General features: G+C 39.8%; 15 protein-coding genes across 40 annotated transcripts; 5 read left to right on the top strand and 10 right to left on the bottom strand.

The window, feature by feature from the left end:
• Nucleotides 1-10,848: 10,848 nt before the first annotated feature.
• LOC133524583 (titin) lies at nt 10,849-119,178 on the top strand. 6 transcript variants are annotated; one of them, XM_061860664.1, is made up of 19 exons: nt 10,851-11,016; nt 53,718-53,772; nt 56,028-56,142; nt 57,312-57,434; nt 58,014-64,822; nt 64,910-66,077; nt 73,361-73,578; nt 74,201-74,531; nt 77,126-77,230; nt 78,840-79,082; nt 80,625-80,767; nt 103,370-103,462; nt 109,625-109,700; nt 110,000-110,068; nt 113,540-113,632; nt 113,792-113,885; nt 114,562-114,700; nt 117,624-117,775; nt 118,815-119,178. In XM_061860664.1, exons 2-19 carry the CDS (start codon nt 53,719-53,721, stop codon nt 118,936-118,938), a joined length of 10,149 nt encoding a protein of 3,382 aa, XP_061716648.1. In that variant the 5' UTR covers nt 10,851-11,016; nt 53,718; the 3' UTR covers nt 118,939-119,178. The 6 variants fall into 6 exon arrangements, with proteins under 6 accessions (XP_061716652.1, XP_061716651.1, XP_061716653.1 ...); XM_061860668.1 differs by lacking the exons at nt 114,562-114,700; nt 118,815-119,178 and adding an exon at nt 114,055-114,086 and having other exon boundaries at nt 10,849-11,016; nt 117,624-117,761; XM_061860667.1 differs by lacking the exons at nt 117,624-117,775; nt 118,815-119,178 and adding an exon at nt 114,055-114,086 and having other exon boundaries at nt 10,849-11,016; nt 114,562-114,699.
• A 709-nt stretch (nt 119,179-119,887) lies between these two features.
• On the bottom strand, nt 119,888-123,403 carry LOC133524604 (E3 ubiquitin-protein ligase MARCHF2-like). 5 transcript variants are annotated; one of them, XM_061860726.1, is made up of 7 exons: nt 123,195-123,403; nt 122,895-123,005; nt 122,726-122,810; nt 122,388-122,527; nt 121,740-121,972; nt 120,995-121,215; nt 119,888-120,557 (listed from the first exon to the last, which is right to left on the bottom strand). In XM_061860726.1, the coding sequence occupies exons 1-7, from the start codon at nt 123,294-123,296 to the stop codon at nt 120,307-120,309; spliced, it is 1,143 nt and encodes a 380-aa protein (XP_061716710.1). In that variant the 5' UTR covers nt 123,297-123,403; the 3' UTR covers nt 119,888-120,306. The 5 variants fall into 5 exon arrangements, with proteins under 5 accessions (XP_061716710.1, XP_061716707.1, XP_061716708.1 ...); XM_061860723.1 differs by having other exon boundaries at nt 123,108-123,402; XM_061860724.1 differs by having other exon boundaries at nt 121,004-121,215; nt 123,108-123,402.
• A 151-nt stretch (nt 123,404-123,554) lies between these two features.
• LOC133524614 (eukaryotic translation initiation factor 6) lies at nt 123,555-125,030 on the top strand. Its single transcript, XM_061860750.1, has one exon. It carries the CDS (start codon nt 123,797-123,799, stop codon nt 124,532-124,534), a length of 738 nt encoding a protein of 245 aa, XP_061716734.1. The 5' UTR covers nt 123,555-123,796; the 3' UTR covers nt 124,535-125,030.
• Nucleotides 125,031-127,048: 2,018 nt separating this feature from the next.
• Nucleotides 127,049-146,325, bottom strand: LOC133524600 (ubiquitin carboxyl-terminal hydrolase 30 homolog). Its single transcript, XM_061860719.1, has 9 exons — nt 144,946-146,325; nt 144,453-144,625; nt 143,408-143,600; nt 142,786-142,955; nt 141,970-142,057; nt 141,553-141,665; nt 139,862-139,993; nt 137,391-137,563; nt 127,049-132,740 (listed from the first exon to the last, which is right to left on the bottom strand). The coding sequence occupies exons 1-9, from the start codon at nt 145,214-145,216 to the stop codon at nt 132,551-132,553; spliced, it is 1,503 nt and encodes a 500-aa protein (XP_061716703.1). The 5' UTR covers nt 145,217-146,325; the 3' UTR covers nt 127,049-132,550.
• Nucleotides 146,326-148,069: 1,744 nt separating this feature from the next.
• LOC133524581 (uncharacterized) lies at nt 148,070-181,510 on the top strand. The gene is made up of 30 exons (XM_061860663.1): nt 148,070-148,417; nt 150,691-150,807; nt 152,812-152,927; nt 153,192-153,298; nt 154,825-155,038; nt 157,720-157,808; nt 159,834-159,993; nt 161,247-161,422; nt 161,536-161,843; nt 161,888-162,065; nt 162,149-162,319; nt 162,403-162,573; nt 162,657-162,827; nt 162,911-163,081; nt 163,165-163,358; nt 163,406-163,527; nt 165,482-165,609; nt 167,883-168,013; nt 168,728-168,988; nt 170,531-170,625; nt 172,318-172,493; nt 172,663-172,767; nt 172,812-172,958; nt 173,128-173,256; nt 173,426-173,554; nt 173,724-173,826; nt 173,873-174,150; nt 175,662-175,764; nt 177,641-177,814; nt 179,154-181,510. Exons 1-30 carry the CDS (start codon nt 148,318-148,320, stop codon nt 179,280-179,282), a joined length of 4,653 nt encoding a protein of 1,550 aa, XP_061716647.1. The 5' UTR covers nt 148,070-148,317; the 3' UTR covers nt 179,283-181,510.
• On the bottom strand, nt 181,503-224,193 carry LOC133524613 (ras-related protein Ral-a). Of its 3 annotated transcripts, none has more exons than XM_061860749.1 (6): nt 224,068-224,193; nt 209,868-209,954; nt 199,443-199,628; nt 194,971-195,131; nt 193,457-193,631; nt 181,503-182,831 (listed from the first exon to the last, which is right to left on the bottom strand). In XM_061860749.1, the coding sequence occupies exons 2-6, from the start codon at nt 209,892-209,894 to the stop codon at nt 182,712-182,714; spliced, it is 669 nt and encodes a 222-aa protein (XP_061716733.1). In that variant the 5' UTR covers nt 209,895-209,954; nt 224,068-224,193; the 3' UTR covers nt 181,503-182,711. The 3 variants fall into 3 exon arrangements, with proteins under 3 accessions (XP_061716733.1, XP_061716731.1, XP_061716732.1); XM_061860747.1 differs by lacking the exon at nt 224,068-224,193 and adding an exon at nt 223,558-223,879; XM_061860748.1 differs by lacking the exons at nt 181,503-182,831; nt 224,068-224,193 and adding exons at nt 184,276-190,810; nt 223,558-223,875.
• A 498-nt stretch (nt 224,194-224,691) lies between these two features.
• LOC133524627 (GATOR2 complex protein MIOS) lies at nt 224,692-242,041 on the top strand. The gene is made up of 18 exons (XM_061860763.1): nt 224,692-224,964; nt 225,230-225,424; nt 225,642-225,785; nt 227,187-227,345; nt 227,988-228,180; nt 229,897-229,999; nt 230,636-230,786; nt 231,572-231,744; nt 232,708-232,801; nt 233,094-233,229; nt 234,446-234,626; nt 234,919-235,095; nt 235,393-235,531; nt 237,043-237,169; nt 238,491-238,593; nt 239,450-239,557; nt 240,453-240,673; nt 241,002-242,041. Exons 1-18 carry the CDS (start codon nt 224,838-224,840, stop codon nt 241,072-241,074), a joined length of 2,604 nt encoding a protein of 867 aa, XP_061716747.1. The 5' UTR covers nt 224,692-224,837; the 3' UTR covers nt 241,075-242,041.
• Nucleotides 242,042-242,195: 154 nt separating this feature from the next.
• LOC133524585 (histone deacetylase 4) lies at nt 242,196-411,740 on the bottom strand. Of its 10 annotated transcripts, none has more exons than XM_061860670.1 (20): nt 411,183-411,736; nt 408,646-408,698; nt 273,193-273,308; nt 269,710-269,781; nt 266,718-266,825; nt 261,337-261,534; nt 261,058-261,128; nt 259,967-260,115; nt 258,760-258,864; nt 256,742-256,902; nt 256,136-256,363; nt 255,404-255,591; nt 254,700-254,820; nt 253,537-253,769; nt 252,386-252,524; nt 250,926-251,168; nt 249,598-249,738; nt 246,279-246,467; nt 244,606-246,069; nt 242,196-243,813 (listed from the first exon to the last, which is right to left on the bottom strand). In XM_061860670.1, exons 2-20 carry the CDS (start codon nt 408,680-408,682, stop codon nt 243,739-243,741), a joined length of 4,038 nt encoding a protein of 1,345 aa, XP_061716654.1. In that variant the 5' UTR covers nt 408,683-408,698; nt 411,183-411,736; the 3' UTR covers nt 242,196-243,738. The 10 variants fall into 10 exon arrangements, with proteins under 10 accessions (XP_061716654.1, XP_061716656.1, XP_061716664.1 ...); XM_061860672.1 differs by having other exon boundaries at nt 261,337-261,519; nt 411,183-411,735; XM_061860680.1 differs by lacking the exon at nt 258,760-258,864 and having other exon boundaries at nt 411,183-411,740.
• LOC133524510 (uncharacterized) lies at nt 372,166-374,640 on the bottom strand. The gene is made up of 3 exons (XM_061860585.1): nt 373,991-374,640; nt 373,653-373,881; nt 372,166-373,003 (listed from the first exon to the last, which is right to left on the bottom strand). The coding sequence occupies exons 1-3, from the start codon at nt 374,561-374,563 to the stop codon at nt 372,618-372,620; spliced, it is 1,188 nt and encodes a 395-aa protein (XP_061716569.1). The 5' UTR covers nt 374,564-374,640; the 3' UTR covers nt 372,166-372,617.
• On the bottom strand, nt 374,688-379,616 carry LOC133524509 (uncharacterized). The gene has a single exon (XM_061860584.1). It carries the CDS (start codon nt 379,490-379,492, stop codon nt 374,945-374,947), a length of 4,548 nt encoding a protein of 1,515 aa, XP_061716568.1. The 5' UTR covers nt 379,493-379,616; the 3' UTR covers nt 374,688-374,944.
• A 3,709-nt stretch (nt 411,741-415,449) lies between the features above and the next one.
• LOC133524621 (transmembrane protein 222) lies at nt 415,450-422,250 on the bottom strand. Its single transcript, XM_061860757.1, has 4 exons — nt 422,000-422,250; nt 421,438-421,648; nt 420,451-420,581; nt 415,450-418,347 (listed from the first exon to the last, which is right to left on the bottom strand). The coding sequence occupies exons 1-4, from the start codon at nt 422,131-422,133 to the stop codon at nt 418,269-418,271; spliced, it is 555 nt and encodes a 184-aa protein (XP_061716741.1). The 5' UTR covers nt 422,134-422,250; the 3' UTR covers nt 415,450-418,268.
• Nucleotides 422,251-423,015: 765 nt separating this feature from the next.
• Nucleotides 423,016-459,535, top strand: LOC133524626 (structural maintenance of chromosomes protein 1A). Its single transcript, XM_061860762.1, has 25 exons — nt 423,016-423,154; nt 423,277-423,397; nt 423,876-423,975; nt 426,064-426,212; nt 426,566-426,734; nt 430,901-431,113; nt 431,791-431,919; nt 432,860-432,979; nt 435,102-435,260; nt 435,484-435,591; nt 437,115-437,276; nt 440,105-440,316; nt 441,314-441,488; nt 441,980-442,234; nt 442,843-442,908; nt 443,651-443,784; nt 450,725-450,846; nt 452,602-452,783; nt 454,416-454,538; nt 454,834-454,943; nt 455,714-455,858; nt 456,461-456,640; nt 457,061-457,239; nt 458,640-458,817; nt 459,393-459,535. Exons 1-25 carry the CDS (start codon nt 423,043-423,045, stop codon nt 459,450-459,452), a joined length of 3,663 nt encoding a protein of 1,220 aa, XP_061716746.1. The 5' UTR covers nt 423,016-423,042; the 3' UTR covers nt 459,453-459,535.
• A 3,790-nt stretch (nt 459,536-463,325) lies between these two features.
• Nucleotides 463,326-494,378, bottom strand: LOC133524596 (rab GTPase-binding effector protein 1). 4 transcript variants are annotated; one of them, XM_061860701.1, is made up of 15 exons: nt 493,568-494,378; nt 493,389-493,487; nt 491,630-491,767; nt 490,269-490,378; nt 484,208-484,285; nt 482,877-482,972; nt 481,874-481,934; nt 480,935-481,050; nt 479,505-479,737; nt 473,185-473,278; nt 472,498-472,673; nt 466,345-466,447; nt 465,852-465,968; nt 465,417-465,527; nt 463,326-464,304 (listed from the first exon to the last, which is right to left on the bottom strand). In XM_061860701.1, exons 1-15 carry the CDS (start codon nt 493,596-493,598, stop codon nt 464,137-464,139), a joined length of 1,731 nt encoding a protein of 576 aa, XP_061716685.1. In that variant the 5' UTR covers nt 493,599-494,378; the 3' UTR covers nt 463,326-464,136. The 4 variants fall into 4 exon arrangements, with proteins under 4 accessions (XP_061716685.1, XP_061716684.1, XP_061716686.1 ...); XM_061860700.1 differs by lacking the exon at nt 484,208-484,285 and adding an exon at nt 483,848-483,925; XM_061860702.1 differs by lacking the exon at nt 484,208-484,285.
• Nucleotides 494,379-495,074: 696 nt separating this feature from the next.
• LOC133524607 (uncharacterized) lies at nt 495,075-554,150 on the bottom strand. Of its 2 annotated transcripts, none has more exons than XM_061860732.1 (4): nt 553,687-554,150; nt 498,333-498,438; nt 497,486-497,636; nt 495,075-496,617 (listed from the first exon to the last, which is right to left on the bottom strand). In XM_061860732.1, exons 1-4 carry the CDS (start codon nt 554,064-554,066, stop codon nt 496,295-496,297), a joined length of 960 nt encoding a protein of 319 aa, XP_061716716.1. In that variant the 5' UTR covers nt 554,067-554,150; the 3' UTR covers nt 495,075-496,294. The 2 variants fall into 2 exon arrangements, with proteins under 2 accessions (XP_061716716.1, XP_061716715.1); XM_061860731.1 differs by having other exon boundaries at nt 498,309-498,438; nt 553,687-554,149.
• A 5,618-nt stretch (nt 554,151-559,768) lies between these two features.
• On the bottom strand, nt 559,769-565,928 carry LOC133524508 (uncharacterized). Of its 2 annotated transcripts, none has more exons than XM_061860582.1 (5): nt 565,648-565,928; nt 564,323-564,956; nt 563,380-563,650; nt 562,642-562,785; nt 559,769-559,946 (listed from the first exon to the last, which is right to left on the bottom strand). In XM_061860582.1, exons 1-5 carry the CDS (start codon nt 565,691-565,693, stop codon nt 559,770-559,772), a joined length of 1,272 nt encoding a protein of 423 aa, XP_061716566.1. In that variant the 5' UTR covers nt 565,694-565,928; the 3' UTR covers nt 559,769. The 2 variants fall into 2 exon arrangements, with proteins under 2 accessions (XP_061716566.1, XP_061716567.1); XM_061860583.1 differs by having other exon boundaries at nt 564,323-564,911.
• Nucleotides 565,929-566,366: the final 438 nt, after the last annotated feature.

Below are 566,366 nucleotides of genomic sequence, written 5' to 3'. Positions count from 1 at the left end.
ATCGCAATACTTATTCTCTGTGCGAGGAAGCTGCCAGCTCTACGATCACCGGTAGCGTTTGCAATTTTTTTGGATAATTCCTTGAACAGTGTAGATGCATTCGGACCCCACGGGCCAAGGGTCTCGACGCCAAAAGGTACGAAATCGTATTCGGGGCCGAGACCCCTATATTTGATCTTCTTTAATTTTTCGGCCGCCTCTGCCGCCGCGCCGGCTTTTGCAGTTGTGCCGTGGAGATGAGACGGGGCTACGGTGTCTACACATGTGGCGTCCCACACCAGCACCCGTCCCATCTTCCACGGAATTAGTGACATTCCGTCCGGTCTCTTACCATCGTCTCTTACAATACCAGCTAGCTCAAGAAGAGCTGGCACGTTCACGCTGGCAAGAGACCGGCGGAGAATATCGTTAAGCGCGGCGTGTCCAGAGAAGCGGCCGGCGCTCCTTTGGCAGGAGAGCCCGTGGTGTCCGAGAGCGTCGACATCAGTGCCGCAGGGGCACCTATGTGGAGCACAGACCCGGACGCCGAGTCGCAGGCAGGTTGCAACGCGCAGAGTGTGCGGTTCCAAAAATGTGCCTGTGTGTACCGAAGGATATTTATAATAATTGAATAATATGTAAGTTGTGACTTGTAAGTTATTATTAGCAATAAAGAATGTCTATGTTTATGTCAATAAATAGATTATATTTTAAACACGCGAAGTTCATATATTGTACCTACTACACTATAATTTATATTTCCATGATTTCTTATATACATACATGCAAGCATACAATAAAATACAAATTCTTTTTGTAACTGACACACTGTGGGCTGAAACGGCCGAAAAGAGGGCGACAGATCGGACCCATCGAATTACAGGTCTATCGCTATTACCTCTCTTCTCTCCAAGATCATGGAGCGTATAATTAAGCTCCTGAGATACCTAGAAGAACACGACCTGATTAGCGACCGCCATGTCAAGCTCACCATACTTATTAACCTATCTATACTATCGAATGAGCTAATGCTTTTACGGATACTGGAAAGCGATATGTAAACATACTATGATACTACATACCTATACGAGGACTGGACGTTAGTGAGATGACGATATGAGTTGTGCTGGTGTCCGACTTTATTACCTACATAACATGAGTTTCACATGATTATCCACCTGGTTTCTTGAGCTTAATAGTCGCGTCCAAACCTCCCCTTATAGCGACCCCTTTCCTCACACAAAATTTACCTTAAGTTCATATTAGCCTCACTGGATCACTGTACACTCTGAGTACTGATAACGTTGGTCACAATCTACAAGAGACACATCATTATTCTAATAACACCATAAGAACGTCCTTGACTTGATCTAAAAGCAAATATCACTCCCCCGTAGATTTGTTCGCACACAACCTCCTTTTTCCTACTGTCGTTCTCATCTACCCTCTCAACTTCAGCCAAAAAATCCCAATAACCTAGAAGCGGTTATTTAACTTAAACGTGACTACTAGCGCCATCTACTCCATGACGTTGGCAAATATTAGCCGGTTCGCAATACGTTCGCGACAGTGGCTTAGCGCAGTTGGGTCTGCTCATTAAAGCAGTAAGTACTAAACGACATAAATAAAATAAAATTGAGTAAATATCACAACTTAGCGTAAACTGCACTGAGATTGGCCAACAAAGCATAGGATAGGTACATTACGAACTCCAAGACGACATTGTGAAGGAAGACGCTTGCATTATGACACAGTGGCAGATATCCTATTGTGTGACCGGCGGGACGGGTTGTGCCGGGTATCACATTACATGTAGTTACTAGCTAGGCAGCCATGATAACTTTGTGAATCTAGAGTAAAAGATATAAGGCTTGTAGTCAATTTACATTATGTGTATATTCGAAATTTTATTTTCAACTTTTGCTGTCTAAATCGAAACAATTACTACTTAGAAGTACGATACATTGGCCAAAAGCATAACGTTATTTACTAGTTAGCAATGTTTAGTTACTTTAGATTTGTATACCTCTTATTGTGATTTGTACAATTGAGTTCATAAATATGTATACATTTCTTCACCTTATGTTATGAACCACTTATGAACTCGACTGTAATAGTCTTCAAAGCAAATATTACTGTGTTGTATTCGAAAGTTTACATCTAGTTTATTAGACTTCAACGAGCGTTGGAATTTTTTTAATATTTCTTTTTTTTCATATTATTCCTATATTTACCAATATTATTAAAGTGAGATTAATGAGCATTATGATTCCCGTTTTGTTTATCCATTATCTATTTCTGTACAAAAAAAAACATTAGGTATATGTACGGTCAACCAATTTGATTCCTAGGCCACTATAGAACCATGTCATCATAACTTCTACAACAGTCCTTATTGAGTGATGCATGACATGTATAGAGTAGTTAAAGCGACAAGGTTCTATAGTGGCCTAGGATTCAAATAGGTTGACTGATGTTAACGGCACCAACAATGGGACATTTAAGAAAAAAATTAAAGTATTTTTGATATTTCGACGACATCTGTAAATTTTCTACCGCTTTATGCGGTAAAAGGAGAATATCCTATTCATCCTTTATGTTTTCTACATATTCAATGAAAGCTACTGCAATTGGTTTCAATATTATTAACAAATTAAAACTATGGTATTTTGCTCCAGTCATGGGATGTATGGCGCCAATCATTTTCAAACTAACAAATATCAATGAAAAATTAAACTTAAGCAGCTGTTTGGTTCTTGTTTATGGTAATATGTTGCCAGCGTTTAAAAACTGATGGTAAATACTTGTTGTACAGGATTTGTCTATACCGTCCCATTACTGGTGCCTGTTCCATCATAGGGGGCTATTACTATAGACATCGACATTAGACAAAAGGCATGCGAGTGCACATACGTGACTGGGTATAATTAAATATGAAACGGAGTACCTAATTAACATTAATTTGCACAATTATTTACGTATCATTTAATTGTCCCTAATTTTGGTAGGTATACGGTACGAAAGTATTGCAAACATTTTTTTTATTTACCTACTATTGAAACAGGCACATCGGTCGATTTTAAAGTCTCTAAAAAGTCCCCGTATGATTCGTGACCTTCTTCCAAACATGTAAGTATTATTTTGATAGTCTAAACATCTAGACCTAGAGCCGCCCACAGCATACGCCTAAAGAACCAATAATACCCACCAATGCACTCGCCCACCGTATGACTTCATTCACGAACCTTCAATGCTACGCAAAAAAGCCGTATCCTCATGAGCCGTGTACTGACTTACGGTGTTTTAGCTTCAAACGTTGGATGACGTTATTAATTTGCATTACAATACGTTTACTCCAAATCTGCCGCGAATCGCCGTTTCTTAATGGATCGAACAAAGATATATTGATTGAGTAAGATGTGTATAATCATACAACAATAATTTCGTGCGTAGAATTTGACAGGTAAACGAGATGGCGCTGTAGAGCTCCATACATTTTGCGGTAACTCTGCTTATCAATAAATATATTTATTGAGATAACAATATACATAACGGATATGTACAGATGATTACTATAACTAGCTTATATCTAAAATAGGCCCTTGAGGCATTGTACCAAGGATGCTGGCGGCATTTCCTCGTTGTGTCATACGTTGTGCGAGGAAGTCGCCAGCTCTTCGGTCACCAGTTTCGTCAACCAGACGTTTCGCGATTTCTCCAAAAACTTGTGCGCGCTGGGACCCCATGGACCTAGTTTCAACGCCAACTTTTATTTTTCTTATCAAAAGTTGGCGTATTTCGGTGACCCCAAAACATACAGCGCAGTACAGCGCCATCTGTTTTGGATGTCAAACTAAAGGGGCACGTTATTTACTTAGATTTTACCTCTCCACTACAATCAATTCTCTTTGGGAGCGACGAATTATCTTAGCATTTGTATGCGCGGGAGTTCTATTGGAGCTTTAGGTATCTAGATTCTAGAGTAATCATGAGATTAAATTTCTTAAACATGAATCTGTAAGTAAGTAAATATTCTTTATTGCACCACAAAGAAAACTAATTTCAAAACAGATTTAAGTACAATGTAAAGAAAGGTAGCAACAGGCGGTCTTATCGCTGTAAGCGATCTCTTCCAGACAACCTTAGGATAGCAGGATATAAAGAACAGTAAGTTTTTAGAACAGGTAGTGCACGAATGAATTAGAGGAATAGGAAAATTACACATACATTAAGCAGACAGTACATACAGTATATTTATTATCTGTTGAAGAAAGGAATGCGCTTAAAGAAAGTAATTCCTGAACCGTTTGACTCGAGGCTTAAAAAGCTGCTTTCGTGTTTTTAGCGTGATTAAAAGTCATAACTTATGAAATTTACATCAAATTGTAAGTAATACAAATATTCAATAGAAAGTAAACACATACGCCGGCAAAAAGAATCATAATCATGATCATTTATTTGTAAAGCTAATTTACATGTCACTAATAATAAAAAAAATGTCACTTGATCTTGATGAATCTTAACAAAAATACTTAAATCACGTATAAATGTATAAGAACTGGAATAGATAATGATTGAACGACTCGACTAAAAACTAAATTTAAAAAAATCAAAGAATTTCCTAGACTGTGTTCTACATGCCTAAACTAGTTTGTCAGGGATAAGACCAAAGATGGAAGTGTTTGATAGTGTATTAAGATAGCCTAAATCAATTTAAGTTCCTACCTTTTAAGAACATTTATGACGCTTAAAAGTACAAGGTAAAGGTAGGCACGAATTATCAAAACTTAGTTATAACAAAATATACCAAGCAGATAAAATTATAGATCGGTATTTTGGTCAACCTAGGAACCTGCATATCAGCTTTTTTCTTGCACTTTCTGGCAATATCGTGATTGCATGATTTCATAATGTTTCATTGTACCCGGTTGTTTCATAGTGTTGTGTTCCTGCCGGTGAGTAAGGTTGCCAGAGGTCAACGAGGGTGCGGAGTGTTAGGGTCGGCAACGCGCATGTAACTCCTCTGGCTATACGGAGACTGGTTACCATCAGGCCGTATGCTTGTTTGCCACCGGCGTAGTATAAAAAAAATATTTCATAGGTGAACCTAATACCTAATACAATATAACTTACAGTTCTAAACGAAATACACGTTTATATATAAAAAAAGTATTTCGAGGACACAAGTTTATTAATTTTTAAGTCACCATACTTAAGTATTTTAGGTTCCAAGTTTCAAGCCATCAAAATTGTGATTTAAGTAAAACACACACCAAATATAGCAAATGTAATCCATTTAAGCGTATCGCAGACAGGACTTTAGGTCTTGCTTCAAAACAGGTTTTAAACAGTTTAAAACGCGAGGGACTCACGATGACTCACATCACACCGCAAGTTCTAAAACCTCATCTATCCAAATAAGGTGTTAATCACCAAGGTTGTCCTCTCAATATAAACAATATTTACGAGCTTCGCACTTTTGAGATTCAGATAAAACTTTTGCAGGATTAAGTTGTTCAGAAACTAGGTTATCAATCTTGCGACATGTACCTATATGGCTCGAAGGCCGTGGACAGGAACATAAATATAGTACAATATTGTCAATGAACTAGTAATTATGTTGTTGACTCACAAGCAACCTTCTAGATTTAAACAATCGTATGCATTTTCCTCGAACACAAACAAGCATTCAATCATAAGAAGCGCGGTTATTTATAAACTGCGCTAAATACAATACATAAAATGTATCACTTATAAAGTGAATGTCGTCATAGAAATAAATGGAATTGTAGTTGACAGTTACAAAGAAGGTGATCCTTCTTGTGAAGAATTCGGTCAAGTGCGGGGTGTGGCACTTTAGCCATGTTGTTTACAATGCTTACGTTTTCATTTTCCTTTTATTAGGGTTCCGTAGCCAAATGGCATAAAACGGAACCCTTATAGTTTCGCCATGTCCGTCTGTCTGTCTGTCTGTCTGTCTGTCCGAGGCTTTGCTCCGTGGTCGTTAGTGCTAGAAAGCTGAAATCTGGCATGGATATATAAATCAATAAAGCCGACAAAGTCGTACAATAAAATCTAAAAATTTTTTTTTAGGGTACCTCCCCTACACGTAAAGTGGGGGTGAAATTTTTTTTTCGCTTCAACCCTAGAGTGTGGTGTATCGTTGGAAAGGTCTTTCAAAACTAATAGGGGTTTTCAAGAAACATTTTTTGATATAGTGAATATATTCGGAGATAATCGCTCCTAAGGAAAAAAAAATTGTGTCCCCCCCCTCTAACTTTTGAACCATAGGTCCAAAAAATATGAAAAAAATTGTGGAAGTAGAGCTTAACACAGACATTAAATGAAAACTATAGCAGACATGATCAGTTTAGCTGTTTTTGAGTTATCGCCAAAAGTTTTCCCTTCATAGTAAAAAGACTTACTTTAATTAGGTACTGATTATGCAAATTTAACTCGGGTGAAAGGTACCGTTTCATCCCTTGGTTAACAATTTACTATACTTTAAGCTCCAGTTAAGCTTATTGTGACGGAAGAGTAACTACGGAACCCTACACTGAGCGTGGCCCGATATGCTCTTGGCCGGTTATTCTTATTGGTTAGGACCAAGAAGAATAAAAGGCCAAAGCCAGGGCTTTTATTCCATTTTAATTGGGGTCAACCCTCCTATAGTATTTTTGCACCGAATCGCACGGTTGAAGGTTGTCTCCGGTACTGCATTGATAGCTTTCAGATCGTTTTCAATAGTCTGTGTCTAGGTTGTTGGTCGTCGTCCAGGGCCTCGTTTACCTTATTCTATAGCAAGTACTCTTTTTTTATGATACAGGAGGCAAACGAGCAGACGGATCACCTGATGGTAAGCCAATGGACACCTGCAACACCAGATGGGTTGTAAGTGCGTTGCCGGCATTTAAGATCGGTCCGGAAATACCGCAGGCGACAGTTCATTCCACAGTTTAACATAATGTGTACTGTTCTAGCTTAATTTTTAGTCAGGTACGCACTGAAAATCAGCGCCATGGCCTGCCGTGGCAATATGCTGAGTGGGGGATGAGTAAAATTATAAAATTGTCTTGTCTTGTCTTAAAAACGAAGAAGAGTATATTGAGTAATTATTTAATTATTTTTTTACTCTTAATAAAAACATATTTTTACAAGCAAACCCTTGAGTGATCACTAGTATATAGCACTAGCATCGATAGTTGAGTTTATCGATATAGGAACTCCCTACTTGTCAAACAATTTTGCCCCACGGATACCTATGTCTGCTTATAATCGTTATTGTTTGTAAGTCTCGCAGTTTTAGTTGACATCGATTGCATTTAATTGTAAACCGATAGGGTACCTACCGAAGTTACTTAATGTTCCAAGATCCGGCAGCGGTATCCCGGACAATAGCATTGTCAATTGTGCAAACTGTTTCGGCGACTATTGTCTGCCTGACCACTTCATCTGGCCGTGATACTATCGCACTAATTATTAGGAGCTGATTCTAATTTCGCCTGCACTACTACCCAACTACTGATTTGCTGTAAGCTTCCAAAATTTTGGTAAACGTCTCATCTTTTTGTGTGGGAATAGAAATTTTTCATTTCCGAAATATATTATTAGTTTGCCTTGTTTCCTCTGAAATTTTCTTGAAATTACCGAAACTTGTTCGATACTTTCCGCAACTTACTCATCTTTAGGTATACCTAACCATCAAAACCACAAATGTCATTGGAAAATTAATTCGATTCAAATTGGAATTGATTAAGCTTATGGTAAAATTGGTAAACAATTGAATGAGCTTTCGAATGTCACTTATCGCACTAAGTAATACATGTACAGTCAAGTGCAAAAATATCATAATAAAAAATCTTGGGTGAGTTCAAGTCTCACCCAAGACAGTAATTTTTCCACTTTAAAAGTTATTCTAATCTCACTGATAATTTTTTTACCAATAAATACAAAATACAAATAAACGCAATATTTACATTAGACTGAGTTACGTATGTTATACATAATATTATTACAAAAACTACGAAACTATGTATACAAATATTTACCATAATCGAATTGGTATTCTATTTTGTTTCCGAATCCGCTCCAAGAACACGTGATATCCATTTCATTCGTAATCATATTCATAAAAAGTAAGTGGTAAAGAGTCGAGTTATCTCATCAAAATAAATAATGCACTTACACTAATTAGTGAGGCTGGAGAGTGGGCCCGGAATGTGGCTTATTAGGGATCGTATCTTTATACTTATTGAGTTTATTAAATGTCCTCTTTGTTTTTATTTTTATTTTTAACATAAATACAAGTTTCGACACATATTTCTGAATTATAATAAAATATATTTTGTAAGCTATTTAAGTTGCACAGTTATACAGGATGTTTACTTAGTCATCTACAATAATTTACGGGCTGAATATATAGGTCATACTGAGCAACTTTTACTATGGGACTAACCTCGAAATCGCGAAAAAAAATTTACTCTCCCATAGAACATTTTCTTTGGGTGAGTAATTTTTTTTTTCGCGAGGTCAGGCAGCCAACATGTATGATACAGCCAATTTTTTTTCGCGAAATTAGGGTCCCATATTAAAGGATGCTCAGTATGGCCTTTTATATTCACCCCGTAAATTATTGTAGGTGTCTAAATAAACATCCTGTATTTACGGGTTTTATTTAACTTCTTATGTATGTATGTTAGTTAGTTAAGGTGTGTAATGTTGGAAGCTAAATTTGACCCACTTCCCAATTTTCTATAGAGCTGAAATTTTATGATAACATGGAGCTGATCTGATGATGAAGGCAGGTGGCCATAGGAACTCCAGTAATAAAACAAAGCATATAATTTTGTGGGGGGTTAGAGTTGGCTCGATGAGTATTAGTTGCCTGTGGAAAGAAAAGTACAGACAGCAATAAGTACTTATACCAAAAATGTTTTTTTTTTTTTTACCTAAAACTTATTTTTAAAGTCTATATAAGGTTTAGTGGGATAAGAGCAACACGAGAAACACTTGTTGATAAATAAACAGTTAGAGATAAGTACTTAGACCTGTAAAAAGATACATTAAAACACAATATTAAAAATAAAAATAATGCTTAAGTTAAATTAACACAAAAATACTCACGTAGAAGGACTTCCTCATGCTATCTCTTTGTCCTCTCTGGCCTCGAGCAAAATAACTATATATTTATCTTACCCTTCCTAACCTTGCGAATTTTTACAACTCCTGTAAATGCTTGTTTGGAGTGACCTCTCCTTTTGTTCATTAATCCACCTGAGGATACTTAACAAGCATGTACTTACCTACAAGTAAAAAAAAATAATTATTATAAAAAAAAAATCCGACTGCACACTAAAAAAGAGGAAAACAAGCCCCACAAGAATATTGTTGTTGATGGTAAGTATCGCAGGCGGGGACCAACAGAGGGTTACTTATAGTCATTTTGGTTGTTGGTCCCCGCCTGCGATACTTACCGTCAACAACAATATTCTTGTGGGGCTTGTTTTCCCCTTTTTTAGTGTGCTGTCGGGATTTTTTTTGCTTTATAATATTTTTTATTTACTTATAACCTTTTAGTTACCCCCAAAAAACTCCCGTGATCAAGACGAATCTAATGATACCTCATACATCAAAATCCATCAAGCCGTTTAGGCTACAGGAGGCCACAAAGAAACAGACATACATGTATACATACACTCGAAAAACATTACCCTCCTCCCTTTGGCAGACGGGTAATAAAAATAAATAACACCTGACTGATTTAAAAACGATTAAGGTAGACGTTCGTCCGACTGCCCAGTGCCCCAGCATATGCCATTTTTAAACTTACACGTCATTAACAATAGAGGTTACAGCGGAGTGTCAACTATTGGGCATTAAAGCACGAGGACGTTTATCTTACCTATGCTATGTATCAAATGAGGTACTAAAAATTAATAGTAGGTATCTCATTTGTTTAAATTTTCATCCCGCTTGGGAAGAAAACCAGAAAACTATAATTCATTTATCAACGAACGAAAATAAGCTTCTGCCATAAATTTCATTTTTAAAAATGTCGACTGTAAATAGAAAAGAATAATGTAATACATATAAACTTGACTGTACGTCAGAGACAAAATCCTAGTATACACTGGACCAAGATAGAGCGGTTTGGAGAGGACTCAGTGAAAAGTGTTCACAGTCGTCACGTCCTTCAACCATGTGGATACGTGACAAAAGAAGAAATAAATATTGCCCCCAAAGAAACTCGTCAAAACGAATCATATGTACCAAATCTTGAGGGATCTACTCGTAGCCATCGAAGAGTTTCGCGATTTATCTCCTGGCTCCATCATCTGGTCAGGTGGCACTAGATTATTGTATGTTCATCTATTATACGAGTCTGGCCTTCCTAGGCTTTTTATGATATAGGAAGTAAACGAACTGATAGTAAGAAATTAGCGTCACTCATAGACACCTGCCACACCAGAAGGCTTGCAAGTGCATTGCTGGCCTCATTAAGATGATAGTACGCTCTTTTCATGAAACGTTTGAGGGCTCCTCTACACTATGGCCCAGTGAAGGCCAGTCTAAGGGACGCAGCTATGCGTTGAAAAGAGATAGCAATATCACTTGCTCCCTCTAACGCATAAATGCGTCCCTTGGACTGGTCTACGCTGGGCCATCGTGTAGAGGAGCCATGAAGTGTGGTTGGAAGGTTGGAAAAAGTAAAGTTAATATAGATTATACAAACTAGTAAATAACTGTATAGAAATTACCGGTGTTCACACACATACACACTAAACCGAATGCTTCACTATGTAACAGATCAGATCACAGTGTAAACCAGCCTTTAGGGCACAGGCTGCGGGTCACGGAGGGTTGTGGAGCCGGCGCTCGCGCAGCCAGTCCGCGCGCACCTCGCTCGGACGCCGCACGCTCCGACACGACTCGAACGCGATAACACTACTAACACGCTTGTGAGCTTAACAAAACATTAACATAAAGGTGAAAACGAAAAGTGAAGTGCGCTTTAAATGGTAACGGGCTAGCAGACAGGTGAGTCTTATTACATATTAAGTGTAAAATAAATAAAACGGTTGGTCAGCTGAGCGCGACGTTACTCATTCAAAACTTTAAACGTGTTTGCGCATAAAAATAAGGCTTGATTCTTTAATACGTTAATACTGTTTAATATTTAAATTTGAATAGTGTTAGTAACTGGGATGTATGGTATGCAAGTTACAAGCCAAGCAACTGTTCTTGCTTGAGTTCCAATTACTTATATACGAATGTTAATTTCGATTTGAAAGAATAAGTACTAAAAGATGAAGTTTCACACAATAACTCCTTTTTAGGGTTCCGTAGCCAAATGGCATAAAACGGAACCCTTATAGTTTCGCCATGTCCGTCTGTCTGTCTGTCTGTCTGTCTGTCCGAGGCTTTGCTCCGTGGTCGTTAGTGCTAGAAAGCTGAAATTTGGCATGGATATATAAATCAATAAAGCCGACAAAGTCGTACAATAAAATCTAAAAATTTAATTTTTTTTAGGGTATTTCCCCTACACGTAAAGTGGGGGTGAAATATTTTTTTCTCTTCAACCCTCGAGTGTGGGGTATCGTTGGAAAGGTCTTTCAAAACTAATGGGGGTTTTCAAGAAACATTTTTTGATAAAGTGAAAATATTCGGAGATAATCGCTCCGAAAGGAAAAAAAATGTGTCCCCCCCCCTCTAACTTTTGAACCATAGATCCAAAAAATATGAAAAAAATCGTGGAAGTAGAGCTTAAGAAAGACATTAAATGAAAACTATAGCGGACATGATCAGTTTAGCTGTTTTTGAGTTATCGCAAAAAGTTTTCCCTTCATAGTAAAAAGACTTACTTTAATTAGGTACTGATTATGCAAATTTGCCTATTTGTTTAACTCGGGTGAAAGGTACCGTTTAATCCCTTGGTTAACAATTTACTATACTTTAAGCTCCAGTTTAGCTTATTGCGACGGAAGAGTATCTACGGAACCCTACACTGAGCGTGGCCCGACATGCTCTTGGCCGGTTATTCATATAAGAATCCAACTTTATTTATATGTTATTGACTTAAGTGTGACATAATCCGAACCGGCATACTTTAATTCTACATGGAATGTCACCTCTATTTTGTATCATTAGTCATTACACTTACTACTTACATTAACTACTTTATTTAGATAGTAAGGATTGTTTCATAGTCATAACTTAATATTGATATTGTTTACATTCTTTGAATTGGGTGACGAAGCCCGAAGGTATGTCGGGAGACGGTCGGTGTTTGTATTTGCTCTCAATTGTTTGCATTCCACTGCAGCTTTGTTCCCACTGTTGATAATTCCATATTTGTACAATTGGGCCTGGATCCCAGGTAGACCCTAGTTCAACAGAGTTCGTCGACTGTGACTAAACTTCAAAACAATGTGTACCCTCATTATTTATTCATAATTTTTCTTGAGCGCGTGACCTAAATCTTTCGTTCTTGAGAATGTTATGTGAGTTACCTACGATATTGAATTGTGGTGATTCATAAGACTTTACAAACTTGAACTTGGCCAGTCTGACAGAGCAAGTAAATCTGATTCTGATATAACCTTATTTGCAAAACTGTAGGCGTAAGTATTATATTTGCGCGTTGTGGAGTGTAAGATATTGATTAATTTATAAGTGACTGTGTCGAACAGTCTCCTAAAGACAGGGATGACGTCAAAAACGATACGAATACAATGAAATAAAAGAATAGATGAGTGCAGCGAGCCAAAAGCGGAGTTATGTGAACCGGCGCGGCGGGGGAATAAAAGAACTGTTTAAACTGTTGCTTTTAACTGGCAAGTCTGAACTGAACCTAGATAGATGTATTTTATCTTATAGGGCATATATTGTGTTTGTCTACTCAATGCAAGGATATTTAAGTATTTTATATGAACTGGTGAGCTTAATCTTTGACTCCTTTTTCATCAATGTGTTTCACATAAAACAAACAAAAAATTAACTTATTGGCTATTAGTAAAGCTCCCAAATGACAAGTCATACAGGCCAGGCCAATACAAAACCTTAATTAATCTTCGATGCAGTCAAAGTAATTAATCAACATAATCAATAGCTGTATCAATGGACCTCCCACACTATACCATGAACTGTAACCACAACCATCAGTGTAATAGCCCGTGAAACCGTTGAGCGGTATTTGACGTGCCGTGACGTCTGCTGACGCACGTGACGTGTGTTGACGTGAAGTGTGTGTTACGATGTCAATTCGGATTACTTTCTTCGGTGAATCAGAATGCCCCAGTTTAAACCGAGAATTAAAAGTGATAATTTTACTATTTAACTGTGCGGACCAGACTATGGGACATTTACGATGTCGCGAGTTGACAAAAAACGATGTTGAATAATGCTTCCTTGGGAGACATTAAGAATTAAATTGGAGTTCATTCACTTCATACTGTGTTGTCAAAATTGAGACCTAAAATGTCTCTAAAATCTTATTCATTATTCAGTGCTTTTTTTTTTGTATCATTAAAATCATTATGTTCAAGATTTAAAGGATTTCCGCTTATTCTGAAACTGCATCTACGTAACAATTTTGCATTAATTATCTTAATAAGAAGTTTAACTTAAGATTACGTTAATTACGTAACTAATAAATTAATAGTTTAAAAAACTAGAAAAACACGCTTTTGTGAATGCACGTAAGTGCAAACACGACTATGATACGATATTCCATCATGGAATGCGAGTGCCTATCTTCCGTCTTCATCATCAGACCTTGAAACCACATCGTGGTCAAAGTTCATTACAAGACTTTTCTAACAAATCCAAACACAGCTATGATACGATGTTAGATCATGAAGTTCCAGTTCATATCTTCCGGCTCCATCATCAGATCAGTTCGACACTACCATATTATAATCAAATAAAAATATTTATTGACAATAATTATATACATAATGGATATATACAGATGATTACTATAACTAGCTTATATCTAAAATAGGCCCTTGAGGCATTGTACCAAGGATGCTGGCGGCATTTCCTCGTTGTATCGCAATACTGATACGTTGTGCGAGGAAGCCGCCAGCTCTTCGGTCACCATATTATTGTATTGTCATCAGAACTAAATACAGCTGCTAATTTTCATGCCGCTACGATCCTTGGAAGATGGTTAGATTAGTTACCTACCTTAGATTCCATTACATAGTTACATACAGGTCGAGTCGACCTAATAAAGGTCTTCGCACACTATACCAATTCCACACCAACTCAACTCACTTTTGGTTCACCTTAGTGGACGACGAGTGGACGACGCGTAGACCACCCGACAGTTACCTAAATTTTAAACATTATACTATAGGTCATACAAGATAAGGCTTTAATTTCAATATTTAATTTTGAGTCGAGTGGCTGTTGAGTTGTAACAATGTGCTAAGACCTTAAAAGCGTGTTAAAAAGCAATGTTTGTCGTGCTTATCGTGGTCAGTTCTCGCTGAATAATTTAAACCAAATATATTGCGAGCAAATAAAACCTGTAAATCAGTCGTTGGAAAATGTCAACCATTTTCCGTCCGTTTTTTCTGCGCCAGTGCAAAAAATGACATAATACACACAAAATCAATAAAAATAGTCAATTTCTATAATAACATCCGTACAAAGCAACCTGTTTTATTGAATGTAGATATTGAGTGAGTGAATGTAGATATTGTTTATTAATGTCATGAGCACACGATTAACTCCAATGTTTATTTACATTTATCTATATACAATTGCGCATAATAGGAAGAAAGATGAACAAGATAGCGATGAAAAGATAGTCACGTGTATTGTGCAAACACCTAGTATGCAGGTTTACAAGTTATAACATTGAAATGGCATAACTACATTTATTTTTTAAATACGCATGGGCCTTTTATCATTGGCCAGTAATTTGTTACGCTTTTTAATTTTTTTAAACTCTGTATGAAAATAAAACCGTAATTATCAGTGTTTCTTTTCTTGGGAAGAGAATTTGAGTTTATTTATTTTTGCAATTTTTTGTTAAATGTGTAATATTGGTAATTTTTTTATTTTTTTATTTTATTTATTCAGGATTACAACAGCTTATAATAATTACATGTGCAATTTTAAATTTTAAGTGTATAAAGCCAATTACAGTAATCCACAAGGTCAAATCGTGATCTTAGTAAATAGTTAAGAAGGTAGCTACAGAATATTTAGCATGCATCATTTCTCATAGATAGGAAATGAGCAATTTATTATAATAACACTCTTTTCTGAATAGGAGAATTTTATTCGCAATAAAAAGTTATTTAAATAAAACTTGAATGTAATACATGGGTAATCTGTAGGTATAGCTGTAAATGTGATCTAATTGGTTTTCCATCTTTTATTGTAAGTTGCTCCGTAAAAAAAATGTAATTAAATTGGACAAAAAATAAAAATTAAAAAGTCAACTAACAACTATTTTTTGTTACTGCGCAGGGTAGGTACGCCGCCGCGCGTGCGTTATCGGCGCTGCGCGTTGCATGCGTGCGGCGTCAGCGTCTGTTGTAATGTTTGATAGGCTATCGCATAAGACACACAAAAGGTGTTAGAGATACATTGGACAAGATGTCTTAATACTTAGGATAGGATTCTTGGAAGTTACGTTTGATACATGCCAGGTGTAATTAAGGTTCCGTAGCTAAATGGCAAAAAACGGAACCCTAATGGATTCGTCATGTCTGTCTGTCTGTCCGTCCGTATGTCACAGACACTTTTTTCCGAAACTATAAGAACTATAGATATAAGAGCTATACTGTTCAAACTTGGTAAGTAGATGTATTCTATGAACCGCATTAAGATTTTTACACAAAAATAGAAAAAAAAAAACAATAAATTTTGGGGGTTCCCATACTTAGAACTGTAACTCAAAAAATCGCCCATGAAGGGCTCCGTACCATTTATGACGTATTAAAAAAAACTACTTACTAGATCTCGTTCAAACCAATTTTCGGTGGAAGTTTGCATGGTAATGTACATCATATATTTTTTTAGTTTTATCATTCTCTTATTTTAGAAGTTACAGGGGGGGGGGTACACATTTTACCTTGCAAAGCTAGAGCTCTGATGACCGCGCGCCGCACCGCTGACTCACCGGCGTTGAAGCATTCCTAAATATTATCCTTCATTGTTTATTTGTTGAGTTGGTGATTAGATGATTTAACTTTTTGTATGCACGAAAGGTATCGGAAAACATGTTTACATATAAGCTGAATCTGAATGAATAAGAAAACTGCGGTATTTAGTCAACCGCCTTAAAAAGTTCGTGTATCTCAACAACGTATGAAAATTCGCATATAAGGCTCACTTTGTTATAACTGTTATAAGTTGAGTATAAGTCAATCATTCAGGACAACGTTTTGTACCCTGCCCTAAAGAAATATTTTCGGACACCGGCAGGATACATTTTTGCTTTTAGTCAAACTTCACCCGACTTATTGAGCATCTTTACCTAAACTTTCCTTAATTTCTTTAAGTTTTTTTTTATACTACGTCGGTGGTAAACAAGCATACGGCCCGCCTGATGGTAAGCGGTTTCCGTAGCCTATGCGCGTTGCCGACCCTAAACCCGCCCCCCCTCCTTGAGCTCTGGCAACCTTACTCACCGGCAGGAACTCAACACTATGAGTAGGGTCTAGTGTTATTTGGCTGCTGTCTTTAAGTTGGAGGTACTTCTCCAGTTGGGATCTGCTCTAGATCTGGAAACATCCACTGGCTGTGCCCTACCACACTAAGCGATATGACATTCACAATGCCCATACCTCTCTTTTGGACGTAGTTTAAGGACGTACCCGGGTCCATACAGTACAACAGCATATATATAAATAAATGTCTCGTAGTTTCCAATAACCCAGCGACGGTGTTTACGGTCCACAAACCGACCTGACTCAGTCATTGTTGCATTTGTCCGTGCTCCCACTCGGCGTAGGCTTTATTATAACATGCCATGTTTGCGGAAACAACCTATTGATTCTTATTCATAAAACAATATACTTTTCCTGTAACCTTACTTTGAGATTGGTGGAACATCTCCTAAAAATAACACAGAGGATTCTTCGTAGGGAACCAGTCGCGCGTTTCGTGAACGGACAACTATGTGTTTATTAAAACTCTGACAGGTGCTGTTGTCATAATTAAGGCCTGTGCACACCGGATGCGTGTACGTAGACGTGCATTTGCACGTGCGCGTTGTAATATATAGATCCGGCACATCGCTAGCGTGAGGTGTGCGTACACGGCTTCATCTTTATAAATTTTTATCACACGCACACATCATGCACGTCTACGCAAATGCAGCCGGTGTGCTCTGGCCTTTAACATTGGTCACTCATCAGAGGGCCTAGCCAAGATGATCGTACATCGACTAACGACAAACGAACAGAATTATTTTTCGGGAGAAGTCGCGTGTCTTTTACATACATTAATTATCTAAGTTTCGATTGGAGTTTGCTATCAAAAATTGTAATCTTGGCTAGGCTTTTAAACCACTTATAAAAAAGACAAGGACGTGTAGGATAACACAGACCACAACAGTTAATAAAACCTTCAAAAGGATTAGTCAGTTATTTAACAACCAAGTTATTAAAGCTATATTGGCGTAGGTTCGCGGTCTTTCTACATCGTGCCGTCACCGCCGCAATCGTCAACATGGCCTTTATTATTCACACATTGTTTTTTGTAAGGCTTCTATATTTAAATATACTGCAATATTGATAGCAGGCATAGCGCATCACCATTCCAGACAAATCTTAGTAGGTATAACATCAATGAATGCGCAGTAGTACTGCGGTGGCACCATGCTTCCATTTTTATCGCTTGTCACTATGCCCGTCACTTTCGCACTTACATACTTGTTAGAACGTGACAGGCATGGTGACAAACGATAAACAGCCGACCATCTTAGCCCTACTGATCTCGGAGTAAAATAACATGTTTACAAAACATTATGTAATGTTTTTTTTTTTATTGATAAAACAAGGAAACAATTAAACAAGGAAATATAAAATATGTGACCACAATACAAAGATTCGCCAGAATGCGGAGCAGTTTGTTGGTGTGAGCTCGCTCGCTTTATACATCAAAACTTCAAAAGCAGGTTCATAATTTTGCATGTATATCGATGAGCTTATTCCCAATATATTTTTTGTCCAAAAAAATCTCCCAGCAACTAGTAGGTAATCAGAGGGCTGGCAATAGAGTGCCTGAATTAAATGAGTATTTCCTTTCATTTGAATTACTGGTAAGGTAAGGGCATTTATTTGTGTGTTCATCTTCAGATATCTTCCTGAGTTATGGATGTTTTCTATGTATTTAAGTAGTTATCTATAGCTATGTAGTATAGTTGTCTACTCGTAGTACCCACAACACAAGCCTTGTTGAGCTTACTGTGGAGCTAGATCGATTTGTGTAAGATTGTCCTAAAAATTTTTTTATTTTTCTTTGCTTTATTAATTTTAATTGGTTTAGCTTATTCTAAATTAAACCAGTTATCAATGGAGCCCAATATCCGCTTCATCGGCGATCATCCTTATGTTGGTCTTCTAACGGCAGTGCTCGGTGAGTGTTTGCAAACATTAGTTGTTTGTATACAACATGATCATTATACGCCTCATTACTAATTGATTCATCATAATCATCATCGTCTGTTATTAAGTAGTCTCTATTTATTAAAAGATTAATCCGTTTTTAGGGTTCCGTAGCCAAATGGCATAAAACGGAACCCTTATAGTTTCGCCATGTCCGTCTGTCTGTCTGTCTGTCTGTCCGAGGCTTTGCTCCGTGGTCGTTAGTGCTAGAAAGCTGAAATTTGGCATGGATATATAAATCAATAAAGCCGACAAAGTCGTACAATAAAATCTAAAAATTTAATTTTTTTTAGGGTTCCTCCCCTACACGTAAAGTGGGGGTGAAATTTTTTTTTCGCTTCAACCCTAGAGTGTGGGGTATCGTTGGAAAGGTCTTTCAAAACTAATAGGGGTTTTCAATAAACATTTTTTGATAAAGTGAATATATTCGGAGATAATCGCTCCGAAAGAAAAAAAAAATGTGTCCCCCCCCTCTAACTTTTGAACCATAGGTCCAAAAAATATGAAAAAAATCGTGGAAGTAGAGCTTAAGAAAGACATTAAATGAAAACTATAGCGGACATGATCAGTTTAGCTGTTTTTGAGTTATCGCAAAAAGTTTTCCCTTCATAGTAAAAAGACTTATTTTAATTAGGTACTGATTATGCAAATTTGCCTATTTGTTTAACTCAGGTGAAAGGTACCGTTTCATCCCTTGGTTAACAATTTACTATACTTTAAGCTCCAGTTTAGCTTATTATGACGGAAGAGTAACTACGGAACCCTACACTGAGCGTGGCCCAACATGCTCTTGGCCGGTTTTTGTATTCTAATGTGTCTACAAAAAATATTTATCAGAAGTTTTAAGAAAGTTTACATACGTAATTTATGTTTTTTATGTGTCAGTTCTGGTTTGGTTGTAATCGCAGTACTAGCACACATAACTACGCGTACGCGTACTAACCTAGTTATACATATTATAACCTACCATGCGAAAGAAAAATCTTAAATCTTCTGTATAAATACGAGCTAGATTCCCTGCGAATCAAATCAAATTAAGTTAAGATTTGAAAAGAAGAAAATCTCACGTAAAAAATTGTCCCTCTCATTACGTCTGTACGGCAATCTAATCGGCCATGTTCAGTAGACAGGCCTCACGCGACGCAAACGCCGATCTCGGACAGCACAGGACACGGACAGAACACCACACTAAATTACACAAGAAAGCCACAATGAGGGCTTTCTATGCTCTATAGGCGGTTGTCCCACCGCCGGCGACTAAAAAGCTAGTTTAGTTGAAATTTTCTGAGGTTCTTTCTTCGGCTCGAACCTTCAGCTCCAATTTTTTTTACCAGAAAGTGGGCGGTCAATCTTCCAACTTTATCCAAACGTGTTATCCTCGATTGAGCTGTTACATGAATTTGAACCATTTAAGCTGTTAAATTATTTTTTAAACGGGCGTTTCTTTCACTTCGGAGGAATTCGGTAGCTAGCCGCACTGCATAAAAGAAACAATGCCTTATGTTTAACAGATTAAGGTTGGAGCCAAAAAAAGACGAGACAATATCAACTATGAATGTCTCAGTACTCGAACATGCTAATGCCCAAAAGAGGACGCCCTGTTTTCACCTGCATTGTCCAAGATCCCAGAGCCGCCAGACCTTACTTATTTTCTTATGAATATAATGTATAGGATAATATAGTGTTAGTAGTCACCGCCGGCGGAAATTGTCTGGCAAAGATTATAATTTTTTTACAATATTTTCTAAAACATACATAAAAATCAGCCATGAGAATTTAAGAAAAGTTAGTAATATTTTTACCTAAATTTAGCACCTTGTACCGGATAAATGGCCGTCTGGCCAATATAGCAAGTATGCAGACATTAAAAGTACATGCTAACATTATACTATCACATACATTTTATTCATGACAAAATCAGGTCTGGCGGCTCTGGGATCTTGCTCTATAATGAAGGAAGTTTAAAAATGTCATGCATTGGGACAGTGACGAGGATTCAGTCGTTTACCATAAGTTGAACTACTTTTTAGCAAACTATATTGGGATTACAGGATATGCATCTGATAAAAACATGAGATGTCAGGTAGTGGTTCCTTCTCAATCATCATAATCATTCTAATTTCCACTTGTATTGCTTATAATGTCATCATATCTCAAGCAAGTTATCTATTTCCACAATTGTAGATTACCGGTTAGAAGGTTGTAGCGTCGTTGTCCTTAGTTTAGTGATGTGCTAAAATTTTGAATTCAATGTTATTCATTAATCAACACCTATGTCGTTTTCATAAGTACCGATTCCATTATTCATGGGCCTTTGGAGTATTTCTAAGAATACCTTTAACTAGTCAATCAATCGATCGATTTAAGTTTACTCCAACTGTATGACCGTACACTAACTCTATCTTTTGGTTTATTGGTAGAGAATGCTTTCTGGCATTAATCCGCCATTTGTAATTTCATGATGATTTAATAAATTATAAATAAATAAATCAAATCATTGCTCGTCCTTTCCCTTTTCACATCATGTTGTTTACTTCCATGTCTCCGTTATTCAACGTCTTATGATTTACTTATGTACTATTCATATCATCTTTCACTTGGTCCATCATTTCCCTGGTCTGCCTGATCACAGCATTATTTGCGTTGTATTAGCAGCTAGTGCATTAGTAATAATACGCTTTCAAGTGATCGGTGTCGGTATCCTCGCCCACGCGCCGCAGAACTGGCGGTGACGCGATGCGCTGCGCCAGGGCTTTCCACCTCCATAATAGGCATTACAATCTGTCTTTTCCTTTATTCATCTTGAACCTTGGATTAGGTTGTTAATATTAAGTTTGTTTTATTAACATTAAAAACACATAATAAACAATAGTTATTTGTTTTACAAGGGGGCAAAGTTGTTGTTTAAGCGCTCGTGCTAATATTGATTAGCAAGCGAAAGATTCCAAAATTGAACCACTAGCGTAGCGAGTGGTTCGAGAAGTGGAATCTTGAGCGTTGCGAGGGTTTCAAGGCACGAGGGTTAAAAGTCAATTCTACCAGCTAACATAAGGAAACGACTCAAAATTTGCATTTTATTACTTTGCCCCACATGTGGATAAAATGCTATTTTCTCATTAGTTTTTGAACAATCAAGAGGGCCTTTACCAGTTGGTGTGGTGAAAAAATACATATAAACACTTTATAAAAACCTAACCTAGGATGTCGCCAGCAGGTGGGGCAGGGGCAGGGCCCAAGCTGCCGGTAGTCAGGGCCGCAGAGGAACCGACGTCCTATTCCTGTCTATGATTACCGCCTTCTGCATCTAACCCTTGATCCAGCCACCCAGCGAGTCTCTCTAGGTGTTTTCGGGAGTCTTCGCCATGAGACCGTTCGCTAACACGACTATCATCTAATTTTATAAATTAGGTACCTAATATGCATGAACTGTAAAAATCAGTATAGAGAGAGGCTCTTGTTTATTTAAAGGTCTCATTAGTTGACAGGTATGATTAGGTCAAATGGTTTTAAAATTTGGGCCCATAAAGGTTACATCTTCGCCAACGCGTCGGGCCCTTCCTATATTTATTTACATGATATCCCTATATTTCTATATTATGTAAAAAACATTCAAGAAGTTTACGAACGTAAAGTGGTGACAAGGCTAATAATAGACGATATGAAAAGTGACCTCTATAACGATGACTAAAATATTGACATAGAAATGCGAATGTTTGAGCGTCACATGTGGATCGTTTTATAAAGACCTATTACTTGTCATACACGCGGAAGTTTCTTTGTAACGTATTTATAAAGCCGACAGTTACATACAGTAACGTACATGTACACACATACTGTTACTTAGTTATTTATAAAACTGAACTTGCAAAATGCTGTAGAACTCCACTAGTAAACAAATTAAATTCATTTCCTAACGGGGTTAAAACGGGATCAAGGATTTTAGAGTCCGTCTGAGCTAACTTAACTAAAAAGTGATGGAAGGCATTATATTATAAATGTCATATTTTCAAAGGAATTTTATATGAACGATGTCATTCATTGCCTCACTTTGTCATTGCATATATCGATGTCGACGTTTACGTAGAATGAAGTTTAAACTACATATAACATAATTGAGACCATTAATATGTATTAAACATGTACAAATATGTTAAGCATGTGTTTTCAAAAAAAATTCAATTGTATTTCAGTGATAAATACTAAGTATTGTTACTCGTATTGTTAACAATTTAATAAACATTCAAACAATTTAAGTCAATGCAAACGCTAAAGTCATTACCTTTTTATTGCTTTAGTGTATATTGTTATTTGTACCTGCTGTGGTAGCATGGTTCCATTTTTATCACTTGTCACTATGCCTATCACTTTCGCGCTCACATAGTTAGAACGAGACAGGCATGGTGACAAATGATAAAGAGCCGACCATCTTAGCCCTACTGATCTCATTAGTAAATTATAAATGTTTGGTACACTTTGCTTACACAGTAAAAGCCACGTCATAACATTACCCTTGGTTTACAAATTGTAGAAAAATAGCCTCATCCGGAACCAAACCGACGACCTTCCATTGTCAGATGACGAGTTACAGGCGAAACAGTTGTTCAAATATTTATAGAGACGCACAACTTGTAGGTGTCTAATTGGTTATCGGAAAACACTTTACACTCCTAATGGAAGTTTACCATTATTGCGAAAAAACGTTGTATTTTTATGATATAGGTAAACGAGGAAACAAGTCGCCTGATGGTAAGCAATTACCGTCGCAGATGGACACCTGCAACACTAAAAGACTTGAATGTGCGTTGCCAGCCTAAAGATGAAAGTACGCTCTTTTCTTGAGGGTTCGAAGGTCAGATCGGTCCAGATCCAGAAATACCGCGGGCGACAGTTTAGCTCTGTGAGGCAGGGAGGTTCTGGAGAAACGCACCGTTCAGGACTGCTAAATATCTAATTGTTATAAACTCGATACTTTGGCAAATAATATCTTATTGTTTTCTTTTATATACTACGTCGGTGGCAAACAAGCATACGGCCCGCCTGATGGTAAGCAGTCTCCGTAGCCTATGTACGCCTGCGACTCCAGAGGAGTTATATGCGCGTTGCCGATCCTAGCATCCCCCCCCCCCCCTCGTTGAGCTCTATTGAAGCACTACCATCCGAGCAAGCGTGCATTCCATACCCTTCGTGTCCAATTCCTAGTTTTCGGGACTTGCGAATAAATTCTCATTTAACGGGCAATTTTTTGATGCAGAATGTTTAAATTCGTAGATCTGCATTGTCTTCAAATTCTCATGAACAATACGAGAAGACCAGTGCCCAGCATGATGACTCTTAGTCTATGTGGTAACCCTAGATATGGCATCAGGTGCAGAGGAGTCTTGTCGCGACAGAATAGCATCGGACCGAAAGATGCCGTCATCATCGCACCGATCTGTATTGATCCTGAAAGTCCATGTAGCACTCGGCGGTTAAAACGCTACGTTTTAAAATACTTTTTGTTCTTGGACTGGCGCAAACTATTTCTGCGTTGTTGCACTTGCAAATGTTTCAAGCACTATGTAATAATATTAGCTAGTGGGTGGGCGAGTCATCTTTTGTGCGCTCTCTTGGCGTCTGAACGTCTCCTCTGCTGTATTGGGTATTGGATCGTACCAGCGTTTGCCCCGCTCAGTGTAAACCTGACATATGCTAGTCGTAGTGGGCGAACGGATCCACCCGCGCGCGCGCCGCTCGTGGATCAGTATTTGCGCGTCCCCTTACATAAACACTAGTGCCTATTGGATCATTATTGTTATGAAATTGGTGAGTCTTTAGACTATGATTGTTTAGGGTCGAAAACCAAACCATTTCGTGGTAAACTATTTATTTATTCTATGTTTCTTCCTTTTGTTATGTTGTTATACTTTTGTATGTCATAGTTTATCACGAATAAATGCTATGATTTCTGATTTCTGATTTCTGAAAACTTTTAGTTTCTGGATATCACATTTAAAATTAACTTAAAGTCTGTTAATTTTAAATGTGATATCCAGTATCCAAATAGTTACCTGTTGTAATTTCCACAGGAAAGACGACAGTTTTCCCGAATGTTTCTGACCCTTGTGCTTTATAAAGTCGTTTTAATAAACAGAATTATTTTTAGTTCTAGGTAACAAAAAGTAATTTACTTTTCCCGGGAAGCGTAATTTTTTCTTGAATTTGAATGTGCAGTCTTTGACGCAAAAGGTATGTTTATTTCATGCAAAAAGTATGTTTATTTTTCTGTTCATCAATACTTATCTTACAAACAAATTAACAGTAAGTGCAATTCTAAAAGTCAAATACCTGACATTCCTGAAAATACATAGATTTCAATTTAAATAATTAACATTGACTGTGCCAATTTTCTTAGACCATTGCTCAGCTGTCAAGACTTCGTAGAAAATTCAAGAGTAGAGTCGAACAAAACTTCCCTTCCTTCTTCCTCGCGTTGTCCCGGCATATTGCCGCGGCTCATGGGAGCCTGGGGTCCGCTTGACAACTAATCCCAAGATTTGGCGTAGGCACTAGTTTTTACGAAAGCGACTGCCATTTGACCTTCCAACCCAGAGGTAACTAGGGTACTAGGGTAAACTAGGCCTGGCCATGGAATTAATCCTGTTTCCTCACGATGTTTTCCTTCACCGAAAAGCGACTGGTAAATATCAAATGATATTTCGTATATAAGTTCCGAAAAACTCATTGGTACGAGCTCTGGTTTGAACCCGCGACCTCCGGATTGCAAGTCGCACGCTCTTACCGCTAAGCCATCAGCGCTTCTCGGGAACATAACATCCCGATATAATAAATCTCCTATAATTGATTTGTAAATACAATTTCATAACATCATCTGCTTAAAACTCGTCGAAAAAGGTGAGATAGCACCAAATACACACAACAACAATAGCACAGGAGACCTGTGTTGACATTTATAGAATAAATAGAAAAAAAGAGGTGTAATTATTGAAATAATAAACGAGCGTCTTATAAAAACTCCTTATTCCTTCAGCACCAAATTATATGTGGCAAAATTTTACTTCTTTTCACCGAAAAAACCTCACTATTGAAAGATAAAGTGAATGTTAGTAAATACCAGGATCGGGTAGCCGGCGTGTAACCGTAACCCGCGTTTCGTAAACCAAACCGCGTGTTTTGAGACCGGCTCGGATTGCGTGCGAACGACCAGACCGACTCCAAAACATTACAACTACAAACTTTAAGGTATAGGTATCTAAGGAATATCTACAATTGAGTCACCCAAGCTTTGTATTATACTTATGTACCTTTCCCTAGCTCCAAGTGATATTTTTCCCTTTAACTGGGGTTGCGTGAGAACGAACAGACAAACTCCAAAACATTAGGTACAACTGGTAAACGTTTAGCTAAAGAATACCGATCTAGAACTGTTGATTCCTCTCATCTCTGCTCGTCTCCGCCTCAGTGGATAAGGCAGCCTAAGACATTAGATATACCAAAGCAACAACATTAAATTAAATCCTTTCTAGTAACTTGCCGTATATGTACTTAAATTTTATCAGGTCAATTATTAACCAAATAAAAGTTGACTATTTATCTACACTTTAAATTCACTGCAGTTACGTCCTTTCGAAATATAAAATCAAAGGAGTTTCTTGGAAGAATCCTGCCCGCCCTCTCCGTGGGTGATACCAAAGGTGTGTTTGCGAGCCATTTTTGCACAAATCAATATTAGGTTTCCGAACTTGGCACAAAGAAGACGTATATCGTTGGTGTATTGCGAGTTTTATCTCGTTGAAATAAAGTTCACATTATAAATAAATATTTTGTATGCTTAAATCACGACGGAATGTTGGATAAGTTTGTTCAGATTTTTTAGGTTTACACAAGTTTTTGGTCGGCCATAGTGCTGAATGTAATTGTAAATAAGTAACTTGTTTTCTCGGGTGCAAAACTGCAAAAAATCCACTTTTGAACATAACGACGTGACTCAAGTCAGTAATAAATTTACAGAGAGATCATTTCATTTCATTCGAGGACAAAATGCTCATTTGTACTTGAGTCATAAAATGTAGGTACCTATCGTTAAAATAAAATATATACGGATATTTTAAGGAATTGAATTCACAACTGAACTAGAACTGGACTTGTGCAGAGTGTGAAACATGATGTGGCCTGCCCAGACTGCTGTGTGCAGGGCTCTATTGCTACAGAAATAACGCCAATACGGAAAATGCCATCTATAAGGGAAGACCGTCTACAAGCTCTTTCGTCGTTTTTCCTCCCTACAGAAGATCAATAGAACAGGAGAGAGTTAATATTTTCGGAAATAGACACTCCGAAAGAAAAAAAAATTATTACCATATTAAAAAAAATTATTATTATTATATTATTATTAAAAGCCCCCATTTGGCCTGTTCTGACAGTATAATAACTAAGAAACCCTGCACTGAGCATGGCTACGAATACAAATACGAGAGTTCTTGCTCTATGGACTTGCTTGCATTAAATTTTACATGCCGGTCTTCCCCACAGTTACTTTTTAAATATAAAATCTCTCTTGTGCAATCTATTTTCATCCAACTTTAACAAGCATAAGAAGTGAAAACATATTTGTCCGTATAACACACACAAGAATAACACGCACACACAACACACACATAATGTCACAAGAATAAGCGATATAATTGTTAAATTACAAATGTACAGTTACATCAGTACAGTTCCGTTAATCAAAACATTTTGCGTTACGTTTAACTTTGATCGCCTTATTATGGACCGGTTTGCATATTGGCTCCAATGTTGGCGCTGTTTCTTCAAACATGGAACCAGTAAGCGGCATTCGAAGTTAACTAGAGGTCTATAAAAAGGCCTTTCTATCCGCTATACTTACGTATTTTGAATCTTTTTTATGACAAATCAGAGGGCCTACCGCGAACCACGTTCAACGTGTTGCCTCTTGTAAATTGGTACGTAAAAGTGACAGGGAGGCAACATGTCGAACTTAGTTCGCGGTAGGCCCTCAGAGTCAGAATTGCCTTTGCCCTGGCCAGTCATGATTGTTGCGGGGCTAGAGATTATTAAGGGAGGTCTAACGCAAAATTGTAGTTTTATATGTTTTTTTTTTGTATTTTTTAACCAACGGCAAAGGCCATGAAAAATGACCACAGAACTAGACTATATTTTCAACAGCATACTCCAACTAAAATCTTAAATGCGTTAATACAAATACAAAATTATTTATTTAATAAATTAGTTTTATCAAATGATATAAGGGGATGGCGCCTCCCAATAAGCATAAAAACGCCTGTGTCAGGAGACACCGCTCTTCCTTAGGCATTATGTTTGAAAATGAAGATAGAATAACTATTGTCAGTAATTATTAAAGATGATAAAAAATCACGAAATATGTCTAATTTTTATTTTCAAAATATTTTAGCTAGTTATATAGCCGAGCGATCTGACGAGCAAACATTTAAACGAAGTAAATTTTCAGAGCAGGTAAGTAATTAAGTTTGAAACAAAAAACCCTCATGACTGCCACATCTTCCGTCTCAAGTTTCGCGCCATATTTTTAGTTTACTTAACTTCTTCTAATTTCCTCGCTTTACGCGCCCTCTAAAATTTCCTTCATGACGTAAGTTTGTGTCCCGGAATGTATGAATTGTGCATATTTTTGTACCATAAGTTTTGTTGAAAAGGTTCAATTGGATCAAACACTGGTCCACTATTGTCAGTACCCGGGCCGCATTGGCCTAAACGTTGGGGGTTGGTGGACCTTGGCCGTGGGCCGCCAAACCAGTCGGCCGGGGTGTTGTATCGACCACGCGTTAATTGACAATTCTTGATCCTTATTCCAGAGGCATAGGGTTCATCGATGGTCAGTTAAGTTACTGTTAGTACTATGCAGCTGTAGGTTTTATAGCGATGCTACCCAGAGACTTGCTCCTCTGAGGACCATTCTGGTTTGTTTTTTTTTACAATTACTACTCTTCTACTTCTTCGTCCCGCCTTTTCCCATTTCTAATTGGGGTCGGCTCTCCTAATTCTCCTTCTCCAGAGATATGGTTTCTGGATCGTCGCTGGGTCTAAATTGTTATTGGAGAGGTATTTTTTAATAACTGCATGACATACATGTAGTAGTGGTCTGCCACGAGGATTCGGTCCCAATATGAGGCTGTCGTTTCGAAGAAATTGCAGTACATGTGCTCCGTTTTCTCTCTGCTGATTTTGAGACCACTATTTTCTAGTGACGTTCTCCACCTTTCAAGGGTTGCTAGTCGGGTCTTTATTAATTAGGACGACATCATCTGCGTATAAGATGCTCTGCTGTCAAAAGTCCATCACCAGGTTAAAGGTAGGGGGCTGGTTGCCGAATCATGATGAACTCCGACTTGGAACCCTTTGCTGGTACTACTATACTACTACTACGCCACTTTAGTGACCCAAAAAAGGATCTTGGCGCTACTCTGCTCTGTTCTACGCCAAAAAAATTATGTAATTATTGAACCTGCTTACAAAATTTCACGAGAGTCGGTAGAGAAATGCGATCTATAAAGGAAAACATCCAGACATACGAAAGCATTTTTGGTTAAGCTGAAACCTTGGCCCTTTTTCATTCAGTTCATTCGACCTTTTTCCACTCATATCAATTCGATTGTTTGCCACCGACGTGGTATTAAAAAAGTGACGATAGGTCCAAGTGTGGTGTTTAATAATAACATAATATTGGCTTACCTACTTTTGAGACAGTTGAGCATTTTTCTCCTTTCATCTTATGAAGAAAATAAAAATCAGAAAGGGAAATCAGAGAAAGATCAGGGTTAAATTATCTCTACTTAGCGGTTCACCACTCTTGAAAATCAATCATCAGAGAATGCCAATTAATAAACAATTTTTTTTCTTGAATGAAATTATAAACATATAACTGATAAAATAAGAATTTAGGACACCTTGATATTGAATAGGGGATAAGTCGAACAAACCGGGCAGGCGCGCGGATGAGCAGGCATTATGAACTATTACACCTTCTAGTTATATAGGAATTTATATTACAAGCACCTCGTACGCCACTCAAATGTGACTTTCTAACAGAAAAGGGTAAGGACCCATAGGGATGCTTCCAGCATAAGGACCCTTTAGGCTTGGAACGCCACAAATGACCTAATGACAGGAGAAAGAAGAAAGAAGAAGAAGACTACTACGCTTTGTACATCTACCCATTAGTTACTTCTCAAGACTACTCGATTTGATGTAGTTGCGTTTGTTCATTGCAGAGTACCTGCAGTCACGCTCTGACTGCATCATCAGAACAGAAACATGGATCATAACTGTATAGTTATGACATATGTCAGATCAGATTAACTAAAACTATAATCGTCTATCTACAAGGACCGTGTTACAAAATGAGATGTGGTCAGCAAACATAATTTACAAAAAAGCCCACAAAAAATAACAAAATTTAGAAATATCACTCACTTACAGCGTTACATCTTACATCACCCAAAGAAATCAATTAAACTATAAAACAAAGTTGGAGGTGTCTATTGGCGGGGGCGGCGTGACTCACAGACAAACACTGAGATCACTTGTCCGATATTCAGAAATGTCCTTCTTTGAATCGACACATTAGTCTTGGTAGTACCTTGTCAAACAGCTTCAACTAAGATAAGATAACGTTTAAACTTTTACGGATGCCTGTTTGGGTTTCTGTTACGAGACACAGCTCGCGTGACATTCATATATCAATATGTAAAGTACCTATCTATCTGCCCCAAAGAAGGCCCATCGCATTGTAATTTTTAGTTCATACGTATTTTTCTTATGTTTAATATAAACTTGCAATTTTGTCTATGTCTTATAAAAGTATGAAATTTTAAAGGGCGTTCTTTGATGCAGCTATAATGGTATGGTTTATACCTTTTTTGTTTCGTGCACCACTCACACTTGACCGATTCCATCGGCATGGCAACCGGCGACCGATCGCGGGAACCGGTCGCTGCGCAAGCGCAAATTTATTGTTACGCTTGTTCCATAAGCCTTCCGACTCTTCCTACACGCGATCCATAAAGCGTACAGCAAGCTATATCGCGGTGAGAAACACTACCCGTCTTTTTCGAACTGTATTAATAAGAGAGGAACGGATAGTGTATCCCACGCGCTAGTTATTGCTGACGTTCTGTAGACCAGACACGGCTTATGAATTGGCAGTAAGGATAACTATACAAATCGTTAAATTAATCCGTCATTAATCATCATCAAATAATAGGTAATTAGTTCGATTAGAAAAAAAAAAAAAAAGTCATTTATTGTCGCAAAAAATTAATAAATAGTAGGTACATACAGCAAGCAGCAGCAAACATTATTGACTAATCGTTTTGACTGAGCAACTTGATTCGACTAAACAATCAACCACTCTATAAGTATTAATTACAGCACAGTAGCAATAAGTATACAGCTTTTGAGAACTATATTATTATTATTTTTTATTAGGTATCCTTATGACTCCTCTATTTATATCTACATCCTTTTCTCTTCAGTACTTAATTCGATAATGTAGGTTTGCAGATCCGCCATATCTTAATATTATAAATATTGATAAACTCAATGAAAAACCAACGAAACTTCTGTTTCATTAAAATCACAGTTTTATTGGGTCCAGAGAAAAAATAATATATTTAGGTGTCACCATATTTTAGATGCCTTAACTATAAGCTTTTTGCTTACATCCTCAAGATCCTTTATTCAAAAACATTGAAAAGGACATCCGTTTAGAAATTCGCAAATCTGTTTCACTTTCTCGCATCCTCCGTTTTCCGCAAAAGCGAAAATAAGAACGAATCTTGCACATGATCGGACTGGTAATGCAGTCACGTGCTGACAGCACACAAGGTCAGTTAGCTGACCGATGCCCGTGGTGACTCTTATGACGCCGTAGTAAGTTAATGGACAGTTGGATTGTGTCGGCGATGGTACAACATATTTCATCCAACATTTGTCTGTGAATTGTTCTAAGTTACGTCCTACCCGTCCTAAGTTAGTGTCTACGTCCAAAAGAGAGGTATGGGCATTGTGAATTTCATCTCGCTTTGTGTGGTAGGGCACAGCCAGTGGATGTCATTCCAGATCTAGAGCAGAGCCCAACTGGGGAAGTACCTCCACCTTACAGAAAACCGCAGCCAAATAACACTAGACCGCATAGTGTTGTGTTCCTGCCAGTAAGTAAGGTTGCCAGAGCTCAACGAGGGGGGGGGGGCGGGTTTAGGGTCGGCAACGCGCATGTAACTCCTCTAGAGTTGCAGGCGTACATAGGCTGCGAAGACTTTACCATCAGGCAGGGAGTGTGCTTGTTTACCACCGACGAAGTATAAAAAAAAAAGTTCTTACTTAATAACTTCACCTTGTCAGTATCAGTAGAAGCTCGACGAGGTTTATCTGAAGAGTACCTAGTGTTCTGTATTTGATTTCATTCTGCAAGTAGGTCTTCTTTACTAGTCAATACAAAATGTACAGTGACATTTATACTCGAAGTGACATGAAACATTTATAAACGCAACAGCCAATACCTGGGTAAAAATTACATTATAATAATCTTAACAAATAATGATTACAATACAAGCTCAGAGGTTTACCCAATATCCTGGCAGATGGCGCTGTGGCGACCGGTAAATATCCTAACGCGGGAACGTTTGTTCATTGTAGCATCCATAGATGTTACACTTTTTTTTGGATTTTTTAGTGGATTTGCATGGACTGTGGAGATGGATCAGCTGTTTTTAATATAAACATATTAAACTCGGTGTTTTTTCTTGCTACCCCTTCGAGATCCTAGTATAACTGTGCAATATTGTACTTATACATGCTTCGAGAAGTGAACACATCCACCATCTTAGTTTAATACTGAGCATGATTCCTTAGGCCTAAAGGTAGACCTTTTATACTAGGATCTCTAATGCAATGCATTTGAATGCCCATTACCTACCTGCGTACACTACAATGTATTGATGGTAGTCAAAATATTCAGTTAGTAGAACTCTTGATAGTGTTTGTCATCGAATTCATCGATCAGCAGTGCGAAAGCTTAATTACTTAGAGAACTAAAGTCAGTTAAATTCCAATAATAAATAATAAGATTTAAAAAAAAAAACAATAAAATGCTTTAAAGCTGTAATTATGTAAGTACCTATAACTGAGCCAAACAAGGATTTTATTTTGCCAAGTTAAGAATAACAATTCTAATGCAGCTATAACATCAGTAGAAATGAGACTCCAGCGGAATTGTTAATTTTCAGGTACATAATACCAAAATAAATCTATTATTTTGGTATTCTACTAAGAACGAATACTTAACTATAGAAGTTTTGATAGAGGTAAAAAAATAACCCCACGGAAATTTTGTCGCGACTGATATATTTATGGAGAAGGGATGACTTTCTGTGATATGTGTCAGATTGGTGTCAGTAATATGGTCCAGTTTTCGAAAAAAAAACAGCTCAGTCTATAAATTTCGATTTTTTTATACCATGACGGTATTGACGGTGGCAAACAATCATGCGGCCCGCCTGATGGCAAGTATGCCAAATTTCTGCTTGTTTACAAATATACTGTACCATTTTTAACCGACTTAATTTTTTATAACATGTGGCTGTTATGTATTTATTATTATTATTATTTATTTATTATAGACAACATAATGGTCCACATAAATGTTAGTTTACTAACGCTAATAATAAATTAATAAAAGTGATTTAGTCCTCTGGCTCATTTTGCACATAAGAGGACAATCAAACTTATTGGCTATCATGCTAAAAATGCTGTTGCCACTCCCGCGCACCCTGTCAAGCAGTGAGGCAGTTTTCTTGCGCCAGACGGCATCGAAGCCATCTGTGCGCGCCTCCGCAAACATGGAAGACGCGCTGCAGAACCGCGGGAGTCTCAACAGCATCCTGAACGCATTATTGTATTGGATGCGCTGTATAAATAAGTTCTGACAAGAGCAGACGCGTCCTTCGACTTTGCTAAGGAACCCTAACTGTTGTAACGGTATCGGTCTTAAATCTCTCAATTAAAACACAATGTCCCACTTTTATTAACCGAACACAATACGTTAAGGAAGCGTATTCCGATACGTCCATAACATTATACCGATCTGATTGTGATTACAATCTTTGGGTGTCACGGTTGCTTAAAATACGTAATCGTTTTGACGACCGGTTTGGCCTAGTGGGTAGTGACCCTCCCTACGAAGCTGATGGTCCCGGGTTCAAATCGTGGTAAGGACATTTATTCGTGTGATGAGCATGGATATTTGTTCCTGAGTCATGGGTGTTTTCTATGTATTTAAGTATTTATAAATATTTATATATTATATATATCGTTGTCTAAGTACCCTCAACACAAGCCTTATTGAGCTTACTGTGGGACTTAGTCAATTTGTGTAATAATGTCCTATAATTTTTTTTATAATCCAGTAGGTCGCAACGTGACCCCAGGTTCAAAAGTAATTCCACTTTAATATTTAAACCAAAAATTCTGATTGTGATCTTCCATTAAGGGTTTATTCAAATTGTGGCCAATTGTGCCACCGATGTTCTAACTTAAGGGGGAAGAATAGCTTTGCGATACTAGCGAAAGAACGGTATTTTCTTTATAAAATTCCATTTCGGGATAAAACGTTTTCCACTAAATCTAAACAAATCATTTTGATTGTGTCAATAACATACTATAAAATAATGAAAGAAAATGTTTAGAAGTGGAAAACGTTTTCTCCTTTTGTATAGACACGTGGTATACTATTTCTTAATTTTTGGATAAACATTTAAAATCCTTAATTCTTAAATCGACTAACGATTTTCTTACATAGTTTTCGGATAAACATGAGAATAAATCAATAAATACTGTCTGCGTAAGGTCCATAAAATTTAGAATAGAATAGAGTATCATTTATTTCAGTATAAGTACACAGTTATACAATACATATAGAGGAAGAAAGAGAAAAAAGAAATTTAAAATCCTTAATTCTTAAATTACATCTAAATTATCTCGGCGCAAGCGGGACCCACTGACATTGAATTGAAATTAAACCAGTATCATATCTTACATTTCTGAACAAGCATCAAGGAGAAACGATCGCATATCATATATGATACGACCATAATGTCCACCGTTCAATGAATACTGTACTACATTACGATAAGCGTCAATGATGTCATTTCACGACAGTTTCCTTAATAAATAAATTGAGTTATGGTTACCTAACTTTACGACTCTGGTGAGTGGGGCGACACTTCTCCTTTCGATCATTATCGGCTCCGTTCGGCTCAGCATTGCTCCGAACAATTATTAAGGTTGGCACAACTTGACGTCCCTTTGCGTGCACGACCACAGATAAGATAATGACTTGAATTTGGCAACCCTAAATAGCCGAAAGGGACAGTGCCATACATTAGAAAGGGAAAGAATGATTCGTCCCTGAATCGCTGTCAAACTTCGGTTTGTAGCAAGTGTCATTTCTGTACGGTAGTACTATTATTAATTTTGTGCTCCGGTGCTCTCAGAGCGTTTTCAAATTGTGAGCTCTGATATCGATTAGAAAAAGTGAAAATTGAAATACCTAATACATTTTTATATGTATTTATTAATTGATTCAATGTTTAGTTATCAAAAGATAATCTTAAAACAAAAAAGGTTTTGACCCATAGCGCACTCTCAAGCAGCTACAAGAATCATCCGACATTCGATACGTGAAAATGTATGTACCTAACTAAATTTGTCGGTAGAATTTAGTAAGTTTTGTAAGACTTTTAAATGTAAAACAGTGACTTACATACACACTATGGGATTAAACACAGATTCTAAGGCTGCATTGCTATCAGAGATATGCGAGGGCGCGGACCGGGATGTGTTTGTTAAGTTAATAACCAATAGGATATTGTCCACTAGAGCTGTGCTGAGCGAGAATAACTAAATGAAATATTCTGTGCTAGATTACTTTTATTGCATCTGGACCACCTACTGATATAACATATAAATCATATAATTATTACTATCCGCTACGACCTAAAGGTTGTCTGGAAGAGATCGCTTTTTAGCGATAACATTGCCTATTGTTTGCACCTTCATGAGTTGCTGTATTCATTGTTTTCTGAATTGATGTGTGCAATAAAGAGTGTTTCTATTGTCACTACATGTTATACAACAAAGTTCCCCGCCGCGTCTGTCCGTATATATGTGCGTACATATGTTCGTGATAAACTCAAACACTACTGAACGGATTTTCATGATATTTTCACCTGTCAGTAGAAAGATTCTTGAGAAAGGTTTGATTTTGTGTAATCCGTGCGATGCCGGGGCGGGTCCCTACTGTCGCTTAGTATTGTATATTTCCGACCAGTAGGTAGGTAACTTAGGATCTTTAACCGTTTATATTTACGAGTATGACGCATTTAAAAACATTAAAGTTGTTCCATAACGACCAAACTAGTTCTCGTTACCGACGGAAGATAAACAGGATGATACAAGTAAATTATGTATTTGTAGGTACTTTTAATCTTATATGCATACCTACATTTACATCTGCGGAAATGGCGCTGGATAGGTAGGGTTGCCATAATTATCGGAACTGACACGGGACAATGGGGCAGTAATGGGAGCATGGGGAGGGGGAAGGGGCAAATACATATTCACATAGTAACTCGCGTAAGTGGCTCAACAAGCTAGTTAAAAAGAGATGATTGTTGCCATTTATATAGGTATTCTGCATCGGTATTGATATTACGGGACTTATGGCAACCCTATGGGTAGGACATGTTTTACGAAGGCCAAACAACCACCGATCCAAGCACGGGCTGACTAGGAAAATTCCCGGAAAAAAAGAGCAAGGTCGCCCACGTATCTGGAAGCGCACAGTGGAATAGGAGGCTGCATCAGCTGGCCTCGGCTGGGCGGAGCTGGAGGAGGCCGCGATGGACTGTGAAAAATGGAAATCCCTTTTGAAAGCCTGATGAGGGACAACAGGATACCATCATCATCATCACGCATATATATTTACCAGAGCCGGGGGCAAATACTACAATATCCATATATAATACTACTAACAGCTGCGACTACGTCTGCGTATAATGATAAGTACCTGGGCGACCGAGCATTGCTCGGTTATAACTATTTATTGTAATATGGTGGTGTATAGGTGATAATCTTATCTACATTTTTTTACTACATTAAACTTGTCTAAAACAATAAAAATTAAAAAAACATATATAAACTTGAACATATAAAAAAAAAGTTAGACACCGGGCGAGAAATATATATCTTATACCTTTAAACGAGCAATTCTTGTATATATATGTATATATATTTCCGGGATCTCGGAAACGGCTCTAACGATTTTGCTGAAATTTGGTATATGGGGGTTTCTGGGGGTAAACAATCGATCTAGTCTTATGTTTGGGAAAACGCGTGTTTTCGAGTTTTCATGCGTTTTTCTTACGACGCAGAATATGGTCGCTAATTTCGTGTTGCCGGCCACTGTCCGTCTGGCCCAGCGGGTTAAGACGCGGACTGCTAAACGAGTGTAACGGGTTCGAATCTCGCCCGGTGACCAACTTTTGCTTTTTTTTTATATGTTCAAGTTTATAAATAGTTTTTTTAATTTTTATTGTTTTAGACAAGTTTAATTTAGTAAAAAAAATGTAGTTAAGATTATCACCTATACACCACCATATTACAATAAATAGTTATAACCGAGCAGAGCTCGGTCACCCAGGTACTACATATATATATATATATATATATATATATATATACAAGAATTGCTCGTTTAAAGGTATAAGATTTCTGTAATAAAAACTGTCGTATCGACATACCAAATATCTAAATCGATTCAGCAGCGGTTAATGCCCCGTAGGTTCAGGTTCGCTCACAGTGTGAGCGAGACGGCTGTGCGTACCCGGGATCGCAGATATCATGTTTTTGATTTTTTTAATAAGTTTCAACAAAAAACGACGAATTCTTTCAAAAATAAAGTTGCACATTTTTAGAAGTAATTTTCATATTATTGTGCAAAAATCGTTACAAATACGAAAGTGTATTTTAGACCTATATCCTACAAATCGATGAAGTAACCTGCTAATTAAATTTCCGGTAACCGTATTGTGATAAAAAGACCCTACGATTTTCAAAAACTCTGCTGGCCGAACCTACACCATAAGCGTGAAAGTTAAAACAGACCGACTATTTTCGTATTTATAATATTAGGAGGGATGACAACATTCAATGATACCTATCATGTGAGAGTTATTTGATAAAGCGACTTCGCGGTCTCGTTTACCTACACTCAAGCGCTAAAAAACGGGTCACTTAACATATAATCTTTACACAAATGTGACCCGTGTTTTGCACTTGAGTACAGATGATCTCATAACACAGGACCTCTGTTAGCCGACCGTCAGACCCTGGCTTAGTTTAGCACAGAGGGTTCTGTTCGCGAACCTTGGGTTCTAGGATAAGAGATCAATGAACTGGGGGCTAGCCATGGTGACAATCGTACATGGACAAACGCGAAAGGAATAGAAAAAATGTATCGAGGTGACAGATGCTATGAAAAGTCATGTGACCTTTTTTGACCGAGCGTTAGCGAAGGTCTCTGTTTCAACTTGGGCAATAATAATATACGGATGTTTTCCTCTGCAGGTCACATTTTTTAACTGGTTCCGTGAGCTTATCGCGATGTAACGCCAGGGGGGCCTAGCCAAAATCACAAGTTTGCAGAAATGAAACGCTAATATCATAATATATAATATATTAGCGTATATATTAGCGTTTCATTTCTGCAAACTTTGCTGATATTTTAGGGGACATCTTACACAGATCAAACTAACCCCAAATTAACCAAAGCTTGTACCATGGGTATGGGTACTAGCGACGATAAACACATACTTATATACATAGGAAACACTCATGACTCAGAAACAAATATCTGTGTTTATCACACAAACAAATGCCCTTACCGGGATTTCGAACCCAGAACCATCGGCTTCATAAGCATCATTACCCACTAGGGCAGATCGGTCGCGGTCGTCAAATTATTAACGTTTATACGCGTTTCGTTTCGTTTTCTGCGTACGATTATCATCTTGGTCCCTGGTTGCGCTTGCGCCGCGTGACCGTGCACGAGGTCAAGGCCTCGAAGCCTGGTCCCACGGACGCATGACCCCGGGGAAAGCGAATAAAAAATACTCCGACTCCACGGGACTCCGGGCTTGTCTTAAAGGGAACAAGTTTAACGACGCCAAGATAATAGGACTTTACTTAAGACCCCATCAAAATTCAAATTTCAAAAATGTATTCTGCAAATAGGCTTGAGGCCTTATGGCTCTTGCAGAATGGGCTCTTTTACAAGTCAATACAACATTTATAGTAACATCATATAGTGACATGAAAAATACATAACAACATTTATAAATACAACAGCCAATACCTGGGTAAACATTACATTATAATAATCTTAAAATAAATAATTACTACAATACAATAGAGTTGTATAGTTAAAAACACATTAAATCTGGAGATGTAAAAGGTCCCCAATGTCAGAGTACTAATAATACTAATAAAATTTGGAGGTGTAAAGTCTCTCCATGTGTCAAAATAAAATTTATACTAAATAAATAAACCGCGTCTGGACTGTTAAACTAGCAGTCTCATAAACTATCAACGTGCTCACTAGCGCCACGGCTAAATAATTGTGATTATTTAAATTTAACGATAGATATTTATAAAAAAAAATCTAACTAAATCATAAAAGTTATTTTTAATGACATTATTATTATTTTTAAATGAGGATTTGTATTTTTTTAAATATCTCTAACAGCACGACATGGGCTCACTAGCGCCACTTGAAGATAATTGTGAGTGTTTAAATTTAACGATAGATATTTAAAAAAGGGGGCCGTACGTACTGTATTTTGTATTTAAGTACCTTTTGAATACATCATAATAGTTTTTACGTTGCTGTATTCGTCAATCTAGGCGTCCAAAGTTAAAACGGCCGTTTTTGTTTTGAGTTCATAGATCGACGAATCAAGCAACATAAAAACTAGTTTGATGTATTCAAAAATACAAAATACAGTACGTAGCGGCCCTCTTTTTAAATTTAATTTAAATATCAATCGTTAAATTTAAATAATCCCAATTACGAGTATTTTCCAGTGGCGCTAGTGAGCACGTTGATGGGTTCTTGAGTGTCGGGCTGTTAGAGATATTTAAAAAAATACAATCCTCATTAAAAAAATCATTAAAAATAACTTTTATGATTTAGTTTGATTTTTTTTTATATATACCGATGTATTTATTTGCTCAACTGTAGGTATACATATTAGGCGTCATCCATTAATTACGTCACTAAAAAAATTTCGAGTATTTGGCTGTTAAGAGGAGAGGGGAGAGCCGCTTCTCCATACAAGAGTCCCCATTTTCCTCTCTGGATATTAACATTATGAAAAACAAAAATATACAAGATAGATGGAAGCTAGTTATAGTAATCAACTGTATATTTCTATTATGTCTATTGTTATTGTAAATATAGAATTTCATTTGATGTATATAAACCATAGCAGTTTAAAATAGAAAAAAAAACCATAGCAGTTTGACTTTTTTCGATTTTTTGATTATTGTAAAAATTAGGAGCGAAAAACAGATTTCATACAAATTCTTAAATACTACTCTTCTAATACATAATTGCAAATTCGAAAAAATCAAACGTATGTATGGCTGTGGTTGATATATAACAAATTGTTTCAAAATATATATTATTCAATAAATTGAATATCCAGAGAGGGAAATGAAAACTACGTTTGTATGAAAAGGTGATTTCTCGCGTGTCCTCCACTTTATTTATTTATTTAAAATTGTACAAATGGCGTAATTAATGCCTTAAGGCATTCTCTACCAGTCAACCATTGGGTCCAACAGAAACTTGCAGTTAGTGCAGGATTGTACAGTCAGTATCAAAAGTAGCGGATCAAATAACGCTTCATAAGTAACATTCTGTAACAGCTTCACAAAAAGTGATGTATTTAGTATAGAACAACTAAGACTGTAAAAGATATGCTTTAGAACGCGAGGTTTAGAAATTTATCTATTTTTGGAAAAGTTATCCGGAATATCAGATACTTTTGGCGCGTTGTTTCATCCGCTACTTTTGATGCTGACTGTACACAACGAGAGGAAATATCAAACACAAATCAAGTTAACTAAAGTTTTTAAAACTTGATCCTTTATCCTTAGATAAAGACTCTCGAACCTAAACATACCTACCTAAGATTGTGTCAGAGCCATGTGAGGCATTGCATCAGAAGCATTGTTTACAAAAATTCTCAACTGCCTTCCTCATAACGTAACCTGATATCACTAATCCCTGTTATCTAGATGGTGACGTCATACTTCGCGGGTGGCCGGTGCAACACATTCGAAAATCGAAATTCCTGTACAATTTGCATCTCTGTCACTCCAATAACACAAGAGCAATAGGTATAGAGACAGACGATCTTCGTTTCGCGGCCTCCAGGCACGAATCCTGGCGAAAACAATAGAACATCAAACATCACGCCAACTTATAACAGATTTAGACTATATTGTACCGTGATAAGGTAGATATTTCAGTGTTTTAGTTATATTATAATGCATTTTAATTTTGAAGCTGTAAGCCATTATTAGCTTATCACTCTTATCAGGCAACTTTACTAATTATCCGTGAAAGGTTTATTTTTAGATTTTAAGGGTCATAATCGTCTTTAAACTATTTCGAGAAGTTTTTTATCTTCAGACAAAAAGAGTACTGAGTACTGAGTACCTAAGGGTTGTTATTTTAGCCCTTATATATGTTTTTGATTTATTCTTACCCAGTTCTTTTGTACCTACGGGAGATTTTCAATTCAATTGAATGTTTTTTGACACGTTGGTGATAGGTAGCTAAGTAGGTAAGGCGATAGGTAGGAGTCTAAACGATAAGCGAGGAAGATTTTTCAAACTAGAATAAACGAACCAAAATGTTTACGCAAAAAAATCTTATGATTTCAATGGAACTATTAAATTTCTATAAAATGTCCTCGTGCCAGTGCCAGTTGAAGAACAAAAATCCAATCTATAATTACAGAACTTATATTTGTTTATTTATAATCAATGGAAAATTAGCTGCAGGGATAAAATGAGATACAGGTAGGTACGGATAAGGGAAATTGTCATCAAATTTTATATGAGTAATTAATTAGTATTTTGAACTCCCACATAATCCTTATTAAGTATCATTTGTATTCGCTTTGTTCACATATGTGGTTGCAATAGTGCGTAATCTTAGTTTAGTATTATGTCACTACCTGTGAGTTCCTATAATTGGCTTCCTGTATCTACTATATTTTTCTATGTTAATGTCACAGCTGTTGGATCTCCAAATAAAAAATAAATAAATAAAAAATTAAAATTATTGCACAATAAAATAAAACAATGTTTATTGCAACTGCTTGACAAGCTCATTTGCCATACAAACCGTTGAGTAAGGTGGGCCTCAGAAGTGTTTACACTTTTTACCTAATGTCCTTGTAATAAAGTTCATTTTCGGGTGCATTAGCGGTCGATTGTATAAAAAGTAGTAATTGCACAGCGCATTAATAGAAGAAGGTTCACAGGTGCTATTTAAACGCTCCACTGGTCCGGCTAACCGCGTGTACCCACTTCATATTTATAAGTTATAAGTAACAAGACCTAACGCAGTGAAAGTATTGACACAGTACGTTGACTATATTTAGTATTGTAGTACCTATAGTAATAGACAGTATGATCAATAGTGAATAATCTAACAAAAGTTTTGAGAGTTACCTATCAAAAACTTAGTCGTAAACTAGAAAGATCATAACTGATCTCAAAAATAAATAAGGTGATATTTGATACACAAACACAAGTAGTCGAGTATCAGTATTCGAATTTATTAAGATCAATGACAACACAAAACAAATAAGGATTCTAAAGCGCGCGACGTTGTTTTATGCGATAAACGCAGCGTTAAACGCAATGCGTTTGCCGCACGCCCATTTTACATCAGATAATCGAATGATACTACATTGTTTTAGACAGTAGTGCACGCATTTACGCATTGTAATTTGTTCTATGCTGTGTTTATCGCATAAGTATAACAACCGCGCGCGTTTAACGCGATTATATATTATAAAACAAGGAATCTTCATTTTATTTTCTTTGCGAGACTATAGTATTCTGCAGTCAGTTATATTTTTAACTCATAAACCCAATAAACAGCTGCGTGTTTTTATATACTCGCGCTTATCTTGACTTGAGTGTCAAACTGATATATTCACCATGTCTACGTAACTTACTTTATATACATCTCGCTCGTACTCACACATTAGAGCGAGATGGATATAAAGTAAGTTATATATGTCAATTTCAAACTGGTGGTAGCCGTATTGGAGATTATTATTTGGCCTGAAGTTAACATACTGATTCCACTTACACCGTGTAAGTGTAAGCTAATGGATGCGACGTTTCCGTCTGTCATCCAATACTAATGCTGCTATGATTTACTATAGACCTGCGTCTGCGCAGGAGATTAGTGGACCACCAACGCAGCAGGACTCTTGAACATTGATGGGCCTTATTTCCGATTAATAAGGTTCGATTTTGGTCAGTTGGGTAACTGTGAGATGGAACACAATCCGTCTTATATCTTTTCGGTATTATTTATTGAGTTAGATCGGATGTATTAAATTATTTTAGACTTGTAGTACAGATCTACACGTAATTATCAAATTATTGTGTTTTTAATTTTGACCTGCAATATATAAGTAACCTGATTACATACATTGGTGCAGGTTACCTATTATGTATGTAAGGTGCAATAAAAACTCAGATTTTTTTTAACTTATACTCGTATGTAGATATTCAATTAACCACTGTTTGATAGAAGCCGTCAAAATACAACAAAAACTTTAACTGGGTACCTATTTTGAGACAATACATATAGGTAAGACGTCAGTAACATGACATCACCTTTCCCCGCCTAATGGACCTATTGAGGTCTGTAACGCACGAGGCTTATCGGGGCTCTATCGACAGTCGTTAATGGGACCTTAAACAGGTCACGACGGACGGGACATATTCAGACGGAAGTGGATGACCGCCCCGTAACCACCTTCCATACAAACAGTCTACATTTTTCACTCTGGTTATTAACATTATTCATATTCATATTAATTTATTCAGTATTGATTATACATTGTCAACATACCAAACAATATCAGTAGTAGTAATATAGGTAGGTTTTTAATTATTTATTTTAAGATTAGTTTTATTTATTTTTAGATTTAGATTTTAAGTTTTATATGTATTATGTTGTGTTTTTAAATAAATTGTATTGTAACTAAGTAATAAATATAGGTACAGATAATATAATAATTTAATTTTGGTAAACTAGTTAACAATAAAAAATAATAATTTGAAAAGCCAAAATTCTGCACTATGGAAAACAACAAACAATTATACAATGATTATAGGTACATATCTAAGTTATTTTAACTTCATTCAGATAGACATTCAGAGATTGAATAGTAGGCCTTTTGTAACAGGAAATCTAAGCGTGTCTTACTGCTTTTAATGGTAGCTGGGATTTTATTATATATCTGCGGACCTAAAACATTACTGAAAATATTTTGATAATCGTTTCTCCTCGTCAATCTTCGCCATACTCTTCGGTTAAATAATAATAAAGGCTTATTAACTTTATTACACGTGTTGCTACGGCAACGTATCTCGAGTCACTGTTGAACTTTGATATAAAGGTTTAATTCCACCAAGCATGGGTTTAAGTTAACAACAACAAACAGTTGAACGACCCGAGGAACAGTTTCGTGAGAATACAAAACAAATACGACTCATTATGCTACTAGTGACGGTGTTCCTTCTTTAACACAGATCGCCTCACCTACAAGATGGAGCATATTATTATTATTATTATTGGAGTTTGTGGGCCTTTGAGTGCCACGTCGACCAGGCAGTGATCTATTGTGACAGCCCTTTAAAGTTCATTACTAACGCCCGTTGAATCCAGGAAGTTCCAGATTCTTTGCCCCGTAATGTTCTGTACCTCATAAGGTTGCAATACGTGCCGCCCTAAGATGGAGCATATACCGGGTGGGGCCTGTAACAGGAGCAAGATATTATACTGTAGGCTGTACTCAAACTGACCAACATGTGTTCAGCGACTTTTCAAAATAACTTGTTTTGAATTTTTTTCCGTTGAGAATTCCCATCGTATCGCCATTGCCATGTATGTAGGAATTGAAATTAGAGTTTTGGAGACAATCGTTTCATTTACCCACACATAAATTTTGAACGATTTGCTTCCTTTTAAGTCTGTATACAGTTTCAGTCTTATCCAGTAATTTGAAGCCAGTGGGTTAGGATGCCTCAATATAGCGCTCAATATAGTTCTTCACACGAAGAATGGCGTTCTGTGCTCTTTCAAGACACATTACCTATGTTACTATCACTAGCAGTTCCCCATAGTTGGATCCCATAGGTCCAGATGGGTTTAATGATTGCGTTGTATAGGAGTTTGATTTTTAGCACACTTTATAGATTATAAACGCAATGTATTCCGAATTATGTTATGTTTAAGGCGTCAACAAGCAACATGAATTACACTCAACAGCGTACATAGAAAAATAATATTTAATATGTATGAAAAATAGGAAGTCTAAGGACTTCATAATTTTCAAAAGTTACGTTAATTAACAAAAGTGTTATCAGTTGAGGTGTACATTACAATCTATGTTTAAGTTATTTTCTCGTGTTACAGGGAGATACCCAGTAAAGATGACTCACGTTAGACCGGCCCAGGCCGCGTAGTCAACGTTACAATCGTTAACGCTCCGTAGCGTAGCGTAGTCATCTCTCTCTATCACAAGATCACGTGATGCTTTCTAGAGAATACGAAGTATCAGACGTGCCGGCCCGGCCCCGGGCCGGTCTAAAGTGAGTCATCCTTTATAAGACAACTCGTGGTCACTAGTCACTACACCTGGGGGCCTACCGCGAACCACGTTCGAAGTATTGCCTCTCTATCGCACTTGTAAATTCATACGTAAGTGTGACAGGGACAACACGTCGAACGTAGTTCGCGGTAGGCTCTCTGGAGTCTTATTCAGATAGTAAAACGGTACGTGATGGTGAAAAAAAAAACTTAATGTTGAAAATTTTTCGTCTTGTATTTTTTTATAATTGCCATATATTTTGGAGCCCAATTTATCTTGATAAATTCCTCATTTTCTTTATATTAAACTAGATAGAAAACTCAACAGGTGTCCTCATCGCAATTGTACAGTACACACACGACTTTATTGCCCATATATTAAGGTATACATAATTTTGGCACATTTTTTGTACCGATATTTTCGAACGTGACTGTACCTATGTGTGGTAACCTCGCGCCCTTCGTTAACGCTTCATAATGCGGTATCTATTAGTCTTTCTCTGCACAATAACTTATTCTTTGACACATCGTATATTTCAAGCGGTCCCAAAACTGTCCGGTGTCGTAATCAGAGGCTCGCCTAATGGCCACTAAATCTCGTGTTATCCGAAGTTGGGATAAAACTAGTTGCGTTATGTTAACTTGTTCCAATTTTGGACGCAGCGGGTTGGTTGTACGGTCACAGATGTTAATTGATCCAGCTAAGGTTCAAACTAATAATAAATAAGGTTCAAGCTAACTTGGTTGTCAATATTAACGTTATGAAATGTCCAATTTAAAGTAAACCCTAAAATGTCTCAGCAATTAAAGTACGTGAAAAAATAAGAAAGTGCGCAATTCCAAAGAACTTGTAATCTTTGGAATTGCGCACTTTCTTATTTTTTAATTTTGATATACTCGTAGTAAAGTATTCCATACTTAATAGATTCACATATTTTTAACCTCGACGCAAATATAGAAGTTATAAATAAATAAATATTATAGGACATTATTACACAAATTGACTAAGCCCACAGTAAGCTCAATAAGGCATTTCATTTCAATTTCTCAATATCTTCACATCGTCGATTTTGATGAGACCCCAATCCCAGGCTCTCCACCATAATGATTTTATTTATTTGTATTTATTTATTTGAGGCATCAACAGCAATACAAAAAGTAATACCATAGTGAACATAATAGATCATACTGGGACATTTAAAAAAAATGACCCTCCCATACATGCATTTTGGTTGGCTGATATTGATAAGGTAGAAGTACTAGTGCTCGACGCTGCACTAGTCACCGACATGGGCACTTTATTTCATGGAAATATAGGTTAAATTTGAACAACGAAGATTTTTCTGTATTCGAACTTAATCCTTGTCACTTTGACATAAAGTGCCCATGTCGAGTACTAGTGCAGCGTCGAGCACTAGTACTTCTATCTTACAGTGTCTACTCCATAGGCAAGTCGACCGATGACAATAATTTTTTTGAGACGCGACATACATAACAACTAATTTTCTTTTGATGTTTCAATAAATTTTTGACAAACTCAACCTGACAAACATGTAATAATTTAATGTCGATATAAATGGCTATTTTATTAAACTCCATAAGATATAGCGTTACTCGACATAACGATTCACTTCCTATAACGTCCACATTTGTTGGCCATAGAGGCATGCTTTACTTAATATTAATTTCTCTCTATGTAACGAGACCTCTAGCGTCCGGTCCCTTGAGTGTGTCTACAATGTATTTTATATGGGAGTCAATTTTTTTCGCGATTTCGGGGTTGATAGTAAAAGTTGCTCAGTATGAGCTATATATTCACCCCGTAAATTAAATAAAAGGTGTCTAAATGTACATCCTGTATACATTACACCTTATTTAAATAATAAGGGTTCATTAAGGTCCACTGAAAGATAGTTTTTAGTTCATAGAGTAATTAAATTTCGAAAAAGTGTGTCGTACTACATCGTCTAATCTGCCTGATAGCTCCATACTTTTGTGTGATCGACCTACTAAACCAGTTTCTTATTTTGGTGCTGTGTTTGACATTGTGTTCGCGTACAATACCTTATATGGAACTAGTGTTTTATTAGCTGTGTTTACGTTGGATAGGTAAACGACAACAGCTATAAGTAAATGTCCCAGTGCCTGACACAGCATCTTTAATACCTATGAAGCAAATTGGTGATAATCTGGGTGTTATTTTTTGTATTGTATTGTTTTATTTATATTTAATGAAAGTATGGATCGTATCATTCACGAAGACGCGTGCGTCGGCTCGTAATTTCATGTTACCTATTGAAGGTTAGATTCGACAAATCGTGGATGAAACGAATTGTAATAAAAAATTCAAAATTACAGTCAAATTGACTGATACTCCTCATCAAAATCAGTGCCCCTAGTGTAAATTTAGTCGATAGCGAAACGTGACGTACGCGTTTGCGTTAAGTCTCATTTTGTATGGGATTTTGAACAGCGCGCCAAGCGGGACGTTTTGGAAAGTCAAAAATCTCATACAAAATGACACTTAACGCAAACGCGTACGTAACGTTTCGCTGTCGAAAATATTTACACTTAGGGGTACTGGTCACTAGATTCGCTACGACAGAAATACACAAACTTAGAGAGAGATAGAAATAGAGATATTTTATTATTCAAGTAGGCATATTACAATGCGCTTATGAACGTCAAATAAAGCTACACCGGCTCTAACACTACACCTCTGACCCGAGAAGATTTAAATCCCCCCTCAATTGGAGGAGGGTATCCCAATATGGACCGGCAAGAAACTCGGCGGGACACTTTTCGAAACATTACATCTTATCAAACATGCAATAAATACAATTTAGACTACTATTATAGAAATCATGCCATTACATACAGTAGCTTCTTTTCTTTAGAGAAATTTGATTAAAAAATATATATGTCATATCAAATCATACAAATACGTACCTACCTTTTACCTTATACCAAAACATATCGAATTCTTACAAGATAACCCTTTTGACACTTGACGTTTACGTCAGCGACTGCGTAAACTCGATCGCAGTCCTTCTCGCTCGCACTTATGTATTGGTGTGATAGAGAAGAAAAGGGATCCAGTTCACGCAGTCGCTAACATAAATGTCAAATGCCACCTCGTGGTAGCCGTGCAGGTAACAAGTAAAACGTTTGTACAACTATATGTTACCAAGCAAGGATCTTTTTTAGTATTTTACTGCTTTGACGACCGGTTTGGCCTAGTGGGTAGTGACCTAGTGACCCTCCCTACGAAGCTGATGGTCCCGGGTTCAAATCCTGGCAAGGGCATTTATTCGTGTGATGAGCATGTGTGTTCCTGAGTCATGGGTGTTTTTTCTATGTATTTAAGTATTTATAAATATTTATATATTATATATATCGTTATCTAAGTACCCTCAACACAAGCCTTATTGAGCTTACTGTGGGACTTAGTCAATTTGTGTAAAAATGTCCTATAATATTTATATAATTATTAAAAGTCTGATAAAACGCTATAAAAACGAAACTATTGACACCAGTCAACTGACATGACACCTCCATCCTAACGGACTTAAATTAGAAGTCACAACTTTTCAGGTAAAAGTAAAACCGCCACACCAACTAGCCAAAACCCCCGACCTCCAATTTTTAAATGTCATCTTATTTAACCCTCAAAACGGGTTTCAAGTAAAAACGCTTCAAAAGCAGGGCAAGGCGTTCCAGGCCATAGCACCAAACATGGACGTACATGAACAGTGTAATATGTAGTATGCCTAGCGAGAAAAGGACACAAGGCTAATTGCGCAGATGAAATTATTGACTCATTGATTGTGATACATCGTTTAGGCGAGGGAAATGCTTCAATTGGATTGCTCTTAGATACTGCACGTGGCTTGGAAGATCTATTTGTATCATTATGTATAAATAAATAAATAAATAAATAAATAAATAAATAAATAAATAAATAAATATTATAGGACATTATTACACAAATTGACTAAGTCCCACAGTAAGCTCAATAAGGCTTGTGTTGAGGGTACTTAGACAACGATATATATAATATAAAAATATTTATAAATACTTAAATACATAGAAAACACCCATGACTCAGGAACAAATATCCATATTCATCACACGAATAAATGCCCTTACCAGGATTTGAACCCGGGACCATCGGCTTCATAGGCAGGGTCACTACCCACTAGGCCAGACCGGTCGTCGTATAAAAACACTATAATAGTACATTACGATACAAGTGCGTAAAATAGGAAGCGATGGAACGAGTGGGGATACATGGGAGTGTTTTAAATCGACACGAGTTGCGAATTGCCTAGTCGCACATGTATCGTACAACATTTTACAGTACATATGGTGCTACTTTACCGCATTAGTGCGAAAATTAGCATATTACGTTACTGTGTCGAACATTTAAAGGGCCATATGTACTGTAAACCGTTGTACGATACATGTGCGAATAGGTAATTCGGAGCTCGTGTCGATTTAAAACACTCCCTTCGGTCGTGTTTTAATTTATCGCCTCTCGTTTCGAATTTCCTATTTTTCGCACTTGTATCGTAATGTACTATTACAGTATATATGACCCTTTAAATTTTCGATATAGTTACGTAAAGTGCTAAGTATCGCACTAGTGCGGTAAAGTAGCACCATATGTACTGTAAAACTTATTTTATTTATAGGTGTAAGCATATAACGGCCTCCGAATTTTAGTCGGTAATGACCCTGCGTACGAAGCTGGAGGTCTAACACATGAATTGTACATGATATGAAGACAATTATTTTTATAATTTCTTCTAAAAAAGAGAATTCTGTATATATAACTTGAGTCATTTAAACAAGACTCAAAATCTACAAAAGACTTGGGTCTCTCACAACGTAAAAATAACTCAAGTGTCGACTTCATTATTCAAGAGCCTGAAAAACATGGTCGAGATATAACGCATAGGACCCAAAGGACTCGAGTCTTGACGAACCAACACGCAACACTAGTTTAGACTGCTCAATTTATAATTACCAGTAATTTTACTATTCTAAAATTAAAAATTAAAATTAAAAATTATTTATTTCTATACAGAACACAGAAAAACATAATTGGTATACTGGCGGACCCCAAACTAGGCTGAGCCTGTATCTCGGGACCCTTGAGTGCAATACATTGGCAATAAGTATAAAGACGTTACAAATAGGTACAGACGTTACAAATCAGAAAGAGAAGATTAAAAAACTAATATATAACAACACACTAAAATACATTACAAAACGGTGGATACTACTATACAAATATGTGTGTGTGTGTGTGTGTGTGTGTGTGTGTGTGTGCGTGTGCGTGTGCGCGTGCGTTAACTTGGTACAAGAAGAGCCTCCGTTTCGTGATATGTTCTAGGCATTATTCTAAGAAATTGATGTGGGAGTTTCTGAGAATCTGGGATATATCATTCTATGAGGAACGATTCATTTAACCAATGTTATTAGAACTGTGATGTAATCAAATCATTAAAACGATAGGCAGTCAAAGAATTGAAAAGTAAAGATAGGCCCGTTCATATAATGCCGAGCGAACATGGGCACCAAAAAACCTGTGCAGAAACGAAATTTGCGCACCAACGAAATGAACTGACCCACTTCGTAGCGCCCGTAAGGCCCGTCTTTACCAAGTAATATACAAGACAATGCACGTACTACAGTCAAAGAATTTAATTTCCTACCCATTTCGTACCTTGTCGCAGTGACAATAGTATGAGGTCTCTAGCGAGTTTCATGTTGTTTGTCACTGTGACAAGGTACGAAATGGGTAGGAAATTAAATTCCTTGACCGTACTTTTGTGGTGATCGATGATCGTGCTTAGCCTTCGATAATACGTAGCTACGCCGCTTCCTGACACCGGTAGTAACGAGACGAAAACATGCTAAAATAAGTACGTCTATTCAATTTAGTTCAGGTATATTCGACTAGATAAATAATTGACCCTCTTCATACAAAATTTAAAACTTCTATGCTCTTCTTCTATGAGATTTCTCCGCAGCTGCCATTAATGTAATAGTGTCACTTTTAATTTAAACAACATTACATGACATGATTACGAACCTATTGGCAAAAAACCGAACTGTCAACTCACACCATATGGTCTGTCACATAAAGAATACATGAACATGTGCTCAAACAAAACAGCCTAAACGGCAACGCCAAAAATGGCGCGTCGGCCGGCCAATCCCGTGGCCTCGTCGATAACAGATGGCTGACAGACAGCCCTGATTGGCTGGCGCGGCCTTAGCTGTCACAGATGAGTTATCATTGGCGGATTACTGCAAATCTTTTTTTGTGATTGGTTGCATTACCCTAAAAGTATAGGCTGTATAAATCGCATTTATTTGTGTCATTAGTATGATGCAACTATTTCTAGTATCGTTTTTGTGGGTGTGCAATGCATTTCATAAGTTAAAAAACCATCGTAATGAAAGGTTGAACCAGCGCTATAAAACCTGCTTTCCCATATAAAAAAACGCATCCAAATCGGTTTACCAATTTAAAAACTGCGGTGCCACAGACAGACACACTCAGCGCTCAGACTTCTAACAAACTTTTTTGCGTTGATGGTTAAAAAAATATTCATTAGGAATTTAATCGTTAATCTTTTATCCCATATAATACACACAGCGGCGGTATCATGGTCGCATTTTTATCACTTGCCATCTCATGTGTCACTTTCGCACTTACACACTTGTTAGAATGTGACAGGCATTATGACAGATGATAAAAAAACCGACCATCTTAGCCCTACAGAAATAGTTATTGTTCTGAACTCCTTGACGTTACAGGCTCTCTCTCCTTCTAATTTTAATGTGTAGCAGTTAGTTTTATTCAGTGGCTTGACCCAATGAGCATGTATGGGTTAAATACTTACAGCTAAGCTCTTAACTGATCATTGGTAGGCGTTACGTCTCTGAAATAAAATTCACGAAGTGTTGACGGTTGACACAATGAAAACTAGGTTTACAGGTCTTCCTTTTTTCAAAATTAAAATAATAATAAAAATATACCTATTTTAAAGCGAAACCGATAAACCTTGAATATATTATGCTGAAGCGATCAACTTCAAAATCGTTTTCTCCCGCAATGGATTATCATTGAAAAAATACCGTTATTTCGCTAGGATCGCAAAGCGTGATCCCCCTGCATAGAAATTTGTTTCTTTGTGTTGTCTAACTGATATCATTCAGATATCACTCGCTGGTACTTGTCCGTACACGACGCACGTTGTCTAAATAACATCATTCACATATTCTAATGTCAGTGTACGTTTGAATTGCCCTGTATGTATATGCCTGTCGACGTCACCGTTCGACATTCAGCTTCATTAAGTTATGGCTGACTGGAAGCCTTCATGTTCACTTCCAACGTACGCTGATAATCATAATACATATACGGTATGATGGTAAAGTGGTCAACATTGACCTGTTTTATGTAACCGAGACAAGCTGGAAAAAAATCAGTTTGCAAGTTTCTACATATATTGTATCTTGCTGTTATAAATTTTAATTGGCTGGCTATTCTTTGAGGGTTTCAAATGCTTCATGTTAAGAAAATACTGCGTTTCATAATGTCCAAAAATACATTTAAATCTACGGGCAATTAAACATATGAATCAAATAATACCTAACCCTTCCAAAAAACGAGAGCTTCTAGGGGTTGGTGCAGTTGTTGGGCGAAGCATAGCAAACAGACTCGATGGTCACATTTTAATTATTATTATTAGAAAACAAAAAGTACTAAATATATGAGTTTTAATTTTTAGCACGAGGCTAGAAATTACATTGTTAACATGGCGACGGATTGGTCCAACAGTGGAAAGACTAGCGCAAGAGAGATGAATGAATATTTTTTTTTATAGTTTGGAAGAGCGCGACAGTATCTCGCCCGCGAAATAGACTACCCATCTATTTCTAACTCTAATAAATTAGGGACGGACGGGTAGTCCATCGAGTATAATCTCGGACCCTTGCTATGCTATACAGTATAGTTGGAAGTGTTATTGCTAAATACTGAACACCTGTTTGTTTGTCCACAGGATGTCTGAGGGTGACGTGTCGCTAATCCACGACGAGGACGTGCTGCGGCGGATGGTAAGTCGACCTGTAGCAGTTGCTGGAACATTCCAAACGTAAAGAAAATCGAGGGTGTTGCTAGGGCTGACAGGTGGAGGAAGCTCCCCCCCCCCCCCCCCCAGATAATAAAATAAATAATATTTAAAGACAATCTAACACAGATTGACCCAACCCCAAACTAAGCAAATCTTGTACTATGGGTTTGTAACTAAATGTTTGCCCCTCCCCCTACCCTTGGCCATCGGCCATATCAACTGCCCCATTATCCCATCAGCCATATTAGCTGCAAACGTACTTACGTTATTAAGTAATATTACATATTACAAAACAAAACATTACACATTACTACTATTTACTACCCCGTTAAGCTTAACTGTATGTTAGACTTGAAACTGACTAGTCTAAATAAAAACCCGCCATAGCTTTGCAAACATCTGTTACATTTTGACATGTTCTAACATTTCATACACAAATGTCATATGAACGATGATCAATGAGCGGAATTCTTCATAGCAAAAATCAAACTGTGAGAGGGATTGACCTAACTGTTTTATCGACTTATCGATGTTACGGAATATCTTTGCCTACCTAATGCGATATTAGGTATCCATAATCAACTTAAAAGATTATTCTGTAACATTTGACCTCTTTGATAAGCAACTTGCATCTCCATATTAAAGTAAATATTAAAGTATAGAGTCCGAATATTCAAACAAATTTGTCCATCCGTACCATTGCCTCCAAAACCTATTATAACTAGGTGGGGCACATGGCTTAATGCAGCTATATATTATGCAGAAAATTTGGAATGTATTACAGAAGTAATTTCAAACTTAAATTCAGAAGAGTCGGCTGTAATAAGAGAAGCAAAAAGAGTACTTAAGCACAATAATTTGAGAAATGATCTGTTGTACATAAAAGAAAATTATGGCATTTTATGTGAAGCAATAATCAAATTACAAACATCCTGTTTTTCCTTATTAGACTCTCTTCTAATACTTGACCAGGTGAAAACTATTCTAAATTGGTGTGGATCTCACATAGTGCAAATAAAACTTAAAGTACTAGATAGAATTCCGGACTACGACATGATACGCAAATATGCAGATTTTATAGAAAAAAGTGATTACAGCCAAAACACCGTTATCGAGTACTACAAATATGCTCCTGTTACTTCAACTGAGGCAGAACGCTCGTTTTCATCTTATCAACGGATCTACAATGAAAAAAGGAGTAATTTGAAAGGTGACAATGTTGAAAAGATAATGAATATTTTCTTTTACTACAGGGAAGATGAAGAAAACATATTTAGTACAATTTAGATTTCGACTCTGTTATTTTAAATGGAGATTAGTTACCTACTCTGAGTAATATTTGTTTTTAATTTTTCATGATAAGTTTCATATAGAAAATTTAAAATAAAAGTATTTTCTGTTTTATTATTTACTATTATACTAAAATACAGTGGCGGTCAGCTAATTAGGGACACCGTTAATTTGTTTGTATGTATATCCAAAAGCCTGATTTCATTACTTTAACTTTGTTTCGTTAAGTGCCTAATATTTATCGATAAGTCTATAAAACAGTTAGGTCAATCCCTCTGACAGTTTGATTTTTGCTATGAAGAATTCCGCTCATTGACGATGATTAACAGCATTATGGAAGGCAGAGGCAAGGAATAGAATCTCCATAGGCAGAACTGTTGCAAATGTGTCCAGCTGTCAGCTATAAATAATAGTTCCAAATCTCTCCAGAGTAGCGCTAAAGAAGCTAAGAACCTAGGCGTTATTGACGGAGTGAAGTGCGCTGTCTATGATTAGATTTTTTTCTCAAGTATTCTAGGATTTCTAGGTATTGTAGCGCCACCTATTTATGGTTTTTTGTCGGACACTTTTTGGTATATGGAGATTCTATTCCTTAACTCTACCTTCCATAAACGGCATTTTAAATCAGGCAGACTTTATGACTAACACCTTAAATCTCCTACTACAATATAATTTCACATTTGAATATCGCACACATTGCTATAAGAAATGTTTCAGGCGCAACACCCCAAACCCATAAAACTTACTGTTCTTTATATCCTGCTACCCTAAGATTGTCTGGAAGATATCGCTTACAGCGATAAGACCGCCTGCTGCTACCTTTCTTTACATTGTTAATCTGTTTCGAAATTTGTTTTCTTTGTAGTGCAATAAAGAATATTTACATATACATTCAAAATGCCTCACCCTGAACTCAACTTTACTGACTGTGTAAACGTGCTATTTCAGTGGCAGCAGACAGAGGACTTTTCACGAAAGAAAGAGATCCGCGCGCACATGTATCGCCTGCGCGAGGAGCGTCTGCGCAACCTTTACTCGCCCGAGCCCACGCTCGATGCTAAAGGTAAATAAATAAATACACCACAATTTACTATTAAAAATAGTTAAACGTAGAAAAAGTATATGCCAATAAAACTTGTACTAAGCTACGTTTATAATAATGTACAGATAAGTCGTGAAAGCAATCTTCATGATCTGAATATTTTTCTAGTAGGCAAGTTGTTGGTCCAATGACATTCGTTTGTTGACAAGTGTCATAATCATGTGGTAAAGACATGTCATGAGACACGACATGTCTTTACAAAACCGTGACAAAGATGTAACATGATAAACTCATAGAGGAACAATTGATAAATTCTTGTTTTTATGATGCAATGAACATGGGGACCAGCGGTTTATCGTGGTTGCATTTATCACCTGATTGAAGGTGATGTCAGAAAACAACACCTTATTTTTATTGAGTACCTTACTGATCATAACATAATGATGCAATGCCACATGTATGTCTAATATCCTTCATTCCTAGTTAGACATTTGAACAATTTGTATGTATATGTAGACTTGTAGAGTAGTAATTTCGCATGGCTCGGCTCGCCGCTTCATGTGTAGAGTAGAGGCACTTGCACCCGTTACAGCATGCTCAAGTTATTTTTAGTTGTAGATTAGAAAGCATACACTTGGTGAGTAATTAGATCATTTAACTCACTTGCAAAGCATTTCGTTTATCACCGAATTTGCATATACAACGGTTAATCTCAATTCCACTCAGCTAACGTGAAAAGTACGTGTTTCATTACCGTGACTAATAATAAGTGTAAGTAATTTATTTTTAACATAAGAAATTAAAATACAAAACCAAAATTTACCTGTAAAAGTAAAAAGAAATTAAAATAGAGTTGAAAAGTGGCTAACCGATTCATTCTTAGCCTGCACATCAATGAATAATCCGGTGGATCCGTTGTCAATGCAAATGGGAAAAATTTGTGTGGTGTCCGTACAACTTGATCCCTCCTGATTGTCCCGGTATTTAGAGTTTGAGATAACCACATCTAAAAAAAGCAAGCTATGTTAGTTCCAGCCTGTCATAAGATTAAGTTGCACACATTACCTTCTTGTAATTGTATTTAGGTTATATTTACATACATATGTATAGTACCTATCTGTTTATAGTGTTTGTCAGTCCCTATATGTGTAGCAAACTTTGCACAGTTAGAGTGGTTATGGATTCCCCAGGTTGTGAGTTCGGAGCCCCGCGGAGCCACGGGCGCTCCTTCGCCGACCAGAGTTTCCAGTCCATCAAGAGCAAGGAGGTCCGCGACGCGGGGTCACCGCCCAAGGACTTCTACTCCGGCCAAGGTGCAGCCCACAGATTAGCTAGATGAAGCATGATGGCTCACGGTCATCACACTGTCAAGGCTCCCATGAAAGCGGATTGGCTCATATTTATTTGCTAGAAACGGTCTACGATCTGTACATGTGTAAATTACTAATTTAATGAATAGAGTATGAGGAGTAAACGGGGGTTATTTTATAATAAAATGATATTAAGCACGTCTGAAGCATTTTACCAAGGACAAGCTACGACTAATACTTGTACTTCTGAAAATGCTTCTGAAGAAGCTGATTTTTGACCAGGCGCAGTTCATGCTGTCAAAATTCAACTTCCTGTAATTTTCAGAAATATTAATATAGTTCTTTAGGGTAAAGAAATTCTGGTAAAATGCTTCGGTTGGATGCAACCGAGTGAGTACTTGATTTCAGAAATAGAGCATATATGTGTGGTGACCACGAGTCTTCGTAAACGCTTCACAGTGCGGTGTCTGTGGGAGGTCAATGACCCAACCTAGCCTAACCAGTAACCAACTAATGCTTCGTTAACTGGTGACAGACCACCAATAACCACCACATGTTCTACAGTATCTTTTCTCTTTGCAGATCTCAAGGAGCTCTCGAATGCCGGATGGAATGTTGAGTCAGAAAACAGAACGACCGACGATGGCCACACGCATATCAAATCCATCAACGCCAACATAGAAGGACGATACGATGTCGACGGTGGGAAGGGACAGTTTGCAGCCGTCGATCAGCATCGACAGGCCGTGACGGAATACCATGACGACCATTCCAGTTTGAAAAGAAACGAGAGCAGCTCCAACACCGCCGCGCATGAGCAGGTGGTGCGGCAGACTGACGACGGCTCACATTTCTCTTCTTCTTCAACCAAGACTTCGAGCTCCTCTTCAAAAGTTCAGCAGGTCTCAACGAAACAAGAATCAGTGCCATATGTTACCAACGATGATTATAAGTCAACTCGACAAAACGATGAGATTACAAAAGTCACAAAGACAAGCGATTTTGAACAGAATTTGAGAAGCCACGACGGTGAGTTGGTGTCCAGAAAGATTGACTATCCGGACAGCAACACGAAGGTGATAATAGAGACACGGGAACTACCTGATGGGACGCGAGTCACCAGCACACGGCGAGAGTACCGCGCTCCTGCCGTCTCTACCACGCGCTCCGAGCACTCTTCCACCCAAACCAGGAGCGAAAACAAATCCTCTTACATATCCAAACATGACGTGAAGGAAACTTCAAGAAAAACTAGCGAAGATTTTGACAATAGGATCACGAACATCGTCGATTCTCAGAGAAATATTGACGACTACGATTTCAAGAGAAATTTACGTAGCGATTACTCGACCTCGACGCAAAAGGACGAACATGTCGAAACATCTCAACAGAAAATAAATCAGCAGCGTTATGAGAATGTTGACAGTACCGATCGGCACGAAGTGACCTCTCAAGATACTCGACGTGCATTCAATACAAACGTGGATGCCATAGATAGGAAAGTCCTCATAACTTCTCATGATACAAGGTGTGATTATGAAACAAATATTGACAAGACCGATCGGCACGATATTCACACTTCCCAAGATACTCAACGTATCACTGATGAAAGAAAGATAAATGACACCACAACTAACGGAGAAAAAATTCACCATGTTACAAAAAATAAGAAAGTAGAAGAAGTGGTTGAAAGAAAAGTTAGTTCTGATCAATATCAGACAACGTATCAGTCTGAATTCACACAGAAGAAGATAAGCCAAGACCTGAGCCCAACGCACCAAGCGTGGGCAAGCACGTTACGAGGTGACTCTCCATCTCCTTCCCGACCCACCACCAGGGCCTCTTCACCGGGCAGCAGGACTTTCCAATCTAGCACTTCCTCACTAAGAAGTAGCGTCAGCCCAGACAAGACCTACAGAAAGCCTTCAAGCCGCGGTGGTAGCCCTAGCAAAGCAGATAGGTACTCACCATCTCGTACCGTATCTGATAGATACTCCAGCACCCACTCAACTCATTCAGTGACGGAGACCAAAACAAACAGATTTACGAGCCCGGACCGGAAACCACTGCAGCATACGTCCCCAAGACATAGCGCGAGTCCCGACCGCAAACCAAGTGACAGTTACCGCAAAAGACTAAGTGCAAGCCCTGAAAAGCGACCGCAAGACAGCACTTTCAGGCCTAGTATGAGTCCTGAAAGAAAACCGAGTCACAGATCTAGTCCAAGCCCTACAGAGGGCCCCCGCCATACTAGTCCGTCTAGACCTTCATATAAAGAAGGATCTCCGGCTAAGCCATACAGTCAAAAACCTTATCAGCCCTTTGAAACTGATTCTAGTCCAAAAAAACCTTCTGATCATCCTTCCCACGTCTCGTCCTCAAGACCCAGTCAAAGCCCAGATCGCAAGCCAGGGCACCAAACACCCTACTCATCAACCCGGCCAAACTCGGAGAAATCTCCGAACGACACAACTCCCACTAGGACAAGTGTGAGCCCCGACAGGAAGCCCGGCTACATGAGACCAACGGCCAGTAAACCGACTTCAGATTCGACCCCTACGAGACATGCGCCTTTTCAAAGTCCAGAGCGTAAGCCGTTTGAACATACCAGGAATACAAGCAGCGTTAATGCAGATCACTATAAATTCATTGACGAGGAAACTAAAATGTACACACGCACTGACAAAACCAATATAGACTATTCAAGAACCTCTCCTGATAAACCAGTTCATGGAAAGAGCCCTTCACCAGTAAGGAAGGTTCCAGAAGAAGATACCCCAGACCACTGCCGCCCTGAATCTCCATCTCGCTCCACATTGCGTAAAGGCTCTCGCTCGCCCTCTCCTCCTAAGGGACCAGTGACGTTCCACGAACAAGTAGATAAGACCAAGTTTGTGTCTTCTCACACCACTACTACTGATGACTATTCCGTTGACAAAACTACTAAGACTGTTCGCAGTGATAAAGATATTTCAACATCGCCAAAACGTAGCACTCCCATGAGAGAGCCGTCACCTTCTAAGCATGGCACATACGATAAAACTACTCCTGTAAGAGAGCCTTCGCCTACCAAATATGGGACGTACGACAAAAAAACGCGACGTTCCGAAGAGGTGGAGGAAACCACAATTGATACAAACATAACAAACATAAAGTATGACACTCTGACGAAGCATGACACGTCAACTAAAAAAACTAGTGAGTTTGATAAAACCGAAACATCAAAAGTAATACGTAATAATGAAAAAGATACACCGACAACGCCTCAAAGGAATACCCCAGTAAGAGAGCCATCACCTTCTAAATTTGGAACATACGAGAAGAAAACCCGCCGTTCTGAAGAAATAGACGATTTCAAATATGTCACCAAGGAAACCAGAGAAGACAAATATGATTCGTTGACTCGTCGGGAAAAAACTACTTCAAGAGAAACTCCCGAAGTGCCTATTTCACCGACTAGAAAGTCTCCTAGGGAAAGTGTTTCTCCATCGAAATCACCTTCTAAAGATAACAAGTACAAACACACTACTGATTTCATCACAACCGAAAAAGCAACAGAGAAAATAAATAAGAAAACCACTGTAAAAGACCGCCCGCGTCAACTGGTCACTCCGTCCACCAGCCCGACTAGGAAGCCTAAGACGGTCGAAAAAGAACCATCTACTGGTCAAAGTTCTCCTACGACGTCTGTAAGTGGATTCGTATATTTCAGCTCTCCACCACTACAACAGACTATCGTCACAGATCTCGATGATGCCGAGAGTTACTATGAAACTATAACAACAGATGAAAATACAACTACATATAAAAGGCCAGAAAATCTTCCTCTGGAAAGGTCTACATCTCCGTCCAAGATTCCTTGTCGATCACCGTCACCTGAAAAGAAAACTTCTCCTATTAAGGAAGTCCTTCCAAGAAAGAGTTCTCTGAAAAAGCCTTCGGCAGGCATAACCCAAGCATCACCCATTGAAAAACCGCCATCAACTTTCAACGTATCACCTACAGTGGAAATAAAGGATGTGCCGGCACATAAAATCGTAAAGAAAGATAATCCAGATAAAACCGATGCCAGACCTCCAGCTAAAGTAAAACCGCCTTTTGAAAGAAGGGAGACTTATGAAGAAAGATGTCGCAAGATTCTTGGCATGATGGAAGACACCAACAAAACCACATCTAAAGTAGAAGTTACTTCCGATAAAACATCTTATCTAAAGGAGCCTGAATCTAACCGTAGCTCTCCAAGCGTATCACCATGTCTTAGTCCGGACCCGAGGGAAGGATCTCCACTGAGACAAAATATTTACAGACAGGAAGTAACGAATACTAAGGAAAGAGTGACTGACTTCATTATCCAAGAAAAAGATGACCTGACCAAAACTACTCAAGTACGTCGTGAGAAGAGTCCTGTAATTGACAGAAAGTCCAAAACACCTTCTAGGGAAAGTTCCCCGACAAAATTGCAAGATATCATATTAGTTAATACCTCTGACGATAAAACAACTACTACAAATGTGAAGAAGACCGTGGAACGTGTAGATTCAGAAGTGTTCGAAAACAAATTCCAATCTGCAAGGTCTTCACTATCCCCTGTACGTAAAACTCCAGAACGTTCTTCCGATTCCTCAAATAGGTTTGATTCTCAACCTCAATTGACAAAAATTCCTCAACAGCCCAAGTCCCGAACTACTTCGCCAGTCAAAAAAGTAACTTCTGTGACTGATACCAGTACTGATTTTATTGCATCTGAAAGAGAGCAAGAAGTATTAGACAGAGTGCAAAAATCTCTAAGAAAACTGTCTCCAGAACGTAACTCACGATCGCCGAGTCGAGAAAAGAGTCCAGGCAAAGCTACAACCAGCCTACACGATCTTGATATATCTACTGAAAATCTGGAAACGTGTAATTCAGTGATTGAAAAAGTAAAAACGACAAAACAGCAAAACGTTATTAAAGACAAAGTAACGCCGAAGAAAACTGAAGTTGACATTAAAGAGAAACCTAAAGAACAATTACCAAAGGGACCAAAGGAAACCGGAAAGCCTCCGTCACGAAATGCGTCTCCTACTAAGAAACCATCTTCAGTGCCGACAACTCCAAAAGCAGAGAAGAGTCCAGAAACGCCGCTTAAGGCTAGAAGTACGTCTCCACGAAAACCCGTAAGTTCTATTGAGCGCCCTCAATCACCTCAAGTTCCTAAAGGAGGCAAGGCCGCGCCTGCTCAGTTAACTAGGAAACCCACGCCTACTGCAATCAATATAAAAACTGAATCAGTAATTTCATCCGAATTAAAGAAAACTGGGGTTACAAAACAGAATACTACTGGTAAAACATCTCCTACTAAAATTCATCGCATGATTCCGTCGCCTACAAGAGTACCTGAACCGGATAACAAAAGAACTCCGGCTCCCAAAAATGACCTTAACAAGGAAAACGTCAGTCCTAAGAAAACTGATGCTAAAGTTACACGAACTGCCAGTGATATGTCCATCAAAGCGAAAAAGCCTTCACCCCAAAGAATGAAATCGAAACCAGAGATACAAGTTAGTGACATGTCAACTAAGACAACTAAACAAACTACAGCTAAAACACAGAAGTCTACAATCAAAGAACCTCAAATGAAGCTAGCTCCGAAGCCCAAGTCGGCAACGGCATTAAATATGCCAACAGATGACGATGACGTGCTCATCGATGTCGAGCAAGCCAAGTCATCGCGAGAGAACTCTCCTGATCGCATCTGTCCGACCCCAGTTAGTTTTATGGATGATGTTCAGACTCCCAGACTTCCTGATGAAGTTAGTGAACCAGATGATGACTTCCGTCGACGAACTCATCATACTATTCACGAAACTGAGTCACTTGTTGATGATATCATTGAAATATCCGAAGATGAGGAACTGTTTGTGAAAAGAACCCAAAATGATATAGTCGAAGCCGACGACTATCTTTTGAGTGTTACTGATAAAGTTTCTAAATTTACAAATAAAATTGATACTGTTACCAAGCCTAAGGAAGCAGCAAAACACTTTAAAGATACAGAAAAACGAGTTCACTCTGATTTTGTTGAAGAAAACTTGAAATCTGACGAGTGCCTGCTATCGGTTTCAGAGAAAGTACATAAATTTGCCAAAGGCCCAAGGGATACGAGAGACAAGAGTCCAGCGCGCCGTGTCACCGACGAATATGATGTAAACACTGTTTATCAAGATGATTACACGAAATTGAGTGTCAATGACAAAGCCCATCTATTTGTAGAGACTGCAGAAAATGTAAAATCTCCGAAAACAAAACCATCTCAAAAAATTGAGCGCCCTGATCTTAAAAATGTTGATGAATCTTTGAAGAGTGACGAATGTTTACTGAGCGTATCTGACAAGGTCAATAAGTTTGTTAAAACCGCTGAACAGTTTTTGAATGAATCACACAGCACCGACGATAAAGAAAGGAAGATAAAAGAGCAACACGAAGAAATTATGAGAAAAATTGTTGAAACGGTAGATGAAGAGACGGAAATAAAAGACACTAAATCCATCACAAAACAAGACTCAAAAGAAAAACATCTACACTCCCAAGATCAAAGGCAGGGATCTTTCTCCAAGGAAACTACTTCATCCCACGCTAAAACAAAAGACTATGCCAGTCCTAATGTCAAACCAGTTGAAAGAATACCGGCAGTAAAAATAACAACTTTGCGCAGCAGCGAAGCTGTGAAGAAGGCTAAAGCGCTATTTGAAAATATTGCAACAACTCAGAAAACCAAGGATACTGTTGATACCAAGACTACAAAGACAGCAAAGCTAACAGATATAGGTGTCATCAAAAAATCGCCGAAAACTGATTCGACCATAGTTCTTCATCCTTCGCTTGATGACGGTTTCCCAACAGACGTAAACAATGTTCCTGACGCTCCTACTGAAACGGATGTCACAGATCGTCCTTCAAGCGGTTCATTGACTCGGCCACAACGTCTTGGTCATATTCGAGATGACAAGCCGAGAGACAGCCCAGCTCGTCTAGCTCCTCACTTACCGCAAGTCGCTCGCACTAAGTCCCCTATGCGACAAACAATCGAAACTGCCACTACTACAAGGACAGTTATTTCCAGGCATCCTACAAGGCCCGAATCTCCAAAACCGACTCAACCAGAAGCGGAAAAGCCGCACGAAAAAATCCCTGGTTACCAGAGGCCTACCAAGACCAGCCAGATCCGAGACGAGACCAAAGTGGAGGAAATGGAAGTGAGCAGCCGCCGCGGAAGCGGCAAGTTCGGCGTGGAGTTGCGGCGCACCAGTATCGAGCGCAGCACCGTCAGCAGCGAGCGGCGCCGGTCCAGCCTCGACCATTACCAGCCCTGCATCGAGGACGTCTTCGACCTCGACCTGTTGGAACAAATGGTCAGTAAGCACGCCATATGCATGATTCTAATTTTTATCTGTATATCCGTAGCCAGCCTAATCTTACACTAATTTTATCCCTTTCAGTTGGAAAAGGTCGTGGGCTACGAGCAGAGGCGACGTATTAGAGCTCAGATAAGAGTCGCTAGGAAGAGGATGGAGACCGAGCACGTAACGGATACTAACACGTTTACTAACACTACGAAGCATACGTTTGTGAGTACTCCGAAGAACAGATCCCCTGAACGGCAGACCAAGCCTAAATCTCCAGAAAAGCGCTTGAGACCGACTTCGCCGGAACACCACTTGAGGAACAAAACTCCGGAGCTACAAAGAGTGAGATCTCCTGAAAGGAAACCTAAATCAACACCAGTGAAGGTCTCCCCAGAACGTCACATAAAAATGGCAACACAGAAAACCATGTCTCCTGATCGCAATCATTCCAAGGAACATACGAAACCTATTTTGAACGGACATGCCAAGGAACCTACTAAGGTACAACAGGATACACACCAGAGGCCACACAGTCCTGAGAAGCCCGCTCTTAAATCCACCCCAGTGAAAACCAGGAGTCCAGTCCGCCAGCGCAGTCCTGACAAAAAGACGCGACCACTATCACCGAGCAAAACGGCTTCACCCAAACCGAAGTCTAACCGCTTCAATGAATACGCTTCGGCTTACATGAAAAAGGTTGGTCTCAATGAAAATGACAAGCTCAAGTTCTCGGAGGTGAGCAACAAAAGAACTGTCGAACAAGAAAACCAAAGGAACCTATCACAATCCCAGAAATACGAAAGTAAAGTTACTACAAAAACGTACGAGCGTAAAACATCCAACGATACCATTGAAATGCACTTGAACGGTAAAAGGTCGCCATCACCTAAACAAAAATCTCCAAGCCCTGTAGAGCGAATGCACCAGCGATCGCCAAGTCCCGAATGGAAGATTCCAAGAGAAACAACCAAAAAGGAAACTATTATCAAGACAACGATCGAGGTGGACAGGAAGCCAAAGCAAGAAGAGAAACCATCGTGGGTCACGAACCGCAACCTAAAGAAGACTACATCAGAGATGAGGACGTTCAGCAGCAAGAGGATAGAGAGTGAGAAAGTGAGGCGTGCGCCGAGCCCGTCCAAGGCCATCGCCAAGCCGCTGGATGTGATCACGTCAAGCTACGGGCCCGGGCCGCTCGACGCCGACGGGCGACCGCTCTTCGGCATCAAGGCGCTGAGAAATGGCGCCTCAAATTACCAAGGTAAGCACAATTAGGTGCTGTTGACTTTATATAATTGAACTTATTATGTCGGGCCATCGCAATCACCCAATAAAACTTTTTCTATACAGCGTGTATTATAATAAAACCTCAAAATGTAACGATACGTAGGTATTAGTGTTGTTAAACTACTTTGCCTGTTTTTTTAGTCTCAATTAAAAGAGCGTTGACAATATTTGTTTTTTTTTTCGAGTCATATTGTATTGCGTAGTCATCACTTGCGACAGTTGTGACTCTGCGTCAGTAATTGCGACGTTTTGAATTAAAACAAGGTAGCGATGATACATTGCGTGCTAAATTAATTAGTAAGGGAAAATCATTATTTTGTAGTTTATTCATTATGACCTACACTAAATCCTGCTAAAAATGTGGTCGTGTCAAAAATACATGCTGTATTGAAAAACAGTGGCGTTAAGTTTTTCGAAATTTTGTAATTTTACAAGCTTTTATTTACTTTCACCTGACCGTTGTCTGTTAGTAATCAAATCTTGCGAGTTAAATTTGACCCGGTTTCCGATGAAGCTGAAAATTTGCATACATAATATGTAAGTCGGGTGACAATGCAATATTATGGTACCATCGAGATGATCTGATGACGGAGACAGGAAGTGGCCATAAGAACTCTGTGATAAAACAACGTAACCTAATTGTGTTTGGGGTTTTTAGAATTGTCTCGATGAGTATTACTTACTTGTGGAAAGAAAAGTACAGTCAGCGATAAAAGCTTGTACCAAAAATTAAATTTTTGCCAAAAGCTTTTAAAAAAAAGCGTTTACGTTAATATACCAACCATCCCTTTCCTTACTTAATGTGACAAGATTGATAACATGCTCATACTCATACTCATTTTTTATGGATGCATAGCTGAATGTGCAAGTCGCAAAATGTGCACTAATGCAAATCGCAGAAGGTGTAGATCGTAAAAAGAGCAGGTCGCAAAATGTGCAAATCGTAAAACGAGTAGGTCACAAAATGTATAAATCGTAAAATGTGCACGTCGCAAAATGTGCAAATCGTAAAATGTGCAGGTCGCAAAATGTGCAATTCGTAAAATGTGCAGGTCGCAATATGTGCAGATCACACTGTACTCGTAGATGAGAATGAGAAGTCTTCTTGAATTCTCTTCATCCGGGCGGGTCACGGGTGTTCAATACCCGAGTAGAGCCGATACCGCAGATCCGGACGTGAACTTAACCTGGACCTTAACCTTGTCCTAGAGGAAACGATTCTTGGCGGGCCCGTGTAGTTGTTAGTACGACTTTAAAATAAGAAGTTTTTCCATACGGAGGAAGATTAACTGTCAAAAATGTTAATAAGAGCACTCTATTAAAACACACTAAGGTCCATTTTCATTTGACAGGGTTGAAGGAGGAAAACGTGCCGAAAAAGAGAGCAAAAGAGACCACTGTCCTTTTCTAAAAGTAGTCATTGGTTAAAAAGAATAATCTATGATAGGTGAATATATTATATAAAATACGCGAAGAAAATAATAGAATAAACAAGGACATCTGAATATTTAATCAACGTTAATTTGTAACCAACACGGTAGCCATAGCAATACGATAGGAAGGGACAGTTGTTAGTTAATAGTTAGTTATATTATTATCTGCTTGCACATTTTGCGATCTGCCCATTGTGAGATCTGCACATTTTGCGATCTGCCCATTATGAGAACTGAACATTTTGCGATCTGCCCATTATGAGATCTGCACATTTTGCGATTTGCCCATTATGAGATCTGCACATTTTGCTGTTTGCTCATTGTGAGATCTGCACATTTTGCGATTTGCTCATTTTACCTAACCTGCACATTTTGCGACTTGCACATTCAGCTATGCATCCTTTTTTTTATTGGTAATAGGTGATTACATGTCAACTTACATAACTAGTACAAATAACATAAAAAAAGGAATTAAAATTACAACATATTAATTAAAATACATTAGCTACTTGCGTAGCTTATTCTTCATATCAGAAATTCTTCTATATTATAGAACGTCCGCTCAACAAGCCAAGCTTTAAGTTTATTTTTTAAGTTTAAAAACTAGAGCGTCTGTTATTCCTGATGGTAGATTATTATAGACAGAGGGGCCCATGACATGTACAGTTTTTGCCGACTGATAAGCTACGGGGCACTGCAGCTAGCTTGTGTCTGTATCGTGTAATACGGTCGCTTTTGTCCCCCGCCTGGTGTATTTTTCAAAATCTCCTTGCGTGTATGGCTATTTGCAGTATCAATAGACCCGGCAGCGTGATAATCCCTAGGGTAGTGAAATGTGGCCTTGCAGACTCGTGCCATGGTACTCGAGCAATAGCCCTTACAGCTCGTTTTCTGAAGTCGAAAGACACGTTGCCGATCGGCTGCACGGCCCCATAGCTCAAGCCCGTATGAAAAATAATCTTTTCATTCTCAGAACATTATTAAATCATCTTCCCTTAATTCTATAAAACCACCTTATTAATACCCTAATAGCATTCATTTTATTTTTAAAACACATTTGCATTAAGAAACAAAACTGAAAACGAATAATTAGCGGTCACACATGACAATAATGAACATGCGTGACCTCATTATTCGGATCGGTGACAATCTTGCCGTCGATATTGCTAACAAACCAATTGCCAACCTTATTGCAACGATATAAGGTCTACAAATGTTCAAAGAGACTCGCTAGCCTTAATAACTCTTCGCTTGATTCACAATCACTCACTACGCATATATTTATTCAGCTGGGTAGTATTGTCGTCGTCGCACCAGCATATACAATTCAAATCTTTAAGATAACCAGCGTAACATGAGTTCTAGGTACTACAAGAGTTGGTAATTGTAAAAGTAGTAGTAAAACACTTTATTGAACAAAAATGAAAACAAAACAGGAAAAAAAAACATTCAACATTGGTACAAAGGGGAACTTATCCCTTTAAGGGATCTCTTACTTGAATTTAATCATTCTACAGTAGAAGAACGAACTCAATTTTTATTTATATTAGTTTAGTACATGGATAACCAACAGCGCTATATATATATCCAGAAATTATAATACAAATTATAGGTTTTCACTTATAGAATTATAATATTTTATAAAAAGTTTTTGCCCAACTTAATTACACATACAAGATTAGGATAAGAACAGAGGATCTATATACATATATGATAGATATTTACAAAAATAAAAAAAGAAGAAAAACCTGTTACTTAGTACATATTAGCCCTGTCCTGCTCCAGAATTATTGTCACCCATGACCATGAAGCATCTAATTAAATTATTTTTATTACTGGTATGCTATCACTATAAATCGTGTTTTTATGGAATTTCGTTGACTTTTGTATATGGGTAAATACGTTAAGGGAAACTAAATGACATAGTAAATTAAAAAATAAAAATATTTATTTTATATTTCTTATAAAACTTAAAATAAATATTTCTTATATAACGTTGTTATAACACGGGCATAATATTTAACTCAACCAAACAATTGAAAACTGTGACATAACATTGTCATTTCGAACATCGATAGTCCGAGATAATACTAGTTTACTCGTACTAAACACTAATCAATATGTAAACAGGCCCTAAGGCAAGTGTACACGCTCAGGAATGCACCCTTGAAATTAACGGAACTCAAAAAAACACGGTGTAAGTATATGTTATTCGAGACTCTATTAAACTGTTAAAGCGTGAAATTCAGTGGTTTGAAAAGAGTACCATTTTTCGATTTTTAAAAGGATTTAAAAGACTCTTTATTTTACGGGTTTAAACTACCTACGCGATCATCTCCATGTTTCAAGAAATCTTTAATAAGGTCTTTAGTTTCTACAGGATAATTTAAATTCCCAAAAATTCAAAATACTAAAACAAATTACTTAAGTCTAAAAAACTAAGTTATCACCAATAACACGAGGAGTCCAGCAAAAACTCGATCTACGTAAGAATGTCCGCGAACATTAATTTATTATAATTAAACTAAAAAAAACAGTAAAAAAGACATTAAGATTATTTATTTAATCTTTATTACACAAGAGTAACCTTATAGTACAAAGGGTGGACTTAATTCCATGAGGCATTCTCTACCAGTCATCCTTTAGGCAAAGCGAGATTGTGGGCGGTGATACTTTAACAACCAAATATAATACAATAACATCCCCTACATACTTATATTACTTATAATATATACATAAATCGGTTTAAAGAATTTTATTTCTCATAAGAATTTTTTACAATTCACTTACATGAGAATTAGGAGTAAATAAGTTAACATAGTACAGGGAGCGTATGCATGCGTATTTACAGTCACACAATACAAACAAGTGCCTTAAATTACCTTAAAATATATACATATTTCTACAGTTTTCATTTAGTGTAACTACGCAAAAGGCAAAAGATTATTATTATTAAACAACGACAAAATATATAGAGCTTACACATAAATTACGAATTTTTCATTTGCTAGCAAAGAAAGCACGTAAAGCTACGTTTTATGTCTATTATGTAAATATGTCTATACCAACACTGCCTGTATTCAATCTTATCGTACAGCGATCTGATATTTGCTGGTCCACCTGGCCAGTCAACTCGCTAAGCAATCAAGATAACAAACAACCGTCACGTCTCAACATCTTATTCACCGGCACGTTTCAAAAGCAAGCCTCTATCACAAAAGATTACAGCATTTGTTGCAAGCCATAGTTTTTCTCGCGTTCTGAAACAGTGCACTTTCTCTTACAACTGTTGCAATGTTTCAGACCTTAACGGCCATTCGCTCGTTCAACTTGGTTTGTGAGCGTGGTATGGCTGTCATTGCGCTGTGTCTACTGTTTAGTTATTCTTCGGTCGTGCTATGGTTGTGTCTTTCACTGCTGGCCTGTGTATTATTTATTGTTACGCGTGGTAAAGAGACTTGTGCTATGGTGTCGCGGTTTGCCGTATACCTATTGATAGTAGTTTCAGTTTGAACGGTAGGTAAATATTTATAAGTTATTTTAAGTATATATTTAAACGGCCTTCTAGTGACGCTGCCTGTCCCGGATTCGAATCCTCGTAAGGGCATTTTTGTGTGTTCATCACAGATGTTCCCGAGATATTGAAGGTGTCTATGTACACACCGTGTTTTTTTATTTCCGTTAATTTCAAAGTGCACCCGCATTCCTGAGCTTAAATTAAGCAACTTTCCCGAAGACACCGGTATTCTAATTAGCTCTATTTCGGAGATAATCGATATTTTATTTGATAAGGCGCTCGTGTACACTTGCCTTAGAGCCTGTTTGTTTATATATTGATTAGTGTTAAGCACGAGTTAATACATTTGCTACTAAACGTAAGTTCTATCTAAAGAGGATCTATGTTCGAAATGACATTGATATGTCACAGTTTTCAATTGTTTTGTTGTAGTTAAATGCAATACCCGTGTTACAACAACGCTGTGTTATAAAAAATACATTATTTTTTAAAATGAACTATGCCATTAAGTTTCCTTCAACGTACTTACCCATACCTTGAAGTTAACGGAATTCAATAAAAACACGGTGTATATTTAAGCATTGATTTATATTTATCTATTATATATATCATTGTCTAGTCCCCACAACACAAGCCTTATTGAGCTTACTGTGGGACTAGGTCGGTTTGTGTAAGTTTGTCCCATGACGATATTTAGATATCAGTCCACTTGACTACTATGTTTTTAGGGTTCCGTACCTCGAAAGGAAAAAACCCTTGTAGGATCACTTTGTTGTCCGTCCGTCCGTCTGTCTGTCTGTCAAGACCCTCTTTCTCAGAAACGCGTGGAGGTGTCAAGCTGGATTTATATCAAATACTCAGGTCTACTGTCCCTTGGAGCTGTGAAAAAATCAAACTTCTAAGCCAACGTAATCAAAAGATACAGCCGTTTATGCCGCAAATTTCCGCAAATTTTCGACACTCGCAAGGAAATCAAAGCCTACAGGGTACTTCCCGTGAACTCAGAACCTTGAAATTTGGTACGAAGTAACGTCTTATAGCACAGATAAAGGCAAAACTGCGAAAACCGTAAATTTTTAGTTACATCATATAATAATATATACCTACAGGTCCGACTCGCACTTGGCCGATTTTTTATTAAATTTCTGTGTTTATTACAAACTGACCAACGATTAACCCTAATCTCACCTGGTGGAATATAAAGACAGACGATGAAGTTCGTAGTCTTGCTTTCATGTAAAGATATCTAGGTAAATTATTCCGGGTTCATACAAATAAGGGCCAATTAAAATTTATATTCATTAAAAATGACGAGGCAAATCGCTTTATGCTTTAAAATAAATATCGACAACCTAAGGATAGGTACATACCTGAATCATACAATGTACTGTCTGTAGGTACACAAAAACCCGAAATTTCCTGTATCCATGACTGTGTAAGGGGCATTACCTTGCCATGACGCATAAGTACAATGCCTTCGAAACCATTATCAATAAGATAAGATCTACTCATATTCAAGTGTCTTCGAATATATTGAAACAGTAGCTAGCGACCAAACAAAACTCGTCAACTTGTCCATAAATTGAGCCACGGGAATAGGTAAATTAGCTAATTCATTTACTTGATTTACTAACTAAATTTATCGAAGGATAACGTCAGAATTACTGTTGTCTACTTGAGTGCTGTTTTTACGCTTAGAGTCATAGGTTCAGTTACTTCAATTTTAACTAAGTATTATTTTTAATTGTTCGTTCAGTTTGTCTTAAAAATTTAAAAGGTAAAACGTGTGTCAAATAAGAATGAGTCACATTGATATTATTATTGATAATGTCAATGACATATAAACATACAACTCGTGTGAATTACAGTATCAAATTAAATTAAATATCATTTATTTTCAGGCAATTATGGCCCATATATACTTACATTAACATACATACAATAATAAAAATCTTAAAATATGAATATCATTTTGACAACGCAGTTTTCGGTTGCGCAACCTGTTCTGGTGCGGGATTCGGCAGATTCCCACGAAACCGCCGAAATATAACACCTTTCGGCCAGAAGTCCGCGCTCGCGATGATTTCCAGCAGCGGCCGCGGGACGCGCACCACAAACGAGCTGAAGTGCACGTAATGCCGCGATCGCAGCTGGATTACTTAAAGCTCGTAACGAGTCTTCTTGCACATATTCCACCACATCTTCTGCCGTGGCGGAAACATATAGTATCATATGGACCCTTGCTACTCTAGGAGCGTCATCGTCACATGAGCATTTTCGATCCCTAATGTTATTATTACTTCGCAGTGAAAGGCACGGTCGTCCGCCAAGAGTTCCACTCACGCAACGGCGGCGCGCCGGAGGGTGAAGTCAGCGTGACGGCGTACGCATCAGATCCAGCGGCACTAGAGTCGCTTCTGAAGGCCCAGGGCGAACCGCCTTCAAGGCTTCACGGCTTGGCCGCCATTACTACCACGAGGAAGTTCGGGGGTGACACTGGATCGAGCTATAGCGAGGCCCATACGGTGAGTGACTGTTACAGTCAAGTTTACTAGTTACAGTTGGACTTGCCGAGTCGCTCTGCGCAGAGCGAATCTCCTTCAAGTCTACACGGACTGGCGGCCATAACTATCACCAGGATGTTCGGAGGAGACACTGGGGAAAGCAAGACACATACGGTGAATGACAGTTACACTCGGCGCCTTCGCACTATACATGGTCAGGCACATGGCTAACATTCCGTGCACTCTACGCGTGCTTAGGTATGTCGACATATTCAGTGGTCCTTGCCAAAAATTACAATATGCCTACTAAGTATCTCATTTTGACAAATACCTACGTTCCGCTTTTACTTTACGAGTCTGTCTATAAGTAATATTCAAAAAGGACGCTTGCACTCGATGCTTGCGAAGTAATTAAAAGTTTTTGAATTTGTAAGTAGCCTGTTTCAAAATATACTAATAAACAACTCATTCAAAGAAATACTTTCAACCTCTAATTACCTAAGTAATACTTAAACCCAAGCCTCACTTGTATGTGTTGTTTTAATATGGGCCTTGTTGCCAGAATCAAATTTTAAATAAATAAAATAAATAAGGCTACCATACTTTAATACCATTACGCATAACTATTCGTTTCCTTTTACAGAAAGAAGAGCGAGCAACTCTAGAACAGTTTACGCACAGCGACCGACGCGAGTCAGACACATTAGGAGGCGTCAGTATTACTGATATCACAGAGACCAGAAACGACCACAAACAGAAGATTGGAAGGATGGAGAAGACTGACAGCCAGCGGAGAATCGTGGATAGGAGTGAGAAGTTCGACCGGGTGGAGAAGACCGACAACCAGCGGAGAATGGTGGATAAGGGTGAGAAGGTCGACAGGGTGGAGAAGAAAACGGAAAGGAGGGAGGATAGGAAGACCGTTCGGCAGAGCTCTGTGAAATCGCTCACGGAGAAGTACATTAAGAGTGCATGTAAGTTACGTCACGGCTCTTATATTTTTTTGAATAATTATATAGGCACAGTCTGCAGCAGAAGTAACTAAGTGGAAGAGGTATTCAAAATGATCTGTATGTATATTATGGTCGAATAAATTTGTCTCCGTGACAGCGTAATAAAACAGCGTATCTCTTTCAATTGCGTACTGTTAAAAGGCGGCTTATATTTTAAAGCGTGGATGAAGCTATCCATACTTCTATTGCTGATTATACATAATAAATATTTGGGTATAATCTTACACAGATCGACTTAGCCCCAAACTAAGCAAAGCTTGTACTATGGGTACTAGGCGACAATATACATACGTATATCGATAAATACATACTTATATACATAGAAACCACTGACTCAGTTAATCACACAAATAAATGCCCTTACCGGGATTCGAATCCGGGACCATCAGCTTCATAAGCAGGGTGACCACCCACTAGGCCAGACCGGTCACAGACCGATCATCAATTACAATTTATTGTTAAGAGAATGTTTAAGAATGCGTGCAGATTATTTTGAACGGTTGTCCCGCTTAGCTACTTCTGCTATTTAATGTACATAGTAGACACGATGCGAACAAAAGGCGCGTTTTATAATAAACTGTAACATCGAGGCATGCGTAAAAACAGCAATTAATTTTTAACCGAGCAGAATATTTCCGCATCTCTGCATCTCGGTCGTACTCGCATATAAGTGCGAGCGAGATGTATAGGAAGTAAATTACGTTCTCGATAGCGTTTATGCCAGTTTTGACACTGTCAGTGGCTCATGGTACGGGTATAGATCTTAATTCGACACGCATTATGAGTTATGAATTATGAACAAGATGTCGTGTCAGCGACCGTTCATGCAGAGTACAGTCGATGTCAAAGATATTAACACTTTCGCATGTTATTCAGTAGTAATAAAAACCAAAATCGTATACATATTTAAGACATTAACCGCACACGGAACTCACCAAAACCAAACGCATGTATATCGCGTGCCAACCACAATTATTGGTTTCGTAATCAACTTTCTGCCTTTAACCAATCTATTCACAAACCATTTGTCTCTATTGTGAGTTCCTTCTGTTCTAATTTGAGACTAAGGGCCACTTGCACCAATCACTAACGCGGCGTTAACCGATTAAACTTGGAGTTACCATGGTTACCAGTACAATTTGATACTGGGTTATGGGTTTGACCGGTTAACCCGTTAGTTAAATAGGACCACTTGTACCAATCCTGAGTTAGCCAGTAACTCGGAGTTAACCGTTAATCCAGGGTTAAATTGTACTGGTACCTCCGGGTTTAACCGGTTAACCCCGAGTTAGTGGCTTACTCGGAGTTAGTTTACTATGAATTTACCACTTTCTAATAGCTTTACAAAAAGATATATATTATGTCGTTATATGTAAAGCAAATGCATTGAAGCAGATACTTTTGAACGCGAACAATAGAGATATAATTCTTAATTAACTATTACTAGGTAGAGCTGCAAATATTGCTTCTGAGCATCTATCTTCGCTACTATTTGTTTCTTCTTGTAGCAGAGATTAAATAAATGATGCGGGACAATCATACACAAAGTGACCTAGCCCCTTAGCAAGCTCAATAAAGCTTGTTATTGCGGGTGCTAGATGACAATATATAATAAATAATAATAATAATAATTCAGCCTATATACGTCCCACTGCTGGGCACAGGCCTCCTCTCATGTGCGAGAGGGCTCGGGCTATAGTCCCCACGCTAGCCCGATGCGGATTGGGGACTTCACATACACCTTTGAATTTCTTCGCAGATGTATTGCAGGTTTCCTCACGATGTTTTCCTTCACCGAAAAGCTAGTGGTAAATATCAAATGATATTTCGTACATAAGTTCCGAAAAACTCATTGGTACGAGCCAGGCTTTGAACCCGCGACCTACGGATTGAAAGTCGGACGTCATATCCACTCGGCCACCACTGCTTCAATACAACAATATATAATATTATTTATAAATTAAAAAATACTAAATACACCTAGGGGAATTGGCGCCAAATTCAATTTCGTACCATTTGGCGTCGAGACCCTTGGTCCGTGGGGTCCGAGCGCCCTTAACCTGTTTTAGGAACTATCCAAATGCATTAGAGAGGTCACCGCCGGTGACCGCAGAGCTGGCAGCTTCCTCGCTCAAAGAATTAGTCTTGAGATACAGCGAGGAAATGCTGCCAGCATCTACGGCATCATGCCGCAGAGGGATAGTTTTTATTAGTATTTTATTTTAATTTAAGACTAGTATTATCTATTTTTAGATCTAAGTTTTAAGTTTTGTTGATTAGTTATTTATCATTTTTTTGTAATGTTTAATCGTATTTAAGATCGATTCGAATATGTAGATGTAGATAGATATAAATAGATAAACACTTAAAAACATAGAAAGCATCTGTGCATGATCTGTGATGGCGACACAAATACCTAAATGCCCTTAGGTACCATCAGGATTCGAACTCGGTATACTTGGCCTTATAGGAATTGTGGGCAAGGTCAGTACCGACAAGGCAGGCTAGGAGGCCATTATTTATATAAAATAATGAATTATTGTTTTATTTGTCAGCTGATACACCAAAGAGCGAGCGGAGCGCGTATCCGAAGGCTGGTCTGATCCTGCGCAGCGCGGGTCTGCGCGACAGCGTGTCCAGCGACTCCTCACAACACGCTGGTTGGTTTAACACATCACATACTTTGCAGTATGCTTTTTACTGCTAGAATAAAACATATTTTAAATGAAAAATAGAATCACATTCCCAGGGAAATCAGATCTTGTGACTTTCTGTCTAGTCGCTTTATTTTACCATGCATATTCTAGTAAGTCACCGAAGCTTACCCAAACCAGAAGGTACGAGAATTTATGACTTAAAGAATATGCTTTATATTCATAAGCCAAACGATCGCATGAAAATACCTGCATAGTAGGGTAATGGCTCAGATCCCAAACAAATAGGTGATTCTGACCTTGCCTGTTGTACAGCCACGGGTGTTAATTGCTGAGCCATTTAGGGTTCACTTTACATCGGAGAAGTGATAGCGTTAGTATTGACAGCCAAATGAGCTTAAATCGTAGATCTCTGTCTGTGACCATACATTATAACTAGTATATGTTTTGCAAAGCGGAACTATATCTCTCTCAATCTCAAACTGAGCTTCTAATCAGCTGCACTGTCTTAATCAGATAAACATGTATTTTAAGTGGGGGTATAACGTCCGTTGGATTCTTTTGTGTACTCAGTCAGACACACTTAGGTACGTACAATATAATATTATGGGATCAAAAGTAAATCAAGCTTTGCAATATAAGGTAAACCTAAATAGAAGTCGTCATTTTTGTTGGTCTCTCAAAAAAGATAGCTATGTAGGTAGATGACGAGGTACATACCTAAAAGGAATACTACCTATGTGACCTAACGTAAATCTAATCTAACCTAACGCGAATGAAATATAACTAGTATTTGACCTTTCCTCTCGAGAGATTTATTCATAAAGCGATACCTATATATAACTACAGCATTAAAAAAGATACATAGACACATATGTATAATTCCTGATATCATGTCAGCACGTCACAGCCGACAAAGTGTCTTCAACGTCACGGGTTGGCTTGTAAATAACACCGAAATTCGTTATTTACTGTTTCCTCATTGAAACATGTTTTTGGCTACAATGTATTCGGACTTTTTAATACATTACTACCAAATCATGTCATAAAATGACGATGAAATATGCTGTAAATGAAGACAGCATTTTTATTTACTTTAACAGCCGTCATGGCCAATTTTCTTGGTATTTTTATGTAAATAAAACTCGTCAGTGACGTCGTACTTACGCACTCGCTTGCGAGTGCAATATCTAAAACATCCATGTCCAGTTTCTACATTCAGCAACAAAAAAGAAAAAACTTGCATCCCTGGTATTCCAGGTCCATAAAGATAAAGATAATGATAAGATAAGTCAGTACGATCAGTGTATTTTTATCCATGAAAATCTCTCCAGACTTATCAATTGGTGAATTTACCCTCAAGGTCAAAAACAGATGATTTCACAGTATTCAATCAAATCAAATTTAAATTGAATTACGGTAATCAAAAGTAAAATTTAAATTGAATTGTTGCTTAATCCGTGCCCCGTTTCTGATAGACCATTTTATTCATGTGGCGTCGGATAGTTTCCAAAATTGCGTAATTTCCAAGTGAATTTCAGTAACTTCTCATATTTTTAAAGAGATTGTAATTTTCCGTATATAAATAACTAAATTTATGAAACTACTGCCCCAGGTCTAGCGCGCACGGACAGCGAGCACAGCCTCGGCTCCGTAGAAGACGCCATCGTCACCACCACAACTGACCGCAACGGTGGCCGTACCACCACCACCACCGAGCGCCACGGGGGCCGTACCACTACCACTACAACAACCACAAGAGTGGGAGGGAAGACGCAGGAACGCTCCTTCCTGGACAGCACGACGAAGGTCACTGGAGTACAGGATATTTTGACTAGGATGAAGAATGCTGACATTGGTGAGTTCAGATGTATCATTACAACTCTATTCCACAACTGATCGTAATGCTTGTACCACTACCACCACCGAACGCCATGGTGGCCGTACCACTACCGCTACAACAAGGACGAGAGTGGCGAGAAGGACGCAGGAACGCTCCTTCTGTATAATGCTGACATTGGCGAGTTGTATTATTGCATTACGACTCTATTGATTTATAAAGGTTACATTAATATTGCGGCAGCAGCGTTACTGCTGCGGTAATGCTGCTGATGTCGTTGTAAATTTCCTTGATGACGTTGCTATAGTACAGCACAGCACGATTAGCTGTCAACTCTTAAGTCATGCGAAATGGGATAAATTGGGTCAAAATTCTTTTCGTTGCGTTGTCCCCAAAATTTATGACGGAGAGTAGTTTTTTGTAAGAAAAAAAATTTAGTTTTTAATTTTTCTCGTGGTAAATGAAATCTACAGCTAAAAAGACATGCAATAGCACTCATCTTTTTTTATTTATTTGATAAAATAAATAAAAAAAGAAAGAGAAATACAAGCGTGGCAGAGTGGTCCAAAACAAGAACTAAAAGACGACCCAATTGATGACTAATTCGAAAGGATCAAAGGAATTATTATTACCTATTACTTATATTCCTATTGTTTTGTACCTACGAGTATGATACTTGTTAGCCAATGATGCCTGAATGAATTGATTTCATTTTTCTCGTGTCTCAAGTCACATGGTGAAACGTGCTCTAAAGAAAAATATTAGTAATTATTACCAAATTTTAACACATATATGAGATATGACCAATAGATAAGTATATACATACGAGTATGTACCTTCATACAAAGATACCTTTTTGTAGCAATGGTTTCTGGAATATCAGTTGATTCATTTGTTTTTTATTACCTGCTATTAAGATAAATAACGACTTGGGTTTTAAAAGCTCTTCCCTAATGGCGATTTGCCAATGTCCGAAATCAGAACGATCATTGCTCGAAAACGCACTGTAAAAAGTAGATTTTATAAAACAGCATCATTTTCTTTCATCTTACTTTGGTTGATATTCTTTAAACTGGGTAATATTTGTCTAGGGGAAGTTCAATAATCCAACAAACTTCAACATATGTACATGGCAAAACGAAAATTGACGATAAAGTACTAAAATTATTTTGAAAATAACTAAATTAAAATTTGCTAAATGAGATGTTAATTTGACGTTAGTTATTCGTAAAATACGCATCGCTATGTGGTTAAAGTATATGGATTTATGTGTACATTCTAGGAATTTTATTTCTGTAACATTTCGTACCTTGTCACAGTTGCAATCATTGTGAAAGCTATTAAGGATCTCATAAATATTATCACTGTGACAAGGTACTATCTACATGGTACAGAAATCAAATTCCTTGACCCTACACTAAAGTTATTTACTTCTACTTAACTAACTTAACTACCTACTTTTTATTTGTGATGGATATCGGTTTGATTTCTCAAAACACCCAAGTTTTTTTGCAAATTGCAGAACATTTCTCTTGTGATGTGATCTCTATCTTCCATCAGTGATCGAGCAAGGCGACACGAGCGAGGACACGGAAGCGCGCGCGCTGCTGAACAAGTTCCTGGGAGCCACCGTGCTCATGGCCGGCATGAAGAACTACGTAGCAGAGGCACAGCATCATCAGCGATCCACTCAACACACGAAGGTAGGATAGTTATAACCCTAAAACTACCCGCCGCTTACGTAGCCGTGAAGTTTTTTGGTGGATTAACGTGTTGGCGTTAACAATCAGTCCAATAAACTACTTATACCTACTACAAGATGTGCCAAAGAGACAACGTCTATTATGTCCATAGATATAAGTCCATAAGAAGTACCTTCTATGATCTGAGATTATGACAGTACAATACGTTCCAAAAGCCGCACGGCGACCGCACGCCTGACAGGTGTTATTTGCCAGTGACAAATAGGTGTTTACGCTCTGAAATCAACGACCCACCATATCATACCAACCATAGACTTATCGTCACAGACGTCACAGTGGGTGTCTAATAAGAATTAGGTACGTAGCACCCATCATCGTACGTCCAATCGACAAATCCTCACTTATTTTAATTTCACTCAATCTATTCTAGTGTAGGAAAATGTCAACAGATGGCAGCGTACACACTGATCATTGACTCGTGTGAAAAGCTTCGAACATCTGAAAAGAGAATGAAATACATAAGTGTGACTAACACGCTATACGATGTCCCAAAAACGAATCCCAGAAACGAGTATATTTTGTGTTGACAAAAGACAATTTTAATTGTTAATATACGCTACACAGTGTCAGCTTATTTGTATCTTTTGTTTGTTTTTCCGCAAATAATTACGAAAAATATGTGAGAAAGTCACTTCTACTTTTAACAGAATATTTCCTTATTTAACCGGATACGGAGGTATCTTTTTTTTAACGTCTCATGATATTTTTTTCCATTATACAGCGAATAAAATGAATCGATACTAGAAATCGATCCGTCGATCGTTTATTTTGTATTCCAAACTAAATAGCAATGCATTAACAAAATATGAATACAAGCCCAGACCACTCCATAAAAATGTTCATTCATTCGTTTGAACACTTAATGCCTATCCTGTTTTTGCATCTGAGATTAGAACGCTATAAAAATATTGATCCGCAGAGCAACGCAACACTTTTAACTGACCATCGGTGGTCCTTATGCCTTAACAATAAGGCTTAAAATCGTCAGTTAACAATGTGGATGATGAAACTAATATGCACACTCTTAAGAGGAGGGATAACACTAAACTTTAGTCTATGTGTTGAATTTGTACAATTTTTAATCAAGATCTAATGCTATGAAAAAAATCACACGGAAACTAGATTATATTTGAAAAGGCAATCAAAAACTTAAAATTTTAAAGTTGGCTCAATATACAAAAAAAAACACGTAAATATATCTATTTTCTTTTTTTTTTTCAATTATATATCGTTACTCTGCATACCATAGCAGTACAATTGATATAACTGAGGAGGAAACTTTTAAACAGAAGTACAGTAACGGCAAATAATCTATCATATTTTTCAGTTACATTTCCATATTTTTTTAATGATTTCATAAAAACCGCTCTAGCGATTCCAATTAAATTTACAATATATGGTCGTATGGAAACGACAATTCGATCACAGTAGGGTTCTGTTTAAAAATTATAAGTTTGTCCGGGTTTTCGCGGAGGCCCGGTGCGTATTAAATTGTAAAGTAATGATGTGAATTAATTTTCAAACCAGAGGCAAAAAATTATCAATTTAGGTTTTATTGTTGATAAGATTCGCTTTTCAGTGTTTTCAAATAAGATATTCACTATTTATACGACATTAATTGGTGTGTGTTAAGACACCAATCCGCATTGTGTTAACGTGGCTGCCCACATTGTCACGTGCAGCGGGACGTACCGTACTATCTATAATATACAATATATGGTCATGACGATGATACAATCATCTTTACATAATATAAAGTCTAATTTCACGAATTTTCGAATGGATGCCTGCAAAAAATAGCAGCATGATAGATTTTTTGCCGCTACTGTTGCACCTATATTTTCAGAGTAATTGAGATAAAGGAAAAAAAACCCAGACGACTCAGACGAGGCGACGGCTATATCCGTCGCAAGTTTCATAAATATAAAGATAGTTTATTATTCAAGGAGGCATATTACAATGCGCTTATGAACGACGTCAAATAAAGCTACACCGGCTCTAACCCTACACCTCTGACCCGAGAAGATTTAAATCCCCCCTCAATTGGAGGACGGTATCCCAATATGGACCGGCAAGAAACTCGGCGGGACACATCTTTTCAAAACATTACATCTTATAACTAACATTCATTAAATCTCGCGCAGTATATCTTTTGTTTCCTTCTAATTATCTGCGTCTGACGTCCCTACGTCACTATGCCCCCTCTTAACAGTGTGGACGATACGCACGCCGCTATCTGCTAAGGATAGCTCACGAGCTTATTTCTAGAGTAAATAGATGGCGCGTCATGCTCTTTGTTTTATTTGCGCGGTAATTTATTACTTCACGCTGTAGTTTCATTAGCGAGGGTGTACTTAATGAAAGGAGACCTAGGTTCTTCCTAGTGTGCTATTTTTTTAACGGATATACTGAAATACGAATAGATGTTATTACAAATCTCTGAAACAAAGCATGTGAATTTAGAGATTTGTAATAAAAGCTTAATTCAACTTGAACATATAACATACAAGATATATGATATACAAGATACATACTGGATAACAGACCCGTTAAAATAACGGCTAACGTTACAACAGGTTAGGTTTTAGAAGTGCCTAAAACATCATAAAATATTCTAAAGTTCATAATTGAATAATAATAAGTCAATAGAAGCTTTCTATAAAGCTTCACCATTTATTATTTACGTATTAATTAGCATAACTTGATAAAAACCGCGCCATCATCGCTAAAAAGCTAATAAAGCCCAAAACAAACCCAAAGCGGATACACATCGGCGCCCGCGCCACCCGTATTGCCGTTTTAAGGCACGCTTGCCCGCGCGGAAAAGCGACGAAAATCGCCGGCAAAAATAACATCGGCTCCACATTTCACCACCAACCCACCAAAAAGAACCTAACTACCTTATAAAACACACGTGAAATAGGACTTTATAAACAGGGAAAAGGTTAGGGAGAGGAGTGAGGATCGCTTGGATGGTGGAGGTGCTATATCGGGCGTAGTGACGTCAGAGTCGGTCGGAGCGCAGTCCGCGCCGCACTCCCGCGCCGAACGCGCGCCAACCGTTATGTTCAAACAATAAAGCCATTATATATGGTATTTTTGTAGTAGTAGTGTACCGTAGTCTAGAAGACTAGGCTTAAGGTATAGGCTTTGGTGTTACTTCCGGATTGCGCTTTCGGCTGAAGCTTTTGCGTAAGTTCCTTTTGACTTTTTTTTTCGTAGATTTATTTTTTGATGCTTCTAGACTTACTGTAAAATATATTACTTTTAACTTTACTGTTTTGTTTTTATTTTACAAAATTTGGTAAATTTTCGTGAATTTTATTTGTAAGCTGAATAATTCTAGTAATAGGTACCGATTCATCCACTTGAATATCTAAATGAATATATTTTATTGTTAAATAACCAGTACTTTACACATTTTTAATGGTCTGCGGTTTTAACAACTAAGCATATTTATGAAAACCTGATATTTAATAATCACAAGATCTTTAAATTAAATTAAATTAAATAAACATTTATTTCAGAATTATTTCCATATTATATTATTCATTCTTTATCGTAAATAAAGCTTGAAATTTCCGTAACTCTCTATATATTATAATTTGTAACATGTATTGTCTGTGAACTGCATGTGAAATTGACGATGACAAGTAATGGGCTCCAACGAATCCGCTCGTAAATTCGACTATTTATGATTATGACTTAGAATTATACAGGTGCCGTCCAAGAATACACATATTACTTTCGAATACATCTAGTGTTTTGTCTTACAAACACATTTAGTGTTTCAGGCCGTGTAGCCAACGTGCAAATCGCTTACGCTTCGTAGCGATCGCAACGCAACTGTCACTGTCGCACTAATATTGAAGAGTGATAGAGAGACACAACGTTTCGTTGTCGAAGCGATAGCGATTGTCACCTTGGCTAGGCCGGCAGGGGTAGGTACTGCAAATCCATCCATCATTTGTCTTCTGAATTACGTAGCGTAACTTAAAACTAGCATAATATTAAATATGTTTGCAGATTCATTGACTATTCCTAAACTCTAAGCAAATATTACTATGACTAAGACTGTTATGAGTTATGACTGATGCTATCCCATTTACAACTAGGTCTTTGCCAGCCATTTATCAGGAACCTAAGGATAGAAGTCTTTGCAATAGTTTTATCATGATGAATCCATTCCTATTTGGTACAGTGGACACTGCATATTCACGAGTTGATTTTCAGAATATGTAGCTGCACCTTTAGCCTTAAAGACAAGACAAGGACAGATTTATATTGAATAAAACTCCAAATCCGCCCATACAGTTATAGTGATCTGCCTGCAATCAAGAACATATCGCACCTTGAATAGTGAGAAATAAATACATGAAAGTTTACGCGGTTTCACTGTTCAAAAATCAAATAGTTCGCGACCTACACCGCTGACATTCGGCCATCGCTCGAGCGAGGCCGCTTGCGACACCACTCACTGAAAATAACTGAAAAATATTTTATTTCTAGTTTTTGTGGAACGCGAGCTCCGCATAACATGCATTCTTATATGCTCTTGTAGATAATTAATAGGTGTCACTATACCTAACCACTGCTTTTCACAAAAAAATCTGAATATGAATATCTATGCTCGGGATTCAATTCTAGACCCCTTCATTCAGGAATCAATGTACGCCCTCGCCGTAAAAATGTCATTTTGCTCCCTTGTGACAATCTACTATTGTGAGTTGTTATAGATAGTTAAGTTCTTTGAGTCAGTTTGTGATAAAGTATCAAAATGGTACAGGCCGATAGGTAACAAAGAAATATGTTTCTTGTCCAAGAAAATTCTCACTGATCCCTCCTAGCAGGGAAGAAAAAGCCTTTTATCGAATGGGCGATGTGAAAAAACATTTGCATGTACCTAATTACCGTAATACGCACAAGAAAGAATAAAAAAAAAAGAAACATACTTATACATATACCACCTGTATATGTAAGTTTAATTTTAAAATAACAATGGCATATTATGTTGGCATCATACACAAACAATCACCGCACCTAAATAAACTTTCCATAAAATTTGACAGTAGAATAGTGGCCGATTTTAATCGAAATCATAATTCAAGTCCGAAGTGAAATTAATCCATAAATTCAATAGCATTCAACAACTAATTGGCTTTCAAAACTGAACCGATACCGTTACGAACAATTAGTTATCTTTTAATTGAATCTTCTAAGCTTTTACGGTAGTTATACTAACCGGAACATCTGTCGTAGTTTGGTTAATAAATTACTAACGGCCCGATTCGAAGACGATATATATAACGATAAGTTCTGCGGTGGCAGCATGCTTCCATTTTTATCACTTGTCACTATGCCCGTCACTTTCGCGCTTACATACTTGTTAGAACGTGACAGGCGTGGTGACAAATGATAAAGAGCCGACCATCTTAGCCCTACTGCAGCGGTATCATGGTCGCATTTTTATCACCTGTCATGCCATGCGTCACTTTCGCACTTATATACTTGTTAAAACGTGACAGACATAGTGACAAGTGATAAAGTGCCGACCATATTAGCCCTACGGGTTTAGATAAGTTCTCATTTAGATATCGTTTGTATGTAGTATAATTGACAGAAGCAGCTCGATTCGGGCAACCAATGTCACTTTGACGTTAGAAATATCGTAGATAGATCTTATTGGGATCACAGCGGAATCGAAATAAACGTCAATTTTGATATGTCGTTTAGTTATCGATCTTTTAAAGATCTTTCCAAGATCTTAAACGTGTCTTAATATTCTTCGAACCGGGCCGTTAATGCGTATTTGAGAAACCCATAAATATATTACCAGATATTACTAATGCTATAAACGCAAATATAACTGTCGGTAGTATCTGTCTGTCTCGTTCACGAACGCTTAAACCGCTGTATTTGACGATTTACATGAAATGTATGGAGATAGTTTAGATCTAGAGGAAGGACGTAGGACCCCTATAAATTTTATATATAAAAAAATACAATTCAACGCAAGAAGTATATAGTCGCGCGCAGAAGATACTACCTAATGAGCAAAATAAATAATAAACCAATTACATACTTCTGCCGCTCACGCACGTATAACTCAAATTATGATGATAATCCATACTGTCCGAATTCTAAGTCAATTATAATATCATTTGCTCATAACGCTGCGCAAAAAACTCTAATAGTAACAGACAAAAAAGGCCATGAAGCTTTACAATTGAAATTAAATTACTTAAGTATATATTACGCTACGTAATATTACATTAGGCTTCGCTCGTGACTTCACCACTTGTCTGTGTGTGATAATTTTTAGGTATCTTTTTGCATTAACAATTTTTTTTCTGCTGTATACAGCACATGCCGAGGTTTGAAGCTACGATTTTTGACCACCACATACATAAAAGGTTAATTTTAATTTAATTACAACCCGTTTTTGACTTTGTAAAGGAATTTGATTTTAATTTTTTTTTGGGCCTATCTTTCAAATTTTAACGTTCTGCAAAACCATCCCCAACTACAGTCCAGAACTGATTCGCTCGCGTGGCCAGCATGCCAATCGTTAACGCTCCGTAGCGTAGCGTAGTCATATCGCTCTATCACTCTTTCATATTAGTGCGACAGTGACAGTTGCGTTTTGTTCGGTACGGAGCGACAACTATGGTCCACAAGTTCAATCCGTATAACTTTGTAATATAAGTATCAATACCAATGTTCTTTTCTGTTGTGTTTAAGTTTCTTCTTCCATACCTCTTTTCCCTCCCCCTTCCTTCTTCCTCCCCCTTCCTTTCTTTTCCTTCTTTTTTATTGCCTCAGCACTACGAATTTCAAATGAAAGTCACAATCGAAGATATTCGAGTTGATTTTGGACGAACGAGTTGGGTTTTAGGGTTCTACTGTCAATTCTATAGATTAGGCTGTATATTGGTTATTTTGTCAGTATCTTCATATACAGGGTGTTACAAAATAGTGCGGATTTCTTTTTTCTATAGGTCAGGTCGACCAAGTTGACCAACTCTCCATACAAAGGCCAAACATTTTTTGCATCAAAAAACTTTTTCTTCCACTTTTTAATACTCAAAATACGATACTGAATATGCAAGAGCATATTCAGTATCGTGGGGATTCGTTTAAGGAAACCAATCCCCACTATTTTTTGATACAACTTTTATAATGCGATCATTTATATATTTAGATATAGTAGTTACTATTACACAAATATTGTGAAGAAGAGTAAAATCTGTCGTGCACTTTTTACCTCCTCAAAACACACTACGTACATGTTAGCTTTATTAAATGAAAGAATATGAAAGGAAATTTCCCACAAATGTCCGCGGGTCATTGATACGATCCATCTGTTTCATCTCGCGTATTTATTCAAGAGTTGAACGAACAATTGTCGCAACAGAAGTGCAAAAATAGTGGCAAATGTACGAAACTACTGCGTAGTCGAGTTCAGAGAACTTGCATTTCGGAATTAAAATGATTTGTGTCATATCGTGTTCGTTCATTTCATTCCTCGAAATTAGTGTATGATAAATGTACTAAAAGTGCGGGTTCATTGCTTTGCTTTTATTGTTAGATGTGGGACGACTGGGAAATTCTACATGGTATTTTTTGTCTACTTGAACGGCCCCAAAGATAAAAATAATTCGCATAGGTATTTACATTTTTCATTTCGGTTTGGAATAAAGTAATCTAATTTGATACCAAACTAAATCATACTTTCTGGCAACTTTTGTCTAACAGGTGTATCAACCCATGCATTAACCTCCTTCAGGGTTAATTTAGACTACGCTCTTACCACATATATTTCACGCACTGCTTACTTACACGACATTTTTTTAAAGATAACGCCTTTTCGTTTTACTTGCACAGACATTTCTCCTCTAATTTCTAATTTAATTGCACCAGCATTTCTAGTGACCACCAGAGCACAGCTTGCGATGACATCTACAGTTTTATTACAGCTTTCTAATTAATTAAGTTATCAAACAAGTAAGACACGATACAGAAATAATATAGCTTTACCGATACAGCCATTTCCAATTGCATTAAAAGAAGCTTGACGCGTAAAAGGGTAGCCTTGCTCTAAAGTACGCCTATAGCATTTATAACATTTGGTACAGTGACAGCTGTCATCTCAATACATATTTTGCGTTATGGACGTTACAGCTGTCACCGTACTCAAGCTATGTGAAAAACACTATAACACAACCAATCATTTTTACCACCACTTCGTCCGCTGTCTTTAAAATCTTTCAATCTTCACCCTAGAGTAGAATTTGAGAACTCAGTGGTCCTATATAACAGACATAATAATATATGGTACAAATTTCAAGTTCTCGAAACGACTCAACCTTTCATATGTGTGGTGGTTGTGTTGTATACAACAGCAGAAAATCGTTCTGCAAAAATGCATTAAAACTTCTATCAGGATTCCTCTTATACTAAGGCATGAAATTAAGCGCTATGTCATGTTGGATAACGGAACGGTTTTATGACAATGTACACAGGGTGATCAATCCAAAACGGTCAGTACGGAAAAGTCATAAACTATGAGAGATTTTAAATTTAATAATAATCACATTCAACTTTTTATATATATACTTTCAGCATCAATGATGCAAACAAATACTATTTACACGCAATTACATAAAGATTGACCAGGTGCGATTCCCGGTTATGTATGAAAGATGAAAAGAAAATTAAATGTCATTATTATTAAATTTGAAATCGAAGCCATGTTTCCTAAAAACAGTTCTGGCTATCTCTCATAGTTTCTAACTTCTCCATACTGACCGTTTTGGATGGATCGTATACTCTTTCGATAACGATATAGATCCTATAGTGACACAATGATGTCATCGGATTAACGGCCGTCGATAGTGAAACCGGCACGCTGCCATGGATCGATGGATCTATAGATCGTATTAGGTCACGCAGAAACCCGAGCGGAGTGAACGCCCGCGCTAATTTTACAGCGCACGCGCAAGTAGGTCAGATCGATCGATCGCGATCGATACAAGTGCATCCGAGGTAATGTACTGATAGTGCAACAAGTGGATTATCCTTATGCATAATCGTGCCAAAATTCAAAGTATCTTAATTCCATCTCATTTTCCAAATTAAACATTGTAAAGACTACATCCCTCGCGGAAATTTGGACTAAGAGCTTCTTCTGTAGCCAGAGTAAAACAGGGAGACCCCCTTCAGTCCAAGGTAGACATTTCAGGGGTTCAGGTTCTACAATCAGGGGAAAACGTCTTCTGAAACCGACCATATATTTCCTAAATAATCATTGAATCTATCTAGGCCGTGTTTACAATAGAGTTATCTGATGATTTTTTTTTTTATTTATACTATCGGTGGCAAACAAGCATACGGCCCGCCTGATGGTAAGCAGTATCCGTAGCCTATGTACGCCTGCAACTCCAGAGGAGTTACATGCGCGTTGCCGACCCTAACCCCCTCCCACCCCTCGTTGAGCTCTGCAACCTTACTCACCGGCAGGAACACAACACTATGAGTAGGGTCTAGTGTTATTTGGCTGCGATTTTCTGTAAGGTGGAGGTACTTCCCCAGTGATGATATATTTGGCTCGATAATCAGTAGGTGCTTTGACTGTAGTTCTGCAGATACACTTTTAATACGAGTATCTCCTGTTAACCTCCTATTATAAACATCCAGCATCCATTTGGCACCAATCCAACATTCACCAAAGTTATAAACTTAATTTCTCTACTAAAATCTTTTGAATTAGAACTCTTCCGTGTGTATTTGGAGTGTATTTACAAACAAAGATGTGTGAAGTGTCAAGACACAATTAAAGCTGGTGCGTGTACGCTTCCTGCTGCCACTGCCAACTCTAGCGCTGGGCAAATTAGACACTATTTGTAGAAACAAGCGAATATGTAATCGTGATCTCTCCGGGTATAGATATGAAATTAAGAATTAGTGCTGGAAGAAAAAACCTCATTTTGATAAAGTCAGCATTCATATTTTTAGATTAACTTCTGCTGCTTTATTTTCCGTTTGCTGTTAGTCTAATAAAATAATATAAAATGTCCATTATCGACTCCGGATCTTAAACCTTTATTTTTCTAAAGCTATTTACTAAATTCTTCTTCGTTGTCGTCTGAAACTATGAAAGTACTCGTACATTCGCAGTATCTCAACAAGAACTAGACTTCAAATCTGTTTGTAAACACACTCCAACGTCACATGACCAGCATGATCTTGTAAACCTTTGTTCGGGCATCCAGCGCTGGCGCGCCGCCAACCTGCGCTATCAGGAGGAACGACCTTCCTCCCCGTCTGCACATATATGGCAGTTGGCGAGTTCCCCGATAGGGCTCGGCCTTGTTGGACAAAGCGCTTTTTGTCTGCTTCTGCGAAATACTAAAGCAATTGAGCTAATTAGTGAATTGAATCCTTGGAACTCGGAGTTTTCAGAAGACACTTGAGTGATATTGAGTGAGTTTATTCATATCCTCAGCGTGCAGCGTGTCTTTAAGATTAAATGAACTTGGAATTCTGCTTGCAATTCAGTGTCAGTGGTTTTTTGTCATAACAGAATACAAAATTTCCTTAAATGCATTTATGGATATTGATGAAAACCTAACCATCACAGATCTAAATACGTTTGAAAGCGAAGCATCTATTGACTGTTTGCAATTTCGCTTAGATTTCAAGATCTTCATTATCAGAGAAAATCTGGTACTCGCAAATGATTTTATCCGGAAACATGATAAGAAGTCAACGAATTTGCGAACTTAACATAGCTTGGAGGATTATCGAGACGTTATACCATTTTTTACGTAGCCTGTATCGCAGATTGACACACCTGGATGCTCTCCAAACTTTAATTACCGGATTAAAGAAAGAGAATTTAGCTTCAGTAAGTATTAGGTTAAGGATATCATTCCTGGTTTTGTTTCTAAAGAATAAAATATGTCAATGGAATTGAAATTAACCAAAAAGCGCCTGTTCAACTTGATAAAAAAATGTGTACTGCTACATGCTACTTCCATGCGTAGCAGATTCTGATTACTAAAACCTCCTAAGACCCAGAAGCATTTGTTTTATTTTTGCGACCCTCAGTTACTCAATAAAAGTTTTCATAAGATTGGCAAAATTTTGTACGCAAGGTCTGAAGAAGATAAAAATTGTAACTTATTGATAATAGACAGTTCGTTACATGTCATAACAATTTACACACTAACTAGTCTATAACGTACCTCGTCCTATGTAATAAATTTTCCGTGACAAGCATCTAGCAATTTGTAAGCTATCTATGGGGAGAAATCTATAAGCTCATTACAGCGTCTCGTGCGCACACCGTACCTACGGCGCGCGGCGCACACGCATCCGTCGATCACACGCGAAAGCTGACCACATGCAGTAGAAATGCTGACAGTTGTCATGTCATCGTGATTGTTGGATTTCTCTGTCATGAATGCACGTTCGAATAGTGGGTAATTTAGATCCGTGGTAAGTGTACTATTAATATGACGGCTATATTGTACACGGTTTTGAACCAACTCGGGATAAAATCCTACAAATGGACGTTAATTTAATATGATATGAGCAGAGGATTTTATATAATGAGATGAGACTTAATCGCATAATCTTTCATTTATTTATTTATACTAAATATTTCGGATGTGTCGTTGGTCGCCAAAACTTTCAAAAATAAAATCTTCTTAAATCATGATAATTAAACTGTACAAGATGCATAGCCAACGTGGTTATCGTTTACGCTTCGTAGCGAACGAAACGCAACTGTAACTGTCGCACTAATATGGAAGAATTACAGAGAGAGATGACTACGCTACGCTACGGAGCGTTAAAAATTGGCACGTTGGCTAAACACCCGGTTTCCAATAATGTTAGTTGAAAAAATTAATCCTACTCTAAGAGTCTCCAATCAAGACAGACCTTGTTTGAATGCAAATTTTCCAGCAGCTTAGGAATTAAATTCAAGACTATGATTTAAATGACATCTATGTTTTAATTTGTCAGAAAGTGACATAGCTTCCAAGCCGCTGGTTTCAACTATAATGCAATATCCTGAGTAAAGTCTATGTCAGAAAACAGCATACGAGTCATACTGCGACGGTTATCAATTAACATACAACCGTGACTTTTCAAGATTGTTCTCAATTAAGTTAATTAAATAAGTCGGAAGCCAAATTGGCCAATTACATAAATTACACGAATTACTGTTTATTTCTGCAGTGCGATAGAAAGTCAGGCGCCCCTACCCGTCTCTCTACGGGCCTTAAAAGGAGAACGCTTTATGCAACTTTCTTATTTCAGGGAGCCGGTAATATTAAATCTTACAATAAAAAAATAATAGCTTAACTGATGTTATACTCAAGAGCAGTAAAAACGAGTTACTTCATGAAATTTTACAGTACATATGGTGCTACTTTTCCGCACTAGTGCGTAAGTTAGCACATTATGTAACTATGTCGAAAATTTAAAGGGTCATATGTACTGTAAAACGTTGTACGATACATGTGGGAATAGGTAATTCGCAACTCGTATTGATTTAAAACACTCCCTTCGGTCGTGTTTTAATTTATCGCCACGCGTTGCGAATTTCCTATTTTCTGCACTTGTATCGTAAATAACTATTTTATATCTCTATCCATTTTAAATCTATTTAAGTAATTTAAATTCTAACCAGCTAAGTGGGGGTACCTCCTTGCAGATTTTTTTGAGAAACTGTAGGTTGGGGACTATCATAAAAGCCGAATAATTAGCAACCACATGCCATTAACCCTTTAGCAAGTGTACATAGGTTACGTAAACCGCTTAACCAGGTGACTTTTTGGCAAACCACGCGGCATAAAAACACGAAAATTTGACGTGCCAAATTCATTACTCCATAGTATTTTAATAGAGCGTGCTCCCCTACATTTGTTAACTAATGAGTTAATTCGTCCGTTCTAACACGATTTGTCACGAAATTAGAGCAACCGGACCAACTGACTGAATCAGTGTCGCCACGCGCCACCTCCTACAAAGTTATTACAGACCTAATTGCAATGAAAATAAGATCTATATTCAGTTAAACGTCTTTGATTGATCATGCAAAAAACTGATCGACGATAATAATGATCGTGAGGCCGATTACTTTAACATTTTGATATGGTTTTCATCTTGTTTTGATACGACTGTAAATCAACGTATGCTGTTGCACCTATAAGTGTAAAGGTGACGTTCGGATTCCGACCGCAGCTGCACTACTGCAGCAGTATTGCAGCGCAATATTACGTGTATTACGGTATCCGAACACCACTTCATAATCATAATCATTGATGTGCATCGCAAAGGGTTTACATAAAAGGTGTTATAAAAGTTACATGTCCTAGCCATTTTTGTCAGCATGCAAATGGGTCCTTATAATAATTAAAATTTGTACTACATAAGACTACCTTAAATTAACTTAAATCAAACTAAAATAGAATGCACATTTAAGTTAACTTTACAATAAATACACACATACAGTACGATGATTGGTGCTAATGCTAACGGAAAGCAATCAGAGAGTCGTGTCAATAGACGTCTCACTCTACGTACCTGACTCAAGAGCGTATCGAAACAGACCCAAACCTTATCAAATTATTAAAACAGAATAGGCCTCCGCGTCTTCCATAGATTACAAAAAACTGATCGACAATTATAATGTAGGAGGTGATAATAGGTATCGCATGCGTCGCGTGCGGTCATGCGCCAGCGTTACCGTTTCGATGAGTTGCTGCATGCGATTGGACCGCTTTGTGCGCAATTAAAAAGTCCGGTTTCATAAGAAATGTGTAAGTAGCTTGTTAATTTTGCGGTGGAATAATTACAATAGCAAGTAGCATGTTACCCATATAGGCGGGAAATTATTACATTTTTCTTTATTTACGTAATTTTTTTTTGCCCGTCAGAAAGATACTAGAGGAAATAACGGTCTATTTTTAATCAAATTCAATCAAAGGAGCTTTTTACTTTTCATATTTTCAATTCGCACTGTTAACTGTTCATCGGTGGACCTTATTAAATAAAGACCAGTTTTCCATGTCATTTTATTTGTAAGGACGGTCACGGTCTTTAATGGTTTAGCCATTTAGGATTCAAGCTAATTTGGTTGTTTAATACCGTAAGTAGTTTAAACTCCACAATTAAAGGACCGTGACTGCACATACCGCTCTGACATGCCTACATATCTATAAGTTCATATACGCGATTCAAATAAATTGAAACGGAATTCCAAAACAACAGAATATTGGATCCAGATTGTTCCTTTGCATTCTTCGTGTCTTCGTCATGGTCCCTGTTTGAATACAGAGACAATCCACAAATTCCCGCGTCTATTATTAAACCGTCCGGATGAACCAGAGTTTGCTACTAATATTGATGTTTGAAAATGTTAAAATTATCTTTATTCGTCAGGAATGCAGATTATAATAGGTTAAAGTGTCAGAATTATTTTTGATACAAATTAAGCCGTTAATCGACTGGACTTTCTCGTTTTCTTATTGCAAAGCGATCAGTGATTAAAGAGCTTCAATTGATCAAGATATAAATAAAGTGATTGTATGAAACCATTATGCGATTAAATATCAATAAATTGAGAAATCTGTTTACTTTGTATTGATCTCTTTTAAATCGAATTCATTTGAATCTCACGATTATTGAACGTGTATTTTTTAAGTCGTAGTTCAGTCGTTTTCGTGATTCATTATCATTCGATTATTATTTATCTGGGCGTGACACTAAGATCGAAATTATATAAAAAGATTTTAAATCCTTAAATTGATTATATCCCGCTCGTAACGAACGCTGTAAAGAATTTGAAACATCGGGATGTATGTTCAGTTTATTACGCGCGATATGTTCCGTTAAAATAGTTTTATTTCATGAGTAATTATCGCGGTAATTGAAGATTTTCTTGATCCTAGGTTTTCGATTTCACTGATAAATTAACTTACCTAAAATATGCTTACCTACTTAACGTGTGATTTCATTAAATTTAACATTTATAACGTGTTTTTTACATCTATCGTTCGTTTCAGTAAAAGTAACATAAGCTAGATGTATCTGAATTTAACTTTTAGTCAAAATATAGTTTACTTGCATCTATAGACTAGGTTTTTTCGGAGAAACATAGTTCCAGCAATGCCCCTTAAGAACTTTCTTTTTTGATCTGACGAAATTCTATAACTTGGTTTAAAAGATTGAATATGGTGTCAAACCATAGGTTGTCAATAAAGAAGCTTTCCCAAGCGACACTCCACCCCTGGTCGGCCCAGAACCGTTCTGTGGAATCACAAAACGGGATGCATATTCACTGCTCAGCAATTTAGAAAAAATAAGGGCAAACGATTGGTGGAAGTTCGTAAAAGGACAAGAACACTCGAAAGCTCTAATCAAAGGGTTCAACAGCAAAACTGCTAGGGAGCTTCTAGGGCTCAAAAGACACAAAGCCTGCGCGGTGACCAGAATTTTGACTGGACACTGTAAATTGAACAAACACATGTTTCAAATTGGGAAGAAACAAGACGCGACATGCAGGTTCTGCCATGAGTCAGAGGAGACTGCAATGCACATTCTCTGCTCCTGTGGACCACTAATGTCAAAAAGAAGTACCCACCTAGGGCGGCACGTATTGCAACCCTATGAGGTACAGAACATTACGGCCCAAAGAATCTGGAATTTCCTGGATTCAACGGGCATTAGTAATGAACTTTAAAGGGCTGTCACAATAGACCAATGCCTGGTCGACGTGGCATTCAAAGGCCCACAAACTTCAATAATAATAATAAAGCGACACTCGAAATGCCCGAGTGATATATCAGAACTGTAACTGCATTTTAATAGATACTATTCATCCTAACAAACATTGAATGGCACGTTCGGCGCGTTATTTCTGTGGCGGTTGGCCTGCCAAGCATCTAGCCCACTGATCTTCTGCAGCCCTAATTATAGCGGCCGGAAGACTGGAGAACATTGACATACTGACATGGTGTCTCCTGGGATGCTAGTTCAACGTAAAATTACGTCAATATTGTAACAAAATGGGGCAACGGAAGTATCTGGGTAAATTTTTCTGTATCATATTTCGGAAAATACGTTTATATTTATCCAATTAGAAGGAGGTCATAAATAATAATCTATAGATTCGAAAATGTATTAGCGTGTCTGTGTTTTCGCGTTACTTATAATATAACAATCGTTATAGTCAAGATTGACTAACATGTAACATGTTTTATGTGATGAGCCATTTTATAATGTAACCTATTGACAGACCAATACTTATGTTAAAAAATGTTTTCTTCGATGCACATCGTTTTCCGAAAGTTCTTATTTTCAACCTTCGCCGAGAGAAACTATTAACTTATAGGTTCGGTTATATCTGCCCCTCTGAAATTTCGATGGTTTTTAAAACAAACGTATTCGGACAAAACAAATTTGAAAAATTATACAAAAAATCTTTAGAACCATGGCTAAATTGTAGAGTTCATTGTGGAGTCCTTAAGAAGTGAACAAAATTACCGCAATTTGAATTCGTTACATTCCCATCATGTAAAGCCGCGCAGTCTAAATCGGACCCCAAAACGACATCATCAACAACTCTGACTCACAAGAGACACAACCTAATCACCTTGTCAGTAAACGACAAGCGATACATGTCACCTGTCACGACATGAACACGAAACAGAAACATAAGGCGGGCTGTAGCATGCTGAAGTCGTATTTTCGAAAGAACACCTGTGGATATGTTATGCAATGTGAACTGTGAGTCATTGCTTGGCGGTTAACGAAACAAACTGTGTATTAAATTATACAGATTGTGCGAATAACGGTAATTGTGTTATAAATTGAGTAAAAACGTAAACAACTGTTCAATTTTGTGTTCTAGTTTTTTTTTCAAAAAAAACATATCGATTACCTGAAAAGAAACGCCAAAAAGTAGTACGTAAAAACATAGCATAGGTACAAAGTCCCTAGTGTAAATTTATTCGATAGCCAAACGTGACGTACGCGTTTGCGTTAAGTCTCATTTTGTATGGGATTTAGAAACAGCGCGCCAAGCGGGACGTTTTGGAAACTCAAAATCCCATATTAAATGAGACTTAACGTAAACGCGTACGTCACGTTTCGCTATCGAATAAATTTAAACTAGGGGTACAGATATATAAAAACATGATGTTTGCGGAACCAAAATATAGATATTATAATTCTTAATTTATTTAATTTCAAACGTAAGTGTATTTACTCTGCATAAGTGTATATTTGTTCGGTATATTTACTTTGTTAATGCAGTTAGTAAACAAACTATCATCAGTAGGGTATTGAGCATTGTTCTACTCTTCACGATGACAGTTCACAAATTCTTGCGAAAATAGACAGCATTTTTTATTTGTCGACGGTTTGCCAAAAGATAGACTCGCTCGGAACTGTAAAGTGTAAACCAACACTAAATTAGATAATGAACGTTGATTGAATACTCTTGAGGAAGAAGACGCGCAGATGTGTCAAATCTAACCTTTAATAACTTGACAACAAGTCAAGGCACATGTCGTCCTGAATGACACGATCTATATTGGGGTAACTTCGAAAACGCCCGGCAGTAACTTTGTCGCCTTTTGTGGAACTTGAAATGCTTTATCTCAAAAACTTTTAGGTCTACAGAGACAATTCTAGACTCGTATTGTAGCAAATTTAGTATTCTTTAAAAATGTCCAGGAGAAGGTACTATCAAAAACTAGTTCTTTATGGTTATAATCCCCCAAATCTAAAAATCATTTTCTCGATTTTTGAAATTATTCATTAAGCCAACATCATAAACAAGTCTGCAAAAAATCAGAATTACCGGATTTGACGCAGACGCCAATGTATAAAGTTACTGTATTTATGAGCGTAATATACCTACTCGTAGTTTGAACCATCGGAGGTAAATTCTAGTTTATTCTACGCGATTAAAACCCGATTTAGTTTTTTAATAATGTGTACAATTGTACATCTTTTGAAAGTTGAAATTAAACTGCTCTACTGTTATTGAGAATCTGTCAATACTAGTATTTGAGAATTCGTAAACTATATTGCAGAGACAAGGTACATCGATGGTTAGTTACGACTGATGCTGTAAGTGCATATACTTACCCCCTTATTCATAAACGTGTACTAAAGTTACGATGCCGCTGATCATCGTTTGTCCCTTTCCATCATACCAATACGTCGGAAAGGGACAAACGATGATCAGCGGCATCGTAACTTTAGTACACGTTTATGAATAAGGGGGTTAATGTATGAGCTTAGTGTCGCCGTGGGAACTGTCGCGTCACTATGACATGCGTATAATTGCGTATGCGCACGGTGGACGGCTCTTGCCATTTCTAATCCGAATTGCTTCCGGTATACATTACACAGTCATCTATAAGTAGGTAATGTACGTGTAACGGTAACCGACGAAGAATGAATAAGTTTTGCTTTGAAGAGGCAACCGGAGTGGTCATTTCTCCATAAAAACGTATTCGACTATTTCCTCCGTGGTTTTAGAAACTAGAAAACGGCCTAATTGACTATGCCGCAGGGTCGGCAACGCGCATGTGGTGTTGCAGGCGTCCATAGGCTACGGTGACTGCTTACCATCAGGCAGGCCGTATGCTTGTTTGCCACCGACGTGGTATTAAAAAAAAAGAGAGGCATGGTATTCAAAACTGGTATCAATTAGCCAAAAAAGACGAAACAGTCCGACACAGATTATTTCATTATCATTTAGATTTCTAAATTTCTTGACGATTGGTTAAGTTTTGAAGGAGGAAACAGTCGAGTACGAAATCTCGATTTTTGAGATTTTTAAGAGCTTTACTTTTCTAGTTCTCTATTACCTCTGAGCGTATTGGAGCTACGAGGGTCGTCAAAATGATTTTTAGATTTTTATTATTGTATGTATCTTAGTTTGTAAGGTATGTATGTATGAGCCTTAATTGTGTAATGATATTTAATTTTAATTTCATTTAGTAAATAAGTTTTTTTTTTTTACTTTGTTGCCTTATTGTAAAATGATACACTTAATTAAGTCTTTTAAATATTAACTGGATAAAAAATTTAAAGATGTGTTCTATCCATTGTTCCTTCACCTGTCTTCATCCATATAAATAAACAAACGAGCTTTAACGTCGTATTCATTGGTAGCTCGAATCTATGAACCCTGGCAATGTCCATAAACCAACACTTTTGTTATTTCAACAGTTTCGACAGAGTTGTTTAACTCTTCTCGTTCAATAGCTCACCATTCTTTCAATATATTATATTATAGGACATTATTACACAAATTGACTAAGTCCCACAGTAAGCTCAACAAGGCTTGTGTTGAGGGTACTTAGACAACGATATATATAATATATAAATACTCCAATACATAGCAAACACCCATGACTCAGGAACAAATATCCATGCTCATCACACGAATAAATGCCCTTACCAGGATTTGAACCCGCGACCATCAGCTTCGTAGGCAGGGTCACTACCCACTAGGCCAGACCGGTCGTCAAAATGCCCTGCCAATGCTTCTTTAAACACATCTCCGCATCTTGTCTTATACTGACTTCCAAAAAAGTTTGTGGGTTGGGGTTCTTCTTAGTTCGTCTGTCCTTCTGTCAAGACAACTCAAGACTCTATTCGTCAAAAACGCGTGAAAGTTGGAATAAATATCAAACTGTCTGGTCTGCTGTTCTATTAATATCGGATGAACGTCCATCCAGACTTCGGATCTTTCAAATAAAAATTCGGTACACATTTTATTATCGCCTATCACCAGTTTATTCGAGATCTGAAAGGTATTACTCTGATATCTATCGAACAAAGTTTCATCTCAGTTCTAAGTAGGTATTTCCTAAAACTTTGTAATCTTACCTAAATCCGAGGCAATCTTTATATATAAACATGTTGTATACCAACTTCCACAAAATTCCGCTTCCAATATTACACAGCGAATGTTGTCTTTAAGCTCATCAAAACCTCATCTCCTCTTATACATTGTTAGTGGGTGACTCCCACACAGACCTGACCTCCACAACTCTTTAGTTTCCTACTCAAACCCGTTTGGCAATCTAAACTTTATTTTATTCATCGCAATCGGTTGCTTTTACTATAAACGATTGAAGTACTCGTAATATTCCAGATGATACGTTACTCGTAGAATAGGCGATAGTTACATTTGTGTTCCTTAATTTTATTTATTTATACGATCTCCCATATTATACTAAAATCTGATCCAGACGACACGATTGTACCTACGCCAAATCAGACAAGATCTGATGACATCAGACCGCTATCAATAAATGTAGACGATTAATAAGCCACCTAGGCAATTTCAAGGCCACTCAAATTGACGAATTGCCGTCGACAATGTACTAATTTTGCTAAAATGCCGGTGCAAAAACCTAATTATACCGGCCAATTATCCTAAATTGCACCGGTATAATTGCCTTTTTGCATGGGAATCAAAAATTAAAATCAAACTTAAACAATATATACAAAATTTGCCAGAGCTCAACAGGGGGGAATGCTAGGGTCGGCAACGCGCATGTGACTCCTCTGGAGTTGCAGGCGTACGTAGGCTATGCAGACTGCTTACCATCAGGCGGGCCGTATGCATGTTTGCCACCGACGTAGTATTAAAAAAAAAACTGCAAATTATTTTCAGCTAACGCGTAACGCGTGTCTTCAATTTTATACGTTGACTTTGTTTTGGCTAGGCCTATATTTTTGTGTACAAATTACCTGCGTAGATACTTTTGAACCTTAATGCCATTACATAGAATCGAATAGTGACAAACCTTCAAATTCCGTGACTATATTATCACGGTGATAATTTCGTCAAATTTATTTTCATTTTATTCGTTGGTACTTCCGCCTAAATGTATAGCAATTTATTTTCAATTTTCGAGCAAAAATTATAGAGGACGTTATAAGTAGGCATACCAAAATCATTATGCCTGATACCTAACAACTTGACCTATTTGTCCCCAATTTTGTCTACTTAGCTACACGTATACTTGACTTCTAAATTACCATAGTTCAAACACCGAACCGAGGCATTTGGGCAGATGATATATTTGAATTGATGATAGTATCAATATTACCTCTACTGTCATCAGTATGTGGCACGCGGTTGAGTGGTTAGGAAATCATATATATGTGTCGCGTGTCAATTGACGCCTAGACAAGAGATGTGAATACTTAAATGTTTAAATTAAGATTTATTTATTGTATAATATTAAATTACAATATAAATTATTTTAAGCTAATTTATATTAATTTATATTACGATCGTATAATGTGATGAATATACTTTAGCCTAACGTAGTAGAACGGTGGGACGTAGTTAATTTAATTTTGACTATAATTTTGTTAATGTTTACAATGATACGTATTTAATTTTAATTTTATATATTTCTGACATACCTTTTGTATATACGAATGTAAATTACGCAACTATAACAATGTATGGTCAATACAAATAAAGTACATGAATACACATTAGCTTGCACACAACGTGACGCTGCTTTATTTCAGTGTCGCATTGAAACTGAATAAACTCATGTCGGCTATAAACACTCGATTATGAAAATATTATAAAACCCCAGCCAATCATTCAGTGGGCTATAAAAATAGACGAAAGCGGCCTCAGAGCAAGCTCTTCCCGTACTACGAAAAATACTACGAAAAGATAACAGAGAAAGAAACCATTGCGACCGTAAGTAATACTTTAGCGAATAGCTGTTTTATTAGGTTTCTTGAGAACTATAAATTGTAAAAGAAGTGTCTGGTTTCATAGTAACTTTCGCGACACAGAATTTTTGTTTTAATAATAATAATTTAATTTTATTCAGATTAAAAAAATCCATATCTTGTTAGTATTACTTAAACTAGGAAACCTATAAACTAAGTGTTAGTCTAATTGCAACATTCCTACTTATTTACTATAACATTAAAAGTATGTAGACATTTAAATATATACCTACTTAATTATTTAGTACGGCCTGTTACAATTTGAACCCAATGCCTTAATATAGGGCAGTCAAGGCGTCCAGCAACCATCCTCAGGATGCTGTTATTGCTGCCTCTCACTCGTCCCAGCAGACGACGGAAATTACAGTTCAAGACGTATTCATATGATTTGGCAACCTTGATTTTCGTAGACACGAGCCAGAAAATCTAATAAATATCATTACACTTTAAATTTTGTTGAAAGAAAAAATGTCGAATAGAAGTATCTTGATTTTAAATGTAGCACTTTAGATTCATATTATAATTAGGTAACTACAGCAAATACGACAATATACCATATATATATATATATATATGCACGATTATGTCTGGTTTAAGTTAATCATATTGTGTCAACATCGTAATATGTATCAATTTAATTCAGGTATTTAGTTTGGTGTAGAGGTTTCACTTTCATCTGCCTGGACTTTTTACCGTGTATTTTCCAAATAATAATATTGTTTTTATTTTGTCTGGCAGGTGCAAGAGACAGTCCGGACAAACGTAGTCAGCCAGCGAGCACAAGTCTTCGATCCTGACCACTGCTGGGACGAGCGGGTGCTCAAGAAACATGTAAGTAAAACACCTTTTTATTTATCTCTCAATGCATTGTGAATCATGACAAGTTTGTCCAAAAACATCATAGAAGGGAGAGTTGAAGCAAAGAGGAAGGGGAAACCAAGGAGACCGTACATGGATCTGATAAAGGATAAACTCAACTTCGTGTCGAATCAGGCTGTCAGAAGGCACAGGACCTACATGGAGATCGCTCTATCGAAAAGAGTGGCATAACTCTACCTACATTTGGGGCGTATGAGACGCCTCAGTTTGTGTCAATCTCGTCACTTTAAACGGAGTAAAACTTAAAGGAAGTTAATGCCTTCATTGACCTGTTCATAATCGGAAGCCGGCATGTCCAATGGCAGGCTCACCTTCCACCCATGTCCACTTGCCTTCTGTGTTCTTGGAAACGTTACATATATCATTAACTGTCATTATAATTGATAAGTCATAGAAGTCTGCCATTGAATAAACAGACGAAAAGTACAAGTGAAATGTTTAATTTTCAGTCCCGAGAGTTTTCCTTTAACAAGAATTTTATTTTTATGAGATTTTCTCAAATTAAATAAGGAAGAATTGGGCTGGAATACTCGAATATTTTCCAGTTTGAAATTGGAAATCAAACAACTTACACGTTCTCTTGAATGAAAAAAAATTGTACGTTTGCCAAGCACACAGTCCAAATTCTGTTACATTTTCTGGGAATTAATATAAAGAAGTTCTTTATCTCTTCCATTCAATGCGAAGTTGTGACAATTTTATTTTGGAATATTGAGATCATCAAGACCTCTTTAGCTATTCATGGACATCAGTGGATAGAAATCTCATCGATTAATATTGTCATTTATACTACTTACATTGGCTTGGAATCCTTGGGTTAGGGAAGGCCCAAAAATCTAATAAAGCTATTGGCCGTGCGGCCATTCGCCACCCTCATCTAAAGACTTTATTGCGTTCCTGATTTACCTAGGTCTAGATCGTTTGCCTTTCCCGAACGTTAAACCTTTCTGATCCTAGAAAATCGCCCTGTTGTAGCCCTGAGCGGCTGCCCAGGGTACGCTAAGTAGCTATATTTTTTCTCCAAAGATTTGAGGAAATATAGATCTTAGCTTTTATCGCTATCGCATGTTTCAATGAAGCTACGCTTCCGGCTATAATGAGGAATTAGCGAGCCGTGAAGAAAGCCACTGCAGCGCGTGCTTAACTAGCTTTCGCTTTCGGCGCGCGCGCAGCGCGAACTTGCCGTTACCACCAGGGTCGGTACATGTTAGCGCTTTCATGGGACTAGGAGGAAACTAAAACAAAATGGGATAAGTAAGACTAAACCGGTTTCCTCACGGTGCTCCCTTTTACTAAATAGCAAAAATGGTACTAAATGATATAGTAAGAAGCCCTGTGCATACATTTGCATATGAATTCAAAGTTAACAATCATCATTGGTCTAGCTTGGGTACCTACCTACGACCATTTTGTACAAAGGTCTATGGTCAGCAGTATGGCGCATAATATAAGCTTATGCTTGTGGCTTCAATAAGTTAGAAGTGCCAACCCTATTCCTGCCGGCAATCAGCCGAGTCAGCGGACCGAGACATCGCGGTCGCTAGCTTGATGCAGGTGGACTGCACCTATTTTTTGTCACCAGCTCAAATGAGATCACATTTAGATTATAAGTATCGCTCTGCTAAAATCCGCACATAAGTCATCAAACTGCCCCCCTTTTAGCTAAATTGCAACCCCCATTGCACCAGATGAATTCAAGATAAAAAGTATTTTACGCTTTTTAGGTTTCCGTACCCAAAGGGTAAAACGGGACCCTATTAGTAAGACTCCGCTGTCCATCCTTCTGTCTGTCTGACCGAACCGTGATAGTTAGACAGGTGAAAATTTTACAAATTATGTATTTCTGTTGCCTTCTTTGTTGTCTTAAAAAACAATAAATTAAATATTTAAGGGGGCTCCCATACAACAAACGTGATTTTTAGCCGTTTTTTGCGTAATAAACCCTTCGTGCGCGAGTCCGACTCGTATTTGGCCGGTTTTTTAGGTTCTAAACATTGTGTGTCCAACTGCATCGAAATTTATTTTTGCGTTTAGGGGGGATCAGGATCAACTTAATATTAGTAGTATATATTATAAAGTAGTATATTATTAAATAGGTAATTTTATTTATAGATCCAAAAGACCTATTAATAACACTGAAAGCAATAAGCTTTAAATAATGAATATAGCGTAGTGGCTAACCAGCTTATTTATTCCACAGAACAGGTCTCACAGGCGACAAATTGCACCGCCTGGAAAGTGCCGCGGTACAAGCGACGAACTGCAGCGATGCAGCTACGTAATACCTAACGTCAATGTAGTCAAGACCAGCATATAAAATTAATTGCTGAGAAGACCGTCATATGGCAAAAACTCTCGTATTTGTATGTTTCATTACGTCGCTCAGACACAGTCAGAAAGAAGAGCTTCACTATCGACCTATATGTATAAGCTAGCATTCGCAAAACATGGCTCTAACGTAACAATTTTAGTTACAATTCATAAACGGACGGTGGCGTTGAAAGGACCTCTAACCCTTACTACATACTTGTATTATGAAATAGGCGCTGTTCTCTTACGGGGCACCAACTGACCTTATATTATCTCAATAACAGGGAACACTGCATAGTCACTTACAGTGTAAAAATCGCTGCTGTTCGGAGTCGTGCTGGCCTGCTGACGGGATATTGAGTGTCCAGCTAGGTTTTTGACTTCATATAGGTATAAGTACATCACATTTTACTTGAACACATTATTTTATTTATTAAAAATTAATTCAATACATAAACAATTTTTTGCTTGTCATCTCCCTATTTACTTGACGCACTAACATTATCATATATGACGAAACAACATTTCGCGCCATTGAGATTAACTTAAAGCATAAATACTACATTACATAATATAAACGATAAGCTAAATGTTTCAAAATTGATTGGCTTTTCAATTTCACGATCATTGTCCTGAGACTCCTGACTTATTAACCTTTTCATTCAGGCGGAGATGAGACGACAGAGGAGGCGTGCGAGAATCAACCAGTTTAATAGAATTGCTTTTTCACTGAATCTTCTCTATTCCACTGAATTATAACCAACGTCTCTCATCTCTACCTCAGTGGAAAGATATCCTAAGCGTGGGCACAATGTAGTGAAATTAATGAATTTATTAAAATAGATTACGTATTTTGGTGAAAATCTGTAAACTATAACAATCTGCCGATGTGAAGGGTTCTATTAACGACAACTTCGCGCGAAGCATGGACCTTGCCCGCATCATAACCGCTCAAGGCTTACGCCATGTCTGTCTGTTCTGTACCAATTGCACCATGACCGCTCATGAATTGTTCCGCATGTATACAGCCACCGCCCTCGCTCGAGCCTTGTGCCACCGTGGGAACACATGCATCGTGCGTCCACACCGCTACGTGTGAGCGTTTCACTTCATGAAACCCTCGTGTGAGCTTATTAGTTTTCTATTCAGTCGAGAAACCGTAGCCGGTGTACAATAAGCTTAGGTTTTAACGACATATCAAACGGGTAACGTAATCCTCTAAAACAATGATCTAACTACGTTCTCCGCATTTTCACACCTTCTGTAAAATTTGGCGCGCCCTGCAAACCTAGAGACTTAACGACCTGTCGCTGTATTGTTTCGGCTTCCATCATCGCCTCTATTTTTACGTGCAGCAAAAATGCCAGACTATAGTACAGCGACACACTTTACTGGCCAAAAATAGGCCTTATCACTTTCTAATAAGGTACCGTATAACCACACAACTATATCCAATTAATAATATCCATTTAACTATATCCAACTACATAACCATGGTCCACAGATTAAATACGTAATACTAGTAAAGTATTGATGTTTAACTTTTCTAGCTATTTCTATCATCTATGAGTATACTTACCGTGTATAAGGGAGAAGTAGAAGCGGGAGCTGGAAGGGGTAGACTTCGGCGGACATTCTCTGATCAATTCGGCGAAATTCTGAAGAAAGGCCAGGTCAAGAGCACCCTAAACCGACGAGTGTGTTTGAGGAATGTTATGACAGTGAAGGTTAAGCGAAAGAGGTATGTCAGGATCGAGCAAGTGGAAATCCGTGGTCTGTGCCTACCCCTCCGGGAATTAAACGTGATTATACATATAGAATAGAATAGAATAGAATTTGTTTTATTCATAAACACACAAACAGTAATAGACAGACATAAAAGAGAACATAGTGAGTGTAAAGTGTCACGAAATGGCCTCATCTCAGCATGTTGCTGGCGACTTCCAGCGCTGATCTTCCGATGAGACCATCCAGCGCTGATCTTGCCTGTACCTTGTCATTCAAATAATTGTCACACCTGAACAAAGATATGTGTACAGTTCATTTTGGACCATAGATAATTGGGAGATTTTGGATTAAAGTCCGTTTTTTTTAGATTATAAATTTTATAACCTCAAAATTAGTGATAACTTTTTCCTCTAAAAATAAATCTGAGCCAGAGATGCACTGAATTATAGTGTCCATTACATATTATTGTACGGCAATATTAGATATCATAGGAACCCTAGCATTTCGGAAGAAAAAGTTACTAACCACTACTTTTGAGGTAAGATAAATCTAATCTTTAAAAAAACGGAGTATATGTATATATAGTTGGGTGGTTTTAACTATAGTACGCGACTGGTCAGTTACTTGTGTCAACAAAGGTACTGACAGCAACATATTTAAATGAGCATAAAATAGCCCTGTATGTCATAGCCATAAGGTTCATAAAAGGTTAACTGTGTAAGTATATGGAGCAGGTCGGAACACCATTATTCGATGGAGGGCATTTCCGGCGCGCCCGTTTTCAATGCGTAGGTATGCGACTGTGAACTTGATACGCTGAAGTTCACAGCAGGGGCATGCACAAGATGAAATGTTATCTAATATTTGACCGTTTGTAATTTTTATTGCAAAGATATCGTTACCGTCACATGGGCGTAAGGCGTAAAGTGAACATTTTATTCACAATTCATTATTTTTATGTCATACACAATAGTTGTTGCAGTAACGAGACGGCCAAGCCACATATTTTGATTAGTTTGTGAAATTAGGGCTTGTAAAGTTAGACGCTTGGCTCTACGTGAGATCTCATAACTTTTTTGACAGTGCGAACCTTATGGTTTCGTCTTGGCAACATTTTACATGAAAATGTTTTGGTGGGATATAATACCAGCGACCCGCCCCGGCTTCTCCCGGGTTACACAAGATCTTATCAAAGTATATACTTAAATCTTCCTCTATAATCACTCTATTCATAGGTCAAAACCGCATAAAAATCCGTTCAGTAGTTTTTGAATTTATCGCGAACGTATGTTCGTATGTATATACACACAGACAAACGCGGCGGGGGACTTTGTTTTATAAAGTGTTTTATGTGTTTGAAGAATACCTAAGTAATATGCTAAGTGAAATCGTGCGCCTGAACGTGAGGCAAATAAAATTATATTTGAATTATGATTTATTATAAGTATGTTGTTTGTCCATCAGTTTACTACTTAAGAATAAACAAACATTCGCTTACATAACTGTTTGAAATGGCTTTGCAGTATAAAAGGTAATAACGTAAGGAAAAATACAAGTAAGTAAGTAGTAGTAATTAAGTTGGTTATCGCTAAACCAAATCAATTTTCAAATGATAGGTAAGTATTAATATTTCTGTCTTCATGTTTGACACCCGGATCTAGTCTGACGTGGTCCTAGTCTAGTCTAGATATGTACACAAATTAAGAGCCATCTTTATCCATACGTACTGTCAGCATCAAATTGAAGCGGATTAAACAACGCGCCAAAAGTATCTGCCACGATGGAATATTTTTCCAACAGATGGTGTTTCGTTGTAGTAACGCAAACGATTGTCATCTTGGCAAGGCCCCGAGAATTGTAGATATTCGCGTAGACGCGTAGTCTGACCCACTACTTTTGATAATGAGTAATGACTATACCTACTGTTATAATACTAGAATAAATTCAATACATAGACTGCCAGAATTATGAAGCTCATGGAGGTTTATATTTTTTTCTCGCTAATCGGGATCATTGCACTTGATTTTTCCACCTCGTTCTTCGCACATAGCCAATAAGGTTCCACGTCTGTTGCAGTTGGAAGAGTGCACCGACTACGAGCAGCGGCGACGCCTGCGCGCACGCATACGCACACTCATGGCCGAGCAGGAAGGTAAGCTCTTCTATTCTACCACTTTACTGCTTGTTTTTTGTGTAAATTTCATCAAGAAGTTTTTTGACCTGGAAGTTCTTTAGACTATACACGTTTGGAGATTTACGGCTCCATATTTTACTTCTGCATATTTTGACCTCCTATTTCATTACAATAAATCCTTACATTACACTTACCCTTGTGAAGAAATATTACACAAAACAGTGAGACAGTAATAGAGAATGCTCGGTCAGTTCTGCTAACCCTACAAAACAGGCCCATAAATACATTATTCTATTTTTATTTCCATTCCATTGTAGCATGTGCGAGCGCCGTGACGGACGCGCTGGCGGCGGCCGGCGAGACGCCGACGGACTCCGAAGCGCGCGGTGAGTCCCTCCTCCTTCCGCTGCTGCAGGGCCTCCTAGGCGGCGGTGGCGAGCGCCTGCTCGCCGGGCTCGGCGCGGCCAGCGCTGACGTCGTCGCTGACGTACGACGCTCCCTGGGCCGCCTGCGGGCAGCTCTAGCCCCGCCCGCAGCGCACCCCCAAGCACGCGCGCTCCTCAACCTCACTGAACGTCTAGAAGAAGCCCTCGACGCCGCTGACCGCCTCGATGGCTGCAAAAAACGCCATCGACGCCGATCGCGCGCCGCCAGACACACCGTTGGCGTTACCCATGAGGAACTCGAAGAAGCGCGCCGAATGGTAGATAGAGATCAGCTGGCGCTCGCGCCCGAACCGACCACCTCTACTTTGCCTTCCAGCACCGCGTCAACGGCTTCCGTGCCTAGCGCAGATACCTCTACTCCCGAGCGGCGACAGAGCGTCGATGAAGATGTGAGTTTCCATGAAGCGGTGCCGGCGCAGCAGAAGCGAGCGCCTATCGCGCATTCGGTCAGCTACGAGCAGGCACCCGTCAGCCGCGACGCGCAAATAGTCGAACGCCGAGCATCTGGACCAGTTAGCAATGAACAAGTAGTTGAACGCCGAAATTCCGGCCCACGTAAACCGGAATTCCACCGTCACTCTATCGCTGATGCTCCGAAACCAGTCGAGGCAGCGCCAGCGCCCGCACCCTTGTCTGCTCCTGTCGCCGTTCCTCCTCCGCCGCGACCTCTGTCCAACACTAAGAGCGGTATAGCTAGAATAGCCAATAAGTTCAACGCCCAGATAGAACGAGAAGCACCGCCGCCCATCCGTCGTGTTCCGACGAGGCAGCCGCAACCAATAACAGCACCAACCGTGCAGGCGCGGCCACAGCCAGAAGAACGAGCATACCGTGCTCCTCTCTACAAACCTCTTCCTCCAACGTACAACTTCGCAGCGCCGCCGCCCGCTGACGACTTTTCTAAACCTCTGAATAGGTTCAGCAGCAATAAAAAGCTGCGTATGAAGCGTGCCAATACCATAGACATCGGTAAACCACTCGGCGGATATCGACTCGATAGCGACACGGACGAAGACGCGCCGCGACGCGGCCCCGCCGTACCAGAGTTCCGTCCGCAAACAGAAAATGACAAGAAATTCTTAGCTTTCATGAAAAAGAACGAGGAGAATGAAAACGGTCATGTAAATTGGAGCAATAGGTTCGGTAACATTAAAAATACCTTCGAGAATCGTGAGGACCGCAGCAGGTCCTCCAGCTCGTCCTCTGCCAAGCGTTTCTGGCAAACGACGGAGGACGCTCCATCCTCTCAAGTCAGACCTAGGAAGGTGTTAGGCGACTTTAACTCGGATAGACCCCGTGTACCCTGGGCGGCTGAACGTAGGGATATCTCCCCACAAGTCCCACATTCACATCCACCTTTCCCGCAGGCACCACCGAAACAGTCTCACTACTCCTCGCCCCTTCACCACCAGCCCCCGCCCACAAACCACCATGTTCCACCTGTTAACTACCAACCCCTACCACCACATCACCAGCCTCCCCCGCACCACCAACCCCCGCCGCCTAAGCCCGTGCATCACCCACCTATACCTCAATCACCAACAAAACCTATCGCCAAACCGTTCGTTGCCAAACCGATCCCCGTCAACCAGTTCTCGCACGCCCCGATGTCCGCATTCAAACCTCCTAAAAAGATCATGTCTCCGGTCTCGGCACCGGCCCTCGTATGGGTTCCGCCGTCGGCCAACCAGGCACCAGTCCTGTCTCCTACAAGCGACACTATACCCTACAGCCCCAAGCAGGCGCCGAGCCCGCCCGTGCCCGCGCCCACCGCACCCTGGGTTCAGGCAGTCGAGAGCAAACCGCGCAGAGTGCTCAGCCTCGCTGCCAATAAATTTGAAAACCCCTCTCCTCGCGCGACTCAAATGTCCCCTCAAAGAGAAAGACCCTACGCTTTCAACCCGCCCACACCGCCGACTTACGCGCCCCCGCCCACACAGAATTATCCGGTCAAAGCCATCCCGAGCCAGAACGACCTAGCCGCTCCGGGTCTCGTCCATCGCCTCGACAACCGGCCGTATGCGGATAACTATGTACCTAAGGTGGACGCTCAGAAATTGCAGATAGAATTTTACGAGAAACAAATCCGCGAAAAGAAGCTTAGGGAACCGATAAGCAACGGGCACTACAAGCCGCAATCACAAACTCAGGTACAACCGCCTCCATACACTGTGACCGACTTTACCCCTGCGAATGTAGTTTCAACGTTCGTGCCGCTCCAGCAGACACCGGATATAGAAAAGGCGCGGGCACACAAAGTAGACTACTTGCCTGATGTCGTCCTTAACGAAGCCCATGAGCCCGCTCCCGCGCCCGCTGCACCCCGGCACAGCCCCTACACGCAGAAACCGAGAAGTCCATACACACACAGCCAGCAGAACGGCACCCACAACGGCGACGTTGCTTACACGAACGGGCACGGGCTCGATGAAGAAACCACAGAGCACAGCAGTGTAGTGACTCGCGTAATGCGCGGCCCGGTCGGACAGACCGCCACTGTGACCGCTGGCGCGCGCACCCGCCACGACCCGCGCGGGCACGCGCCGCACGCCAGCGCCGCTGACAGCCTCAAGAACTCCCTCGACAAGATCCCGCGCCACCCGCGGCGGGACAGCCGCGCGCAGGTACGGCCGGCCCCTGTACAGCCCCAGTCCTCGCTCGCCCCTTCGCCCCGCCCGCCCGTCATCAAGTCGCCCCTCTCCCCGAGCCCGCGCGAGTTTTCGAGCGAGTCCGCCGCGAGCCGCGACTCCAGTCCGGGCCTCAGCCAGCTCAGTCGCTCGGGCTCGTGGCAGCATATCGCTGAACGACGCAGCCCCGCGTCGCCGCGACGCGTGGTCGCGCGTGCTAAATCCATGCACCTACTCGCCGTGCCCAAGATGTTCGAAGGCGGCATCCAGCCCGAAGTTCTGCCCGATAAGAAGCGAACGGTGGAGGCGTACTTCTCCGGGCAAGCGAGCTCGACGGCCGTGGGCGCGCGCGCTAAGGTCCGCGCGCGACAGAGCCAGAGTTACGGGCTGGGCCGCAGCCGCACCATGCCCAGCGTGACGGAGCTGCAGTTCCTGGATGAGAGCAACGCCGACGACGCGTTCGAAGACCTGGTGTCGGCGCTGGCGTAGTCACACATTCCACTAGACTAGGCGGGAGAAGCGAGACGCGCGTGAGTCGTGTGTGTGTGGGCTGCCTGTCGCTTGTGTCCCCGCATGCCCCCGCACCGTGACCGTCGATGTACATATACATACTCGCAAAATCCGTAACATGTCGACCGATACCATTTCACCGTTTCCAATAACCGTGTTAATTTGACTAATAGCTTAAGTATCGTATTGTTTTGGCTGTTATTGTGTTGGAGATGCCCTTAGATTTAGCCGAGATATCGGTTGACTTGACTCTAATCTTGTTTTCCGTTTTCAGAGGAAGAGGAAGTAACGACTGAGACATCGAGCGTGCGGAGGAACTCCTCAGAGAAAACCGTTAGCAGTAGCACCACCACTAAAACTTCTAAAGGTCTGTTATATCTTTTTTACTGTAGATAGTGTATGTATATGATTAGATACGTCATAACTCACATCCCAACCTGGCTTAGCCTTAGCCTTAGCCAGGCACCTAAGTGCAGGTGTGCTGCATGATAATTTTGATAATAATCTGTCCGTTCTGGTGTTCCAGTGATCGAGAGCATGACGCGGCCGGCTCCCAAGCCAGTGTCGCCGTTCGCCAAGTTCCGACAGCTTGAGAAGCAAAACTCTACCACCAGTCCCAAGTAAGCATCACTCTCTTAACCCCCTCATGTTAGAAATCCCCTCGCAATTGGCTACAACTGCCGCAATAGGCGCCTAAAACACATGATCTTAACGTAGATATAAAAGTATATTTCATGTATTATTTATAGTAGTTTGGCTTAATAAAACTATATTTTATTTATTTTTTAGCAACCATATCTGTGGATACGGATAAGGAATAGGTACACGTAAATATTAAATTAATGATATGCATTTATAACGCGTTATAGTAGCTTCATTATAATATTTATAATCACTCGCTAAGGCTGAGTGCACACGGATTGTTTAACACTTGTACAGTTGACAAAATAACATAAGTAAACAAAGGTTTCAATCACTTACATTATATTTAGCCTTTGTCTGCTCAGAAGGCGAATTATTGTCTAGTATATTGGGTCATGTAGACAAAGTAAAGCATAAGTTTCTTTGTATAACATGTCTAACTAAATTATAACCTCAAAAAGAATATTTTTATAGGTTATAATTTCACCAGACAGAAAGCAGACATATAAAGCAACATGTTTATCACACAATAATCGGGACAACAATACGCATATCAACTGTACTTAACCAAACCATTAGTTAGTCCATCCTAACGTACACGCGTCGTAAATAACGGCACAGCAGGGCTCCAGACTAACGTTGCGTCCGTTGTAGCTCGCCCAAGTCACCGCAGAGCCCGGGCTCTCCGTCGCAGCCCCTCTTCAAGTTCACCGACCCCGCGCTGCAAGCCAGCGCTGTCACTATTAAAGAACGGTTGCTGCAGTGGTGTCGGGACAAGACTCGGGACTACGAGGTACACGCCGGTTCCTGGCAACTGGGGGTTATAAGCGCTCTGGTTGTTTAGGAGGACCCCCCGCACACCCCACTTTTACACAAGCGAATGTATATAGCTGTAACGTAAACACAAATATAGTCGAAATAGATATTTAGATAATCATTTCACCTGAAATTTAGAACACCACTGTACTAAAACACCATTTTTATCACAATGACTCGTAGAAAACCACAATTTGATTCACTCGCAGTACTCGCACTTACAAATGATTAGTATTGTTTCATGGCTTTCACTTTTTAAACATAGTTAGTCGACAACTCCATGTCGTACCTAAGTACATCCTTTTTTAAACGCGCTAACAAACACTCGCTGCAAGCGAATATGTAGTGTGCTCTCTGTCACACTTACCTACGGTGAGTAGGTACTGGTGCAAATTACAATTCAGAAAATTTAAAACAACTGCATGCCATATAAATACTAGCACAATCACTAAAGCAAAACATAAATTCAGTACGAGCTCTAAGAACTCGTGGGAAAGCTGAAAATATGTTTTTGTAATAAGTGGTTAAAACTGGCATTACGAACGGGACGCTACGTCTGTAAAGTACAATTCGAACCAACAACAGTTTTTCTACATGATCTGACAACATCATTTTGTAGTCTTGCGATAATGCACCAAGCTACATACCAGTCCAGTCGGTGATATGCAGTGGGGGGTGGGGGGTCGAGAGCCGCCGGTAGCTAGAGCATGTCCCGCGCACGCGATAACTCGCCACGTCACAGCACGCACTCACACTTGGGGTTGCCAGTTGTCAAAATAAGCAAAATTTACTGTTACAAAGTATTGCCTGAAATAACCCACAGTCCTGCAAGAGCGAGACTTCCACCTAGTTCCGCTTTTTTGGGATCGTGAGTACTCGCAGCATCAACACACTATTAACTGACAACTATGTGCGTTTCCACCGGATATTTGGATGTCCTTGTTAAAAACCAATAGAATCACTTCATTTAGGCACCTATCCTCGCTCGGCGTGAAGTGATTCTGTTGATTCTTAACAAACACATCCATCGCTACGCATTCTCGCACATCGCTGGTTAAAACTCAACCTAACTTAACAAAGATATAAGGTTCACAAAGTGTTCGCAAAGTGTTGCCCTTGGTATTCGATTTTAAAATCTGACCACACCGAAGCTGCTGCCGCGCATACTGTTGGTGATACTTTGACAATACATGTTTAAACGATTTTTTTTAATAATATTAGGCAATTGGCAACCCTAAAGATAAGCTTTCCGTCGCTTTATATGGCTAGTATTTTCTTATTTTATCCATGTATCACGGTATTTACTTAATTGTATATATACTTATTCATTCATCCGTAGGGACTGACTACTTCTGAGCGTTTTAACCTAGTAACAAACCAACACCAATTAAAATATTCATGTAACGGATATTTAGTAAATAAGTGTTACGTTTTCTCAAATAATTTGTTTTCTCTAATCAAATGAAAATAACAGCTTGAGCCTGATTCGATGAGTGTGAAAATATGTCTTTTCTAATAAATCTTTCGTTGCGTATCATTAATTTTTACTGTTACATATCGACTGTAACATGAGTGAGGGCCCAAGTTATAGTTGTGCCGTTCACGAGAACGTTCTCCATTTACTAATAACACACTTCTCTTCATACAAAAGGGACGACATTCTCGAGAACGGCCCGAGGTTCCAACGAGAGTCCGATTTAAATTGAATAACTTACTGTTTTGATTTTATTTTGACACGATCTTAAAAATCAGTCGCACTGGACGGTGCATTCGATATGAAGTAAACGTCCTGCCTCAAAGTGCGGCAATCATCAAGACGGTCGTCAAGGTCGTATCAAAACCATTTCAAACCACCACCAGTAACAAATTGTTAAATTAGAATCGACCTCAGGGTGAAATAATGAATTGTCTGTTTTGATTTTATGACAGACACTTTTTAAGCAGTCAAATTAAAAGCATGTGCGCAAAGAGTGTAAGTACTGTTGCTGTGCAAAACTGTGCATGGTGTGTTATTTTAGAAATACGATTCTCTTAACATACTTAGGCCTATGGGTCGGAACTAATTTCAGTTTTGTTAATTTCAAAGGAAAATTTTATAGCAACAATTTCACCTGAACCTTGCGATTCCATACGACCAATTTCTTCTATCGTCTATGACATAAAGAACCACTCGAGACGACAGACACCGTCAATACCATAGCGTGACTTAGAACATCCGCCTTCGCAAATCGCTACTGTGTGGCTACCACCAGTTCGGCACTGACATAAACGCTATCGGGAACGTAACTTACTTTCTATGCATCTCGCTCGTACTCGCATATAAGTGCGAGCGAGACGTATGGAAAGTAAATTACGTTCTCGATAGCGTATATGTCAGTATTGACACCGTCAGTGACTCATGGTACGGGTTCTGATTTAACCTCGTAGAACACAGGTTAATTTTTGTTCTTCTGAATTTGGAACGTTCTTTATTATAATATATATATAAAAGTTCAAAACTATTTACTACTTGTACAAGTACGCAGGGACTTACGAGGGGGTGTATTCTACAATCTTATATTATTTACCCTACCAAAAATATGTTAACGCACAGCCCCATTTATCGTTAAATTCGTTGTGAACAAAAATACCTCGTTCAAAAAATCGCACCTATAAGCAAAGACGTGATAACATGATATAATTCTAAGACCCCTGAGAACAACCAAATAGATCTGCTATCTCAGCGACCACTTGTCTCCTGCTAATTTCCACGACCGCTTGGACCTCGGTCGGTCAAAGCTTATAAAGAGCCCCCCCCCCACACTCGCGTGGTCCGAGCGTCGGCGTCTAGTCAGCGCTATGGAAAATGCAAGTGTGAGATGGCCCTTGCTAACAGATGCTAATCGCAATGTTTTGCGCAGAATGTGAAGCTGGAGAACTTCTCGACGAGCTGGGCGGACGGGCTGGCGTTCTGCGCGCTCGTTCACCACTTCCTTCCCGACGCGTTCGACTACTCCAAGCTTACGCCGGAAAAGCGTCGCCACAACTTCACGCTCGCCTTCAAAGTCGCCGAGTAAGTAGCTTATTTATCCCCTGACGTAAGGAACACATCTCCGATAAGGCTCATAGCGAATGACAGCGAATGCAAACTTCTTTGACTGATCTTCCTCTCTTCTCTACGTCCCTCCTTTCGCTCGATCTGCAAGACTGCGTTGTGCAAGATACTTAGTCGAAAACCACGCAATACCCAGAGCCAATCTTCGCAACACGGTACTGACCGATGACTCATTGACAGTCCGTCAATCGTCAGCACTGACCAGTCATCACTTCAAAACATGCGCAGTATTTCAGGGCTTGATGTCACCGCCAACACATATACTACGTTGTACACTCAAGACCAATTGAAACGTGTAATTTTATATAGAAATTGCCTAACAAATTCGTGTGGTCTTGGGCATAGTCACCGCACGTGTCCACCCACTCAATACGCAGCGCATCCGCGTCGTAAACGTCTATTTTAGACCGCAAGCGTATCATTTATAACTTGTAAATATCAATCTTGAAACTGATTTGAATTTTACGACCTGACGAATCCGGGAAGGCCAGTTTTGGTTTACAGTAAAGTTCTTATTTACATTAACTCCGCTTGTCCGTTCTAAATAAACTAGTATTGACAGCATTTATCTTGAATGTGTAATTGTAATATTTTTAATTAGGAAATAGAACTTATAGGTTAGGCTTTGGCTCTGCCTTTAATATAAACTCTTAGATTTCTTTTATCCGAGTAAATGGGTCCTACCTACCATCTTTACAGATCAGTGATATCCCTTGCGACTAGATTATGAGCACTACAAAGCTTTCAAGACTTTTAGGCATAAATTAGGCATCGTCGTCATCATCTTCCTGGCGTTATCCCGGTTTTTTGCCACGGCTCATGTCATGGGATTTTGAGGTGCGTTTGGAAACTAATCCAAAAAATTGGCATAGTCACTAGTTTTTTACGAAAGCGACTGCCATATATTCTGACATCCCAGCCCCGAGGGAAACAAGTTATTAGACATGACTTGAGAATTCGAACATGTAAATAACGATGTTTTTTCTTTCGTTTCCAGTGAGAAGGCGGGCATCTACCCGCTGCTGGACGTGGATGACATGGTCGCTATGCGCAAGCCGGACTGGAAGTGCGTCTTCACGTACGTGCAGTCCATCCACCGCCGCTTCAAGGATGAGCGCTGACCGGCGCATACGCACGCTGTATGGTTGGCCACACTTACGTAGATAGAATTAGAGTCGAAATTCGCAGGATCAAAGATAATTGGAGGGATAGTCGTGACAGTAACGTCAATTCAATGATTACAGAATGGATAATTCTTGTCACGTCTATTGATTTAATTGTCTGTGGTTTAATAACAGATTTTTTTTTATATTTCTTCACTTGAGAGTTATATTAAACTACATTATTAGGTAGGTATGCAAAAAAAATGGAAGGTTTGTCGATGGACAAGACATAACTTTGCACAATTTCTGAATTTAATTATTAATGTTTATGTGCAGGTGAAGAAATATAGAAATAGTGATGCGAGTATTATCGATAAAATTAACAACTGTGGCCAAAAATATAGCGTGTTACATTTAAGTAGTCGAACACTAAAGTCACAAAAGTATATTTTTTTTTGTATAATCGAAGTGTATATTTAGAGTCCAAAGAGCGTATGTTGTTATCGATTTGTTTGTGTTAATGTTTGTCAAATGTTTATTAAGTCCGCCCAGCTCGTTGTATCTCCAGCGCCGTCTCGACAGTCCTATTTATTGTAATCTCAAGATGTATGTGATTTTTTATATTAGCTCGTAAGCTTGACTAACCGGTATGAGTACCGACTTCGTAGGTTAGTCCGTAGATTTTTATACATTTGATTTTCACCTTTGCGATTGGACCCCTGATTGCAAGGATCGCTTTTACTTATTTATCTACATAAGGAAGTAGTATCCTCGCGCCCCTCAGGCGTTCATTTCAACGTCAATCCATTAACTTACTACTTGTATTCATTCATTATCATTTCAACTTGACTTATTAATAACCGCGGCTTCAATAATCGCCTACTGATTTTATCAAATTGATCATATTATATTATAATAATTTATAAGTTAATTTATATTGATATGAAATAAAATATTATTAACAAAATTGTTCGTATTATTTTTATTCTGTAGTTATGCATACATCATCATATCTTGTACTGAAGTGACGGCTCAGCACTATCATTGAGAAAATGCCACAAAACGCGATCGTAGAAACTATGAAGTAGACAAATTTCGCTGACATGTCGATTACTTTAAATATGACTGAGTGTTTTGCTGCAATTTTTCAACAATCCACGCCCAAACAAATTATAATTATAAGTAGGTACTGCGTACAAGAAAATCGAACCGCTTGTTATGTTGTTAAGTTTATTTTTTATTTCGCTATGTTTTGTTAATTTTTTTATCCATCGATATCGATAAATATTCAAAAATATTACCCGTCACTATTTGTGATAAAATTGTTAGGGGGTTGGTAGGACTATGTTTAAAGGTTATCATAACACCGAATTTTTAGAGGATCTTTCAGGGGTCTGGCAAAGCAAAGGGCATAGCGACCATAAATGGATCAGCGACATTAGTGCTCCTGTCAATCGTCGGCGGATCATCGGTGCGCGCAAGCAGCCTCTCGTCTTCGTCCGTCAGCGTTTCGTCGGGTACGTCGTCGGCCAGCAACACTCGCACGTGGAGAGTGCTGTCCCGCCAAGCTTGCCAGGACATCTGGTGCTCCTGGATCTTGAGAAGGATCCACGTTGTTAGGAGACCGTTTAGGGCACCTATGAAAAACGCTAGTTCAAAATTAGATTGTTGTGATATTCGCAATTGTATACATAGAGTTCGGAAAACTGTTTGATTATCGAGAAAGCGAGAGCATGTACACTGCGGTGGGACACCTTACTTATACCTGACGCTATTCGTGATGCTTATGTATTTATGACAGTAGCATTACTTTGAAAATTGCAAACTGTAATATATGTCACACTAAACAAAAAGTAGCCAAGCCACATGAGCGGCGCCGAGCCATTCAGAAATCAGAAGAATGCGCGTGTTCAACAAATTCAAACAGATGCCGCCGCGACCCGGAAATCCTAAGAGTTATAGCGACATCTGCGAATGCTTAAGATGATGCTAGTTTGATTTCAGTCTATGGAAGCCTTGGTCACTTTTCCTTTCGTATGTGACATCTATTTTAATTTCTAGGTGTTACCAATACCAATGATACCGATGAGCAGCGACGAGAACAGGTTCGCAGCCAGAGCAGCAGGGCCGCCGGCCCTGGCGCCGGCCTGCAGCGCCCGGTCCGCCGCGTGCAGGGCGCGCGCCGTGCCGAACACGCTCGCGGCGCCGAGCGCCACCCCGCGCCACGCGTCGGCGGCCAGCGCTCGCCCTCGCCCAGATCGCGCCCATTCGATTAGAGAACGCATCCAGGACCATCTGAATCAATATGCATGGTTAAAGGCTGAGCCTTAAAAAATCGCATGCCATTTAATGCACCGTTTGCATCAGCAAATGCCATGCGATTTTAAATAATTCCTGGCTAAGTCGAAGCTAGGAATTCAATCGTTCGCATGCGATTGTTGGTGACGTTTTGACGGCACGTCAATTAAATGCTTACAAGCCAAAAAGAGTTTGAGAGAGTTTGGAGGATAATGGACACCCCTTTCTAGGGACTAGGGGCTAGATGAGATAGTGATGATGGAGTTGGACTTTCTTCGAATTTTGATTTTCGCAATAACCCGGACCCAAACCTGGAGGTCCTATAAAACACGATAATGACCGTAAAATATAAAGACAGCAAAAGCCTGATGATCCCGCCTGCCCATGTTTTAAATTAATTCCCTGTTTAATTGTCTATTTTTCATATATCTTACCTACCGAGTACTAGGCTAAAGTTGGGTACCTATATAAAGTTACATGTTATAATACTTCTTGAAAAAAAAAGCTAAGATATTTGTTACTTGTGACTCCTGGTGACCACGTAATGGTGCCGGCAGAGCTCGCAGTAGCTGGTGGCCGCCTGCAGCAGCCAGCGCTCGAGGCAGGAACGGTGGACGGCGGCGATGGTGCCACGGCAGCCGCACGGGCGCTCCAGACGCTCCGCGGATGCCCCGCCAAAGCAAATGCGACAGATGTTCTCTGAAGCTAGGCTGCCCGCTACGCTGCTCACTTCTTTTGGCGCTGACTGCGAAGCCTACGGATTATTTAGATTGATGTTTTAATTAATGATTAATGTCTTAACTTAAGGTTGATGAGATAAAAAAAGAAATTTAATTTCAACTTTTAAATGCCTACCTACATTTAAGTATTATATTCTTTCATAAAATCTTGCATACTTGTATGTAGCATAAAATTCGTGATTTTCATAATTTCCCTCCCCGTTCCATTGCTGGGAGTCAGTTAGCAGAGATAAGTATATTGCAGGGGCGTAACTATACCTACGGTGGGGCAAAGCGAACAAAATGTCATCGGATTAGTGCTCTAATTTGACCGAGAGGCCGTGAGACCGCCGTTCGACGAATTTGTTACAGGCCTCAGTTGGTATAGTGACGTCATTGGTAGTTTTGGCTACCAAGTAACATCCACGTCAATGAATTTTATCTGGTTACCTGTTTAGCAAGCAGTAGAGCGCAGACAGAGCCGAGTATAGAACGCGAGCGCGCCGCGCCGGGCGGCGAGAGAGCCCCGGATGCCGTTAAAGAGTCCGCCACCACGCGTATGCGCTCTCTAGCTTCTTCTGTATCTGACACTGTTTAATGAAATTGACATTATTGGTCTGGAAATGCAACAACAAAACCTTCACACAGAACCAAACCCAGTTTGATGCTCTAAACATTTCTAAACCATTGTGCCAGCTTCTCTCCGGTCATGCATCAGATTTGATTGACTCCTAAGATTTTGGGCTATTACAAGTCATTAAATACCTACGCCAATATTAAGTAGGTACCTGGTGTGCCCATACCGGCTATGTAACGGCATGTGATATCGGTCTGCTGCGCTGAGCTGCGCAGCTCCCGATCAGCGTGAGGGTTCTGAAAAGTAGTAACGGTCGTCAAAGTCATCATGATTAAAACTGCTAGAGTATTGTTATACTAAGTTGGTAGATAGTTACTTACGGGAATTATCGAAGAACAACTTGAGGCAGACATGCTTACAGTGACGCCGCTTTCAGAATGCGCAGGACGCCAGAACATCAACAGAGTCCTCCCTTCGCCTACATGACATTCCTGTAGCAGAAGTTAAACGACCACTTTTAAATAAGGCGCTGCCTTCCTAGGGGAGTACCAATAAAGGAAGACCAATAAAAATTGCCAGGAGTAAAAACTTACTCTTAAAATATTACCGTAACTACAAGTTCTATGAAAATGAAAATTGGTGTGTTGAAGTGCCTGCTGTATCCGCGGCTGATACGTTACATGTGATAACAGTGCTTGTCTCAGACTTTGGACATTGTTGTATGAAAATGTAGTAACATCATTGGAGTCGACTAAACAATCCAATGTTGCAAATCTTCGCATCTTACATTATGACTATGAATTTCTGTAACTGATTGATTTTAAAAACATTTTTGTAGCTATAAAACACGCATGGTGGCCGACAAATGATGACAGTTTATTGTGACAATGTCAAATATAATTATTTTGAATTTTTTATGTAACCCATTGGTTTAGCAAATAAAATAGATTTTTAAGAATGAGATGTAAACGAAACATATTTGAATAATTGATATTAATATCTGAATTATGTAATTATTTAGCATAAAAAGTATTTTAATACCCAAAACATTTTTAAGTTTATAGATATTGTGTAGAGTTGTTTTCGAACGTATCCAAGTTTGCTATAAGCAGTTGATAAGCAGCCTCTCTCTGCAGAGCTCTGCATAATCTGTGGATTCTACTGTCAAAGTGACGTGTGCGCTTCAACGAGTGTTTTTCTCATTTCCCTCCCCACGTGAAGATATAAAATCATTGTGAAATAAATTGAAATTCAAACTTAATCGCGCATCTGAACAGCAATCATGGCGGTCCGTGTACAATTCGAGAATAACAATGAAGTGGGGGTGTTTAGTAAATTGACAAATTCCTATTGCCTCGTTGCTATTGGAGGATCAGAAAATTTCTACAGCGTGTTCGAAGCCGAGCTCGCAGAAACCATTCCTGTGGTGCATGTCAGTATCGCGGGGTGCCGCATCATCGGCCGCATGACCGTAGCCAACAAGAACGGACTTCTGGTGCCAGCGGCGACCACCGACACAGAGTTGCAACATATACGCAATAGTCTACCCGACACAGTCAAGGTGCAGCGTGTAGAGGAGCGCCTCAGCGCGCTCGGGAACGTCATCGCGTGCAACGACTATGTAGCGCTCGTTCACCCCGACCTGGACCGCGACACAGAGGAAATTCTCGCAGACACGCTAAACGTAGAAGTGTTTCGGCAGTCTGTAGCCGGTAACGTTTTGGTTGGTTCATACGCCGCGCTCAGTAATCGCGGAGGCTTAGTTCACCCTAAAACTACTATACAAGATCAGGATGAGCTGTCATCTCTCCTTCAAGTCCCATTAGTTGCAGGCACAGTGAACCGAGGTAGTGATGTGGTAGCAGCAGGGTTGGTGGTGAACGATTGGTGTGCGTTTTGTGGCATGGACACGACGTCGACAGAGATCTCGGTGATTGAAAGTGTGTTCAAACTGAATGATGCCAAGCCTACAGCCATCACCTCCACAATGCGTGCCTCACTTATCGACAGCATGTCCTAGAACTTGCAAGAAATGCAAACAACTATGAGGTTCACTTGTCATTCATAAATAGCATCAGTTCTGTTGTGTATTGTGAAAAGAAGATGCTTAGATAGTGTTCAATATAATAAACCTAAAATGTAAACATTGTACATTTGAGGTATATCCTCAAATAATTATATTTTATTTAGCAAGAAAAGGTAATACCAGGTGTAAAAATATGATTCATAATTTATGAATATAAGAAATCTTGACCTTCAAGGTAAATAAACAAGTAAAAAAACACTTTTTGTTTACATTTTTATAACTTCTAATTAAAGTAAAGTAATATTATGACAATTGATACCACATAGTTGTGCTACCCCAGTTTTGCAGATGATCTTATGTGATATGTTTATTCAATTTTGATAAGTTGTGCACCTTTAAAATTACACAACTGATTGTGCAATCATGCACTGGCAATGTCCCTTAATTTACCTATGTGTATACATAAGTAATAAATTTTAAACCTTTATTAGTAATTGTTTCATTTTCGTCACATCTGTTTTAACAACATGATAGACACTTAGGGTGCAATCACAGGTCATTCACCTGACATTGTTGTCAGATGGTGAAATGTGATTATTTTGGTATTAGTCAACTTCAGTAAGGGTCTGCATCACAAAGTCTGATATATCTAATAAAACTTCCTGCAACATTTAGCACTTTATCTACTAGTTAAGCTTATTTGAAGATTGTGAAATGCCAACAATGACTTTATTCATCAGATAAGTGGCAGGTAGCTTATTCAGCAAGGTCGAAACCGGTTTATTTTTAAATCCCGAAATAGCCCAATATTTTTAATTATTTTATACTCTTTATGTCGGACTGGATCATGTATTTAGGCAACAACTTCGTATTATTAGATAGTCCCATTAAAAATGAAATAATAAACCAAAGAATGAAAAAGAATGTAATAATACCAGTATTTTTTGTATGAAGAAAAAACCGGTTTCAAGCCTTGTTATTAAGGTCTACTTGGATTTTGTGAAACAGGTCCTTAGCACTTTATCTACCAGTTAAGCTTATTTGAAGATTGTGGAACACCAACAATGACTTCATTCGTCAGATAAGTGGCAAGTAGACTATTCAGGACTTTACTTGGACATTGTGAAACAGATCCTAAATCAACTTTCTTTAATGAGATGCAACTTTATACAATTGGTACAGTCACGTCTGAAAATATTGGTATGAAAAATGTACAACAACAATGTATGTGCAGAGCTCAACGTGGGGCGGGAGGGGGTTAGGGTTGGCAACGTTGCATATAACTCCTCTGGAGTTGCAGGCGTACATAGGCTACGGATACTGCTTACCATCCGTCGGGCCGTATGCTTGTTTGCCACCGACGTTCTATAAAAAAATGTGCCAAAATATGTATACACTACCTTAATATATGGGCAATAAAGTCGTGTATACATATTTTTGGCACTTGTCGTATCGATATTTTCAGACGTGACTGTACAAGTGCAAAATAATGTTCCCGTTTTATGGATTTCATAATTGTGCCTTAATAATTTGAACCATAATTCTTTTGGAGGTGCATTTTTGTTTGCTGTTAAGCATATTATGCAATTTTAATATTTCATTGAAACTTTTAGAATTATGTAATTTTTTTATTTACATATTTATCATATGGTTTTAATATTGTGTAATGAAATGAGTAATATAGATAGCCAAAGTTGAATAGACATTTAATACCAGGGCAAGTGTTTATGTAGTTGTTTGTGTTGTTTCTGTATTTACAAACAACTACATAAGCAGCAGCTATTGGCTGCTAATACTACCCTACTAATATCCTAAACATACTGTTTGTGGTTAGGTTAATTAGTTGTTTGTAAACACACATGACTCATTAGGATACCACTTGCCCAAGTGTTGCACCGTCGTTTTAAATGTCCATTCAGCTTTGGGCTCTTTGGCTATCTTTATTACTCATTACACAATATTTAAGCCATACGATAAATAAATAAATTACACAATTCGAAAAGTTTCAATGAAATATTAAAATTGCATAATCTGCTTATCAATATTGTTTATATTTGTTCTTTTTCTTATTAGTCCAATGCAAATAAATAGGCACTTTTATGAATCAACCCTTAATATTATCACCAAAGTTAGAGATTGTTGACCCTTTACCCCTTAAGGTGTCGCATTGGTGCCCATAACGTCAAGAACACAACTGTAACGAAGAATGGGGAATGCCCCGCTGATTATCGTCGCGAATTTTTATTTATTAGAGACAAATCTCATTGATAAACCAGAATAACTATACCAAGTACCCTACCCTACGCAACACCTATCGAGTGTGGTGCGTCGTCGTGAACAAATTAACGACTTTTCAAATTAGACCATGGTAACAAACCACAGACAATTTAGTGGTCTGTGTAGCAAACCCTCAACACGCATGGTCTCTAGTATGTAATTGCCAATGTTGTTGTGTGAGTGACATGAGGAACATCTGAAGGTTAAAGTTTTATAAATAAAACAAGTTCCTTACAATGATAAATGTAATTGTATAATAACGTGTACACCGGGCCCGCCTGGCAGGCCTCTACAGTTGCCACACCAGTTGCTCTGGAAGCCTCGCCATTACCACTAACAATGCCGGATTAACCAAAATTTAACCTTTTCACCGCTTAGAAATTTTCAAGCTATCAAATTGTGTTAATTCGGCACTGATCACAAAAGGACAAATCACTTTGGTTTTTACAAGACAATTTTTTTTAATGGATTTTAAGAATTTTTTTGAGCTTTTTAAAGTTCTTATAGCTTAAAATTAAACAAAGGCACAAACATTTTAACATAATCACAAATTATACGAACAAAAGTTTTATATTTTCATATGCACTTCGGGAAAAACTGATTGTATTGCACTCGGTGAGTCTATTGAGATATAAAAGGACACATGTGCCTCTTAAGTGATTCTTATAAGGAATTTATGATGTATGATGGAACAAAATTTGAAATATTACTATAAGTATCATACAAAGTGCATAAGTATATGCAATCTAAATATCACGATAGGGAATCTATTCCTAAGACATACAGCTATAACTATGTGAGTATAGTCACCCAAAAATACACATCTGGAGTCGATAATTAAAACGAGGTATTTACCTAAGCCCGAGCTAAGTAAGTATGATACAGGGTTTTTAAATTCGTGAGACACCCAAAAGGGCGTTTTCTAAAATAAATATTGAAAACGTGATTCTTACATATCTGGGCATTCTTGTCCTTGCATTGTCCATTCTACCATTAAAAAAATATGTCCCTAAATGTCCGTTCCATTAAGTCACGTTTTAGTGTGAAAAAAAATCATTTGTACCAATGTACGTGACGATGTGGAAACTACAATATCATTTAAAAAAAAATAGGGACATTATTTCAGCATCAGGATTGAATATGCTAGTGATTCAGAGTTGAAAGAACCCAAAAACACCAAGGTTTTTTTAAATGGTAGGATGGAGAATGCTATCTGTGTGAATCAGGTCTTCAATATTTATTTTAGAAAACGCCCAAAAATGCACTGTGGTAACTTGCCCAGATTTACTTTGGTTAAAAAATATTTTACATAATGTGCTACATGAGTAGTAAAGCAATTTAAAATACATAACACAGCATTTTTAACCTTTTGACCGCCAAAGACGTCATATGACGCGCGCGGCTACAGCCCAATATCAACCTTCATGCGTACTGACAAGGTTCACGATTACGCGCCGCGTGCGATAGGCGTGGCGTTCAAAAGGTAAAGAACATAATATTTTTCATATAGCTTGGGTTAGCTGTCGCCGTTGACAGCTGTCATGTCATGCGTTTTAAGGTTATAAATTGTGTGGAGATGACAGCTGTCACCGTACCACTATGTGAAAAATAGTCATGAATAAGTTAAATATTACAGTAGTACACACTTGATAAGGCGCGTCGTGAATCTTCGTTCGCGCAGAAAGAAAATACGGCTCCGAAAATTAACGAAAGAAAACTTAAAACTTACAATCAACCGTAAGATCACAGCGCAAGGTCTATAGTACACTACAGGTGTTAGTTCCGTCTCACTCGCACGAACCACGTCTCTCTGCAATTACAATATGGCGGCTGACTAACATGCGATGCGGTGCGCGCCAACATGGCGACGGCTAGTGACCAATAGCAAACCCGGAAAAAGACGCGCGCTGCGTGAAGCGTGATGATTGGCCAACACCATTTCGCGCGCTTTTAAAACTCATCTTCTGCGCAGGTACATCGACGCGCCTTATCAAGTGTGTACTACTGTACATGAAAGTTAAAATCTAAAACGTGATAAGATCCATTTACACTAGAGATGGCACTTCGAAATCTGAAAAGTACGGTCATGTTTGAAAATATCGATAAGTACGAACAAAGTCCCAAAAATATGTATAATCCTAAATATGGGCAATAAGATCGTGTATACACATTTTTGGAACTTTGTTCGTATCGATATTTTTAGACGTTACCGTACAGGTATCTTAACCTATCTACCTCAACATTCTGCGGTGTATAGTTGAAATTATTTGAAAATACATTAGTTACGAACTTGCTTAAAACTAGTATCGGCAGATAATTTAAACTATACCACCATCAGTCCTTCTCTATCAAGTCTATACGAGTGAAAAGGATGGACACAGTGAAATACTGTACAAGGGTTATACTACCATCAGTCCTTCTCTTTCAAATCTATACGAGTGAAAAGGATGGACACAGTGAAATACTGTACAAGGGGTCGTTCAGTAAGTATTTAGTAATACTAGTGGAGTTTTCCTACATACAATCTTTACATAATTTCAGAATCAAAGTGTTTAGTAATTCGGTCAATAGCTTATGTAGATACAAGGTAAGTTTATCATTTAGGTAGATAATGGACAGTTATTAAAAAAATTCAATCAGGGAGCAAGTACACCTACATGTATATAAAAACAACAAGTTAGGGGAGAGGCAGTTGTATGTTTTGCAAAATTTTGCCATTTGGGACAAGTGCCCCGACTGAATTGAACTTACCTCCTATCTGTAATGGTGCGACCAGACATGCGGCGAATATTTGTGATGGCGTTTCTATCCCGCTATTTTTTTTTTTATAAAGTATATACACCGTGGGCCAATTAAACCCGACAGGTTTCAAAGGTGTATTCTTGACCGCATTTAGAGACTAAAATGTCATACAATGTTTTCTGAAATCGGTCTTGTTTTAGAGATAATGACAATTTGTGTGAAAATTTGTTTCTTTTATAACTTAGTCAAAAACGCCTTTTTAGCTGTGACGCTGCCACAATGTGACTTGGTTTAGTCATACCTACTGACAGATATTAAAGTTTTAAAGTAAACTCGCAATTTTCGACTGTAAATATAAAAAAAAAACTTTACTTATTCGTTGTAATGATTTTTTTTCACCAAGGTGTAAAAATAAATAACGTGTCGTGTGCAGAAAACGCAAAAGGAAATTTTATTTTCGGCAAAAAAAAACTCATATAACATTTTTTGCTCCTTATGACCTCAGGAATGCGTGGTTAAAATCTGTCGGGTTTAATTGTGCCCTGTCTCTATCGTTTTCCTTAGGTAGCGAGAAACGCTTTCCATAAATTTTCCGAATCGCGATATGTGAGGTTGTTCCCACTTGTTACCAGTGGTAATTACTGGCAGAATAAATTCCCAGTAGTTACCACAAAACCGACTTGGTGGTACCCGATATGTGTGGCCGCACCCTAATAGAGGTGCACTTGCTTTATGTAAAGTTATGTTAAAACATGTCAAAAGCATTCGTGCGAGCCGATATGTTCCCAGTAAATGCGTAGAAAATACAGTCCGTAGAAAACTAGAGAATGAAACATCGTACATGCAAACACCATAAATAAGAGACAGTTATTCTATTCATAAACAGTAGCATACTTCTGAGTTGGAGAGCTTGTTGTCCACATTTCTGCATGGCTACCATGAGTTGACATTTGACATACGCTAGCGACTGCGTAAACTCGATCGCATTCCCTCTCGATCGCACCAATACATCAGTGCGCGCGAGTTGGACTGTGATCGAGTCGCGAGCGTAAACGACAAGTGTCATATCATGGTAGCCGTACTGACTGTGTGAACTTTTCTGTGTAGAAGATAATTATATTTATAAGGACGAATCAGACAACTTACATCTGGTAATACTGATTCGTTATGTACATTAAAATGGACAATTACATTCGAAGACGAGATAGTATAAATGCTAATATTAAAAGCAGGAGCTATACAAGATCTCACAGAATAAATAATTTAATTAATCAAGTAATTTGAGCTCTAAAAGCATTATTCAGCCTACAAGCAAACATTCAAACAAGCAACATAATTTAGAATTTACAACACAATGGATCTTACGAAGACCCTAACACGCTTCAGGCCAAATATAAGTAGTATTTTCAGTCAAATATCACTGATATTATTGGTCTAAATTGCACTGTCCAGTCGCAATCAGATATATCTGAACACGCCTCTATTGTCAACGCGTTAGAGTGCATGTTCAGAAATTTTTGAGCTCCTTGACCGCTCCGATATATCTGATGGCGGATGTACATAAACAAAACCACAGACATATAACTAATAGAAATTCAAAGTGGTAATCATTGGAACAGTACAAACTCTTTAATTTAACTTCGCATTTCTATTAGTTCAGAAACCCTAGTGTACATTTATTCGATAGCGAAACGTGACGTACGCGTTTGCGTTAAATCTCATCTTGTATGGAATTAAGAAACAGCGCGCCAAGCGCCCATACAAAATGATACTTAACGCAAACGCGTACGTCACGTCTCGCTATCCAATAAATTTACACTAGGAGTACAGATGTGTGACAGAAACCATAGTTATATACGAGTCATGATATTTATGATCATGACATTTATGACTATTATAAGACTTGGAGGATTTAACTGGAGACGCCTTGTCTGTAATTTTCTGTACAAAACAGTCTGCCGATTTTTGCGGGGGAGGGGCACGTCAAATGTATGGCTATTTCTACGTAAACGTACAAATAGCCATGTCAGATAAACGTCAGTCCATACAATACATATGACCATTGGCCGAGGTTTTCGAGAGGGGTAAGCTCTTAAAGGCCACTCCATTTGTTAAATCCTCCAAGTTTTAAGACATAGACAATATGTACGCTCTTTGTTTAGTATATGTATAGTCAGACTTTAAATATGACAAAGACGAAAAATGAAGTTTAGACAAAGGTCCCACTTTGTCGCTTACCATAAGGACGAGATTTGATTGTATCTCGTCAAAGCGTTCTTATGGCAAACGACAAAATGGGACTTTTTGCTTTGAAACGACATAAATCTTGATCCATTTAGGGTTCAAGCTAATTTACTTATCAATACTAACAGTATGATATTTCCAATATAAAGTACTTATTCAAGGCTACGTGAACTGAGTAAATCTTTTAAATTATGTCAAAATAATTGTTATAAAACTGATTGATCGCAATCACGTTCAAAAGTGCAAGATTTTTAGAGAAAAGGTAGATTTACATTTATAATTAGGATTTATTCTAAAATTCGTTTTTACGACCGAGACGAGAGTCATTCCGACTTCATATTTTAAACAAAACAAAGGACATTTTAACATTTGTACTTTTATACTTTTGAGAATTTATGACACACTTGGAAATTGTGTAGTTTGTCAGGGATAAAACCTTTTTTTTTTCAGGGCAATTTTTTACCATTTCTGATGTGTGGTTAAAGAGACCTTAACCCTTCCAGTGCCAAGCGACCCATTTCCAATACAAAATAAAGACACATACGTGTTCTTGGCAGCGAATGTGTCAATGACAATGAACGAAGTTTAATAAATAAGGTTCCTTATTAATAACGTCACATATTAAAAACAAAGCAGTCGCAAGTTGCCAAGGCTCCATATACAAAAGACTCAATAAGGACCAAGCGGCCTACAATTCAAACGATCAGACAAATACCTAGGGAGCGCAAACAAGGAGCTCGCATCAAATCATATATGATGCATATTGGCATCAAGCGAGGCGGGCTGCGCCGCGTGCGCCGGTGTGGCGGGCGCGTGCGCGGTGTGTGTGTGCGCGGTGTGTGCGGGCGCGCGCTCGTAGAACAGCAGGTAGGCCGCGCAGCGCAGCACCTCCGCCAGGGACACCTCGTGCACCAGCGTGTCCGACGTGTACCACCATCTGGAAACGCTTCACATTATTTACCCTTCATACGTCTAAGCACTGATCGGTGCGCATGAATTTAAATCCGTTGTTTAATACAGTAGGGTATTTGACTACTAGTCAAATCGGTTTCTTTTTTCGAACTGTCAGAACGATTTGTCACTGTGGAATTTACATGAAATACATATAGCAAATGACGTCACGGTCAACTTACCTACTCTTTATAGTTCTATACGATTTATAAAATAGAAATTGTTGTTGTTGTGTTGGTGTCTACGTTTTTCTATTGATGTTCAGAGGGCCTACCGGGAAAATCGAAATTCGCAAATAAATAAATAAATAAATAAATAAATAAATAAATAAATAAATAAATAAATAAAATGTTTATTGAGTTAGCACAAACAAACGTGATTTTGACTGGGCTGGTGCCTCTTTTTAAGCGTACATGACACTTGTGTCAAGAGACACCGCTCTCCCGTAGGTGGTAACAGAATTTTTACATATAGGTACAATAGCTAGGCTTAAGACTTAAAACGAACATTTTTTTTTATAACTTAAAAAATAGAAAGAAATTTAGTAAGTATATAAAACAATTTTTAACAAAAATCTGTTCTTAATAGAGAAAGCGTAGATTTATAATTTTGAAGGTACAATTTGTTGGACTACATTTTTTATAAAGTTTTAATAATCAAGGGAATAAGTGTGTGTGTGTGTGTGTGTGTGTGTGTGTGTGTGTGTTTGTGTTTGTGTGCGAAAATGAATCTGAAGACCAATGCATTAGCTGATGGAATAAACCGTTTTTTTTTTTTAAATGATGTAGTAATATACAATTAATATTAGACGACTCCAACTAATATGTTTTCAACGTCATTATAGCTTTTAGTTTTAATCCATATATTTAGTTTATTTAAACATTCTTTAGCGCTTACGGGGTAAATATTTAACAACTTATTTATAAAATTATACAATTTAACCGACTGAGCTACATACTGCCTCTTTGCAAAAACAGATTTTGGTACAGGAGCTGTTATCACATCAGGTTTTCTTCGTTTAGATTTATTTTCGTCTGTTTCGGGTGTATATATGGTTTCTTTATGTCTTCGTAAAACTGCATTAATTATATATAACTTTCTAACTGAGAGCAGTTCCGAAATTTGGTAGAGCTCACTGGTAGGGCATGAATAGGGCTTAAAGTACATTACCTTGATTAACGCTCTTTGAGCCCTTTCTAATTCCAAAAACTTTGTTTTTGTGGCACCACCCCAGATTGGAATACAGTATGCAAGAACCGACTGAGCAAGAGAAATGTAAATTTGATTAAGTAGCTTTTTTGTTGCTACGTGTCGAAGATTTTTAAAGATCCACATCATCTTTCGAGTTCGCGACATGATTAGTTCAATATGTACATGCCAGGTAAGTCTCTGATCTATCATGACGCCCAAGTATTTTGTGTACTCAACTTTGTGGATTTCTGGGCAAGTACAATTTACATTGAGGTCATTACATGTATGTATCTTCAAAGTGAAGGTGGAGTTGGGCTGCGTTCTCTTGTATTTAGTGAAGCATATGAAGTTAGTTTTTGCTATGTTTAATGTCAGTAGGTTATTATGTAGCCACTGAGCAATTTTAGCTAGTCCAGACTCAGCGGATCTCCTGACATCTTCCCAGCTATCCCCCCAGAACACAATAGCTGTATCATCAGCGTAAGCAAAGATCGATCCGTTATCGATGTTAAGTTGACATAGTTGGTTGACGTATATTAAGAAGAGAGTTGGGCCGAGAACACTTCCTTGAGGGACACCATAACTTACGTCACATTCGCCACTAATATATTCACCAATCTTTACTCTTTGCTTACGGTTATAAAGGTAGCTGGTGAGTAGCGACAGCGGTACTCCTCTGATTCCAGTGGCCTCTAAGGTTCTAATTAGTATGGGAACAGAGACAGTATCGAACGCTTTCTTTAGATCTAAAAAGACGGTAAGTGATTTTTTATTTTTGTCTAGCTTGTCTATAATTAGAGAAGATAGAGCTGATACTGCGTCCTCTGTGGAGAGGTTTCGTCTAAACCCATATTGGACGTTTGACAAAATGTTAAATTTATTTAGGAAGTTCAATATTCTGGTATTTATGACTTTTTCTATAATTTTTGAAATCACAGGTAGGACTGATATAGGTCTGTAATCTGAGACACAATTTCTGTTCCCACCCTTATAAATCGGAGTGATGATAGCCTGTTTTAAAGAGTCAGGAAAGACACCACGACTGAAACATAGGTTCACTAGGTGCGTCAAGATTGGAACAACAATACCACTCGCCAGTTTCAAGAATTTTGTAGAGATGTTGTCCCAACCAGGAGCACTAGTCGATTTTAAATTTGAAAGGGTAATATATATCTCATTTGGATCTGTGTCATATAGTACAAAAGAAGGTATACATGTGCTAGTTAGGTTATGATTTATGCGGCTTACAACATTATTACTGGACAATATCGTTTCAGCAAGAGACTTGCCAACGTTAGAAAAGTACTGATTTACTTCATTTAGAGATTCGATGGGGGTATTTTTAATGTCAAGTAGTTCCACGTTTTCTTTTTTATTTATTTTTCTACTTGTTATATTATTTACTGCCTTCCAAAGTGTCTTTGAGTTTTTACTGGTGCATGGTGTGAAATAATTTATTTAGTCAACATCCCTATAGGTTTAAATTCGTACGCACTGATAAGTGCTTGGACAAACGAAAGGTTAACGCGAGACATTTCATTCGGTTCTTGTCTGTTTGTCTGATTTAATTTCATGTCTTTTAATTATTTATATAAGAATTCAAGTTTTGGAGACCCTTTACATCTCTAAGGATATTTTAATGATCGTTTTTAGGGTTCCGTAGCCAAATGGCAAAAAACGGAACCCTTATAGATTCGTCATATCCGTCTGTCTGTCCGATTATGTCACCGCCACTTTTTTCCGAAACTATAAGAGCTATACTGTTCAAACTTGGCAAGGAGATGTATTCTATGAACCGCATTAGGATTTTTACACAAAAATAGAAAAAAAAACCATAAATTTTGGGGGTTCCCCATACTTAGAACTGAAACTCAAAAAAACTTTTTTTATCAAACCCATACGTGTGGGGTATCTATGGATAGGTCTTCAAAAATGATATTTAGGTTTCTAATATAATTTTTTTCTAAACTGAATAGTTTGTGCGAGAGAAACTTCCAAAGTGAAAAAATTTGTGGCCCCTGTAACTTCTAAAATAACAGAATGAAAAATCTAAAAAAAATATATGATATACATTACCATGCAAACTTCCACCGAAAATTGGTTTGAACGAGATCTAGTAAGTAGTTTTTTTTAATACGTCATAAAATTTAAAAAAAAAACTTTTTTCATCAAACCCATACGTGTGGGGTATCTATGGATAGGTCTTCAAAAATGATATTTAGGTTCCTAATATCATTTTTTTCTAAACTGAATAGTTTGCGCGAGAGACACTTCCAAAGTGAAAAAATGTGTGTCCCCCCCCCCTGTAACTTTTAAAATAACAGAATGAAAAATCTAAAAAAAATATATGATATACATTACCATGCAAACTTCCACCGAAAATTGGTTTGAACGAGATCTAGTAAGTAGTTTTTTTTAATACGTCATAAATGGTACGGAACCTTTCATGTGCGAGTCCGACTCGCACATGGCAGCTTTTTTTTATATTCTATATCTGACACTTAAAGACATATCAAAAGAATTTCAGTATTTGTTGTTTGTATTTATTATCATAGTTTTTTTTTGTGTAATTCGACATTTAGAGACTGTATACATCTCTAATAAAGTATCTAATATTTCATTGATTCCATATTTGTATTTTGTTATTTTTATTAATTGTAAAAATTTGACACGTAAAAGTGCTCCTGTGGCCTGTTTGTTTGTTTGTTTGTATTAGTTACGATGGGTCCACAGAACAAGTCGCCTCGCGAGGATATTCCCGCGTAAACAAGTTGTCTGTGGACATGCCTCGCCCGCGGCATATGCACGTGCGCCCGCACTGCTTCAATTCACACGTCTCCATAAACTAAACCATTAATTTTAAATGTACTATCACAATAATTATATATTTTATAATGTAGCTCTTGCCTGTGTATGATTTAAGGATACTAGCCGAATTTTTAGTCATATTTTTCAATAACCGATGTTTGAACACTTAGAACCCACGGTTTTTGACCACCAACACATACGAAAGGTCAATAACGTATGGAATAAACTGAAAATTAAAATGAAGCCCACTTAGGATAATCTAATGGTTTCAAATCGGCAGTCATGACAAGGTGATGTATTCATATATTCCAAAAATCAGATATAAACATATATCGGCAAAAAATTTTTGCACGTTTAATGGAACCATATGTTAGTTCATCCGATTTTTTTTTAATACTTGTTTAGATATTTTTGTCCTTCTATAATAATAAATCATTAATCCCAGACAACATCGATCGTGTATAACAGAAAAATTTATGATTAGACATTAAAATTTAATTAAGTGAGTATTTATAAAAAAAATATCTGGCAACCTTAAATCTTCAGCTTACCACATTAAACACTCCTAAGAACTGTCAATAAGTAGCTCTTATAACTTTACAATAATTATACGAATTATTAGTTTGTATGATTGTACCTGCGGGCTTCGAACCCGTTCCCCCGGCGGTACGTGGCGAAGTGTCCGGACCTGGGCCCGCCCACGTGCACCACGACGGCCGCTAGCCTGTACAGAGCACGAGAAGAACCCTCGCTCTGCTCGGACTCCGCTGCGCGGAAACGCCCGCCACTCATTAGTGACACTAAGTCCGTCTGGAACGGCAAATATTAATTAAAGAAATACACGTTGTAACACGAGGAACCTGAAAGATTTTAACCACGCGCTTCTGATGCCAAAAGAAGAAATTAAATAACCCACTGCTGGGCAAAGGCCTCCTCTCATGCGCAAGAGGGCTCGGGCTCCCACCCTAGCCAAATGCGGATTGGGGACTTCATATACACCTTTGAATTTTTTCGCAGATGTATGCAGGTTTCCTCACGATGTTTCATCGAAAACCATTTACAAAAAAGGATTTACATGAAAAAAAAAATACATGAGTTTAAGTAAATTTCGCCAACACTCAGGTGGTCCTTTTAAGAAACTCACTTCGTTCATTTCAATTCAATTCATTTATTTGCCTCATAATACGTCTTACAAGATGTTACAGTAATTTGTAGTTATTGTACCAGTATCAGTCAAATTTTCGACATGCAAATATAAAACTACAAATTTTTACATTATACAAATATTACATTACGAGTTATGTCAACATACAATATTACATCAAAAACTGAAATAATTACAATGTCATAGTCATAGAAAGAAATATAATAACAATTGATGTTTTGTTTAATAAGTTACATGTCAAATGTAGTAGAATTCAAGTATTCGTTTACAGTGTAAAAACAGTAAGTCAATAGCCATTTTTTTAAGGAAGTTTTGAATAGCCTGCCTTGGAGACTTTTCAGTCTATCAGGTAATTTGTTGTAGACTGGGATACACATATTATAAACATTCCTTTTGTAAATATCGGATTGACAACGCGGCTGATTGAGAAGATTTTTATAATAGATCCTTTGGGTTCCTTGCCAAACATCGGCACGTAATTCAAATAGCTCAGGGTGTGCTTTGACAAATAAGCAGAGCTTCAAGATGTACGTACAGGCCAGCGGCAAAATGTTTAATGTTTTTTCCTACTCCTCTACTGTTATCTGTCATTTATGCATTCATTAACACGAATATAAGAACATACATAAAAGGTTTCAAGAAAAGTCTATATTGTCTATTCCTCATAAAAGCTCTTGTGCTTTTATAAGCTATAATGTTACTGCGATTAATGGCTACCAACCTAACAAAACCAAAACGAATACAGTTTTAAACTAAGTGCATTGCTGCCAACTTACAAAATATTCATTTGGTTGCATAGTAAAAATAATTACTTCATAAGTCAGAAACACACATGTGACACCCGTAATTTAGCAACACCCATAGACTACGAAGACCGCTTAGCGTTGCTTGTTAGTCTCCGTAGGCTACGGTGGCCAAAATTGAGAAAAAACTGTCCAAAAATTTAATTTAGCAAGTACCAGGACCTCATGAGTTACGAGGAGGTGTCGCTGACCGGCTAGCCGCGGCCCGCGGCCCGGGGCGGGCCGGGCGCGTAACAAGGTATGCTCGCGCGTCTTGGCTATATACTTTTGCTTTGTTTACCTAAATTAAGATTTATTTTTGTTGACTCGTAGGAAAAATATTGTATGCAACGTTGTATAAGTAGGTCAAAAAATGCTCGTGGCGTATTCCTTTACAATGTTCGCCTACGCCTTCGGCTCCGGCTCACATTGTAACTCACGCCACTCGCCTTTTTTGACCCTTCTTATACAACTGTTGCATAAAATACTATAAAGATCGGTTCACAATGAGCCAGGTACAGTCAGCGTCAAATACTTCGTAGCAGTCAAAGTGGCCAAATAGTTCGGTATATTTAGTATGGTGTACCGAACTATTTGGCCACTTTGACTGCTACGAAGTATTTGACGCTGACTGTACCAAGAGCCTGAGATAAACCCACACTCGTATATTTTAATACCTTTTACTATATAGCAGTCACATAAACTACTATTAACTACTAATCAATCAGTTTTTTTTTTTTTTTTCAAACTGTCAAAACAATCTTCCACTACGGAATTTATATGAACCACTAAGCAATTGACGTCACAGTCAAATTACTCTATAGTTCTAAATACAGTCACCATACCTATTCTGATAACATTTATTATTCGAGAAAGAGAAGACGGGTCGACTAGGGTTCGTTTAAACAACATAGCGATATCTTGTTTAACCTTTTCGCCGCCATTGACTTGATATGAAGTCAGTAAATTTCGTGTCCCACGCGCCACGATTTCATATCAAGTCGTGGTTTTGGTCAGGACTTGCAATTTTTGACGTGGCGTGGCGTGGCGAAAAGGTTAACACAGGGATTCATGGAAAAGCGGAGGAGAAACCTAGCAGTGGGACATAGAACAGGGCTAAAGGCAATAAAAAATGTCGTGCTAAGGCCACGCTTCACATACCGCGGGTCGCGGCGCCTGCGTGTAGGGCGCCATGGCCACGGTCTCGGGGAAGGCCACCGGCTCCGTGCGCTTGCTGAGCGCGCCGCCCGCCCACTCCACCCGCCCGATGTGCAGGCACAGGCAGGCTGGCAACTGCCACGACAGACAAACAAACCGATAAAAAAACTAGCTTTGCTTATTTGTAAATTTAAAGATCCTTCTCTTTCTAAATCGGATTAGAAATTAACCTATCACTCGCGTCATAAAAACGAATTGGTTGCGATCTCACTCAATATTATCGGCTATACACACGCACATACATACAAAGATAATAATAATAATAAAATACTTTATTGTGCACTACAAAGAAAAATACATGTTACAAACAAAGAAAGGACATAAGTTTTGACGACCGGTTTGGCCTAGTGGGTAGTGACCCCGCCTACGAAGCTGATGGTCCCGGGTTCAAATCCTGGTAAGGGCATTTATTCGTGTGATGAGCATGGATATTTGTTCCTGAGTCATGGGTGTTTTCTATGTATTTAAGTATTTATAAATATTTATATATTATATATATCGTTGTCTAATACAAGCCTTATTGAGCTTACTGTGGGACTTTGTCAATTTGTGTAATAATGTCCTATAATATTTATTTATTTATAAGTGAGTATTAGGTAACAACAGGCGGACTTATCGCTAAAAAGCGATCTCTTCCAGACAACACTGGAAGTCGCCAGCAAATGCTGAGATGAGGCCATTTCGTGATACTTTATTCTCACTATGTTCTCTTTTATGTATGTCTATTAGAGTTTGTGTGTTTATAAATAAAACAATTTTTTTTCTATTCTACAACCTTCAGATAGCGATTCAGTGGCTAGAAATAAAGTTATTGAATTTAATTAAAAATAGAATACGCGCCAGCTCGAATACCATCCTGTGCACGTTGGCCGACCGGTGGGACTCACCGTGGCTGAAGCACTGGGTGCAGCTACATGCCCCTGTATGTAGGAATTTGTAGTAATATCATGTCATACTAACCCTAGATTTAAGTATTTGTATATTACTAACACAATATGGACATTGTTCGAAATAAATTCTTATTGATTGATTGATTGATTGGGCAGTGCAAAACCACAAAATTGTAAAGTTTATAAAATAAGTAAAGTTCTCATTACCTTTTGACCGCCAAAGACGTCATATGACGCGCGCGGCTACAGCCCAATATCAACCTTCATGCGTACCGACAAGGTTCACGATTACGCGCCGCGTACGATAGGCGTGGCGTTCAAAAGTTGTACAAATTCTTATGAGAATAAAGAATCTTTAAACCGAAGTAAATAGAAACTACAAACAATGACAAATTAACTACATATATTTTTAGACAACAATAATACACTACATATACCTACAAAAAATACATAAATACATAATGAGAATTCAAGCAAGAGAAAAATAACGACCAGGTAAGAAAATTAATGCAAAATCTCAGATCGAATCAAAGAAAAAAAGAAAAATTACATAAAATACAGGACTAGTACCTTTCCAAAGTTGACTGTGCACAATAATACACTACATATACCTACAAAAAATACATAAATACATAATGAGAATTCAAGCAAGAGAAAAATAACGACCAGGTAAGAAAATTAATGCAAAATCTCGGAACGAATCAAAGAAAAAAAGAAAAATTACATAAAATACAGGACTAGTACCTTTCCAAAGTTGACTGTGCGGATGTGTTGTGTGTTTAACGGCGTGTCGGGCGAGCATTTGTTACAGCGGACACCCTTTACCATCTCCGGAGCCGTAAACGCACGGAGTAGTCCTGGAGAAACAACATTAAACACAAAGTTCAAGAGATTTGTAGAGCCATATGTAGAGCAAGATATATTAACTGAATCATTGGCTCAATCTACTATACACCACTGAATTTGAGTCATATAACAATCCATTTACATAGACATGACATCAAGTACGACTCCAAAGAGGTTTATCACGGGCCGTTAAGGTGAGTGCACGACCGAAGACGAGTGATGATCTAGCTTAGAAAGTAGGATCATTAATGAATCCGATTATTTTATTACATTAAATATCAGCATAGTAAAATACTTCCAATCACGCAAACATACCAGCAAGACTGTAGGTGCCTGTGTTACCGATGGCTGCGTTCGCCATTGATAGTGAAATGCTGTCAAATTTGTCGTACCGGATCGGACTCTGAAAAATAAAAATATTTGTATAATAGTTCTTATCAAAGTTCTACTTTGTCCTATCGTATTAGAGCATATTTGTGATATTTGTAGTGTATACGGGGTGGCCTAACCATAATTTCGAAGCCGAGTCTACAGACCCCGAAAAAATATTCGCTTTGAAAGAAAAATTTTCAAGAGACTGAAAACGCTTCATGCTTTTCTGTTGTCTCCTTGATAAAAAAAAAGTGAATACCTATCTCGCAAATGAGGCAAAAAGTCTACAATGAAAATATCTATAGTCGTTCGATTTGAAGTTGTAATCTTTTATCTATTATTAACTAAAACCGCGCGTGCCACTACCTACAAAAATAAGGGTCGTATAATTCTAATTGGCACCTGAGCGCGGGCTAGTCCAACGCTCAAAAAACCAGTGTAGGTGTGCTCTCCGATAACGCGCCTTTGTCACGCATATTAGACTGGAACGGTAGCGTTGGACTCGCCGGCACTCAGTAACCGTATAGGGACCTCACAAGAAATCGCAAATTATTTTTTCATGTGTTCATTTTGAATATTATTTCAATTACCATAGGAGTTGTAATTAAATAACCGGTTAAAGTGGCCGGGCCCCTTTTTTGCGGGTAGGGGCACGCGCCGTTTTAGTCAACAATTGACAAAGGATAAGCCGTCGGGGCCAGCTACAAATCTAACAACTACACCTACGTAATTGTCAGGCGTTTATGGGGGAAGGCGAACCTTGGAGCCACACACGGTGCACTGCAGCCGCGAGGCCAGCGTGCCGCGGAAGGGCGGCGGGGGGGCGGGGCGCGCGGGCGCGGCGGGCACCCAGCGCCGCCCCGCCGAGCTCAGGTGGCAGAACGAGCGCGACACGCCCTTGCCCAGCCGCCGCGGCGCCGGCGCCTCCTCTGGGGCACAAATATAGATAGATAGAATACTCCTTATTGCCGCACCTCAGTAAAACGATACAAGAAAATAAATAATTGATTACGTGCGGCGCTATTTTATGACGATTCGAACGGAACTAGGCGGGTTCGAACCACACAGAGCGAGCAGCCTCGCGAGGAAATTTCCTCCCGCGGCAAACGCCCGGCCTCGAGCGGCCGTGTGCCAGTACTGATATATTGTAAAGAAAAACAACACCAAATTAGCCTGTCATACCAATGTAGTTCAACATAATTATAATCGGCCCGTACATGGATCGGGTACACCGTTTCATTACGAATTTCCGATAAATACTTGTTTTTTTTTTTGTATATGATCTGCTTGTATGTACATGTATTCTGTGCAAATAATTTTTTTGAATCTTAATTAACTTAGCTAAGTTAAGTGCACCGCATAACTGTAATAACATGATCACCTGGCTCAGGGTCCGCTAGAGCAGGCTCGTCCCCGGCTGCAGACTGCGGCCTCGTGGACATGGTGCAGGGGGTGGGGGGCGTGGAGTCCGCCCGGGCGCCCCCCAGGCCGGCGGCGGGCGGAGACGCGGGGGAAGCTAGTGCGGACCAGGCGCGCCCGCCGCCGAGGCCGAGAGCGTCAGAGAGGCAACCCGGCTGCGTAAAAATGAAGAATTAGGCCAACTGGGTTATATAGTTATAGTTCTTGTAGTTTGCTCAAAATGAATAGGGATAGGCAGAGACTTACTGAAATTTCGGAATAAAAATCATGCTTCGGGCGAAGGTAAGGCATAAACTGCCGAACTCTTCGGTGGTTTCCTACCGAAGTTTCGGTTTCGGCAGTTTTCGGCATCAAGACAAGTGCAGGACATTGATGTGCACGTATCAGCTATAAGCTGCCTGTGCATTCACAAATAATAAATAAAATCGTGTGTCGGCCGCAATTAGTGCAAAATGCCACCTTTGGTTTTAATCGAACACTTAACAGGCAGACTAAATGCATATTCTTGGTTCTTGGAAAGTGACTGAAGATTTTTACTGAATTTTGCTTTTGGCTCTATCTCCTAAACACCACCTGCCGGTATTTGCAATCTTTCTAGCATCAAGTCTCCTCAGAATAGTAAACAAAAATTGTGGTGGTCAAACAATGTTAGATATGGCAACAGCCTACATGTAATGAACCCTCATGGATGTCGACGTTATTTTCTTACATGTTTGGTTGCTCCTCAACTGACCAACGGAGTGGCAGTTGACGTCCAAGAGGATTCATTACATAACGCCCTTAACCACTTTTATACAAGCTATCGCCCAGGATGTGATGAACGACAAAACTAGAGGCCCGAGGTCTGTAAAAGGACTGATTTGTCATTTTACTCCAAGTTTGGTACAAATGCAGAATAATGTGGCCTGTAACCTGCCCGGGATGATATACCAGGTCATGGACATCTAGGATAAAAAACTAGAATTTAGGTTAAAAATTGTAATGCACACTCGGAATCCCTCTTTTACCTTCTTGGACATGGCAATGGTCTCCTCTTCAATGCAGGAGAGCAGCACATGCAGAAGCTCATGTGCGTCCTGCTGGTCGGCCGGCACCACCCAGCCTGCTGCCCTTAGGGCCTGGAGCACACCCAGGGGGCATACTGGTGTGCCACGGGCTGCCTCATGAGTGCCATTCACAACTGTTATGAATAAATTATGCGTGTGAATATATTTTGTACCCCAGTTTGTGAGCAGCAGTTTAGAAGAGGGACAACTGCATCTTCATACATACATAGTGACCATTTTCCTCTTTGGTATTAACATTATGGAAAACATTTTTTCTCTCTCAGGCTCATACCACTGAGTTTTCCGGAACTTATGTACGAAATATCGTTTGTTATTTACCAGCTTTTCAGTGAAAGAAAACATCATGAGGAAACCGGACTAATCCCAATAAGGCCTAGTTTACCCTCTGGTTGTTAACTGTTACTTGTTAGCAATCAATCACACAAGTACCAACCTTCGATGACTGTGTAGAGCGTGGTGATCATGCTGTTGTGGCTGTCGGCCTTCGCGTACTTCTTCAACCAGTCGATGAACAGCGGACAGGCCGCAAGCGCCTGCAGCAGCGTGTTCAAGAAGCAAGTCCGGCCCAGGTTCTGCAACCCCGCTATCTGCCCGCGCCGCTTCCGCATCTTCGGAGCACCCCCTGGACCCCACAGCACGAACGCACCCACCACCACCGCGGCGGTCAGCCCCGCGGCCACCAAAATCCTATCCCCGCTATCCATTGTCTCGTTATTCGGATAGCAGGCGGATACAATCACATGCTAATTAATTACACATTCGAGTTACATAAATTATTGTGTAACTCTTCTTCGACTTTCCTGATTTTTGAAAACAATGTCGTCGAAAATCGCCTTTTCAATATTTTTTCTTTCATAATTTTTTGACGTTTGGCGTGCAGTGTTGCTTGCTCAGAAAAATACAATGTAGGTTTTTATAAAATTTAGGTAAACAAGAATTTATTGTCACCAATAATGATATATGAAGTATCCTAATCCTACAAGTGCGAGGGCACCTGAAAAGCAGCCAATCAGTATCCTGTCTCCGACTCCAAGTTTCAGCGTGATCATGGGTATGGAGAAAGACATATTGCTTGATTGATTGCAACGTTCTGATTTTTGAAAACAATATTATTTAACGATAATATTTTTTTCTGTAGGTAATAATGAAAAAAAATTTTCTCAACGAAATCACTCACTACAAGAAATAAAGTTTCGCTTTCCTGATCCTGTTATCACCAATATTGATATAAGCAATATGCAAGGCCCAACATTAAAGTGGTGATTAATACGGTTACAATCAGAATCCTGTCATAAACATTAAAGGTGGACATAATTAGATTAAAGCAGGTTCATCTACTGCTCTGGGATATTCATTTATAATTTAGAACTTAGAAATCAATCCTTTTACACCCTTTACAATAATTTCATTATATTTTGACGTATAATGTCAGATAGATTTCAATATTTTCATAATTTTTTTCTATTCGTTATGCCTAGATCACACGCACAGTGGCGAGAGATTTCCCGAGTGTTGGTTCTGGTGTAATTTATGAGCCTTTACTCAGCCGAGGGCACTCTCTTGCCAATGTACTCGGTACGTGTGATCAAAGCATTACTTTAGTCTTTGAATTAGGATAGTTATATATCCAACTTTAATACAACTAGATTTTATTCCAGTATAGATAAGTTATAAGGACGCTAAGCACCAATTTATTTGAATTTATTAAAATTTACCCGTCTCTTCCTGTCTCTAACGCACGCGCATAATTATATTGCTGCCCCAACTGACCCATCTAACCGGTCTCCGCAATACGTACCCGAGCGAGCAAAAGACTAGCATTACAACATAGAACCAAATATATGTTTATGGCAACATTGGCAATTTGCAACGTTCTGAACCATTTCTTATTGAACTTATTGAATTGTATAAGTATTATCTACAAGTTTCAAAACTATTAAATGTACAAAACAGTATTAATGTTTTAATTGAAAAAAGGATTTTAAAAAACATTGTAATATACATGTTTGGTCGAGTGTAATGTTAATGTTTTTACAAGAATTATCGTAATTGTAGCTTCTGAACGTTAGTTTAAAAACAAAATGATTTGCTTTGCTATCATCACTTCATCAGTCACAGTACTCACCAGCGTTGCCAGATGGTCACAAAAGTCACATTTTTCGTGACTTTTCGCCTTCTCGTGTGACATGTGCGTGACTTACGATTTTGAGGCAATTTTTGTGACTTTTTAAGCTAGTCGATTTTTGGATACTTAAGTTTAGTTTTGCAATTCGTATTATTTAAGATCGCACCCAAGTTTACTAGCCCTTGAACCCGTGTCCAGACGAGACAATTTTTCGCCGATCTGATGAAATTGTCCGATCTAATCAGGGGGCCTACCGCGAAAACCGAAATTCGCAAATTGCGGGAATCTTTCTCTTTTACTCTCACTAAGACGTAATTAGAGTGACAGAGAAAAATCACTCTAATTCAGTCTTAATGATTTTGGTTGTCGCGGCAGGCCCCAGGCCGTGCGGACGCAAATGCCAATTTGGCTGCCAAATTCAACCACCGATTATGACCGATATTACCGATAAAATGGAGGTGCGGACGCGGACGCAAGAATACAAATTGGTGAGGCTAGTTTTTGGGCATTTTTGAAGTGAAAACTTCTTTAGCGGCGCTGTGCACTTTTTGTGATGGGGAAAATATGTTAAACTCGCGACAGGCCACGTAACCGACAGATTCGTCAGATTGAAAATTCGTAAGACGGACACGTGACCTGATCGAAAAACTGGTACAATGTCATTGAAGCCAGTAGACCGCCGGCGCAACTTAAATATTAACGTTGTGCATTTTTAATGTTAAATAATTTTAATAGTTCTGAAGTGTTAAATTTTTAATGTAATATAAATTGTCATGTTTGGGTACGATAGACGATAGCGCAATAAATGAATATTGTATTTTACTACATAAATGATAGTACTTTTATACTGATGAATTAAAGCAAGCAAAAAAAATTGTTCATATGCAAAAATATCAAAAAAATTTGGCAATTAGAGACAAATTATTTTTTACATTTCAAATATTGTTAACGATGTGCTGGTATTCCGTGAAACGAAAACGATTATCAGGCCCGAAATCGGGACTGATTTCGGACCCGAAATAGAGAAGTGTGAATGTAATTGGCGCTTAAGCGAAAGCACGAAGGGTTCCGTAACAATCCGTAATATCGAACAAATAACGGCAAAAAATCACGTTTGTTGTAATAGAGTTCTTCAATATTTATTTTATTCTGCTTTTAGTATTTGATGTTATACTATAGCGGCAACAGAAATACATCATTTGTGAAAATGTTAACTGCTAGCTAGCTAGCTATCACGGTTCATGAGATACAGCCTGGTGACAGACAGATATATAGACGGACAGAGGAGTCTTAGTAATAGTTTTTATGTTTACGGTACGTTTTTACCCTTTGGGTACGGAATCCTAAAAATGTGACTTAAGCAGCAAAAATGTGACTTTTAGGGAAACGAAACGTAACTTATGACTCCAGAGCCCTGGCAACACTGGTACTCACAGTCACAGACTCTGACTTGACTTAAGTTGGTCAGAAGGCAGACGGAGTGCCAAAATAACATTTTTTTTGTGTATTAATGCGAATTCTTATCATTTTAGCTTAGTCCTCAACCTGACTTAGACTCGAAAGCTCTGTTAACCCAACAACGTGCTGACGAACATGTAATACACAGGATCGATTGAAGTTAACCACAGCGGAATATGAGCTGCATTGCAAGAGTAGTGTTATTGTTTATGTGATCCAAAAATGATTCCTTCAAATACGATTTGCGTGTCGCAGGAGGGCCCGGCGAACGCGCTGGCTCTTAATAAAGATGCGTCTCAAGTGGTCATAGCTGGAAGAAACGGTAATTTAACTAATTTACAACCAGCATGTGTTGTTATTTTTGTAAATAACTGCAGCAGTGAATGATATTGAAGTTTTTGATTACTTATTGTCAAAGTTAACATTTGTTATTTACTTTAATAAAATCATTGTATGAAAAATCTAATCTACAGAGCATGTGGATAATAGTTTGTTAATTATTGACCTAATTAAAGTTTATTAAACTATCAACTGCTAACAACTGAATAGTGAACATCACATTGATAAATTGACAATGTATTGACTCAACATCGTCGTGGTTGATGACCGATATGGCCTAGTGAATAGTGACCCTGCCTATGAAGCCAATGGTCCCGGGTTCGAATCCCAGGATTTATTTGTTTGATGAAGACAGATATTTGTTCCTGAGTCATGGGTGCTAAAGCATAGTTCATATAGAATTGGTACGCACTAGAAGATTGTTATTTTTTTAAGTTAATAAAATAAGAAAGTTATGAATGGTGAATTTTAAATAGTAATATAAATATGTATAAATTAAAAAAAAATCTCTGATGTGTAAATAATTACGAACTTTTTTCATAATGTACCCCTGTCATTTTCTGCACAACACTTTTGTCGATATTTTTGGGCTGTTGATTTCTTGTAGATCGCAATGAATTGATACCCTGGACAATTTGACTAGTCTTATTTAATTTTTTTTCATGATTGCCCAGTAGATATTGATAGATTGAATTTGGGGACAGTTCGAAGGATTCATCTTGCGGGGTATGTAATTGGCCTGATTATTTAGCATACCATGCCAAAACTTTTTTTGAGTAGTGGCAGCTGGCTAAATCTGGCCAACATTTCACAGGACCGTTATGGGTTCTAATAAATGCCAATACTCATTTCTCTAAGCACTCTTTAATATAAAGGTCCGATTTCATTGTTGACTATGTTATAAAACTTTTCGTCTTACAGCCGCAATTATAAATTCCTTGCCATATCATGTTTTTTTGCGAACTCGTCAAGTGTCACGAACTTATATTTTTCGGGTAAATTACCTCTATTATTGGCCATATAAAACTTCGAACCGAGTAGTTGATTAAAATCGAGTTTTACATACGTCTTGTCGACCAACAATAAGCAACCTTCGAATTTTGTCAATACTGGGTCGTACAATAGTCGAGCTAGTGTTTTAGCTTGTCGGATTTGTTGAACAGTCCGATTTGGCTGTTTTATTGATCAATAGCTCCTATAGCCACCTCCGAGGTGAATCATCTTTATCTTTCTAGAAGTTTCTTTGAATTTTTGGGATAAATCGTAATTAGACCGTCCTGAATTTTGTTTGAGTGACCTTGGGACTTTTTTCCCAAAATCTTGTTATTTGTCCTAGACCTCCGATTAGTTTGTGTTTTCCTGTCGGCTGATAGAGTCTCCTTGTAACGTTTTATGACCTTACAAATACTAGCTTTTAGCATCTTAAGCGACTTAGCTGTCTTTGTCCGGGATCGATAAGAATTTGCGAAGTATTTGTGCACGATCAATCTCCTGTTCTCAATTTTCATGGTCGAAAACTTTAAAATGCATAAAGCTAGGAAAATAATATTTTCACCATTAATACTTTGAAGGTTGGTGATTGAACTGTTATTGTAATTTTTTTTCCCGCCATGGAATTATTATTTTTTAAACATTGCTAATTATGTGCCAATTCTATATGAACTATGCTTTATCTATGTATCTATATACATATGTATATTGTCACCTAGTACCCATAGTACAGTCAAGGTATTAAATATCAATATGGACAATGTGCCAAAAATATGTACAATAAGGGCATGTATACATATTTTTGGCACTTTGTCTGTGCCAATATTTAATACCTTGATGGCCAAGCTGTGTGTAGTTTGGGGCTATGTAAGATTGTCTCCAAATATTTATTTATTTCTTTTATTAAAATTTTGAATTTAATCAAAATTTTTTGCTGTGTGCTTCTTTGACCCCTTGTTATTTTAGCAAGGTAGATTTTTCAAATATTAACACATTGAGTACCGGAAACCCGCTCGGCAGGTTCTCTGTTCGAAGCTTTCCTCTACAAAGCGTGAAAACGCTGGGATTGGCTATGAGTGTAGCACTACGAAAACATTGGTAGCAAATTTGTTTAAGTTTAAAACTTTAATGTGATACATATAGACCACACTCACTTTGCCCAACTTGGACAGTAAGAATGGAAACATATTCCAATAAGCTCTGATACTTGACATAGCATTTGCACTCTAGGAGAATTTTTGGTTTGTTAAAATTTAATGGTTTCAGTGTTCAAAGTGTTTGCTATTGGGGAGACGGAGTTCACAGAGGTATGCAACCTGCGGGTCGGCAAGAATCTGAACCTCAACTTCTCTTCTATTGATGTTGCTTGGAACTCTATTGAGGGTAAGCTGTATTTCATATCTTAAACATTACCCTGTTGAATTGTAGAATTCTGTTCGAATTCCTCTATACCAGGGGTTCCCAATATTTTTTATTCTTCTGCAGCGCACATGTTTTCAAAGGACCATGCGCATTTTATATGGATATCTGGGCCATGAGCGAACACAAATAAAAGTTATGTACATGATTAGGATTCTTCGTGACAAACAAGGATATGCCAGAGCTATACTAGAAAAATCGGTCCTTTAGAGAGAAAACAGTTATACCTAGGGAAACTTCTTTTCTGCACCCAGGGCACCTCCTCTTGGAGACGGTGGTAACAAGCATCGCTTGGCTAAGTCCCTGGTGTACTCTATGCCGTCATGGCAGAAAGAAGATTCGAGAACATTGACAACAATCCCTCTGGAGTTCACCCTGGAGGAAAGATCATGCGAGCGGTGAATGTATCGGATGGGGAACGCCAGCTACCGGTACGGGGTTACCCGGAAGAAAATACTCTTCAGTTCAAATCCCTTCAAGGCCCCGAAAATATGGCAGCATTTGATTTTTTCCTGAATCAACCCGGTACTCAATCACAAAGTTCAATTAATCCTGCTGATGCTAGTATTTGTCACGCTTGCTGGTGTAAATTCCTCCGATATAACACATCATTATCTATGCCATCAGAACAATCAGGATAAGCAATTCAGTTGAGTATACCCAGAGCTACGTATAGTGAACAAAGATGTGTTTTTGGCTGTAAGGAGTCTGGACGTTTCGTTAGTATCCATTTAGAAAACGTCAAGAAACTACACATTTTCAAGCAGATTTTATGGTACTATATAATTGTACCATAACTAAGTCAAAGAGTGATTTATAAGGACAATGTCTTATAGCGGCATGCATAATTTGATAAGACCTACACTTTACTATAGGTGTCATCTCTGTTCGCTCGTGGCCCAAAATGCCCATCCTCCTTTAATCTCGGCACCCTAACCTAGCTAGGCTATTCCAAAAAGATAGGTTAGTGAGGAGGATTGCTTCACGGCGCTTCTCTTTACTGCCTACGGCACCCGGGCGCATAGTTTGGAAACTGCCACAGAGGATACCTTCACCCATGAGGGTTCTAATGCACAAAATAATATTTAAAAATATCCTAAACCTCACCTTATTTCAAATCGATATTTCTAAATTATAATATGTTACTGTTTGCAAAATATTCAGTAATTAGAATAAAAGGCTTTATTAGAATTGAATACAAGAAACTAAGCAAGTCAGGCAAAATTCAGTCAGTGTCATATGACAATGTCACAAAGACCATTTCTAATTGTATGTAAACACAGGTACACATATCTAGAGCACAACCATTAACCCACTATTGTATCTTTAACACTGACCAAACATGCAGTTCACACATTAGTTCATTTAATAGCTGTTCTGATAAGAGCTGCTCTTAGAACATTATAGTAATATCCCACGTAAAAAATATAACCACGTATTCCTGAGGTCATAAGAATGAAAAACGAGCGAGTTGACGGCGCGTTTTTCATTCCATGAAGCAGTTTGTCTGTACAAGCGCCCGTCGATGGAGCGTTTTTAGTGATACAAACGTGCGTTTGCATCGATTTTCACGCGCGCGTGTTTTTTTGACCGGTGTTACCTAGAGTCTGGTAAAAAAACGCATTTGGCCAGCGCGTCTGTATCAATACAAACAGGCTTTGCAAGAGCGAAAGCATCGCGTCTGTATCGATGCAAACGCGTGTTGTAAGCGCATTAACATCTCGTCTGTATCGCTACAAACGCGCGTCGACGCGCGTCTATATCCATGTAGGCGTGCAAAGGTCTACAAGCTGCGTCTGACTTGCGTGCGAATCGCGTGTGTATTGATACAAACGCGCTTCGACGGCGCGCTAAAAAAATACTATGTTCATAGACGCTAACCCACACCACAAGCCTTATTGAGCTTGATGTGGAGCTAGGTAAATTTGTGTAAGAAACAACCGCATAATATTTATTTATTCATTGTAGAAAACACCATAGCCACCGCTGCTACCAATGGTGCGGTAGTGGTTTGGAACCTTGGGCGCTCCGGGCGCTCCAAACAGGAGCATGTGTTCTCTGACCATAAGAGGACCGTTAATAAGGTACATTAGGCCAATTGGTGGAACGGTAAAAGTTAGAAGAAAAAAAAACCTACAGGACTAATTTTTTTATATTTATTAGGCGGGTACAGACGTGCCTCGCCCGAGCGAGCCGCCTTGGCCGAGGCACGTTTACAGTGGCCGTTTTGTGCGCTAGGCAATTGCCTCGCGCGTATGTTCGCTCTGTGTTGACGAAAAAAATATGACGCTATTGTTTAAATAGTGTTTCGCTTTAAAAGGTTATAATTATTTTTTCGTGTTTCACAGGTGAGCTTTCACTTGACGGACCCGGTACTGTTGATTTCCGGCTCTCAGGATGGCACCATGAAGTGCTTCGATTTGCGGATGAAAGAAGTAGCAAGAACGTTCATCAGGTAAATCAATTTCATTTGATTTGTTTTTATAGACTGCCAATAACAGGCAGTTCTATTTTCCTTTAAAATGTGTTTGTAGTTTTACCTGTAAAATGTATTATTATTGGTGTAATAATAGTACTTTACTATTATTTACTATAGAGGACGGGAAACGAAGGGTTGCAGGCCAAGTAGATATAGACGGCCGAGCGTAGCGAGGTTCGGATAGGGATACCCGGCGGGCCACCCCGTCTCTCGCCGAGATTTGTATAGTGCTTTTCTCAAACTTGCAATGAAATAATAATAATAAAAATAGGATGATGATGATGATTGTTCATGTTCTAATGTGATAGGTTATTCAGTGCGTCGGGGTTCAGAGGGGAACGATAATTTGATTATTTTTGCGCTACGACGCACGGAGATACAGCCATATAAAGATATCTGCATGACTGAAAAAAAAACTTTATAGGGCTGTATCTCCTAAACCGTGCGTCTTAGCGCAAAAATTATCAAATTTTCGTTCCCCTTTAAAACCCTGAAATAATATTTAACAAACACAAAAAAAAGAAAAAAAGCATGCCAAGACGTGCCATAATTTGACGTTTAAAAACAAAAGAAGGTTGCCTTACAGGCCTAGGTGTGTAAGGCTGTATGAAATTCCTTTGCATATCATCTTCACTCATCGCACCTGATATGTGGTATTTCCGGACCTAATTTGAAGTAAGTCATGTCAACATTTCATTACAAGTTTGAGAAAAGAATATTTACTTACTTATAGATCGTGTTATTCTCGAAAACGCGCGCCTTGTCTCATATTGACTCATGTGTTTTTAAAGTTTAGATTTGATATACCTGTGCGTCATCGTGGATAACACGAACTATAATTACATTAAATCCAGCGGCCATCACGCTGCGTGGCAGTGTCTCGCTTGCAAGATAGTACATAGCCTACCTACCTAGATTTTTATGTACCTAATTATCAGAAAGAGACAGGTAGTTCATCTCGCGTGCGAGACACTCGGTGCACTCGTGCTAAGGTTGGTGATTGCTGCCTTTGTTTTTATGTCACACATCTAAGAAGTAACCGAATGAGAAAAAAATTGAAAATATTTAGCTTTTTTTAAATACTACGTCGGCATGCGACCCGCCTGATGGTAAGCGGTTACCGTAGCCTATGTACGTCTCCAGAGGTGTTACATGCGCGTTGCCGACCCTGACACTCCGCACCCTCGTTGAGCTCTGGCAACCTTACTCACCGGCAGGAACACAACACTATGAGTAGGGTCTACTCTAGTGTTATTTGGTTGCGGTTTTCTGTAAGGTTGGGCTCTGCTCTAGATCTGGAATGACATCCGCAGTGCTGTGCTCTACCACACAAAGCGAGATGACATTCACAATGCCCATACCTCTCTTTTGGGCGTAGTTTAAGGACATACCCGGGTCGAAAAGTTACGCGTGATTGTTTGTATGGGTCTTCCTTTGTTTTTATGTCTCACATCTAAAAATGAATGAGCAAGTTATACTCATTTTTGTTTATTATTTACCAGCAATACAGAATCCATCCGAGACGTCCAATTCAGTCCACACCAGGCACATACATTCGCCGCCGTGTCCGAGAACGGCTCCGTCCAGTTATGGGACGTGCGGCGCTCCGAGCGCTGCGTGGTGCAGTTCACCGCGCACTCGGGGCCGGTGTTCGCCTGCGACTGGCACCCGACTGCCCCTGCTTTAGCCACGGCATCGAGGGACAAGACCATCAAGGTATACAAGAAGGGGTGCTAAATCCCTTCTCATTTTCAAAAATCTTTTGAAAACTATTACCTTTTGCTGCCTTAACTTGCCTTGTGGCAAGTTACACAGTGGTTTGTGCCAGCTATAGGTTGTCTGCTGGCGAGGCATGATACAGTTTGTGCCAGCTATGGAATATCTGCTGGCGAGGCATGATACAGTTTGTGCCAGCTATGGAATGTCTGCTGGCGAGGCATGATACAGTTTGTACCAGCTATGGGATGTCTGCTGGCGAGGCACGATACAGTTTGTGCCAGCTATGGCATGTCTGCTGGCGAGGCACGATACAGTTTGTGGCAGCTATGGGATGTCTGCTGGCGAGGCACGATACAGTTTGTGGCAGCTATGGGATGTCTGCTGGCGAGGCATGATACAGTTTGTGCCAGCTATGGGATGTCTGCTGGCGAGGCATGATACAGTTTTTGCCAGCTATGGAATGTCTGCTGGCGAGGCATGAAACAGTTTAAATAGAGTGTAAGGATTGACTGTAAGAATGTTGATGCTTATAATTTGCCCCTAAGCTTTATTTTTATATCCCAAATACAATTATGACAATCAAACTGTGTTTTTAGTACCAGAGGTAGAAAAACAGGGATTAGTTACGTTACAGTTACAGATGGATGGGGGCAGGATGTTACGAGTTATGTTTGTGATAGTTTAAGGTGGTTTGCTTTCCATACAAAAACAATTGCGTTTTATGAAGTCATTACACATTATTACCACATAAATATAATATATGCGCATCTATCTACTTTCGAATATTCGTTTGCGCTGAATTGATAGAACAACTTTGTTTCATATAGAAATCACGCAAAAAACGTTATTTTGGTGTTACAGTGATAGAAAATATAACTTTGAAAATATAAGAATGACTTAATACCAGGCAATTGTTTTCTGTATGGAAATCGAACCACCTTAATGCCACTAAACATGACATAAAAGTCAGAAGGTTGTAAAAAAGTCTTTACGTTGTACTTCAGTTCATAAATACAATTTGAGCTTTCCATCTCCTAATTTTACATTTTGAACGATTGTAAACTTTGGAATCGCAATAAAATGCATATTAATCCGATCGTCATTAGATATTTCGCACTTATCACCCAGAAACGAGGTCCAGTACTAAAATACCAATCGTGTCCGTATTTAGTCTCCGCAGATCAAAATAATCAAATACCTACATTCTAAACTCAACCCAACACCCTTGCATTTACAGTTCAAAACCACTCGACTAAAACTATATATAAGGGTCATAGATTAAATCGGTCACTATAAAGGCCAGGGCGTGCGATTTAGAATCGTATATCCTTAACATACGACTCAAAATAGAAACGTAAATATGTTGGTATAATTTGCATAATCCAACAAATGTCTGCGGAAAGTAGGTCGCGATAAGCGGCTCGTGGCATCGTCCACATTTAACTGACATAACGTAAACCTTATTGCGAAGGCTTAAGGTTCACAGATGGCTTGAGTATTGTGAAGTCGGTCAGTCGCCTTGTATACCTACTCTATTATCTAGCGAATCAAGGGCTTTTACTTGTACATGAGTAAATGGTCGGGTAGGTAAATGAGTACGAAAGTATATGATAGCTAGCCTCGTGGCGTCCATTGGACTGTTGTTGTCTTAGTTTTAATCGGCGGCTGTTCGAAATGTTGATCGGCTTATGTTTTTATTTTCTTGTAGGTTTATGACGCTTGACGCTTATCTGTTTGTCTGTGTGATGGCCTGTATTCTTTAAACAACTTTTAATAAAATTACGAACTTTTAGATTTATTAATTTCATTTGATTTTTGACCATTTTGCAATACGAAATCTGAATGTTATCCAGTTATTATATTGAATTTCTACTAGAACAAAGAACAACATAGGCATATGTTTGTTGCTTCTTGTTTTTTGCACATCAACACAGTTCCAGAGCACTAGTTGTCACATAATTTAAAAAGTATTCGTCTTAATGTGGTATTAAACTAATATCATTAATTTCTAAAATTAATTACAATTAACGCATTCACTTCCATCGCAGCGCTAAGAATCGCTGGTGGCCTAGCAATCCGGAGGTCGCGAGTTCAAACCCCAGCTCGTACCAATGAGTTTTTCGGAACTTATGTACGAAGTATCGTTTGATATTTACCAGTCGCTTCCGTCGCGAAACCGGACTAATCCCAATAAGGCCTAATAGTTTACCCTCTGGGTTGGTACCGCCGGCACTTAATATGTTAAGTAGATAATGAGTAATGACGTCTTACATCGTGACCTGAGTAAAGTTGATTATTATTTTGTTTTTAATTTGTCTGCCTTTTGTATGACCTTAATAATAATAATAATTCAGCCTATATACGTCCCACTGCTGGGCACAGGCCTCCTCTCATGCGCGAGAGGGCTCGGGCTATAGTCCCCACGCTAGCCCAATGCGGATTGGGGACTTGACATACACCTTTGAATTTCTTCGCAGATGTATGCAGGTTTCCTCACGATGTTTTCCTTCACCGAAAAGCTAGTGGTAAATATCAAATGATATTTCGTACATAAGTTCCGAAAAACTCATTGGTACGAGCCAGGATTTGAACCCACGACCTCCGGATTGAAAGTCCACTCGGCTACCACCGCTTATTATTTTTTATTTGTATGACCTTAAAATGAGTAATTGTTCCAGGTGTGGGACATTCACGCGAAGCCTACATTAGAGCACACGATATACACCATCGCGTCCGTCGGGCATGTCAAGTGGCGCCCTCATCGCAAGTGAGTTGGCAAAGATATTCTCTTCGAAGTTTCTATTTGCTACAATTATGGTCAGGTACAATGTGATAGACATAAAACAACATTGATATAAATAAATTGAACTGAAAAAAATCACAGTTATGACGAATTCATACAATTAAATATTACAATAATATCTATCATCAACCTATTTTAACCTATTTCAATTATAACAACACAAGCCTTATTTAGCTTACTGTGGGACTTAGTCAATTTGTGTAATAATGTCCTATAATATTTATCATTATTTATTAAATTATTTTCGAAACCGGCTGACATGATATGTCATGGCTACTATTAAAACGATTCGCAAAAAATTCTAACTCCACCTAACCTATAAACTGATTGCGCAGCAAAACAGCATGTGGTGTAGTATAGGTATAGTTATAGATGTAGTATGTAGCTGTGAGCAATGAGACAGTTTATACGATACGAGCAGTAGTAAACGGAACATTCTAAAGTGCGCCTGTGTTTCTCTTGACTACCCCCTCTCCTCGCCTCATGGCGACCGTGACAGGACCGACTATATCTAAAAATATTTTCTCTAAGGCATAAGTTGCGGTGGTCGTCACACTCGTCACCACCATAGGATCTTTTGTGTGCTTTGAATGTTTAATTTTTTGACATTTTTGCACGTATTCGAACAAACCATTCCTGGCCAGTAAAATTTCCTTTTTGTATTATTTAACATTTTTCGCACTCCAGCATGTCCACTGGCAGGCAAAAGATGATAGTCATTGACAGGCGTCGGAGTTTTTATCGCTCGGTAAGACTAATAGCGAGCTATGGAGTCGACATTAGCAATAAAATTCAACTCATATTCATACTCATACTCATTCATTTATTTAATTAGTGATCTTAATTTTACAAGGACCAGAATGTTTGTAAACGATCCTTTAATTTTATCTTTCAGAACATAAATATTACTTATAAGAATAATGACCATTTTTAGGGTTCCGTAGCCAAATGGCAAAAAACGGAACCCTTATAGATTCGTCATGTCCGTCTGTCTGTCCGATTATGTCACAGCCACTTTTTTTCGAAACTATAAGAGCTATACTGTTCAAACTTGGTAAGTAGATGTATTCTATGAACCGCATTAAGATTTTGTGAAAAAATGTGTCCCCCCCCTGTAACTTCTAAAATAACAGAATGAAAAATCAAAAAAAAAAAAATGATATACATTAATTACCATGCAAACTTCCACCGAAAATTGGTTTGAACGAGATCTAGTAAGTAGTTTTTTTTAATACGTCATAAATGGTACGGAACCCTTCATGGGCGAGTCCGACTCGCACTTGGCCGCTTTTTTTTATATCGATTAATTTATATTCATATTATTTTTACCTCTTTTAATATACATATTTTTTTTATTTTTTATGAAATTTCGTAATATTATCAATACAAAAAATGGTAATTATTCTTATTTGTAATATTTATACATTCGAACACAAAATTAAAGGATAGTATATAACTCGTCAAAGTTCTAGTTCTTGTTTATAAAACTAATATCACTTATTTAATAAATGAATGAGTATGAGTATGAATATGAGTTGAATTTTATTGCTAATGTCGACTCCATAGCTCGCTATTAGTCTTACCGTGCGATAAAAACTCCGACTCCGTCATTTAGTATATGTTTAATATCTCTTTCACTCTCTACTCTCGTAACTCCTCTTAAGACTAAAATCTTGGGCCCTTCATATTTATATTTACTTTGTATGTCATTTAACAATTGTTTCATGAATTCTTCATTTTCAGTTCTTTTAATTATCATACATATTTTGTCGACATTAATCGTTTTACTAAATTCACTCAATTTTTCCACAAATACGGCTCGCGTGAGTTGTGTTGAATAACTGAGTTTTATATATAATATTTTTTATTATATCTCTTTAATTTCGTAATTGGTTTATTCCATACTCATCTGACAAAAACATCTCCACAGGATCATTCGGTATCCTTGATATGTCCACGATTCGCGTTATATAAAACTCTCCATTTCAGACACCACGTAGCATCCTGCGCCCTAGTGCTAGATTGCGCCGTCCACGTGTGGGACGTACGTCGCCCCCACGTTCCCCTCGCCACGTTCGCGGAGCACAGGGACGTGGCCACGGCCGTCGCCTGGCTGCCGACGTTAGACGCGTTCCTGTCCACCAGCCGAGTGAGTACCGTCCTGTACTTGTGAGACGTACGTGCCCACTTGAAGCCACGTGCACAGAGACGTGACCACGGCCGTCGCCTGGCTGCCGACGTTAGACGCGTTCCTGTCCACCAGCCGAGTGAGTACCGTCCTGTACTTGTGAGACGTACGTGCCCACTTGAAGCCACGTGCACAGAGACGTGACCACGGCCGTCACCTGGCTGCCGACGTAAGACGCGTTCCTGTCCACCAACCGAGTGAGTACCGTCCTGTACTTGTGAGACGTACGTGCCCACTTGAAGCCACGTGCACAGAGACGTGACCACGGCCGTCGCCTGGCTGCCGACGTTAGACGCGTTCCTGTCCACCAGCCGAGTGAGTACCGTCCTGTACTTGTGAGACGTACGTGCCCACTTGAAGCCACGTGCACAGAGACGTGACCACAGCCGTCGCCTGGCTGCCGACGTTAGACGCGTTCCTGTCCACCAGCCGAGTGAGTACCGTCCTGTACTTGTGAGACGTACGTGCCCACTTGAAGCCACGTGCACAGAGACGTGACCACAGCCGTCGCCTGGCTGCCGACGTTAGACGCGTTCCTGTCCACCAGCCGAGTGAGTACCGTCCTGTACTTGTGAGACGTACGTGCTCACTTGAAGACACGTGCACAGAGACGTGACCACGGCCGTCGCCTGGCTGCCGACGTTAGACGCGTTCCTGTCCACCAGCCGAGTGAGTACCGTCCTGTACTTGTGAGACGTACGTGCCCACTTGAAGTCACGTGCACAGAGACGTGACCACGGCCGTCGCCTGGCTGCCGACGTTAGACGCGTTCCTGTCCACCAGCCGAGTGAGTACCGTCCTGTACTTGTGAGACGTACGTGCCCACTTGAAGTCACGTGCACAGAGACGTGACCACGGCCGTCGCCTGGCTGCCGACGTTAGACGCGTTCCTGTCCACCAGCCGAGTGAGTACCGTCCTGTACTTGTGAGACGTACGTGCCCACTTGAAGTCACGTGCACAGAGACGTGACCACGGCCGTCGCCTGGCTGCCGACGTTAGACGCGTTCCTGTCCACTAGCCAAGTGATTATTGTATTGTACTTGTGGCACGTACGTGTCAACGGCGGTCGCCTGGCTGCCGACGTTCAAGAGCGACAGAAATTGAGATAGAGATTGAATTTCGATCTTCACAATGTGTGTCGCACGCTCGTACCGCTAGACTACCAGCGCTTTTAGTCCATGATATACCTAATATAGCACTTTTATGTCCGCAGGACTGTTCTCTATACCGCCACCGCTTCAACGAAGCAGCTCACCCGGTCCTCTGGGCCAACCCCCAGGGCGTCAGCATCTCCGCGCGCGGCGAGCTGGCCTCCGCCGTGCCCGAGGCCCCGCTGCCCCCGCTGCCCACGGCGCCCCACCCCGACGAGAGGCACCTCCCCGGCTTGGGGTGAGCGGCCCGCCCGTGCACGCACGCCAATGGCCTGCGTGCGCTGGGCCTGGATTTTTTACGTTTTCAGCCGAAAAATCGTATTCAATTGACACTAAATGGCGTGTTTTCAGTCGCAAGCAGCCCCGCGCGGGCTCGCTGACGGCGGCCGCGCAGGCCGCGCTGGAGCGCGCCTTCCCCGACGGCGCCGCCTCCGTGCTGCGCCGCGCGCGCGCCCCCGCCGCGCCCCTCGTGGCCTGCGCCGCGCACTACCGGCTGCACGGCGCGCCGCCGCACGAGCTGGCCGCGCACAACGCCCGGGTGGCGCGCGCTAACCACCGCCACATGGTGAGTGCCAGCTGGCAGCGCCGCGCCCCTCGTGGCCTGCGCCGCGCACTACCGGCTGCACGGCGCGCCGCCGCACGAGCTGGCCGCGCACAACGCCCGGGTGGCGCGCGCTAACCACCGCCACATGGTGAGTGCCAGCTGGCAGCGCCGCGCCCCTCGTGGCCTGCGCCGCGCACTACCGGCTGCACGGCGCGCCGCCGCACGAGCTGGCCGCGCACAACGCCCGGGTGGCGCGCGCTAACCACCGCCACATGGTGAGTGCCAGCTGGCAGCGCCGCGCCCCTCGTGGCCTGCGCCGCGCACTACCGGCTGCACGGCGCGCCGCCGCACGAGCTGGCCGCGCACAACGCCCGGGTGGCGCGCGCTAACCACCGCCACATGGTGAGTGCCAGCTGGCAGCGCCGCGCCCCTCGTGGCCTGCGCCGCGCACTACCGGCTGCACGGCGCGCCGCCGCACGAGCTGGCCGCGCACAACGCCCGGGTGGCGCGCGCTAACCACCGCCACATGGTGAGTGCCAGCTGGCAGCGCCGCGCCCCTCGTGGCCTGCGCCGCGCACTACCGGCTGCACGGCGCGCCGCCGCACGAGCTGGCCGCGCACAACGCCCGGGTGGCGCGCGCTAACCACCGCCACATGGTGAGTGCCAGCTGGCAGCGCCGCGCCCCTCGTGGCCTGCGCCGCGCACTACCGGCTGCACGGCGCGCCGCCGCACGAGCTGGCCGCGCACAACGCCCGGGTGGCGCGCGCTAACCACCGCCACATGGTGAGTGCCAGCTGGCAGCGCCGCGCCCCTCGTGGCCTGCGCCGCGCACTACCGGCTGCACGGCGCGCCGCCGCACGAGCTGGCCGCGCACAACGCCCGGGTGGCGCGCGCTAACCACCGCCACATGGTGAGTGCCAGCTGGCAGCGCCGCGCCCCTCGTGGCCTGCGCCGCGCACTACCGGCTGCACGGCGCGCCGCCGCACGAGCTGGCCGCGCACAACGCCCGGGTGGCGCGCGCTAACCACCGCCACATGGTGAGTGCCAGCTGGCAGCGCCGCGCCCCTCGTGGCCTGCGCCGCGCACTACCGGCTGCACGGCGCGCCGCCGCACGAGCTGGCCGCGCACAACGCCCGGGTGGCGCGCGCTAACCACCGCCACATGGTGAGTGCCAGCTGGCAGCGCCGCGCCCCTCGTGGCCTGCGCCGCGCACTACCGGCTGCACGGCGCGCCGCCGCACGAGCTGGCCGCGCACAACGCCCGGGTGGCGCGCGCTAACCACCGCCACATGGTGAGTGCCAGCTGGCAGCGCCGCGCCCCTCGTGGCCTGCGCCGCGCACTACCGGCTGCACGGCGCGCCGCCGCACGAGCTGGCCGCGCACAACGCCCGGGTGGCGCGCGCTAACCACCGCCACATGGTGAGTGCCAGCTGGCAGCGCCGCGCCCCTCGTGGCCTGCGCCGCGCACTACCGGCTGCACGGCGCGCCGCCGCACGAGCTGGCCGCGCACAACGCCCGGGTGGCGCGCGCTAACCACCGCCACATGGTGAGTGCCAGCTGGCAGCGCCGCGCCCCTCGTGGCCTGCGCCGCGCACTACCGGCTGCACGGCGCGCCGCCGCACGAGCTGGCCGCGCACAACGCCCGGGTGGCGCGCGCTAACCACCGCCACATGGTGAGTGCCAGCTGGCAGCGCCGCGCCCCTCGTGGCCTGCGCCGCGCACTACCGGCTGCACGGCGCGCCGCCGCACGAGCTGGCCGCGCACAACGCCCGGGTGGCGCGCGCTAACCACCGCCACATGGTGAGTGCCAGCTGGCGGCCGGCGGCCGGCGCCCGGCGCCCGGGACTCGTAGATAGTGATACTACTCCGGCACTTCTTTATTCACACATGACGTGTATATGGAGTGCTTTTCTCAAACATTTCTTACCCTTTGATCGCCAAAGTCACGAACTGACGTGCGGCGTACCCATAGATATAAGAAGTAAGGAGATTTATAACGAAGCATAATTTCAACGAGTCTCGCTGTCTCCAACTGTCCCCCACCACATCATTAAAGGCGTGGCCAGACAACCAACTCACGCGCTGTGATTGGCCAAACCGCGCGGTGTAGGAGCCTAGAGCGGCGGCACTAGAGTGAGGACAATTCGATAGAGCTATCGATATTTTACATGTTCTGAACATGACCTTAGAGTTTTGACATTTTTGTTTTAAGTAATAATTGCCATAGACTTAATTTATATTCCTTTAAATTTTTGACCTTATTTACGAGCTAAGAATTTTAAGGTACTTGTAAGGTATATTAGTTGATCCATAAGTTCTCTCACAAAGGTTTTTGCTGATAAAATGTAATACAAAGCTTTTAATTTAAAAAAAAAACATGTACCATGATGCGAAAGCTTGTTTATGCTTAACTAATCAAATTGGTTTAAATTTTAGTCATTATTTGATGTAATGTTTGTTTACTTTGGGATTGTCGTTAGACGCGAGCGCTTCATTAAAAAAATAGTTTCATTATAGCATATTTCCTCACCAATTGAAAGCAATTCCAGCATGTTACATAGAGTTATGAAGAACTGCGAAAGCAAGTTATAGTAAATTATATTGTAAGTATAATTCACCATTAAATAAGCTTTTAAATCATATGTACGAATAATAAGAAAAGAGTAATCATAATAATCAGTAAAAATCTTTCTGATAGAACTTTTGGATCGACTAAGTATACAATATACTATTATTTTAAACATATTTATATTTTATCGTTATATAAATGAGGCGAAGTGTAACTGGAAACATTTTTCTTGAAAATGATCCGAACAAATAACACTTTTCTCGCACGTAAACCAGTTCGGGCCCTCTACCTGTAGCATCTATCCATTTTTCTTTAATATTGGGATTTTTCGGGAAACTGAAAAAAATTGCAATCATGAACATATTTGATTATTTAGTTATTCGAATCGTTGCTAAGAACCTGAATAAAATATACTTATAGGTATAAACTATAATGTTATAAATAAATTGTACTTAATTAAATCAGTTTATTTTTTGGCTTACCTATTCGATTTTTAATCCAAATTAATAAGTATTAAATTAAACATTAGGTGCATATAAAATAATTGTAAAATTTTACTTGAAAAATAATTACTTTCATACACACTATATCCAAACATTTTTATCGATAACGCTCAAAGATCAATTATATGCACGAGCACCACTCTACTTCGCGGCGTCAATGAAGGGAGCGGTTGGCGGTCGTACCAAGAAACAATAATGCCCCTGTGAATATCGTTAGCGGTTTAATGCATTGCGCCGTTGCTAAGGACACCACAAATAGTTTTCCATGCCAAAGCGTCAATGTAGGATGCATAGACAAATTGCCACGCGTTTGTATGACAACATGGTCTGACTCAGAAAAATCATATGTCACTGGATTTATTTGTTAAAATGTGTGGTTTTATTGACTAATACGTGAAAAAAAATGTACTCACATATGGTATGCCACTCCATGATCCTTATAGTTTTTGGATGCACTCCTATTTCGACACAAAATAACGCTATAATTCGGCATTTCAATAAAATTGACGCGCACATGGTTCAATGACAGCTAATTTGCTACTGTCTTACGGCGGGCCGGTATGGCCACGATGTGGCCATGTCGCGGCGACACGCGCCACGCCTCCGTCAGCCATCTAGTACTTTCTATGATCTGAGGGCGTACCCCAACTTCGTATAACCTAAAAGTTGAATATGTTGGCAGGTGGGTCACGTGTGGGACGTGGTGTGCTGCGTGTACAGCTCGCGCGCGGCCGAGGCGCGGCGCGCGCCCGCCCCGCCGCCGCCCGCGCCGCCGCCCCGCGCGCCGCCCCCCGCGCTGCCGCCCTACAGGTGACGTCACTACACACACGCACAGCATCATCACGTGTACAGCTCGCCCCCGCCCCGCCGCCGCCCGCGCCGCCGCCCCGCGCGCCGCCCCCCGCGCTGCCGCCCTACAGGTGACGTCACTACACACACGCACAGCATCATCACGTGTACAGCTCGCCCCCGCCCCGCCGCCGCCCGCGCCGCCGCCCCGCGCGCCGCCCCCCGCGCTGCCGCCCTACAGGTGACGTCACTACACACACGCACAGCATCATCACGTGTACAGCTCGCCCCCGCCCCGCCGCCGCCCGCGCCGCCGCCCCGCGCGCCGCCCCCCGCGCTGCCGCCCTACAGGTGACGTCACTACACACACGCACAGCATCATCACGTGTACAGCTCGCCCCCGCCCCGCCGCCGCCCGCGCCGCCGCCCCGCGCGCCGCCCCCCGCGCTGCCGCCCTACAGGTGACGTCACTACACACACGCACAGCATCATCACGTGTACAGCTCGCCCCCGCCCCGCCGCCGCCCGCGCCGCCGCCCCGCGCGCCGCCCCCCGCGCTGCCGCCCTACAGGTGACGTCACTACACACACGCACAGCATCATCACGTGTACAGCTCGCCCCCGCCCCGCCGCCGCCCGCGCCGCCGCCCCGCGCGCCGCCCCCCGCGCTGCCGCCCTACAGGTGACGTCACTACACACACGCACAGCATCATCACGTGTACAGCTCGCCCCCGCCCCGCCGCCGCCCGCGCCGCCGCCCCGCGCGCCGCCCCCCGTGCTGCCGCCCTACAGGTGACGTCACTACACACACGCACAGCATCATCACGTGTACAGCTCGCCCCCGCCCCGCCGCCGCCCGCGCCGCCGCCCCGCGCGCCGCCCCCCGCGCTGCCGCCCTACAGGTGACGTCACTACACACACGCACAGCATCATCACGTGTACAGCTCGCCCCCGCCCCGCCGCCGCCCGCGCCGCCGCCCCGCGCGCCGCCCCCCGCGCTGCCGCCCTACAGGTGACGTCACTACACACACGCACAGCATCATCACGTGTACAGCTCGCCCCCGCCCCGCCGCCGCCCGCGCCGCCGCCCCCCGCGCCGCCCCCCGCGCTGTCGCCCTACAGGTGACGTCACTACACACAAACACCGCATCATCACGTGTACAGCTCGCCCCCGCCCCGCCGCCGCCCCGCGCGCCGCCCCCCGCACTGCCGCCCTACAGGTGACGTCACTACACACACACACCGCATCATCACGTGTACAGCTCGCCCCCGCCCCGCCGACGCCCGCGCCGCCGCTCCGCGCGCCGCCCCCCGCGCTGCCGCCCTACAGGTGACGTCACTACACACACACACCGCATCATCACGTGTACAGCTCGCCCCCGCCCCGCCGCCGCCCGCGCCGCCGCCCCGCGCGCCGCCCTCCGCGCTGCCGCCCTACAGGTGACGTCACTACACACACACACCGCATCATCACGTGTACAGCTCGCCCCCGCCCCGCCGCCGCCCGCGCCGCCGCCCCGCGCGCCGCCCCCCGCGCTGCCGCCCTACAGGTGACGTCACTACACACACACACCGCATCATCACGTGTACAGCTCGCCCCCGCCCCGCCGCCGCCCGCGCCGCCGCCCCGCGCGCCGCCCCCCGCGCTGCCGCCCTACAGGTGACGTCACTACACACACACACCGCATCATCACGTGTACAGCTCGCCCCCGCCCCGACGCCGCCCGCGCCGCCGCCCCGCGCGCCGCCCCCCGCGCTGCCGCCCTACAGGTGACGTCACTACACACACACACCGCATCATCACGTGTACAGCTCGCCCCCGCCCCGCCGCCGCCCGCGCCGCCGCCCCGCGCGCCGCCCCCCGCGCTGCCGCCCTACAGGTGACGTCACTACACACACACACCGCATCATCACGTGTACAGCTCGCCCCCGCCCCGCCGCCGCCCGCGCCGCCGCCCCGCGCGCCGCCCCCCGCGCTGCCGCCCTACAGGTGACGTCACTACACACACACAGCATCATCACGTGTACAGCACGCCGCCGCCCACGCCGCCGCCCCGCGCGCCGCCCCCCGCGCTGCCGCCAGGTGACCTCACTACGTCAAAAAAATTTTTTTTTTATATAAAAGCTCGATATTATGATTGATAATGCTAATGAGGACACGCGTGATGAGTGCTAATGATGAAAATGGACTGACTCGTATTTTATTGCTTTACGCAATCGTAAGTCATTTCGATGGCTTGAGACGGCAATGTGCGGTACGTAGACCGTAAATAAAGGAATATTAATTGATTATAGTGCCGTGGAGGAGGAACCGATGGAGGAAGTAGAAGAATGGGCAGAGAACCAGTTCCACAACAGCGGAGTCTTAGGGCTTCCCACGCACAGCATCTACGTGCCGCCCTCTCGACTCCTGCGCCGAGACGATGGTAAGATTCTCAATAAATAAGTAAGACTTCTACAGATATATAAGTAGTGCGGTACGTAACGCCCAGTAGGTTCAGGTTCTTATCTCACTCTCACTGGGCGTAAAGAGTAAAGCGTGAGCGAGACGGTTGTGCGTGCCTCAGATCGCAAATCATGTTTTGTAAGTTTTAACAAAATAATAAATAAAATTGCGCATTTTTAGAAGCAATTTTCATATATATTTAGCTTTTGTGCAAAAAAAATGAAATTTTTATGGTATTTTTTGGACCTATGTTTGAGATTTTTTTCTATTGGGCGAATGTCAAGAAATCTAGTTTCGAATCCATGGAGTTATTGATGAATAGATGATCTATGCGATGTTTTCCTTCACCGAAATGATAATGGTAAATATCAAATGATATTCCTTACATACGTTTCAGTCGAATTCATCAATATGTATAATTTTTTTCACCTTATGCAATGGATTAAAGTGAAGAAATGTATACATATTTATGAACTCGACTGTACCAGTAAGGATTAGAATCCGCCACCCAGGATTGAAAGTCGGACGTCACAACCGCTGTCGAGTGATTGGTCATTATAGTTTACTATATTGTTGTATAATGAATTGATTATAGTCGAGTCAGGAGTTGTATAAAGAAAATTATGCAATTGTAGTATGGTCTAAGAAGTCTTAATCTCAAACATTTAGCACTGAAAACAAATGTTTGTCACAGAAACAGCGGGTTGGGTGTCAGCCGCATCAGCGCACTACGTGGACGTGGAGGCGGCCAACTGGACGCTCCCGGAGGAGGCCTTCCCGCTGCGCGCGCCCGCGCACGCCGTCACCCCGCCGCCCGCCGACGACCACGCGGGTGAGCGAGACACACCGTACACAGCGCGCGGGTGCGAGCGAGACCCTACAAAACTGGACGCTCCCGAAGGAAGCCTTCCCACTGCGCGCGCCGTCACCCCGCCGCCCGCCGACGACCACGCGGGTGAGCGAGATACACTGTACACAGCGCGCGAGTGCGAGCGAGACGCTACAAAACTGGACGCTCCCGAAGACCTTCCCACAGCGCGCGCTATCACTTCAGCGCCCGCCGACGACCACGCAGGTGAGCGAGACACCCCACACAGCCGCGCGTGCGAGCGAGACAGATTCACACCCCCTTTCCGCGAGACACACTACGCAAGGCGTCATTCCATCACAGAAATTGACATTTTGTCGTCTCATCTGTGTTGTATTTGAAAAAAAAAATATGAGCATCGTCCGTCGCTATCTTTTGAAAGCTACATACCCGTATATAGTACGCGCTACACACAAAATGTCGGCTACTCCACAACAGATATCGCAACCAGCTTCTATGGTCTCTCTTTTACACTTGCACTTTTTTAGTATTTTCCTCGTACTGGTTTGAGGAACGCGCGATCATTGAGATATTCGCGAACGTTCCGCAGTTTAAGGGCTCGTTTAGACGGTGCGAGAACTCGCGTGCGAGTTTATTTATTTATTTTACATGAAGAACCAACAGCTATAACTATGCTAATAACAACATAAATAGTGACACAGAGCCAATTATAGGATCTCAGGAGTTGCATCTCATTGCGGTATTTGATCGATCGGCTATAGGGACCGTGCGCGTTGGAGGGTCTGCCATCTTGTGGTCTGAATCGGAACCATAAACAGGCACATTTACACGTCAAGTGTTTTCTTGTGCATAGTAGGTTCTGCCATCTTGTGGGCTCCATCGGAACAAAAAACATCACATTTACGCCTCGCGCCAAAAATCTGACGGCTCCTGTGCTGCCTCCTATAGTTCATGCACGCTCCCTATATTGGATGTAAGGTCAATAGTCTGCAATGTAACTAAACTACCATGCTAGTTTGCACGCCGTCTAAATGAGCCCTAATGCTGAATAGATATCGTGATACCGTCCTTATTGTATTCAATTCGGTCGTATGTTTATGTATTGAATAATGTATAGTTTATAGGTCGGGAATAGTGCAATACCCCGCAACTAACGAAGTCGAAAGAGTTTCAAATTCAAACAATGTAACAAGGAAATTGGACCTTGTAGACTGGTGATTGTAGTTACCTGCCTTGTTTAACAAGCACGATTTCGATTTCGACTTGGACCTAGACCGGGACCTGGACCCGAACTTGGACCCGGCCCCGGGTCTGGACCTGGATCTATCACCTGGACCAAATATTTACATTTATATAGTACTATTTGGTGAAATGGAACTGCTTTGAAGACCAGAATGGAACTTCTTTATGACAGTTTTTTCTAAGTCTTGAAGCTAATTGAAATTAATATTAAATGCACGGTTGTATTGTATTATATTATATTTATTGTATGTTGGTTGTAAATATGGGCATTTCAAACCGTTTTGAAAAGTCGTTTTTTTTTTTCTATTAAAGATTGTATTGCATTGAGCATTGAAAAGTCATGCGAAAAACCAATCACTCAAAAATATTGAATTACCAGTTCAAGTGTCACTGATGAATTTTTACGACATGGTCTCCTGATTGCAGGTACCATGGCGGGCGGAGCGTCGCCGGGCGGCAGCACGTCCACGGGCTCGGGGCCGGCCGCGGAGCACCCCTACAGCCAACAGACCTCCGTCCCGGTAACATTCCTGAACATACTAGACTCACAAACACATATATATCACTTGTAAACCTTTTGAAATTAACAGTGATATACTATAATACATTTTAGGAGAGGCCGGAAAACCGCTCAAAGATGGACGAGCGAGTTTGAATAATACGAGTCCATCTTTAGCGTTTCCAGACATAGTCCCGGGAAATGTAAAACCTTTCCCGATACTGACATTGCATGCCCCATTCGGCAGTTTTTTGTGGCAACTTCCGGTACATGTCAACCAGGTGCTGGAATAACATTCCACCACCTCCCAGGTACCTACAAAGTATAATAAGTTTTAAAGCCAAACTTAAAGTATGTATACTTCAACGACAACAGGAGGCTTTAAGAAAAGACACAATTTTGTTTTAACATAATATAATTTTAGTATAATTTTTGTGTGTTGTTTCCCATTAAGTTTGTCCGCATTTTCGTTAGTCATAATTTGTTTTTTCTCAGGAAAGCGTAACTTTTCAGGATTGGCATAAAACAAACCCAACCTCACCTATCTATAGGATAACCTAATTTAAAAGCCGCTTGACATATAAACTTCTCTACAATACTTTTGTGCGTAGTCACCTTGAATTTTCTTGCTCAGTGTGGAAACCTTTTTACAAAGTACACATCGACAGAATTGAGCGACTTCAAAAAATATTTATTAAATCACTGTGCTTCAGGACTGGACTAGCTTATACTGGTGACTATACCGACACCTGTAAACGTTTAAATATTCAAACTCTTAGTGACCGTCGAGATTCCACTGATTCCGTTTTGCTTTTTAAGATTTTCCATTCACAATTAGAAGCCCCTATTCTTTTACATAAAATCTGTTTTAGAGTTCCGCGAAGACGTGAGCGCTGTTGTCGTAAAAGAAACTTATTTTTTATTCCATTCAGCAGGACTGGTTACGGTGGGAATGTATTTATCAAACGCGCATGTAAACTTTTTAATGAGAATCAAAAACTTAATGATTTAGACATTTTTAACTTCACTAACACAACTTAAGAATGCATTTAAATATTGATTATAACTGGAATTTGTTATTTGCTTATATTTAATGTACTACGATGTATATGTAACTTATTTTCTACAGACGTATCAAATCACTGATTTACATATTTCAAGTATTTGTTATTATAAAATACAGATTTAAGTATTTTTGTTTTTTGTAATAGCCACGGACCTGTTTATATTTTATTTCTACATATGAAACTATAGGTCTATTTTTTGTCTATAAGTTTTGATCAAAAATTGTGTATGACTGTTTCTAAATAAATAGAAAAAAAAAAACCTTACGACAATCCTGAAAAGTTAACGGTTTCAGAATTATGACTAATGATAATCGGTTATGAGTTTCAATGATTATGTCAAGCAACGGGATCTGCAAATTTTTTGCTTTGCTTTCGCCCATGGACACTCGCAACACCAGAGAGGTTGTAAAAGAAGAGAGATTAAGGAGTACACTCTTTTTTAAAGGTTATAAGTTTGTAACGGAAATATCACAGGCGGACAGTTCATTACACAGTTTAGCTGTGCAAGGCAGGAAGTTTCTGGAGAAATGCACAGTTGAAGACTGCCAACCATCTTAATGCTGCAGGCAGTGCATGTGCAGTGCAAAAATGTTTGCAACAGTTTTTGTGTCCTCCAGTTGGCTCTCAACATTACCATTGTCCTGCAGCTCGAAGACACGTCGAACTCCGGCTCCGGGTCGGAGGGCGAGTTGTCCGTGCGGGCGGAGCCCCTCGTGTCGCGGCTGGACACGGCGCCGCTGCTGGCCGCCGCGCTGAAGGCGCACGCGGCGCTCGGCGACGTGCAGACCGCCGCCACCGTGTGTCTCGCTCTGCAGGAGCACAGGTGTGTGTAGACAGGTGTAGGGCGGGAGCGGAGCCCCTCGTGTCGCGGCTGGACACGGCGCCGCTGCTGGCCGCCGCGCTGAAGGCGCACGCGGCGCTCGGCGACGTGCAGACCGCCGCCACCGTGTGTCTCGCTCTGCAGGAGCACAGGTGTGTGTAGACAGGTGTAGGGCGGGAGCGGAGCCCCTCGTGTCGCGGCTGGACACGGCGCCGCTGCTGGCCGCCGCGCTGAAGGCGCACGCGGCGCTCGGCGACGTGCAGACCGCCGCCACCGTGTGTCTCGCTCTGCAGGAGCACAGGTGTGTGTAGACAGGTGTAGGGCGGGAGCGGAGCCCCTCGTGTCGCGGCTGGACACGGCGCCGCTGCTGGACACGGCGCCGCTGCTGGCCGCCGCGCTGAAGGCGCACGCGGCGCTCGGCGACGTGCAGACCGCCGCCACCGTGTGTCTCGCTCTGCAGGAGCACAGGTGTGTGTAGACAGGTGTAGGGCGGGAGCGGAGCCCCTCGTGTCGCGGCTGGACACGGCGCCGCTGCTGGCCGCCGCGCTGAAGGCGCACGCGGCGCTCGGCGACGTGCAGACCGCCGCCACCGTGTGTCTCGCTCTGCAGGAGCACAGGTGTGTGTAGACAGGTGTAGGGCGGGAGCGGAGCCCCTCGTGTCGCGGCTGGACACGGCGCCGCTGCTGGCCGCCGCGCTGAAGGCGCACGCGGCGCTCGGCGACGTGCAGACCGCCGCCACCGTGTGTCTCGCTCTGCAGGAGCACAGGTGTGTGTAGACAGGTGTAGGGCGGGAGCGGAGCCCCTCGTGTCGCGGCTGGACACGGCGCCGCTGCTGGCCGCCGCGCTGAAGGCGCACGCGGCGCTCGGCGACGTGCAGACCGCCGCCACCGTGTGTCTCGCTCTGCAGGAGCACAGGTGTGTGTAGACAGGTGTAGGGCGGGAGCGGAGCCCCTCGTGTCGCGGCTGGACACGGCGCCGCTGCTGGCCGCCGCGCTGAAGGCGCACGCGGCGCTCGGCGACGTGCAGACCGCCGCCACCGTGTGTCTCGCTCTGCAGGAGCACAGGTGTGTGTAGACAGGTGTAGGGCGGGAGCGGAGCCCCTCGTGTCGCGGCTGGACACGGCGCCGCTGCTGGCCGCCGCGCTGAAGGCGCACGCGGCGCTCGGCGACGTGCAGACCGCCGCCACCGTGTGTCTCGCTCTGCAGGAGCACAGGTGTGTGTAGACAGGTGTAGGGCGGGAGCGGAGCCCCTCGTGTCGCGGCTGGACACGGCGCCGCTGCTGGCCGCCGCGCTGAAGGCGCACGCGGCGCTCGGCGACGTGCAGACCGCCGCCACCGTGTGTCTCGCTCTGCAGGAGCACAGGTGTGTGTAGACAGGTGTAGGGCGGGAGCGGAGCCCCTCGTGTCGCGGCTGGACACGGCGCCGCTGCTGGCCGCCGCGCTGAAGGCGCACGCGGCGCTCGGCGACGTGCAGACCGCCGCCACCGTGTGTCTCGCTCTGCAGGAGCACAGGTGTGTGTAGACAGGTGTAGGGCGGGAGCGGAGCCCCTCGTGTCGCGGCTGGACACGGCGCCGCTGCTGGCCGCCGCGCTGAAGGCGCACGCGGCGCTCGGCGACGTGCAGACCGCCGCCACCGTGTGTCTCGCCCTGCAGGAGCACAGGTGTGTGTAGACAGGTGTAGGGCGGGAGCGGAGCCCCTCGTGTCGCGGCTGGACACGGCGCCGCTGCTGGCCGCCGCGCTGAAGGCGCACGCGGCGCTCGGCGACGTGCAGACCGCCGCCACCGTGTGTCTCGCTCTGCAGGAGCACAGGTGTGTGTAGACAGGTGTAGGGCGGGAGCGGAGCCCCTCGTGTCGCGGCTGGACACGGCGCCGCTGCTGGCCGCCGCGCTGAAGGCGCACGCGGCGCTCGGCGACGTGCAGACCGCCGCCACCGTGTGTCTCGCTCTGCAGGAGCACAGGTGTGTGTAGACAGGTGTAGGGCGGGAGCGGAGCCCCTCGTGTCGCGGCTGGACACGGCGCCGCTGCTGGCCGCCGCGCTGAAGGCGCACGCGGCGCTCGGCGACGTGCAGACCGCCGCCACCGTGTGTCTCGCTCTGCAGGAGCACAGGTGTGTGTAGACAGGTGTAGGGCGGGAGCGGAGCCCCTCGTGTCGCGGCTGGACACGGCGCCGCTGCTGGCCGCCGCGCTGAAGGCGCACGCGGCGCTCGGCGACGTGCAGACCGCCGCCACCGTGTGTCTCGCTCTGCAGGAGCACAGGTGTGTGTAGACAGGTGTAGGGCGGGAGCGGAGCCCCTCGTGTCGCGGCTGGACACGGCGCCGCTGCTGGCCGCCGCGCTGAAGGCGCACGCGGCGCTCGGCGACGTGCAGACCGCCGCCACCGTGTGTCTCGCTCTGCAGGAGCACAGGTGTGTGTAGACAGGTGTAGGGCGGGAGCGGAGCCCCTCGTGTCGCGGCTGGACACGGCGCCGCTGCTGGCCGCCGCGCTGAAGGCGCACGCGGCGCTCGGCGACGTGCAGACCGCCGCCACCGTGTGTCTCGCTCTGCAGGAGCACAGGTGTGTGTAGACAGGTGTAGGGCGGGAGCGGAGCCCCTCGTGTCGCGGCTGGACACGGCGCCGCTGCTGGACACGGCGCCGCTGCTGGCCGCCGCGCTGAAGGCGCACGCGGCGCTCGGCGACGTGCAGACCGCCGCCACCGTGTGTCTCGCTCTGCAGGAGCACAGGTGTGTGTAGACAGGTGTAGGGCGGGAGCGGAGCCCCTCGTGTCGCGGCTGGACACGCTCACGTATTCGCCGTATTCGCACAGTTAATTGTGCTACAATGAGGCATTTTGTTGCGTGGCAATAAACGTCTCACACTTGGGATGTCATGATTACCACTGAGCGAGAAGTAGTGCACTTTACTACTTAAAAACACGCGCTAGTCTTGTACTGGCGGTATCTAGTTAATCTCAAATCTGTGGTCTAGTGCATAAAAAGCTATATTCAACTCTATTGACATTAAAGTTCAAATTCATACAAATATTTTTTCTGACATGTACTAGAGGGTCAAATTCCGCGCCATGTTTTCCGCCTCAGTTGTTGATAATGCCACAATCCACAAATGAAAAATTCGAATTACACTCATATCAATATGTAGATTGGATTACAATCTCATGTTCCTAACGTTTACAGGTCGGACCTATTCCCGTACATCGACGAGGCGCTCCAAGAGCAGTGGCTGCTGGGTTACATCGAGTTACTACATAGGCATAAACTGTGGAATGTCGCCACTGAGGTGAGTCTTTCTGCTTTAACCTCATAACAGCGATTTTCTCGTTTATTAATTAGGAAACTTAAAGTGTTAGAAACTATTTAAATAAATATACTCATCACGCTATGATTTCCGTTACGTTGCTATGATTTGATCGATGGTATTCGGTAGCATTATTTGCATTGAATTACCAATTCACTATGTTTCAACGAATTGAGACTTTTTTTTTTTATAAATAAATAAATATTATAGGACATTACACAAATTGACTAAGTCCCACAGTAAGCTCAATAAGGCTTGTGTTGAGGGTACTTAGACAACGATATATATATAATATATGAATATTTATAAATACTTAAATACATAGAAAACACCCATGACTCAGGAACAAATATCCATGCTCATCACACGAATAAATGCCCTTATCAGGATTTGAACCCGGGACCATCAGCTTCGTAGGCAGGGTCACTACCCACTAGGCCAAACCGGTCGTCAAGTACTATGTATCTATGACTATGTATCGACTATAGTTCGTTCGCGTTAAGAATGCAGTAATATCACCATTGTCCGACGGTCTAGCCATGCCCGTCACTAATCCAATCGTACAAGGCATACTTTCTAATTAGGTACCATTTGATTGGTTACGAGCATCTCTAGGCCGGTGGACATTGATGATTTTACTGCATTATGAACGCGAACGAGCTATAGATAGCAAATACTCTTACTTATATGCAGTTGTTTTATTTGTATAACTTAAGCATTGATTCTTTGTAAAGGTCCTACGAACCAGATAACAACGATTCCTTTAAAATGGTCCTTCGAATCGGTTAGCATTGATCCCTCGAATGGGTCAGCATTGCACCTTAGAATTAGTTTTTCGAACTGGAGAGCTTTGATCCTTATATCGTTCCTTTATTATTATTATTTATTATTATTAAACCGGATATCATTGATCCTAAGTGGTTCTTCAAACCAGGAAAGCATTTAATGGTCCCTCAACTGGATAGCATTGCTCCTTAGAATTGATCCTTGTAACCGGATCCTTGATCCTTTAAACTGGACAGCGTTTACTCTGCGTGCTTTTGGTCCATGGTCCTTCGAACATATTTTACTTTTATGATATAAGCTAACCAGCCCACGAATCGCCTGATGGTAAGCGATTACCGTTGCCCATGGAAATGAGCAACACCGGAGTGGTTGTAAGTGCGTTGCCGGCCTTTAAGATAAGTTTGAAAGTCGTATCGGTCCGGTAATACCGCAGGTTCATAATATAAATATTAATAATACATATTTAGATAGATTGGCTGTGCATAGATGGGTGTTGGTGCCTACACTTATGTATGGTAGCGAAAGTTTGGTATGGCAGAAGAAACATCAGAGTCAAGTGAATGCAGTGGAAATGAGAGCGTTGAGAAGTGTGTGTGGTGTAAAATTACAAGATAGAATTAGGAACAGTGTGATAAGGGAAAAGTGTGGACTGAACGAAGACGTAGTGACAAAAATTGAGAAAGGTACGTTGAGATGGTTTGGACACGTGGAAAGAATGAGTGAAAGAAGGTTAACAAAGATAGTGTATAAGGGAGAAGTAGAAAAGGGAGCTGGAAGGGGTAGATAGACCTCGGCGGACTTTCACTGATCAAATCGGGGAAATCCTGAAGAAAGGCCAGGTCAAGAGCACCCTAAACCGACGAGCGTGTATGAGGAATGTCATGAAAGTGAAGGAAGCGAAAGAGGTATGTCAGGATCGTAGCAAGTGGAAATCCGTGGTCTCTGCCTACCCCTTAGGGAAATAGGCGTGATTATATGTATGTATGTATTTAGATACAGTTCATAATATACTGCGTTTGGACACGGAGTGCCATATTCCAGAATTTTGCCTTTATTCCTTGTGCGTGTTCAGGTGATCCGCTGCGCGTGGCTAGGCTCCGTTCGTGCACTGTCCCAACAGTCCACCAGTATAGCGGCGTGCTGCGGCCGCTGCGCGCGCCGCACGCGCCCGCACCAGCCCTGCGACCGCTGCCACGCGAGGGGCAAGGCCAGGTCCGCACCCGACCTGTGTGCTGTGTGCCACCAGGTGAGACAGCAGCACAGTCTGCCCCGCTCCCCCAGCAGCCACCAGCATCACGCGCCCGCACCAGCCCTGCGACCGCTGCCACGCGAGGGGCAAGGCCAGGTCCGCACCCGACCTGTGTGCTGTGTGCCACCAGGTGAGACAGCAGCACAGTCTGCCCCGCTCCCCCAGCAGCCACCAGCATCACGCGCCCGCACCAGCCCTGCGACCGCTGCCACGCGAGGGGCAAGGCCAGGTCCGCACCCGACCTGTGTGCTGTGTGCCACCAGGTGAGACAGCAGCACAGTCTGCCCCGCTCCCCCAGCAGCCACCAGCATCACGCGCCCGCACCAGCCCTGCGACCGCTGCCACGCGAGGGGCAAGGCCAGGTCCGCACCCGACCTGTGTGCTGTGTGCCACCAGGTGAGACAGCAGCACAGTCTGCCCCGCTCCCCCAGCAGCCACCAGCATCACGCGCCCGCACCAGCCCTGCGACCGCTGCCACGCGAGGGGCAAGGCCAGGTCCGCACCCGACCTGTGTGCTGTGTGCCACCAGGTGAGACAGCAGCACAGTCTGCCCCGCTCCCCCAGCAGCCACCAGCATCACGCGCCCGCACCAGCCCTGCGACCGCTGCCACGCGAGGGGCAAGGCCAGGTCCGCACCCGACCTGTGTGCTGTGTGCCACCAGGTGAGACAGCAGCACAGTCTGCCCCGCTCCCCCAGCAGCCACCAGCATCACGCGCCCGCACCAGCCCTGCGACCGCTGCCACGCGAGGGGCAAGGCCAGGTCCGCACCCGACCTGTGTGCTGTGTGCCACCAGGTGAGACAGCAGCACAGTCTGCCCCGCTCCCCCAGCAGCCACCAGCATCACGCGCTCGCACCAGCCCTGCGACCGCTGCCACGCGAGGGGCAAGGCCAGGTCCGCACCCGACCTGTGTGCTGTGTGCCACCAGGTGAGACAGCAGCACAGTCTGCCCCGCTCCCCCAGCAGCCACCGGCATCACGCGCCCGCACCAGCCCTGCGACCGCTGCCACGCGAGGGGCAAGGCCAGGTCCGCACCCGACCTGTGTGCTGTGTGCCACCAGGTGAGACAGCAGCACAGTCTGCCCCGCTCCCCCAGCAGCCACCAGCATCACGCGCCCGCACCAGCCCTGCGACCGCTGCCACGCGAGGGGCAAGGCCAAAATATTACCCGGCCCCGGCCCGCACGTTAAAATGACATTCGAATATAAATGTCACTTGAATGTTATTTTGTCTCACTTATCTTAAATCGCATTTTGCTCACTGTTTTTAAGCAGCAAATTACCCTTGTTCCAGCTGCTGGCGTGAAAAAGTATTATTTCCCCTTCTGTATCGGCAGGTGGTCCGCGGACTATACGCATGGTGCCAGGGCTGCGCCCACGGCGGCCACCTGGCGCACATGCGGCGCTGGATGGACGCGCACCGCCTGTGCCCCGCCGGCTGCGGCCACCAGTGCCAGCTGGGCTGAACTGTTCTACAATGCCATGGGAATTCAACATTCACTGTTCTCAGCGATATTTCTGCTCAGAACAAAGAGGCCAATTTGAACTTACATTTTGATATCAAAATGATGTCACTTTATTATTAACGCTCGTATTTGTTCGTTCATGTATTGACGAGCGCGACGTGAAATATAGGGCGGATTGGCCGCTAGGGCTCATATGTACTGCGTACATTAAAACGGCATGCTTAGAACTTTGTTGATCAGAAACTGTCACACGCATAATATCTAAACGTACGACATAAATATCTAGTTCTTAGCTCGAAGTTTGTTTGGTGGTGTCTGGTTGTCTCAATTCCATTTTGTTGTTACTTAAAACGGCCATTCTACATTTTGTTGTTACATACATTTTTGACACTTTCGTGAAATGCATATTATACAATACTTCGCCATTACTTCCATTTTATGTTTTTGACAGAAAAAGAGGTTTAATTAGGCTATTAATCCCGATTACTTTATTCAATAAATAAGTACGACAAATATTCTTAATCACAGTAACTCAGTGGTCCTTGACTGTCTTCCGATTCGTATGAAAATAAGACATTTACTGCGATACCACCTTTTTATGTTAATAAACATTAATATATGAATTTTGGTCAACAAATTCCTATTATTTGGTTCAGGTACAATTTGGGACTACAATCTTTATCCACGAATTCAATTTCTATCTTAATTTTTCTGGCAATGAGGTTTTTGTAAAAAAATATTGAAAACTCGATTCTCGCAGATAATGATGTTTTGGGTTCTTTCAACTCAATCGCTAGCTCCTTTCAATCTATAAAAATATATGAAAATTGTAGTTTCCACTACGTCACGCACATACAAGTGAACAATTTTTCATACTAAATCGTGACGTAATGGAATTAACATTTTGGGACATCTTTTTTTAATGGTAGGCAATCCATTGGGGCGTTTTCTAAAAGCATTCCAATGCAGTCGATTCTGAGTAGAAGCAGCTCAAGAATGTCCAGATTTGTCAGAATCTGGTTTTAAAATTTCATTTTAGAATACGCCCCAATGGATTAATGGTCAAAAGTAGAATGACCCATAAGCTTATTAATTATTCGTCTAACTAGATGCATGCCAAGTCTCATACTTTCTGCCAAACGGCACTAGAAGCCAAAATAAAACACACGATTGCTCACACACAATAACTAATCATACCCACCACCGTCCCGGAGTCATTTTTGCAGTATCGAATTTGGAACCTAGTACAAAATTCAATTTAATTTTGTTCTTTTAAAAGGACATTGGGACTTTAGTGGATAAAATCAGCAATCTTGGTGCTGTTATTAAGTAATTTTACTTTATTCCATTAACTTTGTGGAGAAGTGGAAGCTTTCGTGTATTATTTAATAATATCAAAGTTAAATGGTGCTCAAAAATGAACTCTATCACTTTGGCAATATAGTTGTTTTCAGATAGTGGACTAGTCACATCCTAGTCTTGGTTTATTAGTTGTATTTTCTATTTACGTGTAAATAATTAGCGGCAGTTAATAGTAAAAAACCGTGATTTCATCATTCAATACAACAACACATACAATACAGTATTGCTGCAATGTTCTGCCGCCAAAGAGCAGCACTATCACATCACATAAACCATAGAGTAACTTATACCTTAAACGGTTTTTTGAGAAGTGTTTACTGTGGCATTGATGCATCAAAGCGGTTTGTTTACAGAGGTCTACCGCGAAAGTCGAAATTTCGTTATCTGGCCTCTTTATCGCTCGATTATGCAAGAGTGATAGCAATGCCGGCTTTAGAGGTCTGGAAGCCTCGGGCAATAAAGGAGTGGAGGCCCCCTGGCCCCAAATTATTTTCCAAATAAAATGGTAAATTTTCTGAAGTCTATTGTGGGGGCCCCTGTTTTGTGGAGGCCCCGGGGCTGTAGCCCCGGTTGCCCTCCCCTAAATCCGGCCCTGAGTGATAGAGAGGCAAATAACGAAATTTCGATTTTCGTGTTTCGTGGTAAGCTCTTAGAATGTGGTAGTGGCGCCCTCTACGCACAGTTTTACTTAATATCCCCTATTTGTGTTAAATATTGTTAAAATGAACCTGTAAATAAGATCACACCGCTGTTATAATATATAAATAAATAAGTAAGAAAAGACGTAAATAAGTGTTTTACATATGTCAATTATTTGTACATACTTTTATAAAGGAATAAATAAATCATACGACAATGTTCATAAATAGTTTTATTAACATATTTACACTTCTTATACATATAAAATTGCTCTAACATTCTTGCCAATGACTGATTTGGGTGAATCAATTTGTTAGTGTCACTCGTTGCCATGGTTATGATTAGTTGTCCAGGGGACAAAAGTTTACTGATTTTATGGTACTTAAATGTATCAAACTTGCGTTTTTGTGGTCGTTATAACCAATGTCCATAATGGGCCCCCTACTAAGCATGTTAATAGAACGGCATACAACGTCTCTTCAAACAAACTGTGCCACTGTTGTCCCTTGGACAACGGGACAGGATAACAAAACAAAAAAGTTGATTCACCCAATTATCAAGTAATTCTAATTCTGTAAAATATAAAATACAAAACATAATCGCGGGATCTGTCATGTTTAATGGTAATAGTTATGTATTAGAAAAAAGTATCCAAATCGTTAACGTTCGTAATGTCCACAGAAAAGACGCTGATTTTCGTGAACGTTTTAATCCTACTGGGTTGAGCATTTTCTATTGGATATGAAAAACGGTTTTCAAAAAGTTAACTAGGATCAGAAATCGCTAAGCGGGAAACGTAATCGGAAATTTTTCCACAATTAAAACGAAATTTTACTTTGCTAATCCGCAAAAAGATAACTTGCTAAATAATCAGTGCCATGCCCGTTATATTTACTTGCGTATTTTTACATGCAATTAATTATTAATTTAATTCATTTATTTTTGTCGATTGACTAGCACGTTATCTTTCGCAGATTAGCATAGTAATATTTTTGTTTTAATTAGAATGGATTTCCGCCTATTCAATATTTATTTCACACGCTCTTTGCAATCGTTACTTTGAGTGCTTCAATGTTGGAGCGCGTATAACCTATCTATATTCAATGATATTATATAACTATAGATAGGTTATATTACTGGTACATAAGGACACAAAAATACTTCCATATTTATTTTTATCTGGTATTTTTGATTAATTATCGCATACCATTCATCTTTGTTATACTCGTAGTTAAACATGCTTGTATCTTTCTCTTTCAGCGAGCAGTATCTCGTTAGCACGTGCACATTTTTTGCTTGCCTAGGCGCGACTAAAGTACAAAGTAAGCCCTTCAATTTTAGAACGCCTATAACCTATCTTGAGTTATAATATCATTGTCTATCGTTATAATACTATTGTATCGGACCGGACTGGACATTTCGTCGGATTCAGCAGATGACACAACACTGTTTATGGCAGGCGCAATTCCTCCTAGATTTTGGCTGCGGTAGCTCCTCCTCGATCCCAGCTTTCTGCCGCGAGAGGTCCCGAATCAGAGTTAAGAATACCTGTGAGTTAAAAGAATGAAGCAAATTGAAGTATTTTTGTCTGCGAGGCCAAAATATTATAAAGAAAACTAGAAGGTCATATTTTGCTGATGCTGGGTAGTGTGGAAAGAAACTTGAAAATTGAAGTAGATCTCGCTGTATACGGTCCCATAGATTATGTGATTATTTATTCAATAAATAAATTAAAAAGTCTATAGGTGCAATATTATGAGACACTTTGCACATTGTCTCCCTTGACTATGTCCAGTCATGTCTAAAAATATCACACGTAGTCTATGGGCAATAAGTTCGTGTACACATATTTTTGGCACTTTTTCCTTATCCATATTTTCAGACGTGACGGACACATTCATAAACTATGTCTGGAGATGAGAAGTTAAGTTTAAAGCATTTAAAGTCATTAGATTTGCTCACATTACATACCAAGCTCCAATTTTTCTCGCGTCGTTAAAATCACATAAACTGCACAATACAAACATCAAATCGGAGCCCCCAAATCACACATAAGTGTAAGGACCGAGTGGATGCTCGAGTTGCGCGTGCGGCGTGCATGTTAAACAAATGCAAACGTATAGGAGCGGCCACAGTGCACGCCCCGCCCGAGCGAGCGTCCACTCAGGCCTTACACTAAGCTTTCAAGCACGAACCATTAGGGCGTCCGCTAGCTGGCGCGGGCGCATGCATGCGGATGCCATTGTTGGTGAAATCCGTCGCACGCGTCCGCGCCAGTTAGCACCGGTCAAACTATTTTTCGTTAACCCGCTCCGTGCAACCGCGACACCTAGAGGACACCCTTACGATTTCCTATCAGTATACTAGACAAACACCATTACAAAGACGTGGTAAGTTCCCCATCGTTTTTGGACTTTACGAAATATATGATCTCAGAAGAGTTTCTTCCTGTCGACTTGTAGACCTTAGGTCAAAGCAGAAGATTGTAGGCTGTGTTATAGAAGACTTCTTCTAATGTTATATAGTTACAAAAAATTGCTAATGGAAAACAATTTTTGAATTTTAAACGGTGCTATTAAAATCATAACAGTAAAGCTAGCTATTGGATTTGAATTACTTTATTTTGAGGTCCATTAGTATTAGGTATATCTGGTAGGTACACTTAAGGCCAACATATTGAAAATTTTTACTTCGTGAGACCAAGACACGTGTTTTGTTTTTGAATTTAGAACCTTTATTATTAAATAAAGCAGAACAAATGAATTTAGAAAGCAACTAATATAATTATCACTAAGTTATACTATTATTATTACCTAATTGATTTTAATTAATCAATTTATGTTTTGTTTTAATTTATGGATATTTTTCAATTAAATAAATTTTCTCTTATATTATGTTTCTCATAGTCCAAGTCGCAGGTCAAAGTTCCCCAATCTTAATTAATATTACAAGAAATTTAATTGTCTAAGGAAAGGTATAATAATAGACGTAGTATTGCAAATCTGTATATTTCTGCTGTCTTTTCATCCATTACATCGTGTGTGCCGTACGGCATAACCACTTACCCTACCTACTCGTACGCTAGCTACAGCTATAGGAAACCACACAACAGACGCCAACCGCGCTCACTTACAAGCCTGCACAACACTTATACATATGAGGAAGTTTTATGTATTTTTTATCCAATATTGTTGTCGAATTAATTTATTCCTTAGATTTGGATAAAATTTGATCGGTTTGAAGAACTCTTCATTCTTACCGGGATACGAAATCACAACCTGTCCCGAAAAAAAAGTTTGTATTTCCTTTGAGTTACGAAAATACCATACATTTTCTTAACTCACTGGAAGTTTTTTTTAGGACATACGGTGAAATTGAACTTTAATTTTACGGAATAGGGAATTATTTTTAGACCAAATTTTATCGAAAACTGGCAAAATAAAAATCCGCCCACTTATAAACGAATCTGGCCAGTCAAACATGGCAAAATAAACTTGAACGGCTGTAGCACGGTCGCATTTTTATCACTTGTCACTATGCCTGTCACGTATGTCAGTGCGAAAGTGACAAGTGATAAGAAACCGTCCATATTAGCCCTGCAGTTAGATTGGCCATTTTACTAACACATCGTAATTTTGAAGTAAAAGGACAGATCGGTTAGCCATATTGGAGCAATCGAACTATCATATAATCTGGGATATAAACATAGGTATCCCTTTTCCAGGCCGCACCAATCTACAAGGTTTTCCCAAAAAATCCAAATATATTCCAATTAATCCAGCTTTGATGATTCATTTGAAGACAAGTAACATTTCCTGAAAGTGTAATCTAATTTGAACCTTAAATCGGAATGCTAAAGTTGAAATCCAAATGTTGCGTATGTGGTCGATAAATCGTACTATGCCTGGAAAAGGGTTAAAAGATACCTACAATTCTTTTGCCATCATTAACATAAAGATTCATACCTTTTCCAGGCACAGTACGATTTATCGACCACATACGCGCCAATAGAGTTTCAACTTTAGCATTCCTATTTAAGGTTCAAATCTGAAATTCGAGAAATGTGACTTGTCTTCAAATGTATCATCAAAGCTGGATGAATTGGAATACATTTAGATTTTGGGAAATCCATGTGGATTGGCGCGGCCTGGAAAAGGGGTAGTACAGTTGTACCGATCGATTCGTGAGAGCTGACTACATATGAGTATGAAAATATTAAGATTACGTTCCAACTCTTTCATCGACTGGCTTAGTTAGTACCTTTACAACAATGATACCTTCCTGCATTTAAGGTCTTATTCATAATGTATAAAGTATAAAACAGCAGGCGTTATAATGATAACATCGATAAGTATTGGCAGTAGCAGCGATCATCAGGCGAATTGTGGTATTATACTTATGACATCGGGAAAGGAGCGTTGGAAGATGTGCGAAAGGAGATTTTAAGATTTGTTAGACCTGTATCCCAAAAGCATAAAATTGTTGTAGTAATTCACCGAATCGCATTTCACCTTGAATGAAAAAAATATCACTGGATTTTTTTACTTGACGCACTTTTTCCCGTAGCCTTTGACATTAGTATAATTAATTTGTAGTATTTAATTTTTCGTGTAGTATGTTACCGAAGAGGCATTTCGCCGCGATCGACGTTTGTTTAGGACTCTATTTAACTTGATACGTTAATTTGATGCTTGCACTAAAATTAAGTGTTTTTTTAAACACGTTTTGTACTTGTAGGATTAAGCCTCAAGTGCTATCAAACTCATTAAAATTTTATCTATGTGACGTTGACGTTGCGTTGAATCACGTCGCCAATACAATACACGATCGAGGTGAAATGCGACTAAAGTAATAAACGATTGAGTCACAACGCGATGTTTAAATGCACGGTCGAGGTGAAATGCGACTAAAACTTATAGCCACTAGAAAAAAAAAACTATTGAGACACAATGCGAAAATTAAATATGAGATCGAGGTGAAATGCGATTCGGTGAATTACTACAACAATTTTATGATTTTAACACCAGTTACTATTGCAAAAACTGGACATTTTTTCAGGTTATTTTTACGCGATTAAGTCCGCTTTAGTTTATAGTAAAAATGATGAAAGTTGAAAACAATATAAACACCAATGGAATTGAAAAACTTGGGAAGGTTTTTACTATATTAGGAAATAGATGAATACGTTGCACAAAAAATATTGACACAATATGGCAGGTCATAATTGAGCCCGCTATTTCAGTTAGTCCTACATTTAAAAAGACGACTGAAAGTAAAATCTCTGCCAGTGAATAAGTTAGTACTTCCAACTACCAATACTCCCTTCCCGAACCCTCATTATTGCTATAAATGCCTTCTGACATCAAGTGGACGCTCTTAAAGATATTACTGTGCATTACATTATTTTTGAACCCTCCCTCCCAAAATACTGGACCACAAACATATTCCAAGGGCAACAAATAAAATAAAAAACAATTTCACAACTTTTCATTCTAATATATTATATATTTTACGCATATACGCCCTTTTTTGTAAAGTTAGAACACATTACTACAACATAAGTTATTATAGTAAAACGTTCTTATAACAACAAAAACCGATTTTGTACTATCCTTCAACACATCTTGGAAAGCGTTACGGCAGTATTTTGTGGGGACGGTTCCATAGCGTCAACGTTCGTTGATCGATTGCAAACACCCCAAGCAGGCGAACATACATACAAGTACACTAGCAATATTCTAACATTCATTTTGTAATAAAATAACGTGACATTGACAATTCCAGTTGGGTTTTAGGTGACTTCATTCAGTATTATAAATGTTCACAAACAATGTAAACTGAGTAAAAAAACTCGAAGTTACATTTGAAAGAGAACTATATATTTAACCACCCGTCGTAAAGCATAGTTTGGGAACACTTAAACATATCTGAATAAAGTACATATACATTCGAATTCTAAATTTTAATATTCATATTTCACTTAGCAATCATCTAAGTAAAATTTCACTGTATTTGGCAGGGATTGTAATAACATCATTCCTTATAATAATTAGTGTGGATACTTCAGGCGAAGGCGAGGTATACACAAAAGTCTAGTTTCTAGTAATTTATGGATTTTATTAACACATTCACAGCCAGCGACTCGCTAGGCAGGTTCTCTGTTTGTAGACGCTTTTGGCTACATATGGGTTTTCCCGTGTTATACGCGAACGTAACGCGTAGCTCGCGCTGGCAGTGAATGCGTTGAAGCATTAGACAAAAAACTTAAAGTAATGTATACACTATGTTTATTCTTAGTAGGACTTCTGTCTTAAGAAAATCATAGATATTCTTGGTCCATTCTTTGTTAAATTCGTTGTTTTTTTATTTAACTAATGTGTACCTCACCTACGCCTTCAGTCGTCTTGTGAAGCTTTACTCTATCGATTACATAATTCTCTGTGAGCATGTTACACACTCTTCTCGACTAACAATAAGCCTTATATTATTACATTTACGGTTCAAATTGCATTGACACGTATTGAAAGTATAAAACAATTGAAATTTCTAAATATTTCTAAGAGTTTTGACAGTTATCTAAACTGTCCCATTTTAACTTTATCGAGGCAACGTTCAGACACTCAATACATTTAGCACTTACTACATACAAAATAAATACAAAAAATATTTTAATAATACACTTACCGTGTATGGTGATACGAAGGTACTATTGCAAGGCGATTTTTATTTCTATGATATCTGTAAGTAATTTATTGTCTGCATAATCCCAACTTATCGCAAACTTTTCCATATTATAACCCAATCAAAGATAATTTAGGTATATTATTTGCCCGTAAAATGTATATTTTACAAATAATCAGTATGAAAAATTACTTTGATCGGGCTAGAAGCATACATTTCATCAGAGTTGCCATTTTACTGATATCTAGTAGTGGTCGAGCATTAAAAATTCATACGAATAATTTAAACATTATATAATTTAAGCAGAGTTATTAATAGTAGAGATGTAAAGTCTAAGAAAAATTTCTGCTTCGAATTTGACTGCTGACGTCTTCTTCCTCAGTCCCTCGATACTGAGGATCGTGACATCATGTCCTGTTCTGTTGAAGACCAGGTTCCTCTATAGGGTCCTATTCCTCGCCAAGTTTTAATTCCATAGGTGCAGTGATCAGAGCATACCATATAGTAGGGGAGGGCCCTGAGGTCTCGTGCCTTCAGCTTTGCCCATCATTATTGCTCTTTCCACGCTTAACACTAAGTAACTGACGTTTAAAGACCACAAAACATGGCGTCGTAAAGTACCATCAAACTCGGATGTCAAACTCGATTTTTTTCATAGACTATACTTTTTCTGCTATCAATAATTCTATTAATTTAAGTAAACCTATACCACGAGTCGAACAGCCAGCACCAATACGGGCGAAGCCTTTGCATCTAGCACAGTTGATAATACACTTTATTACAGGGGGACAGGGCTCGATATTGATTGAGACCAAATAATATCATAGTTAAGTTTAGAATATACCTTACATTTACAGGACTATGAAGTTCATTTTCATAAAAAGTCAGGGCTATATATAGTTGTACTTTTCTTTTTTTAATGGGGGATTAACTGGTTATTTTCCTTTATTGAAAATATCCCTTTCGTGAATATATTTTACATTTCAAAAGTACAAAATACCCCTCTAATTTAGGGGAAAACTCTTAAAAGAAATTCATAGTCCTAAGCAAAAAACCAGTGACGGCGGGAAGAACCAAATGTCCAACGAATCACACTTACACCAAACCTACTCCGAACAATCACTATTCACAACAAACAGTTCCACAACTTTCATCTATTCCCGTACATTTGGTAAGTATGTAGAACCTTACAAACATTATGTCAATGCAAAAGTACAAATATGCATTCACAACTATTTGTGGACACGAAGCGATACCAGACACAGCTCAGTCGGGGATTTGGGACTGTATTGGCACTAATAGAGGTCATACTAAGAGGAAAGGCGACGGCCGCTTCTCTATACAAACGTAGTCCCCATTTTCCTCTCTAGAAATTGACATTATGTTTTTTTTTTTACAGAATTTGATGTTTATTAACCATAGCTATGTCTGATTTTTTATCGATTTTTTTATTATTGTAAAAATTAGGAGCGAAAAACAGATTTCATTCATATTTTAAATGCTCCTAACTCTTATAATAATAATATGAAAAAAAAAAGAAACGTAGGGGCATAGTTGTGGTTGATATACATCGAATTGTGCCGAAATATATTCAATAATGTTAATATCTAAAGAGGAAATAAATAAATAAATAAATATTATAGGACATTATTACACGAATTGTCTAAGTCCCACAGTAAGCTCAATAAGGCTTGTGTTGAGGGTACTTATATTTTATAAATACTTAAATACATAGAAAACACCCATGACTCAGGACCAAATATCCATGCTCCTCACACGAATAAATGCCCTTACCAGGATTTGAACCCGGGACCATCGGCTTCATAGGCAGGGTCACTACCCACGAGGCCAGACCGGTCGTCCTCGGGACCATCGGCATCGGAAATGATGGCTACATTTGTTTGAAAAGACGATTCCGCACCAGTCTTCCACTTTCGTATTAAACTCTATTGATGCCATCGTCTGCACTGTTTGATTGACCATTTGAAACCTATTGCAAATACATAAGGAAGGTTTATAAATGGCCAGTTGTGTTGCTTTTATATACCGAACGTTCTACTGATAAACTTAGACGAAAAACGCATCGGTCGTTCCACGCTTGGTATAATATATGGACTTTAGGACCTATGTATGATACTATTATAACTGTGTACAATAGTTTTTTAGTTAGTTTAGATTAAACAACTTTCAGGAGAATTTTTTTTCTTGTGTGCTAATAATCATTTTAGATATTTCAAGAAGGTAAATAAAACCACTTCTCGGTTTTTCAACCTTTGAATAATTCCAGTAATTCCACGGATAGAATACGATTCAAATCTTAATTTTAATGTATCAAACATAAAAATACAACAAACATTTGCAAATCAATATCTAATCATAGGATAAACGATATGATTCAATCAGTTTAGCCTTTTGAAATACCTAAAAGTTAACGTCTGCATTAATATCTTGCATTAACAAAGCGCGTAAAATTATTGAACACCACCATATTCCAAAAATCATGTCATACATTCTGCGTCGTATTGCGAGCAAATATTATAAGTGACTTTAGAACTATAGTCTCCATCAGATGTATCGGAGCGGCCACGGTGCTTACAAATATCTGAACACCATTTTTGAGCGCCTCGACAGCTCCGATACATTTGACTGTACACGAATGAATACTTTGGGCGCCAAATATGTATACCAAACGTGCCGCCGTCAGGTACCGCCGCCCGCCGGCCCGGCCGCAGCCCTTAGAGGATGGCGCACTTGATCCTCCTCCGCTTCTTCTTCACCTCGTCGCCGGCGGCGCGCGAGTCGTCGCACTTGCGCGAGCGGATCTCGCGCATCAGGTCGAAGAACACCTGCAACACGCAACCCGTTACCGACACCGCCGACGACACAACCAAGCCACGCACATTTAATACTTGTTACATTCAGGACGCTAATCACGAACAATCTCGTACATTCACCCGCCGTTTCGTTTCTATCTTGCGCGTGGCTACTTGGCAGTTTTTTGTAAATAATGTCAATCGACCTTGATTCTCCTGAGGATCAAATGTTTATATAGGACTCATGGCATTTAAGCAACACAAAGGTCAGAAATGAGAGTTAAAGTCTGACGCTCGCACTCGACGATTGAAACGCCTCTAACAAAATGATATTGTAATGTGACGTAACATTACATTAGTCTGTCTTAAATGTATGAAAAATCAAGAAAATTGCTATATATGTACTATTTTCATGTTTCTTTTTGAAAGTAAAAAAATATTATTTTTTAGTCTTTAAATCCATTTCTTTTCTCAATATGTCTCAATATGTCTTTCTAAATTCCACTTTTTTATAATGGATGACTCATTTTCTATCCATTTAGATAAATTTTGTTATAATGTTCAACATGTGTCAGGTACCCAATTATATTGCTGTCTCGCCCACGATGCCGGCGGTCAATGACACTGTGCGAGCGGTGCAGCAACATAAAGATGCGCGTCCGATAGTGATAGGAACAGGAAGCTCAATGTACGAAATTCTTCGTGCTCGGCGTGCTCAGTTTACAAGTTTCTCGTCTCAAACGTACGATTATCGTAATGCAAGAGAAAACACGTACGATATTCGCAACTTGAGGCGATTTTTTTTCCTGAATGTAAACAGTCTTATAGGATACAATTGTTTTTGAATAGTACGAATAACTCATCAAGAAACCAAAACGAACCATACAAGAAAAGGTCTTAGAATGAGATAAGGATGTTGAACCCCAAGTGGAACGAAGAATTCTAATATGATTTGTGCGTAAAAGAAAAAACAATTTTAACCTTTTGAACGCTAAGAACACCTAAAGTCGTCATTAGTTGTCGTGCCCACAGCGCCAAGGACACCTCTAGGTGTTATGGCGGACGCTGGGAAAGCAACCTACGCACTTTCGAGTAAGGTTCACATTGGCTCCCCTGCGCCCGGGATTTTAGCGTTTGAATGATGTTTGTGTTTATGACATAAAGCGTTCAAAGGGTTAACAACTTATAATCATGTGTATACATACAAACAACATCAACAAACTCAGTACCGTTTAAACGGTGCAAACAAATAAAAAACATTAGTTGCCCCGCCACCGTACACAAACCGAAACGACTAGTCGGACAGACACGGACATAGCGAAACTATAAAGAATAAACTGAGACTTGCCGTATTTCGGTGTGTAATTTAAATGGTACTGTTTCTATTTGAAATTAACACAAATTAAAATATTTTCAAAAAGTGTTTTAATTTGTTTCTAACAGTCGTATTACATTTTCAAAGTTATAGCTTGTCCTAACACACCCTTTTATATCGTATACTAGTTGGCCCATATTTTGCTCAACATAACTGGTTCCACGGTACGAGGTCATAGGTTAGTAAATCGTGTAAAATGTAATTGCCTGTGGCGTTTTACTTGTTTTTATGTCACTATTATTATCATTTATTAACTCTGTAATTACTTTTACACTATTAAAGCACATAGGGAGCGTGCATGAACTGTAGGAGGCAGCACAGGAGCCGTCAGATTTTTGGCGCGAGGCGTAAATGTGATGTTTATTGTTCCGATGTAGCCCACAAGATGGCAGAACCTACCATGCACAGCAAAAAACGTGACGTGTAAATTTACATGTTTATTGTTCCGATTCAGGCCACAAGATGGCAGACCCTCCAACGCGCACGGTCCCTATAAATCATCATTTTAGCCTCCAGTCGCCCACTGCTGAGCATATGCCTTACCCGCGGCACTTATCCCGGAAGTGCCGTATACGAAGAGACCTATGCGTAAAATTTAATAGGGCTAGTCTCATCCAGAAGTGCCTATTATTTAGTAGGATTTATATGCTCATACTTAGCCTCCACTGTCCATTATACTGTATTTTTATGTTTTTTTTTTTTTATACTACGTCGGTGGCAAACAAGCATACGGCCCGCCTGATGGTAAGCAGCCTCCGTAGCCTATGTACGCCTGCAACTCCAGAGGAGTTACATGCGCGTTGCCGACCCTAAACCCGCCCCCCCCTCGCTGAGCTCTGGCAACCTTACTCACCCGCAGGAACACAACACTATGAGTAGGATCTAGTGTTATTTGGCTGCTGTTTTCTGTAAGATGGAGGTACTTCCCCAGTTGGGCTCTGCTCTAGATCTGGAATGACATCCACTGGCTGTGCCCTACCACACAAAGCGAGATGATATTCACAATGCCCATACCTCTCTTTTTTTGTTTACTCAAAATAATAATTCTCACTTGAGTTTTTAAGAATAAGTTTATGATTTTAGTCAATTTTGTTTTACAAATTCGTACCTTTATCAATTCCTACTTCCGTTCCGAACTTCGTTAGAAAGGGAAACATTTATTTTATATTTTAACAAACCTAGGATTGGGGTTAGTCCATGTCTTGTTGTATTATGAGTACGAGCGTTTATAAAATAACCAACAATTATCTTCGTAAAATGTATCTGTGAAAGAATGATCTTACGGAGATGTGTGTGTTAAGTACCTTGTCGACGTTGTCCCTGGTCTTGGCCGAGGTCTCGACGTAGGGCACCTGCCAGGCGGCAGCGCGCTCGCGGCAGGCGTCGAGCGGCACGCGCCGTTTCTCCGCCAGGTCCGACTTGTTGCCGACGAGCAGGAAGGGAATGTTCTCAGCGTTCTTTACGCGTAGGATTTGCTCCCTGAAATGGTAGGAGCGTTCCATGAGATCATAAACATCCGAAAATCAGTATTATATCTTTACATCCGAATACAAATCAACTATGCCCCACGGTAAGCTTAACACATTCACTGCCGGGAACCCACCTGGTGGGCGCTCGTGAACTTTGTTCAGATGCCAGAGAACCCGCTGGGCGGGTTGTTTTGTACACAGGTATAGACCACCGGTTTCTGGGGTAGTGCGCCGTTTTTTGTCTGTCAGTGAATATGTTAAAATACTTTGAGTAATATGGAACACACACTTGCTGACTGGCTTCGGCTGCATGGATACTCCTTCCCTGCCCTGCCTCGTAGGTGCAGTTATAATTTATCACAAATTATAATGTCTCACTATGGTCTCATTTTAAGAACCCTTTTAAAGCTGTATTCAGATCTTCATATTGAAAGCGCCCCTAGTAATCTTACTCGTAGTATAAAAGGATACAGTGCACATCGTAGTAAAACGTAACGCACGCAAGTAGCTAGCAAATATTTCGCAAACCGGATCATTCACCTAATTTGGACACACCTTTAGAAAAAACCCCTATCCATTGTGATAGCCCACGATGGCCTCTCTACTGACCGTATACTTAATGTAGTTGTGACTATTTTGCGTAACTGATTCACGTAAACTATATTAAACTCGGTCCGACGGTCGTGTCGCGATCTTGCGGTCAACCGCAAATTTGAGACAAGTCACCGCTGAGATATACCGTACACATTGACCGGTTTAGAATACTACGGTTACGGATCATTTCATGTCAATTGCGAACTGCTCGTGGAAATATGTCTGAACCAACACAAGTAAATTGATGCGAAAATTAACAATCAGACTGAGTGAAAATTAATGACATCACCCCATTCACGTAAAATTACTGAAATTAGTGTTTTACAGCCCTTTGAGCCTACACAAAATTGTATCACTTAAGTGGCATTTACAATATGGTTCATGACATGTATTCAGTGTAAAGCAATGTTTTTTTTTTTACTTAATATTAGGACTCTAAGCGCCAACTGCACTGCCTATACCTCTTAAAAATGCAAGTACTTTGTACAATGCCTAGGTAGACCAACACACGTTCAGCAATAAATACACTCTTCTACACGAATTACAATACAAAATTCATAAAACTCAAAGATAAAATTCATGGAGCTCCGACTCAGTCTGTTTCGATTACCTGAAGTTTTGCATGTCATCATCAAACCTCTAAAACTCAGTGATGGAGAAGACGCAGAGGAAACCCTCCCCGGACTGGAAATAGTTGTCCCCGATGGCTGCGTAGTCTTCTGTGTCTAGGACGTCGATCTGGACCTGGTCAGTACCTGAACTCTTGAGTGGCATCAAAACTCTCAGGCTCAGTGATGGAGAAGACGCAGAGGAAACCCTCCCCGGACCGGAAATAGTTGTCTCGGATGGCTGCGTAGTCCTCCTGGCCGGCTGTGTCTAGGATGTCGATCTGGACTTCTTCGCCGTCCAGGACAACCTGGAAGAAGTTAACATCTTTAAATAAAATATAATTATTAAGAAGCCTAACGAATTCGAAATCGGGGAGCCTTTTTGATCAGGCAAAGGAAACCAGCATGAGGAAACCGAACTAATCCCAAAAAGGTTAGGTCAGTCAGGTCAGATGGCAGACGCTTCATAAAAACTAATGCCTACGCTAATGCTTGGGAGAACCTTCAAGTGATTGGTGTAGTGTCCCACCTAACGTCACCTCAGCGTCATTGTCTATTTAAACATAAAACATTAAACTCCCGTATGGCCTTACCAGACCTCCAGATATACGGGTCCAAACATTGGAATAAGCGCTCTTAGTGCAAAACTATCGTGTGAAACTGAATCGTTCAATTCCCTATAGCCCCTATGAGCAACAAATTTGTATCATTCGAAGTCGAAGTCTAAAGTCCCACTTTGTCGCTTACCATAAGGACGAGATTTGCTTGTATCTTTTTACGAATAACCTATTAAAGCGTCCTTATTGCAAGCAACAATTTTGCTTGGATATTATTGACGATATTTAAGGTGTGAAAGTTCCGCGATTTTCTGAATTACGTCATACAGTACAATAGTCCTAAAGTATTTAAGCTCTAAGAATATTAAAAGGTATTGCGTGTCGTCTCATAATAGTCATAATGCAATCCGACATCTTGACACGATAGGCTCCGAGAAGTTTCTTAAACTCGTGACAAAGCATCGAATTACCTGAAGTTAATATTTCTCTGCCGTTTAAGGAAAAAGACGTAGCTTTATAGAACCAACTTCGCCATGATAGGCAACATAAACTTACCATTGATATTTAATTTTATACGGTTTTATATTTGTATTGAGTCACATGCAAGTACAACGCGCAACATTTGAACACAGAGGCGCGTCGACCACATAGGTCTCAGAACTCTAGGATCTCCAAAACAAGCCACCAGTAATGACAACCGTAAAATTATTATAGTATTTATAATACATGAAGCGCTGGTGGCCTAGCGGTAAGAACGTGCGACTTGCAATCCGGAGGTCGCGGGTTCAAACCCCAGCTCGTACCAATGAGTTTTTCGGAACTTATGTACGAAATGTTGTTTGATATTTACCAGTCGCTTTCCGGTGAAGGAAAACATCGTGAGGAAACCGGACTAATCCCAACAAGGCCTAATTTACCCTCTGGGTTGGAAGGTCAGATGGCAGTCGCTTTCGTAAAAACTAGTGCCTACGCCAAATCTTGGGATTAGTTGGGATTAGCAGACCCCAGGCTCCCTTGAGCCGTGGCAATATGCCGTGACAACGCTAGGAAGAAAGAAAAAAGAAATACATGACCAAAGGGAATTGATTGTAATAGAGCGGTAGTCTTAAAAAAAAAGTGCCCCTTAGTTTGACATCCAAAACAGATGGCGCTGTACTGCGCCATATGTTTCGCGGTCATTGAATTGTCAAACGTCAACTTTGTTCAATCAGAGTTGCCGTAAAATGTATGGCGCATTTGTCTTAGATTTTACACATCTTACTCAATTAATATATTTTTAAATTGACTATTCGTGAGGAAACCTGCATGCATATGCGAAGAAATTCAAAGGTGTATGTTAAGTCCTCAATCCGCATTGGGCTAGCGTGGGGACTATAGCCCGAGCCCTCTCGCGCATGAGAGGAGGCCTGTGCCCAGCAGTAGGACGTATATAGGCTGAATTATTTATTATTATTATTTTATGGAGAATAATAATTCGATTATCCATTGACATTTTTGTTCAAATCAGAGTATCATTTCCTTGCGATTACTTTTTATATAGGAGGAAAAAAAGCAGACGAATCGGCTGATGGTAAGCAATTACCGTCGCCTATGGACACCCGTAACACCATCGGGATTGTAAGTGCGTTGCCGTCCTTTAAGATGGGAGTACGCTCTTTTCTTGAATGTTTTAATGTCGTAACGGTCCGGAAATACCGCAGGACACAGTTCATATTAATAACATAACTTTGCAGATTTAAAATTCTAGGAACAACAATACTAAAATTTACCCCACATGTAATAATGTATCGTATGGACGGATCGTATTCCCCAAAGGCTGTGAGAGGCACTAGGCCAAGGCTCAAGCCACTGACATTCTGTGCCATTTGCTAACTAGACTTTACAGAACAATGGGTTATATTTCACGCTTTGCGTGTACGACGCGATTATCGTTAGTCGAGTGTTTAATGGATTAGTAATTAAACAAAAGCTTTGTTGATTACATCTGTATTTACGACGCGAGGGGGGTTTCTACGAGTATTGGTAATATCAATATCAGCTTATATACGTCCCACTACTACTGGACACAGGACTCCTCTCATACACGAAAGGGATGAGTGTTTATTGCATTTTTTTAATTTACAAGAAGCCCATCTTTCATTGTTCTTTATCTACGCTTTTATTTTTGTTTATTATTATGCAATGTTGCGTTTTGCTCAGACGTATAAGATTTTCTTAGGACCAAGGTGGTGGAGACGCGCTCAAAACATCGACGCATAGAATAAAACTAGAATACAATATGAACCAAGAAATTTGTATTCATTAATATAATGTCGTTCAGAGAAAATAGCGTTGGTGTATTTTTGCTAAAAATCTTATAACTCGTCACTCCATCCGTAATTGTATAATTAATAAAATGAAGTTTTTTAAAATGTTAACGTCAATTTCCCATCTTATCAGCGTGTCGTACGCGTCAATCAGATCGGCGCTTGCGCAACAGCCGTGCCAGACGGTCACAGTGGCGGTTGCCGATAAAAACTCCTGGACGTGACAGCTTACTTGACTGCCGCCATATTGAAAGATTACTTAACAATTGAATACTGTTATGAAGTAAAAAAAAGGAAATGTAAGAACATTCGACGACCGGTCTGGCCTAGTGGGTAGTGACCCTGCCTACGAAGCCGATGGTCCCGGGTTCAAATCCTGGTAAGGGCATTTATTCGTGTGATGAGTATGGATATTTGTTCCTGAGTCATGGGTGTTTTCTATGTATTTAAGTATTTATAAATATTTATATATTATATATATCGTTGTCTAAGTACCCTCAACACAAGCCTTATTGAGCTTACTGTGTGACTTAGTTAATTTGTGTAATAATGTCCTATAATATTTATTTATTTATTATTTATTTATTAAGAATTAAATACTGTAGTTGATGTAAAAAATTAGAAAATGTAACTAATTCTTAAAGAGCAAATTATCCTGCGTGAGTCTGCCTGTAGGTAGCTATATACCTACCCACTAAACTACCCTCCTTATGTAATTATAAACCTAAAACTATTGGAAATTTTCCCAAAACTAACTTAATAAGTAGAGCAACATGCAGATTGAAAAAGGCACGACAATGACGCAACTTGCTCTTTTAAGGTTTCTCTTTAGTCTTGTCTTGCTTTAATTACAAGTTCTACTCTATTATTCAATCAGTTATTATTGATTGCTACAGGATAAAGGGTAATGTATCCGAATATAACATTAATATTTTATATAAGTATGTCAAAATGTGGGCGTTTCATAACAGTCAGTCATGTTTCTAAAATTAATGTTAGCATTGTTGAATTTTGATTTCAAACACAAATAAAGAAATTTAGGGCACATGTATATACGGTATATATCTACTTATTAGCTACATAGGTAGCTATACGGTACCGTATTTTAGAATATTAGAAATAGGTAAGCCAAGGCAAAAATAAAAACATATCACACTAAACGATTTCGCGCTGGAAACACAGTCCCCACTCCCCAGTCTTTGGATTTGTCTACATGTTTTATAGTACTCGTAATTCACTTGAACTATTAATCTTCCACTTAACAAAGATTTCTTACGCAAGATATTTTATTCACACAAACAGACCCTATTTCTTTACACTAAGGTTGACAATCGGTCGCTTGTATTTTTTAGTACAGCTGAATGATAAATGGAATTTCACCTTAGCTACAGTGGCGTCCCTATTTACTTCCCCCTGTTTGAATCCTTATTGAATACGCCCTTTGTAATGTAACTATGACTTGCCATTTTATTTGGGAGAACACCTATTTTCCACGTTGTGCAGGCAGCTTAAATAGTAGCGTATGGAACAACACGCTATAACGTTAAGGAATGTAATCTAGTACCTTTTTCCTATAGCTGTGTGCTTTAGTAGGCTCGTAGTCTTCGACAAACTCACAGTACATAAACTAGAGAGTGAGGGCGGACTAGCCCACGCCACTTGAGCCCCCCATGATGACCTTGTGCAAGGTCGAGTTACCCCACATGAGCGTGCCGTACAACGTTAAGGGACGAACATAAGCAGAGTAAACTAGTACCTTTTTCCTATAGCTGTCGGCTTTGGTAGGCTCATAGTCTTCGACGAACTCGTCATACATGAACTGGAGGGTGAGGGCGGACTTGCCCACGCCACCCGAGCCCACCATGATGACCTTGTGCAAGGTCGGCGCGGGCGCCGGTTTCTTTGACATCTTGGCGGGGACCGGCCGCCGGAAACGGGAAGCCTGCAAACACACATTAGGTTAGTTAATTTTTTTAATAACTTTTATGATACTCACTCAGTGACTATGGCTATTTTAAAATCTCTTTTAACAGTGCCTACTGCCTACTTTTAAAAGTATGGTCAAGGTCACTATACTCGTTCCGAAAGTTCGCTTGAACAAAACTTTAAATATTTTGAATATCAATTCTATATCGTTTTTGGGTTTAGTTCGTGGCGGATAGGTAGAGCTTGAAACGCATTCGAAATTCAAATATTTTATCACAAATCCTTAGTATACTGTTTCCACGTGTTGATAATTACCTTGTCTAGAAGAACCTGATGAAATGCTAAATATATAGGTCAACTTTCTTTGCCCACGATAGACCAAGATAAAAACAAACCACTCAAAACACAATAGATTCAGAAAATCACACAAATAATAACACTGCAACACAACAAATCACACTGAAATGCAATAGATTTGAATAAACTTCGCAAGAGTTGTGACTTCAAACACTTCTGAAACAACAATGCGGCATCCCCTACAGCGAGCAATCGGACTGAGATGGATTAGTCATCGGTGACGGTAACCTAATGCGTATTGTTTTTACGCTGGTTAAGTACACACGTCATTTATCGCACTTCATTAAAACTGGGATTTGTGGTGACGTCATGTCAACTAGTGTCCGGTCTGTCTGACCGAAGTTTCGGTTTCGACATAAACACCGGTTTCCGTCGGACACTAACGTTGACTACATAATTTTTGGATGTAGGTTGACGCCTAGCATATGCCACCGTCGCCAAAAAGATGAATAGATTCACAGCAAATTCATCAGAAACAGATTAATAGTTTATACGTTACATATTAAAACCGTGCCTGTGTATTCTAAGCATTTATTCCAAAATTGACCTTAAGATTATCAATTTATCATCATAAAATCATAACAATACTCAAATATAATTTCTGTTAACTGCTTCATACAATAGATCCATAACCGCTACACGCACTCAATAAATCAAATCATACAAAAACTCCGTCAGCGTGTAGGTTTGATCGTTATCGCAACCTAAACACACGTAACATTAACAATATAATAAAATGACAATCGTCTGCTTGTCACAGCCCAGCTGTGGGTTGAATGGCTACGTTTTTGGCGATGGTGATAAAACGATACAGTTAGCATCAAAAGTAGATCTGCCTACGCGCCAAAACTATCTACCATTCTCTAATATAATAACCAAATTTCAGGACTGTTCCAGAGATTTCGAGGTTAGTCCTATTCCGATTGTGCTACTATCAGTTTTCATTTATCAAACAATCCTGAAAAACAAAGAAAACTCAATTAATCAAATAGGGTTTGAACGTAAATAGATACCTACGCCTTACCGAAGCTCAAAAGCCTATAAGCATTGTCAAGTACTCAGTCTCAACGAAATTACGCCTGTACCTCTAGAGGAATCACTTTCATAAACGAAACATTCCTCATCAAATTACGACTGTTGATTGCAAGGAAAACTACGTGCATCATTAAAACATAGCAATTCAAACCTTAATACCATTACCTGTAGGTCCATAGTTGGTCGTGCGGACAATCGCTCGCGGTGTTCCGATTGAGGAAAAGAAGAAATGTAATTGCTAAATGCAATTAAATAATGTGAATTATCATTACGTAATAGACCGAGATATGTATTTTTAGATACACGTGTTAAAAATATATACATACACCTATTACGACATGACGAATTTTGTTGCAGTTTCAAGTAACCTATAGTGCTTATAAAAACAAGAATATCAAAATAGCAAAACGTACATACACAGGTGCTGGTAACATCATCAAAAATATTCATCTAGGGCCAAAATTCAGAAAGGAAAATGTCGAGAACGTTTTGTATGGAAAATGACCACTAATCCTCTTGACGAAACTTGAGCAGCGCTAACTCGATCCCACTTTAGCGTCTAGCGTTTTTTTTTTATGTCTGCATGACTTCTTTTTCTTTATGTACTATGTTGTGTCCTTAAATTAATGTATTTTCTTTCTTTCTTTTAAATTGACAAGGACATGATAGGACAGTATACGACAGACAGCCGTGCGACTCAGACGCCATACATATTCACATTCGCAGACGAAGAATGAGAAATAAATAAATTAATATTTGGGGACCATCTTACACAGATCGACCTAGCCTCAAACTAAGAAAAGCTTGTACTCGGTGAAGGGTCGCAGAGCTTGCTTTTTCTTTGCAGAGACTTTGTGTTTGCAGATAGCAAGGTACCCAAACAATGCACCGCGACTCGTGACACAGCTGACATGCACGAGTCATTAATAAGACTACAACTAGACATATGACAATAAATCAATCTTATACCATTGAAATAAGCCTTACATTTGGTCACTCAAAGTAGAAAGGGCTTCTTGTGCGTTAATACAGATGAAGAAAGATAATTGAGGACAAATATACCTTATCGCGTTACATTAAGGTTCAAACTTGATTGTTTAAAGCGCTAAGGGCTGCTCGTGCGATGACACAGATGAAGAAACATAATTAAGTACAAATAAAGTAAACCTTATCTCAGTAAAATAAGGTTTATATTTGATTCCTCCAGAAGTGTTTGCGATGGTATCGTCAATCGTGCGCCGTCGTGGTGAGAACCATGCAGCAACGACGTTCGCATAATAAAGTTTTTGATTCTTCTCATGAATAAATATGAATATGTATCTCTATCTTTCCAGTTCAGGTCATGATACGTTACTACTCCAATATTCTGACTACATATAAGTCTAATTATAGGTTTATTACCCACTTAACTGGCTTTTAATCTTCGTCATATAAATGGACATTTATCTAATAAGAAACTCTCGGTCGAAACCTTGTAGTGGATCCGTGCTATAATAATTTAGCTTATCTGAAACATATAAAATCTTAATTGAAAGCAGAAGTGCCTGCACCATCATATCAGCCTAAAGACGTTCACTGCTGGACAATGTTTCCTTAAAGATTTCCACATCCTTATCCGATGGTCGGAACCATTTGATAAGGGGGGAAATCTTGCGATCTTGCTTAATCGTTGTTTCTTGTGGGGGACTTTCTCTTGCCTCTTCTTCTTTTCGTATCGATGGTTTCGGACTTTCAGACTATGCGGAACCAAAAGGTAGCGACATTTATCGCCCGGTCCGTCGCATCACGGAGGTCCTGCTCAGAGCAGGCATGCGGGCACGCTGGGCAGGCCAGCATGTGTTTCATTGTTTGGGGAGTCGTCCCATATGGGCATTGGGTGTCTAAGCCACCTAGAGCGCCCTACTTCAGCATGTTCTCCTTGCTGCGGCCGACCTGGGAACGCAACTTTCTCTTGCTTACATCATTCGAACATTAACAATGTATCGATAATGGAATTTTATCTAAATTGCGGCAAAAATGGAAAACGTGCAATAACCGATAATTTTAATAACCTCTAAATGCATCCGTATATCGATAAACCTTCACTGAAGGTGGATGGTTGCTCTTGAAAATGGAAAGGATGGCATTGCTACATTTTGTTTCGACCTCGGGCGACCCATCTCCAAAAACGCTACTCTACCGAAAGGGTAAGAATTTACGAAGCTCTTTAAGACATTCTTCATTGTACAGTCAGCTGCAGATTTCTATACAGGATGGGGATCAGTATTTGACTGTACACAAGTTGCGAATAGTAGTGAAGCCCTGCTCGCCAAACATCTCAACGCTCGGTGCACACTGCGGCGTACTCCCTATCACTTCAGAAAATGACTATAAAATGAACTGAATGAATAAAAGAGATCCATATTACCATTGTTGATAGTAACAGCTAACAGTACGGCTACCACCAGTCTGACACTGACATATTCGGAAGCGTGTGCGTAATTTACTTTCTGTGCAATGCATCTCACTCGTACTCACATATTACATATTATGTCAGTTTGACAATGCTAAGGCAGTCGTGGTAAGTCTTTTTCTAAGACAAATCACCCGCCTGTTTAGAACACACTCGGTCAGAAAACTACCTCCGTTTACTTCAATTATCTATCTTAATCTATAACGCTACCCGTTGATGCAACACGACAAATACTGTGACAACATAATAAATGGTGTGAAGATAGACGCCGACAGAATCAGATAACGACTACGCTTGGAGATTCCGCCGTGATCGCAACGCAACCGCAGCGCAGATAAAACTAATAATAGTAATAATATATCACGCAGACGTCATTCTCGTTTGTTTATTACATCGTTAAATAAATAATAGTTGTTTTTTTAAGCTAAAAGTATAAAAACTTTGTTAACATCCAAACGTATGAATACTAAACCGACGACGGGTTTTTTACAAATTTTTATTTAACTTGCAATGTACGCATGTTCGGGTCAAATCTTGCAAGATAAATTAGACCCACTTTCCATTACTCGAGTTGAAACTTCGCATACTTAACATTTTTTTTTTATGATTTCAAATTACAATTTGCACCTTACAGCTATTGCCAAAGTGGCACAAATTGGAATACATAATGCAAGTTGGGTGATACTGCAATATTTGTTGCCTCTCCTGTTGAAAGAAAAGTAGTCAGCTTTTTTTTATACTACGTCCGCCCGCCTGATGGTAAGCAGTCTCCGTAGCCTATGGACGCCTGGAACTCCAGAGGAGTTACATGCGCGTTGCCGACCCTAACACTCCGCACCCTCGTTGAGCTCTGGCAACCTTACTCACCGGCAGGAACACAACAAGAAGGGTCTAGTGTTATTTGGCTGCGGTTTTCTGTAAGGTGGAGGTACTTCCCCAGTTGGGCTCTGCTATAGATCTGGAATGACATCCGCTATGCTGTGTCCTACGACACAAAGCGAGAAAGCTCGTATCAAAAATGAATTTTTTGACACAAAACTTATTGTATTGAATAAAACTCTCGTCCTTTTCAATTTCAAAATGTGGGCTATGCCACTTGTTCCATAAATACCATTCATGAAAATCAACTGCGTAGTCTCGATGTTATGGTGTAATGAAACAGACAACACAAACATGCTACTCTGCCCCTCCTCGTAGAACTAACACGTAGAACTTTGGCTACCGTTCTTCTTTTGAAATTAAATACGGGCAATATGAAATTGGCAGTTATGGTAAGGTCAAAGCGCTCACCTTGTAACCTCGCCACTTTCACTAATTCGACACGCTCGCTTGAGGTCGCATTGTTGTGTTCAAATAACATCACCAGTTATAATTGGGCTGCTAAAACATGTCCTATTTAAATATAGATGAGTCGCGGAAAAAAATACTCATGCAGTGGAAATGCAACACAATGCAGACTAAAAAAGTAAATTAAATTAAAAACTGTAAAAGTGTGCACTAATACAATTATGTTCAGAATTTCTTTACAATATACATTATAGTTTTCGGGTTAAATGGCTGTTATATACGGGCAGACAGACGGACCGATGGACGGGCAGACAGGCGGACAGCGACGTAACCTTAAAAACTAAAAAAAAAATGGTAAAAAAGCTTAACTGTCTGGAAATCAGGCAAGCCGGCGGCAATCGAGGTTTGTGGACGTCAGCTACGGCCAAACAAACAACCTCCTCAGACGGCGGAAGCAGGCAGTCATCAAACTTTACCAACGGAACTAGCATCGAGATATCAGCGGCCTTGGGCGTGAGTCACGGTGACTCGATTAGACTCGGAGCATTGACTCATTCTATAATGAGATTAGCTGTTCATGCTAATAACCACTAATATTTCAACTATTGTAATTGGGAGTTCGTTTGGCGAACTCAACGCTAGATTTAGATATCTTGTCTAGGCACACGGTAAGACACATCCCATATCATACATATATATAGGTATAGGAAAACAGTTTCATATGCAAGGCAGACATGAGCTTAAATAAAGTTCCTATAAATTGTGATATCGATATATATAATGATAGCATAGCAGTAGTAAAAATAAATTAATTAGACACTTCATGGGTAATAATAATTCTGGCGCAGGACAGGGCTCGGTGCATTATTGAATATGTACAGTCAACTAATTTGATTCCTAGGCCACTATAGAACCATGTCATAATGACTTCTACGACAGTGCTTATTGAGTGATGCGTGTCAAGTATCTAGTAGTTAAAGCGACAAGGTTCTATAGTGGCCTAGGATTCTAATTGGTTGACTATACTTACAGGATTCAAGTACTTTTTTCTTTTTTAATTTATTTTTGTAAAAATGGATCATACATATAGATCTGTTCTTATGCTGTAGGCACTTGTATGTGTAAATTAAGTTGGGCAAAAACTTCATTTATAATTTATTATATTTCTATAAGTGAGAATCTGTAATCGGCTCTATAATTATATTGTAAGTTCTAGATATGTTGGTTTTCCATATACTAAAATAAAATAAAAAATAATACGTAACAAAATAGGTATGGTCAATGTCGAGAAGAGCGCCTATCAGAAAAGACCGTCTACATACATGCTCTTTCGTCGCTTCTTATTACGTTCTCGCTTACGTTTGTACTCCACTTATACAAAAGAAAGAGCGAAGTTCTCCCTTTCTGACTGTGTCTGAGCGATGTACTTCGAAATACGAGAGTTCCTGCCCTATAACGGTCTTCCCAGCAATAAATTGTACGGTCAAGAAATTTAATTTCCTACCCATTTCGTACCTTGTCACAGTGACAAACAACATGAAACTCGCTAGAGACCTCACACTATTGTCACTGTGACAAGGTACGAAATGGGTAGGAAATTAAATTCTTTGACTGTACATTTCGCCACATTTCGGATTGCGTTATGGTCTAAGAACGATACATTGTGTGACGCGAACGTTACGGGCGTTAATTCATCGTGTGAAACTTTCGTTTAAGACATTTCAGAGTTTTCACTTTTTCTTTAGCTCTTTGTTAGCGAGAGAATGCGTCACAACTAGGGTTTAACAAAACAAATGCTTTGTACACACAATAAGTAGACGTACTTGTGAGGAGAAACTTTTCTAAAGTGCTGCATTGCATTGACGTATCTTAGGTGCGAATAGTATTTCTGAATGCGGATTTGGCAGTTGCCTTAGGGTTCAATTAAGTATTAGTGCGATAAGTAGAAATTATAAGGCAATTGTGGGCGACGCACCTTTTTAGAAAATGTTTATTTTTTATATTTTTGTATTCTATTGTTTTATTGTTATGTTCTTTTTAGGGTTCCGTAGTCAACTAGGAACCCTTATAGTTTCGCCATGTCCGTCTGTCTGTCTGTCTGTCTGTCTGTCCGAGGCTTTGCTCCGTGGTCGTTAGTGCTAGAAAGCTGAAATTTGGCATGGATATATAAATCAATAAATCCAACAAAGTCGTACAATAAAATCTAAAAATTTAATTTTTTTTAGGGTACCTCCCCTACACGTAAAGTGGGGGTGAAATTTTTTTTTTCGCTTCAACCCTAGAGTGTGGGATATCGTTGGAAAGGTCATTCAAAACTAATAGGGGTTTTCAAGAAACATTTTTTGATAAAGTGAATATATTCGGAGATAATCGCTCCGAAAGAAAAAAAAATGTGTCCCCCCCCCCTCTAACTTTTGAACGATAGGTCCAAAAAATATGAAAAAAATCGTGGAAGTAGAGCTTAAGAAAGACATTAAATGAAAACTATAGCGGACATGATCAGTTTAGCTGTTTTTGGGTTATCGCAAAAAGTCTCCCTTCATAGTAAAAAGACTTTATTTAGGTACTGATTATGCAAATTTGCCTATTTGTTTAACTCGGGTGAAAGGTACCGTTTCATCCCTTGGTTAACAATTTACTATACTTTAAGCTCCAGTTTAGCTTATTGTGACGGAAAAGTAACTACGGAACCCTACACTGAGCGTGGCCCGACATGCTCTTGGCCGGTTATTTTTTACATTCTGTTATTGTGCGTTCTTCTTCTTGTTTCCAACGAATAAAGTACTATCAATGAACCAGCGCATTTATTATTAATATTGTGGTCCTTCGAACCTTATCGCATCAATCCTTTTTCAAGCCAATTTCTAAAGGGGGCCGGTGTACCATGGATAGTCGGATGATTCCGATGGTCGGGTCGAGTATTCCGTTTCACGAAACATCAGAACATCAGGAATAAATTAGTTTATTAAATAAAAATAAGCAATATTAATGATAAATGTGCTGGTTCATTGATAGTACTTTATTAGTTGGAAACAAGAAGAAGAATGTGAAGAAATCAGAATCTAAAAAAAGAACATAAATCAACAATAAAACAATATAATACAAAAATATAAAAAATAAACATTTTCTAAAAGGTTGCGTCGCCCACAGCACTAATAAAATAGAATTCTACATAAGGCTTAACTTTTCTGCGATAAAAATGTACATAGCGCACTGGAGATATGAATTTATAACCATTTTATTACTGCAACGCGGCCCCAAAAATAACCTTCGCATTGATCGCAACCCCGAGCCCTCCAGGGACTCTAAAAATATGCTTCGCATCCATCGTGGATTGCGATTTGTTAAGTGATGACATTTGTAATTGGAAGCGTCAAGTAAAACTAAAGTTCAGTGGTAAAAAAAATATTTATCACTAATAAACTTGAACTAGAGGTTACTAAACCTCTCTAGGATAATGCTGCTTATTAAGGGCCACTTAGCGTAATTCATAGTGATTGAAACAGGTGGCCCTGAATCGAATTCGGATTCCGATTCGAATTCGATTATTGAATATTTATCATTACAAAATATTTCAATTGAAGCAAATTGTAAATAGATTTTTAATATTATTAATCGTATTTACTTCGTATAGTAAATTCATAGTGTAGAATATTGTGAAATACTGACTTACCATGTAATGATCCTGTTACATTATGGTTAATAAATAAACTAAACTAAACCGGTTAGAGTATTTGTTTGATAATCCCGGATATTTGCTCCTAAATCATGTACGTTTGTTATATACATGTTTCTTGCTATACATATTTGTCTATCCTATCTTGCGTATCGTCATTTAGTACTGACAACAGGCCTTAGTACCTCTATATTTATTTGTTAGGATATTCCATATCCTAAATATGTATTATCGATCTAGCAGACCTAGCAGCTAGTTAATCATATTTGCAAACGAGCACACATAAAACTTTAGAAGATCCAGCTTAACTCAGATCGCTATTTGCATATGTTTTCTACAAACCTAGGGGTCATACTAAAGAAGGCATGTCAGTCAGATTTAACAAAATGTCTAGCGAATAGATAGAAACCTTCACCTAGCGGCCATTACCTATGATCGATATTCGCGTGATGTACAGCAGTTATAATTCACATTACGAAAAAGTATGTCTAATAGTTACAGTAATCGAATGAGGAAATGTTCACTTTCGTGTGCAAATATTGAATTAATTTAGTTTGAATTGACACGAAACGTGTGCAGTTTGCGTTATCGGCAATCGGTAGTTTTTTCTGCTGATTATTGTTTTGTGTATATTAAATACTTTTGCGATGTTAATCTCTGAATTCTAATATGTGATTTTTTATTCGTTTTGTTTAACATTCTACAACTTTTAGAAAAAAAAAACACTTCGAATACTGAGTGTTTTAGTTAAATAGCTGTAAACTTAAATAAAGTTTGTTTTATCAGATCAGGCTCATTAAAACTTACTGCTAGCTTGCCATACACACTAAGGTATGCCTGCGCAGTTTTGCCAACCGCACAGGTAAAAAGAAGCGTATGTGGCATTCGACTGTGCAGTTTCCTAACAATACATCAACCACCATCAGAATTGCAGAATTAAATCTAATCAGGACCATTCTGTGACACGCTAGCGAACTCATGAGTCTCATGACTCATGCTTGAGAGTGGATTATAAACCTAACAGACACTGATACATCATGATTGCGTTAGTCGTGTGATAAAAACGAGACAAAACATCCTTTTTCTAACAACCATTGAAGTGAAGAGTCATACGCAATTTCTTAGCACTCGCATTAAAATGACGACTTTAAGGCGTTTGTGCCTTGACTCTCGTGTGTGTGTTTGTGGTAGACTAATGATGAATCGACTTATATTAAGCAGGCCTGAAAAAAACTTTATTTCCTTGTTGTAAGAGCGATGGAAACATCATTTCGCTTGAACTCGAAATACGCGGTAAGACATCGGTTGGTAACTTGTGAAGTATGGATTTTCACTTCCTCAAGCCAATTCGGCGTCGGATAAGTGTGGTAACTTTAGTTTCAGTGTGGTTGGTAAGAGTTTCTTTTGTTACCAATGACAATTCAAAATCTAAAGAACGTCTTACGTACCCCGCATTTGGAGGCGCAAGCTCCCATGTTGTCGTAAACACCGAAGTAGTCCGTGAACTTGGCGGCTTCCGAGGACTTCTGAGGGCTCTGCAACAGTTCGGGTTTCGGTCACGTGTGGTCAACGGACAGCGGTGGTCAATGTACACTACTTGTGGTTTTCTGTGGTCTCTGTTTTTTGCGAAATAAAGCAAAAATATTTTTTTTAATATTGTATACAACGCTTGTCATGCTATACCAATATTTATTCAAGAACCTCACAAATAAGCCGAACATGTAGAAGGCAAGAACTTTTTCCACCTGACTTGACTTAAATAAAATGTTCCATTTAGAATGTACCCCAACCACAGATTATAGCATTCCGTAGCCTTAACCCTTACTATTTTGACCTTCTTTTAGAAAATGCGTGTTTGCTATATCTGGTATTACATACTATTTCGCAAAAATATAGGTATTGTTACTTTAATTTCAGGTTATTAGAGTTTCACATCAAACGCAATTTTGTCTGACACATCTTTAAAACAATGACAAGAATCTTAACAAAAATCTCATCAGACATTCGTCATCCAGTGACTGATAACGTCACTTGGTAACCGGCAAAACAATACTCTAAAAATAGATGAGGCAATTAGAGAGACAATACTCTAAAAATAGATGAGCCTTATGTGGATACTATAAAGGCGATATTCGAGTATAATGCAGTTTCGTTATCACTGAGAAATCGAAAGTAAAAAGATAAGATTGTTTCAGAGCGAAAGCGGTCGAAGGATATGCGTATGCAAATTAGTTTTAGTTTATGCTAAAGTAGACTTTACCAAAATGAACTAAGGTTTCTTTTGAATTAGTTCAATTACAAGAGTTTTGATATTTAACAGGTATACGATGGAATGTTAAACTTAGCATCATAATAGCTATCTGAAATGCTTTCGGAACGTTTTGAGTTGCCCCATCGCGCACCGAATCGTTTGTTGCAATGGCTGTGAAAAAGTTATGGAATTCTGTTACTTGCCGCGTAGAGCGGAAAATTGACCAATATTCAAACATAATTCGAAAAGCGTAAACCGGAAGCCATCAGGTTACATTTTCTCGCCATGTTTTTGTGCGTTTCAAGGGCCGATTTGTTTGCTAGATTTAATTTCGGTTTGTTTTTCATTCAATCAGCACTAAAAGCTAAACCTTACGTGCTAATTGGCATTATATTACATAGTGTCTATTAACATGCATTAATCGCTAAAAACAAAAAATAGACATACAAATAGCAATAAATTAAATCAAATCAAATCAAATCAAAACACTTTATTGCCAAAACATGATGATACAAAGAAAAACAATACAAACAATACATAAAGTCTAGGTTAAGTATGTACTAAATTATTCTAGGTTAAGTACTAACTTTTCAGTTTGGCCCCTTTTTGTAGAGGTCTGACAAAGTATTTACCTGTTGATTTTTTCTGAGCCGTTAAGCATTTTTACTTACAACGAAAAAGAAAGTACCTCAATGAGATTTTAATGTTAAACCGGAATAGATGTCACATACAAAGACATTTCATTTGTTACATAAATAGGCACTGTGTTGTTTTGAATGTATTAAAAGAAATTGAAACGGAGGATAAATATAAAAAAATGTCAAGTCTAGATTTTTTATATATTAGGCAATTTAGTTTAAAGTTGAATGGGAGTTCTCTATTCTATACAACATAAGCGCAATTTCATTGTATGTCTTTAAAATACTTCCTCTGAATTGCGAAAACGTATGGTATTTTCGTAATACAACGGAAAATCACGTTTTTTTATCCAAATCTAAGGAAAAAAAATCTATAACAAAATAAAAATCAGCCCTCAAATGGTTGAAAACAGATTTACAATGCAATGGATTTTTTTGGGTTAAAATATTTAGCTATCGAGAATTTTTCTCTGCTGGTTACTTTGAACTAAACCGACATATACAATAAAAACTTTTATGCTTTCTACTTTTTTGGAGCCTATACTGCGCTATACTGTGCCTTAAGCACACTGTCAAGTACTATGTAGATAGAAGAACCCCGGTTTACGCTTGCTTCTTAGATTTATCTAAGGCTTTTGACCTGGTTTCCTACAATATCTTGTGGGAAAAATTAGGAGCCACTAACATACCACCGGAAACAGTGCGTATTCTAAGGTATTGGTATGGAAACCAGGTCAACTGCGTAAGGTGGTCAGGTACTCTCTCGAGTCCATACAGGTTGGAGTGTGGTGTGAGGCAGGGAGGGTTATCCTCGCCCACACTCTTTAACTTGTATATAAATGGGCTTCTCGAGGCGCTGTGCGGAATGCATGTCGGCTGCCATATTGACTCGGTGTGTGTTAATAATATAAGCTATGCAGACGACATGGTTCTGCTCAGCGCGTCGGCCTGTGGACTACGCAAATTACTTCTCGTATGTGAGAAGTATGCGACTGAGCATGGCCTGAGGTATAATATCACCAAAACTCAATACATGGTGTTTGAGCCGAGTGGATACAGGATAGGGGAGGTACCTCCAATACAATTAAATGGCTCATCACTGGAGAGGGTGAATAGTTTTAAATACTTAGGCCATATTGTGACATCTGATATGAAGGATAATATGGATATAGAGCGGGAACGGAGGGCCCTATCTGTGAGGGCTAACATGATCGCCCGTAAGTTCGCTAGATGTACAAAAGAAGTAAAAGTCACATTGTTTAGAGCCTTTTGTACATCTTTATACTCATGCAGCTTATGGAGGTATTATACGCAGAGAGCCTATGGAGCCCTCCGAATACAATATAATAATGCGTTTCGGGTGTTGGTGGGGCTGCCCCGCTTCTGTAGCGCATCTGGGATGTTTGCGGAGGCGCGTATGGATTGCTTTCATGCGACCATACGCAAGCGATGCTCATCCCTGGTGCGCCGGGTGCGGGGCAGCCCCAACCCCATCCTGCGCTCAATTGCGGACAGGTTCGACTGTCCATACTTGAGGCGTTGCTGTGAGATGCATGTGTCTTGCAGCCCTTATTATGTTTAATTTATTAATTATATACTAACATTAGATATAAGAATTAATATTGTATTGTATACTAACAAATTGTATGAGTCATGTTACTTGATAAATAAAAATGAATTGAATTGAATATACAATAAAAATAATAAAAAAATAGCGAGAAACAGCATAGGTATGGAAATCTTATGAAATACGTACGATCTCCTAATCAGCTCAGGAAATCCTTCAAGCATTACGAAAGATTACAATCTTATCTAGATTCCGATAAGAAATCGTAGTTGCATGTTAGTTTCATAATAATAATCTATAGGCTCGCCTACTGAAGCGCGACGCGAACAAAACTCAAATATGCTGAGGTCTTACCATCACTGATCGCCTCAGGAAGACCAGCATGATTTCTATCGCTTTAAAGACTTTTCTGAGTGTAACTATGGAGTCAGTCAATGCTTTTCCGGTGGTTCCATTAATACATACTTTGCCATTCATTTTTAAGGTTCTTAAATAAGAGTGTACAGAAAACCATAGCTGTTAAGCCTGTGTTTTAGGCCAATGAAATTAGGTATATGTGAAAACAACGCATCTTGACAACTGTTGTAAATGTAAACATTTTCAGTATTCTATAGAAATAACTCAAGCTTAGAGTTAGATGTAATAACTGAATCTCAATACCGCCGAGTCTTAATGTTTAAAAATCAAAAGATCAAGTATTCGTCAACACTACACCAGTAAAATATAACTGTGATAAAGAAATCACACTGATACTGGCTTGCGGCGAAGAACTCTAAAAGCTATGGGAATAATCTGACAAGTCGAAAGTTAAACGACTGCGTTGGGAACTGTTGACTGGAGAAACCTCGCATTTGTGAGAACTCCTTTGTCTCCTCCCAGTTACGACATATTTGCCATGTTTGTAAACGAGACCAGTGGCAGTTGAAATGAACTTAACGAGTGTAGCATTAGCTGCATTAGCATGCCTTGCTACTGAAGATCACAGAGGAAAGCTTTGTAGTAAACCAGTGAAAAAAAAAACTTGTTGCATTAGTATAAGTCTATATCTAAATTAGGTATACTAACATGTAATCACACGCCCACAATCTCTCTGCTTTACCTTAAGGTTAACTGGTAGAGAATGCCTTTTGCCATTAAGTCCGCCTTTTGAACGATAACTTTTCTTTTGTGCAATAAAGTTTAAATAAATAAAGACCGAACACAAATACGAAAGTATATTGATTGCCTTTTGACCTATGTTTTACAGTCACGCAATGCAAAGTTAGAGATCCAATAAATAACACATTTGTTGTGAATGATCTTTATGTAGGTACTTAACTTGGGGCTTTAAAATTGCGGGTTGCGCCTTTGAACCCTAAGTTTTTGACCTAACGTATGAAATATCCTGGGATATTCACATGCTCTCTTTGTTTCCAAAGTGTCAACTAGAGTCCAATGAGCCCAAATCTTCTTGTGTAATGAAGGATCAGGAAGGAACCGTAAAAATCAAGAATTATGAAAAGAATTTTGAGAATTTTAGCGCATCTTGTCGTTTCAAACCAACAAATCTACGGTTTTGCCCACAGGCCGTTTCACGGTACGCTACAGATGTATATTGCTCAGTATAACGACCGTTTCGTTACTATCACTGCGTTTACAAACACATCTAATCGTGATATCTCGGCAATCATCATTACATCGGCATCGCATGTGCGCACGTAACACATAATTGAATGACTAAACGCTGGAGACGTTGACATTTACACTCCGATGGCTGAGAGAGAGAAACGGAACGCACGCGTATGAAATTAAGTATTATACAGCCGTCTATCAGTGCGCCTTTTTTGTAGTATAGGAGACAATCGAGCAGGACGAATCGCCAGATGGTAAGCGATTACCGTCTCCCAGAACATCTGCAACACCAGAGGGATAGCAAGTGCGTTGCCGACCTAAGATAGGAGTACGCTCTTTTCAGGTTTGAAGGTCGTATCGGTCCGGAAATACCGCGGGCGGCAGTTCATTCCAGTGTAGTTGTGCGAGGCAGGAAGTTTCTGGAGAAACGCATAGTTGAGGACTGCCAACAATCTAAGTGGTGAAGATGGAAATGTTGCCGCCTACGATACGATACGATAGCGGAAAGAAGCGGCAGGGGTTATTCCAAATTCCTCGGATCGGAGCACTCCCCGTGATATATACATGCGATAGAAAATGCAGAGCGAAGATAAATCTCTACGCAGCGCCAAGGAGTCAAGTCGATCTGAAATATGCTGGCATCCAACAATGTGAGTCACAATTTCTCATTCCGAACCAGATGCTCCCGGCTTTACCCTTGTGGGATTCGGTCGGTGTGGTACAGCCGCCATCAGATATATCGAAGTGGCCAAGGCGCTCACGAACATTTGAACACGCCTCTATTTTCCAGACATTAGGGTGCTTTTCAGATATTTTTGAACACCTCTGCCGCTGCGATATTTCTGATGGCGACTGTACCTACGTATACATATAGCTAAGCTATAGAGCGACAAGTCTATTAAGCCGTCTGGGCTTCCCGAGAATGCACGGAGTGCGAACTTAATATGCAAGAGAGATTTTTATGCATTATACAATAATAATAGGTATTAATCATATAGTTATGTGTCAGTAATATAAATGCGAATGTAAGTCTGTCTGTCTGCTCTTCACGCTTAACACTTTCGGTACCGAGCGCCCCGTTTCCAGTACAAATTAAACACACATACGCGTTCTTGGCAGTGAAGGTGTTAATCAGCTGAACTGATTTAGATGAAATATGGTATGGAGGTAGTTTGAGGACTGGGGAAGGTCATAGGATAGTGTATATAAATCATCATGATCTTCCCAAGCAGACGATGGCGCACTCAGAATGTAGTATTACATACAGTATTTAACAGAACGAAAGGGAAAGAAAGGGACCCATTAATGTTTAGGTCATACTGAGATTACTGAGCACCTTTTGCTATGGGACCAACCCCGAAGTCACGAAAAAAAATTGACTCTCCCATAGGAAATTTCAACATCAGACCAGCAAAATGTATGAAACAACCTAATTCTTTTTATAGTGTTTAAACTGTAAGTATATATTCATATCCCAGATACTTAAATGACAGTTCAAGTTGCCTTATCGCTATACCGCTCTCTTCCAGACAATGTGTGAACAAAAACGTTGACATTTCCAGTTGACTAAGTAGAGAAAACGATGTTGCGCGGCAAGAATAACAATGGAGTCACTTTCATGAGTTATATGGAAATGATGATATGTACTCATCCAGGAAATTAGAAAAGAATAAAAGATACGGCGCGCCGCGCGAAGTTTGCGACGGATGATTTGGCGATTGAGCTTTTACCTCAATAAATCTGAAAGAATACTTCTGTTTAAAATTTTGCTCCTTAGATTCCTCGGTTATACCTAACACGGGCTATTTTACACTAAAATACTGTTAGGGTATGTAGGGTAACGATATACAACTGGACCTCAGTGATAATTAGCCATGTATACGTGATTTTTTTTCTATCACACCAACTTTAACCTGTTAAGGTGTTCGCGTCCGTACTTCCGTAGAGTCATATGTCATATACAACATGCTTACTAAATATCACGCAAGATGGCGGTGTACCGGGAGCGGCGATTTCTACATCGCGCTATTGAAATGTTTATAGGGATTGTATATAAGGGTTTGGGATCATTTCGAATATTTGTGACCGGTTGTTTATTTTCATGGTCAATCCTAAAGTAAAGAGCGCCCTTTTTGGACGAGTTAGGAGTACATGCAAAGGTTTTGGTCGAAGTCTGCCCTTGCAGATATAGCCTTGTTCCCGTGTGAATTGGCTGCTAGTAGTAAAAGTACAGGAAAGTACAAAAGATGATGAATGAATCAAAGTATTGTATGAGGTATGCAAGTACGAGAGGTATAAAAGCGAGAACTGGTATGAATGAAAAACTAGCTAGGTAAAGACTCCGATCATGTTGGAGCACTGAAAAAAAAACCAGCCTATTCGTCTCCCAAGATGATTTGGGCTAAAGTCGCAGTCCCCATGCTACTCTAGGTTACATAGCAGATGTTTGTAAGACATTATCAATCACTGAAAGTTAATTGATAATGATAAATATCACTATCAGTACAGTTCAAAAATGCCTAAATTTTCCAAACAAAAATTAAAACTAGTTTTGGTAACTTCTTAGCTAATGGTACTTTTATTGTTTATAAACACATAAACACAAGGCAAGAGAGTGAAATCTGTGTACAGAACTGGCAATTACACTGCTATTCATTGTGAAAGGCGATCGGCGCCTGCTATTACGCGAATGCGATTAAATGTATTAATATTCAATTCATATATGTATTAGTGAGGCGAGGCAGACCAAGCAGTTCACTTTTTAAGTTTTTACTTTTTATAAAAAGTAAAAACAGGTATTGAACGCAAAACTAAAAGGAATTGTTTGCTATTCTTACAAATACTGTAAACAAAGATACTTCGGACTAATTATAAAAAATCCTATGTACTTCCATTTTCTTCTTTTTAGGGTTCTGTACCCAAAGGGTCAAACGGGACCCTATTACTGAGACTTCGCTGTCCGTCCGTCCGTCTGTCACCAGGCTGTATCTCATGAACCGTGATAGCTAGACAGCTGAAATTCTCACAGATGATGTATTTCTGTTTCAGCTATAACAACAAATACTAAAAACAGAATAAAATAAATATTTAATCGGGGCTCCCATACAACAAACATATTTTTTTTGCCGTTTTTATAAATAATGGTACGGAACCCTTCGTGCGCGGGTCCGACTCGCACTTGCCCGATTTTTATTATACCACGTCGGTGGCAAATAAGCATACGGTCCGCCTGATGGTAAGCAGTCACCGTTTCCTATGGGCACCTGCAACACCAGAGATATTACATGCGCGTTGCCGACCTTTTAAAAACCTGTACACTCCTTTTTTGAAGAACCCCATACTGTAGCCCCTCGGGAATACCTCGGCAGGGAGCTCATTCCACAGCCGGAGCGTCCGCGGGAGGAAATTCCTTTTAAACCGCACAATTCGCGACCATTTAGGTTCTAGGGTGTGAGGATGAACACCCTGCCGCCGGCGAGCGCTGCGGTGATAGAAAGCGGCTGTTGGCTCATGTCAAACAATTCTTCAGAGCACAGCTTATTGAACAAGTGGTAGAACACACACGAGGCAAAGTTTCTTCTATAGGTTCAGCGGTATTAGCGTGCAGAGGTAACAGACAGGCAGAGCTAGTTTAGATTAGTACAGATATTGTCATCTAGTAGTCTGGTACCCACCACCACGATACAAGCCTTATTGAGCTTACTGTGCGACTGGGTTGATATGAGTAAAATTTATTTATTTAATATTTGTTAGACAACCTGTCTGACCTAGTGCGCAGTAACCCTGCCTATGAAGCCTATGGTCCTGGGTTCAAGTCGTAGTAAGAGCATTTATTTGTGTGATGAGCATGAATATTTGTTCTTTAGTCATGGGTGTTTTCTATGTATTTAAAAAATTATAAATATTTATATTTATGTATTCTGTATGAAATTGATCAGGCTGAAATTCCGTGCCACACAACTGACTTACCTGAACACTGTCTGAATATAATTGACAGATTTTCCTTCAAAGTGCTTACATTAAATATACGAAGTTTAAACAAAAATTTCAACGCTTTCCTTGTAATGTTAGCTAGGTTAAATATTGATTTTGACGCAATCGTCCTTACTGAGTGCTGGATACACGATGATTCTATAATCCCACAAATAGTAAGCTACACTTCTTATAGAACAACTAAGTTTATTAACCAAGCTGGTGGCGTCGTGGTGTATGTCAGCGATCGATGGGAGTGCGAGGTAAGTGAGCCTGACTTCACTGATGCCAACTGTCTGTGCGTAAACTTGAATAAACAGATTATTTTGTACGCTATATACCGCTCTCCCTCTTTCACTAACATTGACCCATTCATCGATTCTCTCGAAAATAACCTCAAAAGTACCAGTAATAGTCATTGTAAGATAGTTGTGGGAGATATTAATATTAATATTTGCCCTGATAGTAAACAGGATAGCAGTGCTCGTTACCTTTGCTTACTGGCAGAACTTAACTTGTCCCCCACAGTAACGAAGCCAACGAGAAAAGATACGTGTCTTGATCACATTAATATCACCTCTAAATATTATTCTGAATCCCTAATATGTAAATCAGATATTACAGACCATGATCTTGTTCTTGCCGGTGTTAATTTAAATCAGCCGAAACATACCAAAAAATCACGTATTAAAAAAAAACTAAACTACCAAGCAATCGAAAGTGATCTGAAGAAGATCAATTGGTCAATTGTTACTTCCAAAAAGCTGGTAAATGAAGCCGTCGATGAATTTAATGCAATATTAACTAAAATTATAGAAGCTCACTCGCAGACTATCACTGTTAGTCGGTCTAAATTCGCAATCCAGCCGTGGATGACTCCAGGCCTTTTACGTTGCTCAAGACACCGAGACCTTCTTCATGCCAAATCAAGGTGCAATCCTAATGATCTCACTGCAAGAACCATTTATACTCGCTACAGAAACTTTTACGTTGATTTACTGCGAAAAGTCAAAACCTCATACGATTCCGACATTGTAAGACAGCATAAAAATGATACTAAAAAGCTGTGGAACACTATAAGAAAAATCACTTACAATAACAAACCTAAAATAAAATGCGTTGACCTTCTTAAAACGAAGAATAGTGAACGCGAATCAATAGACAGTTGCAACGAGTATTTTACTAATGTAGGCCCAACCTTAGCTAACAAAATTCTCTCTGAAACTGACACGAGACAAACTGATCTTGCTAATAGTATAAGATTAAAAAACTGTCCATCTGCTTCTCTTTTTATGAATCCAACTGATGAAACAGAAATTGAAAAAATGATTGCCGAACTTAAATCAGATAGTGCACCGGGTCTCGATGGATTAACCAACGTACTCTTGAAAAAAATTAAAAACCATATTGTTTTGCCCCTCACATTCATATGCAACATGAGTCTTGCAGAGGGCATTTTTCCCGACGCATGGAAAGCCGCAGCCGTGACTCCGGTGTACAAAAGCGGGGATAAAAACAATTTTGGCAACTACAGACCTATTTCGCTTTTAGGATCTCTTTCAAAAATCTTGGAGAAGGTGGTTAACAAGCGCGTAATTAATTTCCTAGAAAAAAATAATATATTGTCGCAAAAGCAATTTGGATTCAGAAACGGGAAATCTACCGAAGGTGCTATATCTCAATTGACAGACAAGGTCGCTGAGCATTTAGATCAAGGAAAGACCTGTGTCGGAGTGTTCCTTGACCTAGCCAAAGCCTTCGACACTGTGTCGATCCCTATCTTGATTAGGAAATTGGAGATGTCCGGGATACGAGGAACTCCATTAAAATGGATGCATAGCTACTTGTCGGGTCGCACACAATGTGTCAGGGTTAATGAACAAGTCAGTAATCTTAGACAAATAACTTTTGGTGTGCCACAAGGCAGTATACTTGGCCCAACTTTGTTCCTGATCTACATTAACGATCTGACTTTCTTGGACTTGATCAATGCAGACATTGTATGCTACGCAGACGACACGGCAATCCTATTTCACGGTGCTTCGTGGGATGAAGTAATCACCTCTGCAGAAAGCGGTCTAGCTTCGGTGACAAAATGGCTTCAAAACAATTTACTGACCCTGAATGCAGACAAAACTAAATATTTATGTTTCCACAAAACAGCTGCTTCCGCTCCGCAATCTCTAAAAGTCTTAAAAGTTCACTCGTGCACTGTTAACCAGACGCCATGTAATTGTCAATCTATAGAAAGAGCTTCGTCTATAAAATATTTAGGTATTATCCTAGACGAGAAACTCAACTTTACAGAGCACATACAAACCACAGCGAATCGTGTCAGGAAATTGATATATACCTTTAAAAATCTTCGAGATGTCATGGATAAGCCACTGCTTAAATCGACTTATATTGTTCTAGCTCAGTCCGTAATAACGTATTGCATCTCAGTGTGAGGTAGTGCAGCAAGCACTTATCTAATTCTTCTAGAGAGAGCCCAACGATCGTTACTAAAGGTTATTTTTAGAAAATCGAGAAGATTCTCAACTCAATGCTTGTATACAGAAAGTGAGGTCCTCACTGTACGCCAACTTTTCATATTACGTAGTTCTATCATAGCACACAAACATATACTTAATATGCCTAATTATGAACAATTACTGAAAAAACGCAACTTTGTCTTTCCCTTACCTGCACTTAAGTCACACTTTGCTAAAAGATTTGGTATACACAATCATTTAGCAGTATACAAGATAGTCAACAAAAATTGCGATATTAAAACCTGCTCGGTAAGAGAGGCTCAATATAAAGTCAAAATATGGTTAAGCACTCTAAATTATGTTGAAACAGAAAAAATATTAACATACTAATACACACACACACACACACACACACACACACACACATACACATAACATACACGTACTCTTCCTCAAATACATACTCATAATTCCTCCAAATTCCTTGCCTTGGTTCGTTTTCTTTGTAATTGATTAGCACTAATTTTTAATTTTATTTTTTATTGTTAAAAATACAAGACATAAATTGTCGTATAATTTGTAGTTAACTGTAATGTAGCATGCAATTTGTTATTTTTAGCTGATAGTGAATTCTTTAGCGCCTATAGTCAATAAAAACTGGCAAACTAGGAAAAGTGCCATCCTGCGAGACAGGCATAGCCTAGTGCAGGTGTCACGGGCAATTTCTATAACTTGATACAACATTTAGCAGTGTTTAACTGGAATAAGTTTACTTAACCTTGTTTTAATTATAAGTTTCACTGTATTAATAAACTATTTTGATTTTTTTTTTTTTGATTTTTTGATTATATTTATCAGTATCTAAGTACCCACAACACAAGCCTTATTGAGCTTACTGTGGGACTTAGTCAATTTATGTAATAATGTCCTGTAATATTTATTAAAAAAAATATTTAGCTGAGACTTTTCTAGAATACATAATTTTTTCTAACCTATATTTAACTCATATTTCTAATGGAATAAGTTAAATTCAGAGTAACTACTTTACATTTTTTTTTATTAGTCACTAACAGTTGATATCCCTGATTAAACAATAACATCTACAGAGGAAAACCCCTTTAGTCTCACTTTTATCTATTACAGGTTTCCTGCAGATATTTAGTATTTTCACAAGTACTAAAGAAATACAAATTAACACTTGCACTGCACTGGAAATATAAATTACAACTGAATTATAACACTAAATGTGACGTAGGACATTAATTAAGGCAAAATGCAGGGAACAATAATATAAATCGAGAATAATGTCAACATTGGTCTTTGCACCATTGAAATAAGAGTTAATTTTACTGGCTGGTTTGTCTATACTGAACAAAGCCCAGTTCATAGCCTTGTGTCATTTAATCATTTGAATACATATCCATCCTTTTTCATTAGCATTTTTATGATTAACATAGATAATGCTTGATGACTCATGGTTTAAAATTAATGTTGTACAAGGTAAAGGGTCATGGGAATGGGTTTACTTTAGGTTACGCTAACCCATGGAACTAACCACAAAATGGCGAAAATCTAATAGACACCTTGAGGGCCAGGCAAAACATGGGCCCAGGGGTAAATTTTTTTCACGATTTTCATATTGGTCCATGGAAAACATTGTTCAGTATGACCAACTTAATATATTTTTGACATTCAGGTTCACAGCTACAAAATCACCCAGTGCAGTCTCCATCGAATATATCAGAACAGCCAATATGTTCACAAATATCTTAACAAAGCCTCTATTATCAAGATTTTAAAGTGGCCGCACCAATAAGTACTCTCTCTCGAATGAAAAGTAGGTAGTACAGCAGTGGGATACACACCCCTTAGGACTGTTGAGTACTAAACTTAACTAACTTTTGAGTATTCCATTTAACCCCAGAAGCTTTAGTTTTGTTTGTGAAGAAAGGTATTTTCATAGCATTTAGCATTTATTTATTTTGGACATAGGGTTGTGATTATTGTATTTTCTTTTTTTCATGATGTTGTGTATATTGGTAGATAGGCGTTGTCACCAATTACTTTCTTCAGGGGTCTGGTTTTAAAATAATATGACCATACCAATGTATTTCTACTTGAATATATTAAATAAGTAAAAAAATAATAAAGGTTGGCAGTCCGCATCTAAACCGCGGTTCACCATTTGGTTACCCCTGTTGTAAGGCAAAATGACTATCCTTTAACATCATCTTTTTGTATTTTGTTCTTATTGAGTGTTTTTAGAATTTTTAGAATGATATGACATAGTTTATTATTAAGTCTATTAAAGGGTTAAGTTGTAAAGCCTAAAACCACATCTAATGACTTGCCCATTATAACTGTTATGATAACATCAACAATGCAAACACAATTCAATAGAATTGAGACATAGTACACAATAAGAGAAGTGACTCAAAGATATGTTACTTCATGTTTTGTCATATCCTAGAAGTGAAGATTAGGGGCCAAATAGCTACTTTTGCTATAAATAGGTATATCATTATTTTAGTAACAAGGCATTCAGACTAATAATAAAATCAGAGTACCACAGAGAATCACACAGTGCAACACAGCAGTCCGCATTTAAGTTGACAGTCACCTCACCTTCTTGTCACACTCCTCCAGGAATGTGGTGGACAACTGATACGCTAGAGCAGAGAACATGTCGCCACTCGCACTCTGTCTCCCGACCGCAGGAGGCGGGCGAGAGCCGACAGTTCCATAACACAAGCTACACCACGCACACCATCGCGGTGCTGCAACGCGCCAAAACAAGGAAGCACCTTGCTGGACTATTATACGACTCGATAACCGGCAATCAACAGGAAAACTCCCTCGACAAGAGCGTGAATCACGGGCGATGACTCCGACGCCCTGTCCACGACCAAGCCACGATCGATCTAACTGTACCACGCGCTGGAGATGGGAAAATCGTAGCAATGCCACAAATTAGACCGAGAAAAGTGCGCCGGCACGTGAGAACTGCAAGACAATGCACGAGAAACTGTGGGAGAGCGAGAGGCGTTGCCATCATAGTAAACAATCACGTCACTGACCCTAAATACGGAACGGCGATAATCATCCATATGTGTAACATTTATTGCTCAGACTCACCTGTACAGGAAAGCGGCTGCTGCGCGCACTAGCAACACACGGGTTTCAAAGTCTAAATTATTTTATTTCACTAATTTCGACACGAACGATCACACACTCATCACTCACATAAAACTGTCAAAATTTGACGACCACAGACATAGAGGCGACGACACGACAGCTTAGAGCACGCACAGAATATTTTTAAAGCTGTGTTCCAATATGCTTGACCATTTCAGTTGCCCTAAAGAACAGAATGAGACAGAAATATGTCTTACTCTTCTAATTTGTGTACAAATATCTTGGGGCCGACCGCGAAAACCGAATTACACTAATTGCGGCGTTCTTTCTTTTTTACTCTCACTACGACGCAATTAGAGTGACACAGAAACATGCCCGCAATTGACGAACTCTGTTATAGCCCTTGCCCCGAAATTCACTTCGTGGTTCGTTATAAAGTTTGCATTTCTTTCCTTACTATGTCAAACGAAAGTGTGCGAGGACGCAATACAATAATAACACCTCTAGATCAACATAGAATATAAATATATAATATTTTGACTGCAACTATAAGGCAAGTTTTCGAACATACCCTTTAGCTGCGTTTAGTTTCGTCTGAAATCTACACTGTCAACAATTGTCAAGTTCATTGATAACGTTTAGCGATAACTAAACGTTTTCAAAGTCGATTATTTATTTTTGTGTCATAAAACTAATAAATATCCTGTTTTTACAATTTAGATAACGTAAAATTTGCTTTGTCTTTAATGCGAGGTGAACCTTGAAGGACTATGATGGCGGGTACTAAACTAGATGTGATTTGGTCCCCTGTACACTTTGATAAATTTATAATATGGGGTCCAGACATAACCTTATACGAAGTTGCTCGTTTAAAAGATATAGAGAAAAAAACTGCCTGTAAGTACAATAAGCGCTTAACAAAATATGTAAGTAACGAACTCGGTACAGTTTAAACATTATTTAGAATTCATTAAGCAATTTAAGCATAATGCGTTTTGTAATAACATTCTTAACTTAAGTACTACTGTTCTTTATTTACATCATACAACCAATACGCACAAACTGTTGCATTGTCAGTTGTGCCTCCAAGTGAAGAAATTGTTGTTATTTGTTTTTTTTAGTACTACATACAAATATAATATATTGTCTATGGATTTTTTAGATACCCAAATATCGTCAACGCGCGGTGCAACCGTGCTCGCATCGCAGAGTGCGAGCGGCGTGCGTTGCGTCGACATCAGCGCTATAGCGGAGCAGCCAGACCCCCTGCTGGCCCTCGGACACTCTAACGGCAGAGTCTCTCTCACAAGCCTGAAGCAGACCTATGATCCTTTAGGATTAGTTGGCAGAGAATTTGGTAATAATGAAACCTATACATATGCCACACCAATCTAGTAGTTTTTACGTAAAACAACAAAGATTCAGAATATAAACTTTTTCGTGATTCATTTCAAGATAAATAATTTGACAGAAGTGAAGTCTAATAGAATTTAGTCTTAAATAAGATGGGGAGGGAAATGCTATGGTTGAAATTTGAAGGGTGAAATATATTTTAAAATTATTCATATTTACAGTTCCTAGGTACCCTAGGCTGTGCAATTCGGTATCATGGAGCCATGTCGAGACAAACCTGTTGGGCGTAGCTCTGGAGAAGCACCGCAGTGATCACTGCATCCTTGTGTGGGACGTCAACCGGGGCTTGCTGCCCGAGGAATCAAGTATGTTACATTGAGAATGTCAAATTTTGAAATAAATAATAATTGATGAATGCAATTATTTAAAATTCCATGTTACTTGACTTAACCATTTAATAACCTTCTCACAATACAGATAGATCGGACTAATTACTTTTTTATTTATTTATTTAAAGTTTATTCTCTACTAGTCAACCTTAGCTTTTTAGTGATAAGACCACCTGTTGTTACCTGGTTCTATTTTCCTTTAAAATTTATTTGTAGTTTTACATGTAAAATGTATAATTGTTGGTGCAGTAAAGAATATTTACTTACTTACTTAGGGCAAAAAAGAAAAGATTGTAGGTGGTGCAATTAAAACCAAAATAAATATATTATAACAACATATAAAATGTAAATACATACATATATCACATACATATATGACATGCTGCTGTCATAGTTAGCTATGTTTCGGTTAATCTTATATATATTTATATGTATGTTTATGTATGTCTATTTATATTCCTTATATGTGTATGTTTATTCACTGTAATTGTGTGTGTGAATCTAGGCTTCATAACGGTTTAGCAACACCTACTTTTTCGATTAACTTCTCTATTTCCGCTACCTAAAGGTTGTCTGGAAGAGATCGCTTTTTAGCGATAAGACCGCCTGTTGTCTGCCTCTAAATTTAATCAATGGTTTATTTTTCTTGTATATTTTTACTGAGGTGTGCCAATAAAGAGTATTCTATCTATCTATCTATCTATCTATATCATATAATACTTACACACGTGTAGCATTAATAGATAAATATAGATTAATAATATATATATTCAAATACAGGATGTAACGAAAATAGTTGGGATCCGTTTAAACAGTTTATAACATATTCAGATTAAGGCAGGTCCACACAGAGCGAGTGAGGTAATTCCCTCGCGCACAAAACCTTTAGAAAAAAGGTATACATATATACATAGAATTTATTCAACTTCTTAGACTATTCAACTACTTTTCACTGTTTTATTTTAGTACCACTGTCAAAATTACATATTGAGTGTTATAAATAGTAATAAATAAATATTATAGGACATTATTACACAAATTGACTAAGTCACACAGTAAGCTCAATAAGGCTTGTGTTGAGGGTACTTAGACAACGATATATATAATATATAAATATTTATAAATACTTAAATACATAGAAAACACCCATGACTCAGGAACAAAATATCCATGCTCATCACACCAATAAATGACCTTACCAGGATTTGAACCCGGGACCATCAGCTTCGTAGGCAGGGTCACTACCTACTAGGCCAAACCGGTCGTCAAAGAGTCAAAGAGTGTTCTAATGCATTTTTGTTTACTACAAAATATTTTAGGTTACCTATGAGTACCAGTCTGACAAGTCTTAAAAATATTTTTTTTTGCATTTTATAGCATTGGAAGTAGCCTCCCCATCCACTTCAGAGCCAACCAGGCCTATTGCAGAAATGGGCCTCTCGGAGACCTGTCACAATGTCTCTTGGACCAACTCACCTGACAGAACTCTATTAGCTTCTATGAACATGAAATACATCAAAATATTTGATCTTAGAGGTAAGAGAATCATTCTTTGAATCAATCTAGTCATAAACGGCTAATCCCCTTGACATGCTTGTGACCGAAATACTTAGTTAAAATGATTATTTTCGTAGTCAACATCTAGCGTCATGTATCAGATTTATCAGTACCTCTAGATGTCACGAGTGATTTGTTAAAATGAGTTTTTTCACCAAGGTGTAAAAATAAATAACGTGTCATGTGCTGAAAACGCAAAAAATAGCGAATTTGGCCAAAACTCATATAACATTTTGTTCCTTATTACCTCAGAAATGCGTGGTTAAAATATGTCGGGTTTAATTGGCCCACAGTGTATTTATTTATAAGCATATTTGCTTCATGTATAAGAGAAGCATACAGAACACACATTATTTCTATATTATAGATAACTAGGATTTTGTATAAATAAAACATCTGTATATTTGAAAGTAAAATGATTTAATTTTTTGTGTTTTAATCTTATACTATTTGGCTTCTTCCTCCAATCATAAAAATTCTAGAAAATCATAGAACAATTTGGATCCCTATTATATTAAATATTTTTTGTGATATAATGAAAAGTCCTATGTTGGACAAAGGATTGGCAATTTTAGCTCGTTCTGGAATTAACTTTTTTTATACTATTTTTTTACGTTTTAGACTTATCAAACAAGGCAGTAATGGTAACGACAACCCGGCATTGCTACGGCGCGTGCGCGGACCCGTACAGCCCGTGGCAAATAGCGTCCCGCGGCGACGGCTGCGTCTGTGTGTGGGACGCCAGGGCGTTCGACCGGCCGCTGCTGACGCTATCCGTACCGTCGGCGATCAAGATACAGTGGTGTCCTACACGGTGAGTATGGCACACTATAGCCCGTGGCAAATAGCGTCCCGCGGCGACGGCTGCGTCTGTGTGTGGGACGCCAGGGCGTTCGACCGGCCGCTGCTGACGCTATCCGTACCGTCGGCGATCAAGATACAGTGGTGTCCTACACGGTGAGTATGGCACACTATAGCCCGTGGCAAATAGCGTCCCGCGGCGACGGCTGCGTCTGTGTGTGGGACGCCAGGGCGTTCGACCGGCCGCTGCTGACGCTATCCGTACCGTCGGCGATCAAGATACAGTGGTGTCCTACACGGTGAGTATGGCACACTATAGCCCGTGGCAAATAGCGTCCCGCGGCGACGGCTGCGTCTGTGTGTGGGACGCCAGGGCGTTCGACCGGCCGCTGCTGACGCTATCCGTACCGTCGGCGATCAAGATACAGTGGTGTCCTACACGGTGAGTATGGCACACTATAGCCCGTGGCAAATAGCGTCCCGCGGCGACGGCTGCGTCTGTGTGTGGGACGCCAGGGCGTTCGACCGGCCGCTGCTGACGCTATCCGTACCGTCGGCGATCAAGATACAGTGGTGTCCTACACGGTGAGTATGGCACACTATAGCCCGTGGCAAATAGCGTCCCGCGGCGACGGCTGCGTCTGTGTGTGGGACGCCAGGGCGTTCGACCGGCCGCTGCTGACGCTATCCGTACCGTCGGCGATCAAGATACAGTGGTGTCCTACACGGTGAGTATGGCACACTATAGCCCGTGGCAAATAGCGTCCCGCGGCGACGGCTGCGTCTGTGTGTGGGACGCCAGGGCGTTCGACCGGCCGCTGCTGACGCTATCCGTACCGTCGGCGATCAAGATACAGTGGTGTCCTACACGGTGAGTATGGCACACTATAGCCCGTGGCAAATAGCGTCCCGCGGCGACGGCTGCGTCTGTGTGTGGGACGCCAGGGCGTTCGACCGGCCGCTGCTGACGCTATCCGTACCGTCGGCGATCAAGATACAGTGGTGTCCTACACGGTGAGTATGGCACACTATAGCCCGTGGCAAATAGCGTCCCGCGGCGACGGCTGCGTCTGTGTGTGGGACGCCAGGGCGTTCGACCGGCCGCTGCTGACGCTATCCGTACCGTCGGCGATCAAGATACAGTGGTGTCCTACACGGTGAGTATGGCACACTATAGCCCGTGGCAAATAGCGTCCCGCGGCGACGGCTGCGTCTGTGTGTGGGACGCCAGGGCGTTCGACCGGCCGCTGCTGACGCTATCCGTACCGTCGGCGATCAAGATACAGTGGTGTCCTACACGGTGAGTATGGCACACTATAGCCCGTGGCAAATAGCGTCCCGCGGCGACGGATGCGTCTGCGGCAGGAATGAGCTTCCTGCCGAGGGTTTTCCGAGGGGTATGAGGTTCTTCAAATAGGAGTTTATGGTTTTTTTTAAAGGCAACGTGCATGTAATGTCTCTGGTGTTACAGGCGTCCATAGCTACGGTGAGTGCTTATCATCAGGCGGGCCGTATGATTGATTGCCACCTATGTGGTATTTAAAAAAAAGGGACTCAATGGTTTTTAACCGTCTATATCTACTTGGCTGCCACCCTTCGTTTCCCGGTCTCTATAGTAATGTACTATAAAATGCGTGCGTAAATAACCGTCGCTTATATTTCCTCACCACGCACACCAGCATTTTACGTATAGACTAAGAAAATAACTAAGTATTTTTGTTGCATTCAGACGAAACCTGCTAATGTCCCTCCAGCGAGATTCCACCACGCTCCGACTGCACGACATACAGCAAGCCAACAACGACTACAAAAACGGACAGACCACTGACCTGGTAATGTGAACCTTGTTACTATTAGATCAAAGTCTACTTATGTGTATCATGCGTTGACAGCTTTACGAAGATAAACGATGTTTTGAAGTTTGTGTTATACGATAAACACGATGACTGTATCATCATTCAAGGTGAAGGCATATTTTAACTTTTTGAGCGCCATATGTCTTATGTCAAAATGTCACCTAAACATCAAAATCATACACGAAAACAAGCCCAAAATTCAATAATATTACAAAATGTTAATCACCAACATTACACTGGTCCGCCTTCAACTTGTCTTCTCACGACAACTTTAGGTGTTTTTGGCAATTTTGGCGTCAAAAGTGTTACCTGTGTCGCAGAATAAATAATAGCACTACCATACAGAAATGACACTTCCTACAAAACCGAAGCTTGACAGCGATTCGGGGACGAATCATGCTGTCCCTTTCTAATGTTAGGCACTATCCCTTTCGGCGATTTAGGGTTGTCAAAATTCAAGTCATTATCTTACCTGTGGTCGTCCACGTATAGGGACGTCAAGTTGTGCTAACCCTAATAATTGCTCGGAGAAATGCTGAGCAATAGGAGGAGTGTCGCCCCACTGTATGTGTGGTTGTTGTCTCTAGTTTGAAATATGCCATCTTTTTGCAGCAAGCCCCAGCCATGGCAGTGGAGGCGGAGTTAGAAGAGTACAGCCGAGGAGTGTCGGTGATAGAGCGAGACGTAACGCCCGGCTGCGGGACGCTAGCCAGCTTTAGTTGGCATCCCGCTCATGCCGTGCGAACTCTATGTGTCGCTCCAGGTGAGGTCACTCTGTATGGAGTTAGAAGAGTACAGCCGAGGCGAGGATTGTCGGTGATAGAGCGAGACGTAACACCCGGCTGCGGGACGCTAGCCAGCTTTAGTTGGCATCCCGCTCATGCCGTGCGAACTCTATGTGTCGCTCCAGGTGAGGTCACTCTGTATGGAGTTAGAAGAGTACAGCCGAGGATTGTCGGTGATAGAGCGAGACGTAACACCCGGCTGTGGGACACTGGCCATTTTAGTTGTCATCCCGCTCATGCCGTGCGAACTCTATGCGTTTGCTCCGGTGATTATTATTTTTATTTGTAGAATACTCTAAAGTATATTTAAGATTTAATATCGACCGCGGTGTGATAGTATTCAGAAGACTCAAAAGTCGTTGACATACCATTTTCTCAGTAAAAAATTGGTATGACAAAAATGCAACGCATAAGACACGTCATTGTGTGTGCTTTGTTAAGTACCGCACACAACACGATACAACATCAACAACACGTTCCGTTCCCTTTCTAAATATTTGTATTAGGGTGTAAATGTATAATTCTTACCCTAAGTATTTGATAATACTGTGGTCAGGTAATTTCATATTAGGTGAACTTTTTTCACTCCACCAGCAATCTTAGCACAGGAGTGCCGCAACAGGATCTGACCAGAGGGAATACCCGTCCATCTCTTGTTAATATAATTAGAAAAAGACGGGTAGTCAATCTCACGGGCGAAATACTGTCGCGGCGTTCTCTAAACCTACAGTCCTATATAAATGTCTATTAATTTTTAAAACAGGCACGATAACGGACTACACAGTATGCGAGCGCGTCACGTGCTCGTGGGGCTCCGGGCTGGTGTGGTCGGCGGGCGGCGGGGCCCTCAAGCTCATGAAGGACGACTTCTACGAGGCTATAGACGACATCTCCTTCAAGATGAGGAGGCGAGCGCTGACGGACTATGGACTCAAGGTGGGTGGGATAAGGTCGCTTTTACAATGTCGGGGGCGGAACCCTCAAATTCATGAAGGACGACTTCTACGAGGGTATAGACCACATCTCCTTCAAGATGAGGAGGCGAGCGCTGACGGACTATGGACTCAAGGTGGGTGGGATAAGGTCGCTTTTACAATGTCGGGGGGCGAAGCCCTCAAATTCATGAAGGACTACTTCTACGAGGGTATAGACCACATCTCCTTCAAGATGAGGAGGCGAGCGCTGACGGACTATGGACTCAAGGTGGGTGGGATAAGGTCTCTTTTACAATGTCGGGGGGCGAAGCCCTCAAATTCATGAAGGACTACTTCTACGAGGGTATAGACCACATCTCCTTCAAGATGAGGAGGCGAGCGCTGACGGACTATGGACTCAAGGTGGGTGGGATAAGGTCGCTTTTACAATGTCGGGGGGCGAAGCCCTCAAATTCATGAAGGACTACTTCTACGAGGGTATAGACCACATCTCCTTCAAGATGAGGAGGCGAGCGCTGACGGACTATGGACTCAAGGTGGGTGGGATAAGGTCGCTTTTACAATGTCGGGGGGCGAAGCCCTCAAGCTCATGAAGGACGACTTCTACGAGGCTGTAGAGTACATCTCCTTCAAGATCGCGTCCGCTCGTTTGCCTCCTCTATCATAAAAAAAAAAGATGTGGTGAGCGCTGACCGACTATGCTTAATGTCGGTGGGATAGGGTCGCTTTTATCGAGTGGTTCTCCTTTAAAATCAGGGGACGCCGCTAACGGTCTATGGACACGAGGTTGACAAATATTCTCCACACAGACTTTTAGTGTGTTATTTTACTATTTAAATGTAAGAAAAGCTCTAAAATGTTATTGACAAGTTTATAAAATATATACAGATGTGGTTGTATTAATGGCCTCTTCTTTACGTTGAAAACCTTCATACGGACTTAGTAACATTTATATTGTTTTTAGCCAGACATGTGGCAGAACGCAGACTTGGCTGATGACGAGGCTCTTGGTGGGCTATGGCACTTCCTGGCTCTTAGCAAATCGCTTGTAGAGGACGGTAACGCATATACTGATTATTATCTACCTACTCTAATTCTGTGCAATTTTAATTTGGTGCAAATAAATATACTGACAGATAATTTGATTTATACTTCGGTTAGGCCCGTTATATATTTCCGAGTACACAAATGGACTAAAGTGTTCCAAAATTTTTTTTTACCATATTTAAATTTACCGAGCGCAACTTTTTTCTGAATCGTAAACATTTGTGACTTAACTTTAGAAAAAGGCATCAAGTAGAAGATTAGACTAGATTAGATACAGGAGACCTTAACACATCCATTTTTCAGGCTGCATACGCAACAGTCCTTGGCGACACCCGGGCGTGTGCACGGTGCTGCGCGCGCCCGGGGACGGCGGCTACCGCTCCGAACTGGTGCCGTCCCTGCTGCCTGATCTACCCAGCCGTCGTGTCACATTATACAGGTAAATTAACCTACCTAGTTTTTGACCCAGTGGTTGACTGGTAGAGAATGCTTTAAGGCATTAAGTCCACCATTTGTACTTTATATTTTATGTGCAATACTATCCTAGTGTTGTGTATGTAACTATACTATCCTAGGCTTAATGGCATTAGTTTACAGGTGTACATTTTTATTTGACTCACGCTTGGCCAATGACGGGGGAAGTTTTGGTCATTGTTGCCGGTTTAAACTTCTCAAATTATAATTTTTAGCTTCAAAAATACGTCCAAGAATTTCTTCGGAGATTTTACAGTTTGTAAGAATGCGAACTGGATGAAATCTGGAATACCTAATATTCCTGGGGTGCACAGTGATTCAAGCGTCTGGGGACAAGGGTTACCGCTCCGAGCTGGTGCCTTCAGTACAGTAGTACATAAAATTATAGAAATTAAATAAAATGGAACAGACGAATTGCCAAGGCAATACGTCAAACAACAAACTTAAACGACCTACTTCTGTGGCAGAAGGACATGGATGTATGGGTTTGCAACACAGTGTCGTCTGTTGAAGGTCAATGTCGCCCTCAATAAATGTTAACATTTTTTTTTAAATTTATTTAGAGACCAAAAAGTCGTATAAACATACCAACAATGCAATACAAACGATGTACCACAACAAAAGGAAAATACAACAAAAAGACCTGGAGGTTCATAAATTATAAATTATGTTAACTGAAATAAATATAGTTATATAGCTAATGCAAATTTTTGAAGCCGATAGAAAAAATAACTGATATCTGTACTTATATATTAAAACAACGTACGTTTAACTACATTTTTTAGACTAGCCAACGAATTTTGAAAACAATCTACTTCGAATAGATTTTTATTATAGTAACTAGGAACTTTATGAATTTTATGTATTTTAATGACTTACTTTGTATTGGGATAGGGCTATTGCAAACCTGGTCACGGCACCAATTATAAGACCCTATGGTCTTATTATTTGGTGCCGTGGCCAGGATAATTTTTGAGAGATTATAAAAAAAGTGATATCAAAACGTTTCACGTAGTCATTTTTAATGCCAATAAGGAGGTTAGAAAATACAGCCACCATAATAGTGTTTAATGATATAATGTGTTTGATTTTGCAACTAGTTTATTTTGAATATAAATATGGATATCGTTCGTTGGCCACAAAGAGAATAGCAAACATCGAGAAAATGATTGGTTGAACAGGAGCGCAGAGCGCACGCGCGCCCTGCAGCTGTGCGGCTGGGGCTGGGGCTGGGAGAACGCGGGCGCCGGCGTGGAGCGCGCCGAGGCCGAGGGCACGCCGTGCCGCGCCGCCGCGCTCGCCGCCTTCCATCTGCGCCTGCGCGCCGCGCTCGACATCCTGGCCCGCGCCGCCGCCCCGCAGGTGCCTGCCTCCGTATCTCAAGCGATACCGCCATTTTGTACTAAGCAGAAACATCTGCTAAAAATACCACAATATTTTGAATAAAGAAAAAGTGCGAAACTTACAAGCTCGGATGATTAAATTTTTACTCAATTCTTATCATTCTAAAGTGATAGATCTCTCACCCGACAGACACGGAATGAACGCAAGTTCCGAGCCTGCCCGCTCGACGCTAACACCGACAGCCATACATTGTACCAAATACACACATGATAGCTGCAAACTACGTATAATATTTCTGCATCATTGACAGCTTCGCGTAGTGGCGCTAGCTCTAGCCGGGTTGAGCGAAGAACGTCTCTGGCGAGAGTCCCTCTCTGCTGCAGCACCCGCCCTGCCCGACGCGTACCTGCGCGCCCTGCTGCACTTCCTGGCGGCGTCGTCCTCCGCGCAGCAGCACGCCGCGCCGCCCGACCTGTCCGCCGTGCTGGTCAGTAGACTATGCTGGAGCCCGACCCTGCTGTACTTCCTACAGCATCCTCTACAGCAGCAATTCACTTGAGTTTGCTACGAAATTAGAACCATTAAAAAATATATATATTCTCGTAACTCCTCCTACATCCTCCTTCTCACGTTAATGTTGATTGATGATTCACATCTAAGTACAATCAGAGTAAACGTGGACTAGTTATAATTAGAAAACAAACACATTAAACACAGTTTGCGATATATGGTGTCGCAATATATGTTGCTAATATATGTATCTAACGATTTTCCTATTTTACAGAACGAAACAGAAATGCGTCTAGAAGACCGCGTGGCGTTCGCGTGCATGTACCTGTCCGATGCGCGGCTACACGAGTACATCCAGCAGAGCGCGGAGCAACTGGTCCAGCGAGGCGACCTGGCCGGCATCCTGCTCACTGGCAAGTCTTTATACAACTGTACCACCTTTTGTTGTGTCTCTCAGTTTCTGTACCTAGACATGTACGATGCTCGTCTCCTGTCGCTTGTGCGATCCATTGTTTTGTAGACGCGTCTAAAGACGCTTACGCGGCGTGCGTATACGTACGCACCACGGATAGTTCAAACGTCATAACTGTCAGATTGCTTTGCGCCAAAACACGAGTCTGTCCCCTTAAAGTTCAGACTATACCGAAACTTGAATTGGCAGCAGCCTTACTGGGCGCGCGACTCGTTTCCAAGGTCAGCGGAGCTCTCCGTTGCTCCATACAGGAAAAAGTTTTCTGGTCCGACTCAACTGTAGCACTTGGCTGGATAAAAACAAGCCCTAAAATACTTAAAACATTCGTGTGTAACAGAGTGAATGAGATTCGTGAGCTTACCTCTAGAGACTCGTGGCGTCATGTGCCTACTGATAAAAATCCCGCTGACCTGGCCTCGAGAGGAGTAGCTCCAAGTCTCCTTGTTGAGTCATCTTTGTGGTGGGAAGGTCCAGTTTTCCTGAAACATGACGAATCTCAATGGCCGCAAAACCCCACCACTGAGACGGTTTTACCTGAAATAAAAGTGTTACAATCAAAATCAAATATAAATCAAAACAATGAAACGAATAACTTGATTGACATAAAAAAGTATTCAAGTTTATTACGCTTAAAAAGAATAATTGCCTATGTACAAAGATTTATAAGTAATTGTAAAATCATAGAAAAACATAATCGATCAGTTGGACCCCTTAAAGAAAACGAACTTAGTTCAGCCTTAATTTGCCTTATAAAAATAGCCCAGTCAGAATCATTTAAAAACGAACTTAAATTAATAAAAAACAATAAAAAACTTACCTCGTCCCATATGTTACAGCTGTGTCCTGTCACGGTCGCCATAAACTTGCAGGCGATTATGGTGCAAGTAAAAGATCTTGATGTATACTTAATATGGATTTAATATCCGAAACTGATACAAAATTGGTATTCGCGAGTAATAGGTATGTAAGACGCGTGCGGCGTTGTGGCGGCCGCTGGAGCTAATGGAGTGTGGTGGGGTCCGTACCCCGCGCGCCCGCGCCCCGCGCGGTCACTTGTTGTCGTAGACATTGTATTTGCATTTGTTTTGTAGTTTCGCAGTGTCATGATAGTAAAATGTGATGTTTTGTAACTAATTCTAATAATTAGAAAGATACATGATCGACCGAGTTGCAGCCCTAGTGTGCAGTTCGAAGAACTGACACAGCTAAAAGATACTTATATCAATTTTAGCCAGTCTTTCTCTGGGACCATGAGGGCAATGCCGCTCTTGAAACGTCGGAGACAATTTTCAAGCTTAATAGCGACTACGCTATTAAGCTTGAAAATTGTCTCCGAAGAGGTACTAACCTCTACCGCGGCGCACTCGTGCTAAGTGCATGCTACTACAGAAACATTTAACGGACAAGTGAGATTTGGAGGAGTAATAATTTAAATAAAATATATTTGCGCAGGCATGGGCCCTTCCGGGGTGACGCTGCTGCAGCACTGGCTAGAGAACACAGGAGACGTACAGTCAGCCGCGTTACTAGCGGCTCGCTGTCTGCCCGCGGACCTAATACCCACGGCTTGGCTTGACAGGTACTCTGCCAACATTCCCGTGACACTCAGCACTAGAGAACACAGACGTACAGTCAGCCGCGTTACTAGCGGCTCGCTGTCTGCCCGCGGACCTGATACCCACGGCTTGGCTCGACAGGTACTCTGCCAACATTCCCGTGACACTCAGCACTAGAGAACACAGACGTACAGTCAGCCGCGTTACTAGCGGCTCGCTGTCTGCCCGCGGACCTGATACCCACGGCTTGGCTCGACAGGTACTCTGCCAACATTCCCGTGACACTCAGCACTAGAGAACACAGACGTACAGTCAGCCGCGTTACTAGCGGCTCGCTGTCTGCCCGCGGACCTGATACCCACGGCTTGGCTCGATAGGTACTCTGCCAACATTCCCGTGACACTCAGCACTAGAGAACACAGACGTACAGTCAGCCGCGTTACTAGCGGCTCGCTGTCTGCCCGCGGACCTGATACCCACGGCTTGGCTTGACAGGTACTCTGCCAACATTCCCGTGACACTCAACACTAGAGAACACAGACGTACAGTCAGCCGCGTTACTAGCGGCTCGCTGTCTGCCCGCGGACCTGATACCCACGGCTTGGCTCGACAGGTACTCTGCCAACATTCCCGTGACACTCAACACTAGAGAACACAGACGTACAGTCAGCCGCGTTACTAGCGGCTCGCTGTCTGCCCGCGGACCTGATACCCACGGCTTGGCTCGACAGGTACTCTGCCAACATTCCCGTGACACTCAACACTAGAGAACACAGACGTACAGTCAGCCGCGTTACTAGCGGCTCGCTGTCTGCCCGCGGACCTGATACCCACGGCTTGGCTCGACAGGTACTCTGCCAACATTCCCGTGACACTCAACACTAGAGAACACAGACGTACAGTCAGCCGCGTTACTAGCGGCTCGCTGTCTGCCCGCGGACCTGATACCCACGGCTTGGCTCGACAGGTACTCTGCCAACATTCCCGTGACACTCAACACTAGAGAACACAGACGTACAGTCAGCCGCGTTACTAGCGGCTCGCTGTCTGCCCGCGGACCTGATACCCACGGCTTGGCTCGACGGGTACTCTGCCAACATTCCCGTAACACTCAGCACTAGAGAACAGAACACAGCAGTTACCCATTTGTTATTCATGCACTGGTACCGTAATATTGCATTGTCACCCGACTTATATATGTATGTAAATTTTCAGCTGCATTGGAAGTCGAGAAGTGGGTCAAATTTACTCGCAAGATTTAACCCTTACAAACGTCCATAGTTAAGTTACATACATAGGTACATTGCAAGTTAACTAAAAGCTTATAATTACGTTTGCTTGCAGTTACCGCTGCATCCTGGACAGCTGGCAGCTGTGGTGGGCGCGCTGCGCGCTCGATACGTGGGTATCGCAGAACGATTCAAATGCAGAGGGGGTTCCTAGACAGGTAAGAACGGTTCCCAGACAGGTTTTTTTAAAGTTTATTAACATTGCATTCAACAAGGCTGCCTTGGTCGATAGGTGCCCCATGCGGGGTGAACATTTTCATAATGCATGCCATTATGAGTTTTATCAGTCGTTATAATGCTTAACCGCCTGCGGTGAGTCCCTGCATGCTACATGCTGTATAAATATCGACCGAGCTATTGACTTGTGAGTATCCGCATACTGTGCTGGTATATCGACGTGAGTTAGCGACCAATGAAAATGAACCTTAAGTTCAGTTGGGGCTTGCTGATAGCCTCCATTATTTACTCCCTCGTTGATTACAGTAAAATAAACTGCTAATAACGCTTTTAACGCTTTTTTCAAATATGTTTCCTTATTTTTTTTCAATCACTTGAAGTACGGTTGAGTTCGCAAAAATCTTTACAAGTCAACATTCTAAAAATATATTTACATGACCTTATTATTTGTGTCCTAGAAGCGTGTAATTATATTTTTGGAATGTTGGTTTGTAAAGATGTTGGAGAACTCGACTATGTGACACTTCAAGTAATTTAAATGAGGTTAAGTCAATTTTTTTTTTTCAACTTTTAGAGTAAACTTGGTAGTAAGAATGCATACATATTCCTATACCTATACTTGAGTTACGACCACTTGGCATGAAACTTAGCGTGGTCCGAATCCGAATCTACACTCCTATACTATACAGTCGTCAATAGATATATCAGAGCGGCTAAGGGGCTTAGAAATAACTGAACATGTCTTTATTGTCAAGGAGTGTTCAGATAGAATTAAGCGCTTTATTGGCCGCTGTGATATATGTAATGGCGACTGTACCTAAAGAAGTACATGTGTAGGTATCAGTGGCGTGTACATATTGTGGCAAGTCGGTGGCGGCGCCGGCCGGACAGAACCGCCCGCGGCCCGCCTTCGCGAGGCTCCCTCCGCCGGCTGCTAAAATGAAGGTAATATTACTGTTTCTTAGCTTGCGTATAGAAATATATTTGAACTGTTTGATGTTGGACAAAAAAAAGGCTATAAAAATGTAGGTTTATGCTAAGCCGTACGGCGACAGTAGGCCGGTGGCCCTAGACGGTGATGGTGGTGGGTTGATGGTCCTAGAGTATAAATATGTTTACAATCGGTGCCGTGACCAGGATTTTTATTAGGACCATCCTAGAGTATAAATATGTTTACAATCGGTGCCGTGACCAGGATTTTTATTAGGACCATCCTAGAGTATAAATATGTTTACAATTGGTGCCGTGACCAGGATTTTGATTAGGACCATCCTAGAGTATAAATATGTTTACAATTGGTGCCGTGACCAGGATTTTTATTAGGACCATCCTAGAGTATAAATATGTTTACAATCGGTGCCGTGACCAGGATTTTTATTAGGACCATCCTAGAGTATAAATATGTTTACAATCGGTGCCGTGACCAGAATTTTGATTAGGACCATCCTAGAGTATAAATATGTTTACAATCGGTGCCGTGCCCAGGATTTTTATTATGACCATCCTAGAGTATAAATATGTTTACAATTGGTGCCGTGACCAGGATTTTGATTAGGACCATCCTAGAGTATAAATATGTTTACAATTGGTGCCGTGACCAGGATTTTTATTAGGACCATCCTAGAGTATAAATATGTTAACAATTGGTGCCGTGACCAGGATTTAAATTAGGTCATCAAGGCTTCATATATATCTAACCGTACTTCGTATTAGGAAACAATTAGAATGGTGTAAATTAAGCTAATTATGGCTGAGATGCCTTTTCTTATTTCAACAATATTAATATCTGATTATCAATCCCTCGCTTCGAGTCAGAAGTTGATCTCAATCGATGTTGCAGCAAATCTCATCGTGCCCGAACTGCCGCAAGCCGCTGCCGCGCTGCGGCGTGTGCCTGCTGCACCTGGGCACGGGCGCGGCGGGCGCGGTGGCGGGCGCGGGGGCGGGCGTGGGGGCGGGGGCGGGGGCGGGCGCGGCGGGCGCCAGCTTCGCGGGCTGGTTCTCGTGGTGCGCGGCCTGCCGCCACGGCGGGCACGCGCACCACATGGCCGGCTGGTTCAAGTCAGTCTTACACGGATCCTACTAATGTTATGTCAATGTTTGTTGTTCCGTTCCGCAAAATAACGTGATTTGACCGAGCGAAGTGATGCTTTCTAATTTATGTGAAATGTTGTACGCGTATTCATTAATTATAGTTTTCTTGACAATATTTTTAATTGTAGTTTATTTATATGTTTATATGTTACGCTCACAAATATCTGGTCACGCCTCTATTGTCAAGGCACTGGAGTGCGTGTTCAGATATTTTTGAGGACTTTGGCCGCTCTGATATATCTAATGCGACTGTACCTAATTATAATATTACTGACTTTACTTACCGTGTCCCCAGGGAGCACTCGGAGTGCCCGGTCAGCTCGTGCTCGTGCCGCTGCAGCTCGCTCGACGCGCCCGATCGACACTAGCGCCTAACTTTTATAAACAAATCGTTTTGTTTTCCGTTATTTTATGAAAATGGTGAAGACTGTTAACGGCGATTGCTATTTTTTGTACAAAATCTTTTTTGATATTTTCTTTTCGTATGCTACCTGCAAAATGGCCACATCTCAAAATTTATGATTACTGGAGATTAAATCTTAATCTTTATCTTAAAAATAATAAAATTAAGTTTCCTTTAAAATACTTTAGTGCCCAAGTGACCGTATTACAGGCACCATACATTTTTTTTTATCGCTAGCGATCCAAGTAAAACGAAGTGTACAATTTTGAGTATGAATAATTAAAACCTAACGTTTCGTTTTTTTAATTATCTGTATCCAAATTATTAACACTGGTAAATGAGACTAAAATTTAAAACTCAAAAAATGTTTTGTATAAAAAAAATCGCTTTTATAAATAGGTGACTCGTTTCTAGTCGATACTTGTCCTAGTTCTTACCAAATGTTTAGTTTATCCACCATAATGGAAAATGCCAGTGCTTTAACAGAAGCATTCCTTTACTGTTGGCGACATCTGGTGACATTTTTATAGTTTCCGTAATAATTCGGATTATCTACATATTGTTTTTTTTAATATAATCTTCTATCTGGCTCTCACACTGAATAATACGCACAAAAGAAATAAGTGGTTTGATATTTTGTCAAAATGTAAAAATAATGTCGTTTACGAACGAAGAATTATTTAGTTGATCGATCGAAATAATATAAAACCATTTTAATTGTGTTGCGCTGATATATCTTATGGTTTTTTTTCCAATTATTATATCGAAATTGTTTCATGTCTGTCACCATACAATTTTTATATTTGTAGGCAAATAATTGAAATATTTTTATACTTAGGTAAGCTTATATTTTTCTACAGTGTTAGGCTAAGCTTGTGCTATTCTATTTGATTAGGTTTTTAACTGCCACTTTAATATTTTAAAGGTAGGGAATGGATGGTATTTTTTTATATTGGATAGTGTAGGTTATATTTAGTAAATTGTGAATTTATTGATTCAATTGATTGTAAATACTTGTTCTGGTGATCTACTACTGTCCAGTATAAGTTTACCATCGTGAGAGTTGTTTATAAAAACAAAATTAAATTTAAAATAAAAATGCTCATATATTTCCAAATATATATATATATATATGTATATATATACATTTATTAAATAATTATTTCATCTGTATTCCAATTTAACAATAAAATTCTCAAAGACACAACATTGTATTATTTAACGTACAGGATTGGATCCTACGGCCGACGGCCGAACACAGCGTGCCTACTTCACTCGCCGAAGGCAGCGGCTCCACACACTTGGACCCAAACTCGGATCCACAAGTATACAAATACTTATATATACATGTCCGTTTCAATTTCAAATCTATCCGAAAGTTCCACAAGTCTTTACGAAAATACAATCTATGGATCCATAAAAATATCAGGGTCTAAGTGGACGGAGCCAAACAGACTGCTTGGGTGTTTCATTTGTTCTACAGACCTGGTATGTTTTGTCCGTAATTTAAGCTCTATCTCTTAAAAACAGATCTATAGAACATACGACGTACCCTCTAGAAAACTTAGTACAAGAAAATATGTACCGCCATTGGAAAAACTGCCCGTTGTAGCTTCAAATTTGACTATCAGCGCCAAACTACAAATAAGTATTGCACATTATCTTTGAACAGCTTCCTACACAAAGGATCTTTCAAAAACGTCCTTTTGTGCAAGTTTAGTAAAGTAAGTCCATGCCTAGTAAACTATTCGGTACAACAGGACTCTTAGACTTTGATACAAATCGTACAATTTAAAACACTTTGACAAACATCAATCGATTTGTACAAGCTTCAACTCATCACAGAGACAGAAATCCACAGTTCATGTGAATGCACCAGCTACTCGTAAGTAGATGAATAATTTATTAGAAATTGAAAGTTTACTATCTTTGGTATAGTAGACAAGTGAAGAGTGGCAAGCCCCAGGGGCACAATGAAAGGAAATCTACATTTCCGTAACAAGAAACTTGAGTATCTTTTTCATATAAATATATAAATTTTTCAGCACGCCCACGAGGGAAAATATATAACATTCATTTAGGCAATTCTCTAAACGCCGCCTACTATATAATTACATTACCTACTTCGTAGATTATTCATATAAAACATTTCTTCCAAATATTGATATTTTTTGTACAAATTATCATTTTACTACATTTTAAAGCTTTCAAATTAAGATTTGTCTTAATTTTAACACCTACACACGTATCTATAGCTCAGCTAATTCATTATGAATTATACATCCAATAGACAATCATTAACGTAACTACGAACATCTCGCCTCGAGATGGAGATTTGGCAGGACACATTTCGTTTGTAAAGTTCACAACGTCACATAAACCTTTCGCGCTCGGCGCGCACGTCTAACGTCGATATACTCTCAATTATATATATGTACAACTTCCATAAATATACATAAATTCTTTACTTATCGAGCGCAAAATATGGTCACTAGTTCTGGGTCTAAATAAATAGGTTTATCAGTACTCTCCTGACTGTAGCGCAGATTCGAGGAGCCGCGGACTGGCCCTGGACCCTAGGGTCCCTAGGGCCGGCGGCGGAATGTTAGCAGTAACTGTACATACATGTTCACGCACCAGGGCTCACTTGCCCTCGTCCTGCTCCATCGGCTCTTCCGATACCGACCGTGATGAGTCTGGCGAACTGCAAAGGGAAAAATATACAGTCAATATATTTAACATTTAGGAAAATCTCTTAATCCTCCTCTCCTGATCTCTCTCCCCCTTGCCACAACATGTCTCATTTTCTTGACCCCCTCCCTCCCCCTAAACGTGTGATGTAATTAATTGATGGCCCCTCAATTTGGTTTGACATTAGCATTAGCGGTAGACTTGGCTTTCGTCCTTACATGGCGACCCTGTGTTCCCGTCCTTACAATAGGGTTGTTTCCAATTTTTTGAAACGCTCGTATTACGTTCTATATTAACTAAAAGTTGCCCTAAAATTCAACTTTTATACTAAAAACGGCTTTAAATATGTTAAATAAACAAAATATATTTTGACAGATGCTTTCGCGCCCAAAACGCTCTTTGAAAATTGTGTGACGTCACAGTTTACGGTTTGACACATAACTACATACGCACGTAGAAGATACGAACTGTCAACTGACATTTGTCATTTGTTGTTTATCGCCTAACTGTCAACAGTGTCAATCCGAGAGTTGTGACGTCATCAGAATCTTAATAGCGTTTCGAGTTTGGTCACGTGACGTATGCCAAAAGATATTTTAAATTCAATATTTACAAAAATATGGTCATTACAGGTCCCCTAAAAGTAGTTTAACACGTTCTTATTTTTTATTGGGATACAATTCTGCCCTAAGATTTGTAGATGGAAACAACCCTATTCTCGTGCCTAGATTTTAGAATTTGTCGGTGTTAACATGTGACATGAGGTCGTGACGTCGGTGACGGTAGGGTACAGTACAGTACAGACCTGGGCTTGGCGTCGGGGCGCGGGTGGTGCATGGACAGCGTGGCCATGGCGGCGGCCGTGTCGGCGGCGTCGCGCTCCGTCTGCAGGCGGCCCAGCCGCGCCGTCGGTGACGGTAGGGTACAGTACAGACCTGGGCTTGGCGTCGGGGCGCGGGTGGTGCATGGACAGCGTGGCCATGGCGGCGGCCGTGTCGGCGGCGTCGCGCTCCGTCTGCAGGCGGCCCAGCCGCGCCGTCGGTGACGGTAGGGTACAGTACAGACCTGGGCTTGGCGTCGGGGCGCGGGTGGTGCATGGACAGCGTGGCCATGGCGGCGGCCGTGTCGGCGGCGTCGCGCTCCGTCTGCAGGCGGCCCAGCCGCGCCGTCGGTGACGGTAGGGTACAGTACAGACCTGGGCTTGGCGTCGGGGCGCGGGTGGTGCATGGACAGCGTGGCCATGGCGGCGGCCGTGTCGGCGGCGTCGCGCTCCGTCTGCAGGCGGCCCAGCCGCGCCGTCGGTGACGGTAGGGTACAGTACAGACCTGGGCTTGGCGTCGGGGCGCGGGTGGTGCATGGACAGCGTGGCCATGGCGGCGGCCGTGTCGGCGGCGTCGCGCTCCGTCTGCAGGCGGCCCAGCCGCGCCGTCGGTGACGGTAGGGTACAGTACAGACCTGGGCTTGGCGTCGGGGCGCGGGTGGTGCATGGACAGCGTGGCCATGGCGGCGGCCGTGTCGGCGGCGTCGCGCTCCGTCTGCAGGCGGCCCAGCCGCGCCGTCGGTGACGGTAGGGTACAGTACAGACCTGGGCTTGGCGTCGGGGCGCGGGTGGTGCATGGACAGCGTGGCCATGGCGGCGGCCGTGTCGGCGGCGTCGCGCTCCGTCTGCAGGCGGCCCAGCCGCGCCGTCGGTGACGGTAGGGTACAGTACAGACCTGGGCTTGGCGTCGGGGCGCGGGTGGTGCATGGACAGCGTGGCCATGGCGGCGGCCGTGTCGGCGGCGTCGCGCTCCGTCTGCAGGCGGCCCAGCCGCGCCGTCGGTGACGGTAGGGTACAGTACAGACCTGGGCTTGGCGTCGGGGCGCGGGTGGTGCATGGACAGCGTGGCCATGGCGGCGGCCGTGTCGGCGGCGTCGCGCTCCGTCTGCAGGCGGCCCAGCCGCGCCGTCGGTGACGGTAGGGTACAGTACAGACCTGGGCTTGGCGTCGGGGCGCGGGTGGTGCATGGACAGCGTGGCCATGGCGGCGGCCGTGTCGGCGGCGTCGCGCTCCGTCTGCAGGCGGCCCAGCCGCGCCGTCGGTGACGGTAGGGTACAGTACAGACCTGGGCTTGGCGTCGGGGCGCGGGTGGTGCATGGACAGCGTGGCCATGGCGGCGGCCGTGTCGGCGGCGTCGCGCTCCGTCTGCAGGCGGCCCAGCCGCGCCGCCGCCACCGCCGGCCCGGCCTCCAGCGCCGACATGCCGATCAGACTGCTGTACCGCTTTATCTGCAATTATTATTAATACCCATGATCGTGACCGCTTAAAATACATTTAAATATGTCTTATAAAGTCAAGTTTACATTTTGACCTAATTGATATCATTTCCCAGCGTCCAATTGAATGATATAAAATTTTAAAAAATGGATAAAATATATTAATACTTTATATTAAAACAATTAGCGTGGGAATGATGACACTCGTACAGTATACTGACCGAGGGCCAGTGCGGCGCCTGTATGGCGAGCGCGTGCCGCAGCGCGTCCTGCGCGGGCTGGGCGGGCGCGCGCGCCAGCTCGTGCGGCGCGGGCGGCGCCACGCGGTCGCCCAGCAGCGCGCGCACGCACTCCTGCGCGCAGTCGCACATGGCGGGCAGGTCGTAGCCGCCCTCCAGCGACAGCACCACCTGCAAACGGATACGTGCCTTTACCCTCTTATTCACAAAACATTACTATTTCTTACAAACTTCTCTTCAATTTTGTCTCTTTCTAACAAACAGAAGTGTCAAAATGACACATGGGGACAAAAGATTATGAACGCCTCGACCACAGAACTATATCGAGATAGAAGGAAAGAGTGTATGTGCCTTGCTTGCAAAAAAGTCGCCGCGCGGCTCCTATGCTCGCCGCGAACATCAATCGGCTCCCGACCGTTTTCCGCGTGAAACGTCAGATTTCAAAATCAAAATGACGGTTTGTTTAATAATCGAATGTTCAAACACCACAAATAAAGTTGGAGCTGTTAATCCTGGTATTTCCTTTCATCGGTAAGTACTCCTTGTCCTAAAATATCTGTTATTCAATTAAAATCAATTTATTGTTTCCGTGTGTTATTTTCATCATGACAGGAGCTGGCGGTTGCGTGTTTTCATTGCGGCTTGAATTTGCCAAGCCAGACTTAGCGTGCGTTCAAAACCAGCGATGTATCAAGTCCATTTGACATTTTTTTTCTTTGAAAAGTACGATAAGTGATGTATCTACGCTTTAATTTTCTCATTTGATTAGGTAAAATCTATTTGGAAATAATACCTTCATAATATAAGTAGTTAAAAGCAATATTAGGTAAGTACATTATATTAATAATTATATAATTAAGGGCGGTAAACAAGATTTACGAACGAGTGGGAATTGAACAAACTAACAAACTCAATAGGTACGAATTCGTAATTTTTCATTACGGTTGTAAGGAAACTAAAGGAAATAATAAAACTTCAGCATAATTTCGGACGTAAATTAGAACCCAAGGTCGAGATTTAGAATTTAGGGACCGCATCGCTTACAAGTAAACTTTTAAGAGCAAGTGTGATGAAAATATGTGTCCACGGCTGGCAAAACGTCCCATTATGTCGCTTGCCGGACGAGAGTTTCTTGTATATTTATTACATCACATTATACGAATAACCTGTCAAAGCGTCCTTATGGCAAGCGACAAAATGGGATGGCCTTGGACACATGATTAACAGGCACATCGATAGCAGAAATTTACTAAGTTAAGGAGTTAAGTTGTTTTTTTCTATCTATCTTTATGTAATAGTATGTTAATCAAATCAACATTAGAAACTTGAATCAGCATTTTTCAAACAATAAAATGTTTTTAAGTATCTGGTAACTTATCATTATTGCTTTTTTCATAATAAATGATTAGCTCTTACTTTCAGACTTTCATGTTTCCCATCACTAAATGTCACTGGTGACATCGTGACGTCAAAGTGTCTTCGCAAAATGTTACACGCTCGGTCCCCTTACGAGTATAAATCGATCAACTCTTTTCTTCCATCTCGATATACATATTTCTGTGGCCTCAACGGTTTTTTTACATTTCACAGACGTTTATGAATAACGCCATTAGAGTTTCTGTTTTAAATTAGTAATTTACATATTATTATTTATTTATTTATTTAGGTTTGCCAACAGGTAAAATACAAAAAAATACTTATAAATGACAAGTTATAAAATAAGATTGCTTGAGTATTCACCCAATTACAGGCAAAGACGCAATGCATTTAACAGATTTTGCTTACATTTATGTTTTTTTTTAATCCTTAGGACGAACTAAATATAAACAAGGTAATATTGGAATTAGTAGAATACAGAAAATAAGCGAAGTAACTAGTGAGATTGATGCTATTAGTATTCTAAATTAATATAAGTTTACATATTTTACGTTAGGATTTCTAGGAAGCAATTGAGTGGACAAACGATGAATTCTAAACAATTACAACACCTATATTTTGAAATTACAGATTTGTCTTGAGTCTATGTAGATATGTTTTGAACTAATTGTGTGTCATCTTTAGCATGTCAAGTCTATTCTGTTTATATAATAAGTTATGCTCTATTAGACTATGAGCACCAACATTTGTTCTATAAGTTCTACATAAAAGTAGGCCGTATGCTTGTTTGCCACCGACGTGGTATAAAAAAAAAACAAATAGCTAGTCGAGAATGCTGTCGCGGAACTGTCCAGTGTATTTGTTGCAAAAGCGGAGGGCAGTCTAGCCTTCCTGAGTCAATTTTGTGCTACTAGCGTTTGGTCAGAAATCCAACGGCGGTCCTCGAGAGTAATCATTTTAAAAAACTTTAATCATTTACTGTATAAATAAATAAATATTATAGGACATTATTACACAAATTGACTAAAACACAGTAAGCTCAATAAGGCTTGTGTTGAGGGTACTTAGACAACGATATATATAATATATAAATACTTAAATACATAGAAAACACCCATGACTCGGGAACAAATATCCATGCTCATCACACGAATAAATGCCCTTACCAGGATTTGAACCCGTGACCATCGGCTTCGTAGGCAGGGTCATTACCTACTAGGCCAAGCCAGTCGTCAAAAAAAAATGTAATGATTAAATAAAAGATCATCAAATTGGCCTAGTGGGTAGTGACCCTGCCTACGAAGCCGATGGTCCCGGGTTCAAATCCTGGTAAGGGAATTTATTCGTGTGATGAGCATGGATATTTGTTCCCGAGTCATGGGTGTTTTCTATGTATTTAAATATTTATATATTATATATATCGTTGTCTAAGTACCCTCAACACAAGCCTTATTGAGCTTACTGTATTTTAGTCAATTTGTGTAATAATGTCCTGTAATATTTATTTATTTATTTTTCAAAGAGGAGAAACATGCATTCTTCATAACTAAATGCGCTTCCTTACGCAACCAATAGGGAGCGTGCATGAACTATAGGAGGCAGCACAGGAGCCGTCAGATTTTTGGCGCGAGGCGTAAATGTGATGTTTACTGTTCCCATGTAGCCCACAAGATGGCAGAACCTACTTACTATGCACAAGAAAACACGTGACGTGTGAATCTACATGTTTATTGTTCCGATTCAGGCCACAAGATGGCAGATCCTCCAACGCGCACAGTCCCTATAGTCGAAGGGCAAAGCTCACAATCTACCTGGTGGTAAAAGTATCCTAATAAAAACCACCGAGCGTGACGAGTATGCATGCGAGACTACAGACAGACGGACACGGACCCTCAGGTTCACGTGTCAGTATTGACTCACATACCTTGCCGTTGGCGAGCTGCATGAGGTCCTGCGTCATGCTGGCGAAGCAGGCGGCGCTCACCGTGTAGCCGCCCAGCGGCGCCGGGTGCCCGGCCGCCGCGTCGAACCCGCACGACACCAGCACCAGCTCCGGGTCGTACTCCTGCGGCACCCCGCACAGGCGGGCTCGGTTAGTGCCCGACCGACATGTTCTTTTGTATAGTCGTCAGCTTTGTAGCTGGCCCCTAGCGGCTAATCTATTGTTAACTAAAACCTCGCGTGCCACTACCTGCGTAAAAAATGGTCCGGTCACTTTAACCGGTTTTTGAATTATAACTCCTATGGTAATTGAAATAAGATTCAAAATGAACAAATGGAACAATAATTTGCGATTTCTCGTGTGGTCTTTCTACGGTTAATGAGTGCCGGCGAGTCGAACGCTACCGAACCAGTCTAAAATGTGTCTAAAGGCACCTTATCGGAGGGCGCACCTAGACTGGTTTTTTTTAAACGATGGACTAGCCCGCGCTCTGATGCCAATTAGAATTATACGACAATTTTTATGCAGGTAGTGGCACGCGCGGTTTTAGTTAACAATAGACAAAGGATTAGCCGCTAGGGGCCAGCTACAAATCTAACGACTATACTTAAAGGCGCCTGTGGCCGGGAACAAATTCCCGCCGTCGTGCCTTAAGTGTATCCTTCGGATAAACCTTGATCCTCAAGTGCAGTGGTGGGCAAACTTTGTTCATGGCGGGACGGAAAGTATATAAAATTTCAGAGGGCCAGAATTACTACAAAGTTTATTTTGAAACCGTAAATTAATCATAAAAAATAAAAGCATAAACATTAAAACATTTTGGCTCGGTGGCGGGCCGGAGTCGGCCCGCGAGCCGTACTTTGCCCTCCACTCCACAGAGGATACTAATGATTGATGGTAATACTAATGGTTTATGCTAAAACTCATGTATTTAATTGCAATGTTTAGATTATTGGTTTCTCATTGTTTAAAGTAGATTTAGTCCTCTTAAATTGCTGTGCCCTTGCAGGGCGTCACATGTACTTCTACACTTTCTGTTCCATCTTATGTGATTTGTGATATGCAATAAAGATTTGACTTTGAGACTTGTCAAGTGTATTGATTGGACATACATTGATCTTCAAGTGTATGAATACGATTACGGAGACTGCTTACCATCAGGCAGGCCGTATGCTTGTTTGCCACCGTCGTAGTATAAAAAAAAAGGACCACCTGTGCCCGGCTGCCCGGGAAAAAACTCCCGCCGTCGAGCCAATGGATAAAGTTTGACCCTCCGCGTATCCACCGGACGAGATCCTCGCAGTACCGACCTTGGCAATAGGCATGACGATGGAGCGGAAGGCGGCCAGGTACTCGGCGTCGCCGAGCGGCGGGCTGAGGCCGGAGGCCCAGGCGATGTTGACGTTGAAGCCGAGGCCGGCGCCCGCGCCGCACTCGGACGCGGCGCCCGTGCCCGGGAAGAAGTTCCCGTCGTCGTGCCGGTGGATGCTGATGTACAGCACGTGCGGGTCCTCGTAGAAGATCTGCTGCGTGCCGTTGCCGTGGTGGACGTCCTGGGGAAGACGAATATAGCTTAGTAGATGGATTGATAGAATACTCTTTATGGGCACACCTCAGTAAAAAGATACAAGAAAAATAAACAATTGATTAAATGTAGAGGCAGACAACATACGGTCTTATCGCTAAAAAGCGATCTCTTCCAGACAACCTTTGAGAAGCGGAAATAGAGAAGTTAATCGAAAAAGTAGGTGTTGCTAAACCTTTATGAAGCCTACATTCACACACACAATTACCGTGAATAAACATACACATATAAGGAATACTAATAGATATACATAAACATAAATATAAATATATATAAAATTAACCGAAACATAGCTAAATATGACAGCAGCATGTCAGCCACAGAGTAAAAATAACTATGTACTATATAAACACTAAGGGAGAGATAAATACCTAATGTTATTTGAGTGAAATGATCTCTATGAGATCATTTCATTTTTATATTAAACAAATAATTGAAATATTTTAAGCTTCCAGCAGGACTTGAACCCGCAACCCGTGCATTGCTCTTAACCAATTGAGATACGGAAGCTTATCAGAACCTCGCAAATCTTTCCATTCCTTCCCTTACGGATACATATTCCCTTGTACAACATCATTTTTTTTTTCTAACAAACTAACGACTAAGTCCCACAGTAAGCTCAATATGGCTTGTGTTGAGGGTACTTAGACAACGATATATATAATATATAAATATTTATAAATACTTAAATACATAGAAAACACCCATGACTCAGGAACAAATATCCATGCTCATCACACGTATAAATGCCCTTACCAGGATTTGAACCTGTAACCATCAGCTTCGTAGGCAGGGTCACTACCCACTAGGCCAAACCGGTCGCCATCATTTGATGTTTTTAATGGGTTCAAAAAAAGCTGGCGGAAATAAAATACACGTAAACAATAACAATTCATTCTGAAAATCTTAGAAGAACATGAGCAGTTAAGTTTTTATATAGTTTCTAAATAAACAAAAGAATACTGGAACGCATACAGTAGTGCAACATATCTAACAGTTGTTTTGACATGTAGTGGACCTTCGCAAATGCATTGTGGCAAAGGGCGCCAGCTATCAAAATAACCGAACCTTCTATAACGAAAAGAGCGTTGCCGACTCTTATCGTCTATTAAACAATTATATGCTGTGTGCCCTGTGGTAGAAGGTATACAGAGGTAGGTAGGAAGGTAGTAATTATTAGTTTACCCAGTCTACGATGAGTATCCTCTGCAACCGCAGCCGCTGGTGCAGCAGCCTGGCGGCCACGGCCACCGAGTTGAAGAAACAGAAGCCCATGGCCTGGTTGGGCTCCGCGTGGTGCCCCGGCGGCCTCACCACCGCGAATCTGCCGATACAAACACAATATTAAATAAGGCATTCTTTAAAATTTCTTTTTGGTGCAATTAATTGGCATGCTCAGAGATGTGAGAGAAACATGCATGATAATGAGAAACGAGCTGAGAAGAAAGTGACAAAAATAACTAGAGAGCGCGGTATCCATCTCGTGCCATATAGTTGGAGTTTAGAAACAGCTTTTCGGATAGATGTCTCCAAAATTTAGACCTGGGGACCATGGCTAGGTTTACAGTTCTTATGAATTATTTTTGCGGACCGGATTATATGATTTTGGGCTTGTAGCATCTTGTAGAGTGTGATACTTTAAAATGTATTCAGCAAATAGGCCACAAGACAAGGGCACTTTTACACGTTAACATGGAATTTACATACAAGCAAAAACAAGCACATCAACAATTATAAAATACAATTAAACGTAATTGTGTACTCCTCAGACAGACCAATATTAATATTAATGCAAACTAAAGTATTATTCCATAATTGTTAAAAAAAATAAAAATATTATTATTACTTAGTAGTGGAAACCTGTAATTGGCTTTTTTGATACATATTATGTTAATCTAGTCTTAGTTTACTTAAGCTGTTGGTTTTCCTAATAAAATAAAAAAGTCCTAGTGTTGTGTTCCTGCCGGTGAGTCAGGTTGCCAGAGCTCAATGAGGGGGGGGGGGGATAGGGTCGGCAACGCGCATGTAACTCCTCTGGAATTGCAGGCGTACATAGGCTACGGACATTGTTTACCGTCAGGCGGGCCGTATGCTTGTTTGTCACCGACGTAATATAAAAAATTAGAGACGTATAAAGTCTATAATTATTGAATTAAAAAAAAATATAATAATAAAAAACAAACAGGATACAAAAAAATATTTAAAATTATTCAGAGGTGTAGATATCTCCAAGTGTCAGAACTAAATGATTACATAGTTTATCAAATTATCCTTAGAGATGTATAGGGGATATAGTGTGTACGTCGGGACGCCTAGCTGGTCAGGGTCACACTCACCCGTTGCGCAGCTCGCCGCGGGCCGTGCGGGAGGCCAGGTCCAGCACGGCGCCGGCGGCCATGCGCGCGGCGGCGGCCGTGTGCATGTCGGACCAGGCCGTGTCGGAGTCCACGCCCAGCCCGCCGCACGCCAGGCGCACCAGCTGGCGCGGCCCCGCGGCCCCGGCGCGCCGCCCGCCGTACTGCGCCACGTGCGCCTCCGAGTGCACGCACTGCAGCTCCTCGAGGGACGCCTGCGCCACGTACACAACTTGGATTAAACCCGTGTCACATTTAACAATCGCTTAACACTTTAAGATACTGGTACAGTCAGCATCAAAAGTAGCGGATGAAACAACGCGCCAAAAGTATCTGATATTCCGTATGACTTTTCCAAATGTAGATAATTTTCTAAAATTCGCGTTCAAAAATATATCTTTTACAGTCTTAGTTCTTGTACATTAAAAACATCACTTTTTGTTAAGCTATTACAGAATGGTAGATACTTATGTAGCGTTATTTGATCCGCTACTTTTGATGCTGACTGTACAATCGGAGACATTCGCGGTAAACCACTTCAGATTGTTTTTGCCTCGATCCTTACGAGCAAGCTAAATTTAATAAAAACCACTTTTTTAAAGTGCCATACTATTGGTCATCACTTTTGGGTTATCGCCTCACCGCCTGCAAGACGTTTAAAAGATTTTCGTTCTTTAGGTGGTTCACCGCGAATGTCCCCGATTATACGTTGTAAGGCTCAAATATTTGTCAGTTTAGATGGCTTACTTAGATTATTAGGAACCGATGTCATTGTAATAATTGATCAATTTCGACATCGTAAAATATTTTTTTGACGTTTTTATTTTTAGAAATTTTTAAAATTATTTTAATGTAAATATTTGTACGCTCGCTTGCATGCTGAATAAAAGGATTCCTTTTTATTATTATAAGATCAAATATTACTGTATTCTTACAAAAAAAAAAATGAAGTACGCACGACTACGCGCGGGTTGTAAACGAAATCGCCTTACAGCGCGCATCGTTATAAATATTAGAACCGCCAGTGAATATGAGCTCCAATGAACTCGTTTATCAACTTGGTATCTGCGGCGACGGGCAGCAACGCTCGCGCCACTCGAAATGGTCCGCTGGTGGCAGCCACGCGTCACACCGAGCACACGTACCTTGCGCGGCCGCGTGCGCTCCGTGCGCGCCAGCAGCCCCGTCTCGCACAGGCGCGCCCACACCGACTGCAGGCGCCCGCCGTGCTCGGGGTGTTGCGGCGCGTGCGCGCCACACGCACACCTGTATACAAAACATAACCATTTACATTTTTTTACGTAAGATTACGACAATTTTTTTAAGTCTTAAAGTTAAACTACAAGGAGAGTTCCATGCGCTACATTATATGCATGAGCGTTAGCAATTAGCCGAGAACTCGGTTTCGCAGAGCTCGATGCAATCTTGCAAGGAAGGGTACCCAACTGTCCGACTCCGATTTGATTCATTTTGATATATGCTATAGAGTAGTCTAAAATAACGGACACGTATTTTTTTTTTAGCTGCCCAAACTCAACCTATTGGGAGAAATTGTCCTCCAAAGTACTAAAAAGTTACTAAATCTTGTAACTCCTATAGAAAGTGATGCTCAAGCAACTTGCTAGTTAATGGCTGATTTGAGTATATGTTTGAAAGCAGCAAAAAAATAATGAGCACGTGTTTTGTTATATCGGCTAAAACTCACTTTTTCCTCGGAGTCGGACAGTTGGGTACCCTTCCTTGTTGGTTCAGCAGCGCCGCGAAGTGTACTGCCCTCCCGCTCGTGAGGAAGGTGGAGCCGGCAAGCCGACCCTGGCGGCCGGTGGGCCGGTGGGGGTGGGACACTCACCCGTGCTTCAGCATGAGCGCGTCGTAGGCGAGCCCCGTGGCGGGCGCGCGCGCGCCGACGAGCGGCGAGCTGAGCGCGCGCGCCAGGGGCGCCGCCGCCACGGCCGCGCGCCGCGCCGTCAGGTCGATCACCTCGCCTTCCTCCTCGCGCAGCGCGGCCGCCGCGGCGTCGTGGGCGCGCGTCAGGACCTGCCGGGCACCGTCTACATTAGTCGGCTCACACACGCCGTATATGCACTTGCGTTTGTAACTGTAATGCGCCGTCGCGTAGTTGGCGACTGAGGGCCAGGTGCACCAACTACAGTTAACAGATTGATCGACGTCACGCAGCAGAGATCTATGAAACTTCCCATAGAATAACATTTTGCGAAAATTTTAACGGTGACTGGCGGTTTGGTGCAACCGACCCAAAGTGCATAACTGTTATCGAAATTGCTAAGGCGTGCCGACGCACCGCCGCGGTACAAATCTAGTGAATGCAAATTGCACGCGAATAGTTGTTAAAGCTCGTCATTTTATCAGGAATGGTTCACGAATAGCATGCTACTGGTGCATTCGCTATACCTAGACATCCGAATCGGTGTAGAAGCAAGTCATACCTATTAAAAAAAAAACTATAGAGGAAAAAAAGACAATAAGCCGTGAGGTTTGTCCCGAACTTGGAGGCTGACATTCCAAGCGAACTAGTTGTGTGCGACAGCGCCACCCGCGTTAACCAACGTCCGTCACTAACCGTCTTCCGTATCTGGTCGCGCAGGTAGGTGTGCGAGTGCTGCAGCGCGGGGTCGCCGAGCGGCAGCGGCGCGCTGTGCGTGCGGCCGAGCGGGCGCGCCGGCGGCCGCGTGTGCGCCGCGCCCGCCCCCGCCCCCGCACCCGCGCCCGCGCCCGCCCCCGCGCCCGCCGGCGGCGCCACGTACGGCTCCGCCTCGCACACGGGCGGCAGGGACACTGACACCATCACCTGGACAAATGTATCGTTAGTTACTAGCGAATCTTCTGAAAAACATTTCTGTATAAAAATCAGATTCCATCTAGAAGCAGTGTTCTAATTTAAAATTGTCAACCAAATTTGTTATTGTACACGGACGACGTACTGCGCGTATAAATAACAAATCAAGTTGCGGTTTTATAACTAAAATACTGTTCTAAAAACGTAGGCGCGTATCCTACCGACTGCGCCAAATAATATTGCGCAAAATCAAGACAGCGGGCCTGCCCAGCGATATGTTGGGCACGAACGGTTAGGACACTAATTCCGGTCGAGTGCTTGAGTTTTCCTCGTATTGCAATATGCCCCTACACAATGTAGTAATAGAGCCCTACAAGGCAGTAAATTTACCTGCGGGACAGGAGCGGGCGCGGGCCTGCCGAGCGAGATATTCGGCATTGAAGGTGAAGAGAACAGTAACTCTGGTCGGGTGCTCGGTTCTTCCTCTTCGCGGATTGGCGCTGCCGTGCACGCGCCGGTAGGTGAGCCACGTGGCGAGCTGCCGTCGCAATCTGTTCCCAAACAATATAGCGTTAAAGTTCCAGTTCCAATAAGAGTTATTTCTGATGCTAGGCAAACTACACTATCTGCTGCTAACTTCTGGCGTTATATATAAACGCGATACAAGCCTCAATTATTTATTAATCGTTTGTTTTAATCTGTCTAGAAATGAATAAAAAATAAAATGAGAATTTTATAAATAAGAGGGTTAATGTTCAAGTACAAAAAAAAATATTTCAAACTAATTCGAACGGCTAATCGTAAACATCTGAATCTAACACGTATGTCATTAGAGCTCAGGTTTCAATTCGTTTGGCAAACTATAGCTGTAATCTATTCAATATTAATACATCACGCAACACATCACAAAAAGTGGCTTATAAATATGACTTGCGAGTTTCAATGTTATTGTTTAAATTACACTAAGTGCAACACGTATTAGTATCTTGTCAAACAAAACTATATATAGTGCTGTTAATAATGAACACATTAGACATTATCTTATCTATTTCTAGCTGCAATTAATTTCGGTAAACAACTTTACTTGCCCACAGTTCAGTAGTACAGCTTCGAAAATAATTACTGTAAAAAACTAACTAACCTAAAGATGTATTGATATTGATTGAAATAGGAAATGAACTGAAAATAAATTATATAAAACAACACACAATCTTAAAATTAACAGATATTAAATAAGTGACATAATTTTGTAATTTGTTGTCTCAAAGGGGATACCACTCATCATGAGTCGGCGCATGTAGTGCAGCGACGCTGATTTTCAGTGGACCCTTAAACTTATAACCTAAACCTTAAATTAAGAAATAAAATACATTACATTATAAGAATAATAGAAAAACAACGAGCGGGTAGACCTAAAAATAATATAGCCAGTAAAAAACAGATTATACATTATCCAAAAAACAAATATAATGTGAACAAGACATGAATGGGGAATTTATAATGCAACATAAACTTTAAACCATAATAGGTAAAGTTTTAATTTGTTTTTAACCCTTGGAGTGGTAGGCGGTCGACTCCCGACCGATTATGTCATTCAAATTTCAAATTTGATTAATTGAAATAAAGTCAAAATTCCAATAACTCAAAAACGACATATGCCACTTGAAGAGATATATGCGAAAAGTGAAGCAGCATTTATTATTGGCGGTGGAATGTTATTCCAGCATCGAGTGGCAGCTTAACAATTTCTAATATTATCTAGGACGTCTTATAGAAGCCTTTCGTCTATCAGTACCCGAGCTTCAGATACGCGAGTAACGTTAGAGAATACCTGTGATTTCAAAAACAATTAAAGGCTTATATAGCCTTAGGTCAATTAATGTGATGTTGATATGGAAAACTTGGGTATGACAGCCAAAAATGGGAAGGTGTAAGTAAAATTAATGATAGTGTTTGAAACCGAAAAATACACGAGCTTGAAACGGAATAAGGCTGACATAAGGAATTAAGATGATTTAAAAAAAAAAAAATTAGTTGTAAGGCACCAAAGAAGGCCCATCGTTATTTTTATTTTTCTCATGTTAAATATGAACTTGCAGTTTTGTTTATGCGGACATGGATGCAAAATTTGAACCCATTCACACTTATAAAAAGTATGAAATTTAGAAAGCAGACAAGCTTAAGAACCAGGGCTTTTTTAACGCGGGTTCATTAAAGCAGAATCGAGTTAAGGGCGTGTACTTACTGCGGTGCATGGGCCGCGTCGTGGACGCCACTAGAGCGGGGACGCTCGGCGCTCGATAACACGCGTCATCAGCCACACTTTCAGCATGTAGGGCCCGACATTGTAACTGGCTTCCACTACTACTAAAAATGAGTGTGAGGGGATGGTATAGATGTGTACTCACTGCGGTGCTTGGGCCGTGTTTTGAGCGGGCGCCGCGCGAGCGGAGACGCTCGACGCTCGATGACGCGCGCCTTTAGCCGCACTTTCAGCATGTTGGGCTCGGACGCTGTTAGTGCACACCATGCTCAATGCAATGCTCACACTGGTTAATTCTATACTACAAGTTACTAGCAGACAGTTGTATAAATACTTGTATTAAATTGAGAAATGTAATAAGCTTATCTTAAAGCTAAGCTGGTATGGAGAAAAGTTATGTTTCTTTCGATTCAAAACAAGATTAATTGTGATTATCGTGCTGTGATTGTTACTACAGCTACTGGACACCATTTTTATGAAATAATACATTTATACAACTCTTTGCTCTCTGGCCACAAAATGTCTTAGTCCTTAAGACAATAAAAAAGTAGAAGTTTGTAAAAAACCAAACGATTAAAAAGTCTTTTAATGTTTAAATTTGTCAATTTAAGGGCTAAAACAAGTACACAACATATTACTTGTATTCCGAAAACATGTTTGTGTTTAGTAGACACATAAAATATCTACCCATGAATTTAGTTTCTGGTCAGACAAGAAGCACATTTTAACAAATTCCAAGTGATTGGATAAACGGTGCAGATCTTGTGCATTATCAACTCGTTAGTTAGTCAAAACAACTTTACTAATGTATACTTTTAATTCAATTTATTAGTAAGTACTTTACACACAAATTTTATGCGTATTAATATTAAACACCTACATAAGAACATCTAAAAGAGGACGCTTAGCGCAAGGAATTACGTACATTGACCTCTTTCTCGCTCGCACAGTATCATTGACAGCAATATAATTACGCGCATGCGTTAGAGACAGGAACAGGCGGGTCAATGTACAAAGTTCCTCGTGCTAAGCGTCCTTTCTTTAACATTAATTTAATGCTTTCCACACAATCAGTCGCTTTACTCTATATTTTCTAACACTACACTGAATTCAAGCACGCCATTTTGTAGCGAAATGTATATATCGATTTACCGACTTTTATTGTGTTTAAGTGTATTTTACGCCACACTCTTATCACTCATAAACGAAATAATGCGTGCACATCTTTATCATTCCTTGGGCGAACTCTGGAAGATGCTTATTCCTTATTTATCGTATCGCGGTTGCACACTAGTTAAAAACAGCGACTGATAGTATGAAAAGCAAGTGAAACATCAACATCAACAACTGACCAGTCTTCCTCAGCGGGAAGTCGTTGGGCGAGGGCTGAGGCGCGGCGTTCAGAGCCAGAGGCAGCGGCGGCGCCGCCAGCCTGTACGGGTGCGTGGCCGCCGCGCTGGCCGACGTGATGGACTCGCCCGATGACGATTTTACTATACCCCTGCAAGTAAAATGTTAATTATAATGGTGGTTCCATAGCTAGCTGTTATAAATCTTATACGACATTGTGTGACAGATACAACATGATAGCATTGATAAGTGTTATATTATGTTACCTAGGGTTTTATTACACAATGTTATATAACATTTATATCAGCCAGTGTGGGACTAATAACACCTATTGTGAACCATCAATGAATAAATTTGGCCAAATAATATTTCCTAAAAGTTATCAGCTGAGAGCATCAAATGTATAGATAGCAGTGGCGGCGCGTCACAAATATTCGTAGGGAACTCGGAGCTAATTTTGCTTTCCTTTTCTCCATGAACCGATCATGAAAGTACTCAACGGGCTGAAATTAGACAAGCCGGTGGGAATCGAGTTCTTTGAACGATCCGCCACTGATAGATAGTTTTCTATTCATGTCAAATCCAATAAAAACATGTTTCAAGCATGACAGAACAAACGGCGAGACTGAAAACAAAACATGGGCGATTTAGCCAACTTGATTACAAAAACTAATATTTTTAAGGAAGCTTTACTGACATATAAATTAAAGAACGTTTCAACTAAGAATAAATGAAAAAAAAAATGAAACAGTTGCGCTAGTGAAAACTGTTACAGTTGCGTGCAAAAAGTGTTTATGGTATGGCACCCAAATTGTATAACAAATTACCCAATTGAATAAGAGAATCTGAAATGCCTGTATTTAGGAAGCATTTATTGGAATTTTTAGTACAAAATGCTTTTTACTTTTTAAATGAATATTTTGACGATTAAAATTTAGTATAATGTAGTACTCGTATACATTAATTTTATTTATGAATATAAGATTTGTATGCCCGTTAGCTGGCTGAATACACTGTTCTTTGAAATGTATTAGATAACATCCACTTGACTGTATTCTAACAAATAAATGATTTGATTGATTGATTGACTTACCAATTTCTGTAAGGAGATCCAGGAACAGTGCCGTTGGCATTCGCCGCGGCTTGCTTCTTCTTTAAGAACTCCTAAAAACATAATATTACATTAAATATAACAAGTAGAATTCACCAAAAACTGTAATTGTTTTTCCAACAGACAAAAGAATTTGTGAAGATTCGATTCGATTAATTGGCTCCTATGACGGCGAGAATTCAAGTTCAAATCTGTCTCACGCCATAGTGGTTACATTTTTTTAAAAGTTTTTGTTATCTATAATTTAAATGTTAAACTCACCTGAAGCTTCTGCTTGACTTGCGACGACGCATTAGCGCTGTGCTCATGCTTGTCCCTCTTCCGCAGCAGCTCCACCCTGTCCCTCTCGTGCCTCTCCCTCGCCTCCCGCGCTTCTCTCGCCTCCCGCGCTTCTCTCGCCTCCCGCAGCGCCGCCTCCTCCATCTGCTTCTGCTGCTCCCACAGCTGAAACCAAACAGGCTATCAAGCCCTAGTTACACGTTTTTAAATCTTAAAGTAACATGTTGCAGACCACTAAAGATGGATCAATTTATACATCAACCAGGCTTAATATGAAAGGAATTATTGGTCCATTTTTAATAGGTCTAAACAATAGGACACAATACTACTAAATACTAGAAGAGAGGTCTATGCTTAGCGGTGGATAAAGGGCTGATATGATGATGATGATGAAAAATACGAAGGAAAGTTATTAAAAGTGATTTCAACTGATAAGAAGTACTCATTGACGTTACTTATAATTATTACATCGAAATGGCATTAACGAAAACGTAGTCGTAGATTATATGAATCAAAATTCATAATCATCATTTATAATGATGTAGGTAACGGGATTTATGACAATAGTGAAAGTAATGAATTAATGATATTGACTAAGACACAAATATCGCGCTAAGAAATCGTCTTTGCCAGTTACATTTCGGAAACATTAATTCTATTTACGTACTTTATATTCATTAATAAATATGTCATAATATAAACGGTTTACAACGGTTACAGTACTCGTTTGGTTGGCTTAAATAAGTAGCAAATGCGTCATATTTGTTTAGTCATCAAAATAATATACATTCTTGCTATTTCGCCAAACTAACTACACGCCGTTACTTTGAATATTTATCCGTATTTTGTATGCATGACAACAATGCATGTTTTGCTCGATATAAATAGCTTCCAAATGGTATTCTATAAAAATACTCAACTATACATATCTCTCAAATATGGTTCCAAACAAACCGTGAACGCGAACATTTTCCATTAAGTTTGCCTAATATTTGAGTGATTTATTTATTTTCATAAAAAACCAAAAAGTTTGGTATTTATACTCAACGTATGAACTTGTAGACTATAAGTTATACTATTGGGCAATTAAAAGGTGCCTAATGTAGCAGTAATTACGGGACGCAATCCTCCAATACGGTGACAGCCCTGTATATACAGGACGTATGGCAACCCTACCTAAGCGTGACATGACGGTAGAATTATTTACAAGTAATTATCAGCGACCGTCATGGCATGCAGCTGCGATCTCTCAATGGAACAGAACACTTTATAATTATTTGGTAAATCAATGACAAATTTAGTAAGGACAGACATCCCATTGAAAAAACGAAAAACAACTCCTGAGAATATTTAATAACAATTTCTGTATATTATTGCAAAGAATTAAGAGCTACCATTAAAGTGGGGTAACTGTTTATACAAAAATATTATAAACTGTTATTCAAGTCCCCAGCCGGTATTTTACGAAAACGAATGATATATTTGGCAAGGACGATTCAAGTTTGACTAGTTTTTACAAAAAAGAGCTGCTATGTAAATACAAATAAACCAAGCATCAATTTAATAATAAAAAATGGTAAAAACGATTCCAGTTTGTCCAGCAACCATATATGAAAAAAAAAAGACACACCTACGCACATCCAAATAACGCGCACTAACAATTCAACTGTTTTTCAATTCGTTCAAGTTTTAAACTTTTTTCACGCATAATAATGTATTTCAAGGTTTCGCATAATTGGCATTCTAAAACGTCTTTTTCTCTTTGGAGGTTACTACATGTAAGTGTTCGTTCACTGCACTAGTTACTATGACTGGTCGGGCGCAGCGCCCTGCTCAATTATCTAAATCAAACGACATTGCTTCCCGTATCTAGCATAATTTGAGCCCTTAATACTTGATACTCAGCATAACTGTATGCCATTCATTAAACTGGATGTTCTATGGCGAGTATATGAGCAATTACAGGCCTGGAGCGGGTTAATGAATGATGTAATTGCTGATTGCGTCGCCATTCAGGTCTATTTATAGCGTGACACCGGCGGCCGCGCTCTGCCAAACATCGACTTCCAAATATTCCTCACTCTGCCAATTATGCGGCTATGCTTTAAGGCGACATCGATTTCAAATGGGTTTTTTATCTTTCAAATGCAATTCAATCAAATAAAGAATTCAAATCGGCTAGAGACTGTATGACAAATTGTGTTTCGTAACAAACCGCAAGCATCTTTTCAAATTGCCAGAAAAAAATTGCAAAAATGTTCGAAATTCCCAAAGCTAACGGTCCCTACCAAATGAGGCTTAAGAAAAAAAGCTTGTTGAGCCCTGGCCAAAAGAGAGGAGGTTCTGCAGCATATATTCATATATAATGCTTACAGGGCTGCTAGTATGGTAGGTACTTATACCTTGACCCCCAAATACAAGACAAAATTAATTGCCAATAGTCACCATGCACCATAATTTTTTCTACAGAATTTATTCGTTGATGTACCTTTAGTTTACCTCACTAATACGCTGGATATATAAGTAGACTGATATTCCATTTCGAAAAATTAATAAGTAGCAAGACTAAAATTGTACGCCAGAACCACTCCCCACACTTGGGCTCCAAAAACATTGGAAGAGACAAAGATAGCAATAGTAATTCGGCGTAGCTTCCAGTTTAAATAGACTAGCATGACAGCCATCGAGTGATAAGCCAATTAGTTTCCCATCGGCGAGCGCTGGGGTAATGACATACTTCGCTGACGGCCAAACATCTCGGTTTGTTTTTGGACGAACTATTTCTGACTCCCATATTTTTATTTCTGATTATGAGTTGGCAATGCGCAGCGGGCTTCTGAGAATGCCCGAGCTGGGAAACTAACGATCATAACTTTTAGAATGGAAAAATATATGGTAGACCTGGGGCTCTAAAGCAGTGCCTGAGAATGCAACCAGGATAAACCCTATGACGATAGACAGAGAGAGAGATATTCAAGCACCAAGATTCTGCTCATAGTTGCTGATCAATTGACCATGACCATGCGTAAATGCTGACTAGGGCTACTAGGACTAGGGCTAACTAGTGCTCAGCCTTCGTACCTTAGGGGATATTCCACCTGTTCAATTTCTTTGTCCAATGTGCGTTGCGTCTCACTTTGTCATTAAAGCAAAATGCGAGACGCAAATACACATTGGACCAAGATATTGGTCAGATGGAATACCACCTTTGACCAAACAAGGCTGGACTTACTCTATAAGAGAAAATGACTAATAAAAGAAGACGCTTAGAATCGAACACAATCCAAGCAGCACGGATATGATGATCGTTCTTGTCTATGTGACAGCGTGATAAAAAAGTGTCCGTCACTTTCAATCCCGCGATGTTAAAAAGTGACGGTTACTTTATCACGTGGATACCATCCATAATACGCCTAATAAAATAAATAACTAGGTAAAATTATATAACCGTATATAGTTAACCGTGTGTGTTAACCGTGTATAGTTAAATTATATTGAGTACCATTACATAATTTCAAACTCGTGTCATACATTGGTGGCATGCATATGTAAATGTCTCACATGTCTACCATACTCCGGTACGTACACAACATAACGTAACCTCACTGTCTACGGCTGAATGCATAATGAACGACGGTCAACTCCGTGACCCCCATTGTTGTCACGGTTATTTTAGGCGAATTTAATTGGATATACGCTGTAGTTTCACCAGATTTGTAATACGTAATTCTATGGCAAATGTTAAGTTGCACGTGATCCTATATGCCAGGGGTGGCCAACTTGATTAGACCCAAGATCTCCTGTTTACTAACGAAACCCTGTGCGATCTACCAATGACATACTTCTCGAAACCTTAAATGAAACTGGTCTACGTATTTATATTTTTTGCCTTGCCACGATCGACTGGACTAACAGTCGCGATCGACCTGTTGGCCACTCCTGCTATATGCGATATGCGTACTGCTTTTGGAGTCCAAAAGCAGTACGCATGTCCAAAATTTGGAGAAAGGCTTCGTTTATGAGTATGTTTTGATTATCCTCACGGTAGCTCAACGCAGACTGAATCACTAACCCCCTTATAAACGTGTACTAAAGTTACGATGCCGCTAATCATCGCTTGTCCCTTTCCGACGTATTGGTGTGATGGAAAGGGACGAACGATGATTAGCGGCATCGTAACTTTAGTACACGTTTATGAATAAGGGGATAAGTTTTTAATTTTTACTATACAAAGTAAGAAAAATATGATCACATGATTCCTGGACAAACTCATAGTGTAAGTACAAGCATGAAATGTAGCAAGAGTGGTTACTTAATTCCTCTATTAGAATGTATATTCTTTAATTTAGAAGAAACTAGCCGGATCTTAATTTTGCATTTTACATATTATTATATAGAATTTGTAATTTTCATTGTAAAATTTTAGTGCATTAGTGTACTTATGCCTGACGTCGTCTTTAAGATTATTTAATATTGTTAAAATAAACCTATCGATGATTATCGTTTAAGTTAAAACTATAGTGTAGCAAAACAATTTGTCGGTAGAAAAAGGCGTATAATTCGAATTACTATTACTACTATTAGACCTTATATTGATTGGCCGGTCGTAGTTTTTTACAAATGGCGGCAATATAGGTTTCTCCTGTCACTCCAACGAATAGTGTCAAATACCTTGTTTTTTATGGCCTCGATGCTTTAAACCAAGTCATATCCCGTCACAGACGGGGCGATAATATACCAAAAGATATAATATAGCAGGGCATATTACGATATATTTTACGTACCATTTGACAGAGTCCACACACGAAGCTATAATAGCTATTTTGGTATCTTACGATATCTTATAGCAAAGTCTTCTTAAGAAACCTTGCGATATATAGCTCGGTATATTACGATGTATTATTTCGTCTCTCTCACAATGTAGGTGCTAGACAGCGATGTAATAGAATAATAAGACAACGATATTTTGGTATCGTTGGCGTGTGTGGTGATTAGCTATATCCGTCGGTATCTTACGGTATATTAATATTAATATATATTTACGCGGACGGAGCGATTATTCGCTCCGTCTGTGACGAGCTTTATAAAAAAAAACAAGAAACATAGGAAACCTATGCTGACGCGTTCACTTCACGCATACATTTTTCAAAATAAGAAGAAAGAAATCGACAAATCTTATTGCCTGCCGACTATTTGGTTTGCTAGACTATAAACCCCTTATTCATAAAACTTAACAAACCATCGTTAAATCTTGTCCCTTATTAACAAAGACAAATGTCAAAATGACGGATAAGGACAAACGATAATCAAGGGTTCGTTAAACTTATGAATGACCCCATGACAGTATAGCATTGCATATTCACCTTGAGATGATGCCGCAGCTGCTGCTCATGCTGCTCGGCGAGCTGCGCGCGCTGCTGCTGGAAGTGCTGCAGCAGGATCTCCTGCTGCAGCTGCTGCTGCTTCTTCAGCTGCAACAGACCACACTTCATGCTTCACTGTCACTGGGCAGGTGAGGACTGATTCAGATTCAACATAAAATATGAGTTTTGATGATAAATATGTTTGAGCATTAGCCTAAGCGTATGCTCAGACGCAGGCGACGCAGTTCCACAGGGCAGATCAGATCTTCTAAAGTATGGAACGTCTTTTGCGTCCTGCGGTGCAAGGGCGTTCCATGCTTTACAAATTCAGCTCGGCCCTGCGCTGCGTGGAACTGCGTCTGAGCTTACGTTTATCCTTTCTCATTGGGCTAGATTTCATATATTGAGCGTTCTGATCGCATAATTTTCTGCGACATATTTTTGATGAACAGGCTGTAATTTCAATGACATTTTTGGACTAGCTATTGTTTATTTTAGAGACCTGGACGGCTTAGATTACTTTAGCTGCCACCAGTATTGTTAAATTGTAATAATTGTCAGTATGTCAGCGTAAAACCTGAGTCAGTCCTTATTTAAGTCATTAAACGACGAATGTGATCGGTACTTAATTATAATGTTTTATCCCTGTCTTTTCACTATATCGAAACTTGTGAAATTTTGCTTAATTTTTTTGTAAGTACGAATATGTGTCATCACTAATCAACACCCAATAGTCAGAAAAATAACAAGAAAATAAATGAACATTTAAATGTATAATGTAAATGTGACTTTGCTTTCAAAATATCACGTTTCCATAGTACTACAAATTTTGAAAATCATTTTTTTTTCGTTAGGTATAACTTTCGAGCTATAAAGGTACAGTAAGCTGCAGATATAACTGACACCCTTTCAAAAAAGCTTTTATGCAGAGGGGGGTCAGTTATCCCTGCAGCTTACAGTACTATCGTCAACACTGTTAAGGGACAGTTCGTAAACGTTATTCTAAACTAAGTACATAGTCCAGCGACGATCAATGAAGAGTTGCTATTAGTACCGTTTGCCACCCAACTGTAGTCTCTATCTAACTAAAGTAACTCCAATATCTTCGTGTAGGTTTCTGAATATAATTTGCATGTCGCAGTTTTTAAATAAAACATTACCAATGAAAGAAAACCTCAGGCGACATTAGAAAGAAGATTAGTATTTAATACTTTACGTTGAACTTGATGATAATTACAGTCCTGCGGGCTAAGCACGGTTGCATTTTTATCGTATCCCCATCATCCCCATGCCTGTCACATTCTAACAAGTCTGTAAGTGCGAAAGTGACAGGCATAGTGACAGGTAATAAAAATGCAACCATGCTGGCCTCGCTGTATTATAGTTGTGTGTTGTTGTGTGGTTTTACGGTACGTTAGTTAACACATGATTGTGTGGGCAACTTTAGACAAAACCTCAGCCGTTCCATTGGGAGTCACGTGTTTTTGATTTGATGACTTTCTCGACTTACGTCACGTCCTGTGGCTGCTAAATGGTCATAGAACTCTATTGGGGTCAACAAGCTCACGCATGAATCGAATGAGGATAGTGATATGAAGTAGGTACCTATTCCTTCTTGGAAATATTTAAAGCACCTATTTGGAGTATATTCGAAAACAATGACCAAGTTATTAGTCTCCATCGACTTGTCATGTGACATAGCATGGAAGTGCCACCTAAAACGTACAATTCCTAACGAAATGAGACTTTTATAGTGTTACATTACACTTTGTTGCAGCCAAGTCGATGTACTTAGACGGACTCTTTCAATTTGAATGCGTCACACGACACGATAATCCTTACTACTTAATATTATAAATCAGAAAGTAGCTGTCTGTCTGTCTGTTACCTCTTCAGGCTTAATCCACTGAACCGATTTAGATGAAATTTGGTATAGAGATAGTTTGAGGTTCGAAAAAGGACATATTATAATAGTTTTTATCAAATATCATCATCTTCCACGCGTACGAAGTTGCGGACAGAAGCTAGTGTTATCATATTTTACTAATCTAAATAAGAACCCCGCTATTTTTTAATTAAGGTAAACATTGTGTTATTCTCACAATACAATACATACCATGCAATAGGATGCCAATTAAATCTTGCATTGACCAACGTTTTTTTCTTAGAAACCAACATTTAAAAACTAATTAATCCTTTGGGTTGTTATTTTCAGTATCAGACATCTAGATATCGGCGTCAAGGCCGCCTATCATTCCTAGTGTTATGAAAACCAAACATGTGTCCAACATTAACCATTCAAACAGCTATTTACAGATGCCAATATCACAAACACCAGCACGAATAATTCGCGCTTGTTAATATTAGTAGACGCATTCAACTATTCAATGCCGTTTTGAACTAAAGCACATACAGAATTTAAATATAGTCCCAGATGAGTCCATATTTAAAATTAGAACGATTAAATATGCACGTGTACTACACCTCTTGCGTCGAATAATGGTGTCTATGACAGTAAGTTTAAAACATAATTGAATATGTTTTTACCGTATTTTTAAACAAATTAATGTGCGTAACTTCAAAAAATGTCTACAAACATTTTACGTCACAGATACGCCATATAAAAAGGAACTGTCATATTAGGGACCATCATTCGATGCGAGAGGTGTAACAGCAACATTCTTAATTGACCACCTGTGGACCTTCTGTCTTTGCAATAAGGGCTAATTGTCAACAATGTGGACGTTGGTGCTGTGCACGGCACCAAATTGTAACAGGCTTGAGCTCTAGTTGAATGCGTTGGGAAACACAAAGATACAGTGTGATTCATATTGAAGGAGAACTTTGAAAATGCCATCATTGTACTATCTGGATTTTATGTTACCTTCACTTAGTCCACAAAAAATAGACTGCGGATATAACATGTGTACGGCCATAACATTGAAAGTTCTCCTTAAAAATCAGACTGCAGTAGTATGTAATGCAGACTCACTTGTAACAGGAAACTATTTTCTAAGGTTTGTTTCGCTCTCTCCGCTATATGGTTCTTTCTTGGGCTCTGATTCTACAACGAAAACATATTACATGTAGGACAATCCACCATCCGAACACGTTGCGTAGTAACTTTTACGATGACATTTGAAAGTACTTAACATTTTGTGTATAATAAAGTTGACACTTAACCTTCCAAGACCAACAAATTTTCATAAGAGTTCACTATTTGTCCCTCACAGATTAGAAATCAATTGTAGCATCAGCCATTTCAATACAAAAAAATATAATCTAAAAATGATTCATGCCACTGATAATTAAATTCAGACAGCCTATTCTATCTTTTACGTCTAAATTTAAATTGTATCGTATCAGTTGTAGGGATCGAGTTCTTATCTTCTAGATGTCATAATAAAGAAAGGGGCCATATGAATTTACACCAATGCGTATAAATCATCTTAATATTAATTTAACTTGAAGTCCAGACTGCAAAATAACCAAAAAATGTCTGGCAAACAATAATGAAAGCCTATTTGGGCGTTTTCCGGGTGGTAATGAACCCAAAATTGGCAATATTAAGAATCAGATTAGAGGCCTTGGTGGTTGGATGCACTAGCACCGTGGCAGAGATCCGCGTGCGCATATTTCTGGCGACGCGTATTTCGGTGGGAAACAGAAATGGCGGCGTGCCACGAATAACGCGATTGCTGCGCGTGGGCATCGCAAACAATGCGAGGCTCTGCGACTTCTAGCAGATATGCGGAAAAATTATATGGCGTATTTATAACAACTGTCTTCACGCGTAATTGAATGTACAAGAGCGCCTAATGGCTTTACGTGCCAAATTGAACTGACCGCGTCAGTTTGAGTTACTTTACTACCTCATACGCGTAAAGTTATGCGTTTTGGCAATAGGTTTGTTTCGCGAACATTCCTAATGACGTCTTTTAAGAAAGACCTTCTTTCATATGGAAAATTCTATCCAAAGCCGAAAACATCTTTAGGCTATGTATAGGCAAAATCTTCCGAGTTGCAAAAAACTATCCCATGGTAAGCTCAAGAAGGCTTGTGTTGTGGGTACTCAGAAAATGATTTATATACAAATACTTGGATACATAGAAAACATTCATGACTCAGGAACAAATATCACATCACACAAACAAATGTACTGGGATTCGAACCCAGGACCATCGGCTCCATAGGCAGTGTCACTACCCTACCCACTAGGCCAGACCGCTCGTCAAAAATATCGAAAGCCATATATTTATAAAAAACCTAAAATCTGCGACATTTTTTTTAATATGACAGCTTCTTAAATTACTGTAGTCATAGATAAAAAAATCCAACGTTTATCTAACCATGCTAAGACCACGTGCACACCCGGACATTCGATTGCAAATAGCTGAAATTGCACGGCTCCCGTTTATATTTATTGAGGGGCCGCATCAACATTGGATCTAAATTTAATCCCGCACACTGTAAATATAAATACCCGGCGGATGGACGGAGTTATACTTGTACCGTGTGTTGGGTTCGGGTATTAATACCGGCCGCGGGAATCTTTATAAATAAGTATACGGCGAACAAGATGGACGCGGTGGAAGGTCGCGGAAGTGTTTGGTGCGACACGTGGTGGCTGTTGAAGTTTGCCCTAATTTTCGGTCTGTCGGATTATGTATGCTTTAGAGCAGAATTTCTGATGGAAACTCGAAAAACTTAGCGTTTTCAAATAAAATTTGTATATAAAATCCAAAAATGAATAGTCGGACCAAGCTAATTATTTTTCACAGACTTCAAATAGAGCAACATCAATCTCTGGTTTTTGCTATAAAAAGTTCTAGGTCTAGTTATTTGTAATTTTTTTACATCTATCAATTAGGATATTTAGACTACGTCTAGAAGGCGTTTAGCACTAACTAACAATAAATATAGGTTTTTTTTTTAATTGGCTTTAACTCTGAAACTAGGCGAATTCCAGAAAAGTTAAATGACATTTTAGTATTAAAATATTACGGAATACACTATTAAAATCTTTCGGGTTCCTCGTGAAGCACCGTATATATCACTTCTACTTGTTACGTCAGACTCGGTGCAGAGTTAGCTTGGTCCGACAGAGCAAAGTAAGACTTGAAGCGGGCAAAGTATACATTAAAATTTATTTTGGAATTTGGCCAAAAGGAGGATAGGCATAGTCAAAACTGCTTTCTAAATTTTGGATACCGCTTTTTTATAATTATGGTATAACATTAAGATAAGCGCCTCGGAACGATGAATATGCAAATATAATTTAAAATTGGCACGACGATGAGTTTTTTATTTATGTGGTTCTGGTATTCCGAGATAAACTTGCTTAATTAGAGTTTTTTGAATGAATAATGTGATTTGTATTAATATGTTTTGCACAACAGCAGTAAAATAAGTATTTAAACTAAGGCGTTTAAGTCTGTAACATATTTATTTAGAGTCAGACCCATCTAACTTGGCAACGATTTTGATAGCTCAAGCAAGTGTTAATTTCATAGAGGTTTGACGTTTAAAATAACACTTGCACTGTCTGCATTTGGGCTGTCAAAAACGCTGCTAACTTATCTTGGTATGACTCTACTTATTTAACCTTTATTGCACAAAAGGCCATGAGGCATTCTCTACCAGTCAACCTTAACGTAAAGCAGAATTTAATGCAGTCAGCTACCTTTTTTTCGAAATTACTTTTAGATTCATTATTCATTCCTGTTTTTACGGAGCCCTAAATAAATTCCCGTCAGCCTATAATTTTTGGACGTTGTCCTATTTTTCAAAACTACTAACAGAGTTAGTGTTCATGTTATTTAGCCTCGGAAATAAAGAGGCGGCGCAACGGCCAACGAAGTAAGGGTGGCTGATTTTATTACGGTGTTTTTGCCACGTTTACGTTTAGCTAGACTACGACTACTTTTTCAGATGTCTTCCTAGACCATGTCTTTGTCGGAGAAGCAAGAACATAATTATGGTTGTCTGATACTCTCATCAGATAACTTTTTAACTTACATAGACACGATTGATTTAACTGTAAAAGTGCAAGAGTAAGTCACCACAGACTGTCCAGAAGTCAATCATCTATAATAAGTACGTAGTGCTTCTCATAACGACTAGACCGTGTAGTATAGACTAGTACTTTACTAGACGCGCAGCGATACATTTATAACCTTTGTGTAAACCTTTGCCACTTTTCTAACCCAGTTATTAGCCCGATGTCTACACACCACACACCCCCTGAAGACACACTAGAATGTAAATAGTATCCCTCTATACTGGATCCAAAGTTGTGAGACGCCTCGGCAATGAGACGCATGCTTTGAGCGTCGGCTTGTAGTCAGCGCTATGAAAAATGGTGTCGCTGCGCAGTTGCAACGTCGCGTCGAGCAGCAGCCATAGAGTTGACTAGACGCCGACGCTCGGGAGACGCTAGGGGGTTTCTTGTCGTATAGTTTCAGTAGGGATATACCTGCATGATTTGAGAATGAAAGCTGGCCTCGGCGGCGGGCAGGCGCGGCGCGTGCGGTGGCGACGGCGTCGGCTGCGGGGAGCTCTCCGCCGCGCCGGCGCCCTCGTGCGCCATCTCTGCAACAACGATAACACTAGGTTAGATACGATAAGATATCCATGGACGATAGAGAAAAATCGCATTATTCGGGCTTACATCAACTTGATAATCTTAGATGTTTTAGATCTTTAGAAGAGCCACGCGAATCGCGCTAATTCAGAAAAGTGATAAGACGTCGATATTTGGCATACCAGTTGTTGTTGTACTACAGATTGTTAAGGTAGCTTCGTACGTGTCACGTCACCAACAACAAGTTGGCCTCTTGGTGTTATGCCGCAGTTAATATGTATTTGTATGGTACCTAACTACCTACTCGTAAGCACTGATAAAAAATTTACTATATTCACCCAATTGGTTTAACTTTGAAAAGGGTCATCTATATTTATACACCCTTCATTTTTAAACCTGTCATACGAGACAGTGTTTAATATTTAAAAGGTGTCTGCCTATTTTTGTCTACAAATAGCTCATTATTTGAATGTTTCAAAAACTATTATAGTCGTTCATGCTTATACATAACGTTAATATGTACAGTCAGGCTGCACAGATAATTGATTGTAATAGAGAGGTAAAGTCTAAGAAAAAAATGTGTCCCTTAGTTTGACATCCAATACAGATGGCGCTATACTGCGCCATATGTTTTCCGGTCACTGAATTGTCAAACGTCAACTTTTGACAATCAGTGTTACCGCAAAACGTATGGAGCTGTACAGCGCTATCTTGTTTACCCGTCAAATTCGAAGCAAGAAACTTAGATTTTAAACATCTTACTCAATCAGTTTGTCTTTGATGCAGGAGGTCACCCTTCTCTGCAGCTGACTATACACGAGTCTAAATGACATAAAGAAGCTCGAAAAAATATCTGATACAATATTTTACTAAAGAGTGAAATCTGCTAGAAATACATAGTAAAACATAAACAAGATATTTTAGTGAGTTCGTAAGAACGACTTATCTAATAACATCGCAAAATATTATGAGGAATCCACCTCCTTTATATGCTTTTACTAATTTAAATTCATTGAAAGCGCAAACATTTTATTTCGTGTGTTATTACATTAAACAATTTATCCCAACTAGTTTATTTCTTATCGTGTCAAATATTTTAACGGATCGTTTTGCATGTTCTATTAAAATGAATAACAAATAAAAATTGTTTATTTCAGATCATTAATCTATATTGTTGTTCACATGAAAATCTAAAAAGAAACTATGGCAATAACAAAAGTTAATTAAAAATACAACTTAGAGTTATTATCTGACCATGTTTTGTACCATATTTCATGCAAAATAAAGTTATTTGTATTTCTATTTAAGCAGAGGTGGCCTCTACGAGAACGAGAGCACGCAGACTCAACCTCCCAGCCGACCCAAATCTGAGTAATCGAATATCTCAATATCTATTACAGGTCTCACTAACTTGAAAAAAACCGCAATTCCAATCACATAACAAAAGTAAAAAACCAGCAACACTGATCCCCCCATTCCCCCGCATGTAGGTCGTCGGGAGGGGGCCGGCGGGGGTGGGGGTGCTCCAGGTCTATTTCGGGAGCGCTATATTTGGAGTCAGGGCCGGCCGGGTCCGCCCTTCGACTGAAACCTTAGGCCTAAGTGAGTCTAACGGGTAGCTGAGGCTTTGCGGCGACGGGTAGGTTTTTGTGTTGGATCGTGGAAAACGGCTACAATGTATATTCTTTCACATTGATTAATTGTTTTTGTATTTATTCAATAAATAGGCCACAGGGGCACTTTTACATCATAATTTTTTACAATCAATAAAAATAACAAAACACAATTACAAATATGGAATCAATTAAATATTAGATACTCTATTAAAGATGTATACAGTCTCTAAATGTCGAATGACACAAAAAACTATGATACAAAATACAAACAACAAATACTCAAATTCATAAGAAATGTAAAAGTTTCTAACAAGCAGAAATAAATTATAATTAAATAAAAACGATCAGTAAATTATCCTTAGCGATGTAAAGGGTCTCCAAGACTTGAATTCTTATAAGTAAATAACTAAAAGACAAGAAATTAAATCAGACCAACAGACAAGAACTGATTGAAGTGTCTCACGTTAAAGCCCGTGTAAGCTTAAATAGACCGGTCTCCACAAACACCACCCGTTCACGAGTATGGCGCGTATCTCGGCCATATAGTTAACTTAATCCTAATAACCTCCTCTCCTCTTTATCTATCTTGGAAGCACGTAAAACTGGCTTGTAAAATTGTTTATTTCACCCCCCGTATGACCTTATAATATGCCTTCTCCGTGATTAAACCCGACATCAAGAAAAGAGGTCATCTCAATCCAGCAACGCACTTGCAAACCTCTGGTGTTGCAGGTGTCCATGGGCGACGGTAATCGCTTACCATGAGTCAATTAGTTGCTTGGTTGCTTCCTACATCATTAAAAAAATACACTCGGTAACTTAGTCAAAACCGGCCAAGTGCGAGTAGGACTCGTGCACGAAGGGTTCCGTACCATTACGCAAAAAACGGTAAATAAAAATAATAAAATCAAGGTTGTTGTATGGGAGCCCCACTTCAATATTTATTTCATTCTGTTTTTAGTATTTGGTTGTTATAGCGGTCACGGTAGCTATCACGGTTCATGAGATACAGTCTGGTGATAGACAGACAGACGGACAGTGGAGTCTTAGCCCTAAAAACGTGACTATAAGATAAAGATAGTTTATTATTCAAGTAGGCATATTACAATGCGCTTATGAACGTCAAATAAAGCTACACCGGCTCTAACCCTACACCTCTGACTCAAGAAGATTTAAATCCCCCCTCAATTGGAGGAGGGTTATATTAGTAGTAGCGTTTGATAATCTGGTATAACAACATCTACGCAACTGGTTAGTTATTTAATATTTTAGAATACGACACAAAACATTAAATTAGACAGCCTTACCGCTGTCAACGAATTAGGTTACGCTCTCAAAAATAAAACCATCCATTTGGCGTCAATCCGCATCGAAACAAATTGCCTCCCATCAAATATTCACAAAATATGCAAAAATAACGTCCATTAGGGACTTCAGTCCGGTTTTGAAGACTGTATTAACCGTATTTCTGGTGCTGGCGCTGACCCAGTTATTCGGAACACTAAGTGATACGAATTTAGAGCGCCTAATTTGAAATTGATATGAACTAAGCTAGCTTTATTGTCAATTAATATGCCATCATCAGTAAGAAGTGATTTAGTATCTATTATAGGCAGTTTCAGTATCTATTCGATAAGGTTATCTCATGTGCTGTAGTTTTAGGCGGCATTGAAACACGTTTAAATCTTTATTGATTACGAATGTTATCAATATTAAAGTATTGACACGAGTAGGCCTATGTACTCATATGTCTGACTGGTTTTATTACATTATTTGTTTATTGAACACGCCGAACTTCAAGGCGAACGGCTAGAGCAAGATTTTGATTTATAACACGTATAAAACCATGTCTGTAATAAAAATGGCCGCCGCGTAAACACCGCGTAGCGCTACGAGCTACGGCGTAGCACCCTCTACGTTGCTACGCGCTCCCGGAGCCGCATTGGATATTCAAATGTCGCAACTCGATTTATCTTATGCGAGTATATATCCTGGAAACAGTGGCAGGACGGGAAGGTGGTCCATTCCATTACTACTGGAACCAGATCCACATGCTTTCCACCTACTTTTTAAGTGTAAAATGAATAGAATTTAGACATGTACAGTTTTTTCCTATTCATTTCGAAAATAAAATATTTAATACATTTTCTTATTAATTTAATACAGCTACAATCAATCAAGCGCCGGGTAACTACCTGTTTCTAGGATGTATATGGCGATGACTGGCGAAAAAAATGTATAAATACCTAACGACTTCTTTTATGATAATTGTATTCGTCCTTGGCATTCTTCGCGCCCTAAACCTGCGCAATTTACATGAATAACCAATAATAATGTAACATTTATATTTACGTAATTAATAATGAGTAATTAGGTAAATTAATTACAATAACGCTTACCTACTCCTATGTTTAAATAAATCAAATGATGTGTACCTTTAGCCTTTAGTGCATATATAATATATGAATACCTGATACTAAATAAAGTTTTTTTTTTTATAATTTGATAGTTTGTATTTTTTAACTAGTCTTCTCCATCTTTCTATATGCGTCATAAACTCTGAAGGCAAGAACAAAATGGCTATGGGGGTCCAGCGCCCGGCTTTTTTATAAGGATTTAGCGTCGCGTTTGGAGGATGCCACGGGTGACCAAAGGGCTGCCTGCTGTGTGCGGCGAGTGTTTTTTTATTTGTAGGGTTTTTATAGTGTACTTTTAGAGTAAGTTGACAAAGCCTGTTGCAGGTTTTACCGTTGTATTGTATTGTGACGAGGCCTGTAGCTGATTGAGAGAACAAAAGAAAGGATACATTCAAAATGGGGTGCTGGTGGAAAATGCTGGAGATCAAGTGTACAGCCCGCCCCACAAACGAATCAATCCTTAACAGGCTTGCTTTGTAAGTTCATCTGATTTCATATGATGTATGTATATGTAACTATATGTATTTGTATCAATATTATTTATACATATGTATGTTAATGTTTGTGTATTTCTTATGATTGTATTGTGTTCGTACATGTACCTAATTGTATCATCTATACCTCATGTTTTTGCACCGCCTACAACTTATCTGCTTTGCCTAAAGTTGACTGGTAGAGAATGCCTTACTGCATTAAGTTCGCCTATTGTACAGTGTGTTTCCTTATGTGCAATAAAGATTAAATAAATAACACAACACATTCACTGCCCAGACCACGTTTGTGTTCATTTTGAACTGAAAACGGGGCGCCCGGCACCTAAAGTGTTAACCAGCTTAAAATTTGAACACAACTCTCCACTATTTGCACTCAGTACACACTTCGATTCTACCCGTGGCTAGACAGAAAGATGGTCTCGATGTATTGATAATGATCACGTAAAAGGGAAGAGAAGTAGAGGAAGAGCGCCTACCCGGTGGAAAGACACAGTAAAGGCATATGCAGGACCCAAGGCTCAGGCTTGCCTGCAAATGGCGCAGGATAGGAGTGCCTGGAAGAAAGTGGTGCTAAGCGTATGTGGTAATCACGACTCTAAGTGGCAAGCAGGATCACAATCTGAATATTGTCTGTAATGGGCAGCTGGTTCCACAGGTGGATGAGGTGAAATATCTCGGTCTAATAATAGACTCCGGTCTTACATGGGGTTCTCACATCGACACCCTGTGCAGTCGGCTCTCATCTGCATGTTTTGCGCTTGGTAGATTGCGTCCTAGCCTTAATACCGAGAATGTGAAAAAAGCCTACTACGGCTACTTTCATTCACTTCTCGCTTATGGTGTCGACCTCTGGGGTAATGCTGCAGAGCGAGAAAGAGCGTTCAAGCTACAAAGACGAGCGATCCGAGTCGTCGCGGGCGTTCCGTGGGATAGTGATGCAAGAAAATTGTTCCAGGAGTACAAGATTCTGACACTACCAAGTCTGTATATCCTGGAAATTGCAAAATACGTACGAACGCACTTAGACCAATTCTCCACATACGGGGACGTTCATAATCGCAACACAAGGCAGCGAAATAAATTGCGACCACCCCTGACTAGACTGGCAAAATCTAAAAAACTTCTGCACTCAATTGGCCCTAGAGTGTATAATGCGATACCGGATGATATAAGAAAGTCTAATAGTAGTAGAACGTTTGAAAACAAACTAAAGCTTAAGTTGATTACGGATGCACTATACTCTGTAAATGATTTCTTTCGGCCATCTGAGACCACCTGATTACTTGCCCAAGACCAATGTAAATATGAAGAATAATAGCTGTTAAGTAGTGTAAGATTGTTATTTATTAAACTATTTATTTAGTTATTTTAAACTTAAAACAAAAAAAAAATATAATTAATTGCATGTGATAGAAATAAGTTACACTTAAAAAAAATTTTTTTTGTTCATTAAAAATTATAATTATATTTGAATATTATATAAATCTTATTAATTCTTCTTAAAATAATTTAAAATAATTCGACCCGTAATGATAATGAACTTTGAAATAATTATATTTGTGTAAATAATGTTTTCATCTATAAAATAATAATGTGCGATTAAATAGATATAATGAATTGACATGTAAAATAACTATATTTTATCAATAAAGTTTTGATTGATTGATTGATTGATAAGTAATGAGGATGCGACTGGCAAGAAGAATTTTTTAAATAAATAACTATACACGGTGTTTCACGAGGAACGCCAACAGTTTTTAATAGTGTATTCCTGATTATATTTAAAGACTTAAATAAACGCGTGTGGAAGTCGCCTAGTTTCAGAGCTAATGCCAATTGAAAACATATGTTTATTGTTACTTAGTGCTAAATGCCTTTTTGATGGTGGTATTGCTACTACTGGACGCAGTCTAAATATCCTCATTAATAGATGTAAAAAAAGTGACAAAAAAACACTGTTCAAAAACCAGGTTTTAAAAATAAAATACAAATAAATTAAGAAAATCGCCCAAATTCACCTAAACTCATAATTTTTTCCTTCTTTTGGCCTCAGAAATGGGTGGTTAAAAATAAAATCTTTTAGGTTCCTCGTGACGTGATACACCGTGTATAGAGTTGCCTAGACTAACGTTGCAACTACTTGAGCAGAACAGCAATGTGAGGAAGATTATAAACATCATACTATCATATAAAAATGACATCAATAATGACTTGGCCGCGCTGTGTCATGGCAAATGCCACGCAGAGTGACCTAGGTCCGACACTACCAAGCACAAAAATAAAAGATTCTACGCGCGAATGGATTTAAATCTCCCAACGGCAAACGATCCAAACGAAAAATAACGGTCGATTTTTTGAAAAGAGAAACAAAGCAGCCAACGCTTACGTAAAACAAACTTTTTTATTCAATACTGTACAATTTGATCCATCAACAACGCCCCCCCTACCCTTCCCTCGCGATAAAAATAGAACATCGGCTTCGGCGCGACAACTGAAGGACGCGCCCCGCCCTCTCCTTCCCCTCCCTTTCCCACCACCCGATCCTGCTACGGGTCAGAGTGAAATAGGAGAACAAAACGCGAATTACCGAGTTTTAAAAATAGAACACTCACGCGAGCCACGAAACGTGCTGCGTCTAATTTATTCGCGGAAAGAAGCGTTATGTGGCGATTTTTCTACTATTGACGTTGCATGATGGTGCAATTCTTTGTGAAGGCTATTAAAGATTGTGCTATTAAAGCTGCCACTACACTGCCTCCAAAATAGTTTTTTCAACTCGTCGACTGTACCTAATGGTTGAATTAAGAGTATTATTGATTATTTAGTTTTTATAGTAAAAAAGTATTATTTTAGATGACTCGTAGAAAAAGTATTGTATAAAATAGTGATATAATCAAGCTTTTCAATCTCGTACCTTACTTAGGAAACTCAGCAAGCTTAGTTGCCTAAACACGGTACTCGACTGAAAAGCTCTCTATTATATCACGATTGTATAAAATACTATTGTTGAATCGTATTTTCGTCACGGACTTTAATTGTTTACTTTACACTTCCTTTTTTCTTTGTCAATTTGACAGAGTTTCATTTGAACTGCCAAATTTGACAAGTCGTCAGGAGGATTAACACATTCAGTGCCAGCGCGGGCTACGCGCTACTGGCGTTTTTGATGGCACGGGAAAACCCCAATGCAGCGAAAAAGGCCTACGAACAGAGAACCCGCCTAGCGGGTCGTTGGCACCTGCTACAAAAAAGTGATCAAGACCGGAAGGTAACCACAGAAGTGGTTTATTTATGGATATTTTTTTAAGTACACTTGATAAAGTTTATGCTTAAAATGTTAGCTGGAAGTGATCCCTTATAAAATCAGGTTGAAGGGTACCTCGGTTAATACGCTACTGTTGATGCTGACTGTACCTTAGTACAGTAGCAAGAGCAGTATTTTTAAAGACAATGTAAATCTGACGAAAAAGTGCAAGCAACGACAACGCACGACATACTCCGCCTAAGATAACCATACGACTGCGAGCATTGCAAGTCTCGATGCACGGCTCGTTAATTCCTTTTGAAAATTAATCATAACATTCTGACGACGGCAGATGGCATGCGGTCTTGCGCCAGTGTGTTAGCTAGGAGCCTATAATGTACAGAAGAATAAAAATGCAATGTGCGACCGGCTTTAGATAACCATACGACTGCGAGCACGGCAAGCCTCGAGGCTAAGTGCACAGCGCGGTAATGCGCCCGCTGGCGCGCGCCCAACTTGCTTTTCGCGGGTTTCGGTACAAAGGTATTGACATCTGCAGATGGCATTTTATAGTGCATCTGTGTGTTACTTACAAGAGATTAAAGCGAAATTTGAGCAAGACTTGAGGGTAGGGTAGGTACTTGTGAAATTTAATTCCTTTCCTATCGAGCACACTTTGTGTTTTTGTAACGACTCCTAGATAGGAACAATCACTATTGACATTAACTATTTAAGATGTGGGCAAACCTTTGTCGTAACCAAAATCGCACACGCTAATATGAATTATAGGTAGAGGCTCAAGCTCGACTTGAATACATGAAACTCGATTTGACAGTGACCGCACACTTATAATGTTCTTGGTCACGACAACATTCAACTCACGACTCACGCCTTCAAATATTGGCGTTCAAATGATCAATACACATCAACTTATTTTTTTTCAAACTGCTACTGGTCCATTTTTCAAAATGTAAAAAACTACAAGCTTAAAGACAATGTTTTAACTCCTTCCACGTAGGGTTCCGTATATGATAAAATGTAATATCCTGACAAAAGTCCGAATATCACCCTTCAAATTTCCTGGAGGGTCATTTGTCCCCAATCTCTCTCTCTCTATTCTAATTCTCGGGTCTCTTTAATTAGGCTTCCGTATCTCGAAGTTTTTCCAAATCTTCTATAGCTACAGGCCACCATATGCTATAGCTACAGCTCTTAGCTATCTTCTAGTGGTTAGTTGAGGTTTCTAGAAGCCCTGACACTCACGAAGTCCTCGCACAACCCTGACAAAAGACTAAAATCCTGACATGTTAGGGGAAATCCTGATATATGGCAACCCTACTCCTCTGTCCAACCACAACCACACATCTTCCAGAAATACAGTATTTTAAGACTATTAGAGCCGTTCCATTTCCCAGTTCTATTTCAGTGGGCGATGCCTCCGCTATTTCGATCCAGCTATATTCAGCCGCGGCGGGAAACATTCTCATTTGGAACCGGTATGTTTGGTTTATAACTTGCTAGGATATGCCTGCGACTTCGTTCGCGTCCAGCCCCACATCCTTCAGAAATACAGTATTTTTCGTCGATTAAAGCCGTTCCATTTCCAAGTTCTATTTCAGTTCGCGATGCCTCCGCTATTTCCATCCAGCTATATTCAGCCGCGGCGGGAAACATTCTCTATTTGGACCCGTTTGTTTGGCTTATAACTTGCCAGCCTCTCACGCGACTTTGTCCGTATAAGACTTTAAACTAACTCCTTCGCCTGCCCTTAATCTCTTGTCTGTGTTCTGCGTATGATAAGTTTGATTGAAGTTTTAGTTATCTTTTTGAATTTTTCGAGAACATTTTTTTCTCCTCTATGCAGCACAACCGCGTTTAACCCCACGATATTTGACCACCAGACACATATGGAAGGTTACTCTGGCACTAAATCGTATATAAAATAAAATTAAAATTATTTATTTCACTTAAACTCCGAATCCTATCAACAAAATTAAAACTATAAATTAAATTATAACAATTATCAGACCTCACTCATTTTGCACTGCTCGTTACAATGCTGACCCAATGCCTTAATATAGGACAGTCGAGGCGTCCGGCGTCACTCGTCGTAGTAAAGAGGCTACCCTCTTGCGTCTGATGTCATGGAAACCATCCGTGTGGGCCTCGGCAAACAGAACCCCTAGTGTAAATTTATTCGATAGCGAAACGTGAAGTTTACGTTGTCTCATTTTGGAAACTCAAAATCCCATACACAATGAGACTTGACGCAAACGCGTACGTCACGTTTCGCTATCGAATAAATGTACACTAGGGGTACAGGATGTAAACTATACCTATGTGTGATATTCAAAATCCATAGATCGAGACCCTAAGGAACTTTCCCGATGAAGTTAAGTGCAGGAGGGAGTGGTATCCTTGAACGCCCGCTAAACTCATTGTAGATATTATAGTCATTGGGGGTGTACTGAAAACCAGCGTTGTGGCTGCTAGTCTACATTGCACCGCCGCAAATTCTGAGAAGTTAGTAGATTCCTTTTGCCACACTGCATGTTATTTTCTTGCTTAGTTTTTAGGAAACCCTGTTTATGTTTAATTTTCTTTTTCTGTTTTATCCGTGTGTACGATTTTGCGAGTGGTAATAAATCATTATTCTATACTTTAATAATTACTTCTTTTACGTTATTCTACTAATTTTTGTAATAAATGTGTTTATTTGCTTTTTTTTTTGTACAAACAATCGCTCTATAATCTCCCCTAAAAACGGAATACGTTATGTTACAAAGCACACAGGATCACCTTTTCCGGGAACATGAATGACGCATGTACACTTTTTGGCAATGCTCGTTGACAGGTAATGCAGCGGGGGAGAAAACCGTTTTGTTTGATGTTATATTTTCATGTAAGTACTTATTCCGCGAACTCAATACGGTGGATTTCTATTTGTTGCGAGTTCAGGCCCGATTCAGATTTTTCATGTTACATGTTAAAAAAAAAAGAAATATTCTGTGTAACCTCAACCTATCTACGCTATTCATTCGTCGCTTGCCAAAAACGGAATATGTCCTTTAGGAATTACAATGGGCAGGACGAAGCTACTTTGCTCGGCAAATTAAAGCTTATTTGAAAAGCGTATATAAGTAGAATAATAACAATGAACACAACAAACCTGCTTGGAAAACAAGCCAGTCAATCCAAAATACAAGTAGACATGCGACACAACTAATTTGAAACATGCGCTGTGATCTGATGAAACAACTTTGGTACGTGAGAAGTTGGATCAGATAGAACAATAACTAACAGTAACTTCTAGTTGACTGATTCCGATCCAAGCAAATACTTACGTAATAATACTCTCTAACAAACCGTTTGACAACTGAAATCGGCGAATCACCCTAAGGTTTATTCCGATATATATTTTCCTTTCGGTCCTCTAAAACACTCGTTAGATTGCGTCGTCGGACCTTGCAATATTTCCCGGAATATGCAAAAGGGCAGGTCGATGATTTCGAGGAGCGTAGGAAAGTAGACCTTGACCTACGTAGTCCTGACATACCCTCGGTGACAACAAGCATTGACGAAGATTGCCTACTGCAGTCACACAAAGGCGCACGAAGGGGCGGAGCGGACCTGCTTAATCGTTTCCGCAACTGAGGTATGTAATGCAGTCCTGTGAATGGTCGAAATCGGCTAGGAATAGACAGAGACAGATAATATTATACCCCAACTTTTGTATTAGGAACATTTTGTTATTAAAATATCACTTCTACTCAAAATCATGAGCACCTTTGATGTCTATTCTAAAAAACTGACCTTAAATCTTAAATAATTTTACGTATGTTCAATTAATTACAGTCACAAATATATCGGCCGTAACCAAATGGACTGAAAACCTAGGTAAGCACAAATAGTTAACAATAGTGTGTTTGATCAAACGCCACGTGGGAGTCCTTGATCGCAGGAAAGCGCCGGGAATAAGCACGCCAACGGATTTTATGGGCTCCGAAATAGCGCGCCCGACTTAGAACGGCGACGGCGAGCGGGCGCTGCGATTGCTACTGCGTTTTTCTTTTATAAATTACCTTACAAACTAAACTAAATGACTTATATGGTACGACCACATAATGAGAGATGATAATTTCCCAGTTAAATCCGTCTTAAATATCCCCACAAAATTCCTGAGAAGAGGCAGACCTATCGATATATGGTAGTTCAATGTAGATGAAAGCCAGGATAGAACGTCCTGACGTCGCTGTACAAGGAGGCCCGACCCTGGTAAGAACTGGGAGTTAGATATGAAGGAACAGCATGAAATTACCTTACAAACAATATCTGTCAAAAAGCGTAACACATGCAATTTCATCAGAAAAAAGAAAGTTCGTGTCCAGTCAAGTCTGCTAAGTAATGCCGCTTTATGAAATTTCAAAATGATTTTCTATATAAAGTAAGATCAAGTCACCTCCCTTTAATGAGTTTACATTGATTTCAAAATATAGCTAGCTCCAAAATCATGTCTGACTTGTGTGAGCTTGTTTTTTCAATGTTTCCGTAAATTTGTATATATTACTGCCCGATGGGAAAAAAATAAATGTATCGACAGGAAACATAGCCTATTGTCTATCTGGATCTTGCAGTTTTTACAAACTGATCTACATTTTATTTGATTTAGTTCGTAATTATATATTGGTGTGACCAAGATGTTACGATTGTGTCGATTGTTGTCAAAATTAATTTAATTCCTAAAATGGGGATGTTGCTCTTTTACTGCTTATTAAACAATAAATAATATATATCTGCTATCTACGTATAATTATTAACAATAACTGTTTTTGGTGTGAAATAAAGATAAACGTTTATTTTAAAAGTTATTAACGAATTCAATAGTAAATTAAGCATGTAAATAAATAAATATTATACGGACATTCTTACACAAATTGACTAAGTCCCACGGTGAGCCAATAAGGCTTGTGTTGTGGGTACTCGGACAACGATACATACTCGTATAATATATAAATACTCAAATACATAGAAAACATCCATGACTCAGGAATAAATATCTGTGCTCATCACACAAATAAATGCTCTTACCGGGATTCGAACCTAGAACCATCGGCTTCATAGGCAGGGTACTACCCACTAGGTCAGACCGGTCGTACAAATACAGTAATATATGAGTCAATATGAGTGATTTATGTAAATTCCGTGTTTCCACGGTCACAGCTGCAAACCGTAGACGCTGTTATCAACACCTTCCATCGGCGATTAATTTTGCATTATCCTTCTATACATTTAAAATTTAGATTATTGGATGTGTGTTGCTCACTCACACGCAGGCGACTGAGTGGATTTGTGTAATGACATCAAAGCAAACAAGTTACTGACAAAAGCAAAATATAATGATATATGAGTAGGTATAGTTTATGTAAATTCCCGCTGCGTATTTCCTCAGCACGACGCGACCCCGTGGTCGCCGTTATCATCGGCTTTCATCGGTGATTATTTTTATTGCAGTGTGAAATGCGAGTCTGAATATATTTATAGTGAGAAAAAAACCGTTTTGGTTTTTTTTATCTATTTAAAGATTACCTACGTTTCACTTTAATCAATTATTATATTTACACCTTATATATTTGTTTATTGTATTTTAATTGTATTTTTGGGTGTGTATGTCTTAATTACCGAAGTGATGTCATCGTCACTATCCGAACACATTGTAGGCTATTTCTAAATCTCTTTGTCTCCGATATACAGGAGTTCCCACATTTAAATAAGTGTGGTAATTTCTATACAGGGTGGCTAAAAAAGTACTGCATTCCCGTTGCCACGGAGGTATGTTGTTGAAAGTTAAAATGGCCATATAAGGGCATAGGTCCATTAAACAGCCAAACAGATGATCGGTACTTATTATTGTAACTTTAGTAATCTATCTCAAATACATACATTGGCGTATTTTCGGCAGAAAAAATCACATTTATTATTTAATAAAAAATAAATTAAAAGGCGGCAAAGCAAATCTTTTCAATTGTTTTTACTTTTTTCTGTAAAAATAATATATATGTTAGAACGTTGCTACTGTAAAAATATTTCTATTATATTTATGTTTCTGGCACCATTTTCGAGAACAGCACTATATATGACTCGGCTGGAAGGCTACTTGATGGCTTCGGATTGAATTAAACGGTCTCCCAAGGTCGTCCGTTTAAAAAGAAACCTCAGCCAGCAAGTAGCTACTTCCGAGCCTCACCAATAATGTTATATTATTGTTTCACTTAGGGAGCCAACAGTGTCCCCGCCGAATTTAACGCATCTACAATCTAACCTAACCCTACCTAACCGCATCTCTTCGTATGACATTTCAACGGCTCCACCCGCATTGTAGTTATGCGCTATCACAACAAAATGTGTGATGATTTGCATTACGGGATCGACTAAAGCTATTTCACATCGATAAATATGGCGCCACATTCACCACACAAGACAAAGCTCCAACAAAAGACCTGAAATACCGTCGGTACCAAGAATAGCGCGAGAAAGTATCGACCAGCTATTATTGTCGGCCTATTCGGCTCCAGCAAATGGTCTCTTTGTCCGGATATTTTTAGAACAGGTCTCCGGTTATTTCCATGCATTATGCATGGCCTGCCGCGGCTAAAATTAATGCGCCTAAAGGAAACTGGCTGCAGTTGGTTGTTTGTTATGTTAGAGCGTTATGGCGGTTTGCAGGATTGTATGGTTTCTAGACTAGCTGCTGCAATCTACTCGTAAAAATTACAAGAAAAAGGTAAAAATAACTAGGTAAATAATAGATCACTCTCTCTGCCTAAGCTTTGCCATAAAACAATGCGTCGTAATTGTCGCAAAATCAGGATTTATTTGTACCTAATAGTTTAAGGAAAATGGGTCAATCCTCAAAAAATGCCAGTGGAAATAAAGGCTTGTGAATTTTACAGTTTTGTCAGATTAAGTTTTATACACATTTAAATTAAATTTATTTTATTTTTTACAGTCAGTTTTAATTTTCTTAGTGGCATCGTATTGTTTCAGGCCAAGTATCATTTTGGGTCGCCGAGCCAACGGAGTAAGTAAGTTAAATTTTATTGGCAGATTATTGTGGACTGGATCCTTTATGTAATAGTTTGCTGCTTTGATTTTGAAATATATAATACGTAAAACAGGCAATGCTTTCCTATTTGTGTATTTAATTTCCTTCCTTAACACAACAATTAATAAAGGCGTTTACAATCCTAACAAGCAATATCCGTTGCAATAATCTTCAATTATTATACCCTTAAGTATAGAACTAGGCGCGCGCTCCGCACTGCGCCATTTGTTTATGCCACACTCATTTACAAAAACCATCGGAGCAAGTGTCGGCTCCCGATTTAGGCGGCTATATTTAGATGGAATGTGGGCTGTTTATAGACCAGGCGGGGGACTATTCGCGGCAGGTCCACAAAAACAGAAGGGGTAACAAGTTGGGAACAAGTGAATAAAAACGGAGGGGGAACGTTCTATTTTTGAATAGCACTTGTTTGTTGGATAAACTTTTATTGTTTAAAAGTATCTGCAGTGGCAGGACGGTTCCATTTTTATCACCTGTCACTATGCCTGTCACTTTCGCGCTTACATACTTGTTAGAACGTGGCAGGCGTGGTGACAAATGACAAAGAGCCATTTTCTTCTTCAACTTAGCGTTTTCCCGGCCTAATAGGGCCAGGGTCCGCTTTTCTACTTAATCTTCTCCATTTTGCCCGGTCTTCCGCATCCTCAGATGTGAGATTGTTCCCTACTTTGTTTATTCCGGCATCGTCAGATAACGGACAGGTAATTAGAAAAAGGCGAAAGTGTGAAGGTATGAATTCAAAATCGAAACTTGCCGTGACAGTTTTGTGACCACCTAGTATTTTTATGTTACCTGTAGTGTTCGGAGATTAGAATTGAATAGTTCATTGTAAATAAGCACCGAACAGTATTATCGTAAACTCATATTATCCAATTATGATATATGTAAAGATTACAGAGTTTTATGCCTAATCATTATTGTATCATACCTAAATCATATATATGATAACAGCTCATAACAGCCGATGTCCTTGTAGCTAAGGTAATATAATAGGTGTGTTGCAATACTTGCAATATATATGCCTATTAGACGACTTTCATTGTGCTCTCTAATGTGATGCTAAAATAGTACATTACGATACAAGTGCGAAAAATAGGAAATTCGAAACGAGTGGCGATAAATTAAAACACGACCGAAGAGAGTGTTTTAAATCGACACGAGTTGCGAATTGCCTATTCGCACATGTATCGTACAACGTTTTACAGTACATATGGCCCTTTAAATGTTCGACACAGTAACGTAATATGCTACTTCTCGCACTAGTGCTATAAAGTAGCCCCATATGTACTGTAATGTATATTTTATCAAATTGGGCCTAAAATAAGTATATCTACTAAATATAAATAGATATAAATATACAAGCCTCCATCACTACACCTTATAAAACAAACCCCCGCGACCTGCCTGTATGTTCGCGATAACCTCAAAAACTACTGAACAGATTTTCATGCGGTTATCATCTATCAATCGTATGATTCTTCAGGAAGGTTTAACTGTATATTTTGTTCAAGTTTTGTCTAAATTGGTTAAATATGACGATATTTGCTAATGATGTAGGAAAAAACCACGCTGTCTTAGGAGCCATAATCGAAAAAACCATGCGATGCCGGGGCGGACCGCTAGTCCTTTTCAAAATAGAGATTTCATATTCATTTAATTTTAATTACGCTTCATTTTCACGAGTATGATTTCACGTTTACAAGGAATAAATTTAGCTACAGTTGGTTAATTTAGCAGAGAATTTACTTGCGGCGCAATTCAAATTCCAACTAGCTACGAGTATAAATAAACAAATAGTTAATTCAACAGCAACAGAGGCACGTGCAATAGCGCATTCAACTTGCACATAAAACTATATTTACAACAGAATATATGGCAGGTGCGAAAATAACTCGTCTTTTCATTTTCCTTATTATCGCCTGTTGTTTTACACGAGCTAAAATTAACTATGCGCAATATTTATTACAGACATATTTATGCACTTAACACATATGTATAACGTGTTATTGTTACTTACATTGGTATTGTTTTCATATGACCGAATTTGCGCTAATGTTAAAACACATCGAGTGCCGGCATCCCGCTCGACGGGTTCTCTGTTCGTAGTCGCTTCCCTCTACAAAGCGGGAAAACGCTGGAATCGACTACAAGCATTGCACCACGACAACGTCTGCAATAGCGGTCATGTCATGTTGGATGCGGTCATGTTGGATGGGCTAGCTTAATACTTATTTTACATACGCACTTGTCCCGCGACTGATCTTATTTTAAAACAAAAACCGCTCATTTCTTAGTGTTTTTCTTCTGGCTGCCATAGCGCTGGTAAAAAAAAACTTACAAAAGACAGAAGTAACAGAAGTTAGAGGCCTCACAGAACATTTGTTAGAATTTAACATATCGAAATCACTGCCTATCTCCGTATGTAGGTATTTGTCAATTTTAATAGCTGTTTATGGAACGTGGGCCACGTGCGTTCCAAAAGCCCGTTCACTTTGTAGGGTATTTTTAGCGACCTATTCCGGGCCGTGATTCACGCCGCTAATTGCCGAGATCATATACAAAGGACGTGCCACTCCTTTGTATGATCTACAGTAAGCTGCAGATATTTGTATGTACGCTCTTTCTTTCTGCGGTTTTACTCATCTGAGTATTCTGTTGGTATTTAGTCTGTGGGGATTGTCATGATAACAAAAATACCTTCTTTGTTTATAAATATTAAAAATTGATTATAGGCTAATGTTACACACAGATCTACCTAGTCCCACAGTAAGCTCAGTAAGACTATGATTTATTATTTATTTTTATTCAATATGGTTATGGTTTATTAATTAGTATATTATCTTTCTTGCACAAAAAAACTTAATCGCAAAAGGCGGGTTTAATTCCATACGGCAGAGGTCAATCATTACCGGTCAATCTAAGGGCAAAGCGGAAAAGCACCATTTTGTGAGACATTGTTTCCTGTTCACGTAAAATAAAACATTCATATTTTAAAGGTACAGTTTTAAAAGTACAACAGGCAGTACAACCAAAGAGAATTGATTGTAATAAGATAGGTAAAGTCTAAGAAAAAACGTGCCCCTTAGTTTGACATCAAAAACAGATGGTATTGTACTGAGCCATGTTTTACGGTCAATTGTCAAACGTCAACTTTTGACATATGACGTACGTTACCGCAAAACGTATGGAGCTGTAGAGCGCCATCTCGTTTACCTGTCAAACTCGAAGCACGAAATTGTCTTAGATTTTACGCATCTTAAGCAATGTATCTTTGGTACAACTAATATTTAGTCTTTAGTGTAGTGGGTATCTAAGTATTACAAAATGATTACATATAGTGTAATATGTAAGCTGCTTTGCTCTAGTACTGTAAACTTGCATATATTTATCAATAAATAAATAATTAAATAACTCCCAATTAACACTTCTTGTATGTCTGACAGTTCTAATTAGTATTCTGAAAAACTTACTGTACGTCCGTTGGAAAACGTTTTACTTAAATGAGTCGAAGGCATTTGAACGTCAACTCCATTCAAAGTACGGTTGACATCAGTACCACAGTTTAGTCTATTTATACTGACAACCAGTTCTAAGCATCCATTTCGCGATATCAAGTAGATGCCTCAAGTGCCTTAACTGTCGGTAGCCTATCGGTGTTCTATCGGATACATTTCGGGGAGTGCGCACAGGAACTGCACGACCTGATCCCACCTTCCCCTTTCCATCATCGGACATCCAGGCGTGGGGAGCGAATGCACCCGTTCGTAGTAAACGTTCCATTTGTTCGCACGAAACGGTTTGCCTCCTCTTTTTGGTACGGACGGCTAAAGCATGCAATGCGCTCCCGCCATCTGTATTCCCTGATAAATATGACCTCGGTCTCTTTAAAGCAAGAGTGAATAGGCTACTACTGAACCGGTGAGCTCCATCTTAGGCCCTGTCTTCACTTTCCATCAGGTGTGACTTGAGCCAATTACCGATCAGGTTTTTAATAAAAAAAAAAGTGTTAAACCAGCTCGGACCCGTGGATTCGATTTAAATAAATATTCATACAAACAGGTGTATACACCGGTCGTAGAGAAAGAATAAAAACTTTAAAGTTCGTTTAGTATTGTATACGTTATAATAAAAATGCCAACTACGCGTTGCTTACAAGCTTGGCTATACAACATTAAGTTATTGTTGAGGCGGGGAAGAACGCAATTACGAAAACATCAATTTGCATTTCGTGTGAAATACGGTGTTTTTTCTCAAAAAAGGTGCATGGAAATAGGTAAAGGTAAATCAATATCGAAACGAATAAGTACAAGCAATTTATCCTTAGGTTCCTTCATATATGTTGCAATTGCATTGTATTTTTTCAACAGGATGTATCCATTCCATGGCCAAGTAACTACAGGATACTGATTAATTATACTTAGTATCGAATACCACAAATTCCAAAAATACTAATAATGTACAAAATGCGAACAAACACTGTAAAAAAATAATAAAACGAATCAGAACAGGAAAATTATGTAGTATGTATTATAATATAATACCCCCATGAAAATAGAAATATGTTAAAAATATAAAAAAAACGACCTATTTTTCCCGCTAAACAAATCACAAAATACAAATAATTCAAAGGAAAACTTTTGTTTGATAACCACAAGCGTAACATTTAGTTTTTTATGGTTACCGCAACTCGAAAAATAGGGTTTTAGCAGTTGGCAAATTAATTGTACAGATAGTTGTCATTTTCCTTCCTTCTATATTCCATCAATAACATAGACGTGATTTGTATTAAAGTTAATGCTAGTAAGAAAACAATCACTTGATCTACATTTTCATGGACTAATATTTAAAATCATTGAAAGTAAATGCGAAGGAAGCGGATTAATGTGGAATTGTCATATATTTGTTAAGGAGAATTAAATTGAAATTGCGCATGTAATTATTAATATAAATAACTTTAAAATTGTTAGTGCCTCTAGCAGGACAATAAAAGGTGTATTCTCTTTTTTTTCTGCGCGCACCGCTCGATCGAGTTGGACGTGTGTCAGTCGTTTTCTACAATATTAATAAATTTATATTTTGAACGTGTTACTAATAGCGACCTTAAAGCAAGTGATCTGTAGTTTAAAGTGCTTCGCATTGTGCTGTGACTTACGCTATTCTATCAACAATAAGTGCAACTAGCGATAACGTGCGGCTGCTCGGTACATACAGTTGTGTTCTTCATCTCGCTTCTGCACCTCTTTCGAACGACTCAACAACCACTCTCAAGATGGGCGAACCGCGCTCCCCTCAAGTACCGCGCCACGGGTCTAATATAACTGGTTCTAACCCAGACCTATCCACATTCGACTCGACGTCCGACCCACAAAATATAACGTTGCGTAAAAGGAAGATTTCTGCCTTAGATTGCGAATTAACTCAAGAAATCTCTCAAATCAGAACTGAAATGTCAACATTTTTAAAAGACTTCAAAACAGCTAATGATGAATTCAAATGCACCGTGAGGTCGGATCTCGTGGAGATTAAAGACCAAGTGAAAACAATTTCCTCAAAACTAACCTCAATGAGTTCGGAGCATGAGAAATTCAAATCTGAACTAACTGAACTGACTAAATCTATGGAATTTCACTCGAAATCCCAGGATGATTTAGTACTCAAAGTTGAATCGTTGTCAACAAAGATTACCAACAACGATATTGACATGGAATTAGCTGATTGTAAATCTCAAATTGCTGGATTAAAAATGGAGCTCAATATCTCCCAACAAAGGGAACGAATGAACAACCTGGAAATCGGTGGAATCCCAGAAAAAAATAATGAGGATCTTCCTGCTTACCTACTCGCCATTTGCAATGTCCTGGGTGTAGCCATCTCAAAGGACGACATTATCCACATTCACCGCGTTCCCACATACTTACCTAACGTCCCAAAAAACATCATCGCGAAATTAAGGACACAATTATTAAAGGACACCATCATATCAGCCATCCGAAAAAAGAAGGGTATCTCCACAACGGACATCGGAATAACATCACTTGAAAAACCGAGGAAAATCTTTGTAAATGAACACCTAGCCCCATTTTTCAAAAAACTTTACAAAAAGACCCGTGACATTGTGTCAAAATCTGACTTTCAGCATGTGTGGGTGAGGAACGGGAAGATTTTTGTTCGAAAAAACGACAATGCGCCATTGATAAATATACAAGATTACAAAGACCTAGAAAAAATCAAATGATTTTGTTACCGCTCATAGTGCTAACTTATAACACTGGTATTTATTTTAACACAAAACTGAGTAGGTTTAGATATGCTAATTGTTCTTTAAAGTGTAGAACTAGTACGCGTTTATCATATTTTTACACATTCACACGCACACACACATTGTTTACATTCCTCACTATATATATTTTACGCCTTAATTTACATGGTACTGAGTATGTAAGCGCTCGCTTTTTGTTATTAATGCATTGTTCACGTGACCCCATTATATTTTTACTGATAATAATATCCTTACGCACTCAGATTGCACTTGGAATTCTTATTATGCGTATTCAAAGTGATACCTAATAACAATATCTCACATAGAAACCTTTCCTTTTTATATCAAAATGTACGCGGCCTCCGCACTAAATGCCTTGATTTATATAACAATATATTGCTCAATGACTATGATATATTATTATTTTCCGAAACATGGTTGCAAGACGATATATTAGACAGCGAACTCTGCGATAATAGGTACACAGTATTTCGTCAGGATCGAAATCTTTTACTAACAAATAAAAAAACGGGCGGTGGCGTGATGATTTGCGCGCGGAGGGAGCTCGGTGCGGAATTATGTAACGATTGGAATGCAGCGTCTACCGAGTCACTTTGTATCACGATTCCCTCTCATAAAATAAACTCCACAGGTAACTTGCACATTGTTATCGTATATGTTCCCCCGGACCGTAATGAGCAACCAATATACCTAAACACTATTAAAGATAATATGGAATGCATTTTAAATACTCACCCGTCGGATAATTATATATTAATTGGGGACTTTAATTTAACTTGTCTTTTGTGGAGTAATAACTGCGAATATACGCTCAGCTCTGATACTTGTTTATTAAAAGATGCTGCCTTGGAATTTGTCGATCAAATTTATTTTCTAGGTTTAACACAATATAACTTTATTAGTAATTTTGAAGGCAAGTATCTTGATTTATGTTTTAGCAACTTACCTTGTACTATATCTAGATGCGCACTACCAATAATCAAAGAAGACAAATATCACCCATCGTTAAATATTTCTGTTTTAGACCTACACACTTTGCCTTTACGCGAAAAAATACAACCATATTTAAATTTTTACAAATGTGATTACAAAGTAATTAACGATTATTTACTATCAATTGACTGGAGCGTTATTTTAAATGCTGCCAACGTTGATGATGCGGTGGATTTATTTTACAATATTTTATACAAATGTTTTCACTTACATATACCATTAATCAAGCGACCTAAGCGAAAATTATCCCCTCAGTGGTATAGTCCTGCACTGCACAAAATTATTAATGAAAAAATGAAAGTACACAAAAAGTGGAAAAAGTATGGTAATCCTCGTGATTACGATGAATTCTGTCTCCTTAGAAGTAGGCAAAAACGGGTGCAGGCTCAATGCTTTGATAATTTTAAATCTAATACTGAGAGGTTAATAAAACATTCTCCTAAACATTTTTGGAGTTACGTAAAATCTAAAAGGGGTGGATCTAACTACCCCAATAAATTTACAATTGGCAACACTGAAATAACAGATGGTCAAGATATTTGCAATGCCTTTAACAAATTCTTTGAAAGCGTATTTGTACCTCCATGTAACTCTAGTACTCACTGCTATCGGCCCCCCAATCCATACACAAGTGATGAAATTGTTAGCTCTGTGAACGTCTCTGAACCTGTCGTATTAAAGTTACTAAGTTCACTAAACAAAGATAAGGGTGCCGGCTGCGATGGCATACCATCAATATTCTTGGCATCATGTGCTAAAAGTCTTGCCTTACCTATTACATTGCTTTTTCGTAGATCACTAAAGGAGTGTGTATTCCCTACAAAGTGGAAACAAGCTCAAATTGTTCCCGTTCATAAAAAAGGGTCGAAATCTTTAATCACTAACTACCGACCTATATCGATTCTTAATTCTATTAGTAAACTCTTTGAAAAGTTAATCTTCGATATAATTTGCCCCGTTATAAAACGCGGTATCCCCGATTCTCAGCATGGTTTTCTTCGTGGTCGTTCTACCGTTACCAATCTTGCTCTGTTCTCCAATTTCGTTCTTTCCGAAATGGAAAATGGCGGTCAGGTTGACGTGGTCTACACGGATTTTGAAAAAGCATTTGATCGTGTAGATCACGACATCCTCCTCCACAAGTTAAATAACCTAGGGATCCACGGCGACCTTCTTCGTTGGGTAAGTTCTTACCTAAGTAATCGTTCCCAAGCTGTTGTTGTAGGTGGATTCAGGTCTAACTATATTTCTATTCCCTCTGGGGTGCCCCAAGGGTCGCACTTGGGCCCTCTTTTCTACAACGCCTACATTTATGACATAGGCCAAGTAATAAAACACTCTAAACATCTGTTATACGCGGATGATAAAAAGATTTTCCTACGCGTGCGGTCAGTCGATGATTGCAAACTTTTACAAAACGACTTGTATAGCCTATTGGATTATTACACTGCAAATAGAATAAATATTAGTATCGAGAAATGCCAAACAATAAGTTTTACCAGAAAAAAAAACCCTATCGAATTCTCATATCATTTTAATAATGTACAAATAGAAAGGGTGTATTTAGTTCGCGATTTAGGAGTTTACTTCGATAGCAAAATGTTATTTTCAAGCCACATAGACACAATTGTGACTAAAGCTTATCGTAATCTTGGCTTTGTTATCCGCACATGTAGTCCTTTTAGATCTCCACTTACTTTACAAGTTATATTTAATGCTTATGTTCGCAGTATACTTGAATATGCCAGTCCTATTTGGTCTCCATGTTACTCTATATATAAAGATCGCATTGAACGCATACAAAGAAAGTTTGTTAAACATATGAACTACAAATGTATGAAAATTGCTATGCATACTTCGTATAAGGAGAAATGTAAAGCTTATGGTTTACTTTCGCTGGAGGATCGACGTCTCCTGCTGGATATGGGGTTACTTTTTGATATCATTCGTGGACGTTTGGATTGTTCTGAAATTCTTAACTTCATTTCCCTACGAACACCCTTACGTCGCACAAGACATACAGCATTATTAAACATACCTTACCATTCTACCAAATATGGTAAAAACTCTGTCTTTGCACGCATCTCAAAAATTTACAATAGTATGTTCAAAGATATCGATTTGTTTCTCGGATCCAAACACTTATTCAAATCTAAAATAATAAAGGTTGTATCAGCTGCTAGCCGGGGTAATCAGTAGAATGCATTGTATCGGTAACTTGCTATGGTATAAATGAGCGTTTCTACTCATGGTATCTTAATCAACTTATTATATAACTAATTAAAATTATGTAATTACATACACACACACACACACACACACACACACACACACACACACTCCTATATATATGTAGACATAAATATCCGTACTGGTTCTAGACCTAGCTTACACATAATATTGAAATATTGTTTTATAATGTATTGCCTACCTCAATATTCAATTCAATAATTAATCAGAGTAAAAAAAAAAAAGTTCTTTTTATATATTTGTTTAGCTAATTGTGTCTCAGTAAGTGCTCAATCATGTTCACTAATGTATACCTATTATTCTGTAACTACCTTCTTAACTATTTACTTATATCAAGATTTGACCTTGTGGATTACTGTAATTGGCTTTATACACTTAAAATTTAAAATTGCACATGTAATTATTATAAGCTGTTGTAATCCTGAATAAATAAAAAAAAAAAAAAAAAAAATCCTATTTGTCCCCGCCGGGCACAGATGGGTATAGGCGCTACATACAAATCTCATCTGTGCCCGCTTCTTGTATGGCGGTGGTCACGTGGGGCCGGAACAGATGGGAATAAGCGAATAAAAACTTAACATCTAAAAATACTAAATTAAAAAACTTTGATGACGATACAAGTCACGCAATATCGTTTTTTCCTTGCCTATCATATCTCAATGGCAATTTAAGATACGAATAAACTGTTTGTGAGATATCTCAATCGTTACGTTGGTTACGAACACGGGCTCTAGGTATCTAATCTAAGCTACACACACCACACACGCTCCGATGTAATGTTTATAAATTCCAATACTCAGTAATTGTTTTTAAAGGGGCCTATCGCATTTAATTTCGCCGTTAGGAGCGTTACTGTAGACGAAGGTTTTTCAAAATGCCAAAAGCATAGTTTTTGGGGGTTGCAAACTTTTTGCTCGCAAATTTTCAATCCTTATTCATAATTGTAGTAAATATTTTTCCATCTTTGATTAATCATGGTAAACATTAGATATAGTGCCAACCATGTGCCAACTAAAATATATGCAAAAGTATACAAGTAAAAAAAGTGTATATTAGAACATATTGTTTTTTTTTTAATTTAAAAATATAGTCCCGTTAAAAATAACAACCCACTTTTATTTTATAGCAAGTTTTTATCGGCACTATCATCTGTCACGTCAGGTCACGTCATTATGTTAAACTACGTTAACCATACAAAGCATATCAATAAGAACTATAGAAATGACAATCAATTACGTCACCTAGAAAAAGCATTAAATACAATAATGAAGCTAATACGCAGTTTTTCCAAAGGTGTTATTATCGAATTAGCAGGCAAGACAACAGGCGGGCCGCTTCGGAAAACTACCACATAATGACTTGCATTCGAGTCAGTTATATTCTATTTATAACTTGTTGTTTTTCTAATAACATAGAGAAACAAGTACCTAAGCAGAGAGTCAAAGGCGGCGCTAGGCGTGGGCGACGTGGACCTACGGCCTCGCGCCTCAAATACATATAACTGGGAAGCAACGTAAAAATTATTCATTATTGCTTGCGCCACCAGAGGGCCTCGCTAAATGTACCTTGCCCACAGTAAATTTGGTCTTGCCCCACCACTGCATAGAGTGCTCACTCCTAAGCAGGGATCGGAAACCGGTATTTTTTGTACGGGAACGAAAACGGTATTTTTTCGTTCTTTGTTAATTATTTCATTTCTAATTGGGCAATCTAATAATACGAAGTCGTTATCTAAAAACACAACCGACTCCTATATTTGGAGTATAAAATAAACCGAAATATATGTTTATTTCAAAGTTTTTCCAAAAAACCGGTTCCGATCCCTGCTCCTAAGAGTACATGAGTTTTTCAACCAAAACGCTTATTATTTTCGTAGTTGACATCTAGCGTCAAGTAGCAGATTTATCAATACCGCTACTTGGTACTAGATGTCACGAGTGTCGCGACTGACGAAAAGTACTCAACATTTACAACTAATATTACAAGCAGAAGGAGTTGAAAATAGTTCTGGTTAATCCGTTATAATATTAGCTGAAAATTGTTGAGCATTAGACTTTTCGTTCGTCGCGACATCTATTTTCAAGTAGCAGTACTGATTAATCCGCTACTTGACGCTAGATGTCGACTACGAAAATAATAAGCGTTTTAGTAAGAAAACTGATGTATGGAGTGAGCACTCAATGCTAACTTATTTCTCTATGGTAATAGGGAATATTAAGCAAAGCTGTGCGTAGCGGGCGCCACTAGCACAAACCTCCTTGATACATCAATAACATAGTCGTTCGTAACAAATAAGCTGTGAAAACTTTTCAAGAAACCGTTTACGGCAGTATAAGTTACTCCATGGTTTACGGTTTGCGCTATTGCTGCCTCTGGCGGCAGAATATTGCACTATTACTTTACTTCGACTAAGCGGGCCGCTTCGGAAAACTACCATACTTAAGTATAATGACTTGCACGCGAGTCTGTTCATTTATTCTATTTATAACTTGTTGTTTTTGTAATTTTAATTAACTGCAATTTTCCATATGATATTTTCAGTGCAGAATAATAATTTTACCTACAAAGCTTTAAGTGCAACTGTTCTCGAACACATTAAATGTTTTTTAAACGCGGGTTATAACGTATTAACTCGCATAAACACTCGATATGTTTCGATCCGTTTTTGAGGATCTTCGATTGGAGCACAGACTAATACGCAATAAAAAAATAAGTTTTTGGCAAAAATTAGATTTTTGGTACAAGCTTTTATCGCTGACTGTACTTTTCTTTCCACAAGTAACTAATACTCATCGAGACAATTCTAAAAACCCCAAACACAATTAGGTTATGTTGTTTTATCACAGAGTTCCTATGGCCACCTCCTGTCTCCATCATCAGACCATCTCGATGGTACCATAATATTGCATTGTCACCCGACTTACATATGTATGCAAATTTTCAGCTTCATCGGAAACCGGGAAGTGGGTCAAATTTAACTTGCAAGATTTGATTACAAACAGACAACGGTCAGGTGAAAGTAAATAAAAGCTTGTTTTAAACGAGAAAACATCAAATAAATATACGTAAGCAATATTGATGGTCGCCGAATCCAAAACTGCGAAAACTCTCTCCACCGTAGACCGCATCATCACTTACCATCAGGTGTGATCGTGGTCAAACGTCTCCATAAAAAAAATCTACCTCTAAACCGAACCAGAGAGGAGAATGGGGACTACGTTTGTATGGAGAAGCGGTCGTCCCCTTTCCTCTTAAGCGCGCCGGAAAGCAGGACGTGTATTTTTCGCGGCGATAGCGCGTAATTATTGTTTTGGTTGTTTTCCTGTGCCCGGAATAGCTTTAGCGGAAGTGTATTTATGCCAATTACTGCAACTAACTTTGTTACGGTGTTTAATTATTATAAGAGCTAATTATAGCGTGTTTCGTTTGCGATATGACTCGCGTATAACGTTTATTTTGATGTCGATCGCTTCAGCATAATATATTCTAGGTTTATAGGTTTCGCTTCGAACTAAAATCTAACGTATAAAATGTGATTAAAACTTGGTCGAATTAAGCCACTTGTTTTATAAAAAACTACGAGTATGTACAACTATGTGTATCTTTCCTATTGCACAATTTATTATAATTATTAAAACCACACGCATATTTAAACAAGTTATTCTTAGAAATGATTTCAAAAACAATCTTTTATCGCCGTTCATAACAGTTGATTAATTAAATAGTTGATTAAGCAATGTTTACATTAGCCGGCTCAGATAACGATGATGCAGCGAGTGTGTACTCGTACACGTGAGGCACCCGGACACTTCTATTTATAGATATAATCTGTACGAATCTGCATAACTAGCATTGTTCACGTGTTCATCATGATTGAAACAAGTTTCTAACGCTCATAAAATATACTCATTTCTATAAATATTGTAAGCAAGATGAAGGAAATTACCATTTTATATAGCTACACGTAACATTTTTATAACTTTAAGGTGGCGGACTGGACGCAAGCGGCAATTCCAGGCCATTTGCACTCGACCAAATGTATGAACGGACTTAATTTGCCGCTATACCTATAAAAAAGTTTTGGCCGAAGTTTCGGTTTCAGCATAAAAACCAATTTATTTTGGTATGTACTTGGTTATTTAGCTAACATTTAGGTTATGTCATTGGATATTTATAGCTTATCATGAACGATTAGATAACGTAACTATTTCGATTCCCTTATCTTGCGTAAACTGGCGTGTTATAACTATTATAAGATACATTTAAATATGTTGTAAATCACATTCAGTACCTATAAGTATATTTATAAAAATATTATTGAACAAAGTATTTTTATTTACATAGTTGTCCATCGGAACAAAAAAGGTCACCTTTACAAGACACTTCTTTGGTACTCGTAATGAATATTGTAACATAACAAATATGTTGCTGTAGTAACATATTATTTTTATGCACATTATTATCGTGGATTGTCATACTTCTTAATAAAATTTGAAAATACTATGAAGGTAAAGAAGATAGACATATTTATTATGCAATCGCGAACTTTTTACTAGATCTATAAAAGACGAGGAATTCCACCACAAGTTTTGTTATATATACCAAAAGGTTTTAGCTGTGAAAGCTCCCAGTCGAATTGATTATTTCCACATCTTCAATCATCGTCTTTTTTCAACCGATTTCTACAAAATATGTTTATTAAATAAAGTACCTATTAACAAAATGAGTATTGAATTTTGTTTAACACGTATTAACGTATTCACTGCCTGCGACCTATCGGCTACGCTCGTAGCGCGCAGCTCGCGCTGGCATCCTTACATTTCGGGTCACCCAGCGTCTTTTGAGCGTCAGCGTCTAGCGTCAGCGCTATGGAAAAAGGCATTGCAGCCCAATTTGGCTAACGCTGCGTCGAGCAGCAACCATAGAATTGACGCCGACGCTCGGTACACATAACATCTTACCGGTAATATGCCGGCTGCGGCAGCAGTATGACAATTATTTAAGTCCAAGAAAACTATGAACCATGGTTTAGTTAGGAGAGCAACTAACCCAGCATGACTTTAAGTCGCAGGTTAACCTTGTGAACTCTTTTATACGTATTTATCTACTTACGAATAAAATGCGTATTTTCAGCGTTCATCATTACTATGCAAAAGCGCTATTCATTTATTAGGTACGTAAAACGATTTAGGAGAGAGAGGGGTGTCTTATTTTTTCTTACAACGCAACGGAGTGGGAGGGCGTTTTCATAGTTCTTACGTAAGATCAGAAAAATGCAAAAATTAAAAAAATCTATGAGATTATTACGTTTAAAATAATACTTCCACACTCTATGATATCAAACGCGGTACAGAGTTAACTTAGACGGGCTCCAGAACCTTTGTAGGAACAAATAAACGATCCAAAAATGATTTCTTCGAAATTAAACACTAAAACAAACGAAACTTGTATATTTTTTTTAGATTCTTACGTAATATAGGGGGACCTATTCTTATTTTTTCTTACATAGGGAGAGAGGGGTACTGGCAAAAGTCTTACGTAATAACTGAATAGCACCAAATTGAGAAAACAAACTGTTACGTTCTATAAAGAACAAAAGTTACTTAAAGTTACATCACCAAATAAACGTCAAAGGGTAAAATAAATTGGCAAAAACAGTTTATTTTTAGTCCTAATCAACAGTCGGTATTTGTATTGACGAGTTCCTGTGTAAGAAGCTAAATATAGCGGGCGACGCCCAGTGGCTGCCCGTCGCATTTTATATACCAATTGGTGGTGTGACCTGGGACGGGCTAGGAATAATAACAGTCAATATATAAATTTTACACGCATATGTCAATCAAAATGAAAAGGCAAATAACTTTTAGGGAGACATTCGCACGTTTTTGAACAGCGCTATTGTTTACAATTCCAATGATATAATATAATTTGAATTTCAAGGAATAATGTCGAAACCACGGTAACATCAACTTAAATTAATTCTTTATTTTATTGACTACAAAAAAAAAACAATATTCAAAAACACATATCGAACGAAACTCGTTGTATATAAGGCTAGGTCCACATATTACGATGTGTACGGCCAGCGTCAAATAGACAATGACGGCCGAAGTGGTCAACTATACCTATCGGAACACATTCTTATTTCTATAGTACCTAACAAAGATGTATTACGATATTTTTGGCCACTTTTCGCTGCTTATTTCATAGTAAGTAGTAAAGCACCTCTATTTGAGCATTAGGAGTCTTTATTCTTTGTTTGTCTAATACAATCCGATAATCAGCTGCAGGACGGTGACCACTAATTATAGAACTTTAATTTGTTCGATACCTTCATTGACCCAGACGACTCTCGCGGTTGAACGTGCCATTAACACAATCTCGGCTTTCTATAAATAGGCCATTAGCAGTCTTTATTATTCGCCCGTCGTGTACAACTCCATTATCAAGAGTAGGATGGTCACGTCTAAATATAGAACGTTAATTTGTTCGATAGGAACTTTACTGACAGACCAGACGAATTTAATAGAATTAACTTAAAACTTAATAAATAGTTATTGTCAGGATATTACGACGCCCCCGTAATGTCCTGACAATACCTACTACTATTAGGTACTATTTTTAACACTTGATAAAACTAAGAACTTAGCTTTAAATTCATAATGAAACTTTGCGAATTACATGAGAATGATTTGATGATGATTACAATTGATGCCAATTCTCCCTCAATCGCTCAAAGGTTAACTGGAAGAGGTCCCTTAAAGGGATAAGTTCGCCTTTGTACTAATGGAGAGTGCTTAATTTCCTGTTTTTTATACAATAAAGAGTTAAAACAAACGAAATACAGTATGTCCCTAGCCATTGGACAAAGCCGAAATGTACATATGCATTAGGGTATTTAGAACCAGTGTACAAAGTATCATAACAACCGGTGTAGCGGTTTCGAAGAAATTAACAAATTCCCTTTTTTACTTTGGAGCAGCCTGTATGTGTTAGTAGCTCCTAAGGTAATATTCTCAAAGAATAGTATGGAACCTTCTTCGACCGTTTTGATTATCTTTTTTATTTATGACACTATATGTATAAGCTTCTGACTTTTGAAAAATTTCATCATTAACAAATATTTCGAACAAATTGTCAAAAACACTGCCAAAGATTAACACAGTGTGTTTCTTTTTGTTGTCGATTATTGCAAATAACTTTTGTTCGAAAAAATTATTTATTTATCTTTTGTTCTAATTAAAAAAAAATAACGTCAGAGCATTCCTGAGAAGTAACCCTACGTGGGATTTCAGGGTTTGTCCAATGGCTAAGGTCACCCTGTATACCAAAAACAAGTTTTATATGAAAAACTTAAATTCGGTATATTTTTAAACTACGGTGTCTGAAGCTACATAAACTAATTAAAGGCACAGATATACCTCCTATTGTAAGTACAAAGTAGAGCAATCTAGCTAGTCGTTTTAAAACGGGAGCGTAACTACGTTTGTATGGAGAACCGAGCTTGCTGCGGACTCTAAAGGTTGCTGCCATACGCGTCATGTCCCAGACAAAGTAGGGTTGGACCAAGATAAGTTGGCAGCGATTTTGATTGCCCCGGCGGTAGAAGTGTTATTTTAAACGTCAAACTTCTATGACAATATTACGTTTATTTAACACTTTCACCATCTGGCCTTTTTGTGGTCACTCGTCTAGCACTCCATTATCAACAGTATGATGGTCACTAAATACAGATGGTTAATTTGTTCAAAGTCTAGAGGTTGAATTAAATTGCTATTAACACAATCTCTGTTATCTCTATAAATAGTTAATAGCGATAGACACATGCAGTCTCGGCTGCATGGTTTACGAAAACTACGAAAGAACCACTAGTATAAGTATTTGTACAGTCACGTCTGAAAATATCGATACGAAAAATATGTCAAAAATATGTATACATTACCTTAATATGCGGGCAATAAAGTCGTGTATAGTTTTGTCACTTTTTCGTATCGATATTTTCAGACGTGACCGTAAGTATCATTTTGGAGACGAAGATAAAGTATGAGTTTGTGAAAACAAAGCAAATTATTTTCCATGGCGCTGACTAGACGCCGACGCTCAAAAGATGGTACTGTTGGTTGGATGGCCCAAAGTATATCATATTGAACGTGGACAGTAACAAGTGACTGTAACAAAATACGTCGGAATGGGACAAACAATCATTAGCGGCATCGTAACTTTAGTACACGTTTATGAATAAGGGGGTAAATATTTACGCGTATTTGAGTCATTAACAAATGGCGCAATATACCTTTTTAAGCTGCGAGTAGAGCACGAACGGCAGTCTTACCTGGAAAAAGAAAAACATATAAATATAATAGCGTTCATTACGATACAAGTTCAGTACTCTGCATTTAGCAATGACAAAGTTAAACATTAATTTTCTACGAGATTACGAGTCCACGTGTCTCATGTTTCTGTCATGTCTCAAAATGTCTTATTTGTACTAAAATGACATTTGTAATTGTAATATTCAGGATATTAAACAGAGTTCAAAGAAATGGCATATCCTCGTGCAAAAATTGCTATATATAAATCTGTACTGGGAAAATACGACCGGTTTGGCCTAGTGGGTAGTGACCCTGCCTATGAAGCTGATGGTCCCGGGTTCAAATCCTGGTAAGGGCATGTATTTGTGTGATGAGCATGGATATTTGTTCCTGAGTCATGGGTGTTTTCTATGTATTTAAGTATTTATAAATATTTATATATTATATCGTTGTCTAAGTACCCTCAACACAAGCCTTATTGAGCTTACTGTGGGACTTAGTCAATTTGTGTAATAATGTCCTATAATATCAAAAAAAATATCAAAATAGGGATCTAATACTGTTTAGAAGAAATAAGGAAACTGCAAGAAACCTTTAAGCGGAGAAAAAGTGTATTATTGTGTAGTATCTGATAATTATCGCATCCGGCAGGGTCATCGGCCTTCCGGCGCAATCAGTCGGCTGTCAGCTGGCTCCAAGGGACACGGCCCTTTACTTGTTGTGTATTCAAAATAGACAACATACATGTTTATTAATTGACACGGTTATGCGTGACATCTCTGAGTTTCCGCAAAGTGTCAAATCATTAGGTCAAAAACTTGTTTAGTTATAGTGTCTAAATACAATACGGTCGATAAATTAAACCAGCGGTCGCATTTTATCACATGTCACTATGCCTGTCACTTCCGCAGTTACATACTTGTTAGAACGTGACATGCATAGTGACAAGTAGTAAATATGCTGCAGCCGCAGATATCTATATAATTTATCCGTGTAATCATTAATTATGATATCAAGCGTTGACAGTTACTTTAAAGAGCTCGTATCTCGTAACTTTGTGTCGTTTTGCATTGCGGACCGGATTTCAATTTAGTATGGGTAATATATTCAATGTATTTCTAAGCAAAATTTATCTCTATATACTTCTTAGGTCCTATAGTTATCAAACCTTTAAATATTCGCCCGTATTGATTTTTTTACACTGTATATTATGAGTTAAGATTACGCACCTTTTCTGTGGACATCATAAAATAAACGGACTCTAATTTTCGTACTTTATCTTTATACGCATGTCAAAACCGTATACTTTTTAAAATTTGTATGATGAAAGTCAATCCAACCTCAAATCTCCAGATTCTCAAGGCATGACTTTTGCTTGATAAAGGAAGACCCGAGAAAACTGATCGATAAGGCTTATTCGAACTTCGCAAATTTTAAATCTCATTCAACAACCCGTACCTTGGTTTTCTAGGTGCACATTCTCAAATATCTGCACTTTATTATTTCAAGAAACCCAGGATTATATTGAATTTTAAAACAGTTGTTACACACATCACCACAATTGAATGATAATAAGACACTAATAAACTTAACACCATTTTACCGGGTTCAAGAACCGATGTAGGCCATCGAAAATCATTGAATAGTATCCTTATTACAATGACTTAAGATCTAATAGATCACGAGCTCTCAAGTCATTTATACCGGTGCTCCCGTGGACTAGATGCACTTCCCGCTGCCCTACATGACGGGCCAGTTGGCGCCGCCGCTGATTGGTATTGGCAGGTCGTTTTTCATCATTTGACATCTGCGTTGTGGACAACACTGTTCAACAGTCGCAACACGCCGGCACGTTAAAGAGAGACAGAGGAAACTCTTAACCTATTGGGTCATGGTATAACGCATCAGATATATTTTGATTGTTTTGAACAATGATCGTATGAGCCATTAATAAGTTATTTACCAAAAAAACTTCTCTTTTTATTAAAAGGACCCTCTATTATATAAGTGGCCCGACACGCGATTGACAGGTTTTCATGTCTTCGCTTTTGGCAGTGGAACACCACAGTGTACAATAACAAACGACACCGCAGCAAGTGTTTAAAGCAGTTGCCCGAGCTGACCTTGAGGTGCACCGTGAATACCGTGATAAATGGCACATTAGCATACTTCACCTCTCTAAGTGGGCGCATTAGCATTCCGGCTATTTATAGCTGAGACAGATATTATTTCTTTGAGCACGAAATTAGAAGCAAGGCGTGGGTTGGAACGTGAAAAATACATGGTTCTTGACCCTTTTGATCATTGTTCAAGATTTCACATAAATAGTTCTTGTAAGATTCCCTAAGAAATTGCAATAAGGAAACATTCCAGCTTTTTAATGCTACTACTTTGATTTTTCCGAAGGAATCTTAGTGTGGGTTGACTTTGTTATTCATCAAGATAAAAATCAGCTCCGTATTTTTTTTTAACTATTATTAGTAAAGGAAATGTAACCATGTATTTACAGAAACTCTACTGTCCTATTTTACACTGTCCGATGTTTTCTTGAAATCCGCAGGAACTTTAAAGAATATCATATTTAGTCGCTGACAAAGCTTCTAGGAACGGGCTTGGAGCTAAATCTGCGAGTTTTCCTCTGAGAACCTTGGCCTGGGCCCGGCCGGGGCGGCTGAGTTGCACAACTGCACTATTCTCGCGTCACCTTGCACCACCGAGTGTTGCGACACACGGCTAACTGCTTGCTGATTTACTGCTATTTTCCGTTTCGATTTTGGGTAGGGAGAGCCTAACATTGGTACCTGTAGGTCGTATTCCAATCAGTTACACGATGGATTACCTATGTAGTTATTGATAACTCTTTTTTTTTTAATAATTTATAGAATCAGGCGTTACTTTCTGGAAATCTATATTAAAGAAATCAAAAATATTTGTAATATTATTGTTTTCTTTAATTTTTTTCTACACTATATCTTAATGCAATCTATCATACCTTTAATAGAGTAGAGGCGTAGCAAGCTCCGAAAATAGTTTAGGCAGATATTAAAGGTTTTAGCTGTTCTCGAATGTCTACAAAAATATGACTGAGTATTTAAGTATTTAAGTTACATAACTTAAATAAGTAAAAAACTTGATTTCAAGCTTAAACTGGTTCTTTACAAATCCGTAAAACATCGTTTTAAATAACAAACAATGTTCTTGTTCTTGCAAATCGACCAAATGCTTATTCATATAAAGTCTCAACTTAAGGGTAACTAACCCTATTTTAGCGTGAGCTAAAAATCATAATTACACAAACATAACTTTTCACGCGGGCTGAGTAGTGGCGTCGTCTTGTCTACGATATCGTAGTTACTGCACCACCAAATCCATCCACCAAAAATATATTGATACAGTCACAAAACTTCTACAAAAAGATTTATCCCATCACTCCCACGAAGAAAAATCAACACTGTTTACACAACATTTAGGCGCTACGCACACTAGATCCGATTCACACGTCGCTCCGACGTTTGAGCGAGACAGCGCTATGTGCTCATTACAGCGACATCCCGCTCGCACGTTCTGTCTGCGTATTTAATCCTGGTCACGGCACCACTTGACTTCTGGTCTGGATACATTCATATTGTTCCCATCAATTAGCATAAACTTCCATAAAACATAATGAACGCAGCGCAGTTAACACAAATCACAATGTATAGCGGATTGCGCGGGCGCAGCGGCGACGCCCCGTCTGCGGGATCGCGGTCAAGGCGCCCGGGTGCAGCCTCACTAACATTAGTATAGGCACTACCTAAATGGGTTTTGCGACTTCATTTAATATATAAGAAGCTTTTGCAAATGGAAAATGTAAAATGATAAATTATCATTTTATCGCACATATCACAATCATAGTCACTATCATGTCCCATTCCGATACAAATTCTAAAAAAAAAATTCTGGTTTTAGAGGTTCTCCGGTTGTCAAAAACGTCGTATCACCTGAAAAAACTTAAGAACTTAAGGAGGACTTAAGGAGCTCTGTGAAGTATAGAGAAAAGAAAACTTTAAAGACAAATTTTAGGGTGTTACAACTGTTACTTCAGTTTTCCAAAATTGTTCAACTAGCGAATACAGTCTCACTGACGTTATGTACGTATGAGTTATTTACAAACATCCTCAAATCCCGCGTGCAGGACATACGCAATTCCGAACAACTCTACTAATGAAGTCGCTTGTCAGCCTGCGTGTCATTGTTTAGGCTCGAGGAGAGTAATGATATCTCGTGTTACTGTAGTCAAGAAGGCAACAGTTCAATAATTCAAATTAATGTTTATATTATATATTTCGAAACGATGTAGTCGATTTATATGCGGCACAGCACTGATTTGATTGCAACTCCTCATTTAAAAACTTTTTATACTTTAATATTATGCAATTTTAATACTGCAGATATTTTACTCGCTTGCTGCAAGCGCGTACAAATACAAGAGGTTGCAGATCTGCAATAGAGATAATGTATGAATATATGTAATTGAAGATAGAAACTGGCGCCCGCGGTGATACTAACTTGTATGTAGGTATATAACCTGTAATATATTTGCAATACATTATCGTTCGTTTGATAAATGAAGAATAGCGAAAGCAATAGATAAATGTAGCAGCTTCAGCAGGCAAGTTGTTGAATGCGTAATATCGGCAGCCATTAACAATTAAAATGTAAAGCCTACCCCTACATCAGGGAACCAGCATAGGAAGATTAAAACCAAGTCCTCATTGAGCCGACTAGCAGCGCACGCGCAAGGCCCTCGTTACTGTCATCGGGGACGCCCGATTTACTCACACATTATTCACTTGCATTTATACTTTGTACCCACACCTATGTGATAATAATAGAGTCGTTACAACGCCAGCGCTGTTTGGCTGGTTATATTAGAATATGTCAAAATCGGACGTCCAACAATATGTTCGCCTTTAAATAAGACTCAAAATTCAAGGGAAAAAGAGAAAAACCGAACGCTGCGTGCAAGAAACGTGATATACTGTTCTCGAAAGTTAAAGATACAGGAGCCTAAATCCTTGTTGTGACTTATATCTTTTATCTAAAACTACCAAATGTTTTGCTATTTCGGAAACGGTCTTAACTTTGAGAAGAAGGAACCTTCGCGGGCAGGGAAGGCAAATTGCAACATAAATCTGTTAACAACCCTATTGTTTAGTAGCCTATTTTGTTTGCCACTGCTGGGAGTGCTGGGTAAAGGCCTCCCCTTTCATCCACCATTCATCGCGGTTTGGTGCATACCAGTCGCTGCAAAACGCGATAGTGTTCGCCCCGCCATCTCTTTTGGTCTGCCTTTGCCCTGGCGTAACCTGCGGTGTCTATCTATTCGGTAGCCAATTTGATCCACTGACTCGGCCCATAATTACAATAACTAGGTAACTAGTTGGTATGGTGCTTAGTATTTAGTAAGACGATGGTTATTAAAGGTCCAATACCTATTTATCAAAAACACAAGTAAACGTAATAACTATGTACAACATGAATAGAAGACAAAACCCGTATGGAACGACACACTTGCGGCACATTATACCTATTGTTCGAGATAAAGCGGTCGCTATTTATAGACGGCCAGATAATTCGCGACCGCGTTATCTGCGCGCGAACGAAACAGCACGGGAAAAATCCATCCGATACCTGATTCAGTCAGCTACGTAATTTGTACCTACACATTTACACAGTTATTTCCAGTGACCAGAACAGCATGAATGCAGAAATTATAAGCGGGTGAGAAAGATAGCGTTGTAAACAATGCCCTAACACCAAATTAAGGCTGCCTTTCCATTCCTTTGAGATGAGCGGATATGAAAGGAGATTAGTGGGAATCAACTGATATATAGCATTGGTTCTCTACTTTCTGCTGGATTACATTACAACCAATGCGCATGTGTATCTCCGTCTCAGTGAAAATGCAGGTAAATTCATAAACAGATATGCTGTTAATAATGAGGATCGTAACATTCTTGTAGATCAGGTTCTTTTATAGGCTTTATTCCGTAGCTTTATGCATTTATCGCAGCCATTTTTCGGGCAAAGTTATTCGGGCACGTTTTGAGTTCGAGGTAAATCTTTGGGACTTTCTAGCCTTTAACTTTGCCCGTCACACAAATTAGAGTAAGCTTCATTTCACCATTTTTTTTAAAGAAGGAAATCAAAGAAAACACGAATCTTGTACATTTTCCATATCAAGTGTGAAAGCAATGTAGATACGATGATGATGGCAGGGTGTTATAATGACAACTACGGCTTGTGCCAACTTCCAGGATAATAAAAGGAAAATTTAATGTAAAACAAAGTGTTATATATTCATAATATATGTTAGTTATTTATGATAAAAACATCGGTGTACATACGCAGCGGATGGCCAGCACTTGACTAAGTTTTCCGACCACTCTGCCACAAGCAAACTATGTTTGAAATATACGCGTATTATATACATGTCAAATCTACAAGTGAACTAGTTGATACAGAGCAGGAGGCCTATCCAAGATGACAATCGTTTGCAGAAAACGAAACGCTATAATTTCCATACTTTATTTATATCTTAGCGTTTCGTTTTGCTACGCATAAGAAAATCCCTCGATTCTATTATTTGTTTTTTTTTTTGTGAAAGAACCACACTTCCACAGAAGGACAAAATCTAATTCTTCCCATCAAAATGCCTGGGTACAAAATATAAGGTGAATATATCTATTTACTATTTACTAGCTTAAGCATATGTATAATTCCATCAATCTAACGTCCTTGGAAGCCAATAATCTAAATTTAGTGCATTTATACCTGAGAACCGGATGGAGTGTGCATTTATTGAGCAGCACCATTCATCTTGCGATGCCAACATAAACATTGGATGCTCGTTACCGACATATCTGATGCAGCGAGCCAGTACGCCAAATGTAATGTACGAATAATCGTAAATAATTGGACTTGAAGATGGTTTGATAGTGTTAAGAGGATAATACACGGCGGACTCTACACACAAACGTAGTCCCATTTATCTCTCTGGACATTGACATCATGGAAAATATGCTAACACAATTTATTTCATATTGACCATAGGTATGTCACTTTGTTTTACTTTTTTAGATTTTTTGATTATTATAAGAGTTAGGAGCAAAAAACAATACTTCGATTTGGGTTGGATACACATGCTTCGAAATGACTTAAAAATAAATAATAAATCTTTATTTCCAGAAATTCAAGTTACAGAATGTAGCAGGGTATAGGATACTAGGCCGCACTTGGTATCTATCTTGTAGTAAAGAGATTAACATATTACAAACGTCTTAACTAACATTTACAAATGTGAAACAATTCGTAAAACCATCACTCACTTCTTGCCAACATAATATACTTATCTCAACGATAAGGGTTAAAGTATTTAGGGGCGGCACGTTGGCACCCACCAGCAATTACCCACCGGCCTCGTCTTACCGCCAACCCAAACAAACCCAATAAATAATTATACGCGATTTACGACGCAGCAAATAGACTGAGGCAAGTGAAAGAGCCGCGACCAAGACCTTGGGGGGCGCGGGAATTTAAAAATAACCGCTGGTTGACGCGTGTGATGCAAGCGAGTGGTCTGAGACGTGGTGTCTCCTGATTATATTGGTCACACACACATTTGTCCAGCCTGAGATATGCCGAAGTAATTGGTATTCATACAATCAAAACCGATCACTTAAACATTTTGGGAAGCAAGAGATCCTTATTAACCACGTGGTGTCAAATCCCGGTACACGTGGTTGAGTGAAGCGTCCATTTTAAAAAGATACGCAACTTGATTATATCATTGGCCAGTATATTTGTCTTCGCGCGTAGTGCACAGGAAATGAGACATGCCAAAGATATGCTTGACAATTCTCGCCAACAGTTTCTTTTCCCTCACCTCGCCAATTTTTCATTCAACTTTGTGTATTTTATGAAAAACCCGCCGATTAGTCTAGAGATAGCGCATATCTTAGGATTATGATGTATGGGAGATGGACCCAGGCCCTGGCCGGCGTCCAATCAGGTGCGAACAGATTTGAAGACATTTGGACATCTCTAATAATACAACGAGCTGCTTATAGTCCCACCAGAATAGCCGCAAGCATATAGACACAATGACAGACGGCCCAACGCCATTTATGGGAGGATGTGGATATTTCTGAACTTAGTTGCGCTTCTGTTTTAGAGCGTCGTAAATAACTTGGTGGACTTGCCTATTTTACATTGATTTGTAAACACCAATAAAATCTTATAAAACTATACTTAAATATTGGAGAGTACGTAAATGTTCGTGGAAACAGTAATAATCTCTTATGAGAAATGAAGGATGAAAATTTAAAGGAACGTTCATCAGTTTTCAGTAAGTAGGATTACCTCAGACATGCCTTTAGGCTTCGTACATCAAAGCTGCATGAATTGCTTTTAAAATCAACTTCAACATTGTAATTTTAATAATGTTATTGCTTTTTGTGATTGAATAACGGAGAGCGCGATTTGACTGACGATCTCGGCCAAGATGCGATCAGAGTAGGGTGCTGTTTTTGAAAATGTCCTCCCTTTTAATCATAACTTTCACGTTCGATAATAATAATACAAAACGGGTAAATTCAAATCACACGTAAGAGAGACCACCTACGAGTGCACGGTCATTGTAAAAGTTCCAGATAAGTGAGAAAACACTTTTTAACACCATGCGATAAAAAAGATCGACACTGTCATTGTCACACTATCACGTACACCACCATCGTATCCGTACTGCAATAGTCATTTCATTTGCCTGACATGGCGATAGCGTATCCAAGATTTTATACTCGTAGAGATATAGAGCCAAAGTCGTATAAATCGGACGGCGCCACAATCAAGCGGGACAAACAAGCTGAGGCCATAATTCACGCGGGCCGAATGGACCGCAGTTAGCCTGACCGTAAACCTCGGGTTAAAAGGCCGCGCCAATAATTCGGAAGAGATTAAGGGAACTAAGAATAGTCATTGGGATTGCGATTTAGGGTTGAGTTAGGCTTCAGCAGAATCTAGAACAGCCTGGACCTTTTTTAATAAGGGTTACAAATATGGTTTTGTCTTGTAGCCCCGGACCGCACGATGAATTTGCTTACAATATCACCTGATATTCCAATGGCAAGGACTGTACTAGGATCACCTGGTGGGCCACCTAAAAGAGACCCGCGCCGCAGGTTATGTATAGGTGATCTAGAAGTTGAAGACTTGGGGAAATAACTTACTAAGGCTGCATTGGAACAACTATTAAGCATCTCTACCTCATGGAAAAGTCAACTTAGGCTTGATTTAGCTTTGAAGCCTGTGATAAAAATAAAATGATTACCAATGTCTTTCTTTAGTCATCTTATATATATCAGCCGAAAAATGTACGTTTCTAGATAAATGCTTATCCCGAATGTCCACAGAATCTTTATCTACAGTTCGCTGCGAAACAATCTTGATTTTTGCGTCACTACCACTAGTTGGTTTTTTGGCTTTTCATAATGAAAAACGTTATGTAATCATTTGTATTTCAATTAGATCTTAGAACAGGGCTTACATTTTTTAATGTCATTTTGCGAAAGTTAGAAGGATTATTTTTTATCAAGAAAATCATCCTTCATGGGGTAGAAAGGAGGTCAGGGTGGCCTTGAAGCCACCCTGAAGAATGATTTTCAAAATTCACTGTGGAAATACTAATTCAAAATAATAATAAACACGCTGGTTACGGGCAGACGTTAGTTCAGTAGTTCTTAATAAAGTTACACAACAATCGACATCTAATATTTAATATGCTCGTTGTTCTCACAAAGCGAAAGGGAACAGAGAATTTAATAGCTCTCCGGCCGGCTATGTGTGACAGAATTAGCGAATTTAGTGCAGCGAATAGAACAAGTGTGTCAGGAAACTAGCACGCCGAGTTGCAGCCACTCCAACTGGACCAATTTGCACTAAAAACAACCGAATATCTAGTTCATTCTGCACTGCCGTGCTTATTCAATTGTTCGTATACCTTGTTATCACACGAAAGTATCGAACACAGATACATTAATGCCATTCGCATCGGTGCTTGGGCCATGGCCTCCGTGCATTTTTGAGCCGAAAAAGAGAGAGATAGTGCGGAGGCTCGCCTTCAATTCTTAGGAACTGTGCAGAGTGTACAAGATATGGTTTGGTTTCCCCATGAGGCTTGTATAAACCATCGTCGAAGTAAAGCCAAGTCAGCCCAGTCACTAAGCCCCGTCATAGTAAGGTCGTAACAAATGTCATTATTATTACATCTTAGGTATTACACAAGGATAAATTAGCATTTTATAAGCAAGTTTCATTTTCAGCATCATCGTCACTTAGGTGACATTATGGTCAAACTAAATAAAACGTTAGAAAAACTCTACTATGAACTTATGGTTAAAATTGAATCTTATGCCACCCGAGCTAAAGACATATAAAATTACACCCCATTCTTCAAAGACTGTTTAATAGTTTCTGCGCAAATAAACGGTACAAACATTCATACATAGACAGCTAAAATAACGCTCTCTATTGACTTTATACTAATTTCATTCTGCATTACTAAGGAAAAAGATTAAGAAAAGAAAAAGAAACAGAAAATTAAAATATGTCTAGATTATTTTGTTACTAACCATGCTATGGAATGTAAAGATTCTGAAATAAATGAAATTGAATTGAATTGAAAGATCCCCAAATCTACGCAACAACAATCGTAACGTACTAGTGACGCACATCCGCCCTTCCGCCCACCGCCACCGTAACACAACGTAAACAAACGTTACACAATCGCTCCACGGACCAGTGTAAGTGACCTTGTGTTCCGCTACAACTATGCGTGATGGAGAAAACTTTTACTGGTTTCTGTGAGACGATGTGCTGTGAATTTGGTAATCAATGTCATCAACGCCAAACTGTAAATATAACTTAACCTCCTTCTTCTTCTGCGTCGTTCGTAGGTCGCTCATGACTGAGGATCGTGGCCACTTGATTTTGCGGTTCTTGCGGTGTTTTGTCCCATTCGGTCTCGATTACCCGTTGCCCTCACCGCTTGATGGAGTTTGCCTTTAACTTTAACCCCACTTTTCTGATTATTTGCAATAACTTTTTGAGGCCAAGAGTCAACAACTCGCCTACCCTCTATTCCAATATGATTATTGTTCCATTATCGGTCAGTAGTGAGGGTATATATAACTTAGGCAGAACCAGTTGGAGTGCTACTTGACATTATAAAACGATGATCCAGCTCGGACCGGACAGTTCGTGTCTAAGTTTAGACTTGTATGGTTGACTTTTAAAAAGTAGTGTTGTATATTCAAGTAAAGAAAATAAGTGATCTTGTACCAAAGCAACGCCAGTTCGAGGCCGGTTTCTGGTGGATTCGGTCACTTTTTGTTTACCAATCCAATGATAACCATCAATAGACAATAATGGCCAGTTAATAATACTGCTCAAACACTATTACTGGCACTTATTTTGACAATGTAGATTCGCATCTAATTTGAATAACCATTATATTCCGTTCATGAATTAAATATTATTAGCACATTAACTATTAATGTACAAAGTTCAAAAGACAATACAAATGTATTGTACGGTAATTATTCACACCTATTAAACTGTGCGCGGTAGTGGCGCCTGCCCGGCGGCTACGAGATACAATACTATAGTTGTTTGACAGTTGATAGGTGACATATGTAAGTGTCATATAGTATGAAAGCTTTGGTCATAAAAATTTACATTTTTGACATCTCAAGTGCGATAGCATGCAAACAAGCGGTAATTTGCCAGATAATTCAAAACAAATGAGTTTATTCGTGTATCACGCGAGGTTCATTCGTTGACAACGCGAGGTCCACTCGTAGACGACGCGATGTCCACTCGATGACCACGCGAGGTTCACTGGTGACAACGCGGCGTCCACCCGTGGTCCACCTGCCGACTACGAGTGGACGCCTAGTGACGAGGCGGTGAGGGTCGGGTGCGGGGTGGCTCTAATGAGCTGTGACCTATACCACGTTTAGACAACTCACGCGATCATGTCACGTACGGAGTCGATACTAAGTGAATCGATTGTTTGTGAGGCTTGTATGATAATGATAAGCCAAAGGTCCACCTGTTGCGTGCTGTTCGAGGAAAACAGTACTTAGTGAGTATTGCCTACGTGTATAGTTAGATCATTTTTCGTTTGGCGCTGACCGATCTTAGGCCGTTATCACACTGGATGCGATTCACACGTCGCTCCGATGTGCGAGCGCGATGTCGATAAATAAGCGTATAGCGTTGTCTCGCTCAAACATCGAGGCGACATGTGAATCTCATCCAGTATGATAACCGCTTTAGGTTATCGAACTCGTATAAGATGCTTGTGTCTTCTAATATGATTCTGACAAACACGGTACGTATGTTTGTTGGAAATCTTATACTGAATTTACTGATTATTGAATTAGAACACTTGATTTCGTTTCGGATTATGCTGTTAACCGCTTACTTTCCCGGAACAGGGTATTGAATCAAAATTCATAATACGTTGTAGGTATTCAGACACAAGGAAACCATTTGCCATTGCCAGTAGTCACAACATATTTATCAGCTGCTTATCTTTAAAAGAAAACAAAAACATCGTTTTGGAAACTGATGACAGCTATAAGGAAATAAAAGATGTGTGTACAGACACCAAAAAGCCCTGGGCTCTGGAGTAGCGTTGGGACTAAATCCAAAGCCAAAATCATTATGCATAATGAAAGGTCTGCATCCAGTAGCGGATATAGCTTGTTGATAAATATGTCAAACTAAGGTCTCACATCGAAACTCCTAAGTAGCAGATAGAGCTGGAGAGGACTGAAAGCTACCGGTTAACAACGTAAATAACCATCTAGCTTCAATCACCGTACGTATACTGGGGAAGATTCCGCGCGTAAACCTAGTTACGATGCGACAACGGAATATTATCGCGACATTATGTGTCGATAGTCCAGCCGACTGAGATCCTATAACAAGAGATTTAACCGAGATTGAATAACTATCTATCAAACTAGACCTGCAGTTAATATCTTCTCTAATTAGTGTTGGTATAAGAAATCAAGTCTTTTAAGACGTCATTTGAAGAACTCGACCCGTTTTTACGCGACCCCGTTAAAAAAACTTCAGAATCGAGTCGCTAGTCGAGTCTTTTTTAAGAGGGCGCGTAAAGCCAAGAAATTAGAAATAAAACATATGACGCGCCGCGCAAAACTTGCGATGGAAGACTTGACGATCGCGCGGGTTGTGGTTTTACCTCAATAACTCTTAAAGTATACTTCTGATTAAAATTTTGCTGGTCAAATTCCTCTGCTACTTTATACTAAAATAATACTGCTGTATAACAATATAAAATTACAAATAAATTAAAATTAAACATGTTTACGTGTTTTTTTTTCCATCGAGCCAAATTTAACCTTTTAAGTTTTTTCTTGGAGTCTGCTTTCGGGAATATAGTCTACTTTCTATAGTTTTTTTATTGCATTTGGCCTGCATTAAAACGTAAAAATTCAAAATAAAAACTACAATTTTGCGGGAGCCTCCTCTTAAGCTCAACCCAAAAAGACTAGAGCATCCGAACAAAGACTCCCTCGCCAATTTTGTAGGTTTATCTAAATTGACATTTTAGAAAATGGGCTTTATTTTATGATTTGTGTACTAAACTCATAAATTGTATGTGAAGACAATGCGTTAAAAAAATAAGGACTCGAGTCTCTAACAATTTGACAAAAACTCAAGTTTCAACGTAATTATTAGACTCGCGACATCTTAACCAACACTATCTTTAAAGCCGTCTTCGAGCCTGTACATATTCTTGTGTACTGTTCGGTTGATACTGCCCAGCCTTGAACTGATGATCTGACTGCGAAACATTTCTGATTGAATGGAATGTCACAAAGTCAAAAGATTGAAAACACACGATTTTCATGCTGCAAAATCATGAATAGAGATACATTTATTCTGTTCTGGCACGAATCTAATTCTGTTATAATTTTGCATCAACTTAAACAATTTAGATGACCAATTACACTATATTTATTTACCCATCTATCCCCTAAGCGAAAGCAAAGTTATCGCTAATAACTTCAATAAGATTTCCAGATGCATCGATTAGAATACGAATCGAACAGACAGCTGATACGAACAGTCCAACGGTGCCAATAAAGTCACATCAATTGTGATCAATTTAGTGCGGCGGAATCTTCCACGTGCACATAAGCCTGGTGGCAGTAAACTAATCAGGGCGACCTATTAAGGAAACTGGCTTTATAAACCTCAGTGCGTTTTATGGTTTTGTCTTATGTTATGACACGTTTGCTACGACCTGAGAGGTTTGGTCATTACACAAGTTAGCGTCGAGCATGCAAATACTATCAAGGAAAATACCAAACAAGCTTAAACGCGGAACCTTACCTAAACAAAAGATCAGGGTCGGATGCTGCACTAAGCCGTTTGTCACCGTTAAAGCATTCACTAAATGTAGTAAACTCTTTATTGTACCAAAACACATAATAAAAGGAACTTACAAAGCTAAATACAAAGGCGAACTTATCCCTTCAAGGGATCTCTTCCAGTTAACCTTTGAGTAGATGAGAGGAGAGAGTGAGAAGAGGGTGACAAATGCAGAAACATGTACAACAAGGTACCAGAAAGTAGAGGATATAAATGCATACAAAATTTATAGGATAAACATACATATATTATACAAAAAAGTAATACGGAAATTAAGCTAAATATAAAAGAATGAAAAAAGTGGAAAATAATTAGTGATTATATACTAGGAAAGGAAAATTATTTAGCAGTCAGATAACCACAGCTTCTTCAACCTAATCTTAGCGGAATAGGCAGCTCATTTGACTGCACGCACTGCGAAAGATTTGTCGTATCCACGATTCTTATGGGGGGTATGGCAAGTGATAAATTCGCTCTAGAGCGCAGCCGGTGATTACTGCCTTCAGCCAAATATTAAAATTTTTCAGACAGGTAAAGAGGAGAAGAAGATGTAAATAGAACATTAAGTAGAAGAGAAAGAGTGTGAAGATCTCTACGGCGGCGGATAGGAAGCCAATTAAGTTTTTTACGATAGTAAGTTACATGATCGTACTTCCGTAGGCCGAAAATAAGCCTAATGCAAACATTCTATAATCGCTCTAACTTGCCAAGTAGTTCTTCAGGCATATCAAGATTCACAGCGTCGCCGTAGTCGAGTAACGGGAGTAAAAGAGAGCGAGCCAGCATGGTTTTCGTATCGAGAGGAAGGAAGTTCTGCAGGCGCCTTAAAGAATGGAATTAAATTTTATTGTATGGGAATTTTCTCTGCTGAATGATGTTGATCAGTCTGTCAAATGTGGTTGGTGTAACTGACCATTAAACTGTGTATCTTGTCAGTAGTGTCAGTACTTATTCATTAGTGAGTTCGAGATATCTAGAAGTAGATATCGGATAATCTTGACATGAATGATGTGCATGCTTCTTGTAGATTAGATAGGTATTATAGAGTTTTTTTAACGAATGTCAAGGGTATTAAACATAACTGCACCCACGAAAACCTTACAAAAGATAGAACACTGTTAAATTCCTATTCCTATAGGACACCAGCCACATCAGTAATGACAACGCCTTCGGGTATTTTCCTAAGATTAACCTCGCTGCCCTGACGTAAGAGGCACTACCTGCAACCAGTTCGGGCTCGGAGCGGGCTGTTCCAGCTTCCTGCCCACATTGTGACAATTGACGCACTATAAATGGGACTGTGACCTCTGCTGTGACCAATCCACTTACATCATATGATACGATGCAAGTGCGAGCATGTTTACTTCTAGGGCTGTAAACGTCTTAAACGTTTGGGAGATATCTTTCTTTAGCGATGCAATCGTCTGTATTTTATTTAATGTATCAGCTTGTCTATTCTTTTATCAGTTCTCTGTCTAAATAGATCAAGAGTTTCTATATTATATCGTGTCAGGTTATGGAACGGACATTAGCGAAAATAGGATTTTGCGCGGCTACAATCGGAACATTATCATCGTATGTCTAGTTTGCTAATGACAAAATTCTGCTTCAACATTACAAACATCACTTAAGGTCTGCTTACAATAAAACATCAATGAGCAAAGAGCAAACAAGAGATAATTTTATTTAGAAGAGACGAATGATGCTCTACTTGTTATCATACCTCAGAACAAACAAACTGCAGTACTTTTTCAGCCATCAATTTTAGAAATGACCCGTTATTGAGACTAACTAGAGAGGCAGCCAAGTGTTTTCTCATTATAGTATTTTTGTATTGAGGTTAACCGACTTGACTATTTCACAATCTCAAAAGTACACCATGGAATGGTTACATTTATTACGTCTCGTCTGTCTGGCTGGAGCATTGGGAAACGTTTAATGGTCGCAGTAGATTGTCGCCAACCAATAGAGCAGCTATTTTTAGGCAAGTGGTACTTGAGATGGAGACTAAAGTCTAATAACGTATTGGGGGTTTTGACAATGACAGGCCAGACAAACTTTTGTCGTAGTAAATCGGTCAACAAGGGGATCACTTGCATAAGCTATCAAGTGAAAAATGGCGTGATCACAACCTCTGCAAACACAGATCAGTGGACAATTTTGAAAAGGCCTTTGCTCAGTAGTGGGACACAATAGGCTTGCAGTATACAAATCCTTACTAATATTATAAATGCGAATGTAAATCCATCTGTATGATGTCTTCACGCTTACACCGCTGAACTGATTTAAATGAAATTTCGTATGGAGATAGTTTGTAGCCCGCAGAAGGACATCAGGATAGATAGTTTTTATCAATCATCATTCACGCAGACGAAGTCGTAAGCATAAACTAGTAAAATAGCGTTATTGTTATTAATAAAAGTCTGACAAATCTAACAGGCCATCCATAATTATTTATAACTCCGTTATTTTGACATTTGTTTTTGTTACAGACAGAATTGAATATATAGAAGAAGATAATTATTATAGAATTGAAGATAGAAGCACTGGTGACCTACCGAACTATTCAATTTTGTCTGTAAGAGCATGCGACTTGCAATCCGGAGGTCGCGGGTTCAAACCCCGACTCGTACCAATGAGTTTTTCGGAACTTATGTGCGAGGTATCATTTGATATTTACCAGTCGCTTTTCGGTGAAGGAAAACATCGTGAGGACACCGGACTTATCCCAATAAGGCCTAGTTTACCCTCTGGGTTGGAAGGTCGGATGGCAGTCGCTTTCTTAAAAACGTGTGCCTACGCCAATTCTCGGGATTAGTTGCCAAGCGGACCTAAGGCTCCCGTGAGCCGTGGCAAAATGCCGGGACAACGCAAAGAAGAAGAAAATTGAATATAGGTGTTTGCTAAGTTTCATGAATAATGCTTAGATTTCGATAAGCGATGCAACCGGCGGCAACCAATAACAAGTCTATATTTAGCCGTACTAGTTAATAGCAGTAGAATTATCGGAGCTAATAATGTATTTCAATTAGGCTTCGTCACACACTTGAGACTTGAGTCTATTTGTGTAATGGGCATGATGGTTGGTAGAAACATGATGGAAATATAAATATAACTAAATTAGGAGCATGTATGACTAATTATAACTGAAGATGGTGAGAAGAATAAACGGTCTTTAAACAAAGATTCAACTTTCTCAATAAGCAAATGTTTAATAGAAATGTTTTTTTGATTGTAAATGGCCTGAGTGTTACATATGTAGCTCATAACATAACAAAGAAATCGGAAGATCTTGGAGTGGAGAGGAAAACTTCGGAAAACAGACCTGAGGTACTGAAGCACTAAGAAATTATGTACGCGAGAAAAACATTTACATGATTAATAATATATGAATCAGATGAGAGACAGAGGAACACGAAGTAAAGTAAGCTTTTTATCTATCATCAACAGGATGATGACGTAAAGCGATTTGTCAACAAAAAAGAAATAGGGCTATTAAGATTAAATAGTTTCTCAGGCATTAATCTTTAGTATTTAATAGAGCTCACGCGATTAATGTTAGCATTTAACAGAACAGAATACAAGCAAATCAACTCGGTGATGACGCCATGTTGAATGGTACGTCCATTTTGGCAGCACACGTTTACTGCAAAAACGTGACAGCCGAAGCCATTATTGTTATAACAAAAACCGGTGGCGCGATGTCGATGTATGGAAATCGTGAAAAACAACTCCGGTTAGGTGATTCTGACGGCTGATAGGCCAATTCGAACGTACAGTAACATCAGAATATTTGAACGATATTATATACTCATCGTGTGTCTCGCGCGCGCCAATACTGAATACATGTACGGACAAGTACGAGGGAAATGCACGATAACTAAATAACATGATTCAAATTTAATATCATTCTGATGTCAGTGTACTTTCGAATTGGCCTGAAACTAAATGACATGATTCAAATTTAATATCATTCTGATGTGTTAGTGCAGTTGGCCTGTGAGTCTGACTAACACTGCCTGTATCGTACGAGGATTGAGAAACGACAAATATCTATTACGTATTGAAACCGAAAGTTAAGTACTCTGGAATTGATTAAAACTAATAAAAACTATAAAAAATTAAAAAATAGAGAAAGAGTAACCGACACCAAAAATGTGAACATATTAAAAACACATGTATTTTTGCCTTAAAGTAATCTATCCTAACATAGTATTGTCATGTATATTTTAAAATTGTGAGTATTTAATGCTCCTCTTAGCTTTATAGACTTTAGAATTTGACCTCTTAATTCTGGTGGAATCGGCTTATTGTTAATCAGTAATGTACTTACTCTTTCATTAATCTCAACGGTTGCTATAATAATGAATGACGTGGGTACCGATAACCTTTTGTCTTTCATATAACTTGAACTATTTTTAGCTTTCCACTTAAAAGCACAGCGTCAAATATTTACGTAGGCGTCATGACGCGGCATGAAGTAATCGTTAAAATTAACGTGACTACTAAGTTTAGCGGGATATTTATAGGCTCATTAGGAATGCTACCTGTCGGGATTCCCCGCAGAAGTAACATGAAAATTGCGTGAGTGCCCCAATTTCTGCCCACGCGCAGCAAAGGTCGCATAGTACCCGCGCGCGGGACTTTCTTCCAATAAACCTAAAATACCTAACATACGCCTTCACACTCCATGAAACAACGACCTTTTTAATGTTAAATGTAATTTTCTTATTTGTCCTTGGATCGGCATCGGTCACTTCAATGTTATGTACAAAACATAAATAAAACTTAAAAGGTGATTGTAGTTCTTCTGATTAGTGACCGGCAAAACTCAAAAGAGAGATGCATGTTGGATTGGGTTTTAATATAGCCAACACTGTTTTTTTCAGCTATATATTTTGATTAGTATAGTTTCTAGAAAGACGAACGACAGCGGAAGTGTTTGCGGAAGTCTAAATGTTTTAGAAGCAAGGCTAAGTTTTTGCGACATCTTCTGACTAGGAAATAAGACTAAATAAACGTGCGTCTATGCGTAACGAAAAACATAGCTTCTACAACAATCACATTGTATTTTTTATATCATTATTGTGGAAAATAAGTACAAGTCTGATAGTAAGCTGGTTGTAATTGAAGTTCTGTTGGTGTTACATTTTCCTTTCAAGGGTAACCGGATTCAGTGTGTTGTAACATGAAGACACCCTGAAGAGAAAACTGCGATACATACTTAAGAGCACTGACAATCTTCCGACAGTATTCAGAAGCCCGTAGCATAGCACAGCACAAAGGATGGATTGTAAATTGTAATAACTAATAAGTAACGTACGTCATTTATACTCATATTTTTCTACGGTATTGAAGATTATGTGGTTTCATACGAACAATTTAAACCAATTTAAGTGTTTTTCAGAATTGTTTTTCCTTGTTGATTTGATCAGGAACTAGTGCAGCTAGAAATCCTAACGTACAGACGTCATTGCGGTTTTCAATTAATGCGTTTCAACTTTAAGTGGTTCATTGCAGGATAACTCATGAATGAATGACCGAGCATATTTATAATTATGTAATGAATAATGTAGAAGCTGCTAGCCTTTGTGGCGTCTAGTTTGTTTATTTCAATTATCCTGTAGAATTTTATATTACTATTATTATTTTGATGCTAAATAGAAGGAAATAACAATTCAATTCGTAGTTTGGTGTCAGAGGGGTCAACGATATGAATAAATTCTTACGGCACTAGTTGTCAAAGTAAAGCATCTTGAATTTTTTTATGTACGTAAACATAATCTCAAAACATGAGACGTTTTAAAACAAAAACCACATTGACAATTAGGACAATTTCTATCTGCATAAATATATCGCAGTAGCGCCTCAAAACGGTAAACATAGTCAAGAAACATTTGAAAGAGTTCATTAAAACGAAGTCGCAACATTATTGGCCAGCACAGAACAGAATAGCACAAAAATAAAACAGTTCTAGTCGTAAAACTAACGCAAATGAGTTTTTGAGTGTTAGTTGAAATGGTAAGTAAAATCAATGAAAAGCCTGGCGATAGCGTCTAGACTCGGCCGGCATTTATTTCGGGCGGGCTGCGCGTGCGTCATTCGCAGCTTCTCCTGACGTAGCTTGGAGAATAAAGCAACTTCACGCGAAAACACCGTCTCGTTCATTAATGATTTACATGAATTTATACAATTATTGTTGCACGTTTGAGCATACAACACTTAACGAAAATAATTGAGACTGTCTTGAAAGCCGCAACCGGAATACCTATTTTTTTCTTTTCGCATGTTTGATTTCTAGGGGAACCGTCCAAAAGCAAGTTCCCTAAGTTAAGTTCGTCTGATAAGATCGCCGGGTCACAAAATCTAAAAGACAGAGGTATTTAAATAGTAAATCACTTGAAATTTAAATCACTGACTAATCTTTTTCCAACAAAGATAGCTCTGGTCTGATGCTGGCAGTAAGGATTTATATTACATACAAATCAGGCTATATCCATACCAAATTGTCTTCATGTGTTAATTGTTTACACCTTGCGGTGTTGATCATTATGAAGTAGTGGCATTAAAAAAGAAAATATGACTTCTAGGAATCCATTGTGAAGGAGGGAAGAGATCAAGTGTACATTCGTACGTATCATACTACAAAATGGCCGCTTGTCTCTCATCACTGATAAAATTGCCCACAACGAACCTTAAGGTAATAAGTACGCGATAAATGGTGTTGTTAAACGCAGAGGGTCAGTGGCCGGGACGCCGGCGTGTCTCCCAGAACCAGTCACGTAACGGACACGGAACCAGGTCAATAGCGATGGGGATAAATCTTAAATACTGACGCAAAATTGACGATTCCTCAACTTGACGGTGGGATTGCGGCTCGTTGCAGATGTTTCAATGGTAGCGTCATTTTAGGCTTCTAAGAACAATTACACCTGCTTTCAACGCTTTGTGGAACTTCAATTTACAACCGGGTAGTCATGTTGATGGACAAGCTGAAGTTACTAAAGCTAGTTTTGAAACAGGATGAAATCCTTAACTCGATCCAGTTCGCATATTGCGAAATGACAATATGCGAACTGGATCGAGTCTAATTCAAAGGGCCTCGTATCTGGTAAACGAGAATACATGTCAGAATCGTATTTGAGAGATTAAATATCTAATGGTCCTAATATCAACTTTGAGTGTTTGCAAGAACTGAGGTGTACGGTAGTCTGGTGAATTTGTTGATATCTCAACATAATAATTTATGTTAAAGTTAGCTTTTCCTAAATATTGGCAACATGTCTGCTCTCCCTACATCTTTCTATTTCTAAAGGGGTAAAGATCTGATTTGAATCATTTATTTTGGCTGTATGTTTAAAGTCCAGTGGCACCTCTTTACCCTCAGACCTCACAGCGGTGCTGCCCTGGAGCCATCCTAGATGTCGATTTTTGTGAGAGCCCATCTTGTAGGGGCGAGTCACTGTCTGCCGGAAATAAAATTGTATACTATTTTATTAGGCAGTGGTCCGGTTTTTTATCCCATAGCCCAGTATTTAGCCCATCGCCTTCACCCAATGGCCTGGTTCATTTTAGATTCCATCAACTCTCGATAGCCCTTACACCCCTGGCGGGTGCTGCCCCTGTGTACACCTCACATTTCATTAAATGTGTCAAAAGGGCCTCAAGGTATTGGCTTCGGCTCCGCGCACGCGTTCCAAAGGTCCGGAACACCATTGTTTTGGATGGGAAAGACAATACGACTGGCTCAAAATGTTTCTTGTCTCAATGACCAGAAAATTGCCAACTGAAGGTCGTTTTGGGTGTTATTCAACTCTGCAATTGTGCACATAGAGAGAAACAATAAGTATTTGAGAACAACACAATATGCCAATGAAAAGGCGCTGTTTGTGCTGCACGGGGCGGTGCCAAAAGAGTTTTTGCTGATAACAAGTTTAAAATACACTTCATCGTGATAATTAAAATGTACTCTTTTAGCAGAACTTATAGTACCTACATCATTTGTTTTGCTGTTCCTTCTTATTCTTCATTTAGTAGGTCGGAAGGATCTTGTAAAACGTTTGTCAACGTAACTATCGTTTACAATAGTTTCCATTTTCACAAAATTTTCTCCAAGCATAGTATGTATTTTGAAAACTCACAATCCGCAATACGGGGTTGCGAACTGCATCGCAGCCATAATTGAATGATTGTATATTTTTTATTAATTGTTATCGTTAATTAAAACTACCCTATTCAAAAATAATAAATAATCAACTTTATAATAATATGTATGCTAGTTTATAAGGTATTTATCTATGGGCCAATATATGCCTGAAAATAAAGATTTTTCATTCATTCAATACGATATTATACTGGGTACTCATTAGGCAATATTAACTGCAGGGCTACATTTCATATGGGTATGGGAGCAACCCCGATATTGCGTTTTTTTTTTGGGTTTTTTCATACGTTTCGGCCTGGTCTTTCTACCACGGACCACTTACACACAATAAACCAGATCATCGAAAGGCACATCGAATTAAAATCCCTCTTTATTTGGCCTTTGTAGATTTCTCCAAGGCTTTCGATAGTTTAACTCATTCATCTATATTTACCGCACTACAAGAACAAGATATAGAACCCACGTACATTCGTCTCATCCACAATATCTACGCATCAAGTACTGCCTGCATAAAACTAGTCTCCCGGGCCATCATTCGATATAAAGAAGGGCGTCAAGCAAGGTGACCCGCTGTCACCCAAGCTGTTCACCAGTACCCTCGAACAAATATTCAGGAAGCTGGCGGCTGGATGAGAGAACAGGGGTATCGAGTCGACGTCGATGGACGGCGATTAACAAATCTACGTTTCACCGACGACATAGTTTTGTTTTCGTCTTCAGCCATGGAGCTCGGCGCCATGCTACAAGACCTAAGCAGGGCAAGCCTTGAGTTAGGATTAATGATGAAATGTCAAAGACCAAGCTCATGAGTAACAGTCGAAAAAGAAACGTGGTTGTGGATGGAAAAGAAATGACATATGTCCAAGAATACATATACCTGGATCAAATAGTCTCTTTCCAGGCACGACAGGACAAGGAAGTCGCAAGACGCACCGGAAATGCCTGGAAGAGCTATTGGGCTATGAAAGAGCAAATGAAGGGAGATTTCCCTTTATCTCTAAAACGAAAGCTCATCGACATGTGTATTCTTCCCATCCTGACCTACGGAGCACAGACTTGGTCCTTGACAAAAGTTCAAAAATCCACCCTCAAGGTTTGCCAACGCGCCATGGAGCGTAGTATTCTCGGCGTGAAGTTGACCGATCGCATCAGAAACACTATACTACGCTCCAAAACCCAAATAGCCGACGTGGCTGAAACAGCCGCAAAGCTGAAGTGGGACTGGGCGGGACACGTTTGCCGTATGCCAGATGACTTATGGGCTAAATCAACCACCAATTGGGCCCCACAAAATCGAACCCGACGTGGCGGCAAACGTCGACGGCGTTGGCGAGATGACCTTGACGCCTTCGACAGGAACTGGTAGGAGACAGATCAAGACCGGGATACGTGGAAAGGGAGGAGGGAGGCCTTTGCCCAGCAGTGGGACACTCTAGGCTCATATAAATAAATAAAATAAAACTAATTAAATAAAAGCTTGTAACAATTCATGCTTCGAAAACAAGTTTGTTATTAATTTCATCCATTTTGTGTAATAAACATCACATTGTTTAGCATAAACCACCTGTGTATTATAGTAAAAGAGTGATGTTTATTGTCAAAATTGACTTCTGAATCACGGCCAAGAATTTTCATAACATCACAACCTCCAAGTGACGGTACTTCAGAAAGAAAACCCAAATACACGTAAAGACTAATTGTAATACAAAACGTGTACAACTGTTTGTGTTATTTGCTCAGTGCTCACAACTTGTTTTTCTACTAGCCACCTAAACTAACATAGACAATCCGCTGAACGTGTTACAGCTTTATACTTATCAAAATTGAATAAGTGCTGTTTTCACGTTGTTGTAACAGTCTAACTTTAGTGTCTGTTGTCAACCTTGTATTGGATATCATGTTGCGGTGACGTTGAGTTTCCAGAATGTTTATTAATCATTGAGAAGTCGCAATTTATGCGGCCTTTTGTTGTCACTTTAAGTTGATGTTTTAATGCTTTTCAACCTGTTGTTGTTCATCTAGAGGTAGTTCTAATCTCATAATAAAAGCCCCTCTTTTGACTGGCATTAAGAGATGTGCTACAGAGCCGTTAATTGTATGACTCGTTTTACTCTAAATATACTGGAAATTTTAACGTAATGTTCTATTACTTCTGTAATCTAAAGTTTTTGGCACATTCTACATACAGTTGTATTTGTTGAGTGCATACGACTCATATTTTCGATGTTATCTTTAATAACACTATCATACACGCAATAGCCTACGATAACTTAATCATTAAGATTATTACTATTCTGGCGAAAGCAGATGGCTAATTGGCATCATTCTCTGGGGAAAATACAAAGTTTGGTGATTTGACATGTCGGAGCTAGCTATAAACAACAGAGATGAAGATGTGTTTGTGTCGTTACAACACATCACGTAATTCGCGACGGTCGGTATTGAACGAAGAAAATGATAAGAGACCGAACGCGGATACGAGACACACACAAGTACACGTCGTGCGGACGACACGCAAACACGCTCGCGACCAAAATAGCATCAGATAGCACAAACACCAACACACGCCCACACTCGTCAGTGAACTGTAATAAAAACATGCGTACATAGACAACTGTGCTATGAATAAGACAGAAATTGAAATGGAATCACGATCGCGCGATCTGTTTGCGTAGCCGAGTTAACTGGTCCCGATTCCCCGATACTATCTGCAGGCGTAGTAGAGAAAGCCCGGACGGGCCTCGAAAATTTGCATATTGCGAAAAAACTAGGCCTAGATCTCGCAACAATACGCTTGTCCACGGACCTCTCGAGCCGGCCCAGGACCGGTTCCGTCTAGTTCCAATTATAGGACCGTGCATCGGAAGAATGTGGATCGATGACGACGGAACGGCGAAGGATTGCGGACTCACCTAAATTGATGACATACATGGCCTGGGAGCGCTCGAGCCGGCGGGCGTGCTCCACGGCCGGGTAAAGTCCTCCGGAATCCACTTTAGACACTTTGTTGAACTAGAACACAAACAGGATCCACTGCGTGTGACGCGGGCATCTCATGCGGCACTGCACTGCGCGAGCGCGCGTTCGGCTCGCTAGTCGGACACTGACTGACGCCCCCTGCGCCCGCGGCGCCGCCGTTCACTATAGTGTGATTGAGCCCGACGAGTAGCGTATCCGTTTGTTTGTTTATTGACAACGGAAAATCTGCACTCCAAACACAAATAAACTGACGTTAGGGCTACTTTATACTGAGATGGTTTAGTAGATGATATGAGCCAATCCAATAATCCCACAAAACAGAATGTTAAATATCGTGAGCAGTACTGGAGATTAGAAGACTTTCGGAAAGAAGACCCTTGGCTTCATGTTAGTAGCAGAGGATGCAATGCATTCAAGATAAAACACTTATTATTATTAAGATAAGCTTTAGTTGATGTGATAGCTTCTATTATACCAAAAGGAAAGTGTACCTAGATTTTGAAAAGTTAAAAGATAACTGCATCAAGCTGCTCTTTCCGTAAGATAGAAAGTCTTAAACGTGTCACTCTCACACGATACCTTTGTGATTTATTGGAACACTGTCTCAGGGAGGCCTCTGGCGCTCTCCAACTAATTTGTCACTTAGTTTAGTTCTGACGTAAGTTGCTACAGTACAGATTACGTGGCATGACTGACACCCGAGATCGCGCGACATTGCCTACTACTCAAAACAATTCCAATTACAGGTCCGAATGCAGACAGATTAATACATTATTACCTTAACAAAACGAGATATTATCGCATGTCGCATGTAAGCATGTTTTGTTTACCTTGATATCCTTAAGAGCTCATCACTTCTGCACACATTGAAAAAAAGGTATATAAAACATTTATAATTCTAAGTTTCCTTCTGTTTTTATAACATGAAGACATTATAAAACTTAAAAACTTTTCCGTGACGAAAGAACTACAAAGGCGACCGTGACCGATATATGATAACACACGTCTTTAATTGACGCCCTTCAAGTAATTAGCGATTTATTTCAGCGTTCCAGAATTCTGACAAAAGTCTTTGTCGGCATCTCTTAAAGGTATTTCGTTGGTTTTGATCACCTGATGACAGGCTTGGCCAGGGCTCCGTCCGCCGCATTCTCGGAAAACAAAAACCACAGTAATGAGCGCGGTGGCCATTTAATGTAAGCGATTTGAGGTCAACGGGTCAACGACACGAGAAATTACAAACGTCACAATTGAGAAGAAATTGTGTACCTATTTTAAACTGACATAACATAACCCATGCATTGATGATGCATTGTTAATATTAGCCGCAATAAAAAGGGTATACGTGACAGCAACCACGATCGAGGCAAGTTGGAATACGAATAAGTTTACCTGTTGCAGGAAAACATGATAAAATATTAAGGCATCGGACGATCAGAGCGGCAAAAAGTGTGCCGAGCGCGGCACGTGTAGCTGAGGCACGGCTCTTACACGAGATTTTTGCACCGCACGTTTGAATAGATGGGGGCAACGAACTTTTTAGGACGCATCAAGTTGGCCAGGCATAAGTGATTCATCCTGTCATCAGCAAAAAAGCTCACAGCTGAACATAAAACAAGCCTACAATGATCGCTCTAAATAACCAGTTTTTTTCCACCTTCATCCTTGCTGAGTTTTCGATTACACAGATTCCATTTATGATGACGTATTTGAAGTTAGAATTATTAGTAGAATTACGTCATGAAATACTTCCTAAACCAACATATTCTCTAAATTTGGCACAAACGAACATGAACGCAAAATGTTAACCCATTAACACTTATAAAAGTATGAAATTTTGAAAGTAGCAAACTTAAAAGCTTTTTCCCACTGACATCCAGTGTTTTGCGGGTACGGTTTTCTACAGTTTCCTGTAGTATGCGGGCAGTATCCCGCAAACAGAATGCTCGTGTGAACGTTACTATATCAGCACGTATACTACTAAAAACCATATCCGAAAAAAAGTATCGGGCCATCTTAGGCGTATGGTATGGTTTTACGTCTTAAAAGTTGGTTAGTATGGTCTAGTTTCCTGTTGTTACCCAAATAATCATAGGGTTGCAAACTTGCAATGCAACCACAATGAGCCACTAACCTAATGCGGTAGCCAAAAAGCATGATGTCCCTAAGAAACGGACATTGTTTTCAATTTCATGCAGTAAGCATTAAAAAAGATTAAAAGTCTGATTACACCAAAAAAGTTTTTATTTATACTCTTATTTTAGATCCATTCCTAGAAATTGGTATGGGAATGGGAGTTATTAAATAGCTAGGCTAAGGTCCTTTTGATTTGTGTTTCAAATAGACTCAAAAAACGACACGTCACACGAGTCTCACGACGAAAGGACATGTCAAGTCTCGATTATAATAACTCGCGATCTTCTATTTTTGAATTCTCATTCTCAGTTGAAGCGTTCTGTTAGTTAAATAACATAAATTATTATTTTTTATTATAGGATAAAACAATAACTTTTTTTGTTATTTCAAGTACGTTCTTCTAAGTCTTCGAGGCTTTCTCGAAGACTGAAATACTATCAACCAGGATTTATGTTTTTGATAATATGAATAATGTGATATACGAGGAGTTACTTTATGTTTAGCAGTAGGTACGTAAATTTTTACTGTTATAAAAAATGGAACCGCTACTTCATATCGTGTATTGTGATTCTAACATTTCTAACGCACCCAATGTTGTGATCGAATCTCTATAGCTAGGCTAAAGCAAGAACTTATCAAGTCGTAAGAACTTATGACCTCGCTGGGGCTATTGGAACGCTGTGACATATTTAAATTGCCACATAGAGAACCTCGAAAACTTGCAAACTTGCTCAAATTGCGCAAAAGTCTCTCAGACCAGTTATTCTCGCCTTACACGCCGCCAGCACGTGTTATCTACCAAAACTATATGATTCACGGATTGTACTATTTAAGGAACTGCGCAGCAACTAAACTCCGGTATAAATACAGTCGAGAGCAATAGAAATACGCACTTTTTAAAAGTTTGTGTTTAGTTTCATTTGTGACTGCTTTAAATTTTGGAAGCTGAGTTGAAATTTTGCAAACCTTTGTTTAAAATACAAATGACTATGCTATATGATATTGGCATCGCACTGATCTGGTGATGGAGATAGGTGACCATAGAGACTTAAATAAGGAACTTATAAATCTTGGTTACTTACACGTATTATAAATAAATAAATAAATATTATAAGACATTATTACACAAATAGGCTAAGTCCCACACTAAGCTCAATAAGGCTTGTGATGAGGGTACTTAGACAACGATATATATAATATATAAATATTTATAAATACTTAAATATATAGAAAACATCCATGACTCAGTAACAAATATCCATGCTCATCACACGAATAAATGCCCTTACCAGGATTTGAACCCGGGACCATCAGCTTCGTAGGCAGGGTCACTACCCACTAGGACAAACCGGTCGTCAAATATATTGTATTAGAGTCAATGTTGGGTTAATAAACTAATATATTCTCGATGGACAGTAAGAAGATTGCAGTATAAAGAATAGTCATACTTTCTTATAGCCACAGTCATCTCTCATACTTTTACTTATCTCTAAACGACTATTTAATCAGGCAAAGAAGGGTCATACCGTCTGCAACTCTGTACTCTGCAAAGGTACTGCTGCGAAACTTTTTTTTAAATCAATATAAATAAATATAGAAGATACAATTTCTACAATAAATTTAAGCACCATCTTTACTGCTGATGATTGCTACATGTTTTCGAAAGTTCTGTAGTCTGTAGCAACAGATGGTTCTATTTCGGGCTATCATTATGTCGTAATTCAAATATAGAGTGCCCAGAATAGTTTGCTATCGATCTCTGTACTGCCTGTTATGTTTACAGCTTTTCAGTATAAGCAATAAAAACTAATCACTTTTTGTGGAAATTAATATACAATGTGATAACTTTTTATGACCCTCGAGTGTAGCTAGCACTAATATGGCTAATGTGTTGATTTTGTTAGTTGTGTCCATCCATTTACTGCTAGTAATTTAACCATGTTTGGGTTTTATTGACATCATTAAAAGCATCCGCCTTTGCTTAACTGTAAAAACGTTAGTGTTAAAGCTTAATAGAAACAGTAAATATCAGCAAAATGCGATAGATATGTGAGAAACACAGCAAACGTTTATTGAAGTTACATGAGTTACATCAATAGGGTTTCCACAATAAAATATCAACTCGGCGACACTTCGCTGAGTCACGTTGACGCCGCGAATCGGAGCGGTTACAGCCAACAAGTTGTAAATATAACCCTGAATCGAAAGTGCTTTGATACAAACTCTGGAGATAGGTATGACTAGTCCGGAACGAAGTGACCCGCCGTTTTGGCAACAAGCGTCGAGGTCGGGTGACACACGCGGTTACGCGTAACGGTTAAAAATGAACCTGTGATTCAACTACGACATTTAATACTCTATGGTTACACTTGTATTTAGATTCCTTGTGATTTTCAAACTTGTTGAAATGAAACTACTCAAAAATCCTATTTAATTTGGCTCATGGAGGCTGCAATATTACGTATACGTAATATCTAACAGCTTTTTTATTGACATAACTGCTATATATTATACAACTGTAACTTTGTACGTTTTATTGAAGAGTAGGTATTTTGTAGTAGGTGAGTAGGTTATGTCAGCAGATTTGATTGTACCGATTGATTCTGATTGTACCGATAAATCTGTTGATAAATTAAATATAGACAATATTTGTATAAATGACCCACAAGAGATTGCCAATAGTTTTAATGATTTCTTCATAAAGAGTATAAGCACTAATACAACTGCAAATTCTACTTATGATATTGATATTGATAATAATGACTTTTCCATATATCTCAAACCCGTAACTTCTTCTGAACTCCATAGCATAATTATGTCTCTTAAAAATTCCCCATCAGTCGGATATGATGAAGTGAGGACAAATATTATTAAGAAATGTGTATCCTCTATTATATCGCCCATGTTACATACAATAAATCTTTCATTGATCCAAGGTAGCTTTCCAAATATATTGAAAAAGTCTGTTGTTAAACCCATCCATAAAAAGGGCGATAAAACTAATATGGGCAATTACAGGCCAATTACCTTAATTTCAGCTTTCTCAAAAATATATGAAAAAATCATGTTTAATAGATTAATAAGTTTTCTGGACAAATATAATATAATATCCGATCAACAACATGGATTTCGCAAATCTAAATGTACTTCTTTAGCTACATTTAAACTGGTAAAAAATGTTCTAGATGCGGTAGATAATAAGATTCCTGTCACTGTATTATTATTAGATATGAGCAAAGCCTTCGATTTTGTGTGTCATAAACGGTTATTGGTAAAATTATACAAATATGGTATACGTGGTCCTGCTCTTGAATGGATAAAAATGTATATTAGTGATAGAACCCAATGTGTAGAGACCATGAGATACTGCCCGGCAACGAAATCTCTAGATAGTTATAGATCATCTTTCGTTAATAATCATTATGGAGTACCTCAGGGCAGTATTTTAGGTCCCCTGCTATTCCTAATTTATATAAATGATATGCCCAAAACCCTGCCACATGATTGTTTGTTATTCGCAGATGACACATCTATTATTGTAAAATGTAAAGATCTTTTAACTTATAATGATGACCTAAACAGAACACTAGCTCTTACAATTAAATGGTTAGAAATAAATAATTTGAAAATAAACCTAGAGAAAACCAATTACATCCAATTTCATACAAACAAAAGCAACTCACAACAAGTAGACATACAATATGAAAATATCTCCATAAAAGAAGTACTAGATGCACGATTTCTAGGTATAGTTATTGACAATCAATTGAACTGGAGAGAACATGTAGATAAATTATGTACCAAAGTAAATAGGTTCGTATTTGCTCTAAGAAGAGTGAGTCAAACTGTTTCCACACAAGCAGCACTAATAGCGTATAATGGATATGTTAACTCAATTTTAAGGTATGGCGTAGTAATCTGGGGGAACTGCACTGATAAGCATAATGTATTTATTGTTCAAAAGCGTTGCATTAGAGCCATATTTTCAGTTAATCCAATAGAGTCATGCCGTCCATATTTCATACAAAATAATATTCTTTCTTTCCCCTGTCTTTATATCTATGAAGTTTCTGTTTTTGTTCACAAATATAAATATCTGTTCACAGAAAACATATCATTGGGTCCTCGTGTTGTTAGACCGAAATACAAACACAGGTTACCTAAACCATATGTTAACCTGTCACTTACTTCAAAAAACGCCTATATCATGTGCATCACAATCTACAACAAATTACCTGATCATTTTAAAGACATGGATCTAAAGCTGTTTAAGTCGAGCACAAAAAAGTGGCTTATAAAAGAATGTTTTTACTGTATAAATGATTATCTAAGTTTCTCATGAGTGTTACTAGTATGTAAGTTAATATGTTAACATAATTATATGTGTATACTGTAAATGTATGTACACCTGAAAAGGTAAAGTTTCGGTGTGACTAAATATTTAATTGTATATTCGACCTACAATGTAACCTGATTCTTACATACAATAAAAAACTTTGAACTTTGAACTTTGAAAATTTTGTTTCATCAGCAAAAATATCTTGTTGATCAGCAACGCTACAGCATTTGCCCATCATACTAAGTAAGCAGCATAAATGTCATATTTCCAAAACCATTGATTTGCGCACTGCTTCATACTATTGGAACTTGATGCCTTTAACTTGACAATACAAAACCCCAGAACAGTATGATGCAATAATTTTGCTCCATACTCAAAAAATATCAAATACCATCAACTTATGCAAATAAATGCAGAATCCGCTAAGATTAAGTTTAGTTGCGTAAGGACATTTGTCATTTACAATTACGTCAAGTTTTTTTCGTCGCTCCATTGGGACTGGCGTGTTCGGGGAGCTATGATTAATTGAATATAAACCATGTTATGTGGACTGGTCAGGCAAGTTTGTTTACGTATTGCAAGCGTCACGACGATGCGAGTGCGTGTTACTTTAGTTGCACGCTTGTCTCCTAAAATCTTGGTCTCTAGATTTCTAGATCTGCTTATAGCAGTGTTAACAATTATTTCTCTTGCGACCCGACGAGTCCGCAGGCGCAGGGGCATTGCTGTGGTCTAAAATATTGCTTTTCTTATTCATAACTTCTGTGTTACATTTTTGCAGCAACGCAGCATACTTAATCCAAAACAACAGTGGCCATCACAGAACTTTGCTCGGAAAACATATAAAAACTCAAAAATGCGCGTTTTCCCAGAGATAAGATCTAGCTAGATCGATTTATCGCCCCCGAAAACCCCCGTATAGCAAATTTCATCGAAATCGTTAGAGCTGTTTCCGAGATCCCCAAAATATATTAACGCCCAAGCAGCACATTAGTGAATTTTGCAGCTTATCTTATAGCTTTATGTTCTAAATGAGTGGTTTAACAGTGTTTGATAAAACGTATGCCTTTAAACACAACTCAAAACTGTATATGAGTTCATCCTGTCACTTGTAGTTGCTTAGGAACGTTTATTGTTTCTACTTTATTACTTATGGTTGGGTAAAGTCGATTTTGCTACTTAAAGTTGCATACAGGTTTTAATTGTCACTGAATAAGAAGCAATAGTGCTATATAAGGCCCTAAAGTCACTTATAAGCAACTTCTACATATAAGTGGTAACATACCCTTATTTGGAACTTTTAATTCCAAATGACTAGTATAATAGAGTAGTGTATCACCAATAGTGGCTAAAGAGATAATTTTACGGCCCTTTTGGAACCTAAAGTGATTGCAACTTTAAGGGCTAGAAATACCCTTATTGCCACTCCAACGCATAATTAAGTCTCAATAGGAGGTTCTTGAAAACCAAAAGCAGTTATTTTCACTTATTTCAAACCACTAACGATCTAACAGTTCCAAAATTAGGTCATATACATAATATCCTATCAAAAACATTTTCATGAAAATGTTGCCAAGACGAAACCATAAGGCTCGCACTGTCAAAATGTTATCAGATTTCTCGTAGAGACAAGCTTCTAACTCTACAAGCCCTAACTTCAGAAACTCTACAACAAGATAAGTCAAGTCAAAATATGTGGCATGGCCGTTTCGCTACTGTCACATGGGCGTAAGGTGCAAAATTTATTCACTAAGTATTCTTATAGTAACGAAACGGCCAAGCCACATATTTTGACTAAGGTGTAGAGTTTGTGAAGTAAGGGCTTGTAGAGTTAGAAGCTTAGCTCTACAAGAAATCTGATAACTTTTTGACAGTGTGAGCCTTATGGTTTCGTCTAGGCAACATTTTCCATGAAAATGTTTTTGATAGGATTTCACTTCTTTTTGTAAGTGTCTTCTTTGTGTATTGTCATAAGCATGACAATCTTCCATCCCCTAATATAAATGGTAAAGTAAGTAGAGTAAATACACTTTATTGGACCACAGAAGAAAAATTCAGTAACAGATTTACAATGTAAATAAAGGTAGCAACAGGCGTTCTAATCGCTGTGAGCGATCTCTTCCAGACAACCTTAGGGTAACAGGATATAAAGAACAAAAAGCTTTAGTGACGGGTAGTGCACGAATACATTACAGGAATAAGAAGATTACACATTACAATGAAATACATACCAATGGGTACAACCAAATAGTTAAATATTTATCAGATACATATATAATGGTTGGGGGAAATTTACTATTAGAAATCCCGAAATACGTATCTGGGGGCATCTTTTATACAATCTTCTTTTTTTACTGATCCTCCCTACAAATTTTCCTCTATTCCCCCTAATGCCCTTTTCTTTCCCTTTTCACCTTTACGGGTGATCTTGGGGTTGATAACTATTCTATATCCTTCCCTATAGGAAAAACTATCTATACACTAAATTTCATCTAAGTCGGTTCAGCGGTTATTGATTCCCCATACAAAATTCCACCCCCCTTTTCACCCCCTTAAGGGCTATAAATTTCCAATTTTTTTTATTTCTTTTGTTGTTTGTATACTAATACTATGCTCCATACCAAATTTTTGCTTCCTAGGACTTCAGGAAGTACCCCAAGGGTTTTGGTGATCATCCGTGAGTGAGTGAAGTGAGTCAGTGACGAAAACGGGGTTTTTCCGATACGAACAAAATCTTAAGTATGAGAGCTATGCATCTGAATTTTTTTATGCTTAATAAGTCCACTCTATTGACATTATATCCCGAGAATTTTGTTTATCTGGTATAATCCAAACCCAAGTTATGAGGGTTCAAAAAAACGACGAAGCGCTTTTAGAAAAGGTAGGCCATGCGCTTCGCTTTGCTCGTCTTGGCGGGGGCACTACCCTGCCCCCAGATTTTTTTTTTTTATTGCGGCGCCTCCTCTGTCAATAGCATTCACTGCTTTGCCACTCGCAAGATACAAATAAGTGATTTTCAGACCTGATAGTTCTAAATAGAGAACAAATAAGTGAAAATAAACACTGTAAAATATTTTTTGTTCCGCCATGTTTACAAATGGAGTCCTTGAAAATGAATTATTTTTAACAGAATTTTATCACACTGACGCATAATCACAGACCTTTGATAGTTGTGACGATGTTACTTTAACATTGTACGTAACCTACAATCATTAGGTCAGGTTTTTAACAGTTTTATTTCTTATCAGTATCAATTCCTCATTTGATTTAGCACTCTCCTTTTAAATATTCCTGGATCAAATCAAAGGCGCATCGAAATTTACAAAGAAACCATACTATAGTTTCACAGTAAAAAATCATTCGCAAGGATTTCGTGCTTATTTCAATTCCTGTATAACGTGAAGTGTTCATCACTTTACCAAACAGATATCCAAAATTAAAATGGCAGATCACATTCACTTTCAAGAAACACAACTTATTGTCTTAATTGTTGCCACGCCACTCAAAGGAAATTGGGCGTCTCATTTATCACTCCTTGACCGAACTGAAATTGTAATACATTCATTCGTTCAATATAAATCGTTCACTGCGCATAACTGTCACCCATAGTTCTAATTGCAACTTAAGGTAATCGAGAGATCTCTTATGGATTCAATTTAGAACCAAAAATAGGCTGCAATTTTTCTCCTTTTTGGTCTATAGTGGGTCTATATGGGTTCTTTCCACCTATATAGAACTTAGTCATGGCTATATATTTCACTTAAGTATCTAAATAGATATGATATACGAGCTATTTCCCACCCCGTGTGCTACTTGGGCGGGTTTTGCTGACTTCGGGACCCTTTCACTAGCAGAAATCCATTATTTTGACCGATTTTCCGTTTCAGCGTACATGGTGAATCCATGTTTTATCCGCTGTTACGAATTGACGTAATAATCATTGGAATTATGTTTGAATTTGGCTGAGTATTGCTCGAAAGTTGTATCGCGATGTCGGTTTCAAAAAGCCACCTTGCAAAAAGCTTTTTCATACTTATAATTTCGGGGTGGAGTGGTGCGATGACCTCCCCGAGCGGGCGACAGGGGGAAGTTTGGGTGGGCTTCGGCCTGCCCAAAGATCCGTCTGTCTCCCCTGGTCCACCCTGGGCAACGTCACTAGCGACTGGCATTCGTGCCTCTTTCTAGTGACGGCAAACATCCACACGGGCGTCGTCAGTAGGTGTGGGTAACTACTGATGACCTATACACAACCCACCTGTGCTAGGACCTGCACAGTTGAGCGCCGTAAGCAAGGATGACGGGATCCTGGGGATTGAGCCATAGCCAACCCGCGTGGTAACACGTCTGCTTCGGCCCTAATTTCGGGCAAAACGGTAGCCCGGACTACTAGCCACAGTCCGGGAAATGGTCATGTGAGGAACCGTAGGTGGGCTCACGGCGAGAAGTGGGAGGGCCGCTGAGGCAGTTTCGGCTGCTGATGTGGTGGGGAAAGGCCATGCTGAGGGAGTGCGTTTAGGTGATTCTGGTGGAGGGCGTCTGACCTGGACGACCCTACGTCACACCTTTACAAGCTCCTGATGTCGCGCAACTAGCCAACTTCCCACTTCTATACCTGAGTCGGTGTCCTAACGACTGAAAGCACCTTTTATATGTGTGAGTAGGCGTTCCCAGATGTGTGGGCCCTTGTAGGGTGGGAGCCGATGAGGATGAAGAAAAAACGAACGAACTATGGATAACAGGTCGAACGAAAACCCCCAAGCTGATCCAGCGGCGTCCATCGCTAATGGTGAAGCTACACAGGTGAGACAAGCTGTTCCAGTGACAGTGCGTCAAACCAACAACTTGGCTTGTCCGCAACCCAGTTCATCTGGCGAGCAGACTGGCCTAGACACCTTCCGGGACTGGCAGGAAGTGGACCGAAGGTCCAAGAAGCGCCCCACTAACAGTGGGATGCCTCGCCCCGCCGGACCCGTGAAGTCTTCGACTTCTAATCCTCCCCCCCCTGTTAAACGTCAAGGAGGAGAGGCTAAGAAGAAGAAGAAAAAGAATAAGAACCAGCGGCGAGCAGGCCGTCTTGCACGAGAGCAGCAGCTGGTCACCACACAAAACCCTGCAATCGGGGAGGGGGCACAGGCTTCCCAGAAGCCAGCACCCAAACCGGCGCCGAACAAGCAGGTGGCTGCTGGCAAACCTCCGCCTAAGGGGAAAGGTTCCATCCTACCCCCTAAGGCTGGAACGTCGGCCAGTACCCCTGTGAGTTCGGCTGCAGGTCCACCTAAACGGCCCGGCAAGGCCGCACGAGCCGCTGCTAAAAGGACGCGGGACGAGTCCTTCTCCCCGCAAGGAGAACACAAAAAGCAGAGGCTGGTGAGCCCTGGTCAACCGGGCGTGTCGTATGCACAAGCAGCGGCGTCAGACCTGACGATCGTTATCACTGACGCGAAGTCGGGTAAGATCACCGCTGACCAATCAAATGCCATCCTCCGCGGGTTTCACCAAGCAATCGTGGAGGAGGCAAGGAAGCACATCGTGGGAGCCACGCCACCTAAATTCAAGGGCAAGCCTATCTTCGCTGAGGGGCAGCTGAGGGTCTTCGCAGAAGACGAATACTCGGCCGCCTGGTCTCAGCGGTGCGCGCAGGCCCTAACCTTGCCAAACATCTCCCTAACGGCTGTCCGCCAGTCGGAAATGGCAAGGAGAGTTAGGTGCGGGCTCCTTATACCAAACGTCGACAACTCGTCCTGGGAAGACGTCCGGCAGGCAGCTGACGGACTAAAGTACCAGAATGAATGGGCCAAGGTCGGTACCTGGTCCATCATTGAGATACTGCGGCAAGACCAGGGGTGGTTTGTCGCCTTCACAATCTCAGAAGACCTCGTCCCTGCCTTTATGGAAAGGGGAAGATCCCTGAACTGTGGGGTGGGCAACGTCTACCTGAAGTTCAGGGGCCCAGGAGGCAAATACGTGGACCAGCCTCCCACCCTGCAGGGCTCCACCCTAAGGGTAACGGGTGCACAGGTCCCTAGCCAACAGGCCGAGGGCACCCCCAAGCAGAGCAAGTCTGCCTCTGGGGAGAAAGCTGCCCCCCCGTCGTTATCCAAGCCGACGATACCTGAACTCTCGGAGGATGAACTCCTTGGCACTGGTGAGGGACCAGCCGGGACATCATCCGAGTGCGAGGACTTGTCGGCCTGGATAGAGTCGGGGTTGGCCGACATGTTGAAGGAGGGAGGGGAGATGCAGGATGGCCCCCCTACCACCGACAACATGGACACAGATTAGTGTCCTACAAGCAAACCTCCAGCACAGCGTGGCCGCTACGGCCCAACTGAGACGCTGTCTGGTAGGTCTGCCAACAGCCGTTGCCCTCCTACAAGAACCTTGGACGGGCAGCGGACATATACGCGGGCTCTCTGACACGAAAGGTAAGCTCTATTACTCCACGGTACATGCCGTCCCTAGGGCATGCATCCTAACCACTAACAATATTATTGCACAACCGCTCACTGAATTCTGTTCCAGAGATCTGTGTGCGATTAAACTACAAGTTCCACTGCCAACAGGATGTCGCGACCTAGTCCTCGCCTCGGCGTACATGCCCGGAGAGGACGAGCCGCCGCCTGCTGAAGTACAACGACTGGTCAGCCACTGCGAGAGAGCAGGTCTCGCGATTATCATCGGGGCCGACTCCAACGCACACCACCAGCTGTGGGGAATGGAGACCAGTAATAACAGAGGTAAGACACTTGTTGAATATCTTGTGACTACAAATCTAAACATTCTAAATGTGGGCGCTGAACCAACATTTGTAAACAAACGATGCAAAACGATTATTGACCTGACTCTGGCTTCGGAGGAGGTCAGCGAACTAGTTATGGGATGGCACGTCTCTCAGGAGGCCTCCTGTTCAGACCATAGATGGATTCGCTTCAATCTACTAGCATCTAGTGACACACCAATCGCCCGTAGAAATCCCAGGAAAACTGATCGAGCCGCTTTTAGGAAGATCCTAGGCGAAAGCCTCGATCTGCTTCCTCCGAGGGATGACCTTCGGGAACCTACTCAAATAGAACAGCAGGTAAACATCTTAACTGATGCCCTCGTAGACAGCTACCACAAGGCGTGCCCCTTAAACCCACCGGCAAGGACTGCCATAACGGGTCACCAGTGGTGGGGCCCAGAACTGGAGAGACTCCGGCGGAAAACCAGGAGACTCTTCAACAGGGCCATGAACACAATGGCCGAAGTGGACTGGGACAACTACTATGAAGCCAAGGCCAGGTACAAAAAAAGACTGCGGTACTGGAGATCCTTATCGTGGAGGAACTTCTGCAGCAGCATCGAAACATTAGACCAGGCCAACCGGGTAAGGAAAACTCTAGCGCACAAGCCCACATCACAACTGGGCTCACTGCGGAAGCCCGATGGCACATACACATCTTCCCCTGCAGAGACTCAACGCCTTCTCCTGGTAACCCACTTTCCGGGATGCGTAAGCCTCGCTGATGTAAATCAGCAGGACGAGGAATACAGCACAACAGACAACAACTGGCAAATGGCGCATAGAATCGTCACCGCTGAGAAACTCAGGTGGGCCATAGACAGCTTCCATCCCTTCAAGGCGGCTGGTCCGGATGGGATCTTCCCTGCTCTCCTACAGTGGAGTCTAGGACTCATCCAGGAAACTCTAACCGATATCATGGTAGCCTGCCTAGCCTGGGGGTACGTGCCCAGGAGATGGAGGGATGTCAACGTGATTTTCATACCAAAACCAGGTAAGAATGACTACACGGCTGCTAAATCCTTCAGGCCCATCAGTCTCACATCATTCCTGCTGAAAACTCTGGAAAAACTGTGCGACAGGGATCTGAGGGATCGAACGCTAAAGAACATACCGATGCACAACAACCAGCACGCGTACAGCTCAGGTAAATCCACAGAGTCAGCCCTACACATGGTTGTAAGCCGCATTGAGAGAGCCATCCACGACAAAGAACTGTGCCTCGGCACTTTCATTGACATCGAGGGCGCTTTTGACAAGACCCACTTTACCAGTATAGGGAATGCCTTGGAAAGCCATGGCGCGGAACCCGGACTAACAAAGTGGATCATGAACATGTTAAACAAGAGGATTATAAGGTATGCAGGTCAACCGCAGGCCGTAGCAGCGGTGAGAGGATGTCCTCAAGGGGGAGTCCTGTCGCCTCTGCTGTGGAACCTTGTAGCTAACAACCTTATAACCAAACTGAACGAGGAACACTTCTACACAATAGGCTACGCTGACGATCTGGCAATATTGATATCAGGTAAATTTGCCAGTACAGTATGCGACCTCACCCAGTCAGCTCTCCGGATCGTAGAACGCTGGTGCAGAGAATTTGACCTATCAGTTAACCCCACCAAAACAGAAATGGTAATGTTCACCAATAAAAGGGCACTTGGCAACTTTACCAGACCAACACTTTTCCAAACCGAGCTGCAGCTGACCGATGAAGTTAAGTACTTAGGACTAACTCTCGACAGTAAACTCAATTGGAACAATCACATCAACAAACGTATAGACAAGGCGGGAGTTGTCTTTTGGCAGTGCAGAAGGATGATTGGTAAGAGGTGGGGACTGAACCCGAAAATCACCCTTTGGCTCTATAAGACGATAATCCGCCCCCTACTCTGTTACGGTGCCCTGGTTTGGTGGCCAAGAACAAACATAGGCAACGTACGAGACAAGCTACAAAGACTCCAAAGGCTCGCATGCGCGGCCACCACTGGCTGCACGAGGTCCACTCCAACTGCAGCCATGGAGGTCATGTTAAACCTTCCACCGCTGCACCTACACATACAGCAAGAGGCCAGTCTCTCAGCGGTAAGGTTGCGAACCCTTAATATATGGTCTAACAGCATAGGAGCTCTCCACACAACATGCCTGGAAAAGGTATATGACGAATTTCCAGTGCTTAGGTCGGGCACGGATCGGATTCACAAACAAGCTATCTTTGACAAAAGGTACAAAATACAGTTATATGAGGACGACAACCACGAAGGACTCAATCTCCGGGAGCTGAGAATCTTCACTGATGGGTCCAAAACAGACAGCGGGTCGGGCTCCGGAACCTTCTCAGAAGACCTGAACATGTCAATCACCACACCGCTAGGAGCCCATAACTCGGTATTCCAAGCTGAGTGCATGGGCATCTTAAACGCGGCGGCTGCCATCATTGCAAGGAAGGTAGTAGGATCCTCCATCCGCATACTCTCCGACAGTAGAGCAGTCTTAATGGCTCTAAATAGCCATATAATTACATCCAAACTTATACACGAATGCCACGAACGACTTATGGAGGTATGTCATAATAATAATAAGATCACTTTACAATGGATCAAGGGACACAGTGGATCCCGGGGTAACGATGCTGCGGACGAGCTTGCCAGGCAAGGATCGGGTGCGGGGGCGATTGGTCCGGAACCGATTCTTCCGATACCGTTTAGCAAGGTACGCTCAATGCTGCTGGCACGTACAGGGAAACTACACACAGAACACTGGCTGAATCAGACTGGATGCAGACAGGCAAAAGAAGCCATGCCTGGCATCAACGGAAAGCTCACAAGGGCGCTCCTTCAACTAGGGAAGGTCCGACTGAGTATGGTAACCAGTGTCATAACAGGTCATGGACTATTTAACAAACATCTTTTCATAACAGGTGTCACAGACAGTCCCTTATGCCGAGGATGCATGGAGACAGAAGAAACAGCCTCTCACGTGGTGCTGGAATGCAGCGGAGTGGCCCCATACAGGGCAAAACATCTCGGATCCCCGAGAGACCTCCCTGAGGTCCTACTCAACATCAAAGGTTTGATAGGATTCCTCGAGGAGTTGGGCTGGCAAGAGTAGCCAACCCTCCACCCCCCCTTGTCACGCAAAATAGGCGCCAGTCGTCGAGTTGCGGAAAATCGCCCGAACTACAATACAACAATACAATACTTATAATATTATGCAAGATATGAAAAACTCGTTCAGATGGAATGTGTACAGTCTCAGCTATCTCTCATGTATCACTCGACGGTCGTCCAAAACATTAACGTGGACTTATTCACGATTATCATCAGTGGTCCCATGAATCGGTCTTCCATAACGTTCTGTGTCATTGGTGGTGATACGTCCACACCGAAATTTTGTAATTCACTTGTATACAATGCCAAAGGAAGAAGCAGATACCCCATAATTTATTTTAAGCCGAACTTCAGACTCATTGATAGTTTTACCACTAAAAATAGAATGTGGAGAAGTTGATGTCGACTACTGTACTCCTTGTAATTTTCTACAAATCGGCCTTTGGGTTCAAACCCCGGCTTGTACCAACAAGTTTTTAGGAACTTATACATACATACTCAGAGGAGTACAGGTTGGAATGCGGCGTGAGGCAGGGAGGTTTGACGTCTCCGCGGATTTTCAATCTATATATCAATAGCCTGATCGAGGAGCTCACCGGAGCCGGCATTGGGTGCTCAGTTGGTGGCAAAATAATGAACAATATAAGCTACGCTGATGACATGGCTCTGCTGAGCCCATCGATCGGAGCCCTGGAGATATTGATAGGAATCTGTGAGAGGTACGCGGAGACCCACGGTCTCAAATACAACTCCAAGAAAAGTGAGCTACTCGTGTTTAAGGCGGGTTTAAAAAAAACCGAAGTTCATACCACCACTAAAACTGGGAGGAACTGAGTTAAAAAATGTCACTCAGTTTAAGTATCTGGGGCACTGGGTCACCGAGGACCTCTCTGACGATCTTGACGTGGAGCGTGAGCGTAGGGCATTGGCGGTGAGAAGCAACATGTTGGCTCGCAGGTTTGCACGTTGCACGAAGAGTGTCAAAATAACTCTTTTTAGGGCATTTTGTCAGTCTTTTTATACATGCAGCCTGTGGGTCAAGTGTACGCAGAAATCTCTCAATGCCGTACGCATCCAGTATAATAACGGTTTCAGGGTGTTCTTGGGGTTGCCTCGATTTTGCAGTGCGTCGGGGATGTTTGCGGAAGCTCACGTAGATAGCTTTCAAGCCATAATGCGTAAGAGAGTGGCCTCCCTGATGCGCCGTGTTAAGGTCACAGCTCATTAGAGCCACCCCGCACCCGACCCTCACCGCCTCGCCTCGAGCGGTTAGTATTCTTCGTATGGATTTCTATGGGCATGCGCTCACTACATCAACTTCGTACCACCACCGGATAAGTTGATGTAGCGAGCGCATGCCCATAGAAATCCATACGAAGAATACTAATCGCTCGAGGCGAGGCGGTGAGGGTCGGGTGCGGGGTGGCTCTAATGAGCTGTGACCTTTAGAGTCAGCCCCAACAGCCTTCTGAACACTGTTATTGACAGTTTAGATTGTCCAATAGTTGCAAAGTGGAACGCTATGCACATGAACAAATTGAGCAATAGAGGTGTTGTTGGGCTATTTTAGTTATAAGACTTAGGTTAATTTAATTTATTGTATTACTTAATGACTTTTTTTTTTTATTATTAATTTTTAAATGTTTCTGTTTTTATTATTATATTGTGTAATAAATAATGTATGGGTCTTGTTATCCGAAATAAATGATTAAATTAAATTAAATTAAATTGTACGTACGACACATCATTTAATATTGATCAGTCGCATTTCGGTGAAGAAAAAATAATTAGGTTAGATAGCAGTTGCTTCCTAAAGACTAGTGCTTACGCTGATTCTCGGGATTAGTTGCCAAGCGAACCCTAGGCTCCCATTAGTCGAGACAAAAAGCCGGGAAAACACGAGGAAGATGATGAGTTCATTACAGAAAAAAAACAACCGTAAAGTAGCGTGCTGTTTACAAGTTATATTGCGTAAATCGCGTGCGGCGCGAACTTGAACTCAAGTCACGGAGGCGTTTGCTTTCTTCGTCATCTTTATCGATTATAGAAACTAATGAATGCTGTTATAAAGACAATATTGTAGGGTAATGTTTCGCCTGTGGAAGCTTTAGCCACAGAACAGAAGAGTATATTGTTTATTAAATAAGTACAGCAATTTTTCACAACATGTATTTCTAATTATAAATCATAGTTTAGACCAGCGTTTAAACTGTTTAAAGACGTAGTGTGGAGTAACAGCCCAAAAATACACCGGGGCCTATGCTAATTACAATATGTGTGACAGCACAAGCTAAGCGTATCAGTTTCAGCTTGTCCAACATATCATAGACATATATTATCTAAGGACGGGCGTTAAGAGCCTTACGGGCACTAAGAATGGTGCTAGTTCAGTGGTGTCACTCACCAATTCGAGCCAATAGTGCAGTCTAATGCAACTAGTTGCGACCAGTTGCGCGCGTGATGCGAACTCATCAACCAATCGCGTTGTGGCGTTAGACTGCACGATTGGCTTAAATTATTGTGCGTGACACCGCTGTACTGGCCCCATTCTTATTGCCCGTAAGGCCCGTCCTAGATATATGTCAATGTGTTTCGTTGTTCTCCCTGCCTGTAAGTCGCATTTCTGAAGATATTTGTGCAATTTTGTAAGCAGATTCGACAATTATTATTTTGTCGATAAGTTTTTATTTGTATTTGTAAATCAATAATATACGTTTATCATTATTAATATTCTCCATTCTAACCGAGTCTTCTACGACATCCACGCATTTTTTTGTCGTTTATTGGTGTACGATTGTGATCTTGGCTAGGCCCCCCGTAGTCAGTAGAGTATACACAAGTTATATTGCGTAAAGTCGCGTGCGGCGCCGCGAACTTGAACTAGAGTCAAGGAACGCGTCGTTTGCATTGTTCGTCATCGTCGTTCGGTATCGATTACAATACCGATTACCTCAATCGAGCTCATAATTCTGACTCAAGGGCAGTAGTGGCGTGGAGTAAACAAAAAAGGCGCGGCTACCACGAGTTAGCATTTGACATTTTCAACTGTGTGATCTAGATCGCATTCCTTTTCTATCGCAACAATCCATCAGTGCAATTTACGCAGTCGCTAACGTAAACGTCAAGTTTAGTGTCGACTCGTGGTACGGCTACTTAGATAGAGGCAGACAACAGGCAGTCTTATCGCTAAAGAACGATCTCTTCCAAAGTTGCGTAACAGAGAATTGGGTAGCGGAAACAGAGAATTTAATCAAAAAGTAGGTGTTACAGAAACGTTGTGAAGCCCACTTTTACTGTAAATAGACATACACATAGGTGAGGATTCGATACAGATATTTCATCATGTGTTTTGTATAGGTACTAAACACATGATGACATTTCTATATCCTCCATCCCATCTACATCCTATCGTCCACACCGATATCTGATAATTTGTAAAGTGAAGTGAAAATTATAATGTCCAGCAATTATGAGGTTAGTGCTGCTGTTCGTACTAAATAACTTTAAATAAGTAACGTAAAATGTGTCTACTTTGCTCCTAAATTCTAAATTTAATATAGATTTTATAATTATTATATATTGTAATGTCCACTCCCTAGTTTACCATAGTGCGGCGTCACGGCAGACCCTGTAGGAGATGGCGGCACGATCTTGACGTCTTTCGGAAAGATTGGCCTAATATTGCCATAGAACGAGACGCGTGGAGCAGTGGAACAAAACAGGCTAACAAAAAAAGATTATTGTAGATATGTTGTTATTTGTATATGCCGATTTACAGTAAACCATCACTACTATCATGTGGTTGTTATATAGTTTTCATATATAAAATCAGTTGGAGCACAATTACCCAGTGGGGAGCAAGTAGGCACAATTTACGGTATTAAAAATAATGTACACAAGATAATAGTGAGGTTATTTGATCAATGTCAATATTCCAAACTATTCCGGGGTTCCGTGGTTATTTTGTGTTGAAATTCTAAATTTATTTAGGTATCTGCTTCTCTATCGCTCGAATATGCAAGAGCGGTAGGGCTTCTGCTGTGTCTAATTGATTATTTTAATTACAAGTAATCAGCATGATTTTTTTATCATAAATTGAATTTTTTGCCGATTCGCTTTTAAATTTGCAATTTTCTCTTTGATTTCCACGAACCTGTCGGGTCTATTTCTAAGCTCCGGACAGATCAATGATCGATCGAAGTACGATTGCGCCTAGGCATCAGCTGTTATTTCTGTTTCCAGCTCCTGAACTTACAGAGTAACAAGTTCATACAACCGTGCTGTGCTACCCAAATATATGTGCAACGAATGTATTGAAGCTTGCTCTGTTAGTTTACTCCTCTGAGTTCTCTTTAGTGATTCATGTAGGGCAACCCCGAGGTACCAGACTGTGGATTTGCGTCAATGCGGACTAAATATACGAAATGCTTATTCATCCGGCCACTGTCGCCAATGAAAGTCTGAATCTTTGGTATATTTTGTATTTAATCTGTTTTTCTGCCGGAAAATTCGTTTTGGAAATTTAAACAACGAAGCGAGCGTGGGGTGAGTCAGGCAATGAAATCTAAAATGAGACGTCTTGGACGGCTGTGAACGGGGTAAAACATCCTATTGGCTCTGGCTTGGTGCCTACTTTTGTAGGAAAATTAGATACCGCTACAGCCTTAACACATTGAGTGCTGGGAACCTGTGCATAGTCGTCTACAAAGCGGAAAAACGCTGGGATCGGCCACGAAAACGTTGGCAGTGAATGTGTTAAAGTAAGGTGTCAATATGCCAACCATTCCGGAGGGTATCGATAATAAAGTGGTTCACCACCTAGGTGAAGTAAATGAAATATTTTAGGAAAGAGATTATTTGAGTACCTAGGAGTAGGAGATAGATTTGCTTCCGAGATCATGACTTGCGATAATTACGACCCTAACCTTATCGACCTTTTTGTCCTAAATTAAAAAAAATGGTACCGTTTGATTTATTATATTTTATTAAAAATAGATCGTATGGCAACTACGAGTATATACATAAATGCAATTTTTCAATCGAGTTTTCCGTACTTCAAGATGGATTCCACTAAATCGTTACGTCACGATCAGTACCATTTAGTAAGAGGCGTTTCGCACACAAAGTAAGATTGTCAGACTTTAACTGACATTTCTAACCTTTGTATTGCTTTGATGCAATGCAAATCAAACCTGATCGACTCAATACCTAAATACCATTAATAAAAAAAACTTATCTCATCTAGCCTATTGTCATTTGTTTAGTATTTTTTATACAATTGTTTTTTTATTATGTTTGACGATATTTTGTGAAATTCTTAGTATTAAATTTTATCTGTATATAATTCATTAGTATTATGGAATAATATTTACATCAATAAATTGATAATTTTGATAATTAGCTTAAGATAATTATATACAGGGTGATTCATGAGACGTGAGCAGGACTAAGCCTACACAATCAGTAAATGTTAATGAACCGTTCATCATCATATTTAAGTAAAACAATCTTGCTTTATTTCTGTTATTTAACTTTTTGGGAAGGACAAATTTGATAATCTACAATCATGGACACCCTACAACACTTAATTGAAAGATAAAACCTCTTTAACCGTTATGACAGCAGTTTGATTATGAAGAAAACAAAATGTCACACTTGAGTGAGATACGATTTTTCAAAAGTAACCAGACTCCGATGACATTCAATTTGTCACTTGTTATGGATAAAACAAAAAGGGTGACCATACATGGCGTAAATAAATTAAAACTTTTTTTTTTGAACAGTAAAAAATAAAAGAACGTTAATCTCACAAATACTGGTACGAAACAGTTGCTTATAACTTACTGAATGCTCAAGCTTGATCCTGCTCACGTCTCCTGAATCATCCTGTATAATACTGTCTTACTATTCATAAGTGCTTGTTGCTAGGCCTACATGAATAAAGTATATTTGAACTGAACTGTTTTCTTTTCCTATTGTTTTTGTCACCATAACACCATACATGTAACTGGAAGTTGTAACAAATTTATTCCTACAATCATCGACACTTGATTGAGCATTCGTAAACCGTATCGCAACGACATAAAACCTACAATTGGTCAGATTTAGTCCCGTACTGGACAAACAAACCCATAAATTTACCCGCTGAGTAGGCCTAACGTTGTTCCAATCCCACCCTTTCACCTTTGCCGAATAATTCCACCCTCACGCGATTGCCGCGTGACCTTTGACGCATGCTGATATCATCTATTAGAAAAGCGTGATATTTTCTTTTAGTTTCTTCAAAATTTCTGAGAATTGGTGACAAACCCACTCAGTGTACGTACATATCCAACTGTAAAGCTTGATCCACATGATGGGTTAACTGAGGCACAAAAAACTGAGGGGGGGGGGGGGGGGGCTAAACTGTTTAGGTTTTATCAATATATATATAAATACTTCATCGTCACGCGCTCTTTACTTTATAACTGAACGTTCGTTTCAGTGTTTGTAATCTAGTCTAGCCTGAAAACGGGATAATCGGCATCCCCGCGGGCCGTTTGCGGGACGCATACTCTAGGGCTCCAGAAACGAAACGTCCCGCGTACAGCGGGACGGTTGGCAACCTACTTCCAACTCTCCAAAGAAGTCTAACAGTTCTGACTGACACAACCCCAGAAGGCTACGGTTCTACGGTATGGTAAGCAAAAGTCACGGCGGTTGTCAAGGCCACGCGTCTGCGATAAGAATAACATTATATCTACATTACCGACATGTTTTCATTTCATCAAACCTCAAAAATTTAATCATTTCTCAGCGTTTCATTCCCAACTCCCCAAAGAAGTCCGACTTTTCTGACTAACACAACCCCAGAATGCTACCGTAAAGTTAGCAAAGGTCACGGCGGTTGCCAAGCCCACGTGTTTGTGATAAGGATAACAGTTGCCGAAAGGGCGGCCGGTGGGCGAAAGCTTAAGGAAAGGTCAATCGCGTCTCGGACTAATGTAATTGTTTTAAGCTTGTATAGAAACTTGTTGAGCTGACATTATCCTTTGTTTTGGCCTCTCTTATGTGACAGGACTAGGAAAACGTACCTGCCTAGGATTATGATATTAGCTATCAGAATTCTTATGTATCACCTTAATATGTACCTATGAAGGCAATAAATGACTGAATGATACAAGGCTTTTCAGTTGGACGAAGGTAACTGCAGCGGTATCATGGTCGCATTTTTATCACCTGTCATATCATGCGTCACTTTCGCACTTACAGACTTGTTAGAACGTGACAGGCATGGTGACAAATGATAAAGAGCAGACCATCTAAGCCCTACTGCTTGGCATTTGCTAAGACAAAGTATGGAAACATCATAAACATCAAATTTATATTTAAAATTACGTTTATAATGACATTTCCACGGTTTGTCCATTCAAAATCGACCTATCTTTGTCTCGAGTTTCGTCGTATTTTTGAAACCTCGTACTATTCTCCGAATAAGAATGTATTTACATAATTGGAAAAGTAATAACTACGCAAACAAATAAGTCTTGGACATTCCTTGAAGCCTTAGAGAATAATAATTTCGAATGTAGGGTAGAACGTTCGCTCTAACTACGAAAAGAAAGTTAATAATGTTAATATATCTTGAAGCTTGGCGACATTGCGAATAGGGATTGCAATCCGGTCCGGCGGATCCGGTAATCCGGCCGGATCCGGCACTTTTCAGGAGCTACCGGATCCGGTAAAAATCACCGGATCCGGACCGGATCCGGTATAATAAAAAAAACGCCTAAATACAGCACGCGCTGTGCGTTTCAGATGAAGAAAAGGCAACGGATACGAGGTATGAAGTTGAACAGAACAAAAAACGAATGAAAAAGTTTAAATTTAGTAAGATAAAAATATATTTATTATGACGATGACTGGGAACAGAAGAGGATTTCTTCTTCTTTCATGTTGGTGGCACGATATGACGATTACATAAATACTGTAATAGAAGGAAAAATGAAAGTATGGAGATGCCATGGAAGGCATTTGTAATTTATGCTAAAGAGAAGGTTCATGTCGTGTCATAATGTTATGATAGGAGATTAACCGACTACAGTTGGGCTCATCAATATGTGTGAATGAAGAATATATGATAATATTGATAATCTTTAGTTAAATTCTTTAGATAAAATATAGATTCTTTTCTATTCAAATTTAAGAGAGAATCTTTCGTCTTTACAATTTCATCCAATCTTATGCAATTTCCTTCATCTCCTGGTACATGCTACTCTACGTCCAGCCAATTCTTTATTTGATTTATGTAACTTTCCCTTTCCGCGATGGTTTTCAATCCTAAATTCTATTATTTTTCGCATGAGATCGTCGTGTCGTGTATTGTTCCTTATAATTTGACCAATATACTTTTCCATAAATTAAAAAAAAGTACGTTTTATTTAAGTCACACAGTCTACTACTTTTTCGGACAAATAAATTAGAGCAAGATAATACTAGAGCGCATTTAATATCATAATTGGTTAAAAGTAATAAATAATAGTAAGCGTAGGAGTTGAAAATAGAGTTCCGGTTACTCTGGTTATAATATTAGCGGAAAATCGTTGAGCATTAGATTTTTTGTTTGCCGCGACATCTATTGTCGAGTAGCAGTCCTGAGAGTTCCGCTACTCGATGCTAGATGTCGACTACGTAAATAATAAGCGTTTTGGTACCAAAACTGATGTATGGAGGGTACAATCTATGTAATTCTTATTTCTCTATGCTAGAATGGATGTCAACGTTAGAGTTTGTGAGGAAAGAGAAGAGTCGTGGAATGTATGGGGCCCAATACATTCCACGACTCTTCTCTTTCCGAACAGACTCTACAAAGAATTCAATCAAAGAACAGTTACGAAAACTTGTCCTTTCAAGGAGCTCCAATTCCCATCCCACATCCCATCATCAGGCTTTGGAAACTAAGCAAATTTATAATTGTAAACGAAAATTTGAGCACTTTTGAATGGATAATATAATAAATTACCGATTTAAAATTTTTGTTTTCGAAGTGATATTGACATTGTGACACTTTTTACTACCAAGTTCTATTTTATTGTTAAGAAGTTATTTATTAACCTCAAATTATAGATTTAGAAATACGTATTACGCAAAAAACTAGAAAAATATGTCATTTAATTAACTTTTATATCCCTATACCAAACCGGATCCGGTCCGGCCGGATCCGGCCGGACTACGGCCAAAATCCGGCCGGATCCGGCCGGATTGAAAACCAATCCGGTTTGCAATCCCTAATTGCGAATAAAAGCGTTAAGTATGAGCTTTTGAGTTTTTATAAACTGGTTTCCGTTTAATGTGATGATGAGTAAGTCAAGTACGTGCTTAGCAATATACGACACAGATGATAGGGTGGACTAGACTAGATATGCAGTATCCGCAATATGTACAGATATTATGAACACAATGTTTTATACAATGTGTTTCTCTTTAAACGTCAAAGTGTAAGTTTGTGGACATGTAGAGATAGCTTGAACGTTACGTAGAAAACGTTAGCAGGTTTTGGCAGGTTCTAGCGAACCCATTAACTAGTTAGTATACGTCGTTACATGAACAGGTCTTTAAAGTCTGTTTTTTTTTAACTATGTAATATTACTTACTGTCCATAGGAAATAGTGGGTATGGAACGCTCATTTTGTGTTTAGCATAGAAAATGTATGGCGTATAGGGTTTACTATGTTTCTCTTACCTCTCCTGACCTTTATATTTCATGTATTAACAGAAACACTCTTTACTGCCCTCAGTGGATGAGGTCTTTGCTATCAGCTTTACAAATTTTTAGTTAACAGTGTCGACGATGGTAAACACTACAACTTATGATACAGTTGGGGATCCCGCAGCAAAAGCGCAAACCAACTATGTCAACAAAGCCACAGAGGCGTGCTTCTAGAAAGATTACTTAGCGACAATATTTAACAGAGTAAACAGCTTATTTTTACCGATTAGCACATGTTTACTCGCCGTCTGTCATTTAAATACTGTAACTTATAAGGAAATCTTTTAAAATGTGGTTATTATAGAGAAATTTTAATAGATAAAGATAGTTTATTTTCCAAGTAGGCATATTACAATGCGCTTATGGACGTCAAATAAAGCTACGCCGGCTCTAACCCTACACCTCTGACCCGAGAAGATTTAAATCCCTCCTAAATTGTAGGAGGGTATCCCAATATCCAAATATAGAACCGGCAAGAAACTCCTTAACATGCATTAAATAAAATAAAATAAATTTAAATTAATAGGTACTTTCTTATAGAAATTCTATCCATGATATAATCGCTTACTTTATAGTATGCTCGCGAAATGAGTTTTTGCTTAACAACCGCTTTGAATTTAGAATCTGTAAGTTCGGTGACATTTTTTGGTATCTTGTTATAGAATTTTATATAATTTCCCAAGAACGACTTTCTTGTTTTAGCCAGTCTGTTGTACAGTCGAGGAAATTGATTCTTTAGCAGTTAACGTGTCACGTTACAATGGACAGCTCTTACCATAAGTATGTACAGCCAAATTTACTTGAACCGCAAGTTGCTAAAGAATCAATTTCCGCGACCATACGTTACTTTAAGCTTTCCTGTGTTTCTTGTAGCCTTTGGCTTATCAACATTCGTTGGGAAATTGTTAAGTTTTTCCTTACAAACATTATTATTTCAAATATATGTTATATTACAATCATTATTATTTCAAATATATATAGCGACGGCAGAGTTAGAATATGTATTTCCTTAAATAATTCTCTTAGTGACTCACGCGACCCCTGGTTGTAAATTAATCTAATTGCCCTTTTTTGCAAAAAGTCAGCAGCTGATCCCCTGATCAGTTTCATCACAATCTATTTATTATTAATCTGCTACAACTAAACCAATAATGTATTGGACAATTACACACAATCACACACTCCACATTATTCCAGTTAATAATATTATAATATCAATTTAACTTCAACAGTAACTGTGATTTATTACTATGATAAAAATATACTATGTCGGTGGCAAACAAACATACGGCCCGTCTGATGGTAAGCAGCGTTGCCGACCCTAACACTCCGCAACCTTACTCACCGGCAGGAACATAACACTATGAGTAGGGTCTAGTGTTATTTGGTGTGTTTGGATTTGTGGGGATTATATACTTTCACTCTCGTATTATTTAGATACTCCGCATTTGCAGGCCACAAGTGTTTTCTACAATGTGAGGCGTCACTCGGGTTCACAGTAGACACTGAATTACTCAATTGCCAGACATTTTGTTAAACAATATACATATTATCTTAACAGAGGAGTTTAAGTTGTTAACAATGTTAACCAAGAGGGGCGTTGGGAGTCGTAGCGAAATGCAAAAAGGCATGGAAAGGAACCCATAAAGAAAACCTGTATTTTTGTCGCCGCAGAGCAGAGGTAACAAAAAAGGCCATTTTCGACCTTATATTCGGATAGTCGCGTAATATTGTCTTGTTATTTCCTTGATACTTGTATAAACGTGCGATCTTTCCTTTCCGGTTTCTTTGGGAGAATCCAAAGTCTACATTTTACGGTTAGAGATAGCCTAATATTCGGTGAGGATAATATTCAATTTCTTTTACGGACTCAACTGTATTAATTTGTTAATTACTGTGCGCGATATCTTCCGGAGAGCCTAAGGCTTAGACCTTAGACTGAATTTATATGTAGAGAAAATTTTATCATTCGATTTGATGCCACTCGATGTCTTCTCTGATGTTTTTACTGTTTTATTGGCGAAGCAAGCTTGATTTCAATGGTTTCCTTGAATTTCCACCTCATTTGGATCAAGAGCATCTCATATTATGGAATTTATAGATAAGGTGAACTTTTTTTTTTTATACTATGTCGGTGGCAAACAAGCATACGGCCCGCCTGATGGTAAGCAGTATCCGTAGCCTATGTACGCCTGCAACTCCAGAGGAGTTACATGCGCGTTGCCGACCCTAACCCCCTCCCTCCCCTCGTTGAGCTCTGGCAACCTTACTCACCGGCAGGAACACAACACTATGAGTAGGGTCTAGTGCGAACTAGCTCCGGTTTGCTAAGTGAGCTGATTTATTTATTATTTTTGCAGTTTTGTCACATTTAGTAATTTTGAAGAGCTCATTTTGGGCGGAATAAATACGAAATCCCAATTTGCGACAAAAAAATATGCATTTTTCAGTTATGACGCACCGCCAATGCTCCTTGTTTACCTGTTGGCATCGCAGGGGCTGTTGGCGTAAGCGGCATCCTGGCAGACGGTTCAGGCCGAACACATCACATCATCATAAACACAACCTCCCAGAACCTAACTCCAGTCACTATAAACCTTGATTTATCTCCAGTTACTTCTTCAAGCTAAGCTACAACTTTAACCAAGTCTTCGCAAATTGCCCCTATTCGTAAATCTCTCAATATTTCATCCGCTCTATTCGACAATCAGACGCGGGCGAGCCTCGCGCCGTTCGGTAGCCGACTGAGGGGTGGGCACCCCGCGTCCAACAACAAATTATGTAAGGGTTGAGGCTATTTCGGGAGCGAAGCGCATTCGTAACCTGTCTTGCACATACATAGTAATCGCTATTTGTGTCAAGTTACAAGTGTCGGTAGTAATTAAGCTTTTTTAAACACGCTCAAGGACATCTATTTTAACATTTATCTTACGCTAGATCGACTTGAGATTTTTTTCTATGCGAAGAAAGAAATGGTAGTTTTTACAGTCGTAAGCATAGCGTACTACGAGTATAATTGAATTGAAGAACGGATAAGTGACTAACTGTAGGGTACGGCAATATGTTAAGAGTAAAAAGGTATCAGATCTTTGTACTTTTTCGTTTAGTTTTTGTAAAATTAATATTATTTACAGTACACATATGGTGCTACTTTACCGCACTAGTACGAAAATTAGCATATTACGTTACTGTGTCTAACATTTAAAGGGCCATATGTACTGAAAAACGTTGTACGATACATGTCTTCTTTCTCCTGCCCTTATCCCACGTTATGTGGGGTCGGCACAACATGTCCTTCTCTTCCATTCTCCTCTATCTTTCGTCACCTCAGCACTCACTCCTTTCTTTCTCATATCCTCTTTCACACAATCCATCCATCGTTTTTTGGGTCTACCATCCGCTCTCCGTCCATCAACATTCATTCCTAACATTCTTTTTCCTATATGGCATTCATCCCTCCTCATTAAATACGATACATGTGCGAATAGGTAATTCGCAACTCGTGTCCATTTAAAACACTCCTTTCGGTTGTGTTTTAATTTATCGCCACTCGTATCGTAATAGTACATTACGATACAAGTGCGAAAAATAGGAAATTCGCAACGAGTAGTGGGTAAGTAGGTGGGCGCGCACACTATACTTGCCGCAAAACTAAGTGGCGAGTCAGGTCATAATGCAATCTCTAACAAGGGCAAAGGAGATAGCATTATAATATCAGCATTTTGGCAGCACATCGTCCTGAGTGGCGCAGGCTGGTGCAGGGCAATGTGCGCGATTTCGAGGAGCAACGTAAAGCCGCTAACGCTAAACGCGACGAGCTGAAAACGCGCCAGCCTGCGTCCATTCACTACCACTACATAGCTGGTGTCCTCACGTGCCCTCAATGTGCGCGGGGGTTCACCTCGAAGATCGGCTATGTCAGCCATCTTCGGGCGCATGAGTGCCGAGCTAACTAGGAGTCGAAGTGGTCGCTATGGTCGAAATCGGCCGGAAAGATCATCATCATCAATTTTGCGGCAAGTATAGATATTTTAACGACATTTGTATAAATAGCTAATAGTTACTCGTACATGGCGAGTATAAAATTATAAATAGGTTCAGTTGCGTAACCGAAGCCATCGCCATCCGGACTGACGCGAGGGTGTAATGATTCCGGTTACGCAACCACAACCCCAATTAACGTGGTAGAAAGGGTTGTCGACATTGTATAGTCAACAATAGACAAATCAGAATCCTTATTAAAGAAATAAGTTTTTTGTTAAAAATGTCATTCTTGATACAAGGTTTTATCGCTGTCCGTTTCTTTCAACAGAAAACTAATACTCATCGAAACAATTCTAACAAACCCAAAACACAATTTGGTTGCGTTGTTTTATCAGAAAGTTCCTTTGGCCACCTCCTGTGTCCATCATCAGATCAGCTCGATGGTACCATAATATTGCGTTGTCACCCAAGATACACACATTTGTGAAGTTTCAATTTAAACAAATAATGGGAATTGGGTCTAATTTAGCTTGCATGATCTGACCCGATCATTAACATACTTATTAGTCTTATTACAAACAAAAAAGTTAAATAAAAGCTTTTAACAAGGGTTAGAAATAGAGTTAATACATGTAATGTCTTAGGCTAGCCCTGTATTGTTACATTTTGTGGTTACTTGAATAAAATTGAAATTGAAAATTGAAATATATGGGATATTACGTATCATACACGCATATAGTTCACTGACAGTCTAAGATTCGATTTAAAAAACTAGAATGAGTAAAAGGCAATGCACTCATCATTTCCCTTCCGTTGTGTTGCGTGTAAAAAATATAATTCATGTCTAATAGAGATTGTTTATTGATATTTTTATAAAAATTATAAATACATAGTCACGCTTAATCATAATAATGGGTTTCCCCCAAATATAGTGATTATTTAAAAAGATATGGTGTTATCGTAAAGGCTAATAGGTACGTATCAAAATGTCATAATTTCAAAACCATTTCGAAGAAAAGGCTTGCTACGTAATTCTTATCGTTTGATATAATTTTAATGCTTATTTTATGTAAAAAACCGGCCAAGAGCATGTCGGGTCATGCTCAGTGTAGGGTTCCTTAGTTACCTAGTTACGCTTCCGTCACAATAGGCTAAACGGGAGGGATTAGTATAGTAGATTGTTAAATGTTAACCAAGGGATGAAATGGTGCCATTCACCCGAGTTAAACACTACTTTGCATATCGAATGCGAGGAAACCAAATAAGACAAGGCAAATTTGCATAATCAGTAAATAAAGTAACAGACGTATGGCCATGATTTTTAGGGTTCCGTAGTCAACTAGGAACCCTTATAGTTTCGCCATGTCCGTCTGTCTGTCTGTTTGTTTGTCTGTCTGTTTGTCTGTCCGAGGCTTTGCTCCGTGGTCGGTAGTGCTCGAAAGCTGAAATTTGGCATGGATATATAAATCAATAAAGCCGACAAAGTCGTACAATAAAATCTAAAAACTATTTTTTTTATGGTACCTCCACTACACGTAAAGTGGGGATGTTTTTTTTTACTTCAACCCTACAGTGTGGGATATAGTTGTAAAGGTATTTCAAAACTAATACGGGACTTCAACAAACATTTATTGATAAAGTGAATATATGCAGAGATAATCGCTCCGAAAGAAAAAAAAATGTGTCCCCCCCCTCTAACTTTTGAACCATAGGTCAAAAAAATATGAAAAAAATCGTAGAAGTAGAGCTTAAGAAAGTAATTAAACGAAAACTATAGCGGATATGATCAATTCAGCAATTTTTGAGTTATCGCAAAACGTTTCCCCTTCATAGTAAAAAGACATACATCCACAGTTCATCCCTTGGTTAACAATCTACTATACTTTAAGCTCCAGTTTAGCTTATTGTGACGGCAGAATAACTACGGAACCCTACTCTGAGCATGGCCCCAAAATGCTCTTGGCCGGTTTATTTCTTTAGGACTTAATTGCAAAGACTGCATGTCTGGAGATAAATAACCCATAGCGAAAAAACATTTAGATTACAATATTTATGAATATTCGCATATTTTATAGATCGTGTCATTCACGAAGACGCGTGCCTTGACTAGTATTGTCATATAAGTCATATAACCCTTCCTGTGCGAGTCCTACTCGCACTTGGCCGGTTTTTTTAGATTTTAAGAGGCTGTCAACACCCAATGTCCTTGAAATTGATGTTACTTAAACAGTTTTTTAAGAAAGACTATTTGTTTTAGTCAAGTAAGAAAAATATATGTTCATATTAATTATATTTCAAAGACCGTGGTCGTACTCGATACACGATTGAACGAAATCGGCTCGATAGAAAATAATTGCAAAGATTGGTCTTAAAATCACAATTAAACGGTTTTATGTCTTTATTGTTTTGACTTATGGGTGTGCAATTAAAATCACAATTTCAAAACATTTATATCTAAACCTTGGTCGAGTTAAATATTACACTAATAATCCACTTTTTTTTATTTAAATATTTTTCTTATTATTCCCTTGCCCAGGCCCAGTAACATGCGACAGTGCTATCTCATTTACTCCGATACAAATAGACACAGACAGTGTGCGCGCTTTAGGTATTGACAGCCTCTTACGACTTTGTTGGATAGATTGACTTATACCCTATATTCATGCCAAACTTCAGCTTTATAGCACTAACGACCATGAAGCAAAGCCTCGGAAAGATATGGCGAAACTATAAGGGTTCCTAACTATTTTTGAGATATCCCAATTGATAACTAAACTGGAAACTGGAATTCAAGACCAAAAAATCTACGACAGATATGTCACTGTCAAATTTGTCAATGTCACTTCTGTCACTGTCAAATAAACTTTTCAGGTTTCGCAAACCTTTTTTAATATGATTCTTTGTATACTGACTACATACGATTCAATAGAATTTCAACCTTACTTACTCAAATTTAAGGTTTAAATGTGATCGCATTTTCGGGAAATGAGACTCTGCTTTAAATGGATCACCAAAACGCAACAATTTGGAATATATTCGATTTTTTTGGGAAAACCTTACAGTTACTTACGGCCTGGAAAAGGGTTAAATAAGTATTTTGTAAAAAAAAATTACAAACTTATTTTCAAGTCTCAACTAACATTGAGACAATTTTATTCTAAGGAACATAAACAGGATAAGGTTGCGTTGTTCTACCACAGTGCAGTGCTGAATATTTATTGTATTCTGTTTTTAGTATTTCTTGTTATGGCTGCAACAGAATACATCATCTGTGAAAATTTCAACTGCCATGGTTTATGAGATACAGCCTAAAGACAGACAGATGGACAACTGAGTCTTGCCCTAAGCCAAAGCCCTGTTACATTTTACTTTTTTCAGCATGCTAACTAGCATCCTAATTATGTGTCCAGCTTTGGCCTTGTATTCTATAAGATTTTCTCGTATTTACTGTGGCAACACCAGCTCACAGTTGGAATTTGAATATTGCTCTGTCATAGACACGTCAGAGTCAGTGTGTCATCAACCTACCACTAGTTAACATCGTATTTCGTCGTTCTCGCTAATTTTCGCAACTTATTGAAAGCACTACTGCCAATCACGTCTCTAGCATTTAGACTCAGTGTTGTGTGGACGAAGGACACCAGGCACATCCGCGAAGTGGAAAATCCGAGGTCTAAGTTGGACGACTCAAGGTAACGGTTCTGAGCTTACTTATAGCTGGCGACAAGGACAGCCAGAATCACCACCAGCGGTCTTCAACGGCGACCAACGATTCAGCCCCACAACTCCCGGACTGAAAGGTAACTTCGCCCTACACTATTTCACATTTTAGTTCTAATTTAATATTCTAATCTTAATATCTCACAACTTTCTTGCTCAACCGGCCCCTAAATTTCATTCCCTATCGCCCCCCTTTTTCGAATTACAGTCCACTCTCTCGCTATTGAACATTTTGGTCCTTCGAGCCGGATAATTTGAAAAGTGACCTTTGGTTTTTCGTTTCTCGTTGTTTGTTGCTTATTCAAATTTGTTTGGTCATATCATTTGTTTAATTCAAAATTTAGGGTACACTTATAAAAAAGTCGAGGGTAAGCAAGAAAGTTGGTGGCCGTGTAGTAGTGCTTTTAGTAAATCATTCGTTCACTCGTGGTTAATATTGCTGGCAACATTCTCATAGTTGTCAAGGGTTAACGTCAACTGTCAATGTCACTAGTGTCAGTCAGTAGTACTTCGTTGTTATTGAATTAATTTTGCAATTAAGTTTGAGTTTTTCGCCGTTTTAGTGTTTTTAATTGCACTTAAAACAATATGAGTGTACATGGTGATAGTGACACGGATCCCGCGACAGTAGACATGTTCCATGTCGCGCGAGGTTACGCCATTTTTCGGTTAGAAAATATTGAGGGTTCCGACTTGAAAGGGTATGATGAATCAGACATTAAGGATATAGAAAAGGACTTTCACAAAGCACAACTACGGATTTTACGTCCACTGAAACCTGAAAAACGTGTGGAGGAGTATGAAGTCACCAAGGAATTTGAAAGTAAGCTAAAATCCGTAAAATGTAGGTTGAGACAAATGGCTAGAAGTGAAATAAGTGATAAGCCTGAAGTGAAATCTTTAACGCTTGAGAATAATTTAGCTAAGCTTCCAAAAATATCGATTACGCCTTTTGATGGGAAACTGGAAAGTTGGGTGTCTTTTAAGGAGCTTTTTGATTCCCTTATACATAGTCGGAGCAATATTAGTAATGTGGAGAAATTGCACTACCTTCTATCAAGCGTTCAGGGTTCCGCACATGATTTAATAAAAAGTTTTCCGTTGTCAGGTGACAATTACAGCAGTGCATATGAAACACTGTCCAACTATTATGATAGGAAGAGGCAAATTGCTGTCATGTACTATGAAAAACTGCTAAATTGTGAGCCAGTCAAAACCAAAATAGATTTGGAAAGGGTTTTTAGAACTTTTAATGAGAATTTAACTATTTTGCCAAAATTTAACCTCCCCGACAAGAATTTTATGTTATATTATTTGCTTTGGGCAAAGTTAGATGTCGCTACCCGAGAAGCATTTGAGTTACAACTCGCGTCCAATACTGAAGTTCCAAAGTTTGAGGAATTAAAAAACTTTATTGAAAAGCGGAGCAGGGCTTTGGAAAACTCCAGTGTTAGTGTTAGGCCTCAAGTTCAGAATGTTAAACCGTTAACCAAAAACAAAACGGCCCTTGTCGTTTCGACTACATCAACACCAAGTTGTGTTTTTTGTTCGGGTCAACATAGTCTCGATAAATGTAAGAAGTTTATAAATCTCAATAATGATGGCCGGTTTAATTTTGTTAAGGAGAAGGGTTTGTGTATTTTATGTTTCTCAAATGCACATAGGGTGAAAACTTGTCGAGCTTCTCGCTGTAGTGTGTGTAATCGCTCGCACCACAACTTATTGCATTTCACAAAGAGTGTGGAAGCTCCCACGGGCACAGAGATTGCCACTGCACCGTCTAGCAATGGCATGAGTAGTAGTAGTAATAACACAGTTTTAGCTGCTATGGCGGGAGATAATACAATCTTCTTCGCTACTGCCCAGGTGTTAATTCGGGACAGTTCTGGTGTCTTCCGCCCAGTGCGGGCGCTCCTGGATGGTGCTAGTGCATGCAATTTCATGTCAAAATCCTGTGCAGTAATGCTAGGGTTTGAAACTTCTGGACAACACACTGTGTTTGGCATTGGCAATTCGCCATATCAAACATTTGGCGCACTATCATGTGAGGTCAAGCCAATGGGAAATGAACCCTCTTCACTGAGTACTAAACTCGAAGCTTTCGTTTTGTCGCCGGTATGTACCGACCAACCTCCTCAACCTGTCGATTCGTCGGGGTGGTCGCACATCAGGAATTTATCGCTGGCTGATCCTGGTTTCGCCCGTCCGGCGCCGGTGGACCTGTTACTTAACGCACAGGTCTTCGTTTCGTCGTTGTTGCCCGGCATACGGCGCGGGAAGCCTGGACAGCCTACTCTGTTGAAAACCATCTATGGATGGGTCGTCATGGGTGAGTGTGACGGGAGTCAGCTCACAACAAGCGCTCTCGTATCGTATCGTAACAATAAAAATCATTGTTTTTTCGTGTCGAGTCCTTCGCAGATTTTGTCGCTTGATGATTCTATAAAAAAAATTTGGGAATTAGAAAACGTTAGTTCTCCGACTAAACCTTTCGTATCTGAGGAGGACCAACGCTGCGAGGACTATTTTCTTGAAAAATACTATCGCAATGAAGAAGGCAGGTTCGTAGTTCCACTACCATTTGTCGATCCCGCGAACAAACCTACCTTCCTCAATTCGCGTGAAATTGCTCTCAAGCGGTTCACGTCGTTGGAACGCAAGTTGAACTCCAACCCCGAGTTCAAAAGGGCGTATGTGGAATTTATGGATGACTATGAGGCTCGTGGTCACTTGGAAGAAGTGGAACCTCCTTCCACAAGTGAAGGCCACTTTTATTACATACCTCACCATGGAATTCTGCGCGATTCCGTCACCACTCCTCTTCGCGTGGTTTTCGACGCAAGCGCTAAGGACGCCAACGAGGTGTCCTTGAACGCTACTCTTCTCGCTGGGCCCAAGCTTCAGACTAACATCTTCGATCTACTCACACGTTTTCGCTGGCATGCCGTCGTCTTCACAGGTGACGTGAAACAGATGTACAGGCAGATCCTGGTCTCTGATGAAGACGCTGAATTTCAGCGCATTTTGTGGCGCCCTTCTGCTGTCGGTCCTGTGCGCGACTACCGTCTTAAAACGGTAACCTACGGGGTTTCTGCTGCGCCATTCCAAGCTCTTCGTACAATGGCTCAACTTGCCAGTGATTCTGCAGCCGCATACCCAAGTGGTTCAACTGTTCTCGCTCGTGACATCTACGTCGACGACGTCGTCACCGGAGCGGATTCTGTCGAGCAGGCGCGTTTACTTCAGGTGGACCTTACGAAAATATTGTCGTCGGGGGGTTTCCACCTCAGGAAGTGGACCTCCAATAGTAGTGAGTTCTTGGAGAGTCTTCCGTCTTCTGATCTGTACTCGGAAGACTTTAAACATTTCGAAGAAATGACTGATATTTCTCTAAAGATATTGGGCTTGCTATGGCAACCTCAATCATATTCTTTCCGGTTTCGTGTCGCCGCTGCTCCTAACGGTCGGTGCACCAAGCGCACCATTCTGTCGGAGATAGCTAGAATCTTCGATCCATTAGGTTTCCTCTCGCCTGTAACATTTCTCGCCAAGTATCTGATGCAATTGCTTTGGGTTTCGGGCGTTTCCTGGGATGGAGATGTCCCGGAAAGCATCAGGCTGGAATGGCAGGAATTCAAAACTCAACTCTCGTCGCTGAGTGCTGTAGCTGTGCCACGCCGTTTAGTCGGGAAATTCGACGTGCTACATCTCCACGGATTTTGTGACGCGTCAGAACGTGGCTTCTGTGCCGTAATCTACTGCCGTACAGTAACTGAGGAGGGTGACGTCGACGTACAGCTCGTGTGTGCTAAGTCCAAGGTCGCGCCATTGCGTAAATTGTCGGTGCCGCGTCTCGAATTGCTCGCAGCGGTTCTGCTGTCTGACTTGATGGCTTCGGTCGTGGAGGCTTTGAAGCCTTTCCACTCGGTAGACAGAATCTTTGCATGGTCGGACTCAAGTGTGACGTTGACCTGGATTAAGTCGTGTCCGTCCAGGTGGAAAACGTTCGTGGCCAACCGTGTGAGTCATATCCAAGACGTTATTCCTCCCGATTCTTGGCATCATGTCAGAACCACTGACAATCCAGCCGACTGCGGATCGCGTGGTTTGCTTCCCCAAGATTTAGTTAACCAAACTGATTGGCTCAGGCACCCCACTGAGAGCTGGCCTAAGTCAGTGCTGATGCCAGATAGGGACGTTCTCCATGATGAGCAAAAGATTACAGTCCTCGTAGTGTCCAATGACAATGCATTAATCGACAACCTACTGGAGAAGTTTTCGTCGTTAAGAACACTTCAACGTGTTTTAGCGTATTGTTGCCGCTTCGCGAACAACACGAAGAACCGAAAAACGTCCGGGAAGTTGTTACACGGTCCTTTAACATCTTTCGAAATAAGGCAGGCACTCATGGTTCTTGTACGTTTCGTGCAGCAGCGCAGCTTCGCTCAGGAAATCGAAATCATTTTGAACAATCATTCGAACTCTCTCCCAAAAGCGTTCAGAAAACTGTCCCCATTCATGGATGACGCGGGTCTCTTGAGGGTGGGCGGTCGCCTGTCGCGAGCTTCTCTCGACTTCGACGTGAAGCATCCTTTGCTTCTACCTCGCGACAATCGGCTGACCTTCCTTCTTATTGATGATTATCATAAGCGGTTCATGCATCCAGGCATCCAAACACTTCATAACTTGCTAGCGCAACATTTCTGGATTATGTGTCCGAAACGGGCTATTTATGCAGTCGTATCGAAGTGCATGAAGTGCTTTCGGGTTCGGCCACCGGGTGCTCCTGCGCCATTCATGGGCGACTTACCATCGTATCGAATATCCCAGCTGAAGGCTTTCTCGAGCGCAGCGGTTGACTTTGGTGGGCCTTTCGACATCGCTCTCGGTCGCGGACGTGGTAACAAGACGTACAAAGGTTATATTTGCGTCTTTGTCTGTACCGCAACAAAGGCCATTCATACCGAGCTCGTCACCGAGTTGTCCTCGGATGCTTTTCTCGCCGCACTTCGGCGTTTCGTCGCTCGTCGTGGTCGGTGCAGCCGGTTAGTGTCTGACCAAGGTAAAAATTTTGTCGGTGCGAACAACATCCTGCAACGCTTAGTGAAGGATGCTGCCGCACACCATACAATCAACTTCGAGTTCAACCCGCCGGGTAGCCCACATTTTTCAGGACTCGCTGAAGCTGGAATTAAAGCTGTTAAAACACACTTGTCGCGTGTCGTCGGGAACCAAAGGTTGACATACGAGGAATTCTCGACGATCTTAGCCCAAGTCGAGGCTTTACTCAACTCCAGGCCACTCACTCCTCTCAGCACCGACCCCAACGACCTGTCGGCCTTGACACCGGGTCATTTCCTCACCACGGAACCCCTATCGGTCGTACCTGAGGAAGACTTCTCAGACGTTCGGGTTAGCCCTCTCCAACGCTGGAAGTTGCTTCAGAAGATGCACCAGGACTTCTGGAACAAATGGTCGAAGGAGTATATGCATACTCTCCAGCAGCGGATGAAGTGGCACGACAGACACCCTAACGTCCAAGTTGGCACACTTGTGCTCGTTGTGAACGAGCAGACGAGCCCAATGAAGTGGCCCCTGGGTCGCATTATCGACACACACCCCGGATCTGACGGGATCTGTCGTGTGGTTACTGTGCGCACTGCCACAGGGTTGTACAAACGGCCTGTGGTCAAGCTGTGTCCACTACCTGCGTAGTCGCTTTAATGCGCTACATTTGTGTTGTCCATTCTTCGTTTAGCTTTAATATTATCGCACTTGTTTCACTTTTATTGTTCTTTTCGCTTAGTCAAAATACAAATGCATTTTGGTGGGCGGAATGTCCAGCTTTGGCCTTGTATTCTATAAGATTTTCTCGTATTTACTGTGGCAACACCAGCTCACAGTTGGAATTTGAATATTGCTCTGTCATAGACACGTCAGAGTCAGTGTGTCATCAACCTACCACTAGTTAACATCGTATTTCGTCGTTCTCGCTAATTTTCGCAACTTATTGAAAGCACTACTGCCAATCACGTCTCTAGCATTTAGACTCAGTGTTGTGTGGACGAAGGACACCAGGCACATCCGCGAAGTGGAAAATCCGAGGTCTAAGTTGGACGACTCAAGGTAACGGTTCTGAGCTTACTTCTAGCTGGCGACAAGGACAGCCAGAATCACCACCAGCTGTCTTCAACGGCGACCAACGATTCAGCCCCACAACTCCCGGACTGAAAGGTAACTTCGCCCTACACTATTTCACATTTTAGTTCTAATTTAATATTCTAATCTTAATATCTCACAACTTTCTTGCTCAACCGGCCCCTAAATTTCATTCCCTATCGCCCCCCTTTTTCGAATTACAGTCCACTCTCTCGCTATTGAACATTATGATTCTAACTTTTCTCCATAATAAATAAACTTCCTAAGTGCGGTTACATTTGACTAAATTCAGTTTCCAACTCATTTAGGAAGCTAGTTAGGACAAATGTAACAGAGCCTTTAGTAATAGATTTTACCTATTGGGTACGGAACCCTAAAAACACCGCTCTAATTAGTCTAGCACTTACATACATACTTTACAATACGCGACAAATGCTAGCAAGTGCAAGACATACAAGGCCTCATATTAAATCACAGGAAAGGAATTTGAAAAGGTTAAGTAAATGAAATATTTTTTCAACAATTTTTCTTTATTCCAACATTTCCAACTCCTCATCTCCATCACTAATGTCCGAATTACTATCAATGTCTGAATCTGATTCCGTTACATGAATAACAAATTTATCCACAACTCCAGTAATTAATCCGTCCAGTTTGCACATCTCATCTTCTACTTTTACGACATGGTCTATACAAGACTGCCACCTTTGTGGTGTCACTTCCCGGAGGCCTTCATTAAACAACTCTCTGACCTCTGCCATTTTAAAAGTCTTATTATTTCTGGCTACATGCCCCTTCACCTGAGCCCATACCAGCTCTATGGGATTCAGTTCGCAATGGTAAGGGGGCAATCTTAATATTGTTATATTGTGTGCAGCTGCCAATTCCTCCACTGCATATTTTACATGAGCAGGCTTTACCTTGGCAACAATTCCCATCAATTTTTCTTTCGTCAATTTCTCTTCATGAACAATGTTTTTTTTTCTTCAGCCAATCTATAATTTCAGCATTCTTCCATTTATTGATAGGCCCTGATTCTATTTTCCGGGAGTGATAAGGGGCATTGTCTATGACTAACACTGCATTTGTTTTTAATTTGGGCAGTATACCCCTAAGCCATTCTTCAAAATGTTCAGAGTTCATTTCTTGGTGAAAATCTTCTGTATTTTTTTTTGACTCAAACAGTAGGAGTCCTCCTTCCAAGAAGCCGTCCTCACTGCCAATATGACTTATTATTAGTCTTCTACCCTTTCCGCTTGGTGCCCGTAGCCCTGTTGAAGGACCCTCCATGAATGCTTGTCGCGATGACTGGATCTGAGTATCTTGCCAAACCTTTGATTGCGTATGCCCTGAAATGACAACAATTAAGACTTTTAAAACATTATAATAAAAATTAATAATTAAGACACAGCAAGTAGATTTTTTTCAAATAACATCTATTTAAGTATGAGACTGCTATATTTTTACGCATTATCTGCTGTATCTTGTCAAAAACCCTAATTACCTACTACTTTCTGTGAACATACATATGTATTTATTCGTAGTAGTATATACTATGTAAATTTTTTTTTGTTCTTTTCACTAAACAACATTTTTCAACTAATTTACAAAGAAAAATATCCACAATTCTAAAACTAATGTAATGAAAATATTTGAACTTAGTAGGCAGCATTGCAACCACCAGTCAGGTCATTAAAAATACAAAAACCAGCCAAGTGCCAGTCGGACTCGAGCATGAAGGGTTCCGTAACATTATAAAAACAAGCAAAAAAATCACATTTGTTGTATGGGACCCCATTAAATATTTATGTTTTTCTGATTTTAGTATTTCTAGTTAAAGCGGCAACAGAAATACTTCATTTGAGAAAATTTCGACTGTCTAACTCCCACAGTTTATGAGACAGCCTGGTGACCGATGGACAGACAGCGGAGTATTGGTAATAGGGTCCGTTTTACCCTTTAGGTATGGAACCCTAAAAAATAAATATAATAACTCACCTTCGTTAACCCAGGTCTCATCTTGATAATATATGGGTCTTCCTTCCAGCCGATACTGCTTTATCTTCTGCAAGTATCGTTTTCTCCAATTTCTTATGTCATCCCGATCAATTAAGCAGCTGCGACATTTACGACTTGCATACTTGTAATTTAAATGTTTGAGAATCAAACGCAAGCTGGTTGCTGACAGGTTTGGCAAGTCAGGACTGTCATTGATAACTTGAAGAATCTGAAAACAATATATCAAATTATTAACTATTATGATTTACTTCTATACAACAGAACCAAACAAATTACTGTTATGAGCTATAGAATCTCATATGTATTGATGACCTCACCTTTTGAATTGTTGGTGCCTCATTGCGATGGAAAAATTGATGAACGATACGTCGTATGGCAGCGAAGTCGAACTCATCCATCTTGTCCAAAACTGTAATTTTTGGGCCTGTTTTCTTGGGAGAAGTAAACTGTTTCTTCTGTTTATATTCCCTCACAACTCTTCTCACTGTCGTTTCAGATACTCCCAATATCTCCGCAACTTTGTTTGCACAATCCGCCAATGTCCGGTATTGGTCTTTAGGCCAATTATTGTACACATATTTGTAACAGTTCATAACCATTGTTTTTTCATTAACAGTCATAGCGGTTTTACAGCGTTTCTTTCTCGGAGAAAGAATTTCCTTCTCACGAGAAGGTCCTGCCTGAGGTTCCATATTACGTGCGCACACGCAAAGCCCACGTAGAAGATACAAACTTAACAAGCTAACAAATAACAAAAACTCAACAGAAAACCAAAACTTAACAAAAAACAAAAACTCAACAAGGATGAAATCACCACGGAGCAAAAAGAACATTCGAACACTCGGATCAGACGTCAGATGTCGAATGAGACTGACAAACCATGGTGTCATGGCCGCTGCCGAATAAATATGACCACCATAACAACCATAAAGGGCGCTATACACTATAACTCTGCAATTTTGTTGATTAGCTATGTTAATGGTAGGCACTGGCGCGAGGAATGAAAAGCAGGAGTAAACTTGACAATGAAACTTTTATTTTAACTTTCGGACAGGGTCGAGTTAAACCGATCGCGTCTAGCAGCGGACTGCCGCCGGCGCATAGCAACGTAGTGCACATTACTTACATAACATGTCATACAATTTTGAACCTTAAGTATTAGTAACTAAGTATGTATTTAACATGGCAACTTTTCCTTAAAAATAAACTTAACTAGTTACATATGTACCTATAGTGAGCGCATCGCTAACACTCCCCACCCCAGTGCTGACTCAGCACTCTAAACTTACGGGAATAGGAGCGATGCGAGCCGCAGACCTCCGGTAAGTCCCGGTAGCCGTCCTCACCTCCACTAAACGGATCCGTCCGTCTGCGCCAGGAATTACCTGCGTGATCAATCCCTTCGGCCACATATTGCGGGGAGAGTTGGGATCTACCACCAGAACGAGGTCCCCTACTTTTAGCGGCTTCCGCTCCTCTAGCCACTTTGTCCTAGGCACGAGGGTGGGTAAGATTTCTCTTAGCCACCTCTGCCAGAACATGTCAGCGAGCCTCTGCGCCTTCCGCCATAGTTTCCTCAAGTTGAGATCAGAATCATCGAACTCTCCTACAAGAGGAAGTCGCGATGATGACCCTAAAAGGAAATGATTAGGAGTAAGAGACTCACCGTCAGCAGGATCGACAGACACGTGCACCAATGGACGACCGTTGACCATGTTCTCAACTTCTGCCATTAATGTGGTCAAAACTTCGTCCCTTGGTGCTCGTTCTTTTAAAACGACTTTGAGAGCCGTCTTTACTGAACGTATTAAACGTTCCCACGCCCCACCCCAATGGGGGCTGGCGGGGGGAATAAAAGTCCAATCCATGTTGTTATTAACCCCCTCAGCTTTTAGAACGTCCATATCTAGCGCCTCCATTGACCGACGCAACTCTGTGTCGGCGCCCCTCAGATTAGTACCGTTGTCCGAGTACAGATGGCGCGGCCAGCCGCGCCGCGCCGCCATGCGTCGCAACGCCATGATAAGCGAGTCGGTTGTAAGGGAGGCAACCAGCTCGATATGAATCGCCCGCACTGTGAGGCATGTGAATAGAACACCATATCTTTTCTCTCTGCGGCGACCCACCGCGACCTCCATTGGCCCAAAAAGGTCCAACCCACAGTGAAAAAAAGGTCGGTGATGGTGTTCTATTCTGGCCTCTGGTAAATCGCCCATGCGCGGTACCTGAGGTTTGCTCTTCATTATCCTGCACAACATGCACCTTGACGTCACGAGTTTTACAGTAGGTCGAAGTCTAAGTACCCAATACCTTTGCTTTATTTCGTTTACCACCATCTCCTGACTTCCGTGGGCCGCTTTCACATGGTAATGCCGGACGATTAAGCGTGCTACCTGATGACGGCCGTCCAGGATCACGGGTCTCTTGACGTCCAGAGGCACATCTGATGCGGCGTCAATGCGCCCGCCCACGCGAAGTAGTTCATGTTCGTCTAAAATGGGTGATAATTTTAATAACTTACTTGCGCGATGTAAAGCCCCGTGCGCCTTAATTCTGGCTAAGTCTTCCCCAAAAGACTCGTTTTGCGCGTGTTTTAGTAAAAGTATCTCAGCGCGTTCCATCATTGCGCAATCGATCTCGACCGCCTGACCTTTGCACCTAGCGATGAACTTTAGCACTGCCGCCGTGGCACGGGTGAGACGAAGCCACGAAGAGAAGCGCTGTGGGTCCGGCACTGGCATGCATGCAGGTTCGTCACGCACTTGGACGACTGCTACGCATTCCCCTGTCTCCTCCTCGTTACAGGTCGGTATTATATCCTTTGGCCATAGACTTTCGTCAGCGTATAAAAAAGAAGGACCTTTAAACCACTCGCTCTGTAGGGCTAGATCAAACGAGTCCCGCGTCGCTAAATCGGCAACATTTAGTTTCGTAGGAATGTACCGCCACTCGTCAACGCGGGTAAGGTCGTCAATCTCCCCCAAGCGATTTGCTTCAAAGGCCTCATACGTACGATTTTTGTTGAGAATCCAATGTAATACAGTTGAGGAGTCACACCAGAAGTAACGCCTCGTTGACGTCAGTTTGTGCTCCTTTCCAATTGCATTGGCTAGTCTTGCAGACAACAATGCAGCTTGCAGCTCAGCCTTCGGTATAGTCAGCTGTTTTATCGGCATAACTCTGCTTTTGCTGGCAATAAATGCAACATAAATAGTGCCGTTATCCTCCCAGCGCCAATAGCCCACAGCTGACATCGCCTGAGAAGATGCATCGCTAAAAAAATGCATTTGTAAATTATTATAATATGAGTACTTACTACTCGATGCGGTCGTAGCAGATGTAGATGCCGCTACGCCCTCGTAGCATTTCGTAGCACTGTGCGTAGGTGCGTGGGTCGCAGGGGGAGAGGTAGGTGCCGTTGCGACGATATCCACACAATCTTGCATTTCGCTCGCACGCGCTGTAGCCGATTGGCTGTCCCTTACCGCATTGCGCGCGGCTGTGCAGTACCACCTAGGTATACAGATATCTTTAATTACCTTCAAAAGGTCGACCCATTTTCGCCACTTGTGATTAATTTGGTCTGGAATGTAATCCTCCCAATCCACCTGTAAGCGCCAAGCCTCTTGAAGCATAATTCGGCCTTGAATCGTGAAGGGTGCTAAAAAACCTAGTACATCAAATATTGACATAATTACTCTTAACATTACACGTTTCGTAGGCCTATTCTCACCTTCAAGTACGTCGCTCGGTATACGTTTTAATGACAGATCGAAGCCCAATATGTCATCAGCAGGGTACCAAATGAGACCTAAGGTACGCTCGCTCTCATGTTGCTGGCCGACTTTGAACCTTACAGCAGCAGTGCCTAAGGTCTCCTTTGGCACGCTGTTTAAAACTGCGACGCTGTTGCTCGTCCAATTTCTTATTTCAAAGCCGCCCGCCCTGTGGATATAACTGACATTTTTTACCATTTCGATCGCTGTCGCCTCGTCGGGCAGGCTGTCGATGTAGTCGTCCATGTAGTGCGAGTTGACGATGGCATCGACGGCGGCGGGAAATGACGATTCAAATCGCTGGGCGTTTTTATTTTTTACAAATTGCGCGACAAATGGAGCACAATTTGCGCCGAAAATAAGTGACGTCATCGCGTACGTCTTCATGTTTTCTGTGGGGTTGTTTCTCCACAGAAACCTCAGCGCGTCCTGGTCATCTTGATGGATCTTGACTCTCAAGAACATGTCTCTAATGTCACCTGTTACTGCAATTGGATGTTTCCGAAAGCGCAGCATTATACCTAAAAGTGATGACAATAGGTCAGGTCCTGTGAGCAAATAATCGTTCAGGGAGCTACCACTTACCTGACTTGCAGCATCAAAGACCAGACGAAGTTTTTGCTTATTGGGGTTGTCTACGCCGAAATGAGGTAAGTAATAAGTCTTCGGCGTGACCTCGGTGTTAATTAGTTCCATAGCGTAATCATTTTCTAACAAATGATTGACCCTTTCACGGTACCTTTCGGCGAAACCTGGATTCTTACCCATTTTGCGCTCAATACCCTTCATCCTGGTAAGCGCGTTTGGGCGGGAGTCGGGCATGGGGCGGTGTTCGTCCTTCCACGGAAGGCCGACGTACCAACGCCCATCGATGAGCTCGGCGGAGCGCTCCAGCTGCGCGACGGCGCGGGCGTCGTCGGCCTTTTGCCGCACGTGCGTCGTCACGCCCATGGAATCTAGCAAAAATGAGCGCCTAACATCTTCGTGGATTTCCCTTAGGAGGCACTCATCTGATGTGGTATCGTGATCTGCTCCGCTATCTGCAATAAAAAGGTTAGTATGCACAGCGACAGATGGCGGGCCCCTGGACGGACGGACAGTCCGCGGCACGCACACTTTCCCATGGACACTCCAGCCGAGGCGGGTGAGTGTAGCTGATGGCTCATTATATTTGCCCTCCCGTATTTGAATAGGTATTACAACATGTAAGTTATCTTGACCTAATAATAATTCAGGTTCTGAATCAGTGGTACAAAATTTATGTTTTATATCAGCTAGGTGAGAGTAATTAACTAATTTTAAAACAGACAATGTTTGTATTGGCAAACTCAATTCTTCAACACAACGCAATTTAACATTATAAACCTTATTGTCCATACCTTTAAGGTCGACATTCACTTTTGTCGATTTGTACTCAAGTTCGTTATCTTTAAACGCACCGTGAACTCGCAATGTCTGTGAATTACCACGTAGTCCGACGCGTCGCGCGAGATTAGCACTTATTAACGAGACGGAAGATCCATCGTCCAATAGCGCGGTGCTATTTACCATACCGTTAGGTCCCTGTACACGCACTGGTACTACTTTTAACAACACTCTGCTGTCGGTCGCTTTTATATGAGTTAAAGTTTCCGTCACTGGCTTGAACGCGGGATCGCGCGGCGCGGCTTCTTTTATCGCGGTACTATTATTCGGTACACTTGCACTCGGCAGCGGTGCGGGCGCCGCCGTGACGTCACGCGCACTGTTGTTTACCGGATAATGTAGTAGGCGATGATGTGGAGCTCCGCAGCCGTCCTTGTCGCACGCAGGGGCCTTGCAAGTATCGCGTTCATGCTTGGAGATAATGCATTTGTAGCATAAACCATGTTTTTTTACATGTTGCCATCGTATTTTTCGCAACGCCTTCTTAAATGGTTTGCATTCCGTTATCTTATGCACAGCTGTTCGGCAAAATAAACATTTTAAATCGCCTTCTTCAGTTTGTAGTAAAACAGTTTGTGTACGGGAAGATGAATGTTCGCTAGATTTGTTTTTATACATATCGCTGCGCGTAGTTGTTAAAAAACTTGCAGTTGTAGAAATCTTTAATGCTTCGTCATTAAGAAAATCCGATAGAATGACTAACCTCGATTTCTGGGCATCTTGGAGAAGTTTAAAACTGTAGTCCGACCATTTGGTGATAAGCACAGTGGGCAGCTTGGATAGGATGATGGAGACGATATTCATGCCATGTAGGTACTCCTCGCGTCCTACTGCTCGCACAGCTTCTACGAAATTTTGAACCTTCACTGCGAACATAACTATATCCTTATGATATTCGAGTTGCAAAGGCTGTAGCTTCTTGATGTCTTGCAGAACACGAGAAATGATGCTGTCGGGGTTTCCAAAACGTAGCTCCAAGGTCGACATTACCCGGTCGGGCGACGTGGCGCTGATAAATAATGCAGTGACAGCATCACGTGCGGCTCCTTTAAGACATTTACGAAGCCTCCATAAATTTTCTTTATCTGTAAATCTACAGACCTCAGTAGACTCCTGGTACGCCTGTTTGAACTGAAGCCATTCTAATTGGTCACCTGAAAATTCAGGTAGGTCCTTAGGCGTGCTAATGCGGCTGAGTAAACTGGCGTTAGGCACTTGATTGCTAGCGGTCGATAGGTCTTTAAGTGCGCCGGCTAATAATTGCACTGTTTGGTTGAGCGCACTGACGGTACCTTCGGGCGCAGGCGGCGCTGCCGGCATAAAGCCATCGGCGGCGGCGCGCGGCGCTAAGCTAGACGCTGGCCTCGGCTGAGCTTGCTCGGTGAATGCAGAGGGTATCACAGGTGCAGGCATCTGTGCTGGAACTAAAATGTGCAGCGCGTCCGTTGTGACTCCATTGTCGGGGGCTTGCTGCTCCTCAGGTAGTTCCGTGTGGTTGCTTTGGTGCTCAACCCACGCATTGATATCTTTGCGAAGAGGTGCATTGCCATCGGATTGTGAACTGTATTCCTCTAGGTCCTCTTCGTCACTATTCAGAGCTGCAAGTTGCGCGTCTAAGGTTTTATTAATTAGATCCATTTGAATCGCAGCCTTTTCCTTTGCGGCGTCCAAAATTAATTGCTTTCGCCTGGCTTCTTTAGAGGCTGACGATCTTCGTGAGCCCTTGCTGCTCGGGACGGCACCCACATGTGACGCGGCAGGCTTTATGTCGGGAATTGGCTTAAATTGCTGCATTGGTTCCGACTTTATGCTGCTTGTCGCATTTAATTTGTATTGTAGAAACTTCTTGACCATCGGATCCAAAGGATTCTCGATTTTTTCGGGCGTAGTTTCATTGCACGGCGGTATAACCTCACTTTTTCTTTGTTCTTGCTCGCGCGCCATGTGTTCCGCGTGCTCCCGACGTACCTTCGCACTACGCGTTTCCATTTTTGAAGGCGTTCGGTGTATCGGCATTATCCGGTTCGAAGACCACTTTGTTAATGGTAGGCACTGGCGCGAGGAATGAAAAGCAGGAGTAAACTTGACAATGAAACTTTTATTTTAACTTTCGGACAGGGTCGAGTTAAACCGATCGCGTCTAGCAGCGGACTGCCGCCGGCGCATAGCAACGTAGTGCACATTACTTACATAACATGTCATACAATTTTGAACCTTAAGTATTAGTAACTAAGTATGTATTTAACATGGCAACTTTTCCTTAAAAATAAACTTAACTAGTTACATATGTACCTATAGTGAGCGCATCGCTAACAAGCTAAATGTATGTAAAAAATTAAATCAAATATTAGTTCGATTTTGTCTTAATTGTAAATTATTGCACCAAATGTTACGAATACCTGAAGAAATACAAACACAATACCAGTTTTTCAACCAAAAGTTACGAAATGTTTAAGTTTTTATTCAGGCGTCTAATATTTATGTAAAAGTAAGTAAACAAAATTACTTCTTTATATTATAGGATCGAAATTACTAATAAAAAATATATTTTATCGTGTGTTTAAAAAAAAAGGAATGTACTATTGTACACACATTTTATTTCAGTGGCAACATTGTCGTAGTTTTCTTGGTCTTGAATTCCAGTTTTTAGTTTAATGCAATGAAGTAAGCGTTCGGTCGGATTAGTTTATCGATATTACGTAAGATATATCTAAAAGTAAAGAAGATACATTTTTAAGTATTTAATTTAGAATTTGTACGTGTTATCAAGTCAAAATTAAAAAAATATATATATGTAAGCGTATGTTCAGGCTATTTACGAAAAAAGGGATGAAAGATTATATTAAGAATCGAACATTTTTTGGGGGAATCGAAACTTTGCAAAAAAGCATGTTATTAGATGAGGTATTAGTAAAGTAATTTCAACGTTTTCGAATGGGGTTGAAATCTTGTAGCTAATAAAGTTTCCGACGAACTCCTCGAAGTCAAAATACCAAATTACAAGCTTAATTAGAAGGTGCCTTGAGCCATTTTAAAATCTACTGTTTATAACCATTTCTCATAAATCCGTAATTACTTTCCAATTCAACTGAAGCTTCAACTTCATTTCTATTAGTTTCCAGTAAACAAGAGGACACTAACGATGTCAATAATACCGGTTACATCCCGACCATTCCCTGATCGTACGATATTGAAATATAAACTCTATGGTGAACACAATAAGGTGGCATATACAATGGTAGGAGAACGTTACAACTCATCCTAGCTTAACGAAGTTTCGAAATATAAACCGTATGATATTCATGATAAGGTTGCATATGCAATGATAGTTACTAAAGTTCATTCCAAGTAAAGCGATTGGGTGAACCAGCATAACGTGAGCTGGAAATACGAAAAACCTCGTACAGGCACCAGGAGTAGCTAATCAGGCTAAAAAGAAGCGTAAAACCGAGAAATTAGAAGGGAACAAATGATATGACGCGCCGCGAGAGACTTGCGACGAAAGATATAAAATTGCAATTCTGCGGGTTTTAACGTTTTACCTGAATAACACTGAAAATATACTTCTGTTTAAAATTTTGCTGGTCAGCACGATCATATTTTTATAGCCTGTCACCATGCCTGTCAAGTTCTAACAAGTATGTAAGTGGGTGAATCAACTTTTTTTGTTTTGTTATCCTGTCCCGTTGTCCAAGGGACAACAGTGGCACAGTTTGTTTGAAGAGACGTTGTATGCCGTTCTATTAACATGCTTAGTAGGGAGCCCATTATGGACATTGGTTATAACGACCACAAAAACGCAAGTTTAATACATTTAAGTACCATAAAATCAGTATTTCAATGAACTTTTGTCCCCTGGACAACTAATCGTAACCATGGCAACGAGTGACGCTAAAAAGTTGATTCTCCCAAGTGCGAAAGTGACGGGCATAGTGACAAAAGATTAAAATGGAACCATGCTGCCACCGCAGTTCTCTCTGCTATATCAATAGCTATTATTATACTGTTATGGTATGCAGAGTTTTTTTTATTTTAAGATTATTAAAAGTAATGTTTACCCAGGTATTGGCTGCTGTTTTTAAAAATGTTGCTATGTATTTTTCATGACACTATATGATGTTACTATAAATGTTGTATTGACTTGTAAAAGAGCCCTTGAGGCCTACTTGCAGAATAAATTTTATAATTTTGAGTTACGGTATACAAGTAAGTGAAAATAAATGAAAATTAGTCACGTATTCGTAATAGTTTGCTATCGAGACAACTTTGACCTTTTAATATTTTGGTTGGAGTCTGCTCTAGAAAAACTCAAAAGTAGTCATTTTAGAAACTTTTCAAATTTTTTATAAGGTCACTAAATATATCAAGATTTCAACATTATAATTCGCCCAGGCTCGCGAAGCGTTAGGAAGCAGTCCCGGCCCGGTCCTGGAGCCCGGGAGACCTAGTTCACGTGGTGACCTAGCGATACCTAGCCAAGCCATTACCCTGCATTCAGTGCACGCGTACACTAAAAAGGAATATGGACTGTCAATCCCCGTATGTGCACATTTATCAGAAAAATGTATACCATTTACTTTTTTTTTCAAATAACAATAAACTTTTGGGTTATTATTTCTACTCAAAATCACGAGGACATCGATTTAAAAGGAAAAAAAGTCTCCGAAAAAAATTTGACACTTCTGTGACGCAATTTCACATTTCTAATGGACCGTCATAAAATTAACGTCCAAAATGGATATGAAAATCCGGGGACACTTTTTTTTCGTTTTAATCAATAGTCGTCGCGATTCTGAGTCTAAACAATCCAGGAGTTGCTAATTTAAAAAAAAAAGATATTCGGTTGCTCACAGCGTATTTTGGATATAATTGGCGATGTAATCATAGTAACCTATAAGTCTAAGGCTCTCTATATTTTAACTAACAGTATTTCAGTATTAGGAAGGCGTCCAAAATATGATATCTGAAAGAAGGCAAACATTGAAGGCAAACTTTTTTCAGCCGTTGCCATGCAACTTTATCATGTTTGCAAGTTTAAAATAATCATATAAAGAGATACATAATTACATGTCTGTTGATTAGAGTCTAAATGCGTTATTAATAAACGCGTGTTAAGTTTAATAAGACTTCGATAATAATATTTCCGTCATTCTGTCATTTATGTTTGTCAGGAAGAGACAAAATTTAAGACAAAAGTTATGGAGTGTGGAATGAAGAGGAGTGGCATCTGTTATGGTAGAACTGTTGCAAAAGTGTCCAGCTGTCAGCTATAAATAATAGTTCTAAATCTCTCCAGAGTAGCGCTAGAGTAGCTAAGAACCTAGGCGCTATTGACGGAGTGAAGTGCGCTGTCTATGATTTGATTCTTTGTTCAAGTATTCTAGGTATTGTAGCGCCACCTATTTAAGGTTTTTTGATGACACTTTTTGGTACATGGAGATTTATTTCCTTACCTCCACCTTCCGTAACAAAAGTGGAGAGCCGCGCGAAATTACCTTTTCATACAACTACATTTGTAACCTCATCTTCCTCTTGATATTAACATTATTGCAAATATTTTGACAAGGTTGGCTTTAACCTTCTAACGCCTGGGTATTAAAAATTGCTTTTGAAGTAAACTGTCAAACTTAATTCGAAAAATGTCAAACGAAAGGGCTCTTAGGGTTAACATACGACAAATTATGTAAACATACTTTCCATAATGTCGATATCGGAAAACGGGGACTACGTTTGTAATACAAAAGATTGTCAAGTTTTATGAATAAGGGAGTAAGACTACCAATCCATATTATTGATTGGTCTCTAGTGCAAGTATTGGAAAATTATGAAGGCGAGGAATGTACGAAGTACACTTGACTCATGTTTCCCCGTATCAGGAGATTTTCCTCGTAATAATGAACTCGATTGTTATTTTTAAATCGTAGTTTATTACGTAGTTAGCCAGTGGATGTGACTCAAATTATTTATTATATTTTTATCCATAAAGAAAGATCAAATCATACTCATATAGAAAGAAGATTCTATTTGGCCCTGAGCAAGTGTCGATGCAAGCAGCTTACATATGGCAATAATGTGCGTACGTCATGTTTAGTCAAATTAAAGCTCAGTTCAGTATCAGCCATGTCAGACTAATTTGAAAATATTATTTGTATTCAAAATGTTTTTTCTTATGTCTTTGATGATCTTTGGCAATTATTACAAATATGAATATGAATATGGTTAGCACGCACACTAAGGTAGAAGTACTAGTGCTCGACGCTGCACTAGTCACCGACATGGGCTCTTTATTTCATGGAAGTATAGGTTAAATTTGAACAACGAAGATTTTTCTGTATTCGAACTTAATCCTTGTCACTCTGACATAAAGTGCCCATGTCGAGTACTAGTGCAGCGTCGAGCACTAGTACTTCTACCTTACACCTCCGATCCTTGAGAAAAAAAAATAGATTACCGTAATGTAATAAACTCAATAAACTATTTTTTTTTTTAATTAGGCTGCAAAATGTACGGTTCAAAAATAGATGTTATTACTTTTATATTTCAAGTAATGAAAATATAAATACATTTAGGTAATTAACACATACAAAGTTCTTAATTTTGAAATCCTCAATTTTGAAATATGTAAAATATGATGATTAACATTTAAGCATGCATACTTAATTTTATAATATAATCACTTAATTACTAATTTATGCGTTGATGACGAAACGAAACTTTTACATAATATGTAAATATTTTTGAATTCGCATAAAAATATATTCCATAATATAAAAAATATTTTTATATTTATCAGGTAAAAGTTCAAAAATCAATAATTAAAAAAATACAGAAAATACAATAAAAACCCTATGTACATTATTTTTCTATCATAACATGATGGTGCTTGCAAGCCTTTATTTATTAGTTCATTTCATTTAGGTATACCTACAGTAGCGGAAAATAATCTATCATATTTGTTTTTTTTTTAATATTTTTTTATGAGAATGACTATAAGGCTTCCTAAACGATTATCATGTGAAAATTCTTTAGTTTTTTGACTGTAGGGAGCTGATACTTGGGGTCATAGCGAGCATTGTCGGGACGCCGTACGTAGGTAATTCCATCTGTTCCAAACAGTAAAAACTTGGATTCATCGCTCCAGATTACCTTTACCCACATTTCCGCAGTCCAAGAAAGATGTTCTTTCGCATATTTTTTCTAGCTGCTCGATTTTTCTTGGAAATCAGTGGTTTCTTTGCAGGAGGACGAGCACGAAGTCCACCATCTATCAGTCGATTTCTTACAGCACGCACGGACACAGAAACTGAATTTCCACACGATATTTCCCGCATAATGTCGCTCGCCGTGAGTCGTGGATTGTGTCTTGCTATTCGCAAAATGTTGCGGTCTACCAGACTTGATGTGCAGCGTAGGCGACCAGGTCTGTTGAGCCTTTTGACACCTCCGTGAGCTTTTTCCCGTTTCAAAACCTTCGATATAGTAGACTGATTAACTTGAAATTGCTTAGCTAGCGTCGATTGTGTGAAGCCATTTCTATAGCCATTTATAACTGCTTCTTGTATAGCTACTGTTAAGTTTTTATTTCCACGAGGTCTTTTATATTAACGTACTAGTGCGGAAAAGTAGCACCATATGTACTGAAAAATATCTTGTGTCTTGAGCAAATAAATAAGTTAATATTAAGGTCGGCCGACCACAATGTAAATGGGTTGTGCACCCTTGCCGTAAGAGAGATGCACGCTTTAGTTTAGATGCACACTTTATGAAATGGTTTAGTAAAAATAAGTAAATGATGTGTTTAAACTAGTGAGTAGGTACATATTTCTGTTGCCGCTATAACAAGAAATACTAAAAACAGAATAAAATAAATATCTAAAGGGGGCTCCCATACATGAAACATATTTTTTTTGCCGTTTTTATAAATAATGGTACGGAACCCTTCGTGCGAGAGTTCGACTCGCACTTGCCCGGTTTTTTTTCAGTATACCATTATTTTTTTACCAAGTTCCAGTCAAATTGTCAATATCACTTTGTGTTCATATTTCGCACATTTGTCCATTAAATAATTACTTATTTTATTTTTAATCAGATGATGTATTTCGGTTGCCGCTATACATAACAAATACTAAAAAACACGGAACCCTCGGTAGGCGAGTTCGAGGTTTTTGATAATGACACATATATGCTCAGGGCCGGATTTAGGGGAGGGCAACCGGGGCTACTGCCCCGGGCCTCCACAAAAGAGGGGCCCCCCACAATAGAGAATTCGGTAAATTTACCATTTTATTTGGAAAAAATTTGGGGCCAGGGGGCCTCCACTCCTTTATTGCCCGAGGCCTCCAGACCTCTAAATCCGGCATTGTATATGCTAGTATTGTACAGCCCGACCAGAAATATATAATCATTGTCAAGAGGGCGCTGTTATTCTCATGTATGGGGTGACAGTTCAGTATGAAATATTTAGTTCCAATGAAATTCCGGAATATGGCGCGTGATCAATGATCATATATTACATATTTATGAAAAAAAAAAAATATTTTTATTTGTTTTTGGACATCTGCGGACGTTGCAGGCATAGCCGAGTGACTAATTATTAATTAGCATTGTCTTATCACTGGATAGAGCATATACTGCCAACTACAGTAAATGATGATAATTATAATAAACATTATAAAGATAATTATGTACCATGAGTTCAAGAAACTGATGCACATGAATGCAATTATAATTAGAGTATGCAACATCGCAGTTTGGTTATGTAATGCTTATTTACTTTTCCGTGGAGAATAGGGTTTCTGCTCGAGAATTCTCGAGGCGAGAAATCTCGAGAAATTTGTCCTTTGTCGAGACGGGAAAAATATTGCACTGTCTCGAGAACTTGAGAAATAAATCTATTGTGATAAGTAAATGTAAACAATGTTTTTCTTTACATTTTGAAGTATCTACATGAAAAATTTATTAGTTAACCAACCAAATAAAAAAACCGGTCAAATGCGAGTCAGACTCCGGTATGGAACCCTAAAGATTGGCTTGATCCGTCTCCTATCGTTCTGGCTTCAACCGATTTTCATGTATTGAAACTTTTGAACTAACCTCAGACTAACTACCTCAAATGTCTAAAGAATTCGTCTCGTTTTAGGTTCATGGAATGAAAAACGCTTTAAAAAATAGTCACTTCATTATGAAAGCAACATAATGTATATGATCGTATGATTTATAATTGTTACATATTTGCCGTACCTTATTTTTCAAGTGTTTTTCAATAAAAAGACACGTCAAGTCTCAAATCACTTTTACAGTACATATGGTGCTACTTTCCCGCACGCGTGCGGGAATGACTACTTTCCGTGCATATGTCGAAACTTTTAAGAGCCATATGTACTGTAAAACGTTGCACGATACACGTGCGAATAGGTAATTCACAACTCGTGTCGATTTAAAACACTCTCTTCGGTCGTGTTTTAATTTATCCCCACTCGTTGCGAATTTCCTATTTTCTGCACTTGTATCGTAAATAACTAATCTTCTTCCTGATGCTAAAAAAATATAGGGCCATGTAATAACAAATATTACAAAACTAAAAAAAAAATGATAAATCAAATCATCCCGATATATTCCTATTAGCAAAATAACACAATTTCAGCAGTTTCATTGTTATCTCGAGTAAATATTAACAATTATGTATTACGTCTGTAAGTTTTTCACATCGAGTTAAATTAATTGACTTGATTATTCTTGCCTAATAAAATACCATATCTTATACTTTTAAACACGAAATTCTTGTATATTTATATATTTTGGGGATCTCGGAAACGGCTCTAACGATTTCGATTAAGTTTGCTTTATGGGGGTTTTCGGAGGCCAAAAGTCGATCTAGGTCTTATCTCTGGGAAAACGCGCATTTAAGAGTATTCATATGCTTTCCGAGAAAGCTTGGTCTCTTCTCTCATATATTTGTTACATTAAAAGCATTATTAAAATCTAGTTATTTAATCTTGTTGTTTATAAGATGACATTGAAAGATATTCAAATTTTCATTTGACGTTGGCGTATTAAAGTTGTTATACAAAGATATATCTGGGAAGTAGGTACCGGGCGAGGTCGGAATGTTTTGGGCTTCTCGTCGTTATGTTTTTTTTTTATACTACGTCGGTGGCAAATAAGCATACGGCCCGCCTGATGGTAAGCAGTCTCCGTAGCCTATGTACGCCTGCAACTCCAGATGAGATACATGCGCGTTGGACCCTAACACCCCTCCCTCCCTTCATTGAGCTCTGGCAACCTTACTCACCGGCAGGAACACAACACTATGAGTAGGGTCTAGTGTTATTTGGCTGCGGTTTTCTGTAAGGTGGAGGTACTTCCCCAGTTGGGCTCTGCTCTAGATCTGGAATGATATCCGCTGTGCTGTGCCCTACCACACAGAGCGAGATGACATTCACAATGCCCATACCTCTCTTGTGGACGTAGTTTAAGGACGTACCCGGGTCCATACGTATGTGAATCTTAGCACTATGCCCTTTTTTAGTTCCAAGTTTACCGTCGAAGAGTGATTCGAATTATTGAATGATGTTCTGTACTGCATTGTAATGTTTTGTGTCGTGCTGGCTTGAGGTTAGTGCTGCAGGTGTTTTTAATTTTATGTTGCATAGCCTGGCTCCAGGGGGCATAGGTAGTTCGAACCTTAGGCACCAATCCAGCCCAAAAAGTGGAATGTCAATATGTTGCGTAACGTAAGCGGTCAATACCTTCTGAGTGTTAAAAGCGTTAATTATTATCTCGCATGTTTCTAATGTTTCAATTTGTACTTCTGTGTAGAGATATCTTTAGTGTTGGACGTCCAATCCATAGGTTTTTTCCAATTACGGCATGCACTGCTGCTGGATCATGTAACTTTTTGCGTTGAGTTGAGATGGTATCATAATTTTTGTAGCCAGGTTGTGTCTCTTCACGGCAAAAGTGTATGCTGTTCATGAAAATCTTCATCATCGCTGTCTGTTTTTCTTGTTATTTGTCTAGTGGTATTGTTCTGTTTTAACTTGAGTTTACCGCTGGTTATGCAGACGCTTGAAAAGTGGTCTTCTTTGCCGTAGGGATTACATAGTTTACCTTTTGCCGGGCATTCATGTTCGTGTGAAAATCTCGTCCGCAAAGCATACATGTTTCTACGTCTAGGCGTTTGTCGTTGGGTAGGCCGATGGGTTTTGGGTCTTATTTTGTTAACGGTTTGGTGTTCGGTACTCATCTGAGGGTTGTTAGTTAATTGTTGGCTTTGTAGTTCTGTTTGTTCAAGTTTGTTTGCTGTAGCTATAACATCAGAGTTTAGCACTGTTTGTTGGGTGTTCTTTGATAAGTTCTTGCTACCATGTGCTCATCATATTGATATGTGTCAGTGTTTCTTCTGTTTTTCTGTGACAAGTTGCAAAAGTGACTCTTTCTGAGAGAACGTACGTTTTTTGCCATGATATTCGTTAAGTACCGTTTTTAGGTCATCGTACGACTTCGTAAGTTCTTCGTAACGACGGCGGTCGATAGACTCCATAGTAATCTACGAGTACCTTGAATGCTGCAGGTCCAATCCGAGAAAGAAGAAGTTGCTTTCGCTTATCCTCAGAAGCTTGTTTGTGGAGGCCGTGAATTTGTTAAATTTCGAAGCGCTGGATATAATAATCCCAGTCTTCAATTTTGCTATCGAACGAATCGAATTAGAAACGATCAACGCGTTCGGTCATAGCTCGTTGTCGTCGCCAAAATGTAATATTAAATGCATAATTAAAAATCTAGGTAATAAATCTTGTTGTTTATAAGATGGCATTGAAAGATATTCAAATTTTTATTTGACGTTGGCGTATTAAGGTTGTTACACAAAGGTATAAAATAAGGCTTGTTGTACACAATACTACACATATTGTGGTTTGTTTCCATTTTGTTAAATATCTAAAGAAATACACTATAGCGATTCACATTGCCAGCGCGCATGCCTGCCCTGCACTCACAGTTTTTTTTATGTTTGCTGTTTAATTTCTGATTATAAGTGCAATATATGGTTACTAAAAATTTACCATTTCTTTGATTATCGATCTCACAGGCGACTCCTATGAGGGTTGTATGCAATAAAGCAAAAAAAATGAAAAAAAAACATGGTGTTTTTTGAAACTTTCAAAATTTCTCGAGATACTCGAGAAACTCGAAAAATTTTGGTCGAGAATTCCCGTGCCTCAAAAAATAAAAAGGTCAAGAAACCAGAAACCCTCATGGTGAAAACAATAATAAATCTCTATCTTTATATACAAACAATATTATAAATGCGAAAGTAACTCTGTCTGTCTGTCTGTAACCTCTTTACGCTTAAAACTGCTGAACCGATTCAGATGAAATTTTGTATGAAGATATTTTGACGCCCGAGGAAGAACATAGGTATATAGTTTTTAGCAATTAAGATACCACGTAGAGATTTAACAGTATAACACGTATGGTCACTAATAAGTTTTCATTATACGTAGATTATTGCTTTTCTATTGCATAATACTGTCCTAGAATTAATTTTATTTTATTACTTACATAACCTTTATTCTTCTTATGCATGTAATATTTCTTTTATATTATGATGAGACCGAAAAACTTCTAAAAACTACTGTCTAAAAATGTTAACCTAACCCAAAAAATTATTGCATAATTTTCTTATATACGTTGGCCTTCACTCAGATATTACATATATACAAATCCATCCATACATGCTTCTCGTGGTATTTAGAATCTCACATGATGTGATGACAACTACATACAAGCACACACACACGCACGCACGCACGCACGCACGCACGCACGCACGCACGCACGCACGCACGCACGCACGCACGCATATATAAACACTTATTTGAATTTCCCATACCATTTGTTTCACTTGCAACCTGTATATGTATATATACTATATTCTCTTTATCTTTATATAAATATATATAACTAGTACTGCGGAGATATTGACTGTGTATATTGTGTCTAGACTTAGATAGATTAAATGTGTTCTGGGAGAGGTGGTGTATCCTGCCGTCATACAGTTCTTACTAGTACGGAGGAATCATTTCCTACTCTTACGAATTATATACTGTAAAGTTAAAAATGTATTAAAAGGAAATACATAAATAAATAAATAAATATTTCTCTGTGTTTTAGTGTTCCTTACAAAACCTTATTCTACTCTTGGGATCACTTGCAAATCGGTTAAATGCTGTTTTTCTTTATTAGGATAGGTATGATGTGAAATTATTATATTCAATATTTAATTAGTATTCTGCCTTAGGTAGGTACAAACTTCATAAGATTAGAACATATCAGGTTAAATGTCAATCGCATGTGCAAATAGATAACTGTATTCATTTCCATACGAAAGTACACACAGACATAATGCGCATGTGTGCGAGGCAGGCGTTAATTATCTGTACGCTTTCCATAATGGAAAGATTTTCAAACAGAATTAATTACTTCAAAAAATAAAACTATGCTCCCTGATCTCTCTAAGACGACTGGACCGATAAGAATTTTCTTTGTTTGAAAGCGAAATTCGGTTTATAAAGTGAAGGCATTTTAAACTTTTATTAAAATATTATTTAATTTGCTAAGCTATTTCTATAGCGGCAAAGCCCGTTGATTTTTACGAGTGTTTCAAATTTGTGGGTCGCGTCTCCAATAGGAGAGGTCGTGAATTCTATTTATAGGGGGGTGGCGGGGGATCGAAATTAATAAAAACCGGACAATTGCGAGTAGAACTCGCCCACTGAGGGTTCCGTACAAATTTAACTTATTTTATTATTAGTTCCCCTTTTTCCCTGTACTTGTATTGTAAGACGATATTATTTACTTGATAAATTTCATAGTTCTATGCCAACGGAAAGTACCCTATAAATTTTGATTCTCTTGGGAGTGTCGAAATATACGTTTTTTTGCGGCATTAACGGCCGTATTTTTTTTTACGTTAACTTAGATGTTTGATTTTTTTCACAGCTTCAAGGGATTGTAAACGTGTCGACCTGAGTACTTACATGCTTTTCATTTCAACTCAATACTTCCACGCGTTCCCGAGATAATAAAGGCTCTCGACAGACAGACAGACGGAGGATAACAAAGTGAAAGAACTTATAAGGTTATAAAGGTTCCGTTTTTTCTTTTTTTTAGGTACGGAACCCTAAAAAAACAGGTTAAAACAGCGAGATCAGGTTTTTAAAATTTATAATTCCAAGAGAGTCGCGACGTTAAAAAACACAGATTTATACATTTTCATTTCGGATCTGGATTGGAACTGTAATACTTAATATTTCTGTCACATCAAAGAGTAATAAAAGGTAATAATAGGTATCTGCTAATTGTGTCTACTACTAAGCCGGCATACAAAAAGCAACCTTAACTGACCATAGTTGAACCTTATATCTTTCCAATAAGGTTTACCCATCATCAATTAAATTCTCCACGGTGCCTAACAACAATCCGGGAAGAACATTCGCAATTCCTCCGGATCACGCCCCGAGCCCGGGCGTGGGCGTGTGTTGACATACCGACTCTATTTCCAGCTCGCCCCGCCCACCTCCCCAGCCTTGACCTTCGTAACCAAACAACCACGGCCACAACTGCGGTGATAATTGCTTGTTTACTGTAGTGAGGCTGTGGTGCCCTGGTAGGTGTAAATGTAAAGCCTGTAGGGTTCTAAAAGAGAACATGCCTCGATTTCTGGTACACTGTTACCAAGCAACATAAGCTAGTATATACCAATGCTAGCTTCTGCCCTCGATTTTGTCAGCGTATAATGATTATTTCCGTGATAAAAACTGTTCTATACTTATCTATGGTCTTCCTCGAGACAAAAACCGTCTCCATTCATCTAAATCGTCTAAGAAATTTGAGCGTGAAGAAGGACTTACCAAACACAGTTATTTTCGCATTTATAATAGTTGCAGGGATACTCTCCCGGCCACGGCGTCTGTTTCAGCTCAATTGTTGAAGACGTTCATGTGCTGATCCCATGTCGCGTATGCCTTGCGTAGCAGATCTTATTTACGAGACCCGTGCATACAACGGGCAATATCAGTAACGTTACTCCTGCCTCCCAGTCACTATATCGCGTCACGCTGTTTCGTAGAAAATATATGAAAAATATTTTCAAACCTCGGTTGTGCTGCGCAGGAAAAAAACATCATTCTCGGGAAAAATGCAAAAAAAATAAAATTGGTCAGGATCCTTAGATACAGACAAGAAAGTTATGTGTATGGAGAAGGCATAACTCCCAGGCGCCTTTAACCTCTTGTACCGTAACCTCGTGTAGCGGTACCACAGAATAAATAATAGTACTACCTTACTGATACTTCAATATCTTATAACTATCATTTATTAAGAGAGGACTCGCCTGTAATTTTTATATTGAATTTTTACTCGTTTTGGTTCGCAAATGCCATGAAACAATTCACAACCAAAAGTTTATATAAGGGCAAATGCATTAGAAAAGTTTATGTAAGGGCAGACTCCAACGTCAAACCAAAACTTGAAAATGTTTAATTGTCTGGTTAGGAAAAAAACCACGAAAACATGTCTAATTTTCATTTTTCTGTCAGTTGTACATTGTTACCCTGCATACCATAACAGATTCATTTTATAAAATAAAGAAAGAGCAGTTCTGAAAGTCTGCCTAGGACTCCCCCGACGGTATTCTACTTCTGAACTTTTTATTAAAGCGCACGTCATAAGTGTTCGTAGATTGTTTTTACTGCGTGCTTCCCTTTACGTACACAATATGGTCAGTCGTCAGCCTAATCTACAAGACATGATACTAAAAATAGTGTACAAAATTCCCAAGCCCCCTGTTAAAACTGCTTTTGCTATGAGATTCTCGGCTTATCTCTTTCCGCATTTATACAATAAATTAGTAAAAATCTGCGACATAAGGCACTGTAACTTAACTGAAGCAAAAAGGCATATCCAACCCCTACTACTTTCTTGGAACTATGATGAGTCAGAGGATATTTTGAAATGACTGTAGTAGACGACAATATTCAATTGCGTCTGCTCCCGAAAGATGAATAACTTTTACAGCTACTTTTCTTTTATTTTGTTTTCTCTTACATTTCGTAGTTATACACACGCACATATTCATACATACATACTCACATATATACACACATACCCTCACATAAACACTTTCACTTACATACAACTTACTGAGACCTTTTTAACTGTTTTTGTGCTTAGTTTAATAGTTAGTCATATAATAAAAAAATCTTATTTAATTTAGCTTTAACAATAATGTATTCTGTTAAAATGAGAACCGCACCATTCCGATACTTCTCTGAGATTCCCACGTGACAGGCTGAGCCTAGTGTGGGGATCAATGTACTGCTGGTCTTGTAATGCCAAATTCTTGAAATAAATATTATTCTTATTCTTATTCTAAATAGTGAAACCTATAGCCGATTCGCGAGATCAAAGCCACACGACTCCGCTGGCTCGGTCACCTGGAGAAGAGAGATACAGGAGTTTTCAGTTAAAAGTGTAGGTTTACTTTTCTTCAGAAAACCACCAACTTTTTGAGTTTAAAAAAAAGGAAAATAGTGTTCGAAATAGAATGTCCGTTTTTTGACGTATTTAACATACATTTTGTATGAAGTGTCACAAAACTGATAACTAAAATTTGTACGAAAAACTGGAGACATTTTCGGTCAACAGTCCTTCGTTTTTCCCAAGTTTTTCGAATAAGGGGATGGTATTTATTTTTTTGAAAACCCCCTAATAGAACACGAGTTACGTATATTTAGAACGCCCGTAATAAGGGCTGTAAAGCTTGTAATCCCTACAAAGAAAGCTGATAATCTGCCCACGGTTGAACAAATCCTGGATCGAAAGGACGCTCTCGGCTCAGTTAAGTAACATTTTTACTTGGGATTTATAATCATCAAAGGATTTCGATTTCTTACAAAAACAAAACCGATCAAATGCGTGTCTGGACCCGTATACAATGGAGTTAACATTTAAATCGAACGTAGTTATAATAATCATTTCACTTATTTATTCGAAAAATGCATGTTTTAGCTATAAAGAAATGTAATTCCAATTAGCAAGTAAGGTTGAACTGTAAGTGTTAATTATATGCTACATTGAAATAAATTGAAATTAAATTACATACCTACGATATGAAACCTTACGTGCTTTTAATAAGAGAAGATTTTGGAAAAAACTAATTCAAGAGACAACCGATCATGTTTAAAATAATTTTCTTATTATTAATACATATACGCAGTTATGCACACGCCACATCACAGTTTTATATTAGTGTATCCGAGCCGAGCCCAGTCAAGCTGCGGAAACTACCTATACATGTTCCTGGTTGATTACCGAACCCTAAAAATGTGTTAGACAAGCTCTTTCTAATATATTTTTTTAGTTTGGCAACAAGCTAATTTAATTTTGATATGATGTGTTCACATGTACATAAGTGCCCATATACTCGTACCAACCAGCAATGCATATACTGCTACTTTCGTCTTATGTACTCTGCTGGTGTCCCGCACAATCAAATAAAAAAAATTATAATTACTCATAAAATTAAACCAACATTATCAATTAAATATATGAAAATTACATGTCAAGGAAGTACAAATGTTTTTTTTTTCGTCTGACTTTTAAAATTGTATCAAAGTGGGCATTTTATTTGTCAGCCAATTTTAAAATTGTATCCAAGTGGGCATTTTATTTGTCAGCCAATTTTAAAATTGTATCCAAGTGGGCATTTTATTTGTCAGCCACTTTTAAAATTGTATCCAAGTGGGCATTTTATTTGTCAGCCAATTTTAAAATTGTATCCAAGTGGGCATTTTATTTGTCAGCCAATTCCAAAATTGTATCCAAGTGGGCATTTTATTTGTCAGCCACTTTTAAAATTGTATCCAAGTGGGCATTTTATTTGTCAGCCAATTTTAAAATTGCATCCAAGTGGGCTTTTTATTCGTCAGCCACTTTTAAAATGGTATCAAAGTGGGCATTTTATTTGTCGGCCAAATTTAAAATTGTATCCAAGTGGGCATTTTATCTGTCATTCAAAATTATTCCAATTATTAATGGTTAGAATAAGAAGCCCTTCTGCTCGTAATATTGACCGCAACTGACCCCACTTTTTCAGTACGAGTAAAAGGAAAAGTGATTAGCGACTTACGAGAAATTTTAGCCACTCACAAAACGTAATCAAACATAATTTACGCCCAGCTACAACTTAAAACGAATCCTCCGTCCATTTTACCTTAACAAAACATTACGCCAACAATGCCTAATGCGATTACAATTCGACGAAAGCCCACAACAAATGAAAACCAATTCGAACTTACATTTTGACATCATAATTGCAACTTTTTGCTATCATTCGCCCGTGCGTCTCGCTCGCGCCAATACATGTACGAACGCTTAGTTTTCATTGCACCTTCATTTCATTTCTAGATCTTTAAACGGAATAGTGTGAAAATGCCTAAATCTCAATATAACTAACTTTTTTTCTCGAAATATTACATTCCCAAAATTTTGTTGCAATGAAACCAAAGCGTACGAAATAGTACGAGCGAAATACACGGCGAATGGCAAACTAACATCACTTAGATATCAAAATGTACGAATTGGCCTCACGATTAAACGGGGATTCCGGGAACGGGCAACCCTACTTGGGGGTTGGGGAGTGGGGGGGGGAGCTGGTGCTATTTATATGGAATCGATAGCGGCCCGGCCGTGGCCTTGGGCGCATCGATCCGTCAGCTGGGCGTGGAAGACGAGCCTCCAGGGCGGTGTTGCCACGAAGACCCTTTTCCCTAATTTTCTCACTTTACGTAAACCTGGTTTTGATAAGATTTTATTTAACGTGCAATGTTTATTGATTTGTAGTATGTTTATTCGGGTCATTTAATAATTGTGAATTAGGAGGGGGCGTACAGTTATAATTATAAACATCGTGAATCCCTAAGAACCGAACTTTGGGTCGATATGTATACTTGCAAAGAGCATAAAGCCACTTTATGAATCAATTCCATGCATGTAGGTATATTATGAATAATCTGTAATGTATGGAATACATTCATTAATAATACAATAATAGTAGGTACATTTTGCAACGAGGGGGGGGGGGGGGGGGGGGTAAACGAGGGAATTAAACCCGAGTTTGCAATATTGTTACCCCCGGAGATACACACAATGTTTTTCATCACACTTGCGAAGAAAAAACTAAGCTTTAAGCGAAATAATTCTTTAATAGGGAGCGTGCATGAACTGTTGGAGGCAGCACAGGAGCCGTCAGATTTTAAATGTGATGTTTATTGTTCCGATGTAGCTCACAAGATGGCAACACTTACTATGCACAAGAAAACACGTGACGTGTAAATGTACATGTTTATGGTTCCGATTCAGGGCACAAGGTGGCAGACCCTCCAACGCGCACGGTCCCTATACATTTCAAACAATCGTCGGCCTTATTGTCATTTTGTGACAGGTTATCAAATATCAAATATCAAACATTTATTCAGCAAATAGGCCACAGGGGCACTTTTACATGTCCATTTTTACAAACAATAAATTAAAAAAAAAAAAACAATTACAAATATCGAATCTATGAAATAATAAATACTTTATTAGAGATGTATACTGTCTCTAAATGTCAAATTACACAAAAAAAAACTATGATAAAAAAATAAAACCATAAAATACTAAAATTCTTTAGAGATGTATAAGTCTCTAAGTGTCAGAGATAAAATATAAAAATATATATTAAATTATCCTTAGAGATGTAGAGGGTCGCCAAGGCTTGAATTCTTATATAAATAATTAAAAGACAAAAAAATTAAAACAGACAAGAACCGAATGAAGTGTCTCACGTTAATGTCACTCAAAAGTAAAGTTACATACTTTAACATAACCTGTACCCCGCGTAAGCTTAAACAGACCGGTCTCCACAAACAGCACCCGTTCACGAGTATGACGTGTATCTCAGCCATCGCCTCCCTCAACCTTCATTCGGGAAAGTGGCGACCCGGTCAACGACGCCACCGTAAGTAAAGACTTTTAAGCGAGCATGACATGTTCAAGCTGCCGGGTTGTATTAATATAAATATAATAAAAAAAATTGTGAGATACAACATTTGTGCTTGTAAGTTACATTAAAGACGGAATAGCGCCACATAAACGCGACTACATATTATTCATAAGGAGTGCCTACCTATAAAACTAAATTATAAATTTAAATTGACTTAGAGATGTATAGGTCTCTAAGTGTCCAAATCATTAAAATAGGTATTAAAATAAAATGAAATTTAAAATAAAATAAAATTTAAAATAAAATAAAATTTAAAATAAAATAAAATCTTAGAGCTGTATAAGGTCTCTAAGTGTCCAAAACTAAAATAATACAATCAAACGAGAACATGATGTTCTCTTGTGTCAGTTCTACTGGACGCTAGTATGGTTATTTCACAGGAAGAAAACGAAAACACTATTACTGACATTTTTATCATACTATCAAGATCAAGCTACTGGCTTAAAGGCATGGAAAGCACAGAACAGACAGAACCATCTGGCATTCAGCCCCGATTAAGCATTGTGTAAAACTGTTTTAAACAGCTATTATTAAATTAATCAATTTAAATATTTTATAAACATCTCAAAAAAATGAATACGTCAGTATTAGAAAAGTAAAACTAATTTATATCTACTCGAAAAAAAACATTATGCCCAATATGCGCATGAGCATAATGAAATATAAAAAAAACTATTACGCCCGTGGCCACAATTATAGCTCATTACATCTCAGTATGGTGGCATACTATAACGTCTATAACACCGTTTACGGGCAAGTGTGATGAAAAAAAAAAAATGCGATGCGTGAAAAGGTATTAAAGCGCAATTTCCCCAATTTCTTTTTCGTTACCCGGCAACCCTGGGCCTACGTTACCGTAGAGGGGATCCACGATCCACGAGTGTGGCTCTTAACGTACTTTTGTAACTTTATTAAATTCTGGTTGAATATTGTATACATACCTTTTACATTAGAGTAGGTAGAGTACCAGCATTACAGGGTTGCCCAAAAATACGTTGATATTTTTTGACTGTGGCATTTTGCTGTTAATTTTTACAAACGTTTTCGTTTTTGTATCATAGCTAAAGGAGAATAATACGTTTAACGATTACTTAGATTATTAATATTATTATGATTGTACTTTTTAATTTTCAATAACATTTTGTAAAATACGTGTAAGAAAAATATAAAATACAGGTACTTAAATAAATGTATTTTTGGGCCGTCATGTACTTAGAGTTTATCTACGAAATATCATTTGATATTTACCAGTCGCTTTTCGGTGAAGGAAAACATCGTGAGGAAACCCGACTAATCCCAACGAGGCCTAGTTTACCCTCTGGGTTGGAAGGTCGCTTTCGTAAAAACTAGTGCCGACGCCAAATCTTGGGATTAGTTGTCGAGCGGACCCCAGGCTCCCATGAGCCGTGGCAAAATGCCGGGACAACGCGAGGAAGAAGAGGAGATGTACTTAATTAGAGTTTATAAATTTAATTCTTTATTATTATTTAGCTTTTTCCTTTTTAGAGAACCAAATTGTCTCAAAATAAGCCGATGGGAATCGAGTTTTTAAATCCCGATTACTGCTTGCCTTCGGCGATTTTATCCGCATTGAACTAAATGCATATATACATTTCTGCGCCTTAATCAATTGCAATAAGGTTAAAGAAATGTATACATATTTATAAACTCGATTGTGTAAACCTACAACCCACATCTTTACAACAACAAGTGTACTAAGTATAAGTACATCAACATTATATTTAAGCATTCAAAGGAAATAACCTCCCCCTTCCCCCTTGTCAACACATGTAACATTTTCTTGACACATGTCACAACATGAAACATTTTCTTAAAGAAGGTTTAGGGTTGAAATTCTCGAAAAAATCAAATTGTAATTCAGGACGTATTGGAATTTCGTTTTTTTCAGTTTTTTTTGGGAAAGATTGCCAGCATTTGGATAACAAAACACACGACTAAGCAGGTGTAGCTACCTAAACTATTATAGGGCATTATTACACAAATTGACTAAGCCCCACAGCAAGCTCAATAAGGCTTGTGTTGAGGGTACTTAGATAACGATATGTATAATATATAAATATTTATAAATACTTATACATAGAAAACACCCATGACTTAGGAACAAATATCCATGCTCATCAAACGAATAAATGCCCTTATCAGGATTTGAACCCGGGACCATCAGCTTCGTAGGCAGGGTCACTACCCACTAGGCCAAACCGGTCGTCAATTTTACCGGATTAAATATGAATGGAAAAATTCACAACTTCTTTTCAACGTACGTACGTTTTTTTCGTTTATTTCCGATTTTTTCGTTTCTATCGGAAAAATATAGACACTAAGTGACATTGTTTTTTTCCTAATAAAACTTTAAAAAACATGGCTTTTAGAAAAAAGCGGGAATATTTCCGGGTTTTTTCAACCCTAGAAGGTTAAAGAGTAATTTCAATCAAACTTTTATCAAATCAAACTCCAGTATACACGTGGCAATCGCTAATACTTAGTTCATTGATTTTAAATTTCGAACGTCACATAAGCCTAATACTTTTTCACTCCCATAAGCTTTTCTGCCCGCCATTTGACAGCTGGCTAAGGTCCGACCGAGAACGCTTTTTTTGTCTCGGCCGAGACCGAGACCGAGACCGAGATTCAATGGTATTCTCGGCCGAGACCGAGACCGAGAATTTATAACATAGAAAAAAAAGACGAATTTTGCACTAAAAATGTTTTTATAATCGAAATTCGACGATTTATCAAAAAAAAGTTGTCATAATCAATTCGTAGCGCTATTAAATAGTATTTTTAGGGTTCCGTAGCCAAAATGGCAAAAATGGAACCCTTGTAGTTTCGTCATGTCCTTATGTCTGTCGGTTTGTGCGTATGTCACAGTCATTTTACTCAAAAACTATACGATATATTTTATAACCAAATTTTTTTTTAAATATAAATGTAACATAAAGTTTATAAAAATTCATGTGACTCATCATTACAAAGGTTTTTTTGATTAAGTTAATACTTTTGGAAATAATCGCTTAAAAAAAATAGTGTGATCCCCTCTAACTTATGAACCGGGAGAGCCAAACCATTAAAACATTTCTAAATAATAAAGCTTAATAAGCAAATAATTTATCAGGAAAATATTTTGAATAAGGTTGGTTAAGCCATTTAAGAGTTATAAAAAAACTGATCTTATTAAAACGACGAAACGGCCAGTAACATAGGCTCGTTTGCTAGTACGGCTTTTTTGTATTGTATGAAGGTACGGAACCTTCCATTATGCGTGGTCCGACGCGCACTTGGCCGGTTTTTTCAGTACGGATGTGCACAAAAACAGGTGCACATAACAATAATCAAAATAAAGAGTTCTATATTGCAACCCAAAATATCCGCCACAGGTGTTGTTTTGTACTTACCTACTGCTTTGCTTTTTCCAGTTAACAGTTAACACAAATATATTTAGTATTAAAATATCCAGTGTTATCTTCAACTCACAACAAGTTAACGCGCCTATCTGATCCCAACACTTAGTATTTGATAATAATTGGCTTAAAATGTGGGTACGAAACCAATTTAATTCACAAAAAACGTCACACCAAACGGGCGATGCAACCAACAAGTGGCTTAGACCCCGGCACTCGTGCGCGGAAAATTCAAATTCACCAATGATCAACTCATTGCCTATTCTCGGTCTCGGCAAGAATCTCGGCCCATTTTGGCCGAGAGCCGAGACCGAGATCTCGGCTCGATTTTTGGCCGAGAATGCCGAGACCGAGACCGAGACCGAGATCTCGGTCGGACCTTACAGCTGGCCTTGAAACTTTCTAACAGCAACACCTTTGGTGGACCTTATGTCCATGCAATAAGGTTTACGGAAGTGCAGATGATATAAAGCCTGCTCCCATTAATACGAAAGTGGACGACCGCCCCGAAACCGCCTTTTCATATAAACGTCACAATCTCTCTGCTTTGCCTAAAGGTTGACTGGTAGAGAATGCCTCATGGCATTAAGTCCGCCTTTTGTACTATAAGGTTTTCTTTTGTGCAATAAAGATTAAATAAATAAATAAACGTAGTCCCTAATTTCCTCTCTGGATATTCATATTTTGACACAGTTTGATGTACACTTTGTATATTAACCATAGCTATGCCCCATTGTTTGTTTTTTTTTTTGAATTTTTAATTATTATAATAAGAGTTAGGTAAGGAATATTTAAGCATTTGTATGGAATTTGTTTTCACTCCAAACTCTTTTAATAATCAAAAACTAGAAAAAATAAGGTTTCCTTTTGTACCTTTTTGGTACGGAACCCTAAAAACACTTAATACTTACATCAGATTGTGTAAAAAAACTTTCTATATTGTTCATATTCAGAGAGGAAAATGGGGACCACGTTTGTATGGAGAAACGGTCGTCCCCTTTCCTCTTTATTAATGATTCAGTCGATGGGTCGAATATTCCGTAATTATTTGGTATTCGGCATTATTTTTTATTACCGAAGGCAATGTTAGTATTCGGCCGAATTCAAAAATTCTTTATTGCGTAAGACACACTGTTCATAATGTAAGGTGATGGAGCCACCCGGTAAGCAAAAATGCCAGTGTTGGGTGAATGGGTGTGTTGGGATGAATTATTCGATTAAAATGCCAAATATTTTGTTTTATGTTAGTCTTGTTGCTACACTGTAAAATATAAGCTTCTCCAAAACTTTTTCCTCTTTCAAGTTACGTTTTCCCGCTGTCGTTGAAACACTCGATGACGCATGTTGGACCCATAGGATGTTTTAAGTGTTGAAATTTTGTTTGCGAATCCCTGCCTTTTGACGTGTTTGTTTCTAGGGAATTACCTAGGAAGCGATTATTAATGGAAACGTTTTCAAATGATTTAATGAAATGATACAGGTGAAGTAGGTGAACAGTACCCCTAGTGTAAATTTGATCGACATCATAACGTGACGAACGCGTTTGCGTTAAGTCTCATTTTGTATAGGATTTTGAGTTTCCAAAACGTCCCGCTTGGCGCGCTCTTTCAAAATGAGACTAAACGCAAACGCGTATGTCACGTTTCGAAATCGAATTTATTTACACTAGGGGTACTGAACAATGAACTAATATTCGATATTCGTATTCGGCAAAGTCCATATTCGACCCATCTTTAATGGTTATTTTTTTTATAACACGCGGAAAATCTCGCCTATAGATTATTTTCGGTTACCTACTTACAAATGCTAGTTTTCCCTCAATTTATTTTATAGATGATTACAAAAATATATTGTCTGTCATTATATTTTTTGTCAAATAGCCGGGTCCACACAGAGCGAGCATACGCGCGAGGCAATCTCCTCACGCACAAAACGGCCAGTGTAGACGTGCCTCGGCCGAGGCGGCGCGCGCGTTTTCCTCGCCCGAGCAACATGCTAATGAAAATTGACATGTGTATCTTGATAATGATGATGATGAATAAATATATTATTTCCCTTATTTCTGAAATATTTTGATTAAGTATTGTGTTGGGTCTAAGAGTTTTATACTCATTTAAGTATCTTATATTTAGAACTATTGATCTTCCTTGGTACAGTTTACCTATTGTTCGTATTACTTATATACAAAAATAAATAATTTAAAGATATAATAATAATAATAATAATAATAATAATAAGCGCGTGTATGAGGCAGTGGACCACAGTCCTTCGTCAACCAGGAGGCGGGGATGACCACCCTGGCCCGCAGGATTTTATAAGGATTGAGCGAGGAATATTCCAGGGTGATAGTCTGAGTCCCCTGTGGTTCTGCCTAGCTCTGAATCCCCTCAGCACCCTGCTGAAGGATTCGGGACTAGGTTGCCGGCTTCGGAGAGAGGGTGAAGTCGTTTCTCACCTTCTGTACATGGATGACCTCAAATTATTTGCACCAAATAGCCAAGACTTGTTGGAGCTACTGAAAACCACCGAAGTCTTCAGTAGTGCCATCAACATGGAGTTTGGTGTCGATAAATGTGCAGTTATGCATGTACAGCGGGGGAAGGTTGTAAATTCAACAAATTTACAACTTTCTGAGGCAATGGCTTTCAGATCTATCTCTGAATCAGAAACCTACAAATACCTTGGTATGTCACAGTCGTTGGGTATTGAGGATGAGGGTATTAGACAGTCGGTGAAGGAACGCTTTTTCAGTCGGCTCACAAAAGTCCTTAACAGTCTTTTGTCAGGAGGCAACAAAGTGCGCGCCTTCAACGCCTGGGTAATGCCCCTGCTCACATACACCTTTGGCATACTAAGGTGGACTCAGACCGAGCTGGACGCCCTGGATCGGAGGGTCCGACTACTGCTAACCACACACCGTATGCTACACCCACGCTCGTCAGTTATGAGATTGTACATCCCACGGAAGTGTGGAGGTCGAGGCTTCCTAAACGCCAAAGATCTCCACAACCGCGAGGTGTGCAATCTCAGGAATTATTTCCTTAACAACGAGTGTGGGATGCATCGTGATGTGGTGGCAGTAGACAGGAACCTCACGCCGCTCTCCTTGGCAAACGAGAACTGGCGCAAACCTGTGGTACTAAGTACTGCGGATCGCAAGGCGGCATGGGAGAGTAAGGTGCTACACGGGCGGTTCTACAAGGCCCTCACGGGACCCGACGTGGACCTGCTCGCGTCGGTGAACTGGTTACGATTCGGGGACCTCTTCGGAGAAACCGAGGGTTTTGCCTGTGCAATTGCGGACGAAGTGATGATGACGAACAACTATCGGAAATATATCCTGAAGGACGGTACGGTCGACATTTGTCGGGCATGCCGCCGTCCCGGAGAGTCACTCAGGCATATAATTTCCGGTTGTTCTCATCTTGCTAACGGCGAGTACTTGCACAGACATAATCTCGTAGCCAGGATTATTCACCAGCAACTTGCTCTTCTATACGGCCTTGTGGACCGCGAAGTACCGTACTACAAGTACTCACCTGCGCCAGTTCTCGAAAATGGTCGTGCCACGCTCTATTGGGATCGATCTATTATCACTGACAGGACTATTGTAGCCAATAAACCTGACATCGTGATAATAGATCGATCGCAACGCCGGGCCGTGCTCGTCGACATCACCATCCCCCATGATGAGAATCTCGTGAAAGCCGAGAAGGACAAGTCCAGTAAGTACCTAGACTTGGCTCACGAGATAACCGCCATGTGGGATGTTGATTCGACGATCATTGTCCCGATAGTCGTTTCAGCGAATGGTCTCATAGCGAAGAGTCTCGACCAACACCTTGAGAGACTCTCGCTAGGTGGTTGGATCAAGGGTCAGATGCAGAAGGCGGTGATCTTGGACACGGCGCGGATAGTCCGCCGGTTCCTCTCTCTGCGGCCCTGACCACCGGCAGCTTGGGCCCTGCCCCGCTGCTGGCGGCACCCTAGGTTAGGTTTTTTATAATGTGTTTATATGTATTTTGTATTATTTTTGTATGATTTGTTGTATTTTACTTTTATATTCATATTATAAAATGCCTAATCTAAGACACAAGATAAATAAACAGATAATAATAAAATTCTTTATTGCACACTACATAAAAAACAGATACAGAAATTGATTACATATACACATTGGTAGGTAACAACAGGCGGACTTATCGCTAAACAGCGATCTCTTCCAGACAACCTTCAGATAGTGAGATGGCGAACGAAGTTAACGGGTGGTGCAAAAAAATAAAAATAAAGAAAAAAAGTAGTAAAAATACAATATAATACATATACTACACATATAAAGTTAAGATAGACTACATTATTACTATATACAAAAAATATATACATATATATATATATATATATATATATATACATATACATATATAAATGACAAAGGAAGCCATAACAACGACAACGAGTTTAAAAGAATACGAGTATAGGACCTTCATGAAATAGACAAATAATGTTCTTTTAATAGGTTTTTAAAAATGGGAAGTGATTTAGCACGTCTAATATCAATGGGTAGATTATTCCACAGCCGGACAGCACGGAAACTGAAAGAGTTGTTGTAGAATTTTGAAGAGGAAGGAGGGGGAACAAGTAGCAGATTTTGAGAGCATCTAAGAGATGAAAGAAATTTAAACCGGGCTTTAAGATAACACGGAGTATTGGGGTGGAACAGAGTGGCATACAAGAGGGAAAGAATATGCGTGTTGCGACGGAATCGGATGGGTAACCATTTGAGCTGCGAACGAAAGCTTGAAATATGATCGAATTTGCGCAACCCGAAAATGAACCTAATGCACACGTTTTGAAGTCGTTCGAGTTTGTTCAATTGCTCTTCAGTAAGGTCTAAATAGCAGATATCAGCATAGTCCAAAATAGGCAGAAGGAGAGACTGAGCAAGCGCAATTTTAGTGGCGAGAGGCAGGAAGTTACGAAGTCGACGTAGGGAACCAATCGTAGCAAAGATCTTTCTGCTCACCTCACTGATCTGCGGAATCCAAGAAAGAGTACGATCAATGATTACACCCAGATTTTTGACCTGGTTAGAGAAAGGAATCAGTACCCCATCGAACAGAACCCCAGGCAAATCATCGAAATCGACTCTTGCTATACTTCTTGGGCTGCCAATGATAATTACTTGAGTTTTAGATGGATTAACCTTTAAACCATAGCAAGAGCCCCATTCAGAAATGCGTTCTAGGTCGGTGTTAATAGAATGTACAAGATGTGGTAAATCATCTAGCAGGCCTTGTGAGTAGATTTGGAGGTCGTCGGCATAGAGATGATAAGAAGAGAGGAGATTGGAAGTAATAGAATTAATGAAGATAGAAAATAGTAAGGGGGACAGCACACCACCCTGCGGGACGCCGGCCAGAGTACTGCACCAAGATGAAGAAGAAGAGTTATCAACTTTAACTCGTTGCCGACGACCATCCAAGTAGCTGCGGAACCACTCAATTGCTGCAGAAGAAACATTGAGAGAGCGTAAAATACCCAGTAAGATGTCAAAATCAACGGTATTGAAAGCGTTGCTGAAATCTAGCAACGTCAATACCGTTAACTTCCGGTTATCCATGCCAGATCGGATATCGTCAGAAATCTTAACTAGTGCGGTGACCGTGCTGTGACCGGAACGGAACCCTGACTGGAAAGGATTGAAGAGAGAGTTTTTATTAAGAAATGAAGTTAATTGCAACTGCACAAGCCGCTCTAAAACTTTGGAGAGGAAAGGAAGAATTGAAATAGGCCTAAAATCAGAGAAGGAAGACGGGTTAGACTTTTTTGGAATGGGAGTAATATTAGCGTCTTTCCAGGAATTAGGAAAACAACGTGAAGAAATTGAACTATTAAAGATGTTGGTGATAATGGGAAGAAGGAGGTCAAGTAGAGGGGATATACTTAGTGGGCACCCAGATAAATACTTAACAATAAAAGACGCATTACGAAACTATCCTACTCCTAATCTAAATTATCCTAAGGACAGTTACGGCTAACTAACTTAAATTATATTTTTTATTTCACACTTTTATTGGAAAATTAAGAAAAAAAAAAAAAGACAGGTACTCCCATTTCCTTACACTGGATCCTTATTTTTTTTAAATGTAATTGCTTCATTGAAATTTTATATTTCTTTGTTAAAAATAACTCAAACCCATAACAACCAATTATTTTGAACTCCAAGGTTTAATTGCTTTCAGACTTACCTGTTTTTGGTATGGAGTGGCCCGGGTCGTCAGCCATAATCCAAGTCGCCTCCCTGCACAAAAGATTAATATGTAATATATTTTCACTTTATCATTGTGCCGCCCAATGTACAGTCAGCTGCAGAGAAAAGTGACCAGCCAGTGAGTTTTATCATTAAATACAAACGGATAACCAAAGGGAGTAGGGTAAACCGTCTATTACTGGCCACCTTATACTAAAAGGTATTCTGTTTAATAATCACATAATCTAAGTTAATCATCAGAACAATAGTTTTTTAGTCTACTTGAATTGTGTAAATAAATAAATAGAATTCTTATTTTAGTATAAGGTGGCCAGTAATAAGAGGGTGGCCAGTAATAGGCGGTTTACCCTAATACATGATAAAATAATTTAGTTTGGGCCATATTCCCATGTTATAACCACACATAGGTATCCGTGGGGGAAAATTGTTTGACAAGTAGGGAGTTCCTGTATCAATAAACTCAACTATCAATGCTAGTTCTATATACTAGTGATCACTCAAGGGTTATCTTGTAAAAATATGTTTTTATTAAGAGTAAAAAAATAATTTAATAATAACTCAATGTACTCTTCTTCCTTTTTAAGACAAAACAAGACAATTTTATAATTTTACTCAATTAATTTTAGACGCTTAATACCCAAAAATATGGAACAAATTCTGGTTGGTTCCTTTAAGAATAGTAAATGGGACATTCACGGAGAAAAAAAATGGGAAGAGTAAAATTATAAAATTGTCTAGTCTTGTCTTAAAAACGAAGAAGAGTACATTGAGTTATTATTAAATTATTTTTTTACTCTTAATAAAAACATATTTTTACAAGCAAACTCTTGTGTGATCACCAGTGATCGGTTTTTTGGATACGACATGGGGTGAACGACCTCAATCATTATGTTAGTATGGATATGCCCCGGGAATCCGGGCTTTATGTTGTTAGAAAAGGCAAAAAAAATACAATGTGTTTATTTTATTGTTGTGATAGACGAGTACTTACCGTTCTTTTGTCTAAATCGAACAAATGAGCACAAGTGTTTATACTGACAGCTCATTTGCTGCCTCCAAAGCGGCACATTTTGTACCGTTTGGATAAAAGTTCGGCGAGTAAGTACGCGTGTCTATCAGCTAATATATGGTTACTACGGGTTAATTGTTTGAATAAATGAATTCGTTATCAAAAACTCAATTACACTTCTTTCAACTGAGAGGTAGTTTGAGAAAAACAATGTCCACAATGTCAAATGGTTTTATTGCTCACCAAAAATAATTAGAACTGAAATCCAGAGAAAATAATGAAATGTCAATGTCAAGATTTTGAAGTATTTTTTCCATCATGACAGATATATAAACTAATACTTTGTGGAGGTTTTAATATATTTTGTTTTAAATAAAATGTTGAGATTAGGAAAAGTATAAAAGTTTTTGTCTTAACTGGTTGCCATGTAAGAGTAAAAAAATCCTTAGAGATAATTTAAATTGTTTTATTTTTGTACGGTTTGTTCGGTATCGTGGGAAACTGTCGTATCTATATTAACTTTTCTACTTGATATCCCGCGACGGAGAATCCAAATAACCGATCACTGGTGATCACTAGTATATAGAACTAGCATCGATAGTCAAGTTTATCGATACAGGAACTCCCTACTTGTCAAACAATTTTGCCCCACGGATTCCTATGTCTGGTTATAACCTACCTACTATAAATATCCTTTACTAAAAATATTCATGCGTTCAGATACTAAAAAAGCATTAATCATATTTTAAATTATTTTTAGAATTTCAGTCGAGCTATTATTATACAAAATGAATTATTGATTCTCTTAATGTGTAACTATTACATATTTTTGCATAATCTATAAATGAATTTATGTTTCAAAACATGTAAATTGTTGCCAAATTGATACCTACATTTAATAATAAATTCAAATCAGGTTTCTAAAAAATGCTGCAGCAATAAACACATTGTAAGTCTAAAATATGGAATAGATTTGTATGTTTGATTCACATAATTTATTTTTAGACTACAATCAGCATAATGTGTGAGCAGAAGATATTAAGAAACATAGGAAAACCTCCAGTGTTTATTGAAAAGTATAAAAACTTCCAAAGCATTGTTTATAAACCTGTAGAGGCCAAAATGTCATCATTATTGTTGGTAAACACATTTTATCACAGCCACAGAGTGTGCAAACCTTATCTTTACTAGTTGATATATTTCAATACACTGCTCATAAATTAAAGAGTTCTTGGCAATTAATTCAACTTGATCCTCTTTTTGGAAGAAGATTCTTATTAGTTTCTGATCGGTGGTGTGTGATTACAAATGTAAAATCAGGAGATTAACTGGCTGCAATACATATATATATCTCATAGAAGATAAACAAAATACTAAATTAAAACGTTCTTTATGCCTATGATGCTACTGCCATGTCTTGAAACAGTATAACTGGTCCACTAAAAATATACATTTAAAGTTTTTAAAGATAAACCCTAAGTAAAAGACACGATAGAAACACTGACCAGCTGGACTCCCGATATCTGCTCCGGAAAGTTATCAAGAACAAACACTATTTCACTTTTCCAGTCTTCCACGCGGAACTCTGACCATTTTCTCAGGTAGGACACGTTAGCACTTTTACATTTCAGTTTTACCACGTGAAAAACTACTCCTCCAAAACAAGCTGGAATGTTTTGACCAGAAATTTTGACGTAGTTCAATTTTCCTTGTCAAAAAATTATAATAAGTTGTTTTGGTTGATCATTTATGCAGTTTTACTAGAATTTTCATTGAATTGAATATATCATACTAGTTTGTGATTGGAGCAGTGATAAAAAACAGCAACATTAAACCAATAAGAGCGTTGGATCGGTTTGATAATCCAATAAGAATTTACGTGGTTTTTCCTGAGAGTTGCCCGAACCTCAACCGCCAAGCTCGAATATTTTATAAGTTGTTAATTTTTTCGTAGCCATATTTCAATAAAATATTTACGATTTTATCTAGATGTTTATTATTCAGTATTTTTTTTATAATAAGACTAATCGAAAATTACCGTTTATCTGACACATCTGACATGCCCTATTTCCCTCAGTTACTGCAAGCCATTCCGAAGCTATTCTTATTTATCATATTCTAACTTTTGTATATTGTATTTTTCTAATTGTATATTAACTTAATATGATTGTCATTTTTTTATAATTGTATCTTTTTATTTGTCATATTGTTATTTATATTTTTACAAGAAACGATGACTACGAGGCGATTTACACTTCGCCTATTATAAAAAAAAAAATTGTTTATAAACGATCATCAGATTTTTTCCGCTGACGTTTGTTTTTGACATATTAAGACAAGACACTACGACGTTTTTCATATGATGAGTAATCTCATTGTTAGCTGAAACAAAATAATATTGCACTTCTCCAAAGATGTTTTCGTCTATATTTGGCAAACGGCGCTCGTCACCAGTTGAAGACGACACGCCACCCATACCTGGGCCGAAAGTTGGAGACAGTTTCGTTATAGTAAACCCATCGCCTCCAGGGGGAAGTTTGTATCCAAGTGTTCCTGGTGCTGGAGTTCCAGGGTATCCTGCGGCTCCTTCTCGGCCAGCTCCTCCGGCTCCAGTACAGAATCCCAGTGTAGAGAACTTCCACTATCTCCAAGGGGTTCCTTTTTCGCTCTGCCGTGAACTTCAAATGGCGAACAATAAGGATGCATTCGCAACAGAAATCAGTGACCTCTTGGCTTTCCTAACGAACAAGGTGAACATCAGCAGCTACAACTACGATTTCTCAATAGAAAAGAGTGTTCTGAAAGAGTGCTAAAACCTGTTTGTTGTTTCCACTTGTTATTGTGTATTGAAAACACTACATTTGTTTTTTATATACTACGTCGGTGGCAAACAAGCATACGGCCTGCCTGATGGTAAGCAGTATCCGTAGCCTATGTATGCCTGCAACTCCAGAGGAGTTACATGCGCGTTGCCGACCCTAACCCCCTCCCACCCTCGTTGAGTTCTTGATTTTAAGCAGTTAATTCGACGCGGCCATATTAATTAGGTGATCCCTATAGGAGAATCTAATTTATTAATATCAGTCAAGAAACAAATGTAAAAGACCTGGATAGGTTCACCCTAAAACTAAAAAGATTTTTATGTTGTACTCCCAATATGCTGTCATTATGATATTTGTGTACAGATTTGTTTTATATGGTAATAATTATATACTGCCTAAAAATATTGTTATAATACAGGTATCACCAATTATTTTCAGGGGTCCAGTTTTTAAATAATGTGACCATTGCAGTCTGTTTCTTCATGAGAATATTTCCTTAGCCAAAGTGGCAAAAATGGTTTTTCAGTATTTATCTGTCTGGCACATAATTCAATAGGTCTTCAAAATCAAGTTTAATGTTTCTAAAATAGTGTTTATCAAATGAAAACTTTGAAAATAATTGCTTTGAAATTCCAAAAAAAAATGTGTATGTGCCCCTCTAACTTTTGAACCTGGCATTTGGGCATCATAAAATTAAGAAAATATAGGTTAAATTATTAAAAGGACATATCGTCGGGGATAGTGCAATACCACGTAACTAACAAAGTCAAAAGAGTTCGAAATTCAAACAATGTACAAGGTAATTGGACCTTACTGCATTTGTTATTTACGCGGTATTGCACTATCCCCGACGATATGTGCCACGGTAGGCAAAAAAATTCATTCTTGGAAAATGCAAGCATCAGCTTTACCCCGGTTGCATTGTTTCTCATCTATTTTGAAGTGAAATTACTAAAACGTGTTTGGCATATTATTAAATGTAAGTAAGACTTTAATCACTGTAGTTGAAATGTAATTAAAACAGGGGAAATGTAAGATAATTAAAATTAAAAGCAAGCTTTCAATTTTGTTGCATAATTAATATGGCAAGCAATAGAGTTGCAACAAGATAAGTTTAAAGTGTTATCTTAAGCATCAACTGAAAATATGACATTTAAAATAACACTTCCATGCTCTGTGCTATCAAACTCGCTGCAAACTTATCTTGGTCTGACTCTATTTACAAGTGAGTTGCTTTACTTCAAACTTGGATCCAACAGACAGATATTGCGATTATGGTATTAAGAAAAGGTAATTATTTATTACCTAAGAGGGTCGAATTTCTCCGACTTTGAAGTTAGAGGAAAGAATAGCTTTGCAATTCTAACGAAATAACGGTACTTTTCCTATGAAATTCCATTTCATGAGAAAACGGTTTCCAATAACTAAATCTTAACAAATCACCTTGATTTTGATGTCGATCACTTCAGCATAATAAATTCTAGGTTTCGCTTTCATAAAAATTAAAAAAAAATTGCATATGCAAATGTTGAAAAAGAGGAAAACCTACAAGTACATCTAGTTTTTCATTGTGTCAATAACATACTAAAATACCATGGAGAATGGAAAAAAAAATGTAGTAGTGGAAAACCAGTTTCCCTCGTAAGTAACCCAAGTATATTACAAATGCTGTGCAGTCAGTTCACTCTAAGCTTTATTTGAATCAAGTGTTTTTCAAACTACTACTAATATATCGTCACTACTTTGACAAAATCTCGCATTTCACACTGTTACTCAAAGTTGAAACGTAGTACTTAACGGTATGTATGTATCCCATATAGATCGTGTCATTCACGAAGACGCGTGCCGTGATTCGTAATGTCATGTTATTAAAGGTTAGATTTGACAAATCTACGTGTCATCGTGGATGAACGAGATACCGAGTTTTCTTCAATATCAGGATTGTTAAAAGCAATGTCTAAGTTTTCACCACATTGGTTCTTGTAGTCTCCTATCGTCCAGTTTTGGATGGTTACCTGTCATCAATAAATATGTAATTTATTTACAGGAAAACTTGCTAACATTGTAGTATTTTGATGTCGGCTCATGTATGGACATTGATAAATAAAATTTGTTGCCTACTTATTTCTTCAGGGTTTGAGGCGGTTAAAATTGTGAATCTATCTAATATGATAATGGCTTTAAATTTAGACTCGGAGCCTAGAAATTATAAGTCTTATAATCTTAAGATATTGTATTTAATCGTATGTAAATAAAATATTATTTTATCAAGATTTGTAAGTGCTTATTTCTTCGTCATTTCGGACATTTAAAAATCACTAAATAAGAATTTAAAAAAATTGTTAATTATAAAAATACAGTGCATTTTAATTAAAAAAAAACTAAACACTAACTATAATTAACTTATAACTCTCAAAAGCGATATTTAACTTTTACGTCTAAGGAGAGACAGTTTGGCTAAAATCGTCTTACGCGCCTGGAGGCCTACCGCGAAAACAGAAAATCGCAAATTGCGGGGATCTTTCTCTTTAACTCTCACTAAGACGTGCAGTGGCAGCTGGTTCCATTTTTAGCGCTTGTCACTATACCCGTCTCTTTCCTTACTTAGAACTGTTAGAACGTGACAGGCATGGAGACAAATGATAAAGAGCCGACCATCTAGACCTACTGAGGGCCTACCGCGAACCGCGTTCAACGTGTTGCCTCCCTGTCACACTTACGTACGGCTTTACAAGTGTGATAGAGAGGCAACACGTCGAACGTGGTTCGCGGTAGGCCCTCTGGGCTATAACCACGAAAATCGAAGTTCGTCAATTGCGTGCATTTTTCTCTGTCACTCTAATTACGTCTTAGTGAGAGTAAAAGAGAAAGATCCCCGCAATTTGCGAATTTCGGTTTTCGCGGTAGGCCCCCGTGTGGATAGAAAGGGTTTGAAAAAAAAAAACCGAAATACAACACGATATTTAATCAGACTCATTGCAAGACAAACATGATAGTGACAGTCCCAACATCCGATCAATCAACAAGTAACAAATAAAACATCAATAAAAATAAATTATAAAATATATTCCTCTGTAGTCTCGATTCTCATAGTGCTTGTTAATTTGTTATAGACGTTATAGTCATATTGTAACCAGAAAGGAAATGTCATCATTATAAATGCTCTTGAAATGGAATGATATTTCTTAATATTCGGGATATTTATAATTTTATTTAAAAAAAGTTCTAAATGTGATTTTACTAGTTGGGTAACATACTTTCGATATTAATTAAACTTGTTTTTATCTTTAATATTTACGAAATAATCTCCGGTTAACACATTAGGCAACAATGATGACATTTCAATTTAAAAATAAGCGCATAAAATACTGTACATACAAATTAGATAAACCAAAAACACCTCTTATTATATGTGACCGCGGCCGGCAAAACGTCCCACCTTGTCGCTTGCGATAAGGACGCCTTGACATGTTATTCGTATTAAGATACAAGCAAATCTCATCCTTATGACAAGCGACAAAGTGACATATGAGTTATACCTATTGTTAAAATAGGCCTGTGGACTAAATAATTTTCTAATGCTTATCAAAATAAAATAGGGGTATGATTTAAACATAAAAAATTGCACCACAAATTCATTAATCCTATGGGATAAGATTGGATCTCATCCTATATCATATCATAATTTTAAAAATCACATAAATCATCAGTGATCTCCAAACAGATTTAGTACAGCAGCCATCAAATATATCGACGCGTCCTAGGTGCTCACAAATATCTGGGGGCCTACCGCGAAAACCGAAATTCGCAAATTGCGGGGATCTTTCTCTTTTACTCTCACTAAGACGTAATTAGAATGACAGAGAAAAATGCCCGCAATTGACGAATTACGATTTTCCCGGTAGCCGCCCTGAGCACGCTTCTATTGTCAAACCGTTAGAGTGCGTGTTCAGATATTTGTGACCACCTCGGCCGCTCCGATATATCTGATGGCGACCGTACCATATTTTAGTCCTGACACTTGCGCTATTGATGTTGTATTTTTCAGGCGATGCAATACTAAAAACACTTGCCACACCTAACTTCTTACTTTACAATGGTTCACTGTATGAAAGTGGTGCACCATAATGATACTACCTATAGGGAGCGTGCATGAACTGTAGGAGGCAGCACAGGAGCCGTCAGATTTTTGGCGCGAGGCGTAAATGTGATGTTTTTTGTTCCGACGTAGCCCACAAGATGGCAGAACCTACTATGCACAAGAAAACACGTGACGTGTAAATGTGCATGTTTATGGTTCCGATTCAGGCCACAAGATGGTAGACCCTCCAACGCGCACGGTCCCTATTTAGATATTTAGATGCATTTCGGTGAGGAAAACGTACTACACCCATGTCCAGAATGAGATATTTCATGCATTTTACGCTTTTTTTCAACTGTTTTAGATAATTTCTAATATCAACACCGTAATAGGGAGTATTACTGCAATGTTCTGCCGCCAGAGTGCAGCACTAGCACCTTTCATAAACCATAGAGTAACTTATACATACTGTGTCTTAAACTGTTTTTTGACAAGTTTTACAGATAATAAAACATGACATTGATGCGTCAAGGCGCTTTGTTTACAATTTGTCTGCCTCTTCATCGCTCGAATATGCAAGAGTGATAGAGAGGTTAGATAACGAAATTTCGAATTTCTCTTTTCGCTGTAGACCCTCAAATTGTGATGGATTGTGGTAGTGGCGCCCCCTAGGCCCCTAGGTAGAGTTTCGCGTCACATTCCCTATTGCATTAGTATTATACAAAGATATGTAGATGTCATAAACTAAAGAAAGTGACCGAACCCTCCAGCGTAATCAGCTCGCGCGACTACCTATATCAAAGAGAATTGGAAATAAAGGTGGATTGACAAAGAAAACTTTGTAGCCACAGTAAATTTACTGCCATCATTTGACCCATGATTAAAACTTTTAGAACGCCATTTAACTTTGATCCTTATTCTTTCCCTGATATGTGTTAAATTTGTTCAATATCAAAAAATGGCGCCATCTAATAGATCAAAGGCCAAAGGTATGACGGCATTGTTTCGAGCGATGGCGCCATAACCTTTAGGTGGTGCCCGGTAAGATGGCGCCTATTTTTGCTATTTAACACATCGGTGAAAGAGTAAGAATAAGAGTCAAATGGCGATCTAAAAGTTTTAATCATGTGTGTAAAGATGGCAGTTAACTTACTGTGGCGTCTGTGGCTACAAAGTTTTCTTTGAGAATCCACCTCTATTTCAAATTCTCTGCAATTTTTGAAATCTTAGGTGCCTTTGTCAATTCTAAAGGCCGAGCAGTACGTGCTTGCACATTCTATCCGAATCCCTTACGGGATTACGAGCGAGAGGGGTGCTGTTAGCTATATGTCGGCGGCGGATCGTAACATCAGGCAGATCGTGAAATTCCTAGGCATATCGTGAAATGTGAAAATCTTTGTCACGTTCCCTGAGTAGACGGAGCCTCGCTACACCCGCTTTGGCATCTGAAGTCACCTATCGTACCCATCTTTTGGTTTAATCTGACCGTCAAAACATTCACAGGAACTTTACGATTTGCCTGATCTTACGATACGCCGCCGACGCGCCGACATATACAATTTTGGGAACAAATCAAATTATTTTATTAAATATTTTGAAAAGTTCTATCCTATTCTGGACACGAACGTAGAGTGCTTACGGCCAAAACTCCTTGAACTGTGAGGGGACCCTGCTATAACCTCAGACATCTATATGAGAGCGGCGAGTGTGCAGATGAACGCGACGATGATCACGAACGGCAGCCAAGTCTTTACGAAGGCTCCAAGGCTGAAACAAAAACAAAAATATGATGAGAAGGGCACGAAATATACTTAACTTTGTTGACTTTCGGTGTGATTATTTCCAAAAGTCTTCACTACATAAAAAACCCGGACAAGTGCGAGTCGGACTCGCCCACCGAAGGTTCCGTACTTTTTAGTATTTGTTGTTATAGCGGCAACAGAAATACATCATCTGTGAAAATTTCAACTGTCTACCTATCACGGTTCATGAGATACAGCCTGGTGACAGACGGACGGACAGCGGAGTCTTAGTAATAGGGACCCTAAAAACGCTCTTATCTACTTTATTGTTATTTTTAACGACTTACTTAAAAAATAATACTTAAATGACTTACTTAAAAAAACACATTTATATTAGAAAATGCGAAAGTAAAACTGTCTGTCTCTAACCTCTTCGCGCTTAAACCGCTGAACCGATTTATATAAAACTTGGCATGGAGATAGTTTGAAGCCCGAGAAAGGAAATGGAGAAGTTTCTATCTCTCATCATCATGCCACGCCAGCGAAGTCACGGGCTGAAGTTAGTAATCAATAGACTTCAATTAATATTATAAATCATGCACTCCGTAATTGTAATCAGTTATCAACTAATCAGCAGACATTAAAACAATAGGGGCCACGTCCTTGTAACTCTGGGCAATTAAAATAAATACACGGCACTTTAAGAATGGCGTAAATCCATCAAAAATACATTCGAATTTAAACCATAACGTTATGTGATAAAATACAACGTTAGTCAACTAATTAGATATTGATTGGTTTAGGTTGATTGAGTTCTGCAGTTTACTATTTTCTGTAACTTCAAAAGTAAAGTAATGACTTACAGTACTGTAAAAACACCGATGTTAAACATCAGCAAAGAAATGTAGATTAAAGGGAAAAAACGCCACGGGATGACTTTTAAAAATTACCACTACACACCAAATAAGACACTTTCAATCCCTCAACTTAAAACTTTTCTAGTACCAGCTTAGAGGCAAAATATTTACAAACGTGAGAGAAATAACTCGGACAAAAAAAAACATTGGTTCTGTTTACATACTTAATTATGTATTAAAAATTTAAAACTGTAGACTATAGTTTTAATAATGGACTGTAGCAGATGGTTTTCCGAAAAATGTATGTATAAACTCTTTATTTCTATTTTGTCTTTTGTACAATAATATATAGAATATTATTGTACAAAAGACAAAATATAAATATGGCACAGGATAAGCAGTAAAAAGGCGAACTTATCCCTTTAAGGGATTTCTTCCAGTTAACCTTTGAGTAGATGAGAATTGATGAAGAATGGTAGAATGATGATGATGGGTTAAATGGGTATACAATTAATAATAATTATACATAGAACGAACCGTTTCGCGATAAATTCAAGACGTGCCTCGTCCGAAGCAAACGTGCGCACGGCCACAATGCCTCGTCTCTACAGACCAAACTGCTTCGCACGGCAATTGCCTCGCGAAGCAACCTCTTCTGTGTAGACCCTAATGGCTAGTTCATTAAAAAATTAGAAACACCTCAAAGTTATGTAAAGGCGTTTCACTCACAAAACTGATGGTCACACGTAACCCTGTACCACTGAGACCACACTGGTGCGTTGCGGTGCGTTTGTGTCGCGACGTCGCATTAATGTGGCATGTCATAAAAAACAACGCGCTCAGCGCTGACGCTGCGAAGACGCTTGCTACGAAACAACGCAACGCAACGCACCAATGTGGCCTCACTCTACATTTTGCCAGGCATGTGACTTAGCTAAACACAACTTAAGGGAGGCAGCCCATGACTTTTTTTCCCGCGATCCAGTAGCGCGATGCAGAATCGTGTTTACATGGATATACGCCAATGGACCTCCTGAAGACCTGATCACCCTAAGCGACGAGGCCATCAAGTGGCTGACTGCCCTGAATCTACACAAAATATGCCATACGATTAAATAAATATGGATATACGATATATAACTAACAAATCACAATTGTATTAATACTGTATCATGGCTGCATCACTATTGAATCACTGCGAAAAATCGCCATGTGCTATAATAACCCTAAGACACGCTTTAAAGTACAAATGAAAATGATAATGTGTATACCTGACATATTTAGAATAGGGTATCATGTAGAAGGCCAGCTTCACCATATTCCAGTTCTTGCAGCCCCCATAACCCATGAGGTTTAGCGCCATGGCCACATGTGAGTGGCAGTTGTCATAGAATATGATATGCTGGAATTCAAAACAGAGGCAAAAAAATATTTAAAAAAAGCACTTTGGATAGACACTCTACATAGCATCAGTAGCATTGCTATTTGTAAGTATAAGGCTGCAGCTCGGACGCACGCAACTAGCGGCAACCAATGCCATTCATACACTGTACAATCTCACTAATCTGGCACTAATGTTGACATGAGAGAGACGGATTACTCGAAAATTCGGATGACTGGAAGTTACAGCAAACCTGCATATTATTTTGATATGTTCTTTAGTAGGTAAGTCGTATAAAATTTTACTAAAATACTAAATTCAAAGAAAATCATACTGTTATCTGCAACTTTGCTATTTATAAATATATCAAAGTGCGATAATGTAAGTGCACATAGTATATTACATATTAGTACATAGATCATTTTTACCCCAATTTTAGTGCTGTTGCCAGATTATCGAGATTTCTCTGTATTTGAACAAGTCTAATGTGTGAATGGCCTTGATTTTATCGCTCTTCGATTTTTTTGTAGCTTGTACTCGTTAGCAATCCCTAAAAAAATAAATTCTAATGCTGTATGAGTATAGTGTCAGTGACCGGTAAGAATCTATTACCGACAGTTTAAATTCTTTATCTTTTTCTTAGATGGTGCCACTACATTATAGTCCTTGCTTGTATTCAGTGTTTTTTGTCCAGTGTATTATAATGTGATGTGAACCCCTCGGGTGGTGTGAATTCTTTATAAGGTGGTCGGAAAATGTTTCATGTTGACTACATGAAGTACATAACAAAACCAGTGCTACAACTGAAACTGATAGTTCATTCATTATTTTATAAAATTACTTATAAGTTAATGATAAAAGAAAATTTAAAGCTAACCATTCTCTTTTTATAAATCTCTGAAGCTTTATGAACAGCAGCATCCCATCCAGGTTGCCCATTGTGAGCCTTAGCTGGTGTTAGCTGCCAGTACTTGGTAGGGTTCCCGAAAGCCATCAGGTCTTCAGACACAAAGTATGGGCCAGCAAAGTCCCGGATCACCCCGCTGGATGTGCAGATGCCCATGTGACCCAGAAATGGGAACATCCATCTGGAGAATAAGTTAGTTATAGATTATAATAACCAAAAAGTTTAATTTTAAAATCATTTACTTCTGTAGTTCAAAATACACAAGCAAACTACGAGGCATATTGGATTAGTGTAAAATAGCCATAAATTATAATGGCAATTTTAAATAAACTCAAAACCAGAATTTTAAATAAACTCAAAACCAGAACACAACATGTGCAGATAACTTCAGTGTTACTAAAACTGATACTTAATTTATTTTTGTAAACTCAAGTCGTTGAAGTTGAAAACGATTAGTACGATTACGTCCTTGCTCCATTAAAATTATTTAATAAATAAAAACGTAGTGAATTTAAAGGCTTGAAATACTTACGTTAAAACCGGAATGGGAGTCCAAACTATACAATACGGATAGCGACAACGTTCGTGGTCAATAGGATCCATCAGGACGGCTTGATCGCGATCACTCAATTCTACTGGGCTCTCCGGGCTGCGGTCAACATTCATGCCTGACTCCCGTACTGGATTGCCGCGTGAATAAATTTTCTTTCAATTTATAAACAAGAAACAACACAAGTCGATAAATAGAATCAAGTAATTGAACTTTGACAGCTACGTTCCGTTTCGTATCGGCAATTTGATGTTAATTACATTCGGCCAAATTACGAAACTATACAATACAAAACTTAATTGGAAATCTTTTTTTTTAAACTAAATTATAAGAATGTCAATTTAAACATAATTTCTATTGATATTTGTGACATCACGAGTTTAATTTTTGTATTCGTGTTTGAACATATATGATCGCAAAGTGGAATACACCTAGTTTTTATCACTGGCAACGCGGCATGGTAAAAATTAAAAAAAAAGTTACTTTCTTTAAGTGTTGTCAGGCGTACGATAATTATCTTACAAGTACGATAATTTGGGCTCCGGTACGAAGTACGTTCCAAAGAGCATTATTGTACGCAAAAGTACCATAATTTTAGCCCTTGGACGATGCTACCAAAAAATTCTAATTATGAAACAAAATATGGCAGTTTCCTTCAGAAATAGGCTAAAATTAGCACCCTTTGGGTACTCGGCTCCTTGGTATAAGTCAAAACTGACGAAATTTTCTATAAGCCGTTTGGATCAGTCATAAAAATACACAAATATAAAACTTATTTTTGCGTATATGGGAAATTTAAGCTTATATTGAAGCAATTTGTGGGGTACTGTGTTTTTAATAGACTTACGATATTTTTTTCAAAGGTACGATGTTTTTGATACTCAAATAGGATAATTCTTTTCCGCACACCTGGCAACACTGTTTATTATTTTAACATGTTTCTGTCGATGTCGACATTGTTTGGCGCTTTAGTTTAGTGAATTGTGTTTTCTATTTACATGGGCATTCATTTATGATCATCCAAGATGCCAGCGTTCCTCAAGTATATAGACATGGAGAATTTCAAGTCCTACCGGGGCCACAACCAGGTAGGACCTCTGAAATCATTTACGGCAGTCGTTGGGCCTAATGGATCAGGTACGTTTTGTATCCATTTACATTTTATGTTACATCTACATATTTGGTAATGTTCATACACTTTTTACATTTCATATAGTAATTACGACACGCTATATGATTGAATTGATGTATCTTTTTAGGCAAGTCTAATTTTATGGATGCCGTTAGTTTCGTCATGGGAGAAAAGACGTCTTTGCTGCGTGTGAAGCGCTTAAGTGACCTTGTTCACGGTGCTTCTATCAACAAGCCTGTCTCTAGGAAGTAAGTTAAAACTCATTTACTTAAAAGTACTTCTTAAATACAACTCACAGTTCAGCTTTGAATAGGCCCGGATTTAGAGACCTAGGGCCCCTAGGCACTTGGTATGGCACTTAGAATTTAGGGGGGCTCCCTTCTCCATCTCAAAAGCATTACTAGGTGCCTTGTGGGCCTAAGTAGAAATTCGGAATTAGGCGGGTCCACACAGAGCAAGCATACGCGCGAGGCAACTTCCTCGCGCACAAACCGGCCAGTGTAGACGTGCCTCGGTCGAGGCAGTGCGCTCGGGCGAGGAAAACGCGCGCGTGTGCGACGAAGTTGCCTCGCGTGTATGCTGGCTCTGTGTGGACCCGCCTAATAGCTGTGAACATTCTTATCTATTGCAACTGATAGCAGGGCAAATGTAGACATTTGAAAAAAAAAATTATTGGCTTGTAGCCAATATATAATAACAACATTTAAACTTGTTATCTTTTCTCAGTGCTTCAGTGACAGCTACATTTGAGCTGGAAGATGGAACCGAGAAGCAGTTTATGAGATCTGTCATTGGACAGTCATCAGACCATAAAATTGATGGCCAAGTAAGTTAACATTTATCATTTGATATCCAGTCTCGCCTAGTTGGTAGTTACCCTGCCTGTGAAGCTGATGGTCCTAGGTTTGAATGCTGTTAAGGGCATTTATTTGTGTGATGAGCACAGATATTTGTTCCAGATTAATGGGTGTTTTCAATGTATTGAAGTATTTGTATATTATATAAATATTTCATTATACTCCACCCACAACACAAGTCTTCTTGAGCTTACTGTGGGACTTAGTCAACTTGTGTAAGGACTATAATATTTTTCGACACAAAATCAACACCTGAAAACACGTGTAAATTCAATCGCCTGAAAACACATGTAAATTCAATTATTTAATGCGATGGCCAAGTCTCAATATATTTATATAAAACATTAAAGAATTTTAATATTGATATGCGTCACTATAAGATGCTGTTAATTATTACGTAACAACTTAATTCTTCGAGTACGGAGATTCCAGACACAACTGATTTTCAATTGTTATGGACCACGATCGTGGTCTTAGGGACTGGACGTATTAAGACAGAAAGTCGCTTAAGTAGAGACTGAAGAAATTAATAACCGACTTGGTATTACATGGATCTCACAACTTTTTACCGCAGAACAACTGAGTTGCGAGACTTGGTTTTTTTGACAAGTATTGTTTTTGATGGGATAATCGTTGTCAGTTATCTATCAAGAGACACATTGTGAGGTGTGTATCCGTAGATACGACGTTTTGGATCTGAACTTGAGTTCAGTTCAGTTTTTAGTTCTTATGGCATCTGTCCATCGGGACAATTCTGCCAGTGTCAAGGTTGCAGGATGCAGAAGTTCGGTTAAAGGTCTGGACTGATTGAGCATGTGAGGATCTAAACTTCTATATAGGGATCAAGAAAGGATAAGATAAATACATAAAAAAAGGGGGTCTACATAACCCAATCGATAGAAATGAGCCAGCTGCCAATATATTTTTTTTTTGTTTAAATGGGGACATTAAGTGTATACAAACAGGAAATAGAGTTTGAAAGGATTTAGAGTTTGATATTAAAATCTTCCATAAACTTAGCAAGAACATAAACAAAGGGAGTATTAACCCAAGTAAGGATATGATTTATATTGATAGGACGTTGGATATAGTCAGGAAGAACACAAACAAGTCGAAAACGACTTTAGGCCTTTATTTGCCTGTTCAATTGGGAGAAATCAAAAAGTGGGATCTCTTAAATATAGCATAAATACCGTATTTTTATATATGCAGTATAAAAAGTACTACAATTTCATTTATCCAGAACATAAGTTAAAAAGGCCTTTCTCAATAAAAAAGAGGATGGTGTTTCTAGCCCACACAGTTCTTGCATTGATGTAGTATTTCTTTTGTTTCTTTATCACTTGAGTTTACCATTAATTTAAATAATTGTTTCATATGTCCATTTGAACTCTATGGTTATATGTATGGTATAGTTAGAGAGCTTAAATTAGTGTTATTAATTATGTATTATGATATAACCAGTTATGCTTTTGGCTCCACTAAGATCAATTCAGTCATATATAAAAATAAAAGCCGGCCAAGTTCGAGTCGGGTTCGCACAGGAAGGGTTCCGTATACCATTTTCTATAAAAACGGTCACCCATCCAAGTACTGACCCCGCCCGACGTTGCTTAACTTCGGTGATTGGATGAGAACCTAGAGATTGCAAAGAAATATTTATTTTATTTTGTTTTTAGTATTTGTTGTTATAGCGGCAACAGAAATACATAATCTGTAGAAATTTCAACCGGCTAACTATCACGATTATTGAGATACAGCCTGGTGACAGACAGACGGATGGACAGCGGAGTCTCAGTAATAGGGTGCCGTTTGACCCTTTGGGTACGGAACCCTAAAAAAAGGAAAAGTACAGGAAGGAAGTACAGATAAAAAATTCTCTTCACCACAATTTTTTTTTTTCAGTTTAATTTAAAAATCGGGTATATATTTTGTATATTGTTTTTAACCTACTACTTATTCCAAGGTGCCTACTGTATTCTAACCTCAAACGAAAAAAAAAACATTTATTTCAGACCTTGGTCCATACAGTGTTAAATTAAAACAATTTGTTGCAGTCAGTGTCCGTGAGCAACTACTTGGCGGAGCTGGAGCGCCTAGGCATCAATGTGAAAGCCAAGAACTTCCTTGTGTTCCAAGGTGCTGTTGAGAGCATCGCCATGAAGAATCCTAAGGAAAGGACTGCACTGTTTGAGGAAATTAGTGGGTAAGATGCCATCATATCAAACAGGTAATTTTTGTAAATTACCCCGTGTTGTCCCGGGTTTTGTGACACTGCTAATGGGAGCCTGGGGTCTGGGGTTTTGTAATGTTCAAATGATGCCCCACTTGACCTAGTAACTAGACTTTGAAATTTTGCCCCCTCTTTATAGTGGGCATTTTCCTTAATTAATAAAAATATTACACTTCCAATAGTTAGTTAGTGTTATTCATTACTATTCCAAATTTCAAATTGATAGCTTAAGTACTTCTCAAGATATTTAGCAATGTGACAGACAGACAGACGGACAGAGACTTTTTGGTACAGAACCCTAAAAACGAATAACTCCTAATGTTCAGATCTGGCGTTCTAAAAGAACAATATGAAGCTTGCCGCGCAGAAGTGAACCGCGCAGACGAGGAAGCGCAGTTCAGCTACCAGAAGAAAAAAGGAGTGGCCGCCGAGAGGAAGGAAGCCAAGTTTGAAAAGGAGGAGGCAGAGAAGTACACCAGGCTTAAGGAGGAACTGGTGAGTTGGAGGTAGACTTTGAAGGCTGGTATCAGCCTTGTACAGTTGTCATCAGGTATATTGAAGCGGCCGACTATCTACCACGGAAAATAGTACTCAAGACATAATCAAGACTAAAAAAATAGTTGATAACATAACTATTATTTAGGACCCATTTATGAGCCGAAAATGTTCCTTCACAGTTTAATTACGTAATTGGGGCATGTTTGAACGTTGAAGTTGGTGTAAAGATGTCTTTGTTGTACAGAACAGGGCTATGTTTTAAAATGGCGGGCTTTTTTCTAAACTAACTAAACTAACACCTACATAATATTATATGGGTAAAGCAGACGGCCCCATGTGCAGAGCGGGCAACCGTGCATTGAAGAGGAAACATCACTTATATCTCATAGACTGAAAACAGGTAAAAGTATACGTGTGGTTTCGAAACTGTAGGTCATGGATTCTAACTGAACTTACCAGTTAATTTCTTGGAACTGGGTACGAAATATCTTTTGATATTTATTAGTCAATTGTGTGTGACACAATACACACAATTGACTAATAATACTACATTAATTCTTAGGCTAGCATGCTGACTCTAGCTCAAATTCTCTTGTACAATGTGCCCAGCAGTGGGACATACATATATAGGTTGATGATAGTTGGGATTTATAACGGCCTCCTAGCCTAGTCGAGTCGGTACTGACCGTACAGTCAAGGTATTAAATATCGACACGGAGAAAGTGCCAAAAATATGTATACAGTCAGAGGCGTAGCGAGGGGGGGGCTAGGGGGGCCATGGCCCCGGGCGGCACATAAGAGGGGGCGGCAAAAACGGTATTTAAAAAAACAGAAAATTAAAAATCAATATTTTCAAATCAAACCACGAAATGAACTAACGCACCGCGGGAGCGAACGGCGTGGGGCGGGTGTGCGGGGGCGGTCATCGCTACCGGAGTGCGAGCTTACACGCTTGTCCGCTGGTTATAGGTATAACCTATAACACGCCTATAACCCTATATAACGTCAAATCAAATTTAACACAGCGCCCTCTGCGCGCGATCTATATCCGGGCGCCCTCGGTGCCATCATTCGTTCAAAAATAGTTGGACGTAGCCCGATAAACGTGGCGCGATACGCGCGATTCAATGCCGGGCGCCAGAGAGTCGGGCGTAGCTCGACGTACGTGTCGCGCTGCGGGCGCTTTCGGCGCCCTCATGCAAAAACATCGGGCGTAACCTGATGCATTGGGCGCTTTGCTGCTGTACAGAAGGCGCCCTGCCACAAAAATAATGTAAAATGACCTTAATAGTTATTTTCCGCCCTCTGGGCGGAAAGCGTCAACTTTGCTCCCGCTGCGCTAAACAAAGTTGCCGTTTTCCGCCTCCGTCAAGCAGAAAAATAGTATGCGCACCACGAGAGGATGCTCTCTTGGGACACAAATAATTCAAATAAATTTGTCTATTTTTTGCTGGAGGCGGAAAGAGGCAACTTCGTTTAGCGCAGCGAGAGAAAAGTTGACGCTTTCCTCCCGGAGGGCAGAAAATAATTAAATTCGAAATTATAACCCCATAATTAATAATTAAATGTAAGGCAGACTACTGAAAATCGCGCTCTAAAACGTATGATATAAGAAAACGTTCTCATCTGAAATAATCATTTACCTTTACCTGAAGAGGGAAGAATAGTTTTGCGATCCTTGCGAAATAACGGTATTTTTTCTATGAAATTCCATTTCGGGAGAAAACGTTTTCCACTAACTAAATCTTGTTAAGAATCACTTTGATTTTGATGTCGATCGCTTCAGCATAATTTATTATAGGTTTATAGCTTTCGCTTTTTTTAAGAATTATTTATTTATTGTTTTCAAATTTTGAAAAAAAGGAAAACCAATAAACTTAGTTTTTTCATTGTCTCAATAACATACTAAAAAATAATGGAGAATGGAAAATATTTAGAAGTGGAAAAACGTGAGAATAGTGAGGTCACAAGTTTTACAAATAAAATGTTAAGTATACAAAGCTTTTAATAAAAAAAACTGTGACATGATTTGACAGCTTGTTTTATACTGATAAAAATGCAATACTTACTATATTTTATATTTAAATGTAAAGCTCGTCTTTATTTACTACTTGTTTACTTTGGGATTGTCGTTAGACGCGAATACACGCGAAATAAAAAATAATATCATATATAACTTTTTTTTCGAATATTACATATGTTTGTCCGTCCTTAAACTACGTCCAAAAGAGAGGTATGGGCATTGTGAAAGTCATCTCGCTCTGTGTGGTAGGGCACAGAACAGCGGATGTCATTCCAGATCTAGAGCAGAACCCAACTGGGGAAGTACCTCCACCTTACAGAAAACCGCAACCAAATAACACTAGACCCTACTCATAGTGTTGTGTTCCTGCCGGTGAGTAAGCTTGGCAGAGCTCAACGAGGGTGCGGAGTGTCAGGGTCGGCATCACGCATGTAACTCCTCTAGAAATGCAGGCGTACATACGCTACGGAGACTGCTTACCATCAGGCGGGCCGTATGCTTGTTTGCCACCGACGTAGTATTAAAAAAATGAATACTTAATGCAAAACTGTATCTATATTTTTTTTATCAGTAAAAATCTTTGTGGCAGAACTTATGACCTGGCTAAGTGATGTTGATCATAAATTGGGGCGGCAAATTTCTGATCGGCCCCGGGCGGCAAACACATACGCTACGCCGCTGTGTATACACGACCTTATTGCCCATACATTGACTGTACCTACGAAACAGTGGGTCCTGGGTTCCAATCTTATTACAAATAAGTATTCGTTTATTACTACAACCGATCTGGCCTAGTGGGTAGTGGCCTATGAAGTCAATGGGCCTGGGTTCGAATCCCGGTAAGGGCATTAATTTGTGTGATGAGCATAGATATTTGTTCCTGACCCTGATGTTTTCTATGTATTTAAGGTTCCTCCTCCCGCCAAATACCGTAAAACTAAGTTACTCTGAACCATTTTTTATATTAAATATGACACTTTTTGAGCAGAAATCTATAAGAAATGAGCAATGATATGGTTTTTCTGGAAATCTATTTTAATTTAAATAAGTAAAGAAAAAAAACCTTGAACCCCTATGTCTTTCAGTGGTACTCCTGCAACTTTTATCGAAAATATATGAAACTTTACAATCTTACTCACAAAACACTCTAAAATGATTTGGTTTTCTTGCTTATATCAAGAAATTAATTAATGTTATGTCTCAATTTCTAAAAAAATTAATCCCACCTAGGTTTCCACCATTACCCCGCTCTCGTCCGTATATTCAGTGCGGGGCAAGTCGTGTTGCTAGACGGACCTGTGCTGCATTGCGCGCGCGAGCAAGCGAAATTCTATTTCAAACGCATAGTTATGCGCGCTCGATCTCATGCAGCGAGGGGTATAAGTTCCGCCCACACGCGCAATGTCGTTAGCGTCGGGTGCATCCTTGTATTTGTATACTGTATCGTTGTCTGAGTACCCGCAACACAAGCATTCTTTAGCTTATTATTATTAATGGGGTGTTGCGGGTCTTAGAATGTCACTTCGACCAAGCAGTGATCTATTGTGACGACCCTTTAAAGTTCATTACTAATGCCCGTTGAATCCAGGAAGTTGCAAATTCTTTGGGCCTTGATGCGTGAGCTTGCTGTGGGACTTAGTCAATTTGTGTAAGAATGTCCCTATAATATTTATTATAAATGGATTTTCACCTCTGTACAGGTTGATCATTCTAAGCTTACTTATTTCTCCATGTATTTATGTATTATATTGTTAGTTTGGAGTATAGGAGGCAGGAAGACAAATAAACGTGCTCGCTTATATAAGTCCTGTAATCAACTGATCGCTCGGCCGTTGGACGCAGCCAATGGTGCTTAGCCTATACGTACATCTATATACTTATACGAGTAGCTATAACATCCCTCCACCATTAGTCTAAAAATATTTCTTATAATTAACTACGTTACGGGGCCGTTTTGCAGGCTCATGAGATGGACGGTCTGAAAGACTCGTAGAAACCGGCGCCGCGGTATTCTTCGCTGGCGGCGGCGCCGCGCCGGTTTCTACGACTCTTTCTGATTGTCATCTAGTGTTCATAACAGAGCTTACTGTGACTAGGTCGATTTGTGTTACCCAATACTATTAATATATTTACTTCACAGCAAGAACAAAAAGTAGAACTCCAGCTCTTCTATCTCTACCACAATGAGAAGGAGATCCAGAATCTCGAAGAGGATCTGCAGCACAAGCAGACGGAGCTGACCAAGGTCGAGAAGAAGAGGCAGAAGGCCGAGGACACACTCAAGGAGAAGAAAAAGGAGTCGGGCACTGTGCAGCGGGAACTGGCCAAGATCGAGCAGGACATCAGGGAAGTGGTCAGTATTATAGTTGTCTTATTATGACAGACATAAGAAACCTCGAAGAGGACTTGCAGCACAAGCAATCGGAGCTGACCAAGGTCGAGATTAAGCGGCAGACGGCCGAGGACTCTCTCAAGGAGAAGAAGAAGGAGTCGGGCACTGTGCAGCGGGAGTTCGCCAAGATTGAGCAGGAGATCAGGGAAGTGATATGTTCATTCGTCTTGTTTAGGAATATGATGATTATGATAATGATGATTAGGAATACATTGAGTAAGATGCGTAAAATCTAAGGCAATATTGTGCATCGAATTTGACATCTAAACGAGATGGCGCTGTACAGCTCCATACATTTTGCGATAGCTCTGATTGTCAAAATTTGACTTTAGACAATTCAGTGACCGCAAAGCAGTACAGCGCCATCTGTTTTTGATGTCAAACTAAGTAGCACGTTTTTTTCTTAGACTACCTATCTAGCTACGTCTTATAAAACAAAGTCCGGCACCGCGTCTGTCTATATGTTTGCGGTAAACTAAAACTACTGAACGAGTTTTCTTGCGGTGTACACCTATCAATAGAGTGATTCTTGAGGAAGGTTTAGGTGTATAATTTGTTAAAGTTAACCCCTGTGAAACCACGGTGGGTCGCTAGTAATACATAAATCAGGGTGAATAAAAGTTGAACTCTGTTCCCAGGAAGCGGAGATATCGAAGAAACGCCCCACGTTCATCAAAGCCAAGGAGCGAGTGACGCACACGCAGAAGAAGCTGGAGAGTGCAGCCAAGACTCTGGAGCAGGCTCGGAAGGCGCACGAGGCTCACCAGGCAAAATAAACTTTTTTTTAAACATTGACTAAAAAACCACTTTTTTGTTATTAGGTTGCTGTGAAGGATTTTACATGTACGAAATCTACATATTTGGGTTCGTCTTTGACGTCTCTAAAAACTGGTCAGAGATTTTAATTTTAAACTAATTAACACAAAAGTTATGGCCAGTAAACCAGTTGTTTGGCCTAAAATTGTTCAACTTTGATGCCAAATATCTCGAAGACAGTGAACTTTGAAGTATATATGGTATAACATATTGCTTACAGCCGTTGCTGTTTATTAACAGCAACAAAAAAAAAAGATACAAAAAACATTAGAAAACTCGAAGGTCATTGGCGTTAGGGACCCCCTTAATGAGTTTTGTTGATTTTAAAATAATTGCGTGTGGATAAATTTGATTTCATGAAATAACTTTTGACTATAGAAAACGACCCTATTATGAACATATGAAACATTATAGATATATAAATATTCCCATAATTGCATTGAATGCAGTACACCTCTTCATTTTATTTTAATATACGGAAAAATGTCCACGAGATGTTTTTAGGGTTCCGTACCTCAAAAGCAAAAAACGGAACCCTTATAGGATCAGTTTGTTTTCCGTCCGTCCGTCTGTCTGTCTGTCAAGACCCTTTTTCTTAGGAACGCGTGCCTGTATCAAGCTGGAATTTATATCAAATACTCAGGTCTACTGTCCCTTGGAGTTGTGAAAAAATTAAACTTCTAAGTCAACGCAATCAAAAGATACAACCGTTTATGCCGCAAATTTCAAGGATACAGGATACTTGGCTTAAGTCTGTACTAACTTTAGTCATAGAGTCAATATAAACGTTATAATTTCAGTGGAATCCGAGGTTTCTGGAGGAACTTGTACACTCTACCTGCAAAGTGTAGAGTTAGCTTGGTCTGACTTAAAAAAACTTGATGAATTCAGGCGGATCTACGCAAGCTAGAGGCTGAACTGCGGGCAGTTGAAGAACAGAGGGCAGCCTGGGAGCAGACGGCGCCCGGCTCGCAGTCTGCACGCGCTGATGTCCACCTGGAGGAGGCGCAGGTGAGCCCCGGGCGTGGCGAGGGGCGCTACTGACACAGGTGGAGGGGAGCTGCCAGCAGTAGAACAGTGGGCAGCCTGGGAGCAGACGGCGCCCGGCTCGCAGTCTGCACGCGCTGATGTCCACCTGGAGGAGGCGCAGGTGAGCCCCGGGCATGGCGAGGGGCGCTACTGACACAGGTGGAGGGGAGCTGCCAGCAGTAGAACAGAGGGCAGCCTGGGAGCAGACGGCGCCCGGCTCGCAGTCTGCACGCGCTGATGTCCACCTGGAGGAGGCGCAGGTGAGCCCCGGGCGTGGCGAGGGGCGCTACTGACACAGGTGGAGGGGAGCTGCCAGCAGTAGAACAGAGGGCAGCCTGGGAGCAGACGGCGCCCGGCTCGCAGTCTGCACGCGCTGATGTCCACCTGGAGGAGGCGCAGGTGAGCCCCGGGCGTGGCGAGGGGCGCTACTGACACAGGTGGAGGGGAGCTGCCAGCAGTAGAACAGAGGGCAGCCTGGGAGCAGACGGCGCCCGGCTCGCAGTCTGCACGCGCTGATGTCCACCTGGAGGAGGCGCAGGTGAGCCCCGGGCGTGGCGAGGGGCGCTACTGACACAGGTGGAGGGGAGCTGCCAGCAGTAGAACAGAGGGCAGCCTGGGAGCAGACGGCGCCCGGCTCGCAGTCTGCACGCGCTGATGTCCACCTGGAGGAGGCGCAGGTGAGCCCCGGGCGCGGCGAGGGGCGCTACTGACACAGGTGGAGGGGAGCTGCCAGCAGTAGAACAGTGGGCAGCCTGGGAGCAGACGGCGCCCGGCTCACAGTCTGCACGCGCTGATGTCCACCTGGAGGAGGCGCAGGTGAGCCCCGGGCGTGGCGAGGGGCGCTACTGACACAGGTGGAGGGGAGCTGCCAGCAGTAGAACAGTGGGCAGCCTGGGAGCAGACGGCGCCCGGCTCGCAGTCTGCACGCGCTGATGTCCACCTGGAGGAGGCGCAGGTGAGCCCCGGGCGTGGCGAGGGGCGCTACTGACACAGGTGGAGGGGAGCTGCCAGCAGTAGAACAGAGGGCAGCCTGGGAGCAGACGGCGCCCGGCTCGCAGTCTGCACGCGCTGATGTCCACCTGGAGGAGGCGCAGGTGAGCCCCGGGCGTGGCGAGGGGCGCTACTGACACAGGTGGAGGGGAGCTGCCAGCAGTAGAACAGAGGGCAGCCTGGGAGCAGACGGCGCCCGGCTCGCAGTCTGCACGCGCTGATGTCCACCTGGAGGAGGCGCAGGTGAGCCCCGGGCGTGGCGAGGGGCGCTACTGACACAGGTGGAGGGGAGCTGCCAGCAGTAGAACAGAGGGCAGCCTGGGAGCAGAAGGCGCCCGGCTCGCAGTCTGCACGCGCTGATGTCCACCTGGAGGAGGCGCAGGTGAGCCCCGGGCGTGGCGAGGGGCGCTACTGACACAGGTGGAGGGGAGCTGCCAGCAGTAGAACAGAGGGCAGCCTGGGAGCAGACGGCGCCCGGCTCGCAGTCTGCACGCGCTGATGTCCACCTGGAGGAGGCGCAGGTGAGCCCCGGGCGTGGCGAGGGGCGCTACTGACACAGGTGGAGGGGAGCTGCCAGCAGTAGAACAGAGGGCAGCCTGGGAGCAGACGGCGCCCGGCTCGCAGTCTGCACGCGCTGATGTCCACCTGGAGGAGGCGCAGGTGAGCCCCGGGCGTGGCGAGGGGCGCTACTGACACAGGTGGAGGGGAGCTGCCAGCAGTAGAACAGAGGGCAGCCTGGGAGCAGACGGCGCCCGGCTCGCAGTCTGCACGCGCTGATGTCCACCTGGAGGAGGCGCAGGTGAGCCCCGGGCGTGGCGAGGGGCGCTACTGACACAGGTGGAGGGGAGCTGCCAGCAGTAGAACAGAGGGCAGCCTGGGAGCAAATAGCGCCCACCATACAAGAAAATTTGGGTAGAGAATATAATTTGTTTTAAAATCGAAAGAATTAAAATTAATAATGATAAAATTTTATTGCAGATAATTTGTACTAGTAATAGGATGGGGGGACGATATAGGTTAAATACTTCATCAAATAGGAAAGTGAACTAAGAGCCAATTTTTGGCTAAGTTAAAACGCGATAGATTCGCACCTTATTTTGTATGTTTCCAACAGATCCGTGAATACGAAGAGCTGAAGATGGAAGCGTCCAGACAGGCGGCTCGGTACCTCCAGGAGCTGGACTCCGTGAACCGTGAGCAGAAGGCGGACCAGGACAGGCTGGACAACGAGCTGCGGCGCAAGGGAGAGCTGGAGAACAAGCACAGGCAGAAGGTACTGTATAATGTTGCTGATAAATCTATTCTGCTTTGCCCTAAGGGTGACTGGTAGAGAATGCCTCAAGTTCGCCTTTTGTACATTAAGTTTTTCTTTTGTGCAATAAAGTTTAAATAAAGAAACAAATAAATTACTTATAAACCGAAATGAATCTCTTAGATTATGACATTTATTTCAAACATTTTTTTCCCTTAACGAAGCAATACGTCTATGTTCGCAGGGCCACGAGAGAAACGAGGCTATGAAGCGCGTGGAGAAACTGAACGAACACATCCGCAGTTCCGAACAGGCCCTGGAAGAGCAGCGCAGACTCAGAGCCGAGTTGCAGGTAATGCTATGTGGCATCGATCACAAAATTCACTGAAATTGACATACTTAGTCATCACAGGCCTTTGCGTCTATTGCAGACGATTTAAGCATTGCTGTTTAGACAACGGGTTTGGTGACTGTGGAGGCCGATGCGTGAGCGGCACGACCTCCCACATTTTTGGCAGAGAAAGCTCATGCCACCTGAGGTTTCAGTCCCGATTTGCTTTCTGCGACACCTTCTGCTATCTAACGTAGTAAACCAGGCTTGGTCGCATAGCTTTCTCCCCTCCACAACACGCTTGCAAACTTAGTACAAGATTTACAAATATAGGTTTGGAATTTAAATTGTCGTGAGTCATACTAACTTTACGGTTTAACTGGCGTAGTTTCCTTACAATACAAAAATGTCTGCGATATTTCACTTCCAAATATTCAAAGAATTTATTTGCATATAACACAGTCATGAGAAGGTGTTGCATAACAAAAGAAATCCGTGCATTCAGTCTGCATGCAGGCGTGCAAATATTGTAAAGAACAGGCAATATTTACCAACGCATGATATAATATAAATAGGTAATATATCCGGAACTTTCACTTTGCTATAGATAAGTCCTCTCATTGAAATTTGATTGTTAAACCTTGTCCTTGACTGGCTGGCGCAGCGCGCCGTGAGTGCGGCGCAAGGCCGCACTGGCAGGATCGCCATGTGAGGTTGGGTGCTGAAGGAGAACTACTTGGTCTTGAGTATAGATTTATTGTGTGTAACAATTGTAACAGCTTATATAGTATAGGCTATATCACGTGTGAGGGTAAGGCGTAGCACATACTATAGCCTATGTGTCTATTTTCAAGCACTAACAGCGCATGACCAGCGGTCACGAAAACCGCGCGGCGTAATAGGTTTCCATCGATAGATCTTCCAAAGGTTTTGTTAGCGACGTGCTCAAAATGGTTTATTTTTCTCTTTATTTTAATTTTGTTTAATATGGTGCTACTCTCATAATTTGTACAATGTTAGTTTTAAGCTGAAATTTGAAGGTACATATTACGTGTGACGCAGCGACAAGGTTCCAACGGTTTTGTTTTTTGACCACGCGTCAGTCGGCTTGCCTATCCGCGCGCGACACACTTCTGTCTATAACTTTTGGAAATTAAACTGTTTTTCGTAATCCGTATTTCGAGTTTGTATTGTGGAACACCTACAGCGTCAACAGGTTTGTTAGTTATAATTATAAAGATGCTGGTTACTAATTTGACAAGTGAATAAGAGGCGTTATCATCTGGCTATCGGATGAGTATCATCGAAATCGGAGAGGTTTTGCAAAACGGTGCCCGTTTGATGTTTTGTGAGGAATCTAATCTAGTTACTTTAACCATCATAATTTCTGTGTAAGGATTGAAAACATTAACATTTCGTTGATTTGATTACTCGTAAACCCCGTTGATGTGACTTAAAGACCCTCACACTTCATTACTTGTGCAACGATTGAAGGGTTTTCTTAATGAATTACAAAGTAACCATGATGACACGGGATTTTGTAGGCGGACGTGGGTTCGTGCCGCAGCCGCGCGGACGAGCTGCAGGCGGCGCTGGAGGACGTGGCGGCGCAGCTCGGCGACGCGCGCGTGGACAAGCACGAGGAGGCGCGCCGGAGGAAGAAGCAGGAGATCGTCGAGAACTTCAAGCGGGAGATACCCGGCGTGGTGAGTCACGAACCGACGCTGCTTCACTGCCGCTGTTTACTGCGCCATACCTCAGAAATGAATATACTTGAAAAATTCGACCTATGCCGCCGTGACTCGGCGAACGAGTTTAATTCCAGCTTGTGGCACTGGAGGCAATGGTGGCAATGGTTTTTCTTAGTATATGACATTTATTTCAGTTTACTACTTCCTTTACTTAATACTGCTAACTTAACATTTTCGACGCCAACAATGGATATATCTGAATCGCAGGTTCAACGCCAACGACGGATTAATCCATCACAGACCACAGAGCAACATAGACGTACGTGCATAGGCATGAAGTACAATTTCAGTTTTGACATTTCGGTGACGTGACGTTCGGATGACAGCTTTTGTGTTTGAAACGGCGTCGAAAAGGTTAAAAAGTTGTCATGCAACACAGCTGTGCTGACGAATTATAAGCGGCTCTAGAAGATATCGCTGCTCAGCTCGGCGTAGTGTTGGAAGCAACTCGAGTCTTTTAGACTCAAAAGAACTCTACTTGGTTTTACGAGACTCAGAGCTTAATAAACTTCTCAGTCTTTTAAGTTCCGAGTCGAGTCCTTTATCGAGTCTTTTTTAAGTGCAACTCAAACGGACTCGAGTCTCGGTATAAAGACTCAATCAACAAATTTTATAGGTTTTACCTAAACAACAGTAAAGTAAATAAGCGTTATTGTATGATTTATGTTATGTACATCCATGCATTTTACATAAAGACAATGCATTTCGAAGTTCTTTGTAAAAAAATACAAGTTCTCCGAAAAGGAATTGATTTATTTAAACTTTATTGCACACATAAAGAAAAATGTACAAATGGCGAACTTAATGCCAAAAGGCATTCTCTACCAGTCAACCATTGGGTCAAACAGAGACATTTGTGTGCAGGAAACAATAATAACAAATAATAAGGAAAAAATTAAACGTGAAGTCAAATAATATAAAAAATATATAAATAGTTAAATACTACTACTTATATAATGTATAAAAGATAGACTAATACATATAATTATGTACATATACATGATGGTGAACCTTATTTAAGTTCTTCTGACAGAAGATGCTTGCGAAGTAGTCGTTTGAAAACGGGTTTGCTTGGGGCTTGTCGAATAAAGAGAAGGAGGGAATTCCAGAGACGGATTGCCTCAACGGCGAAAGAGTTAGTGTAAGGCCTGAGTGGACGCTCGAGTCGGGCGTGCAGCGGGGCGGGGCGTGCGGCGTGCATGTTAAACAAATGAAACTCATACTGGTGTCCTGAGTGGACGCTGCTCAAAGCGAATGCCGAACGGGCAAGTTTGCGGGCAATGCGGCGTCGAGCGGGGCGTCGCGGTGAGGTTCAAACCTGTTTGTGATTTGCAGCGGCGATAAGAGCGTGCAGTCATGTCGTGCAAACAAATAATTATTGAAATACAATATAAACCAGCATTTTGGCTATCATTACAAAAATAGACTGTTTAAATAAATGGAAGGTAAATTAAAGTATTTATTTTCACTTTTAATCCATTGCTTCTTAAGGTTTCGTATAAAGTGGGAAATTCTCCAAACCGTCTTCTTTGCTTCACTATGACACTAGGACCTTGCTTTGTAGAAAAACGACACATTTTGAGCCATGAAGTCTCTTCTAAAAAGAAATCAAGAATGTCGTCCTACGTCGATGCCATGGTGAATGCGACCGATTCACACGAGCGGTGAGCGTGCACTGAGGCCACTCACTGGACGCTCTATCTCACGCTCGCCCGCCCCGCTGCACGCCCCGCCGAACGCTCCGCTCCGAGCGTCCACTCAGGCCTTACACTTAGACATAAAACCAGTACGGTGAGAAGGAATCGAGAGTTTGAGAGAACGGGAGGAACGGAGTTCACATCCTGGACGGGGGGTGATGAAAGTGAATTTACGTTTAAGATAACCAGGGGAGGAAGGCTCGAACAAAATGGAGAATAAAATACTCAGGATTCTAAGGGACCTACGACGACGGATGGAGAGCCAATTTAGCTGACGGCGATAAAAAGAAACATGGTCGTATTTGCGAAGTCCGAAAATGAAACGTATGCCATTATTCATAAGACGGTCTAGCTTATTGAGGTACTCCTGAGAGATATTAGTCGTGCACGCGTCCGCATAGTCAATAACTGGCAAAATTAGAGTCTGCACAAGTAATTTCTTAGTACCTACTGGGAGAAAATTCTTAAATTTATAGAGATAACGCAATGTTCCTGAAACTTTTCGACTTATTTCAGAGACTTGGTCATTGGTCAGGAATCAAGTCTCTACAAAAGACTCGAGTCTCTAATAAGTTGAAAAGAACTAGAGTTTAATCTTAATTATGAGAGTCTGAAAAACTGAGTCGAGTCTTAAAGCAGAGGACTCAAAGGACTCGAGTCTTAACCAACACTAGCTCGGCGACGCGCACGTCAATTAAAATGAAGAGGCAAGAAGAAGGAAAAGGCAAGAACTTAAAATGAGAGATACCCGGCGTAGCAACGGTCACGAAACACTCGCTTCCCGAAGCACACTCGGACGCTGTCGCCGATAACCATACATTAGTTCCGTGTTCCTCGGGTTACTCAACCTGCAGGGAGCCATCTCTTTCCTCCGACGGATCCTTTGCTTGGACAGATCGTGAAGTAACAAAAAAAAGATTATTAAAAGAAAGAAGATATTACATAACTAGCTCAGTAGTCCCACACTAGGCTAGGCCTGCGACCGTTTGTTCCTTCCTAAGTAATTCCTTCAAGTAGTCTTACAGATATGGGTGTGTTTTGTGCGGATTGTACGATCAGTGTCTTCAATGTTTTTTTTTTTTTCAGTACGACCGCATGATCAACATGTGCCAGCCCACACACAAGCGCTACAACGTCGCCATCACCAAAGTCCTCGGCAAATACATGGAGGCCATAGTCGTGGACACTGAGAAAACCGCTCGCCGCTGCATCCAAGTTCTGAAAGAGAGGATGTTGGAACCGGAGACTTTCCTGCCGTTGGACTATATTCAGGCGAAGCCCCTGCGCGAGAGACTTCGGTAAGTGTTGTCTTGGCACGGTCGTCATGTGAGGCGTAAGGAAGTCCGTTTTAGTTTAATGTAAATTGTATTTCTTGACTTTATTTCATGTTATGCGTTTAACGAATTGCTTTTATATCCCACATTCTATTTTCAAACACAATTGACATTCTTTATCTTGAACCTTTAAATTACAATCAATGTATTAAGAATTTTCAAAGTAGCAAAAATATGGTGTATTATGTACATTACTTTTACATTAAGGTTTGTTAAGTAGTTCGAAACATAAACAAATCTTGGTTAGATTTTATTTGTTATTCGCGACTCGGCCATCCTGACTGTCTACGCGTCCTGCACTATCTTCCAACATGGAAACATTCGCGAGCTCTTCGACTTATTTTGTTTTCGAGTCGCCGCTCTGTAATAGCCACCTTTTTAATTCGCAGGAGAAATTATTTCTAGATAATACTTTATGTGTTATTTGCGACTTGGCTATCCTGACTGTCTTCACGTTCTCTTGACTCTGCACATCCTAACTGTCTTCACGTCCTCTTGACTCTGCCATCCTCCTGTCTTCACGTCCTCTTGACTCTGCCATCCTCCTGTCTTCACGTCCTCTTGACTCTGCCATCCTCCTGTCTTCACGTCCTCTTGACTCTGCCATCCTCCTGTCTTCACGTCCTCGTGACTCTGCCATCCTCCTGTCTTCACGTCCTCTTGACTCTGCCATCCTCCTGTCTTCACGTCCTCTTGACTCTGCCATCCTCCTGTCTTCACGTCCTCTTGACTCTGCCATCCTCCTGTCTTCACGTCCTCTTGACTCTGCCATCCTCCTGTCTTCACGTCCTCGTGACTCTGCCATCCTCCTGTCTTCACGTCCTCTTGACTCTGCCATCCTCCTGTCTTCACGTCCTCGTGACTCTGCCATCCTCCTGTCTTCACGTCCTCGTGACTCTGCCATCCTCCTGACTCTGCCATCATACTGTTTGCACGTCCTGACACATTAGTTGTCCCACAGCGACATCCGCGAGCCCAAGAACGTGAAGCTCCTGTTCGACGTGCTCCGCTTCGAGCCGCCCGCCATCCACCGCGCCGTGCTGTTCGTCACCAACAACGCGCTGGTGTGCGAGACGCCGGAGGACGCCTCGCGCGTCGCCTACGATCTGGATCGTAGCAAGAACAGCCGATATGATGTAAGTGCTATAATCTTTTAACAGTTTTATGTAACACAACTGCTACAAAATGTAATACAAAAAATGCTACACCCATTGCACCCATTTTAGTAAACTTTTCGACCCTGTGGTTACTATACTACTAGACAATGCTTGCCAGCAGTAAATCTGCCATTCCCACTTATTTTTGTTAGGGCTTGGAATTAAAATGATTAAAAACAGTTCCGTTCTACTTCCGTTTAAAGGCGGCTGCCACGAATATGTAAATTAGAAAAAAGTCCATGTCCATTTCTTGCGATATTCAAAGAGAGAGGCCCAAAGAGACTATTATCTAATTTCGATTTTTGCGTTAGACTCTCTTGTCTTCTACATGATCTAAAAGCACTGAGTACACGGATTCTTTATCTTGATTTTATCACATTATGAACATTCCCGAAAATGCCTTCTAGTGCAGAATAATTTCTCTGTAATATATTTCTTTTCATAATAACTGTCACTTGTATGTAACACAGGCACTGGCATTGGACGGCACATTCTACCAGAAGTCCGGCATCATCTCCGGCGGCTCGCTGGACCTGGCGCGCAAGGCCAAGCGCTGGGACGAGAAGCACCTCTCCCAACTCAAGGCCAAGAAGGAAAAACTCACTGAAGAGTTGAGGGAAAGCATGAAGAAATCTCGCAAGGAATCCGAGTTGACGACAGTGGACTCGCAGATACGAGGGTTAGAGGCGAGACTGAAGTATGCGCAGAGCGACAGAGATACTACAGTAAGTTTATGAATGGTTTCTACTGATTTCTTCTTGGCTTTACTAACAAACACTGTGACGACAGAAAGGATGAAGAAGTCTCACAAGTAGTCAATATTAGCAACAGTTTGATTTGCAAATACGAGAATTGGAAACGAGACTGAAGTATGCGCAGAGCGACAGAAATTCTACGGTACGTTTCAAAACGCATTATTGCAAAATTCTTACGGAATTAAGTTTCACTAACGCTGAACGAAAACTCAAATGTAAATGCCATCTGGGGATGTAAATTTATCAACAATATTTTAAAATATTAACCATTTGTATGTAATTGGACATCCACCGTTGTTTTTTAGGGTTCCGTAGTCAGCTAGGAACCTTTATAGTTTCGCCATGTCCGTCTGTCTGTCCGAGGCTTTGCTCCGTGGTCGTTAGTGCTAGAAAGATGAAATTTGGCATGGACATATAAATCAATAAAACCGACAAAGTCGTACAATAAAATCTACATTTTTTTTAGGGTGTGTGAAATGTAGTGTTGGACACACAAATTATTTCGAGGCGTGAGACATTTTCAATCACAGTGACGCGTAAGTTGCGTGGCCAATTTAAACGGTTTACGTTTGTTATAGATGAAGCAGATCAAACAGCTGGACGCAGAGCTAGCTGAACTCGAGAGGGCTATGGACAACTTCGGAGTAAGTGGCTCTTTTTAGGGTTCCGTACCAAAAATGTAAAAAGGAACCCTTATTTTGCTAGATACCAGTAGCATATTTTAACCCTTTTCCAGGCTGCACCAATCTACAAGGCTTTCCCAAAAAATTCAAATATATTCCAATAAATACAGCTTTGATTATTAATTTGAAGACAAGTTACATTTTCTGAAAGTGCAATCTAATTTGAACCTTAAATCGGATGGCTAAGGTTGTAATTCTATTAGCGCGTATGTGGTCGATAAATCGTACTATGCCTGGAAAAGGGTTAAACCTCTGCATGTATGAATTATTTGTGTTTTTAATTTAAATAATTCGACCAATGTGAATATATATCGGTATAATTGTAATTATAATAGAATTTTAAATTTTATTGTTTATTTGAATTGAGTTTTAATTATTTTTTTTGATTTTTTCTAGTCGAAATAATTGAATTTTTTACTCGTTTAATTTTAATTGCTTTAAGTTTTAATAAAATTTGTATTTGTATTGTATTTATCTCATTATATGTTGGCTCATCCGGTTTCGTCATAGCCCTAAGTAGGCGCCTAGTCATTAATTTGCATATTAGTTTGTCCTGTATTTGTAGTCTTTTACATTAAATTTAATTAAGAATTCATCAAAATACATATAACAAGGACATATGTTGGCGTTGGGAAATAGTATACGTTGCCATGAGCATACATTAGTTATATGTATATTTCAACTGTTTTTTTTGTACATGTAGCCCCAGATCGAAGCGATCGAGCGTACCATCGCCGCGCGCGACGCCAAGATCCAGGAGGTGAAAGAGAACATGAACAACGTGGAAGATGTCGTCTTCCGCCGCTTCTGCCGCGACATCGGTGTAGCCAACATTCGGTAAGAGCTATTATTAACAATGATGATGATGACAAACTCGAAACAATCTTGTTTTGAGTTTCTCATCATATCATCTAAAGTAAATCACCGTCTTCTTCGCGTTGTTCCGGCATTTTGCCACGGCTCATTGGAGCCTGGGGTCCGCTTGGCAACTGTTCCCGAGGTTTGGCGTAGGCACTAGTTTTACGAAAGCGACTGTTGCTGTTTCACTATCACTTACCACAGAACATATATCGCCGTAAAGCGCTGTCTAGTTAGACCAGCGGTACTCAACTATTTATGAGGGCCACAAAGATGGTTTTGCTTTATAGGCCCGGGCCACAAGATGAATTTGCTTACAGGTGACATTCGGGTGGCAAGGTTTATGTCCTATTCCACCATCACCTGGCCGGCCAGCTAAAAAAGCCATACATTTACTATGGAGAAAACGTGAAATTGTATTCACATTTTTCTATCTCGCCAATCAGTCCTGTTACGTTTAAGAATCATAATAATGTATTAAGGCGCAGGGTAGGGCAAGGCATTCTCCATACAAACCTTGTGCAAGTTTTATTAGTTAGTTTTGGCACTATAGCATTTAATCTAATTTTTTAGGGTTCCGTAGCCAAATGGCATAAAACGGAACCCTTATAGTTTCGCCATGTCCGTCTGTCTGTCTGTCCGAGGCTTTGCTCCGTGGTCGTTAGTGCTAGAAAGCTGAAATTTGGCATGGATATATAAATTAATAAAGCCGACAAAGTCGTACAATAAAATCTAAAAAATTTTTTTTTTTTAGGGTACCTCCCCTACACGTAAAGTGGGGGTGAAATATTTTTTTCGCTTCAACCCTAGAGTGTGGGGTATCGTTGGAAAGGTCTTTCAAAACTAATAGGGGTTTTCAAGAAACATTTTTTGATAAAGTGAATATATTCGGAGATAATCGCTCCGAAAGAAAAAAAAAAATTGTCCCCCCCCCCTCTTACTTTTGAACCATAGGTCCAAAAAATATGAAAAAATCGTGGAAGTAGAGCTTAAGAAAGACATTAAATGAAAACTATAGCAGACATGATCAGTTTAGCTGTTTTTGAGTTATCGCAAAAACTTTTCCCTTCATAGTAAAAAGACTTACTTTAATTAGGTACTGATTATGCAAATTTACCTATTTGTTTAACTCGGGTGAAAGGTACCGTTTCATCCCTTGGTTAACAATTTACTATACTTTAAGCTCCAGTTTAGCTTATTGTGACGGAAGAGTAACTACGGAACCCTACACTGAGCGTGGCCCGACATGCTCTTGGCCGGTTATTATTGCTTGTATATATTGGATATACACAGAACTTGATGTAGAAAATTTTATTTAAAAAAAAAATACAAAAAAAAAATCAAGTCTAACAGAAAAAAGCATATTTACCAAAAATAATAACTGTAGCGCAAACACAAACGAAGAAAAACGCGCACAAAGTTTGTATGGAAAGAGCTTGTCCTACCCTTCGCCTTAAGACAGACACAGGCCATAGAGAAATATGAATAAAATTTCACGTTTCTCCATAGTAAATGTATGGAAAAATATTTTGTTTAATTTATGGCTTTTAATACATTATCTTAAGCTGGGCCTTAGGAAACTATTGTTAATGGATAAGAAATGAATCGATTGGTATAAATAAAAATTGCATGTGAAAAATAAAAGTATTCATTTTCATACAAATTGTATGGGTAAGTTTGTTCAAGGAAACTAAATGGCATAGTTAATAAAAAAAAAAACCTATTTTTTCCTTCCTTCTTCCTTGCGTTGTCCCGGCATATTGTCACGGCTCATGGGAGCCTAGGGTCCGCTTGACAACTAATTTCAAGATTTGGCGTAGGCACTAGTTTTTACGAAAGCGACTGCCATCTGACCTTCCAACCCAGAGGGTAAAACTAGGTCTTGTGGGGATTCGTCCGGTTTCCTCACGATGTTTTCCTTCACCGAAAAGCAACTGGTAAATATCAAATGATATTTCGTACATAAGTTCCGAAAAACTCATTGGTACGAGCCGGGGTTTGAACCCGCACCCTCTGGATTGCAAGTCGCACGCTCTTACCGCTAGGCTACCAGCGCTTTTTGAAAAAAAAACCTATTTTTTAATTTTTATAAAAAGTAATTAAATGTTGCATATAGCGTTGTTTTAACACAAGCATTACATTTAATTAAACTAAACAATTGAAAGCTGTGACATATCAATGTCATTTCGAACATCGATCGTCCGAGATAGAACTTACGTTTAGTAGCAAATGTGTTAGAACATATAAACCAAACAGGTTTTAAACCCAATGTTCCTTAGCTGGAAGCTATTTTGTTTTGTCTGTGGTTTTTTATTTTGTCAGTTTACAAACAAATGAATACACGTATCGTTTTGCTGTCTGCGACAATATAATGTTTTACTCTATTCAATCCTGGTAGAATTCCACTCCAAACCCAATAGGTTATGGGCCCAGGATACGCGAATAATTAGTACGTAAATAGTTTTCGGCAAAAAGTTCAAAAATTAATTCGAAAATGTCGTATGAAAATTTGCCGACGACGACCTCGTCTTCCACGTCGAGTTCCGGGATCACAGTCAATTTTGAAAAGCTCAGTGGCATAGCTAACTATGGAAACTGGAAGTTTTTGATGCAAAAATATGCCTGATGGTGCAGCCGTCATCGTTTTCACATGTACGTAACGCAAAGACTGGATACGAAGCTTGGAACAATTTGAAAAATGCCTACGAAGATAAAGGGCTATGTAGAAGACTAGGACTGCTACGTACTTTATTTGGATTGAAACTAGAGCAATTTAAGGATATGGAGGCGTATCTCTTGAAGATCACTGATTTAGATCAACAACTACGAGACATAAATTCTCCATTAGATGATGATTTCCTGTCAGTAATTATGTTAAGTGGTCTACCACCAGACTATGATCCACTTATTATGGCATTGGAAAATTCTAACATTAAATTGTGCAGTGAAACAGTAAAAAGTAAATTACTACAAGAAAATTTACGACGAGACGATAAGACCGAAGAAAGTTCTATGTTTACAAACCGGGGTTCTAGTTCAAAAAGTGTCAACAAACATCCATCGAAGGTTAAGTGCTTCATATGTAAGAAACCGAATCATTATGCGAAAAACTGTCCAAACAAAGCCAATAAAAGTGAGAAACGCAGTGAGAAGACTGAAAAAGCGTGGAACGGAACGTTGCTAACCGCTTTGGCAGTTGACGTTAAGTCAAACTCCTTTTACATTGACAGCGGCTCAACTTGTCATATGTCAAACGATAAAACGTTATTGCAAAATTATGTTTTGGAAACTCCGCGTTCAGTAACAGTGGCGAATAAAGAAAAGTTGCATAGTGAGGGACATGGAACCGTCGAATTGTTGTTAAAAGGACACAGTGAAACTACGAAAATAAGCGATGTTGTTTACGTGCCGGGATTGTCAACAAATCTTATTTCCGTTGGCAAGATGGTAGACAAAGGACTCGAAGTGCATTTTAAGAAGCAGAAATGCGATATTTATTGCGGCAAAGATGTAATTGCCAGTGCTACGAAGGTGAACGGCGTCTATGAACTGGACATGACGAGTCAACCGTCACATGGATACGAGCTAGCTGCGGCATGTCACTCTGAGGATTTGGGTGAGCCAGTACTTAAGGTTCTTTCAAGGGATCAAGAAGCTGCTAATCTGTGTGAAATGAAGTCATCCCAGGAGTTGTGGCATCGTAGACTTTCACATCTAAACAGACGGAGTATGGATTTACTAAAAAAAGGTATGGCTAGTGGAATTGATTACACTAATGATAAACTTATTCCCTGCGTAGCATGTCTTGAAGGGAAACAAAGTCGATTACCATTCCCCAAAAGGTCTTATACCAGAGCTACTGAGAAACTTGGTCTGATTCATTCTGATTTAATGGGACCTATGCCAGTTTCATCATTCAGTGGTAGTAGATATCTCTTGACTTTCATTGATGATTATTCTAGAATGACTTTTGGATATTTTATTAAAAGTAAAGATGAAGTATTGTCTGTATTTAAAACCTTTAAGAGTTTTGTTGAGAATCAAACTGATTTGAAAATAAAAGCGATTCGTTCAGATAATGGCACTGAATATGTGAATAAACAGTTCCAGATGTTTCTGAAAGAGCACGGCATCCAGCATCAGACAACCATACCATATTGTGCAGCCCAGAATGGAGTCGCAGAACGCGCCAACCGCACGGTTATGCAGGCAGGACGCTGCATGCTGCAGGATGCTGGAATGGACCCGAGGTTTTGGGCCGAGGCATTGAATACAGCAATATCCATTAAGAATAAGTCACCAAGTAAGGCGGTAAGAGGGACCACACCTGAAGAGCTATGGTCAGGTAATAAAGTCAATTTATCTAATTTGAGAGTATTTGGCTGTGTCGCCTATGCAATGATCCCTAGTGAAAAACGTAAGAAATTAGATGCAAAAAGCAAAATGTATGTATTTGTGGGATATTGCGATGGATCAAACGGATATAGACTAATTGACCCTGAAAACCCGTCTAAATGTATTAAGTCTCGAGATGTACAGTTCTTTGAAGATAAAATGTATAAAGATATAAAACTGAATCAGCAAAATTCTACTACAGATGGCCAGTTACATTTAATTAGTGATGGCATAGATAATACTATTAGAAATGTAGATCCTTTAACTGCAGATCCTTTGTCAGCTGATCCTGTTGTGGAAGTATCTGAAGTATCTGAAACTGAACCAAGCACTTCTAGTTCCAGTTTTGTAGATGATCCTAATGATGTCACTTGGAATCCTGATATGACTACGGATCAAGGCTCTAGTGAGTATGAGGAAATGACAGACTCCGTTAATGCAGAGATTGCAATGACAGTTGCATGTCAAGGTGCTGAACCAAAGACAATTCATGAAGCGCTGTCAGGACATGATAAAGTACATTGGAAGGAAGCAATTGTGGATGAGTACAAGTCATTTGAAAAGAACAGAGCCTGGACATTGACAACATTACCTGCTGGAAAGAAAGCTGTAAAATGTAAATGGATTTTCAAAAAGAAACTTGGATTGGAAGGTCAGTTACTTCGTTACAAAGCTAGATTAGTAGCTAAGGGATTTACCCAGGAATATGGTGTAGACTACAATGAGACCTACTCCCCTGTGGTAAGGTACTCAACCATACGTATTTTACTTGCCCTGGCAGTCAACTTAGACATGAATGTTGATCACATGGATGTGAAGACAGCCTTCCTCAATGGTGATTTAAAGGAGACTGTGTATATGGAACAGCCAGATGGGTATAAAGTCAAAGGTAAAGAAAACTATGTATTTAAACTGAACAAAGCAGTATATGGACTGAAACAGGCATCAAAGGCCTGGTATGATAAAATTGATAATGCCCTGAAGGTCCTCAAGTTCAGAAAATCACTCAGCGAGCCCTGTGTTTACATAAAATCGGATGATCGTGGTAATCTTATTATATTAGCATTATATGTTGATGACATTCTGATTTTCAGTAAAGACACACCAGAGAAGAAAAAGCTGAAGGAAGAACTAATGAGAATATTTGAAATGAAGGATCTTGGTCGTGCTACACATGTATTGGGCATGAGATTGACTCAAGATAAAAATAAAATTACTCTTGATCAGAAAAATTACATACAGAAAGTGTTAGAACAATTTAATATGGCGGACTGCAAGCCTGTGAACACACCTGTAGAGACCGGCTTGAAATTTGAAAAGGGAGAACAGACTGATCCTGACTCTAAGTTTAGAAGCCTGATTGGATGCATTATGTATTTAGCGGTGTGCACAAGACCAGATATTGCCCATGCAGCAAGCCTATTAAGCCAGTTCAACAACTGTTATTCTGAAACGCACTGGAAAGCGGCCAAGCGTGTTCTTCGATATTTAAAAGGAACTATGGATTATTCCTTGCAATATGAGAAATCAACGTTATCTGTTACAGGGTATGTAGATGCAGATTGGGCGTCTAACCCGCTGGACCGACGTTCATATACAGGTTATGTGTTCAAGATAAGCAACTCGGCTGTGTCATGGGAGAGTCGTAAGCAAAGAACCATTGCCTTATCTTCAACCGAATCAGAGTACATGGGGTTATGCGAAGGAGCGAAAGAAGCTGCATTCATAAGGACCTTTTTACATGAATGCTTAGGTAAATACTTACCCATTACTCTATACAATGATAGTCAGTCGGCGCAGAAGATTTGTGACAGCCAAATTAACCATAGTAGAAGTAAACATATAGACATTCGACATCATTATGTGCGGCAAGTCGTAAGTGATAAAATTATTAACTTAGAATACTTGTCTACTGATCAAATGCCTGCGGATGTTTTGACAAAGCCTCTAGGCAAAGACAAACATTTTAATTGTGTTTATAATCTTGGTTTAAACTGTTCGGTTTAAGGGCAGGTGTTAGAACATATAAACCAAACAGGTTTTAAACCCAATGTTCCTTAGCTGGAAGCTATTTTGTTTTGTCTGTGGTTTTTTATTTTGTCAGTTTACAAACAAATGAATACACGTATCGTTTTGCTGTCTGCGACAATATAATGTTTTACTCTATTCAATCCTGGTAGAATTCCACTCCAAACCCAATAAAATGTATACACTCGTACTAAACGCTAATCAATATGTAAACCGGCCTTAAGGCAAGTGTATACGCTCGTAAGGGCCTTATAAGATAAAAATAAATACTTTGGGGATAAAAAGGTCTTTGAGAAAGTTACTTAATTTAAGCTCAGGAATGCACCCTTGAAATTAATGTAAAAAAAACTGCGTATTATTAAAGCATTAGTTTATTCAATCCATTTTCGTTAGTGTGCTTTTATAATTATTCATTTACGTTTTATTTAATTGCTTCGAAATATTTGAACGTTGTATGACTTTGTAAAGAGTACAAGCCCTCGCGTCGTACCGACAGGCAGTACGAGGAGCGCGAGCTGCGCGCGCAGCAGGAGCGCGCCAAGCGCCGCATGGAGTTCGAGGCGCAGATCGACCGCATCGCCTCCAACCTGGAATTTGAACGTTCCCGCGACACTCAGAGTAAGCGTATTTCTCTTTCTGGTGTCATTCCACGAGACTGTAACGTCAGTTTCCAATTCTTTCGTGTGTTCTTACATTAATTAAGCAAATTTAAGTATCCAGATATCTACCTGTAGGGCTACGCCAGACATACGGACACCTAAATTTGTTTAATTAATATAAGAACACGAAAGAATTGGTAACTGATAATACAGTCTCGTGAAATTACCCTCTGTGGATATCTCCTTGAGCTTTTAAATCTATTTTTTTTATCAATGAGGATGTAATATTTTTAATTCGTAAACATAAAAATAATTTACACGTAGCAAAGCGTAGAAAGAGTAAAGTGCCACGAAATGACTTCACCCCAACATATTGCTGGAGATTTTCAACAGTGATCAAATTAAATCTCTGAAATGTCAGACAGTTCATTGAAAGTGAGTGGCACGTGTAAAAATCTCCATATAAAGGACTACAAGTTAAAAATACAATGTAGTCCTCGAAGTCTATTTTCTCAAACATGTTCGGAAATGGTCGCATTTTGTTTTTCGCATTTATTCGTGTGATGAGCAATGGATATTTGTTCCTGAGTCATGGATGTTTTCTATGTATTTAAGTATTTATAAATTATATATATCGTTGTCTAACCCTCAACACAAGCCTTATTGAGCTTACTGTGGGACTTAGTCAATTTGTGTAATAATGTCCTATAATGTTTATTTATTTTATTATTTATTTATTATTTGTTCGTAAATCGAAGACATAAAGTGTCCAATTGTTATCCCAGCGTACAAATCGGCGGCTCCACAGAGCGAGCAGGAACGCCCGGCTCGCGCGCCGCGTGCTCGTGTAACTTTTGCCTCAGCACGTTTGCTTCACCCGAGCCAATGTGCTCGGCAAGATGGCGTCACTCAGTCAGCTGTTCAAAATGGCGCCGCACGTAATGACTGCAGTGGCTTCCGTTTCATTTATTTTGCTATTTAAAGCAATTCAAAAGAAACGAGGAAGAGAAGAAGGACACAATTTGTGATTCTCGTTATATTTTTTTGCAACGTCTACACTGGCGGGAGGTAAACGTCTGAGGCGTCCTTGAGCATACCGAAAAACCGATACCGAGCGGCTCGGCTAAGGTCGCGCTCGGGCGAGGCAACGCGTGCGCCGCCTCGGCCGAGCACTTCTACCTGGTCGTTTTGTGCGCGAGGAAATTGCCTCGCGTGTATGCTCGTTCTGTGTGGGCCCGCCGAATGGAATTTTCTCCTATATGCTCCGGCGATGGAAAGTTGAGAGAAAGTTGTGAGATTCACTATAGTACATTACGATACAAGTGCGAAAAATAGGAAATTCGAAACGAGTGGCGATAAATTAAAACACGACCGAAGGTAGTGTTTTAAATCGACACGAGTTGCGAATTACCTATTCGCACATGTATCGTACAACGTTTTACAGTACATATGGCCCTTTAAATGTTCGACACAGTAACGTAATATGCTACTTCTCGCACTAGTGCTATAAAGTAGCCCCATATGTACTGTAAAATATATTATATGTTTATTGTATTTCCGAGCATGTTTGAGAAAAGCACTATTGTATACCTCGGTGGTGACTCGGACCTTTTGCCAGGCCTCGGCAAGCCACGGCCGGGCATGTCGGAATCTCGTCAGAAAATGCCTTTCTTTCCATCCGTCACCATTCCCGCACGTTTATTTTTCCCTATCTCCCTGTGATTTATACATTCAGCGAATGTTCACACTCACATCACAAATGCGTACTGCACAGAGAACGTGACACGCTGGGAGCGCACCGTGCAGGACGGCGAGGACGAGCTGGAGGCGGGGCGGCAGGCGGAGGCCAAGCAGCGCGCCGACGTGGACCGCGAGCTGCAGCGCGCCGAGGCGCTCAAGGCCGAGCGCGGCGAGGCGCGCCGGCGGCTCGACAGGGCCGAGGACGACGTGAGCAAGGTACCTGCCCACAGAGCACGTGACACGCTGGGAGCGCACCGTGCAGGACGGCGAGGACGAGCTGGAGGCGGGGCGGCAGGCGGAGGCCAAGCAGCGCGCCGACGTGGACCGCGAGCTGCAGCGCGCCGAGGCGCTCAAGGCCGAGCGCGGCGAGGCGCGCCGGCGGCTCGACAGGGCCGAGGACGACGTGAGCAAGGTACCTGCCCACAGAGCACGTGACACGCTGGGAGCGCACCGTGCAGGACGGCGAGGACGAGCTGGAGGCGGGGCGGCAGGCGGAGGCCAAGCAGCGCGCCGACGTGGACCGCGAGCTGCAGCGCGCCGAGGCGCTCAAGGCCGAGCGCGGCGAGGCGCGCCGGCGGCTCGACAGGGCCGAGGACGACGTGAGCAAGGTACCTGCCCACAGAGCACGTGACACGCTGGGAGCGCACCGTGCAGGACGGCGAGGACGAGCTGGAGGCGGGGCGGCAGGCGGAGGCCAAGCAGCGCGCCGACGTGGACCGCGAGCTGCAGCGCGCCGAGGCGCTCAAGGCCGAGCGCGGCGAGGCGCGCCGGCGGCTCGACAGGGCCGAGGACGACGTGAGCAAGGTACCTGCCCACAGAGCACGTGGCACGCTGGGAGCGCACCGTGCAGGACGGCGAGGACGAGCTGGAGGCGGGGCGGCAGGCGGAGGCCAAGCAGCGCGCCGACGTGGACCGCGAGCTGCAGCGCGCCGAGGCGCTCAAGGCCGAGCGCGGCGAGGCGCGCCGGCGGCTCGACAGGGCCGAGGACGACGTGAGCAAGGTACCTGCCCACAGAGCACGTGGCACGCTGGGAGCGCACCGTGCAGGACGGCGAGGACGACGTGAGCAAGGTACCTGTGCCTGTGCCTGTGCCTGCCCGTGGGGCCAGTTGGCACACCTCTACTGTCACATTTTATAATACACTTTCACAGAAAAAAGTCGTCTAAAGGCGCTAAATAATAGGCTTTAGCTATTTTAACTTTAATTTTATTACTAAAACAAGTCGCCTAAAATATATGATATATCTAAAAAAAAGTTAATAAGTAATACGGTACGTATATTATTCGGCTCCTCGAAAACTACTTTTTGACACACTTAAACTTTTACAAGGAATTACAGCCAAACTGAGTACTAATGCGACTCGACCAAAAAATATTTCACAAGTTATGTAATAGCAAAGAGAATTTGAAATAGAGGTGGATTGTCAAAGAAAACTTTGTAGCCACAGCAACTGCCATCTTTCGACACTTTAATATTTTTTAACACATATTAGTGAAAGAATAAGGATCGAAGTCAAATGACGTTCTAAAAGTTTTAACCATGTATCGAAAGATGGCAGTAAATTTACGTGACTACTAAGTTTTCTTTGATAGTACACCTCTATTTCAAATTCTCTTCGGTAATACAAAATAATCTACTAAAAACAGACTATCCAACCAAAGTGCAATCAATACGCAGACCCGTTCCTCTTTAAAATACAAAGTCATTGTGAAATGGTGGAGATACCGGGAAGGATTTTTCAATGTGGCATACTTTTTTTAACTAGACTCTAGACTAGACCAAAGTTTTTTACATCTTACATTTTTGTACCTTACCTATCATTCTACCATAGCGACTACTGTTTTGCAGGCTCGCAAAGACCTGGCGTCCATCCAAAAGGACATCCAGAGCGTCCAAAAACAGATTACCAGCATTGAAGCGAAGATCGAGAGCAAGCGCAGCGATCGGCACAACATATTACGCCAGTGCAAGGTATACAGCTATTTAATGCTTCAATATTTACAAATAAAACAAATGGGAAATATACTGTCCCAAGCGAGACTCCAGGACACCCAGGGACAGGCCAAATCCTTCAGATGCGGTTTAGATAATTTGAAGGATACTGGGATACTACATATAAGTACTTGGCCAGCGCGACGATCCAAAATGAGCATTGGCCCGCATACCACAAGGAAGCGATTTTGCTCGCTCCTGCGCGGATTCACGCCAGCTGTCTCTCACGAAGATCCTCACCCTCAGTCACTAACCATGCCAATTGTTTGTGTAGATGGACGACATAGTGATCCCGCTGCTACAAGGCAGCCTGGAGGAGATCGGGGACCACGAGTCCGACCCGTCCTCCATGTCCACGACTCAGCAGTACAACAGGGATGCCAGGTATGGTGATGCTAGAACGTATTTTTATTGATTTGTGCTTGTGGCTTTAGGATTACTTATCGTTAACAGAATTGTCGGGCCGAGCGACCTAAGGCCATTTCATGGCGTCAATTGCGTATTTAGTGTGTTCAAATCTGGGAGAGTACCGCATTAAAAAAACCTTGGAGGATTTAACAACTGGAGACGCCTTTAAGAGCTTTACCCCTCTGTCGAAAAGCTCGGCCAATGGTCATATGTATTGTATGGACTGACGTTACGTAGAAGTAGCCATACATTTGACGTGCCCCTTCCCCGCAAAAATCGGCAGACTTGTTTTGTACAGAAAATTACAGTCAAGGCGTCTCCAGTTTTCAAATCCTCCAAGAAAAAAACAGACAAAACACGCTTCGCTGGACTGTTTGGTTTCGCTCTTTATTTACTGTTATATTTATTTATTTATTATGACAACTGATACGACCTGTATCCAGTATTTACAAAGATAGTTACCATGAATGAGTAGTAGATATAATATGCTTATCTAATTTATTTTTAAACTGGTTCACATTTTGTGCTGAAACCACATCTTCTGGGAGTTTGTTCCAAGCCCTCACCACTCGATTGCTGAAAAAGTGTTTGTATGGGTTACTGTGGGACCTATGCCTTTCTAGCTTTAAGTGATGACCTCTCAGACGGTTGTTGTTGTTGCGCTTGAACATCTCTTGGAAATCCTTGAGGTCATAGGTTATATATTGCTGTTTATAATGATACTAGAAGGCAAATATTTTTTTTAGCATCCGTGTGAACTACCGCTCGCTGTCAGAATCTCTCAAGGAGCTGGAAGAGCCAGACGAGGTGAAACGCAAAGCGGACAAACTGCAGAAGGCCATCAACAATCTGCAGGCCACCGTGGACAAGATACAAGCGCCAAACATGAGGGTAACATACATCTATAGTAAACACTGTTTTGTTTAGCATCCGTGTGAACTTCCGCTCGCTGTTGGAATCTCTCAAGGAGCTGGAAGAGCCCAACGAGGTGAAACCTGCAGTTTCAACATTCTGCAGGCCACGTCTAGGCCCCAGGTCCAGGTCATATGGATAAGATACAGGCGTTGAACATGAGGGTATAGATCGTGTCGTTCACGACGTCGCGTGCCTTGATAATATTGTCATGTTGTTAAAAGTTAGATTTGACACATCAGCACGCCATCGTGAATGACACGAACTATAACATACATTTTAAAGATGCTCTAGTTAGTTAGAGAATCCTAAATAACAAGATACAGTTTTGTCATGTATGTCTCACAGTTTTCATTCCTGAAACATATAAATCATTGAATATTGGTGTTTTACAGTTTAATTAATAAAAAAGGTGTTATGCGATTTTATAGAAAATGATTTAATAGGTTTTTGATATTATCTGTGGCTGAGACTCAGGATTAAAAGGAACAAGGATCCATTTCAATGTTTTTGATAAGTAAACAAACCTTCGTTTATGTCGCTTTATTTTCTAATTTAAAAAATAATATAAACATCCCCAGGCCATGCAAAAACTAAACGAAGTCCGCGAGAAAGTGAACGCGACCAACGAGGCGTTCGTGGCGGCCCGCAAGCGCGCGCACCGCGCCAAGCTCGCCTTCGAGAAGGTCAAGAAGGAGCGCCACGACAAGTTCATGGACTGCTTCGAACACGTGGCCAACGAGATCGACGCCATCTACAAGGTGAGACAGCTACCGAAACAGTTCTTCCCGCATTTGACTCCATCTAGACCACTTCCTTCTTCCTCGCGTTGTCCCGGCATTTTTCCACGGCTCATTCAACTAATACCGAGGATTGGCGTAGGCATTAGTTTTTACGAAAGCGACTGCCATCTGACCTTCCAACCCAGAGGGTAAACTAGGCCTTAATGGGATTAGTCCGGTTTCCTCACGATGTCTTCCTTCACCGAAAAGCGACTGGTAAATATCTAATGATATTTCGTACATAAGTTCCGAAAAACTCATTGGTACGAGCCGGGGTTGAACCCGCGACCTCCGGGTTGCAAGTCGCACGCTCTTCCCGCTAGGCCACCAGCGCTTTTTTTCCATCCATCCAGACCACTGTTAACAATGATTGATTACAATAATGATGTTTTTTTCCAGGCGTTGGCAATGAACCAGTCGGCGCAGGCGTTCCTCGGGCCCGAGAACCCCGAGGAGCCGTACCTGGACGGCATCAACTACAACTGTGTGGCGCCCGGCAAGCGCTTCCAACCCATGTCCAACCTGTCCGGCGGCGAGAAGACCGTCGCCGCGCTGGCGCTGCTGTTCGCCATACACAGGTTAGGGAACGATCACTCAGGCTTCCAGCCCATGTCCAACCTGTCCGGCGGCGAGAAGACCGTCGCCGCGCTGGCGCTGCTGTTCGCCATACACAGGTTAGGGAACGATCACTCAGGCTTCCAGCCCATGTCCAACCTGTCCGGCGGCGAGAAGACCGTCGCCGCGCTGGCGCTGCTGTTCGCCATACACAGGTTAGGGAACGATCACTCAGGCTTCCAGCCCATGTCCAACCTGTCCGGCGGCGAGAAGACCGTCGCCGCGCTGGCGCTGCTGTTCGCCATACACAGGTTAGGGAACGATCACTCAGGCTTCCAGCCCATGTCCAACCTGTCCGGCGGCGAGAAGACCGTCGCCGCGCTGGCGCTGCTGTTCGCCATACACAGGTTAGGGAACGATCACTCAGGCTTCCAGCCCATGTCCAACCTGTCCGGCGGCGAGAAGACCGTCGCCGCGCTGGCGCTGCTGTTCGCCATACACAGGTTAGGGAACGATCACTCAGGCTTCCAGCCCATGTCCAACCTGTCCGGCGGCGAGAAGACCGTCGCCGCGCTGGCGCTGCTGTTCGCCATACACAGGTTAGGGAACGATCACTCAGGCTTCCAGCCCATGTCCAACCTGTCCGGCGGCGAGAAGACCGTCGCCGCGCTGGCGCTGCTGTTCGCCATACACAGGTTAGGGAACGATCACTCAGGCTTCCAGCCCATGTCCAACCTGTCCGGCGGCGAGAAGACCGTCGCCGCGCTGGCGCTGCTGTTCGCCATACACAGGTTAGGGAACGATCACTCAGGCTTCCAGCCCATGTCCAACCTGTCCGGCGGCGAGAAGACCGTCGCCGCGCTGGCGCTGCTGTTCGCCATACACAGGTTAGGGAACGATCACTCAGGCTTCCAGCCCATGTCCAACCTGTCCGGCGGCGAGAAGACCGTCGCCGCGCTGGCGCTGCTGTTCGCCATACACAGGTTAGGGAACGATCACTCAGGCTTCCAGCCCATGTCCAAGTAGCATAAATGAGTTTTACTTTAAAAATACTGACGTTTATAATTTAATATTTTTGTTTATGTTTAAAATTATTTAATTTGATTAATTTAATAGCCGTTTAAAATATTTTTTACATAATTTTCAATCGTGGCTGAATGCCGAATAGGTCTGTGCCTTCGATGCCTCACCTGCCAAGAAATTACAGAATGGCGGACGAATGTTTGATATGTCACCGTATTTAAGAATTATTTTGCTTAAAATTTAGTTTTTCTTCGCAAGTGTGTGTAACTCCGGGGGTAAGAATATTGCAAACTCGGGTCTTTAATTCCCTCCAGCCTGCGGCTGTCGGGAATTACCATCCTCGTATTCAAAATTTCACTTCCGCCCTCGTTGCACAATGTACTATTGTCGTATTTTCCAGCTACCAACCTGCGCCATTCTTCCTCCTGGACGAGATCGACGCGGCGCTGGACAACACCAACATCGGCAAGGTGGCGTCGTACATCCGCAGCAAGAAGGGCTCGCTGCAGACCATCGTCATCTCCCTCAAGGAGGAGTTCTACGGCTGCGCCGACGCGCTGGTCGGGATCTGTTCAGAGGTAATAGCAATTCCACAAGTAGGAATCGTGCCCAGAGGGCCTTTCGCGAAAAGTGAAATTTCGTTATCTGCCTCTTTCTGGTCTTCAATGTTTTAATAGTAATATCAATTTTAGTTTTTCGCGGTAGGCCCTCAGGCATAGATCTCGATTCTTACCGCGTATAACCCTTGCAAATTTGAAGACAGCACAGACCTTACAAGATTTGAAGCGCTGGTAGGTGAGCGGTAAAGCGTGCGGCTTCCAAAAGTACCAATGAGTTTCTCGGAATACATATTTCATTTTGACAATTAATATCTGTTAACTATATTACCTGAGATGTACCTGTTTTTCGGTAAAGGAAACTTGGGTAGAATTTCAATGGTGCGCGAATTTTTAAATTAAGATAGCGTTGGGATTTAGGAGTTTATCACAAGTCCTTACTTACCATAAGAGGTTCGGGCACTACAGTTGGGACGTATATTGGTTTGTGGTCATAGGCACCTTACAAATTTCATTTTGGAGAAAACAGATAAAGTAGAAATTATTATTGTATTGTTTTATAAAATGACTAATGTATACAACTATTTTGTTTCCAGCCGGCAGACTGCCTGGTCAGCGACGTCTTGACTCTCAGTCTGGAGATGTTGGACGACTAGAGTACATCCATTATTCTTTATTCATTTACTAACATTTCATTACTAAGGTTTAAGTTATGATATATATTCCGTTTTGTAGAAAATCGTGTTTTATTCATTTACCTGACTGACCCGAAAAGAGTTAAGTTTTAAGCGTAAGTATGATTATGCACACGCAATTTAACCCTTTTCCAGGCCGCACTAATCTACAAGGATTTCCCAAAAAAAAAAACAAATTCATTCCAATTAATCCAACTTTGATGAATTTAAAGGCAAGTCACAGTTTCCGAAAGTGCAATCTAATTTAAACCTTAAATCGGAATAATAAAGTTGAAATTCTATTGGCGCGTCTGTGGTCGGTAAACTGTACTATGCCTGGAAAAGGGCTAAAGAGCTTTGTTGCGGTGTGTACAGGCTTAAGAGTTTTATGATGATCGATAAAAACTCCTGTTCTTCTCCGGACCTCAAACTCCATACCAAATTTGATATAAATTGGTTCAGCGTAGAGAGGTAACAGACAGAATTACTTTCTCTTTTATAAATTATAATATTATAGTAAGGATTAGTCTGAGGGTTTGTGTTGCCAGATTTTCCCAGTTTTGGAAAATTCAAAATTGGACGAGCATCTTATATTTTTAAACGAGCAATTCTTGTATACATACATATTTATATATTTCGGGGATCTCGAAAACTGCTCCAACGATTTCGATGAAATTTGCTATACGGGGGTTTTCGGGGGCGAAAAATCGATCTAGCTATGTCTTATCTCTGGGAAAACGCGCATTTTTGAGTTTATATATGTTTTCCGAGCATCTCCCACATATTAGTTACAGAGAATAAAATGAAATGAAAAACAACATTAATTCTTATCGACCTCTATTATGTACAATAGAACGTTTTATATTACAACAATAAATTATAATTAAACATATAATAAGATAAACAACAGCCACATTTCCAACTAGCCTGTCAGATGTATGCACTTGAAGAATAAATTTAATCGGACAAGTGCCTTTAACCCTTTAATCGCCACGCCTGTCGTGCGCGGTCTTTGGCGGACGGCGGTCTAAGGGTTAATGGTACAAACCCGTCTTTGTAATTCAACTAAATATAGGTTTAGAGGTTTATCTGCTGTGACCCCTGGACCATGGAGGCACTTGCCCCGACCAACCTTGAAATAATAAATCACCCACGTACACCATTTTAAATAAAATTGACAATGCTTGTTTTTTGGCGTTTAAATATAGCACGTGACATTTGCGGCATAAGTGGACGTGGTGAACAAAATTATCTGGTTCTCTATACTCTGTTCAAATATGTGTAATTAACACGCCTATCGTGTGTCGCGCATAGGAAACCTTATCGAAATGAACGAAGGTCGATATTCGCGCGCGCGTTAGTTGACGTCTTTGCGCGTCCGAGGGTTATGATACCAGCTTCATAATTGGATGCTATTTATAAATCATCGCCTGTTTAGTTACAAATCATTGAAGGCTGAATAATTGAAATGAAAAAGCTGTTGACATATTCAAAATGTAAGGCACGGTAACAATTCTGTCTGCCCTAAAACTTACCAGGTACAATCAGCAAAAAAAGCTAAGCAGGTGAGGTGTTAAAAATGATACTGAACACAAGTTTATTGTTAACCCTTTGAACGCCGCGTCTGTCATGCGCGGAGCGTATTCGTGAACCTGTCGAAATGCACGAAGGTTGATATTGGGCTGCAACCGCGCGCGTCAGTCAAAAATTATGACTAATTCCTTCTTCCTCGCGTTGTTCCGGCATTTTGCCAAAGCTCATGGGAGCCTGGGGTCCGCTTGGCAACTAATCCCGAGAAGTGGCGTAGGCACTAGTTTTTACGAAAGCGACTGCCATCTGACCTTCCAACCCAGGCGGCGAAACAAATATGACTAATTATGAGAATTAAAAGCATCTGCAGATAATTTTGAACACCTCGTCCGTTTAGCCACTTATGCTGATTGTAGGATTCTTGACAAACATGACAGCCAGAATGGCTACGACTTAAATAAATACAACTTTAACATTTATATACTCAAATGTACAATTTCATTGAAGCAACACATTTAAACAACAAAAATACCCATACGATACTAATATACTACAGATTTTATTTTATTTACAGAACTCTTTGTAAGACCATATATCTATCAACATTATCGCGTGAAGAGAGAAAGAGACATCGACCATTTGTTATTTGATTTCCTACCTTAACATAGTAATTATAAAGTCTATATTACAAGCAAACTGAGCGGCGTGTTAAAATATCAACTTATTTCGTTTATGTTAAGGTAGAAAATTAAATGTATAAATCTGTCCATCACAAACTAGAAGTAATTTACCTGATCGCTAGCTAGAGAATTTTATTCACCTATAGTACAATATTTACAACTTTGAAGTAGCTATATCGGTTATGATAGATAGGTACAGTCAACCAATTTGAATCCTAGGCCACTATAGAACTTTGTTGCTTTAACTACTCTATACATGACATGCATCACTCAATAACCACTGTCGTAGAAGTCATTATGACATGGTTCTATAGTGGCCTAGGAATCAAATTGGTTGACCGTACGGTAGGTAATCTATTTACTAGTTTAGTTATTATTTCTGTGTAATGGAGGAAGGAATATACATAAGTGATGAAACCAATTTTTTGTTTTCATAGTGTAATGTTTTTAATATTGTCTAGGATAAAGAACGATCAAACCGGGTCCGACTAAGCGTCGTCTACAGTAGAACATTTGGTGAAAGTTGAGCAATAGCAATTTAGTGAATCTTTCACAGTAGCACGTTGGGAAATTAAAGCTGTTTATTAGATGTAGTATTCAGACATCAGGCAGTTTGTGTCAATCTCCAAATGTATGTACGAAGATTTTTATTAGGCGGGTCCACACAGAGCGAGCATATGCGCGAGGCAATTTCCTCACGCACAAACCGGCCAGTGTAGACGTGCTTCGGCCGAGGCGCGCGCGTTTTCTTCGCCTGAGCACGCTGCCTCGGCCGAGGCATAGATTGAGTGTGCCACTTATAATTTTACTATAGTAACTTATGTCCTCAGAGTATGACGCCAAATTAAAATGCGTGTTGTACAGTCAGCGTCAAATAAATTGTAGCAACCAAAGTGGCCAAATAGTTAGGTACACCATATATTTAGTATGGTGTACCGAACTATTTGGCCACTTTGACTGCTACAAAGTATTTGACGCTGACTGTACCACAGTACGTCTCGTCGAGTTGCGGAAACTCGCCCGTATACAATACAATACCACAGTATGTCGCGAAAGGACATAGTTTTGTGTACCATATAAATAAGATCAGTGTGAAGGTTTTTTATTTCCGGCGCTAAAGTATGGTGCGCTGTCTGGTTGGTACAAAGTACGGCACACAACACAAACGCGGGCGCACTGCGCAGGCCGGAGGGCACGGTGTGTGCGCACGATAAGCAGCATATGTGAGCGTGAGGTTATAGTTCAACTGTAACAACGTCCCTTTCTAATTTCCCCAAAATATGACGCCATATCGGAATGAGACGTAGGTATAGTCATAATACAGCGCGAAAGCGTACGGTTTAGTGTTTCCGGCATAGGAAGCTAGGATCGGGGTGTAAGCTGGGTTCAAAAGCCATTTTAGGCTATTCCGGGTATGTTTTCCTACTAGTTTCCTTAGATCCGGGATCTAAGGAACCATAATTTTGGTTAAGCCGGCTATAGTTGTAGTTTGGTCGTACAGTCAGCGTCAAATACTTTGTAGCAACCAAAGTAGCCAAATAGTTCGGTACACAATATATTTAGTATGGTGTACCGAACTATTTGGCCACTTTGACTGCTGCGAAGTATTTGACGCTGACTGTACTAGTCGCACGTACTAGTCGGGCGAGTGCGGCGGCGCGGTGCTGAAGTAGGGCGCGGTGTGCGGCTGCAGCAGCGTGCGGCACACGGCGCACGTACTAGTCGGGCGAGTGCGGCGGCGCGGTGCTGAAGTAGGGCGCGGTGTGCGGCTGCAGCAGCGTGCGGCACACGGCGCACGTACTAGTCGGGCGAGTGCGGCGGCGCGGTGCTGAAGTAGGGCGCGGTGTGCGGCTGCAGCAGCGTGCGGCACACGGCGCACGTACTAGTCGGGCGAGTGCGGCGGCGCGGTGCTGAAGTAGGGCGCGGTGTGCGGCTGCAGCAGCGTGCGGCACACGGCGCACGTACTAGTCGGGCGAGTGCGGCGGCGCGGTGCTGAAGTAGGGCGCGGTGTGCGGCTGCAGCAGCGTGCGGCACACGGCGCACGTACTAGTCGGGCGAGTGCGGCGGCGCGGTGCTGAAGTAGGGCGCGGTGTGCGGCTGCAGCAGCGTGCGGCACACGGCGCACGTACTAGTCGGGCGAGTGCGGCGGCGCGGTGCTGAAGTAGGGCGCGGTGTGCGGCTGCAGCAGCGTGCGGCACACGGCGCACGTACTAGTCGGGCGAGTGCGGCGGCGCGGTGCTGAAGTAGGGCGCGGTGTGCGGCTGCAGCAGCGTGCGGCACACGGCGCACGTACTAGTCGGGCGAGTGCGGCGGCGCGGTGCTGAAGTAGGGCGCGGTGTGCGGCTGCAGCAGCGTGCGGCACACGGCGCACGTACTAGTCGGGCGAGTGCGGCGGCGCGGTGCTGAAGTAGGGCGCGGTGTGCGGCTGCAGCAGCGTGCGGCACACGGCGCACGTACTAGTCGGGCGAGTGCGGCGGCGCGGTGCTGAAGTAGGGCGCGGTGTGCGGCTGCAGCAGCGTGCGGCACACGGCGCACACGCGCGCGGGCGCGCGGCGCGGCCCGGCCGGCACGCTGTGCGCGGTGCACGCCGCGCAGTAGATGCGCCCGCAGTGCCGGCAGTGCACCTGCAATACCTTATATTACAAAAAACGGCCAAGCCACGTATTTTGACTCACTGGTAGAATTTGCGAAGTTAGGGCTTGTAGAGTTAGAAGCTTGGCTCTATAAGAAATCTGATAACTTTTTGACAGTGCGAGCCTTACGGTCTCGTCTTGGCAACATATTACATGAAAATGTTTTTGATTGGATTTCACTTCTTTTTGTGAGTCGCTTACGACAATCTTCCATCCCCTACTTTAAAGGGTGGGGGTGATTTACTATTAAAAATACTGAAATATGTATCTGAGTGCATCTGCTATACAATCTTCTTTTTTTACTGATTTCCAATACATACATCGACCCCTTTTCCCCCTAACGCCCTTTTCCTCCCCCTTTTCACCCTTCCGGGGTAATTTTTTGGTTGAGAACTATTATATATCCTTCCCCATAGCAAAAACTATTTACATACCAAATTTCAACCAAATTGGTTCAGCGGTTCGCCATACAAAATACCACCCCCCTTTTGACCCCCTTAGGAGCAAAAAATTTCAAGTTTTTGAATTTTTTTCTAGTTTGTGTACAAATATTATCCTATATACCAAATATCAGCTTCCTAGGACTTCAGGAAGTATCCTAAGGGTTTTGATGATCATCAGTGAGTGAGTGAGTGAGTCCGTGACGAAATCGGTGTTTTTATATATAAATAAAATCTAAACTATAAGTGCTATACAATTGAAATTTTTTATGCCTAATAAGTCTACTATTGACATTATATCCCGAGAATTTTGTTTATCTAGTATAATTTAAACCCAAGTTATGAGGGTTCAAAAAACGAAGCGGTTCGAAAAAAGATACGCTTTGTTCGTCTTGCGATTTCGACAAAAATTGCAAAAAATTTAGATTTCCTGCCGACGAAAGTCAATCTCGGTAATTCGCTTGAGATCTCGCGAATTTATCGCTAGATATGAACGGCCAAAGTAGCCAAATAGTGTTCCGATATATTTGATAATCACCAAACGCCACGCCTATGACGAGCCCATCGTAAACCTTATCGCAATGCACGAAGGCTGATATTGGGCTGTGCGTCCGTTGACGTCTTTGACGGTGAAAGCGATAATGTAAAACTAGGAAGTCATACCTTTTTCTTACTATTCGGCAGCTGCACGTGACACGTGGGGCACTCGGAGACGTCCTCGTCGTGCTGCCACCGCACCTCCGTGTCTGCTTCACGAATGCGTTGCAATTGCACCTAAATACAAGACCTCGTGTTATTTCCTTTCCTTTGCAGTCCCATAAATAACATTAATGGTAAGATAAAATTGTAGCCTTGTTTAAAACCTTCGGAAAGGCTGATGTTACTCGTAGCTCATAATTAAGCATATTTTGCATGGGGTCTTTCGATCCGACGCAGTGAACGTGTTAAAAAAAGAGCTTCTAACCGACTGCTTGAAGCTTTTAACCGTAATTTCTACTGCGATAGGCTCGTCTTCTAAAAAGTATGTCGACCCCTGGGACCCCTGGCGATGCCGAGTGTGCTGGTGCACTCCGAGGCAGGCTGGAGCGCGGCTGCTACCTGTAGCGACTGCGAGAGGCGCACGAAGTCCTGCTGCACTTTCTCGCTGTTGTCCAGCTCCTGCTGCAGCGCCGCCACGCGCCCCTTCAGCTCGGTGCGCTCGTCCAGCAGGCGTTTCTGATGATAACATCAATGGCTATTTTATAATTATGTCAAGGGTCTCTATTGCTTCCCATAAATTTTTAAGTCATAATGTATCGTTTGTCCGCATTTTTGTTGTTGTCATAATTTGCTTCTCCTCAGAATTTTTTTTCAGGGTCGCCATAAAACAAACCTAGCCTATCTATAGGATAACCTTACGAAAATCCTGAGAAGTTAACAGTTTCAGAATTATGACTAACGATAATTTGACAATAATTACATTATTACTTTCAATACTGATGTCGAAAAGAAGAAACATGGATTAATGTCTCAATAAAATCATGTAGTTTTACGCTCCCTGGACTATTTTGTGCGCCTTAAAGAATTAAACTGTACACATAAAATAACCAACCTTATCATCCAGCAGCGCCGCGATTTGGTCGGTGGACGTCCGCAGTTTCCCCCCCAACTCCTGCAGCTGCTCTCGCTCCGTCGCCAGCCGGTCCAACTCCTCTCTGCCGCGGGCAAAAATTACAATTAACAAGTGCGCGACCGGACTGGATGTCGTTCGATACCCCCCGTTACGGGGGTATGAGGGGTCGCTTCCGCCTTTCGGCTGCGGCGGCTGTCGCGGGTCGCTCCCCGCCACCGGTGGGGAGGTCTATTGGCCCTCGTGTGGGGGACGGTGTGTGCTGCTGGTGTACAAGAGCGCGTATAAACTATTGCCAGTGTTATATCAACGGCATACGCAAGATATTTAAGCAAAATTTGTGCAAAATATTCAACAACTGAAGTACAGGCGCTGCACGGCGCTATGTAGTATGTGACTTAAAGCTTAAATACGTTACGAGGTAAATTGACATTATCATTTTTTTCTTAACTATGGGACATTATTACACAAATTGACTAACCCTTAATAAGGCTTGTGGGTATTTAGATAACGATAAATAAAATATATAAATATTTATAAATACATAGACTCAGGGACAAATATTCGTGCATCACACAAATAAATGCGCTTACCAGGATTTGAACCCGGTACCATCGGCTCCATAGGCAGGGTCACTACCCACTAGGCCAGACAGGTCGACAAACATCAGGTCGTTAACCATTAACCTTTTGGACGCAAATCGCACCAGCAGTGTCAGCATGGTTCCATTTTTATCACCTGTCACTATGCCCGTCACTTTCGCGCTTCCATACTTGTTAGAACGTGACAGGCATGGTGACAAATGATAAAAAGCCGACCATCTTAGCCCTACAGGGACGAAGACGGATTAACCCGTCACAGACCACAGAGAAACATAAACCTACGTGCATATGCATAAAGTACAATTTCAGTTTTGACACTTTGGTGACGTGGCGTCCGAGTGACAGCTTTTGTGTTTGACACGGCCTCGAAAAGGTTAAGGATCGTTTATATTTTTTTATTTAGACTTTATTTCGGACAACACAGATCCATAATTGGTTAGTTACAGTTCAATGACAAACAATATATATTTACATTAAAATTAAGTAAAAAAAAAATCATATTATTAACGAATCATTTATCCATTTGGTATACTGGGACATGAATTGAGGACTATCAAGCCTCTCGCCAATTTCGGTTAGAAAACTGTTAGAGCTGTTTCCCAGTCAGTGCATCTGGGAAACTGTGTTTTCTCATAATTGTGTAGAAAACCTTCATGCATGCCTCCGACTTTTCCGGATTTAAAATCGATAAAGAAAATAATATTTTATTTCTCTAAATGTCACGATGATATCTAACGGTCAGATGACGTAGGAAAACCTACTATATAAGTCCATGTATTTCAGTGAAGCGACAATCAGTAAAATACCAACTATAGCAGTTATTACCCCCTCTAACGCCACACAGTTCAGCTATGCGTTGTTTGTAACTAGATTGTAAAACTTTACTGGCTGGCAACAGTGACATGTAGAGCTGCCCGGGTGTGGGACAAATTGCTTATTTGACAGTTGGCAGCTGCCAAATAGTATGAACATGTCCCATGGAAGTTCGTCGCTTGTATTTCCCCTGCCACCGACTTTGACATAGCCAATGCCGCAATATGTACGGGATCAGCGGTGGAGCCTCAAAGATATTCGTAGGCAAGCCAGACCCAACATTACTTTTCGATATGGGCTGAAGGATTAGCCCATTAGGATTAGGGACACCCCGCCACTGGTACGTGGGTAGTCTTTGTTTGTTGCCAATGATGTCCTTAAGCCTCATGGACGCTCATGCTTTAGTTCCCATTATTGTAGGACAATTTTAAAAAGATCGACCTTGTCAAAACTCAATTAGGCTTGTGTGGTGGGCACTAGACGCGATATATATACGATTCGATTTCCTGCGAAGGAAATCATTAAGAGAACCTGCACAGGTATGCATATATATATCTCGTAAAAATCAAATGATATGACAGTGTACAGTTAGCATCAAAAGTAGCCGATCAAATAACAGCTTAACAAAAAGTGATGTCTTTAATATAAACTAACTACTTTTGGCGCGTTGTTTCATCCGCTACTTTTGATGCTGACTGTACAAGTCCTAGAAATTCGCATTGGAACGAAAAAGGATTCGAACCTATGACCTACGGATTGGAAGGACCAATAATTTTCGGTTCGCACATAACTATAAGTCGTTAGTTAGTAACGAAAGTTAGAAATAAATAAAACAAACCAGGCAGTTTATTTTTATTGTATTAAATATTGTTAAAAAAAAACTTTTAAAAATATCGAATGTAAAAACAACGAAAAATTGCAAAAAGCTCTCTTAATATTAGTATTTGATAGTTTACAATAAAAAAAATTGCCGCGACAAAACAGTCGCATAAAAACAGCAAATAGGATATAAATTCAATGTATAGATAAAAAAAGTAAGTATACCCACAGGCTAGTAATATATAAGACTAACCGCAATACTTACTAACTAACATAAGTACAAACATTACGTTTGATATGGCAGCCAAAGTATTTAATACTTGACATCTCACTGTGTATTATTGCGTAGCGTAAGTAGTAAGCGTAGAAAGAATTATGACTAATATAATCACAGGCCTTTGCGTCTATTGCAGACGATTTATGCGTGTTAACAGCAAGACTAATATAAAGTACTGGGTTCAATCAATAGCACCATAATAAGGCAAATAACTTATCCTTACAACACTTCACAGCCTTTTCAATGGAATCCCATTTTTTTAAACAAAATATTTTAAATCACTTAACATAATTTTATGACATTTTGATATCATTTATACAGATTTGATAAATAAAAATGTTAGATATATTTATATTGCCTGTACTAGATCGATATACCTATGATTCTGACTAAGTATATGACAAAGAAAGTGCCGGGACAAAAATGTTTTGTGCAAAAAATTGGAAAATGCCCAATGCCAACCGACTTCATCTGCCATTCGTTCATAAGATTCAGTTTCATATGATCTCTTCCTTGGAAGAAGAGCATTAGGAAATATTAAACCAACTTCGAAACTATAACACCCTCGGTCCTTGATGGTTCCCATCATTGTTGCCTTCATACGCTTTATTAGATGAGAATTGAGGACCAAAATAGGACTAATATAAAAAATAAACCCTAAAATTTTCTGCCAGAAATTAAATTGTTGGTACAAGCTTTTATCGCTGACATACTTTTCTTACCACGCTTAGGTTGCGTTTTTTCATTACAGAGTTTCTATGGCCACCTCCTGTCTCCATCATCAGATCAGCTCGATAGTACCATAATATTGCATTGTGACTTTCATGTATCATAAACCTTCGGTCTAAAATTATATTTTTTATACTTTGTACTATCTATTCTACTTAATAATATACTGTCTAGCGAAAAAGAAATCCAGTTTTGTAAAGAGTTTATATGTAAATTAATTTATAAGGTGAACACTTTAAACTTACAATTACAATGACTTCATTTTATGAAACTGCATTTTATGCACTACTTAAATAAGGATTTATTGTAATATTTCAATTTTTCATGCTTCTTCAATCATAGTCCAATCGGCAGATAGCTCTCCGGAGTCTAACTTGCCAAGCCTGTAAATAAAAGTTGAGTAGTTCATACTACTTTTAATAACTTTAGCTTCACAATACGGTGAATTTATAGTTCCTTGACGATTCAGATTTCTTATATTAGTAAGTTGTGAATGTCATGATATGCATCCAAAAAATAAAATCATCAAAATAGGCTCTTCCAACTCTATTTGTAAGTATGCGAGGTGTGACGGATGTAGGCTTCTTACTAGTTAGGGTTCCGTATCCAAAGAGTAAAACGGGACCCTATTACTAAGGCTCCGCTGTCCGTCCATCTACCTGTCTGTCCGTCTGTCACAGCCGTATCTCATCATGAACCGTGATAGACAGTACAAATTTTCATAGATGATATATTTCTGTCGCCGCTATAACAACAAATACTAAAAAGTACGGAACCCTCGGTGGGCGTGTCCGACTCGCACTTGTCCGGTTTTTACCATTAACGTCATTCATCCTCTCAAAAAATATGTAGTTTAAAAAAAGTAATGAAATGCAATCATGCATATAAAGCAAAGGTGACAAAAGCAGCTTTTAATATACTATATCTTATATTAAGTATGAATGTGTTATCTCAGTATGTAGCTCTAAAATTACTTACTTCAGTATAAAAAAGGAAACCACTTCACTGTAATTAAGTCACACAACACGCACGATAAGGTGAACAGTAAACAGTCAAATGATGATCGAAGCAAATTGTTAGTAGTAGATATAATATATATATATATATATATATAATATATAATAATAATTCAGCCTATATACGTCCCACTGCTGGGCACAGGCCTCCTCTCATGTGCGAGAGGGCTCGGGCTATAGTCCCCACGCTAGCCCAATGCGGATTGGGGACTTCACATACACCTTTGAATTTCTTCTCAGATGTATGCAGGTTTCCTCACGATGTTTTCCTTCACCGAAAAGCTAGTGGTAAATATCAAATGATATTTCGTACATAAGTTCCGAAAAACTCATTGGTACGAGCCAGGATTTGAACCCGCGACCTCCGGATTGAAAGTCGGACGTCATATCCACTCGGCCACCACCGCTTTTTTAGTAGTAGATAGACAGATAGAATACTCTTTATTGGCACACCTCAGTAAAAAGATACAAGAAAAACAAACAATTGATTAAATGTAGAGGCAGACAACAGACGGTCTTATCGCTAAAAAGCGATCTCTTCCAGACAACCTTTGGGTAGCGGAAATAGAGAAGTTAATCGAAAAAGTAGGTGTAGGTGGTGTTGGTAGTAGTGCATGATTTTCAACTATATTGCATACTGGTTTAGTCCATACAATACAACATATAATATATAATTTTACTTTTCATCGAAAAATATTTAACCAAAGAGCATTTGAACTAGAGGTGGATTGCCAAAGAAAACTTTGTAGCCACAGTAAATTTAGTGCCATTTTTCGACACATTAATAAAGCTTTTAGAACGCCATTTGACTTTGATCCTTATTCTTTCACTGATATGTGTTAAATTTGTTAAATATCAAAAAGTTGCGCCATCTTACCGGTCATAGGCCATAGGTTGTGGCGCCATTGCTAGAAACAATGTCGCCATACCTTTGGCCTATGATCTATTAGATGGCGCCACTTTTTGATATTTAACAAATTTAACACATATCATCATTAAAAGAATAAGAATCATAGTCAAATGGCGTTTTAAAAGTTTTAATCATGTGTCGAAAGATGGCAGTAAATTTTCTGTGGCTACAACATTTTCTTTAACAATCCAGCTCTATTTCAAATTCTCTTTGATTTAACTAACAATATTTTTGGTCCTTCGAACAAATCGTATATTATATTACAAAAAGTATTATTATTGTAAAGGTCCCAGGTTCGAATCCTGGTATGGGCATTTATTTGTGACATTATCATAAATATTTGTCCCCGAGTTGTAGATGTTTTCTAATTATATAAGTACATATTTATATATAACGTTATAATATATATTTTATCGTCTAGTACCCACAAGTCCCACAACACAAGCCTTACTGAGCTTACTGAGGGATTGTAATTATTTATTTATTTAATTTATTTAAATAAGCTACTTATGCGTCTTTTCAATTTCTATTCAACATAATAGTTAATCATGTATCTATACAGTCTCTAAAAGTACAAATACATAGAGACCTGGTGATATATTTGGTGTATCGTAAAGTAGGTGGAATACCTGGTGAGTCGCAGGGCAGTCCTGGTCTCCTGCAGCTCGGCCTCCTGGTGGCCTCCCCCAGCTATGACCTGGTGACATACCTGGTGAGTCGCAGGGCAGTCCTAGTCTCCTGCAGCTCGGCCTCCTGGTGCTCCTGGTCTTGTACCGATGGAACTGTTGGCTCTCCTCCAGCGCTGCTGCAGGCACCTCTCGGCCTCCTGGCGGCCTCCCCCAGCTATAACCTGGTGTGTCACAGGGCAGTCCTGGCCTCCTGCCCGTGGAACTGTTGACTCTGCTCTAGCGCTGCTGCAGGCTCTCTCGGCCTCCTGGCGGGCTCCCCAGCTGTGGCCTGGTGACATACCTGGTATGTCGCAGGGCAGTCCTGGCCTCCTGCAGCTCGGCTTCCTGACGGTGGAACTGCTGGCTCTGCTCCAGCAGCTGCGCGCGGAGGTCGCGTTCGGCCGCGAGTGCTTCCTCGCGTCCGATTTGTACGCAAATTAGTTTCTCACGGAGCTCAAGGCTGTATAGTTGCAGCTCCTGAGAATGAAAACAACATTTAAATTCTTCAGTCTTTAAGAACTTCAACCGAACATAAAATCACTCTAGCACAGCGAGATGTCAGTAGAAAAAGGCGGCAATTAAAAAATGTAGGCGCGAAGAGTTGACTTCCCACACAAAATTTGAATTACGCGTTCTGTCGAAATGACCTTGAGAATATGCAACTCAATACTGCAAATCGGTGAAGTGTACGTACAGGGGGAAATAATAACAATTCACAAGTCGGGTGAATACTAATAATTTATTAGGAAAATGTATTTATACTATGATTTTCCTGTGTTCTATGCGTGAGTCTAAAGTAAAAGGTTACAGAAAAAAGAATATTATTTTTTATGTTTACAATATCGAATTACATAGTATCAAGTTACACAAAGAAAATGAACAATTAATTATTTTATTTTTCACGGTGGGTGGCCTCAGCTGTCTAACTATGAGTCACTCTCCGCTATATCGGCACTTTCAGCATTAAAGATACAAGATGTGGTCTTACATCGACGCTGTCGGGCAGATCGATGAACTCGTTCTGCATTTCCTCGGCCTTCTTCGTGAATCGCCCCACCAGCATGGCGTTGTCGCGCTCGAGACTGTAATCATAATATATATTAACTTATAATCGATAGTATTAGTGTTTGTTATCGTTTTTCAATCTTATCATAAGAAAGTTAATGAAGTTCCACAAGAGGTCTTAAGGGGTAATCGGGTCAGGGGAATCCTGCAAGAGTATACTTCAAACTTCAAAAATCGTTTATTCAAGTAGGCTTAAAAATAAGCACTTTTGACAAGTCAGTATACAAAAAATAAAATATATCTATATATAACAAACATTAATTGGATTTTAAATAAGAAATAAATAATAACAATTGGTAACAATTAATCAATGTCAAAAATTACATATAAACAAGGGAATAAAAGTCAACCTGAAGAATAAAAAAAAAAAAAACAATATAAAAATAAATATCAGATGTTAACTCAGTAGGCTATAGATTGGGGCTCCGAAATGTCTACTCTATTTTAACTGCAAATAAAGTGTTAAATACTATAATTACTTCGTAGACTTGGTAGTTTGTGATTAGAGCCGGAGAACCAATTTTTAGTGTAGGAAAAGTGGAAATCATTTTAAACTTTTTACTTAATGAGCCAATTGCATTAGAAATAAACATTCCAATTATTATGCCTATTTGTTAGAATATATTATAAATGTAAAGAAAATCGTAATAACTATTTTCTTAATGTTAACCTGAACGCGTCTAACCGTTTACCAGCTGTCATGAATGACAGTTATGACATTGACATGATTGGCAAAATATGAGAAGATTGATTTTGTGTAAAAGAAATAACAAAACCCTAAAATAGAGGCTTTAAATGTTGTTTCTTTTGTTTTTACAGGAAAATTATTTTCTAGTCTGTGCGGACTGCGGAAAGAGAAGAGTCGTAGAATGTATGTTCTGCCTTACATACCACGACTTTTCTCTTTCCGCAAAGGCTATAAACAAATATTGTAGTAGGTTAGATCAGTTAGATGTTACAAGTTCGATTTCAAAATAAATCTTTTATCTTTACAGATAAATATTGGGGATGCGAGATTGGTAGAGGCTAGACTGCAGAGCCTAGAACACCGTAGAAAGGTAGCCTGTTTATCGGTATTCTACAGGATACATTTCGGGGAGTGTGCGATGGGATTACATAATCTTATCCCCCCATCTCCGTTCTGCCACCGTGGGACTAGACGCGGACTTGCGTTTCACCCTTACGTCGTTACTTTACCACTGATTCGCACTAAACGCTACGCATCCAGCTTTATCATGCGTACGGCTAAGGAGTGGAATTCACTTCCTGCAAATCTATTCCCAGTCCACTATAACTTGGACCTTTTTAAATAGAGAGTGAATAGACATCTTTTAGGTAAGCATGTTCCATCCTAGACTACATCGGCACTTTCCATCAGGTGAGATTGTGGTCTGTAGTATTGTATACAACAAGCCTTATTTTATACCTTTGTGTAAAAACCTTTACATGCGAACGTCAAATGAAAATTTGAATATCTTTCATTGTCATCTTATAAACAACAAGATTAAATAACTAGATTTTTAATTATGCTTTTAATATAACATTTTGGCGACGACGACGACGGAGCTATGGCCGAACGCGTTGATCGTTTCCAATTCGATTCGTTCGATAACAAAACCGAAGACTGGGATTATTATATCCAGCGCTTCGAAATTGAATTACAAATTCACGGCCTCGACAAACAAGCTTCTGAGGATAAGCGAAAGCAACTACTTCTTTCTCGGATCGGACCTGCAGCCTTCAAGGTACTCGTAGATTACTATCGACCAGCCGTCGTTACTACAAAGTCGTACGATGACTTAAAAACGGTGCTTAACGAATATTATGGAAAAAAAACGTACGTTCTCTCAGAAAGAGTTACTTTTGCAACTAGACACAGAAAAACAGAAGAAACAATCACACAATTCATCCTCGAGCTAAGATCATTAGCGGGATACTGCGAATTCGGGAACACCCTGGAAGAACGCATAAGGGACCAACTGGTAATCGGCATCAATAACAGCACATGGCAGCAAGAACTTATCAAAGAACACCCAACAAACAGTGCTAAACTCTCTGATGTTATAGCCACAGCAAACAAACTTGAACAAGCAGAACTACAGAGCCAACGTTTAACTAACAACCCTCAGATGAGTACGGAACAACAAACCGTTAACAAAATAAGACCCAAAACCCATCGGCCTACCCAACGACAAACACCTAAGGTAAAAACATGTATGTTTTGCGGACGAGATTTTCACACGAATATGAATGACTGCCCGGCAAAAGGAAAACGATGTAATGCCTGCGGCAAAGAAAACCACTTTTCAAGCGTCTGCATAACCAGTGGCAGACTCAAGTTAAAACAGAACAATACCACGAGACAAATAACAAGGCAAACAGACAGCGACGATGAAGATTTTGATGAACAGAGCATACACACTTTTGCCGTGAAGAGACACAACCCGGCTACAAAAATTATGATACCAACTTTATTGAACGCAAAAAGGGTCGAAATGCTATATGATCCAGGAGCAGTGCATTCCGTAATTGGAAAAAACCTATGGAATACCATTGGACGTCCACCACTAAAGAAATGCAAGAACCTTATTGCTTACACCGAAGTACAAATTGAAACATTAGGAACATGCGAGATAACAGTTAACGCTTTTAACACTCAGAAGGTATTGACCGCTTACGTTACGCAACATAACGACATTCCACTTTTTGGGCTGGATTGGTGCCTAAGTTTTGAACTACCTATGCCCCCTGGAGCCAGGTTGTGCAACATAAAAACACCTGCAGCAGTAACCTTAACCCAGCACGACACAAAACATCACAATGCAGTACAAATCATCCTTCAAGAGTTCAAGTCACTCTTTGACGGTAAACTTGGAACTATAAAAGGGCATAGTGCCAAGATTCACATACCTAACAACGTGAAGCCGAAAACATTCCGACCTCGTCCGGTACCACTCGCCTTACGTGAACAAGTAAACAGCGAACTTCAACGTCTAGTCCAAGAAGAAGTTTTAGAACCAGTTGATACCATGTCGACTCCAATTGAATGGGCCTCCCCGATTGTCATTGCGATTAAGGCAAACGGAAGCATTCGCATTTGCGCCGACTTCAAAGTTACTATAAACCAACATGTTCAAATCGATGATTATCCACTTCCCAGATTTGAAGAGATTACATCAAAATTATCTGGAGGGCAACTGTTTACAAAGATTGACCTGAAAGATGCATACCTACAACTGATGATCCATCCAGAATCGCGGAAATACCTAACGATTTCAACACATAAGGGCTACTTTCGCTACAAACGCTTACCATTTGGAATTTCGTTTGCGCCGGCCGTTTTTCAAAGAACAATGCACCAGATCCTCAGTGGCATTGAGGGTGTTGTTTGTTATCTTGACGACATCCTTATAACAGCCCATAACTTAGAAGAACATCTAACACGCGTAAAAACAGTATTAAAGAGACTACAAGACGCCGGAGTGAAGAGCCAAGTAAATAAGTGCGCTTGGTTACAGGAAAGTGTCACCTTCCTAGGACATAAAATAGACGCCAGCGGCTTACATCCGACAGAAGAAAGAATCAATGCGATTAAGAACATGCCTATTCCGACCAACACAACGGAACTCCGAGCCTTGTTAGGCTCATTAACATATTATGGCCGTTTCATAGATGGCCTTCACATGAGATGCGCCCCATTGTACAGACATCTGAAAAAGAACCAAAGGTGGAACTGGACCGAAGAGGACACAAGAATAACGAACGAACTCAAAAACATCCTGACGTCATCAGACACACTCGTACACTATGACGAAAACAAACCGATATATCTCAGCAGTGATGCATCAGAGAAGGGAGTTGGGGCGGTTTTGTTTCATAAAATCAATGAGGCAATGAGACCCGTGGCGTATGCCTCGCGAACACTCTCCGACGTCGAACAACGATACTCAACTATCGACAGAGAAGCATTGGGGATTGTATATGCCGTCACTAAGTTCCACCAATATCTCTATGGTAGGAAGTTCGTCCTGTTAACTGATCATAAACCCCTAGAAAGGATCTTCAGTCAAGATCGAGAAACACCCAAAATTGCTAGCAACCGGCTCCTTAGATGGGCCATGATATTAAACAGCTATGAATATTCTATCTTTTACCAAGCAGCACGAGAAAACACCCCGGCCGACGCACTATCAAGACTACCGATCACATGCAACGACACAACACTAGAGGAAAGAACCGGGCTACCGCAATTTGCCCATTTACTACATCTAAGGCTCGAGAACATTCCCGTAACTAAACACGAGCTACAAAAACAGACGCTCAAAGACAAGACGCTCAACGTTATCAAAAATTATATTATAACGCATTGGCCAGATAAGAAAAACCTTTCCAACGAGCTACACACGTTTTATGAAAAAAAGGACCAGATGTCATATGAAGACGGAATCTTACTTTGGAACGGACGACTCGTCATACCAGAAGCACTCCGACCACAGATCCTGGAAATGCTACACGACGGCCATAACGGCATTACAGCTATGCAGTCACTGGCACGTCTTCACGTATATTGGCCAAACATTGACAACGACATATCAACTTTCTCAAAAAGGTGCAGTCTATGCCAACAGTCGAGAAGCAACACGAACGAAGCGCCGGTATTTCCGTGGGGAATACCAGTGGAGCCCTGGCACAGGTTACATGTAGACTACGCGGGGCCATTCTTAGGTCATATGTGGTTAATAGTTATAGACGCCTATACGAAGTGGCTAGAGGTGGTGCCGATGAAAACTACTACAACCAGGGTAACAGTGCAGAGATTAACTAACATATTTGCTACATTTGGAACACCAAGATATATTGTAAGTGATAACGGGCCACAATTCACTTCAGAAGATTTTAACCATTTTTGCCGAGTTTCAGGCATTACACACATTAAAACAACACCATATCACCCAAAAACTAACGGATTGGCGGAGCGCGCAGTGCGCACGTTTAAGGAACGAATGCTAGCCAGTGATAGAAGCTTTGACCTCCATGAACGCCTTAACAGCTTTCTTCGGGGATACCGCAATACCCCACGACGTTCAACAAATCGATCGCCCTACGAAATGATGTTCGGAAGGCCAATACGCACTACATTCGACCTGTGGAAGCCTGATGTAAAAGAAAACATGGAAAAAGCACGCCTCAAACAGATGCTGAGACCTACCAACAAGGTAGTTTTGCCTCCAGTTTACGAACCTGGCGATAAGGTTTGGATTAATAAACCTATCGATAAGGGGTCTGACCCTGGAACAATAGTTAAACGCAACGGACCATACTCTTACGAAGTAGAGCTCACGAACGGAGTACATAAACGCAAACATGCAGACCAGCTTCGCCTGAGGTATGAACATGTACCGAAGACGACCATCGACACAAGTCAACAAACATTTGAACCAGTGCCTGGAATTAGGCAACCGGAACCTGAACAAGTACCTAAGAAAACGGTTAAGATCAAAAAATTCACATACTATAGACGCAACATTAACGCCTATGAACAGAGCGGCGACCATAGCGAACAGCCGGCGACAACAGCGGCCACCAACAGGGATCACCCAGACGGTCCCATGCCCCCACCGGCACCTGTGGCCTCCACCAGCAGAGATCATTCAGACGGAGGATCAGCCGAGCCGTCTGCACCATCCCGTGCTCAACCAGACCAACCGTCACCGCGCCGGTCGGGTCGGAAGACGAAACCACCATCACGATTTGGCTTTTTCGGACTATAGACAAACAAACCTTTTTTGCGGGAGGAGGAGTAATGTAGTATTGTATACAACAAGCCTTATTTTATACCTTTGTGTAAAAACCTTTACATGCGAACGTCAAATGAAAATTTGAATATCTTTCATTGTCATCTTATAAACAACAAGATTAAATAACTAGATTTTTAATTATGCTTTTAATATAACATGGTCAAATGCTTACCTTTTCGGAATAAAAAATAAATAAATAAAATAAACGCAAACATCTTTGTTTTGTTGACGACTGTGAAATATTATAAATATATCCAAACCAGACAGGAAACATACATGGCATGATTATATCTTAACTGTCCAGTTTCAATGGTAGTCTAATTGGTAACTTGTTTTAAGACCATCACTGAGGCTTCCAAAGTGGTCTTGGCGGACTCCATGACTTACTTCAGCTTATCGGCTGAACTGGAGGTGACTGCTTCATTAAATAGGAAAAGTGTCTTACCTGTCCAGTTTCCTCTGCAACTCTTCCCTCTCCACAGTGAGATTAGTGACTTGTTCCAAGGCCCTCTCGGAGGCCTGCCCGGCCGCGGCGGCGCGCGCCTCCAGCGCGGAGTGCGCGGCCTCCACGGCCGCCCGCAGCTGCTCCAGGAGGGCGGCGCCGGAGCTCCGCTCGGAGTGCCAGGAGCGAATGGTCTCGTCGTGGATGGAGCGGGCGCCTTCCAGCTCTTCGGTTGCCTGGGTGGTACGGAAAAATTAAGTTAGTCTAATTTACAAACGTACGTAAACAAATATAAAGTTGTCAAACTTTTGAAGTTGCAAAAACCAATTTTTCATTTGAAATTTCCTACTCATAATTACGAGCCTTTTCGATTCGAATAAGAGAAAAATGTCCGAAGAGTTTTCGTTCCGGTTCAGCTATCATTTTAGGGTTCCGTAGCCAAATGGCAAAAAACGGAACCCTTATAGATTCGTCATGTCCGTCTGTCTGTCCGATTCTGTCACAGCCACTTTTTTCATGTTATCGTAATAAGCCAAATGTCGTATCTGAAATAAGAATCGACTGCAAACGTGTACTTTACTTTTTTTTTCATTTTCAAATCAAATTATTTGTCCTTGAGATACGGCAGCATAGTCTTTATATACTTAGTTAGGTCATAAGTTCTGTCACAAAGGGTTTGACTGATAAAATGTAATACAAAGCTTTTTATAAAAAAGGGTGCCATGATTTGAAAGCTTGTTTTATACTGATCAAAACGTAATATAATTATTTTAAAATTTAGATCGCGTCTTTATTTACTACTTGTTTACTTTGGGATTTCCGTTAGACGCGAATACGCGGCTACATTTTGAAAAATTATAGTTTACCAAAGGGAGTAAAAATCAGTGTCACATTAATAATACAATTGTTTATTTGTGTGAACCTACTTTATTAGACCGTTATTTTATCACCAGTCATTTAGTTCTCTAACCAGTCTGTACCTCAGCTACTATTCTTCAAACTTCTGGTACTTTTCAGTGACACGCTAATTTTGATTGCCATCCCACGAGTAGGTTTGGTAAAACACGTACAGTTGCAATTTTGGCAATACCAATACACATGAGTTATATATTTTAAGAAAGACTAAAGATCCGGCTTTTGTGTTATGTAAGATTCAACAATGTAAAAAAGAAAAATAAATAAATAGAGATCAAAATCACCTCGAACAGGTCGCGAATTTCTGCATGTTTTTTTTATAACATTTTCCGAATATTATATAGAACTATGCAAAATTGAGACAGCAAATTAGGTTAAATTATATTGTAATTGTAAGTAATTCAGCATTAAATAACCTTTCAAATCATATGTGTGAATAGAAAGGAACAGGTACTTACAGCTTTTATATCAGTGAAAACCTTTTTGTCAGAACTTATGAGCTGACTAAGTACACTCACCAACTTGAGCGCGTGCTCCAGCATGGCGGCGCGGTCCCTGGCCGCGGCCGCCTCGCGCTGCTCGTGCACCAGCTGCTTCTCGTAGTTGGCGCACATGTCGCACGCCCGGCCGCCATCTTGTCAACAAAAAACCCAGGGAATATAGAATCCCGCAGGCTGAATGTGATATAAACGGGCGAGCGAAGGAAACGCCTCTTATCTATTTCTGGACAGTTTGCCCTTCGTTCGGGCATCTGAAGCAACCTAATGAACCTATCCTACCCTTCCTCCTATCTATTGGTTTAATGTGGCTCGGCCTGATTTTACGAGGGGCCGACGCTTGACTAAAAAAAAATGCGTAATAATACCACTTAAGAATTTTAAAAAAATAAAAGTAGAACGGCGCGGAACGAAGCCTACGCAGCTCGACTCGCCACGCAAGAAAGGGATGCTTCGGAGTCTTGTATAAATAACATGACGGCAATATTTCCGCGCGTGTTTTAGGGTGGTATTCCATCTGTCCAATTTTTGATCAAATGTACAATGCGTCTCACTCTCTCATTTAAGATAGAAGACAAGATAATTGGGTCTAAAACGTTCCAAAATCTGAGGGTCCAGCAAGAAAATTTAGATTAAAAATCCATTTATTGCATGATATCTAGAGGAAATATGCATAACGTTAAGAAATTGTTGATTCAATGGGGTTGGCCGGTCGCAGTATTGTACAGACGGCGCCATATGGGCTTTACCTGTCAGTCCTATGAGTACTAGTGTCAAATTCTTGTTTTTTTTGGAATTTTATGGTCTTTAAGCTAAATCTCATAAAACAAAACTATAGACACGTAAAACTTTTGTTGCCATCTATCAAAACTTTTGGCCGTTGCCAACCGTGCGGTCAGTAGGTAGCGGTAATACAAATAACAATGATATAACGAATTGAAACATGTTTAATGTACTAACCTGGGTCTGTCCTCGTGTCTCCGCTCGCGTGTGCAGGCGTGGGGTGGTTTGTTCTACTCCTCTGAAAGGAGAAAAACCTTACTAGCTAATGGGCTCAGTACAGGCAAAGAGAATTTTGATATATAGATAATAAATAAATAAATAATAAATAAATAAATATTATAGGACATTACTACACAAATTGACTAAGTCCCACAGTAAGCTCAATAAGGCTTGTATTGAGGGTACTTAGACAACGATATATATGATATATAAATATTTATAAATACTTAAATACATAGAAAACACCCATGACTCAGGAACAAATATCCATGCTCATCACACGAATAGATGCCCTTACCAGGATTTGAACCCGGGACCATCAGCTTCGTAGGCAGGGTCACTACCCACTAGGCCAAACCGGTCGTCAAAACTGACCGAATAGATGGATTGTCAAAGAAAACTTTGTAGCTAAGTAAATTTACTGCCATCTTTCGACACATGATTAAAACTTAGAACGCCATTTGACTTTGATCCTTGTTCTTTCACTGATGTGTCAAATTTTTTAAAGGTCAAAAAGTGGCGCCATCTAATAAATCAAAGGCCAATGTTATGGCAGCATCCTTTCGAGCGATGGCGTTTAGGTTGCGCCCGGTAAGATGCAACCGGCAACGTTTACGGTTCTTCTAGATTGCTAGAACTGATGATTTCCACTGTAGTTAGTTATTTCTTATCAAAATGTTGCCAGCCCCTGACTAGGCACACTACTCGATCGATTATCAAACAATCTTCGAATATTTTACCCTACATAAATCGTTTTCCTCCCTGGATATAAACATTAAGGAAAATATTTTAGAACATTTTATAAATATTAATACAATAATACAGACATAATTATCCCCCGTGTTGACTTATATAAAATATATGGATAGAATATATGTAAAATAAAAACATTATTAAATGACACTGATAATGAAGGATAGTATAGTAGGTAAATTGATGTATGGTATAATGTCGGACTCACAAGGGCCTCCTGCAGCTGCGCGTCGGTGTCCCGCAGTTTGTTCTTGAGCTGACTGATCTCCATCTCGCAGCGCTGCAGGTCGCCATCTTCAGTGGGCTAAACACAATTTGGGTTTAGAAACTGATTGAAATACTGCTTCTGTGTCAATGTGAGACCGAGATGTGTTTAAAATGTAAGTGATGCATACGTTTTCGTCTAGCAGACTATTTTTTGAGGTTCTCTCGTTTGTACAAAAATAAAGTTTAATGCTAATACTAATGTTGTTTAATTTTATACGGAATTATTATTATTAGCGAGTGTACAAGCGTTGCCGGTGCGATGCTCACGTCCTGCCAAATGTCTGTCTTGGTCAACAAACTAGCATCACCCACCTTCTTAGGCTGGTCCTCCTGGTCGACGAGTCGGCGGGCCAGCGAGCGCACCAGCGTGGCCGGCGCGATGCTCACGTCCTGCCAAATGTCTGTCTTGGTCAACAAACTAGCATCACCCACCTTCTTAGGCTGGTCCTCCTGGTCGACGAGCCAGCGGGCCAGCGAGCGCACCAGCGTGGCCGGCGCGATGCTCACGTCCTGCCAAATGTCTGTCTTGGTCAACAAACTAGCATCACCCACCTTCTTAGGCTGGTCCTCCTGGTCGACGAGCCAGCGGGCCAGCGAGCGCACCAGCGTGGCCGGCGCGATGCTCACGTCCTGCCAAATGTCTGTCTTGGTCAACAAACTACCATCACCCACCTTCTTAGGCTGGTCCTCCTGGTCGACGAGTCGGCGGGCCAGCGAGCGCACTAGCGTGGCCGGCGCGATGCTCACGTCCTGCCAAATGTCTGTCTTGGTCAACAAACTAGCATCACCCACCTTCTTAGGCTGGTCCTCCTGGTCGACGAGCCAGCGGGCCAGCGAGCGCACCAGCGTGGCCGGCGCGATGCTCACGTCCTGCCAAATGTCTGTCTTGGTCAACAAACTACCATCACCCACCTTCTTAGGCTGGTCCTCCTGGTCGACGAGCCGGCGGGCCAGCGAGCGCACCAGCGTGGCCGGCGCGATGCTCACGTCCTGCCAAATGTCTGTCTTGGTCAACAAACTACCATCACCCACCTTCTTAGGCTGGTCCTCCTGGTCGACGAGTCGGCGGGCCAGCGAGCGCACTAGCGTGGCCGGCGCGATGCTCACGTCCTGCCAAATGTCTGTCTTGGTCAACAAACTACCATCACCCACCTTCTTAGGCTGGTCCTCCTGGTCGACGAGCCAGCGGGCCAGCGAGCGCACCAGCGTGGCCGGCGCGATGCTCACGTCCTGCCAAATGTCTGTCTTGGTCAACAAACTACCATCACCCACCTTCTTAGGCTGGTCCTCCTGGTCGACGAGCCGGCGGGCCAGCGAGCGCACCAGCGTGGCCGGCGCGATGCTCACGTCCTGCCAAATGGCGCGCGCTCGGTCAATGCCCTCGCTCAGGTCGTCCATTAGCGAGATCTCCCCGAATTGTGTTGACATCGTGAGATCTCGCTCATAGGATTACACAATTAAAGTTATTTGTCACGAATTCTTACAAGTTTCACATCACAAAAGTCAAGTAAGACATTTTAAAGGGGTTTTATAAGGTACTAGTAGGTAATGTACCAGTCCCAGCCACATCGATCCGTAAAATTTCGAGATTTATGCAATATAATTGGTTTAAACCTGCGGTATAATTTAGAAAATACACAGCGCACGATATCAATATTATATTAGAAATAATTCACTTCGTGTATAAACACGTCTTGTGCTCACGTTTTGAAACAATACAAAGAGTTATTGTCCATGTCCGCCCCGTTTTAAAGATAAGACCAGATTTACGATAAATAATTAATCAAAAGTTTATAACCGTTACAAACACAAACCAGTGTTTGAAGGTTGATTTCCGAAAATATTGATATAATGCCAAAACACATAGTTCATTTTCACGAAAAGATAAAACATTTATAATATCGATCCCGTCTTTGAGAACGCATTTTCACTTTACACATTTCATGTTGTATCTCTTTCCTTAATATTGCAAACTAAATTGATACACTCATACGTCAAATAGTCCAACTTACTACATCGGTCTTAACATCACAAAACACACAATATCATAAATAACTTTCACTAATATGTTTATAACAGTTCCCGTTGAGCGGTACCGGTATTCAGTAATATACAACTTTGTTACTTAAATCTAAATAGTTTACGGATAAAAGGATAAATATTGAAGGAAAATGTCGAGGCAATAGAGTTGCTACGCGAGCGAAAAGCAACTAATATTAGCGGATACTCGTCTATATATACAGGGCGTATTCCTTTAAAGAATGCTTTTGTAATTATTCTTCAAATTAATCTAATTTGAATATACAGATTTAGTGAAATACAAAAGTATGGTTGAATATTTTGTAGAATTAAGATATTATGTAGTAAGTAATTAATGTAATTTATTAATAAAACTACTAAGAAGATTGGAATTTAATTGTATTAAGTTAGCTATTACATATGTTTAGTACTAACGACCCGCCCCGGCTTCGCACGGGTATGTATTATTCATATATACCCGTATATATATAAACCTTCCTCTTGAATCACTCTATCTATTAAAAAAAGCATCAATATCCGTTGCACAGTTTTAAAGATCTAAGCATACATAGGGACAGACAGACAGCGGAAAGCGACTTTGTTTCATACTATGTAGTGACTATACCTACACAACAATATTACCGGGGCGCAACTAGCACAAACAGTAAACAAACCGCCTTGATGCATCAATGTCAAATTACATTTATTCGTAACAAATAATCTCTGAAAACCTCTCAAAACACTGTTTAGGGCATAGTATATATAAGTTACTAGGAGAGGGGGTTAAGGTTTGTGCTAGTGCTGCACTCTGGCGGCAGAACATTGCAGTAACACTCCCTATTGTGTAAGAACAAACTTTTAGAAATGCTCTCCTTCCTCGCGTTGTCCCGGCATTTTGCCACGGCTCATGGGAGCCTGGGGTCCGCTTGACAACTAATCCCAAGATTTGGCGTAGGCACTAATTTTTACGAAAGCGACTGCCATCTGCCCTTCCAACCCAGAGGGTAAACTAGGCCTTGTTGGGATTAGTCCGGTTTCCTCACGATGTTTTCCTTCACCGAAAAGCGACTGGTAAATATCAAATGATATTTCGTACATAAGTTCCGAAAAACTCATTGGTACGAGCCGGGGTTTGAACCCGCGACCTCCGGATTGCAAGTCGCATGCTCTTACAGCTAGGCCACCAGCGCTTATACCACTTATATTACTTATATTACTTTTAGAAATGCTCGAAAGTATAAAATAAAATTAAAATGGAAACCAATCAGCCTGTACAAGTTTGTCGAAGTATCGGTTGTTTCGGTGCGATAAGCGTAAGGCTGGTGCATACTGATAAAAATAATTATTTCACATTAAAAGCAAGTAGGGAACTAATACTGCCATGTTCTGCCGCCAGAGGAAGCACTAGCACAAACCGTAAACCATACAGTAACTTATATTTACTATGTCTTTAGTTTTCTGTGGTTAAGTGTGAAATAATAAAATATTTTTAAAGTGTGTTCTCGCAGCTTAATATCGCACTTTTTAATGAGTCAATTCCGCTACCGAAATTAGCATTTAGTGTGTAAAGTATATAAGCGCGTTGCGATAAGCGGCGTTCATTGATAAGGAGTACGTGTTCAGCTGGTCCCGATAACAATTTGTGGCAGTAATTGGCTGAGTCAGCGGACGGTAGCGGTGGCAGACCGGCGGGAAAGAGGTACCGTACCCTTAAATAAATAACCGTAGTCTTAAAGATATACGTTCCACTGCTGCGCACAGGCCTCTTACGCGAAGGCTTGGGAAACAGTCCCCGCGCTGGCCAAATGCGGGTTGGGCAGTTCACATACACCTTTGAATTTCTTCGCTGATATATGCAGGTTTTCTCAAGATGTTTTCCTGATGAAAAGCTAATGAAAAAATATCAGATGATATTGCGTATCTACATAAGTTCCGAAAGATTTTGTACGAGTCTGGCTTTGAACCCGCGACCTCCGGATTGAAAGTCGGGCGACATCCACTCGGCTACCAAAGCTTTTTTAACGTACCGAACCGTAGTTATTGTACTTGAGATTTTTTATCGATGGCTCATTGCGTGACGGAGGTGTTTTTGTCCAATCGGATACGCTCATTAAACAAAACTAACAAATATACTCTGGCAAGACAACTTTATTAGTAAAAAAATAACCGGCCAAGAGCATGTCGGGCCACGCTCAGTGTAGGGTTCCGTAGTTACTTTTCCGTCACAATAAGCTAAACTGGAGCTCAAAGTATAGTAAATTGTTAACCAAGGGATGAAACGGTACCTTTCACCCGAGTTAAACAAATAGGGAAATTTGCATAATCAGTACCTAATTAAAGTAAGTCTTTTTACTATGAAGGGAAACTTTTTGCGATAACCCAAAAACAGCTAAACTGATCATGTCCGCTATAGTTTTCATTTAATGTCTTTCTTAAGCTCTACTTCCACGATTTTTTTCATATTTTTTGGACCTATGGTTCAAAAGTTAGAGGGGGGGGGACACATTTTTTTTTCCTTTCAGAGCGATTATCTCCGAATATATTCACTTTATCAAAAAATGTTTCTTAAAAACCCCTATTAGTTTTGAAAGACCTTTCCAACGATATCCCACACTCTAGGGTTGAAGCGAAAAAAAAATTTCACCCCCACTTTACGTGTAGGGGAGGTACCCAAAAAAAAATTAAATTTTTAGATTTTATTGTACGACTTTGTTGGCTTTATTGATTTATATATCCATGCCAAATTTCAGCTTTCTAGCACTAACGACCACGGAACAAAGCCTCGGACAGACAGACAGACAGACAGACGGACATGGCGAAACTATAAGGGTTCCTAGTTGACTACGGAACCCTAAAAAGGCGCGAAATAAACATTTGTTTGGGGGATAGATACTTCGCGCTTAAATATCTCAAATTTGGCTTGTCTACTGTCAAAGCTGGCTTACCAGAATATAGTAACCACATTTTTGAAGGAATAACTAAAGGATTGAGATCGTACGGATTTTATTAAATAAAATCGTACGTAACTAGAGTTATGTAGACATACGCCTCCCGTACGCCAATTGTAGGGATTAGTTGCCAAGCGGACCCCAAGCTCCCACAAGCCGTGGCAAAAATGCCAGTACAACGCGAGAAAGAAGCTACGTCACACTACATCATGCGTGGGCCAACCCGCATTTGGTCAGATTTCAGCAGTTTTAATATTTAAAAAAATGTTAAGCGCAAAAATGCTTAATTAATACGTATTAGGCAAGTCAAATATATGTTTTCCTTTTTCAATGTTTACAATGATACCTACATAATTTTAACTATATATATATATATCTAACATACCTATATTGTATATAAAAAAACAACGGGTTGCACTCCGGGATTGCCGGGAGAAGTGAAAACTTGAATATAAACGTTGTATATTTTCGATATTTTGGAATGGTTAGGGAATAATTTTGCACGAATTGCTTTAATTATCAGTATAAAAGTACTATCATTTATGTGGTAAAACACAATATTCATTTATTGCGCTATCGTACACGAACATGACAATTTATATTACATTACAAATGTAAGTACTGGCTTCAATGACATTGTAACAGTTTTTCGATCAGGTCACGTGTCCCTCCTACGAATTTTCAATCTGACGAATCCGTCGGTTACGTGACCTGTCGCGAGTTTAACATTTTTATCCCCATCACAAAAAGTGCACAGCGCCGCTAAAGAAGTTTTCACTTCAATAATGTAAATTACGCATCTATGACAATGTATGACCATTACAAATAAAGAATATGAATGAATATATTATAACTTTTTGGAAATATATTTCTGGCATTTTACAATATTACAAATGTGAACTTTCCTAAAGCCATCCTATGACATGAAACAAACAGTGAATCAAACAAATCAAATTGGAGAATTGCAAAATATATGTATGCGATTGAAAATTAATTAAACAATATTTTTTAATCAGGCAAATACGTCTGCAAGACCCGAACTTGCGACCTTTTGGAACACCGAAAACTAACCAGGAGATTCGATTTTTCCTTTCATTTCATTAATTGTACGAGTATATTGTGCAACGAGAGGGGTAAGTGAAATTTTGGATACGAGGGTGCTAATTCCCGACAGCCGCGGGCTGGAGAATAATGCAAGCTCGGGTGCAATATTCTTACCCCCGGAGTTACACACAATATTTTTCATCACACATGCAGAGAAAAAACTAAATTTTAAGCGTAATAATTCTTAAATACGGTGACATATCAAACATTCATCCGCCATATCGTAATTTCTTGTCAGGGTAAGCATCGAAGGCACAGACTTATTCGGCATTCAGCCACGATTGAATATTATGTAAAAATATTTTAAACGACTTAAATTAATCAAATTAAATAATTTTAAACATAAATAAAAATATTAAATTATAAACGTCAGTATTTTAAAAGTAACTCATTTATGCTGCTTGGTTTGTATGAATAAGTGACATAAAAAAAGCTAAAACTCCCTTGGGAGTTTTGGTTTTTTTTTTACCATCCATAACTCCCGCGGGAACAATATAGGCCTTTGTCCTTCAGTGCACCTGCATGAAATAAGATCTTTTTCGAAGTGTGATGAAAAAATATGAATTAAATATCATTGGAATGAATTAGTCGTTTAGGATAGAGTGGTCCTGGTACTGGTTTTCTATAGAAATACTAATACTAAATAATACCGGAATCCGGAGCATGCATGGAAGCAGAGGAAACAGCGAAACATATTCTCCTAGACTGTAAACTAGAAGTATACAGGAACGAATACCTAGGGACTCCGTGCACACTAAAGGAGGCAGTTAGCAACCTGAAGACACTGCTAGATTTCGTGGAAGAGCTGGGGTGGTTAGAGTAGCGCTACCTGGTTTTCACGCAAAATAGGCACAATGGTTGTCGATTTGCGGAAAATGCCCAGCATAACTAACTAACTAACTAGTACCGGAACCGGGAATTGTCGGTTCTTGCTATACAAACTCAGTACCGGGAGCATTCCCTAGTTTAGGAATTAGGAAGGTTGTAGAAGGGAGACTATTCATGTCACTTTCGCACTTACATACTTGTTAGAACGTGACATGCATAGTGACAAGTGATAAAAATGCGACCGTGCTACAGCCGCTGGTCTCAGTTATTGTAGCTTTAAAAACACGATATATCTTATGCGCTTTCCACACTGATGATCATTCGCACGTCGCTCCGGTGTATAAGTGTGACAGGACTACGTGCGTATATAGCGAAGTCCCACTCGCACACCAGAGCGACGCGCGGATCCGCATCTAATGTGAACACCGCCATACCTGTTGATGCTGTTGTTGCTGCTGCAACCGCAACTGGTGCTCGAGTTCAGCGCACCGCACGCGCAGCTGCCGCGCCTCTTCTGTCACTGCTGAAGATGCCGACACCGTCTCTGTAAATTATCATCATGTCAGCCGAAAGACAATAGGGTCATACCATGACGCGAGTCACCATTTCATTTCAGTTATTTATGTAAAGATTAGTGCTGCTTTTTAACTCCCGACGCAAAATGTTATATGTTTGACTCCAATGTCTGTTTCTCTGTGGCATCGTAGCTCTCCAACGGATGTATTGATTTCGATGCGGGTGTTTTTTACGTGAAAGCGTGTTTATTTGCGGTGGTTCTCAGCTATGTTTGATAGAAATCGATCCAGCAGTTTGAAAAATATCAGCTCTTTTTCTAAATGCTGTAAGGCATTTTTGGCATAAAATGGATTAATTTAATATTTATTTTATTATATACGTTTAAACAAGCGAATGGCTTTCTGATAGCCCTAAAATTTAGACAAGCATTAAATTGGAAATGTGTTTTTTTGGTAACTCCAAAGACATTTTTGGAACCATATCAGAGACGTGAAAAGTGACGGTCTAAAAGCCGATTCACCCATTACACATACATTTGTGATAATAAAACACAGAATGAAATGGTACCATTGCTACTTTTTCGTAATTATTTTTCGTAATTCTCCGACATTATCTAAGTTTGTGCCCAGTGGTGGGACGTAAGCAAATAGGCTATTCATGTTTTTTATTGTATATGTACTTACTTTCTGATCCCCAGAGAAGACAGAAAGATGGCAGCATTGTTGCAAACACAACTTACACACAACTATTACGTTAGAGCATCAGCCACTGAATGCAGTCAGAGGGAAATATTATCAATCTCATTAAATAAATTAGGATCAACACTCGCTGGTTGCTCATTATTCTAATTATTTATATTTATAATATAAATCAGATAAATTAATCCCATTAAATGAGCGATCAGTAGAGAAGGAGGCTGGCTCAACTGGACTCGGCTGGAAAGAGCTGGAAGTAGCCTCCCAGGATCGACGAAATGGAAAATTCTTCTGCGAGCCCTATGTCCCTAATGAGGGATAATAGGATTACATCATCATCATTAAATGATACGCTCAAAACGTGTCATTTGCAGGAATAGAAGTAATAGTGCACTATTGCAAAACACAGGCAATAGGAAATTGTTGACGGAGTAAAAGGCTGACAATTTCTATACCAACCAAGTTGTGGGATGGAATGGAGTATGGAAAAGTAAGTCTAAGGGCCACAACATTAATTTCATTTTATCTATGCTCATCATCTATACAAGGTGAAACTCTAAGCACAGAATGAAGCTGAGACTCACCATTGACAATCAAGTCCAGGTTGAGGATATGCGACTTCTGGTTCTCTGCCAATGTCTGCAACTGGGCCAGCTCCTCTCGAAGGCTGAGCACCTCTGACTGCAGCTGCTCACGGTCCTGTTGCTGAGCCCGGAGCTCCTCTGCAATTTGCATGAAAATAAAGGTAACTGTAATTCATTCCCTTTCATTCATTCAAAGATGTGTTTAAAGTATTTCCATTGTTATTAAAAGAGATATAAAATTGAGTGAGTTTTCAAATGCAGACACAGCAGTATGCTTAGTGCAGCATTATTAATTATTTCATGAGAACCTAAACAAACTAGTCTAGGTATAAAAATTAGGACCAAATCTGTTAATATGCGGGTCCACACAGAATGAGTCACCTTGTGAGGAAATTGCAACATGAAGCTTGGCTTGTGTACATGTGTGTGGGCCACATTGCCTTGGGTAAGGCATGTCTCCACCAAATGAACACTTACCTAATGAAGTTTTTACCTGATAACTTCAAATTATGAATTCAAGTTATATTTTAAAAGAGAAAAAAAAATATTTTGTACTCTTTCACACATAATAATTCATTAATTATATTAATTGTATTCTTCAACAACAAATTATGGCCAGCATTATAAAAATTGTAAAAAGGAGTAAACATGAGACCATAACTCAAAAGGAAACATTTACAACCTCCACCACATTATTTGTTATCAGTAGGCATCGGAGTTTTCATCACATGGTAAGACTAATAGCGAGCTATGGAGTCAACATTACCAATAAGATTCGACTGATATTCATACTCATTCTCATTCACTTATTTCATTAGTGATCTTAATTTTACAAGGACAAAAATGTTTGTCAATGATCCTTTAATTTTGTCTTTCAGGAAATAAATATTACTAATAAAAAATAATGACCCGTTTTATGTATTGATTAATTTACATTCATATTATTTTTACCTCCTTTAATATACATATTGTTCTTTTTTATGAAATTTCGTAATATAATCAATACAAAAAATAGTAATTATTCTTTTTTGTAGTATTTATATATTCAAAGACAAAATTAAAATATAGTATATAACTCGTCATAGTTCTAGTTCTTGGTTATAAAGCTGACAAAGATTGCAAAAAATTACAACCATAGTTAGGATACAGTAGTATTTTAATCACATGACTAAAATATTAAGTTACTGCTAATGTCATTGTAAGTGAATACAGTTACACAAACATATTGAAACAAATAGTTAGTATATTTCCAATAGAAAAGTTATTAATTTAGAACGTAATAAATTTGTTGTTCTGTATCTTCTTCCTTGCGTTGTCCCGGCATTTTGGGAGCCTGGGGTCCGCTTGACAACTAATCTCAAGATTTGGCGTAGCCACTAGTTTTTACGAAAGCGACTGCCATCTGACCTTCCAACCCAGAGGGTAAACTAGGCCTTGTTGGGATTAGTCCGGTTTCCTCACAATGTTTTCCTTCACCGAAAAGCGACTGGCAAATATCAAATTTGTTGTTCTGTATGATTGCTGTAAACATAGCCTACTTTGTTAAAACTGTTCAAACATAAACACAGAATCATGGGCTATAGCAGACTTTTCTACTAAGGACTGACCTACACTATTCCCATGTCAACACAAAAATGTTAATAGACAAAAATAACATCAGAAACTCAGAAACATGCACCAAACTACGACAAACTATCAAAATAGACAAATTATTAGCATAGCAAGAGCACCCGCGCCTGTTACTACGAAGTCTACGAACCTTCCTTCTGCAAGAAAAGTTCTTTCATTCGGGCGCGCTGGACATTAAACTCTTCCTCCAAACCGCGACGAGCCTCCTCCGCCCCGCCGCTGCTCTCCACTTGAAACAGAAACACCACTCAGCCTCCAGCTGAACACAAGACATCCTCAACTTATGTCTAAATCAACTCAACAACACACCTTTTGATACTTCGTTCGTGTCGTCTGACATCCTGTGAGTCACTGCTCTCGAGCACTAGTTAACTAAACCACTGAGATCATCGCAATTTGAGCATTATAGAACCTAATTAATGGATCATATATAAGAAAACAAAGGTAAGACAATTAGTCAAGATGAAAAATATTCACGTTATTTGACGTTTTCTCTTATGTGACGTTTCCGGTTTTTTTTATTCTATCACTGCAGACGGACCAAGTTTCTTTTCGTAAACAGCATTACCTGTATAAAGTTGTGAGCCACAGATTTCATTTTATAAAAAGATCACGTGAAATGTAATTTCGTTATTAATTTATATGTATAATAATTTTTTATTATATAAAAAAAAACTGCCAGTGTTCATTATTTTCTGTGAGTGTACGCATTGCTTAAATTGTAGGGGCAAGACTCGGCTAATGGATCAGAGTTGCCATAAAAAAAAAAAAATTTCGTATGGCGCCAAAGTTTTAATGTGCTGACTGTTTAAGAATTTCATGTTTATACACAATGATTTAGTGAGTGATCAAATTAATATAATTATAATTTGAACCAAACAAAATATTTCGTTTTAAAATATTTCCGAAAGAAACTTTGTCTGTTTCATAAAGGTAGGCGTTCACAGCTGCATAGGTAGCCTACCGCAAAAGCCGAAATTCGCAAATTGCGGAGATCTTTCAATTTTACTCTCACTAAGACGTACCTAATCAGACTGAAAAAGAAAAATGCCCGTAAGTCACGAACTTCGATTTTCCCGGTTATAGCCTGCACATATAATATCTACCTATTAAATTTACCTTTACCTAGGAACCGTGCGCGCTGGAGGGTCTGTCATCATGTTGCCTGGGCTATAACCACGAAAATCGAAGTTCGTCAATAGCGAGCATTTGTCTTAGTAAGAGTAAAAGAGAAAGATCATTTTCGAATTTCGGTTTTCGCTGTAGGCCCCCAGAATCAGAAATATAAACTGTACTTTGACACTTGCAAGTGCTACCCTTATACAGTTCACGTACGTTTTTTGTGCATTGTAGGTTCTGCCATCTTGTGGGCTGCATTGGAAGCGTATACCTACTTTACTTTTACACTTCGCGCCTATAAGCAGGGGGTCCTGTGCTGCCCCTTACAGTTCATGCACGGCCCCAATCCCAATTCATATCTGCGAGTAGGAACTGCAGTGCAACTTGGATGCTGATATTAATACGGATTAGTTACAATAATGTACGTCTGCTCTTACTTGAATTTTATGGCCTATAACAATATAGTTTATTACAGTGGAATATCAAAAATGTCTAAATAAAGTACATTAAAATCTACAGAATGTTAATTATCTTATTTTTGGTAGGGATCAAAGCGCCATACAACAATATATGCGACTGCAATCTTTACGAGCCAGTAATTTGCTTTTTCTTTACCTAAGGTATGTCCTATACCTTAGGTGAAGAAATAAATAGGACTAGGAGGATAAGTTCACAGGAAATCATAAAAACAACACAATGTTTAAATAAATAGATTTATTTGGTATATTTTATTCACATTTATTTTATAATCACAAAATACCTTTGATCTATTACATGCAGTGCTACTAAATAAATAAAATTGAATCATTTGGTTCAAACAAAATCGTCATTTTGGTGCCGTTTAGTTCACAACTGGTTTCCTACAAATAAATAATTAGTATTGTTTTTTTGATCGCTTTTCAAGTAAGGTTTTCTATAATTTGATTATTTAATATAAATCCATGCCTAGAGGCAGAAAATATCACTTGAAAACCAACGAATTATTACTAAATTGCCATGATAATACATTCGTCAAACCATTTTGCATAGCGCGGCAGCACTTCATTCTTCTGTTGGTGTATCCACACCGAGTCAACGAATATTTGGTCTCAATTCTCTGCATAATGTGGGTGGTCGGTCGAAGTATTTTACAGATGGCGCCAACATAGGCTTTACCTGTCAATGCATAAACCCTACGAATTGTGTCAAAATCTTATTTTTAACCCAAACCCTTTAAGCCAAGTTTTATAGTACAAAATTAAAGACAGGTAAAATTTATGCTGGCGCCATCTATCTAACTGACCTTTGACGGGTGCCAATCACCATTCCGTACCTACTGTTGCTTTGCCATTTATCTGAGTAGAGAAATTACTCAAAATAATATTTGCTATGCAACTGCATTCTTAGCGTTTGATGTTCGTTGCCTATTCGCTAGCCCGGTGACTTAGTGATTATATGCTCTTTGGCCCGGTGTGGACGTACTTTTTAGTTTCTCGAGTTCCAAATAGATGGCGTTGACGTCGCCTTACACTTGTAAGCATACGCAAGACACAAATACTTGACCAACATGAAATGAAGCGCCACCATAATGCCTCCAGGGCATTCGTAAAGGCACAGGCGTATCACAGTTAAAAATGTCTTTATTTACAGTCCAAGAAGTTTATGTTAATATCACTGAAATATGCTTGTAGAATAAATATTTGAGGCGAAGTAGAGAGAGAAACCTATGCCATTATCCTCTGTCTTTTTCTGCGCGACGATTCCTTTGAAATTTTAACTTTCCTGGAAAGTGAGTGATTTATTACAATCATATTTCTTGCCTCAATTTTTGTTCTACCAGCAAACTCCACTGTTAGGTATTCTAACTTCTTGTTACATTCATTACACTCCTTAAATAGAAATGCAAATTTCAAACCGTCACAAGATGGCGCTGATACGCTAAAAGCCTTGTTTTGCGTTCCTAAACTTCCTGCCGTTTGGCGCGTCCTCGAGGCACGGGACCTGGACGATGTTGAAATAAATATGTCCCATGAGGTGCGAGGCCGAGGTGTTCGTGTGTTTGAGGCAGTCGAAGAGCATGTCATCACATGTGCAATGTGATTTGCTGTATAAAGAGTTGTTGGTGAGGTTGTAGCGGCGGGAGAAGGCTCGGACTTTGGTGGGGCAGAGGTCGTGTGAGCGGCAGCAGCGGTCCAGGCGGCGGTCGGCACCTAGGTCGTGGTAGTCGGATGCTATATCGCCTGTGCCGCACCATTTTGTGCCTGTAAAGGTAAACATTTCATTAATTTTTCAATATTTACGGTCAAAACATACAGTACGAGGCTCCACTGCGATTTCGCGGACCTTTTACATAAACTTTTTTTCCCTAATAACTAAATTAACTAAGTACTATCTAAGTAGGTACTTATGTATGCTATGATCATAGCATTGATTGCATATTATACGAGTTGTGTCAGTTTATGAAATTATCAACCACATTTGAATATGACCTGCGACCGCACCGCATCACGCTGTGGTTGCCCATGATCCTATGATCTATTCAAATTGTGTTGAAATCATACACCTATACTAAGTGTGTGTAATAAGAATGTACTTAAGTGTCCATTTAAATGAAAGAAAAATTGCGGTTGCTGCTCCGCTGTGTGTGAATAAACGGGTATGGTAATCATAATGTAAGGATACAGGTTTTGGAAGTAGGAATAAAGAAAACAGCACATATGAATCCCACTGCTGGGCACAAGCCTCCTCTTTGCGCAATTGTTCTTGGCCTCTAGTCCCCACGCTGGCTTGAAGAGGAATTTCTTCGTGGATGTAATGTATGCAGGTTTCCTTACGATTTTTTCTTTCACCGAATGGCTAATGGTGCTTATATTTCGAAAAACTCATTGTTGTGAGCCAGGATTTGAACGCGTTATCTCCGGATTGAAAATCGGACATCACATATATTGGGTCAAAACTGCTGAAAATGATTTACTACCAGGGTATAATCTCCTTCAGTACCGCTACATCTCTACTGTGACATATTATGTATACTCGCAGCGTGATGCCGGCTATACACGCACACTCGTCGAGAGATTCATTTATATCATACAGGTTATCAGACATCATACAGTGATACCCAATACCTACCAGGTATGATACCCTGTAGTAATGTTAGTGGACTTCCCCCTAGTAGACCGGCATGTGCCCCTCCATTATCCAGTCGAGCGCGCGCCGCCCCTCCCTCCCGCCATGTTTCGCCGCGTGACGTCACGTGCGGGTGGGCTTCTACTCCCTCCACCTGAAAGAAAGGGATGTCAGTTAAATTGCAGGTATTTTGAAATATTAGTAAGTAGGTATTAGGCCTCAAAGAAGAAGAATTTTTTCACCAAAAGTAATATATAACACTTGTATTCATATAGACTTTGGGCTTTTATGGGGTCGTCAGAATCGGAATTTTGATTGCATTGATATTGTCATTGGTCTGTCCGTTGAATGAAACGAAACTGCAGACAGAAGCACTGACATTTGATTATACACAATGGCAAAGATTTGGTATTAACTCAGGCCATCTATCCTTTTAGTAACCTATCTTATCTTCTAAATCGTAGGCGTACTTATCCAAATAGGTTAACGTGAGATAGGTATACCTTAAAGGAATAAGTTCGCCTTTGTTCTTGAGCTGACGGGGAAAGAAGGGAAATAAAGCCGTAGCACTTTTTTGCCATTATCCTCAACGGCTAGCATAAGTCGCGCTAGATGTATGGAGGCCTGATCATAGCGTCGTCGACTTTTTCTCCTCCACTTCATATGGTCTTCGGTAACTTTTGTGAAACTTTTATCGCAATGTCTCGCCCCTCCGAGGCGCCAGGATCTCTAGGGGGCAATAGGGAAAGCTGCGCTTTGTTTCTTTGATCGTGAACTTCATGTCTTAGAGAAAGATGTAAAAAGAGAAAGTAAAGCGTGGAGTCACCTTTTTGCGAAGCCGAGGCGTTACCTGCTGGCACTGGCTCATGAGCTTGATCATCTGCGGGAACGTGATGCCCAGAGGTCGGTTGATACGGCCCAGTTGGCGTAGCAGCCGCTCTGTATCTTCCTCGTCACTGGAATTAAAGAGAAACAATTGTTAGAGACTTCCATTATCAGGTGAGACACTTTTGACGGTTATTTACAGGATTTCTATACCTACGATAACTGAAAACCAATAATTAAAACGAAGAACGAACGTGTGGGACGATGTGAAGGACCGGTCAGATTTCCATGACTGGGAATATTATAAGTTTATTGTCAATTTTCATTTTTGACGCAAGCTTTTATCACTGACTTTACTTTTCTTTCAACAGGCAATTAGTTTTCATCGAGACAATTCTAACAAACCCACGCACAATTAGAATTGCGTTGTTCTATCACAGAGTTCCAATGACCACCTCTTGCCTCAGATTAGCGATTATTGTATTGTCATCCAATTCACATATGTATGAAAATTTTCAATTCCATCGGAAACCGGAAAGTGGGTGAAATTTAACTGACAAGATTTGACCCGTACAATTTACATACAATTGCAAATTAAATAAATGTAATTTAAAAAAAAGATGCCGAGTCGCACGTCGCTCCAGTGTGCGAGAGGGACATCGATTTGCGTTGTGTTGAAAGTAGCTCAACAGCTGCTTTCAAGGGAATACTAAATTACAGCTACTTTCTACCAAACGGAATGCAAGCCGGAACGTCCAGTCTAAATATAAAGTTCTTAGTCCGCTTCATTCACGCTATCTTGAATCGATCGGCTAGCAAAACGAGTAAGTCTACATTCAGTTTTTTTTTATACTACATCGGTGGCAAACAAGCATACGGCCCGCCTGATGATAAGCAGTCTCCGTAGCCTATGTACGCCTGTAACTCCAGAGGAGTTACATGCGCGTTGCCGACCCTAAACCCTCGTTGAGCTCTGGCAACCTCAGTTGCAAGTACTCGTAGTTATATAACTATCGGGCAATGCTAAGGTCATTGTCTCATTACCAGGATGATGTCCGTTGCGTCAGCGCAGCGCCGGAGCCGGACCACACTTTCTCCGGCCAGATCTAGTGTGGTCTGGTTATGGAAAGTATGTTCGATATTTGATACCTTTAATATGTTTGCCACATATTGTTTTTATAGGTATGTATTGTTGTTCTATTTACATACCATAAATTGACACTTAGGGTAAAGGCACCTATTACCGTGGTAGTTAAGGAACTTTTCAAAAGAGATCCAAAAATTAAGGGTATCAATGCTGTCTAACAGCCAGGAATATTTTTTTTTCATCAGAGCATTTAATGAACTTTCCGTTTCACACGTTTTTGGATTCATTTTGGGTTATTATATGTATTAAAATATTTTTTGAAGCCAAAATGACCAAATCTTCTATTACCGTGGCAAGGGACAGGCTGTGATTCTATTATCGCGAATTGAGCTTTCATTACCGACGGTACAATTGGCATGATTTTTCTGCACTCGTTAATAGAAATCAAACTCAAAATTCGAAACCTAATACCAAGGGTTAAAATAATAATAACGACGTGGGTTCTGTATATTATTTTTGTGTCATTAACTTTAATAATGACACAAAAATAAAAAATATAACTATAGGAGTATGTTTAAAAATAAGAGATATATTCGAAGAGATTATAATTACACTTTGGCACAATCAAATACTATTAAGAGTCCTTATTCCTACAGACGAGGGTATTTTGTAAGATGCTTCCTTTTTCATTCAAGATTACGACGTAACTATTAGTATTTATTCAAAAACCGGTAACGTACTTAAATAATCGTTTCCTAAACTAGCGGCTCCAACAGTTCAAATTTTCATTTTCTCTTTTAAAGCTCTTTTTTAATGAGTTTTTTGGGAGTCTTTTCCAAATTTTGCAGTGAGATGTGGCGTTTCGGTTCTCAATTTTGCTGTAAACAAGAATCATTTGGTACATGAATGACTACAATTTGATTCAACATATCTCGTACAAGGGGCTGGAATGATTAACAATCGAAGATTCATTTGAAAAAACTGATAAAATACCTTCCGAGTTTTCTTCATTTTTTTGGCGAAAACAGGGTTTTATTATATTTTTTTTCCGCAAATTGTACGCATATTTTGCTTTAAAAATAATATTATAGCAAACTGTAACTTTATGTTAACCTATAAAAAAAAAATCATAACTATGGGACCTATATTGCCGTAAATTTATATTTTTTTAAAACACGTATAAATCACGCAGCAGCGACGCCCCGCTCTCAGTCCGCGCGGAGCGCGCTTAGAGGACGGACCTGTGCTCGATTGTCAGGCATTCGTTGCGATCGTAATCAGCTACGGAGTTCCGAGAAGTGCTATATACTGCGATTAGAAAATCTTAATAAAAGTTCATTTTTTACACTATGCTTAACAGACTCTCGCTTATTGATGGATTTTCAGTGGTCCTTTTTTTTATACTACGTCGGTGGCAAACAAGCTTACGGCCCGCCTGATGGTAAGCAGTATCCGTAGCCTATGTACGCCTGCAACTCCAGAGGAGTTACATGCGCGTTGCCGACTCTAACCCCCTCCCGCCCCTCGTTGAGCTCTGGCAACCTTACTCACCGGCAGGAACACAACACTATGAGTAGGGTCCAGTGTTATTTGGCTGCGATTTTCTGAAAAACGCATTTTTACTTGAAATTACGTTAGGGTTTGCATTTGCATTATTATTTTTGCCCCGGATGAAGTCCAAGTTCTCATGATGGAGTCAGGAGTTGGTCACCAGAACTCCTAATCTACTCATTATAATCCCATCGTGTTTGGGCTCAAAAGATTTGCCCTGACGAACACCATCGATCTAGATGAGGTCCAGGGTCTCATGATGGAGTCAGGAGTTGGTCACCAGGACTCTTAATCTACTTATCATAACGCCATCGTGTTTGGGCTCAATAGATTTGCCCTGACGAGCACCATCTATCTAGATTAAGTCCAGGGTCTCATGATGGAGTCAGGAGTTGGTCACTAGAACTCCTAATCTACTCATTATAATTCCATCGTGTTTTGGTTCAAAAGATTTGCCCTGACGAGCACCATAGATCTAGATGAGGCCCAGGGTCTCATGATGGAGTCAGGAGTTGGTCACCAGAACTCCTAATCTACTCATCATAACTCCATCGTGTTTGGGCTCAATAGATTTGCCCTGACGAACACCATCGACCTAGATGAGGTCCAGGGTCTCATGATGGAGTCAGGAGTTGGTCACCAGAACTCCTAATCTACTGATCATAACTCCATCGTGTTTGGGCTCAATAGATTCGCCCTGATGAACACCATCGATCTAGATGTGGTCCAGGGTCTCATGATGGAGTCAGGAGTTGGTCACCAGAACTCCTAAACTACTCATCATAACCTCATCGTGTTTGGGCTCAATAGATTTGCCCTGACGAGCATCATCAATCTAGATAAAGTCCAGGGTCTCATGATGGAGTCAGGAGTTGGTCACTAGAACTCCTAATCTACTCATTATAATTCCAACGTGTTTGGGCTCATGAGATTTGCCATGACGAGCACCATCGACCAAGAACACAACACTATGAGTAGGGTCTAGTGTTATTTGGCTGCGATTTTCTGAAAAACGCATTTTTACTTGAAATTACGTTAGGGTTTGCATTTGCATTATTATTTTTGCCCCGGATGAAGTCCAAGTTCTCATGATGGAGTCAGGAGTTGGTCACCAGAACTCCTAATCTACTCATTATAATCCCATCGTGTTTGGGCTCAAAAGATTTGCCCTGACGAACACCATCGATCTAGATGAGGTCCAGGGTCTCATGATGGAGTCAGGAGTTGGTCACCAGGACTCTTAATCTACTTATCATAACGCCATCGTGTTTGGGCTCAATAGATTTGCCCTGACGAGCACCATCAATCTAGATTAAGTCCAGGGTCTCATGATGGAGTCAGGAGTTGGTCACTAGAACTCCTAATCTACTCATTATAATTCCATCGTGTTTTGGTTCAAAAGATTTGCCCTGACGAGCACCATAGATCTAGATGAGGCCCAGGGTCTCATGATGGAGTCAGGAGTTGGTCACCAGAACTCCTAATCTACTCATCATAACTCCATCGTGTTTGGGCTCAATAGATTTGCCCTGACGAACACCATCGACCTAGATGAGGTCCAGGGTCTCATGATGGAGTCAGGAGTTGGTCACCAGAACTCCTAATCTACTCATCATAACTCCATCGTGTTTGGGCTCAATAGAGTTGCCCTGACGAGCACCATCAATCTAGATCAGGTCCAGGGTCTCATGATGGACTCAGGAGTTGGTCACCAGAACTCCTAATCTATTCATCATAATGGTAATTTGATGGTGCTTGTCGGGGTAAATCTATTGAGCCCAAACACGATGGAGTTATGATAAATAGATTACGAGTTCTGGTGACCAACTCCTGACTCCATCATGAGACCCTGGACTTCATCTAGATCGATGGTACTCGTCAGGGCAAATCTTTTGAGCCCAAACACGATGGAATTATAATGAGTAGATTAGGAGTTCTAGTGACCAACTCCTGACTCCATCATGAGACCCTGAACATCATCTAGATTGATGGTGCTCGTGAGGGCAAATCTATTGAGCCCAAACACGATGGAGTTATGATGAGTAGATTAGGAATTATGGTGACCAACTCCTGACTCCATCATGAGACCCTGGACTTCATCCAGATCGATGGTACTCGTCAGGGCAAATCTTTTGAGCCCAAACACGATGGAATTATAATGAGTAGATTAGGAGTTCTAGTGACCTACTCCTGACTCCATCATGAGACCCTGGACTTCATCTAGATTGATGGTGCTCATCAGGGTAAATCTATTGAGCCCAAACTCGATGGAGTTATAATGAGTAGATTAGGAGTTCTGGGGAGTTCTGGTGACCAACTCCTGACTCCGTCATGAGACCCTGGACCTCATCTAGATCGATGGTGTTCGTCAGGGCAAATCTTTTGAGCCCAAGCACGATGGAATTATAATGAGTAGATTAGGAGTTCTGGTGACCAACTCCTGACTCCATCATAAGAACCTGGATGGACTTCATTCGGGTCATAAATAATAATACAAACCCTAACGTGATTTCAAATAACACTGAAACTCTATAGCACTAATGTGCGCAAACGATTGGCATCTTGACTAGGCAGCATGGGTGCGTAGCCACCATGCCAATCGATACGACAACGAAACACTATCTGTCTCTCTCTCGTACTAATATGCACAAACGATTGGCATCTTGGCTGGGCAGCATGGGTGCGTAACCAACATGCCAAACGTTTACGATACGACAAGGAAACACTATCTGTCTCTCTATCGCACTAATATGCGCAATCGATTGGCTTCTTGGCTAGGTATCATGGGTGCGTAGCCAACATGCCAATCGTTTACGATACGACAACGAAACACTACTGTCTCTCTATCGCACTAATATACGCAAACGATTGGTATTTTGGCTAGGCACCAAGCAAGTGTGTGGCCAACATGCCAATCGTTTACGATACGACAACGAAACACTATCTGTCTCTCTATCGCACTAATATACTTTATTTATACCTGCAGTCAGTTACTAACTTCTTCATTTTCCATTGGTGTGAAAGAGACAGAATAAAGAGCAAGGGTTATAGTACACTCTGTAGTCTGTACACTTAGTAGTAGTGTACATAAAAAAAACTACTGTGCATATAAAATAAAATAAAGAGTGCCCATATGATATCATATAACACTAAAATTAATGTTGCTTGAAATTATATTGAAAACTATCAAGATTATTCTAGTCTGCATTGAAACGCGCGTCGCGTTGCCGGCGCTCGCGTACCGAGCGCCAACGCCATCTATCGAGCGTTATTTCGTGAAATCGGAGAACGCTCCAAGGATTAAGGGCTCTTAAATAGTTAACTTACCAAGTACCCACGAGTACCTGTATAACAAGTTATAAGTTGAATGTTTTACATGTAAAACAACAAAAATTACTATTAGTAAAGTTTTACTAAGGACGTATATGACAAATAGGCCTGCCTGTTATTAAATAAAGTAATTTTTAAATGCTATAAAGATTGATAAGAATTTGTCTTACTGACATAATTAGCTGCACAAAAAAAAACAAGTAAGTAACATTTACTCATAAGGCACAGCGTAAATTATAGTCGAAATTTTATAAGCTGGACGTTTACCACCTGAGTGAAAGTTTACCACAGTGAAATGGTAAACGTCCACCTTATAAAATTTCGACTATATATAAAAACATGAAATTTTTTAATTCTAATATTTTTGATAAGGTAATTAAGTTAAATAAAGTCTCTCACATATTATGTGTTATAATTTACCCGTTTATAATTAACAAATCACAGTACTTTTCTTATTGCTGATTCTTATAGCTAAAAAAATCATGTCTGAGATTTTGGACTACTGTATAAATAAAATTATATAAAAAAAAATCTAATCGGAAATGTCCGGCAGTTGAGTACCCTTCCTTGTCAGAGTAATAACTGAATCAGAAAACAGAAGAATTTAAATCTGATAATGATAACTGAAGTCTAAATTTTATCAACGAAATCTGTACTTGCGGTACCCTAAATGCGATATTTCAATACAATACCAAATAGTCACTCGGTAATAGATAACTCTTTAAGAGCCTATTACCGACCCATTCGATATTTCTCTGGGTCGGTAATAGATTTCTATACATTCTATTACCGAGGGTAATCTGATCATACCATCGGTAATAGGCTTAATTTGGAGTTTAATTAAACCTAATTCCGACCCATAAAAATAATAAACCACAGATGGTTTTTCAAATCAAATCAAACACGTATATTACAAGCTTCTTGTAAAGACAAAATCACATAACTGGCAAGTAAATTTTAGGTTTTAACTCAAAATAAAAAAAAGTTGACAGATTAAGGGTTCCCATAGAAACAAGGAAATCGGTGCTGAAGTTTTTGTTAAAAATTAAGGGTTAGTTAAATACTTTCCATACCACGGAAATAGCTCTTTAATAGCGTGAATAGATCAAGATTGGAATAAATAAAAGAAATTATAAAATTGATAATTTGTAACAAAACTAAAGAGTAAATAACAAAACTACCACTTTTTCTATTACCGTGGCATACCACGGAATTACTTCCCACAGAAGTAATTGGCGCCTATCACCGCTGTTTTTTATTTTCAATTTTAAACGTATTTCCGGGTCAAAAACTAAGTTAAAAGTAATTCAAAATCGTGTAGAAAACAATACACAACCTCTTAAAAGGCATTGCACTAGTTTATTTGCCATAACTATTACGTAAAACACTAAGTAAGATTGGAGTGCACTTACCTGTGGTGTCACGCGTCTGTATGGAACAACCGGTTCTTGCGCCGCCGTCGCACAAACTGACGAATCCCGAGTTTTTTGTTACACTCACACAAATGCACACTAATGGGCACGATAGACCAATGAATGAGCTTGTTTTGTGTATGCTTTATTTCTTAGGGGATAGATCTGTTTGCTTGCAAAATGCGTATTTGTAAACACCGCGGTGTTAGACGTCGATTTTGATACCCGCGTTAATAGCCGCCGTTACCCTATACAGGGTGACCTTAGCCATTGGACAAACCCTGAAATCCCACGTAGAGTTACTTAGGAATGCCCTGACGTTAATATTTTTTAATTAGAACAAAAGATAAAAAAAAATTTTTTTCGAACAAAAGTTATTTGCAATAATTGACAACAAAAAGAAACACACCGTGTTAATGTTTTGCAGGGTTTTTGACAATTTGTTCGAAATATTTTATAATAATGACATTTTTTAAAAGTCAGAAGCTTATTAGTGTCATAAATAAAAAAAATAATCAAAAAGGTTGAAGAAGGTTCCATACTATTCTTTGAGGATATTACCTCTTTGATATTACCTTAGGAGCTACTAACACATACAGGCTGCTCCAAAGTAAAATATGATAATTTGTTAATTTCTTCGAAACCGCTACACCGGCTGTTATGATACTTTGTACAATGGTTCTAAATACCCTAACGCATATGTACTTACATTTCGGCTTTGTCCAATGGCTAGGGATACACTGTATATCAACGATTAGGCAAACGCTGCGAGGTGAACTACTAGCTATGGGGCATCTCAGCCCGCGTAGCCAACATACCAATCGTTAACGCTCCGTACTCTCTCTATCACTCTTCCATATTAGCGCGACAGTGATAGATGGTATTCGTTGACATGTTGGTTACGCGAGCTGAAATCGCAAATGGCTTTTTCTTAGTAAACGTCGAAATATATGTAGGTATTTCATATACCTTTATGAGGTACATATTATAAGTCGCCAACTTTCTTCGATTTCAGGTAAGTCCCACATTATTTTTTTAAGTTTTTTTAGAACCTTATCCTACTTATAAGCTTATACCTTACCAACACCTTACAGCGACCACAAAGTAATCGTAATAATTATTAACAATTTAGTGTGTGGTGCTATACATATTTCATAATCAGTTATTGTTTTTATTGCCTGTGGATGTTCACTGAACAGTACAGTAACTGTCACACATTACATGTCCATTCTCTATCGATTACGATAATGCATTTGACGATCTCTGCTTAGATAAGTCTCGCGTGCGCACACGCCGTCACGAACACGGTGTAGTCACAAAAACATGTAATATCCGACATAAATAATACATTTTAGTATTCAGGAGAAACGTCTGAAAACGACACCACTTACAAATAAGGGAACAGTGGAAAAAGTCCAGTGACTTTTGGACAAGACATGGACTCACCTCTCAACTGCAGGGTTACCTGCCCGCCATAAGTACATAGAAGTTTGACGTTTAAAATAACACTTGCACAGTCTGTGCTATCAAAATCGGTGGCGAGTTAGCTTAGTCTGACTCTACTTGAGCTATCAGTTGACAGCGAATATTTCCAACATGGGATATATGTTGAAACGCGCATATGAAGGATATGGTGGAAATATTCGCCCAAGACCAGGGATCGATCTGGTATCCCCTTTGAGGGTTTTGGAAGGGGTATTTTGTAAGCCTTTGCTTACCAAAGCCGTTGCTCTCTAAAACCCTTTTATTGTGTCTAATGTCTTACCCCTTCATTTTAGTAATAGCTCTGAAAGGGAAACCACATTCTAGAGCTAAGCAAAGTGAACGGGTAATCAATTAAAAGGGAATACAAATTGTTAGGGCTATTCGATAAACGACCAAGTCAGTTAAAGGCTTTTTTTCTGGGAAGGGGTAGACGGCTGAAGACCATGAATTTTTCCACTTTTCCCTTATTTCTAAGCATTAATACATGGTAATATATTCAAAAAAGCCATGCCAGTTGTACATAGAAAGGCTTATCAGCGCAAGAGGTTTATGCTAATACTCGCGGTTGCACTTTCCGACATATCTTTTTATATAGTAGACATTGGTCTAGTTGAATATGTTTTATAACTTTTATAATAAGTACCTATGTGGAAATTGAGGAAGCAAATCCACTTTCTAACTTTCCTATTTCTAGACAGGTCAAGTTATGTAGGTAAGTATGTTTTATATGTGGAACCTGTTACGAGTACTTTATTCGTGTAAAATACGAAGTAAGGTTGTTCCAGTGCTCGCTACTGTTTCGGTACATGTCTCTTTATACCTACTTAGGTTATTGTCGGTAGAGGTGACAATAAAATTATGCATTAGATGTCGAGCACTAAGACGTTTACCCTAATGTTCTCTTTCACATGATTTTATCTAGATATGCCACGTGAACTTTCTCTGACTTTAAAACTTTAGTCGTCTAGAACTTAGGATTCCTCTGCTTTTGAAATGTTGAGACGTAAGATGTCAAATTAGCCTTCACGCTTTCAAATAAAGTGTATATTTGTTATATGTTATATATTTGTTGTAAGGATTGTATAATTTGTACCTATAGGGACCGTGCGCGTTGGAGGGTCTGCCATCTTGTGGCCTGGATCGGAACCATAAACATGTACATTTACACGTCACGTGTTTTCTTGTGCATAGTAGGTTCTGCCATCTTGTGGGCTACATCGGAACAATAAACATCACATTACGCCTCGCGCCAAAAATCTGACGGCTCCTGTGCTGCCTCCTACAGTTCATGCACGCTCCCTATAGACGTTCACGACCTATCCCAAATACGTATGACACTGACGTCCTATGAAATTAATTTTCGAAAATGACCTTAGCTACTCAAAACTTCAATGATGATCTCAATAAAGTTTTTTAGATTTTCAAGTCGTTCGGAATATATTATATGTACTCGGTAAAGTTAGTTTTATACAAGTCTAGGTATAATATAGGTACCTGCTATTCCCAAACAAAGAACTCAACTATCATTGCATCATTAATTCATTATTAAGTACCTACTTAAGGTTTCGAGTTAAAATTGTCATTTAGGTACCTATATTTACATAGTATTGAAAACTCTGAAACAAATATACTTGGTAAATGGAAATAGTTTATTATGTGCCTTAGAGCTTAATAAAATTTATTAAATATAATGTGAGAAAACAAAGGCATTGTGGCTAGGATGTTGGCGGCATTAACCTGATTGTATCGCAAATACGTCGTGCGAGGAAGCCGCCAGCTCTTCGGTCACCAATTACGTCAACTAGACGCTTTGCGCTTTGTAAATTGTTTAAAAACCCCGTTTTCATTAGTATTTATAGTTTATATTAGTTATCTGGTCATATCAACCTTGTGTTTAATTCTCCACACATCGATCGGTGCAACAGGTGGGCAGGGAATTATAGTAACTCAATAACGGGGATCGAGTTCAGTGGGTTACTGACACGCGAACGCCGGTTTCAAAGAAAATATACCTGTGTCACTGAATGATTGTACCGCGGCAGTATGTTAAAATATAAATGTGAATGCATTGGTCAAGTCTGGGCCCCACACACACTGTGGGGGTTAGGTGTAATGGAACCGAAGTACTGCCCTATGGGCCAAAATTTTTCGGCAAATTACAGTTACCAATAAACTGGTCCCAGTAATATAGACAGAATATCACTTTTATGGGAAATCATTGTGCATTTCATCGTGGTATCAAGTCAGTACGAAATTGCATTGCATGCGTTGCATACTAAACTTTGACGATAATCTTCTTACATAAAGAAATCTTTTAGGAATGATGAGGTGAACTGAGATGATTCTTGATGTTATTTAAGTAATTATTCACAAATTAGCTATTCTTTAAATTGAGCAATGCAACTTCCGCTCGTTTCCATTATAAGTCTTATTCGTTATGCATAATTAAATTCTAACTTTCATTCGCGTGGCGGAACTGTCTTACCGCATTTGCCTATCACTGACATAACAGTGGTTAATGGGTGGTGTTTTTGTCTTTTTGTTAATTTTTCTTACATGTCGTGATGTTTATATTAAAAGAAAAACGGAAAAAATTACGCTTCCGGCAGGACTTGAACCCGCAACCTTTGCAATCCGTGCATTGATTTTATCCAGTAGGGAATATTACGCGAAACTTTGCGTAGGGGGCGCCACTACCACAATCAATCACAATATGAGGGCCTACCGCGAAACAAGAAAATCCAAATTCCGTTATCTAACCTCTCTATCACTCTTGCATATTCGAGCGATGAAGAGGCAGATAACCAAATTCCGACTTTTGCGTTTCCCGTTAGGCCCTTTGTAAACAAACCGCCTTGATGCATCAATATCATATTTTATTATCTGTGAAAACTGTTAAGGTGCAGTATATATAAGTTACTCTTTGGTTTATTAAAGGTGCTAGTGCTGCACTCTGGCGGCAGAATATTGCAGTAATACTCCCTATTGAGCTACGGAAGCCTACCAGTACCTCGCAAATCTTTCCATTCCTTCCCTTATTACACGCCTTCTGGGGTGGCGTCGTTCAACTGTTTAAGAGCAATGCACGGATTGCAGAGTTTGCGGGTTCAAGTCCTGCCGGAAGCGTATTTTTTTCTATTTTTTCTTTAATATAAAATTTTGTAGTATCGCTCGCAGACGTACCTATCTGCTTGTTAAATATTGGCATGAATGTTTTACCGGATGGGCTAATCGGAAGATCGGCTCTGGAAGTCGCCAGCGCCATAAAAAATAGCCAGCCAGTCTGATAGTCGCCAGCGCCATATATGCTGAGATCTATCCTATGTTTTACCATTTTCATATTTTCCTCATCTGTGTTTGTGCCAAATAAACTATTTATATTCTATTCTATTTCTATATGTATACAAGGTGAGCCCGAATAAACTGAAGAACTTTAGTCTTTGTTTCTGATGTAAAATTGTAAACAAAGTTATAGAGTCGAACCAAGCTAACTCTGCACAGTGTGCATGTTACAGTAATAACGTCAATTTACCATGAAATTATGACGTTTATATAATATCACTTTCGCCATGTCGGCATGTTATGCCGCCGAGATTAAGCTATTGAGCGATACGTGTCGTACTGGACGAGTATTATGGATGGTCACGTGACAAAATATGTGTCACTTTTTAGCACCAAGCGATTGAAAGAGACACGGACACTGTCTTTATCACGCTGTAAATCCTATTAAGAGAATGTCCACTGGAAGTGTATATAAGCGTTAAAATTAGATTTAGCAAGTACCTATTTTCTATAACAATATGCATTTTTTCCGCAAAGATATCGAGGACTTTTTTTGTGTAGAAGTTAATAAGCTTTAATGTTGCCTTACACTATATTTTCATAAAGAATGTAGATTTAGAGTAAAACGCGAATTTCTCCTGGATGGTACACATTTTCCAAGATGACTGATTTCTCGAGGTCCCTAAAATTCAAATGGTGTGGGCATGAAAAAGGGGACTTTAATTTATATACATACCAAATTGCATGACTGTTCCAGAGATTTCGAGGTTGGTCCTAATCCAATTGTGCTAATATTACTGTAGATGTAATTGTTGTCACTTGTTGCTACGGTAGCGTGACCTAGATTCGCTTATTTAAAATCTGTCGCGTTGTTAGACTAGTTAGGACTGGCGATAAAAATGCGACCGTGCTTAGCCCTCTGATGGTAGTAAGGTGGTAATTTGCCCTCCGGTCGACTTTGGCCATTTCCAAATTTGTCTCTTTCCAAACTTGTCCACTTCCTAATTCGTCCACTCCAACATCGTCCTTTTCCTAAGTTGTCACTTTATAGATTCCGAAGTTGACTACTTCCTAAATTATCACTTCCCTATTCGTATTTCCTAACATGTCCATTTCCAGAATCGCCAACTTCCCAATTTGTTCATTCCTACAACATCCTTTTCCTTGATAGTCAGCTCCCTATAGTGTACAGTGACTGCTTGCCAACAGAAGGACTGTATGCTTATTTGTCACCGCCCTATGTATAAGACCTCATTTACTCATATTTCTAATAGATAAAGATAAGACGATAAGGCAAACGTCCTAGTGCCCGCCGCTGTACCAGTACCAGTCCATCGCTTGAATAGCAGTTAATTAGATGATATTAACATTATCCGCATATTAACGAAAAAAATGTTTATGGCTTTGATATTGAAACTATAACTTTTAAAGAAATAAATAATTTCTAATTCATAAATATATTTCTGACAACACACTGACATCCATCCAAGACTTAGTTTCAAGTCCCAATGTAAGTTACACGATTTTTAGGAGCCGAAATGGTTAAAATACTCGTAGAACCTTATATTATCGTCACAACCGTCTGTCTGTCTTTCTGTAAGTGACAGTCATTGTACTCGGAAAATATAAAATTTGATAGGCGAATTAGGAAGTGGACAAGTTAGGAACGATTATACAGTGGACAAGTTTGGAAAGAGACAAATTAGGAAGTGGCCAAAGTCGACCGGAGGGGTAATTTGTTTTCATTGGATTGCAAGAAAATTACATGAAGTATGTTTTCATTAAGGTGCGTCGCGTGATCGGCTTAATAACACTTACATTAAGTACGGGTATGAAGTACGCTTCAATTTTTTATATATAGGTACTAAAACTTTCTTTCTATTTGACACAAATTGACACAACTCTCTTTGACACAAGGCTACCCGCGAACGACTTACCTACATTCTTTCAGCTACGAACTTGCACGGGATTTTTAATGCCATTAAGGTGAAATAAGTCAGTTAATGTAATTAAGTCAATTTTCAATCTTTATGCCCACTTCTAGTAGGATAATAAAATTGGTCCTTCAAGCCGGATCTAATCAGCTCCGAGACTGAACTAGGTTTGCTCAAATGAGACCATTACAATCATTACACATGTGTATTACATGACATTGTGTGCTTCGATTAATGGAGCAAGTATTCGATGAATTGATCGCCATTGCGTCATTTAATTGAAGTGACCGTCCTATTAAATATATGTATTAAAACGGGTCACTCACGTAGGTATTTTAAGTAGAAAAACGCTCGACATGTTTCACTGGGTGCGTAGACAAAATGCCAATCGTTCACGCTCCGTGGCGTAGCGTAGTTATCTCTCTCTATCACTCTTCGATATTAGTGCGACAGAGACGCGTTTCGTTCGCTACGCAGCTTAAAAGATTGGCATCTCGTCTACGCACCCTGACCGGTAGATTGTAAAATGACGATACGATTACCATATCGGAAACCCTGACTGAGAGTTCTCCGAGACCACTGGGACAACGCCGTCCTCGAAACGTCGGAGGTAAATTTAAAACTTAATACGCGATTAAGTCCCGTTTGTGTTAGTCAATAATGTGTAAAAATCGTGAAAACCCTACTTATATTATAAATAGCAATCAGATTAAGACCAAGGTAAGTTAGCAGCGATTTTTATAGCCCAGACGGTGTAAGTGTTATTTTAAACGTCACACTTCTAAGAAATTATGACGTTGACTCAACACGTGGACCGTCTGGGCTATCAAAATCGCTGCCAAAGTAGCTTGGTTTGACTCTAAGTAAGTTACTGTATGTCTGTTACCTCTTCACGCGTAACCTGCTGAACTAAATTAACTAGATGACTTTTGGCATGGAGATAGTGAGGCCCGGGAAGGACATTAGGATAGTTAATCAATTATCACGACTAAGCAGACGTAGTCACGGGCAAAAGTTAGTGTTCAAATAAAACTGCTGTTTTTATAGAAACTTTTCTCGCGTTATTTTCTTCTACGAAAGCGGAGAAACAAAATTACCTTTTTTTACCTAATCCCTGAGTTTAATCCTACCTAATCCCTAAATTTATACCTAAATTTAGGGCTTTATAACATGGCTTCTCGTGACTCACTGAGAGAACGATTCAAGGAAATAGATATTCTCACAGTAGCTTCACAATACATACTAGATGTGATAATGCATACGCATAAGAATATAAAGTCCTTTAAGAAACTGTCCGATATCCATAGTTATAATACGCGAAATAAACATAAGTTAGTAGTCTCCAAGTTTCGTCTACAGAAAGTTAAAAAATCGTTCATGGGAAACTGTGTAACATTTTATAACAAAGTACCCTTAGAGGCATTATGGAACCTGCCCTATACTTCATTCAAGCAATACGTCAAAAATGCACTTCTCAAAAAGGGATACTATAAAATAGATGACTACTTGGGAGACACGGAATCATGGCCAAGTATCCAGTCTCAAAAGCTGTAATAGTTTTGCGTGCAGTGTCCCGGAGAGGCATATGGCGCTGTTGTTTCTAGCTGTTCAACCTTATGTATTAATGTTTGTTATGTTTTAGTTATTTTGATGATGACATTGACATATTAAATACATAGTAGTTATGTATTCTGTAGAACTAGTTTTAAGATTGTTAGCTTAACAGTCTCTTGACGTGAAATATGTATTTCATACAAATTTTTTTTATTTTTATTCTTTGACATTTGGAGAACCTTTACACCTCCAAATCTTATTATTGTGTATTATTATTTTTCTCAGACCGTGGGGACCTTATACATCTCCAAACTTAATGTATTAACCGTGGAGACTATACGTCTCTGTCATATTGTATAATATACTTGACTTGGTACATACTAGTTATGTACAGAATGTAGCATTAGTTTATGAGACTGCTAGTTTAATAGTCCAGACGCGGTTTATTTATTTAGTATAAATTTTATTTTGACACTTGGAGAGACTTTACACCTCCAAATTTTATTAGTATTAGTACTCTGACATTGGGGACCTTTTACATCTCCAGATTTAATGTGTTTTTAACCATAGAGACTATACATCTCTATTGTATTGTATTAATTATTTATTTTAAGATTATTATAATGTAATGTTTACCCAGGTATTGGCTGTTGTATTTATAAATGTTGTTATGTATTTTTCATGTCACTATATGATGTTACTATAAATGTTGTATTGACTTGTAAAAGAGCCCTTGAGGCCTACTTGCAGAATAAATTTTTGAATTTTGAATTTTCGAATTTTTAAATCCCTAAGGCTGACAATAACTCATGTTGCCAACTGAAAACATTACACCTCCGCAATGACACTTGTCGTAATTAGCCCCCGTAAAATATAATGGAAAATAAAATCATCCGAAAACAATCATCCCTGGAATGCAAAATCCTTTTATTGTATCCCGCCCCCCGCATTCTGAACACAGAAGTTCCCAAATTGCGGGCATCTATCTCTTTTACTCCAATTAAGAATCTTCTAAGTTCTATTCAATCTTATACCTACTCTAAATAATTTAGTTAGAATGACAGAGAAAGATGCCCGCAATTTGCGAACTTCGTTGTTTGTAGGCCCTCGTTGTAGGTAGTCTTATAGATTCGATTATTACACCCTCTTAGAAAAAAAACTATAAGGCTTAATTATACAAACTATAACACACAGCTATCATATTTACCTATCGACTTAGTGAATAGACATGTCTTCTCTTCCATTTATTCACACGATGTTTACATAGACGTCTCTTTCATCATAAACGTCAGCTTAAAACCCGTCTTCAAACAAACAACCTCTAACTTATTACGATATTCGTAAAATGAGAGATGCCAGAAACAATCTGTTACCACATCTGGCACAAGGTTGACCGCTCGTACCCTCACCGCTACTTAAATTCGGTGTCTAGGTAATTATTATGGAATCTAGAACCTAGTTTGGGAGTAATTTTAGGCTTGAGACAGGTTGACTGCAAGGTTAACTAGTGTATTTTTAAGGTGGTAAATGGTAGCATAATATTTACGTAATGTTTTAAATATTTAATGCCTATCTATAACTTCCTCACCTCCTCCCCCTCCTCATGTCAATGATGATAAAAAAACATAGATGTTTAACTCCCTGACTTCTGAGCTAGGTAAAAAGTTGTGTTACAGAAGTCAGTGTCCTTAGCTTAATTACATTTACCATTTACATTTTAGACTGAAAGTAAATAATTTTAAGGCTTGTTTTAATAAGAATAGAATTAATGTTTCCTAAAAAGGTAAATTGATTTCCTGTTTTTTTGTGAATCTGTGTGTAGCGGTTGCGTCGGACCATGTCATGTTTTTGACTCGCATTTGTTTATGCAATTGATAATTTCACTCGAATCTTAAATTGAATCACTCTTGCTCTAACATAATAGTTAAACGTTTGGTCAAAAAATACGCCCAGCCTAATGAAATTAAAAAAAAATATATATTACCGCCCGCGGGCATAATATAGCTCATTCCATATCAGTATGCTAACATACTCGTACAATAATAGGTACTTACCGTTTACGAGCAAGTGTGATGAAAAAAATCTTCTAGATTTGAACCTGCCGGCCTATGATGGTTTTGTCATTATATCATTAATCATTTAATGCTTGGATTGGCGATTATCTGATAAGTGACTTAATTCGGTATAAAGTCGCGAGGGTAACCTATAATTGACTAATGATAGCGCGACATATTTGAAAAATGAATTTTAAACTCTATGCCTTAAGGCGTATTTTAAAGAATAGATGATTAAATCACATTCTACCACTTATCTTCATATGACATTAACAGTTAAAAATTATCCATGGTTTGTGCTTTTGAAAAATAAATTGTAAACAAGTATACTTAAAGCGTATTTTAATGAATAGTTGGTTAAATGACATATTACCACATATCCACATTTGACATTGATAGTTAAAAGTTATCCATGATTTAAGAGTTTGCAAAATAGATTCTTATTGTGTTTAATTAAGACGTCTTTTAATAAATAGTTGGCTTAATGATAAGTTGTGTCTACAATTCATACATAGCAAATGGGGAATCATTGCTCGCTTTGATTTGAAGGCACGTTTTAAGGTTTGAAAGACAGGCAAATGTAGTGAAGCGTGTAAGGTGTTCAAAATTAAGCGTGTAGATCATTTCCAACATTTCACACGATGAGTTACTTTTGGTACGGACTGTGCCTATTGAGTGAAATTAACGTAAGGCGGTCTTCACACTGGCGTTGCACCGCATTCCATTGCGATGTGGATGATTTAGTATACGGCAGAGTTCGCTATAGTCAGTGTTGTCACATCTACCAACTTTTGGGTAGATCTACCTATTTTGCCTGCGTTCTACCTATCTACCTCACTCGGCCTGAAATCTACCTATTTTTCAAAATTGTACAATTGTAAGTAATTCTCAATACATATGACGGAACATTACTTAATTTCTACAGAATTTAGATTCGATGTAATGAAAACTTGCCAAAGAAACAGATTATACAAGCAGATTCATTACCTACAAGCAATGGAAATCCTTATTTTTGTTTCGATTTCTTTAATAAACACGTGTACTAACATCACAATATTAAATACTCATAAATAATTTGAAAAATTCTATACATATTTTTAATTATAAAAACGTACTTGCTATTGAGTGGTACATCTACCTGTTTTTCATTTTAAAACCACTCATTTCTACCTATTTTTGCACCCTGTTCTACCACTTCGGCAAAATTGTATGTGACAACACTGGCTATAGTTTTCCTTCAATAGTTTTTCGCCCGGAACTGAGAACTCGCGGTTTGCCAAAAATTATGTATAGCGATTGCATTTGTTGCACCTACTTACTCGGAAAATGATAAACTCTGGTACAGCAACTTGGTCAGTAGAAAAAAGGCGGTAAATTTTTAAAAATATAGGCGCAAAGGGTCTCCCATATAAAATTTAAACTTTGCGCCTTTTTCTACTGCCAAACTGGGTGTGTTTGAGTATAGTTTCAAGTCACCATAGAGATTTAAAAAGACCGTATCTGTGGTAAACGGTTACGTTTCTTACCAAATGACTATATTATGTAATTTTGAATTCGTTTATCTTGCTAATTATGTAAAATGGTACATTTAAAAACAATATCAAAAACGTGTAAGCCGGGCTTTTTCATTTGATACCGCCGACCACACTTTCTTGCAAACAAGTTGACTAGAATAGCAATAAGACCCCTCACAAATAGCTTTTGGGTTTCTAGGCTCTTATATAGCTCCAGAACCCCTTGATTGAGCCTGCTCATAATTTAATTTAAATTAGTACAAAACTAAAGTTATTGCATAACAAGCTATCCTCTGAGAGCTCTTTAAAAAAAAAATGTCGAGACCTGCCAATAGCCAGTCGTGTGTTCCAAGTTGAATGTATGATTTTTTGTCATATTATTTGGACCCAACATGGTTCGAAAGTTAGAGGGAGGGACTATTCTTTTTTCTTTCAGAGCGATTATTTACAAAAATATTATCTTTATCTAAAAATGGTCATGAAAGACCCATATTTGTTTTAAAAGACCTATCTAATGACAGCCCACACCGTAAGTTAAACACTACGGTTTAACTAACTCACGTTATTTTTGACACTTGTGCGACATGTTTCGGAGAACCTATTAGGTCTTCATTTTCAATCATGTCTAGTTCATGTGAGCATTCACGCTAGTCATATTTCTTTTTTGCTAAAGTTAGACTCACAACCGTTTAAATTCGATCCCATGCCGTGCTTATTGTTAGCTTGGCTCAGTTAACTATGAACTGCATACATAGGATTATGTATACCTTATATTTCGTAAATGAATGACTTATGACGTCACAAAGTTTATGACTTCCCCTCCCTCTAGTCACAACATGTCACATTTTCTTGACCCCCTCTCTCCTCCTTAACGTGTGATCTAATTAATGGATGACCTCTTGGGGCTAGTCCGGTTTCCTCAGAATGTTTTCAGGAAGGTAGTGTTAATGAACATAACAAAATAAAATAATACTAGGCGAAATATTTATTTATTAATAGGGCACGCTTCTCTGCATGTAATGCATCCCTCGAGCAGCGCCCCCTTCCATTTCCGCTTCAGTTTCGCCTTTTATTGGAAGATTTCTGGAAAAAAGAAAAACCTATTATACCTATAAAGTAAAATAATCAAAAAAACTTTATACAAAAAAAGTAAACCGACTTCAAAAAGGATAAAATAAAATATTATACTTTTTTAAGTATATGCATTACCAACTAATATGTTTGAAGTCGGTGCCTTATCGTCAGTTTATATTAAAATTTCTGATCACAATATCATATTGTTGCATTAAAACTACTTTGATTAAGCTAATCGCAAGATATAAGGTAATTGCAGCAAAAACAATTAGAAGTCTCACAAGTTATTTTCTCAACACATTATGACGTTAAGATTTTATAATTAAGTGAATAGTTAAAAAAATATTCATATTGTCCATTTCTGCCTGAAACACAAGGAATCCTAGTTAAGGTATTTGTAAACCACTTTTCTCTAATAACAATTCTTAGTCTTTAAGAGCAACCAACGTAGGTACAATACTTTTTCAATGGATATGGTAGGCAGCTGCCCCCAGTCTCCCATTTAAAAAAATCCATGTACATGGGTATGTGTTCGGTCACCGCAGAGAAAATTTGAGGAGTGGAGCCCTAAACATGGTAGGTAAACCTAAATTTAATTTATTCATAAAGTGTCCAATGTCCATGCAATTTTGCAGATACATCACGTAAAACTAACAGGTGACTTGCATGGAACGACTCTGGGTATCTATGTACCTAATCGCGGAAAACGTCAAACATTTCACAAATATTTATACTTAAAATATTATAACAACGGTTATATGTATATGTAATCTCTTAATATTTTAGAAATTACAAAATAGTATTTGACTACCTATTTGTATCCGATTTAGCAAAATGATGAGTTGTAACAAAACGTACTAATCCCGATTCAAAGTAATCCCCATTGGTGTTGTCAGGGATTACTTTGGCGATCTTACGGTTTACAAGAAAATATCGATTCTGTCCATCCATTCGATTTATTCTAAAATTTCTAAGTATGATTTTGCAGTTATTACATACCAACTGAACGTTTAGCGAATGAATTCCTTTTTTGTTTAGAAACTGTACGCCATGCGGTAAAGGTTATGGAAATATTTTTACTTGGGTGCAGTCTACTGTGCCTAAAATGTTAGCAACCCCGTATGCCTCCTGAACACCTCTAATTTTCTGGGAAGACTATCCAAGTGTCCTTGAGTCTGTAAACAATCCAACACTTTCATGATTTGGTACTTTAGCTACACGTAGCATTGAATAATACTTACATAAATACATATGTAAGAGTGGTAAAGAAGTTGCATATAATAACAAAAATAAGGTATGATTCTGCATTGAAATATTTAGGTAGAAACACTTCAAATACAAATACCACAAAAATCCACATTCAAGCCTCATTTGTTGTACTTCATGGTCCCTAAAAATCTACGTAAGAAAATAAATATAAATATTTTGTTACTGACTGCGTCTTTTTGCCTTCATATGTCTCACTGCACATCCATACTCGTGTTTTTTTACCTTCTTATCTCCGGTGTCAGTGGTATTCTGTACCAAAATGGACATACCTTCTATTCACCACAATTACAAATTGATCCAAGTACCGGCTGACGGTAGACTGAGCAATGGACAAGCCATGGTCTTGTCCAGTTCCCCGTTAGTAACTATTACCGTCAGCCAATAGGTGCAGTGATGTTAAAACCTAAAACAAAGACTTGTAAGTAGGTATATCATTATGAAATAATGATTATGATCAAGGTGGTAAAGGTAACGGGAATGATTTGAGGAATAGTGCAACATTATATCTTTACTTTAAGATGTGCCGGCAATCCATCGCCATGTTGAGGCTTGAGGTCGGCGTCAAGTTCAGCACACATAGAGTGCTAATTCTTTCCGCACCCTATATATGCGCCATAACTCCTCGTCGGGCTTATCAAACGGGTTGCATGCATCCCTTATGGCCCGGCGTTGAAGTTTTCTGTCTTGTTTTTCTTCGATAGCAGCAGCTGCCAAGAAGAAATGATATCTTGCCATCCCTGAAAAATTTATTGATAATGTTATATGTAAATAAATGAGTTTGATTGTATATATAATGAAAAACACAGATACTTACTGATATTTAACTCCAAAAAATTGTATTTTGCACCATTTATATAGCACAAGAGCACTTATCGTGACCCAGTGAGCACTAGGATAAAATAATCAAAGTCTAGCCGTCAAAACTCGACTATATATTTAATTATTCAACAAACGTTGCCATTTACCGTCTATCGCTGTCAAAAGTAGACAAAACGGTATAAATGCTATAAAACGATATAAATCTAGACAAGTGTCATTTATATCATTTAACTTATCCACTTATCAACTAAGTTTAAGTCAGAAATTTAGACAAATGACAAATTATCCACCGACCATGTTATGCAGTAAATCATTTAACATCTATCGCTGTCAAAAGTGGAAAAGACGTCAAATCAATAAAAACTGGATAAAATGTTAGTTATATTATCATTTATACAGCCATATCATTTATAAAATCGACCATAATAGCCCTGCTGAGCGACAAAGTAGTAGAACTGAAATTATGAATATTTGTTATAAGAATTCAAAAAAAATTAGATCCACCATTAACAAACGCAAGTAATGGAAAATTTCGTCCGTATCCAACTAATAAAAGGGCAACGATCACGCATATTATGCCATCCGGACGAATTGATTTTGATAATACCTACCATATGTAATCGGATCGCAGGCGTATGTTCGACTAAATGGAAACCAGTTTAGGGCACACGCATCTCGATCTCAATAGCTTTCTTTAGAAGACAGCTATAAGGATCGGAAATCAGATGCTTAAGACCAGTCGAACACTCTACCTTTTGCTTGTGAAAAAAAGGATGTACAGTCAGCATCAAAAGTAGCAGATGAAACAACGCGCCAAAAGTACCTGATATTCCATATAACTTTTCCAAATGCAGATAATTTTCTAAAATTCGCGTTCAAAAATATACCTTTTACAGTCTTAGCTGTTCCTTCGTTATGAAGCGTTATTTGATCCTCCACTTTTGATGCTGACTGTACCTATCCATTTTGTAAATTTATAATATCGCTCCTTATACCTCTAGGTAGGTACAAGCATTTGAGAAGTACCCACAGTCAAACCGACTGAAGTTTGGTGAAGCTTTGTAACTTGTATGCCTATGAAGTATGAAGCCGATGGTCCCGGGTTCAAATCCTGGTAAGGGCATTTATTTATGTGCCGAGCACGAATATTTTTGTTCCGGAGTCATGTATTTAAATATCTATAAAAAATATATCGTTGTCTAAATACCCACAGCACAAAGCCTTATTAAGCTTACTGTGGGACTTAGTCAATTTGTGTAACAATGTATACTTATAGTAAATAAATGTATACTTGTAGTCAATGAGAATTTAAAATTCTCTCTAACTAAGTAACTAACTGCTTTGGCTCAGCGATCCAAAAAGAATCTTGGCCTCCGAAACGAGAGAACGCCACCTGTCCCGATCCAGCGCGGTTTCCTGCCATGAATTGGCATTCAGCCGACGCAGGTCCGCCTCCACGACATCACACCAGCGGTACCTGGGGCGCCCGATCGGTCGACGGCCGGTTGGTCGCCCCAAGTACGCTTCCTTGACTACGCGATCCTCCCCCATTCTGAGTAGGTGACCGAGCCAGCGAAGTCTGTGGGATTTAGTTACGCCGATGATATTGGGCTCAGCCACGAACTCTTGGATCTCGGCATTTTTCCGGATCCTCCAGGAGCCGTCGTCACTTCGGACAGGTCCCAGGATCTTCCTGAGCACTTTTCTTTCGGCTATCAGGAGCTGACTTTCCTCTTTTTGAGTTAGTGTCCAGGCCTCACAGCCATACATGAGAATAGGCCGAATGACGGTTTTATAGATTCTTAGTTTTGTACTCTTACTGAGAAGCCTGGACACCAACACTTTTTAAATTCTCTCTGAAAAAATATTAATTTATTTATAAAATTAAACCTAATTTTGCAATCAAACTCATTACAAAATTCTACGTTATTTTATGATAATCTTTTTATTACTATAAATCTTAACAGCTTTAGAAACTCAGGAACGAAACACGATCGCCATGTAGTGAAGCGCGTCGGTGAAACGCCGAGAAAGCCAGACTTGACTCTGACAACCATTGTCATTACGAGAAAGCTGTAACAATCGTCTGCACACGTCTAATTAGGCGATGTTTACTTTGCTAAGTGGCGTGAGAATTGTAAAACTGGGTGCTAGTTACACTGACAGTACTTACCTACCTAGCTACTAGACGTTTTCATACTGACTATGGAATGCATATGAAATTTTGGTAATTACGGAAGAGATACAGCAATGAAATTTTCTCGGTTATTTCTGCACGTTTCTTGCCAAACATTCTTACAATCAGAAATAACCGTAGTTATGTAGAAAACGACTAACTTCATTTTTTTATCAATGCAGAAAGCGACCAAATCCACTGAGGTATGGTTTAAGTCACTTTGACGAGAAATGGGCAATGTAAATGCCAATTTCCTTCATAAAATGAGTGACGGATTGAACCTTCTTATCGCAAGCGCAATGCGGTAAGGTAACGACAAGCGACAACAGCACAGTTTACCAAGGAAATTGACAGTAACGCCGTCCATTTCCCGCTGCTGCAACAGTGTCAATCCTAATATCACCTTTAGAGGAACGGGACGGCCACTTCGCTTCGCCATACAAACGTAGTCCCCATTTTCCTCCCTGGATATATTAACATTATAGTTTTTTTTTTTACGTAATTTGATGTATATTAACGTTACCTATGCCCCTATGTCTGACTTATTACGATTTTTTGATTATTATATTCATTAGGTGCAAAAAACAGATTTCATATAAGCTATTAAATGCTCCTAACTTAATAAACTCCTAACTAAAAATTCGAAAAAAATCGATTTACTGTGATTGATACACAATAAATTGTGTCAAAATATTTTCAATATTTTTTTTTCATTTATTTTTCAAATGCACATTAATCAATTTTAAAGTTACTCGCCAAACTGCTTATGCGGTTTGTAGGCGAGACAGCGCTCATTTTTGTCCTTTTGATAATGTTAATATACAGAGAGGAAAATGAGGACTACGTTTGTATAACAAGGCGATTTTGCGCGGGTCCTCCACGTTCGGCTTAAGTGGTTACACTTACGTTTTTGCAGGTTACTTCCTGCCAACTCTCGGTTAAGGGGGACAGGGTAAAAACACTGTCCCTCTGAACTGAAACCGTCCTGCAAAACGGTAGACAAAATAACCCCTTAAGACTGAAATCGAGCGATCGAACAAAGTTATACGTTTGCACTTTCCTATTGTACGTTGTGTACAGATTGGTAAACAGCAGCTCTCCAATGTGTCGCAATGTGTTAATTGCCATGCGAAGAGCGCACTGCGATACGCGGAGCATCGTAATTTGAGGCTGGACATACGATTGTTTGTTTAGCTTAGCGAGCACCTTAATAGAGAGGGTGGACAAACACAGTAAAAGTGTAAGTAGGTATACAGTGTGGAAGATGGTAATGTCCTTGTGTACGTGCGGTGAACATGTTGGTAAAGTCTGGTACAAGCTTTATATAGATTACAATCGAAAGAAACGGCTAATACCTTAGAGATTTAGATACTTATTTCTAAATTTGACCTATGACGTATCTAATCTATTAGGACGAGTACTACGGAATTTTTATTTACTCGTGGAATTCATTTTTCTTTTTTTTAAGTACTCAGTTGTTTCGAAATTGGCAAGGGGTAGATTATTCGCATTGCATCTTACACGTAACATCAGCGCGTGCGGCTTACAGTATACACTGAGAATAATGTCAAATCACAATCGAATCAATATCAGATTTTAAAAGCCGAATGGAGCTGTTCTTCAATAAGCGATGGAATAACGCTGAGGGCCTACCGCAAACCACGTTCAACGTGTTGCCTCCCTGTCGCACTTACGTACGAATTCACAAGTGCGACAGAGAGGTGACACGTTGAACGTGGTTCGCGGTAGGCCCTCTGGTCTCACGTGTACGCAGGCTAATAGTTCGCAAATGAGCAATTTGTGAACGATCTCTACAATAAGGAACCACGCCCGTCGCCCGGTCCTTTTGTACGGGTTAATGATTTCCCGCCGTGATGTAACCTATACGAAATAACCTAATATTTACTTTGATATCTATAGATAGATCCATAGAATAAATACTCTTTATTGGCACACCTCAGTAAAAGATGCAGCTTAACAAAAACAATAAAAGATAGAGGCAGACAACAGGCAAATTGAATTGTTGAATCTTAATACCTGAAGTTCTAGCCTCAATACCTAAAGTAGAATTGAGAACTGGTCTCACGTGTACGCTGGTTAATAGTTCGCGAAAGAGCAATTTACGAACGATCTCCACAATAAGGAACCACGCCCGGTCCTTTGTACGGACTAATGATTTCCTTTAACGTGTCCGGTACTAGGCTGTAGGCTGGCGTGCGTAATAAATTACTTGCTTAATGTAACTGTAAAGTTATTTAAAAATAATAAATACATCCCTTGGAAGTCTAGACCTAATCCTATAATGACTATTAAAGTTGAAAAGAAACAGGATAAACTTAACGTTTTTACGGGAAGCAATTAACAACTAATCACAATACGACAACGCATCAACGGATGTCGGTCATCAACGGAAGTGCAATTTTAAAACTATTAAGGAAATTGAAATGACCATATACCTAGAAGATTAAATATCTACCGATTACTTACACTACAATGTTGGCTTACTTTACTTAGTTATATATATCCTACCCATTGAGGTATACTACTAGAGTTTAGTACGTCTCCGACTACTAGCGAGATAATTCAATTAGAGGTAATAATTGAATTTCACTTGAATTTGTTTAAATCTCATCTTTTTACTGAAGTTGCTGTAAAGAAAATGCAAAAAAATCGAATTGAATAAGAACAAGGTAAATAAGTCTTCTTACGTAATGCTTATACATCAAGTTGAATTCGAAATCAGGCGTTTTTATTACATAATGTATGGACGGTTAGGTTGGCAGACTATCTAATTAGCTGACTAGTTACGTGCCTGAAGAGTGAAGACCTCAAATAAGATTTTACTTTCAGTTCTATTCTTTATTAGATTTATATAGTTTTGTCCGTCTATCACATAAACTCAGGCATTTGATAAGAAGTTGCGCGGTGGTTTACTAGAAAGTATCATAGTTTGGGACGAAATCTAGTTTTAGTATTTAATTATGATATTAATATATCTGGTATACCTAGTAAATGTTAACGCTTGTTGGCAGTTACTATAAAAAGCTCGTATCTCGTCTCGTAATCTCGTAAAAACTTCTTAATTAATTATTAAACGCATATATCTGCCCTTATTGGATTTACACACTGTATATTGCATAACGCGATTCTGCGCTCGCGTCGATGCCGGCGCGGCAATTTGTTCAATGATTCAATCAGCGACCAGCCCTCCTCGCGCGAGTCGCGCGACAACTCTTCTAGAATGTTAATGACCATAGGACCAGGCTTTAGAGAAGAACTCTATGAGTCAACCTAGGTAAGAATAAAATGTAAATACACGCCTCTTTCGTCATTTAGCGTGGATTCCATCATAAAAGGCCTTAGCTATAATTTCCATAAGCAATATAATGTATATATATATGCCTATTCTGGATGCATGTATTTGTACCTACAAACATTGAATAAGAATTTTACAATAGGTAAACAAATTGGTTCTTAGAACCACCCTGGAAAGCCAACTAAAAATAAATACTATCGATATTGTGTAATCGAAATATCGGAAATGATTTTACCCTTTTACTTTTATACAAGCAATTTGTAACTCATACATAACCTTAAAACACCATTAAAACATGCAACTCTCTCATGCAGACGCATATTAATCGAGGTTATGGGCCCGGGAGCGGTTGCACATCTCAAACATTTAAAATTCTTATGTCACGTCATCAACTGATAACCTATCTTCTCGACATAGAGTCAGAACCAAGGCTCGGAAACCGGTTAAATTTCCAAACCGTTATCATGTACTTGGCGCAAAACCTTTTAACTCGAAAAACCGTTATTTTTAAACCGGTTTTTATGAGAACAGTTCTTGTCAAATTAACCGGTTTAGAGCAATAAAAACCGGTTCATTCCTATCTCGGTGTCTATGTTTACGTGGCACACCACCAGGCCGGCCTGCCGTTTCGTCGCTCATCGATTAAACCGGTTTTTTTAGGTTACAATAAAGTTCTTAAAACGTTCGGGTTCTTATAAAAGTTCGGAGGAAAACCGAAATAAACCGGTATTACCGGTAAAGAACTACCTAATTCGGCAGCGATTTTAATAGCACAAACTGTTGCAAACTGTGCAAGTGTTATTTTAAACGTTATACCTAATTTCATAGAAGTTTGACGTTTGAGTAAATTATAATGTATATCTAAATCAGATATATCTAAAGGCCTCATCTATCGCCTTCAGATATATCGGAGCGGCCGAGATGCTCACAGATATCTGAACACACCTCTATTGTCAAGGCGTTGGATTGCGTGTTCAGATATTGAGCACTCACTTTTCAAGTTTACAATTTCATGTAACATATATGTCTGTCAGCGTTCTTCAAACCAATAAAGGGTTATTCCCAGTCCCAGCCTTATGTCAATGGCATAAAGTTCACCGGCTTCCACTGCTGCATGGCTGTAGTACTGGGAATAGCCCATTCGAGAGGTTGGATAAGTGCCATAAGTGGCATATTAGTAGTAATCATGATTTTACGTCATTGTCAAGGGCTTTTCAGTAGATTACATTTGATGATGATGAGTTTGCTTCTTACATACGAGTAGCATATGTGATTAGTGTTCTTTTATGATGTACCTAACAAGTTTATTAAAATATCTACGTAACGTACATTACCAGTTTAAGCGTCGCCAAAATGATATTTAGATTTTTATTATTGTATGTATGTTAGTTTGTAAGGGCCAAATAATATTTAATTACGTAGGTATACTTATCTGAAATTATTGGTCCCTGATATCTACCAGGGATCAAAAATTTATTTACAGTACAAATAGTGCTACTTTACCGTACTAGTGCGAAAATTAGCATATTACGTTACTATGCCGAACATTTAAAGGGCCATATGTACTGTAAAACTTTGTACGATACATGTGCGAATAGGTAATTCGCAACTCGGGTCGATTTAAAACACTCCCTTCGGTCGTGTTTTAATTTATCGCCACTCGTTTCAAATTTCCTATTTTTCGCACTTGTATCGTAATAAATGTACTATTCCAATGTAGCTTGGAAACATTTTTTGATTAATAATCCGTTCTGACGCGTTTCTTGTGGGGATTGGCTAAAATATCCTTTTTTTCGTCTTTATCCATTTTCCATACGATCCAGAAATCGATACGAAATTAAAATTGATGTAAGTACCTATACGCTTCTGTGATAAAAAAAAAATACTTTATTGCCACACATTAATAAACAATGTACAATTTATGAAAAAATTGCTAAAAATATATACTCGTAATAAACTTATCAAATGATGTGGCAAATGGACCCAATCTCGGCATGAGCAGTGCCAGAGCGCTCCGCGCTGATTTTCAGACAGGTCCCGGGAGAGATTGGGGTCGGTCACTTTTAGCATAATGTACGGTCAAGGAATCTAATTTCAGTACCATTTCGTACCTTGTCACAGTGACAAACAACATGAAACTCGCTAGAGACCTCATACTGATGATGATGATGTCCTCCCAGACGTATCCGTCGACGGCGACATCCTGACAAACAAAAAGGGTCTTAACTATTACGTGCATGGGCGGACGTGGCTTGCGAATCCAAATTTTGTTTTGAAAGTATACGACTTTATAAGTATTTGTGTATGCCTGTATAATAGTTTTTTGTTGTGCGTATATGTTTATGTGGGGCTCGTATGTAGATGTAGATGAAGATGTAGTGTACGTAAGAAATTCTTAAGAATGTAGGTACTTTGTATTTCGTGTATTATGTTTTGTAATTACATACAGAGAAAATAAATGTGATGAACACAATAAAAGGCACCAGTAGTCAGCCTTTTTACGAAATTTCTATGTTCAAGATCGTCTAATTAGCCCACTAATTGACCAATAATAATCAATTAATCATTAATATTTTTACTGTTCAAGAATTTAATAAAGTTTATTTTTTATGGAGAATAAAATGTAATTGAATTTTGCTTTTGGAAATATTCCATTAAATATAACAAAAGGGCCTTTTTGCCAGTAATCAGCCCCCTGTGGACCAATAGACAGCCTTTAAGTGCCCAGTGTTCAGCCATCCCATTTTAACGGCTGACTAGTGGGTTCTGAGTCCCGTGACCTCAATGCCCAATGGTCAGTCAGAGGTTGACTACCGGCTATGTGATGTTTTTCAATCAAATAAAGTCCTAATAGTGTAAATATTTAAAAGTGCTTGATTTTACGACTTACGATTTACTTATTTGAAAATAAAAATAAATCTTGAATCCTATGGTCATCCTCCCTCGGCTGACTTATGGAATTACGACCTTTTTAAAATTAATGCCTCAATTCCAGTAGTCAGCCAGGGGAGGCTGACTATTGGGTTTAATACAAAAAAGTAGTTCCCAATAGTCAGCTTCCTTAAATATGTTACTTCAATATGGATTTCTATTTATTTTTTACTTTTATCAGATGTATTAAGTATTAATTATGTGAAGAAGTCCCCATTATTTTAACAAAACATCACAATACGGCTTCTAACGTCTTATCAAAATACCATGTGGCACTCCAGAAAAAATGGCGGATATCACCTAACCTTTCTTGTGAGAAGACAGCACTTCTTTGAAGTAGTCTTGTGGTTCAGGCTAGATAATTATTTTATAAATAAAGCTATTTTTCAATTAATAGTATATCAATCTATAATATCACCTACTTTAGGCATGGACATTAGAAAAACTTTGCTAATTAAAACCAAAAATAAACAGGAAAGGCTGACACTGGTGCATGGCTGAGCACTGGTGTCTTTACCCTATTGAAATTTTGATGTTGGTAGTGCATGCTCCAAAATGACAATCTTCATTGAACTTTCGTAGCATCAACCCGATACATTTTTTTAGTTTGACATATGTCAATGTACGATAGTCATGTTGGCTAGGCCCCCTGATTTGTGCGTTCATCAGTGCACATATTATAGTGGGTACATAATGTAACTAGATAACTTCTTTAGTTTCATATTGAATGACCAACAAAGTTAGAACACTCCAGTGTGCATTGTTGACTTAACTCATAGTTAGCACCCTAGGCAGTCGAGAAAGCCGGGTCACTTCATTTAGCAGCTACGTCTGAGTTCGAACAGTTGGCATCCATCTGATATAATGTACATATATGTCCATTGGTGGACACTGTCCCAATAGATGCCACCTTCAGTGTCATTTCCAAGCAGTTTGTTAAGTAAAATAGTGTTTTCATTAAAAATGCTATCTAGAATTAAACCAAGCTAAAGTGGTAACGGTTTTTATAGCACAGACTGTGCAAGTGTTATTTTAAACGTCATAATTTCATAGAATCAAAATCGCTGATGCTAACTTTAACTTGGTCTAACTCTACCTGTTTTTCCCTAATGGGATATTACATCTTCAGCCTCAGCCCCAGCGCCCACTATCGGTAAGGCACGGCAAGGCGAGGCGTATTTGGGCTTACCGAGGCGGTCTCAGATATGCCGAGGCATACCAAGGTGTCCAGACTACCTGACATAAGACACCTTGGTATACCTGAGAACACACCTAGGACGCCGACCTTTAGAACAATAAATGCAATACAAATACTTATGAATAATATTCTCCAACAACATTCTAATGTTAAACAGGCCGAGAAAGCGAACAAGTCACGTGAGGGGTCTGCGAATAGTTGCCAGATGACCCCCAGTCACGTTCTGAACCATCCTCATCCTCGAAGTACAAAACATGACTGTTAACTAACCATCGTAGGAGCTTATTGACTTTGCAATAAGGGTTACGAACTGTCAGTTAATAATGTGGACGATGGTACAAAAACACATTATCCAATTTAACCATTGATAGGCTTTATGCCATGGTTTTAAGGTTCATCAATGGTCAAATGAGTGCGAACAATTGGATGGTACAATTGGACCCGAAAATACACTTGTTATCCAATAAATTATATTACAAACGCTATATCACCATTTCAATTTCCAGTGTTGGCAGTTAAGTGCGTTTGGAAAATATCTAGAGGAAGAAAAACAAAAAAATATGTTTACATGTGTTTACAATTACTTATTAGATACAAAATGTAATGTTTTCACTACGTGCTTAGGAAGCTACCGCTCCCGAGGGCCTATGTGTTGCTAATAATAACAATTTAGATACCTATCACATTTGTTTTTGTAATTAAAATCTTAAGTCACATTTTTGACAGATTCGCGAACTTTTCGCGTAGTTTTCGCGAAAATATTGAGCACTTCAACATTAACCAATTTTTTTTTATAAAAATGCGGACTTTTTAAAGTTTTAAAATAGCATTCTGACGCACAACTTTGTTTACACGAGAAAATCATTAGTTAAAATGCGTCAATGGCATAACAACTTTGCCTTTGCACATACCTATTAAATGAGAGGGGCGTTAAGAAAACAAAACACAATGCCTACCAGTTTATAAAGTTTAAGGCGGCTTGTAGGCAATGAAGGCCATCAAATGCCACTCAAATTATTATATGTAAATAAATGTATATGCCTATGCTATGTCACTCTAAACTAAAGAAACGTACCTATATAATTACTTACTGCAAGTATATGTACAAAGTTACAAAGAGCTAATTGGAGTCTAATTTGGTAGGTAGAGTATAGGCTGACTTATCAGTGCAGAGATCGTATTTTTTTTAGAAGATGAGTCAACTGCAGTAGAAACCACCAGATAAAGGAAGTTAAAAAGCTGCAAATGTTTTCAGTGGTGTAAGAACTCTCAAGGGTTAATTTTATGAGTGACGTACAGGGTCGCATTTGTACCTCAAAGAGCCCGCGAGCCCCCGCGATACTGAAACGGCGGCGGCTTATATTTAAAAACCTTGATAAGTAAAGTCTTTTATGTAAGATTTATTTGTATCTGTAATACCTACACTTGGGAAAAATTACTACATCATCTTCAAGCGATCACATTGACACTAAAGTAATATAATGCCAATTAGCACGCAAGGTTTAACTGTTAGTGCTGTCTGTGCTGATTGACTGGAAAATAAATGAAATGCAATGAAACATACTAAGTACAGAAGTGTACGTTACGGAAAATATTCAAAGTTACTAAAAACTTGGAAAACTTAAAAGTAACTTTTATTTTGGAAATGGAAAACATCGATTCACATACGAAAATATAAAAATTTCCATGTGGACATTTCGCAATTTCAAGCACTTTCCGACGGTCTCAGTAGTCATAAGCTAGGTAGTTATAGGATACCTACATCTAGACCATCTAAGTGTCAGTCAGGCGTCGCTTGATGGGCTAACAATCGGCTCGGCAACGGTCACCCGATCCATTGTACGATGCATTGTGTCGTGCATGTAATGCGATCTTTCGCGAATCAGTGTCGTTATTCCCAATCGTATGCCTAACACGAGTGAGCGAAGTTCTGAGGGACTACCGCGAAAAACGAAAATCGACATTTTGTGATCTGCTTCTGAATCGTTCTTGCATGTTCGAGCGATAGAGAGGCAGATAAAAAAAAATATGATTTTCGTTTTTCGCGGCATGCCCTCTGGAGCTGACTTGGCTTTGCCTTCAAGCGACAGAGCAAATAAAATTTTAGACATATATTTATTTAATGGCACCATCTACTTTTAACTTTTTTAACTGGTTGAGAGCTTCACTTAAATATGCTTTATCACCTAACTATACTTTGTCCCTACAATAGCAGTCAAATAGATCCCATTTTGGCCTCGAAGTCATAAAATAGCAGTAAAAGCTAGGTGAAAGCTTTCACGCGCATATAACTAACCTGCAAAAATACCTAGTAAAAAGTGCCACCAACAAAAATGATGAGGCACGCAGGATCCTGCTGGCTAACTATAAAACGTGCAGAAGGTAGCTGTCTGCTGAGAGTAAAAAGTTAATATACTTTACAGTTACACTTCTTACATGTCACTACAAGATTTTATTCAAAAATTTCAGAGGTCACATTATAATGGAATACTTGAAACACCCGCGCCCAGGCCAGCGATGAGAACAGCAGGTATATTTCGCGAAGCGTCGTGTAATTTATTACGCGATCGCGTTTAGTAAGTATAGAAATGGTATAAATATTTTATTAAATAATTCTGTGTCAAAAAACAGGCAATAGATGGTCAAGGTAATCTAGCGAAGCTAGATCTCATATAGGTTGATGAAAATGTTATTTTTAATGAACTTGATATACCTACCGCAATTAACGGCATTTCAAGTCTTCTTCTTCCTCGCGTTGTCCCGGCATTTTGCCACGGCTCATAGGCACTAGTTTTTATGAAAGCGACTGCCATCTGACCTTCCAACCCAGAGGGTAAGCTAGGCCTTGTTGGGATTAGTCCGGTTTCCTCACGATGTTATCCTTCACCGAAAAGCGACTGGTAAATATCAAATGATAATTCGTACATAAATTCCCGAAAAACTCATTGGTATCGTTCAAGTATTTCAACAAATTCTTTATAGATCTCCAGCAGTGTCGTAAATGTAGGCAGAGAGAAACCTACAATTCCAAGAGAAATTGAGACATATTTTAACGTCCTCGACACAAATTTACGTCACATAAACTTAAGCATATCACATTTGGTGGTCAACCGGCGAGGAGAAATTTAAATGTGAAAATATGCATTGCACGTTCTTACTCCTAATTTGCTCGATGGGATATGTAGGTGTAGTTTGTAAAAAACCAAATGGCTTAAGTATTAGTTTTGTTATGTGATCATATATTTTCATTACTAGAACTGAGAACAGCCATTTAGCTTGAATTATCTTTGGTTTTTTATTTATTAACAGCAATCAAAATATTCATTCAGTCGTTACTTTGCGGAAATCCATTATATTCAACAGAACATTAATTGCAATTATAACGGGTTAGCGCTAATAACTAGCACGTAATTTACATCACGGAATAGCAAATAAATATTGTTATTTTAACAAAAACAGATGTAGCTAAAAATAAACGGGCCCAATATCCTTGAAATTGATGTAACTTAAACAGTTTTTTAAGAAATTATTTGTTTTTGTCAAGTAAGAAAAATATATGTTCATATTAATTATATTTCAAAGACCGTGGTTGTACTCGATACATGATTGAACGAAATCGGCTCGATAGAAAATAATTGAGGATTGGTCTTAAAATCACAATTAAACGGTTCTATGTCTTTATTGTTTTGACTTATGGGTCTGCAATTAAAATCACAATTTCAAAACATTTATATCTAAACCGCTAACGAGTAAAATATTACAGTAATAACCCACTTTTATTTATTTAAATAATTTTCTTATTATTCCCTTGCCCAGGTACGAGTAACATGCTTCAGTGCTATCTCATTTATTCCGATACAAATAGGCAGTGTGCGCGCTTTAGGTATTGACAGCCTCTTAAGCCTCTTTTGGATGGGCTTAATTTAAAAAGCTCAGTTGAAGAAATATGTTTTTACCATATTTTTATTACTTAATTTCAACATTCTCAAAACAACAAGTTACAATTTCCAAATAATGTCCACAAAAATGTTGAGAGCTGCTCCATATAAAAATGATCATTGCGACCAAGGACCATCATTCGAGGCGAAAGGTCTAAGTAATGATACTGTTTTCAGTAATAATAGCCACTATTTTTGTTAGATACCCCTATTTAAGTACTTAGTTCATAGTGTCGAACCAAGCTAGTTGCCTAGTTGTAAGTTGGTTGGTTGGTTGATTGGTTGGTTGGTGGTTGGTTGGTGGTGGTTGGTTGGTTGGTTGGTTGGTTGGTTGGTTGGTTGGTTAGTTGGTTGGTTCTGCGTGGCATTCGCAATAACGAAGTATGCATCATCAATGCCAAAGTATGATATTAGGTATCGTTTATCATGAAACCCGCCCTCACTTTGTTCTGTTTAAGTCGATGCATTAGTTAGCGGCGAACTCTATGCTTGGATCACTTGATTAATGCCGTCAATTTTTTTTATATAACGTCGGTGGCAAAGAAGCATACGGCCTACGAAACATGTTTACTCTTTGATGTGTTCAAAACGTGTTTACTCCTTGGTGCGTAGCCAACATGACAATCGTTAACGCTACGTAGTGTCGCGTAGTCATCTGTTTCTATCACTCTTCCATATTAGTGCGACTGTAACAGTTGCGTTTCTTTCGCTACGAAGCGTATACTACTGTGTGTAAATCCGATACGGTACGGGCGAGAAATTAAACCAGAGGGCCTACCGAGAACCTCGTTCGACGTATTGCCTCCTTGTCACACTTACGTACGAAGTTACTAGTTCGACAGAGAGGCAACACGTCGACCGTGGTTCGGCGGTAGGCCCTCAGATAGAGATTTTATCAGTGTAATCATTAATTAAGAAGTTTTTAAAGTTTCACTTAACTATATAACTCCGCAATATTTTTTTTCAAAGTTTGTATAATGTACTGCAAACTTTACGAGACATGCCATGACATTACAAAGATACGAGCTTTTTATAGTAACTTTCGCACTTGTTGACAGTTACAATAACAAGCAAAATAACATGAAAATCGCAGCCAAATAACACTAGACCCTACTCATAGTGTTGTGTTCCTGCAGGTGAGTAAGGTTGCCAGAGCTCAACGAGGGGCGGGAGGGGGTTAGGGTCGGCAACGCGCATGTAACTCCTCTAGAGTTGCAGGCGTACATAGGCTACGGATACTGCTTACCATCAGGCTGGCCGTATGCTTGTTTGCCACCGACGTAGTATAAAAAAGCTCGTATTTGGTAACTTGTGGGTTGCTTTACGTTGCTGCCCGAATTATTTTTAAATATTCGCCCGTATTAAGTTTACACACGTTATAATTGGCATGTTGGCGACGCTTACGCGTTGATTGGTGAAAAGTAATTTCAAAAATCAGAAAACCATCTTATCGTTATATTTATGTTTTAAATTATGTATGTATATTGTTAACCCTTTTCCAGGCATAGTATGATATATCGACCACATACGCAACATTAGGATTTCAACTTAAGCATTCCGATTTACGGTTTAAATTAGATTACACTTTCAGGAAATGTTACTTGTCTTCAAATGAATCATCAAAGCTGGATTAATTGGAATATATTTGGCTTTTTTGGGAAAACCTTGTAGATTGTTGTGTCTTGGTGAAGATAAAAGGGGAATAATTAATAATTTTCTAATGAAATGCTTTGTTCGTACAAATACGTGGAATCTGAGCAATTATCTGCAGATCTGTTGCATTGTCGCCGCACGTACAATATACGGCGTTATCTGTTACAAAGATATCAACGGCGTGCACAATAACGTCAATCATACAGTCATTTCTTGTTACGAGACAAACAGCCTTTAAAATATTGACTAATCCCCGTTTTAGTTAAAGCGCAATAAATAGTTTTTTCTGCCCTCCAGCCGGAAAGCGACAATTTTCGACCCGCTGCGCTAAACGAAGTTGCCGTTTTCCGGCTCCGTCGAACAGAAAAATAGTTTAAATAGTATACACACCTCGGTCAGTAAATAAGAAAGCCTCAGATTACATGTATAGGTACTCGACCGAGGTGAACCCTACATTTCTTAAGGGCTCACTGATTCAGTTCGCCGGACAATATCGGATTGTCAGTAGTTCGGAACGGGCAACTTTTTGTTGTAACTGACAGACCGATACCGTCCGGCAAATTGTTAATAAAAAATAATAAAAAAAACATTTATTTCAGACCTTGGTCCATACAGTGTTAGTTTAACTTACTCTAAAAAGCTGTATTATATTTTTTTGAACTATTTTAAACTAAAAATATGTTAGGGTTTAAACTGGAGCCAGGCACATGTGAGTCATGTGTATGTAGCTACCACTGAGTGTACCCTGGTCCAGTGCACAAGAAGCTGACTGTCAAGCCTGTCAGCTATAACTGCCAGGAGACTGTTGCGGCTGTCCCGGAGGCGCCGCAGCGAGGCCGCGCAGCGCGCGCGCATGATGGCCGGGAACCCGTCCACGCGCGCATCTATGAACACCCCGGACGCGCTGCACCAGCGGGGCAACCGCAACAGATAATAAGTGGGCTCCTCTTACTTCTACTAATTTAATGATATTTAATGTACCATATGTTCTTGTGAATAAACTTTCATTGATTCATTCATTCACTTCGGGAGCCCTTGCGGATATAGGTACTTCGATCCATAGGGATCTTTTGTGCAATAGGGAAGTAATATAGGATGTTTATTTAGTCACCTGCAATAATTTACGGGGTGAATATATAGGTCATACTGAGCAACTTTTACTATTAGGCCAACCCCGAAATCGCGGAAAATATTTTGTCTGTTTCATACATTTTAGCTGTCTGACCTTGACATTTTGTAAGGGAGTGTAAATTTTATAATTTCACCCCGTAAATTATTGCAAGTGACAAACACTCTGTATACCATGTATTTAATATTTAGTCGTAGTAGGGTAGTGTACCTGTAAGCGCTGGTGGTAGTGGTGGTCTAGCGGTAAGAGCGTGCGACTTGCAATCCGGAGGTCGCGGGTTCAAACCCCGGCTCGTACCAAATTGGAACTTATGTACGAAATATCATTTGATATTTACCAGTCGCTTTTTCGGTGAAGGAAAACATCGTGAGGAAATCGGACTAATCCTAACAAGGCCTAGTTTACCCTCTGGGTTGGAAGGTCAGATGGCAGTCGCTTTTGTAAAAACTAGTGCCTACGCCAAATCTTGGGATTAGTTGTCAAGTGGACCCCAGGCTCCCATGAGCCGTGGCAGAATGCCGGGACAACGCGAGGAAGAAGTAGGGTAGTGTACCTATGTACTAACCAGTCAAATCAACTTATCTAACTGTATAAAAAGTGAAAATTATTTGTTAAGTTTTTTGAAAAACAAAAGACGGTGAAGTCTCATTATTTATTATTATTATTATTTATTTATTTCAAATAACAAATTGCACCTTACAGCTAATGCCAAAGCGGCATAAATTGGAACACATTGACAACATAAAGCATTAACATTATAAAGCAATAACACATGAGCAGCTAAGACACAGGAATTGATAAGAATTCATCATGACACATGCTACCGCTTTTGTTAATTTTAAAATAATTATTTAATAGTTAGGCTTATACAAAAAATAGGCAGTTACATAAATATCACAGAATAAAAATAACATTACAATTAAAATTTAAGTTAAATGTCAATATTCAGTATCAATGTCATGTAAAATAATTGAAAGCCCAGAAACATATTTTTCATTTCTCATACTCTGAAAGAAGTTCATTGTTGTTCTATGAGGTGTGCAGAAACTGATACGTTTTTGCACTAGAGGATTTAACTTTCCAAGTAAGATTTTTTTTATTTTTTTTTACAATAAGAGATTGATAATTGGGTTTAAATGGATTTGTTATACTTGTTATACAATTTCCATTCTGATATTTAACTCCCCATCCCATAAATTACGATACTTTTACCTAAATTGTTAATCGAAAGTATTGTCAAGGAATACTAAAAAGGTTTATACTTAGTCATGTTTATATTTTCGTAACCAAAGGGTAAAACGGGACCCTATTACTAAGACTCCGCTGTCCGTCCGTCCGTCCGTCCCTTTATCACCAGGCTGTATCTCACGAACCGTGATAGCTAGACAGTTGAAATTTTCACAGATGATGTATTTCTGTTGCCGCTGTAACAACAATATTAGCAATATTAGCACGGCTTAAACAACAACTTTGCCCTCTTGTAAAACAAATACCTAACTATTCCAGTAGAAACAGTTTAATTAATCTTCGCGAACTACTAGACGAAGTTTGTGGCAGTTCCGTGGGAATCTGCCGTATCCTAAACCAGAACAGATAACGCAGCAAAAAACTGTGTCGCTAAAATAAATTATATTTAGCTATTAAGATTAACAGTAGACTAGTCTGTAAGGCTTGTATCTATGGGCCGTAGGCGCCCTAGCCCTAATAAATTTTGTTAAATTTAACTTCATCTATAGGAATGTCTCTGTTTGACCCAATGGTTGACTGGTAGAGAATGCCTTTTGGCATTAAGTTCGCCATTTGTACATTTTTCTTTATGTGTGCAATAAAGTTTAAATAAGTAAATAAACAACCCTTTCCTATATTACGCAACGTGTAATATTAGTAATAAGGGTTGTTTCCTGATTGCCGTGGCCGTGACGTCACGCCATGCAACAGCAGTCTGCACTGCAGCCATCTGCTGCACTTGCGTACAATTTTATTGCGAGGCTCTGAATATTATCGCCCCGCACTGCAGCTGGCTCCTGCTAATATTTTGTACTCGTAGCTTCTAACGCCCTATTCTAACTTTAATTTGTTTTTTACTGAATTAACAGCGACATAAGTTTCTTCTCTAAATTTCCATTTCATTCATTTACTAAGGTATTGTCACATAAAGTAAACTTACTGTTCGAAAAGTTATCTACGTGCTTTATATTATACGTGTGCACAGAATTCAGGAATGGCAACAATGGTCGTAAAATATACGAAAATACGCGCATCAAAATACTTAAACCAAAAAAAGTATTAAGAAAAATAATAAAAATAAAATGCAAAACGGTATTTCCACCGTTATATTCGTCTATTTATTTATTGCCTAATAATTACAAGTGTCATAATCGATATTGCCGTATTGGCCATTCTTATATTTTATTAGATTAAAATTGAAAACTTATGCTTAATAACGTATTTATTTATAGGTAACTGTAAAAAAAATTACCACACAACCTGCTTAAATAAATAAGAACCTCATGCTTATTTCTGTGGGATTCCTTCCAACCTAAAAAAAGGAGGATATTGGATATTGATTTAATTAAAAACTTCAACTCAAGGCAAATTAGTAACATAGATCTATTACACCACACGTCTACGTAGATCACAGCTAATTGTCCATAATACCCCATGGCTACGATATATCGATCTTCGTAGTTACCTATTAGTGAATTTTTCAGTGGCGTGGCACCCGCCACCTGGGACCTTGACCTTCTCCATATTCTATTCATAATTGTAAAGATACACACGTTAACTTAACATACAATAAGATACTTGGAAAATAAGTTGTCAAAACACTGCATAATAAACACCTAGTTATGGAGATGAATTGTGTCTTGAGGAAATCGCGTGGTAAAATTGTTATTTTATTTGTAAAGAGGTTTTTTGTTTTGAATGAGTAGGTAGTTACATTTTTTGCAATATCCTGGTTTGGGAGTAATCTACGAGAATATATTACATATCAAAGCTGATTGGGGCGGTTAGTAATTTGCTAGTTTTAAACACTCCATTGCTCCAGTTGTAATTATTCCGCGACCAGCGACACATTTTTTTTGGCAAATTGGCCTAGACCACAATTAATTAAAAAGTAAGTTACAGTGCAAAAGGATACATATTCAAGACGCAAGATAGAAGAAGACGCAGATAACGAAATTTCGAAAAAGATTCGAACTGTTCCCAACGTACTTTCCAGAAGTGCCAATGTATTAAAATTGTGGGTATTTTTATCACCGATGTTTTAAACTTTTGGGTTGAAACTAAACTTTTGGGTTCGAGTGTGAACACTAACCTCCGTATTCATAAAACTTTACAAGCCTCAATTAGATATCTAATTAATGTTTTATCCTTTCTTACAAATACATCAACACATAATACATATTCAAAATTAATGAAGAAAAAGTAAGTGGGGTTAAAAAATAAGTTCCATGGGCTCCCAGCGCACACAAGTTTTTTGGAGAAATCGCAAAACGTCTGGTTGACGTAACTGGTGACCGAAGAGCTGGCGGCTTCCTCGCACAACGTATCAGTATTGCGATACGAGGAAATTCCGCTAGCATCCTTGGTACAATGCCTCAAGGGCCTATTTTAGATATAAGCTAGTTATAGTAACCCTCTGTATATATTCATTGTGTATATTGTTATTACTTAAAGAATTATTCAATAAAAAAAATTGAGTGTAGGTATATAGTACGTTTATGAATACCGCCATAAATCTGTGTAAGTATGACCAAAATGCAGAACTGAAATAATTATTTCCATTTTTCTAGACGCACAGAAAAGGCGCAGTGAACACATATATTAACTTTGGTCACGTACTAGACAAGGCTAGATTGTACGCAGTGGGTACTGTGGCCATCGGCAGCCGAATACATCTTTAATGGCCGGTGCTCCCGTGGTCGAGTGTGAAGGGCTAAATTAATGTGCCCTTTACCTACATTCTTGGCCTTGCACTTGGAGAAGGGACACCTAAACATGTTTGTATTAAACGCTAGTTTTCATGTTTAAAATGTTAGAAACCAAGCTATTGTGGGACTAGTCAACTCAATATATCATTACTATTATTAGATACTTTAGTTTAGAAACTTTCTGCAAAAACCAAACATTTTTAAGTTAATCATGTTTGTGTTTTTAACAGAAGGTAATATATAAGCCCATTACTTCTATGAATACATACTTTAATTTATTATTTTCAAATTATTATTTTTTACTGTGAATACTTAAATACATAATTAAATTTAATTTTTTTTAGGACAATACATTTTGCCACAAAAAATGTAAATAAATGAAAAAATATTGCCAGCCAGGATTTTTTAATGTATTTTAAATTCAATTAAGATTGGCAACGAGCATATTACATCCCTGGAGTTGCAAGCGTCCGTAGTCTACGGTGACCGCGTACCAATGTCGCCGACGTGTTATTAAAACAAATATGTTTTAAATTCTTAGATTATTTAAATGTGTTTTAGATTTAATGATCACGTTCTGTAATATTTTAACTGCGGAACAGTGATCTAACAGGAACTAGGAAACACGTACGAATGGCCAACTGCGGTTAGTACTAAGTAGCCAGAAATGCAATAATTTCGAAAGGCAGCATTGAATCATGCGAGGCCGAGCCTTGCTGACTCAGCTGAAACATGAACGATCGTCGTTCGTCACCCCATTCTTCCGAATCCGGTCTGTCACGTAATAAACCCGTCATATGACGTGCCATTAAAGGTACACTGAGCTGAGGTACACAAATAAGGTATGATTATGAATATTTCGATGAAATTCGCTGTGGTCCACCCGCCATTCTGATGCTCACTAAAATATCGTACGAGGTACGTATAATTTATTTTGTCCTGTTAGTTGCAGTTGTTGTTGATTGTTTTTCAGCTTGGACAAAAAGCTATGGTGTATTCCCATCTGTGCCCGTCCCACGTGACCACCGCCATACAAGAGGCGGGCACAGATGGGAATGATTTGTATGTAGCGCTTATTCCCTATACTAAATACCTACACCAAAGCTATCCTATGTCTGTCTGGCTTTTCCCCTTTACATTGGGGCATTTCTCAACCGATTCTCGTGAAATTTTGTGAGCGGGTCCGATTATTCGATAATAAGGTAGGTTTTAGGTATATATTTTTTGCGAAACGGGTCTGCGAGTTTTACAGCTCACAGAGAACCTATTTATATTTAATTTCAATTTATTTATTTTAAAAGACAAAAATGGTTCATAATGGTTAGTAACATTTAAGGTTTAAAACTTAGTGTTACGTAGTAGAACAAATACAAAAAGACACAAAGAAAAGCGAAAAGTACAGCAACAAAAACAAACAATCAAATCACCTGGTAGCGGTCATGATACCCTCAAAATGTCGCACAACAGGTGAGTCGTATCGGCCCGCTACCGTAGCTAGGATGGGGTTGGAACTGGGCCGCACTCTGCAGAGCAACGAGGCAATCCTCTTTCGTATTATGGCATAATAGTCATCTGTGCGAGCTTGTGCAAACATGCCTGATGCGCTGCAGAAACGGGGCAGCCCTAACAACATCCTGAAACCATTATTATTTTGGACGCGCAGGGAACTGATGGTCTTCTGCGTAAAACTAGTCCAGAGGCTGCACGTGTAGAAAACTTGACAATAGGCTTTAAATAAAGTTATCTTTACCTGTTGGCTACACCGTGCAAACCTCCTTATTAGCATGTTGCATCGGACCGCCAGTGCCCTGCGCTCCCGTTCTATATCTAATTGGTCTTTAAGGTCGTCGGTGACATAGTGTCCAAGATACTTAAATGTACTCGTATACACGCGCTAGTGCTCATTATTATTAAGTTTTATGTTTTATTAAGTTTTATTTAAGTTCACAGCATCGGTTGTTTCAGTACATATCTATTGAAATCGTGCATAGTTATTTTATGATTCAAGTTCAAGTGTGCAAAGTGAGTAATCCAGGCGAGTGGCGATATCTATGCGAAAACACGAGCGAATGCGAGAACACGTCTTGAATCGGAATTGCGTGGGAATTGGCTTAGGTAAGGTACCGCGTGTAGAATTGTAGATCTCCCTACGGTTAATGCACTTTGCGTGGAACTTAAAAACTTGTATGCAATGACAACAATATATATTTTCCAGTGACAACCGTGTGGTCTGTAGTTGAGGTCTAGGTTCTATCGTGACTGTCTAAAATGAAATTTTGTTCTTTGTCTCTAACTATCGCTCGAATATTGTATAAGAGCGACAGAGGCAGATAAAGAACATTCGATTATCGAAATTCGCGCTAGGCCTTCAGTGATCACACCCTAGGTGGAACTCACATTGAGCAACTTATGCTCATATAAGTGCTAAAAGTAAAGTGCAGCGTGCAGCTGACCATGAAGACCACAAAATGATTAACCGATCACTGTTATGCAACGATTTTTTTATTTTATTTCTATACTCAGAATCATGAGCTATTTAGGACAAAAAATATCCCAAAATGAACATACATTTTTCGTTTCTTCCACTCCATTACCTGCTGACGGTCTTTGAAAAATGGAAATGGACTATAAATATGAAATCTTGGAACACTTTTATCTTCTATTAGGATCGAAAAAGCACTAAATAAAATTGTTCTATGTATGATCATTAGGCCTACTGGCCATGAACCCACGCGAGAATGCCCCCTACCCAGCGTCCTTGCAGCAATCATACGTGTCGGTCGCCTGTAGCAGGGAAGTCCGGCGAGCTATATAACCCCAGGTTGGTTAAATAGCGAGCAGGCGGATCTTGGCCAATGTCTTAATATGATAGACTTGTTTAGCACACAGGGATTATACCTACGTGTGTATATCACGACGACAAGTGGTAATATGGGACCATTAGGCCGTATATTTCACGACGACAAGGGATAATATGGGACCATTAGGCCATGAGCCGACACAGTGTTGCCAGGCGTACGATAATTGTCGTACACGTACGATAATTTGGGCTCCGGTACGTTGTACGTTCCAAAGAGCATTATCGTACGTAAAAGTATGATAATTTGGGCCCTTAGACGATGCCACCATAAAAGTTTAGTTTTTGAAACAAAATATGACACTTCTTGAGAAACAGGCTACATTTAGCACCTTCTGGGTGTTCGGCTATTTGGTATACGTCAAAAAAACCATTTGGATCTATCACAAAAACTCACAAATATGAAACTGATTTTTGCACAATTTAGACGAAAATTGCGTTTATACATTGGACATGTAAGCTTATTTTGCATAAAATTTTGGGAGTAGTGTCTTTTTGATAGGCGCACGATATTTTTTTCATCGGTACGATAATTTTGACACTCAAATACGATAATTCTCATCCCTACACCTGGCAACACTGGCCGACACGAAAGTGTCCTCTAGCCGTCTTTGCAGAAATCATAGCAGGGAAGTCCAGCGAGCTATAAGCGTAACCACAGTCTGGTTAAGATTGACTCATGGCGAGGGGCGAATCTTCGTCAGTGTCTCAATGTGATCGACTTGTTTATCGCAGAGTGATTATACACATGTATATCACCACGATAAGTGGTAATGTGAACATCTGCTCGTGAGGATTTTACACATGTGTATATCATGACGACAAATGGTAATATGGGACTGTTAGATTATTGTTTATAAATTGTATTATGTATGAAACTGACCTGTTTCTCTGACGTCCAATGTTTTTATGTGGGTACGATGCGAAACCACGGTTGATTAGAGAAACATGGATAGTGGTAACTTTGAGACGGTAGTTAACCTACTAATAAGATTTGCTAACTATTTTAAAGTGATTATATTATGTATTAATATTACTTATTAGTAATTATGTATAACGGAGTTTATTGAAAAGATGTTGTGATCATTTTATTCTGCATTATTCGATAAATGAGAAGATACGTTTGTGACGTCACTTCTCGAACGACAAATGGCATGATTAACCAGTTGTGAGTGGCTGGTTAGCAGTGGATATAAAAGGGCCCGACCCATTTCATTTGGATCATTCTCATTGTGATTCTTCGTTGCGCTGCAGCACTGAGTTAATCGTCGCCACAGGAATATTGAAAGTTAAGTAAATACTATGTTGATCATTATGTTAATATTTTTGTGCTTACTTGATTAATTTGATGAATTAATTATTAAATAATGTATTGGTGAATTATAAAGTATTAGTGATTGTATTTATTAGTTGTTGGTGATAAGGTTAATAAATTGGTTTATTAACTATAATAAAAAGGTCTTATTTTCAATTATATTTGTTCATTATTTAATTTATCATACTAGTAATCCAAATAGCATCTAGTGATAGTTTTGGCAGTTTCTAATAATTCTGAATCGGTAAATAAATAACTTGATGACAAGTTATGCCGAATTTATACAGCTAACTTAGTGTTATCAAGTAGTATTGAGAATTTAAGGTAATATTTACTATTAATTCTGTTTTAATTGATTATTTACATAGCAGCAGGGTTTGCTTTTATTTACTCGGACATCGATTTTAACTTATTATTCTAACATCAGAAGTGGGATAGTATTCAGCCTTACTTAAAGAAATGCTTATGTAATTTCAGAGAGATTTGGAAGCTGTGCATGGCCTTCTGAAAGCGATCAAGGATCAAGGAAAGGATCTCCGGTGCTCTCGGAAAAGACGTGGACATTGCTTTGCCTACTTTTGACCCTGCTACAAGCGACAGTGGAGCAGAGTCCTGGTACACCTATAATGATGTATATGTTAAAAAAATTTTTTTTTATAGTAGTGTTACCTCAACATCCGAATCGCCTATATGTATATTAAAAATAGTTTGCTGTACTATAAAACTGCACATAATGCGAAATGAATTGTCAGATTGGCCGAACGGTTTTTAGAGAGTTTAACAAACGGTAAATACCACCGTCCGAAAATCTACAGGATATAGGTACACCTTTTCATTATGGATTTATTAATTATACAGAATTTTGAAAGATAAAATGATAAACTGTATAATCTTTTAGTTCTAACACTTGGAGACTTTTACACCTCTAAATAATTTGAGTTTTTTTTTGTAATTTTTTTAATTATTATTATTATACTTTTTTTTTGTAATTCGACGTTTTCATTTTGACGTGTAAAAGTGCCCTGGTGGCCTATTTACTGAATAAATGTTGAAGGTGCCATTGCCTAATAATGTTATGTCGGTAAATATACATTTTATGATAGATTGGATATAATATAATTAAAAAGAAAACGCTGGTACGCCACATACTTGATACCGATTGGTCTCATTGGCAGCGTGTGAATGTGATCGGTATGTCTAGGTATGGTTTGGCATTTTTGATGCATTATTTCGGTATCCGCTGGTCGGTCATTTACTTGGTGTCAATTGTCTCACTAGCAGCGGGTGAATGTAATTGGCATGCCGAGGTATTTGGCAATACCCACGTTTTTGATACACTTAATTGGGTATCCGCTGGTCGGTCATATACTTGGTGTCAATTGTTCTCACTAGCAGCGGGTGAATGTAATTGGCATGTCTAGGTATTTGGCAATACCCACACATATTCGCTGGTCTATTTGAATTGGGCTAACATGTATATTCAAGCAGATCAAGATATTGATTATACGAAATGTGTAGAATAGGATTATTAAGTATATAATTGGCTTTAGCTTTATTTAATGAATGAAGTGATTGTCTAATTATGCTTTTGGTACTTCGGGAACGAAGTACACGTCAGTATGGCCGTGTTAGATTATTGTTTATAAATTGTATTATGTATGAAACTGACCTGTTTCTCTGACGTCCAATGTTTTTATGTGGGTACGATGCGAAACCACGGTTGATTAGAGAAACATGGATAGTGGTAACTTTGAGACGGTAGTTAACCTACTAATAAGATTTGCTAACTATTTTAAAGTGATTATATTATGTATTAATATTACTTATTAGTAATTATGTATAACGGAGTTTATTGAAAAGATGTTGTGATCATTTTATTCTGCATTATTCGATAAATGAGAAGATACGTTTGTGACGTCACTTCTCGAACGACAAATGGCATGATTAACCAGTTGTGAGTGGCTGGTTAGCAGTGGATATAAAAGGGCCCGACCCATTTCATTTGGATCATTCTCATTGTGATTCTTCGTTGCGCTGCAGCACTGAGTTAATCGTCGCCACAGGAATATTGAAAGTTAAGTAAATACTATGTTGATCATTATGTTAATATTTTTGTGCTTACTTGATTAATTTGATGAATTAATTATTAAATAATGTATTGGTGAATTATAAAGTATTAGTGATTGTATTTATTAGTTGTTGGTGATAAGGTTAATAAATTGGTTTATTAACTATAATAAAAAGGTCTTATTTTCAATTATATTTGTTCATTATTTAATTTATCATACTAGTAATCCAAATAGCATCTAGTGATAGTTTTGGCAGTTTCTAATAATTCTGAATCGGTAAATAAATAACTTGATGACAAGTTATGCCGAATTTATACAGCTAACTTAGTGTTATCAAGTAGTATTGAGAATTTAAGGTAATATTTACTATTAATTCTGTTTTAATTGATTATTTACATAGCAGCAGGGTTTGCTTTTATTTACTCGGACATCGATTTTAACTTATTATTCTAACAGGACCATTAAGGCCATGAACCCACACGAGAGTGCCCCCGAGCCGGCCTTGCAGCAATTATAGCACATCTCGTGCGCGTGCAGCAGGGAAGTCCGGTGAGCTATAAGCGGAACCCCAGGTTGGGTTAGATTGACTCATTGCGAGAGGCGAATCTTGAGCAATGACTTGGGATTGGTCAATACTTTGTAATGTTTTTCAAAATCTGTACGTACTGTAGATTTATTTAGGCACCTAGTTTAAAGCACACTAATGGATGGCCAGCGGAGCGAGAGATGCTAATAAACCAGATTGTTTGTGAGACGAATTGTTGTTTAATTGTGACAATTGATTTGATATTCGTATTTGTGGGCGCTTTGTTTTTTTTCAACATAAATAGGTAGGTACCTGGTTACGATTTTAACTTGTAGTCACATAGACTTCTTCACGGCATGTATAGCATATTCATACATGATGAGATGACAGCTTGGAAAAAAATGCTTTCGTATGTCTGGATGTTCTCCTCTGCAGGTCACAATTCTCAGCCGATTCTCGGGAAATTTTGTGAGCAGGATCGATGTTTTTTTTTTTTATTGATTCCGTTTTTAGAAATTTTCAGTGTTAAAGTCAAGTTCGCGAGGTCTACAGTTAGCTCACAGATCAACTAAGAGTTAGAAATATTTAAGACATTTAGGAATACTTAAGATATTTACGGACGACCGGTCTGGCCTAGTGGGTAGTGACCCTGCCTACGAAGCCGATGGTCCCGGGTTCAAATCCTGGTAAGGGCATTTATTCGTGTGATGAGCATGGATATTTGTTTTCTATGTATTTAAGTTTTTATAAATATTTATATATTATATATATCGTTGTCTAAGTACCCTCAACACAAGCCTTATAGAGCTTACTGTGGGACTTAGTCAATTTGTGTAATAATATCCTATAATAAAAAAAAAAAAAAATTGGATTTTTTGTAATAAGTTTGATTCTCAGGACTCTTAAAGTCTTTCTAACAGCGGGTTGCGCTTGTTATATGATTTGACATCAAAAATATAACAAATCATCATCATCATATCATTAAAATAGCGACATCGCAAATCTGTTATTAAACCTATTCAGTTATTAGGTCATTTTCGCCAAAGATCTAATAACTTTCTCTTACGCATTTGAAATAACCATATCTGAAAGATCACTCCTAAACCTTGCCGTTCACAAAACACACCATAGCTATGCCACAGGCTGCCTTTACAACAAGTCGAATGCAGCTACCACTACAAATAGATAAAATGCCTGCTACCTATGCGATCGTATCTAAGTATCCGCCTCACAACTAACAATGATTGCACTCCATTATATTGATGGTGGAGTCAACATCATTTGAAAAATATACATGCAAGTCCCAACGTAATATGTAAATATTATACAATATCATCTACAGACGCGATAAGCAAAGGTTAGACTTTCTACATTTCTCAAAATAAAAAATAAAAAAAAATATTATAGAACATTATTATACAAATTGACTAAGTCCCACAGTAAGCTCAATAAGGCTTGTGTTGAGTGTACTTAGACAACGATATATATAATAGGTATATAAATATTTATAAATACATAGAAAACACTCATGACTCAGGAACAAATATCCATGCTCATCACACGAATAAATGCCCTTACCAGGATTTGGACCCGGGACCATCAGCTTCGTAGGCAGGGTCACTACCCACTAGGCCAAACCGGTCGTCAAAATACAATTGATAGGTGCCTATTTCTACATTTTTACAAGCATCTTCGCAACGTCTGTTTGCGTGGGTCAAGTCATGGAATTGGAAGCTAAATTTGACCCACTTCCCGGTTTCCGATTGAGCTGAAATTTTGCAAGTCGAGTGACAATGCAATATTATGGTACCGAACTGATCTGATGATGGGGACAGGAGGTGGCCATGGGAACTTTGTGATAGAACAACGCAATCTTATTGTGTTTGGGGTTTTTACAATTATCTCGATGAGTATTAGATACCTGTGGGAAGAAAAGTACAGTCAGTGATAAAAGCTTGTACCAAAAATGTTTTTTTTTGCCATAAACTTATTTTGTAATCTGAAACAATGTGAACGTCTAGAACTGGGCATAATTGCAACAACTTAATTTCGCATGCACCTATCAGTGCGAGCGATCTCAAAGTATATCGTTACCTATTTCTTTATTCTTTTTTATATTGTTATAAGGCTTTAATAAGGCTGAAGTAAATATTAAAAATAGACTAAAATGACACAACTCATTAATATTTGATTGGATCTACGTATCAAACTAAAACCTAATGCTATTGTCACTAATGACACTATAATAAGCTATATTCCATTCCAATCGAGTACACATTGGTTACAAGGCCCGAGGATAGACGGACGATTTGTCAACAGCTAGTTGGTGTTTAATACTATATTTCTATAGCCTTCTATACAATTATTTACCTACCCATATAGGGTCTTGTTCATCCGAAATACATAGTTAAAGGTCGTACAATATACCCTTATATTTAATGCCAGAATTATGTGAATTATTCTGAATTTAGAAGAAAAAGAAGTTTTGGTAGGTATTGACAGAGGCGGAGTTAGGCGTGGGCGACGTGGGCCTAACAAAAACAGTTTTCTATATCTTTTTTTAAATGTTATCTGGCCAAAACAATACTTCTGCCCTACATTAAATATTCAATATCACTAACTAGAAATATTCAATATCGCAAACGAATGCAAATAAAAAATATCATATCCATGTGCAAATGCTTGCGTGACAACAACATCAACGTTTACAATTTATCGTTTGACATCTTCGATTGGAGCGTTACATTACATTATATCGATTAAGCACATTTTAATTTAAATAGGGGTTCTGTGAGCTGTAGGCCTCACAAGACCCCGCCATTTTGAAAAAAAAAAAAACAAAAAACGTGAATCCTAAATTTCACGAGAGTAGGAGAGAACGGCCTAACAGCCAGACAGAAATAAGAAAGCATTTTTGTCCATGCTGAAATGGAAATGCTTTTTCCACGCTTCGCGCTCCTCGGTCAATATTTTTATTGCAAGCTTTTATTTAATCTGCTGTATGTATGTTATTTAGTTAGTGTCAAGGAAGCAAAATTTGCATACATATGTACGTAAGTCGGGTGACAATATTAAGGTACCATCGAGCTGATCTGACGATGGAGACAGGAGGTGGAGTGATAGCAACCTAATTGCGTTTGGGGTTTTTAGAATTGTCTCGATGAGTATTAGCTGCCCGTGGTAAGTACAGTAAGCGATAAAAGCTTGTACCAAAAATGTTTTTTTTTTTGCCATAAACTTATTTTGTAATCTGAAACAATGTGGGCATTATTGCAACAACTTAATTTCGCATGCACCAATCAGTGCGAGCGATCTCAAAGTATCTCGCATCAAAACCAGTTCAAAACTATAACAAATTGAATAAATCTGAATCGGCCTGCAGAGCCAATAGAACCACAGGAACCGACCTGCGCGAACGCAACTGTAAGGAAGCCGTACGTAACTATGTGAAAACTTTAATGATAGCCAATAATTCCGTCTAAATCATTATAATATCAATTACATATTTCTATTTACGCAAGTAATCAAAATATTAATACGTAATTATAAATATTAATACGTAGTTCAAATCGAATACAACCCGTTATTTTAAATTATCTCGTTTGTCTTGTTTGGTTGGTACCGATTTAGAAAATTCGGTGTATATATGAAGCGCTGGTGGCCTAGCGGTAAGAGCGTGCGACTTTGAATCCAGAGGTCGCGGGTTCAAACCCCGGTTCGTACCAATGAATTTTTAGGAACTAATGTACGAAATATCATTTGATATTTACCAATCGCTTTTCGGTGAAGGAAAACATCGTGAGGAAACCGGACTAATCCCAACAAGGCCTAGCTTACCCTCTGGGTTGGAAAGTCAGATGGCAGTCGCTTTCATAAATACTGGTGCCTACGCCAATTCTGGGGATTAGTTGTCAAGCGGACCCCAGGCTCCTATGAGCCGTGGCAAAAATGGGGATAGCTATGTAGGTAAATTACTGTGCATATTAATAAATTGGATAGTGTTAACTTATACATCATGCAAAATTGGAAGACTATACGTAGTAGAATTATCCTTGGATAATTTAGATAATGTCAGTTAACCTTAACGTAGCCTTAACGTCGCGAGAGAAGGGGCCTAGCCAAATGAGAATGGTCGATAGAAAACGCCAATAGAAACTTAAATAGTGTATAAATACATGAGTTTTCGCAGTATCTGTCCTATCCATACATTTTGTCTTTTCGATCGGCGTTTGTCGATACACGACTATCATCCTGTTTAGGCCCCTGCGGGGAAACGGTACCTAATATCTCCTTATCACTCTTCCAAATAAGCGCGACAGTGAGGCATTAGCGTTTCGTTCGCTACGGCGCAAACGATTGGCATCTTGGCTAGGCCGTCTGGAAAGATACCTAATTCCGTCTATGACCAACCTTCGTTTTGATTATCGGCTTCATGTAAGAATCCCAACCGGGTATGAGCAAGCCCAAACGGAGCCAATTTACTGGGCATGCATTGTGTGATATCAATTGATCTGTCCATCACGCGAGATCAACGCGACTCGGAGTGTCGTATTGACAAATCACAGCGAACTTGTTGGCAACGGACGACAAACCTGACCACCAATAGGGTTGTTTCCAATTTTTCGAAACGCTTGTATTACGTTCTATATCAACTAAAAGTTGCCCTAAAATTCAACTTTTATACTAAAAACGGCTTTAAATATGTTAAATTAACAAAATATATTTTGACAGATGCTTTCGCGCCCAAAACGCTCTTTGAAAATTGTGTGACGTCACAGTTTACGGTTTGACACATAACTACATACACCCGTAGAAGATACGAACTGTCAACTGACATTTGTCTTTTGTTGTTTATCGCTTCACTGTCAACAGTGTCAATCCGAGAGTTGTGACGTCATCAGAATCTTCAATGACGTTTCGAGTTTGGTCACGTGACGTGTGGCAAAAGACATTTTAAATTCAATATTTACAAAAATATGGTAATTACAGGTCCCCTAAAAGTAGTTTAACATGTTCTTATAATTCAAAATAATTTATTGGGATACAATTCTGCCCTAAGATTTGTAGATGGAAACAACCCTATTACTATTCACAAGGAGTTCTTACAACCCTGAGATACTCCACGAGGTGGATATGTAGGCAACTTAACACGGAATTTACTACGGGACTCACGCTTACGGGACTTCGGTGTTTAATAAAAATTTGCCTGCCATAAATTTAATTTCGAGACCTAACATAGTTGCCCAAATGGCGATTCACTCGGCAACTTCCTCCGCATGCATTGCGCGGCATCATTTGAGTTGTCCATCACGAGAGATCAACTCGGCTCGGTTTAGTATGGTTTTGTTCAGAAATCACCGCCAACATATGAGTTCGAGCTACGAGCGACACAATTGACCTCCGATGAGTATGTATGCCAGTGCCGGGCGACTATAGAACCCGATTTCCACCGGCTTGCTTAAGTTCAAATAGTTCAGGACAGGACAGATCATGAACAAAGGGAAAGCCAAACTAGGTACGGCTTGGATGCGAATATATATTGTTTTGTCCTAATGGTTAGTTGGGTGTTGGTTGCTATGGGAGCTCAGACACTGTTATATACTTACCTATAAAATATAGAGTCGGTGTCATTATAAATGTCAGCACAGGCCTCCAACAAGTGATAGTTGGGGCTATAGTCCCTACGCTATCCCGATCATAGTTTCAAAGATGCTTTTCTAAATACGAAATATTATTTTGTAAGTAGGCTACCTAATTAATTACAGAACTTTTTTATGTTACACTACATACATAGCTCTTAAAAATGTAGGAAATCTAAAGTTTTATAAATAACGTCTTTCAGGGCAAATGGTTAGATTGATTAGGCACTATTTATGGCCAAGTTTTTAGAAATTAGTTAATCCACCTTTGCAATCTTTTTGCGTCTACAAAACTTTAGGAAAGACGTTTTTTGAAAATTATGATTACTTACATGGTCTCGATGAGCTCGCAATTGAGCAACAGCTTCTCCGGGCCCAGTTCCACCACGGCCACCGTCTGGTCGTAGTAGTAGATCATTCTCAGCGTGTCATTCCCAACCCTTCTCCCCGTATACGGCTTTACTCCTGCCGCGGGCCGCTCCGAGTCGTCCGATCTTGCCCCAACACTCCCGACCAGCCCCGCCAGCGACCATCCCGCGGGAAAACTCAACGTAAACGGCTTCGCTGAAGCGCTTGGCGGCGAAGACACAGCAATACAACAAATAACAATAACAGAAACTAAACTTTTTAATATATTGTCCGCCATTGGGGCGCCTCGGGCGAGCGCTTCGCGCGCGGACCTCACCGCGCTCACTAGCCTCCGGAATGACATTTTGATTTTTTAATTTAACTTTTTAATTCGCGTGCGTCCATGGCGCGTGCGAGCGGCGCGGCGGTAGGTCGAGGACTGACTGCCGCGGCCACTTTCTTCGTGACGCGTGCTGATGAATGAACTTGGACGTTTCACTTCGCGGCTTAGATAAGGTACTTAAGTCCAACACAATGTGTCATAATACAGCGTTGCGCCGAAAACAGTTTCAATTTTCTTTTGTCAGTGGCGGAAGCTATTTTTGTATAATTAATAAATAAAATGAGCCAGCATTTAATAACAAATATAAACTACATCGCTAGCTAACAAGCATACATTCTACCTGATGGTGCGCGGTAAGCTAATGGACGCCTGCAACTCTAGATGCACCGCGGTTTAAATGTGTTTACTTTAATTAGATAATAATGATGTTGCGAACTGTACAAAGTGATTCTTTTTGAGGTTCCGTACAAAATAGGTTAAAAGGAACCCTTATGGTGCGACTCTGTCCGTCTGTCTGTCGCATCGATAAATATCTCAGAAAATAGGTACTAACGCTATCGATTCGAAATTTGGAATAAACAAAGGCTAACCCAGTGTTTTTTTTTCTTTACCCACAATGGAAAATATCCAATGCGGGGGCAAAATTTAATCAAATAAAAAGTCTATTTACAAGGTCGAGTGGGCTATCATATGAAGGAAAATGTAAAAAAAAAAATATATGGCGTCATTCATTTATTACGAAAGACGATTTAGAGGGAGGGGGGGTCGATATGTCGTATTTTTTCTTACAAGTGGGTGGGAGGGGATAAAATAATATCTCATATCATACCACACTCTATGCTATCAAACACGATGCAGAGTTAGGTTAAACTGACTCCAGTACCTTTGTAGGTACAAAAAAAGTCCCAAAAATGTTTTTTTTTTTTTTTTTAATATATAAACTAAAACAAACCAAACGTACATTCATTTTTTCCTTTTAATACAGGGGGATTGGATCAGCCTATACTTATTTTTTCTTAGATAGGGATAGGAGGGGGTCAAAAGCAGGGAAAAATCTTACGTAATAAATAAATGGCGCCTAAATGAAATTATTGAAAGTTTGTATGGAACCCTATCGGTGCGCAAGTTAATTGATTTCGCACTTGACCGGTTTTTTGTTAAGTGAGTTGTTACCAATCATTATCATTATTCATAATGATCTTAATTAGGTACAGGATGCAAATTATACAGGATGTTTATTTAGTCACCTGCAATAATTTACAGGCTGAATATACCGGGTGTTTCCTGTAACACGAGCAAATAATTAAACCATATATTGTACTTTTGATTAACAACTTTAAAAAATTACGAAATCTTTAGATTTTATCTTTTTCATACAAATTAAATATTATTTTCAATGTACGCCGACATCAGTATTTTTGACGTTGCTTGTCACGCTTTAAACATAACAAAATTTGCAATACATTGCGTCTTAGAATAAACTTGAAAGTGTAATAAAAATCTAAACATAAGTTATTTTTAAAAGTAGCTGAACAAATGTTGGTCAGTTTGAGAAGTACAGCCTACATTTTAATTTATTGCTCCTGTTACAGGAAACACCCGGTATAGGTCATACTGAGCAATTTTTACTATGGGACCAACTCCGAAATCGCAAAAAAAAAAAAACTCTCCCATAGAAAATGTCAAGGTCAGACAACCAAAATGTATGAAACAGACAATTTTTTTTCGCGATTTCATGGTTGGTCCCATACTAAAAGTTGCTCAGTATATATTAACCCCTAAATTATTGCAGGTGACTAAATAAATACCCTGTATTTAAATAAGTAGTTTATCTAGAATTTATTGCTAGTCTTGTATGCGAGAAAGACGTTGTATAATAAAAAAAAAATATATAAAATGTTTTACATATAGGAAACTATAAGTCTATATCATAAGAAATTCTAGCTGTAGCTTATTTACTTATATGTTTTATAAGACTGTTTGTTAAAAAAAAAAAAAAAAAGTTGTGCTAGTTTTCCAGCATTTTTGTCTCTTATTCCAATTAAGGCGTAATAAGAGTGACAGAGATAGTTGCTATAAATTTACGCACTTCTATTTTCGCGGTTATACATGGTGTAAAACGAGGAAAACGAAAGATTAAACACTGTATTCTTGAGCACATTTAGAGACTAAAATAGTACATTACGATACAAGTGCGAAAAATAGGAAATTCGAAACGAGTGGCGATAAATTAAAACACGACCGAAGGGAGTGTTTTAAATCGACACGAGTTGCGAATTACCTATTCGCACATGTATCGTACAACGTTTTACAGTACATATGGCCCTTTAAATGTTCGACACAGTAACGTAATATGCTACTTCTCGCACTAGTGCTATAAAGTAGCCCCATATGTACTGTAATATTATATAAACTTTTCTGGCTTTACTTAATATCAATAAAAAAAAACATCTTATTGTATCTTAGTGCAAAACTGCTTTTTGATGGCGATAATGCCATTATGAGGCGTAGTATATATATCCTTATTGATAGATGTCAAAAAGTGACAAGTAACCTTTGCAAAAACTAGGTATACGTCACGTTTCTAAATCGAATAAATTTTCAATAGGGGCTCGGAAAATTGTGATTGTTTACCAAAAGTTAAAAATAAATGTCTTGTGTTCTTTATAAAAGTATCTGGGATGGATTCTCCTGAAAGGATATACAGTAATTTTCAAGCTAGATGGGGAGGATGACAGGTGTCATCTGAGTCATATACATATAGGGAGCGTGCATGAACTGTAGGAGGCAGCACAGGAGCCGTCAGATTTTTGGCGCGAGGCGTAAATGTGATGTTTTTTGTTCCGATGTTGCCCACAAGATGGCAGAACCTACTATGCACAAGAAAACACGTGACGTGTATGTGCATGTTTATGGTTCCGTTTCAGGCCACAAGATGGCAGACCCTCCAACGCGCACGGTCCCTATAATTTATAACTTAAAATCGCCAAATGAAACTTTGCCCAAAAAGTTACTTAAATATTATATATAGATTTAAAGAAGAAGGGTACCGAAACTCAAATTTCATACCGTAACCACTTACCATCAAGCGGTATACTTGTTTGCCACCGAAGTGATGTAAAAAAAATTAAACCCCGGCTAACAAGTTACGTTGCAATGAAGCCCCGTAAGTTCAACATGTTCACTTTATTAGATTACGGACTGTGGGTGTAAATGTTATTCTATCACTATTAGTATTAACCCGTACAATGCATAACTACAACCACTGACTATATGTATATAGAGTTCAATGAACTAGGTTTACTTCATTATCGACAAATACCACTGCCCACAACTCGGCACTGTTAATTGACAATTTATACGAAAAAAAGATTTACTCTTGGCTTTTTGGTCGCCGATTTCAGAATCTAACATGGTGGAGATGGCAGTCACGAGGACTAGGGGGCCTACACACTGTTCACACCCTTGCCGACTTATCTATTAATTCAGTATTATATATATATACATATTTATTAATTAAAACATGTAACACACACATACCCTTATTTTATTTAATGTACGGTCGAGGAAATTGATTCTTTAGCAATTTGCGGTTCAAGTAAATTTGGATGTACATAGTTATGCTATGAGCTTTCTAGTGTAAAGTGAACCACAACCTGCTAAAGAATCAATTTCCTCGACTGTACATCTGTTGTGACCTGGGTTCCGGCAAAAAACCAGTACTTTACTCGAAAGAGTGAAGAGTATCACTGAGCCGTGACCCTTTTGTCGACCGGTTTGGCCTAGTGGGTAGTGACCCTGCCTACGAAGCTGATGGTCCCGGGTTCAAATCCTGGTAAGGGCATTTATTCGTGTGATGAGCATGGATATTTGTTCCTGAGTCATGGGCGTTTTCTATGTATTTAAGTATTTATAAATATTTATATATTATATATATCGTTGTCTAAGTACCCTCAACACAAGCCTTATTGAGCTTACTGTGGGACTTAGTCAATTTGTGTAATAATGTCCTATAATATTTATTTATTTATTTATTATTTTGTCCTGCTGCAACGCACACAGTATGTAGGTAGGTACTTTTATTTTATTTTATTGTTTATTAATTATTCCTATTTTGTTGTCTCAATTTTCTTTTGTGCCATTTTTATTTTATTCCTGTAATAATGTGTGTTCTTTATGATGATTTAAGCTTTATATTGTGTGTTTTTGCAGCTGCCAAATAAATGATTTATCTATCTATCTACTCGCTCATACAAAATATCAACATCAGCCAGCCAAAATGTATGGGAGAGTTAATTTTTTTTCGCGATTTTCGATTATGGTCCAGTAGTAAAAGTTGCTCAGTATGACCTAAGAATACATTTACCCCGTAAATTACTGCAGGTGACTAAATTTACAACCTGTATATTCAGTGGGCTCAGCAATCGTCACTTTAGAATATTGCTGGTAGTATGGGAATTCAAGAGCAATGAAAACAAGTCCCTGACTATGGAAACTTTCATGCAGAAAAACACCCGTTTAGGTGAATTTCCCGAATAGGTGATGTGAAAATAGTACATTACGATAGAAGTGCGAGAAATAGGACATTCGAAACGAGTGGCGTTAAATTAAACACGATCGAAGGGAGTATTTTAAATCGACACGAATTGCGAATTACCTATTGTACAACGTTTTACAGTACGTAATATGGCCCCAAAAATGTCGACACAGTTACGAAATGTGCTAATTATCGCACTAGTGCGGTTAAGTAGCACCATATGTACTGTAATAGTACATTACGATACAAGTGCGAAAAATAGAAAATTCGAAACGAGTGGCGATAAATTAAAACACGACCGAAGGGAGTGTTTTAAATCGACATGAGTTGCGAATTACCTATTCGTACACGTATCGTACAACGTTTTACAGTACATATGGCCCTTTAAATGTTCGATACAGTAACGTAATATGCTAATTTTCGCACTAGTGCAGTAAAGTAGCACCATATGTACTGTAAAATAATTAACGTTATAGATTTTAAAACGGCGGTGGCTATTGTAAAAATCACCAACGAAATTAGTTTTAAAAACCTCCAACGGCTAGAGACTTTGTAAAAGCGGTTCTTACAATGTAAGTGAAATGTTTTACCCTATCTTCTACATTAAGAGGTGTCTCCACATTTAGAGAATCTATGAAAAGAAAAGGAAGGAAGTGAATGATGACAATGAAGAGTGACAGAGAAGAAAAACTGCTACGCCGTAGGGTGATACTTACTTACTAGTTTGGCGCAATTACCCAAAATGAGTCTTGGCCCACCGCAAGAGCACGCCGTTTTTCCCGGTCCAGCGCGGAAACACGCCAGTTTTCACTGACGCCGAGCTCACGACGATCTACCTGCACTCTATCCGCCCACCGATACTTAGGATGACCTACAGGACGGCGTCCAGTCGGTCGACCCAAATATGCCCTCTTTACAGCACGATCTTCACCCGGGATCCGCCCGCCCCATTCGTATGTACGGATGTGAGGCTTGGACACTAACACTCAAAGAGGAGAACAGCCTTCTAGTCACAGAACGTAAGAAAGATTCTGGGACCCGTTAAAAGAGACGATGGCAGTTGGAGAATTCGGAAAAATGTCGAAATCGAAGAACTCATAGGCGAACCAAATATAATAGGTGAGACCAAAGCACATCGTTTCCGTTAGCTGGGCCACCTCGAAAGGGTGATAACTAAACAAAAACCTTCACTTCCTCAATTTATTGTCATCTTTACCACCATTTTCCCTCGTAAGTTTGAGCAGCCAGTCGCGATGCGCGGACAGCGGGGAAGCGAGCAGCGGTTGTATGCCGTCGGTAAGGGCCACGGCGAGGAGTACCATTCGCCCTGCTTGGAGGAGTACCACGGGGCATCCTGAACTCATCTGCAAGAGAATTTAGTTCTTTTCAGGCCCGGATTTAGAGACCTAGAGCCTCTAGGCACTTGGAATTTAGGGAGACCCCTTCTCCATCTCAAAACCATTGTTGGTTGTGTGCGCCCCTAGACCCGGGCCTTGTGGGTTGTGGGCGTACGCGGCAATCCAGCCCCGGCGTCGTGTATGGGGAAGGCAAGATGGTTAGGTTAGTTATAATTATAAACTGAAATAAGCAGAAGTCATAATACTGATGAAAGAGTGACCAAGCCAGTGGTAGAGGCCAGAATTGAACCGGTGTCTTCAGCTTACGTGGCGAATGCTATGCCACGATGGAACGTACACGTGTTCTGAAAATAAATTTAATTGAATTGAATTGAATGCCTTGGACCTCAGACCACCCGGCCAAATACCTCAAATTGTCGAGTGTAAGCAATCATTGAAAGGTTATGCGCCTTTGACCAATTATGTACCTACCTACTAATAACAGCACAGTTACAGCGCAGCTACTGTAATGATGTATGTACTGTCAGCATCAAAAGTAGCGGAAAAAACCGGCCAAGAGCATGTCGGGCCACGCTCAGTGTAGGGTTCCGTAGTTACTCTTCCGTCACAATAAGCTAAACTGGAGCCTAAAGTATAGTAAATTGTTAACCAAGGGGTGAAACGGTACCTTTCACCCGAGTTAAACAAATAGACAAATTTGCATAATCAGTACCTAATTAAAGTAAGTCTTTTCACTATGAAGGGAAAACTTTTTGCGATAACTCAAAAACAGCTAAATTGATCATATCCGCTATAGTTTTCATTTAATGTCTTTCTTAAGCTCTACTTCCACAATTTTTTTCATATTTTTTGGACCTATGGTTCAAAAGTTAGAGGGGGGGGACACAATTTTTTTTTTTCTTTCGGAGCGATTATCTCCGAATATATTCACTTTATCAAAAAATGTTTCTTGAAAACCCCTATTAGTTTTGAAATACCTTTCCAACGATACCCCACACTCTAGGGTTGAAGCGAAAAAAAAATTTCACCCCCACTTTACGTGTAGGGGAGGTACCCTAAAAAAAATTAAATTTTTAGATTTTATTGTACGACTTTGTCGGCTTTATTGATTTATATATCCATGCCAAATTGCAGCTTTCTAGCACTAACGACCACGGAGCAAAGCCTCGGACAGACAGACAGACAGACAGACAGACGGACATGGCGAAACTATAAGGGTTCCTAGTTGACTACGGAACCCTAAAAAGGTGTCAAAAGTATCTACCGTTCAAATATCAAATATCAAACATTTATTCAGCAAATAGGCCACAGGGGCACTTTTACATGTCCATTTTTACAAACAATAAATTAAAAAAAAAAAAACAATTACAAATATCGAATCTATGAAATAATAAATACTTTATTAGAGATGTATACTGTCTCTAAATGTCAAATTACACAAAAAAAACTATGATAAAAAAATAAAACCATAAAATACTAAAATTCTTTAGAGATGTACAAGTCTCTAAGTGTCAGAGATAAAATATAAAAATATATATTAAATTATCCTTGGAGATGTAGAGGGTCGCCAAGGCTTGAATTCTTATATAAATAATTAAAAGACAAAAAAAAATTAAACAGACAAGAACCGAATGAAGTTCTATAAGAGCTTAACAAATTGTGATGATTCTATATGTAGAACAATTAAGACAGTAAAATATAGTATTGAACGTGAATTTTAGAGATTTATCTATATTTGGAAAAGTTATCCGGAATATTAGATACTTTTGGCGCATTGTTGCACCCGCTACCGTACCTATTAACATTGTGTAAATTTATCGATCTCCGCTACCTACAGGGTATCTGAAAGAGATCGCTTTTTCGCGATAAGACCGCCTGTTTTTTACCTCTACTTCAGACGCTGTTTTTTTCTGTATCTTTTTTATTGATGTGTACAATAGTATAAAGTATACAAAAAAAAAGCTGCTGCCTTGAATAATGATATGAAGAGGTAGTAGAAGAGAAGGGTCTTGGTGGACTTTCAGTATAAGATTCCTGCACCTGCTTTAATGAGTCGTCTTGTGCCTCTGACTCTTATGGAGACAGCTCTAATTACGGTTTGAACTTTAACTTTCAGCCAGAAAATAATTTGTGAATACGCTTTTCCCCATTTATCATTTAACCTTGATGCTGTTTTTTTAGGAAACTATTATAACTATTGTTAATGTATTGTATGTATGTATAGTAAAAACATACATCAATATATTTAATTTAAAAAAAAATGTTCCCTAGAAATACTAAAATGCTGTAATGTGGTACCTACTGGTGGCTATTCAAATCAGATCGTGTTTCGTACCCCGGCTCATACCAAATAGTTTCTCGGAATGTATGTACAGTTGAGTTCGCAAAAATCTTTACAAACCAACGTTCCAAAAATATATTTACACGAACTTATTTTCAGTGTCTTAGAGGCGTGTCTAAATGTTTTTGGAATGGTGGCTTGTAATAAAGATTTCTGTTAACTCGACTTTATTTTGATCATTAAGTAGGTAACTTAGGATTAATAGGGTTAGGGTCGGCAAACCGCATGTAACGCCTCTGGAGTTGTCGGTCGGAGTCGGAAACTACTTACCATCAGGCGAGCCGTATGTTTTTGCCATCGACGTAGTATTAAAAAAAAGTTGCTGTTCGTTGAAGAATATTATCGAATTATTATACTAACCCTGGTATGGTTCGTAGTCGGTTCATTCACCGTAAAACACATGGTAGTATTGTTTTCTGCTATTCCGTATTTTTTCTTGCACTTTTCAGGACTAAGTTGTTTAGCTGGCGATGCAATGGCTGTCATCTCGAAACCGACCTGATTCTATACAAATAATACATCATAATTATATATCATAATATAAATATAATTATAGCTTTCATGGGTTTCCACCACAGAGTATTGGGGTCATAATGTTTAAATTTTCAGAGAGCGAAATCTACTGGTTTCGAACAATGACTTTTTCTTGAAAAATGAATGTTTCTATACAAATACATTTGGGTTTTGACAAAAACAGAGTTATCTATAACCATAAACTTGGATGGTCCTGGGTTCGAATCCCGGTAAGGGCATTTATTCGTGTGTTGAGCACGGATATTTGTTCCTGAGTCATGGGTGTTTTCTATGTATTTGTATATTACATATATCGTTATCTGAGTACCCACAACACAAGCCTTCTTGAGCTTATTGTAGGGCTTTGTCAATTTCTGTAAGAATGTCCAATATTTATTGTTAGATGCGTTTTTAGCATGTGTGAGTGAACGTATTAATGTATGCATGTATGTGTCAAAATCCAGTCGCAAATAAATCTTCAAACAGTGCACACGTCTATCTCTTAAGAAAAATCCCTAGATACAACTTTCAACCTTATTACAAAGAACATTTATTTATTGTTTATTATTTATTTAATGTACTTACTTGCCGCAAAGCCCAGCTATATATTCTACCATTTCCATTCCAAGTCCTATTCTCCATCATTCCAATCTCCCCTCCCTTCACCCCCGGTTCCACCCTCAACAGAGCCAAGCTGGGGGCATTCGCTGTACCCACCATGGATAACCAATTCATCGTTGAATGGTTGGATGTGGGGTGGAGGTAGATTTTGGAGACTTGGTGTACGGTCCCGTCTTTCAGAGGGTCTTTGGCTCCGGCTACTATTGAGTAAGAGTTATCTGTTGTTTCGTTTGATCTGGAAAATTGGACAGGTAGTTATATATAAATAGAGATAATTTTGTGCAACTATCGAAGATGATGTTACGAGTGGGAATTCTAGGTATAAATATTTCCTCTGTTCATCAAGTAGCTAGAAAACGACAGGTAGGTATTCCTCTTAGTCATGAAATAAAAAATATAGAAATATAGGTATGCCAATGATTTATTATAACTCAAGATAGGTTGTAGGCGTTCCAAAATTGAAGCGCTTACCTTGTGACAAATTGTATAAGTTGCCTTTAGTCATACCTGAGCAAGTGAGAGCTCCCGCTCGCCAAAAGAGAAAGAGACAAGCTCATGTTTAACTACGAATATGACAAAGATGAATGGAATGAGAAAATTAATATAAAAAAAAACAGGATTATTGGTAGGTATAGATATAAATATGGGAGTATTTTTATGGTCCTTATGCATGAGTATAACATACCTATAGTTACATAATATCATTGATTAAAGCTGATATAGGGTCAATGAGAAAAATGTATCCGGTTCGAAGGACCATGTGTAAACCAGACTTTTTAGGGTTCCGTAGCCAAATGGCAAAAAACGGAACCCTTATAGACTTATAGATTCGTCAAGTCCATTCTAAACCTTAAGACTTTGCAATAAGGTATACAGTCAGTTAATAGCGTGGACAAACAATACTTACGAGTTACTATAAAAGGGTCCCAACACGTTAACGCAGCTAGCAGCCGTCAGCACCCAGTGCGAAGACACCACCACACCCCCGCAAGTCTGCGCGGTCACATTCCCAACCGTCTCAAAGATGGCCGCCAAAAATGGCGCGCTTTCCGGATACTCGTCTGTCACATTACTTTTTAAAACCACAGACTCTAGAACTTTTTGACTTGCATTTGTAAAATAATTAAGATTAATAAAATTAGGATTCTTCTCTGTATAAAACTCCGCTTTACTTGCATTTAAAATTTTATTTTTTAAAGCAGCTTGGGACTCCAGAACATCTTTGTTTTCGGTCACGTTTTCTGTATAAATATGCTCAATGAAATTAGGCCTCTTCTCGATTGAAAACTCATTCGATTCTTGAATAGAGTTGTATTGAAACCCAACATTGTTTAACGATTCCGGGGACAATTCTTGGAACTTGTGACTTTGATATCGAGTTGGTAAGTCAATATGTTGCAGTTTTTCTACTGACTCTTCTGTCAAATTCAGTTTTTTACCAATAACTTGTAAGATTGGCGCCGTTATAGTTGAATCACATGGGACTCCAAGTAGACCTGGTTCAAATGTATGCAGCGTAGTGTTAATAACATTATTGAAATCTGCAGAAGATTAATTACTTATTTAAGGACTAGGGAACAATCTTGCTTTTTTTTAAGTAGGCACTTTGCTATGTACTGATGGGTTTCCAGTAATTAATGGATAACTTTCTAACCACTGACAGGGCACCTTAGGCAGATCCATAAAAGGCACTTATAGGTCGTAAAAGTTTCGTAGTTTTCGAGATAATCGAGCTTTTGTGTCTTTTTTAATAGCTAGAACCTTACTTAACTTCATTAAAGATCTAAGCCATATCTTTATTTGTAAATAGCATGTGTTATAACCAATTTAAAATCAGTATTAGATAAACTGTTTAGAATATAGTTAGAAAGTTGGTCACACTGGTCTCCATAATTTTTTTTATTCATTACAACGCATTTTCTGAGCCAGCCTAAAGTGCCCTGTCGGTGGTTAGAAGGTTACCCATTCATTACTGGACACCCGGTATAAATTATAACGTGGAATAAGTGTCATATACTAAAAAAGTGATCAAGCCCTCCGGTGGCCGAGGCCGGAATCGAAAACGGCGTTTTCAGCCTACGCTGTGACCACTAGACCACCACCCGGTCACGCTCGGCTCGGCTTGGTCACTTTTTCTTAAATAAAAAATACCATACATGACCTATTTCAGTTCATAAGTTGTTCAACAAGTTCAATGATATTTAATGAGACAATGTACAGTTAAAGAATTACCTGGTAAAGAGTCTAGTAAGAAGAGTAACACAACCGCTTTGGCCATTTCGCGAAACGCTATCGCTGTTTGTGGCTACACAATGGTTGTTGATGTTGCGATGTGGCCGGTACAGTCAATACGCACATTGTGACGTTAGTAATGAAAAAGTGTTCGAAAATATCTGAACACTTAACCTCCCGCCTGTGTATTATTTAATATATTTATTCTTCTTCTTCTTCACTGGCTCAGTGACCCAAACAGGATCTTGGCCTCTGACACAAGAGAGCGCCACTCTGCCCTATCCTGCGCCACTTCATAATAATGAATGTATGATAATTACACAGGTACAATTGGTACAATAAATGCGCTATATAGTCACTGCTCTAAACGGGGCGACCGAGGTTTGAATAAATAAATAAATATTATAGGACATCATTACACAAATTGAATAAGTCCCACAGTAAGCTCAATAAGGCTTGTGTTGAGGGTATTTAGACAACGATATATATAATATATATCTCACGAATCATCACACGAATAAATGCCCTTACCAGGACTTGAACCCAGGACCATCGGCATCATAGGCAGGGTCACTATCCACTAGGCCAGATCGGTCGTAAAACACACTCACTTGAACTATGTCGTTGAACACTTTGAACACACAATTTTGACCAGTTAATAATATACGAACGTTACATGTAGTGAAGGAAATTGGAAAATTGCTGCTAACAACGAAGAA

This window comes from Cydia pomonella, chromosome 13 (genome assembly GCF_033807575.1).
Source record: "Cydia pomonella isolate Wapato2018A chromosome 13, ilCydPomo1, whole genome shotgun sequence".
NCBI lineage: Eukaryota > Metazoa > Arthropoda > Insecta > Lepidoptera > Tortricidae > Cydia > Cydia pomonella.
Note: the sequence above shows the minus strand (reverse complement) of the source record. Positions and strands in the feature narration are given on the sequence as shown.

Coding starts and splice junctions, on each gene's coding strand:
- LOC133524583 (XM_061860664.1), top strand. CDS start 53,719: ATGTCTGAGGGTGACGTGTCGCTAATCCACGACGAGGACGTGCTGCGG. Junction 109,701..109,999: donor ACTCATGGCCGAGCAGGAAG/GTAAGCTCTTCT, acceptor ATTCCATTGTAG/CATGTGCGAGCGCCGTGACG. Junction 113,633..113,791: donor CACCACTAAAACTTCTAAAG/GTCTGTTATATC, acceptor CTGGTGTTCCAG/TGATCGAGAGCATGACGCGG.
- LOC133524604 (XM_061860723.1), bottom strand. CDS start 123,296: ATGCGAAGATTTGCAACATTGGATTGTTTAGTCGACTCCAATGATGTT. Junction 122,528..122,725: donor AGCCGGTATGGGCACACCAG/GTACCTACTTAA, acceptor TTCATTAAACAG/TGTCAGATACAGAAGAAGCT. Junction 121,973..122,387: donor CTCTACTGCTTGCTAAACAG/GTAACCAGATAA, acceptor AATAATCCGTAG/GCTTCGCAGTCAGCGCCAAA.
- LOC133524614 (XM_061860750.1), top strand. CDS start 123,797: ATGGCGGTCCGTGTACAATTCGAGAATAACAATGAAGTGGGGGTGTTT.
- LOC133524600 (XM_061860719.1), bottom strand. CDS start 145,216: ATGGATAGCGGGGATAGGATTTTGGTGGCCGCGGGGCTGACCGCCGCG. Junction 142,058..142,785: donor GCACCGTGTGTGGCTCCAAG/GTTCGCCTTCCC, acceptor TTTATTTTTCAG/AGTCCGATCCGGTACGACAA. Junction 139,994..141,552: donor GCACAGTCAACTTTGGAAAG/GTACTAGTCCTG, acceptor CTGTCGTGGCAG/TTGCCAGCCTGCCTGTGCCT.
- LOC133524581 (XM_061860663.1), top strand. CDS start 148,318: ATGATTCCTTCAAATACGATTTGCGTGTCGCAGGAGGGCCCGGCGAAC. Junction 174,151..175,661: donor CTCGCCCTGCAGGAGCACAG/GTGTGTGTAGAC, acceptor TAACGTTTACAG/GTCGGACCTATTCCCGTACA. Junction 175,765..177,640: donor TGTGGAATGTCGCCACTGAG/GTGAGTCTTTCT, acceptor GTGCGTGTTCAG/GTGATCCGCTGCGCGTGGCT.
- LOC133524613 (XM_061860747.1), bottom strand. CDS start 223,617: ATGTTCTCTGCTCTAGCGTATCAGTTGTCCACCACATTCCTGGAGGAG. Junction 199,629..209,867: donor CTTGCGCCTCCAAATGCGGG/GTACGTAAGACG, acceptor GTGTGTTTGCAG/GCTTCCCGTTTCCGGCGGCC. Junction 193,632..194,970: donor GATGCCACTCAAGAGTTCAG/GTACTGACCAGG, acceptor CTACCATTTCAG/GGAGCAAATCCTACGCGTAA.
- LOC133524627 (XM_061860763.1), top strand. CDS start 224,838: ATGATGGCGGGTACTAAACTAGATGTGATTTGGTCCCCTGTACACTTT. Junction 227,346..227,987: donor CAAAATATTTGATCTTAGAG/GTAAGAGAATCA, acceptor TTTACGTTTTAG/ACTTATCAAACAAGGCAGTA. Junction 231,745..232,707: donor TGACGGACTATGGACTCAAG/GTGGGTGGGATA, acceptor TATTGTTTTTAG/CCAGACATGTGGCAGAACGC.
- LOC133524510 (XM_061860585.1), bottom strand. CDS start 374,563: ATGACACCATGGTTTGTCAGTCTCATTCGACATCTGACGTCTGATCCG. Junction 373,882..373,990: donor AGGCACCAACAATTCAAAAG/GTGAGGTCATCA, acceptor TATTGTTTTCAG/ATTCTTCAAGTTATCAATGA. Junction 373,004..373,652: donor TGAGACCTGGGTTAACGAAG/GTGAGTTATTAT, acceptor TTGTCATTTCAG/GGCATACGCAATCAAAGGTT.
- LOC133524509 (XM_061860584.1), bottom strand. CDS start 379,492: ATGTATAAAAACAAATCTAGCGAACATTCATCTTCCCGTACACAAACT.
- LOC133524585 (XM_061860670.1), bottom strand. CDS start 408,682: ATGGCTGACGACCCGGGCCACTCCATACCAAAAACAG. Junction 251,169..252,385: donor GGATACTCATCGTAGACTGG/GTAAACTAATAA, acceptor CGTCTTCCCCAG/GACGTCCACCACGGCAACGG. Junction 246,468..249,597: donor TGCAGCTCGCCAACGGCAAG/GTATGTGAGTCA, acceptor ATCCGTTTGCAG/GTGGTGCTGTCGCTGGAGGG.
- LOC133524621 (XM_061860757.1), bottom strand. CDS start 422,133: ATGAATGTTGACCGCAGCCCGGAGAGCCCAGTAGAATTGAGTGATCGC. Junction 421,649..421,999: donor ACTCCCATTCCGGTTTTAAC/GTAAGTATTTCA, acceptor CTTATTCTCCAG/ATGGATGTTCCCATTTCTGG. Junction 420,582..421,437: donor AGATTTATAAAAAGAGAATG/GTTAGCTTTAAA, acceptor TTTGAATTCCAG/CATATCATATTCTATGACAA.
- LOC133524626 (XM_061860762.1), top strand. CDS start 423,043: ATGCCAGCGTTCCTCAAGTATATAGACATGGAGAATTTCAAGTCCTAC. Junction 431,114..431,790: donor AGCAGGACATCAGGGAAGTG/GTCAGTATTATA, acceptor CTCTGTTCCCAG/GAAGCGGAGATATCGAAGAA. Junction 450,847..452,601: donor ACGTTCCCGCGACACTCAGA/GTAAGCGTATTT, acceptor CGTACTGCACAG/AGAACGTGACACGCTGGGAG.
- LOC133524596 (XM_061860701.1), bottom strand. CDS start 493,598: ATGTCAGACGACACGAACGAAGTATCAAAAG. Junction 481,935..482,876: donor CGCAGCTGCAGGAGGCCCTT/GTGAGTCCGACA, acceptor TTCTCCTTTCAG/AGGAGTAGAACAAACCACCC. Junction 465,528..465,851: donor GCCTCTCGCAGTCGCTACAG/GTAGCAGCCGCG, acceptor TCTTGTATTTAG/GTGCAATTGCAACGCATTCG.
- LOC133524607 (XM_061860731.1), bottom strand. CDS start 554,066: ATGTCATTCCGGAGGCTAGTGAGCGCGGTGAGGTCCGCGCGCGAAGCG. Junction 497,637..498,308: donor CGCCTCGGCTTCGCAAAAAG/GTGACTCCACGC, acceptor CCTTTCTTTCAG/GTGGAGGGAGTAGAAGCCCA. Junction 496,618..497,485: donor ACTACAGGGTATCATACCTG/GTAGGTATTGGG, acceptor TTACCTTTACAG/GCACAAAATGGTGCGGCACA.
- LOC133524508 (XM_061860582.1), bottom strand. CDS start 565,693: ATGGCCAAAGCGGTTGTGTTACTCTTCTTACTAGACTCTTTACCAG. Junction 564,957..565,647: donor CTTACTAGACTCTTTACCAG/GTAATTCTTTAA, acceptor AATCTTCTGCAG/ATTTCAATAATGTTATTAAC. Junction 563,651..564,322: donor GGACCCTTTTATAGTAACTC/GTAAGTATTGTT, acceptor CCAATTTTCCAG/ATCAAACGAAACAACAGATA.